Consider the following 576,716-nt stretch of genomic DNA (forward strand, 5'->3'; position numbering starts at 1 on the left):
AACTACAATAAGATAAAACAAGAAGGGGGAAGGAAAGGGCTAAATTATCGAGACATCCCATAGAACCTGTCTTAAAATCAGCCCTTTTAACCTTATCGGGACTCTGCAGACATGAAATATGACACTAAACATACAAGTTTGCCTCAGACGCATGCCATTCTACATGCAAGTATGACATTTTGAAAAAGGAAATACTGAGGCTACACATGAACAGCTACATTTCATCATACTCCTTAAACAAAGAGCATCTCCTGCTCTGTAGTTTCCAGACACTGGAATGCATCCATTCAAGAAGGAAAAAGAGTTGTACAAAATTCGCTACAAAAATAAAAATGGATGCTCCTCGGAGATCATAGATCATGCATTGTTGGCAGTAAGAACTGTGGGAAGCATCTGGTCAGGCTCAAACTGAAGACTAGTGGCTGGCTTTGTTTTGGACCTTTCTCCTCCTTCACTCTACACTCAGTCAGCAAGAGCCTTCTTCATCACATGATGTGCATTTCTTGCACTTTGGAACATGAACATCATCCTCTTTCAGTGGGGTTGCCACTGAGAATTCCCAGGGCAGTAAAGTTCCAGTGCACAACCTGTCTTTGTTAGCTGTCTTAAAGGCAATAAATAGCTTTACAGTTTTAAGTGATCCCACACATGTGAAAAAATAATAATAACAATAGCTCATGGCCCATGCAATCCAAATTCTAGTGTCTGCCAATAAAGTGTTATTGGAATATAGCCATGATTATTCCACATGGGTTCTTTCCTTGAGAGCAGCAGATCTGGCTAGTTGTCACAGATAGTACATAGCCCAGAGGGCCTTGATTAGTTACTGTCTGTATCTTTACAGAAAACAATACCAAGCACTCTGATTGGTTCTTCTTAGCCACATGTTCCAATACTGTTTGTTCTTTCCATGTCTAGCCAAAATGAACCAAGTAATACCACTTCCTGCTCAATAATCTAGCTGTACAGTATGGTGGCCCCAGTCAGAAGAGGATAGTTCACACTTGAATAGTGTCCATTACAAGGGAGAGACTGAAGTTTTAACTTTCCCTCACCTCAATTAATTGCCATTTAAAAGCTGATACTTAGTATCATCATTAAAATTTTTTTTTAGTGTAGATGATATAATTTAAATATGGACATCTATTGTTTTAGGCATAAATCTCATAAAACTTCATTATAGATCAAGTACTCACAAGGAAAATTTGACAGCCAAATTGGCAGTATATGAATGTAAAAAGCATACCTGACTTCAAAGATTGACTCTAAACAACAATTTTCAAATATTTCATTATGAATTCACTAGTGACTACCTGTAGAAATGATATTTTTATATATCCAATTATGCATAATGTAACATTAAAGATTAGTCTATTTTACTTTTCATGTTTGAAGAGATGCATTCTTGTGTGGGTACATGTGAATGTGAGGGTACACCTTCACATAATCGAGCATGTTCATGGAGGCCATATGTTAACTTTCCATGTTGTTCCTCAGGAACCAACCATTCACTGGCATAGAACATGTGAAGTAGACTAGACAGCCCCAAGACTAGGAAGCCCCAAGACATTCCGATCTCCCAGTAGTGAGAATTCCTCCACTATGCCTGGCTTTTCTTTTCTTTTTTTTTAACAACATTATTTTACAAAACAAAGATAAATGTACAAATTTAAAGCATTTTTTTGCATAAAATTATACAATACATTTTTGTCAGTACTTTTTTTCAGATTTTAAAATAATTTTTGCATAAAAATGTATGAATATATTCATTAGTCAGTACTTGATTTTTATAAAGGTTTGATAGTATGCATTGAAAACTTAATAGTTACAATGAGTATAAAGTACTTGTAAAAAAATGTAACATGGAAATAGTGAAAATTTTCTTGTGTAAAGATTTTTTTGTTTTGTTTTGTTTTGTTTTCTGTATTTCTTGGACTTCATACATCTGTGAGTTGTTTCTGGGGCAGTGAGAGCTTCTGGGGTTAGCATCCCACTATCAGTGACTGCATATTATGTCTGTTCTTTTGTGACTGGGTTATCTCACTCAGAATGATATTCTCTAGATGCAGCCATTTTCTTAAGAATTTGGTTAAGTCATTGTTTCTGGTGGCAGAGTAGTATTCCATGGTATAAATGTACCACAGTTTTTGTATCCACTCATCTTCTGAATGACATCTAGGTTCTTTCCAGCTTCTGGCTATTATAAATAGAGCTGCTATGAACATTGTGGTGGATATATCTTTGTTGTGTACTAAGGTGTCTCTGGGTTATATGCCCAGAAGTAGAATAGCTGGGTTTCAGGGAGTATTATGTCCAATTTTCTGAGGTATCACTAGACTGATTTCCAGAGTGGTTGTATTAGTTTACAACCCCACCAACAGTGGAGAAGTGTTCCTCTTTCTCAGCAACCTCGCCAGCATCTGTTGTCATCTGAGTTTTGGATCTTGGCCAATCTACTGGTGTGAGGTGGAATCTCAGGGTTGTTTTGATTTGCATTTCCCTGATGGCTAAGGATGTCGAGCACTTCCTCAAATATTTCTTAGCCATTCGATATTCCTCAACTGAGAACGTTTTGTTTAGCTCTGTACCCCATTTTTAATAGGGTTATTTGATTCTTTGGTGTCTAGCTTTTTGAGTTCCTTGTACACCTTGGATATTGGGCCTCTATCTGATGTGGAGTTGGTAAAGATCTTTTCCCATTTCGTTGGCTGCCGTTTTATTTTCTTGATAATGTCCTTAGCCTTACAGAAACTTTGCAATCTCATTAAGTCCCATTTGTTAATCTTTGACCTTAGAGCTTGAGCCATCGGTGTTTTGTTCAGAAAATTTACTCCTGTGCATATATGTTCTAAAGTTTTTCCTACTTTCTCATCTAATAGTTTCAGTGTATCTGGTTTAATGTGGAGATCTTTGATCCACTTACATTTGAGCTTTTTACAAGGAGATAAGAAAGGGTCTATTTTTATTCTTTTGCATGCTGAGTGCCAGTTGGACCAGCACCATTTGTTGAATAGGCTGTCCTTTTTCCATTGAATGTTTACTGCTCCTTTGTCAAAAATCAGGTGACCATATACATGAGGGCTCATTTCTGGATCTTCTATTCTATTCCATTGATCCACTTGCCTATTTCTGTACCAGTACCATGCAGTTTTCAGCACAATTGCCTTGTAATATAGCTTGAGGTCAGGGATAGTGATTCCCGCAGATGTTTTTTTTTGTTGTTGAGGATGGATTTCGCTATTCTAGGTCTTTTGTTATTCCATATGAAATTGCACATTGATCTTTCCAATTCCATGAAGAACTGGGTTGGAATTTTGATGGGGATTGCATTGAATCTGTAGATTGCTTTTGGTAGGATGGCCATTTTTAAGATGTTGATCTTTCCGATCCATGAGCATGGGAGATCTTTCCATTTTCTGAGATCCTCCTCAATTTCTTTCTTTAGAGGTTTGAAGTTCTTGTCATACAGGTCCCTCACTTCCTTAGTTAGAGTCACACCAAGGTATTTCATAGTTTTTGTAACGATTGTGAAGGGTACCTTTTCCCTAATTTCTTTCTCCACATGTTTGTCCTTTGAGTATAGAAAGGCTACTGATTTGTTTGAGTTGATTTTGTATCCCACTACTTTGCTGAACTTGTTTATCAGCTGTAGGAGTTCTCTGGTAGAGTTTTTGGGGTCACTCAAGTACACTATCATGTCATTGGCAAATAGTGATGTTTTTATCTCTTCCTTTCCAATTTGTATCCTCTTGATCTTCTTTTTCTGTCTAATTGCTCCAGCCAAGACTTCCAGTACTATGTTGAATAGGTAGGGGGAGAGTGGGCAGCCTTGTCGGGTCCCTGATTTTAGTGGTATTGCTTCAGGTTTTCAACTGTTAAGTGTGATGTTGGCTGTTGGTTAGCTGTATATTGCTTTTATTATGTTTAAGTATGGTCCTTGTATTCCAGTTCTTTCCAGGACTTTTAACATGAAGGGGTGTTGGATTTTGTCAAATGCTTTCTCATTATCTAGTGAGATGACCATGAGATTTTTTCTTTGAGTTTGTTTATAAGGTGGATTACGTTTAATGATTTTCTTATATTAAACCATCCCTGCATCCCAGGGATGAAGCCTACTTGGTCATGATGAATGATCGTTTTGATGTGTTCTTGGATTCGATTTGCAAGGATTTTGATGAGTATTTTTGGGTCAATGTTCATAAGTGAGATTGGTCTGAAGTTCTCTTTCCTTGTAGGGTCTTTGTGTGGTTTAGGTACGAGGGTTATTTTAGCCTCAAAAAATGAGTTGGGTAGTATTCCATCTGATTCTATCTGTTGGAATAATTTGGAGAGTATTGGTATTATATCCACAATAAATGTCTGATAAAATTCTGAATTGAACCTGTCTGGACCTGGGCTTTTTTTGGCTGGGAGGCTTTTGATGACTTCTTCTATTTCTTTAGGTGTACAGGGTTATTTAGATGGTTTCCTTGGTCCTGGTTTAACTTTGGGATCTTGTATCTGTTTAGGATTTCATTCATTTCCTCCAGATTTTCCAATTTTGTAGAGTATAGGTTTTTGTAGTAGGATCTGATGATATTTTGAATTTCCTCAGTTTCAGTTGTTATGTCTCCACTTTCCTTTCTGATTTTGTTAATTTGTATACTCTCTCGTTGCCCACTAATTAGTCTGGCTAGGGGTTTATCAATCTTCTTGATTTTCTCAAAGAACCAACTCTTGGTTTTGTTTATTTTTTCAATGGTTCTTTTTGTTTCTATTTGGTCTATTTCTTCCCTAATTTTGATTATTTCTTGCCGTATACTCTTCTTTGGTATATCTGCTTCCTTTGACTACGGCTTTTAACAGTGCTGTCAGGTTGCTGATGTAAGCTGTCTCCAGTTGCTTTTTGGAAGCACTAGGGCTATGAGTTTTTATATCAGTGCTGCTTTCATGGCATCCCATAGGTTTGGGTATGTTGTGGTTTCATTTTCGTTGAATTCTAGAAAGTCCTTAATTTATTTTTTTATTTCTACTTTGACCCTGCTATCGTTTAACAGAGCGTTGTTTAGTTTCCGTGTGTACATAGGCTTTTTGTTGTCTTTGTTGTTGTTAAAGACCATCAGTAGACCATGTTGATCTGAGAGGATGCATGGGAGTATTTCAATCTTCTTATATTGATTGAGGCTCATTTGTGGTCAATTTTTGAGAAGGTGCCATGGGGTGGTGAGAAGAAGGTGTATTCTTTTACTTTAGGATGATATGTTCTGTATATATTTATTAATTCTAGTTTGTTCAAATATCTGCTAGTTTTGCAGTGTCCTTGTTCAGATTCTCTTTCCATGATCTGTGCATTGGTGAGAGTGGGATATGAAAGTCTCCCACTATTATTGTGTGGTGTGAAATGTATTTTTTGAGCTTTAGCAGGGTTTCTTTAATGAATGTGGGTGCTTTTTTATTTGGAGCATATATGTTAAGGATTGAGAGTTCCTCCTGACAGATTTCCCTGGTAATGAGTAAAAAGTGTTTTTCCTTATCTTATTTGATAACTTTTGGTTGTAAATTTACTTTATTCACTATTAGAATAGCCACTCCAGCTTGCTTCTTGGGGCTGTTTGCTTGGAAGTTTTTTTCCCGTCCTTTTACTCTGAGATAGTGTCTGTCTTTGTCTCTGAGATGAGTTTCCTGTATGCAGCAAAAGGCTGCATTTCGTTTATGTATCCAGTCTGATAGCCTATGTCTCTTTATTGGGGAGTTGAGTCCATTTATGTTAATAGATATCAAGGAATAGTTGTTTCTCTTTCCTGTTATTATTGACTTTGTGGGTTGAGTTGTGTCTTTGTTTTTTTCTTCTTTTAGTTTTCTTGCTTAGGAGTTTTCTTGTTTTTACTAGGCTGTATTTTCTCTCATTGTAATGGGTTTTCCACCTATAATTCGTTTTAGTGCTGGGTTTGTGGTTTGATATTGTGTAAATTTTGATTTGTCTTGAAATATCTTCATCTCTCCATCTATGGTGATTGATAGTTTTGCTGGGTATAGCAGCTTGGGCTGGCACTTGTGCTTTCTTAGTGTGTGCATGATGTCTGTCTATGCTCTTCTAGCTTTCACAGTCTCTGTTGAGAAATCGGGTGTGATTCTGCTTGGCCTGCCTTCATATGTTACCTGACCTTTTTCCCTTACTGCTTTTAGTATTCTTTCTTTGCTTTGGGTACTTGGTGTTTTCACTATTATGTGTTGGGAGGTATTTCTTTTCTGGTCCAACGTATTTGGAGTTCTGAAGGCTTTTTTTATGCTCGTGGTCATCTCATTCTTGAGGGTAGGGAAGTTTTCTTCTACGATTTTGTTGAAGATATTTACTGTGCCTCTTAGTTGATACTCTTCTCCCTCTTCTATTCCTATTATTTTTAGGTTTGGTCTTCTCATTGTGTCTTGGATTTCCTGGATATTTTGGGTTAGGAGTTTTTTGTTTTTTGTATCTTCTCTGGCTGTTTTGTCTATGTTTACAATGTTGTCTTCTGCCCCCGAGATTCTCTTCGATCTCTTGTAATCTGTTGGAAATGCTTGATTCTGTGACTCCTGATTCCCTTTTTTGGTCTTCTGCCTCTTGGGTTTTCTCTTTTAGTGTTTTCTTTATTGTGTCAATTTCTGTTTTTAATTCCCTCTTCCATTCCTTCATTTCTTTGGTTCTTTTTTTCTCTAGTTCTTTGAGTTCTTTGAGTGTTTTTCTTGTTTCCTCTTTAAAAGCTTCTGAATCTTTTTGCTTTTCCTCCCGTTCTTGTTTAAGGATCTTTATCATCTTCTTGAGGTATGATTTCAGGTCTGCATCTTCTTTTTCTGGAGTGTTTGGCATTCCAATGTTTGCTGTTATGGGAGAGCTGGGTTCTGGTGTTGCCAGGTTGTCTTGGTTTCCTTGGGATATACTCTTTCTCTTTCTTCTTGCCATTTTGTTGTCAGTGATATGTTCTAGCCTTTCCCTTGTGTTGGTCTGTGTGCCTGGATCTCCACTGGTCCAGGTGGCTGATGGGCCCAGCCCTGTTCTATGCCTCAGAGTTGCCGTTTGGTAACAGAAGTTCCAAAGTTCTGTTCCTGGTCCCCGGATCTGGCAGGTTGGAGGGTGTTCCTTGTGTGCACACTCTGCAGAGTTCTCTCTGCTCCCGGCCATGTAGATCTCCCACTCACCAGTCTCTCATTATTAGGAGCTGGCAGTCCACGTGGCAGATGTGCTGGGATCTGCTCTGCGCTCTGAAGTCGCCGCTGCCTGGTGGAAACAGAAGTTCCAAAGTTCTGTTGCTGGTCCCTGGATCATGCAGGTCGAAGGGCGTGTTCCGCGTGCGCACTTTGCAGAGATCTCTCTACTCCCTGGCTGCCCAGATCTCCCACTCACCAGTTTCTAAACCCCTAGGGGCTGGCGGTCCACGTGGCAGATGGGGCCGGCTCTCTTCTGCGCCCTGAAGTCACCGCTGGGTGGAAATAGAAGTTCCAAAGTTCTGTTCCTGGTCCCTGGATCAGGCAGGTTGGAGGGCACACTCCGTGTGGGCACTCAGCAGAGATCTCTCTGCTCCGTGGCTGCCCAGATCTCCCACTCACCAGTTTCTCAACCCCTAGGGGCTGGCGGTCCGCGTGGCAGATGGGCCGGGCTCTGTTCTGCACTCTGAAGTCCCCGCTGGGTGGAAACAGCAGTTCCAAAGTTCTGTTCCTGGTCCCAGTTTTTCCATTGCTGGTCTTTAATAACAACAAAGAAAACAAAAATCCCATGTACACATGGAAAGTAAACAATGCTCTATTAAACTATAACATGGTTAAGAAGAAATAAAGAAATTAAGGATTTTCTAGAATTGAATGAAAATGAAAATACAACATACCCAAACCTATGGGATGCCATGAAAGCAGCACTGAGAGGAAAACTCATAAGTCTGAGTGCTTCCAAAAGGAAACTTGAGAGAGCATACACTAGCAACTTGACTGCACAGATAAAAGCTCTAGAACAAAAGGAAGCAGATACACCCAAGAGGAGTAGGCAGCAAGGAATAATCAAACTTAGGGCAGAAATAGACCAAATAGAAACAACAAGAACCATCCAGAGAATCAACAAAACCAAGAGCTGGTTCTTTGAGAAAATTTACAAGATTGATCATCCCTTAGCCAGACTAACTAGAGGGCAAAGAGAGAGTTTCCAAATTAACAAAGTCAGAAAGGAAAGTGGAGAAATAACAACTGAATCTGAGGAAATTCAAGAAATCATCAGATTCTACTACAAAAGCCTATACTCCACAAAGTTGGAAAATCTGGAGGAAATGAATGAATTCCTAGACAGATACAAGATACTAATGTTAAACAAAGACCACGTAAACCATCTAAGTAATCACATAACACCTAAAGAAATAGAAGTAGTCGTCAAAAGCTTCCCAACCAAAAAAAAAAAAAAAAAAAAAGCAGCCCAGGTCCCGATGGGTTCAGTGCAGAGTTTTATCAGACATTTATTGATGACATAATACCAATACTCTCCAAACTATTCCAAAAGATAGAATCAGATGGAATACTACCTAATTCATTTTTTGAAGCTACTATAATCTTTGTTGCTAAACCACACAAAGTCCCTACAAGGAAAGAGAACCTCAGACCAATCTCACTTATGAACATTGATGCAAAAATACTCAACAAAATCCTTGCAAAACGAATCCAAGAACTCATCAAAACGATCATTCACAATGATCAAGTAGGCTTCATCCCTGGGATGCCAGGATGGTTTAATATAAGGAAATCCAGCAATGTAATCCACCATATAAAAAACTCAAAGAACAAAATTACATGGTCACCTTACTAGATGCTGAGAAAGCATTTGACAAATTTTAACACCCCTTCATGTTAAAAGTCTTGGACAGATCAGGAATCCAAGGCCCATACCTAAACATAACAAAAGCAATATACAGCAAACCAACAGCCAACATCAAACTTAACGGTGGGAAACATGAAGCAATCCCACTAAAATCAGGGACTCAACAAGGCTGCCCACTCTCGCCCTTCCTATTCAACATAGTACTGGAAGTCCTGGCCGGAGCAATTAGACAGCTAAAGGAAATCAAAGGGATACAAATTGGAAAGGAAGAAGTAAAAACGTCACTATTTGCAGATGCCATAATAGTTTACTTAAGCGATCCCACAAATTCCACAAGAGAACTCCTGCATCTGATAAAAAAGTTCAGCAAAGTGGCTGGATATAAAATTAACTCAAGGGCCCAGAGCAGGGACTCAGCCCTGTGTGCTCTCGAGCCACTGCCCTCTGGAGTGGCAGCTTGTGCCTCCCCTGCTCTCATGAGAGGAGGGCAGGGGCGGGGCCGAACCTCGGGAGGTGTCTGGAGAAAAAGAAAATTAAGACCTTCAACCCACCAACATGTAGAAATTGGGAAAGTAATTACTTTGGGATGCCCCTCCCGGATCTGGTTACAGCTGAGAAGCCTATACCACTATTTGTTGAAAAATGTGTGGAATTTATTGAAGACACAGGATTATGTACCGAAGGACTTTACCATGTTAGTGGAAATAAAACTGATCAAGACAACATTCAAAAGCAGTTTGATCAAGATCATAATATTAATCTAGCATCAATGGAAGTGACAGTAAATGCTGTAGCTGGAGCTCTCAAAGCTTTCTTTGCTGATCTGCCAGATCCTTTGATTCCATATTCACTCCACCCAGAGCTATTGGAAGCAGCAAAAATCCCAGATAAAGCAGAATGCCTTCATGCCTTGAAAGAAATTGTTAAGAAATTTCATCCTGTAAACTATGATGTATTCAGATATGTGATAACACATCCAAAAAGCGTTAATCAGCAAAATAAAATCAACCTAATGACAACAGACACCTTATCCATCTGTTTTTGGCCAACTTTGATGAGACCTGATTTTGAAAAACAAGAGTTTCTGTCTACCACTAAAATCCATTAATCCATCATTGAAACATTTATTCAGCAGTGGCAGTTTTTCTTTTACAGTGGCGAAATTGTAGAAACTGCAAACACTGTGGCTCCTCCACCAACGTTAAACCCAGGACAATTGGTGGAGTCAATGGTGCCACTTCAGTTGCCACCACCATTGCAACCCCAGCTAATTCAACCACAACTGCAGACAGATCCTCTTATTATGATATAAATGGAATGTGATTGCAGGTGGCCTGAAATTGGACAAAACAAATCTAGACATGCATGTTTCAGGGTTAGTAGTATATTTCATGTTTCAGACAAATAATCCACATCAAAATGATGAGACATTTTCTCTTTGAACTATATGGTATTCCCTATTCAGTTACATTACAAATCTAAAAACATATGATAAGCATGATTGGAGAGGTTTAATTTTTATAAACAAACAAAAAATAGTTATAAAAATGCAAAGCTGCTGCTGCATGCAACCTTATTGCAATCAGTATATCATTCCTGTGGCAATTTCTGTTACATTATATTGTGAATGCAATTTTTCTATAGAAATTAAATGATTTAAAAACTCATATATGAAATGTTTAGTGCTTTCAGCCTGCTTTCTGGCTGGTTTTGTTATTTGATTGCTAATTTGGGGACCTAATTCCAGCAGTCTGTATAGATAACTGAAGCCCAGTTAAGTATTTTTTAATTTCAGGTTACTATGCCATGCTTGGGATGTTTGAAAGAAAGAAAGAAAAAGTACATATAACATGTTTCACATTTCTGCACCTTCATCTTCTAAGTAAATCTGTGAATGATTTGATGAGGGGTAAATGAACCTGTTTCTTTTACTCACACAAAGGGCACACATGTGGTTAAAGTGAGTTCATAATGTGATGTAAAGAGTAGTTGTCACCTACTCATTTCTTTATGATCTATAATGAAAAATACATTTTGTATACATGGTTAATTCTGTAAACAGATGCATGTTTAGAAGATCTATGATAGTCTTGTAATCTTAGTTTAATATATTTTAGATATTTTAATTTTTCCCTCTTGAGGAATACATTTAGTATAGTGTAGAAAAATACTTCATGACATTTTCATATAAGGTTATATAACTTTTCATACATAAACATGAAGTTTGTTGTAGAAAATTCTTTAAACCAAACATTTAATCTAGGATTTCAATTTAATCTGTTCCTTGAATCTATTTTTATGTGGCCCTTGAGAATATATCCCAAAAAGATTCCATTGCTAATACAGCAATAAAAATACTTTGGGTACTGACAGACTCCTTGGAGTATGTATATATAAAAAACACAAACTTGTATTCATGTTCTTTCTGTGATATGTTGTTCTACAATCCAGAATGGCTTTTGCACCATTTTTTAAACCACTTCCCCTCACCAATTGCTGTTGGTACCAGAGTTGCTATAAATGACCGCTGCTTTAGGGGTTAAATATTTTGTTAGTGGAGATACAAACAACACTAAATTATGATAAACCTTTCTGACTGGGTGATAGGTAAATTTAGTTGGACTATATTCAAAATTATTTTGTTATCAAACCAACACCATTTGTTTTACTGGAAAAGTGGTTTGCTTTTTACTGCTGGCTCATATTTTGTGTAGTAAAGAAATTCTTAGGTCAATTTTGTAATCTTTATATTTCAATTTTAAGGTTTCCTCATTTGTATTATAGTAAATTGATAATTTTGAGATTCAAGGCTCCTAAGAGTTTGATTTGCTCCATTTTGTCTTAAAATATTCTTTCTTAATTGTTAGATCTTAGGTATTGTACTTCCAATTTCAACTAAGATGTCAACATGAGCCAGGCTACTATTGAAGTATATGTATATTATAGATTATCTTATTTGTGCTATTATCTTTTCTAAGAGAACAAAGTCCCTATTATTCCTATTGCAAAGCACACAGGAATTTAAGAAAGTACAGTAATTAAAAAAATTATCCAGTATATGTAGCATTCTTAACTTGTTCTATATTACTTATACCTATTGTCTATATAGCTTTATTTTATAATAAATGAATGTCAATGTCAGTTTAACATTGGCAGGTCTGGCAAAGAAAATTAAACTTTAAGAGTTTTATCAAAAAAAATAAATTAACTCAAACAAATCAGTAGCCTTCCTATATTCAAAGGACAAACATGTGGAGAAAGAAATTAGGGAAAAGATACCATTCACAATAGTCACAAAAATATGAAATACATTGGCGTGACTCCTAACTAAGCAAGTGAAGGACCTGTACGGCAAGAACTTCAAACCTCTACTTAAGGAAATAGAGGAAGATCTCAAATAATGGAAAGATCTCCCATGCTCATGGATTGGAAGGATCAACATTTTTAAAATGGCCATCTTACCGAAAGCAATCTACAGATTCAATGCAATCCCCATCAGTATTTTAACTGGTTCTTCACTGAGTTGGAAAGAGCAATGAGCAATTTCATCTTGAATTACAAAAGATCTAGAATAGTGAAATCCATTTTCAACAACAAGAAAACATCTGTGGGAATACTATCCCTGACCTCAAGCTATATTACAAGGCAATTGTGCTGAAAACTACATGGTACTGGTACAGAAATATGCACATGGGTTAATGGAATAGAATAGAAGATCCAGAAATGAGCCCTCATGTATATGGTCACCTGATTTTTGACAAAGGAGCTGTAAACATTCAATGGAAAAATGAAAGCCTATTCAACAAATGGTGTTGGTCCAACTGGCACTCAGCATGCAAAAGAATGAAAATAGACCCTTTCTTATCTCCTTGTAAAAAGCTCAAGTGTAACTGAATCAAAGATCTCCACATTTACCAAGATACACTGAAACTATTAGATGAGAAAGTAGGGAAAACCTTAGAACACATAGGCACAGGAGAAAATTTTCTGAACAAAACACCTATGGCTCAAGCTCTAAGGTCAAAAATTAACAAATGGAACTTAATGAGATTGCAAAGTTTCTGTAAGGCTAAAAACACTGTCAAGAAAACAAAATGGCAGCCAACAGAATGGGAAAAGATCTTTACCAACTCCACATCAGATAGAGGCCCAATATCCAAGGTATACAAAGAACTCAAAAAGCTAGACACCAGAGAATCAAACAACCCTATTAAAAAATGGTGTACAGAGCTAAACTAAACATTCTCAATTGAGTAATATCGAATGGCTGAGAAACATCTAAAGAAGTGCTCAACATCCTTAGCCATCAGGGAAATGCAAATCAAAACAACCCTGAGATTCCACCTCACACCAGTCAGATTGGACAAGATCCAAAACTCAGATGACAACAGATGCTGGTGAGGATGTCTAGAGACACTTCTCCACTGCTGGTGGAGTTGTAAACTGATAAAACCACTCTTGAAATCAGTCTGGTGGTTCCTCAGAAAATGGATACAGTACTACCTGAAGACTCAATTATTCCACTTCTGGGCATTTACCCTAGAGACGCTCCAACATACAACAAAGATACATGCACCACAATGTTCACAGCAGCTCTATTTATAGTAGCCAGAAGCTGGAAAGAACCCAGATGTCCCTCAGAAGATGAATGGATACAAAAATTTTGGTACATTTACACAATGGAGTACTACTCAGCTCTCAGAAACAATGACTTAACGAAATTCTTGAGAAAATGGATGCATCTAGAGAATATCATCCTGAGTGAGATAACCCAGTCACAAATGAACAGACATAATATGCAGTCACTATTAATGGGATACTAACCCCAGAAAGCTCTGAACACCCCAGAAACAACTCACAGACTGTGTGAAGTTTAACAAAAAAAGAATATATTTTAATTAAAATAGAACTGTATCACATCCCCCTTTCCTCCACACAGCCCCTCCTAGTCTCTCTCCTATTCCCTCAAATTAATAATCTCTTTTCCTATATTATTGTTAGATATATACATATGTGTATGTATATGTTCGCACAAATACTTAATTACAACCTTAAAAAATGTATTTGAAAAAAAAAAGAGAAAAAAGAAATGAAGCACAAATTGGATGGGGTATGTAATCCAATAATAAAGCAATTTATGACTGGGATTTTGGTACATCCTTGCACAAACTAAGAATGAATGAGCTACATTTATTTGGGGTAGTGAGTCTACATGTATTCGTTAATATTGTAGTTTTGAAGAGCACATTTAAGACTGAAAATGGGTAAGGTTTCACATTGACCATGATTAAAAATTTATGCCAAAAGAGCCAGTTTTTTTGTGTATGATGGACATAGTCAAGTCCTCATTCTCATGACAGTCTCCTCTGTTCTGTTCCTACTGTTATTCCCGACATCTCAAATCTGTTAACAACCCAGAGGACTTTTGCTGGTTAATTATCCTGCAAAATGAATAACTGACCCAGCATCTTAGAAATTTTATTATTGCTGACCCCAAAGATCTGCACCAATGCTGACCCCAAAGAGAGAGCTGTATCATTGCTGACCCCAGATAGAGAGCTACATCACTGCTAATTGCAGATAAAGAGTGACATTCCTGTTGACCCCAGACAGAGAGCTGCATCACTGCAGGCTCAAAACCTTGTATCTCAGGCACTGTCATTTTCTGTTGTAGATGCAATTATTCAGTAGTACATTTTTTTTCAAATCTAACTTTTAAGTTAATGCAAATTTTAGTATTTCTGTTAGGAATTTTCCATGGGGCTTTATGTTGGCTAATTAACTGTTTATCACCGAGACCCATGCCAGCATCTGTTGTTAAAATGTTCAAAGATCTTCTGCTGGTTGACTTCAGGTTTCTGTCTAAGTTCACTGTCTTCTTGTAGCAAACAGTCTGGCTCTGACTGTCTAGAGGGTGATACAAAGTCATATGTTCACATATTGTTATAATGATGGATGGCAGACAGAGATGAGCTTCTCTATACTGTACTACTGTACTGTTGTATTTTAAAGAATTGTTGTATGTTGGACTACTCATTATGAAGCCATTTGTCCTTGTGTTTTATGTTTGAGAAAGAGGACAGTGACATATTTAAGAGGAAAGACACACTATTTATTTTCATTGTTTGCTAAGGGAAATTATATGTTACAATATGAAAAATACATAAAGGCAATATCCTGACTTATCACCACTAAGTACCCGTAAAGATGCAAGAGAGAATTCATACCTTATATCTTTTATGCAAAGTAGGTTGTTACATACTCAATCCAAAAAGAAATTTTATTTTGCCAATAAATGCAAGTGAATATCTTAAGCTCAAATTCCCCTTATGCAGAGTATTTACTGTAATAATCAAGAACATACACAGAATTTCACTTTAGTACCATCTACAACTTTATTCATGTTTTGATAATCACAAATGAAATATATGTGGGCAACAGAAAAAGAAAATGCTACTTAAGACAGCAACATCTTAAACATTGAACAGTAACTTCTAGAAAACTGTGCTAATGGTGGATTTACGCTCCATTCTACCCTCCATTCTGTGTGTGCTGCCCCACGTTGTGAAAGAAGATCCTTGGGATGCAGTGTTCTTACTTATGAAGAGCAAGCCATTCCCACCTCTGCAATGTGAAGCGCCGATGTTCTTGAGTGTAATGCAGATACTCAGAAACAAAACGATGAGTTTCTTTCATTGTTCTGTTTTTACTTGTTCATCCATCATGGATCCTTCCTCCCCTTTGAGGAGGAGGGAGGAAATGCACTGATGGAGAAATCAGAAAGTAATATAGATGTAAAAACCTGTGAAAATGCACTGTTATATATCAACGACTTTCATTGTCCAGAAAACAACTTTCTTTTAGCAATAAGACTATTTATTGTCTCAGTTACTTCCCTCATCATTGCAAAAAAAAAAAAAAAATACACTGATTCTCATATCAGAGTCCCAGGTTGACCAGGAAGTGGTGATGAGCCTTCAGACCTCAAGATGCACTTTCAATAAACAATCTATTTCAAGGGGCTCTACCATCTGAAGGTTCAACAACTTTCCAGACAGCACCAACAACACCATGATTTTCTTAAGACATTTCACATTTCAAACACAATTCAAATAAATAGTTACGAATAATGTAAATAATGACAACATATCACACAGCAGTAGTACTCGCCCAGCAGTCACCAGTGCAGTGATACACCCATGTCCTGTTCCAGTAACAGTCACAGATGAGATTAATTTTTAGTTATCTTCAGCCCAAATCTCCTCAGGCATAAACTGAACTCAGATGCACATTTGGTTCTATAGAATCAACAGTCTTTGAATATTAGAATATGCTATTGGTAGATGTGTCAAATGTGTTAACAGTGTCTTTTCTGTAAAAGCAGATGTGCTTTTCATCTCACCGTACAATCTTGAATTTTCATCGATGTAGGGATGGAAGATAGCTGGCATTTTGTTTTACATAAAATAAGAAAACAATAGAGGATTGGAGATATGGATAAACAATTAAGAGTGCTCGCTGCACTTGCACAGGACCTGGGCTCAATTCCCAGAACTCAAGTCAAGCAGCTCACAGTAACCTGTTCCTTTACTTTCAGGTAACTCGTTTTGCCTTCCACACCCACCCACAGGTGTATATATCTCCATAGAAACACATACATAACTAAATAAAAATAAAATTCACTTTAAAATCAGAGAAAATAGCAAAAATGATCAGCCATTTTCTAAAGGAAATTAATCATAAAAAATTAATTGAGGCTTGAATTTTAATTGCAGCTGAGATTGGGAAGGAATGCCACAAGAAAGGGGATTTGCAAGCTCATTCTGGAAATAGTTTGTTGTATATTGTTAGAATTGCTTCACAGTTTTTGAAGAATCCCTATGGTCTAGCTCAGAACAATGCATTGGAACTGGACACGAGAAAGACCTGATGTTTACTTCCTGCCCTGTTGAGGAGAATCTGTAGAAAGAGAAAGTGGAGGAGTCTATATACATTAAAGTGGGATGTATAGATCGATTCACACATCATCTGGGTGGGCAGCAGTGGCTGTTTTTGCATTGAAGAAGCTTAGAACAGGTATCTGCTCAAACAGAAGGCATCACCATCTGGTACAGGAAGCTTGTTCTTTGGCATTCCCCATCTGGTACAGAACACTGGTGATCAGCATCTGAAGTCTGGTACCAAGGACCTGAAGGATTCTTGAAGAACTACTCTCCCTCACTCCACACTTGATGACCAAAGACATTGAATATCAGTGCAGGATGGCATCTACAGTTTTAGCAACAACAGAGTATATAAACTCCTGACAAGGTAGATGAGCCTGTCAGTATGATGTATAGGAAGGCACTGGGTGAAACAGAAGCTGTTCTGTTGGACCTTATATCTAGGCACTACCAGAAAGTGTGACCTATATTCTGGGTGAATGTCCCTGCTTCAACTAACCCAAATAAATGATTCTCTAATACTTGTGCCATGAGGGCCCACTTTTAGTGATTCTATATTCAGCCAAGTTGACAATTAAAACTAATCATTAAAGCTCAAGAATTTATTTGTAATACTAAAAAACAAAACCACTTTCTGCACTAGAAAGCCTGGTACTCTAGATTCTGGATGCGGAGGGAGAAAGGATTGCATACTGGAGATTATGAGCTACACAAACACCATCTCATAAAGAGAAACTCCCTCCAACTCAGGAGTCTTCACTATTGTATGTTCTTTAGGCACACACACACACAGACACAGACAGATGTACACACACACACACACACACACACACACAAAGAGAGAGAGAGAGAGAGAGAGAGAGAGAGAGAGAGAGAGAGAGAGAGAGAGAGAGAGAGAGAGAGAGAAAGAAAGAGAGAGAACAAATATGATGGGAAAGGGGGATTCAGCATTGGTGAAAACATTGGAAAAATGGAATGAGTAGAGAAGACTTAATATTAATGACAGCGTGATAGGCTTTCTGGAAGCCCATGGGAGTAACAGAACAGATGGAATTTTCTTTCCTTTCTTTCCAGTTGGGTGTGAAGTCAAGCCAACCTCTTCCAGGATGCCCAGCTGTGTTGAGTACAACTTGTGATCTCTTTCTCATGTCTTAACTTTCTTCTCCTCTGTAACTTTTCCTGTGTCCTTGGCTCACTTTGGGCCCATAGCACAGAAAAGCTGTCAGCAGTGCCTGTCTTTGGAGGATTTTCATAGCCCAGTAGCAAGATGCCATGAATAAAACCGGTAGATTCTTTAGAAGGCGGCAGCTATCCCCAGAAGCCCTGCGCTCTTGTCTGCTCATGTCGGCTTTATACTGACCACTTTTCTTCCTCTTATTCTTATTCTATCATGTAGTTTATAGTAGGTTATGGGTCAGATGACACTCTGCTTGGCAGATATAAAACACAGCTTGCTCTGTTTACCTAGATTGTCTTCTGACACTGTAAAGAGAAAAAAAAGATCTAAGAATTGGGAATGACAAGCTCCTATGCCCTGGTGTTTTCTCTGTCAGTATTATTGAGTAAGAACAGAGATACCAAAGGGAACAACCTCCTTATTCAAGATGGAAGTTCGAAGGACACCTCTTCCTTTCTGATTTGAAGTTTTCCCATTTTTATCATTGATTTTGGCAATGATTTTAATTTAGATTGGTTGTTTAAAACCCATCCTTTAAACTCACCATACGTAATGTCACAAGACACACAATGTTTTCCTCTGCATCTGTTCCTCGACAGGGGCCATTTTTCACAGATTTGCTGATAAATAAAGTTGAAAAATTTGTTCGTAGAAATGTCATAGGTGGGAAAAGCCAGTGAGAAAAATGGTTGTTATTGCTGTGAGAGCAACTGATTCTTGGAGATTAGACCCTCCTAAAGCTGTTGTGAGGGGAGTATGAAAGGCTGGACAAATATGGAAGTATTTTGTGCTGTGCTAGACTCTTAATGAAGCTTGTCCTGCAGTATATTTGTTCATATATTTATATTTAGAAATGGTCTGTGAGAAAACTATGGTGTATGGCTCTCTTTTGATCATATCTATTCCCAGTGCTCATCTAAGGACGGGCAAAGCAAAATGTTTCTACATTGCAGGCACTTTAACAGTTGAAGGAGAAAAATAATAAAGCATTAGTTCTGATTTCTAAGTAATCTGTGACAGGAACTGAATTCATACCTTCTTAAAGGAGTATGTTCAGTTCTGTTAGAACACAAAATACCAATGTATAGCAAAACGAAAACCTGATTTAAAAAAAAGCTTAAACGATGGACAAAGTCAGATGCACAGTAATTATAAAAATCATCTATGACATAGAAATGTTATCAGAGCCAGATAAAGATAACTGCACTGTATGGGTATGTATGTGTGTGTGTGTGTGTGAGAGAGAGGGGGGGGGGGAGGGAGAGGAAGGAAGACAGGAAGAAGGAGGGGAGGGGGAGGGGAGAGATAAAAAATATGTTGTATGGAGCTCATATAACTCTCTACTATCATCCTGTGTTAGGAGTAAAGCATCCAGATGGTTCATGTTTTCCTCCTGGCATTCCTCATATCCAGAGACCCCATGCTGCCATGAATGTGATTCTGATGATGTTCCACTCCAGTTAGCATATACATCTGGCTCATCCTTATCAAACTTTTTTGATGTTTACATTTGGGAGCAACCTGAAAACCAGTTTACTAGATGAGTTTTAAACACACGTAACAAACAAGAATTTAAGCTTCACATTTCTATATATTTTTCCTGTAATTACCTATCACATAGCTTTGGAAAAATTGGCTGGATAAACAATAAAGGTCTTATGTAAATATTTTTATGAAACATCAGAAAAGTTCCTCCCAAGTGTTTACATAACAGAAATTTTACCTTGAGTGGTACATTTCAAATCTGCTTTGAATAAGGTCTATCTAGATGTTCTAGAGTTATTTTTCAATGTCCCAGAAAATCAATTGCACACAAAATATAAACTGGAAAAGAACTTGGTGGGGTTGCTAATTGGTTGATTGACTGGTCCTTATTTGTCTTCATTATTCACCATCTCACTCATTCTATACACCTTTACTAGAGTTGTATCATGCAGTGGATTCATTGCTAAAGACCCTCTGAAACAGCACAGACCAATGCATTGAAACAGTACAACTCATTGATGACTATGTTCCCTAACCCGACTTGTACTACAATCACAGAGTATTTGAGACAGAGTAACTTAGAATAAATGGCTGTTGTTGCATTAAGTAATAAAAAATTAAAAAAGAAAAGGGTACCATGCGTTGATACCCAAATGTCAGCTACTTTCTGGCCCCATAATTCTCACTGCCTCTATTGCTAGCCCCATGTAGAGACCACTCTTCTCAAGACTCTGTTTTTGAGGACACTGCTCACATTCTCCACATTTTCCCCCTGTGGGTGTGGTCCTAATTCCCAGTAACCTGGTAAAATCAAAACTCTAGAGGCTTGTCATTTATTGATCAGAGTTATATTGCTGAATTCTCTCCCAATAAAATGTCCACACAATAAACCCAAAGCCAATAGATATTTACATAAACTGCCCACCTAGACAAGACAAACTGTCATATAATTATCCATCCCTTATAAGATACTCGTTTTGGTCTCCTCAGCAGCTGCTGGAGTAGAATTTACAAATACTGAACATCTAGTTGGCTCCAACTTGTAAACCACAGGATGAGTATTCAGCGGGCATGAGAGATTGAGAGCATTCTACCACACCATAAACCTTGGTGTAGATCACTTCCTTTTCTGTGGATTGAAGACAGAGAGCACAATAAGTACAAAAAATGTTCAAAGAAAGCAATGTAGTGAAACTGTAAATTCTAGACAAACTCAGAAGCAAACTCGGAAAAGAACTTCAACTCCTGAGATTTCCTTGGAAGCAGAACCCATAGAACTTGTAGAAACTGTTGGAGATAAAATGGTGGACCTAACCTCTGAATCTTTAGAGCCCTTGTTGTGGACCTGACTCATAATGACTCTGTTGTGATTGTTGAAGAAAAGAGAAGGCCAAGGAGAAATGGAAGGAGGTTGCTCCAAGACCATGCTGACAGCTCTGTGGTGATCAGTGATTATGTGAAACTGTCTAGAGACAAAGATGTGTATGTGACTACCCATACTCCTCGAAATACCAACGATGAAGGAGCCATTGGACCTATGCGCTTGGGTACTGTTAGTTGTCTGGTCCCCATGGATGGACACTCTGAGATTGTGCAAAACGGGCATCTCATTGTTTCTACAGAATGTGGCCATGTCTTCTGTAGCCAGTGCCTCTGTCGTTCCCTAAAGAATGCTAATACTTGCCCAATCATAGGAAAAAGATCAACCATAAACGGTACCACCCCATTTATATAAAAAGTGTTCATAAATGCTTAGGAGAGACCAACGGACAGACAACTAGGCTGGTTTTTCTGCATGATATCTGCATCCAGTTCCCTGAGCTCAAAAAGACTTTCTTTTTTTTAAAACTTTATTATAAAAAAATAAAAAAAATTTTAAACATTTTTGCATAAATGTATAGAAATACATTTGTGTCAGTGCTTGGCTTTTTTTTCCTCATTTTTTTTTTTAAGGTTTGATACTCTGCATTAAGGCCTTACTAATTACAATGAGCAAAAAGTACATGTAAAAGAGGAGGTAACCCAGAATTAGTAAACGTTTTTTTGGTGTGTAAGGATTGAGCATGACTTTCTTTTTTTGTTTTGTTCTGTTTTTCTTGAACTTAAAAAGTCTGTGAGTTGTTTCTGGGGCAGTTCGAGCCTCTGAGGTTAGCATCCCAATATCAGTGACTGCATATTATGTCTGTTCTTTTGTGACTGGGTTATCTCAATCAGGATGATATTCTCTAGATGCCGCCATATTCTTAAGAATTTGTTTAAGTCATTGTTTCTGATGGTAGAGTAGTACTCCATTGTATAAATGTACCACAATTTTTGTATTCATTCATCTACTGAAGGACATCTGGGTTCTTTCCAGCTTCTGGCTATTATAAACAGAGCTGCTATAAACATTGTGGTAGATATATCTTTGTTGTGTATTAAAGTGTCTCTGGGGTATATGCCTAGAAGTGGAATAGCTGGGTCTTAAGGTAGTACTATGTCCAATTTTCTAAGGAATCGCCAGACTGATTTCCAGAGTGGTTGTATCAGTTTACAACCCAACCAACAGTGGAGAAGTGTTCCTCTTTCTCCACAACCTCTCCAGCATCTGTTGTCATCTGAGTTTTGGATCTTGGCCAATCTGACTGGTGTGTGGTAGATTCTCAGGGTTTTTTTGATTTGCATTTCCCTGATGGCTAAGGATGTTGAGCACTTCCTTAGATGTTTCTCAGCCATTCGATATTCCTCAATTGAGAACGTTTAGTTTAGCTCTGTACACCATTTTTTAATAGGGTTGTTTGATTCTCTGGTGTCTAGCTTTTTGAGTTCTTTGTATACCTTGGATATTAGGCCTCTATCTGATGTGGAGTTAGTAAAGATCTTTTCCAATTCTGTTGGCTGCCATTTTGTTTTCTTGACAGTGTCCTTAGCCTTACAGAAACGTTGCAATCTCATTAAGTCCCATTGGTTAATTTTTGACCTTAGAGCTAGAGCCATAGGTATTTTGTTCAGAAAATTTTCTCCTGTGCCTATGTGTTCTAAGGTTTTCCCTACTTTCTCATCTAATAGTTTCAGTGTATCTGGGTTAATGTGGAGATCTTTGATTCTCTTACACTTGAGCTATTTACAAGGAGATAAGAAAGGGTCTATTTTCATTCTTTTGCATGCTGAGTGCCAGTTGGACCAACACCATTTGTTGAATAGGCTTTCATTTTTCCATTGAATGTTTACAGCTCCTTTGTCAAAAATCAGGTGACCATATAAGTGGGGGCTCATTTCTGGGTCTTCTATAGTATTCCATAGATCCAAGTGCCTATTTCTGTACCACTACCAAGCAGTTTTCAGCACAATTGCCTTGTAATATAGCTTGAGGTCAGGGATAGTGATTCCCACAGATTTTTTCTTGCTGTTGAGGATGGATTTCGCTATTCTAGGTGTTTTGTTATTCCAGATGAAATTGCACATTGATCTTTTCAACTCAATGAAGAACTGGGTTGGAATTTTGATGGGGGTTGCATTGAATCTGTAGATTGCTTTTCGTAGGATGGCCATTTTTAAAATGTTGATACTTCCAATCCCTGAGCATGGGAGATCTTTCCATTTTCTCAGATCTTCCTTGATTTCCTTCTTTAGAGGTTTGAAGTTCTTGTCATACAGGTCCTTCACTTGCTTAATTAGAGTCATACCAAGGTACTTCATAGTTTTTGTGACTATCGTGAAGGATATCTTTTCCCTAATTTCTTTCTTCAAATGTTTGTCCTTTGAATATAGGAAGGCTACTTATTTGTTTGAGTTAATTTTGTATCTAGCCATTTTGTTGAAATTGTTTATCAGCTTAGGAGTTCTCTGGTGGAATTTGTGGGGTCACTTAAGTACACTATCATCTCATGGACAAAAAGTGATGTTTTTACTTCTTCCTTTCCCATTTGTATCCCCTTGATCTCCTTTTGCTGTCTAATTGCTCAAGCCAGCACTTCCAGTACTATGTTGAATAGGTAGGACGAGAGTGGGCAGCCTTGTTGAGTCCCTGATTTTAGTGGGATTGCTTCAAGTTTCCCACCGTTAAGTTTGATGTTGGCTGTTGGTTTGCTGTATATTGCTTTTCTTATGTTTAGGTATGGGCCTTGGATTCCTGATCTTTCCGGGACTTTTAACATGAATAGGTGATGAATTTTGTCAAATGATTACTCAGCATCTAGTGAGATGACCATGTGATTTTGTTCTTTGAGTTTGTTTATATCATGGATTACATTGATGGATTTCCTTATATTAAACCATCCCGGCATTCCAGGAATGAAGCCTACTTGGTCATGGTGAATGATCGTTTTGATGTGTTCTTGGATTCAGTTTGCAAGGATTTTGTTGAGTATTTTTGCATCAATGTTCATAAGTGAGATTGGTCTTAAGCTCTCTTTCCTTGTAGGGTCTTTGTGTGGTTTAGGTACGAGGGTTATTTTAGCCTCTATAAATGAGTTAGGTAGTATTCCATCTGATTCTATCTTTTGGAATTGTTTGGAAAGTATTGGTGTTATGTCCTCAATAAATGTTTGATAAAATTCTGCACTGAACCAGTCTGGACCTGGGCTTTTTTTGGTTGGGAAGTTTTGATGACTTCTTCCATTTCTTTAGGTGTTATGGGAGTATTTAGATGGTATACCTGATCCTGGTTTAACTTTAGGATCTTGTATATGTCTAGGAATTCATCCATTTCCTCCAGATTTTCCAACTTTGTGGAGTATAGGTTTTTGTAGTACGATTTGATGATTTCTTGAATTTCCTCAGATTCAGTCGATATTTTTCCACTTTCCTTTCTGATTTTGTTAATTTGTATACTCTCTCTTTGCCCTCTAGTTAGTCTGGCTAGGGGTTTATCAATCTTGTTGATTTTCTCAAAGAACCAGCTCTTGGTATTGTTGATTTATTCAATGTTCCTTTTTGTTTCTATTTGGTCTATTTCTGCACTAATTTTGATTATTTCTTGCCGTCTACTTCTCTTGGTTGTATCTTCTTCCTTTTGTTCTTGAGCTTTTAGTTGTGCTGTCAAGTTGCTGATGTATGCTCTTTCCAGTTTCCTTTTGGAAGTGCTCAGGGCTATGAGTTTTCCTCTCAGTTCTGCTTTTGTTGCATCCCATATGTTTGGGTATGTTGTGTTTACATTTTCGTTAAATTCTAGAAAATCCTTAATTTCTTTATTTCTTCTTTGACCCTGCTATTGTTTAACAGAGTGTTGTTTCGTTTCCATGTGTATGTTGGAGTTTTGTTGTCTTTGTTGTTGTTAAAGACCAGCCTTGAACCATCGTGATCTGAGAGGATGCGTGGGAGTATTTCAATCTTATTATATAGACTGAGGCTCATTCTGTGTCCAATTATGTGTTCAATTTTTGTGAAAGTGCCATGGGGTGCTGATAAGAAGCTACATTCTTTTACTTTAGGATGATACGTTCTGTAGATACCTATTAATTCCAGTTGGTTCATAGTTTCTGCTAGTTATACAGTGTCCTTGTTAAGTTTCTGTTTCCACGATCTGTCGATTGGTGAGAGTGGGCTATTAGAGTCTCCCACTATTATTATGTGGGGTGAAATGTATTTTTTGATCTTTATTAGCATTTCTTTTATGAATTTGTGTGATTTTGTATTTGAAGCATATATGTTAACGATTGAGAGTTCCTCTTAACAGATTTCTGCTGTAATGAGTAAAAAGTGTCCTTCTTTATCTTTTTTGATAACTTTTAGTTGGAAATTCACTTTATTTGATATTAGTATAGCCACTCCAGCTTGTTTCTTTGGGCTGTTTGCTTGGAAGTTTTTTTCCCACCCTTTTACTCTGAGATAGTGTCTGTCTTTGTCTCTGAGATGAGTTTCCTGTATGCAGCAAAATGCTGGGTTTTGTTTATGAATCCAATTTGAAAGCCTATGTTTCTTTATTGGGGAGTTGAGACCATTTATGTTAATAGATATCAAGGAATAGTGGTTTCTGCTTCCTTCTATTATTCCTTTTGTAGGTTGAGTTGTGTCTGTGTCTCTTTCTTCTTTTGGTTTTCTTGCTTAGGAGTTTTCTTTTTTTAACTGAGATGTAGTTCCACACGTTGTATTGGGTTTTCCACCTATAATTCCTTATAGTGCCGGGTTTGTAGTCAGATATTGTGTAAATTTAGATTTGTCTTGAAATATCTTCATTTATCCATTCATGGTGATTGATAATTTTGCTGGGTATAGCAGCTTGGGCTGGCACTTGTGCTCTCTTAGGGTGTGCATGATGTCTGTCCAGGCTCTTCTGGCTTTCAATGTCTCTGTTGAGAAATCGGGTGTGATTCTGATTGGTCTGCCTTTATATGTTACCTGACCTTTTTCCCTTACTGCTTTTAGTACTCTTTCTTTGCTTTGGGCACTTGGTGTTTTGACTATTATGTGTCGGGAGGTATTTCTTTTCTGGTCCATCCTATTTGGAGTTCTGAAGGCTTCCTTTTTGTTCCTGCTCATCTCATTCTTAAGGTTAGGGACGTATTCTTCTACGATTTTGTTGAAAATATTTACTGTGCCTCTTAGTTGATAGTCTTCTCCCTCTTCTATTCCTATTATCCTTAGGTTTGGTCTTCTCATTGTGTCCTGGATCTCCTGGACATTTTGGGTTAGGAGCTTTTTGTTTTTTTCATCTTCTCTGACTGTTTTTTCTATGTTTAAAATGTTGTCTTCTGCCCCCGAGATTTTCTCTTCCATCTCTTGTAGTCTTTTGGGAATGCTTGCATCTGTGACTCCTGATTATTTTTTAGGTGTTCTAGATTTAGGGTTATCTCTTTTAGTGTTTTCTTTATTGTGTTAATTTCTGTTTTATATTCCTTCTTTCATTCCTTCATCTCTTTGGTTCTGTTTTCCTCGAGTGTTTGAGTTCTTTGAGTATTTTTCTTGTTTCCTCTAAAATCTTCTGATTCTTTTTGCTTTTTCTCCTGTTCTTGTATAAGGATCACAGAAAACCCAATACAATGAGGGGAAATACATCCTAGTAAAAAGAAGAAACCCCTAAGCAAGAAAACCAAAAGAAGTAAAAGACACAGACACAACTCAACCCACTAAAGCAATAATAGCAGGAAACAGAAACAACTATTCCTTGATATCTATTAACATAAATGGACTCAACTCCCCAATAAAGAGACATAGGCTATCTGACTGGATACATAAACAAAATCCAGCCTTTTGCTGCATAGAGGAAACTCATCTCAGAGACAAAGACAGACACTATCTCAGAGTAAAAGTGTGGGAAAAAAACTTCCAAGCAAACAGCCCCAAGAAGCAAGCTGGAGTGGCTATTCTAATTTTGAATAAAGTAAATTTCCAACCAAATTTATCAAAAAAGATAAGGAATGACACTTTTTACTCATTACCGGGAAAATCTGTCAGGAGGAACTCTAAATCCTTAACATATATGCTCCAAAGAAAAAAGCACCCACATTCATAAAAGAAACCCTAATAATGATAAAAAAGTACACTTCACTCCACACAATAATAGTGGGAGACTTTAATACCTCAGTCTATTTAATGGACCGATCATGGAAACAGAAACTGAACAAGGACACTTTAAAACTAGCAGAGACTTTGAACCAACTGGAATTAATAGATATCTAGGGAACATATCACCCTAAAGTCAAAGAATACACCTTCTTCTCATCACTCCATGGCACCTTCTCGAAAATTGACCACATAATTGGATATAAGAAGATTGAAATACTCCCATGCATCCTCTCAGATCACCATGGTCTATGGCTGGTCTTTAACAACAACAAAGACAACAAAAGCCCACATACACATGGAAACTAAACAACGCTCTGTTAAACTATAACAGGGTCAAAGAACAAATAAAGCAAGAAATTAAGGATTTTCTAGAATTCAACGAAAACAAAAACACAACATACCCAAACCTATGGAATGCAATGAAAGCAGTACTGAGAGGAAAACCCATAGCCCTATGTGCTTCCAAAAAGAAACTGGAGAGAGCTCACATCAGCAACTTGACAGCACAGCTAAAAGCTTTGGAACAAAAGGAAGCAGATACACCCAAGCAGATTAGACGGCAAGAAATAGTCAAAATTAGGGCAGAAATAGACCAAATAGAAAGAAAAAGAACCATTGAAAAAATCAACAAAACCAAGAGCTGGTTATATGAAAAAACCAACAAGATTGATAAACCCCTAGCCAGACTAACTAGAGGGCAAAGAGAGAGTATACAAATTAACAAAATCAGAAAGGAAAGTGGAGACATAAAAACAGAAACTGAGAAAATTCAAGAAATCATCAGATCCTACTACAAAAACCTATACTCCACAAAGTTGGAAAATCTGGAGGAAATGGATGAATTCCTAGACAGATACAAGATCCTAAAATTAAACCAAGACCAAGTAAACCATCTAAATAATCCTATAACACTTAAAGAAATAGAAGAAGTCATCAAAAGCCTCCCAACCAAAAAAAGCCCAGGTCCAGTCGGGTTCAGTGCAGAATTTTATCAGACATTTATTGCGAACATAACACCAATACTTTCCAAACTATTCCACAAGATAGAATCAGATGGAATACTATCTAACTCATTTTTAGAGGCTACAATAACCCTCGTACCTAAACCACACAAAGACCCTACAAGGAAAGAGAGCTTAAGACCAATCTCACTTATGAACATTGATGCAATAATACTCAACAAAATCCGTGAAAACTGAATCCAAGAACACATCAAAACAATCATTCACCATGACCAAGTAGGCTTCATTCCTGGGATGCTGGGATGGTTTAATATAAGGAAATCCATCAATGTAATCCATGATATAAACAAACTCAAAGAACAAAATCACATGGTCATCTCACTAGATGGGGTGAAATCATTTGACAAAATTCATCACCCATTCACGTTAAAAGTCCCGGAAAGAACAAGAATCCAAAGCCCATACTTAAACATAATAAAAGCAATATACAGCAAACCAACAGCCAACATCAAACTTAACGTTGGGAAACTTGAAGCAATCCCACTAAAATCAGGGACTCAACAAGGCTGCCCACTCTCCCCCTACCTATTCAACATAATACTGGAAGTCCTGGCTGGAGCAATTAGACAGCAAAAGGAGATCAAGGCGATACAAATCGAAAAGGAAGAAGTAAAAACATCACTTTTTGTCCATGAGATGATAGTGTACTTAAGTGACCCCACAAATTCCACCAGAGAACTCCTACAGCTGATAAACAAGTTCAGCAAAGTGGCTGGATAGAAAATGAACTAAAACAAATCAGTTGCCTTCCCATACTCAAAGGACTAACATGTGGAGAAAAAAATTAGGAAAAAGGTACCCTTCACAATTGTCACAAAAACTATGAAATACCTTGGTGTGACTCTAACTAAGCAAGTGACGGACCTGTACGACAAGAACTTCAAACCTCTAAAGAAGGAAATCGAGGAAGATCTCAGAAAATGGAAAGATCTCCCATGCTCACGGATTGGAAGGATCAACATTTTAAAATTGGTCATCCTACCAAAAGCAAATTACAGATTCAATGCAGGTCCCATCAAAATTCCAACCCCGTTCTTCATTGAGTTGGAAAGATCAATGTGCAATTACATATGGAACAACAAAAGACCTAGAATAGCGAAATCCATTTTCAACAACAAGAAAACATCTGTGGGAATCACTATCCCTGACCTCAAGCTATATTAAAAGGCAATTGTGGTTAAAACTGCATGGTACTGATACAGAAATAGGCATGTGGATCAATGGAATTGAATAGAAGATCCAGAAATGAGCCCTCACATATATGGTCGCCTGATTTTTGACAAAGGAGCTGTAAACATTCAATGGAAAAAGGATAGCCTATTGTAAAAATTGTGATGGTCCAACTGGCACTCAGCATGCAGAAGAATGAAAATAGATCCTTTCATATCTCCTTTACAAAGCTCAAGTGTAAGTGGATCAAAGATCTCCACATTAAACCAGATACACTGAAACTATTAGATGAGAATGTAGGGAAAACCTTAGAACACATAGGCACAGGAGAAAATTTTCTGAAGAAAACACCAGTGGCTCTAGCTCTAAGGTCAAAGATTAACAAATGGGACTTAAGGAGATTGCAAAGTTTCTGTAAGGCTAAGGACATTGTCACGAAAACAAAACGGCAGCCAACAGAATGGGAAAAGATCTTTACCAACTCCACATCAGATAGAGGCCTAATATCCAAGGTATACAAGGAACTCAAAAAGCTAGACACCAGAGAATCAAACAACCCTATTAAAAAATGGGGTACAGAGCTAAACTAAACGTTCTCAATTGAGGAATATCGAATGGCTGAGAAACATCTAAGGAAGTGCTCAACATCCTTAGCCATCAGGGAAATGCAAATCAAAACAACCCTGAGATTCTACCACACACCAGTCAGATTGGCCAAGATCCAAAACTCAGATGACAACAGATGCTGGAGAGGTTGTGGAAAAAGAGGAACACTTCTCCACTCTTGGTGGGGTTGTAAACTGATACAACCACACTGGAAATCAGTCTGGCAATACCTCAGAAAATTGGATATAGTACTACCTTAAGACCCAGCTATTCCACTTCTGGGCATATACCCCAGAGACACTTTAATACACAACAAAGATACATGCACCACAATGTTCCTAGCAGCTCTAGTTATAATAGCCTGAAGCTGAAAACAACCCAGATGTCCTTCAGTAGATGATTGGATACAAAAATTGTGGTACATTTCCACAATGGAATACTACTCAGTTATCAGAAACAATGACTTAACCAAATTCTTAAGAAAATGGCTGCATCTATAGAATATCATCCTGAGTGAGATAACCCAGTCACAAAAGAACAGACATAATATGCAGTCACTGATAGTGGGATGCTAACCCCTGAGGCTCGCACTCCCCCAGACATAACTCACAGACTGTGTGAAGTCCAAGAGAAAAAGAAAAGAAAAGAAAACAAAACAACAACAACAAAAAAAGTCATTCTCAATCCTTACCCATTAAGAACCCATTGACAAATTTCGGGTTACATTCTGTAGTACATGTTCTGTTTGCTCATTGTAAAAAAAAATCTTTAGACACCAAGAAAACTTTGACTATTTCCAGGTTACATCTTGTTTTATATGTACTTTATGCTCATTGTAACTAGTAAGATAGTAATCACACTATCAAACCTTAAAAAAAAAACAAGTACTGACAAAAATGTATTGTATAATTTTATGCAATAAATGCTTAAAATCTCTACATTTATCTTTTGTTTTGTACACACATAATATTCTAATTTTATTAGTCATCATTGTTACATACTATTGTACTCTGTACAAGTTCTATTTTTTTCTTCCTTTCTACAGGAGTTTAATAGGATTGCTAGACCAATGGTATAGCTACTTTATTAAAAAGCAAACATCCAAAGATTCTGATAGCTAAGACCTTGGAAGGGAGAGAGAATAATAATTTTTGTCTTCCTTCCTTTTTTATCTGGTTCATTGTGGTTACCCAAATTGTCCTCCAATGCTATAATCCACACCACAGATATAAATAGCTTCATCCTCTTGTTGGATGTTGGAGATACTTAGGTGCGATCTGCTCTAGAGCTGGATCCAGAGAAGCGATCAGGGATCCCTTCACCTTTGTTGTGGCTTCCATCATTTTTTTAAACAACTTTATTTTACAAAACAAAGATAAATGTACAGATTTTAAGCATTTTTTTGCATAAAATTATACAATACATTTTTGTCAGTACTTTTTTCAGATTTTAAAATAATTTTTACATAAAACTGTATGAATATATTTTTTAGTGAGTACTTGATATTTTTAAAGGTTTGATAGTATGCATTGAAAACTTAATAGTTACATTTATCTTTTTTTAAAAATAAAGTTGTAAAAAATTGTTTTTTCCTTAAAGACAGTTTATGAAGTTGACTATGAAAGTTCTATTACTTCATCCTAAATTTAATTGAGAAAAAGATGTGTTTAGTTATTCTAATCAGAAACTGCATAAATAGGAAGAGTTTGGTCTAGAAAAAAATTTTCATTTTTTTAAATGTATATAGTTTAACTCTTTTTTGTTACATTTAAACTATGTTCATGGTATCAGTGAGTTTTGGACTAGTATTAAAATTAAAGTAGAACAATTTGAACCAAAAAAAAAAAAATAAAAGAAATTCATAACTACCTGTCGCTAATAGCCAAAAGGATCTAGGTTTTCTTTCTCCTCCATCGTCTTTTCTTCTCCCTCTCTGTACTCTCAGTCCATCTCTAAAATTTCCATCCCACATTTTTTTCACTGTTTAATTACAGGCCTTGTCTTATCTTTTGACTGCCCTCACCTGCATAGAGACATCATCTTACAGGTTGTGGGCTGACATTTCTGGAGGATGAGAAGTATAATATCAAGGTGACAGTATAAACTAGGCCAACAGAGTGAGACACTTTGTGACTAAAGGAAAGAGGATGAGAAACTGGACTTTGGAAACACTAAATCCACAAGGAGGGTGGAACTCTGAAAGATTTTTGCCTCTTAATTTGGTTTCATGGCAATTAAATATAATGCTAGTTTTGGTGAGCACAAATGTTCAAACCAGTTGTATATGTGACATGTGCCATGACTAACAGGTCCCGACACAGTTGTATATGTGATATGTGCCATGACTAGCAGGTTCCGACACAGTTGTATATGTGATATATGCCATGACTAGCAGGTCCCTACACCTGAAATTAAAAATGGAGGGATATAATTGTGTTTTCAAGAAATATATTTGTCCATGGCCTTTTCTTGTTTAGTATTTTCAAAGCAGCCTTAAAACGTACCTCACCATGGAAGGCCTGAAATTTAGCAATTGAAGTTCCTATCCAGATCAGGACTGAACAACATCTGAGATTATACTCTTTCATTTACTGTAACATAAGTATGCACATGTGTACGTAGCATATTTTCCACTTGATCACACACAAGTTGCTGCAAACAATTAAAAACTGTCCTATTTTGATAGACACATTATTTGCAAAAGTTCTTGGGAGCTGAAGATAGGACAGTAAGTGACACCCTGTGTCTCCATTCTCATAGACTAAATACAGGCATACTGTCAGGCTTTGTTCAAATATTCAGCAAAAGAGAAGGATGAGTAGATGGGTTTGTAACCCAAACAAATCTTTCTGAGGGTTTTTGCTTATGTTATTTACTGGTGTTGTGAACTTGAACCCCTGCAGCTTTCATTTTTGCACAGGAAGTTTTAGCATGTTGTAGGGTTATGAGAAATAATTGCAAAGGCACACACGGAAAAATAGTTTCCCAAGTTTTTCAGACCAGATCCTTATTAAAAGAGAATAAGAGAGTGTTTGCATTGTAAGTTCTCTCTTTGTAAAAATTCTCTTGCCCATAGAACCTTTCCTGCTATCTTTTCAGACAACTGTAATGACCTATTAGCCTCCTTCCTCTCACCGATGGCTTTCTCCAGTTTCTAAGATCTCACTGGAAGTTCCAGCTCAGCTCAACTGAACTGGAGAATGGATAAGTATAGTGACTAAGACGGAAATCCAGGTGTTAGTTGGGGACATTGAGAGTGATAAGGATGAACTTCCCTGTTTTGTCTATACTGGGGTGTCATTCAAAGTCGCAGTCTAGAAATAAATCTGGGAGGATAAGTCTATAGCAAAAATACTTCCCAAAATGTAAAACTCAACATGTTCCTCTAACACTAAGATCCATTAAAATTATTTTTAAATTTACTTTTGTTGTTCTTGTTATTGTTTGAGATACTGACTTTGGAACCAAAAGCTTCATAAATATTAAGACCATGCTCTGTCATAGTAACCAAAAAACATCATGTGAAATTATTTTTGTGTATGAAATTGTTTCTGTAAAGACATGTGAGTGTATATGCACATAATTGTACATATGCAATTGTATGTTGTGGAAGGGGCTGAGGACAACATTGAATAATAGTTTTTTTAGGTGTTATACATACAGCCTTATGAGGAAGGATGTCTAATTATCCTGGAGCTTGAGGATTAGGCTACCTGTCTCTTCTCTCCAGAGCGGGAACTACAAGCATGTATCACTATTCGTGTTTGTTTGTTTAACATGGGATTTTGGGAATCAAACTCAGGCCCTCATGGTTGTGTGTAAGAACTCCATCCATGGAAACATCCCCAACCCTATGAATTTCATTTTTGGTCATAGGAAGAAGTATTAGAATATGTTACTTTTAAAAATATTTATTTTATTATGTACATTTTATATGTTAGCATAAATAGCTATCAAAACATGCTTTATGGTAAGTTAATAAAATATTTCAATACATTTAATTTTACTGAGATTAATATTACTATTTGAAGTATATATTAAATATACTTAATTAAAACAAGAACATAAATAATATGTAATCATACAACATAAAGTGTACCAACGATTAGTACTTAGCCTGGTAAAACTACAGTAGTTAGACTTGACTAGTCTGTTATGCCAAGTGCAGTTAACCAATATAATGTTATATATTTAGCTATGTTTGATATTGATTTTGTTATATATAGAGGTCAATATACAGAGCTAAATTATCTTTTCTGAAAAGAATTTAACCTATAAAAATTTGAAATCTGGTTAGTATTGTAAGATTGTTTGTGATTAACAATACTTAAGTGCCCTGATTAGGAAGATAGCTCAGGGGGATAAATACTAGCCTCATAAGCAGAAGTGGAGAGGTTAAGATCCTTAGAACACATGTAAATTCCAGGAGAGTGCAGTAGCTGTCTAGAGTATCACATTTAGGTTGCAGGGACAGGCCATTCCTAGAGCAAGCTAGTTAGCAAGAATAGCCAAATAGTAAATTTCTCATCTATAAGAGAGCTTGTTGTAACATATCAGGTGAAGAGCAACTGAGCAATACCTTTAGTATTTCCTTCTGTTTCTTTGATAAAAACACTCTGATCCAAAGCAACTTAGTGGAGGCAGTGTTTATCTAAGCTTGCAGATTCCAAATCATCACTGAAGGAATCCTTGGAAGAAATTCAAAGAGGAATCTGAAGACAGGATGCTTGCTGTAGCATTACCTCTAACCAAAGATCTCACTCACTGCCAAGGAAGAATAGCAGAAACCACTGCAGAGTAGAATGATGCCTGATGATTGGTTATTGTCTTAACAAGCTTTTTAATAGAGTTCATCTGTGCAGGAGTGTGCTGCCCTTCCTACATAAATTAACAATCAAGAAAATCCCCTTAAACATGCCCTTAGGCACAATCTAGTCAGTTACTCAAGGAGCTTTTCTTGGTGACTCCAGACTATGTCAGACTGATAATTAAAACTATCTAGGGTAAAACTGATGTCAACTTTGTGCCTCCTTACACATAAATGATTACATATGCAACCACATAATTTACAAGCAGGCACACACACACACACACACACACACACACACACACCAACTCTCCTATGCACAGATATAATCACACCACATGCACAAATGTATATAAAATTTTGTAGGCAAATATTCTATATCCATTGGTCTTCTCTCACTTATGCCTCTGAACTTCACATCACATAGGTGTATTGTGGGGCTATTTTATATTTTTCTATATTGATTTACAGTTGCATTCTAATATGCATTGCAGTCAGTTATTGAATATTGCTATTGATATACTAACCTTCAGTGAATTTAATTGTTAATTCTTTATGATTTTGAATCTCCATCAATTCCGAGTTATAGTTTTTTTTTTACTCTTGTAGTTTATTTCATGATATATGTTAGAAGATTGCGCCACAGTAGTATCTATAATCAAAAGGTCAGAGTCATAATTTATTTGAAAATCCATTTATTTTTTCCCTTATTCATTTGGAGAAAATAGGTAAAAATTTGCTTATGCATTGAACATGAGTATTTTTCTTGCCATTATTCCCACTCACTAGAAGTGTTATTTATTCAGAATTTTTAACATATGAGATGTTGGGGAGATTTACTGTCCTGTCATATTTTGGACTAAATTCTTGAACATCTCTAGATGTTATGCAGAAGTATTTGGAATGAGCCCTTTAGATACCAACTGGATGTACTAAGCTAAAAAGGAGGAAAAGTCTCATCATAGCAAAATGGAGAGATTACTAATGTAATTTCTGATCTAATACTGGTATTTTATTCATCATATAAAATAGTTCCAAATTGTATTAATTGTTGTAGGCATATTATCATATTATCCTATAACAAAACTATAGTAAGTTATGAATTATAACCTTTTCCCACAAAATCAAGTTGCTGAACTTCAAAACAATTGCATAGATTTCCCAACAACATACAGTAGGAAAAGGAAAACACTTGAGTCCAAACACAACTCAACTGAATTCTAAGTTTCTCTGTTACTAGCATTCTTACTACAGCCATAACAGATGCTTGATTCATTAAGAAAGCTGAGAGGGAGATGGAGCAGTATAAAATTTGACTGTGAAACTAATCACCCAGAACTCACATGCCAGCTATGAAACTGTGGTGTTCCATGGGTATATACAAACCACTGTTTAAGCTTAGATTTATATCTTTGGCATCTTTAGATGTTACCTATCTTGCAGTATTAACTGGAGAACCAGACTGGAGACCCACGCTAAGAAGAGCCTCCCACTGCAGGAATAAATGTCAGCTAGGGAGGTTTGATTTCAGGAAATAAACACATGCTGAGACATGTTAATACAGCTGTAAATATGCTTTGCAAGACAATTAGTTTCCTCTTTACTCAGATCTGTGTTACCAGATCAGCACTGTCTGAGAGCTACCCCTCAACTGGAAATACTGAAAAGAGACAGTACCACTGTAATTATTAATATACCTTCCCTTTTCTGGCTTGGTTAGGAGCCAGAGTACTATACTTCAAACTAGTGTATGTGTGAGAGGAGACTGACTCCGAGCTTCTCTTTATTAGACTCTAAACAGAGGAGATTAAACAGAAGCTGCAGTCATAAAATTGGGATGCAAAGACTAGAACCCCCTCCCCCCCCACCCATGCAAGTGTGGAATATACTGTCAGGAGTTTCTGTTCAGTGCCTCATCTTCCCTTGGGGAAGAACAAACAAGGGCTCTAGGAAAATTAGAACCTCTCCCTCTGTATCTCTCTGTCTCTCTCTGTCTTTGTCTCTCTCTGTCTCTGTTTCTCTCTGTGTGTGTGTGTGTGAGAGAGAGAGTGAGTGTGCAAGCGTGTACATGCTCACACATATGTGTCTGAATCACCCGGCCACTTGTTTTTGCCAGTAACATTGCACAAAACATAGTGCAGATGTTTTGTGACATTAATGATCACAGACATATACAAAATGTTTCTGTAAGGTGTCAAAATGCAACCAGAGTTGCATTTAATGTATAATCAGTGCTTTTGTGATTCTTCAAGGGTACCTCTTTCGTGTTAGGTATTGCACTAGAAGAGAGGATGACTCAGTTGGCTAAGTGCTTGCTTTACAAACATCATAATCTAAGATCATTATCCATGTGAAAATCCAGGACTGGTAGCATTTACAATAACCCCAAGCCATGTGAGGGGTAAATGGAATCAGAAGAACCCTTGGGTCTTAATTGTCATGTAGATTAACCAAACTAGCAGGCTACTATTTCGATGATAAACTTGCCTTAAAAAATTACTTGCAGTAACAAAAAGATGGTACTTGTTTTGAGGGTAGTTGCTTACTCTTCTAGAAGATATCACATGCCATAACCTGTGCCTCACAACCACCTGTCACTTCAGCCTCCGTGGCTGTGACGCCATCTTTCAGTCTACTCAGGCATGTCTCACACATGCAAACAGCTACACACACACACACACACACACACACACACACACACACACACAGATACTTTAAGTAATAATAAAATCAACATTTAATACTTAATTTGTACCTTATAATAATTAGTTAATCTCATATTTGTTTTTCTACGTGCCATTGATCATTCAGTTCTCAGACCAAAAAAAAAAAAAAAAAAATACACAATTTTGTTTTTATAGGTTCTATCAGTACTTGAGAGTGTTGCAGTAAATGTTAATAAAATGGTGGGACCTGCCTGTGCGCACCACGCCACACGGAACCCCGGCTCTCTCTGACTCAGGTGGTCTGTGAGCTACTCCAGCATGGCACCTTACCGTGCTGCTTTCACTCACTGTTCCCTTGGAAGATTGTTACCACACCAGGCAAACACGTCACAATTCCACGTCAGCCTTTGAGTGCCCCGCCACTGCACTTTCTCGTGAACTCAATTAAGTTGCCACATGAAAGAACGTACCATACAGTACCCTCTAGTGCAAATGAAAGGTATAATTTACCTAACTAGACAGCACAAGATCCTGTACACCTCCATCCATTTAAAATATTTATAATAACCTGTATATATGTGCAGAGACAAATTTTAACATCTGCTTCCATGTTACTTCCAGCTGATTGTCCTTGCTCTGGCTCCTTCCTCTCTTTCTTTGTTCCTCCCCATCCTTTCTTCACATTCAACAGCAGGCCTCACTACATTCTATACCTGCCTTCCGGCATAAAGACATCATTTTCAGAGCCAGACGGGTATTTACCTTCTTTTTATTAGAATCTATTTCCTCATCAATAACACTTGATTATAACTTGCTATGATCCATTTAGGCTGATCTTACCTAGTATTATCTAGCCCTTATGTCCTGCTGAGAGGGGTGTTGTGAATATTGGAGGTTTCTGGACCTTTATGAGACATGTAAAGTTTTTGGTTTTGTTTTTTTTTGTTTTGTTTTGTTTTGTCTTTTATTTCTTGAGACTCATAAACCTTATTTCTATATCTAAGAGGAAATTTTAAATTGTGTTCTTCTATTTGAGAAGGTATATTTATGCACTCAACCTGCTAAGCCATTTGAAATAGAGAAAAGAATTTTCTTGGCAGTCTTGGGCATTAATTTAAATACTTGAATCCCCTGGGAACCACATAAAATCCTCTATATACTGAACATGTGTGAAATATTTTACTTCCAATGTATGACAGGAGCATTGAATGTATTCAAGCCTGACTACATGCAGGAAGAAAGTATACAGGGGGTTATGGCATACCAGTAAACAATTATTGTCCAAAATTAGAGGGAAATCCAGGAAAGCTGTAATCTAACCCCAGGCAATAAAAGTTTACTGTGTTCCATTGGTGACAAAATCATTTCCTAAACGTAAAAATAAATTAAGTTGAAATACCAGCCCTAAAGCAGCTGCTGTGTAAACCAAGAACCAGCAACCTAGCCCAGGAGTTGAGGACTAGGCTGTTCAAGTCTCCTTTAAACTTTCAGCTCACCAGTGGAGTGGAGTGGATTTTGAAAATGAATTGTGTTCTTTCCCTTTCATCTCCCCTCCAACCTTTGTCTCATCTCACACAATGAAAATGAAAAGCAAAAGAGAGCACTAATCCCTTCTGAAAATACCTGGAAACTACACTAAGCTGATGTCAATGGCCATTAACTTAAGCAGCCAAGTCATTCTATGTAGTTAAGGTTTAGGAAGGGTCTCTGTGTGTCAGATGTGATGTGCTTGTGGTTAGAAGTTTGTGAGTTGGGAGATTAATTCATCTGGGATTTTACAAACAATGACAATAGGAAATCCAGGAGCTGCTGGGCAAAGATCAAACTGCTCAGATGTGGCTTAGATCTTGCCAATTAGGGAAAAATTTAAGTTACTTTGTGCAATTAGAACACAAATAAACATAGAGCTCTTAGTATCAATAAGAGAAAGAACACTCAGGGCTCTCTTTCCAATGAAACAGTTTGTAAGTAATACTTTTTAACATTTTCACTTGAAAATTTAAGTCTTCCTCACATAAATACATATTTTTTATGATTAGAAGATCATTTATCATTTCAAAGATCAGACCATATACCTCTGCTGTGACAATTTTGTTTAAATATAAATTTGATTATTTTATATGAATGTAGTATAGAGTTCTTGAATCTCTTTTTTTGGCACAGAATACAGAAACATCCACACATGCACAGACATACATACAAACACAAACACACTGTTTTAACATTATGACCAAGAAACAAGCTGGGGAGGAAAGGGTTTACTCAGCTTACACTTCCACATTGCTGTTCATCACCAAAGGAAGTCAGGACTGGAACTCACACAGGGCAGGAAGCAGGAGCTGATGCAGAGGCCATGGAGGGATGTCACTTACTGGCTTGCTTCCCCTGGCTTGCTCAGCCTGCTTTCTTATAGAACCCAGGTCTACCAGCCCAGGGATGGCACCACCCACAGTGGGCTGGGCCCTTCCCCCTTGATCACTAGTTGAGAAAATGCTTTACAGCTGGATCTCATGGAGGCATTTCCTCAACTGAGGCTCCTTCCTCTGTGATAACTCCAGCTTGTGTCAGGTTGACAAAAAACCAGCCACTACACATACTGTATACCATATATTATGCAACGCATCCACACCAGACACTAGAAAAATACTAGACTATACTACCCCACACTCACACACACACAAGACACACACCGACAACACAACATAACAGACACACACTCATAATTGTACACATGCAAATACACACACACACACACACACACACACACACACACACACACACACACATACACTGAGTATACCTGTAGACCCAAGCACACACACACAAACACAGAGAAAGGGGGAAGACAGAGAGAGAGAAAGAAACAGAGTTAGGAGTGCTGTTGTGTATAGAGACATAGCTCACTTCCCCAAAAAAGTCCAATCATTTTAATTTAATTTGAACTTACATATTCAGTATCATATCTAGTATCATTTTGGACCATTAATAAGTCTTCAGTCTTAAATGCATGATCACCTAACACATTCTATAAATGACTGGCTATTTATGTATATATAAAGCAATTCTGGATCTGAAAAATATACCAATATGAGGTATTCTCACTTAGAATGAAAATAGAAACCTTCTTATCTTCAATAAATTTCTGATCACTCCATCATTTCATGTATAATATCAGACTTGTGAAATACACAGGTGGGTATTTACAATCTACCATGTCCTTAATGGTTTCTTCTTCCAAAAATGAAAAACCTTGGTTTGGGTCTCCATAGCAAGCACAGAGGCAGACTGTTCTTTGAGGTACTAAATTTCCTAGAAGAGGTATTAATGCAAAACCAGGTATTCTTTCTTACAGATTTCAGATGAAAGAGGAAGATTCCCATAATGTGGTTGCTCTGTATTCCACAGCACAGCCTGCAGTCAGGCTGTTCCAACTTCCTTTGCAGCAAGAGTCTTTTTATTATAGGCGAGAAACACACAGCTCTGAGTATATGGTAGAAGTAGTTAGGAGAATCAAATCTAGTAAAGGTACTCATTAATTCCCATCAGCCCTCTGATGTCCAAAGTCCAGCAACTTAGCCCTATAAATATCCTACAGGAACTGAAAGTTAACTTAGAAGGCTGCCTAGGCTTCTGAGTCCTGATACCTGGAGATGCGGTTAAAGGATTTAAAGACTCACACACAGACTCTAAATATGTTTCTTGCCTTTATTTCCCAGTAGCTACATGAAAGATGTTACTGCTGATAGCAATGGCTAATTAGTCCCTAACCCCAAACTTGACAGAAACTATTCAGTGAAGGGCATCACAGATAAGACAACAAATAGTTATGTAACAAACAGTTCATAGCTTTGGTATACAGCCATCTGCCACAGCATGAAAACAAGCCTACCTGTTAGGGAATATCCAGAGGCTATGATCATCTCAGCAGGAAATTTCCACACCAAGGCTAAATCTTTTCCTCTTTGCTCAATGATGCCTTTGACTATGCCAACCTTCATGCATCCCTTAATTACTTCTTTTCAGACTCAGTCTTCACACCCCTCAGCTTCTGCTATGCTTTGATGACTGTGGGCACTCCCTCTGATTGCAGAACTGACCTCTCATTTACTTCCAGATGCAGGGCTCCATGAGAAAGGGCAGACTTTCCCCCATTTTCTTCACCTCTAGGTGTATCCTGGTGTATCATGTACAAACTAATTATTTACACAGAAGACTTTGTTTTGTAGTTGAGAACTTATCATTAAGTATTTAGAGAACTTAAAGCAACAGGTACCCAAAAAGATTCTTCCAACATTGCTCCAGTGCACACATCTCTTGGATACAGCTGGGTCTGATTCAGACAAAAAGATGTTCCTCCTCTCCATGTGTCTTTTGTGATGAATGCCTTTGCTTTTCTTTACAAATTGATCTCAGTTAGCACCACCCAGAATCCCCCCTAAAAATTTGTCTTTATCTGTGAGTTTATGTGCCACTTATTTGCAGGAGCCAGAATATCATGGACCTGAATTTATAGACAATTGTGAGCTGCCTGATGTAAGTACTAGGAGCCTACCTTGAGTCCTCTAGAAGAGCAATAACTAAGGCATCTTTTGATCACTGTCCTATAGAATTTTACTCTTTTTCAAAATAACATTGAGTATATGTTGAAGTTATTATTTAGTTTTCCTCTTGGACTTTTTTAACCCTTAAACTGAAACTATGGTAAATGAGTAAGAGTCACCTGTAGTGTCCTATCATACTACACATGCCTGGCACCACAATAAATGTTATTTTATCCAGCTGTCTTAAGCGCCATTGCTGCCTTAGGTGTCATTGCTCAGCATAGATCCTGTTTCATATGGGTGAGAGTGTTCTAAAAATAAAGAAGCTGGTACCCAGCTGAATGTTGCATATGCAGGCACATGTGAGCATGATGTGTTACTCTTAAACACATGAATCAGTGTTCTATACATAGAAGAACCTCTCCTGAATATAAAGTATATGTGTTTATGTGTGTGCATGTGCATGCGTGTGTGGGTCAAAGAACAATCTCATGTCATTTTCAGACTCCACACACCTTACTACTCCTCCTAATTATTATTAATCCTAGTAGAAGTAGTCGGAGAAAGAGGAACAGCAGCAACAGCAGCAGCAACAACAACAGCAATAATAATAATAATAATAATAATAATAATAGTAATAATAATAATAATATTTGGATACAACTAACTTACCAGGGTGGCTTGTCAGTGAGCCTCAGCCTCAGTGGTCTACTTTTCTCCTTCTTCACAAAGCAGGAGCTTTGCACCCTTATGCTCTTCATGTTAATATAAGTGCTTGGCCTCCAACTCTGGCAATGTGTTCAAAGACGTGGGTCCTAAAAACTTGTTACTTATAAGATTTATTTTGGGGATTAAAAAATAGTGAAGAGATTGGGGAATAGCTAGATTTTTAAAGTGCTTATTATAGAAGCATGGAGACATCAGTTAAGATGCTTGGTACTCAAAAGCCCGACCTAGTTGCTATAGAGATGAGAGAGTGCACACATTGACAAAAGTGACATTAAATGACTTTGCCACCAAGCTGTTTCAGATTGGTAAATAATGATGCTTACAGCAAATATATGGGCAGAAGAGACCTAGGTTAAGTTTAGGTTTCCTGAGCTTGGGTTCAGAGAAAAACAAGTAGGGTGAGAAGAGCAAGGAGAAACCATGGGTTAGGTAAGCAATATGGCCATATGGTTGGCTAAATTGAGTTAAGATCTGCATAGACAAAACATGGCAAATTATATAATGGGAATATTGGATAGGAAATAGACATAATAAAATCAAAGGCAGATATCTGCCCAGGTCTTGTGCTGATTAATGCTTATTGTAAATGTTTGTATTTTATCTAAAACCTAACAAGGAAAAGATGAAGTGGAAATGCTGGAATGGCATTAAATATTTCTAGAACAAGGCCTTGTTATTAATTCCAGCACTGTGAAGGTGTAGAAAAGTTGTACTTGGCTGTCATTTGGCCAGTGTTGCTGGATCAGTTGTGTCAGTGTTTGAGTTTGTTTTCTTTTGCTATGATAAAACACTTCTCAGAAGCAACTCAGGGGAGAAATAAATTTTTGGTGTAGACTTACAGATTATTTTTATCTTTGAGGGAATTCAAGATAGTAACTCAAGCAGAAATGTGGAGGCTGAAAACATGAAACGCAAGAGAACCCTATGCCTTCTGGTTTCCACCTGTGCTGGAGTCTAGTTCACATTTTCCTGCAGAGGCAGGACTTGTGACACAGCCAATGCCTAGTGGGTCCATGCCAATGTATCAGTGTGAAGGCAGTGTGAGAGTCTCTGCATTCTTAAGAGTTTGGAAAGCACCTCTCTTTCAATATTCACTTTCGGGGCTTCAACCAACCACAATAGTTATCAGAACTACAAACACAGCCTATGTGCCACACAGGGAAAACACCTAAAAAATTAAGAGGTCGGGCCTGGTCCTTCATGATAAGCACCTAAAAGCTGAGAAAAAAGAAAAAAGATATAAAAAATTCAAAACATGAACAAAATGTCCACCTGGGGACAATTGACAAATAAAAGCAAATTATGAATTATTGAAAATATTCATTTAAAACTAGTAAATCTCACTCAAAAAGTTTAGTCCTACAGTATTCTAGCTATAAAAATGTACTATTTATTTTCTAAAGCTATTTTTTATAAAGATGTACTAAGGGGCTACATGGAAGAAACACAAGCATGCATATCAACATGTTTTTAATCTACTCAGAAAGAAATAACATTATACATGGAGCTGTAGCAGCTGAATCCACTTGATTAGTCTATTGGCAGCAGCATAAGTTCCTTACTATTACCCCAATGTTGTAGACACTTAAATGAAACACACACAACCTTATTTTTAATATGCTCTAAGCAGCTCAATAGTTGGGCTTCTCCCAAACCTCCCCACAACTAACATACTCTCCCCTCTCATATTTCTGAATTATTACTTATTAAAACCTATATTCCATCTTAGCCACCGCAGACCAAGGCCTGCAGTTCCCTGGGCCTGGCTACCAAACTTGTAGATGTTGGCTTTCTCTTTGTCTCTCTGTACTATACTTCTCAGGCCTGGACCTCCTTCCCCATCATGGCACCTTCTCCTGCATTTCTAGCTTGGGAATCCTTAAAGTTTCACCTCTATCTCTCTGCCCAACCACTGGAAGCTGACAACTATCACTCAAGCCCAACTGTGTCCAAGAACCCTCAACATTTTACATTCAGATGTACAAATATATTCATGTAATTTCAGGAACCCAATTAACATAATACAAGCAATAAACCAACACAAACATCAATTTCCTATCAAGTTTTAGTATTGCTGACAGTATTCAAATCTACTTTAAAATTTTACCTTTTAACATCAGTGAAGTATCTGAATTGAGGATCAATAGAGATTGTGTGTGATGAAATGCTTCCAGAATTAGCTTGCAATTAGACTTTATTCCAAAGGAAATTAAATTTGTACTTCTTTCCATTTCTAAGAGTTATTGGAGAGTCAGGAATAATGATTGGGAATTTTAAGCGTGGTGAATCATAGTGGTGAAAGTAACAGCGAGTGTGTATTTCTTGGGCCAAAACTCAGGAGATTCAAGTGTTTTCTCTCATGACTATTAACCTTTATTGAATTTGTTTTTCATTTATTATTTATTGAGAAGTACATGGGTGCACATAATGTGTTTTGATCAAGCCTGACAAATTTCTGTTTTCTCCAGTTCCTCTTCCATTGCCTCTACTACATATTCCTTCTACATTCATTCATTTTTACAGTTTCTGTTGTTGTGGTGGTGATAGTGTTAGTGTGTATATTCACATGAAACAACTGACAGAAATTAGTTCCCTCTTTCTGCCATGTGATTCTGAGGACTTGAGTTAGGTGGTCAGGTTTGGGGACAAAGCCCTTTCAAACTGACTGAGATGTCTCCTCAGCCTGGAATTTTTCTGAGGATTAGCCACATTATTTCCTGTCACAGAGTAATCTCAAAGAGCTTCATTTCTCTCTACTAGAATCCTGGCTGTCCAGTTGTTTAAACTTTTTGTATCTCTTTCTTTTACTATGTCATGAGATGGATGTTATTTCTGTTATAGGAAATTGTGAAGTGAGTAGAAGCAGACTGAACACAGTAAAGTTCAGAATACTACAGCTGAGTCACATCACTCTTGATTCTTATCCCTACTCTGAATCGGGCCAGTTAACAAGTACAAATGAGAATCCCTCCTAGTGATTGTGCAGACATCTAATATCTTCCCCAGCAACCATTCCAGGACCATCTGGCCCTTGTTTTCTGTATACGTCATGGGAATGGGAAAACGGGGCAAAGACATAGCTGGAAGTCTACTTACAGCTTTTATTTTTGTGAACTTGGTATTGTGGTTATAGCTGGAATACTATGAAAAGAAAATAAATTAAAAAAAAGTGAAAAAGAAAAATTTCAGTTACCCCTCCCTCCCCCACACCACACACACATACACATGTGGAGACCTCATACTACAACAAGTCTGGATGGAGAGTATTAACATACCACGGCACCTACCTTTTTGTGGCATACTCACAACTAAGCAGAACACTTTTCAAAGTAGATGACAATCATGGGCCTTTCTTTATCCTTGCTTCAAGTCTTATTTAATAGGTTGAAATAAAAATAATCTTATCTAACAAGAATATTGCAGACAAGCTCGTGCTGAAAGAGAATCCCCACATCTTACAAGTTCTAAAATCAGGAAGGTTTCTGCCTTTCTTCTCTCAGCCCCAGTATCAATATATGCAGAGAGACACTGTGCCGTGGGGACCAGAATGTAGAATGTCCCTCAGCTACAAAGCTGGTTCTAAGTGAATATGCAGTGGAGACCAGAAATAGGAAGTCCCTGAGCTACCAAGATAAGGTCTCAGTAAATTCTCTTCCATTTGGTGGGAGGTAAACTAGAGCTTTGGGAGAAGGAGCATACAAATCTAAGGAAATGTCAATCAATTACTCTCTACATAGTAGCAGTTTTCCCTCCAGTTCTCAGCAAAGGGATCAGCAAGATAGTTGATTTTCACCACATACCTATCAATCTCATAAGATACTGCAATATACCTCACCCCAGGTTCCAAAGAACTTAAGCCTTAAGCAGTCATTAAAAGTATCGTGGAAGCCAAAGGAGGAGCAGGGGAGAGGAGAGAGTGTAAAGGTGATAACATTTGAAGTGTAAATAAATAAAATATCCAATAAAATGGTTTTCTAAAAGTATATACTGATTTATTTTTTTCTTACTTAAGGTGGAAACAAAAAAAATTAAGGCATGGGCTTTCTAATTCCAAGAGAATAAATATTGATTATCTACAAAGTTCAAATTTTATAAATATTCTAGGAGCCAAGCAGTTGTTGCAAAGTCCTTGTGAGTATAGTAGGCTATATATAAAATGTGACAGGTTTCCTCATGTACTGCAGCTGCATATATATCATTCCCTCTTCTATTCCCTGCACATGAGTGATTACAGAACTGTCTGCTTCCCATCTCTTCAGGCATGGCTACCCATGGCCTCAGGTTTCAGCTTTACTCTTTCTGTCTTAGAAAGCCCTTTCTGAGCCCCTTCTATATATTCTGTCTCCTCCTGTGAAGGCTCCTCAGAGACTTCCTTTGATCCTTTCTTTTCCTTTTACCAAACATTCTCCTCACGGAGAATAAAAGTTACAGTAATAAATAATGCCTATGGAAGGCTCAACAAATGCCTTCTTTCAGGTCTGTATCCACAATGAGTTACAAGTCTGCTAGTATTGATTTGGATAGAGGAAGAAGAAAACAGAGATACACAGAGAGTAATGGTAGAAGGACTGAAGGGGGAATAAGTTGGCTCCATAAACACTGTCCTTTCATTTAACCTGTAACTCAGGGATACAAGTTAGAAAATCAGAAATGAAAATACTAGGAATTTTAATTCAGAAGCAGAAACTGTGCCTTAATTGAACATAGTTTCACTGATCTTTGACATAAGAAATGGTGACTTCCTAAGTATTATTACAAGTCTCTCTTTCATCTTATTCCAGGAACTGGTGGTTGGTCGCTAGCACACTCCACTGCCCATCAGTGGCTTCAGCTGGACTTGGGAAAGAGAGTAGAAATTACTGCAGTAGCCACACAGGGAAGATATGGAAGCTCGGACTGGGTGACAAGCTATGGCCTGATGTTTAGTGACACAGGGCACAACTGGCAACAATACAAGCAAGAAGACAGCATCTGGGTAGGAAATACTTTCCTCTTCCAGTAAATAAAGATGAGATGTACTAATGCTAACCTGTGAGTGTCTCTGTCCTCTTACTGTATCCAGAATTTGGGGCCCAATAACTCTCCTGTACCAAATGAGAAATAATGAGATCACGTGTAGGCCCTGGTTCAAGTTTATCACTATCTCTAGTGAAATTGTAGTACCAGCTGTAGTGAGTTTGGTGTTACTCCCTTTCTTGAAATTTTGATCATTTTAAACATAGGCTACTTTATGTCATCTATAAAAATACAAAGCATGTTAACAAAAATATGATTGCCAGTAAGATTATGTCATTGGCGATCTTTCTTTTTTTCTTTTTTTACCTTTCTAAGTTTTTATTATTGTAGAAAATTATTGAATTAATTTTATATACAAATATGCATTATTTTTCATTATTTTTAGTACCAAAAGCACAAAGCATTGCAAAATGTGTGTTTAAAAGTGTTTGAAACACGTACTGATAGGTAAAAACAGTATGAAGATAATGATTTCTAGTATCACTGTCGTTGCCACCCTATTCAGTGAAACCATAGGGCAGACGCTGGCCTAGAGCCTGAATCTTTTGTCATTCAAATGGAATGTTCAGCAGCTGCTTGTCTAATGAACTATTGAACTTAGCTGTAAAACTCAGTAATAATTTGCAAAATAATTTTAGATATCTATACTTTAAGAAAAAATAGATTAGGTAAAATTTACAACTGCCATCATAAGCTAGCAAATTATAATGAAGAAAAATTAATTTGCAGTGTAAACATACTTATCTTTTTCTTTTTCTTATAAAGGAATAACATTTAATTGGGGCTGGCTTACAGGTTCAGAGGTTCAGTCCATTATCATCAAGGCAGGAACATGGCAGCATCCAGGCAGGCATGGTGCAGGAGGAGCTGAGAGTTCTATATCTTTATCTGAAGACTGCTAGAAGAACGCGGATTTCCAGGCAGGTAGGATGAGGGTCTTTTTTTTTTTAAACAACTTTATTTTAAAGAACAAAGATAAATGTACAGATTTTAAGCATTTTTTGCATAAAAGTATATAACACATTTTTGCCAGTACTTGTTTTTTTTTTTTTTTTTTTTTTTTTTTTTTTAAGGGACTGATAGTGTGATCAAGATCCCAACAGTTACAGTGAGCAAATAGCACATGCAAAACAAGATGCAACCTGGAATTAGTCAAAGTTTTCTTGGTGTGTAAAGATTTTTTGTTTTTTAAATGATGAGTAGACAGTAATACAGGGTACAACCCGGAATTTGTCAGTGTGTTCTTGGTGGGTAAGGATTGAGCATGACTATTTTTTTTTTGTTGTGGTTTTGTTTTCTTTTTGTTCTTGGATTCATACAGTCTGTGAATTGTTTCTGGGGCAGTGGGAGCCTCTGGGGTTAGCTTCCCACTATCAGTGACTGCATATTATGTCTGTTCTTTTGTGAATGGGTTATCTCACTCAGGATGATATTCTCTAGATGCAGCCATTACTTAAGAATTTGGTTAAGTTATTGTTTCTGGTGGCTGAATAGTATTCCATTGTGTAAATGTACGACAATTTTTGTATCCATTCATCTTCTGAAGGACATCTGGGTTCTTTCCAGCTTCTGGCTATTATAAATAGAGCTGCTATGAACATTGTGGTGCATATATCTTTGTTGTGTATTAAAGTGTCTCTGGGGTATATGCCCAGAAGTGGGATAGATGGGTCTTCAGGTTGTACTATGACCAATTTTCTGAGGTATCGCCAGAGTGATTTCCAGAGTGGTTGTATTAGTTTGACACGCCACCAACAGTGGAGAAGTGTTCCTCTTTCTCCACAACCTCAACAGCATCTGTTGTCATCTGAGTTTTGGATCTTGGCCAATCTGACTGGTGTGAGGTGGAATCTCAGGGTTGTTTTGATTTGCATTTCCCTGATGGCTAAGGATGTCGAGCACTTCCTCAGATATTTCTCAGCCATTCGATATTCCTCAGCTGAGAATGTTTTGTTTAGCTCTGTACCCCATTTTTAATAGGGTTATTTGATTCTCTGGTGTCTAGCTTTTTGAGTTCTTTGTATAACTTAGATATTAGGCCTCTATCTGATGTGGAGTTGGTAAAGATCTTTTTCCCATTCTGTTGGCTGCCCTTTGTTTTCTTGACAATGTCCTTAGCCTTACAGAAACTTTGCAATCTCATTAAGTCCCATTTGTAAATCTTTGAGCTTAGAGCTTGAGCCATTGGTGTTTTGTTCAGGAAATTTTCTCCTGTGCCTATGTGTTCTAAGGATTTCCCTACTTTCTCATCTAATAGTTTCAGTGTACCTGGTTTAATGTGGAGATCTTTGATCCACTTACACTTGAGCTTTGTCCAAGGAGATAAGAAAGGGTCTATTTTCATTCTTTTGCATTCTGAGTGCCAGTTGGACCAGCACCATTTGTTGAATAGGCTGTCCTTTTTCCACTGAATGTTTACTGCTCCTTTGTCAAAAATCAGGTGACCATATACATGAGGGCTCATTTCTGGATCTTCTATTCTATTCCATTGATCCACATGCTTATTTCTGTACCAGTACCATGCAGTTTTCAGCACAATTGCCTTGAAATATAGCTTGAGGTCAGGGATAGTGATTCCTGCAGATGATTTCTTGTTGTTGAGGCTGGCTTTCGCTATTCTAGGTCTTTTGTTGTTCCATATGAAATTGCACATTGATCTTTCCAATTCCATGAAGAACTGGGTTGGAATTTTTTTTTTTTTTTTGAATGGAACTTAATCTTTATTTACAGGACATGACAGGGTACGAAATTCCACATAGAAATAAACTCAGAGGACAGCTTCATAGAGTTATGTACAGTTTATAACTGTTCAAGTATAGTTTCTTTTGTAAAAAGTGCTACAATAACAAACCACATTTAAAAAGAGTTCTTAGTAGAGAAACAGTAAGACAAATTTATGTGAATACGGCATAGCACAGCACATAGCTAACAACTTTGTGCCTTGGCTCGACATTAGAAGTTAAAGGTCCCGGGAGCTCCATCCTCAACTTGGAAGGCAAAGCCTTCAGAGGTAGTTTCTGGTACCACATTTTGATCTTCCTCTTCCTCCACTGAGAAGTACTTCTCAATTAAGTTTAATGAGGCCTTGTATACAGACTCGTTTTCATGGCTCTGTAGTGCTTCAATTTTATCCAAGCCTCCACACTCTTCAATCATTATACTGAGTTTTTCTGTCTCACCTAGTTTCTCAGCAGCCTGAAAGATATTTGAAATGGCATCAAGAATAACCTGAATAATTTTGGTATCTTTTGCACTCAAGAGGTTCATCAAAGGTTCTATTATCCCACAATGAACAAGATACACAATCTGTTCAACAGTCCCACCACTGGTATAGTTGGTTATAGCCCATGCAGCCTCCTTCTGTGTCTTAAAGTCTGCCTTAGAGAGGACACCAACAAGAAACGGGACTAGGCCGTGATTCACAACTTGCTGTATCTGGTCCTGGCGTCCGGCAGTAATGTTCGACATTGTCCATGTGGCTTCCTTCTGAATATTAGTTTTGGGGTTTGTCAGCAGGCTGGGAAAGACTGTGAGTGCTCCTGCATCTATCACTTTCTGAGTCTGTTCATCTGTTCCAGTGACAATATTCCCTATGGCTCTTAGTGCCGGAGTCACAATGGGCAATTCAGTGGCTCCTAGAAGCTTCACAAGTTGAGGAACAACTCCTTTCTTCACAACCATCTCAATGCGTTCATTTGGACCATCAGTCAGGTAGGAAATAGCCCAGCAGGAATCTGCTAATACTTCTGGATCATTGTGGTGCAGGAGTCGAACTAAAGTAGGAAGAATTTGCTCAACAGCATCTAAGGGAGGTGCAGGATTTTTGTTTCGACAAAGGTTTGAAAGCGTCCAGGTAAGATTACGTAAGTAACCACACGCCAAGGATGAGAGATCAGGAACTGCAAGAAGTGCCAACAGTGGGTCAATTGCACCATGTTTGATAACTAAGTCTCTGAAAGCTGAACTATCCCCTGCAATGTTTCCAAGAGCCCATACAGCTTGCTCGCTGATGTGAGCATGGGGAGATGCCAAGAGAGAAATGAATGCTGGGATAGCACCTCCATCCACCACAGCTTTGGTCTGTTCAGATGTTCCAGAAGCAATGTTGGTAAGCGCCCAAGCAGATTCAAACTGAATGGGACTACATTCGGTTTTGCCCAAGAAGGACACAAACTTTGGGATCAAACCAGCCCGGATGATGCTGTCTATAGGAGGCTGTTTCTCTCTAGAAAGCAGTTTCCGAGCAGCTTGAGTAGCTTGGAGCTGGCTTTCCAAATTGTTACTGTTTATGCCTTTAACAATGTCCTCAACAGACCAATTTACAGTACCCTGATTGTTTCGGTTTTCCTGTAGTGGAGAAGTAGCATCATCAGGAAATGAGCTGACGTTCCTCCTTTTCAGCATCTGGTCATCTTTTTTTGCTTTCCTAAGTTCCACATTAACTTCTATCTGGCGGCGCCGCATTTCTGTACTGTCTTTCCCCTTGTTCTTGAATCTGTTGAGTCGGGCAGCTGTTGAATTAGCATTCTCGTTGGTGGACATGGTTGCAGGAACAAGGAGGAAAACTGCACAGCCGGCTCAGACTTCCACGAAAGTCGGTGCGGGGGGTTCTCAAGCTGCGGGTCGGCGGCTGTCGAAACGTCCACTAGCCCTCAGCCCTCAGACTTTGTGCCTGGAATTTTGATGAAGATTGCGTTTAATCTGTAGATTGCTTTTGGTAGGATGGCCATTTTTAAAATGTTGATCTTTCCAATCCATGAGCATGGGAGATCTTTCCATTTTCTGAGATCATCCTCAATTTCCTTCTTTAGAGGTTCGAAGTTCTTGTCCTACAGGTACTTCACTTGCTTAGTTAGAGTCACACCAAGGTATTTCATAGTTTTTGTGACTATTGTGAAGAGTACCTTTTCTCTAATTTCTTACTCCACATGTTTGTCCTTTTAGTATAGGAAGACTACTGATTTGTTTGAGTTGATTTTGTATCCAGCCACTTTGCTGAACTTGTTTATCAGCTATAGGAGTTCTCTGGTGGAATTTTTGGGGTCACTTAAGTACACTATCATGTCATCGGCAAAGAGTGATTATTTTTTTATAGAAAAAATATTTTATTTTATTTTTTTTAGTCTGTATTATTTTATTCTTCACAAATACAGTCCTAGAACATAAATGTCTTCTTATATATTCTTTTTTTAAAAACAATTTTATTTTACAAAACAAAGATAAATGTACAGATTTTAAACATTTTTTGCTTAAAATTATACATTTTTGTCAGTAATTTTTTCAGATTTTACATAATTTTTACATGAAACTATATGAATATATTTTTTAGTCAGTACTTGATTTATTTCAATTTTTGATAGTATGCCTTGAAAACTTAATAGTTACAATGAGCATGAAGTACATGTAAAACAAAATGTAACATGGAAATAGTTAAAGTTTTCTTGTTTTGTAAATATTTTTTTTTGTTTTGTTTTCTTTATTTCTTGGATTTCATACAGTCTGTGAGTTTTTTCTGGGGGAGTGCAAGCCTCTGGGGTTAGCATCCCATTATCAGTGACTGCAGATTATGTCTGTTCTTTTGTGACTGGGTTATCTCACTCAGGATGATATTCTCTAGATGCAGCCATTTTCTTAAGAATTTGGTTAAGTCATTGTTTCTGGTGGCTGAGTAGTATTCCATTGTGTATATGTACCACAATTTTTGTATCCATCCATCTTCTGAAGGACATCTGGGTTCTTTCCAGCTTCTGGCTATTATAAATAGAGCCGCTATGAACATTGTGGTACATATATCTTTGTTGTGTATTAAAGTGTCTCTGGGGTATATGCCCAGTAGTGGAATAGCTGGGTCTTCAGGTAGTACTATATCCAATTTTCTGAGGTATTGCCAGACAGATTTCCAGAGTGGTGGTATTAGCTTGCAACCCTACCAACAGTGGAGAAGTGTTCCTCTTTCTCCGCAGCCTCACCAGCATCTGCTGTCCTCTGAGTTTTGGATCTTGGCCAATCTGATTGGTGTGAGGTAGAATCTCAGGGTTGTTTTGATTTGCATTTCCCTAATGGCTAACAATGTCCAGCACTTCCTCAGATGTTTTTAGGCCATTCGGTGTTCCTCAACTGAAAACGTTTTGTTTAGCTTTGTACCCCATTTTTTAATAGGGTTATTTGATTCTCTGGTGTCTAGCTTTTTAAGTTCCTTGTACACCTTGGATATTAGGCCTCTATCTGATGTGGTGTTGGTAAAGATCTTTTCCCATTCTGTTTGTTGCCGTTTTGTTTTTTAGACAATGTCCTTAGCCTTACAGAGACTTTGCAATCTCATTAAGTCCCATTTGTTAAACTTTACCCTAGAGCTTGAGGCATTGGTGTTTTGTTCAGGAAATTTACTCCTGTGCCTATGTGTTCTAAGGTTTTCCCTAATTTCTAATCTAATAGTTTCAGTGTATCTGGTTTAATGTGGAGATCTTTGATCCACTTACACTTGGGCTTTGTACAAGGAGATAAGAAAGGGTCTATTTTCATTCTTTTGCATGATGAGTGCCAGTTGGACCAGCACCATTTGTTGAATAGGCTGTCCTTTTTCCATTGAATGTTTATGGCTCCTTTGTCAAAAATCAGGTGACCATATAAATGAGGCCTCATTTCTGGATATTCTATTCTATTCCATTGATCCACATGCCTATTTCTGTACCAGTACCATGCAGTTTTCAGCACAATTGCCTTGTAATATAGCTTGAGCTCAGGGATAGTGATTCCCGCAGATGTTTTCTTGTTGTTGAGGATGGATTTCGCTATTCTAGTTCTTTTGTTATTCGATATGAAATTGCACATTGATCTTTCCAATTCCATGAAGAACTGGGTTGGAATTTTGATGGGGATTGCATTGAATCTGTAGATTGCTTTTGGTAGGATGGCCATTTTTAAGATGTTGATCTTTCCAATCCATGAGCATGGGAGAAATTTCCATTTTCTGAGATCATCCTAATTTCTTTCTTTAGAAGTTTGAAGTTCTTGTCATACAGGTCCTTCACTTGCTTAGTTAGAGTCACACCAAGGTATTTCATAGTTTTTGTGACTATTGTGAAGGATACGTTTTCCCTAATTTCTTTCTCCACATGTTTGTCCTTTTATAGTATAGGAAGGCTACTGATTTGTTTGAGTTAATTTTGTATCCAGCCACTTTGCTGAACTTGTTTATCAGCTGTAGGATTTCTCTGGTGGAATTTTTGGGGTCACTCAAGTACACTATTATGACATCGGCAAAGAGTGATGTTTTTATTTCTTTCTTTCCGATTTGTATCCCCATGATCTCCTTTGCTGTCTAATTGCTCCAGCCAGGACTTCCAGTACTGTGTTGAATAGGTAGGGGGAGAGTGGGCAGCCATGTCGAATCCATGATTTTAGTGGGATTGGTTCAAGTTTCCCCATGTTAAGTTTGATGTTGGCTGTTGGTTTGCTGTATATTGCTTTTGTTATGTTTAAGTATGGACCTTGGATTCCTGTTCTTTCCAGGACTTTTAACATGAGGGGTGTTGAATTTTGTCAAATGCTTTCTCAGCGTCTAGTGAGATGACCATGTAATTTTGTTCTTTGAGTTTTTTATATGGTGGATTACATTGATAGATTTCCTTATATTAAACCATCCCTGCATCCCAGGGATGAAGCCTACTTGGTCATGATGAATGATTGTTTTGATGTGTTCTTGGATTCGGTTTACAAGGATTTTATTGAGTATTTTTGCATCAATGTTCATAAGTGAGATTGGTCTGAAGTTCTCTTTCCTTGTAGGGTCTTTGTGTGGTTTAGGTACGAGGGTTATTGTAGCCTCAAAAGTTGAGGTGGGTAGTATTCCATCTGATTCTATCTTTTGGAATAGTTTGGAGAGTATTGTTTTTATATCCGCAATAAATGTCTGATAAAATTCTGCACTGAACCCGTCAGGACTTGGGCTTTTTTTGGTTGGGAGGCTTTTTATGTCTTCTTCTATTTCTTTAGGTGTTATAGATTTATTTAGATGGTTTACTTTGTCCTGCTTTAACTTTAGGATCTTGTATCTTTCTAGGAATTTGTCCATTTCCTCCAGATTTTCCAATTTTGTGGAGTATAAGTTTTTGTAGTAGAATCTGATGATTTCTTGAATTTCCTCAGTTTCAGTTGTTATGTATCAACTTTCCTTTCTGATTTTGTTAATTTGTATACTCTCTCTTTGCCCTTAATTAGTCTAGCTAGGTGTTTATCAATTTTGTTGATTTTCTCAAAGAACCAACTCTTGGTTTTGTTGATTTTTTCAATGGTTCTTTTTGTTTCTATTTGGTCTATTTCTACCATAATTTTGATTATTTCTTGCCGTATACTTTTCTTGGGTATATCTCCTTCCTTCTGTTCTAGGGCTTTTAGCTGTCCTGTCATGTTGCTTATGTAAGCTCTCTCCAGTTTCTTTATGGAAGCACTTAGGGCTATGAGTTTTCCTCTCAGTACTGCTTTCATTGCATCCCATAGGTTTGGGTATGTTGTGTTTTCGTTTTCATTGAATTCTAGAAAATCCTTAATTTCTTTCTTTATTTCTTCTTTGACCCTGCTATTCTTTAACAGAGCATTGTTCAGTTTCCATGTGTATGTGGGCTTTTTGTTTTCTTTGTTGTTGTTAAAGACCAGCCACAGTTCATGGTGATCTGAGAGGATGCATGGGAGTATTTCAATTTTCTTATTTCGATTGAGCCTCTTTCTGTGTCCAATTATGTGGTCAATTTTCGAAAAGGTGCCATGGGGTGGTGAGAAGAAGGTGTATTCTTTTACCTTATGATAATATGTTCTGTAGATATCTATTAATTCCACATTGTTCAAATTCTCTTTTAGTTTTACAGTGTCCTTGTTCAGTTTCTGTTTCCATGATCTGTCCACTGGAGAGAGTGGGGTATTAAAGTGTCCCACCATTATTGTGTGAGGTGAAATTTATTTTTTGAGCTTTAGTAGGGTTTTTTTTTTTTTATGAATGTGGGTGCTTTTTTATTTGGAGCATATATATTAAGGATTGAGAGTTTCTCCTGACTGATTTCCCGGTAATGAGTAAAAAGTCTCCTCCCTTATCTTTTTTGATAACTTTTGGTTGGAACTTTACTTTATTCGATATTAGAATAGCCACTCCAGCTTGCTTTTGGGGCTGTTTGCTTGGAAGTTTTTTTCCCACCCTTTTACTCTGAGATAGTGTCTGTCTTTGTCTCTGAGATGAGTTTCCTGTATGCAGCAAAAGGTTGGGTTTTGTTTATGTATCCAGTCTGATAGCCTAAGTCTCTTTATTGGGGAGTTGAGTCCATTTATGTTAATAGATATCAAGAAATAGTTGTTTCTGTTTCCTGTCATTATTTCTTTTGTGGGTTGAGTTTTGTTTGTGTCTTTTTCTTCTTTTGGTTTTCTTGTTTAGGAGTTTCTTGTTTTTACTAGGCTGTATTTTCCCTCATTGTATTGGGTTTTCCACCTAAAATTCATTGTAGTGCTGGGTTTGTGGTCAGTTATTGTCTAAATATTGATTTGTGTTAAAATATCTTCATCTCTCCATCTATGGTGATTGATAGTTTTGCTGGGTATAGCAGCTTGGGCTGGCACTTGTGCTCTCTTAGGGTGTGCATGATATCTGTCCAGGCTCTACTAGCTTTCATAGTCTCTGTTGAGAAATTGGGTGTGATTCTGATTGGCCTGCCTCTATACGTTTCCTGACCTTTTTCCCTTACTGCTTTTAGTATTCTTTCTTTGCTTTGGGCACTTGGTGTTTTTTCTATTATGTGTCAGGAGGTATTTTTTTCTGGTCCAACCTTTTTGGAGTTCTGTAGGCTTCTTTTATGCTAGTGGTCATCTCATTCTTGAGGGTAGGGAAGTTTTCTTCTACGATTTTGTTGAAGATATTTACTGTGCCTCTTAGTTGATACTCTTCTCCCTCCTCTATTCCTATTATACTTAGGTTCGGTCTTCTCATTGTGTCCTGGATTTCCTGGACATTTTGTGTTAGGAGCTTTTTGTTTTTTGCATCTTCTCTGGCTGTTTTGTCTATGTTTACAATGTTGTCTTCTGCCCCCGAGATTCTCTCTTCGATCTCTTATAATCTATTGGAAATGCTTGCTTCTGTGACTCCTGATTTCTTTTTTAGGTGTTCTACCTCTAGGCTTATCTCTTTTAGTGTTTTCTTTATTGTGTCCATTTCCATTTTAATTTCCCTCTTCCATTCCTTCATCTCTTTGGTTCTGTTTTCCTCTAGTTCTTTGAGCGTTTTTCTTGTTTCCTATTTAAAAGCTTCTGAGTCTTTTTGCTTTTCCTCCCGTTCTTGTTTAAGTATCTCTATCAGCATCTTGAGATATGATTTCAGGTCTGTGTCTTCTTTTCCTGGAGTGTTTGGCATTCCAATGTTTGCTGTTATGGAAGAGCTGGGTTCTGGTGTTGCCAGGTTGTCTTGGTTTCCTTGGGATATCCTCTTTTGCTTTCCACTTGCCATTTTGTTGTCAGTTATTTTTTCTTGCCTTTTCCTTGTATCTGGTCGGTGTCCCTGGATCTCCACTGGTCCAGGTGGCAGATGGGCCGAGCCCTGTTCTATGCCCCAGAGTTGCCGGGTTGGAACAGAAGTTCCAAAGTTCTGTTCCTGGTCCCTGGATCAGGCAGGTCGGAGTGGGCCCTTTCCGTGCGCACTCCGCATAGATCGCCCTGCTACCTGGCTGCCTAGATCTCCTACTCACCAGTTTTACAATCTTTAGGAGCTGGTGGTCCGAGTGGCAGATGGGCCAAGCTCTGTTCTGCGCCCTGAAGTCGCCTCCGGGCGGGAACATAAGTTCCAAAGTTCTGTTCCTGGTCCCTGGAATGGGCAGGTCGGAGTGTGTGCATTCTGTGCACACTCCGCAGAGATCTCTCTGCTCCCTGGCTGCCTAGATCTCCTACTCACCAGTTTTTCAACCTTTAGGAGCTGCTGGGCCGAGTGGCAGATGGACCGGGCTCTGTTCTGTGCCCTGAAGTCGCCGCCGGGTGGGAACAGAAGTTCCAAATTTCTGTTCCTGGTCCCTGGTTCAGGCAGGTCAGAGTGTGTGCTTTCCGTGCGCACTCTGCAGAGATCTCTCTGCTCCCTGTCTGCCTAGATCTTCTACTCACCAGTTTTTCAACCTTTAAGTGCTGCCGGTCCGAGTGGCAGATGGGCCGGGCTCTGTTCTGTGCCCTGAAGTCGCCGTCGGGTAGGAACAAAAGTCGGTCCCAGTCTTTAAATCTTTAGGAACTGCTGAACCGGGTGGCAGGTCTTCTTCTTCTTCTTCTTTTTTTTGCAACTTTATTTAAAAAAAACAGAGATACATATACAGATTAAATCCTTTTTAGCATAAATATATATGAATATATTTTTCACAGTACTTGATGTTTTAAAGGTTTGATAATATGCATTGAATCTTACTATTTACAAAGATCATAAAGCACATGTAAAACAAAATGTAACATGGAAATAGTCAAAGTTTTTGGTACGTAAAGATTAAACATAATTATTTTTAACTACCAAAAATTGCCACAAGGCTATCTTCTTAGCTCTTGAGTTATTTCTGATACCTCACTAACCCCTTCTGATGACCACAATCTTGGATCTCTCAGTCTCTTTTCACCTCCCTCTCCATCCCCCTCCTCTCCATCCTCACCGTTTTCCTCCTTCTCCCTCTTCTCCCCCTTCCTCCTTCTTCCTCTCCCTTCATTTTCCCCTCCTTCCCCCTCTCTCTCTCCTCCCTCTCCTTCCCCTCCTTCTCCCTTTCTGTCTCTCTCTGATTAGATGCAGCATGAGACTTGTCTTTGTGTGAAACAAATATATGGGTAATTGTAAACTTTTGTTACATGTGAAATAGACAGTGCTTATAAGCTTCCAGGTACACCTGTAAGGAATTATCTAGGTTAAATCTGCATTTTGGTACAGGTGGGTTTTAGTCTAGGTGTCTATTGCTATAGTAAAACACCATCACCAAAAGCAGCTTGTAGAGGAAAAATGTTTTTTTCAGCTTATATTTAAAATTATCTGTCCGTCATACAGGAAAGTGAGGACGAAAACTCAAGGCAGGAATCAAGAAGCAGACAGCATGCAAAGGCCATGGAGGCTTGTTATTTACTAGCTTTCTCATCCTGTGTCACTCAGACGTCTTTTTTATATATGTCAAGTCTGGGATCATTAACCAGTGACTGGCAGCACTCACTGTGAAGTGGGATTTCCCATGTTACTCATCAATCAAAGAGATAAATGCACCACAGGCTATTTTAGAAGCCAAACTTTTGGTGACCATTTTTCAAATAAAGATCCCTCTGTTCAAGTGATGACTAGCTTATGTCAACCTGACACAGACCAGGAAGAACAAAATGACTCTAGGGTTAATGGAGTTAGAAACCGATCCCCATGAATGACACCATTACCTGCGATGAGATTCTGGACTGATTTAAAAGGAGAAAGTGAGTTGAGTACACTCCATTTCTCGGCTATGGGGACCACGTCACTATCAATCTCTGTCAAGTTCCTGTTACTGGGAATTCCTGCCATGATCAATTGTAATCTTGGATAGTGATCAGAAATAAACACTTTCTTAAGTTGCTTTATCAGAATATTTTATCAGAAAAAGAAACCGAACCAGAATAATCTGCTAGATGGTATTTGAAAACCTTCAGACAAAATTTAAGATCTTAGGGGGACAGGGGATAAAAGTAAAGTAGAAAGAAATAATAGAAAAATTAGGAACAGACTTTTTTCTTCTTTCAGTCATTATCATGAGTTTTAAGAAAGTTCTTTTCCTTTGATGGCAACTTCTGTTCAGTGTATTGTAGATAACATATGTCATTTAGTAACTTCAAAAGGTGCTTTAACATCCTTTGACTCAAAGGGCCAGATACCAGGTAGGTAATTTTAAATTGCAGATAATAGAAGATCTTTGAGTACGCATCCCTTTCTTATGTCAACCTGTTTAATTGATTGAAGAAACAAAGAGATCATATGAAACTAGACGTACCTCAAAGCACAGAGATACCTTTAGTGAACATGAAACAACATTGACAAAAGAGAAAGTCATCAAGTCCTTATTCGCTGTCATCATTTTTACTAAGTTCTTTATTGTCCAAGGTAACTGTTCTAAAGTCTATGCTATTACCTAACTTACAATTGATTTGCAAGCCTCTTTGCCTTTGTATGATCTCATTAGCATGAGTAGTCTATGAGCTCACAGCTTTGTAACACTAAAATGAGTGTTAGTGTTTAGGGAAGTTAAAACTCAGTGGTGACACTTAATTATGCAGTTGAAGCTCCAGGGACAACTTGTCTTGTGAAAAATTACTCCATAAGGGTGGAATACCTTGAAATACCTTGAAATACCTTTCCCAAATAATTGTTGTTTTAAGAATCTCAAACTCTTGCCAGAATGTGTGTACAGGCTACACTAGCATTTTAAAAATAAGACAGATTGAGTATGGTGGCAAATACCACCCATGCAAGGAAAAAAGAGAAAAAAAATCAAAATATGAAGGAGACTTTTGGAATTTCCTACAATGAAGGGTTTCAATGGGAAGAGGCTATAAGACAATATTGTCAAAGAGTATTATTAAGATATATTATACATATTGCATATATATGCAATAAACTATAAAGACATGAATTAACAATAAGATCTATGCATGATATACAATTTCAAGAATAACTTTATAGACATTTCGGAAAAAACAACCTAATAGTTTTAACATTAAAGAGCATGGAGGTCCTACTAAGTATGGTGTACATTCCAGAGGACCAGTAATAAAACATAAAATCATTTTCACTTCTATGAAACCTGTAGAAGTCCTTCTATTTTAAAAATGCATATTTAATGACATCATAATCTACCAAAAGCCTAAAACAGTATTTCAAAATGTAAAATTAACAAATATAGTTCTTGACAAGTCAACAAATTAAGTATGGGAAAAACAACAAAAGAACATACACACTTTAAATATATAGATTATTTTATAATATGCAATATTATAATCTTTATGATTTCCAAAACAGAAAATTCTTTTTTTTGAAACATAATTAAACATTAAATATATTTAATAAATAAAACAAGGCATGGGACACATGGCTCAGCAGTTAAAAGTATTTGATGCTCTTTTAGAGATCTATGTTTACTACCTAGTCACTCCACATGGTTACTCACAACCATTTACAACTCCAGCTACATGTAATACCATGCTCTCTTGTGACCTCCAAGACAACAGGCAAAAACAGGTACAAGCATACATGCAATTATAACACTCATACAAGTAGAATAAAAATAAATAAATCTGTTCTTCAAAAGTAAAAGTAAATTGAATTTAGCATCTATATTACATCTAGTGTTTTAAACACACTCAGCTTGCTATTGTTTTCTCTTTTTTCTGTTCCTTTCTCTTCCTTCCTCTGTTTTCCTTCCTCTCTTTCTTCCTGTCTTTCTTTCATGCTCTTGCTCTTTGTATGTGTGTAAATGTGTTTATATTCTCACAAAGGTGTTTCTGTATGGATTTGTTTCTCTTAGAATTTCTTTTTAGAACAGGTTGGCCTCAAGCTTACAATGATCTAACTGCTTCTGCGTCCAAAGTGCTGGTATTAAAGGCATGGAACATCACTGCCCAGCACATTTCTCTTTGTAAATATGTTTTTACCCCATGATTGCACTGCACAATTTCTTAAATAATCTGTAATATTTTCATAGTAAAATAGTCACAGTACAAAATTCCTCCTGTAACATCTTATAAAATAACCCACAAAAGTTGGGTAATAGGGAAACATTGCTACGGAGTTGGTGCTCATATACAGTCGATCCATCTATGTTTATGTGTACATGCTTATACCCATATATGCTAAATAGTTGCTAAATTGTTTTACTAAGTTTTTTATTTTATTTTATTTTATTTTTTTAAACGACTTTATTTTACAAAACAAAGATAAATGTACAAATTTTAAACATTTTTTTGCTTAAAATTATACATTTTTGTCAGTACTGTTTTTTCAGACATTGAAATAATTTTTACATAAAACCATGTGAATATATTTTTTTTCAAGAGCTTGACAGTATGCATTGAAAACCTAATAGTTACAATAAGCGTAGAGTACATGCAAAACAAAACGCAACATGGAAATAGTCAAATTCTTCTTGTTTGGTAATTATATGTATATTTTTTTGTTTTCTTTATTTCTTGGACTTCATAGAGTCTGTGAGTTGTTTCTGGGGGAGTACAAGCCTCTGTGGTTAGCATCCCACTATCAGTGACTGCATATTACGTCTGTTCTTTTGTGACTGGGTTATCTCACTCAGGATGATATTCTCTAGATGCAGCCATTTTCTTAAGAATTTGGTTAAGTCATTGTTTCTGGTGGCTGAGTAGTATTCCATTGTGTATATGTACCACAATTTTTGTATCCATTCATCTTCTGAAGGACATCTGGGTTCCTTCCAGCTTCTGGCTATTATAAATAGAGCCGCTATGAACATTGTGGTGCATATATCTTTGTTGTGTGTTAAAGTGTCTCTGGGGTATATGCCCAGAAGTGGAATAGCTGGGTCTTCAGGTAGTACTATATCCAAATTTCTGAGGTATTGCCAGACTGATTTCCAGAGTGGTTGTATTAGTGTGCAACCCCACCAACAGTGGAGAAGTGTTCTTCTTTCTCCACAGCCTCGCCAGCATCTGCTGTCATCTGAGTTTTGGATCTTGGCCAATATGACTGGTGTGAGGTGCAATCTCAGGGTTGTTTTGATTTGCATTTCCCTGATGGCTAACAATGTCCAGCACTTCCTCAGGTGTTTCTCGGCCATTCGGTGTTACTCAACTGAAAACGTTTTGTTTAGCTCTGTACCCCATTTTTTAATAGGGTTATTTGATTCTCTGGTGTCTAGCTTTTTGAGTTCCTTGTACACCTTGGATATTAGGCCTCTATCTGATGTGGGGTTAGTAAAGATCTTTTCCCATTCTGTTGGTTGCCGTTTTTTTTTCTTGACAATGTCCTTAGTCTTACAGAAACTTTGCAATCTCATTAAGTCCCATTTGTTAATCTTTGACCTTAGAGCTTGAGCCATTGGTGTTTTGTTCAGGAAATTTTCTTCTGTGCCTATGTGTTCTAAGGTTTTCCCTACTTTCTCATCTAATAGTTTCAGTGTACCTGGTTGAATGTGGAGATCTTTGATCCACTTACACTTGAGCTTTGTACAAGGAGATAAAAACGGGTCTATATTCATTCTTTTGCATGCTGAGTGCCAGTTGGATCAGCACCATTTGTTGAATAGGCTGTCCTTTTTCCATTGAATGTTTACTGTTCCTTTGTCAAAAATCAGGTGACCATATACATGAGGGCTCATTTCTGGATCTTCTATTCTATTCCATTGATCCACATGCCTATTTCTGTACCAGTACCATGCAGTTTTCAGCACAATTGCCTTGTAATATAGCTTGAGGTCAGGGATAGTGATTCCCGCAGATGTTTTTTTGTTGTTGAGGATGGATTTCGCTATTCTGGGTCTTTTGTTATTCCATATGAAATTGCACATTGATCTTTTTAATTCCATGAAGAACTGGGTTGGAATTTTGATGGGGATTGCATTTAATTTGTAGATTGCTTTTGGTAGGATGGCCATTTTTAAGATGTTGATTTTTCCAATCCATGAGCATGGGAGATCTTTCCATTTTCTGAGATCCTCCTCATTTCTTTCTTTAGAGGTTTGAAGTTCTTGTCATACAGGTCCTTCACTTGCTTAGTTAGAGTCACACCAAGGTATTTCATAGTTTTTGTAACTATTGTGAAGGGTATGTTTTCTCTAATTTCTTTCTCCACACGTTTGTTTTTTGAGTACAGGAAGGCTACTGATTTGTTTCAGTTAATTTTGTATCCAGCCACTTTGCTGAACTTGTTTATCAGCTGTAGGAGTTCTCTGGTGGAATTGTTGGGGTCACTCAAGTACACTATCATGTCATCGGAAAAGAGTGATGTTTTTATCTCTTCCTTTTCGATTTGTATCCCCTTGATCTCCTTTTGCTGTCTAATTGCTCCAGCCAGGACTTCCAGTACTATGTTGAATAGGTAGGGGGAGAGTGGGCAGCCTGTCGAGTCCCTGATTTTAGTGGGATTGCTTCAAGTTTCTCGCCATTACGTTTGATGTTGGCTGTTGGTTTGCTGTATATTGCTTTTATTATGTTTAAGTATGGGCCTTGGATTCCTGTTCTTTCCAGGACTTTTAACATGAAGGCGTGTTAAATTTTGTCGAATGCTTTCTCAGCGTCTAGTGAGATAACCATGTGATTTTGGTCTTTGAGTTTGTTTATATGGTGGATTACATTGATGGATTTCCTTATGTTGAACCATCCCTGCATCCCAGGGATGAAGCCTACTTGGTCATTCTGAATGATCGTTTTGATGTGTTCTTGGATTCGGTTTGCAAGGATTTTGTTGAGTATTTTTGCATCGATGTTCATAAGTGAGATAGGTCTGAAGTTCTCTTTCTTTGTAGGGTCTTTGTGTGGTTTAGGTACGAGGGTTATTGTAGCCTCAAAAAATGAGTTGGGTAATATTCCATCTGATTCTATTTTTTGGAATAGTTTGGCGAGTATTGGTGTTATATCCTCAATAAAAGTCTGATAAAATTCTGCACTGAACCTGTCTGGACCTGGGCTTTTTTTGGTTGGGAGGCTTTTGATGACTTCTTCTATTTCTTTAAGTGTTATAGGGTTATTTAGATGGTTTACTTGGTCCTGGTTTAACTTTGGGACCTTGTATCTGTCTAGGAATTCATCCATTTCCTCCAGATTTTCCAATTTTGTGGAGTATAAGTTTTTGTAGTAGAATCTGATGATTTCTTAAATTTCCTCAGTTTCAGTTGTTATGTCCCCACTTTCCTTTCTGATTTTGTTAATTAGGATACTCTCTCTTTGCCCTCTAGTTAGTCTGGCTTGGGGTTTATCAATCTTGTTGATTTTCTCAAAGAACCAACTTTTGGTTTTGTTGATTTTTTCAATGGTTCTTTTTGTTTCTATTTGGTCTATTTCTGCCCTAATTTTGATTATTTCTTGCCGTCTACTCTTTTTGGGTATATCTGCTTCCTTTTGTTCTAGAGCTTTTAGCTGTGCTGTCAGGTTGCTGATGTGAGCTCTCTCCAGTTTCTTTTTGGAAGCACTTTTTGGCTATGAGTTTTCCTCTCAATACTGCTTTCATTTCATCCCATAGGTTTGGGTATGTTGTGTTTTCTTTTTCGTTGAATTCTAGAAAATCCTTAATTCCTTTCTTTATTTCTTCTTTGACCCTGCTATCCTTTAACTGAGCATTGTTTAGTTTCCATGTGTGTGGGCTTTTTGTTGTCTTTGTTTTTGTTAAAGACCAGCCTTAGACCATGGTGATCTGAGAGGATGCATGGGAGTATTTCAATCTTCTTATATCGATGGAGGCTTGTTCTGTTTCCAATTATGTGGTCAATTTTCGAGAAGGTGCCATGGGGTAGTGAGAAGAAGGTGTATTCTTTTACTTTGGGATAGTATGTTTTGTATATATCTATTAATTCTAGTTGGTTCAAAGTCTCTGCTAATTTTGCAGTGTCCTTGTTCAGTTTCTGTTTCCCTGATCTGTCCATTGGTGAGAGTGGGGTATTAAAGTCTCCCACTATTATTGTGTGGGGTGAAATGTATTTTTTGAGCTTTAGTAGGGTTTCTTTTATGAATGTGGCTGATTTTTTATTTGGAGCATATATGTTAAGGATTGAGAGTTCCTCCTGACAGATTTCCCCGGTAATGAGTAAAAAGTGTCCTTCCTTATCTTTTTTGATAACTTTTGGTTGGAAATTTACTTTATTCGATATTAGAATAGCCACTCCAACTTGCTTCTTGGAGCTGTTTGCTTGGAAGTTTTTTTCCCACCCTTTTACTCTGAGATAGTGTCTGTCTTTGTCTCTGAGATGAGTTTCCTGTATGCAGCAAAAGGCTGGATTTTGTTTATGTATCCAGTCTGATAGTCTATGTCTCTTTATTGGGGAGTTGAGACCATTTATGTTAATAGATATGAAGGAATAGTTGTTTCTGTTTACTTCTATTATTGCTTTTTTGGGTTGAGTTGTGTTCGTGTTTTTTTTCTTCTTTTAGTTTTCTTGTTTAGGAGTTTTCTTGTTCTTACTAGGCTGTATTTTTCCTCATTGTACTGAGTTTTCCACCTATAATTCGTTGTAGTGCTGGGTTTGTGGTCAGATATTGTGTGAAATTTGATTTGTCTTGAAATATCTTCGTCTCTCCATCGATGGTGATTGATAGTTTTGCTGGGTATAGCAGCTTGGGCTGGCACTTGTGCTCTCTTAAGGAGTGCATGATGTCTGTCCAGACTCTTCTAGCTTTCATAGTCTCTGTTGAGAAATCGGGTGTGAGTCTTATTGGTCTGCCTTTATATGTTACCTGACCTTTTTCCCTTACTGCTTTTAGTATTCTTTCTTTACTTTGGGCGCTTGATGTTTTTACTATTATGTGTCGGGAGGTATTTCTTTTCTGGTCCAACCTATTTGGAGTTCTGAAGGCTTCTTTTATGCTCATGGTCATCTCATTCTTGAGGGTAGGGAAGTTTTCTTCTATGATTTTGTTGAAGATATTTACTGTGCCTCTTAGTTGATACTCTTCTCCCTCTTCTATTCCTATTATCTTTAGGTTCGGTCTTCTCATTGTGTCTTGGATTTCCTGGACATTTTGGGTTAGGAGCTTTTTGTTTTTTGCATCTTTTCTGGCTGTTTTGTCTATGTTTGCAATGTTGTCTTCTGCCCCCGAGATTCTCTCTTCGATCTCTTGTAATCTATTGGAAATGCTTGCTTCTGTGACTCCTGATTTCTTTTTTTGGTGTTCTGAATCTAGGGTTATCTCTTTTAGTGTTTTCTTTATTGTGTCAATTTCTGTTTTAATTTCCCTCTTCCATTCTTTTATTTCTTTGGTTCTGTTTTCCTCTCATTCTTTGAGTTCTTTGAGTGTTTTTCTTGTTTCTTCTCTAAAAGCTTCTGAATCTTTTTGCTCTTCCTCCCTTTCTTGTTTAATTAACTCTATCAGCGTCTTGAGGCATGATTTCAGGTCTGTGTCTTCTTTTTCTGGAGTGTTTGGAGTTCCGATGTTTGCTGTTATGGGAGAGCTGGGCTCTGGTGTTGCTAGATCAAATTACTTTAAATTAAATTACATTTTATTCTTTCTAACATATGTCAATAATTAAAAAAATAAATGACTAATATACACAATCAGTAGAAAATATTTTCTTAATGAAGAAGTCAGAAACACTGTTTTGCATAATTGGAAAATCGCAACATTTGATGTTGTTTATAAGCTTTATTTCAATAAAGTTTTATATTATTATTGTTTAAAATTCTTCAAAATATTTTAGATACATCTTAGAATATTGAATTAGAAAAATAAAATAAAATTAGAGAGAATAAAATTGAAGAATAAGTAGTTTGTTCATATCCATGATTGTATGCCTCGAATTAAAAGAAATGACCTAAAAGGTATACACAAATATCTGGTTAGAAAAAAATCAGCACATCAAATTTAAACATACTTTAAAGCATCATAATTATGTTTAGAAAACAAAACAGAAGGGGGTGTTGTGAAAAGGGTACAACCCCATCATGTTAAGAAATGTTTAAAATTCTTTGTATAAGAAAACAAACAAACAAGACAATCTGGACTCAGTTGTTCATGTCTGACTAATGATGGGAGAGATCGAGAGAGAAGATGCTGTGGTTGGGAAAATGTGTCCTCCTATAACATTGTACATTCTAGAGAGAGGAGGGAAGAGACAAATGGGGAAGACACAGAGAAGCCAGAGGGAAGAGGAAAGAGAAAATAGAGATGGCAAGGCAGGAGAGACAGGAGAGTCAGGAAAGAGAGTGGAGAGAGGGAAGAGAGGGGAGAGAGCACAGAGGGCACCGAGAGAAGAGAGAGGTAAAAGGAGAAAGAGAGAAGCCAGAGAAGAGCAAGGGGAAGTGAAACAGGGGAAGAGAGACCTAGATAGTGTAGCATTTTGAAGCAATAGAAGAAATCTCCTTACTGGTTAGTGAGGGTGAGGCAAATAAGAGGACAGTTACTTTAGTCTTGTCTTGCACATCAGGGGCAGTTTTCCCAACATGTATTTTGTTCTTTACTATATCCATCATAAATTATTTGTTACTATACTGGAAATATAGAGAGTAAAGACAATTAACCGCCTGTAATCATTCCAGACACCTACTATCATGACGCAGCTCTGTTGCTAAACCTGTGTGTGTGTGTGTGTGTGTGTGTGTGTGTGTGTGTGTGTGTGCAGGTATGTGAATGTATACGCACACACTCTTATAAATGACATGGAGGTCAGAACACAATTTTTAGTAGTTGCTTATTTTCATCTTGAGACAGGGTTTATTCTAACTTAGCTACTGCTAACTGTAACTACATAGTAACTGACTGCTTAGTTTCTGGATGTTTCTTTTGGACTGGTCTACCATCCATTTATAGTGGACCAGGGGTGTAAGCTACTTCATCAGCCTTTGTTTTTTTATTGCTCTACGTTTTTTTGTTTATTTGCTTTGTTTTGTTTTGTTTTAACAAAAAATTAAACTTGGGTTGTTGGGCCTTTATGTCTAATGCTTTTAGCCACTTGATATCCCATAGCACAATTTTTTCATCACAGAACAAGTTATAACTCTTGTACATTATGATCAAAACTGCATTGTTAATAATGGTCATTCTAATAGTTTCATTATGCTGATATTTAATTGCTTCTCAAATTCATTGGTCAGTTTGTATTATTTCTGTATTTTATCTTTCTAGGTAACAGTTGGGGAACAACTCTGGGTATTCCTTGGTAATGTGGGTTTCAGAGTTAGGTTTCCTTATGGGTGAGTAAGTGTCTGCTTCGTTCCTTAGCTTTTCTATTGCCTTATCTTTTCTTCTGCTATGCTACAGAAAAACATAAAGATGATGATTTTTTCTTTTCTGCCTTTTCCCTGTAAGTTACTGTTTTATTTAATATTTAAAAGTTTTAAGAAAGAAATCAGTTTTTGATAAGTGGGTCAATAAAAGGCAAGCAATTACAGATGTTTTACATGGGCTAATCAGTATCCTTTACATGTGTAATCAAGTAACATCTGCAATTACAAAGCTGTTTGGCTCACAAATACAATGAATTATAGCTTTTCCATTCCTCCTTCTTTAGAGCTTGTAACTAAGAGTTGATTTTTATTTCTTCCACCATAAATCTCAGTTTTGGAGGAATTCCAGTACCAAGCAAACCTGGGACCTTTGTAAAGAAAAACTTCCATGGCTGTATTGAAAACCTTTACTACAATGGAGTGAACATAATTGACTTGGCTAAAAGACGAAAGCATCAGATCTACTCAGTGGTAAGTCACTGTCTCTGTTATCTGGTGATTTGTGGACTTTGAGTAAGTTTGGTTAGGGTACTCAACCCCTGTACCTCTTCACACTGGGTTTATATTATGCATTTAGAGTTTTCAACAGCCAAAGCTGGATCTGTATTCAGTTGGGAGAGTGCCTACCTAGCATGAAACCCTGGGTCTCATCTCTGACACAACATAAAAACAGGTATTTTAGTTAATTTTATTACTTGCTTGAAAAGTAGGGATTTACTATAGGAAGGCTTTATTCTAACTGATAGTATGAGAGATTACATTTTATCATGGAAGCAAAAACATGGCAATAAAAGTAGGAGGCCGGCCGGTGACATGCCATAAGCACTTACGAGGCAGAGTGAACAGGACTTGTGGTCAGGCTGTAAAACATGGAGGCCACCTGCCAACATACAAGCTACCTCCTGAATGTTTCACAGCCTTTCCACACAAGGATACCTCCTGGATAATGAGCAAGCAAACGTGTGAGCAGGTGAGGAGTGTCATTTTCATATTCAAATGACAATTGGAATGATGCTGCATTACCTGTATTCACAGCAAATCAGAATTGTAAGCCATCCTCCTTTATGTAGCATCTCTGAGACAAGCCTTTGCTACATCAGGCAAAAACTAAAAATGACAGAAAGGAACTCTGATTGTCCTACTTGCTGACTTTAGAATGCAAACGGCCATGTAAGAACTGGGAATCATTTCTTTGGTAAAGTCAGGTACAGAGGTTCAGAGAATGCTGCTTACTTGGCTGTGGGGGAGGTGATGTGAGATCTATGCAGACTAATATTGACTTTCTTTACAATTCCTAAAAAGGCCAATAAAAGCACAGGTCCTGTTGAATTCTGTTTCCAGGATATTGCATGCTTTCCAATTGGTTAAATTAAGTAGGGCATTTAAAATGCTATGGCACTGTTACTGTCTTAGGAATTCTTGTGGTTTATTCATAATCCTCATGGACTAAATCACTCTCTAATTCACTAACAATTATTTTTTGTAACACATCATAAGTTTTATAAGGAGTCTTTAAAGAAATTATTTTTGAATTTATCCTCCATCTTTCCACTGCTCCTACATCTCACTGTAGTCGCTTTTAAATGTACAGCCTTTTCCCTTTAGATATTATTAAACACACACACACACACACACAAAACCTACTGAGTCCATTTGCTTTTAGTCATATGCATGTCTTTATAGGGTTGACTGCTTCAGATTGAACAACCAATTAAGGAACTTGTCCCTTGGAGAAGACTTATGTTCTCGATCTCTCAGCAGTGATTAATTTCCTCTACCTCTTCATCTAGCGAGATGTCCATAATTTGCTTTGTCATGTCAACTGCTGCTTTCTCTGTGCAGGCTTTGTTTAGGCAGCTGTATTGTGCAGATTGATGGGTGCAGCTTTTTGACATATATTGAAAACACAATCATGTATCAGATATTCTAGGTGTGTGTGTGTGTGTGTGTGTGTGTGTGTGTGTGTGTGTGTGCCCCTTCACTGCTGGATAAGCTCTTTTCAGTATTTTCATTTTATAGTTTATTTTCCCATTATTTTCCTTCTATATTGCCTGTCTACATGATTTTTTTTGTCTACATGATTTTTTTGTTTGTTTGTTTCTGTTGTTGTTGACAACAAATAGTTGGGCAATAAATTTTAATCAGAACTCCAAACTTTACTTAGCATACTTGGGCTTTCTATATTTTATGCAATTATAGGTATGTTAGAGCTTAAATATATATTCATAGTTCTTCCCTTCTATTGGTTCTGTTGCTTTTCATTTTTCACTCTACCTTATAAAATAATATGTATTTAGTGAATTTTAGGATTTCATTTTGATATGTCAGTGTATCTTTGCATAGCTTTTGTCTGTGCTTTATTGTGTGTTATAGTGTATGTACATACATTCTCATAGCTTAATGTCTTTACAATTTAAAAATGTTACCTTTTTTAAAAAATAGATCTATCCTTCTTATTTTTATTTATGTTAATTATTTTATTCTCCTTACTTTTATAAAAACCTAAACAGTTGATTTTGCTTTTGCTTTAACTTTTCAAAATGATTTGAAAAATTTAAGGGAAAATGTGTATATATATGTGTATGTGTGTTATGGTTTAATATTTGGAAAGAAGGGCAAGAGGTTAATAGTAGAAGGTAAATCACAAGGGAGGATATAAGACACGCAGAATGTCACCTGACTCATGAAAAGGCACCTAATGCTCCTGGGTCACCTCTGCCCATAGTATTATTTGGTCTGTTTTCCCCTGTTGGATGTTTGAGAATTGACTTTTCTCTGTTGAAGTGGAATAGCAAAAGCCAGTGTTGCAAAAGAATATAATGTGGTATGCTACTGAGGCAGGGACTGTGAAAGGTAGACACGTTCTTTAGTGCCATTAGCCATTAGCCAGAGCTAGTCACTGAGTACATTTTCACCCTGACATATTTAGATTAAAAAAAATGGTGCAAAGTTTTTAACATTAAAAATTACAGACTTTTATTCTGTTTAAAATTATATAAACTGACTATAATAGTTATTTTACGTATCTAAGCTGCAAACTGTTTATTTTTAAAATGTGTTTCTCTTTTTCTTATTATCTTAGATCTCATTTTACTTCCTTCTATTTGAATCCTTTTACCTGTGCTCTTTTGAGTATATGTAAAAATACTACATACTTCATCCTTTTCTTTCACCTGTGAATATTATGATTGACTTCCTTGATATAAAATGTGAGTAGTTAGCTCTTCTTACTTAGCACATGGAAATGTTGATTTTGTTCCATTTGCTTTTGGTAATGAATACACCGTACCAGGTTAATTTTTCTTGTGTGTGCTATATTATATAAAATTTTTATTTGATGTTAGAAATCTGAGGGTAATATTTCATGGTTTGAGCTTTTTTTTTTACCACTTCCTTTTGGGGATTTTCTGTTTCCTGAATATATATTTTACTATATTTCAAGAACTTTGAGTCATGATCTGTGGGAAGCTTACTGTCATATGTTTGAATATATGTGGTTTTGTGTGTGTGTGTGTGTGTGTGTGTGTGTATCTTTTATATGTATGCTGTCAGGGAGGTTGACACATGTCTGTAGTTAACCATAGAGATTAAAAAAACAAAACATCATAGGATCTTTCGTAGCTTAAGTTGTAAATCTGTCATAATTAATATGGGTGACAAGAATTCAAGGTAGGTTCTCTATAAAATCTGTACATCCTCAAGCAATGAGCCATCTCTAAAGCCTCTATCTGGGCACTTTTATAGCAAGTCTCTTTCATATCTTCTTTCTGAATTACACCATCTTTTCATTATAACTTCTCAAGCTATTTTTGTTTATATTGTTCAAGGTAAAACATTTCAATTCTTATACATTCCCTGTATTATTTTCTATTGGTCATATATATCCCGCAATGATCTCTTCTATTCTCTTTGTTGTTATTACATCCCCCCCCCCGTGTGTGTGTACTGTCCAGTGCTTAAGCACACACAAGCAGCCACCGTTGTGTATGCACTGAGGCCAGAGGAAGATTTGTGTACTCGATCATGTTCAGTCTTTTTGCTTTTGCAAGTTTCATTGATTCTCCTGTCACTGCTTCAAGCAGTGCTAGGGTTACAGGGACACAGCCACATCTAGATATATATGTAGATGTTAGGGGCTCATCCCATTGTATATTGGGATTCAAAAACTTGTGTTTGATTTTTTTATATCTTTCATTTGCTTCTTAAGACTTTATATTTGGTAGTAAGATCTTTATCTCTTATATTTTTGAGACAGTTTTCATTGTACAGTCAGTATTAAAATTTGTTACATGACAACTGTCTTATTTTCATTCAATTAGAAGTGAAATAACAAATGATACATTTTAGGAAATGCCAAGGACCAAGCTCAACTTGAAGAGGAGTTCCTGAGAGAAGGATCATTTAAAAGTAATGATAAAAGAATCATGGGGGACAAGTTGACAGTGTTGTAGTCTGCTAGATATGTCCCCAAGCTCTCTATGGTACCTCTTGGCTCTGAGCTCAGCATGAAACAGTTCTCACTTGAGACAGCTCTCCTGCTAGACATGGCTAGCTGTCTAATATTAGAAAAAAACCCTGAAAGCTCCCTGGATAGCTCATAAGTTATCAGACCAAATTCTGAACAGCTGCTAGAAAAAAGTACTAAAAGACCTGTGCTTGCTCTCCATGGATTTTCTCTCCAAAATCAAAGTCAGAAATTGTGTTAGAAAACATTCTAAATGAGTTTGTTTGATATTCATGGATTTTTCTGACCAATATTAGAAATCATTTTTAGAAGAAATTGTTAAAGAATTATGAAAAATTAAAGAGCTGTGTTTATTCTCCATAGAGTTTTCAAAATTGGGAATTTTTTAAGACAAAAACCCTGAAAGAGCTATAAAAAAAATCCTGAAAGAAGTGTGTTCACACTCCAGAGATCTCCACACAGCTCATCCAGATAAATGATCTAACAAGAACTCTGCTCTTGCTAGAAAAAAATTACTAAAAAGATTTGCTGGGCCTGGAGGGGTTGCTTATTATTTAAGAGCCCAGACTGCTCTTCTAGAGGTCCTGAGTTTAAATTCCACAATCATCTGTAATGGGATCTGATGTCCTCTTCTGGTGTATCTCAGGAAACTGTATTCACATACAGAGAATTTTAAAAAAGTGAATCTAAAACAAAACAAACAAAGCAAAACAAACAACAACAACACACCAAAAAACAACCACTAATTCTCTCTGCTAGTTTGTCAGCCCATCTCAGGGAGTCAAAAAGCCCAGTCTTTACATATCAATACAGTCATTTTCTACAGGTTCCCTTTGAGCCATCCCATGAAGCAGCATTCCATACCTTGATTCCTAGGAAAAGATTGTGTGTGTCTCTGTGTGTGTGTTGCAAAATGAATTCAGAGATCTGCCTGCATTTGTAAGCAAAAACAATAAACTTGGCTGGAAGGGATCCTGTCCAGAGATTACAATTCCAACCATTCCACAACCTAAGTTTGCTTTGTCCCGGATGACTCTGATTTCAGAAATCTGCTTGCGTTTGTGTCTGCCTGCCTTTGTATCTTTCTGGCAGCTGTCTATTTTCTTTTAGGTACGTAAAGCCCCTCTTATAATTCATATTGCCACCTTCTCATTTACAGTGTTGAGGAATATGGATTATATATTTTTGAACTTATGATTTTCTTTTGCTTCTATTTTTATTTATTTATTTATTTATTTATTTTTTAAAACAACTTTATTTTACAAAACAAAGATAAATGTACAGATTTTAAGCATTATTTGCTTAAAATTATACATTTTTGTCAGTACTGTTTTTTCAGATTTTAAAATAATTTTTACATAAAACTATGTGAATATATTTTTTAGTCAGTACTTGATTTTTTCAAAGGCTTGACAGTATGCATTGAAAACCTAATAGTTACCATGAGCGTAATGTACATGCAAAACAAAATGCAACATGGGAATAGTCAAAGTCTTCTTGTTTTGTAAATATATATATATATATATTTTTTTTGTTATGTTTTCTTTATTTCTTGGACTTCATGCAGTCTGTGAGTTGTTTCTGGGAGAGTGCAAGACTCAGGGGTTAGCATCCCAATATCAGTGACTGCATATTATGTCTTTTCTTTTGTGACTGGGTTATCTCACTCAGGATGATATTCTCTAGATGCAGCCATTTTCTTTCTTTTTTCTTTTTTTTCTTTTTCCTCATCATTAATGACAATTTATTTTTAGGTTACATCAACTAAACAGAAGGGTTGCAAAATCTTCACAGACATTGAAGTTCAAGTCTCACCAGTACAATTTATGATTGTAAACTTGCCAGTTCTCTAGTGTCCCCGAATCCTCACTTAGAATACTCTGCATATTGTACTGATCACATTCTCAATGGTGATTTCTGGGGACACCATTCCTCTTTGAATTATAAACTCCAATTCTAACTGAGTTCTCAGCAATGTAAAAGGATGAGCTACCATTCTATCCTATAAATTTCCTCTTCTGCCACAATGTCTCAGCCTTGTGGGCTGAGAGTAACTTAATATTTTGTAAAGGAAAATGTCAAATTCTATTTAAGAAGTTAGCATGAACCAATCACAACCTACTCGGCAGCAAATGCTTTATCAATCCTCTCTGCCATATAATAAATCTATACAAGTCCATTATTAGACACTGAGAAATACAAGAATATGTGTGTTTAAAGCTCAAGTGTAGGATTTGTTAGTATCTGCATAATGTTTTAGAATTCAGAATAAATTTTCATTTAATGACAATTAATTCCTATGCTAGCCTAATTTTAGAATGTAAATTGTCTTTCCTTAAAGTGTGCTTTTAAATTAAAACAGTCATATTTTACCGTCTCACTTATCTTCTTAAGACATACTGGCAGCCACACAATTAGTTAAAAAACAAACATTTACAGCAACAGTAACATATAAGGGATTTAATTTCTTTTTACCCACCTGCAGGTCAGTTCCTCTATGATCTGGGGTTTAGGGAATTTTAATATACTGGCAACATCATCATTATTTACCTCAAAAGCTTTTTAGAAAAAAAATAATTGCAGTAGGAAAGTCTGTAAACTATTAATGCAAAATATCTTAATATCCCATCTCCAAGCAGAACTTAAGGAAGGGCAGATCACTCTTGAAAAGAATATTATAAAATAAAATTTTAACTAAAAGAGAACATATATTAAAATCTAAATATAATTGAATTCTAGATCAAATTAATTTATATAATGCATTTGTCCTTAAATAAATGTAACATTGTTTTTAGACTTCCCACTATCTTTTTTTTTTCTTTTTAATTAGATACTCTCTGTATTTACATTTGAAATGTTATCCCCTTCCCCCACCCTGCTCCCATCTCCCCTCCCCCTCCACTTGTATCCATGTAGGTGCACTCCCTCCTGATCACCCTCTTGTCCTCAGTGCCTTGGCATTCCCATACATTGGGAAAAACTTGCCCTCCCTGGATCAAAGGCCTCTTCTCACATTGATGCCAGACACTGCCATCTTCAGCTACATATGCAACTGGAGCCATAGGTCTCTCAATGTCTCAATGTGTGCTCAATGGTTGGTGTTTTAGTCCATGGAAGTTGTGGAGGGTTTGGTTGGTTGATAATGTTGTTTTTCTTTCTTTTTTTTTTTTATTTTAAACGACTTTATTTTGCAAAACAAAGATAAATGTACAGATTTTAAACATTTTTTGCTTAAAATTATACGTTTTTGTCAGTACTGTTTTTTCAGACATTAAAATAAATTTTACATAAAACCATGTGAATATGTTTTTTAGTCAGTACTTGATTTTTTTCAAGGGCTTGACAGTATGCATTGAAAACGTACTAGTTGCAATAAGCATAAAGTACATGCAAAACAAAACGCAACATGGAAATAGTCAAAGTCTTCTTGTTTTGTGAATATATGTATAGTTTTTGTTTTCTTTATTTCTTGGACTTCATACAGTCTGTGAGTTGTTTCTGGGGGAGTGCAAGCCTCTGGGGTTAGCATCCCACTATCAGTGACTGCATATTATGTCTGTTCTTTTGTGACTGGGTTATCTCACTCAGGATGATCTTCTCTAGATGCAGCCATTTTCTTAAGAATTTGGTTAAGTCATTGTTTCTGGTGGCTGAGTAGTATTCCATTGTGTATATGTACCACAATTTTTGTATCCATTCGTCTTCTGAAGGACGTCTGGGTTCCTTCCAGCTTCTGGCTATTATAAATAGAGCCGCTATGAACATTGTGGTGCATATATCTTTGTTGTGTATTAAAGTGTCTCTGGGGTATATGCCCAGAAGTGGAATAGCTGGGTCTTCAGGTAGTACTATATCCAATTTTCTGAGGTATCGCCAGACAGATTTCCAGAGTGGTTGTATTAGCTTGCAACCCCACCAACAGTGGAGAAGTGTTCCTCTTTCTCCACAGCCTCGCCAGCATCTGCTGTCATCTGAGTTTTGGATCTTGGCCAATCTGACTGGTGTGAGGTAGAATCTCAGAGTTGTTTTGATTTGCATTTCCCTGATGGCTAAGGATGTTGAGCACTTCCTCAGATGTTTCTCGGCCATTCGATGTTCCTCAACTGAGAACGTTTTGTTTAGCTCTGTACCCCATTTTTAAATAGGGTTATTTGATTCTCTGGTGTCTAGCTTTTTGAGTTCCTTGTATACCTTGGATATTAGGCCTCTATCTGGTGTGGTGTTGGTAAAGATCTTTTTTCATTCTGTTGGTTGCCATTTTGTTTTCTTGACAATGTCCTTAGTCTTACAGAAACTTTGCAATCTCATTAAGTCCCATTTGTTAATCTTTGACCTTAGAGCTTGAGCCATTGGTGTTTTGTTCAGGAAATTTTCTCCTGTGCCTATGTGTTCTAAGGTTTTCCCTACTTTCTCATCTAATAGTTTCAGTGTATCTGGTTTAATGTGAGGTCTTTGATCCACTTACCCTTGAGCTTTGTGCAAGGAGATAAGAAAGGGTCTATTTTCATTCTTCTGCATGCTGAGTGCCAGTTGGACCAACACAATTTGTTGAATAAGCTGTCCTTTTTCCATTGAATGTTTACAGCTCCTTTGTCAAAAATCAGGTGACCATATACGTGAGGGCTCATTTCTGGATCTTCTATTCTATTCCATTGATCCAGATGCCTATTTCTGTACCAAAACCATGCAGTTTTCAGCACAATTGCCTTGTAGTATAGCTTGAGGTCAGGGATAGTGATTCCCAAAGATGTTTTCTTGTTTTTGAGGATGGATTTCCCTATTCTAGGTCTTTTGTTATTCCATATGAAATTGCACATTGATCTTTCCAATTTCTTGAAGAACTGGGTTGGAATTTTGATGGGGATTGCATTGAATCTGTAGATTGCTTTTGGTAGGATGGCCATTTTTAAGATGTTGATCTTTCCAATCCATGAGCATGGGAGATCTTTCCATTTTCTGAGATCCTCCTCAATTTCTTTCTTTAGAGGTTTGAAGTTCTTGTTGTACAGGTCCTTCACTTGCTTAGTTAGAGTCACACCAAGGTATTTCATAGTTTTTGTGACGATTGTGAAGGGTACCTTTTCCCTAATTTCTTTCTCCACATGTTTGTTTTTTGAGTATAGGAAGGCTACTGATTTGTTGGAGTTAATTTTGTATCCAGCTACTTTGCTGAACTTGTTTATCTGCTGTAGGAGTTCTCTGGTGGAATTTTTGGGGTCACTCAAGTACACTATTATGTCATCGGCAAAGAGTGATGTTTTTACCTCTTCCTTTCCGATTTGTATCCCCTTGATCTTTTTTTGCTGTCTAATTGCTCCAGCCAGGACTTCCAGTACTATGTTGAATAGGTAGGGGGAGAGTGGGCTTGCTTCTATTTTTAAATTGTTGCTATTTTTTTTAATTTTTCATTTGTTATTAATTATATCATGTAATTACATTTTAAATGTTATCTGGTTTCAGGTTTCTCTCCACAATCTGCCCTTTACCCTCTCCCCTAACCCCAGGCTTTATGATGTATTCACCTAACCACACACCCACTCCTGCCTCAGAAACTCAAGCATTACCCTACCCTGGGTTATCGATTCTCCATAGGACCAAGGGATTCTCTTCCCAGTTATGTCAACTAAGGCAATTCTCTGCTACATATCCAGCTGGAGCTATAGTTTGCTCCCACATGTGTTCTTTAGTTGGTGGTTTAGTCCCTGGGAACTTTGGGAGATCTGGTTTGTTGATATTGGTGTTCTTCCTATGGAGTTACAAAGACCTTCAAGTTCTATATTCCTTGCCCCAATTTCTCCATTTTGGACCCCAAGCTCAGTCCTATATTCCACATCTGTATTGGTCAGGCATTGGCAGACCCTCTTTGGGAACAGCTATATCAGGCTCTGGTCTGTAAGCACTTATTTGAATTAGCAAAGATATTTGCTGGTAAGATGGATCCCTAGTGCGGCAATACCTTTCCTTCAGTCTCTGCTCCACTCTTTGTTCCACCATTTCTTTGACAGGAGGAATCCTGGGTCAATATTTTTGAGGTGGGTGAGGGGCCCCATCCCTCAACAGGGGGCTTCGTCTCTCCATTAGACATAGTCTACAGGTTCTCTCTCCATTTTTAAGTGTATTTCGGCTAATGTCCTCACTGTTGGGTCCTGGGAACCTCTTGGGTTCCTGGCATCTGTGATTTTCTAGTGGTTACCCCAAGTTTCCTATCCCCCACTGTTACACAAATTCTTTCAAATTTCTGACTCTTTATAATACTCCTTGTCTTTTTCCATATCTGAACTGCCCCCCTTTTACTTTCCTCCTCTTCTCTCATTCCCAGATCTCAATTTCACTCTACTTCCCAGAGATTACTTTTTTTCCAAATATGAATAGAACTGCAGGATCCAAACTTTGGTGCGATCTTCCTTAATCTGGAGTTTCAAAGGGTCTGTGAGTTGTATTGTGGATATTCTGAGCCTCCTTTTGGCTAATGTCCACTTATCAGTGTCTTCCATTGTGACTGGGTTATGTCACTCACTACAACATTTTCAAGTTCCACAAATTTGCTTATAAATTTCATGAAGTCATTGTTTTTAGTAGCTGAGTAGGACTCCATTGTGTAAATGTGCCACATTTTCTGTGTCCATTCCTCTTTTGAGGATGTCTGGATTGTTTCCAGCCTATGGTTTTTATAAATAAGGTTGCTATGAACGTAGTCGAGCATGTGTCTTTGTTATATGTTGGCACATATTTTACGTATATTCCCAGGAGCGGTACAGCTGGGTCCTAAGGTACCAGTATGTCTAATTTTTTGTGGTACCACCAGACTGACTTTCAGAGTGGTTGTATAAGCTAGCAATCTCACCAACAATGAAGGAGTGTTCCTCTTTCTTCACATCCTCCCTAGCATCTGTTGTCACCTGAGTTTTTGATCTTAGCCATACTGACTGGTGTGAGGTGGAATCTCAGAGTTGTTTTGATTTGCATTTTCCTGATGACAAAGGATGCTGAAAAAAAATTTAAGTTCTTTTAATACATTCAAAATTCCTCTGTTGAGAATTCTGTTTTCCTCTGTACCCCATTTTTAATAGGGTTATTTGGTTGTCTGGAGCCTAACTTCTTGAATTCTTTTAGAAATTGGCTCTCTATCCAATGTAGGATTGGTAAAGATCTTTCCTAATCTGTGGGTTGTTGTTTTGTCCTATTGACAGTGTTTTTTGCCATAAAGAAGCTTTTAAATTCTATGATGTCCTAGTTGTCAGGTCTTGATTTTAGAGTATAAGCCATTGGTTTTCTCTTCAAGAAAAATTCCCCTGTGCCAATATGTTCAAGGTTTTTTTTTTGTTTTTTGTTTTTTACATTTACTGTTCTATTAGATCTATCATATCTGATTTTATGTGGAGTACTTGATCCACTTGAACTTGAGCTTTGTAGAAGCAGGTAAGAATGGGTCAATTTGCATTCTTCTGCATGCTGCCAGCCAGCTGAACCAGCACCATTTGTTGAAGATGCTGTCTTTTCTCCACTAGAGGATTTTGGCTCCTTTGTCATAGATCAAGTGACCAAAGCTGTTTGGGTTCACTTTGGGGTTTTTAATTCTATTCCATTAATCTACCTATCTGTCTTTATACCAATGTGGTTTTTATGACTGTTGCTTTGTGGTATAACTTGAAGTCAGAAATAGCAATTTCCCCAGAAGATCATTCATTGTTGAGAATGTCTTTTGAGATCCTGGGTTTTTTGTTATTTCAGATAAATTTGATAATAAATATTTGTATGTCTGTGAAGAGTTAAGTTGGAATTTTGATGGGGATGGCATTGAATCTGTTCATTGCTTTTTGTTAAATGGCCGTTTTTACTATATTAGTCTTGCAAATCTATGAGCATTAGAGATTTTTTCATATTTTGAGTTATTTTTTAAATTTTTTTCTTACAATTTTATTTAAAGAAGAGCGATACATGTACAGATTTTTAAAAGCATTTTGGCAATTCTTTTAGAGGTTTGATAGCATGCATTGAAATCCCACTAATTACCACAAGCATAAAGGACATGTAGAATAGAATATAACTTCTTAGATTTCTTTTTTCAGAGACTTAAAGTTCTTGTCATGCTGATCTTTCACTTGCTCTTGCATCATATAATAATTTCATACTATTTTTGACTATTATAAAAGGTGTCACTTCCTAATTTTTTTTCCTCAGGCCATTTATTTTTTGAGTAGAGAAAAACTATTGATTAGTTTCAGTTAATTTTGTATCCAGCCATTTTGTTGAAGTTGTTTTATCTGCTGTAGGAGTTTTCTAGTGGATGTTTTTTGGTCACTTCTATATACTATTGTATCATAAGCAAATAGTGATATCTTTATTTCCTCCTTTCCAAATTGTCTCTCTTTAATCTGCTCAGGCTGAATAGAATTTTAACTCCTGTATTGCATAGGTCGGGAGAGAATGGGGAGCCTTGGCTTGGCCTTAATTTTAGTGAGAAAGCTTTAAATTGCTGTTTATTTAGTTTGATGTTGTCTACTGGTTTGCTGTATAGTGCTTTTTTTTCCTCTTACAACTTTATTTAAAAAAGAGAGGGATACATGTACAGACTTTTGAAGGCACTTTGGCATAACACTATATGAATATATTTTGTCAGTACGTAATTCTTTTAGAGATTTGATAGCATGTTTGAAATCCCACTAGTTACCATAAGCATAAAGTACATGTAGGACAGAACATAACATGGAAACAGATTTCTTGGTGAGTATAGATTAAGCATAATGATCTGTGAATACCAAAAATTGCCCTAAGGCTATATTATTAGCTCTTGGATTATTAATGATGTAAGGTTCAGGTGTACCACACTCTGAGAGGGTGCTATACACTTATTTTCTTTCCTAAGAAGGACTGAGGCTTTCACTATTTGGCCTTTGTTATTCTTGAGCTTCATATGACCTGTGAGTTGTTTCTGGGGATATTGAGAGCTTTCTGGAGCTAGTGTCCAATTATCAGTGACTGCCTATTATGTCTGCTTTTTTGTGGGTTTTGAAGCATCCTGTCTACTCTCTCCCTACTTATTCAATGTAGTACTGGAAGTACTAGCCAGAACAGTCATACAGCAAAAAGCGGTCAAAGGGATAAAAATTGGAAAGGAAGAAGTCAAAATATCACAATTTACAGATGATATCATAGTATACATAAATGATCCCAATAATTCCTCCAGAGAACTTTTACAGCTGGTAAACAAGTTCAGCAAAGTGGCTGGATATAAAATTAACTCAAACAAATCAGTAACCTTCCTCTACTCAAAGGATGAATAGGCTGAGAAAAAAAAAATAGAGCATTATCGCAATGGGTTTGCCATCAGAACTCAAGTGTTGTGAAAGCCACCACTAATTCAAAGCAAAAATGGGAAAGAAAAAGACTGACATCAACATCGTCATAATTGGACACGTAGATTCCGGCAAGTCCAGCACAACTGCCCACCTGATCTACAAATGTGGTGGAATCGACAAACGAACCATCGAAAAGTTTGTGAAGGAGGCCACTGAGATGGGAAAAGGTTCCTTCAAGTATGCCTGTGCCTTGGACAAACTGAAAGCTGAGTGTGAGCGTGGTATCACTATTGACTTCTCCCTGTGGAAATTTGGGACCGGCAAATACTACGCAACTATCATTGATGCCCCAGGGCACAGAAACTTCATTAAAAACATGATTACTGGCACATCTCAGGCTGACTGTGCTGTCCTGATTGTTACTGCTTGTGTTGGTGAATTTGAAGCTGGTATCTCCAAGAATGGGCAGACCCGTGAGCATGCTCTTCTGGCTTTCACCCTGGGTGTGAAACAGCTAATTGTTTGTGTCAACAAAATGGGTTCCACCGAGTCACCATACAGTCAGAAGAGATACGAGGAAATCGTTAAGGAAGTCAGCACCTACACTAAGAAATTTGGCTACAACCCTGACACAGTAACATTTGTGCCAATTTCTGGTTGGAATGGTGACAACATGCTGGAGCCAAGAGTTACTATGCCATGGTTCAAGGGATGGAAAGTCACCCACAAAGATGGCAGTGCCATCGGCACCACACTGCTGGAAGCTTTGGACTGTATCCTTCCACCAACTCTTCCAACTGACAAACCTCTGCGACTGCCCCTCCAGGATGTCTACAAAATTGGGGGTACTGGGACTGTCCCCGTGGAAACTGGTGTTCTCAAACCTGGCACAGTGCTTACCTTTGCTCCAGTCAATGTAACAACTGAAGTCATGTCTGTTGAAATGCACCATGAAGGTTTTAGTGAAGCTCTTCCTGGGGACAATGTGGGCTTCAATGTAAAGAACGTGTCCATCAAAGATGTTAGGCTTGACAATGTTGCTGGTGACAGCAAAAATGACCCACCAATGGGAGCAGCTGACTAAACTGCTCAGGTGATTGTCCTGACACATCCAGGCCAAGTGAGTGCTGGCTGTGCTCCTGTTCTGGATTGTCACACAGCTCACATAGCAGGCAAGTTTGCTGAGCTTAAAGAAAAGATTGATCATCGTTCTGGTAAGAAGCTGGAAGATGGCCCCAAATCCTTGAAGTCTGGTGATGCTGCCATTGTTGATATGGTCCCTGGCAAGCATGTACGTGTCGAGAGCTTCTATGACTATCCTCTGCTTGGTCATTTTGCTGTTCATGACATGAGGCAGATAGTTGCTGTGGGTGGACAAGAAGGCTGCTGGAGCTGACAAAGTCACCAAGTCTGCCCAGAAAGCTCAGAAGGCTAAATCAATATTATCCCTAACTCCTGAAACACCAGTCGTAATCAGTGGTGGAAGAACAGTCTCAGAACTGTGTGTCTCAATTGGCCATTTAAGTTTAATAGTAAAATACTGGTTAATGATAACAATGCATTGTAAAACCTTCAGAAGGAAAAAATGTTTTGTGGGCCATTTTTTTTGTGTGTGGCAGTTTTAAGTTATTAGTTTTCAAAATCAATACTTTTTAATGGAAACAACTTGACCAAAAATCTTTCACAGAATTTTGAGACCCATTAAAACAATTTTAATGAGAAAAATTGAGAATAAATACCTTTCACAATATTCACAAAGAATATAAATTACCTTGGGGTGACCCTATCTAAGCAAATGAAAAATCTATATGAGAAGAACATTAAGTCTATGAAGAAGAAAATTGAAGCAGACCTCAGAAGGTTGAAAGGTCTCCCATGCTCATGTATTAGAAGGATCAACATAGTAAAAATGGCCATCTTGCTTAAAGCATTCTACAAATTCAATGCAATCCCCATCAAAATTCCAACTCAGTTCTTCATAGAGTTAGAAAGAGCAATTTGCAAGTTCATCTGTAATAATAAAAAAAATCCCAGGATAGCAACAACTATTGTCAACAACAAGAAAACTTCTAGGGAAATCACCATCCCTGACCTCAAGCTGTGTTACAGATCAATTGTGATAAAAGCTTCATGGTATTGATACAGAAACAGGCAAGTAGGTCAGTGGAAAAGATCTGAAGACCCAAAAGTTAACCCACACACTTACAGTTTTTTGTTTTTTGACAAAGGAGCTAAAAACATTTGAGCTAAAAACAAAGGAGCTAAAAAAATGGAGAAAGGACAGCCTCTTCAACAAATGCTGCTGGTTCAACTTGCAGTCAGCATGCAGATGAATACAAATTGATCCTTTCTTATCTCCTTGTATAATGCTCAAGTACAGGGGTACCAAAGACCTCCACATAAAACCAGGGACACTGAAACTAATAGAACAGAAAGTAGAGAAGAGCTTACAACACATAGGCACAGGGGAAATTTTCATGAACAGAACACCAATGGCACATGCTCTAAAATCAAGAATTGACAAATGAAACCTCATGATATTGAAAAACTTCTATATTGAATTCCAAAAGTTGTCCACAGTTTTTTTGTATTTATTTAAGAGATTTGTGTTTCCTCTTTAAGGGTTTACCTGTGTTCTTATTTCTTAAATAAGTTATGTTTGTCCTTCTTAAATTAATCTATCATAGTCATGAGATAAAATTTTCAGATCTGAAACTTGCTTTTCAGGTGTGTTAGGTTATCCAGGGCTTGGTGTGGTAGAAGAATTAGGTTCTGATGTTGTCAAGGACCATATCTGTCTATTGCTTATTTTCTTGAGCTTGCCTCTAGCCATCGGGTTCTCTCTAGGACTAACTGCTCTCATTGTCTCTTACTGGAACCTATCCCTCCTGTGATCCTGTTTGTGTCAGAACTTCTCAGCTTCTAGCTGTCTGTGATCTTTCGATTCTTAGATCCTATGATACTGAGATCCTGGGTGCCTTAGATCTCCTGGGTGTAAAGTTGCCTCTGAGATCCTGAAATCTGGGTGTGTTCCAGCTCCTGAGATCCTGATTCTTGTGGGAGTCTCAGTTACAGAAGGTGTTGAGACAGATGTTTTGGCCTCAAGACTGATCTTGTGTGTATCAGATCTCCTGGGATTCAAGCTTCCTCTGTAACCCTGTGATCCCGGGAATGTCAGAGCATCTTGGAGTCAAGATTTCTCTGGGTGTTGTACAAATGAGAGTGGAGCCAGCTCCTTGGGTCTACTACAGTGACCCTAACAATCTGTACAGAATAGGAAAAATCTGTGCCTCTTAAACTCATGTTTTCAGAGTTCTTTTCCATAGCCTTTTAGGCTGTCCTGAAGGTCACAGATTTGCCATTTTTGCCAACCAATAGCTGAGTAAATGATCTTGTCAATAATATACAATACTTAATTCTCTTTGCAACCTGATTCTTTTACTCTCTGAATAAATTACACTATTGAAATAACCCAGTGGGTTATTTTGCTGGATAAATGTAACAGTAGATATTTTGTGTTTAGGGATTCATGTTAATTCATTCCTTAAAAATTACCACAGGATTTTAGGACATACAGTGGGTATATTGGAGGAAAGTCATATTTGTGCAAGGATGTTTCTAGCTCCTTTAATTTGGAAGATTTATGATATTGTTAAGAAGATAGTATTCTCCGATTGGTTATGGGATGCTGGATAATAACACTTGGTAATCAGGAGATCACACTTAAGATTCCCGAAAAATTTCACACTTATTTGTGAGAACTTAGGTTACCTATTCTAACTGAAGTAATCATTGGCTTTATAACTATATTTCTAATTGTTAACACACAGGTGACTCTGGTGATTTGAACAAAAATGATCCCCACTCCTATCCCCATAAGCACATATGTTTGAATTCATGGTTTCCAGTTGGTGGAACTTCTGGGCAGGTTTTATGTTTCAAAAGGCTCATGCCATTCATCTGGAATAACATTTATCTCAGTGCTGTGGATCAAGATATGAGTTCTCAACAGTTTTTTCACTCCACTCTCTGCTCTTACTGTATTTGAGACAAAGAGAGGCTAGCTATGTCTTATGTACAAATTTCTGTGTTCTAAAGTCTGTGTTCTAATGTTATATTAAAAAAGGGAAGTTCTATAAACACAATTCTAAAAGCAAACACAACATTATTCATTCAAAACAAACATTACTAGGCAAAGGGTCTCACTCGGTGTACAGTCATAATCAGGCCTGAGTAAGAATAGCATTAGATATACACCCTCATAGCACATTTGGCCTGAACAGAGGTTGGGCACTTTGAAAGGAGAAACTTCTTCTTTCTCAGTCCTGAATCAGTCAGCTTGCTTGTATAGATGAAGATATCAAAAGATACTTCAATCACCTGAAAAGGAGTTCACAAGTTTATTGGCTTTTATACAGCAGTGTGTGTGTGTGTGTGTGTGTGTGTGTGTATGTGTTATTTGTGTTTTGTTGTGTTTTTATGTGCTTCTTATTAACTAATCTAGTCCAGCCTAGTGGCCCAGCCTGAATGCCTGAAGTTAATGCAGGAAGGCACTGAGGTCATAATTTAATGTTGCCTTGATCCTGGGAAGCTGGATGAGAGAGAAAGCTAGATTTACTTTTTCTACCCAGGAATGCTAATTGTCATATCAAGCTCCAGTTAGTTGTAATAGACAGATTGCATTGGGTAGGGATGTTGCCTAATTTCTGAAAGAGAAAAAGCAAAAGCTAGAGGGTTGTGGCATTTCACCTTTACTAGTAAAATGTGTAAAATTTAGTCACTAAATAATCAGAATAACTGAAAATGAAATGTGATAGAGAGGAAACAATATGGGTTTCTTAGTGCCTGAAATCTCTTTATTTTCCCAGTAATTGGGGCATCCTGAATCAAATGTTACCAAATGTTTTGCAACCTTTACACTAGTTACATTGTTTAATATATTGTCACAAATCTTTCTAGTACATTTTGGTCCTCAGGGCATACTTGGTTGTGTAGTTCTTATGAGGCACCAAGAAGCATTTAGGACTAATCTAAGAATACAATTTTACTTTTCAGATACAAGAATCTTAGCTTTTGCCTTTACAATATAAAAAAAGGAATGCACATTATTTTTCTTCTAGATTGCTTCTACCATTTTTATTAAATGAGAATCTACCTACACATACTCACATACACACAAATATACAAAAAGACACACAGGTACACTACTGATACAGACAAACACAGAGACACAAACACACAGAGACACACAAACACACAGACACACAAACTCACACAGATACACAAACTCACACAGACACACAAACACACACAGACTCACAGAGACACAAACATATAACACATAGACACAAACACAGACAAACACACACACACATAAACACACACAGACTCACAAACACACAGACATACCCACACAACACAACCACACAACTACCTACATAGTCACACACACACACACAAACACACACACACACACACAAACACACAAACACACACATACATGTATATATATACCTGGTCTGTTTCTTTTGCATTTCTTCTAAGATGTAATGGTTCATACTATTAAATAAAAAAGGAAAAATACTTTTCTTTCTGTTATGCTTAACTACCAAAACCACCACATTTGCCTCAAAGTTAACTTTTCTTTCCAAGTAACACATTTACTACAGTGCTGTTAAGAATTCTAGAAAAACCTGGCCCAGATTCATCAAGACCAGCTGCCCGCCTGCCCACAGGTCATGGGAAGCTCAGAAGAGCAACAGGAACACATTTCATCCAAAGAGGAAGGGCGAGTCAAGGTCTGTTACCCACTGTCCACTCCAGGAGAGGCTGCCCAGAACTCTAGCAGCTCAGGCAGCAGTATAGCCTGAGAGTGCACACTTTCAGCCCAAGAGCAGACCCTGCCTAGGTTCTTAAGGACCAGTGGCCCATCCACAGGTCCCTAGAAGCTTGGAGGAGCTGCAGGAAAGCTCTCCATCTGAAGTGGAAGGGTGAGTTAACTTCTCATGCCCACTGTCTACCCCAGGAGAGGCCCAACGGAACTCTTCTGGTGCAAGCAGTGGTACTACCTGATAGTACACACTTCAGGCCCAAGGCCAGAACCTACCCAGAAAGATCAGGACTGGACTCTGTCATCAGAACTCAGAGCCTACCCTAAGAGAGGAACACCCAAGAACAGTCTCCCTCTGGAGACCACTGGCCCACAGACCCACAAGAGAGACAAGCTGCAGTAAGAGACAATAAGATTATCTAACATCACCAAAATCAAGATAGCAAGACGAAAGCACAAGACTCTAAAAAACAAAAAGCAAGACAACCTGGCAACATCAGAAACCAGTTCTTCCAACACCAAAAATAGTGGATATTCCAACTCACCAGAAAAACAAGACTTAGTCTTAAAATCATCCTTCACGTTGATGATGGAGATCTTTGAGAAGCACATAAATAACACACTTTAAAAAGTACAGGAAAACCAGGAGAATACATGCAAACAAGTTGAATCCCTTAAAGAGGAAAGACCAAAAACTCAAAGATCACTTAAAGAGCTACAGGAAAGCACAAACAACCACGTGAAGAACCTGAAAACAGAAGTAGAAACACTGAAGAAATCACAAAAGAAGACATCCCTGAAGTTGGAAAACCTAGGAAAAACATTTGAGGTCATAGAAGTTAGCATCATCAACAGAATACAAGAGAATCTTAGGGGCAGAAGATACTGTAGAAAGCACTGACACAACAGTCAGAGAAATTGCAAAAATAAAAAAGATTCTAACACAAAACATCCAGAAAATCCAGGATACAATGAGAAGACCAAACCTAAGGATAATAGGAATAGAAGAGAGCAAAGAATGTCAACTAAAAGGCACAGTGAATATCTTCAACATAATTATAGAAGAAAAATTTCCTAACCTAAAGAGTGAGAGAGAGAGAGACAGACAGACAGACAGAGAGTGAGAGAGAGAGAGAGAGAGAGAGAGAGAGAGAGAGAGAGAGAGAGAGAGAGAGAGAGAAAGAAATGGCCATGAACATACAAGAAGCCTACAGAACTTCAAATAGACTGGAAAAGAAAAGAAATTTTTCCTGACACATAATAGTCAAAACAACGAATGGTCAAAACAAAGAAAGAATACTAAAGGCAGTAAGAGAAAAGGGGCAGGTAACATATAAAGTCAGACCAATCAGAATTATACTAGATTTTTCAACAGAGACTATGAAAGCTAAAAGATCCTGAAATGACTTTACACAGAACCTAACAGAACACAAGTTCTGGCTCAGTTTATTATATCCAGCAAAAGTCTCAATCATCATAGATGAGAAACCAAGATATTCCAGGACAAAAAATTTACACAATATCTGTCCACAAATCCAGCCGTACAAAGAAAAATAAATGAAAAACTCCACCGCAAAGAAGGAAACGTCACCCTAGGAAAATCAAGAAACTAATCATCTTGCATCAAATACCAAAGAAGAAAAGCACACGAACACAACTTTACCTGTAACAACAAAAATAGCAGGAAACTACAATCACTATGACTTAATATCCCTTAACATTAATGGATTCGATTCTCCAATAAAAAGACATAGACTATCAGACTGGATAAATAAACAGGATTTAACAGTTTGTGGCATACAGGAAACTCATCTCAGAGTAAAAGGTTAGGAAAAAACTTTCCAAACAAATGGTCCCAAGAAACAAGCTGGAGTAGCCATCCTAATATCGAATAAAATAGATTTTCAATCAAAGTCATCAAAAAAAAAAAATACCACTTTTTACTCATCAAAGAAAAAAATCTGTTAAGATGAACTCTCAATCTTTAACATCTATGCTCCAAATACAAGAGCACCCACTTTCCTAAAAGAATCTCAACTGAAGCACAGAGAATATATTACATCCCACACAATAATAGTGGGATACTTCCACAACCCAATCTCCTCAATGGACAGATCAAGGATGCAGAAACTGAACAGAGACACAGTGAAACTAACAGAAGTTATGAACCAAATGGATTTAACTTTCATCTATAGAATATTTCATCCTAAAACAAAATAATATACTTTCTTTTCAGAATCTCATGGCACCTTCTCCAAAACTGACTATATAGTCAGTCACAAAACAGGCCTCAACTGATACAAGAAGATCTAAATAATCCCATGCATTGTATCTAATCACCATGGACTAAGGCTGGTCTTCAATAATACCAACAACAACAAAAATCTCACATACACATGAAAGCTAAATAATGCCCTACTCAATGATTACTTGGTCAAGAAGGAAACAAATCAAAGAATTTTTAGAATTTAACAAAAATGAAGGGACACCATATCCAAACTCATGGGATACAATGAAAGCAGTGCTAAGAAAAGAACCCTTAGCGCTTAGATCCTCCAAAAAGAAACTGGACAGAGCATAGGCAACAACTTGAAAGTACAACTGAAAGCTCTAGAACAAAAGAGAGAAAATAAAACCAAAGGAGTAGACAGCAAGAAATAATTAAACTCAGAGCGAAAATCAATCAAATAGAGAAAAAAAAAAAAAAAAAAAAAAAAAAAAAAAAAAAAAAAAAAAAAAAAAACCCACCCAAAAAACTATACAAAGAATCAACAAACCCAAGAGCTGGTTTTTGGGAAAACCTGGAAGACTGATAAACCCTTAGCCAGACTAACCAGAGGGCATAGAGGGTATCCAAATTGACAAAATCAGAAATGAAAAGGGAGGCATAACAAGAGAAACTGAGGAAATTCAAGAAATTATCAGATCCTATTACAAAAGCCTATACTCAACAAAACTAGAAAACCTAGAGGAAATAGACTATTTTCTAGACAGATAACAGGCACCAAAGTTAAATCAGAATCAGATAAACCATCTAAACAGCCCCATAATCCCTATAGAAAATAGAAGCACTCATCAAAAATCTGGCAACCAAAAAAAGCCCAGGACCTGATGGGTTTAGTACAGAATTCTCTCAGACCTTCACAAAAGACCCAATACTAATACTTTCCAAACTATTCCACAAACTATAAACAGAGAGAATACTATCCAACTCATTCTTTGAAACCATAATTACACTCATATATAAACCACACAAAGATCCTACAAACAAAAAGAACTTTAGACCAATTTTCCGCATAAAAATTCATGCAAAAATACTAAAAAATAATTCTTACAAACTGAATCCAAGAACAAATCAAAATGATCATTCAACCTGACCAACTAGGCTTCATCCCAGGGATGCAAAGATGGTCCAATATAATGAAAGCCATCAATGTCATCCACTATATAAACAAACTCCAAGTAAAAAGCACATGATTATCTTTCTAGATGCTGAGAAATTATTTGACAAAATTCAACACACCTTCATTTTAAAAGTCTTGAAAAGATGAGGAATTAAAGGCTCATACTTAAACATAGTAAAAGCAATATATAGAAAACCAGTAGCCAATATCAAAGTATATCTTGAGAAACTTGAAGCAATCACACTAAAATCAGGGACTAGACAAGGCTGTCCACGCTCTCCGTACCTATTGAATATAGTACTTGAAGTACTAGCCAGAGAAATAAGACCACATAAAGAGTTAAAAGAATACAAATTGAAAATGAAAAAGTCAAAATATCATTATTTGCATATGATATGATAGTATTATTAAGTGACCCCAAAAATTCCACCTGAGAACTTATACAACTAATAAACACCATCAGCAAAGTGCCTGGATATAACACATGAAAATTAGTAGCCTTTCTCTGCTCAAAAAACAAATAGTCTGAGAAAGAAATTAAACAACTGACACCCTTCACAATAACACAAAGAATATAAAATACCTTGGTGTGTCCCTAACCAAGCAAGTGAAGAATCTGTAAGACAAGAACTTCAACTCCCTGAAAAAGAAAACTGAAGATGGAAAGACGTACCATGCTCATGAATTAGAAGGATCAACATTGTAAAAATGGACATTTTGCCTAAAGCAATCTACAAATTCAATGCAATCCCCATCAAAATTCCAACTCATTTCTTCATAGATTTAGAAAGAGCAATTTGCAAATTTATTTGGAACAATAAATACCCCAGTATAGCAAATATTATTCTCAAAAAAAAAAAAAAAAAAAAGCCTTCTGGGGAATCACCATTCCCTGACCTCAAGACCTCAAGCTGTGTTACAGATCAACTGTGATAAAAACTGTCTGGTATTGGTACAGAGACAGGCAGGTAGACCAATGGAATCAAATTGAAGACTCAGAAATGAACCCACACACCTAAGTTCCCTTGGTCTTTGACAAAGGAGCCAAAAACATTCAGTGGAAAAAAGACAGCCTCTTCAATAAATGATGCTGGTTCAATTGGCAGTCTGCATGTAGAAGAATGCAAATAGATTCTTTCTTATTTCCTTGTTCAAAACTCAAGTTCAACTGGATCAAAGATCTCTACATAAAACCTGGTACACCGAAACTAATAGAACAGAAAGTGGGGAAGAGCTTTGAACACATAGGCACGGGGGAAATTTTCTGAACAGAACACCAATGGCTTATAGAAGCTCATGAAAGTGCAAAGCTTCTGCAAGGCCAAGGATACTGTCCAAAGGACAAAATGGCAACCAACAGTTTGGGAAAAGATCTTTATCAACCATACATCTGAGAGAGGGCTAGTATTTAATTTATACAAAGAACTCAAAAAGTTAGACTCTAGAGAATCAAATCATCCTGTTTTAAAAAATGGGGTACAGAGCAACACAGAGCCTTCCACATGGAGGAATATTGGATGACTGAGAAGCACTTAAAAAATGCTCAACATCCCTAGTCATCTGAGAAATCCAAATCAAAACCACCTTAATATTCCACCTCACACCAATCAGATTAAAAACTCAGGGGATAGCAGATGCTGGCAATGTTGTGGAGAAAAAGGAACACTCTTTGAGTGTTGGTGGGATTGTAAACTGGTACATATCAGTCTGGAAGTTCATCAGAAAATTGGACAAACTGCTACCTGAGGACCTAGCAATACCATTCCTGGGTATATACCCAAAAGTAGCTCCAACATCTAACAATCACACATGCTTCACAATGTTCACAGCAGCCTTATTTTTAATAGCCAGAAGTTGGAAAGAACCCAGGTGTTCCTCAACAGAGGAATAGATACGGAAATTGTGGTACATTTACAAAATGGGGTACTACTCAGCTGTTTAAAACAATGAGTTTATGAAATTCTTAGGCAAATGCATGGAACTTCAAGCTATCATCCTGAGTGAAGTAACCGTGTCACAAGAGAACACTCATGGTATGCACCCTCTTATAAGCTGATACTAGCCCCCTCCACAACAAAAACAAAAAGCTCAGAATACCCAAGAAACCATTTTCAGAACTTATGAAGCTCAAAAAGAAGCAACACAAGATTGTAGATGCATCAGTCTTTTTTCGTTGGGAGAAGAAATCAGGGGAGGAAATATAAGGTCAAATAGAGGGCCAGGGATTGAAGAAAAGATCTACATAGACTGTGTCATCTGGAGAACTACCCCATATACCAAACCCAAGCACTTACTGATGCTAAGAAGTATTTACTGGCAGGAACCAGATATGGAATTCTCCTCAGAGGCTCTCCCAGAGTTATATAGATACAGATGAGGATGCTTGTAGCTAAACATCAGAGTGAACATGAAGACCCCAATGAAAGAGCTAGAGAAAGGACTGAAAGAGCTGAAGGGTTTGCACCCTCAAGGGAGGAGAAAAACCAACAGCCAAGGCACTGAGGTGGGTAGAGTGATTGGGAGAGAAAATACCTTCATGGAAGCAACATGCGGGGTAGGAGGGAGGGGAATGGAGGGAGGTATGACATTTGAAATGTAAATACGGAGAATATCCAATAAAATTAAAAAAAAACACCTGGTGAGAAGGCGTTCCAACTAGCCAGGGTACACAGAGATCTCTGCAGAGAGATCTTTGCCAAGCACACAGAAAGTGTGCTCCCCCCCCCGACCCAGCTTGGTTAAGGGAACCAGTAACCCAGCATCTAGCTATTCCTAGCCGGAGGACACTGAGTGCAGAACAGGCACTCAGACCATCCACTACCAGGAACAGCAGAGATACAGGGAAACAGGATTGGTGAGAAGGCGTTCCTAGTAGCTGGGAATCAGGAGATCCAGGGACAAAGGCCAGGTACAAGGGGGAGCCAAGAACCAATCACTGACAACAAGACCACGTATAATCCATTGATGGATTTCCTTATATTAAACTATCCCTGCATCCCAGGGATGAAGCCTACTTGGTCATGATGAATGATCGTTTTAATGTGTTCTTGGATTCGGTTTGCAAGGATTTTGTTCAGTATTTTTGCATCAACGTTCATAATTGATATTGGTCTGAAGTTCTCTTTTCTTGTAGGGTCTTTGTGTGGTTTAGGTATGAGGGTAATTGTAGCCTCAAAAAATGAGTTAGGTAGTATTCCATCTGATTCTATCTTTTGGAATAGTTTGGAGAGTATTGGTGTTATACTTGGGGAATAAATTTCTGATAAAATTCTGCACTGAACCCGTCTGGACCTGGGCTTTTTTTGGTTGGGAGACTTTTCATGACTTCTTCTATTTCTGTAGGTGTTATAGGGTTATTTAGATTGTTTACTTGGTCCTGGTTTAACTTTGGGATCTTGTATCTGTCTAGGAATTCATCCATTTCCATCAGATTTTCTAATTTTGTGGAGTATAAGTTTTTGTAGTAGGATCTGATGATTTCTTGAATTTCTTCAGTTTCAGTTGTTATGTCCCCACTTTCCTTTCTGATGTTGTTAATTTGTATACTCTCTCTTTGCCCTCTAGTTAGTCTTGCTATGGGTTTATCAATCTTGTTGATTTTCTCAAGGAACCAACTTTTGGTTTTTTTAATTTTTTCAATGGTTCTTTTTGATTCTATTTAGTCTATTTCTGCCCTAATTTTGATTATTTCTTGCCGGCTACTCTTTTTGGGTATATCTGCTTCCTTCTTTTCTAGGGCTTTTAGCTGTGCTATCAGGTTGCTGATGTAAGGTCTCTCCAGTTTCTTTTTGAAAGCACTTAGGGCTATGAATTTTTCTCTCAGTATGCTTTCATTGCCTCCCATAGGTTTGGGTATGTTGTGTTTTTATTTTCATTGAATTCTAGAAAATCCTTAATTCCTTTCTTTATTTCTACTTTGACCTTGTTATCATTTAACAGAACATTGTTTAGTTTCCATGTGCATGTGGGCTTTTTTTTTTTTTTTTTTTGTCTTTGTTGTTGTTAAAGACCAGCCGTAGACTATACTGATCTGAGAGGATTCATGGGAGTATTTTAATCTTCTTATATCGACTGAGGCTTGCTCTGTGTCCAATTATGTGGTCAATTTTCGAGAAGGTGCCATGAGGTGCTGAGAAGAAGGTGTATTCTTTTACTTTAGGATAATATGTTCTGTATATATATTTTAATTCTAGTTGGTTCAAAGTCTCTGTTAGTTTTGCAGTATCCTTGTTCAGTTTCTGTTTCCATAATCTGTCCATTGGTGAGATTGGGGTATTAAAGTCTCCCACTATTATTGTGTAAGGTAAAATACATTTTTTGAGCTTTAGTAGGATTTCTTTTATGAATGTGGGTGCTTTTTTATTTAGAGCATATATGTTAAGGATTGAGAGTTTCTCCTGACCGCATTCCCCGGTAATGAGTAAAAAGTGTCCTTCCTTATTTTTTTTGATAACTTTTGTTTGGAAATTTACTTTATTAGATATCAGAATAGCCACTCCTGCTTGCTCCTTGGAGCTGTTTGCTTGAAAGTTTTTTTTCCCACTCTTTTTTTTTTTTTATTTTGGCTCATAGTTTTCTTTTTTTTTAAGTTTTTTATTTTTTTTATTTTTTAAACGACTTTATTTATCAAAACAAAGATAAATGTACAGATTTTAAACATTTTTTGCTTAAAATTATACATTTTTGTCAGTACTGTTTTTTCAGACATTAAAATAAATTTTACATAAAACCATGTGAATATATTTTTTAGTCAGTACTTGATTTTTTTCAAGGGCTTGACAGTATGCATTGAAAACCTACTAGTTGTAATAAGGGTAAAGTACATGCAAAACAAAACGCAACATGGAAATAGTCAAAGTCTTCTTGTTTTGTGAATATATGTATATTTTTTGTTTTCTTTATTTCTTGGACTTCATACAGTCTGTGAGTTGTTTCTGGGGGAGTGCAAGCCTCTGGGTTTAGCATCTCACTAGCAGTGACTGCATATTATGTCTGTTCTTTTGTGACTGGGTTATCTCACTCAGGATGATCTTCTCTAGATGCAGCCATTTTCTTAAGAATTTGGTCAAGTCATTGTTTCTGGTAGCTGAGTAGTATTCTATTGTGTATATGTACCACAATTTTTGTATCTATTCGTCTTCTGAAAGACATCTGGGTACCTTCCAGCTTCTGGCTATTATAAATAGAGCCACTATAAACATTGTGGTGCATATAACTTTGTTGTGTATTAAAGTGTCTCTGGGGTATATGCCCAGAAGTGGAATGGCTGTGTCTTCAGGTAGTACTATATCCAATTTTCTGAGGTATCGTCAGACAGATTTCCAGAGTGGTTGTATTAGCTTGCAACCCCACCAACAGTGGAGAAGTGTTCCTCTTTCTCTGCAGCCAGGCCAGCATCTGCTGTCATCTGAGTTTTGGATCTTAGCCAATCTGATTGGTGTGAGGTGGAATCTTAGGGTTGTTTTGATTTGCATTTTCCTGATGGCTAAGAATGTCGAGCACTTCCTCAGATGTTTCTAGGCTATTCGGTGTTCCTCAACTGAAAATGATTTGTTTAGCTCTGCACCCCATTTTTTAATAGGGTTATTTGATTCTCTGGTGTCTAGCTTTTTTGAGTTCCTTGTACACCTTGGATATTAGGCATCTATCTGATGTGGTGTTGGTAAAGATCTTTTCCCATTCTGTTGGTTGCCGTTTTGTTTTCTTGACAATGTCCTTAGCCTTACAGAAACTTTGCAATCTCATTAAGTCCCATTTGTTAATCTTTGAACTTAGAGCTTGAGCCATTGGTGTTTTGTTCAGCAAATTTTCTCCTGTGTTCTAAGGTTTTCTTTACTTTCTCATCTAATAGTTTCAGTGTATCTGGTTTAATGTGGAGATCTTTAATCCACTTACACTTGAGCTTTGTACAAGGAGTAAGAACGGGTCTATTTTCATTCTTTTGCATGTTGAATGCCAGTTGGACCAGCACCATTTGTTGAATAGGCTGTCCTTTTCCATTGAATGTTTACTGCTCCTTTGTCAAAAATCAGGTGACCATATATGTGAGGGCTCATTTCTGGATCTTCTATTCTATTCCATTGATCCACCTGCCTATTTCTGTACCAGTACCATGCAGTTTTCAGCACAATTGCCTTGTAATATAGCTTGAGGTCAGGGATAGTGATTCCCGCAGATGTTTTTTTGTTGTTGAGGATGGATTTCGCTATTCTAGGTCTTTTGTTATTCTATATGAAATTGCACATTGATCTTTCCAATTCCATGAAGAACTGGGATGGAATTTTGATGTGGATTGCATTGAATCTGTAGATTGCTTTTGGTAGGATGGCCATTTTGAAGATGTTGATCTTTCCAATCCATGAGCATGGGAGATCTTGCCATTTTCTGAGATCCTCCTCAATTTCTTTCTTAGAGGTTTAAAGTTCTTGTCCTACAGGTCCTTCACTTGCTTAGTTAGAGTCACACCAATGTATTTCATAGTTTTTGTGACGATTGTGAAAGGTACCTTTTCCCTAATTTCTTTCTCCACATGTTTGTTATTTGAGTATAGGAAGGCTACTGATTTGTTTGAGTTAATTTTGTATCCGGCCACATTGCTGAACTTTTTTATCAGCTGTAGGAGTTCTCTGGTGGAATTTTTGGGGTCACTCAAGTACACTATCATGTCATCGGCAAAGAGTGATGTTTTTATCTCTTCCTTTCTTATTTGTATCCCCTTGATCTTTTTTTTGCTGTTTAATTGTTCCAGTCAGGACTTCCAGTACTATGTTGAATAAGTAGGGGGAGTGTGGGGAGCCTTGTCGAGTCTCTGATTTTAGTGGGATTGCTTCAAGTTTCTCGCCATTAAGTTTGATGTTGGCTGTTGGTTTGCTGTATATTGCTTTTATTATGTTTAAATATGGGCCTTGGATTCCTGTTCTTTCCAGGACTTTTAACACGAAGGGGTGTTGGATTTTGTCGAATGCTTTTTCAGCGTCTAGTGAGAAGACCATGTGATTTTGGTCTTTAAGTTTGTTTATATGGTGGATTACATTGATGGATTTCCTTATGTTAAACCATCCCTGCATCCCAGGGATGAAGCTTACTTGGTCAGGATGAATGATGGTTTTGATGTGTTCTTGAATTCGGTTTGCAAGGATTTTGTTGAGTATTTTTGCATCAATGTTCATAAGTGAGATTGGTCTGAAGTTCTCTTTCCTTGTAGGGTCTTTGTGTGGTTTAGGTGCAAGGGTTATTGTAGCCTCAAAAAATGAGTTGGGTAATATTCCATCTGATTCTATCTTTTGGAATAGTTTGGCAAATATTGGTGTTATATCCCCAATAAATATCTGATAAAATTCTGCACTGAACCCGTCTGGACCTGGGCTTTTTTTGGTTGGGAGGCTTTTGATGACTTCTATTTCTTTAGGTGTTATAGGGTTATTTAGATGGTTTAATTGGTCCTGGTTAAACTTTGGGACTTTGTATCTGTCTAGGAATTCGTCCATTTCCTCCAGATTTTCCAATTTTGTGGAGTATGAATTTTTGTAGTAGGATCTGATGATTTCTTGAATTTCCTCAGTTTCAGTTGTTATGTCACCACTTTTCTTTCTGATTTTGTTAATTTGTATACTCTCTCTTTGCCCTTTAGTTAGTCTGGCTAGGGGTTTATCAATCTTGTTGATTTTCTCAAAGAACCAACTCTTTGTTTTGTTGATTTTTTCAATGGTTCTTTTTGTTTCTATTTGGTCTATTTCTGTCCTAATTTTGATTATTTCTTGCCGTCTACTCTTTTTAGTATATTGGCTTCCTTTTGTTCTAGGGCTTTTAGCTATGCTGTCAGGTTGCTGATGTGAGCTCTCCCCAGTTTCTTTTTAAAAGCACTTAGGGCTATGAGTTTTCCTCTCAATACTGCTTTCATTGCATCCCATAAATTTGGGTATGTTGTGTTATCGTTTTCGTTGAATTCTAGAAAGTCCTTAATTTCTTTCTTTATTTCTTCTTTGACCCTGCTATCCTTTAACAGAGCGTTGTTTAGTTTCCATGTGTATGTGGGCATTTTGTTGTCTTTGTTGTTGTTAAAGACCAGCCGTAGACCATGGTGATCTGAGAGGATGCATGGGAGTATTTCAATCTTCTTATATCGATGAAGGCTGGTTCTGTGTCCAATTATGTGGTCAATTTTCGAGAAGGTGCTATGGGGTGGTGAGAAGAAGGTGTATTCTTTTACTTTAGGATAGTATGTTCTGTATATATCTATTAATTCTAGTTGGTTCAAAGTCTCTGCTCGTTTTGCAATGTCCTTCTTCAGTTTCTGTTTCTATGATCTGTACATTGGTGAGAGTGGGATATTAAAGACTCCCACTATTATTGTGTGGGGTGAAATGTATTTTTTGAGCTTTAGTAGGATTTCTTTTATGAATGTGGGTGCTTTTTTATTTGGAGCATATATGTTAAGGATTGAGAGTTTCTCCTGACTGCTTTCCCCGGTAATGAGTAAAAAGTGTCCTTTTTATCTTTTTTGATAACTTTTGGTTGGAAATTTACTTTATTCGATATTAGAATAGCCACTTCAGCTTGCTTCTTGGAGATGTTTGCCTCGAAGTTCCCCCCCCCCCTTTAATTCTGAGAAAGTGTCTGTCTCTGTCTCTGAGATGAGTTTCCTGTATGCAGCAAAATGCTGGATTTTGTTAATGTATACAGTCTGATAGCCTATGTCTCTTTATTGGGGAGTTGAGTCCATTTATGTTAATAGATATCAAGGAATAGTTGTGTCTGTTTCCTGCCATTATTGCTTTTGTGGGTTGAGTTGTGTCTGTGTCTTTTTCTTCTTTTAGGTTTCTTGTTTAGTAGTTTTCTTGTTTTTACTAGGTTGTATTTTCCCTCATTGTATTGGGTTTTCCACCAATAATTTGTTGTAGTGCAGGGTTTGTGGTCAGATATTGTGTAAATTTTGATTTGTCTTGAAATATCTTCATTTCTCCATCGATGGTGATTGATAGTTTTGCTGGGTATAGCAGCTTGGGCTGGCACTTGTGTTCTCTTAGGGTGTGCATGATGTCTGTCCAGGCTCTTGTAGCTTTCATAGTCTCTGTTGTGAAATCAGGTGTGAGTCTGATTGGCCTGCCTGTATATGTTACCTGACCTTTTTCCCTTACTGCTTTTAGTATTCTTTCTTTGCTTTGGGCACTTGATGTTTTTACTATTATGTGTTGAGACGTATTTCTTTTCTGGTCCAACCTATTTGGAGTTCTGAAGGCTTCTTTTATGCTCATGGTCATCTCATTCTTGAGGGTAGGGAAGTTTTCTTCTACAATTTTGTTGAAGATATTTATTGTGCCTCTTAGTTGATACTCTTCTCTCTCTTCTATTCTATTGTCCTTAGGTTCGGTCTTCTCATTTTGTCCTGGATTTCCTGGACATTTTGGGTTAGGCGCTTTTTGTTTTTTGCATCTTCTCTGGCTGTTTTGTCTATGTTTACAATGTTGTCTTCTGCCCCCGAGATTCTCTCCTCTATCTCTTGTAATCTATTGGAAATGCTTGCTTCTGTGATTCCTGATTTCTTTTTTAGGTGTTCTTCCTCTAGGGTTATCTCTTTTTGTGTTTTCTTTATTGTGTCAATTTCCGTTTTAAATTCCCTCTTCCATTCCTTCATCTCTTTGATTCTGTTTTCCTCTAATTCTTTGAGTTCTTTAGTGTTTTTCTTGTTTCCTCTTTTAAAGCTTCTGATTCTTTTTGCATTTCCTCCTGTTCTTGTTTAAGTATCTCTATCAGCATCTTGAGGTATGATTTCAGGACTGTGTCTTTCTTTTCTGGAGTGTTTGGAATTCCGATGTTTGCTATTATGGAAGAGCTGGGTTCTGGTGTTGCCAGGTTGTCTTGGTTTCCTTGGGATATACTCATTTGCTTTCCTCTTGCCATTTTGTTGTCAGTGATATGTTCTTGCCTTTCCCTTGTATCTGGTCTGTGTCTCTGGATCTCCACTGGTTCAGGTGGCAGATGGGTTGAACCCTGTTCTATGCCTCAGAGTCATCGGGTTGGAACAGAAGTTCCAAAGTTCTATTTCTGGTCACTGGATCAGACAGGGCGGGGCAGGGCAAGGCAGGGGGTGCACTTTCCGTGTGCACTCTGCAGAGATCTCTCTGCTTTCTGGCAGGCCAGGTCTCCCACTCACCCGTTGCTCAGCCTTTATGAGCTGCCGTTCCGGGTGGCAGATGGGCCAGGCTCTGCTCTGCGTCCTGAAGTTGCCACCGGGTGGAAACAAGTTTGAAATTTCTGGTCCTGGTAGCTGGATCGGGCAGGGCAGGGCAGGGCAAGGTAGGGGGTGCACTTTCCGTGTGCACTCTGCAGAGATCTCTCTGCTCCCTGGCAGCCCAGGTCTCCCACCCACCAGTTGCTCAGCCTTTACGAGCCACTGTTCTGGGCGGCAGATTGGCTAGGCTCCGCTCTGCGTCTTGAAGTCCCCTCCGGGTGGAAACAGAAGTTCCTAAGTTCTGTTCCAGGTCACTGGATTGGGCAGGACAGGGCAGGTCAAGGCAGGGGGTGCACTTTCCAAGTGCACTCCGCAGAGATCCCTCCGCTCCCCAGCAGCCTAGGTCTCCCACTCACCAGTTGTTCAGCCTTTATGAGCTGCCGTTCCGGGTTGCAGATGGGCTAGGCTCTGCCCTGCGTCCTGAAGTCGCCACCGGGTGGAAACAGAAGTTTGAAATTTCTGTTCCTGGTTACTGGATCGGGCAGGGCAGGGCAGGGCAGGGCAAGGGAGGGGGTGTACTTTCCATGTGCACTCAGCAGAGATCTCTCTGCTCCCTGGCAGCCCAGGTCTCCCACCCACCAGTTGCTCAGCCTTTACGAGCCGCCGTTCCGGGTGGCAGATGGGCCAGGCTCCGCTCTGCGTCCTGAAGTCCGATCAATGGTTTTCTATGCTGTGGTCCTTTAATAAAGTTTCTCATTTTTGAGAAACCCCAACCATAAAATTATATTCATGGTACATCATAATTATAATGTTTTATTGTTTTGAATTGGAATGCAAACATCTGATACAGAGGATACTTGGAATTTAAACCCTTTGAGGGTGTTATTCAACCACATAGGGGTAGCAACATATAGGTTAAGAACAACTGTTCCATTTATGGTGTCCTTTGACTTACAGAACCTTTTCAGTTTCATAAGGTTCCATTTATTTATCTTAGTTTATGAGCTACTGGTGTTCTCTGCAGGAAGTTATCTATTGTACCAATGCATATAACAGTAATACACATAAAAACATATGTAACAATATTGATAAGGATCTGGGCATATAATTCACATATGAACAGATAAAAGAAAGTTTTGGCCTCTACAGGTATAGCTTAGCAATTTTTTGTGATGTTGCGCATCATCAGTAAGGGCAGATGGTAGAGCCCATGACTAGAGTAAAACTCTATGACCCTTGTGTACTTCCATTCTACTCTGGCCTATCCCTAGCCTAATCCTTGTTCCTGGATACTAACCAGAGTCTTCATGATGAATCAGTCACACATCTCCTTCTAAAATTATCCATCGCTTACCTTTAAATATAATTTCATACATTATTGAGATATATTTAAATTAGCATGCAAATAAAGCAAAAACAAACCTACAACTGCTTTTACTTCAAATGTCCTTGCAAAATATTATATGCTCATTCAATTGAATCACCTGACAGTCATTAGCACAGTCCCCATCGCCAAGATTCAAATCCCAGCTTGTAAAAGTTTCCACTAACATCAGGATACAAACTTCAGATAAGTCAGAGGACAAAAATTACCTATGTCAGTTTTTTATGAAGATACAATGGCTGGTATCATTTTGAGTTGTTTTAATGGTTTATTTTCCAGCTTTTTCCCCCTCTATATCCATCCATGACTATACTAATTGATATATAGTATTACTTTTTCTTGGCACAGATATCCCATATATGTGGTTTGCCACTCCCTTTTTCTAAGACAAAACCATCAGAAATAGTTTAAGGAAAGATAATAATATATAAGGCAGAATAAAAGAATGACTCTCATGAAATAGCTCTTCCTGTTTCTCTTTCAGACAGTGGATTGAATGATGGCCAGTGGCATTCTGTCAGCATCATTGCCAGGAGGAATCGTGTTACTCTTTCACTGGATAATGATGCTGCTTCCCCAGCTCCAGACATCTCCCAGATACACATTTATTCTGGAAAGAGTTACTACTTTGGAGGTAAGTTCCCTGCCTTTGAGACTTCATATAAAGGGCAAGAACCTATTTCAACCTATGCTTTTTCAACTAGGCGACCTTCCCCATAGCTGTGCATGCACACGTGCAGGTGAATTCAAGCACTGAACTGTGGGAAATCAAAACGTCAGACAATCAGGTAAATGTAAGATATCCTTGGCAGAAAGAATTAGGCTACTAAAGCTGGGCTATATAACTTACCAAAAGTGATTCGTGTAGCTATGCAAGCTCCTTGGTCTCATATTGGAAAGGAGACACTCAGCTGAAATCTTAAGAGAAAAAGAAATGAAAGTCAGCAAATACCCACAAGAGGTAAAACTCAGTGGCAGGCACTAACAGCCAGCTTGGCCATCTAGCTTCATGGAGACTGAAACATAGTGGAAAGGAGCTAGAGGCTCCCAGGGACAAGGGGACTGTCCATTGCCATTTCTGAGTCATCACTTGTTCAAAGGTTTGCTGAATCCTTGTAAATGTTTGAAAAACACAAACAAAGTAAACTGGGGTGGGCAAAACTTATGTGGCATTTTAGCATTTTTATAAAGGCACCCATGTTGTGTATTTTAAACATATCCTTTATTAAAAGAGGTGGTGTCTACTTCTGAAGCCAGCGATCTATCTTACAGAAGCCACATCTAACTGGAACTTAGTCCATGTGACTTTCTAACCTGGAGCTCCTATGATACAGTTCCCTGCCTCCTCTTCTAGAACAAGCACACTTTGAAGTCACTGGGAGGTATAAACAGGAATAAATGCAGGTTTGTAGAAGCTTAGTAGTGGAGGTCTTATTCAGCATGGAAAAGGCACTGGTCTCCATGCATGGTACCACATGCACAAACAGCCCCCCACACACTGGATTTTCTGCTCATGTTTCCCCTACACAGTATAAAGAGTTGCACATCCTAGTTCAGATCTTACAGATGTGAGCATGAGCTATCCTTGCCCTAGGGATAACAGTTCCTTTGCATGAGGTAACTGAAGACAAACATTGCATAATAGCATTCAACTGAAGAGATAGCAAAAGCACTTTTTTTTTCTCAAACTGAGGACATGAGTTCATTCCTTGGAGCTTACAGTGAAAGAAGAGAATGGGCTCCACAATTCTGTCCTCCAATTTTCATACATGAATGTTGGCATATGCATGTCTGCACTTTGTCTGCGTCATACATAATAATAATAATAATAATAATAATAATAATAATAATAATAAATAATAGGAGTGAAACACTCACTGTAGTTACCTAACCTCTGCCACATACTAATCATGCACTCTACATTGAGCTCTACCCAAAACCTTGTAGTCTCTTAGCTCCAAATCCAGGAATCACCCCTTCTTCCTAAGAAAATGTTTTACAGGCTTTAAACACACACAAATACACACACACATACTCACACAGGCAGACAACCTACTGTTGCGTACACCCAGAATCCTTATTAAGGGTCTCTTTGGAAGGAAACTGTGTGGAACAAGACCAGTGAGGTTGGATTTTAGCATGAAGAAGGAGCCTAGCCTTTTATTAACAAAAACCATTATTGACCGAGGCATGGCATGTACGTCCCTATAGGTGATAATATGTCTATATGATACATAATAAGGCTGCTATTTGTTGAAATAAAATAATCTGTAGGTTGGAGATATGACTCAGTCATAAAGCTCATGTTGTGTAAGCATACAGACCTAGATATGGACCCCTAGAGCCCTTCGGAAGCACATGACTGTAAATCTTCCTGCCACTTATACCAGTGAACCAGGGTTATACGGTGACAAGCAGAGTATCCATCTTCAGACAAGATGGAAGGCAGCAGCTGCTTAGTTGTCTTCTAATCTCCATGCATTTGCTGGAGCACTTGTGTACCCGTGTGTGTATGTGTGTGTGTGTGTGTGTGTGTGTGTGTGTGTGTTTAAATATATAATCACTCAAATAAAAGAATAGTAATCTGTGGGTAACTGTAGAGACAATGAGTGTATGGAGTACATTCAATCTATGTTTACTGAAGTCCCATAGTAAAAGGAAATGAGGGGGAACATATGCTGAACAATATTCTCATCTCCAAGCTTTGCATTTTACATTACTTATGGTGTTTCATCAGTGGAGAAAGAATTGTGATCAGGAATTTATTTCTAGGCAAAATGGCTTTGAGTAATTATGTTACAATAATATTCTGAAACATCTCAGAGGCAGACTATCTCTCCTCCTAGCTAGAATATTGTCAAATTCTGGTTGGGTTTCCAGAGTCCTAGGCTTAAATTTTTTTTTTATTTGTGATATGAAGAGTGTTTGTACAAACAGTCCAAATGCAGACTGTAAACTTAAGAAAGGTGAAAATGAGTTTCAGCAATAATAGTCGACATTAATAAATTCTTTCTACAGCATCAATTAGAATTTGTAGCATCTCTTCACTCTATAGTATATCTGTGAGCTATTAGCCAAATGCTGCCCTTCAGCCTCTGTCTATTAGAGATGTCTGCAATAATTTTCTTTTATTTGTGGTATATTGCCATGTTTTTAATCTCACATTTCTATATGCTGTGAACCTATTATAACTACTGAGATGGAGTTTGTAAGAACTCACACATTCATTTACCTACTTGGTTTTCACTTGCCTTAATGAGGAGTAGGTTTGCCTGGCCACAGGTGATGCCAAATGTGTGCAATGCATTAATACTTTTAAAAGAACACTTTTAAAGTGGTGTGCTGTTAACCTTTCTCATTTTCTATTATAGCCTATAACTACGTACGCTTAAGCCCATCATCCCCTTAATGTCTGCATTTGCTTTGCACTCGTGTCAAAACTTCTGCTCATTTTCTGAGTATAATTTTCTTAGAAGTTAGACCTGAAAATGCTTGACAATTAACCAGACAATTATTCAGCTGTCATTGCTACAAAGCATAATGTCCTTAGAAAATTTAGTTCAGATTTGCATTGTGAATTTAGATGTGATTTTAGACACAGGCAGCATTCTCAAGCACTTACAACATATGAATAGTATAGGAAGGAGGTTGTTCAAAGAAAAAAATATGTTTCCAACATGAAAGGTGTGTGTGTGTGTGTGTGTGTGTGTGTGTGTGTGTGTGTAACTGGCTCAGTAAAATGCTTACTGTGAAAGCATGAAAAAATGAGTTTGGATTTCCTGTACCCATATAAAATACTGGATGTGGTATAGAACCCTATGAGTTTGTTTCAGTGCTGGCAATGCTGAAAGAAGCAAGCTCTTGAGTCTCACTGGAAACCCAGCCTATTCCAGTAAAAATGTTCCCAGGTGGATAAAGAGGCAGTGTCCAACAAAGTAAAATGAAGACAGAGACTCAGAGCTCAGAACCAGCTAGTCTCGATAAACTGGTGATTTGTCCATTTTGAAAACAAACTATCTCAATAAATAAAATGGGAAATTGTAGAGAAAGAGACACACACATGTATACACACACACACACACACACACACACACACACACACACAGAGAGAGAGAGAGAGAGAGAGAGAGAGAGAGAGAGAGAGAGAGAGAGAGAGAGAGAGAGGATTAAATAATAAAGGTCATACCAACAATATTCCCTTCGGCATTTTTTTTTCATTCATAGTGACTGAGCCTCCTCAGTTTACATCATTTTTGAACCTCCTGCTGAGCTAGGATTTACAACAAAAGTATTCCCTGCCTAAAATAAAAACGTCCCCAAATAATTAAACTCAAGGTCAGTAGGTTGTCACCATAATAACAAATCATGTTCAGTGCTCCTCATCCTTTCTCTCTGTCCCACAGGGTGCCCTGACAATCTCACTGAATCCCAATGCTTAAACCCCATTAAGGCTTTCCAAGGCTGCACGAGGCTCATCTTTATTGATAACCAGCCCAAGGACCTCATTTCAGTTCAGCAAGGTTCCCTGGGGAATTTTAGTGATTTACACATTGATCTGTGTAGCATCAAAGACAGGTAAATATTGTCTTTTCTCCTCTGTTTCCTCTCCCCTTCCTGTTCTCACTCTTCTTAATAGAAATTTAGTTAAAAAATTGTAATTTACAAACATTAGCCACATTAGACATAATTGAGATGCCTAATGAAAAATATTTCTGAAATGATATCGGGGCCAGAGAAAATTGTTTAAATTAGTTAAGCCTCTCCATGTTGACTTACAGAAAATGGGATATGCAAACTAAATAAAAACACAAATTTGTGAAAAGACTGAAATTTTATGCATAAACATTTGATTAAATTGAAGTTAAATTTAAAGCATAAAGAAGGGAGAAATTACTCTCCCTACACCATTTCCTTCTTCACCTGATGTGGATGTTTTTTACTTTAATGTCATAAGCTTCAAGAAATGCAGAACGAAGGGCTTGGCTGTGCTTAATGTGGTTGTTCTCAATTGGAATGGCTGATTCTATCTGACACCAACCCTACCTACTGCTTAGTTCCAAAGAATCTAGCCAGTAGGCTAGAGAGAATGAATATTTTTATTTCATAACCTGAGATTCAGCATGACACTCAGTTTCTAGCTACATTTCTCTTGGAATTTGATTCGTCTTTTTAAAATTTTTTTTTTAAATTGGATATTCTCTATTTATATTCCAAATGCTATTCCCTTTCCCCCCATTGCCATTCCCCCTCCTTTTCCTCTTGCTTCCATGAAGGTGCTCCCTCTCTCAACCTCCTTGTAAGGTAGAATTTTCTAAATTTAAAGTCAGAAAACCAAAGAGAATTGATGCTGAATTCCAGCAGAATTTTGCTATTTTCCTTCTGTAGTACAAACCTGCTTTTTGTCTGTTAATTCTTAATTTCTTCTACCCCTCTTAAGATATCAATGAGCCAGTGGGTAAGTGTATACTTATGTGTAGGTGTTAGAGGTTCTTGGCTACATTAATTAGCCATTGCTACAAACTGAAATAGTTCCTGATTTTTGAAATGTGTGTTACTAATAAGGACCAATGATGCCAGTAGTTATACCACGGTTAGAATGAGGAATGAGTTGGAAGAACTTTAGTTAGGTGATTGAGGTACATCTTGAAAGATGAGCCAAAACCAGACTCAGTTTAGGTAAAAATAGATAGAAGTTACTATTGCCACAAAATGGACAGGAAAGAGAACATGTCTTGTGAGTGTTACCAAGTCAAAGTACTTTGACTTTGCATTTAAAATCTCTAGCACTGAAGGACATCATATAACTAACAGCATACAACAGGTTTCTTAGAAATATGTATTTGCAGAGAAGCAAGATAACTTCTCTTGCAATCTACCGTGTCTTAGGTCCAATAGACATGCTATAGTTCAGCAGATTTGCTATATACATTTGCTACGGGTCATTTAGGGAATTTGCATGGCTTTCACATAGCTGCGAATGTGGACCTAGAATTATTACAAAGAAGGCCTTTGTGTCATCAGATTTTTCTTTCGTGTTTTATGTGAGAATTGAGAAGGAATATTATGGGATTTAATTAGAAACAAGAATAAAGATAAAATGTCAGCATAGCTAGAGGAGTTCAAGAGATAAGTATCTGAGTCTAGGAAGAAATGATGTAAAGCATTAAGTAATTTTATTTGGGAACATGAAAAATCAGCCACACAGAACATGGTCTCTGCTAATGCTGGAAATGATGACTACAATTAAATAGAACATTAACACACATTTCTGTTACCATTATACATTCAACTACCAACACATTACTCTCTATTCTTCATTCTTTCCCCTCCCCCAGCTTTATTTTCCATTTGGCCAGCTGGGAAAGTGGGTAATAAAATGGGGGTTTCATTAAAATGTGCTTATTTAGAGGTCTCTAAATAAAAGCCATTGAAAGAAATGGATACTACCCCAACTAGTGTGCTATATTCCTGGTGATGGAGAAACTTCCAAAATCATCATCTGCATGTATTACAGATTAATACAGGGATCTTTGTCAGTTGGAATATCTTGGATATCTTTACATATAACCAAGAAATCTGTCATTATTTTTGTTTGCATGAAAGTTATTGCCATCTACCCTGTATCATTACTTTTGTGTAATTATAGTGTTGCAAAATTATATTACATACAAAAACGTTTTCTTTAACTGTATAATTAGAAATGTGATTTCATAAATGTATCACATGAAACAGTTACTTTCTCTAACAAAAAACAAACATGCCTCCAAAGCTTTAGTTGATCTTTCCCTGATCTAATTTTAATTTGTTTGAAATCTGGGAAGCAGGGCAAGAAGATAAGAAAGGCAGGTGTTCCTGAGTTTTTGTTTTTCTTTCAGTTTTTGTCATAAAAACAGATGTCACAGTGAAAGTGAATGTGCAAGTAAACTAGTCGCAGACATAGAAGCAAGGATGGGAAAATCTGTGGTATAAATGCATAAAATAAAGAAGCAATTGTTCAGAGATGGGGGAGAGAAGCCTCAGTGCTTTGGGAAATAGGCACAGGGGGATAGGAGCTTCCTTACCATCACAGACAGGGAGCTCCAGTTCCGGAGAAATTTCTTCATTGTTCCATTTTTGTGTGTTAATCAGTATGAATGATTAGAGCTAATAAGAACATGCCTGTGAGGGAAAGCAGGGAAGCACTCTGGCTATGGGGTCCCTACCTGTGCTCCTGAAAAACAAGGCCTTGGGGGCCTGTGTTTCCTCTTAGAGAGCAGATACTAAGACACTTATTCTTGCTTTCTATGTGCTTTTTATCCTTCACAGGGGCATGGGGCCCACCTACACACCCTGGCTTTTCTTTCTTTGGTCCTTCTTTCCTTCCTTCCTTTTTTCCTTCCTTCCTTCCTTCCTTTTTTCCTTCCTTCCTTCCTTCCTTCTTTCCTTCCTTCTTTTCTTTCTTTCAGTTTTGCTTGTTTTCAGCTGTGCCTGGGAGGGAACTCAAATATTGAAAGTTATGTTAGTTTTAAAGAAAAAGTCACAGAGTTTATAACATCTTAAGTGGCTTCTCAGTGGGCTCTTACAAGTCCTTTTAAAGTGATGGCCACAACCTGGTAGGCCCTGCTTCTTTTGAGCATAATTTTTTTGAGCATCTACTCTTGAAACAGCATTTATGCTATAAGAAATGGTTTCACAAGCACGAGGACCTGAAGTTCGATCCCAACATACAGGTAGTATTTCCCAAACTGAATAATTTAGATCATACACAGTAATAAAGCAAACAGCTGAAAATTTGGGGAAAAAATCTTGATAATGTGGAACAGATAATGCATCTAAATTCCTGATTCTCCAAGCATAGGACTTTATGTTTTCCTTACTTGATGCCTCCTCTATATTCAGTACTGCTACTGAAGGGATGCATTATTCTTGAAGGCCATTTTACTTAAACCTAAAACTTTTAGCAGTTTGTACACTTCATTTTTGATCTTTACTATGTATAGAGGTTTAAGGTCCATTGATGTTGAAAAGCTCGCTAGAAAAAGTGGGAAAAGCATGCTGCTACTGCACATGCTACTCGAGAGAGGAAGCCAGGTTTTAGTGACTTAGAGTCACTAAATTATCACCTTTGTATATCCTGATGTAGTTACTTCCATCACTGTCTTTTGTTTGTGAGACCTGAGCTTGCCTGACTGCGGTAACTAAGACCAAGGAATGGTTTTCACATTCTGTTTGGGTGCAGGCAGCAGTGATTACTCAGTGCTTCCTAGAGATAACTCCTGCTCCATATTACCACAAGTTCTGGGACTTCTGTAGTCTTTATAAAGAATACATGGCCCTGCGTTTGCCAGCATGGACCAAACCATACATCTTTCCATACCAAATATACCATCCAACTTTGGATAAGAAAGAAAGTTTATTTTCATAGTGTATATTTTGGTCTGCAAGTTCTCAAGTAGCATATTCACCACTGTGGTGGTTGGAGTGTGAATGGCCTTTGTAGGTTATGCGTTTGAGTGCTTAGTCACCAGAGGGTAAAACATTTTTGGACAATATTGTGGTCTTATTGGAGGACGTATATCACTAAGTGTGGGTTTTGAGACTTCAAAACTCAAAGCCATCCCCCAGTCAGATCTCTCTGCCTCTCTTTCTCTGCCTTCTAGTTGCTGTCTTAACATGTAAGCTTTCAGCTACTGGTACAGTGCCTGCCTGACTGCTGCCCTGCTCCCTAAGCTGATATTCATGTCTTTATCTTCTGAAAGAATAATCTCCAAATTAACTCTTTTTTCTGTACATTGCTTTATTTATGGTATCTCATTCCAGCAATAGAAAAGTGACTGAGATATACACAAGACCCTTAAAAGCATAGAAATGAACAGAAAATTCAAAAGTCCTGAAAGCCATGACCCTGGTAGGAAAAAGTCTCAGGCAGAGCAGACTCTGCATGTGTGTGTGTGTGTGTGTGTGTGTGTGTGTGTGTGTGTGTGTGTGTGTGGTACTGGTACAATGGATACTTACTGTGTTCAAGACTATAAGCACAATATGTAGTATGTCAAAATCAAAAACATCTATTTTTGTTTTGTTATGACCTTAATGGATAATAGATACAGATTTTAGGTTGAACTATATTCAAAGTCTAATCTGAGAACAGGAACCCAAAGGGCTATCAAATCCTACATATTAATGGTTAAAATTAGCACACCCAGTTTAGCTACTTGTCCTCCGTTGGCCAATTAGAACATCAAGTAATTACATTAGAAAAAGGAAATGTAGTCAGTTCATGTACATTTGGAGAGAGAGGAGAGGTCCAGTGACCCTTATTCCCCATACTCTTCATAATCTTTACATGAAGTTCAGGATTAAATAGAAGCTAAGAGTATATAGCTGAGTAATCCCAGTCAAAGTTTTGTACTGGCACATTTTAGCTCTGTTGCAGTTTGTCGGTAAGGTGGCCCAATACGTTCCAAATCTTTCTAGATAAGTCCCTCTTCTGATTATATCTGTGGCTTCAGCTATTCTTTCTCCTAGAGGGGAATACCTAGGGAAATTCCAATTTCTTTGGTTCCATTGTTCCTGGTAGCCAAACAAAGAGTCACAATATCCTTAGAATATATTTATTTTTGTCAGCACCATGTGTGCTGCCTTTATGGTTCCTTTCTCTGCCCTTTCCCCCCTCAATCCTGCAAATCTGAGCTAAATCAAAAAAGAAGTGACTTCTTAGGCAAAGGAACTGGATTTCATGCTCAGGTACACAAGTGGAAACCATGTAAATGAGTAAGGCTGAAAGTAGGGCCTCTCTTTGCAGCCCATGTGACTAGCAACACAGAGTACAAATATGCCAAAGAGCTACCAGAGTTAGCCAAGTGTGGAGCAGATCTCTCTCTACCTTCATAAGTTACAAGAAGAATTTTATTTTTAAAGGAATGTGGCAAGGACCAGTCTCCTCTTGGAGAAGGGTTTTGAGGAAGGAATATTTAGGACCAGTGAAAGGAATGTCTCAAATTATTGGTAGAAGCTGATGGCTTGTGTGCTACTTGTGATATCTTTCTGAAGATCACTGGGAAGCTTGCTTCTCAAAGATCAAAGCCTGGTCTTTTCTTTACATATCAATTCAATCTTCCATCCCCAAGTATCCTTTTCATTATCTCAGAGTTATGCCTGCCTTTATAAGCACAGAGAATAAGCTAGCTGGTTGTGATCCAGGCCTGAGATAACCACTTCCAGCACTAAATATGCTCTGTCCCAGGATATTATAGACCTTGAACTCAGGAATGTGCCTGCCTTTGTATCTGCCTGCCTTTATATCATTCTGACAAGCTGGGTCATAGTGAAGATGCCTGTGCTCTTTTAGGCCCATGAAGTCCCTCACATAATTCAAATTGCTTATTTATAGTTTTACAAAGCTGAGAAATTATATAATTTTGAAATCATGTTTTCAGCTTTTATTCCCACAGCCATATGTGCTGCCCTGAAGGTCACATGCTCTACCATTTTGCTGAGACATTAGAACACACCTTTGCCTCCCAGACTCATGCTGCTTTTATTTATTATATACTCATTAACCTTGGCAGGGGAAACATTCCAATGAAAAGCACGAAGTAAAAAACATATTTTTATACAAAAAAATAATAAACCCAACAAACTAGCAAACATCAACATTTGTGGAGGCTCACACCCTGCTGGCTCTGTTCCAGGGGCAGGACCCATGTCACACCATTCATTCTATGACCATGCAGGACTTATAATATAATAATGAAAATAACCACAACTCATGTCTGTGTTAGTAGACACCTACAAGTTTGGATGAAGTAATGACAAATTCATACATGTTTACATTCTACAGGGATTTATAAAATGATCTGGATTTTATCAATTTTCTCTGAATTTAACAAGTGATGAAACTGATGTCCAGAGAAATATAAATATTTTCAAATGTTTATAACATTGGGATTTGAGCTGGCTTGCTTAGCTGAGATCTGGGTAACAAGAATACAGTATACCACCTGTGTTAATGATTTTAAGATGTCCCTTCTGAGAATACAACCGAAAGTCCCCAGCCAGCACCACCCCCTCACTAACAATTAGGTATTCTTTTCATTGTTGTGACAAAAATACTTAATGACACCAACTCAGGAATGTTATGATTTGGCTCATAATTTGAAGTTATACAGTTCGTTCTGGATAAAAGGGAACAACAGCAAGATCCGGCAGTAACTCTCACATTGTGTCCACAGCCATGAAGCAGAAAGTGAAAAGGCTGTGGGTGGTGCTGTGCTAGAAAGGCTCATCCCAGGAATCTACTGCCTCTGTGGATTCATTACCTTCTAAGGGTTCTAAAGCCTTTAAAAATATCATCATCAGCTATAGACCAAATTTCTAAATACATAAAACCATAGAGTCCATTTCTCACTTAAACCATAGTAGCCACATGGCAACATTGCATTAACAGTGCATCCTGTGGCATAGCCTTTTATTCTTAGACTTTCTAGCACCCGATTAATTGTTATCATATTACATGAACTTTGAGGGGGTAATTGCACACTTTTTTAATTTACAAAAAGTATTAGCCTTTGGTGTTTCATCTTTCCAACATTTTAGAGGCTGTGGTATTGAATACAGCTTTTGTAGCCATGGAGAAAGATACAGAGAGATTTTAAGTCCTAGAAAAATGAATTAGAGCAGGATACTCATGAATAGTAGAAATAGAAGCTGTTTCTTAAGAAAGAATGCCCTTCCAAATATGGGATTGGGCTAAGCACTTGGGGGGAAAAAGGTGATGAAAGCCCAATAGCATTGGCTAGGAGCATGTGGTAGTTTCTGACTCATTCTGTAGCTCCTCCCAACCTTTTTTTCTGTGCATATGCTGGAGGATGTTTATGTTAATAATCCTTCCCTTCAAGTTATTCCTGATGATGGCAGGTTTCCAGTCTTTCTCTGTCACTTTAAAATATGCCAATATTTATAAAATATATTGTTGTTATTTGGTGTATTACATGTGTATCTACATATGGGCATGTGAATCCACTTGCAGAGAGCTATAGACTATGAGTAACCTAGTATGGGTAGTGGGACCTGAATTTAGAGAACTTATATGCTTTTTTAGAGAACTTATATGCTCTCAATTGCTGAGCTAAATCTCAACTACTGCTAGGCTGATATGCTGATGCCTTTTTTATTTTGTTCTCCTCTACTTCCACATAGCTACCAAAACCAGAATAGTAACAGATACTACTAAAAAGTATAATTGAAAATTAACAAATAAATAACTCCAGAGTTAAAACAATCAGAAAAATGAATTGTATAGGGCATCTGTGGACCCTAAGTATATCCCCAGTTGTCTAAGCTTTGTTGTTTGTGTGAACTTTTTTATTATTTTATATTATGACTACTTTAAAGTGCTAGGAGTTGAACCTAAGGCTCTACACAAAAATGGAAAAAGTGCTAATACTGATCTAATATTTTATCTATTTTTATTTTGAAACTATATTTTTCTACATTCTCTCTTACCTCAGCCTACCTCCCAATTAGCTAAAATACATAGTTATATCAATGGGACAGTCAGTTTAATTTTTCTTTCACTCACTAAAGCAATTTTATTTTGTCAAATGATATTCTAGACCTATCTAAAACAGATAAGAGCAATAATTGGAAATTAAATCAAGCATTTTAAAATACAGTTTATAAAATCAAGGTATCTTTGGGTGGTGGGAGGTACATTATTCACTTGCTTTGATTTGGCACTTTTATTTTTGTTGCTGAATTTTAATAACCCTGTGACATGTACAGTTAAGTAGCTTTTTCCTGATAAAAGTTCCATCTACCTTACTTTTCAGCAGCTATTTTTCTATAAGACTGAACTAGAAGCTTTTGAAATAGATCTATTTTATTAATTTAGACTGATAGTGGAGTGTTTTCCTTATAGATATACCATAGATTAGAGTATTTCCAAGGTTCCTGTTAGAAATAAATTGGCATTTCTCTGATTTCATGTTCCTTTTCCCTTTTTCTTGCATCATTCTTATGCCTTACAAACACATATTCTCTTAACAGGAGAATGCTTCATGGCTAGGTTAACTGGGATAATACTGGGGAAAATGTGTATCTATACCTTCTATAATTGACCTGTGGGAGCTCAAACATGTATAACTCATGACTTGTGAATGTGACATCCATTGTTATAAAACATATGAGACAGAATTCATCAGCAATTTACAGTAAATGTAAGAGAAGTTTACTGGCAAGGCTTCCAGAATTTTTCCTAAATGTAACATGACCATATTGTATAAAACAGATACACCATATATCCAAAAATATAGTATTTCAGTTTAAGTATTATGAAATGATTAGAACTCTTCACACAAGGACAAAACAAGATAGAAGAATAAAAGAAAGTATAAAAAATTTTGAATTTTCTCTAAATCTGTAAGTGGGGCCAGTTGGAAATATAATTGTACAAATCACTTCATCATGTTTTCCACTCCATCACTCGATGCTGTATTTCAGAACGCCTGAGTTCCATTCCCAGCATCCACTATGGGGACTTAACCTCCTTGTAACTTCAGCCTCACTGCATCCCAAGCATATACCTTGTGTCCCTCCATTCACACATTTGCACATTTCTGAAGAGCACTTTCATGTTTTCTCTGTTCCCATTTTCCATCACCAGTGTCGTAGGTTGGCTCTGGACATCCCTTTGGTGGAAATTCAAGCCAAAAATGGTGAGCCACTAGCAAAAGGGAATTATGACCAGACTTTTATTGTAAATAGAGTTTAGTTTACATAGAATTTTCTAGACAATTGAAGTGTGTATCTGGGGAGGAACAATGTTATTAGTCATGTTGAAATTTGTGATCCTCACCTAGGAGAGACTTTATTCAGACTCTGAAGTCTGGAGCCCTTTTTCCTGTTATGTCCACATAAGTGGACCTTCATTTTATTATTTCTTTCTTAATTTTTATTGGTTATTTTATTTATTTGCATTCCAGATGTTGTCCTTTTCCCTGATTCTCCTCCACAAACCCTATATTTCATCCCCCCTCCCCTGCCTCTCTTAGAATGTTTCCCCACCTACTTTCCCACTCCTGCCTCACTTCCCTAGCATCTTCCTACATTGGAGCTTCAAGCCAACACAGGACCAAGGGCCTCCCCTCTCACTGGTGTCACATAAGGAAGTCCTCTGCTACATATGCACCTGGAGTTATGGGTCCCTCCATGTATACACTTTGGTTTGTGGTTTAGTTCCTGGGATCTCTGGGGGATCCCATTGGGTAATACTGTTGTTTTTCCTGTGTACAAACCCCATCAACTCCTTCAGTCATTCCCCTAACACTTCCATTGGGGTCTCCATGCTCAGTCCTATGGTTGGCTCTGAGCATCCTCATTTGAATTAGTCAGGCTTTTGCAGAGCCTCTCAAGGGAGAGAGCTATATCAGGCTTCAGTTAGCAAGTGCTTCTTGGCTTAAGCAATAGTGTCTGGATTTGGTGCCAGCATATAGGATGGATCCCTAGGTGGGACAGTCTCTGGATGGCCTTTCCTTCAGTCTCTGTTCCAATCTTTGTCCCAGTGCTTCTTTTTGACAGGAGCAATTCTCAGTTAATATTTTTGAGATAGGTGGGTGGCCATATCCCTCAACAGGGGGGCGTGACTCACTTCTACTGTATATCGTCACTACAGGTTCTATGTCTCCTTTGTTGCATGTTTCAGCTAATGTCATCACCGTTGTGTCCTGGGAACCTCTTGCTTTCCTGGCATCTTGATCTTTGTAGTGGTTACCCTCAGTTCCCAAATTCACACTGCTGCACACACCTGTTCAATTTTCTTATTCTCTGTACTTTCCCCTCCCCCCGTCTCTTCCCACACCTGGTCCTGCCCCCTCTACTTTCCTCCTCCTCCTCTCCTCCCTCTCAAGTCCCTCACTCTACCTCCTGTGATTATTTTGTCACCCCTTCTAATTAGGACTGAAGCATTCACACTTGGTCTTCTTTCTTGAGCTTCATATAGTCTGTGAGTTATATTGTGGGTATTCTGAGCTATTTTGAGTTAATACCTACTTATCAGTGAGTACATACCCTGTGGGTTCTTTTGTGACTAGGTTGCCTTTCTATCCTACAGAAAAGGTAAATTGATTTGCTACTACTTGTTTTCTCTTATTAACAGTTTTGAAATAATGGAGTAAATCGTACTGATACTCTCTGATCCTCTATGTTCTCTGCTTTGAAGAAGCAGCGTTGGAAAACCCTAGTTAGTACATTTCACTGGCGGGGAGTCCTGCCATTGGTAATCAGCTCCAATGAAGGAAATGTGTCCTATCAAAGGCTTTTCCTTGAAGCCCTGCACTGTTATCCCCAGTGCTGTTTTAGCATCCCTGACGAGCTTCCAGTCTCATTGGGCCACTACCACAGGTGCATTATTTGATGATTTTCCCAGAAAAAAAAAATCTACCATGGGACTGGCTTTCTGCTGTGAAAAAGACCCTAGTAAATGCAGGAAACTAACTGCTAACATTGTCTCTTTTTATTCACTTAATTATTCAATGTCTGCATCTGCTGTAATCACAACACATTTTAATTACTGTGATCACCCAACTGTTGGAGTTCAATGTGATTATAATAATTGGTAGACTGGAGAGGCATAGAAATGAGTTTCAAAAGCTTGTGTGAAAAAGCTATCTGACCCAAATGAGATCAACACAGTTGGATGTTCAGTAAAACAACAGGTAAATGAAAGCAACTTAGCTAATTTCTTTTCATTTCTTTTTACATTGGAAATAATTTTTATTGTTCCATTTTACATGAGGTACCATCTACTCAGCCATATGCTGCAGGTAGTAATGTCATTAGTATGATACTGCTCATATCAAGATTAAGTTGATAAAGATTCAAACAGTCAATCTAAAAACAACGCCTTTAATCTCTACACATATTTTTATACTTTTCTCTTTTTTTGAAAAATCATAAGGAATCACAATGTTATATTTACCTAAAATGACACATAATACCCCCCTCTCTCTTTGTGTGTGTGTGTGTTAAATATATGTGTCTGTGTGCCTGTGTATCTGTCTGTGTCTGTGTGTCTGTGTCTACTGGCATGTGTCTGTGTATATTTGTGTATCTGTGTCTGCCTGTATGTATCTGTGTATGAGTGTATGTGTGTGTGTGTGTGTCCGTGTATATATGTGTGTGTTTCTGTGTGAGTCTGCGTGTGTATGTCTGTGTCTTCCCGTGTGTGTCTGTATGTCTCTTTGTGTATATATGTGTGTTTTTCTGTGTGTTTGTGTGTGTCGGTGTCTATCTGCGTGTCTGTGTGATTGTATGTGAGTGACTGTGTGTGTTTGTGTATCTGTCTGTCTGTCTGTGTCTTTGTAGGTACATGTGTGTCCTGTATGTATGTGTGTCTGTGTCTTTGTGCTTGTGTGTGTCTGTGTGTGTTTGTGTGTATGTATGTGTGTGTATGAGGGAGGGAGGGAGAGGGAAAGAGAAGGAGGTGGGATGATGATGATGACTCACATCACTTCTTATGATAATACTTCTCACATGAAGACAATAACAAACATGAGAAACTTCCTTCTGACTGATTTTTCAGAGTATTCTAAGAGACACCACTAAACAACTGGTAAGATAAGGAATAATTTAGTCTTCCTCAAGGATAAGCCACTTGGATTCTTTATCAATACCAAGCAGTCATCCTGAGGCACATACACACGGGCAGTCCAGAATGGACTCAGAAGGTTCTGTTTTTTTCCCAACTTTATTTTTAAAACATAAAGATAAATGTACAGATTTTAAGCATTTATGCATAAAAGTATGCGAATACATTTTTGTCAGTACTTGATTTTTTTTTAAAGATTTGATCATATGCATTAAAATCTTACTAGTTACAATGAGCATAAAGTACCTGTAAAACAAGATGTAACCTGGAAATAGTCAAAGTTTTCTTGGTGCATAAATATTAAGCATAATGGTTTTACTTTTTGTTTCTTTCTTTTTCTTGAACTTCATATTGTCTGTGAGTTGTTTCTGGGGTGTTCTGAGCTTTCTGGGGTTAGTATCCAATTATCAGTGAATGCATATTATGTCTGTTATTTTGTGAAAGGGTTATCTCACTCAGGATGATATTCTCTAGATGCATCCATTTTCTTAAGAATTTTGTTAAATCATTGTTTCTGATAACTGATTAGTACTACATTGTGTAAATATACCATAATTTTTGTATCCATTCATCTACTGCAGGAAATCTGGGTTCTTTCCAGCTCTGGCTATTATAAATAGAGCTACTATGAACATTGTGGTACATGTGTCTTTGTTGTATATTGGACCGTCTCTGGGGTAAATGCCCAGAAGTAGAATAACTGGGTCTTCAGGTAGGACTATGCCCAACTTTCTGAGGAATCGCCAAATTGATTTCCAGAGTGGTTGTACCAGTTTTCAACCCCACAAACAGTGGAGAAGTGTTCTTCTTTCTCCACATCCTCGCCAGCATCTGCTGTCATCTGAATTTTTGATCTCAGCCATTTTGGTTGGTGTGAGGTGGAATCACAGGGTTGATTTGATTTGCATTTCCCTGATGGCTAAAGATGTAAAGCACTTCCATAGATGCTTCTCAGCCATTTGATATTCCTCAATTGAGAACTTTTTGTTTAGCTCTGTACCCCATTTTTAATAGGGTTATTTGATTCTCTAGTGTTTAACTTCTTGATTTCTTTGTATACCTTGAATATTAGGCCTCTATCAGATGTGGGGTTGGTAACAAACTTTTCCCATTCTGTTAGCTGCTGTTTAGTTTTCTTGACAGTCTCATTAGCCTTACAGAAACTTTAAAATCTCATTAAGTCCCATTTGTCTATATTTGACCTTAGAGCAGGAGCCATTGGTATTCTGTTCAGGAAATTTTCTCCTGTGTCTATGTGTTCCACGGTTTTCCCTATTTTTTCTTCTAATAGTTTCAGTGTGCCTAGTTTAATGTGGAGATCTTTGATCAACTTGCACTGAAGCTTTGTACAAGGAGATAAAAAAGGGTCTATTTTTATTCTTCTGCATGCTGAGTGCCAATTGGACCAACACCATTTGTTGAAGTGGTTGTCCTTTTTCTATTAAATGTTTACAGCACCTTTGTCAAAAATCAAGTGACCATATATGTTAGTGTTCATTTCTGGATCTTCCATTGTATTCCATTGATCCACAGCATATTTCTGTACCAGTACCATGAAATTTTTAGCACAATTGCCTTGTAATATAGCTTGAGGTCAGGGATAGTGATTGCTGCAGATGTTTTCTTGTTGTTGAGGATGGATTTCGCTATTCTACGTCTTTTGTTATTCCAGATAAAATTGCACATTGTTCCTTCCAACTCTATGAAGAATTGGATAGGAATTTTGATGGAGATTGCATTGAATCTGTAGACTGCTTTTAGTAACATGGCCATTTTTACAATGTTGATCCTTCCAATCCATGAGCATGGGAGATCTTTCCATTTTCTGAGATCCTCCTCAATTTCCTTCTTTAGAGGTTTGAAGTTCTTGTCGTACAGGTCCTTCACTTCCTTAGTTAGAATCACACCAAAGTATTTCATATTGTTTATGACTATTATGAAGGGTATCTTTTCCATAATTTCTTTCTCCCCATGTTTGTTCTTTGATTAGAGGAAGGCTACTGATTTTTTTGAGTTAATTTTATATCCAGCTACTTTGCTGAACTTGTTTATCAGCTGTAGAAGTTCTCTGGTGGAATTTTTGGGGTCACCTATGTACACTATCATGTCATCTGCAAACAGTGGTGTTTTACTTCTTTCTTTCCAATTTATATCCCTTTGATTTCCCTTTGCTGTCTAATTGCCAGGACTTGCAGTACTGTGTTGAATTGGTAGGGGGAGAGTGGGGAGCCTTGTCTAGTTCCTGATTTTAGTGGGATTGCTTCATGATTCTCACCGTTAAGTTTGATGTTGGCTGTTGGTTTGCTGTGTATTGCTTTTATTATGTTTAGGTATGGACCTTGGGTTCCTGTTCTTTACAAGACTTTTAACATGAAAGGGTGTTGAATTTTGTCAAATGCTTTCTCAGCATCTAGTGAGATGAAGATGTGTTTTTTTCTTTGAGTTTGTTTACATGGTGGATTACATTAATGGATTTTCTTATATTAAAACATCCTTGCATCCCAGGGATGAAGCCTAGTTGGTTGTGGTGAATGATCGTTTTGATGTGTTCTTGGATTCAGTTTGCAAGGATTTTGTTGAGTATTTTTGTATCAATGTTCATAAGTGAGATTGGTCTGAAGTTCTCTTTCCTTGTAGGGTCTTTGTGTGGTTTAGGAATGAGGGTTATTGTGGCCTCTATAAATGAGTTAGGTAGTGTTCCATCTGAATCTATTTTGTGGAATAATTTGGAAAGTATTGGTATCAGGTCGTCAATAAATATTTGATAGAATTTTGCACTGAACCCATCTAGACCTGAGATATTTTTGGTTGAGATGCTTTTGATGACTTCTTCTTTTTCTTTAGGAGTTATGGTATTATTTAGATGGTTTACCTGGTTTTGTTTTAACTTATTATCTGGTATCTGTTTAGGAATTCGTCCATTTCCTCCAGATTTGTCAGCTATGTTGAGTATAGGCATTTGTAGTAGGATCTGATGATTTCTTGAATTTCCTCAGCATCAGTTGTTATGTCTCCACTTTCATTTCTGATTTTGTTAATTTGGATACTCTCTCTTTACCCTCTAGTTACTTTGGCTAAGGTTTTATGAATCTTGTTAATTTTCTCAAGGAACCAGCTCTTGGTTTTGTTGATTCTTTGATTGTTTCTTTTTGTTTCTGTTTGTTCATTTTCTCCTCTGATTTTGATTATTTCTTGCCATTTACTCCTCTTGGGTGTATCTGCTTCTTTTTTTTTCTAGAGCTTTCAACTGTGCTGTCAAGTTGCTGATGTATGCTCTCTTTAGTTTCTTTTTGGAACCACACAGAGATATGAGTTTTCCTCTCAGTACTGCTTTCATTGCATGCCATAGGTTTGGGTATGTTGTGTTTTCATTTTCATTGAATTCTAGAACATCCTTAATTTTTTTATTTCTTCTTTGGCCATGCTATCATTTAACAGAACATTTTTAGTTTCCATGTGTATGTGGGCTTTTTGTTGTCTTTGTTGTTTTTAAAGACCAGCCTTAGACCATGGTGATCTGAAAGGATTCATGGGAGTATTTCAATCTTCTCATATCTATTGAGGCTTGTTTTGTGACCAAATATATGGTCAGTTTTGGATAAGGTGTGGTGAGTTGCTGAGAAGGTGTATTCTTTTATTTTAGGATGATATGTTCTGTAGATGTTGATTAATTTTAATTGGTTCATAACCTCTGCCAGTTACACTGTATCCTTGTTCATTTTCTGTTTTCATGATCTGTCTATTGATGAGAGTGGGGTGTCTAGGTCTCCCACTATTACTGTTTATTGTGCAATGTATTTTTTGAGCATTACTAGGGCTTCTTTTATGAATAAGGTCGCTTTTTTGTTTGGAGCACATATGTTAAGGATTGAGAGTACCTTCTGACAAATTTTCCCTGTAATGAGTAAAAAGTCTCCTTCCTTATCTTTTTGATATCTTTTGTTTGAAAATCTACTTTATTTGATATTAGAATGGCAAATCCAGCTTGCTTCTTAGGGCCATTTCTTGGAAGGTTTTTTCCCCAACCTTTTACTCTGAGATAGTGTCTGTCTTTGTCTCTGAGATGAGTTTTTTGTATGCAGCAAAATGCTTGGTTTTGTTTAAGTATGCAGTCTGATAGCCTATATCTTTTTATTGGGGAATTGAGTCCATTTATGTTAACAGATATTAAGAAATAGTGGTTGCTCTCTTCTGCTGTTTTTGCTTTCTGGGGTAGAATTGTGCCTATGTGTCTTTCTTCTTTTGGTTTTCTTCCTTAGGTATTTTCTTGTTTTTACTTGGATGTAGTTTCCCTCTTTTATTGGGTTTTCCACCTATAATTCATTGTAGTGCTGGGTTTGTGGTCAGATAATGTGTAAATTTAGTTTTGTCTTGGAATATCTTGTTCTCTCCATATGTGGTGATTGAGAGTTTTGCTGGGTATAGCAGCTTGGGCTGACACTTGTGTTCTCTTATGTTCTGCATGATGTTTGTCCAGGATCTTCTAGCTTTCATAGTCTCTGTTGAGAAGTTGGGTGTGATTCTGATTGGTCTGCCTTTATATGTTACCTGACCTTTTTCCTTTACTACTTTTAGTATTCTTTCTTTGCTTTGGGCACTTGGTGTTTTGACTATTATGTGTTGGGAGGAATTTCTTTACTGGTCCACTCTATTTGGAGTTCTGTAGGCTTATTTTTTGCTCTTTGTCATTTCATTCCTAAGGGCAGGAAAGTTTTTTTCTATGATTTTGTTGAAGATATTTACTGTACCTCTTAGTTGATATTCTTCACCCTCTTTTATTCCTATTATCCTTTGGTTTGGTCTTCTCATTGTGTCCTGGATCTCCTGGACATTTTGGCTAAGGAGCTTTTTGGTTTTTGCATCTTCTCTGACTGTTTTGTCTATATTTTCAATGTTGTCTTTGGCCCCCGAGATTCCCCTTCCATCTCTTGTAGTCTGCTTGAGATGCTTGCATATGTGACTCCTGATTTCTTTTTTTTAAGTTTTCTACCTCGAGGGTTGTCTCTTTTAGTGTTTTCTTTATTGTTTCCATTTCCATTTTGAATTCCTTCTTCCATTCCTTCATCTCTTTGATTATATTTTCCTCTAGTTGCTTGAGTTCTATGAGTATTTTTCTTGTTTCTTCTTTAAAAGCTTCTATTTCTTTCTGCTTTTCCTTCCGTTCTTGTTTAAAGATCTCTATCATCATCTTGAGGTATGATTTCGGGTCTGAGTCTTCTTTTTCTGGAGTGTTTACCATTCTGCTGTTTGCTGGGATTGGAGAGCTGGGTTCTGGTCTTGTCAGGTTGTCTTGGTTTTTCTGAGTAAGTTCTTTTGCTTTCCTTTTGCCATCTTGTTGTCTGTGATTATAAGTGGTCTTGTTGTCAGTGATTTGTTCTCATCTCTCCTGTGTACCTGGCCCATGTTCTTGGATCTCCGCTGTTCCTGGTAGCAGATGGCCTGTGCACCTGTTCTGCACCCACAGCCCCTTCGGTTGCAAACCAAGTCCCTAAGTCAGAGTTCCTGCTCCCTTGAACCTATTGAGGGGATGTGGTTTCTGGGCACTCCACCCAGAGCTCTCTGTGCCCTGGCTACTCACAGCCCAGTCTCACCAGGCCTTTATTCGATTTTAGATATCTTCTGGATCTCCGCTTTTCCTGGTAGCAGATGGCTGAGTGCCTGTTTTCCTCATACAGGCTTGCTGGGTAGAAACTGATAGCCTATGGCAGGTTTCCTTCTACCCTGTACCAATGGGGCAGCATGGTTTTTGTGCACTCGGCACAGACCTCTCTGTTCCCGTCTACTCGGAGCACAGTTTCACCACAGGCCTGTGTCCCTGGATTTCCACTGTTCCTGGTGGCAGATGGCCCGAGTGCCTGTTCTGCACACAGGGGTCTGCTGGCTGAAAATGGTGACCCTATGACAGGTTTCCTGCTCCCCTGAACCTAATGGGGGTTGGGGTGCACTGTCTGAGCACTCAGCCCAGACCTCTTTGCTCCCTAGCTACTTGCAGCATAGTCTCACCAGGCCTGTGTACTTGGATCTCAGCTGTTCCTGGTGTTGGCCTGAGTGCCTATTCTGCATGCATGGGCCCTCTGGTTGGAAACCAAGTCCCCAAAGCAGAGTTCTTGCTCCCTTGAACCAATGGGGGAAGAGAGGGGCACACACTTTCTGAGTGCTCAGCACAGACCTCTCTGCTCCCCGGCTACTTGCAACACAGTCACACCAGACCTGTGTCCCTTGATCTCTGCTGTTCCTGGTGGCAGCTCTACTCCTCTTAATAGTCATGCCATTTCTCCCTCTTGGATTTTTGTTTTCTACATTGTTTTTGTTTTGTTTGTTTGTTTTAAATTGGATAGTCTCAGCATTTAAATTTCAGAAGTTATCTCTTTCCCACAATTCCATTCCCCCTTCCCCTTCCCCTCCCTTGCTTCCATGAGTGTGCTCCCTCTCCCAATGATAGTTTCCCACCTCAGCACCTTGGCATTTCTCTACACTGGATAAATGAGCCTTTCTTGGACCAAAAGTTCTCTTCTCCCATTTATGCCAGAGAATAATATCCTCTGCTACATATGCACCTGGGCTCATGGGTCTCTCCAATGTGAACACATTGACTGATGTTTTAGTTCTTGGGAGCTGTGGTGTGTTTGCTTAGTTGATCATATTGTTCTTTTCATGGGATTGCAGACCCATTCAGCTCTTTCAGTCCTTTCTCTAGCACTTTCATTGGGGTCCTCCTGTTCAGTCTGATAGTCAGCTGCAAGCATTCTCCTCTGTATCAGTATAGCTCTGGCAAGCCACTGAGCAGGCATTCCTATCAAGTTCTTGCCAGTAAGCACTACATGGCATCAGCAATAATGCTTGGGTTTATTGGGTGCATATAGGATGTATCTCAAGGTGAGGCAGTATCTGGATGATATTTTCTGCAATCCCTGGTCCTATATTAGTAACTTTATTTCTTCCCATAAAAGTTTTGTTCTTCCTTCTAGGAAAAACTAAGGCATCCACCTTCTGGTTATCCTTCTCTTTGAACTTCATAAGTTCTGTGGATGGTTTCTTGAGTATTCCAAGTTTTTGGCCTAGTATTCACTTATAAGTGAGTAAATACTATAAGTGTTCTTTTGTGATTGGGTTACCTCACACAAGGTTGGGTTACAAGACACAAGCTTTAAGTTGCATCCATGTGCCTAAGAATTTCAAAAGTGCATTGTTTTTAATAGCTGAGTACTACTCCATTGTGTATATGTACCACAATTTCTGTATTCACTCTTCTGTTGAAGAACATCTGGCTTTGTTCCAGCTTCTGGCTGTTATAAAGGCTGCTATAAACATGGCTGATAATGTGCCTATGTTAGATGTAGGAGTGGTATAGCTGGGTCCTCAGGTGATACTATGTCCAATTTGTCTGAGGGAGTGCTAGACTGATTTTCAGAGTGTTTGTGCTTGTTTACAATTCCACCAACAGTGGAGGAGTGTTCCTCTTTCTCCACATCCTTGCTAGCAACTGCTGTGAACTGAGTTTTTGATCTTAGCAATCCTGACTGCTGTGAGGTAGAATCTTAGGATAGTTTTGATTTGCATTTTACTGATGACTAAGGATATTTAGCATTTGTTTAGGTGCTTCTCAGCCATTCAATATTCTTCAGTTGAGAATTCTTTGTTTAGCTCTGTAGCCCATTTTGAATAGGATTATTTGATTCTGTAGAGTCTAATTTCTTGAATTCTTTGTATATATTGGATACTAGCCCTCTATTAGATGTACAGTTGGTAAAAGATATTTTCCTAATCTGTTGGTTGCCATTTGGTTGTTTTGACAGTGTCCTTGGTCTTACAAAAACTTTGCAATTTCATGAGGTCCCACTTTCCGATTCGTGCTCTTACAGCATAAGCCAGTGGTGTACTGTTCAAAAAATTTTCACCTGTGCATAGACGGATACAAAAACCCAAAGTTAATCCCGGACCTAGTAAACCATCTAAATAACCCTATAACACCTAAAGAAATAAAAGAAGTCATCAAAAGCCTCCCAACCAAAAACAGCTCAGGTCCAGATGAGTTCAGTGCAGAATTTTATCAGACATTTATTGTGGATATAACACCAATACTCTCCAAACTATTTCAAAATATAGAATCAGATGGAATACTACCCAACTCATTTTTAGAGGCTAAAATAACCCTTGTACCTAAACCACACAAAGACCCTACAAGGAAAGAGAACTTCAGACCAATCTCACTTATGAACATTGACACAAAAATACTCAACAAAATCTTTGCAAACCGAATCCAAGAACACATCAAAACGATCATTCATCATGACCAATTAGGCTTCATCTCTGGGATGCAGGGATGGTTTAATATAAGGAAATCTATAAATGTAATCTACCATATAAACAAACTTAAAGAACAAAATCACATGGTCATCTCACTAGATGCTGAGAAAGCATTTGACAAAATTCAACACCCCTTCATGTTAAAAGTCCTGGAAAGATAAGGAATCCAAGGTCCATACTTAAACATAATAAAAGCAATATACAGCAAACCAACAGCCAACATCAAACTTAATGGTGAGAAACTTGAAGCAATCCCACTAAAATCAGGGACTTGACAGGGCTGCCCACTCTCCCCCTAACTATTCAACATAGTACTGGAAGTCCTGGCTGGAGCAATTAGACAGCAAAAGGAGATCAAGGGGATACAAATCGGAAAGGAAGAGATAAAAACATCACTCTTTGCCGATGACATAATAGTGTATTTATGTGACCCCAAAAACGCCCCCAGTGAACTCCTAAAGCTGATAAACAAGTTCAGCAAAGTGGCTGGATACAAAATAAACTGAAACAAATCAGTAGCCCTCCTATACTCAAAGGACAAACATGTGGAAAGAGAAATTAGGGAAAAGGTACCCTTCACAATTGTCAAAAAAACTATGAAATACCTTGGTGTGACTCTAACTAAGCAAGTGAAGGACCTGTACGACAAGAACTTCAAACCCCTAAAGAAGGAAATTGAGGAGGATCTCAGAAAATGGAAAGATCTCCCATGCTCATGGATTGGAAAGATCAACATTTTAAAAATGGCCATCTTACCAAAGCAATCTACAGATTCAACGCAATCCCCATCAAAATTCCAACCCAGTTCTTCATGGAATTGGAAAGATCAATGTGCAATTTCATATGGAACAACAAAAGACCTAGAAGAGGAAAATCCATCCTCAACAACAAAAAAACATCTGTGGGAATTACTATTCCTGACCTCAAGCTATATTACATGGCAATTTCTGTGCATGGTACTGCTACAGAAATAGGCATGTGGATCAATGGAATAAAATAGAAGATCCAGAAATGAGCCCTCACATATATGGTCACCTGATTTTTGACAAAGGAGCCGTAAACATTCAATGGAAAAAGGACAGCCTATTCAACAAATGGTGCTGGTCCAGCATGCACTAAACATGCAAAAGAATGAAAATAGACCCGTTCTTATCTTCCTGTACAAAGCTCAAGTGTAAGTGTATCAAAGATCTTCACATTAAACCAGATACACTGAAACTATTAGAGGAGAAAGTAGGGAAAACTTTAGAACACATAGGCACAGGGGAAAATTCTCTGAACAAAACACCAGTAGCTCAAGCTACTGGTGGTCAAAGATTAACAAATGGGACTTAATGAGATTGCAAAGTTTCTGTAAGGCTAAGGACATTGTCAAGAAAACAAACGGCAGCCAACAGAATGGAAAAAGATCTTTATCAACTCCACATCAGATAGAGGCCTAATATCTAAGGTATACAAAGAACTAAAAAATCTAGACACCAGAGAATCAAATAACCCTATTAAAAAATGGGGAACAGAGCTAAACAAAACGTTCTCAGTTGAGGAATATTGAATGGCTGAGAAATATCTGAGGAAGTGCTCAACATCCTTAGCCATCAAGGAAATGCAAATCAAAACAACCCTGAGATTCCACCTCACACCAGTCAGATTGGCCAATATCCAAAACTCAGATGACAACAGATGCTGGCGAGGTTGCGGAGAAAGAGGAATCCTTCTCCACTCTTGGTGGGCTTGCAAACTAATACAACCACTCTGGAAATCAGTCTGGCGATACCTCAGAAAATTGGACATAATACTACCTGAAGACCCAGCTATTCCACTTCTGGGCATATACCCCAGAGACACCTTAGTACACAACAAAGATATATGCACCACAATGTTCATAGCGGCTCTATTTATAACAGCCAGAAGCTGGAAAGAACCCAGATGCCCTTCAGAAGATGAATGGATACAAAAATTGTGGTAAATTTACACAATGGAATGCTACTCAGCCACCAGAAACAATGACTTGAGCAAATTCTTAAGAAAATGGCTTCATCTAGAGAATATCATTCTGAGTGACATAACCCAGTCACAAAAGAACAGACATAATATGTAGTCACTGATAATGGGATGCTAACCCCAGAGGTTCGCAGTCCCCTAGAAAGAACTCACAGACTGTATGAAGTCCAAGAATTCAAGAAAACAAACAAACAAAAAAAAAACCAAAATATTTTTATACAACAAGAAAACTTTGACTATTTCCATGTTCCCTTTTGTTTTACATGTACTTTATGCTCATTGTAACTATTGGGTTTTCAATGCATACTCTCAAACCTTTAAAAAAATCAAGTACTGACTTCAAATATATTCATACAGTTTTAGGTAATAATTATTTTAAAATCTAAAAGAAAGTACTGACAAAAATGTATTGTATAATTTTATGCAAAGAATGCTTAAAATGTGTACATTTATCTTTGTTTTGTAAAATAAAATTGTTAAAAAAAGTTTCCTATGTGGTTGAGTGTCCCTGCATATGTCTGTGTACCTCCCAAATGGGTCACAGTGATTGGATCATCTTTGTTGGCAGGCTTTTAATTTATCTACCCAGTATATTCACATCTCCATTCTGCACAGAAAAATAATGTAGACCATTACATTTGATTAGCTGCCTCCAATCCAAACAAAATATCCCAGGCTGACATTAAAAAAGGCCCTAAACCATATGGTCCTTTGGGTCTTGGGCAAGTCTCAACCATAACAAGGAGAGAGCTGTTGATCTGAGGAGTCCTATTCCTTATCCACTAGATCACAAAGGTCGACATGAAGGTCAGGTAACCAGGTTCCTGAGGGAACCAAGTCAGAGGAAGAGCTGGCAGTCCTACTCTTAGAGGCATTAACTATCTTCCAGGTTAGATTCAGGTGATAGTGAGGGTTAAAGGCTGGTGCAGCAAGGCATAAGCGGCGAGCCTGCAGGAGTTGACGTTTTAGAGGATTGACCGGGTGTGAGGTGACCTTCCATTATTTTGTGGTAGCCTTCTCTGACATTTTCTGTCTTAGTGAGGGTTTTCTGTTATGAAGAGATACTATGAGAAAAGCAACTCTAATAAAGAACAATATTGTCATCTTGAACACCTTCACTGTTACAATGTTTTGTTTCAATGTCTGGGATCTATACATGATTTTCTGGGCGCCTTCAAAGGGTGAGTATCACTTCTGTAGCTCTGTCCTCTGTAGCACTCTAACCTCAGGTTGATCCACTCCATGGCCACGGCTATTCCTGATGATAATCCTGTGGTAATGGCCTCTCTAATACGCTGGGGTCTCACACTGCCACCAGGCTCACCACTAGCCTCTCACAGGCTCTCTTCATGGTGCGAGCCCCAAATCCTTTGCATAACTCCTTCAGTCTTCGGCAGTCAACTAAAACTGAGGCCGAAACTTTACTAAATTGCCTTCCATGGCCCCTCATAGTGCCAAGCCTCAAGCTGTTCTTCACCACCCCTTCATGCCTTCAAAATTAGTACCACCTGGGGGACTCTAACACAATATCAAGTGCAGTTGCAGCGTAAGGTAGATACTTGGCTATCTCTGGAATACAGTTTCTTTGTGCACTCAGAAAACAATTCTCAGAAAATTTTACCTCAGTATTGCTGGTTAGGGAGCACTTGCTGCTGTGCCAGAGGATCTGAGTTCTTTTTCTGACGCCCACATCATGAGCTCACAACTACCTGTAATATCTGCTCCAGGAGAGCAGACTCAGTCTTCAGTCTCCACAGGCATCTGCATACACTTAGCTTCTGCTCACAGACACATAAACAAAGAATGGCAGTATCTCTTTAAAATGCTCAAACTCCTCAGCAACATTCCATATGACCCCACCTCTGGGTTCCTGAGCAGGACTCGTTACGATTGTCCCTTGCGGTTCTTCCTTTTCCATGTTTGGGGAACCCTGTAGGTGACCTCACAGTTGGCATGACACTCGTGAGTTCTGAGTCCTTGCTTCTTTGTGCTTCAGAGTTCAGGCGGGTCGCAATTTCTGTTTTCTTTACAAAGGTTATTGCCTGATTTGGCTGGTGGAGTCTTTATTGGGATTGTATGGGCAGCCCATTCCCTTGGCAGTATCCATGATTCTCTCTCACCTCTGTCTTGAAGAGAACCTGGAGTAGTTGTTGACAGTCATTCCACGTGGGCTGCTGAGTAAGCATGATCGAATCTAGAAGATCTGTGAGAGATGATGGTCTTTCTGAAAATGAAGACTTTTTCAACTTCCACTTGTAATGATCATTAGTAGAAAATGGCAAATATGTAAGAACCTGTTTCCCCTGAGCATCTGGTGGACCCATAGCCTGAAGAGCTACTAAAGTAGTAGAATCATTCTTCTGGCTTTATGCGGCCAAGTTTGAAGTATACTGTACATGGAATCAGGAGAATCAAGGGAGTCAGAGATGAGAGCCTCTCCTCCCTCTGCCAGTGCTGTCTGTTCGGGATCAGTGGTGGGAGGCACAGGAACATAAGTAAGAAGACAGAGATGCTCTTTGGCAACACAAAGTAAAAAAAGGCAGGGTGCCAAGGACAACCCTTCTTTAGAAAAAGAAAAATGGGTAGTGGTATGGCTGGTGACAATAAAAGGGCTCATCAGAACAGGCCTTCTCGACTAGGCATTTCTACTTGATGATATATGGCACTTGGTCCAGGTGGCTTCTGGCCAATTAGACTACAGTTTTCTCCCTATAAATCATGAAGAGATTGAAAGTTCTCTTCTCAGGCTATCATATTTTATAAATAGGACATCATTTCTACAAAAGATGATTATTTTGCCAGGATTTAGCAACCAGACCTAAGTCTTTTGCTACTTCTACCTCATTGGGAACCCCATGCTCAGTCTGATGGTTAGTGTGGGGCGCCGCCCACACATTCCCACACATTCTCCATTACAAGATGGCGCTGATATCCGGCTGGAGTTAGCAGTAAACAAGCCATGTGCGCACGTGCTGGGTAACTTTCCACTTCTTGAGCTCTGCCTCTTCCGTGGCGTCATAGGGCCTGATGAGTTTCAACCAATCAGGGGGCTCCGCGTCCAAGGCAAGGACTGATCCCTTTATAAGGGGACGGGCTAGATAGTTCCGCCTCTTCCTCTCTCGTTGGTTTCGTCCGTCTCGTGGATCTTGTTCGTCTTGTTCGTCCTGTTCGTCTTCTTGGATTTCTTGGTTTTCTCCGTCTTTTTCATCACATGTAACAAGTGCTGCTTCTCGAGAATAATAAAGTTTACCGCAGAAGGATTCTATTTCGTGTGCCGCGTTCTTGCAGGCGAGACGGTTGCGCGGGACATCTGGTGCCTCAAACCCAGGAAATTCGACCACTCCATCGTCTGCACCACAGAAGACCCTTTGTCTTTGGGCAGAGAGGATCCAGAACTGCGGGGAGATTAGTTCGGCAAGGTATGTCTGATCCTGGATCTTTCTTTAATTTGGTTTAAATCTTCCACAGCCATGTGAAGGGTCCGTAGAGGCTCTGGTATTCGTCAGTGCAGTTTTTATTCTCTTCCTCTTAATTTCCTCTTATGTCCAACGGGGCTGATGTTAATTTTGTGCTTAAGTTGGACGTAGATAAGCAGAGGCACCCCTGCGTTCCATAAGTCTTTGTAGATAAAAAAAAAAAAAGCGGAACGCGCTGAGACTTGCCTTTCAGTTTCACTTTGGGCCGCCACGCAAATAAGCCGCGGGCATTACATCGCTGTGATGGGCTCTTCACACTCGACCATTACAGCCCTGCAGTCAATTCTTAAGCAGAGAGATTTAGAATTGCCCACCCGCAGTTTGCAGCGTTTCGTAAAAGAGGTTGAGCGTACTGCCCCTTGGTTTGCGATCTCTGGGTCTCTCTCACCAGCCTCATGGAACAGATTAGGTAGAGAATTAAACTGTGCGCAGAATGCCGGAGACCTCGGGCCCGGAACCATGGCCATTTGGACGATGGTACAAAATTGTTTAAGAGATGAGAGTTGTAGGCCCGCCGTCGCTGCGGGGCAAGAGGTATTGAGTGAAGTCCAGGATAGATTATCAGAAGCCGAACAGAGTGAGAGGATGGGCACGCGCAGGAAAAAATATTCCCCCCCTAAGGAAAATGGACCTCCAGATACGCTGTACAGCGGGAGAGTAGTTACCCACAAACCTTCAGATTATCATTCCCTTATGCCCTCTAATGTTAGGAAAAGGGGAGTCAGCTTGTACCCTGTAGAAGACTTTGAGGCTCTTGACATTGATAGCCCCGAGACTTCAGATGATGATTATGAGCGAGAAGGCTTAGACCCAGAAGAGGAGGCAGGGGTAGATGAAGAAGCAGCTAGTTATGAGGAAAAAAGATATTATCCTGACGAGCAGTACAGGCCCACGCGCTTGTCCCCAGTTGTCCTGACAGCGCCTCCTTTACCCGTGGCCCCCCCTCCTTATGCAGCACGCACGCCTGTAAAATCCTTCTCGTTCCTCCCGGAAAGGGTGAGAAGGCAGATGTGTCTTGCTTTCCCTGTGTTTGAGACAGCTGAGGTGGCCGCGTTCATGCCCCCGTAGAATATAATCAAATAAAAGAATTGGCAGAGTCAGTCAGAAAGTACGGGGTAACCGCCAACTTTACCATTGCTCAGCTTGATAGACTGGCTATCTCTGCCTTAACTCCCTCTGATTGGCAGACAATTGCCAAGGCTGCTCTACCGAGCATGGGACAGTATATGGAGTGGAAGGCTCTTTGGTACGAGGCTGCCCAAACCCAAGCAAGAGCCAATGCTACAGCGTTGACTCCTGAACAACAAGAATGGACATTTGATCTGTTGACGGGCCAAGGTCGCTATGCAGCAGATCAGACAGCTTATCATTGGGGTGCCTATGCCCAAGTGTCAAGCACAGCCATTAAGGCCTGGAAGGCACTTTCAAAAAAGGGAGGGGCCGATAATCAGCTTACAAAAATCATTCAGGGACCCCAAGAGCCTTTTTCAGATTTTGTAGCCCGCATGACCGAGGCGGCAGGTCGGATCTTCGGGGATCCCGAGCAGGCTGCCCCTCTTATTGAACAGCTTATTTTTGAGCAGGCCACCCAAGAATGCCGAGCCGCTATCGCCCCTAGAAAGGGCAAAGGTCTTCAAGACTGGCTTCGAGTCTGTAGAGAACTGGGAGGGCCACTTACTAATGCAGGTCTCGCGGCAGCCATTTTGCAGTCCTTCTGCTAAACTTAAACCCTTATTTGATACTCTAGAAGGAGATCCTCATGTCTCCTCACCTAAAAGTTTGACCCCGCAAGCAGAAAGAGCGTTACAGTTGGTAGAAGAAGCTATACAGGATGCACAATTGGTTCGCATAGATTATGATAAACCTTTTTCATTATGTGTTTTTAAAACGAACAGGCTCCCTACTGCTGTGCTTTGGCAACAAGGAGCATTATTGTGGGTACATCCTAATGCCTCGCCAGCTAAAATAATTGACTGGTATCCAGATGCTGTGGCACAATTGGCGCTGAGGGGGCTAAAATCTGCCATCACGCATTTTGGCATTGAACCACAGCTGTTAATTGTTCCCTATAATGCCATGCAGGTTTCCACTCTTGCTGCCACTTCGAATGATTGGGCTATCTTAGTCACGTCCTTTTCGGGAAAAATAGATAATCATTACCCAAAACATCCAATTTTACAGTTTGCTTTAACTCAACCTGTAGTTTTTCCCAAAGTAACGTCCTGTAGTCCCCTAAAAGAAGGGTTAGTTATTTATACTGATGGTTCCAAGACCGGGCTGGGGGCTTTTGTGGTTAATGGGCAGGTCTATTCGAGGCAGTATACAGAAGCCTCTCCACAGGTGGTAGAATGTCTAGTGGTTCTTGAGGTCTTACAACGTTTCTCAGAGCCTATAAATATAGTGTCTGATTCATCTTATGTTGTTAATGCTGTCAATTTGCTTGAGGCGGCTGGCATTATTAAACCGTCTAGCAGAGTTGCCTCAATTTTTGCGCAAATTCAAAACTGCCTTCTAGCCAGAAGATCACCCTTTTATATTACTCACATTAGAGCTCATTCTGGATTGCCAGGACCTATGACTCAAGGTAATGATTTGGCAGACAGGGCTACAAAAATGATTGCTATAGCCATGTCTTCGCCTCTAGAGGCTGCTAAAAGTTTTCACAAAAACTTTCATGTAACTTCTGAAACTTTGCGGCGCCGCTTTTCCATTTCCCGAAAACAGGCTCGCGATATTGTTGTCAATTGCCAAAATTGCAGTCAGTTTCTGCCTGCGCCCCACTCGGGGGTTAATCCTCGGGGCATCCAGCCTCTTCAAATATGGCAAATGGATGTTACCCATGTGTCCTCTTTTGGTAAGCTGCAATATGTACATGTATCTATTGACACCTGTTCGGGAATAATTGCAGCCACTCCCTTATCTGGAGAGAAGGCCTCACATGCCATCCAACATTGCTTGGAGGCTTGGAGTGCCTGGGGTAAGCCAAAGTTCTTAAAGACAGATAATGGGCCGGCTTTTACCTCACAAAAATTTCAACAATTTTGTAGCCAGATGGCTGTGACTCATCTTACAGGTTTGCCGTATAATCCACAAGGACAAGGTATTGTAGAACGTGCTCACCGCACCCTTAAATCATATCTAATAAAACAAAAAGGGGGCATTATGCAGGCTCTACCCCCTGTGCCTAGGATCGCAGTATCCATGGCACTGTTCACCTTAAATTTTTTAAATCTTGATGACCATGGCCATACGGCAGCTGAAAGGCATTGCCTACCCATGGACAAACCAAGAGAGATGGTAAAATGGAAAGATGTCATAACTAATAAATGGAAAGGACCGGATCTTGTGTTGATAAGATCCAGGGGAGCTGTTTGTGTTTTTCCTCAGGATGAAAATAATCCTTTCTGGGTTCCCGAGAGGCTCACGCGAAAAATGGCAGAGACTCCTGATGACAGCCCTGCTCCTGATGCTGTGGAACCAGAGAGTCAGAGGAGAGACGAGATGGGCGATTCTGTCGGCATTCCTGAAACCAATTCCAGCGGAACTTGATGCTACAGTCTTCCCTAACCTTTTCACCCCCGATATTAACTTGGGTGGGGGTGGGACTCTTGGGAGCAATCCTTTGCTGCGGACTTGCGTTGCTTCTCTGGCTGGTTTGTAAGCTCAAGGCCCAAACAAAAAAGAGACAAGGTGGTTACTGCCCAAGCGCTTGTCGCTCTAGAACATGGAGCATCAGCCGATTTCTGGTTGTCTATGCTTAAGCAGTAGGTCGCCGGCCAGACACCTCTTGCACTCCTAGAACTTCGGTTCATTGCACAGGATTAGAGTGTCTGGTTTGAGCAGCCCATGAGGGATGCCGAGCTAAGCATCGCACTGAGAGCCTCTTGTCGTGGGGTCATCTCAGGGAGGTAAGTCATTTTGCATGAGGGTTGCCTGCCCCAGTGTCCCTCCCTCAGAAAAACGGCAGAGTGACAGGTCAAGAGTACTACGGGCTACAAAAAGCCTAGCGGTTACTCCTGTACATGGTCTTTATACACCTTAATGAGGATTTGACCTCTATCTCTGCCCTTCTAATATGGGTGTCCTACTTTGCTCAAAGAATAAAAGATAGGGGGAGATGTGGGGCGCCGCCCACACATTCCCACACATTCTCCATTACAAGATGGCACTGATATCCGGCTGGAGTTAGCAGTAAACAAGCCATGTGCGCACGTGCTGGGTAACTTTCCACTTCTTGAGCTCTGCCTCTTCCGTGGCGTCATAGGGCCTGATGAGTTTCAAACAATCAGGGGGCTCCGCGTCCAAGGCAAGGACTGATCCCTTTATAAGGGGACGGGCTAGATAGTTCCGTCTCTTCCTCTCTCGTTGGTTTCGTCCGTCTCGTGGATCTTGTTCGTCTTGTTCGTCCTGTTCGTCTTCTTGGATTTCTTGGTTTTCTCCGTCTTTTTCGTCACGTGGAGCAAGTACTGGTTCTCGAGGATAATAAAGTTTACCGCAGAAGGATTCTATTTCGTGTGCCGCGTCGTTCTTGCAGGCGAGACGGTTGCGCGGGACAGGTTAGGTGGATTTATACTTAACAGTATCTCCATGACACTGGCAGAGCCTCTAAGGAAGCATCCATATCAGGCTCCTGCCAAGAAGTACTTCTTGGCATCATCACTAGTGGTTGGGTTTGGTGGCTGCATATGGAGTAGATCCCTGGGTGAGCCAGTCTCTGGATTTTTTCCCAATCTGTCCCTGTATTTGCTCTCCTGAATTTTTTGTTCTCACTTCTAAGGACTGAGGCATCCACATTCTTGCCTTCCTTCTTTTTGAGCTTCATAAGATCTGTGAATTGTTCCTTGGTATTGAGAACGTTTTGGGGCTAGTATCCACTTATCAGAGAGTGCATACCATGTGTGTTCTTTTGTGACTGGGTTACCTCACTCAGGATGATACCTTCTAGATCCATTCATTTGCCTAAAATTTCATAAAGTCATTGTTTCTAATAGCTGAGTAGTATTGCATTGTGCAAATGTACTTGGTATCTTTCTAAAAAAATTGGCCATTTCTCCTAGATTTTCCAATTTTGTTGAGTATAGGCTTTTGTAGTAGGATCTGGTGATTTCTTGAATTTTCTCAGTTTTGTTGTGATATCTGCTTTCATTTCTTACTTTGTTAATTTGGATTCTCTTTTTGCCCCTTAGGTAGTCTGGCCAATCAATGTTGTTGATTTTCTCAAAGAACCAGCTACTTGTTTTGTTGATTCTTTGTATAGTTTTTTGTTGTTGTTGTTTCTATTTGGTTGATTTCAGCTCTGAGTTTGATTACTTCCTACAGTCTACTCCCCTTGGATGTATCTGCTTCTTTCTGTTCTAGAAGTTTCAATTATTCTTTCAAGCTGATACTATGTGCTTTCTCCAGTTTTATTTTGCTGGCACTGAGGGCTATGAGTTTTCCTCTTAGCACTGCTTACATTATATTTCATAAATTTGGGTATTTTGTCCCTTCACTTTTATTATATTCTAAGAAGTGCTTTTTCCCCTTATTTCCTTATTTCTTTCTTGGCCAAGTTCTCATTAATTAGAGCATTGCTCAGCTTCCACATGTATGTGGGTTTTTGTGGTTTTGTTGTTATTGAAGACCAGCTTTAGTCCATGGTGATCTGATAGGATGCATGGGATTATTTCAATCTTCTTATATCTTCTTATATCAGTTGAGTCTTGCTTTGTGACTAACTATATGGTCTATTTTGGAGAAGGTACCGTGAGATGCTGAGAAGAAGGTATGTTCTTTTGTTTTAGGATGAAATGTTATGTAGATTTGTGTTAAATCCATTTGGTTCTTAACTTCTCTTAGTTTCAATGTGTCTCTGTTCAGTTTCTGCTTTTGTGTTCTGTCCATTGATGAGAATGGGACATTGAATTCTCTCACTATTATTGATTTTAATGCAATATATGCTTTCAGATATAGTAGAATTTCTTTTATGAATGTGGGTGCCCTTGTATTTGAATAATAGATATTCAGGTTTGAAAGATCATCTTGATAATTTTTTTCCTTTAATGAGTAAATATTGTCCCTTCTTATTCTTTTTGATAACTTCTGGTTAAAAATAATTTTAGTCGATATTAGAATGGCTACTCCAGCTTGTTTTTTTGAGACTATTGGCTTGGGAAATTTTTCCTAGCCTTTCACTGTAAGGTAGTGTCTATTTTTGTTACTGAGTTTCCTGTGTGCAGCAAAATTCTGGATTCTGTTTATGTATTCAGTCTGACAGTCTATGTCTTTTTATTGTGAATTTGAGCCCATAAATGTTAAGAGACATTAAGAAATAGTATTTTTTTCTGTTATTTTTGTTGTTAGAGGTAGACTGATCTTTTTGTGCTTTTCTTTTGTTTTTATTCAAGAAGATAATTTTCTTGCCTTTCCTAAAGGGTAGTTTCCCTCCTTGTGTTGGAATTTTCTATCTATTAATTTTTATAGGGCTGTATTTGTGGATATATGTGTAATTTTTTCTTCTCCTGGAATGGTTTGGTTTCTCCATCTATAGTAATGAGAGTTTTGTTGTATAGAGTCTCTTGGGCTGGCATTTGTATTCTCTTACTGTCTGTATGATATCTGTCCAGGATCTTCTAGATTTTATGGTTTATGCTGAAAAGTCTGGTGTAATTCTGATCAATCTGCCATTATATGTTACTTGTTATTTTTCCCTTACTACTTTTAGTATATTTTCTTTGTTTTAGACATTTGTTGTTTTGACTTTTATGTGTCAGGAGGCATTTCCTTTTTGATCCAATCTATTTGGAGTTCTTTAGTCTTCTTGTATGTTTATTGTTTTCTGTTTCTTTTGGTTAGGAAAATATTCTTCTATAATTTTGTTGAAGTTTTGTACTAGACCTTTTAGTTGGGAGTCTTCACTCTCTTCTACATCTATTATCTTTAGTTTTGGTCTTCTTGTTCTGTCTTGATTTTCCTGGATGTTTTGGATTTGGAGTTTTTTAGTTTTTACATTTTCTCTGGCTGTTGTGTCAGTGATTTTAATGTTATTTCTTTCTTGGAGATTCTCTCTTCCGTCTCTTGTATTCTGTTTGTGATGCTTGTGTCAGTGACTCCTAACCTTTTCTTCTCTGGGGTTGTCTCCCTTTGTGTTTTCTTTATTGTTTCTATTTCTGTTTTTAGATCCTGGATGATGATGTTTAATTCCTTCAGCTGTTTACTTGTGTTTTCCAAGGGCATTTACTTGTTTATCTGTGTTATTCTATAGTTCATTAAAGAAATTATTTATGTGGTTCTTGAGGCCCTGTATCATCAACTTGAGGCATGATTTTAAGTCCAAATCTTGTTTTTCTGGTATGTTGGGATATATACTATTTGTTGTGGTGGGAAAGTTGTGTTCTGATCTGGCCAGGTTGCATTGGTTTTTGTTGCTTAGATTCTTGTGCTTGCCCCTTGCTATGTTCTTATATTTGATATTAGCTGATCCTTTTGTCTTTAAATGTAGTTTTTCTGTCCCATGTGTTTGTGGTTTCTTGGGCTCTGGACAGAGATTAGTCCTTGGTGTTCTACTTTCAAGGTTGATGCTGTGATGATGGGCTAGCTATAGTTCTGGGTGCAAATAGAGGCTTGAAGGGGTACTTCGATACCTGTGTCCTGAGATTTCTTGGTTGTCTTGCCACAAATACTAAGTGGAGAGAAAGTGTAGGTTCACCTGTGGACTCAGGAGGGAAAGTGCTCCTGCATCTCCTCTGGGTGCTCAGCTCTCTGTGGGTAGGCTGTGAGTCCTAACAGCTGTGGGCTATCTCTGCCTGTCATAAATATATGTTTATAAAGTAGAATTGGAGCTTAAACAATATTTGAATATAGGCTTCAGCACATGGATTAAATAAAAATAAAGCAGGCACACAGAAAAAAATTGAGATACTCCAAGAACATGGATGTGATTTTATCACAGAACAGTTGAAGAAAGTGAGACACAAACAATTGTAGTCAGACCCTCATAGGGAAGTTATGGAAAAACATAAATTTTTATATCCCAAAATAAATAAATATTACATGAGTTTTGGTGTAAATGTTTTTCTTAAAGAACTTTTAATTTTCCTCCTATACAAATATATTGCTTCTGATCTACTTTGGTGCAATTATTTGTCAGTACTTAGGTGACGAGGTTGTTGGAACCCATCCATTCATCTCCATTGCTGTAGCAGTCAGAGTACGTATGTTTTACATGCATCTCTAAGCATCGGCATGGAGCAGCTAGTTGTGGATCCATCTTAACTTCTCTACTCAAAGTCATTCCCTATTACCTTCCTTTGTTTTTGTGCATGTATGTGTGTATAGTGTATGAAAACATGCATGTGAGAATATGTTGCACCATTCATACACATGTATGATGTTGCATATTTTGATCTATCAGTCCACATGTTTTATTTTTTTTTAATAGGGTTACCACTGTCCTGGCAGCTAGAAAGCCTCGTGGTTCTTCTGGCTCCACACTTTATAATGCTAGACTTTCAGGTGAATATATGGTTATGTTTGGCTTTTCACATGGATGTTAAGCACTCACATTTATTTCTCAGGCTTACATAGTAAGTAAGACACTAAGCCATGCCCAGCACTTATTTACCCTCTTTTCTCTCTGATTCCTCTTTCAAATGAGATGAGAAATTCTTTAGTACTCTAAGTTCCTGTCACCCAGATATTCTGCCAAATATAGCCACTCAACCACAGGTGAAGTCATCTGAAAGCATGAGCCTGATAACTCTGTCTTCTTTTGAGTACATCTGATATATTTGTCATAGCTGTCTTAATATGGCTTGTGTATTTTGCCTTCCTATATTACCAACTCCTCACTGTTCAATCTTTCATTGACATCCTCCTGCATGAACTCGGAGCACACAGGTATGGGGAAGTAGAAGCTGGCTAAACTCTGTCTTGATACCAATGTGTAGCTAAAAGAAGGAAATTCAGGTGGCTTGTTATATATATATATATATATATATATATATATAATCTGCATATAAACTCATCATACAGTAAAATCAGCTATTGTAGGAGGAATGTAGTACTAAGTTGGCAGTGTATTGCCATAGAATTTATAAAGCCACATTCTTCCATTTTTTTTTAGTTCCACAAAAATTACCTGGTAGCAGGGGAAATTAAATTTTAAAATCATTTTAGTCTATATACTATTTCAAGTCCAGCCCTCCCTGGGATAAGTCAGATACTGGTATACAAACAAACAAACAAACAAAAATCCAGTGAACTGGAAGAAAAATCAGTGAAAGGGGGAGAGGAAGAGAAAAGATAAAAAAAAGAAAAGATAGGACAAAAGGAAGAAGAAAGAACAAAAGAAAAGGAACAATAGTGACTGGAGACATAGTCCAACAGTTAAGAGTTCATATGGCTTTTCCTGGAGCTCAAATGAAGCAGCACAATACTTCCTGTAACGACATCAATCCACCAACCTATTCTGGCTCTTCCACAGGCAACTACACTCATTTCTGCATACCCATATATGGATACAGACATAGGCACATAATTAAAGATAAAAACAACTCATTAAGAAAATACCAAATACTAAGGACAAAAATGTTTTTAAAAGATAAAATGGGAGAGTGAAAGAATAATGTAAGCACTCAGTGGGAACAAGTTAGAATTTTAAATAGCATGATACTGGAGACCTTTTTGAGAAAGTTACATTTTGGGAGGCACAAAAAAGTCAGGAATGGGCTTACATAGCTCGAAGAATTTCCTGTGAAGAATCAATAGTACAACATCTGACAAGGGAGTCTTTCCTATCATGCTTGAGAGACAGCCAGGGTGTCAAGAGGAACATATATATATATATATATGTATGTATGTATGTATATATATATAATGTGTGTGTGTGTGTGTGTGTGTATGTGTGTGTATGTGTGTGTGTGTGTGTATGTACATACATAGGAACAAAGGTGAGTTTAAAGAGTTAAGTGGGTTAATTACAGGTCAGTAATTACTAGCTGGCTATTTTTCTGCTGTTTTTTGCCAAAGAAAGCATCCACTCAAGACAGTTAGACTGTATGGTTCTTCAAGTCACTAGAACATGTCTTGTGCTTCTGAGTGGTATATGAACAGACGTCAAGGGTCTAAACTATCTGGTATCAAAGCTGTTCACGTGAGAAGTCCTTGTTATTTATACCAGAATCCCATCAGGGGAGTAGGGGAATGTGCTCAGATCCATGCAGAATCCTAAAGTATGGACAACAGAACATTTTCATATCACCAAAAATATCTTTGGATGCTGCAGCTCAAACAAAGTATTATAACATGTTTTTCTTGTCCTATGGAAGATTGTGTGTGTGTTTGTGTGTGTGTGTTTGTATGTGTGTGTGTGTATAAAGTTTGTTGTTGTTGTATAAGCACAGGTGTTGGTGACATTAATGACATTTCCAGTTGGCAAAGGGTCTGATTAACCCATTACAATCCAATGGCTTTTTTTATTAAATTGTATAAAATCCCAACATTGGTATTAATATGGATGTATGCTGCTGCTAGGCTACTGAGTGGAAAGAGGCTGCTTTGTCTCTACAATTGAGCGGTAAGATTACAGACATATGTGACTATGTCTTGCATTTTATATGACTTCTGGGACTCAACCTCAGGTTCTCATACTTGTACAGTCACTGAAAGAACTATCTCTCTGACCACTGTTTTCAAATGGGAAGATACTTTTTGAGTTATCATATTTTTCTTTTTATGCTTTTTGATTATTTTTCCTTCCATATCCTATGTTTGCTTTGAAATCATGGTCATCTCCTTAAACTCTTGTGCATTCTGATTTTACACAGAGGAAAGAAGGCATCTGCCAGTGTGTTTGCAATATTCATCAAGTCAGAAACCAATTGTGTTAGCTTATCTAGGCTTTTGAATAGTCAAGAAAGTTGATGTATTTAAATTGAAGAAAAAAACCTGTGCACTGAGCAGCCACATCTGTCCAGAACATTTACAGCAGTTGGCAGAGGGGGGCACTGCATACAATGCATGTGTATATTCTCTTTTATTGTGTGTGCATGTGGAAGGCACAAGTTGATATAGCGTATTTTCTACCGTGTACCCGGAGTTGGGGTTTCTCATTTGACATGAAGGTGAGTGCGTTTTTGTTTGCCTTGGAGAGTTCCTCTCTCTCTGCCCCTTGTTTATAAAAGTCACAAGGATGGTATGCTATTTTCCTCAAATATTGTATGGACCAGATACACACTCTGTTCTTCATACTTGAGCAGCCAATGCTTTTCCTGCTGGATCATCTCTCCAATTCTATCATGACAATTAAATTGATAGCTTTATGGCTGTGACTATGCATACATGTACAGTATTCACACACAATGTTTGTTCTCTTTTATAGCTATGTGACATTCACTTTCTGTGCTTGGTTCTAAAATAATCAGTTTGTGCCACTTGACAGAGCAAAGAAATAAAACAGCAGCTAATATGAACTTAATAAAATATTTGGAAATCATGCTCATGAAACAGCCCCTTTAAATAAGCAAATTAGACTTAAAAATCTGATATCAAGTATGTGTGTTGAAATGGCCTTTTCTAGTCTCTGTGCAATGGTCTCAAATACACAGTGCTGTAAGTTACATAAGGATGCATGTTCTCACTCATCCTGTCCCTTATTCTAGAAATATTAGACTTTTTAAATTCTGAAATATGCTTTTCACTCTGAGAACTGCATTATTGATTCTTTTAATGATCATAGAAAATTGTTTGTAGCCTTTATTTTCAATGTTAAATTGGTTGTAACACTAGTGCAAGATCTATGAGAAACTTATTAAAATTTTGCTTAAAGGACCTGGATTTCTGATGGCTTGTCCCAAGACTTTTACTCCATATCCATCTGGACTTGAGAATATTGCACTAAAAACATAGTGTGACTAGTATAAGAAAAAATGTGGCTTTGGGGCTGCCTTAGTCAGGGTTTCTATTCCTGCACAAAACATCATGACAAAGAAGCAAGTTGGGGAGGAAAAAAATTATTCAGCTTACACTTCCATATCGCTGTTCATCACCAAAGGAAGTCAGGACTAGAATTCAAGCAGGTTAGGAAGCAGGAGCTGATGCAGAGGCCATGGAGGGATGTTACTTACTGTATTGCTCCCCTGGCTTGCTCAGCCTGCTTTCTTATAGAACCCAGGACTACCAGCCCAGGGATGGCACCACCCACAATGGGCTGGGCCTTCCCCCCTTGATTACTAGTTGAGAAAATGCCTTACAGCTGGATCTCATAGATACATTTCCTCAACTGAGGCTCCTTTCTCTGTGATAACTCCAGCTTGAGTCAAGTTGACACAAAACCAGCCATTAGTGGGGTCTTTTTACACTATACAATGATAGAATTGTATAGTGTATGTGTGTTTGTGTGTATGTGTGTACTTACATGTATATCTTAAAGTTGGTATATGTACACATGCACTTGTGTGTACCTATATATGTAGAGGCCAAAGGATACTATAAGGTTTTTTTCTTAGGCACCATTCATTTTGGTTTTGAATCACATTCTCTCACAGATATGGAAATCAATAAATAGACTAGACTAGATATCCAGTGAGTATAAGGGATGTGACTCTCTCTGCCTCATTCATTCTGGCGTTACAAACATGCAAAATCATACATACAGATTCTGGGTGATTAACCTCAGGCCCTCATATTTGTAAGACAAACATTTTTTGATTAATCTACATGTCTTCCAGGACCTATGAGACTTCCTAGAAAAAAAGTTAAGCTCCTGATATTGCAAAGTAACAAGAGTCTCATCAGTATAAGCATGTATGTTTTCCATATCACTTAACTCTGACAGTTATAGACTTTAGCAGATCCATTTCCCATTGCTACTCATATTTTTTTTTTTTTGTTTTCTTTTCTGGTTCAACCATCTTGGCTCACTTGTTTTGTATTACCTCCCATTAGGTGTTTGCCAAACTACTGTGAACATGGAGGACATTGTGCCCAAACCTGGACAACCTTCCACTTCAACTGCAGTGACACTGGTTACACAGGAGTCACCTGTCATAGCTGTGAGTACACATAACATATGTGCACAGCACCAGGAATGCAGTGTTGGGACTCTTGCTAGTCACTATGGTGTGGACAGTGTTTATTCCTTTAGCATTAATTATCAAATAGGATGCAATAGCTCAAATACTGAAGGAGTCAGGCGACAGACATGAAGACAAGACATGGAGTTCATGAGAACAGGCAAAACAAACTGAAGTCAGAGGTCTGCTAAACTAAAAGAGAAAAAATGGTGCAGTAGGTACACATGGGAGCTGCACAAGAAATGGCATTGTCTTGATGTCTTGAGTTATACTGTTGCAACAACTGAATTGTATATGTCACAGTCCAAGTGACAAGTGGCTTAATGTCTGTCTTAGTTATTTTCTGCTGCAATGATAAAAACAGTCTGACCAAAGCAGCTTAGTAGAGAAATTTTACTTTGGGTTTACAGTTCTAGAAGGATAAGACCCACCATAAAGGGGGAAGTCATGGCAACAGGTGGGCAAGAGGTGGTAGAAAGAAGAGAAATCCTGACTGATCACTTTATGTCCATACTCAGGAAACAGAGATTATATAGGAAATGACATAAAGTTCTGTAGCTTCAAGTCATGCCCCCAGTTACCCATTTCGCTCAGTGAGGTTACATCATCTAAAAGCTCTGAAACTTTTCCGGATAGCAGCACAAGTCAGAGGCCAAGTGTTCAAACATAAAGTTGTGGGAGACTCTTCACACTCAAACTTCAACCTGGCTATACCATAAAGTCTCTCACACATTAGCAGGCCTTCTTCCTCATTGTTTTGATTAGAGAGAGATGAGACATTTCATTAGTAAACATCTTGCTGGACAGGCCTGAGGACTTGAATTCAATGTTCAGCACCGTGTGAAAATGCAGGTGAGATGAGAGGATCCCCAGAGCTTACAGGCTTGTTAATCTTGGCAAACAGTTGATACTAAGGTTCAGGGAGGGATCTACCTCAAAATATGATTGATAATGATTATAAAAGAAAAATGTTGAGTTGCTACACATGCACCCCAACTAACAGATACACACACATATACCTAGACAGGCATACACACACACTAACATATACACACTAGAACTTACACATGCTCACACAGAGATGTATACACTCAAACATTTCCTTCTTTTCTGCCTCTTTCTTATTCTTTTCTTTTTGACCCTCCACTTTTTCTTTTTTTGTTGTTCACCTTCCTATCCCTCTTCTTCCTCTGTATTTATTCTCTTTCCTTCCCTTGTCATCCTTTGTACTTTGATTTTATTTTTTTATTCTCATTCTTCTCTTCCTTTTTCTTGTCTACTTGTAGTTGAGAACCATCTGTCATTGGCATAAAAGGTAACGAATATTAATCTCAGTAATAAACTCATCTAATAATATCAATATATGAATTTTTCCTAAGAGAAAGATATAAAAATGGTTTGTAATAGATCTATTCATCAGAATTTATCACTATGTACAATCATATAAATGTGACAGACACCTGTTTCCCTAAAGAGGAACTAGCAAAGCCTCTCTGCTGTGTGACAACTATTAACTGTGAAGGTGAGACAGCTTGATATGCTCCCAGTCAATACATGCTTATTGACTGGCCAAAGCAAGGAACATTCCATCAGACTTGAGAGAAGAAAGCTGACAGCCTTTTTAAAACAGAAAGTAGACCTAAAAGGCCTTGTTAGAATGTCAGCAAACTACAATTTTAAGAGATTAAAGGAACTTGAGACGTAAGAGATGATAAGACCAAAGACAACTGCTTTCTAGGAGACAGACAGCAACTGAAATATGATGGCCCTGTCACATAGCAAGTCAGCAGTAGTAAGCAAACACAAGACGTGTTAAGCCAGATGTGTTTCAAAGAGCAATAGCTTTATTTCTGTTAGCTTCTATTCTTTTCCTGCAACACAATCATCTATGCATTCATTCTTTGAAACATAAAGAAGTGCATCCAAAAAATACAGCTAACACAGCATGTAATACCTGAAATTTCCATGTTAGGTTCATTTGATTACATAAGAAGAATCACATTCATCAAACATCATACTTTCATGAAATAGATAAGTAATGATTAACACTACCATATGCCTGTATCCTATGTTTATTGGAACAGCATTGCTGCATAAATGCCCAATGTAGAAGGTTTGGTATAGTGTCCTTATCAGCGAGAGAACCTCAGACACAGCTGAGATGATCAATGGCACACATGATCTCAGGTAACTTGCTGAATTTTTATGCTCTACCATTTCTCATGAATATACATTGGGCGATGGATTGATTTTACTAAGAAAGATTACATTAAATCTCTCTAGAAACATGACTCAGAATGAATATCATGATTCAGTATGCTGTGTCACAATCACACAGTGCACTTCTCAATATCCCCCCGAGTGTGTGTGTGTGTGTGTGTGTGTGTGTGTGTGTGTGTGTGTGTGTGTGTGTGACATGATTCCATCTGTACATGGGTGTCTGGGTGTACATTCTGGAGGAGGCTGTCTGATGTTCTGCTCTGTGACTTTCTACCTTATTTCCTTGAGACAGGGTCTCTTGCTGAACCTGGATCTAAGCTGACAACCAGAATATCTAGAGATCCTCCTGTCACTGCCCCAATGCTGATGTCACAGGTTCATTGGCACTTTGCCTCCCATTTATTTTTGGTTTTGGGCACCTAAATGCAAGTTTATGTTTACAAAAGAAGCACTATGCGGTGAGCCATCTCCCCAGGCCTCACTGCTCAGTTTTTACACTATTTCTGATGTCCTCACCCAGAAATTTATCTACATAACTCACATAGGTCACCCCTTGTATATGGTTCAGAAAAGACTAAAGATTCCTTTACATTTTTTACTGTTTGCTCCTAAAAGCAAAATTGTCTCAAACAAAAGGCTATTTTTTCTAAGAGTCATGGGTATCTACAAATATTTTTTTTTCTTTCTTTTTATTATTTTTTTATTTATTAGATACTCTGTATTTACATTTGAGATGTTATCTATTTACCCCACCTTGCTACCATTTCCCCCACCCCCTCCAGTTGCCTACACAAAGGTGCCTTTCTGATCCCCCTTTCCACCCCATTGCCTTGTCATTCTCCTGCACTGGGACAATGTGCTCTCTCTGGCACAAAAGCTTCTCCGCACATTGATGCCAGACACTGCTATCTTCAGATTCCTATGCAATTGGATCAATAGGTCTCTCTAAGTGCACACAGAGGTTGGTGTTTTACTCCATGGGAGTTTTAGAGGGTTTGGTTGGTTGATAATGTTGTTCTTCCCATGATGTTGCAAACCCTTTCAGCTCCTTAGGTCCTTTCTTTAGCAACATCATTGGAATCCCTTAGTTCAAACTGACGGTAAAATGCAAACATGTTCACTGTATCTATATGAGTCTAGCATAGTCCCTGAGGGGTCATCTTTGTCTGGTTCTTGCCAGTAAGTACTTTTTGGGAGCAGCTATAGTGCTTAGATTTGGTGACTGCATATGTGATGGATCCCCAGGTGAGTTGGCTTCTGAGTGATCTCTTCTTCAATCCCCATTCCTCTATTTGACCTTGAATTTCCTCCCATGAGAGTTATGCTCTCCTTTCTAAGAAGAACTGAGGCCTCCCATTTTGGCCTTTCTTCTTTTTGAGCTTCATAATGTCTGTGAATTGTTCTTGGATATTGGGTATTCAGAGTTTTCTGGGGCTAGTATCTGCTTATCATTCAGTGCATACTATGTGTGTTCTTCTGTGGCTGGGTTACCTCACTCAGGATGATAGTCTCTAGTTCCATCCATTTGGCTATGAATTTCATGAAGTCATAATTTGTAATAGCTGAGCAGTACTCCATTGTGTGAATGTACCACATTTTCTGTATCCATTCATCTGTTGATGGATATCTAGGTTTTTTTCAGCTTCTGGCTATTATAAATAACACTGCTATAAACATGGTGGAGCATGTGTCTTTGTTATATGTTGGAGTATCTTTGGGGTATATGCCCATGAGTGGAGTAGCTGGGTTTTCAGGTAGTACTATGTACAATTTTATGAGGAACTTCCAGACTAATGTCCAGAGTGGTTGTACCAGCTTACAACCCCACCAACACTGGAGGAGTGTTCATCTTTCTCCGAATTCTAGCCAGTATCTGCTGTCGTCTGAGCTTTTCATCTTAGCCATTCTAACTGGTGTTAGGTGGAATCACAGGTTTGTTTTGATTTGCATTTCCATAATGATTAGGGATGTTGAGCATTTCTTTAGGTGCTTCTCAGCCATTCAATGTTCTTCAGTTGAGAATTCTTTGATTAGTTCTGTACCTCAATTTTTAATAAGATCATTTAATTCTCTGTTGTCTAGCTTTCTGGGTTCTTTGTATATATTGGATACTAGCCTTCTATCAGATGTAGAATTGGTAAAGATCCTTTTCCAATTTGTAGGCTGCCATTTTGTCTTCTTAACAATGTCCTTAGCCTTACAGAAACTTTGCAATCTCATTAAGTCCTATTTTTCTATTCTTGATCTTAAAGCATAAGCCATTGGTGTTTTGTTCAGGAAACTTTGCCCAGTGCCTATATGTTCTAAACTCATCCCCACTTTCTCTTCTAATCGTTTCAGTGTACCTGGTTTTATGTGGAGATCTTTCATTCATTTGGACTTGAGGTTTGTACAAGAGGAAAGGAAAGGATCGATTTGCATTTTTCTGCATGCTGACTGCCATTTGAACCAACACAATTTGTTAAAGAGGCTGTCCATTTTTCATTGAATGTTTTTCACTTCCTTGTCAAAGATCAAGTGACTGTAGGTATGTGGATTCTTTTCTGGGTCCTCAATTCTGTTCCATCAATCTACCTGCCTATCTTTGTACCAATACCATTCAGTTTTTAATCACAATTCCTTTGTAATATAGCTTGAGATCAGGGAAGGTAATTCCCCTAGAAGTGGTTTTATTCTTGAGAATAAATTTTGTTACTCTGGTTTCTTTATTATTCCAGATGAGTTTGCAAATTGCTTTTTGCAACTATATGAAGAATTGAGTTGAAAATTTGATGGGGATTGCATTGAATTGGTAGATTACATTTGGCAAGAGGGCCATTTTTACAATGTTGATCCTGCCAATCCATGAACATGAAGATCTTTCCATCTTCAGGGATCTTCTTCAATTTTCCTTTACAGAATCTTCAAGTTCTTGTCATACAGATCCTTCACTTGCTTGGTTAGGGACACCCCAAGGTATTTTATAGTCTTTTTGACTATTCCGAAGGGTGTCCATTCTCTAATTTATTTTGCAGCCTTTTTATCCTTTGAGTAGAGGAAGGCTAATGATTTGTTTGAATTAATTTTATAGCCAGCCAGTTTGCTGAAGTTGTTTATTAGTTGTAAAAGTTCTCTGGGGGAATTTTATTGGTGACTTAAGTATACTATCATATCATCTGCAAATAGTGGTATTTTGACTTCTTACTTTCCAATGTGAATCCTTTTGATTTTTTTTGTTGTCTAATTGCTTTGGTCAGGACTTCCAGTACTATATTGAATAGGGGGACAGTTGGCAGCCTTGTCTAGACCCTGATTTTAATGGTATTGCTTCAAGTTGCTCTCTATTTAGTTTAATGTTGGTTACTGGTTTGCTGGATATTGCTTTTACTATGTTTAGGTATGAACCTTGGATTCCTGATCATTCCAAGATGAAAGGGTTTTGAATTTTGTAGAATGACTTCTCAGCATCTAGTGTGAGGATCATGTGATTTTTTCTTTGAGTTTGTTTATGTGGTAGATTACGTTGATGAATTTTTGTATATTGACTAATCCTTGCTTCCCTAAAATAAAGCCTATTTCATCATCGTAGATGATTGTTTTGATGTGTTCTTGGACTCAGTTTGCAGGAGTTTTATTGAGTATTTTTCCATTAATGTTCATGAGAGAAATTGGTCTGAAGTTTTCTTTGTAGTGTCTTTGCATGTCTGAGGTATGAGAGTAATTGTGGCTTCGAAGAATAAGTTAGTCTCAATTCTCCAATAAAAAGACATAGTCTATCAGACCGGATATGTAAACAGGTTCCAGAATTTTGCTGCCTACAAGAAACTCAACTCAGAGACAAAAACAGACTCTACCTCACAGTAAAAAAAGGCTGGGAAAAAAAAAATCTTCCAAGCAAATGGGTCCAAGAAACAAGCTGGAGTAGCTATTTTAATATCAAATAAAATAGATTTTAAACTAAAAGTTATCAAAAAAGATAAGGAAGATCAATTTTTACTCATCATCCAAAAAATCTATCAAGAGGAACTCTCAATCTTTAACATCTATGCTCCAAATACAAGGATACCCACATTTATAAGAGAAAGCCTACTAAAGCTCAAAGCATATATTACAGCACACACCATAATAGTGGGAGACTTCAACAACCCACTCTTATCAATGGACAGATTATGAAGACAGAAACTGAACAGAAACACAGGGAATTTAGTAGAGGTTAAGAACCAACTGGAATTAACAGATGTATACAGGACATTTCATCTAAAAACAAAAGAATATTCTTTCTTCTCAGTGCCTCACTGTACCTCCTCCAAAATTGACTATATAGTTGGTCACAAAACAGTCCTCAACAGATACAAAAAGATAGAAATACTCCCAAGCATCATATCAGATCACCATGGACTAAGGTGATCTGTTCATGTCTTTAATAGCATGGCTTGTCTATAATAACAACAAAAACAACCAAAAGCCCACATATACATAGAAGCTGAACAATGCTCTGCTTTATGATAGCTTGGTCAAGGAAAAAATCAAGAGAAAAAAATCAAGGATTTTTTTTTTAGAATTCAATGAAAATGACACCACTACATACCCAAATTTATGGGATGAAAAGAAAGCAATATGAAGAGGAAAACTCATAGTGCCTCCAAAAAGAAACTGGAGAGAGCATACACTAGCAGCTTGACAGGACAGCTGACAGCTTTAGAACAAAAAGAAGCAGATACACCCAAGATGAGTAGATGGCAGGAAATAATCAAACTCAGAGCAGAAATCAACCAAATAGAGACCAAAAGAACTATACAAAGAATCAACAAAACCCAGAGCTGATTCTTTGAGAAAATCAACAAAATTGATAAGGCCTTAGCCAGACTAACTACAGGGCAAAAAAAAAAAAAAGAGTATCAAATTTAACAAAATCAGGAATGAAAGAGTAGACATACCAACAGAAACTGACGAAATTCAAGAAATCATCAGGTCCTACTACAAAAGCTTATACTCAAGAAAACTGGAAAATCTGGAGGAAATGGATAAATTTCTAGACAGATACCAGATACCAAGTTAAATGAGATTCAGATACACCATCTAAATAATCCCATAACACCTAAAGAAATAGAAGCAGTCATCAAAAGCCTCCAGCTAAAAAAAGCCCAGGACCAGATGGGTTTAGTGGAGAATTCTATCAAACTTTTATAGAAGACCTAATACCTATACTCTCCAAACTATTCCACAAAATGGAAAAAGCATGAACACTAAAGCTACTTTCTGTTCTATTCTCCTTGAAGCAGTTCACAGACATAAATCATATATGTTTTCAAAAAGATAAAGGAAAATAAAAGTTCTAATAAATAAAAAATGTGTAAATTCTAACCAAAATCTTATCAATTTCATTTTAAAATATAACAGCCTCTATTGATTAAATTGTCCAGTAAATAATTTTGAGTCTTTTCAATTTGAATGATATAAAATTTTTGATAGTATAGTTCAGAGAAAACGTTCAGAATTTTCATCTCCACTTTTATCCATCTCTAATGCAGCATCTCTGTGACCTGTGTCCAGTGATTCTCCTAATTGGTGCCTTGCTCATGCCACATTAAAGAAAACATAATAGAATCCGCCCCTACTGTTATTGAGATAAATTCCTGAGTCAGTGGGTGTGAAATCACCCTGACAAGTCTGATTATAGCCTTTCCTCTGGTTTCGGCTGCATTTGCCTCATCTTGTCTACACTGCAAGTTTGAGGAGAAACAGGGCAAGTGTTCTTTGTCATAGAAAGGCAAAGAATAAGACGAAGAACAGTTTAGGAAGGACAATCAACTGCAAAACCAAGTAGGACAAAAGACTGATTACTGTGCCTTTTTCCAAAAAGTAGTTGGGTCAATCACATCCTAAATTAAATTTATTGTTTTTTGGTAAATTACTCATCTGTGCGTGTATGTGTATTTGTGTGTGTGTGTTTATGTGTGTGTTTGTGTGTGTGTTTATGTGTGTGTATATGTGTGTGTGCATCTGAGTTTGTTGTGTGTGTCATGTGTGTCTGTGAGTGTGTGTGTGTGTCTGTGAGTGTGTGTCTGTGAGTGAGTGAGTGAGTGTGTGTGTGTGTGTGTGTGTGTGTGTGTGTGTGTGTACTGATGAGGCAGGAGATTGAGTTTAGATGACTTCCTAGGTTCCTCTCTAAAAAAATTTTTTTTTTTTGGAATACAGGGTCTCTCCATGACCTTAGAGATTACTTTTTCTTTTATTTTTGTTCTGCTCCTAATTTTTTTATTTGATATTCTCTGCATTTACATTTTTGATGTGGTTCCTCTCAAACTAGCCCATGCCCCCTCCCCAGTTCATTGTCTCCATGAAGGTGCTCCCTTCTCCAATGACCCATTTCCACCTCAGCACCTTGGTGTTCCACTACACTGGGAAAATGAGCCTTCACTGAACCAAAGCCTCTTCTCCATTAGCATCAGAAAATGCTATCCTCTGCTGCATATAAACCTGGGGCCATGCCTCTTTCTGTTCAAATTCTTTGATTGGTATTTTAGTACCTGGAAGCTGTGGTGGGTTTGGTTAGTGGATAATTTTATTCTCCCCATGGTGTTGCATATCCTTTCAGCTCTTCAGTCATTTCTGTAGCTCCTTCATTGGTGTTCCTGTATTCAGTCCGATGGTTAGCTGCAAGCATCTTTCTCTCTATCAGTATGGCTCTGGCAGAGCTCCTGAGGAGGCATCCATATCACGTTCTTGCCACTAAGCACTACTTGGCATCAGCAATAATGCTTGGATAAATTGGGTGCATATGCGGTGTATCCCTAGGTGAGGCAGTCTCTGGATGATCTTTTCTGCAATCCCTGCTTCTCTATTTGTTCCTTTATTTTCTCCCATGATTGTTTAGTTCATACTTCTAAGAAAGACTGAGGCATCCACTTTCTGGCTTTTCTTCTCTTTGAGCTTCCTAAGTTCTGTGGATGGTTTCTTGGGCTTTCCAAGCTTTTGGAGTTAGTATCTACTTATAAGTGAGTACATACTATGAGTGTTCTTTTGTGATTGGGTTACCTCACTCAGGATGATAGCTTCAAGTTTCATCCATTTGCCAAGGAATTTCATGATGGCATTGTTTTTGGTAGCTGAGTAGTACTCCATTGTGTATATGTACCACACTTTCTGTATCCATTCCTCTGTTGAAGGACATCTAAGTTCTGTCTAGCTTCTGGCTATTATAAATAAGGCTGCTATGAACATGGTAGAGCCTGTGTCCTTGTTAGATGTTGGAGCTTCTTTTGTATATATACCCAGGAGTGGTATATCTGGGTCCTCAGGTTGTATCAAAGGCCTCCACATAAAAACAGGTACTTAACAGAATACCAATTGCTTATACTCTAAGAGCAAGAATCGACAAATGGAACCTCATAAAATTGCAAAGCTTCTGTAAGGCAAAGGACACTGTCACATGAACAAAATGGCAAACAACAGATTGGGAAATGATCTTTACCAATCCTATATCTGACAGAGTGCTGGTATCCAATATACACAAAGTACTTAAGAAGTTAGACTCCAGAGAATCAAATAATCTTATTAAAAATGGGGTACAGAGCTAAACAAAGAATTCTCAGCTGAGGAATATCAAATGGATGAGAAGCACTTAATGAAATACTCAACATCAGCAGTCATTAGGGAAATGCAAGTCAAAACAATCATGAGATTCCATCGCATATCAGTCAGAATGGCTAAGATCGAAAACTCAAGTGAGAGCAGTTGCTCCCAAGGTTGTGGAGAAAGATGAACACTCCTCCAGAGTTTGTGGATTGTAAACTGCTACAACCACTCTTGAAATAAGTCTGGCAGTTCTTCAGAAAATTTGAGTTAGTACTACCAGAGTTCATTTTTTTCATATAGAATAGATGGCTATCACGTCCCTAGGATCTTTCTGTCTCCACATACTACTCACTAGGTTTATAGTCACAGGTAATTGAGCAGGGTTATTCCCAGCTTTTGTTTGGGTCTAGAGATCTGAGCCAAAATCCTTGTGGTTGCAGAGAAAATATTTTGCTTACATTTCTATATTCTAGTCCCAGATTTATTTTAAATGAAATTCCTCCTGTTTGCTTAGAGCTATCATGATTAAATCTCTGTGTTGTTTCAAATAGTTTTGTGAGTCTTCATTAACTGAGATTTTATATATGTTTGCATATGTACATATGTATGTAGGCAAGACAGTCTATTTGGATGTTGGAGACCTCAGGTCCAGCAGTTTGATTCGGCTGAGCAAGGACTGTACGTCTTCCACATGTGCTCTCCAAGTGCTAGAATTATCAAGGCAGTGACCTGGTAGGTTCACATTTTTGTGTGTGGTCTCTGGGCATCAAAATCAGGCCATCATACTTCATCAACTTAGCTTTCTGCTCCTTCTTCATTATCTTAGTGCATATTAGCTCTGCTGTCAGCCTCTGGGAGTAGAAACTTTCAGGTCCTGGTGTGTCTGTCTTGTTTAGAGCAACTCTGAGCCAATTGACTTCTCTTGATCACAGTGAGGACATCTCCCTCTTCTGCTCTGATTGCTTTATTGCAATTTGGTCACTTTCTGGTAGGTTCTAAGTTTGTTTTTCAGGTAATTCTTTACTTAATTAAACATTCTTCCCCATTAGCCTACATTCACACCTATTTGACATAGTTAAATTATTTATTTGGCTTCAGAAGAATTGGCCTTAATTACACTTCCTTTAACTAGCATTAGGTTTATAATGTTTGTGGAATGAACAAAAACACAGAATAGCAAACTCTCTTGTTGGCATTTCTTAATATATGCTTTTCCCTAATGGGTAAAGACAATATTACATGTCCCATGGATTTCTTCCTATGACTGTTATGTAGAGATTTTCCTAATTTTTAAGTGGCTGGAAGAACTGAGGCTCTAACTTTCCAAAGAATATTTCTTAAATCTCTCTACATTAAGCCCCATATATTTGAAAGGGTCTTGTAAATTTTGAAAATGTAAATATTGAAAGGGTATTGCATAGGTGTGCCAAATTTTAAGAGACTAGTAAAAATAGGACATTTGGATAAGTAAGTATATGGAGAAAACATAAAAGAGAAAGAACATTACCCACTGTTGTAGCACGGCATGAAGCTGAGTTTGTTAGTCTGTCAACTGTCTGGCTGTCCAAGTCTGCAGCGGTGACGATTTCCTGCTGGTGACTAATGCAGTGATTGAGACCCTGCAATCATCTTCTCGCTTCTGACTCACTGATATATCTGCAATGTCTGGAAGAGGAAACAAGTATTTTCTTCTGATAACAATTGAATTCATTACTGCCTACTTTTAATGAGATATTAAAGGAGAAATAGCTATGTAACATGTGTAGAAAAGGGATCCCTGAGTTCAGGATCAATCAGACAAAGAGACCATGCTTCATGGTGTCTACATCATAGGTACTTTCTTCTTCTTCTTCTTTTTCTTACAACTTTATTTTTTAAAAAGCAGAGATAGATGTACAGATTTTAAAAGCATTTTTGCATAAAATGATATAAATATATTTTTGTCAGTACTTGATTTTTAAAAATGTTTGATAGTATGCATTGAAACCGTACTAGTTACAATGAGCATAAGGTACATGTAAGATAAAATATAACATAGAAATAGTCAAAGTTTTCTTGGTATGTAAAGATTAAACAATGATCTTTAAATACCAAAACTTGCCAAAGGCTAGCTTCATAACTCTGGAGTTATTAATGATTTAAGGTCTAGGTGTACCAAACTCTAACAGGCTGCTATACATTTATTGTTTGTTTGATTTTACTAAGAAGAACTGAGGCTTCTACTTTTTAGCCTTTCTTTTTTTGAGGTTTATATGGTCTATGAGTTGTTTCTGGGGTATTCAGAGCTTTCTGGGGCAAGTATGCAATTATCAGTGACTGCATGTTCATTTGTGAATGGGTTATCTCACTCTGGATGATATTCTGTAGATAAATCCATTTTCCTAGGAATTTCATGAAGTCCTTGTTTCTAATAGCTCAGTAGTGTGACTATACCACAATTTTTGTATCCATTCAAATACTGAAGGACATCTGTGATCTTTCTAGCTTCTGGCTATTGTAAATAAGGCTACTATGAATATAGTGGATCTTGTGTGTCCTTATTGTATGTTGGAGCATCTATGGGGTATATGCCCAGAAGTAGAATAACGGGGTCTTCAGGTAATACTATGTCCAATTTTCTGAGGAATCGTCAGAATGACTTCAGTGTGGTTGTATCAGCTTATAACCCCACCAACAGTGGAGGAGTGTTCTTTCTCCACATCCTAACCAACATCTGCTGTCATCTGAGTTTTGATCTTAACCATTGTGACTGGTGTGAGGTGGAATCGACTTGTTTTGTGATTGACTATATTGTCAGTTTGGAAAAGGTGCCATTAGGTGCTTAGAAGAATGTGTGTTATTTTGTTTTAGGATAAAAAGGTTTTAGATGTCTGTTAATTCTAATTGCTTCATAACCCCTGTTAGTTTCACTGGGTCTTTGTTTAGTTTCTGCTTACATGACCTGTCTGTTGATGAAAGTGCAGTGTTGAAGTCTCCCACTATTATTGTGTGTGGTGCATTGTATGTTTTGAGTTTTAGTAGGGTTTCTTTTATGAATATGGGTGCTCTTGAATTTGGAGCATATTTGTTTAGAATTGAGAATTCATCCTGATAATTTTTTTCTTGTAAAAGGTGTCCTTTCTTATATTTTTTATAACTTTTGGTTAAAAATCTACTTTATTTGATATTGATTTGCTACTTCTCCTTGTTTCTTGGGGCCGTTTGCTTGGAAGGTTTTTTCCAGCCTTTTACTCTGAGATAGTGTCTGTCATTGTCTCTGAGATGAGTTTCCTGCATGTAGCAAAATGCTGGATTCTGTTTATGTGTCCAGTTTGATAGTCTATGTCTTTTTATCAGGGAATTGAGTCCATTTATGTTAATAGATATTAAGGAGTAGCGATTGTTCTTTCCTGCTATTTTTGCTGTTAAATGTAGAATTATGTCTGTGTGTCTTTCTTCTTTTAGTTTTCTTGCTTAGTTATTTTCTTGCTTTTTCTAGGGTGTATTTTCCCTTCTTGTGTTGGGTTTTTCACCTGTTATTCTTTGTAGTGCTGGATTTGTGTTCAGATATTATGTAAATTTAGTTTTGTTCTGGAGTATCTTTGTCTCCCATCTATGGTAATTGAGAGTTTTGCTGGATATAGTAACCTGGGTTGACATTTGTGTTTTCTAAGAGTCCGTATGATGTATGTCCAGGTGTATAAGCCCCCGTGGAGCTGATCTTCAAGCACCATCTTTTCTGGGTAGATACCTGTTCCCTTTGACAAAGGCTCATTCCTTACTGTGGGCCGGAAAGGAACCTTTCCATATGAGCAGCCAAGCACTCTCTGAGCTCTAGGTACTCAGTGCGCAACCTCACCAGGCCTGTGACCCAGGTTCTCTGTTGGTCCAGATGGAAAAGTGTTGGTACTCTCTTATTAATGACATCATAAGAGAATATTCAGTTGATGTAGTATGTGGTGGCTGGGGTAAGGATGTCATAGGAAAGAGTGCTTGGCACACAGCTATGAGGTTCTGAATTCAAATGTGCAGATCCTGTAGAAAACCAGATATTGCCATATAGTTTCTATAATATTATTAAATAATAATTCCAGTGTTAAGAAAGAAGGAGGAGGGGGAGGGTTTCAGAGACAGAGGTTTATTACTGGGTCTTATTCACCAGTTAAACCAGTTATAAAATGGAGAGCTCCTAGTTTATTACAGACATTGAAGGAAATGAGGCTAAGATGTAGAGTGACAGAAAGACACTGGACATTTTCCTGTTGCCTATGAACATAAATATGTACACACACATACATATGTACACATATATTTTCACACACATACATGAAGATACTCACAAAGACACAGGAGCATATCTGTTTCCTTTTGCTTTTTAGCTAAAATGTAGCATGAAAATGAATGTGTATTTGAAAACTAAGGTGTTTTGTTTCAGTTAGAAACCCTAGTAATAACATAAGTGAATTGCAGGATGACAGTCTACATGGAGCAAGTAGTTTTTCTTTCTTTTTTTAAAGAGTATAGAATAAACCAAGATTTGGGTGATAAACTTGAAAGCCTTTTTATTGCTTCTCATATAATTAACCCAATGAAATCTTCAAAATATACAAATGAAACAAACTATTGTCCAGGATTTTTCTTGTTAATGCTATTTTCTGGAGATTTGTTGATCATTCAGTACTTTTTCAGTTTCCTGATGAAGTACTTAACAAATAAATTAATAATTATTATGTATGACAAAGACAGAACATCAGACCCTTTTAGAATTGTTTTGTTACAACATACACACACATACACATACAAACACATTGAATATGTCAAATGGGAGTAAGAAAGGACTCGATTCACTATGATGTTAGCTTAAGATGCAATTCAAAGGCAGTTATCCTTTTTGGTTTGATTAAGTCCATTATAAAAAGATAGAAAAAATACCTATAAATATGAGTTACCTCAAGTGATTCCTCCCAAACTTCCAGTAATATTATGTGTGCCTATGCATGGATATGCTTGTATAAACAATCACATGTGCATATGGAGACCAATATTGGATATAATTTACAGTCACCCTTCACTTTGTTTTGAGGTAGGGTTTTTCCCTGAACCTGGAACTCTCCATTTAACTGAAATGACAGGCACACACTAGCATATACAGCTTTATATGTGGCTTCTAGAAATACAGGTCCTAGTGCCTGTATGATAAGCACTCTAATTTCAGCTGTCTTTTCAGCCTACCAATAACTGTCTTTTGTTTTCCTTTTAGGCACTCAGTTTCTCTATTGTGTTGATTGTATTATAGGTTACTTTTCGCCTCTAATCCTCTATGCAATTTAAAACTTAATATTTTGTGATATTATTTTTCATTGGACAACTTGTCATATTTTTATCATTAACCTCTATTTTTTTCTTTCTTTATTTATTTTATTGTAAGTATTTTGGCTATGTTATTTTACTATTCTAAATTTGAATAATTTCTATTATCTTTGCTACTTTTAGTACATGAAGAAACAGAGTGTCTTATTTTTCCATTTCATTCATATATTCCACTTTTTAATATCCAAGTCTGTGACTCACTTGCAATTTTATTTTGGTACTCACTGCATGACTGGGTTCAATGTTACCTTCTTCCTCATTGTTTACAATCATCTAAGCAACACTAGATAAGGATTCAGAATGGAATAAAGATTCCAGCGGAACCTTATGATGGCTCATCTCATAGGGACTGTATTGGAAACAAATTCTGTAAAATATCCCAGCAAAAGGTATAATTATTGTATCTTTTCCATATGTCTTAAGATGAACTCACTCTCAAGGCCCAGTGACTAACATGGCCCAACAACAATGTTAAATTAAGTTTCTTCTTACCTAGGTGTTCCATTATTGTTTCTTTCTTCTTTCTTTTAAAAATAAAGTCATATTATGTAACATTGGCTGGCCCACAGTTCTCTATGAAAAACAGGATGGCCTCAAACTTACAGAGTCCTTCTTGTTTTTCATTAAAGGCTTTTCATTGCTACACTAATAATCCCTCTAAAGAGGAGTTCGTGACTCTGGTCTCTGGCAAGATAAATAAATTAATTAACATATAAATAAATGAATAAATGAGGGTACCCATATGCACAAAGATACCTCTGGATTTTAGGCAAGGAGGAAATTGTGTACTTGTCTTTGGTGTCTCTTACACTAAAATTCTTGGCTAATTATTAACTTCTGTTATTTGCCACCAGTATAAGAAATTTCAACAAATGTGATGTTCATGATACTATACCCTATGTTCTGTCCTGTTCTCACAAGACACTATAAAAGCATGTTGCACATTCCAAGTCTCATGGTACATATCCTTTGGGACATGCTAAATTGAACTCATGCAGAAAAAGGAATGCTTGAAATATTAGGCATGCTTTGCCTAATTAGACACAACTAAAGACCCAATGATAATTTAAACTCATAATAGAAAATAAATAAATAAAGTGTTAAGCAGGCAAGTAAACACACACTCATCAAAACAAAGACAAAAGCAATAAAAAAGGAACAAGATTGTGAAAATAGTAAATCAATCAATCAATCAATCAATCAATCAATCAATCAATAAAGCAATCCCAAGCACAGGAGATAAGAGCAAGATAATTGTGAAGGGTTTAAAGTGTGTAGATGAAAGAGAGAGGGACAAAGTAGCAGACCAGCAGATCTGAGTTCTTATGCGAAATAGCAGAACCTGAGACTCAGAGATATTTCAATGGGTAAAAGCACATTTGCCATAAAGCCTTGAATGTACCTTTCCAAGGTCCACATAAAACCAGGATACTCTGTACTTTCATAAGTCAGGTAGCCAATAGCGTGTGCAGTGAGAAAATATCAAAAAATTCAGGATAAAGCAAGGAGGAAATTGATAACAGACATCCCAGGTTGTCCTCTGACCTCCATATGCACACATGGACATACACTTGTGGCCACAATTTGTCATTTTGTCACAATCAAGAAACATTTTGGAAGATGAAACCTCATTTGATACAATGTCTATGTGATGTTGACATGTAGGAAATTCGTTAGGGACATTTCTTGAACAATTATTGAAGGCACCGATTCTGGGTGGTGTTATCTAATGGCAGGTACTACTAAATGGTAAAATAAAGCAGCCAGAACAAACCATGAGGAGGGACCCTGTAAGCAGTAGTGCTTCAGAGAGGGCCTCTGCATTGGTCTTGACTTCATGTTCCTGCCTTGAGGTTCTTCCTTGCTTGCCTTGGATGGTGGACTACAAGTTCAAGATGAAACAAACATTTTCCTCCTAAAGCTGTTTTTTTTTCTGTGTGTTTCAGGACAGGGACTTTATTCCATCTCTCTCTCTCTCTCTCTCTCTCTCTCTCTCTCTCTCTCTCTCTCTCTCTCTCTCTCTCTCTCTCTCTTCACACACACACACACACACACACACACACACAAACTCCCCCAAATTGATGTTCTCATATTTTATTGTTAAAAGGTAACAGCATGTGTACATTTTAAATTCACTAGTCAAACCCAGATGCCGTTGGATAGATGCCATTATACAATGTCACATGCCACACACCTGTGGATCTTAAAGGTCCTTTAGCATAGTGAAGATAGAACAATGTGCTGATGATTCTATCTTAGTATACTGTGAAAACATAGGCAGAATGCAAATCAAAAAAGACCAGGAACAGAGTTTAGGGTAGATGTAGTCCTGATATGGGCTAAGAATGAGAGAGATGAAGAATGAATTATAATAAATTAACAAATATGATGGTTAGCTTTAACTGTTAACTTCAAACAACCTAGAATCACCTAAGTAGAGAGTCATACTGAGGGACTGTCAATACTGGGTTGACTTGCAGACATGTTTGTAGGAATTATCTTAAGTTAACTAGGGTGGAAAGACTCAGCTCACTGTCCTGAGATCATTCTATATGCAGGGTTTCCTTGATTTAGTTAGACTTCCATTGCTCTAATAAACACCATAAAAGAGGGTTTATCTCAGCTTAAAGTTATAGTTTTTCATGAAGCGAGGTCAGAGCAGAAACTCAAGCCATGAAGCTAGAAGTAGGAATTGAAAAGAAGCAATGGGAAATACTAATTAATGGTTTGCTCTAGTGGCTTGCTTAATTGGTGTACTGACTAGTTTTGTGTACTGACTACCATCCCTGGCCTGGTAGACCTGTGTTCTATAATAAAGCAAGCTGAACAATCCAGTAAGCAATATCCCTCTATGGCCTCTGCATTAATTCCTGCTTCCTGACCTGCTTGAGCTCCAGTTCTGACTCTTTTGTGATGAACAGCGATATGGAAGTGTAAGCTGAATAAACCCTTTGCTCCCCAGCTGGTTTTTTGGTTATAATGTTTGTGCAGGAATAGAAACCCTGATTAAGACAATCAGCATGCTTTTTAATGCCACATAGGACAATATTCAGACAATGAGCTGTACTTTTCCACATCAATGATTAATAGAGAAAGTGCCATATAGGACTCTTTATACTCCAGTCTCCCATACCATTTTCTCCATTAAGGTTCCTGTTTTAAAAAAATACACTACCTTGTGACCAATTGACATAAAAGACAACCAGAAAAGTTGATGACTATTTGAGTGGAAAAATCAAGCAGAATATAAACAAACCGGCGAGGAGGAAAATGTGTTTTCTTTTAGAATCCTTGACTATTGGATATGAGGTTACTTGCTGCCTCACGTTCCAACAACCATGACGTCTCTGTCCTGATGGACAGTGTGAGCTAAAATAAGCCATTTAGTACTTGTGTTACTTTCTTGTCAGGATATTTTATACAACAACAGAAATGAAACTAAAATATGGTACAAGTCTAAGTACCAGAACACTGAGCTGTAAAATCTTTGAGCTTGTATAGGAAGAAGTTTGAAAAATGGGCTTATGTATGAGCTACTGACTCCTGCACAGTGATATTCCTAATTAAGTAGAGTTTTTTTCTATGTCTTTGCAGCCATCTATGAGCAGTCCTGCAAAGTATACAAACACAGATGGAACAAAGATGGGCTCTTCTATGTTGACTCTGATGGCAGTGGCCCACTGAGACCACTCCATGTGTACTGCAGTGTTACTGGTAAGTGCCATATTTTCTAAGACTTCTTAACCTTGGTGACTGGAGGTATGAGATAAAAAGCAGTTTTTGGAAATGTGTACTGAATGGACAAAAACCAACAAGACTACCTTCATGGGGGAAATTCTATTTTGAAAAATAATCAGAATATGTTTAGTTCAAGACAAAAAGTAGAGAGATCTTGGTGGTCATGATACTATTTCCTGAAAGATAAAAGAAATACCAAATGATCTCTATAAGGCTTAGAAAAGACAGCTTCTCTATTAAAGCCCAACAACAGAATGAGATGGATAAGGAAAAAAATAGGTACGAAACAAGTTATGAAAGTCAGTTGAACGTCCTGAATGACCAAGTGGAACACCATTCATTCGTAGTTCTATGGAGTGTGTATCCGGCTGAGTCTTACCATTCTGAGCTTTAGTGATTCATCAGTGAAGTGAGAATGAGGTGATTACATACCAAGAAGCCATGAGCATCTCAGATAATTAGATAATATTTATGCCTGAAAACATAAATTTAGGTTATGACAAATTCTGCATTCCACTGTGCTAATGGTTTTAATACAGATTTTATTGTGCCTCTCAAGCACTGGAATCACAAGCAACTGCTAGCATTTTACTTTTTATTGTTACCTCAGATTTAATATTTGGATTCTTATGCTTATATAGTGTAGTTCATTCCTTGAAAATGATGTGTTGTTTCTCAGATGTTTATTATGTTATTAGTATTTACTCTGTAGCTGTTGCTTTTAACCTAATACTTAATTTCTTTTTTAAAGGAATTACCTCTGGTAATGGGTTTGTACTGAACTTGCATCAGTATTTTAACCTTGTTAAGATTTCCTATGCCATACAGTATGACAACTGTTTATGTATAGCATTTATGTTTTAGAATGTATCAAAAGTAATAGTAGGATGGCTTAAAGTTTAAAGTGACAGTATAGAATATACTAAAATGCCATTTGATTTGGGAAAGCAGAGCACATTTATACTGTGGCATATTTTAGATTGTCTTCAATCACTAGGAATAAGGAGGAAGACTCTATTTGTCAATTTTAAATTAATAATGTACATTAAATACATAGTATAAAGCATGTAAAATGCAAATTCATAAGCATAACCCCTATGACTATTTGCTTCTTGCTAACCTGAAATAGAACCCTATAAGAAAAGTCTCTGGCCCTTCTATAAGGATTGGACAAGATCCAAAACTCAGATGACAGCAGATGCTGGCAAGGTTGTGGAGAAAGAGGAACACTTCTACACTCTTGGTGGGGTTGTAAACTGATACAACCACTCTGGAAATCAGTCTGGCAATTCCTCAGAAAATTGGACATAGTACTACCTGAAGATCCAGCTATTCCACTTCTGGGCATATACCCCAGAGATACCTTAGTACACAACAAAGATATATGCACCACAATGTTCATAGCAGCTCTATTTATAGTAGCCAGAAGCTGGAAGGAACCCAGATGTCCTTCAGTAGATGAATGGATACAAAAATTGTGGTACATTTACACAATGGAGTACTACTCAGCCATCAGAAACAATGACTTGACCAAATTCTTAAGAAAATGGTTGCATCTAGAGAATATCATCCTGAGTGAGATAACCCAGTTACAAAAGAACTGACATAATATGCAGTCACTGATAGTGGGTTGCTAACCCCAGAGGCTCAGACTGCCCCAGAAACAAGTCACAGACTGTGTGAAGTTCAAGAAAAAAAGAAAAGAAAAGAAAACAAAACAAAAACCATTATGCTCAATCCTTACACACCAAGAAAACGTTGACTAATTCCGGGTTACATCCTGTTTTACATGTACTTTTTGCTCATTGTAACTAGTAAGACCTTAATGCAGAGTATCAAACCTTAAAAAAAAAAAAAAGCCAAGCACTGACAAAAATGTATTTGTATACATTTATGCAAAAATGTTTAAGTTTTTTCTTTTATCTTTGTTTTTTAAAATAAAGTGTTTTTAAAAAGGAATAGGATGGTTTTATACCATTGTATAAAGTACTCAGGTGGAGACTTTGAGTGATTCACTAAGGCTTTGCTTCTAATTTCTCTTGCTTTGCATTGTTATTTGCACAGAGGACAAAATCTGGATGACACTTCATCACAACAATACAAAGCTGACTCGGGTACAAGGTTCCAACTCTAAGAAGTCCTATACAGTGACCTTAAACTATGGTGGCAGTATGGAGCAGCTGGAGGCTCTGATTGATGGCTCAGAGCACTGTGAACAGGAGGTAACATACTACTGCAGGAGATCTCGCCTGCTTAACACACAAATTAAGGAAGGTCCTACCCTTATTCACGTAACCTTCAAACTCTCAAACCAATTCACTGGGTATGTTTTCCTGTCACAAGCTGGAGTTGTTGGATAAGTGGGAACCTCAATTTAAAGGATGTCTTCAAGTGATAATTTTCTTAATGACTGATAAGGAGTGCTCAGATAATTATGTGTGGTACTACAACTGGGTAGGTAGTCCTGAGGTGTATATTTAAAAAAATACACACAGGCGCACGCGAACACACACACACACACACACACACACACACACACACACACACACACACACACACATATACGTACACACCTGAGAAAGCCTAGAGGAGCAAGCCAAAACTCAATGTTCTTCCATGACCTCTGCTTCCTCTGCTTAAGTTCTCTGTTTAAGTTCTGCTTAAGTCCTCTGCAAATTACAGGCTTTCCTTCCCAAATCTTGTTTAGTCATGGTGTTTTATTACAGCAATAGAAACTTTAACTAAGACAATAAAAGAAAGCTATATTTAATAAGAAATGTGCTACAGTGCATTTGGCCACTCTGCTTTGAAGAAATTATAACTCAAAGAAAGTCATGACTCTTGACTTTGATATTCAGTCACTGTTGTCCGTGGATTTTATACTTTCTCTGTTTCTTTAGGAAGACACCATTACAGTGCCCATCCTTAACTGTTTTAGAGAAGAAGAGGTTTTAGCGAGAAATAGCATTTGAAAGACAGAACATTTGAGCTAGATATGGAAAGTTACAAACTGGGGGAGATAAAAGATGAGATAAAGGATCCCAGTATATACATACACACAGAGGGATGAGTTACGTATAGAACAAATAATATCTAAGGAAATAGCATCAGGTAAGAAGCCAAACAAAATAAGCACAGGATACTCTGTATTCACAGAATTTATTTTGCTAGAAGAAGAGCAACTTCAATAAATATGAATGGATATTCAATGGATATGAATCTAAAAGTAAAATTTTATTTTTAATAAATTAATAAGTTATCAAAATGGAGGTTCTTATGTAATGTACATTTTAAACTTCTGATTGTCTTGTTTCTACCTCTGGAGTGCTAGGAGTACAAGTGTGCACCACCATGCTTTATTTTAGTTTTCTGTGGTAATAGCCATCAAACTCAGAGCTCTGGTGCTTGTTTGGAAAGGACGTTATCTATGGAGCTAATGGCTAATAGCCAACTACCAGTCATAGCATAGAGAGGGGGTTGGGAGAAATAGTGTCTGGGAGCAGCAAAAACAAACTATTCACAGTCAAATTGTTGGTCTAAGCTGGTGCCTTATGCTCTGCTGATATTGTTTGCCAGACTTTTCTCTCTGTATTCTGCTCTAGATAGCTTCTTCTTCCTCTTCTTCTTCTTCTTCTTCTTCTTCTTCTTCTTCTTCTTCTTCTTCTTCTTCTTCTTCTTCCTCTTCTTCTTTTTCTTCTTTTTTTCCTCCTCCTCCTCCTCCTCCTCCTCCTCCTCCTCCTCCTCCTCCTCCTTCTTCTTCCTAAACTCTCTTGTTGAGAGAGCTAGCTTTCTTCTTGAGACAGTTCTTTCTCCTAGTAAAAATTCTGAATGCTTTCTGGATAGCTTATGGGTTTTCTGAGAAGAGTGTGAAAAATTACTATAAAAAATTTCTTGTATCTTCGGGCCAAGCCAAAAACCTTGTACAAAAATTTCTAAAGTAATTCTTGGGTTTTCCAATCAAAATCAGAAAGCCAGAGGGGTTCACTCCTAAGACAGCTTCTCCAGATAGCTCCTTGTAAACATTTAAAAATAGCTGTGTCATCTCTCTAAGTCATTTTTTGGATTTTGGACCTTTTTGTCAGAAATCTTGTTATAAAAAATTCTAAAAGAGCTATGATAATCTCTAAAAAAGGCCTGTTCACTATCCATGAATAAATCATATATCCTATTAGGAAAAAAAACCTTGAGGATCTGGTTTTGTTCTCTAGAAAGCTTCAAACAGCTCAGCTCTTTCTAGAAATAAAAATATTCCAAAAAAAAAAAAAAAAAAAAAAAAACTGCTGTCACTTTTTGCTGGCTTATCTCATGGAGACCAAATGTCCAGTTTTTATTTAAATATCAATTCAAGGTTCTCTTTGATTATCCTGTGAATTAGTATTCAATGACCCCAACCCCTTGATTCAAAGAGACAGTAAGAACTTTTTCTTTTTTACATTGCAAAAGAATTCAGAGATCTGTCTGCTATGTAACTACAAGGCCCTAAATTTGCTCTATCTCAGACTGACCCTGACTCAGGAATCTGACTGTATTTATATCTTTCTGAAAAGCTGGCTCATAGTGTAGCTTCCTCTGTTTCATTAGATCTGTTGTAAAATTTAACCTGTTCAGTCTATATAATGCTATACATGTTGTTAAAAGTCATGGGGCACCAATGTTGTTAAAAGATGGCGTCCTGGTTTTCGGCACCAATGTTAGGAAAAGGATGAAGAGAGTTGAGGGGATATGGCCCATGGAGGTGCAGCAAGGCCTGGGGGCAAGTGAGATACTTCTGGGTGGGGGGAATGTTGGGAATTCCTTTCTTCTGAGGGACTAGCCACATGAAGGTATGAAATAGAGTTTATTCAAGTCATGGGAAAGTTAAAAGGGTAGTAGAGGCAGAGAGAAAGGAAGAAGAGAGGAACAGAGGAGTAGAGGCCAGCCATGAGCACGTGGAGAAATGGGGAGGGGGGATTGAGAGGAGGAGTAAAGGGGGGGAGAGAGCAAGGCTGCAAGAGTGCAAGAGAATAAGAGAGGAGAGAGAGAGAGACAGAGACAGAGAGAGAGAGAGAGAAAGAGAAAGAGAGAGGGGGGCAAGGAGCATACCTAGCTATTTCGAGGTAACTAAGGGGCGGGGTTTACAGAATTGCAACAGTACATATGTATCTTTTCAGTACTATCCATTTGGTATTAGATAATGTGTGTTCTTTCCTGGAGAAGGTTATTTTTTCCTTGCCCATCAAGTATAAGTCATACAATGGTGATGCGTGTTCTTTGCTGCCTCAGAGAATTTCTTAATCTTCTCTTCAGTCCTCCAAATGTCAAGTTTTTAGTTCCTCAACTAGATAGTCATGGCTGTGGTGTCTTAAAGAGACTGTGGCTTTCACAGGTGGCAAATGAGGTCTTTGGCTTCAGTGGTTTCATGTTCTCAAACTGGGTCACACCTGTGCCCTTGTGGGATTTTAGTGGAGCTAAGCACATGAAGCACCTCTACTCATACATCAGTAGCCTCTGGTCTTTGTTACATGAGTTCTATCGTGCTCTGGGAAATGCTAATTTCATTTCTCATCCTCAGGTATGCTTGAATACACAGTTTGCCTAGAGGTTAAGAGTTATGATTCTAATTAAGAGGATGGAGCAGTTCTACTCCATTAACATTAAAAGTGCAGAGAAAGCATGCCCAGGGGCTCCATTCTTTATGCAGCAGCTATTTCCATGTCTAGGCTCTCTCTCTCTCTCTCTCTCTCTCTCTCTCTCTCTTCTTCAGCAACATTTAATGAAAATGTAATACTAACAATGGCACCAGTGTTTATGAGGGATCAACAGTGGTCATTGATTCTGCTCATCTTTTTATCATCCTACGAGGAAGGGATCCTAAACACAGCATCCTTGAAACAGTTTGCTTTGCTGATCAAGGTTGTCCTTGCTACAGAGGCGAAAGAGTGAGAAATTATCAAGAAATCTATGCAGCAGAAAAAAAAATACAGTTGGACTTACTCATCAAATGATAAAATGCGAACTTTTCCTTTATACTAAATTTGAGAGGTTATTTCTACAGAGAGTCATTTCTATAAAGGTTATATCGAAGTGACAATGATGGACCAAAAAAATTCCTACCCTTTTAACACTGCCCAGCCTCAGTCTAGAGTTCCAGCATGAAAAAGAATTTACTTTGCATTTTTGCTTGGGGATACCCCAAGGCAGAGGCAAATGCTAAAGCAGCTGAGGTGTTTAATAGCAGATTGTGAGATTTAGTGGTAAGTGTTTAAGAAGACATATATGTTCCAGAGGTGTTTGAGGGCCACAGAGAAAACTGATTATATTGAGTTATTAAAAGAAGGTAAGAAAGAGAGGTGAATGTTTTTCATTGTTCCTCTGATGAATTCCCAGAGATATAAATTTTTCATGCCTTGGCTTTGGTTTTAAACTATAATAAAATTGTACTCAAACTTACAGTTCTAAATTTTTAATGAGACTAAGCACCCCATTATCACAAAGACAGAGCAGGATGGGGGGGGGAGGTATAGAGATGGCTCAAAAATTTTTAGCATATTCTCTCTTTGCAGAGAACCCAAATTTGGTTCCCGGTACCCATATCAGGGGACTCACAAGCTGCCTATAATACTTAGTCTAAGAGAATTATAAACACAGACATACATGTATGCACACATGCACAGGAGCATATGTACATGCACAGAATATCTTAAAATCAAAATAAATTTTGGAAAAAGTGAAAGAAGGAAATTAGAAACAAGTAAGTAAGGAATGAGGGAGGGGGAAGAAGGGAGGAGAGGAAGGAAGAAAGGGTGGGAACAAGGCACTAGGAAATTTTCTCTTGATAGCCAATCATTGAAACAGCTTGTCATTTCTCAAGGTTGGAAGTAACTGCTTTGTTGGATGATGACAAGGTTGCCACTTATTAGGCTTATATTTCTCTCTCTCTGAACTCTCATGGCTCCTGGTTCTTTCTTTTCTCTTTCTATAAACAATGCAAGAACATAGTAGGGATTAGTTCATGGTCATGTTCAAGCCTCCACCACACACAATAATAATGGGAGACTTCAGCACCCACTTTCATTAATGGACAGATCATGGAATCAGAAACTGAACAGGACAGAGTGAAACTAACAGAAGTTGTGAACCAAAGGGATTTAACAGACATCTATCGAATATTTCATCCAAAACAAAAGAATATACATTCTTCTTAGCACCTCATGGCTTCTTCTCCAAAACCGACCATATAATTGGTCACAAAACAGACTTCAACAGATACAAGAATATTGACATAATCCAATGCATTCTATCAGATCACCCTGGAGTAAGGCTGGTCTTCAATAATAAGGAAAACAATAAAATGTCCATATACACATGGAAGTTAAACAATGCTCTACTCAGTAATAGCTTGGTCAATAAAGAAAAAAGGAAAGAAATCAAGCAAGTTTTAGAATTTAACAAAAATGAAGGCATAAAATAACTCAAACTTATGAGATATGATGAAAGCGGTGGTAAGAGGCAAACTTATAGTGCTCAGTGCCTCCAAAAATAAACTGGAGAGAGTATACACTAACAACTTGACAGCACAACTGGAAGCTGTAGAACAAAAAGAAGCAGATATACCCAAGAGGAGTAGAAGGCAGGAAATAAGCAAACTCAGAGCCGAAATCAACCAAATAGGAACAAAAAGAACTATACAAACAATCAACAAAACCAAGAGCTGATTCTTTGAGGAAATCAACAAGATTGATAAACTCTTAGCCAGAGTAACCAGAGGGCACAGAGAATATCTAAATTGACAAAATCTGAAATGAAAGGGGAGATATAACAAGAGAAACTCAGAAATTTCAGGAATTCATTAGGTCCTACTACAAAAGACTATACTCAACAAAACTAGAAAATCTAGAGAAAATGTATAATTTTCTAGATAGATACCAGGTACCAATGTTAAATTAGGATCAGATAGACCATCTAAACAGTTCCATAACATTTAAAGGAATATAAGCAGTCATCAAAAACCTCTCAGCCTAAAAAGCTAAGTACCTGATGCGTTTAGTGCAGAATTCTATCAGTCCTTCATAGAAGACCTAATACCAATAGTCTCCAAATGATTCCCCAAAGTAGAAACAGATGGAACACTACCCAACTCATTCTTTGAAGCCAAAATTATAGTCATTCCTAAATCACACAAAGACCCTACAAAGAAAGAGAACTTTAGAACAATTTCCCTCATAAACATTGGTACAAAAATATTCAATACATTTCTTGCAAACTGAATCCAAGACCACATCAAAACAATCATTCAACATGATCAAGTAGTCTTCATCCCAGCAATGCAAGGATGGTTCAATATACAAAATTCCATCAATGTCATCTTCTATATAAACAAACTCAAAGTAAAAAAACTACATGATTATCTTTTCAGAGGCTGAGAAAACATTTGACAAAAATCAAAACCCTTTCATGTTCTAAGTCTTGGGAAAGTCAGGTATTCAAGGAACATACTTAAACATAATAAAAGCAATATACAGCAAACCAGTAGCCAACACCAAACTAAATGGTGAGAAACTTGAATCAATCCCACTAAATCAGGGACTAGACAAGGCTATCCACTTTCTCCCTACCTAAAAGTACAATACTGGAAATACTAGCAGAGAAATCAAACAACAAAAATAGAACAAGGGGATACAAATTGGAAAGGAAGAAAGAAAAATGTCACTATTTGCAGATGATATGATAGTTTACTTAAATGACCCCAAAAATTTTACCAGGAAACTTTTACAGCTAACAAAAACCTTCAGCAAAGTGGCTTGATATAAAATTAACTCAAACAAATCAGTAGCCTTTCTCTACTCAAAGGACAAACAGGCTGAGAAAGAAATTAGAGAATCGACACCCTTCACTATAGTCACAAAGAATATAAAATACCTTGGTAGACCGACACCAAGCAAATGAAGGGTCTGTACTACAAGCACTTCAAGTCTCTGAAGAAGGAAATTGAAGAAGACCACAGAAAATGGAAAGATCCTCCATGCTCATGGATTGGAAAGTTCAACATAGTAAAAATGGCCATCTTGCCTAAGGCAATCTACAAATTCAATGTAATTCCCATTTAAAAAAAAAAAAAAAAAAAAAAAAAAACAGGATAGCAAAAACCATTCTCAAAAAAAAAAAAAAAAAAAAAAAAAAAAAAAAAAAATCTTCTGGGGGAAATACTATCCCTGACCTCAAGCTGTATTACAGATCAACTGTGGTAAAAACTGCATGGTATTGGTATGAAGACAGGAAGTCCTTCAATTCTGACTTTCAAATAATTTCTTGACTGCTCATGTGACCTGTTTCACTTCCTGAGCCTATAGCAGTGCCTGAGGGCAGACAGGGGTTCCCAACACACCTGAACAGCCTGCATCTCTGCCTCTCCCGAGATACTGACTAATCTTGTGTGTGTAAGCACATCTGTGTGCCTTTTTCTCACTAGTCCTTGACATCTGCTTTCACTGCATCACTGGTATAATTGCTGGCATTTTCATCATTAAGCGGTATTTAGAGTGGCCCCATACTCTCATGTTACTAACTATAGCAATAAAAGCATACCTCTGTGAGTTTAAAGGACATTCTAAATTCAAAAATAAATGTTGCAGATAAAGGAATTTATTTTTTCTTTCTGCCAAAAATTTTGTGTATCAAAAACCTGTAGTTTCAGTTATAAGCTGCGTGGTTTTATGCCAACATGAAGGACATTTACAAACACAGTCTTCTCATCTATATGATGCCACCATTGTGAGAATGAAAGGAAACCATTCCTGGGCTGGTAATATGGCTCAATATTAGAAAACTTGCCTAAGCATCCTACATTCCATCCCCAGTACCCCAAACCAAATGATTTAAAGAAAGCCACTAATGAGCTGCTGCTAGCAAAAGAAACTCTTGTGCTTATTCTAATCTCCAAGGTAGCTTATTGTACATTAGTCTATATTGTGCAAGTGCCTGTGTTGTTGATCTATTCTCATTCATCCTGAATTCTACTGACTGTCCTGTCCAACATCGTGAATTCTAAATTTATCTGTGTCCTTTATCTACTTGTATAATTTTTTTCTTCAAGACCATTGGTTTTTATTTTAATATTTATTTTTAGACAATAAGTCATTTGAATTTGCTGTGTGGTATTTCAGCTATTTCAGTGACACTGGATTTGGTGATAACTGAGTTATGATCTCTTGGAACTTGGATTTCTTATGTTTTTCTGTTTGAACATATTCTTTTGGTTTTATAAAGAGGTTTTCTTTACAAGCTACTTACACTTGATGGCTCAGGTACTACTCACAAAAGCCGTTTTAACAATAATTGCACCAACAAATTAACATGCAGACATAAAAGTGATATAGATTAAATCTAAGGTATGTCAACAGTGACTGTAAAACCAAAGTTGGGGGCAAAAATAATTTTAGGTAATGCATATAAAAAAGTCTTTTGGATAAATGTAAAATAATTCAATTAATGAAGCACATTACAAAGGAGAAGATACAATCCTTAACATATGTCACCATCACACTGTTCATATATTGTAACATCCATGACTTCTGGTTTGAGGGTAGGAAACAGAAAATTCTACCATCTGTCTGGCTTTATGTCCTCTGCTTAGCAGTGAAGACATGGGGCAGGAATGTGTCTGATCCTGTGCCTTACTCTCTTTCAGAAATCTTGAGTTTTTGTTCTGAAGCATCCACATTGGGTTGCACAAACTCCTTATAACTTCAGCTCCAGAAAAATCTAATACCTTCTGTTTTACTCTGCAGACTGGCAAGTGCATGCATATGGATAGACACACAGAGATACATAAAATTAAAACATAAAAATAATCACTTAAATAATTACATTTTAATTAGTGTATGTATTTATGTATGTAAGTGTCAGATTTGTTCGAAAGAGAATTCTATTCCCCTGGAGCTAGGGTTACAAGTGGTTGTGTGTGGCCTGACTTGACTCCTGGGAACTGAACTCTTAGCAGTACTTGCTCTTAACTTCTGGACCATTTCTCCAGTTCCAATAAAAGTTATTCTTATGAAAAAAATAAAGAAACAAGCAGGCAAGCAAGCAGACAAACAAAAACTAGTACTGTAATTTTCTACCACCAAAAGAACTCCCAATGTAAGAAATTGTATGACAGCTTTTAGCATACTCCACCGTAAAATCTCACCCTTACTCTGCCATATTATTGGACACTTCTTGGCATGTTGTAAGTACTCAGGATGTGCTGATGAATTAATGAACTGTAGGGGTTGTTCTTGCAGAATCTTAAACTTCTCATGGACAAGGCTTGTTAAAGGATAGTTGTGAATGTTGGGTTTCTCTGATTGGTAAGCCTCCTGTGCCTTTTACAAATGCATTTAAGCAGAAAGGAAAGGAAAGAAACAACAGCTCCACTCACATTCTTTTTATCAGAGGGATTCATGCATAGAGCCATGTCCTAGAAGACTGCAGAATGGGATCCAGAGTCCTTACCTTAGGTAGAGTAAGCTGGACTCAGAGAAACATCATCCTCTTATGAGTAGAACCCATAGTTAAATACATATATACACATAGAAATAGCAAAAGATATAGAGGGGGAGAGAGATAGAGAGAAACAAAGAGAGAGACAGAGAGAAAGACAGTGACACAGAGACAAAGAGACAGAGACAAAGAGACAGAGAGAGACACACAGAGAGAAGCAGGTAGAGAGAGAGTTAGAAAGGGGATCATCAGACAGAAGGAAAGATAATGGAATAATGGACTATATGTAACATGAAAGTAGAAAGGGGGTCTGACTAGCAAGAAGTGATGAGTTTGATCCCTGGAACTCATAAATTGAATGGATAAAGCAGCTTCACAAAATTGTCTTTTCCTCATGAACATACCCATAAAAGTAAATAAATTTAAAAAATTAGAGTGGGAGGATCTAGAAAACCATAAATCATGTATAGAGGGAGGGGGGCTAAGAGAAAACCAGTGGATATATGGATTAGAACTAATTTTGAAGAACAGGTACATATGCAAATATCAAAAAGAAACTTAGAAGTTCATAAAAAGACATCAACAATCACGGGTACACAAGACACAAAGTTTCTAGTCACTTCCCAGTTTTAAAGTCACCTCCATGCCATGCAAGATAAACATACTTGTAAGTGGGCAGAGATGAGCAAAAGTTGTGCCTGGGTGTACACCCAGGGGTCCTTTTTAGTAGAAATAGATCCTAATGTCATCTCTTTCTATGCCTATTGGGAACAATCACCATTGCATTCTTAGTCAACCTACTGCATTGTAAGGCACTTAAGTTTATGAAGCTATTGCAGGAGCATCTCTGTGGGGAGTAAGGAACATGCCTTCCCCAGTCTCCACATTGGAGGAAGGAAACAGAAGGTCTAGAGTTTCTCTACTAATACATCATGGGAAATGTCTGCACAGATGTAACCATGGTTTCTGAATAATGGTGCTGTTGTTGCTCAGGTCTTAATTTATGGGGACTGAACATTCCAAGGTCTTGTGTTCAAAGACATAGAATATCACAAGGAACAAATGGTTAATAATAAGACAATGGCAGTTTAATAAGACTGACATTTCCAACTGAGCTAATGAGCTGAGGAAAGACAAGCCTGCCTGGTCATAGGTCATTTACTTAGCAGCTTCCTCTCACACACCTGCATATAGTGAGCTTTTCTTGAGCATTCTGAGTTTGGAAAACTGGGACAGGAAGGGTTGAAAGTTGGTCCATAGGCATCTCTCAGATGTCAATCTTGATGCTGACCTCTTCAGTCCCTACTCTCTTTCTCCCATAATGCCAGCTTTGGTTAATCTTTCTATGGAGGTCAAACTAAGATGACTTTCTTGGTTAATTTCTATAGTTGGCTCCGTGCTAATCTAACTCGACAGCTGTCTCTCTCTGCCTCTACCTGTTATTTAATTAGTGGACAGAATTTTGAAATTTTGAAATAGAGACATAATAGTTTTATCTTGGAATATGGGCTTTTAGAAAAGAAAAAAAATCAAAGGAAGAAAGAAAGAAAAGAAAGACAAATAGATCGTTTGATTCAGTAAATTTAGAAGTAAGGGTACCTGGGTGAAGCTTTCATTTAAATATAAGCTGTCCAGACACAGAGTTCCATGTAAATAACATGTGCATATTATTAGACTTCCCACATGGAGTGAAGTAAGCTTTTATACCCAGGGCTCTGCTTCACAGACATAAGGTGTCTCCTTGGGCCACAGTTCCTACTAGAGTACTTAGAAAAACACAGTATTTAGGCAAGCTAGCCTACATTATCCTCACTCTTCAAGGGGAATTATATACTGTGCACAGGATGGGATTATGGGAATCTCTGTGTATTGAGACATAATCTGGAAAAGACCATCACAAAACAAAGGTATAGTTTACCTCTGACTACCATCTGCCTCCTGAAACTATTTCTTGACCAGCTTTGTTGCTAGACAAAATGTCTGTGTGATTAAAAGAGCAAGAGATCTCTAGCTTCTATCAACTAAAGAACTAAGAATGTAATCTGATAGCATTTGTGGCCTAGAGATCGTGTGCGTGTGTGTGTGTGTGTGTGTGTGTGTGTGTGTGTGTGCTAAAAATAAAACTCAGGGTCTTAGAAATTCTAGAAAAATGTCCTGCTATTAAACTACCTCTTCAGCTGTGATTCTGTTACTGTCAGAGATTCTTGAGAGTTTCCTGTATGATGTTCTTTGTGTCTGAAGCAATGAATTGGTTAATTCATGGGGTGTTAAAAGTGAACATATGCACTTAGCAGAACTGACTAGGAAAGCATGATAAACAATTCACAGGGTGAGAATGGGCTCAGCCAAGTTATAGTCTTCATAACTACACTTTAGAGTCCAGGGCCTTTTGATTACTGGAAGAAAAAGATAAAAAGAAAACATGACTCCTGGTACTGAGCTGAGCACCCTTCTCCCCTGCTCCCTCCACTTTACTGGACACACAGAACCTTGACACGCCCTCTCACTAGAAAAGTGTACACCTGGCAGGAGTAGCACTTGCTATGTTAATTCCAGAGAACAGTGCTCAATCTCAGACAGCCCGGGAAGGTCTTCTCCATGCAAACAAGGCTGTTACTTCCAGAAGGGACCCAATTCATGCCCAGAAATGAGCTAATGAAGTGCTAGACATGATCTGTGCCCTAGAAGTTCAGCAAGCCTTGGTAGGTTATTCTGAATGTCATCAGAAGCAGGGGCCATCTTGGATACTTGGATCTGTGGTACCAGACTGAATTTTTCAAGTTGCTGAAAAGAAGATTTGTTGAAACTTGCACCTGTAGTTTTCAATATGTGGATCCTGAAGAGGAAACAGAAAATCTCAGAACAGCATATCTTTCTACAATGTGGCACTTCAATTCCTGAAGGTCAGAGAACTTATAATCAGAGAAGGAAGGTCACAAGGAGGACTCTGCACACAGCTTCCTGTATTAAATCTTCAAAGCAACCTAGAAACTGGGGCTCAGGGAAGCTGTGCAAGAAGGTCTGGATATCCCTTGTGATCAGTGATATTTGAGAGCCAGAAATCTTTTCACGGCTTTTTATCACATTTGACAGTACCAGGAGAGGAACCACAAAAGGGTCTTAAAATTGTTCTTCAGGGGCATAAAGGAGCATGTCCCTGCTACCTTTTGCCACATGCTGACACTGCTTCAGACTCTCCTGCTCTTATCTGGGGTGCCCAAGACCGTAGTCCTGGCATCTGGCTCTTGGCCACAGTAGGAAACCGACTCTTTCTCCTTTGCCTGTGGCTCCTTATCTGGATTGCTTGGAGAAATTATGTGGCTACACTTGCAAGCAGACCTGGCTGATATCACCAAGTCTTACCTGAATGCACATGGCTCCTTCTGGGTGGCTGAGTCTGGAAACCAGACAGTGGGCAGACATAGTGGGTGCTCTTCCAGTCGAGGTTCCTCTGTCAGGGAAAAAGCAGCTGCAGCTCTTCTGCCTGTTCATGTCCTCACAGCATAAAGGACCGGGGATAGCGAAAGCACTAGTCAGAACTCTCCTCCAGTTTCACAGGACCAGGGCTACAGTGAAGTCCTTGAGACCAACAGTGGGCAGTATAGTGCTGGGTCTCTACCAGGCCATGGGCTTCCATAAGACAGGCCAATATGTTGTCAGCATAACCACGACGTTAATGGGTCTATCTATCCTTCATTTCACCTACTCTTTCCCTTTTGCTTAGGGACGAGAGATGTGATCTTTTTCCTTTGATTGTCTGGGAGACTCCAGTTCACTCTGCAGTAGGAACAAACCAACCCTGGTAGTTTTACTGATACAAATCTCATTGGCTTGCTTTTCATTCCTTTCTGATGCGGCCCTGTTGGTGACCCGTGGGTGTTTGCTATTTGTTCCATTCTGCCCTTGAAAGTGTCTCTCTTTCATCTTTTTGGTGCCATAATAAAATAGCACAAAACCCATCTGAGTTGATCCAGCACACATTTCACTTAGGAGTCTGTTAGTTTCAGCTAGATGGTCTCAAGACCCCAAGGCAAGCAACCTTGGTGAGCTGAAGTTCCAGAGCTAACTAGGCATCTCAGCCATTTGTCCCGGCTTTGAAACCTAACAATTACTAAAAAGCAAAGAGTTTCTGAATAAGTGGACACTTTGAGTCTATCTCTGATTGTTGATTTTGTTTACTAGAAGGCATTCTGTATCCTTACTTGGGTTTAAGGCAGTCCACATGAATGTTTTTCATTTTTTTCTTACAACTTTATTTTTTTAAAGATACATGTACAGATTTTAAAAAGCATTTTGGCATAAAACTATATGTATATATTTTTGTCAGTACTTGATTTTTTTTTAAGGTTTGATAGTATGTATTGAAATCTTACTAGTTACAACGAGCATAAAGTACATGTAAAACAAAACATAACATGGAAACAGTCAAACTTTTCTTGGTGTGTACAGATTAAACAATGATTTTTAAATACTAAAAATTGCCACAAGGCTATCTTCTTAGCTCTTGAGTTATTAATGATTTAAGGTCTAGGTGTACCCCACTCTAAGTGGGTGCTATACACTCATTATTTTTTTCTAAGAAAGACTGAGGCTTCCACATTTTGGCCTTTCTTTTTTTGAGATTCATAAAGTCCCAGTTCATGTATTTTGTGAATAGCCATTCTTGACTATTATTTTTATGTTTCTAATACAAAAGGCCTGGGTATTCTTCAAGACAGGAGTACAAAGAACATCATGTTTCTAAGGCTACAGTCTATCAGCAATAAAACAGACCATCTGCAAAATTAATAACTAAGTTATTAAAAAGAAACAGGCCGTTTTATGCATTGCTATGGCTTAGAGTCTGGGTTTTGGAAGGAAGCCAAATTGATGTGTGGAAGCCAAAGTTTCCTGAAATGACAGGAACTCTCAGTCTGTGGATAAGGTTATCATCATTCAAAGGGAAACAGAGCTGTACTGCTACTGTGTGGTATCTAAATCCACCCTCACTGGAGATGTGCTTCGAGCTTAAAGGCAGAGCTAGACATCTCAGTTATGGAGTATGTGCAAAAGCCTTATGTGGCAAGGAAAAGTGCCTAAGCTTTCAACATTTTATTGTTATATTTAAGCATGTTATTTGTTGTGTATTTGTTGTATTAGTGTGTATTAACATGTGTGTGTGTGTGTGTGTGTGTGTGTGTGTAGGCCAGAGGTTGATGTTCAGTGTCTTTATCAATTGCTCTTATATTGAGACAGAGCCTCTGATTAAACCTACTGTTGCTCACTGACTGTCTCAACAGAGTGGCTAGCAACCGCATGGACCCACCTATTTCAGCTGATTCCCTAGGCTTATGCATGGGTTTTAGGATAGAACTCATGTCTTCATTCTCAGATAGCAAGAGCTTTACAAATGAGGCCATATTTCTAGCCTCTCCACTAAATTTCTTTTTTATTCAAAGACTTTATAATGAGCATTTGCTATGTTAAAGTATTTTCAAGCCTTACTCTATGCCAAGTCTCTGGCTCTGCCCTTTTTCTCTCTGTTTATGTGGATTAAAAGTAGCAATGTTCCTATCCAGAAGACTATTGACTATATTGGCTTAAAGCAATGGGCAAACCAAAATAGACTGCTTAATTGTGTGTGCAGACACAGAAAGTATATGATGCTTAATTTTATGATAGGGAAAATGAAGGCAATTCTACATTGTGGGGGACTTTTAATTGTTAAGGATAAACAGGGAAACAGGATAAGCAGTATTAATCATAGATGATTCTAAATGAATCATATGAAGCTTGCCAGGAGACCTATATTCATCGTGTAGTTTAATTCTCCCTGCAAACCTACAGGGTGGAAACTGTTATGGTTTATACCTTATACTGGGAGAATGGAGTTTAGGAAATCAAACATCCTCCCGAGGCACTGAGCTAATGAGTACATGGAGGAGGCAAGATATCTGCCCCAGGAGCTTGAGCAAACACCAGATATCGCTGTATTAATAGTGGCCTTCACAAATGCCTCATTCCTGGGATGGAGTATCTTAGTGGTTTAAACACCAGCTTCTTGTTTAGGGGACCTAAATTTCATGCCTAGCATCTATGTCTAGCCTTTCACCATTGCAAATAATTGCAGCACCAGGTAATCTGACTCCCTTTCTAGCCTGTGAAGATACTGGTACTTAAATGCACATAACCCCACGTAAACACACACATATTTAAATCTTAAAATAACAACATAGTTTTGGGGGCTTTTATTATCAGATTCAGCCATTATATCTCTCTCAGGGATCATAGCTCTTTTTGGGTATTTTTCTAGGTAGCCTCTGAGGTACTCCATCTTCAGACTTGTTAATGAAGCCTGAAAACCTCTTGATCTTCAAAATGTAAATTACTTGAGAGCTACATGTTCCTGGATGAAACTCCCCTTGGATCTCTTCCACTTCTGACTGCCAAGTACAGGAATTCATCTCCCCCTTGTTTCTTCCATAAATTAAAAATGACACCTGGTTTCATTTTTTTCTGTCTTGCATTCCTTGCTATGTTGAAAAGGGTCCAGAATAAACACTGAAAATAGCTGTTTTCTGATTCTACTTTATTTCTACTCCCCACATCAATCATCAAAATCACCTATAAAAACACTTATGTCAAAGGCTAAGGCAGCTGATAAAATTTCATGCTTGAAGGTTAGGTTATGAATTCTGAGTAGCCAGCATCTCCACACTGAAAGGAAAGTACTTAATAATAATTTTTATTGAAAAGACTGGTGAGTAGAAGATCTGGGCAGCCAGGGAGCAGAGAGATCTCTGCAAAGTGTGCACGGAAAGCATGGTTCCACTCTGCCTGATCCAGGGACCAGGGACACAGCATTGGAACCTCTGTTTCCACCCTGCGACATTTGGGCTCAGAACTGGGAGTGGCCCAGCTGCCACCTGGAGCAGTGGAGATCCAGGGACACAGACCAGACACAAGGAAAAGGCAAGAACATATCACTGAAAACAAAATGGCAAGAAGAAAGCGAAAGAGTATATCCCAAGGAAACCAAGAAAACCTGGCAACATCAGAACCCAGCTCTCCCATAACAGCAAACATTGGAATGCCAAACACTCCAGAAAAAGAAGATGCAGACCTGAAATCATACCTCAAGATGCTGATAGAGATACTTAAACAAGAATGGGAGGAAAATAAAAAAGAATCAGAAGCTTTTAAAGAGGAAACAAGAAAAACACTCAAAGAACTCAAAGAACGACAGGAAAACAGAACCAAAGAGATGAAGGAATGGAAGAGGGAATTTAAAGTGAAAATTTAAAGTGACACAATAAAGAAAACACTACAAGAGATAATCCTAGAGGTAGAACACCTAAAAAAGAAATCAGAAGTCACTGAAGCAAGCATTTCCAATAGACTACATTGTAAACATAGAAAAAACAGCCAGAGAAAATGCAAAAAACAAAAAGCTCCTAACCCAAAATGTCCAGGAGATCTAGGACACAACGAGAAGACCAAACCTAAGGATAATAGAAATAGAAGAGGGAGAAGAGTATCAAGTAAGAGGCACAGTAAATATCTTCAACAAAATCATAGAAGAAAACTTCCCTACCCTTAAGAATGAGATGACCATGACCATAAAAGAAGCCTTCAGAACTCCAAATAGGTTGGACCAAAAAAGAAATACCTCCCAAAACATAATAGTCAAAACACCAAGTGCCCAAAGCAAAGAAAGAATACTAAAAGCAGTAAGGGAAAAAGGTCAGGTAACATATAAAGTCAGACCAATGAGAATCACACCCGATTTCTCAACAGAGACTATGAAAGCTGGAAGAGCCTGGACAGACATCATGCTAACCATAAGAGAGCACAAGTGCCAGCCCAAGCTGCTATACCCAGCAAAACTATCAATCATCATCGATGGAGAGATGAAGATATTTCAAGACAAATCTAAATTTACACAATATCTGACCACAAACCCAGCACTACAACAAATTATAGGAGGAAAACCCAATGCAATGAGGGGAATTACATCCTAGTAAAAACAAGAAAACTCCTCAGCAAGAAAACCAAAAGAAGAAAAAGACAGACACAACTCAACCTAAAAAGGCAAAATTAGCAGGAAACAGAAACAACTATTCCTTGATATCTATTAACATAAATGGACTCAACTCCCCAATAAAGAGACATAGGCTATCAGATTGGACACATAAACAAAATCTAGCATTTTGCTACATACAGGAAACTCATCTCAGAGACAAAGACAGAAACTATCTCAGAGTAAAATGGTGGGAAAAAAACTTCCAAGCAAACAGCCCCAAGAAGCAAGCTGGAGTGGCTATTCTAATATCGAATAAAGTAAATTTCCAACCAAAAGTTATCAAAAAAGATAAGGAAGGAAACTTTTTACTCATTACCACGGAAATCTGTCAGGAGGAACACTCAATCCTTAACATATATGCTCCAAATAAAAAAGCAACCACATCAGATAGAGGCCTAATATCCAAGGTATACAAAGAACTCAAAAAGCTAGACACCAAAGAATCAAACAACCCTGTTAAAAATGGGGTACAGAGCTAAACAAAACGTTCTCAGTTGAGGAATATCGAATGGCTGAGAAACACGTGAGTAATTGCTCAACATCATTAGCCATCAGGGAAATGCAAATCACAACAACCCTGAGATTCCACCTCACACCAGTTAGATTGGCCAAGATCCAAAACACAGATGACAACAGATGCTGGCGAGGTTGCAGAGAAAGAGGAATACTTCTCTACTGTTTGTGGGGTTGTAAACTGATACAACCACTCTGGAAATCAGTCTGGCGATACCTCAAAAAATTGGACATAATACTACCTGAAGACCCAGCTATTCCACTTCTGGGCATATACTCCAGAGACACTTTAATACACAACAAAGATACCTGTACCAAAATGTTCATAGCAGCTCTATTTATAATAGCCAGAAGCTGGAAAGAACCCAGATGCCCTTCAGAAGATGAATGGATATAAAAATTGTGGTAAATTTACACAATGGATTACTACTCAGCCACCAGAAACAATGACTTAACCAAATTCCTAAGAAAATGGCTGCATCTAGAGAATATCATCCTGAGTGAGATAACCCAGTCACAATGAACAGACATAATATGCAGTCACTGATAGTGGGATGCTAACCCCAGAGGCTGCACTGCCCCAGAAATCACTCACAGACTGTGTGAAGTCCAAGAAAAAAAACAAAACAAAACAAAACAAAACAACAAAAAAAAGTTTTGCTCAATCCTTACCCACCAAGAAAACTTTGACTATTTCCAGGTTACATCTTGTTTTACATGTACTTTATGCTAACTGTTACTAGTAACATCTTAATCACACTATCAAACCTTAAAAAAAAAAAAAAAAACAAGTACTGACAAAAATGTATTGTATACTTTTATGCAAAAAATGTTTAAAATCTGTACATTTATCTTTGTTTTTTCAAATAAAGTTGTAAAAAATGTAATAAATAGAATTGGAAATATTAAAAAAAGAAAAAAAAAAAGAAGAATCTTGTTTATCAGTGCCCAACTTCTCTCCTAATTAAAGGGACTGCTATTCACCAGCCCAGTTTGCACCTCAAAAAAAAAAAATTTTTTTATTGATGGCTACAGATTGCTGAAATATTTTTACCACTAACAAAAGCGGTTTCTGTCATTCTAATCTTAAGCACAAAAACAAACAAACAAACAACACAAACAAACAGAAAACCTAAACAACCTAGAATTTTAGTAGCATAATCTGCATTGCTTATAGCTGGGAGTTTTCAAAAATTGAGTGCAATTTATTATCTAGACAGTATTTCTTGTCAAGTTATTCTCTGTGCTTAATGCCTTTAAAATTATGAAAACATGGTGTTTGTAAATGTGTGTGTGTGTGTGAGAGAGAGAGAGAGTGTGCGTGTGTGCATGTTATTAAGTGTTTTTATGAACAACAGTGAGAACTGTAAGATAACATACTGAGTTTCTAAGTAAAGTACCTTCAAAGACTCAGGCAACATTTTTTTTTTAATTTCCTAATTCATTACTGTGACTATGTAAAGATTTGTATGCATGTATATATGTGTGTGACTATGTACATGGGGAGGACAGAGATCAACCTAAGGTACTATCCTTCAGGATGCCAACACCTTGTTTATTTTTTTCCACATTTTTTATTAAACTCTCTTTGTGTTTACATTTGAAATATTATCCCCTTTCCCTACCCTGGTCCGAAGGTGCATTCACTCCCAATCACTCTCTCTACTCCATCACCTTGGCATTCCCCTACACTGGGAAATGTGCCCTCCCTGGACCAAAGGCCTGTTCTCACATTGATGCTAGATACTGCTATCTTCAGCTACATATGCAACTGGAGCCATAGGTCTCTCAATGTGTGCTCAGTGGTTGATATTTTAGTCCATGGGAGTTTTGGAGAGTTTGGTTCGTTGATAATTTTGTTTTCCCATAAGATTGCAACCCCTTTCAGCCCCTTTAGTTCTTCCTTTAGCACCTTCACTGGGGTCCCTGTGTTCAGTTTGATGGTTAGCTGCAAACATACTCAGCTGTATATGTATGACTCTGGGAGGGGCCCTAAGGAGGCATCTTTATCTGGTTCGTGGCAGTAAGTACACCTTGTTTTTTGAGACAGATTTTCTCATTGGCCTGTACCTCACTGTTTAGAATATTTATCCAGCCAGTAAACCTCAGGAGCTTACTGATTTTACTTCCCTAGAACTTGGGACTTAAACATTAAAGTGTTTTACAGGATAGATCTGATTGGGAAAATGTATATTTGGGATTTTACAAAATTCACTTAAAAACCATCCAGAAATTAAGAAGTAACAAATGACTCCTAATTACTGCAATTCCTCAAGTGTCCAGTGTATTCCTGATCTATCTTTATGAAATCAGCTAGCCAAAAAACATTGCAAAAGTGGAACACTGTTTTGTTGTTTCTCACATCTCTACAGTGTAAAATGAAACTTGCTGCAGGGTTCCTTTTGTGTCCGTGCTTAAAGCTTCTTAATTATATATGGTCAAGTGACAGTAATGTCTGAGGTAGCTGCAACTAAGAGCAGATATATTTGGGTAATGCATCATACAATTCATCCTTTTTGAAATTCAGACACTGAGTTACTAGATTCAGTGGTCAGAATGAGAACCCCTGTCCTCCAATACACCCACACCCACCCACCCACCCACCCCCCCCCCCACACACACACACACACACACACACACACATGAACACACACATGAACACATACATGCACACACACCCCCATACCAGGAACATTGTATTATCATTGATCTGATACAGCTTGAAGTCAGGGATCATGATTTCTCCAGAAGTTCTTTTATTTTTTGGGATTTTATTTTTCAGCCATCCTGGGGTTCTGTGTTTTCTTAGGAAATTTAGGATTTTTCTTTGAGGAATTGTGTCAGAATTTTGATGGACATTTTACTGAATCTATAGTTTGGTGTTGGTAAGATTGCTACTTTTACTGTGTTAATCATACCAATCCATGAATGTGAGAGACCTTTCCATTTTCTATTATTTTCTTTATCTTCTTTTTTTTTTCAGTGCCTTGAATTTAATGTCATAACAGATATTTGCCTTGCTTGATTACAAGCTATTTTATTTCCTTTTGGTTTTTCTGTAAGGAGTTATTTTCTGTATGCCCTTCTCAGCCCATTTATCTGTTGAATAATTGTTGGTTACTGATCTTTTTGATGTAACTTTTTTTGGGACATTTATTTATTTATTTATTTATTTGAACAACTTAATTTAAAAAAAGAAAGATAAATGTACAGATTTTAAGCATTTTTGCATAAAAGTATATGAATACATTTTATCTATACTTGATTTTTTTAAAGGTTTGATAGCATGCATTAAGATCTTACTAGTTACAATGAGCATAAAGTACATGTAAAACAGGATGTAACCGGAATTAACTTTTTAAACAGCCTCTTTCCTGAACTCATTATTCTGCCATTTAACGCTTCCGGAGTCCTTTGGCAGAGGTTTGTGGTCATTTGCATCTACTTTCCTATTATCTGCACAAAGCAATATTTTAACCTGTTTGATCTCCTTTATATATATTATTGCTCCAGCTAGAATTTCATGGAGTATTGCGGAGGTCAGGAGAGAGTGGACAGTTTCACCTTATCTCTGGTTTTAGTGAATTTTCATTATGTTTCTTTCTATTTAATCTGATGCTGGGTATTTGCTTGCAGTATATTTACTTGTGTGTGTGTGTGTGTGTGTGTGTGTGTGTGTGTGTTTAGATAGGACCTTTCATCCCTGATCTCTCTAAGATGGTGTTGGATTTTTTTCAGAGGCTTTTTCAGTGTCTAATTTGATCATTATATTTTTGGTTTCAGTTTATTTAAAGAATTTTTTAAGTTGATAAATTTTCATATATTGAATCACCCCTTTATGCCTTTGCTGAAGCCTATTTTATTTTCTTGGATGATGTTTTTGAAAGTGATCCTGGATTCTATTTGCAAATAATTTATTGAACAAAATTTCATCATGTTTATAATGGAAAGTCATATGTAATCCTGTCTGGTTACTGAGCCTTGATATGGCTTAGGTGTCAGGATGACTAGGCCCCCTATGAATGAGTTTGGAAATGTTTGTTCTGTTTCTATTTTGTAGAACAGTCTGAGAAGGATTGGTGTTACATATTGTTTGAACGTCTGGTAGAGTTTTATTCTAAAACCATCTGGTTCTGAGCTTTTTATTGTTGTGGTTGTTGTTGTTTAGAAATTTTCCTGGCTGCTTAATATTCTAAGGAGTTATAGGACTTTTGAGATTGCTTAACCAATCTTGATTTAATTTTGGTAAGTGATATCCCTCCATATATTTGTTCATTTCATCTAGATTCTCTAATTTTGTTTAATACAGGCTTTTGAAATAAGATGTAAACATTCCTTGGATTTCCACCATGTCTGTTGCTATGTTTCCATTTTCATCTCTGATTTTTTTGGTTTGAATAATGACTCCCTCGTTTTTATTTAGTTTGGCTAAGGGCATGTCATTCATGTAGATTTTCCAAAAGATACAGCTCTTGGTTTTGTTGAATCTTTGTGTTATCCTCTTTGTTTCTAATTTACTGTTTTTAGCCACGAGTTCCCATATTTTTTGCCATCTACCTCTTGTTGGTGTGTTGGCATCTTTTTTTGTGTGTGTATCCTAGAGCTTTCATGTGTGCTGTTAAATTTCTAGTATGAGATGTATGCATTTTCATTAAGAAGACACCTAGAAGCATAATATTTTCATTTTAGCAATGCTTTCATTGTATTCCATAAGTTTGGGCATGTTCTGCTTTCTTTATTTTTATGAATTACAAAGACTTTCACTTCTCTTTCTTCCTTTCTTCCTCATTTCCTTCATTCCTTTCAATCATCTGTTCTTTTCATTCACTCCTTTGCTTTTTCTCTCCCTCACTTTCTCCATCCCTCCCTCTATCCCTCCCACCCTCTCTCCCTCCCTCCCTCCCTCCCTCTCTTCCTCTCTCCTTCTCTCCTCTCCCTCTTCCTCTCACCCTCTCCCCCACCTCTCATGCTTATGGATGAGATAAAGGCTCTCAGTTATCCAATTAAACAGTTATATTTGCGAATTAACTTGGCCTTGGTATCTTAGGAAAGAAGTAGAAAAGTGACAAAGAAACTTTCATACAGACAATTTGAAATTATACAAGCTATTTTCTGGATAGTAGGCTTTTAGTAAGAATGAAAAATGGTCAGACTGCTGTGAACACTGTATAGCCATGCCTCTCAAGTCATGACATACAGGCTACATAAGCATGAGAGGTGGGGGAGAGGGTGAGAGGGATATATATATATATATATATATATATATATATATATATATATATATATATATATACCTTGGTAAAAATGTCTTCAGTGAGGAATGTGAGGTTGCTGATCACAATATACTCAATAGTCTTACAGTCAGGAAGTAGAGAGAGATGAAGCTGGTGCTTGCTCAGCTTACTTTCTCCTGTACATTCAGTCCTGGACCCCAGCCCACAGAACAGTGCCTCCTGTATTTAGTATTTGTCTTCCTACTTCATCAACGTAACCTAGATACTGCCTCAAAAATTCACAAGAATATTTAACTTTATCATCTTTCTGTATCCCATCATGTTGATATTAGAGGATCCATCTCAGCACGAATGACTATTGCCTTTCTGATTATGTTCCACCACAGCTCTTCCATCTGACAGACTCAAGACCTGGTTCTCATAGTGGAAAGCTAAGCCCATTATGTATCTTTTCATCATATGGTAGCTCAGTTTATCCTCTGAGCTGTAGACAGTACTGACAGGCTTTGCCAAACATTGATTAAACAGTCAATGTACATGCTTAGAACTCCATAACACATATCAGGATACATAAACATTTGTTTCGCAGGTTTCCTTTTCACCCAGAATTACATCATTTTCTTAATTTACTCTATTAAATGCTCAGAGAATATTAATGTGAAAGGTGGCTCTCCCTCTCCTTCCCACCCCCTGGTAGGTTTCCATATCTGTTTGGATAATATAGGTAGAGGCACTTGTGCTGTGTGTAGGCTAGAGAGTTATCCCTAGGTATTTTTTCAATGGCACTCTACCTTACTTCTTGAAGCAGAGTCTCTCTCTGGACCTAGACCTCCATACTGGTTTGTCAGGGAGTCTCCAAGTGCCGGTCTGTCCCTCACTTCCAGTTGAAGTTTCTCATTTGAGTTCTAGTGATCCAAATTCCAATGTCTGCTCTTGTTCAGAAGCATTTTGCATAATGAGACATTTTCCCACTTCCATCTAACTTTTTTATTTAATTGCTATTTCTGAGACATAGGCTCACTATAATTCCCAGTTTGATATGAGTCTGTTTTCAATCAATCCTCTTGTTCCAGTCTCCTGGGGAGATGAAATTCTGGTTGTAATCAAACATACTTGGCTTCAGTTTATATTTCTTTGAAATTGAACTGTTCATAATTTTTTAGACAATTATATATTTAGGACTTCTGACATGATTCATTTTGGATATCAAAAAAAAAATTCTGAGGAGGTTTGGGGATTCCCAAGACTTGAGACAGTTGACTTGTTACAGTGTAAGTTGAATTTTGGAATCCTTATTTGGGCAGCCACACAGAAAACATAATATGAAATTGAGATAGACTAAAAACCAGAAACTCAGTCTAATTTAGGGATTATATGTTTGACATTCTCAGGAAGATAAACTGGTGCAAATATCAGGAAATAATAAGTTTCATTTTTTTTTAAGAAAAAGGAAGTACAAAGACTTGACTCAAAACAAGTGGCAGCAACTCTGAGACACCGTGTGACAAAGCAAGTGGTCCAACAGTAAAGAAAGCCTCTGTGTTGAAGGAAAGGCCTCTGTTTTGGAAGAACAATAAGATAGTAAGGGACGTAATTGGAGGGAAATCTTAAAAGAGAGATATAGTATACAGAATTTCATGGGGCTATTAAGTAAGCATTCTTTGTCCAACTAGTAAAACTTATTATCCTTAAATAATGGTGCACATCAAAGTTAATTACTGCAAGCAGAGATCATGGGTGCCTCCTGCAGATAAAGTCAATTATCCTATATTAATCTAAAATGCATTATGAATAATTCACTAGGAGAATTTAGCTGTAAAACATGGTAAAATAAATGGAGAGGAAAATACTGAGTTCAGTAGTAATGCCTGTGTATGAAGGCTGGGGATGGAAGCCAGGAGGGTGTCATATTTCATATTTATTGCTTTCTGTGATTGAGTATTTTTATTACAGCTGGAACTGAATAGTTCAGCTAGACTGCCCATCAAGTTCTGGGGATCCAGCCATCTTCAGTTTCAAGCACTGAGGTCATAGATTCAAGTTTTTCCATAGGAGCTCATAACCAAGATCAGATCCTCCTGCTTTCAAAGCAGACACTTTACTAACTAAGCCGTCCTTTCATCCTGGGATTCTGTTTTAAGGAAGTAAGTATCTGATTAATTGAGGAACTCCATTAATTATTGCAAGAACATTTGGATACCTGTTCTCAGATTTTGGTAATCCACGAAGACCAATGAGAGAAAAGTGTCATAGGTGACATGAGTTAAATGTAAGAAACTGACATTCTTCAATTATAATGAAAATGAACTCCTCACTAGCTTCTACCAAACTAAAACATGCATGGGCTCCCCCTCACATTCAGGCTTATCCACACTGAATGGATGAAGGTACCTGTAACTGTTGTTAGAAACTATCATACTGGAAGTTGATAATGTACAAAGTAAATATTAAACTTCAAAATGTAAGTATGGTTTCTATTGTGTGAGCACTGGGAAGAACAGTAAGACAGTAAGGGTCATACTTCGAGGGAAATCTCAAAAAGAAGACATAATATATAGAAATGCATGGGACTATTTAAGTAAGCATTCATTGAAGACTTAATCTTCAGTCTAAATTAGAATCCTCACATCCTAGGTTCTATTATTAGTGCAGGAATGATGCAGGAATGAGATAGATGAACTTTCCAGTGAGAGTGAGGGAAAGCAGGCAAAAAGAAAATATTCTTCTTCTCTGTGCTTTTATCTGGGCTGCCTACAGAAGGTACTGCTAACATTTGGGGTTTATTTTTCTACTTCAAATAATATGAAAAGGAAGATCCTTCACAGTATTGTCTAGCAGCTTCCATTTTAATTGATTTTAGATCCAGTTAAGTTGTCAGTCATGATTAGTCACTACAGTTTATATACTTAAAAATAGAATTACTGGTAATAAATTAATTCTCTATTTGATTTATTTAGACACATCTATTTTGTTTTCTATAATGTCTGAACCAATCTATATCTCCACGCAGTATACAAGGGATCCCCTTTTGCCACACATCCTTGTCAAGATTCAGTCTTATGACTGGTTCTCTCTCCATCTCTCTCTCTCCTAACCCCTAGTCTATGATGGTGGGAAAGGGCACGGGAGACTATCTGGTTTTCTGATCTATCACTTTCTACCCTTTCCTCCTGAGACAGTCATTCTTTAAATCTGGAGGTAGCCTGCAGGCCACCAAGTGCCAGCAATCCTCCTTTTTCACCCTTCATGGCTCTAGGGCTATTGGTAGATCACCATGCTCTTCTTACTCAATGGGAACTCTGGATATGCTCAGTGTAGGACTAGAGAGGAAGACGGAATTTATTTTAATTCCCTCTGGTGTACAACATCAAAGTTTTGATGACATTTTACTCCTTATTTTCATTATCAATATGCATTTTGGAAAACTTAATATGTATACTGATTGTCAGTGCATGCATAGTAATTTTTTGATATTGCAAGTGTGTATTGTTTAATTGATGAAGGTTTGCAAAGAGTATTCCTACATATTCTACCTTTTTTTTCTTGTAAAAACAATGGGTATTTCATCTTTAATTTAATTATATGTTGTGGTCTTGTGTGCATGTGTGTGCACATTCGTGTGTGTGTGTGCGTGTGCATGTGTGTATTCATATATATGTGCGTATGGTATGCACCTGCATGTATGTATACATGCATAGGCCAGAGGCCACACCCATTTTCTTTAGACAGTCTACTTTGAATTATGAGATGAAGCCTTCTTGGTTTAAAATTGGCACATTAGAGAAGGCTGCCTGGCCAGAAAGCTTAGAGATCTACCTGCCTCTACCTTCTTAGTCCTGGAATTACAGGTTGGTACCAATGCTCAAGTCCTTTTAAAACAATGTGTATTCTAGGGGATTTAACATGAGTCTTTGTGCTTACAAGGCTAGTACTTTCAGCCCTTGCCCATTGTCTGGATGCTTTGTTTTGATTTAACTTATTGGTAATTCTCAGTGTTTCTATCAGAAGTATTTTAGCTATAAAATATAATTTTTATTTTTTATATAAAAATGTGCTAAGACCATTATTTATAACCAATAATGTGCTAAGAAACCTAGTGATTTTCTCCTTTGAACGTTTCCTGAGAAACAAAGCATTCTTCCCCTGGTGCATCTGCAAGGAACATCTATTGTTTTCCTCCTCTCCTCTCTGCAATCATGACATTGAACAGTTCAACTGATCAAACCAGAAATGGCTCACACAATGATAGCTTTCTTTTCAAGATCAAAAATGTAAAGAACTCAGAAAATCACTTCTTAAATTTCATTGTAAATAATTAGTGTGCCCTACTATTCTGGTAGTTATATTAGGAGTGTTCAGACAGCGTGATGGTTTGCATATGCTTGGCCCAGGGAGTGGCACAATTAGGAGATGTGGCCTTGTTGGAGGAAGTGTGTCACTTTGGGAGTGCACATGTAGACACTCCTCTTAGCTGCCTGAGGATGCTTTGTCTGTTCCTGACTCCCTTTGGATGAAATGTAGAACTCTCAGCTCCTCCTGCACCAGCCTGCCTGGATGCTGCTGTGCTCTTCTTGTCTTGATGATAATGGACTGCACCTCTGAACCTGTAAGCCTGACCCAATTAAATGTTGTTATTTATAAGATTTGCCTTGGTTATGGTGTCTGTTCACAGCAATAAAACCCTAACTAAGACAAACAAGGAGAGGAAAAATAAGAGCTAGAAATATTTATTTCTTATAAGAAAGCCTTAGAGACCTGAAAAATACTAAACACAATATTTAGAAATTAAGCTGTCAACTCTATGGCCATTTGCAATGGTAAATACATTGTTTTGCACTTTCAGTAATTAAAAGATTACACATATGCCACTTGTAGACCAAAACCCGAGCTGCTATACAATGCAATGCTAAATTTCTTTGGGGATAGATATAACCTTGTATTTTATAAGATCAGACTGAGGATGTTGTTTTCAACATTTCCCTTTTTCATTCTTTAGTGAACACACACAACCTAAAATATTTCCATAATTTTATTCTACACAATAGTTTATGTTGTTGTATTTTTAAGTTAAGGATCCATGAGAAGATTTAAAATAATTTTTAGTTTTGCATCTTTTCTAGTTTTAATTTTTTAGATTAGAAAATCTTCACTTTTACTTTAAAGTATTTATTTTCTTAACTTCCCACCTAATGTTGCTGTTCCCTAATGGGTATATATTTTTATCTGTCTCAGCTTCCACATTGAAGAAGCAAATCTTGTCAAACAGTAGATGACAAAAGTGTTCTTGGACCCTCTTCCCTTCATCAACTGCTTGATAAGTTTTATTACTTTAATTTTTTACCATTGAAGCAAGAGAAACAGCTAGATTTCTCAAGTGAAAAGTGAGAAGTAACTAATGTTGCTTTATTACATAACACAGCATGTTTGTGCTTTCTTATACACTAAGTATCCAAAATGCAGTGTTGTGGAAATGTCCATATCAGATAGAGATCAAATAGAATAATTACATAAAATGTCAAAATCAGTAGCATTCCTATATAAACTGGCATTTTTTTATTCTCCTAAGTGTCAATGATACTTCCAATATTCTCTGTAGAGCTGGTGTAGTAGATTATAAAAAAATTTAAACAGTTTGCATCATTTTTTTCTCCTTCAGCTGTGGTAAATTGTTTTGCTTGTGAAAGTCTAGGCTTGTACCCATGGTATTGTTTAGAAATTAATCAAATTCTGTATTTTAATTTTACCATTGAGAAATTCATGTGTTACTCTGCTAAGTGTTTTTTTTAATGTGTGTGTTTGTGTGTGTGTGTGTGAGTTTGTGACTAATAATTTTTCCCTCATGTTTTCTATACCTTCTTTTTATTTTGTGTATTTAGTGCTTAAATTATAGTCTGCTATGGAGAATTTCTTTTCTAGCCATGCTTGGTTAATGTTCTGTATGGTTCTAATATCTGTATGTGTGTCTGTCCTCAATTATTTCTGTTTTCGTCTATGATCCTTTTAAATATATGGTCTATGTCACTGAACTTGACTTATTTTATTTATTTCTATAATTAACGTTTATTCTCTTCACAGAGTTCATATGTGTGTATGCATGTTCATGTGTACGTGCATGTATGTGTAATAATAGTCTTCGCTAGAGTGGTCCAATAGAACTACTTTATCTTTAAGTCTTGATATTCTACATTCTACTTGACCTTTATTACTTTTAAGGCCTTTCAAACATTCTAGACACTTATTGAGTTGGTCAATTATATCTTATATCTTCACAATGACTTGAGTCCCCTGAAATATTTTTATCCTATGATTGGATTCAGCTTTCAAATAATTATCTTATTCAGCCTGTGATTTGGCTGTTATTTCACTTTTCTAGGTAACCACTAATGAGTTGTTGCTATGACTTTTAAGGGAATTATGATGTTCATGTCTTCTTTAAACTATGGCATATTATTGTTCTTTTAAATATTTTATCTTAGGTAATTCCAACTGAACATTTCTATAGGACTACTAAATTTGACATGTGGCACATTGTCTTGACCTTATGTATTACTTGTGTTTTGTCTATATGATCAGATGATATGAACGTCTTTTTTAATATGTGTATCTGATGTGGGACTCTACCCTGCCTGGTTATTGATAAGGACAGGAAACTCTACATCTACCATATCAAATTTCATTACATTTTGTTCCTTAGAACATTTTTGTTTTGATATTTCAGAATTCTGAGAGTCTTTCTTCCTTTTGTCCTGTATCTAACCTCTTTAATCCACATGCAAATATATCTTTCCAATGCCTTTTGATTTATACCCACAATTAAGAGTATTTAGCTGGTAGGGGCAGCATATGCTTTTAATATCAGCACTTAATAGGCCGATGCAATGTGGTCTCTGTGAATTCAAGGACATCCAGGTTAACAGAGTGTGTTCCAAAACAGATATGGCTACAAAATAAAACCATGTCTTGAGAAAACAACAAAAACAAACAAACAAACAAAACAACAGCAAACTAATGTAAAACAGAAACAAATAAACAAACAAACAAACAAAAATAAACAGAAAGACTGCTAGTGGGAGAGACAGAGCCAGGTCAGCACCATCAGGACTCAAGGCAGGCCCCCAGACTGAAGAGCCACAGAAAAGCCTCAGAAGCACTCTCCCAACTGAGCCCACAGATCAGTTAACATTCCCTCCCCACTGACTATCCAGAGAGAGACCTCCAGAAACTCTGGGGCTCAGGTAGTACTGTGTTGTCTGGGAACTATCTGTTTTGGCCCAGAGACAGAGCCGGCTCACCTCCATCAGGACTCAGGTCCTGTCCACAGAAAGCCAAACACCCAGAAGCAATCTTTCTCCTGAGCCCACAGCCCCATGGACACACAGGAGAAACATGATTTAATCAAAGAGAAAAAGAACACCTAACATCAAAGATAACAAGATGGCACAAGGCAAGTGCAGGAACATAAGCAATGGAAACAAAAACAACCTGGCAACATCAGAACCCAATTCTCCCACCACAGCAAGTAGTATATATGCCAACACACAAGAAAAACAAGCTATGGACTTAAAATCATACTTCATGATGATGATGATGATGGAGGTCCACGAGACATGTATGAATAACTCCCTTACAGAATTTCAAAAGATCACACTTAAACAAGTAGAAGCACTTAAAGAAGAAACACAAAAATCACTTAAAGAGCTAGAGGAAAACACACCAAAGAGGTGAAGGAATTGAAGGCCAAAACAGAAGCAATGAAGAAATCACAAAGAGAGACAACCCTGGAGATAAAAATTCTAGTAAAGAGATCAGTAATAATAGGTGCAAGCATCATAAACATAATGTAAGATATGAAAGAGAGGCTCTCAGGGGAATAAGATAACAGAAAATATTGACTTCTCAGTCAGAGAAAATGCAAAGTCAAAATGCTCCTAACAGAAAGCATCCCGAATAGCCAGGACACAATGAGAAGAAAAAAACCCAAGGATAATAGGTATAAAAGAAAGTAAAGACTCTCAGCTGAAAGTCCCAGTAAATATCTTCAACAAAATCGTAGAGGAAAACTTCCCAAAACTAAATAGATTACCACGAACATACATGAAGCCTAAAGAACTCCAAATAGATTGGATCACAAAATAAACTTCTCCCAATATGTAATAACCAAAACACCAAATGTTTAAAACAAAGAAAGAATACTAAAAAGGGGAAAAGGACAAGCAACATATAAAGGCAGACCAATCAGAATTACACCAGACTTCTTGACAGAGCCTATGAAAGCTAGAAAATCCTAGACAGATTTCATAAGACTCTAAGAGAAAACAAATGCCAGCCCAGGTTACTATATCCACCAAAACTCTCAATTACCATAGAGAAATCAAGATATTCCAGGACAAAACCAAATTTACACAGTATCTGTCCAAACCCCAGCCCTACAAAGGTAAACAGATAGAAAGCTCTAACACAAAGAGAGAAACTATACCCTAGGAAAACCAGTTTATATATACCTTTTTCTCAGCACCTCATGATTTCTTCTTGAAAATTGACCAGGTAGTTGGTCACAGAGCAAGCCTCAACAGATACAGATACAGAAGATTGAAATATTACCATGCATCCTATCAGATCACCATGGTCTAAGACTGGTTTTCAACAACAACAGGATCAACAAAAAGCCCAACAATGCTCTGCTCATTAACTTAATCAAAGAAGAAATAAAAAAAGAAATAAAGAAGTGTTTAGAATTTAAATTTTTTATAATCTAAAAATAAAAGTAGCACTAAGAGGAAAACTCATAGCTGTGAGTGCCTCTAAAAAGAAACTGGAAAGAGCATTCGCTAGCAACCTGACAGCACACCTTAAAAACTTCAAAACAGAAAGAAGTTGATACTCTGAAGAGAAGTAGATGACAGGAAATAATCAAACTCAGAGCTGCAATTAACAATATAGAAATTAAAGAACTATACAAAGAATCAACAAAACCAGGAGTTCATTCTTTGAGAAAATCAATATGATTAATAATCCCTTATCCAGACTAACTAGAGAAATCAAAGGGGAGACATAACAACAGAAACTGAGGAAATTCAAGAAATTATCACATCCTACTGCAAAGGCCTATACTCAACAAAATTGGAAAAATCTAGAGAAAATGAATAACTTTCTAGACAAATACTAGGTACCAAAGTTAAATCAGGACACATGAAGAAATTAAAGCAATTATCAAAAGCCTCCCAACCCAAAAAAAAAAAAAAAAAAAAAAAAAGCCATCCAGCTACAAGATGGATTCAGTGGAGAATTCTATCATAATTTTATAGAAGACATAATACCAATACTCTCTAAGCTATTACAAAAAATAGAAGCAGTAAGAACATTACCCAACTTAATCTTCCAAACCACAATTACACTCATACATAAACCACACAAAGCTCCTACAAAGAAGAACTTCAGATCAATTTCCCTCATGAACATTGATCCAAAAATCCTCAATAACATTCTTGCAAATTGAACCCAAGAACCCATCAAATTATCATTTACCACGATTAAGTAGGCTTCATCCCAGGAATGCAGAAATGGTTCAATATATGGAAATTTATCAATATAGTACATAAACAAACTCAAAGTAAAAAAATACATAACCATCTCATTAGATACTGAGAAAGCATTTGACAAAATTCAACACCACTTTGTGTTAAAAGCCTTGGAAAGCCAATATCAAAATAAATGGTGAGAAACTTGAAACAATCCCACTAAAATCAGGGATTAGACAAGACTGCCCACTCCTTCCCTTCCTATTCTATATAGTACTAGAAGTCCTGGCCAGAGCAATTAAATAATAAAAGGAAATCAAAGAGATACAAATTGGAAAGGAGGAAGACAAAATATCACTGTTTGCAGATGATATTATAGTATAATTAAGTGACCTCAAAAATTTCACCAGAAAAGCTAGAAAGAACCCAGACATCCTACAACAAAGGAATGAATAAAGAAATTTGGTACATTTCCACAATAGAGTACTACTCAGCTATTAGGAACAATGGCACTATGAAATTTCTAGGCAAATGGATGGAACTTGAAGCTATCATCCTGAGTAAGGTAACCCAATCACAAGAGAACATACATGGTATGCACTCACTACTAACAAGTGGATACTAACCCCAAACGCTTTGAATACCCAAGAAACAATGCACAGACCTGATGAAGCTCAAAAAGAAGGAAAGCCAGAATGTGGATTCCTCAGGCCTTCTTAAAAGGGAGAATAAACCATTCATGGGAGAAAATACAATACCAAACAGAGGAGCATGGATTGAAGAAAAGATCATTCAGTGACTGCCTTACCTGGGGATCTACCCTATATGCAGCCACCAAACCCAAGCACTATTGCTTATGCCAAGAGATATTTACTGGCAGGAACCAGATATGGATGCCTCCTCAGAGGCTCTGCCAGAATCATACAGATACCGTTGAGGATGCTTGCAGCTAAACATCAGACTGAACATGGGGATCCCAATAAAAGAGCTAATGAAAGTACTGAAGGAGCTGAAAGGATTTGCAACCTCATGGGAAGAACAACATTTTCAACCAACAAAACCCTCTAGAACTCTCATGGACCAGCATATGCAGCAGAGGATGGCATTGTCTGGCATCAGTCGGAGAAGAGGCCTTTGGTCCAGTGAAGGCATATTTTCTCAGTCTTGGCAAATGCCCAGACACTGAGTTTGAGAGGTTGATTGAGAGAGGGAGCTCCTTCATGGAAACAAGTGGAGGGGAGGGGGAATGAAAGCAGTCTGAGGTGGGGGTAAGGTATAACATTTGAAATGTAAATACAGAAAATATCCAATAAAATAATTTAAAATAAAGAGTACCAGTGAAATAGCGATTCTACTTTTATAGTGTGTCTATGTGTGAGTTGGTACACATGAGTGAAGTTGCTCATGGAAGTCAGAAAATGCCATTAGATGCCCTGAAGATTCAGAGGCAGATGTGATCCAACTATCTGACTAGGGTGTTGAGACCCAAAATTGTGTTCTCTACAAGAGCAGGATTCATTCTTAACCACTGAACCATTTCTCTAGTTTTATAACACTTACTTTTGGAGCACCTACATTCTTATCATCTAAGAAATTCTATTACCAATAATAATGTTCAAGGATTGTTTTCTAATGACCTATTAGTGTCATGCCCCTTAAGAGGTCAAAGGTGATATCCAATTTTGGTTTGAATATTACTGACAATTCAGGCTGTTCCGCATATTTTCAAATACTTAGAAATCATTCTTGTTGGGGGCCATGAGTCTCCCACAAACCATACAAGCACCTACCTCAGTCAGACAAGGGTACTTTATTGAACATTTGTTCCAGGTCTGATCAATCACAGCCACAGACCAAACTCAGTGGCTGAATGCTCTCTGTAACCATAACCCTACAAAGCTTTCAAACCTAAAATATACAAACATCTGTGAAAAGTCCATCCACCAATCATAATTTATGGAGAGGGCACATTTTTTAGCCACATGTATTTGCTGTGCACGTATCCTATTTTCATTGGTTCTAATATTCATCTGTGATGGAGGTCTTGCCTTGTCTAACATTGATGTCTTACCTTGCCAAACAGTGGAATGAGCTATATTGTATCTCTTTGGAAATGTGTATAAATGTTCTGTGAATGACTTCCTCAAGTAAAGGCCCTTGGAACTTCACCCCCCACCTTTGCAAGGGCCAGTTAGAATGATACGCAGAATGGCTGCATCAATCTTCAAGAGATTGGCTATGATTTCTGCATGCATAAAAGCTTAATTTCATAAACATTTTCTTAGTATATGGTTTCAAAACTTGATAGGAATGTTTGAGGAAGAAGAAAATTGCTGAAAAATGCAAGCTACTTTTTCTGAAAATCTATGCATGTCAAAACATTGTAATAAGGGTAAGTTCAAAACCTACTAAGAGAAGGAAGGGCCTAAATATGAACAGTAAACAGTTTATTTTCAGGACAAATTAGTTTGTTCTTAGAACAAGTTAGTAAATTTTCTATTCTTTTAAAAGAAATATAATTTGGTTTTATTCATCTTTACCTTAGATAAGGGCTTACATGAAAAAAGAAACACTATCAGTTGGTGGGAGAATGTTCATTTTTAGTTCCTGCTCTTTATTTAAAAACAGGATCATATAATAAAATTGAGAAAGATAATGGCATGAAGACAACTTAACCTTTATTGTGAGTATAATGAAGTAGATTATGATAAAATACAAAGATTATATTGCTGTTAAAAGTTTGTTCTTGTAGTCTAATTGTCTTTTACTTTTTAACTGCAAATCTGTTGCTGTTTGGAGCACAATTCAAATTGGATGTTCTTGGCTAGATATAAGCATTTCCCTGGCAATTCAATACTTTAATCATTTAGCTTGCAGTATTCAGGTATGCTTAGCTATAATATAATCTTTTAGGTTGTCATATTATTCTGGTTAGATATGGATAAAGGTTAATCACTGATCACAAGGGAATACGCAGAACATAAAAAGAATTTTAATAGGTACTTGTTGAAATTCTCAGATATTTGTTAGGCTTTAGCAGAGTCTCTCATGACACAGCTATATCAGGCTCCTGACAGGAATCACTTCTTGGCATCCGTTATAGTGTCTGGGTTGGTGTCTATATGTGGGATGGATCCCCAGGTGTGGCAATAGAGCTGGATGCTCACAGCCAGCCATTGGACTGAATAAGGGGTCCCCATGGTGGAGATAGATAAGGGACTGAAGGAGATGAAGGGGTTTGCAATTCATAGGAAGAACAATATCTACCAATCAGACTCCCCTGAGCTCCCAGGGACTAAACCATCAACCAAAGAGTACATATGGAAGACTCATGGCTCGAACCACTTATATTGCAGAGGATGGCCTTGTCGGGCACCAACTGGAGGAGAGGCCCTTGGTCCCATGAAAGCTCAATGACTCAGTGTAGGGAAATACCATGGCCGGGAGGCAGGAGGGAGTGAATGGGTGGGTGGGTAAACACCCTTATAGAAGCAGGGGGAAGGTGGATGGGATGGGGGTTTCTGGAGGGGAAAGCAGAAAAGGGGATAACATTTGAAATGTGAATAAAGAAAATATTCAATAGAATTATTTGATAATGATTTTATCTGAAAAATAAATGATTTTATCTGGAAAATCCGAACTGCATATGTTTTCATGCTTTTAAAATTCTCTGCAAAAAGACATGGTTTGAGCTATTCGAGTGAACTTGTTTGAACTTCAATAAGTGGTCAGAGTTTACCATTAAGCTAACTGCATGTATCTGTACTGTGGTCCAGAACCGTGCTGGAGCTGTGCTCCAGGAAACCAGGATGTAAGTTATCAATGTATTTGTCATGTAGAATGTCAGTTCCTAGGGACATCTTGGGAACTTAAATCTTCACTGACCCCCTACTCAAAATGAAACTGTTATTCCAAATGCCTTTTTATATTAGTACAAGTGTCTCTTTTATGTTGGGATTCATTCAAAGACAGCTTATAAAGGTAGAAAACAACAACAACAACAATCAAATCTCATCAACAGTGCCGGAAGTGCTGCTAGGAAGTTTGGTTTGGGTCCGCACCCATTGCGGCGACCTATGCAAAGCAGTTCTTAGTGACTTTTATTTTGCCTGGTTTCCAAGAACACCAAAGCACAGGAGAGATGAGAAAATATGGTTACATCGGGTGTGGCAAAGTTTCCTAGTAGCAACATATGAGAAAGTTTCCTTGTAACATTTGTAAGTGCAGGAGGTGGGTGTGTGGAATGGCTGGCTAGACAAGTAGCAATTTCCCAGCCCTTAACAATCCCCTGTCTTAGGATACGTTTATTCAGATCCTTTCTTCTTGTGTAAATGGCTTCTTTGCTTTGAGCCAAGAACTTATTTGAGTTGTCCATATATTTTGAAACTTAAGCCCTCATAATCTGTTGTTGAATTCACATTTAGTGATTGTATTGTTTTTTGCTTTGTAAGACAGGTTTTTTCCCCATACAACTTTATTTAGAAACATCAGAGATTCATGTAAATTATTAAAAGCATTTCAGCAAAAAACTATATGAATATATTTTTGTCAGTATTTGATTTTTTAAAGGTTTGATAGTATGCATTGAAATCGTACTATTTACAATGATCATAAAGTACATGTAAAACAAAACGTAACATGGAAACAGTCAAAGTTTTCTTGGTGTGTAATGATTAAACATAATGATTTTGTAATACCAAAAATTGCCAAAAGGCTATCTTCTTAGCTCTTGAGTGATTAATGATTTAAGGTCTAGGTGTACCCTATTCAGAAGATGATAGACACTTACTGTTTATTTGTTTTGTTTTGTTTTTTTTTCCTAAGAAGTACTGAGGCTCCCACTTTTGGGCCTTTTTTTTTTTTTTTTTTTTTTTTTTGAGCTTTATATGGTCTGTGAGTTGTTTCTTGGGTATTCAGAGCTTTCTGGGGCTAGTATCCAATTATCAGTGACTGCATATTTTTTCTGTTCTTTTTTGACTGGGGTACCTCACTCAGAATGATATTCTCTAGATACATCCATTTTCCCAAGAATTTTGTAAAGTCATTGTTTCTAATGGCTGAGTAGTACCCCACTGTATAAATATACCACAATTTCTGTGTCCATTCATCTACTGAGGAACATGTGGGTTCTTTCCAGCTTCTGGCTATTATAAATAAGGCTACTATAAATATGGTGGAACATGTGTCCTTATTGTATGCTGGAGCAACTTTGGGGTATATGTCCAGAAGTGGAAAAACTGGGTCTTCAGGTAGGTCTATGTCCAATTTTCTGAGGAACCACCAGACTGATTTCCAGAGTGGTTGTACCAGCTTACAACCTCACCAACAGTGGAGGAGTGTTCCTCTTGCTCCACATCCTCGCCAGCATCTTCTGTGTAAGACAGGTTTTTAATTTGATGCTATTTCACCTTGTTATTTTTAATATGTTTTATATACCTACAAAAGGATTACATTCTAAATTTTCATTACTAAATTGATATTAAGATTTCATTTACAAATATTTTTTCTCGTGGTTTTACTGTTAGATATTTTCTTTTTAAATATTTGTCTGGTGTCCGTTTTCCTCTTTGGTATGAGGTAAGGTTCTTCTTGATATCCACTTTTCCTAACACACTTTATTACAGAAAGTATGTTTTCAACATGTTTTAATGCTTTTAGCAAACAAGTCAATGAACAATTTAATTTATTAGTATGGATATATTACTCAGTTTTGTATGCTGTCTATAATTTATGTCTGCTTCTGTGCTGACACAATACCACTTTTATTTGAAGTTTTGTAATATATTTTACAATCAATTACTATCATTTTTGTATTATCATTAATGCTTCTATTGGATTTTAAAGATATTTTGTAGTTTTACATAACTATAGAACTGTTTTTGTATTTATGTTAAAAAGCAACATTGGAATTTCTTCAGTGACTATGTTGGACTTGTAGATAGTTTTGAGTGGTATGAGCATATTAAAATGTAAAACATTCTAATCTGCAATTATAAAGTATATTTTATTTTAACTTTATATTTTCAGTTTTACCAGTCAGTGTTTTATAACTTTCTAAGTACAACAGTTTCTGTTTGTGATTAATTTTAGTCCTGGTTAGTTTATTCTTTTAGACTAAACTTGGTCTTTACATCTAGATTTGATTTTTCAGTTCTTTTATAGATAATTTGTTTTAAGTACCTAGAAACATTAATGTCTTTTAAATTTTATTATCTCATTGATTCTTTGTGAGTTTCACATCATGCATCTCAATCTCACTCACCTTCCTGTCCCTTCATAAGCAAACTCTGCCCTTGCAATACCTTCCTCAAAAGAATATAAGAATCCTGTTATGGCAGGTGTGGTGTGTCAGAGGACCTCACAGAATACCCTTTTGTACACATATCGTTACTTGCAAATGTTCACTGAATTGAGTCATTGGTTTGGTTGGAGGCCTCTGGCTTCTGCTACACTATCAATATTGGATCTTGTTTGGATAGGATATTTTTCTCCTTTGTCATAATGATCTTGCAGCTTTGGGTCTGCAAGAGTAGCCCCTTCCAGTCGTTCATCACAGAGATATTTGATAGGTTGGTCCAGATCAGAGCCCCCCTTCTGGACACGGTGGTAGAGGAGTTGATCAGTTTGCCAGCTCTTCTGCACCCACATCTTGGCAAGATCTCCAGAACAGCCTTGGGTGGTTCACTCAGTGCTGCAACAGGCCTGGTGCGGCACCAGCTCAACAGCCTGCCTCCATGGTTGGCTCACCTGCAATCCCCCAAACCGGGGCAGCTCTTACTGTGCTTTCTGGGCTAAGGGTACAGAGGATCACCTGTACTGATGTGGTGAGGGGCTGAGCCAACTCTGCTGCTTTCATACTTTTGGGCCAGTTCTCCTACGATGTTTCTCAAAGCAGTGGGGTGAGTTCTGTATAGCCTTCTTGCAGTGCATGCCTTTCATACATATTTTTAAATTTACTCCAAAAAGTTGAATTTTGTCAAGGGGCCGTGAAGCATCTGTTAAGGAGATGATGTGCTTTCTACACCTTATATGTTGACCCATCTTTATATTCCAGGGTCTCACAACATAAGTTTTTCAGTTGCTACATAATCACGTTTGTGAGTTTGTGAGTATTTTGTTTGAGAAGTTTGAGTTTCTTATTGATTATTGCATCAAAATTTAATTTACATGTTTTTCTTCCTTATCTAGTTTTTTGTATTAGAGTAATACTAGGAGAGTTCTGATTACTTTTTAAATGTCTTTATTATAACTTTCTTGAGATTTATGGATCATATTTTTATTAAAATTCATCTCAATTGAAAAATCCTAATAAGAATAAATAGTTTTGTTCCCTTTTCAAGAAATTTAAAATATTCTTACATTATACAATTACATGTAAAGTCTTCAAGAAACTCTTCAGGATAAATTGGTTATGACTCAGTTCATTAAAGAAAGCTTTGGGAGAAATAAAGGATTATAGTAACATCTTATGGCTTGGCAATATAGATTCAGAAGCTTTAATATGATTCTAAGTCTCTTCCCTTTTTTCTGAACAGTCTTGTACTAAAAGATGTTACCTACACAAGAGTTGAGCTGAATCATTCTTTATAATTTAATATATAAATTAACTGAATGGCAAATAGTATAATATAGTTTAAGTCATTTTATGTTATTTGATGTCAAATTCAAGTATCCTTAAATACTACTAGCATTGTAGAAAACTGTGCTCAGTTTTCGGTTTCCTATCATGTAATAAAGAGAACGTTCTGTTTCCTATAATGTCCCATGCAGGTCTCTCCTACAATTCCAGTGTACCAAACATGGCAGGGTCATCTAGAAGACTTCAGAAGAAATCATGAATTGCCATATTCTTATTTACCCTTGGTTGTACATCAGTAAAGACACAAACTTTATCTTCAGATTAGAAGGATGTGATAAAATTCAGGGCCCTCTCCAAAATAAGGAGTAGAAGCCTTGCTTATTGGAGACCTCTATTCTGAGAGTATCTTTATGATACCAAGGAGTGAGTATTGTTCAATTGGAAAGTGTTTATAGAATATGGATGGGTTTACTGTTTTCTATTTTCACCATCAGTTTTCACTCTTTTTATCTATATAACACACTATACAAACACGAAGGGCAAAGGCAGGCAAACCTATGTAAGTTTCAGGTCAGTCTGGTCTATATAGCTAGTACCTTTCCTTGCAGGGATGAAAAGTGAGGGAGACCTTGTCTCAAAAGAAGCAAAGAAACAACAAACCCATACATGCAAATCACAGGGCTGAGTGTGTGCACAACTAGGTTATAAAAGGCTGTTGTTGGAGAACCATAGCCACGCCAATACATGTAGTTGAAGGTAAATTTCACTTCACAGTTTGAACACTCAGAAACATAACTGAGTTAGAATCGCTCATAGCTCATATGCCTTTGCCACAGTGGCTGATTTTTTTTTTTTTTTACTCTGTGGTGCACACAATTAATGATTTGACTTATTTTCAGTGGGATGTTTTGTCATATTTGTTGGAACAAGGCTATAGTTATCACAGTTCTGGAGTAAACAGACATATTAATAATTTTCTTTTAGGCTGTTCTCCATTTAATAAGAAAGAAGACCCACACCCCAAACCCAAGATACAAGTTGAATTCTTCTCTTCAAACATGTTATTATTCAGGGGCTGTTTTGTTTGGTTTATCTTTTCTACTTTCACCTAATTTGATGGCTGACTTCCAAAAGCAGCTACCAGTATATTAGTTTCCCTATTAACTGAAAAGACCCGGAACCCACAACGGAGCCACTGCTCTTCACTGAGGTTTTGGAAGGAGGCTTTTGTCATTGCTACGTCCCACAGCACAAGAAGAAGATTACTAGCTTTGCATGTAAGTGATAGTGCTGTATGTCAGACTCCGTTCTAGGCACTTAGCTGTTCCTTTTGATAGCAAGAGTCACTACTGAAGAATGAAGCTCAGGCAATGCAATTCCAAAACATGTGCCTTTCTCTGAGTAATCCTGCCTATGATTGCAAATCATTCCTCCTTAGAAAAAATGGTTTGTTTTATCATTTACAGTTAGTGTTATGTCACTAAATATTTTAATAAAGAACAGTATTCTGTGTTGTGTTACAGTGCATCTATATAATGGACATATACATATATCCTCACACATAATTTATCCTGCTACCGAAGCATTAGTAGTAGGTACTGATAGTGTGATAATAATACTTACTAATCAACTCTACCCATATATGTAGATTACTGTCAATAACTCATAATTCCACCTTAAAGTTCTATTATGTCATAACAATTTTTTTTGAGGTCAAAGGACAAGTAGTTAGACTTGATTCTCTTCTTCCACTATGAGGATTTTAGGGATTGAACTCAGAAAATAAAGATGAATGGCAGGCGACTTTACTCGTTGAGTCTTTACAGTAGCTAATAAAACCATATATATATATTTTTTGCTGTCTACCTTTTATGGTATGGAAGCACAGTAATAAGTATATTGTGAATACCTAGTAAAAAACAGTTAATATTCTTAGTGTTGTATTTCAGTGATTGCTTTGTACAACATGTGGTATGAATCACATCATGTGGTCACTTACTCTATGGTTGCAGCACGAGAAGTTATCTTTAATAGTGTATCACACTAAGGAGTGCAAATTACATCGTTCCTATATTTATTGACAGTGAAATGTCTTTCAGAACTGTTAAATGACTGCTGTCTGCTATTACAAAATAGAAAATCCCTGTTTGACTTCAGAGAACCAAATAACCCTATTAAAAATGGGGTACAGAGCTAACCAAATAATTTTCAACTGAAAATTACTGAATGGCTGAGAAACATGTAAAGAAATAATCAATATCCTTAGTCATCAGGGAAATGCAATTCAAAGAAACCCTGATATTTCACATCACACCAGTCAGAATGGCTAAGAACAAGGAGAAAAAGGACAGCCTTCTTTATTTTTTTTTTGTTGGGTACACAATCATAAATAAGAGACTGATTTATAAATATTCAGATTCAGTCATGGAAAATATGAATCAGAGGCATGGAATTCTGTTCTTATTGGTATAATTATACTGATGATCCTCTGCTTCTGTCTGTTCTGTGTAGTTACATAGTCTTCATATCTTATTCATTAGAGGGTTTTCTTTGTGTCGAGTCCTCCTGTGCTGCTGTTTTGCCTGTGTCAAATACTTCCTGATGGGCAAGATTTGTACCTCCATCCACTTTCTGTCTGGGAATTGCTCGAGCCTTTAATGAGCATTAGATTTACAGTGATCAATTCAAGGTAAGGAAGCAAATGAATAGACAGGTCTAACTTTCTGTTAGTAATGTGAAAGCATAACTCACTTTGTCTCCATCATGTTACTTTTGATTAATTTGCTCACCAATTATAACTAATGTGAAAGAATAATTGGTTTGTGTATGTATTCAAGTAAAGTCTTCTTGCTGTTTCTTTTTCTTACTTTTTAAAATACTTGGCAGTTTATGTATTTACGTTTCAAATGTTGTTTCATTTCCAGGTTACTTCTTCTCCCATCCCCCTCCCTCTGTTTCTATAAGGATGCTCTTCCTCCCACCCACTCTCACCTCAACACCTTGGAAAACTCAGGGAAACATGCCTTAACAGGAACAAAGGCTTCTTTCTCATCCTATTGATCGAAGCCTTTGCTACTTGTGCTTTCCCTATGTGTACTCTTTGGTTGATGGTTTAGTCCTAGGGAGCTCTGGGAGGTCTGGCTGGTTGATATTGTTGTTCTGCCTATGAGGTTGCAAACCTCTTCAGCTCAGTCAGTCCTTTCTCTAACTCCTCCATTGGAGTCCCTGTGCTCAGTCTGATGATTAGCTGCCGTCATCTAAATATGTGTCAGTATGGCTCTGGCAGAGACTCTCCGGAGACCTCTATATTAAGTTCCTATCAGTAAATGCTTCTTGGCATCAGCAATAGTGACTGGGTTTCTTAGGTGCATATGAAATAGATCCCCATGTGGGGCAGTTTCTGGATGGCCTTCCTTTTAGTCTCGGCTCCACATTTTGTCTCCATATTTTCTACTGTGAGCATGTTGATTCCCCTTCTAAGAAAGACTGAAGCATCCACATTTTGGTCTTCCTTCTTCTTGAGTTTCATATGGTCTGTGAATTGTATCTGGGTATTTTGAACTTTTGGGTTAATAGCCACTTATCAGTGAGTACATACCATGTGGGTTCTTTTGTGTCTGTGTTAATATTTTTTTAGTCCCATTCATTTGCCTGTCAAATTTCTACAAGTTTGACTTCAGAGAACCAAATAACCCTATTAAAAGTGGGGTACAGAGATAACCAAATAATTTTTTAACTGAAAAATACTGAGTGGCTGAGAAGCACATAAAGAAATAATCAACATCCTTAGTCATCAGGGAAATGCAATTCAAAACAACCCTGATATTTCATATCACACCAATCAGAATGGCTAATATCAAAAACTCAGGTGACAGCAGATGCTGTGGAAGATTTGGAGAAAAATGAACATTGCTCCATTGTTTGTGGGGTTGCAAGCTGGTATAACTGCTCTGGTGGTTCCACAAAAAATTGGTCAATGAACTACCTGAGGACCCAGCTATACCACTCCTGGGAATATACCCAAAAGATGCTCTGACATAGAATTCGTATGCCTGTACCACCATGCTCACAGCAGCATTATTTATAATAGCCAGGAGCTGGAACAAACCCAGATGTCCTTCAACAGAGGAATGAATACAGAAAATGTGGTATATTTATACAGTGGAGTACTACTCAAATATTAAAAGAATGACTTCATTAATTTTTTTCCTTTTCTTTAATCATCATAACCAGAGAATGCCTTTTCACTCTTAGCAATAATATGTTTTGTGTGTGTGTGTGTGTGTGTGTGTGTGTGTGTGTGTGTGTGTTTGTGTGTGTGTGTGTGTGTGTGTGTGTGTGTGTGTGTGTGTGTGATTTTGAGTATGATTTAAAAGATTGATAGTAGACCAAAGACTTGTATGGGATAAGAGAGAGGCTAATAATTTAGAAAAAAACATAGCTGATTTACCACAGGAAGGAATAGAGAAGGGTATATCAGAGAGACACTAAATGTAAACTGTAAGGAGACAAAGACAAAAAGTGAAAAACAGAGGAATTAAAAAATTCAAAGTACATGTAGGTAAATTCTAATAAGTATGACTATGTAAGTATGCACATATATGCTTGCATGTTTGTACATGTGCGTGTCTATACACTTACTGCTAGTGGAAAGCAGTATCAATTGAGTAAAATATGTTGATATTCTTCCATTTATTTATAGTCTATATTCCTGTCATGTAACTTTGCTGAATACCTGAGTGAAATTATTTTCCTCTGCTGACAACATGTTCAGTTTCTCATTTAATTTGTGTTATTTTATATCATTACATGGCTACCTCCTTGAATAGAAAGATATGTGTTGCTTTCACCTTGTTCAGGGAAATGTCTTATACCTAATGTAAAGGTCTATGACTGTTCAAAGTTCTGAAAATAAGTGGCTATGAGTACTTAGCTATAGGTGAAACAAAGCTGTCACCATGCTCAAGCTTTTGTAGCATGATGCAGACACAGAGAGGAAGGCTGAAAGAATGTAAATTCCATTTCATGGAGAAGAGTTTTGTGGAATATTGACTGTGTGACACAATGTAACTACTGCGCACCTAACTTCCCAATTCAATGCAGTTGGGATGTTCTTCTCGGTGGCACAAAGTCAGAAAAAACTCTAGTATGGAGGACGGAGGGACTCCTAATACCTATCTGTCACTATATGTGAAGGTAATGGCAATTGCTGTGTGTTGAGTGAAGGGAGGTCACTATTCCTTCAGGTACAAGGAGTAGCTGGCCCATAATGACCCTATATCCATAGGTATGTGGGAAGGACTAACTAGTCATTATGTTGTTAAAAAGTAAAAGAAATAACAATGAAAACAACCATCTGGACTGAGTCCTAACTATACTTTTTGTCTGTTTAGGAGATAAGAAATTTTCTTTTTTTAGATGATGAGTTAATATAGGATAGAAAGCTGATAAATATTACAGTTAAAAGATAGATAAATGTGTCATACTCATTTATCAGCTTACTTCTCATGTCTGTTCATTTATATTTACAAATCCTCTAGAGCATGCTATTCAGATTTTAAATTTTCTTTATTTCTGTAGTCTGGATATTTGAGTTACCCCAAATTAGTGGGAGACTTTCAGGCAATGGCAAGGTTATCATGTTATCACCATGGATGTGTTAATCCATGGTTCATTCTTTGTTTAACTGTAATAACATATGTAAAATATTTTACACAAAAAAGGGATGCTTTATATGTTGTCTGACAATTTTAGTCTTCCAATTTCAGATTAGATAGATCTATCACTCTTGGTCTCTTGCATCCATGCAGGAAAATAATGAGAGGAATTATATGGCAGAATAAACTCTTATATCAAGGCCCGAAAAATGTTCATAAGAACATGAGTGCCTTTAAGCCTTACTAATCCAGAAGTCCTGTGCTTGATTATAGCTCACAGTTTCTTAGCCTAGAATCCTAGTTTGGATGGGAAACAAGAGAGAAATCAGGGTAGACAGGAGCACATGTACTGTTTTGAAATGTTAATAGAGATTTCCAGCCAAGTGTTACTAAAAATACAGAGCTGGAGAATCTTATTTTAAAGCATTTATTTACAAGAAAGAGAAGAAACATCTGTGAAAAATAATAAAGAAATGTGCACTCACACCTGTGAGCGACAAATTCAGTCCCAGGCTGTGAGATTTAAAGAGTAGGCTTATCATGTGAATGCCTCATACCCAGAGAGGTCAGGAGAGGGTGCTGGATTCTATGGAACTATAGTTGGCTATAAACTGCCATGCAATTTTTGGGAATCACAGCCAGAATTTTTGAAAGATGAGCAATGCTGTTGACCACAGAGCTCTCTCCTTAATCACAAGCTACTTATGCTTTGTACAAGTATATATTTTATTTTCACATACAGGGCAGGCTCATCCTATGTATGGAGTAATTATTATGCAAAAGGCATAGAACATTCTATCATAATTCGTATGAGTAAGGTAAGTTAAACACATCTAACAAATTTTCCCTAAAAAAACAAGCAAAATCATGAATTTATGATGTTGTAATGTGACTGGCTCATTGCTAAGGAGTATGCTCTTCCCTTGCAGAAGAATCAAATTTGCTTCCAAGCATCCATGTCTGATACTCATCAAATTCTACTACAGAAGCCCATATTCAACAAAACTGGAAAATCTGGAGGAAATGGATATATTTCTAGACAAATACCAGATACCAAAGTTAAATCAGAATCAGATAAACCATCTAAACAATCCCATAACACCTAAAAAAATAGAGGCTGTCATCAAAAGCCTTCCAAACAAAAAAAAAGTCAGGACTAGATTTGTTTAGAGGAGAATTCTATTAAACTTTCATACAAAACTTAATACCTCCAAGCTACTACACAGAATAGAAACAGAAAGAGAAAGACCAAAATCATTCTTCAAAGCCACAATTACACTCATACCTAAACCACACCAAGACACTACAAAGAAAGAGAACTTTAGACCAACTTCTCTTATGAACATTGATGGAAAAATACTCAATAAAATTCTTGCAAACTGAATCCAAGAACACAACAAATCAAATATCCTCCATGACCAAGTAGGCTTTATCCCAGGGATGCAGGGATGGTTAAACATATGGAAATCCATCAATGTAATCTACTGTATAAACAAATTCGAAGAAAAAAACTACATGATCCTCTCACTAGATGCTGTGAAAGCATTCTACCAAATTCAATACCCTTCATGATGAAAGTTTTGATAGATCCGGTATCCAAAGCTTATACATTAACATATTAAAAGCAATATACAGCAAACCAGTAGGCAACATTAAACTAAATGGAGAGAAACTTGAAGTAATCCCATTAAAATCAGGTACTAGATAAGGCTGCCCACTCTCCCTGTACCTATTCAATATATTACTGGAAGTCCTAGCTAGAGCAATTACACAACAAAAAGAAATCAAAGAGATTCACTTTGGAAAGGAAGATGTCAAACTATCACTATTTGCAGATGATATGACAGTATACTTACGTGACCCCAAAAATTTCACCAGAGAACTTTTACAACTAAACAGCAACTTCAGCAATGTGGCTGGTTATAAAATTAACTCAAACAAATCAACTGCCTTCCTCTATGAAATGGACAAACAGGCTGAGAGAGAAATTAGGAATTGACACCCTTCATAATAGGCACAAAGACTATAAAATACCTCATAGTGGACCCTAACCAAGCAAGTGAAGGATCTGTATGAGAAGAACTTCAAGACTGAAAAAGGAAATTGAAGAAGATCTCAGAAGATGGAAAGATCTCCCATGCTCATGAATTGGAAGGACCAATATTGTAAAAATGGCCATCTTGCCAAAAGCACTCTATAAATTCAGTGCAATCCACATAAAAATTACAAGTGAAATTCTTCATAGAGTTGGAAAGAGCAATGTGCATATTCATCTGGAATAACAAAAAACCTATTATAGCAAAATCTATTCTCAAGAATAAAAATACTTCTGAGGCAATCACCTTCCCTAATCTCAGGCTATATTACAAAGCTATTGTGATAAAAACTGCATGGTACAGAGATAGGCAGGCAGATCAATGGAACAATGGCTTATGCTTTAAGATCAAGAATTGACAAATAGGACCTCATGAAATTGCAAAACTTCTGTAAGGATAGGCACACTGTGAAAAAGACAAAACAGCAGCCAAGAGATTGGGAAATGATTGTCACCAATTCTACATCTGATAGAGGGCTAGTATCCAATATATACAAGGAACTCGGGAAACCAGACTATAGAGAATCAAAGAGTCCTATTTAAAATAACTTACAGAGCTAAAGAAAGAATTCTCAGCTGAGGAATATCAAGTGACTTAGAAGTACCTAATGAAATGCTCAGCATCTCTAGTCATCCGGGAAATGCAAATCAACAAAACCCTGAGATTCCACCTTACACCAGTTAGAATGGCTAAGATAAAAAACTCAGGTGACAGCAGATGCTGGTGAGGATGTGGAGAAAGAGGAACACTCTTCCACTGTTGGTGGGATTGAAAGCTGATACAACCACTCTGGAAATCAGTCTGGCAGTTCCTCAGACATAGTACTATCTGAAGACCCAGTTATTCCTCTCCTGGGCATATACCCCAAAGATGCTCCAACATATAACCATGACACATGCTCCACCATGTTTGTAGAAACCTTATTTATAGTAGCCAGAAGCTGGAAAAATCCATATGTCCATCAGTAGATGAATGGATACAGAAAGTGTGATACATTTACATAATGGAGTTCTACTCAGCTATTAGAAACAATGACTTCATGAAATTTGTATGCAAATGGTTGGAAGTAGAGACTATCATCCTTCGTGAAGTAACCCAATCACAAAAGAAGACACATGGTATGCACTCACTGATAAGTGGATATTAGCCCCAGTAATCTGTGAATATTCAATACCCAAGAACAATTCACAGACATTACGAAGCTCAAACAGAAGGAAGTCCAAAATGGGGATGTCTTTGCACTTTTAGAAAAGAGAACAAAACTCTCATGGGAGGAAATGAAAGGTCAAATAGAGGAACAAGTATTGAAGAAAAGATCACTCAGAGGCCGCCTTACCTTTGGATCCACCATATATGCAGTGACCAAATCCAAGTACTGTAGCTGATCCCAAAAAGTACTTACTGGCAGGAACCAGATAGAGACGTCCCTCAGGAACTTTGCTAGAGTCATATAAATACAGCTGAGCATGCTTGCAGCTTACCATCGGTCTGAACTCAGGGATCCCAATGAGGTTTCTAAAGAAAGGACCTAAGGAGCTGATAGGGATTGCAATCTCTTGGGAAGATAACAACATTATCAACCAACCAAACCCTCTAAAACTTCCATTGAGTAAAACACTAACCTTTGTGTGCACTTTGAGAGACCTACTGATCCAGGTGGATATGTATCTAAAGATAGCAGTGTCTGGCATCAATGTGAAAAGAGGCTTTTATTCCAAGGAGGGCATGTTTTCCAAATGTAGAAAAATGCCAAGGGAATGGGGTGGATATGGTGATCAAGAGGGAGTGCACCTTTTTGAAGGCAAATGGAGTGTTGGGGGGGATGTGAATGGGGCATGGTAAAGGGCTAACATCTCAAATGTAAATACAGAGTATCTAATAAAAATCTTATTTGAGGACTGGTAAAATATCTCCGTGTGTATAGGGCTTGCCACTAAGTATAATAACCTGAGTGACATCACTAGGATCTGAATAATAGAACAGAACTGACTTGTGCAAGCTGTCCACTGATTTCCACACACTGGTATACATAGCCATTTATCTCCCATACACACACACACACACACACACACACACACACATACACACACACACACACTCACACACACACACACACACTCACACACTCACACACACTTACTAACCTTATGTTTGACATGTGTAACTGAGAGATTTAAAGAGTTGAGTCCCATGACAATTGACTTGAGCAATAGTGGAGTTTGATGTTTTATATTTATCATACTAAATGAGAAAACTTACAAAACTGACCATGGTGATATGAACTAGATAATTTCCACTCTTTTTATCTTCTTGAAGCTGATGATATTACCTCTGTCTATATCTTTGTTACACATCTTTAGAATAGAAAATAAAGTATTTACCTTAAAGTGTTGTTTTAAATTTTGAATGATGGTTCAACATTGCAAGAAACTGCCTGGAGCAATCCAAGTGTACAGAAAAGGTAGGAGTTTAACATAATTTATTCCTAGGCTGTGGTTACTGGATTTCAAACAAGCTATATTCTCTCTTTTGGTTCTCAAGTATCAGGGCTTTGGGTTGTCTGACTCATTTGGCATTTGCTATATTTTATTGCATCACTCAGCACAGGTTAACTTATGTAGTCATCATGATACCTTACACCTGTCCCCATTGCTTGGCTCACTAAACCTTTTCCTTCTCACACGGTAGTTTGCTAAAGATTTGAAGGCCTTCTCTATTTTGCATTTGTTTACTAGCACTTCAAAGTTGGTCATATCAGAAATTTTGTGAAAGTGATAGGGAGATGGAATATGACTCAGTGGGTAAAATATTTCCCACACAAGTAAAGACCTGAGTTCAGTTTCCTAGAACCTATGTCAAGACCTACATATTAATACATGTATGTAAACCATCTGCTCTTATAGAAAAATGGGAGACGTCAATGAAAGAGTTTCCAGAAACATGGGACCATGTATCCTGGTATACCGTGACAAACAATCATAAATCCTGTTTAAAGAAGATATAATGCAAAGATTGATACCTAAACTTGTCTTACAACCTCTATACACACATAATGGCAGGTTCACACCCTCTTTGTAACCTCCCCATACCATACTTATCATAGCATACTCATTAATCCACATACTTGGTAAGTAGAAAGGTTAAACAGTAATGAAATAAACATAACTTATGTGGTAAAACATTTTATTTCCATGCTAAATTTCTCTTATATTACCATCAATTTCCATAAATTGTTCAAAATGCCTCTAATCAGCAACTTTCATCTATGAACGCACAGTTTTCAATATTCCTGGCTTATTGAAAAGCTTATGAGGCTATGAGAATGTGGGTGGAGATTAGGTCAGAACCTTAGCAATGCTTGATAGCCTGGAACTTGACCTCATCTGAGTCTCTAATTACCATGTGACTTTGGATAAGTCATTTCATCTTTGAACTCTTCATGATCATTCTTCAGATTTTTTTAATTTACTATCTTTTAAATAAAAATTTAATGTAAATAGAATAAATGTAGTCTAGTCCTCACATACCTATTTTCTAAGCCCATGACATGCTCTAGAGAGCCTTGCCTGGTCCCGTTCAAGTGACCTCATCAAAGAGACATTTATCATTTGTTTGGAAAATCAGTCTCATTAATCTTTTCTTTTTCCTACTCTCAGTCTTGGGTTCACTTATGCTGAAAATGAAGGAATGAGAACAATGAAGAACACTATGGAAGTTTGCTTTCCTCATGCGGTTCAGAAGCTCTCAATCATGCTGTTAAGCATAGTCTCTGATTTAATCATGCCAGCTGACAAGCAGTAAGAGCAAGATGGATGTTGATGAATGTAATTGTCTTGTGATATGGATGAGGATGTTTTTCCTTGAAATGTTAGATTTTTTTTCTTTAGAAATATTAGGTTGTTTTAAAAGTTGCTTGTAAAACATCTTTGTGTGCATGCCTTTGTGAGCATGCATATACATGTTCAAGAATGTATGTGAGGACAAAAGGTGATGTTGACTGTGTTCCTTAGTCACTTCCCTCCCTATTTAATTTTTTTCAGCAGGATCGGACATTGAACCTGGAGCTTCCTGGGTCAGTTAGTTGGGCTGCCATGTGTGTACTGCAGTCTGGCTTTGACTGTCCACTGTTGGGATTATAGACATTCTACCTGCCCTAGCTTTTAATAGACAAGTCCTCATATTTGCTCAACAAAGTGCCTTGCTGATTGAGCCATAGCTCTATTTCTATCAGTGTCGCCTTTTAATACAGTAAAATGTAATCACATGACTTCAGAACTCCAGTGGCCACAAGTTCCCCCTTAATTGCTACACCCAGGCCTTACAGCTATCGTCTGTATAAGATGATGCTTATTACATTTGGAGTCCTCTCACTCCTAAAGACAAGAAGGAGGCAAGATCTCTTTCACTTCGGGTTCTGACTCACATATATACTTCTTGCATGAGTGTGGAGTGTTTGTTGAAGTGTTACTGTTTCCATGAGACTTTTTTTTAAAAGATTTATGGGCAAAAGTCAATGTCTACTTCTGAATTGTATTTGGCCGCCTATCTCTCCCTTATTTATGTTAGGCATATCTGAAGATATGGTTACTCTTCTTCCTCTGGACATTAGGGGGCAGGATAACATCACTGATACATTTTACAATAACATTCACACAACATAGACTTAGAAACTGTTAACATGGTGGTTATATATAATTTTATATTGTTTTGTGAATTATATTTAATATTGTTAAAATCTGGCATATACAAACACACACATACACAGAGATAGAAAGACAAACATTCAGAGAGAGAGAAAGAGAGAGAGAGAGAGAGAGAGAGAGAGAGAGAGGAAGAAAAAGAAGCAAATGAAGGAGGAGGAGGAGAAGGAGGAGAAGAAGAAGAAGACTGAGCACTGCTTACTTATTGGTGATGCTTTTGGAAGGGTTGTGGAAGCTTTATGAGGTAAAGTCCCAAAGGAGGAAGTATATCAGTGGAGTAAGTTCTTGAGTGTTGATATCTCACACTCACTTCTGTTTTACCCACTTGTACTCTGGTTTGAATTTTTTGAAGCAATGTGACCATTTAGCCCCCTGCTTATTCCAACACATCTTCTCTGTCATCATGGACTACAGAAATACAATGTCACTCACTTATGGTCAACTGATCTTTAACAAAAGACCTAAAAGCATCCAGTGGGAAAAAAAAAAAAACCCAGCATTTTCAACAAATGGCTGGTTCAACTGGTTGTCAGGATGTAGAAGAAAGCAGATTGATCCAGTCTTATCTCCTGTACAAAACTCAAGTCCAATTGGATCAAAGACCTCCACATAAAACCAGATACACTGAAATTAATAGTAGAGAAAGTAGGAAAGAGCTTTGAACACATAGGAACTGGGGAAATTTTCTTGAAAAACAAACAAACAAATGTCTTATGCTCTAAGATCAAGAACCACCAAGTGAGACCTAATAAAATTGCAAATCATCTGCAAGGCAAAAAACACTGACAATAGGACAAAATGGCAATCAACAGATTAGGAAAAGATCTTTACCAATTCTACATTTGATAGAGGGCTAATATCTAATACATATAAATAACTCAAAAAGTTTTACTCCAGGAAACCAAATAACCCTATTTAAAAATGGGGTACAAAGCTATAAAAAATATCAGCTGAAGAATATTGAGTGGCCTAGAGTCACCTAGAGATATCCAGCATCCTTAGTCATCAGAGAAATGCAAATTAAAACAACCATGAGTATCCAGCTCACACCAGTCAGAATGGCTAAGACTCTGATATACCACTCCTGGCCATATGCTCAAGAGATGCTCCAACATATAACAAGGATACATGCTCCACTATGTTCATAGCAGCCTTCTTTATAATAGCCAGAAGCTGGAAAGAACCAAGATGTCCTTCAAAGAAGGAATAGGTACAAAAATGTAGTACATTCACAAAATGGAGTTCTACTCAGCTATTAGAACAATGACTTCATGAAATTCTTAGGCAAATGGATGGAACTAGAAACTACCATCCTGAATCAGATAACCCAGTCACAAAAGAAAACACGTAGTATACACTTATTGATAAGTGAATATTAGCAAAAAGTTGGAGTTTCCAAGGTACAGTTCACAGACCATATGAAGCTCCAGAAGAAAGACCAACATGTGGCTGCTTCAGTCCTTCTTACAAGAAAGGGAAAATTACTCAAGGGTGGAAACAGAGGGGAAAAAGAATGAAGCAGAGACTAAAGGAAAGGTCATTCAGAGCCTGCCCCACCTGGGGATCTATTCCATATGCAGCCACCAAAGCCAGTCACTATAGTTTATGCTAAAACATGCTTGCTGACAGAAGCCTGATATAGATGTCTCCTGAGAGTCCCTGCCAAAGCTTTACTGATACAGATGTGGATGTTTGAAGCTAAGCATTGGACTGAGCATGTGGATACCACTGGAGGAGTTAGAGAGAGGACAGAAGAAGCCAAAGGGTTTTGCAGTCCCATAGGTAGAACAACAATGTCAACCCACCAAACCCCCCAGAGCTCCCAGAGACTAAGCCATCAATAAAAGAGTACAAATAGTGCGACTCATGTCTCTAGCCATGTATTTAACCGAAGATGGCACTGTCTGCCATTAATATCAGGAGAAGCCCTTCATCTGTGAAGGCTCTTTTTCCTAGTGTAGAGAATGCCAGGATAGTGAAGTGGGAGTAAATGGGTAGGAGGGGAGCATCCCCATAAAAGCAAGGAGTTAAGGTATGGGAGAAGGAGTATCTGGGAAATGAGATAACATTTGAAATGAAAATATATAACCTATCCAATAAAAATGAAAAAAAATGTGACCTGTTTTTCTTTAAGTTGAATCTTTCAGGGATTTATTATTATTATTATATTAATCACAACAACAAGAAAGAATCCAAAAGTTATATTTCACCCTTGTTGAATTAGTGGGAAGGAGTACAGAGGCTAAGGAGGTTCAACATGATTAGTCATGTGGATAATTTCTCCAACATTCTCAGAGCAGCTTCCAAGTGAATGAGAGGCACTGAACTGAGATGGAAAGAGCTGGGGCAAGAGCACACTAGGGACTGTGCTTGCCTAGCATGCATGGAACCCTGGGTTCTATCCACAGCATGGCATATACTGGGCATAATATTTCTGGTACTATATAAATGGAGACAGAGGATCAGAAGTTTCTGTACCTCTTTGATTACATAGTGAGTTTGAGGCTAGGATATGATTTTTTAAGACTCTGTTTTAAGAAAAGGAGTCTTAAAGTTGAACATGTACCACCATAATTGTTAAGGAAAATGACCATATGATTTGGAAAAAATATCACACATCATATTTGAAAAGCATAGCATGTATTGATATAGCAGTTCCATGGAAGAAAAATGGGACTGGACTGAAAATCAGATAGAGTTTGTTCTTTTATTTGACACGTTGAGGCACCAGAATATAAAGTTCTGAGCATGTAGCACCTCAAAACACCAATTCTTGTACCTAAGACTCTGGGAACATCATAGAAAAGGGACTGGAAAGATAGTAAGAGCCATAAAATTAGGAAGTCAGCTGTCATACAATCTTCTAAAAATTACAGAGAAGCTACATGAATGATCTATCAAAAATAGGACTGCTCAAAGATAAATAATGATAATACAATTATACATTCTGATGGAAAAGGGTAAATTCTGATAGCAGTCAACTCCTAGAAAAATAATTACAGTAGCAAATGACTGCTAAGAGAGAGATAGTTGTTTTTTTTCCAGGAATGACCTCCCTAATTAGCTTTCCAATAGCAAATGGACAGCTAGAAATCATATGTGAATAAGCAATAATAAATGTACTTAGCATGTTGCATTTATATGCTTATGCATATATGTGTTTAATAATAATAATAATAACAACAACAATAATAACAACAACAATAATAAGAGTAGTCATGCAAAAAGGAGGAATTTGAGCAATGGCAGATGGGAAAACTGAGCTGAGAACTGACTACCCAGCGGAGACACAGGAGCATTCTTCCTACTAAACCCATAAGTTAGCCCACATTGTCTCTCTACTGTTTATCTGGGGAGTGACCTCCAGGAACTCTCAGGGGACAGGGATCAGAGTCAAGTTTTGGATCGGACTAGTCCTGCCTCCACTTGAGCCAAGAGCCACAGGCAGATCAGGCACACTGCCATCAGGACTCACAGCCTGTCCACAGAGAACTGAGCACACAAAGGAGACAAAGGAGCACTCTCCTACTGTGTCCACAAGTGACCCCACACTCTCTATTCATTGATTATCTGGGGACAGACCTCCAGGAACTCTTAGGCACAGGTATGACGCTACTGATTGGGTCTGTGCCCTTCAGACTGCTATCTGTAATGAGAGCTAGAACCGGCCTATCAGAACTCACAGACTGCCCATAGAGAGCTGAAAACCCAGAACCATTCTCCCTCTGGAGCCCAATGCCCACAGACACACAGGAGAGACAAGCTCCATTCATAAACAACAACTAATATCAAAGAGAAGAAGATGACAAGAGGCTAGTACAAGAACCTAAGCAACAGAAACCAAGACAACCTGGCAGCATCAGAACCCAGCTCTCCCAACACAGCAAGCAGTGTAAATCCCAACACAACAGAAAAACAAGATTTGGACTTAAAATTGTACCTCATGCTGATGATAGAGGTCTTCAAGAGCACATAAATAACTTTTAAAAAGAAATGCAGGAGAACAGAGAAAAACAAGTATAAGCCCTTAAAAAAACACAGGAAAACACAAGCAAAAAGATGAAGGAATTGGACAAAACCATCCAGGATTTAAAAACAGAAATGAAAGCAATAAAGAAAACACAAAGAGAGACAACCCTGGAGATAGAAAACCTAGGAAACCTGTCAGGAGTCATAAATGCAAGCATCAACAACAGAATACAAGAGATTAAAGAGAGAATCTCAGGATCAAAAGAGAACATAAAAAGCATTGAAAATACAATGAGATAAAAGTGTAAAAATTAAGAAGCTCCTAACCCAAAACATCCAGGATAGCCAAGAAACAATGAAAAGACAAAACCTACAAGTAATATGTGTAGAGAGAGGAAAAACTTCCATATAAAAGGCCCACTAAATAGCTTCAACAAAGTAATGGAAGGAAACTTTCTTAACCCACAGAAAGAGATAACCACGAATATACAAGAAGCCCACAGAACTCCAAATAGATTGGACCACAAAAGAAACTCCTCCTGACACATAATAGTCAAAACACCAAATGTTGAAAACAAAGAAAGTTTACTAAAACTAGTAAGGAAAACAGGACAAGTAACATATAAAGGGAGACCTTTCAGAATTACACCCAACTTCTCAACATAAACTATGAAAACTAGAAAATGCTGGACAGACATCAAACAGACCCTAAAAGAACACAAATGCCAGTCCTGTTTATTATATCCAGCAAAACCTTTTATGCAAAAATGCTTAAAATCTGTACATTTATCTTTGTTTTATAAAATAAAGTTGTTCAATTAAAAAATTAGAAAAAGAAAAATATCAGTTATTATAAATGAAGAAACCAAGATATTTCATGAGAAGACCAAATTTACACAATATCTGTTCACAAATCCAGCCCTACAAAGGATGATATATAGAAAACTTCTACAGAAATGAGGAAACTATACAGTAGAAAAAGCAAATATTAAATAAATAAATAAATAAACAAAACAATTCTTTTGCAACAAAACCAAAAGAAGAAAGGCACACAAACATAAATCACACTTTAACAAAAATAACAGGAAACAACAGTCAATGTTTCTTAATATTTCTTAATATCAGTGGACTCAATTCTCCAATAAAAAGACATAGACTATCAGACTGGATTTGTAACAAGGGCCCAGAATTTGCTGCATAAAGGAAAATCATCTCAGCAAATAAGACAGGCACTACCTCAGAGTAAAAGGTTGGAAAAATAACCCTCCAAGCAAATGGTCCCAAGAAACAAGCTGGAGTTGCCATTCTAATATCGAATAAAATAGATTTCAACAAAAATTCATCAAAAAAAGATAAGGAAGGACACTATTTACTCACCAAAGGGGAAAATTTATTAAGAGGAACTCTTGATCCTGAACATCTATGCTACAAATACAAGGCTGTTCACATCCTTAACACTCTACTAAAGCTCAAAGTATTTATTACACCACAAACAGTAATAGTGGGAAACGTCAACACCCCACTCTCATCAATGGGCAGATCATGGAAGCAGAAACTGAACAGAGACAAAGTAAAACCAACATAAGTTAGGGAACCAAATTGATTTAACAGACATCTATAGAATTCCTAAAAGAAAATGATGTAACTTCTTCTCAGTGTGTCATGGCATCTTCTCCAAAACTGACCATATTGTTAGTCACAAATAGGCCTCAACAGATATAAGAATCCTGAAATAATCCCATGCATCCTATCAAATCACTAAAGACTAAGGGTGGCCTTCAAAAATAGCAAAAACAAGAAAAAGCACACATACACTTGGAAACTGAACAATGCTCTACTCAAGAATAGCTTGGTCAAGGAAGAAATAAAGAAATCAAAACTTATTATAATTTAATGAAAATTAAAACACAACATACTCAACCCTATGGAACATAATAAAAGCAGTGCTAAGAGGAAAACCCATAGCTCTGAGTGCCTCAAAAAAAAAAAAAAAAAAAAAAGAAGCACATGACCTAATGGGTTTAGGGCTAAATTCTATCAGACCTGCATAGAGTACCTAATAACAATAATAACAATACTCAAAAAACTATTCTACAAAATATAATCAGAGGGAACACTACCTAAATCATTCTTTGACTCATAATTATGCTCATACATATATCACATAAAGACCCTACCAAGAAAGAGAATTTCATACCAATTTCCCTCATGAACATCAATGCAAAAATACTCAATAAAATTCTTGCACACTGAATCCAAGAACACATCAAAACAATCATTCACCATGATCGAGTATAGTTCTTTCCAGAGATTCAATGATGGTTCAATATATGGAAATCTATCAACGTAACCCACTATATAAACAGACTCAAAGAAAAAACCACATGATCATATCTTTAGATGATGAGAAAGCATTTGAAAAAATTCAACACACCTTCATGTTCAAAGTCTTGGACAAATCAGCAATTCAAGGCCCATACTTAAACATAGAAAGCAACATACAGCAAACCAGTAGCCAACAACAAACTAAATAGTGAGAAACTGAAAGCAATCCCACTAAAATCAGGAACTAGACATGGCTGCCCACTCTACCTATTCATTAAAGTACTGGAAGTACTAGTAGAGCAATTAGACAGCAAAAAGAGGCCAAGGAGATACAAAATGGAAAGGAAGAAATCAAAATATCACTATTTACCGATGATATGATAGCAAATTTAATTGACCCCAAAAATTTCACCAGAGAACTTTTACTACTGATAATCAACTTCAGTTAAATGTCTGTATACAAAATTAATTCAAACAAATTAGTAGCCTTTCTCCACTCAAAAATAAATAGGCAGAAAAAAAAAGATAATCAAAGTTCTTCACAATAGTCACAAAGAATGTAAAATATGTGGTTGTGACCCTAATCAAACAAGTCAAGTATTTGTATGACAAGACCTTCAAGTCTCTGAAGAGAAACATTGAAGACCTCAGAGATGGAAAGATCTCCCATGCTCAAGGATGGGAAGGATCTACATAGTAAAAATGGCCCTCTTGCCTAAAGCAATCTAAAGTTTGAATGCAATCCTGAACAAAATAGAAACTCACTTATTCATATGGTTAGAAAGAGCAATTTGCAAATTTATTTGGAATGTTAGAAAACCCAGGACAACAAAAACTGTCTCAACAATTAAAAAACTGCCAGGGGAATCACTATCTCTGACCTCAAGCTGTATTACAGATCAATTATGATAAAGTTGCATGATACTGGTACAGACACAGGCAGGTAGATCAATGAAATAGAATTGAAGACCCAGAAATGAACCCACACACCTATGGTCACTTGATCTTTTTCAAAGGAGCTAAAAACATTAAATTGAAAAAGGACAACCTCTTCAAGAAATTGTGTTGGTTCAACTGGAAGTCAGCATACAGAAGAATGCAAATCTATCCTTTTTTATCTCCTTGTACAAAGCTCAAGACTAAGTGGATCACAGACTGCCACACAAAACCCTATAAACTGAAACTAATAAAATAGGAAGTGGGGAAATGATTAGAACACATGAGCACAAGGAAAATTTTTCCAACAGAACACCAATGGCTTATATGCTAAGAGCAATAATCAACTAATTGGACCCCATGAAATTGCAAAGCTTCTGCAAGCAAAGTACAGTGTCAGAAGGACAAAACAGCAACCAACAGATTGTGAAGATCTTTACCATTCTTACATCTGATAGAGAGCTAGTATCCAATATATATAAAGAACTCTGGAAGTTAGTGAATCAAATAATCTTATTAAAAATGGGGTATAGAGGTAAACAAAGAATTCTCAACTGAGGAATATCATATGGCTGAAAAGCATCTGAAGAAATGCTCAATATTCATATTCATCAGGGAAATGGAAATCCAAACAACCCTGTGATTCCACCTCACACCAGTCTAAATTGTTAAGTCAAAATTACTCAGGTGTCAGCACATGATAATGAGAATGTGGAGAAAGAGGAGCATTTTCCCACTGTTTCTATGGTTGTAAGTTGGTACAACCACCCTGGAAATAAGTTTGGTGTACCCTCAGAAAACTGAATATAGTACTACATGAGGACCCAGCTATACTACTACTGGGCCTATACCCAAAAGAATCTCCCACAACTAACAAGGACACATATTCCACCATGTTTATAGCAGCCATAATTATAATATCCAGAAGATGGAAAGAACCCAGATTCTTCAGCAGAGGAATGGATACAGAAAATGTAGTACATTTACAGAATGGAGTACTAGTCAACCATTGAAAGGAATGGCTTCATGAAATTTCTAAGCAAATGGATGAACTTTGAACCTTTCATCCTGAGTGAGGTAACCCAATCACGAAAGAAGACTCGGGGTATTTACTCACTGATAAGCAGATACTAGTCAAAAACTAACCAAGAAGCAATTTACAGAAATTATTAAGCTCAAAAAGAAGGAAGGGCAGAAGTTGGATGACTCAGTCCTTCTTAGAAGTGAGAACAAAACACACATTAGAGAAAATAATGGGACAAATAGATAAGGGACTGGAGAAAAGATCATTTAAAGACTGCCTCCTCTCTGAATCCATCACATAAGCAGCCACTAAACCCATGCACTCTTGCTGATGCCAATTAGTGCTTACTGGCAGGAATCTGAGATGGATACCTCCTCAGAGGCTCTGCCAAAACCATACTGGTACAGAGGAGGATTCTTGCAGCTAATCATTAAACTTAACACAGGGACCCCAATGAAGGAGCTAGACAAAGGACTGAAGGTGCTGAGGTGGTAGAGGGAGGTTAGGAGAGGGAGCACTATCATTGAGGCAATGGGTGGGGGAAGGGGTGGGATTGGCAAAAAGAGGATAACTCCTGATATGTAAATATATAAAATATCCAATAAAAAGAGAGCAAAAAAAGGGGAAGGGGTATTGAGGGAATGATATAATTATATTTTAATTCAAAATAAAATAGAGAAGGAAATCTAATTTTATGGAGAGAGCCTGAGACAAAACAAAATAAACTGAATTGACACAGCAGCAATGGTGGCAGCAACAGCTCAGCATTGCATGGTCTCTGCTTTCACATGGCTATCTAGCTCCTCACTTGTATTGCTTGGAATGTTACCTGAATTGCTCCTGGACTCAGATGCACATAAACTCTAGGCTTTCATGTAGACATTTCTCAGAGGTTATATGTTTAACATTTTTTTTAAACTGTAACAACTCAAAACTCAAAAAGATTCTCCAGTTCAAACTCAATTGATGAAACTCTAATTGTGCAAATAGACTGCTCCATGACATCATCTGAATTTCCTGTATCAGAAAAGCCATAATTGACCCATATGTCAATAAATTTGGCTCATACATAATTTTCTACACAGTAGATTATGTTTTCAAGAGGAAGATATGGCATTATGGGACCTGAGTTAAATTTCCAGAACCCATGTCAAATGAAAAATAAAAATTACAAAACCAAAAAGCAGTTCTGTAAATAGTGAGCATGCCCGTGAGTATCTACAGTCCTGGTGTTGCATCTTGAGACAAGAGGATCCCAGGACTCTCCTATTCCTCTAGTCTAGCTGACTTGATATATTCTGGATTCAAGGAAAGATTCTGTCCCTAACAAAAATAATGTGGAATATGATGGAGGAAGACACAGGGCTCCCATCTGCACACACATGTGCAACTACACATATATGCTTTCTTCTTTTCTAAAGCTATTCCCCTGTATAGCATACTCACACTTATTAAGGGAATTTTATGCAGCACGGTATGTCATACTGATTAGTAAAAGATGTGATAGTAGATAAAGTAGACTTTTTCAGCTTTTTTTCAGAAATTAGCATCCCAAAATAATTATGCTTTTCACAAGAACTTCCCATGTTTTTCTCATGCTTTATAGCATTGGACTTCTAAGTATCTTCTCTATCCGTATTTGCCTCAAAGATTTCTAGAAGGTTTACATGAGTGATGAATTCAAAAAACGTGGATGCTTTGATATGTAGATAAAGACTGTATGAAAAATAAGAATTTCCCTGTGCAACAAAATATTAATTGGGTGAAAATCGGACATACTAGCATTTATCCACCACAATTTTCTAGTGCTTCAATATTGTTGTTTTGTTTTGAGGGAATGCTTTTTGTGGCCCAGGCTGGTCTCTAACTTATTATATAGGTACAGACAATGTTAACCTTCTAATCCTCCTCTCCACCTCACTACTGCTGGGATTGCAGGCCTGCACCATTATGCCTGGTTCATATGTATGGTAATGAGAATACAAAACACAGTTCCTTGCAAGCTAGGAAAACATGCAATGACAACTGAACAAAAGTAAAATCTTAATTTTTTAAAAATAATGTAAAACAGCCAGCAATACCTTTAAGTGTCTAGCATGTGCTAAGCAAAAAGAAGACAAACATTGCCAAATGTAGCTGGGTTGAGTGTGTTCAGCTGCTGCTATCCAGGGTCTCCATCCAGAGTTCCTATGTCTATGTTGATTCTTGTTTGGGATATGGTATAATTTTCTGAATCTCAAATATATGCACCTGTGTTTTTTGAATTATTAAAGACAACAGAAATATGATAATGAAATCAGGACTGCATGTTAATTATTTGTTTTCCCCCAATGTCTCAGTGAATCATTATTTCAGAATGCTTTCCCTGGCTCAACAGTATTTGATCTTTTCAGGCTCATTTCCTCATAAGTCTGTGAACTTTAGAGTTCCTGACTTCTCTTAGAGCATAAGGTCTCTTTGCTTTTAGTATTTGGACAAAAAAATCAATAGTGAGTCGGTCAGGATCGCTTTTAGTTGTGCATAAATTCTACTCACCCTTAATTTCTACCCTTTCCTATCTATAAATCTTCAAATTCCATTCCTGACTCATAAAACATCTTGATTTTCAGATGGAGCACCTTTTTCCTGGTGGATTGGAAGGTCCAATGAAAGACACCCTTACTGGGGAGGTTCTGCTCCTGGAGTCCAGCAGTGTGAATGTAGCCTAGAAGAAAGCTGCCTGAAGATGTAAGTGTAAATATACAAATACTTGCTTTTTCTTCCACTGGTGTTCTGGGCTTCTACCACCACTTAGTGGCTGTAACAGAACATTAAATTTTTTAATGTACTTAGTAATCTTGACTTATTTATCATGTCACTCTCACAACATCTTTATATTCCACAAGAATATGTACATTGAGGTTGAAAAATGCCAATTACAGAAGAGTTAAATGATTGTTTTAAATGTTATACACACCTGTCAAATGGCAAGACCAGAATTCAAACCCAACTTCATGATTCACCAAAACCCTAGTTCTCTTTTATACAAGCTCAGTCTGACATGTTTGAATTCTCATGGCTACTTCTTGATAGCCATTTGTGCTGCACCCAAAGATGGCGCCAGCTTTCTGCCGATGATTCAGCAAACAGAGCTGTTGTCCAGCCTGAGGGATGTAGTGCGCATGTACCACGCATGTCACAGCCCACTCTCTGGGCATACTGATGAGATACTAGAGGGCGCACCAATTAGGTAGCGACAGGAGTCTCCTGGGCATATATAAGCAGTGCACTTTTCTTCCTCAGGGTCCCCTGCTCAAGAGTACTGTACAATAAAGGTTGTTCGCAGAAGAATCCTGTTGCCGCGCGTCGTTCTTGCTGGTGAGACGTTAGGCGTGCGACAGCTACTATGTCCACATTATCTCTGACCTCCAGGAAAGCTTTTCAGTTTCCACTGTATCAGTTATATACCACAAAGAAAGGAAATAGTAGTGGTCAGTTTGTTTTCTCCTTTGTATTCAGTATGGAACCTTAGCCAAAAAAAGGTATTGCTTGTTTTAAAGTGGCCTTTCCACTTCAAATAACCCAGTCTAGCCACCAGATTCTATTAAGTTCATAATCAAGAGGCAAGATCATGACTAAGCTTCATCTTCGAGCCTAGAAGAGCTGTGTGAATAATTTTAAGTAGTTATTTTTACACATATACACACACAGACAAAGTTGGAGAAGGAATCCCCTGATTCTAGGTACTCAGATTCATTTGCGAGTTTGGGTCCTAAGTTCCTTCACTGTGTCTGGTATTAAGTATTATTTGCAAATTTATAGGCTCAGGATCTCTGGATGAAACATCTTAACATTAATCTATGGTATACTGTTAGAGAAACTGACATGGAAATAAAATGATAAATTACAGGATGAAACTTTTAATTTCTCAGAAGCTCTCGATTGTTATTTTGAGTCTTTGTATCTTACTAGAACCAGGAGGTTGTCAAGTAGACTAGACCAGCCAAGCTAAAAATCTAAAAGATCTGCCTATCTCTACCTTCCCATCTCTAGGTACGAACTTCTGCCACTGCACATCATTTTTATGCATGGCTCATTTCCCTCATACTTATGCTACAAGCAGTATCTTCATGGGATATTCACTTAGCCCCAAATCACTGAACTTCTTATGAAAATCAGTGAGCTAATTTTATCAGTACAAAAGATTGTGATTTTTATTAAGTTCAATATCGGGTAAAATTAGAAATACTTCTGTCACATCTACCCAACTCCAGTGTCAGCAAAAACACAAAGCCAGAAACAATGCATAATGGGATTGCTAATGTGGACATTGTGTATCAGGGTGGTCCATGGGGATTCAAGAGAGAAGTCTCACAGAATCCCTTAGGTCACATTGGAGAAGAATCTAGCTTCCGGCATGCTAAGTGAGCATTCTTGGGGAGCCTGAGGCAAAATCTCAGCTGCCTGTGATTGATTCTTCTTTGCTCTATTACAACCGAATGTGGTGACTGAGAATTTATTTCCATATGTTCCAATGAGATCAAGTATACTATCTGGTAGACACCTGAGTGTGTGCAAGAAAACGCAGGGGAGAGCTGGATCCTGGGCACAGTGTAGGGGAGTGGTCCACTGTGCAAGTATCACCAGAAAGAAAGAAAAAGGAGAAAGTGATCAACAAAGAAGAAGAAAAGCCAAGTTGAAGTTAGGTACACAGGGCAGTGGATACTTCCTGGTGACAGACAGACATGGATTGCAAGTTTTCTTATCCAGATACCAGGCTCAACAAAAGTGAAACTACTTCACAGAGAGCTTCTACCTGCTTCTTGTATTCTTTCAAAAGAAAGTGAGGAACATGTGATGGTTTCTAGTTATAGTCATTAAGTCTGATGTTGGTGCATTCTTTTATAAAGTTTTTGTCACTTTATCATTGGAAAAGCAAACCTGTCCCTTCCCCCCTCTTTCTTTCTCCCCCACTTTCATTATATGAAACTCTGGGACCATAAGCTGCTGTTTAGAGTTGGATTTCACACAATGCCTCAGAGACATTATTTATGCAATGATATTACAGTTATGTCTGGCCACTGATGGAGTGGCTTCCCTTTGACGTATATTTACCTCTCTTCTTTAGTAGGCAGGTTAAATGCAGTTTAGACTTAACTAGTATTGATTATATTCCTCTCTAATATCATCCTTAGAACTGTTTACAAGTTTACAATATAGGGTTTTACTGTGAATTAATTGTCTACTCTCTTTAGAAGTTTTTCTTGGGACAGAGAAATAACCCAGACAATAGTGATCTCCATGCAAGCATGAGACTGCAACTGAATACCCAATATCCCAGTAAAAGTTTGGATACAAAACCTTAAAAAAATAGACAAAAAGAAGGAAAAGAGAAAAAAAAGATTTCAACATACTATAAGGACTTGTAGGTACCACTTTTAGACAAGTAGAGTGTGACAGTTTCTGGGGTTCTCCCAGTCAGCAACTTAAGGACATGTCACTTGTATACTCAAAATATTACAGGAAAATATATAAATAAAGTAGGGGATACTTATAACCAATGATTTAACATCGAATCTTTACAGGATTATTTTTGGAAACTATGTGGAATACAATTATTTGGTATTCTGCCAAGAATAGTGTTAAAGAGCTTTCTGAAAATAGATTCAATGATGTGTCTATGCCGTTACCTCTAGAGAGTTACTAATATAAATATGAATAGATTATGACCTACTTCTGCTCTATGAAACATTTTTTATGAGAAATTAGGATGAGGAGATGACTCAGCTGGTAAAGTTTATTGTCAATAAGTCTGTGGACCTGAGTGTATTCTCTAAATCTCACGTACAATAAGCCATGTTATTCACACATGTATTTATAATGTTTTGTTAGTGAAGACAGGGCAAGGCTTGGGAACACAGAAAGCTCAACATTTACTTTTAGCCTCTGTTCACATGTGCACACATCCATGCACACAGGTGAATTCATATATTCATAAGCATTACACAAACATACATACACACACACACACACACACACAAGAAATGATGCAGAGTGAGGTGTCTCTTTATTTGTCATCTGTCATATCCTACAAAGACATCAAGGACTAGTGATCTGTGAAGTTTAGTCAGTGGAACAAGTCTCCTAGAAACAAATGCGAAGGGTGTCTGTAGAGTAAAAGCTCATGAGAAATGACACCCAGAATTTATTGTTATGTGTAGTTCACACTCATACTTGAATCTATAAGATGAGCCCTTTATCTTCTTTATCTGCTCTGCAAACTTCGTTGTAGTTGTTAATTCCTGATCTGCTACATCTTAAATGATACGCAAAGGTTGTAATTTGGCTGAGCTTGTAGCCTTACAGTTTATTAAGAAATACACCTTTATTATGGGATATTTAATAGGAATGAAATGGAGGTTTTACCTCACTAGTACTTTGAATCCTCATGTGTCTGTCCCATGTGCAATTGTTTGCAATTCTTTGTTTGGTAGTCTCATGCATTACTACAATGAGTTTTTGTAATTTTCCATTCTAGTATGTCATCTTCTTAACCTCCTGCTGGAGCTCAACTAAGTGTGTGCTGCCCCTTCAAGTTCATGTCTTCATTATGTTTTATGGCCACTGAACTCAATTATGGTTGCTTGCTCAAGCTTGAGTGGGAGGCTGCTTCTTGGAGTCAGAGAAATACTGAACCCCAAAATTAGACTGAGGATGGGATGACAGAATGCTCATCCCTAAAATGACCTAAGAGACATTGGTCTTATGTAGATTTCAACATAACCAATAATAAAAGGCCTGTTCCAGCTAGATAGAACATGTAGAGAATTGCCCACCCTTTGACAGAACAGCATAGGTATATGAATGTCAATCAGGGTGGCCAGTTGGACAGCATGTGGAATCACTGAGGCAGTAAATGTGATTAGGTTGACTGAGATACAAAGACCACTCTGTATCCTGCATCTCCAGACTGGGAATAAAGAACAAGTGTGCTGAGCACTAGCATTCACCTCTTTACTTCCTGACGGCATTCTGACCAGTTGCCACAAGCTCCTGACACCAAGATGAAGTTGAACTGCAAACTCTGAGTTAAAATTATGCTTTATCAAAGCACCAAGTGGGGGTAACTCATGCAGTGAAGGAAGAAGTAGATACCTCTCACCAGAATCTTATATAGCCCTATTCAGAGAGATAACTGGCAGCCTCTTTATGTTAATTTTTTTTTCTGGAGCTCTTGATTAGCTGGAGCTAAGGACAGATCTGATCCATGACATCTACTCATGAATCCCTGTCTAATGTCATCATTTCCTTGTTTATCCACAGCCCATGTACAAGCATATGGCTTATGCCAAACAATCCCAATGACTGTCTGTTTAAAATACAGAATTATTATTTATTATGCACAAGGAGAAATGCTAATTTTAGTTTCTTTGCATATCTATAAAACTGATATGGTGAGCTGAATATGCACATATAGAGTTGTTCCTATTTGCTTTGGGTTTTGTTTATTTGTTTTGTTTTCGCTTTTTTTTTTGTTTTTGTAGCACTTGTATTGTCTGAATGCTAATTATAGTAAATTCCTGTATAATTTTGTTTATTATGGAACAGGATAATCAAATTCTATATTTGTCATTTCTTTACTTAAGTATCTAAATCAACAAGATCCTGTGTGATTCTGCTCCTTATTTTATTTTTAAAAATGATGAATGTCACAGTATTTGTTTCTAGATATTGCTAGCTGAGTTAGCAAATAATCTTCACACTTATCAGATCTGGCATATAGTCAGTTTTGACACAGTGTATGGTTATTTGTATTATTATTTTTTATAATATTATAAATTTCTAAGACACATATAAGAGACATGTTACATATATTAAATTTGTGTTTATGAAAAATATATACGTGTGAGTTGTATGTGTGTGTGAAATAAAATGATTAATGCTAAGAAATATCATGCCAGCTTAATAAAATTTTCCTTCAACTGTAAGATTTTGGGTAGAGTTAAAATATATTTCTGAAAATCAGAAATACCTAAGACCAGAACTTTGGGTAATTTTAGCATCCAATGGACAGACCTGCTATCAAGTTTGCATGTGTAACAGAGGAGGTCTCCCATAGCATTTGCTATCGTGATTCTCTAAGGTATAATCTTAGAGAGTGAGCTTCCAAATGATTGCAGATTAGCAAACTGAAACCTAATCAATTGAGTTATGTTGTGTGGAGAAATTCTGTGTAAATAGGATGGGAAAGTCAGCCAGAGTCTGACCAAAGACATCTCCAGGACTTAGTGCTGTTGGCATGCATTTAGCAATGTCTAGAAAAGGTGGTGATCCTGTGGTAATGTACCAGCTTCCACCCAGGAGGAGCTGCTCTCTGCCAAGTAGATATTAGGTAGCATGTTCACACAGTGATGTGCTAAATCTTGAAAAACTATTCTTGGATTCACAACCTGGCTATTAGATTTCACATCCTATACTATGAGAAGGGGATGTTAAAAGTGCCATTTGCTGAACGAAGCATAGATGTGAAAAGAGCAATGTTAGCAGTACCAAAATAAAAAAAAAATGCCTTTGTGAAAACCATAAGTGTCAGTCAGAGCACAGGAAAATTAAATGACAAAACTAGTAGGTTGCAAGGCATACAGTTATAACTCACTTTTTTTAGGTGTAGATGACTCAGATACATCTTTCTTTGCATCATTTGTATTCAGTGATATGGTTATTAGCTTTCCACATCAACTCTCTATATTCCAGAATTACTGGAAAGAGTTTCCATTGAGGCTTTATCAGGTTAGACTAATGTGAGATTGTCTTATTTGTTAATTGATGCTGGAAGTCGTAGTTTACTGTGGAAAACATTATTCCCTGGGAATGCACACTGTTTTTACTGTTTCAAATGTCCTTATAAAAATCATTTCTCTAAGAAGACAGCCATGGAGGCTCCTGTCTGTACACACAATATGACCTCAGTAATAGTGGCAGGATTTGATGTGCACATGTAGAATGGATACAAAGTTAGAATGGTCACTGGGTAGCCTTTATTTCAGTCTCTGCTCCATTTTGTCCCTGCATTTCTTTATACAGAAATAATTCTGGGTTATAAAATTTTAAAGATGGGTAGTTGGCCCACAACTGGGAGCCATATCTATCTACTGGAAATGGTTTCTGCATGTTCCATTTCTGCACTGTTAGTAATATTGGCTAATGTCATCCACACTGAGTCACCTCACACATCCCAGGTCTCTTGGACTTTCTAGAGGCTCCCCATGGCCCCAAACTTCACTGCTGAGTATTTCAATTTATTCTCTTAGACCTCTGCGTGTCCCTCCTACTTCCTCCTATACCTGATCTTGTATCTCAGTTTACTCTCCATCCTCCCCTTTCCCACGTAATTTCTTCCCTTCCTCTTCCTCTCATGTTTATTTTACTCCCCTTCTAAGTGGGTTTTGGGTATTGATGCTCGGGCCTATATTTTTGTTAACCTTCCTAAGATCTGTGAGTTGTATAATGGGTATTCTGAACTTTATGGCTAAATCCACTTACCAGTGACTATATACCATGATGTACTTTGGGGTCTGGGTTACCTTACTCAGGATGATATATACTGTAGTTCTACCCATTTTCCTGAAAATGTTATGGTGTCTTCATCTTTAATCAATTTCTATTGTATATTCTCTATATTTCAAATGTTTTCCCCTTTCTCCTTGCTCCCATAACGCTCCCTCTCTCCTTGCTTTCACAAAGATGCTACCATTCCCAACCAACCACCCACTCCCACTTCAGGGCCTTAGCAATCCCCTACACTGGGGAAATGAGACTTCACTGGACCAAAAGCTTTTCTCTCATTAATGCCAGACAATGCCCTCCTTTGCTATATATACAAATGGAATCATGAGTCACTCTATGTGTACTTGTTGGATTGTGTTTTAAACCCTGGGAGCTCAGAGGGCAGGGGGGTTAGTTGATAGTGTTCTTCTTCCCATGTGGATGAAACCCTTTAAGCTCCTTCAGTCATTTTTAGCTCCTCCATTGGGGTCCCCATGCTCAGTCTGATGGTTAGCTGCAAGCATTCCCATATCTATCACTGTGGCTCTGGCAGAGCCTCAATATCAGGCTTCTGCCAGTAAGCATTTCTTGGCATCAGCAATAGTGACTGGGTTTGATGGCTGCATATGTGATGGATCCCAAGGCAAGGGAGTCTGTGTATGATATTTTCTTCAATCCCCATTCTTCTATTTGTCCCTGAGAGTATTTTCTTCTCACTACTAAGAATATCAGAGGCATCCACATTCTGGCCTTCCTTCTTTTTGAGCTTCATGATGTCTGTGAATTGTTTCTTTGGTTTTGTGAGGTTTTAGGCTAGTATTTGCTTATATTATCAGTGAGTACATACCACATGAGTTCCTTTATGACTCGGTTACCTCACTCAGAATGATAGTTTCTAGTTCCATAAATTTGCCTAAGAATTTCACGAAGTCATTGTTTTTAATAGGTAAGTAGTACTCTATTATGTGAATGTACCACATTTTTGTATCTATTCCTCTGGTAAAAAAATATCTGAATTCTTTTCAGCTTCTGGCTATTATGAATAAGGCTGCTATGAACATGGTGTAACATGTGTCCTAGTTATATGTTGGAACATCTTTTGTGTATATGCGTAGGCATAGTATAACATGGTACTCAGGTAGAACTATGTACATTTTTCTGAGAAACCATGAGACTGATTTCCTGAGTTGTTGTGCCAGCTTGCAATTCCACCAACAGTGGAGGAATGTTCATCTTTCTCAACATCCTTGCCAGCATTTTCTGTCACCTGAGTTTTTTATCTTAGCCATTCTGACTGGTGTGACTTTAATATTAGGGTTATTTTGATTTGCATCTCTCTGATGACTAAGGATTTTGAACACTTCTTCAAGTACTTCTCAGCCATTTGGTATTCCTTGGTTGAGGATTCTTTGTTTAGTTTTTTATGCCATTTTATGATAGGATTACTTGATTCTCTAGAGTCTTAGCTTCTCAAGTTCTTTGTACATATTATATATTAGCCCCTTATCAGATATAGGATTGGTAAAGTTTTTTCCCCATTATGGTGGTTGGCATTTTTCTCTTATTGACAGTGTCCTTAGCCTTACAGAAGCTTTGCAATTTTGTGAGGTCCATTTGTCAATTCTTACAGCCATAAAATAAGTGTATATGATCTTAGAGCATTAGCCATTGGTGTTCTGTTCAGAAAATTTTTCTATGTGCCTATGTGTTCTAAACTCTTTCCTAAAATCTCATCTATTAATTTAAGTTTACTGGTTTATAAGGAGTTTTTAAAAATCTACTTGGACTTGAGATTTGTATAAGGAGATAAGAGTAAAACCATTTGTATTCTTTCTGTCCCTTTTCCATTTAACATTTTAGTAGATACTTTATTAAAGATCAGTGACCATAGGTGTGTGTGTTTATTTGTTGGTCTTCAATTTGCCCTTCTCTGTACAAATACCATGCTGTTTTTATGACAATTAATCTGTAATATAGCTTGAGTTCAGGGATGATGAATCCCCAGAATTCTTTTATTGTGGAGGGTAATTTTCACTATCCTAGATATTTTATTATTCCAAATGAATTTTAAAATTGCTCCTTCTAAATCTATGAATAATTGAGTTCAAATTCTGATGGAAATTTTAATGACTCAGCATAATTATTTTGGACAACATGGACATTTTTACTATATTAATCTTGCCAATTTATAAGCATGGGTGATCTGAATTCTTCAATTTCTTCCTTCAAAGAATTGAAGTTCTTGTCAAACAAATATTTCACTTGCTTGGTTAGGGTCACTTCAAGGTATTTTATATTCTTTTGACTATTGTGAAGGGTTTGACTTATCTAATTTTATTCTCAGCCTGTTTATCCTTTGAACAGAGGAAATACACAGATTTGTTTGATTTAAATTTATATCTAAACACTTTGCTGAAGTTGTTAATAAGCTATAGAAGTTCAACTCAGTGATAACTTGGTCTAAAAAGAAATATGAAATAAGTTAAAGAGCTTTTAGAATTTAATGAAAATGAAGGCACAACATATACAACTTATAGGATACAATGAAAACAGTGCTAAGAAAAAAATCTCATAACTCTGAGTGCCTCCAAAAAGAAACTGGTGAGTGCATATGCGAAGAGCTTGAAGGCATACCTGAAAGCTCTAGAACAAAAACTAACAAATACACCCAGGAGAAGAAGATAGCTGTATATCATGAAAAACAGACCAAAAATCAAACAAGTAGAAACAAAAAAAAAAACTATACAAAAAAATAGCAGAGATCCAGGGACACAGGCCAGGTACACGAAAGAGATGGGAACCAATCACTGACAACATGACCACATATAATCACAGACAACAAGATGGCAAGAAGAAAGAAAAAGAACTTACATAATGGAAACTAAGACAACCTGGCAACATCAGAACCTAGAACTTCCATCACAGCAAGCAGCAGAATGCCAAACACACCAGAAAAAGAAGTCTTGGACCTAAAATCATACCTCAAGATGATGATGGTGATCATTGAGGAAAGCGTGAATAACTGACTTAAACAAGAACAGGAGGACAACCATAAGCAAATAGAAGCTTTTAAAGAGGAAACAAGAAAAACACTCAAAGAAATTAGAAAACTAGAAGAAAACAGAACCAAAGAGATGAATGAATTGAAGAAGAAATTGAAAATAGAAGTGGAAACAATAAAAAAACACTAAAAAAGACAACCCTGGATGTAGAAAACCAAAAAAGAAATCAGGAGTCACAGATGCAAGCATTTCCAACAGATTACAAGAGATGGAAGAGAGAATCTCAGGGGCCAAAGACAACATTGAAAACATAGACAAAACAGTCAGAGAAGATGCAAAAGCCAAGAAGCTCCTAACCCAAAATGACCAGGAGATCCAGGAAACAATGAGAAGACCAAACCTAATGATAATAGGAATAAAAGATGGCAAAGAATATCAACTAAGAGGCACAGTAAATATCTTCAACAAAATTGTAGAAGAAAAGTTCCCTACCCTTAAGAATGAGATGACCATGAGCATAAAATAAGCCTACAGAACTCCAAATAGAGTGGACCAAAAAAGGAATTCTTCCCGACATATAGTAGTCTAAACATCAGTGTCCAAAGCCAAGAAAGAATACTAAAAGCAGTAAGGGAAAAAGGTCATGCAACATATAAGGGCAGACCAAGCAGAATTACACCAACTTCTCAACAGAGACTATGAAACCTAGGAGATCCTGAACAACCATCATGCAGGCCCTAAGAGAACACAAATGTCAGCCCAGGCTGCTATACCCAGCAAAACTCTCAATCACCAAAGATGGAGAGACCAAGATATTCCAGGACAAAACTAAGTTTATACAATATCTGAACACAAATCAAGTCCTACAAAGAATAATAGGTGGAAAACCCAATACAAAAAGGGAAACTGCATCTTACTAAAAATAAGAGAATAAGCAAGCAAGAAAACAAAGAGAAGAAAGTCACTCAGGCACAATTTTACCTCTGAAAGAAAAAATAGCTGGAAATAGCGACCACTACTCCTTATTATCTGTTAACATAAATGGACTCAATTCCCCAATAAAAAGACATAGGCTATCAGACTGGAAACATAAACAGAATTCAGCATTTTGCTGCATACAGGAAACTCATCTATGAGACAAAGACATACACTATCTCAGAGGAAAATACTGGGAAAAAAAATTTTCAAGAAAACGGCCCCAATAAAAAAAAGCTGGAGTCCTCATTAAAATATTGAATAAAGTCAATTTTAACCAAAAGTTATTAAAAAATATAAGAAAGGATACTTTTTACACATTACAGGAAAAATTTATCAGGAGGAACTCTCAATCCTTAACATATATGCTCCAAATACAAGATCACCCATATTCATTAAAGGAATTCTACTAAGACTTAAAAACTACATTGAACTCCACAAAAAAAAAAAAAAATAGGGAAAGACCTCAACACCCCACTCTCATCAATGGACAGATGATGGAAGCAGAAACTGAACAAGGACACAGTGAAACTAGCAGAGGTTATGAACCAATTGGAATTAGTAGACATCTACAGAACACTTCATCCTAAAATAAAAGAATACACCTTATTCTCAGTACCTCATGGCACCTTCTCCAAAATTAATCATATAATCAGTCACAAAACAAACCTCAATAGATATAAGAAGATTGAAATACTCCCATGCATCCTATCAGATTACCATGGACTAAGGCTGGTTTTTATAACAACAAAGACAACAAAAAGCCCACATACACATGGAAACTAAACAATGCTCTATTAAACAATAGCATGGTCAAAGAAGAAATAAAGAAAGAAATTAAGGATTTTCTAGAATTAAATGAAAATGAAAACACAACATACCCAAACTTATGGGATGCAATAAAAGCAGTACTGAGAGGAAAACTCATAGCTCTGAGAGCTTCCAAAAAGAAACTGGAGAGAATACACTAGGAAGTTGACAGCACAGTTTAAGCTCTAGAACTAAAGAAAGCAGATATACCCAAGAGGAATAGGTGGCAAGAAATCATCAAACTCAGAGCATAAGTTGACCAAATAGCAACAAAAAGAACCATTCAAAGAATCAATAAAACCAAGAGTTGAAACTTTGAGAAAGTTACAAAGATTGATAAACCCTTAGGCAGACTAACTAGAGGGCAAAGAGAGAGTATCCAATTTAACAAAATCAGAAAGAAAAGAGGCGAAATACCAACTGAAACTGAGGAAATTCAAGAAATCATCAGATCCTACTACAAAAGCCTATACTCAACAAAGATGGAAAATCTGGAGGAAATGGATGAATTCCTAGACAGATACCAGATACTAATGTTAAACCAGGGCCAAGTAAATCATATAAATAATTCCATAACACTTAAAGAAATAAAAGCAGTCATCAAAAACCTCCCAACCAAAAAGAGCCTAAGTCCAGATGGGTTCAGTGCCGAATTCTATCAGACATTTATTAATGACCTAAAACTAATACCCTCCAAACTATTCCACATAATAGAGACAGAAGGAACACTATCTAACTCATTCTTAGAGGCTAAAATAACCCTCACTCCTAAACCACACAAAGACAACACAAGGAAAGAGAACTTCAGAACAATCTCACTTATGAACATTGATGAAAATATACTCAACAAAGCCCTTGCAAACTGAATCGAAGAATACATCAAAAAGTTCATTCACCATGATCATGTAGGCTTCATCCCTGGGATGAAGTGATGTATTAATATATGGAAATCTATCAATGTAATCAACCATATAAACAAACTCAAAGAAAAAAAATCACATGATCATCTCACTAGATGCTGAGAAAGCTTTTGACAAAATTCAACACCCCTTCATGTTAAAAGTCTTGGAAAGAACAAGAATCCAAGGCCCATACCTAAATATAATAAAAGCAATATACAGTAAACCAATAGCCAACATCTAGCTTAACCTTGAGAAACTTGAAGCAATTCCACTAATGTCAGGGACTATATAAGGCTTCCCACTCTCCACCCTACCTAATCAGCATAGTACTCGAAATCTTGTCTGAAGCAATTAGACAGCAAAAGAAAATCAAAGATATACAAATTGGAAAGGAATAAGTAAAAATATCACTGTATGCAGATGACATTATAGTGTATGTAAGTGACCCCAAAAATTCAACCAGAAAACTTCTACAGCTGAAAAACAAGTTCAGCAATGTGGCTGGGTATAATTTTAACTCAAACAAATCATTAGCCTTCCTCCATTCAAAAAACAAACATGTGGAGAAAGAAATTAGGGAAAAGATACTCTGCACAGTAGTCACAATCAATATGAAATACCTTGGTGTGACTCTAACTAAACAAGTGAAGGACCTGTATGACAAGAACTTCAAATCTCTGAAGAAGGAAATTGAGGAAGATCTCAGAAAATGGAATGATCTCCCATGCTCATGGATTGGAAGTATTAGCACTGTAAAAATGGCCATCTTACCAAAAGCAATCTACAGATTCAATGCAATCCCCATCAAAATTCCATCCAAATTTATCATAGAGTTGGCAAATTCAATGTGCAATTTTATCTGGAATAGCAAAATAACCTAGAATAGCAAAATCCATCCTCAACAACAAGAAAACATCTGCAGGAATCACCATTCCTGACCTCAAGCTATATTACAAGGCAATTGTGCTAAAAACTGCATGGTACTGGTCAGAGATAGGCATGTGGATCAATGGAATAGAACAGAAGATCCAGAAATGTGCCCTCAAATATATGGTCACCTGATTTTTGACAAAGGAGCTGTAAACATTCAATGGAAAAAGGACAGCCTTTTCAACAAATGGTGTTGGTCCAACTGGCACTCAGCATGCAAAAGAATGAAAATAGACCCTTTCTTATCTCCTTGTACAAAGCTCAAGTGTAAGTGGATCAAAGATCTCGACATCAAACCAGATACACTGAAACTATTAGAATAGGAAGTAGGAAAATCCTTAGAACACATAGGCACAGGAGAAAACTTCCTTTACAGAACACCAATGGCTCCTGCTCTAAGGTCAAATATTGACAAATGGGACTTAATGAGATTGAAAAGATTCTGTAAGTGTCAGGACACTTTCAAGAAAACAAAACAGCAGCCAACAGAGTGGGAAAAGATCTTTTTCAACCCCTCATTTAATAGAGGCCTAATATCCAAGGTATACAAAGAACTCAAGAAGTTAGACGCCAGACAATTAAACAATCCTATTAAAATGGGACACAGAGTTTTTTTTAAAAAAGTTCCCAATTGAGGAATATCAAATGGCTGAGAAGCATCTAAGGAAGTGCTCAACTTCCTTAATCATCAGGGAAATGCAAATCAAAACAACCCTGAGATTCTACCTCATACCAGTCAGATTGGCCAAGATCCAAAACTCAGATGACAGCAGATGCTGGCAAGGATGTGGAGAAAGAGGAACACTTTTCCATCATTGGTTGGGTTGTAAATTGGTACAACCACTCTGGAAATCAGTCTGGCAGTTCTTCAAAAAATTGGACATAGTACTACCTGAAGAGCCAGTAATTCTAGTCCTGGGCATATACCCCAGATATGCTCCAACATCCATCAAAGCCACATGCACCACAATGTTCATTGTAGCCCTATTTATAATAGCCAGAAGCTGGAAAGAACCCAGATGTCCTTCAGTAGATCAATGGATACAAAAATTGTGGTATATTTAAAGAGTGGTGTACTAATCAGAAACAATGACTTCATGAAATTCCTATGTAAATGGATCCATCTAGAGAATATCATCCTGAGTGATATAACCCATTCACAAAAGAACAGACATAATATGCAGTCATTGATAACTGGATACTAACTCCAGAAAGCTCTGAACACCCCAGAAACAACTCATGGACTATATGAAGCTCAAGAAAAACAAAGGCCAAAAAATAGTAATAAAAACATGAAAGCCTCAGTCCTTTTAAGGGAAAAAAATAAATGTATAGCACTCTCTCTGTGTGTGGTGTACCTGGATCTTAAGTCATTAATAATCCAAGAGCTAAGATAATAGCCTTGTGGCAATTTTTGGTATTCACAGATCATTATGACTAATGTGTACCTAACAAGAAATCTGTTTTCATGTTACATTCTTTTCTACATGTACTTCATGCTTATGGTAACTGGTAGGATTTCTATGCATGCTATCAAACCTCTAAAAGAATTAAGTACTAACAAAAATATTCATATAATATTATGCCAAAATGCCTCTTAATATCTGTAATGTTATCCCTCTTTTTTTTTTTAAATCCAGAAACTGGTTCTTTGAGAAAATCAACAAGATAGATAAACCCTTAGTCAGAATAATGTGAGGGCACAGAGCCAGTATTCAAATTAACAAAATTAGATATGAAAAGTTAGACAAAACTACAGAAAAAAGGAAAGTTGATAAATTATCAGATCTTACTAAAAAGCCTATGCTCAACAAAACAGGAATATATTGATGAAATGTCCTATTTTCTAGACAGATACCCAGTAACATAGTTAATTCACAATCAGTTAAGCCATCTAAACAGTCCCATAACCCATAAAGAAATAGAAGTAGTCATCTAAAGTTTCCCAACCGAAAAAAAATGCCCAGGTCCAGATGTGTTTAGTGGAGAATTCTATCTGACCTTTACAGAAGAACTAATACCAATATTCTCTAAATTATGATAAAAAATTGAAACAGAAAGAACACTACCCAGTACATTCTTTGAAGCCACAATTATGCTTATGCATAAACCACATAAAGACACAACACAGAGAATTTCAGACCAATTTCACTCATGAACATCTACTCAAAAATACTCATTAAAATTCTTGCAAACCAAATCCAAGAACACATCAAAACAATTACTCACTGTGATCCAGTGGGCTTCACCCCAAGGATGCTGGGATGGTTCAATTTATGGAACTCCATCAATATAATCCATGATATAAACAAATTTTAAAAAATACATGATCATCTTTTTAGATGCTGAGAATGCATTTGAAAAAATTCAACACCCCTTTGCTTTAATAGTCTTGGAAAAATCAGGAATTGAAGACCCACATTTCACCATAGTAAAAACGATATGCAGCAAACCAGCATCAAACTATAAGGTGAGAAACTTTAAGCAATCTTACTGAAATCAGGGACAAGACAAGGCTGCCCGCTCTCTCCCTACCTATTCAATATAGTACAGAATTCCTAGCCAGAGCAATTAGACAAGAAAAAGATGTCAAAGTGATACAAACAGGAAAGGAAAAAGTAAAAATATCACTATTTGAAGATGGTATGCTAGTATACTGAAGTGATCCCAAAAAATTCCATCAGGGAACTTCTATAGCTTATGAAAAACTTCAGCAAAGTGGTTAGATATAAATTTAAATCAAACAAATCAGTGTCTTTTCTCTGTTCAAAGGATAAACAGGCTGAGATTAAAATTAGATAAATGACACCCTTTACAACAGTCACAAAAAATATAAAATACCTAGAAGTGACCTTAACAAATGGTCACCCTAAAAAAGTGAAATATTTGTCTGATAAGAAGTTGTTCAGCTTTCATGTGTATATGTGCTTTTTGATGTTTTCATTGTTATTGAAGACCCGCCTTAGTCCATGGTGATCTGATTGCATGCATGAGATTATTTTGATGTTCTTATATTTGTTTAGGTCTGTCTTGTGACCGATTATATGATCTATTTTGGAGAAGGTATGATCAGGTGCTGAGAGTTAGGTATATTCTTTTGTTTTAAGATGAAATGTTCTATAGATCTCTGTTAACTCACCTGGTTCTGTTAGTTCTACTGAGTCTCTGTTCAGTTTTTGCTTCAGTGATCTCTTCATTGATGAGAGTAGGGTGTTAAAGTCTCCTACTTTCATTATGTGTGGAACAATATATTTTTTGAGCTTTAATAAAGTTCCTTTTATTAGTGTGAGTGCCTTTGTATTTGGAACACAGATTTTCAGGGTTCAAAGTTTCTATTGATAGATTTTTCCTTTGATGAGTAAAAAGTGTCCTTTCTTATCTTTTTTGATGACTTTTGGTTGAAAATCTATTTTATTCAATATGAGAATGGCTACTCCAGCTTCTCTCTTGGGACCATTTGCTTGGAATTTTTTTTTTTCAGTGCCTTTTACTCTGAGGTCAATGTCTTTGTCATTGAAATGCGTTTCCTTTATGCAGCAAAATGCTGGGTTCTCTTTATTCATTCAGTCAATTAATCTATGTCCTCTTATTGGGGAATTGAGGCCATTGATGTTAAAAGATATTAAGGAATAATGATTGTTGTTTCTTGTTATTTTTGTTGTTATGGGTAGAATTATTTTTTTGAGGCTATCTTCTTTTGGTTTTGTTGCAAGTAGATTGCTATCTTGCTTTTTATAGAATATAGTTACCCTCCTTGTGTTGGAACTTTACATCTACTAGCCTTTGTAGGGCTGGATTTGTGGACAGATATTGTGTAAATTTGGTTTTGTAATGGAATTTCTTGGTTTCCCCATCTATGGTAATTGAGAGTTTTGTCAGATATAGTAACCTGGGCTGACATTTGTGTTCTCTCATGGCCTGTATGACATCACTCCAGGACCTTCTAACTTTCTTAGTCTCTGTTGAGAAATCTGGTGTAATTTTGATAGATCTGCCTTTATAGGTTACTTGACCTTTCTCCCTTACTGCTTTTATTATTTTTTTGTTTCTTTTGTAGATTTGGTGTTTTGACTATTATGTTTCAAAAGAAAGTTTTTTGGTCTAATCTATTTGCTGTTTGGTGGGCTTCTTGTATATTCATGCACATGTTTTACCTTAGTTTAGGAAAGTTTTCTTCTATAATTTTGTTGAAGATATTTATTGGGACATTAACTTGGGAATCTTTACCTTGTCAATATCTATCATCCTTAGGTTTTTTTTTTCTTCTCATTGTGTCCTAGATTTCCAGGATATTTTGGGTTAGGAACTTCATGTTTTTGCATTTTCTTGGACAATTGTTGCAATGTTTTCTCTGGTATCTGCTGCACCTGAGATTCTCTCTTGTATCTTTTTTATTTTGTTGGTGATTATTGCATCTACACCACCTGTTGTCTTTTCTACTTATTCTATATCCAGGATTATGTCTTTTTTAATTTATTTATTGACTCTACTTCCATTTTTAGATCCTAGATGATTTTGTTCAATTTCTTCACCTATGTGATTTTGTTTTTCTTTATTTCTTTAAGTGATTTTTGTTTTTCCTGTTTAAGGGCTTTTCCTTGTTTACCTGTGTTCTCTATTCCTTTAAAGGAGTTATTCATTTCCTTCTAGCCCTCTATTATCATCATGTGGTTTGATTTAAGTCTTATCTTTCTATTGTGTTTGGATATCTACTACCTGCTGTAGTGGGAGAACTTGGTTCTAATGTTGCCAGGTTGTCTTGGTTTTTGTTGCTTATGTTCTTGCCATTGCCTTTCCTTCTTATTATCTGGGATGCTAGTTGGTCTTGTTGCCTCTGAGTAGAGCTTGTTCTTCCTGTAGGCCTGTGGGCTTGGGAGTAAGAGTGCTCCTGGGTGCTCAACTCTCTGTGGGCAGGTTATTGGTCCCTATGGCAGTGGGATAGCCTTAGCTCTGGGTGCAGGTGGAGACCAGTAGGTTCTAGTCCCAGGCACTACTGCAATTTCTGTGTCCTATTAATTCTTGGTGGGTCTGTACGTAGTCTATGGAGAAAAATTGGGGTCTCATCTGTAGGCTTAGGAGTGAGAGCGCTCCTGGGTGTTCAGCTCTCTGGAGCAGGTTGTGGGTCCTGATGGCAGTAAGATGGCCCTAGTTCTGGACACAGATACATACTGAAAGGGTATAGTCCCAGGTCGCAACATGATTTCTGTGGCCCAGTGTCTTCATTTTTAATAGCTGAGTAGTTTTCCAAACTGACTAAGATAAGTGTGGATACTTAAGTCAATTGAGGGCAGTCACCAATATGGAAGATTTAGAAAAAAGAGTATATGAAAGGAATGCAAAGCCATAGAAAAGACAACAGTGTCATTTAACAAGACCTTTCACCCCCAGGTCTCTGAGACTAAGCCAAAAACCCAAGAAATATATATTAAATATTTTCAAGTCCCCCTGCAGATGTGTAGCAGAGGACTACGTTGTATGGCCTCAGTGAGAGAAGATGTCCTTGATCCTGTGAAACCTTGATGGAACAAGAAAGAGCGATGCTAGTGGTGGTGAAATGGGGGTGGGTGGCTGGGTGGGGAAGCACCCTCTCAGTGGTCCAGAGCTAGGGGATGGAGAACTTGGGAAAAAGGGACCAGAAAAAAGGACAACTTTTAGAATGTAAATAAATAAAATAATTAATAAAAATAAAGCAATTTTTGAGAGTTAAATTAAAAATATATTATTCCCGATAACTTGAATTATATCCTCAAACCAAATATAAAATTTTCTATGACATTTGAAAATTTTTTTATTCTTTGTATGCTTTTATATATATGCCAATATGCTGATTCAGGGGTATAAAGTGGATGAAGGAAAGATGTCACTGTGTCCAGGTTTTACATATTCAGATTTAGTTCTCCATGCTCCTACACCAGCTGACAGAACTATCCCCATAGCAAAACACCACCAGGTTTTTACTTCCAAATGTAATGGTCTGAGAAGTTTTACCATCTTTACCTTGATTTTGAAGATGTTAAAAGTCGGAGATAAAATTGACTATCTCTATTTTTTACTGTCAAAAGAAAACTAGATAAATACTTAATGGCATAATTAACAAGAATAATGCCAGAGCCATTAACCAGCAATATATTTCTAAAAAACAAAGCAAAAAGCAACCAGTTAACTATAGAGGTTCATTTTAGCACAATTTAAACGGTGTTAGGGAACATTCAAACCTGATTGAAAACTGTTGGTAGGTAGTTTAGCAGGGTCCTCTAAGTGAGTTTTATAGGGATTTATGATGTCTGTTTTTAAGTTAGTTCCTTAGATAGTAGATCGTATTTTATAGCAAAGTGAAGTGATGTTTAATGTCACATAAACATTGCAGTGAGCACTTGGGTCCTTTTGGCCTGATCAGCATTGTCTTTGTGATCTTTTTAAACTACCTGTACTCCTGATAACACATTTAGGAAAGAGATAAAAGCCTGTGGTGTTTGGATGCAGGACATGGTCTATGTAATTAGTATTCCATGTACTCCCAGTTGCTGGAAATAAAAGACCTTCTGTTCTGCTCTTTCTAGCTCTTACCAGGCTGCATGTAAACTGAATCCCTTTGTGAAAAAAAAGTGTCTTCACAGAAAATCTGTAGATAATCTATATTTTGTCCTTCTTTATTCCCCTTAAATTTATGTTTTGCAGGACAAACAATACTGGTTTTCTTTCCTTCAAAGATCATTTGCCTGTAACTCAGATAATTATCACTGATACAAACCGATCAAATGCAGAAACAGCTTGGAGAATTGGCCCCTTGCGTTGCTATGGTGACTGTGAGTATATTCCTCTCAACACCACCTCTCTCCTGCCTTTTCCCTTATCTCTTACATTCAGCATCCTAGTCTGAAAAATTACCCTCAAGCCCATTGATTTTGCATACCCCATGTAAAACACACCAGCCATGTTCAAGGACTCTCTGCTTCACAGGACACTTCTGGAACGCTGTCTCGTTTTCTACCGAAGCTTCTTACCTCCACTTTCCTACCTTCCACATGGAATTCAGCACTGATATTTCCTTCTTTTTTTTTAAACGACTTTATTTTACAAAACAAAGATAAATGTACAGATTTTAAACATTTTTGCTTAAAATTATACATTTTTGTCAGTACTGTTTTTTCAGATATTAAAATAATTTTTACATAAAACTATGTGAATATACCGCTTTATCTGGTATTTTCGTAGAAAACCTTGGCTTTAAAGATTTTCTCCGACTTGAAATGAGCTATAAGTGTCATTATTTTTAAATCTAATGTCAGTGGTTCACTTTATCTCTACCACCAGCCACCAACACAAGTTTTAGCATTAAGCTAATTTCACTGGCTATCAAAACAAAACAAAACAAAACAAACAAACAACAACAACAACAAAAAAACCCTAGCACTTAAGCTGTGAAGTGTGACTAGTATGTTATGATTCATTATGTTCTGTGGAAGTTTCTTATTGCTTCACCAGGATGTGTGCATTCTAAGAGTAACCACGCATTCATTTTGCAGGTTGCACTTTTTGTTAAGGTATCATCACTTTTTGGTTGTTACTTTAAGCTGTGACACTCCAACATTATGCTCTATGGGAAGTAGGCATGACTAATATTGACCATTATCTTGCTATTAAGGATCTATTTTTCTATTGTTTCCATGCTTCAGTAGTTGGACTTTTTGTTTATTTGGTTGTTTGGTTGGTTGGTTGTTTGGTTTTTGAGTTTATTGTTGTTGTCTGTTTGTTTTGTTTTTGTTTTGTTTTGTTTTTTTGTGATCTGCAAAAAATAGCTCAATAAGTAAATGACTTTCATGCAAGCATGAAAACCTAAGTTCAGCTTCCCCGAACCTAACCCACATAGCCAGGAATTTCCATGAGAGAGGAGGCTCAGACAGGCAGAGCAGTACTGTTCATATATTAGAATTGGTGAGATCCTGGTTTAGCAGAGACTCTGTTTCAATAAATGGGGTAGAGAGTAAATGAAGAACAATTTAGGCATCAACTTTTGGCATTCATGACTAGGCAACATTCCCTCCCAATACACATACACAATCACACACATATGCACACATGCATGCTCCCATGCATCCAATTTAGTTTCTCCTACCAATAGAAGATAATAACTATTTAGTGAGAATCAATGATGAATTTCCATTTCTTTCTTATCAGCAGTAGTGTGTGTGTGTGCAGGTTTAGATACATGGTTTTTTCCTTAGTAATAACCTGGCCTTCATCTTTGAAAACTGTAAAATTATGATCATGAAGCCACATGAACACCAAACAAATACGGATAAGACAACTTTTTACTGTGAGACACTGTACGCCAGCATGTTAACAAAAAAACATGCAAGTACCAAGGAAAATATGATTAATTAATTTTTATGATACCCAGAAAACAATGTTCTACTCTGTTTCAGAAGCAATAACTTTAAAATCTGTCTAAAAATTTGTATATCTGCAAACATGTCAGTGACTTCACTAAAGTTGCTCTCCCATTCTTGTTCATATTCAAATGAGACTACAAATTGTTTTGAGCCCGTTAATCTTCCATTACACTGAGAAAATGATATTTTTATATTTGATTCATTTTTCAGTCAGTTTTTTAATAAAACTTCACAGATATTCAAAATGCTTAGGACAATTTTTTTAAATACAAGGACAAGTTTGGTAGAGGAAATAATTTTTTGCAATAGACTATAAAACACTGTCTTTGTCAGGATCAATTCTACAGACTTTACATTATTCATGTAATCCAAAATCTTTCCAGGAAATACGTTAATCCAGAATTAACCATAGATTTCTTTCGTTTTTGGTTGAAAGCGAACAAAATTATCAAAGGTTTTCAATAGCTAGTTTTTTTCTTGATTCTAATGCTTGCAGCTACTTTTGTATACATTCAGATTTTAGAGGGTAATGAAAAAACATAGATGAAAAGGAAGAGATGTGTTCTTACTCTTAAGAACAAGCACACTCAACTGATTTTTTCATGGAGACAATGGAATATATGCAGTTTTTCATATTAACTGTTCTCCAGGGTATAACATTTTCTAAGTATTAAGTCATAAAATATGTTTCTTTAAGGGTTACTTATATTTTGTTAAAATTAATAGTGACTTTACAATGTGTGTGTGTGTGTGCATGTATGTGTGTGTACGTATGCATGTGTTGTTTTATCACAAGTAATGACTGAATGTTAATTATGGGTCAGTACCCAAATTGTTTGTACTATGAAGAAATGCATAGTTCCCTTTGAAATGCACAACCTGTTAAAATCAAATTAGTATTACGTTTTAAAATACAAAAATTATCATGCAATTGTTCTTACTATCATACTGCCAAATATTATTTATACAGAAACATTTGGTATAAATCTTAAGTGTAAGTCACAGGATGGACTTTACAATGTGCTGTGGTTATGAGGCTCACTTTATCTCTGTTTAAAATCTTCCATAAAGTGAGATATGACTAACTTTCTCCCTCTTCTCTCACTTCTGTCTTCTTCAGTCTAAACCTAGCTCTCCAAATGAAGGAAAATCCTTTCTCACTTATTAGCCAAATGATTGGGCTGATTTACATGCAGCTCTTCTCAGTCATTATTACCCAAAAGAAAAAAAAAATGCATGGCTTATACCAATGCCATGTCAACCTGAGGAAAGGACTGGATCCCACTAAGACCTTAAAGAAACATAAAAGCAGCAGCTGTACACATCAACTCTGAATATTGTTCAGAAATAGATCATCATGGGAATCAAATCTTCTGAGGCACCATCTTCTTCTGTTGCTGTTGAAATAAATGCTTTATTATTTGAAAACTTCTTAGGCAAAGAAGATGGCTCAGTGGTTGAAGTAACTTTACATGAATTCTTTTTAAATTTATTTATTTTATACGAATTCACTGTTGCTGTCTTCAGACCACCAGAAGAGGGCATCAGATTCGATTACAGATGGTTGTGAGCCACCATATAGAGGGAATCAGATTTGATTGCAGATGGTTGTGAGCCACCTTGTGGTTGCGGGGAATTGAACTCTGGACCGCTGGAAGAGCAGTAGGTGCTCTAAATCACTGAGGGATCTCTCCAGTCCATAACATAACAACTGGTATTATGACCGATTTTGAATTTTGTGGGTACACAAAATAGAAGAAGAAAACTCTAATATATTTATTTGTTTCCATAAGTAATTTTTTTTATTCACATTAAATTCCAATCACAGCTCCCCTCTCTCCTCTCCTTCCCAATCTGTCCTTACAAATCTCTCTCCGCCTTAGCCCTCTCCTTCTAGAGAATGTGAAATCTCCTTAGGGTATTACCTCACTCTGGGACATTTAGTCCCAGAAGAACTAAGAGCCTTCACTCTAACTGAGGCCCAACCAGGCAGTCTACTATGGTGAGGGGATACAATGGGAGGCAACAGAGTCAAAGACAGCCCCCATGCCAATTCTTAGGGGAACCACCAGAAGTTCAAGTGGCAAATCTGCTACAAATTTGTAGGAGGGAACTAGGCCTATCACCTGGATGTTCTTTGTTTGGCGGTCCAGTCTCTGTGAGCCCCCATGGGCCCAGTTTAGTTTACTCTAGACGTCTTCTTGTGATGTCTTTGACCCCTCTGATTGGGTCAATTTTCCCCTCCATGCTTCCACAACTCCCATGAAGTCTTTCTAATGTTTAGCTATGGGTATCTGCATCTGTTTCTATCCACTGCAGGATGAAGCATCTAAGGTGAATATTATGCTAGGTTTCTGGCTGAAAGGATAGCAGACCATCATTAGAATATCATTAATGAGATCAGAGGTTGGCTCTCCTGCATTGGATGTGTTTTATGTTGGGTCAGTTGTTGGTTGGCCCTTCCCTGAGTCTATGCTTCACCATTATCCTTGAGCTTCTCTTAGGGAGGACAGAGATTGGGTTGACAGTTTTGTGGGTGGGTTCACGTTTGACTTCTTCCACTGTCCTGCCTGTTTAAAGGAAGTGGGCACTTCAGTCTCTATATACTCAGATGATATGAATCTCAGCAAGGGTTACCCACAGAGACTCCGTGTAGCCTTCCATCCTCTGTCTCCAGCTTGTTTCAGAGACATTCAACACACTGAGTTCTGTTCCCACTCTAAGCCCTCTTCTGTGATACTTGGTCACCATCCCCATACATTGCCTCACCCTTTTCCTCAAAAGTTTCATCTCTTCTTCAACCTCTGATAGCTATTTTGTTGCTCCTTCTGAGTGAGGTTCACAGATCTTCCTTTAGCCCCTCCTTCCTATTTAGTTTCTTCAGGGTTCTTGATTTTAAAATGGTTATCCTGTACCTTATGGCTAATGTCTAATCATAACTTAATACCTACCATACATGTATTTCTGGGTCTGTATCATCTCACTCAAAATGATATTCTCAAGTTCCATCCATTTGCCTGCAAATTTCATGATGTCTTTATTTTTATTCACTCCATTGTATAAATGTATCACAGTTTCTTCATCCATTCTTAAGTTGAGGGACATTTTGATTGTTTCCAATTTTTGGCTAATCTCTATAGTATAATAGGGTTCTTCTAGGTAAATTCCCAGAAGTGGTACAGCTGGGTCTTTAGGTAAGATATTAGATATTAGAATGTATCTTGGATCTGTTTGCTTGCAAAACTTTTTTCTAGACCTTTCTTTACTCTGAGGAAATTTATATATTTGTTTCTGAGGTTTGCTTCTTTTATTCAGCACTTTTATGGTTCCTGTTATTGTATCAATTTCCTTAGCCTATATTTTTTGTTTGGGAATTAAGCCCATTGATGTTGAGATATATTAATAATAAGTAATTTTTTAACTCCGGTCATTTTGATGTTGGTTGTGGTGGTGGTGGTGGTGATGGTGGTGGTGGTGGTGGTGGTGGTGGTGGTGGTGTGTGTGTGTGTGTGTGTGTGTGTGTGTGTGTGTGTGTGTATGTGTGTGTATGTGTGTGTGTGTGTGTGTGTGTGTGTGTGTGTGTGTATGCTTTCCTTATTTTGTTTTCATTGGTATGCACTTCTTTCAATCCTGAGCTTTTTTGATTTGGAGTTGTCCTTTAAGTACATTCTTTAGGGCCCAATTTATGAATAGATATTGTCTAAGTTTGGTTTTGTCTTGGAATAACTTATTTTTTCCATATATAATTATTACGAGTTTTGCTAGGTATAATAGTCTAAATTGGCATTTTTTTTTGAGGCTACAAAACATTTGTCTACATTCTTCTAGTTTTTAGAGTCTCTGTTAAGAACTTTGATATAATTCTGATAAGTCTACCTATTCCCATGCAGCCTTAATGTTCTTTCTTTGTTCTATAGATTTAGTGTTTCAATTATTATATGGCAGAGCAATTTCTTTTCTGTTCCAATATAGTTGGAATTTTATAAATTTTTTTGTATGTACACAGATAACTGTTTCTTCAGGGAGAGGAAGTTTTCTCCTATGGTTTTGCTGAAAATATTTTAGGCTCTTGGTTCTTGGACTCTTTGCCTTATTCTTAGGTTATGTATTTTCATGTTATCCTAAATCTCCTGGATGTTTAGGTAAAGAATTTTTTAATTTTTATCACTTTTTATGGAATAATCTCTGTATTTACATTTCAAATGATATCCCATTTTACCCCACTCCAATGCCCCCCCACTTTGCTTCCATGAATAACATCCCATTCCCAAATACCCATCCCCATGTCAGAGCATTGGCATTCCCCTACACTGGAAAAACAAACCTTTAATGGACCAAAGGCCTCTCCTTCCTTTGATGCCAGACAATGCTATCCTCTGCTACACATGCAAATGGAGCCATGGGTCTCTCCATGTATACACATTGGTTGGTGTTTTAGTCTGTGGGAACTTGGAAAGGTTTCGTTGGTTGATATTGTTGTTCTTTCCATTGGGATTGCAAAGCATTTCAGCTCATCCACTTTTTTTTCTCTAGCTTCTGTATTCAGGTTCTCATACTCAGTTGGTTAGCTGCAAGCATCCTCATCTGCATCAGTATAGCCCTGCAGAGCCTATGAGTAGGCATGCATATCAGGCTCCTGCCAGTAAGCACTTCCTATCATCATAAATATCTGTGGGTTTAGTGGTTGCTTATGTGTTGGCTCCACAAATAAGGAAGTCTCTGGATGATCTTTTCTTCAGTCCCTATTCCTCTGTCTGTTCCTGTATTTCCTCCTGTGAGTATTTTTTTTCACCTTTCTAAGAAGAACTGAGGCATCTACATTCTGGCCTTCCTTTATTTAGAGCTTCATAAGGTCTGTGGATTGTTTCTTGGATATTCTGAGTTTTAGGGTTAGTATCCATTATCAGTGAGTGCATATCATGTATGCTGTTTGCTGACTGGGTAACTGCACTCAGGATGATAGTTTCTAGTTCCACTCATTTGCCAAGGAATTTTATAAAGTCATTGTTTTTAATAGATATTTATTCACAATATTTACAGTTGAACCACCATCATTTGTTGAAGATGCTGTCATTTTTCCATTGAATATTTTTAGTCCCTTTGTCAAAGAATAAGTGAATATAGGTGTGCAGGTTCATTACTGGGTCTTCAGTTCTATTCCATTGATCTCCCTGCCTGTCTCTGTACAAATACCATTTAGTTTTTATCGTGATTGTTCTGTAATACAGCTTGAGGTCAGGAATGATGAATCCCCCAGAAATTCTTTTATTGTGAAGGGAAGTTTGCGTTATTCTGTCTTCTTGTTGTTATTCCAAATGAATTTGCAAATTGCTCTTTCTAACTCTATGAAGAACTGAGTTGAATTTTTGATGTGGATGGCATTGAATCTATAGATTGTTTTGGCAACATGGCCATTTTTACTATATTAACCCTTCCAATTCATGAGCATGGGAAGTCTTTCCATCTTCTGAGATCTTCAATTTCTTTCTTAGGAGACTTAAAGTTCTTGTCAGACAGATCTCTCATTTGCTTGGTTAGAGTCTAACCAAGGTGTTTTTTTTTACTATTTGTGACTATTGTGAAAGGTGTCGACTCCCTAATTTCTTTTTAGCCTGTTCATTATTTGAGTGGAGGAAGGCTACTGATTTATTTGAGTTAATTTTATATCCAGCCACTCTAGACAGATAGCATGTACCAAAGTTAGCTCACTATGAGATAAACCATATAAACAGTCTAATAACCCCTATAGAAATAGAAGCAGGAGTTAAGCCTCCCAACTAAACAGAAAGCCCAGAACCAGATGGGTTTAGTGCAGAATTCTCTCAAACCTTCATAAAAGACTGAATAACAAGATTCTCCAAACTATTACACAAAATAGAAACAGAATGGGCATTAGCCAATTCATTCTTCAAAGCCACAATTATGCTTATACATAAACCACAGAAATATCCTACAAAGAAAAAGAACTTCAGACCAATTTCCCTCATGATCATCTGTGCAAAAATACTTAATAAAATTTTGCATACCAAATCCAAGAATACATCAAAACAATCATTCCCCATGATCAAGTATGTTTCATCCAAGGGATGCAAGGTTGTTTCAGTATACAAAAATTCATTAACATAATCCACTATGTAAAAAAATTAAAAGAAATAAAAACACATGATCATCTCATTAGATGCTGAGAAAGCATTTGACAAAATTCAACACCTCTTCATGTTCAAAGTCTTGTAAATATCAGAACTTCAGAGTCCATATTTAAACATAGTAAAATCAATATAGAGCAAACGAATAGCCAACATTAAAGTAAATGCTAAAAAACTTGAAACAGTCCCACTAAAATCAGGGACTAGACAAGACTTTCTACCTATTCAATATAGTACTAGAAATCCTAGCCAGAGCAATTAGACAACTGAAGGATGTTTAGAGATACAGATTTCATTTTTTCTGTATTTTTAAGAAAGTTATTTATTTCTCTTTAAAGACCTCTACCTTTATTTGAATATATTTTCCTGTATTTTATTGAGGGATTTATTTAAAGCCAGAAATTATTTGCATGGGTTTGGAATTAAGTACACTTTTCTTTTTTTTGGTTTTGGTTGTATTACAATATCCAGGGCTTGCTATAGTGAGATAGCTTTGCTTTAAAGGTATCATATTGACCTGGCTCTTGTTTTTGTTATTATGCTAGCCTTGGGGCATCTGGCTGTCCCTGGATATTTTTGTCATAGCATGAATCTGAACAGAAGGCAATCATAATCTGAATTTTCCCCATGTAGCATGCCTCCTGTAGGCAGCAGTGCACAGGATGTTAGCGTAACACTCCTGGGTATTGCTTGTTTGGTAGGCTGAACAGAGGCTGGCAGAATAATCACCAGACAAAGGAGCTCCAGAGAGAGTCTACAGCTAGCTCAGGGAAGCAGGATATGGTATTTAATAAAAGGCTGGGTTTAAATTTGTAGTAAGCATGTTCTCCTATAGATTTCAAAATATGAATTTACTATGCCAAAGCTCATTGCTAGTGAATGGTACTTTGAGAAGTAAAGTTTCTTTTACAGCAGTGGTTCTGAACCTTCCTAATGCTATGAGCCTTTAATTCAGTTACTCATTTTGTGGTGATACCCAACATAAATTAATTTTCATTGGTATTTTGTAAGTGTAATTTTGCTATAGTTAAGGATCATAATTTAAATATAGAATGTTCAGAATGTCTTATTGTGACTCCTAAGAAAGGGTTATTCTATCCCAAAAGTGTCTCAATCCACAAAGAACCTTTCTTCTATAGCTTGCAGAGTAGTTGGCAAGACACACAATAGTCGTATCATATAGTAGGCGGTATGAGTGATGTACAGTACAGACAAGAAGCTCAACTGGGAAACAAAATGAGTGAGCCAGAACCGAGCATCTAGCCTCTTACATTAGTATGCTTTCTGGTAGGAAACTAATCCCTTTAAGACTAAGCATTGAGGGAGGATTATACCCAAGTCATTCGTATCTCCCCAACATTGATATTAATCTTTGCCCTGCATAGAGTGATATCACATAGAGTAATAAACATGTGAAAAGAAGTCATCAATAAATATTTGATTTTTGAGATGAGCAAATTGTTAAGATTGAACTTGTGACCTGAGTGAGAAATAGAAACTGATGCTAGAGAGAAATAGAAATCAAGGCATTAACTATTAACATCCCTACCACCACCATTACCACTCATCCCCACCACTATTGTATTGATCACTTGTCTTATTGCTGAGAGAAAAGAGCTGGCAGGAGTCACTTAAAGTAAGAAGGTTTTATTATTCTGGCTCATAATTTCAGGGTACTGTTCATCATAGCTGGAAAGGCATGGAGACAAGAACTTGAGGTAGCAGATTACATTGCATATGATGTCAGGAAACAGAAAGTGATAGGTGCTACTGTCCAACTCACTTCCCTTTTCATATTTGGTTCAGGACTCCAGTCCATGGAATGGTGTTATATTTAGCTGGTCTCCTTATCTCAATTAAATCAATCATGATAAATCCTTATTAAATATCATGACAAATGGTACTGTTGTTCTAGGAAAATGAGTCTCTTTGCATGTTAGAGAGGCTTAACTAGCCCCATGTACACAGCAAAACACAAGTAAAATCATGATAGACAAAGGAACACAGAACTTTAGCAGAGCCTCAGAAAGGCCCAGATGTCCCAGAATCCTACTATGTTGAACAATTAGAAACCACTGAAGACAGAAGGGAAAAGAGCATATGCATTCGTAGTATTTAGAGTTTGATAATGATGTTAGAGATCTATTGCTACAAGAGCTTAGTAATGTCTTCTCTACATTGATAGAGATGTATTATCATTTTCACTAAACATTATGAACTTGAATTTGCCTGCAACTCACTGACAATTTATTTTATCATTCTTTTTTCTTTTGCTGCAGCTCCTTCTGAAGTCATATTTGTCTTTGATGTTAGAAAGGGTCCCATCGAGCTCCTTGTCCAGTCTCCGAATCCTCTGAATGACAACCAATGGCATTACATCCAGGCTGAGAGAAACATTAAGGAGACCTCATTGCATGTGGACAACCTTCCAAAGAGTAAAAGGGAGGTTTCAGAGAAAGGCCATTTTCAGCTTCAACTAGATAGCCAGCTGTTTGTAGGTAAGAAACATCATAGATTATGCCTCATGCTAAATATCTACAAGATGGCTTTGTACTTTGGCCCAAAGACAGTTCCTAATGTTTTACAATGAGGAAACAATTAGAATACAGTGTTACTTTTCACCATAAATTTAATTTTATAAATTGTATTTTGTTTTTTTACCTTTAAGGTCATCACAATAAAGTTTTTGGTACTCTTTTACAAATGTAGTGGCCTTCTCAGGCTCTTTCGGTATCATTTCTTTTTGTTTTTGTTATTTTCAAATATATGTAATCCTTTGAACACTGTAATATAAGTTTAAACTGTAGACATAGGGATTCCAGTTTATGCTACTTCTTAGAGATCCCTGAATTCTGATAATCATTGTTAACAGTGTGATCAAATAGTTTGCCAAAACAAATTAACTTCAAGGTTCAGTAGTAAACATTAGACAATGTGCTGTCTTAGTCCTAACTCATCATAACCCATGCTAGATTCACTGGAAAGAAGGACTCTCAGTAGAGAAAATGCCTTCACATATTTGTACTCTAAGACTGTAAAATTTTTTAATTAGTAATTGTTGTTGGGGCATTGCAGTTGTGCACAACCTCCAATTGGCGGAATACTGGGACTGTAGGTGTTCACCAACATGCTTGGTGTGTGCAGTACTTGTGATCAAACTTAGAACTTCAAGTTTAGGAGGCAAGTACTCTATCAAATGAGCTATATTTCTGGCTTTGATGCTCTTTTAAAATTTAGGCATATTTTGATGTTCTATGAAAACACACCACTGGGTAAGGGTTGCCTTTATTTTACACAGAGAAGCAACTTGCTCTCTGGCCAGATGTCTTTCGTTGCTCATTTTCTCAGTGAGTACTAGTTCCAATATCTTCTCTGAGAAGATAGACACTGATAGAAATAAAAATGGGTACATTCAGAAATTGTGGTATGAATTTGCTCATTCGTTTATTTCCCCATTTCTTCTCTTCTCTCTCCCTCTTTTCCTCCATCAATAGCCATGGAAGAGGTAATATGATTCAGGCTTCCTTGTCTCATATTAGGTATAGAAATATAAACTAGGAAATGTTACTGCTTTTCATGGTGCTCATATGTATATATGAATTGTGTACTTCATGCATATGCATGGGTTTGAGCCTGTGTGTGTGAATGGAGAATATTTTAGATATTTTAGTCTAAATATGACAATTAGGCCAATCTTCAAACTGTAATTTAGAAAATAATAATTTGAAAAACAAGTTATAGAGCTACTAAAGAAATACTTTATATACAATTTGCGGTTTTAAATGTTGGTATAGAATATTACTGTAAATGCTAAGAGTATACCTTTCTGTGTAAAACTTGAAGTTGAATGCTTAGAAAGAGCTGTAAGATAGATAGCAATGATTATATCTATCTTTCTTCAAGGTTTTTTCTACCAACACTGCCACTTTTTAGCTTACAATCTATCATAGACCTCTATCTTCATTTTTTTGTTTATTTCTTATTTGCTTTCTTTATATTTGAGCTACTATAATTTTTAAATCTGCAAATAGGATGCAGTTTGTAGTAATGCTTTGTTTCTTCAGTTTAACCCCTTGAAAAGTGCTGACCAATGACTTATTTATTGATGCAGTCACAGAATTAATACCATAACTCAATAGTGTTTTGCCACCGTGATAGTTAGGGACATTTTTAACATTACCATTTTGTCCAGTCTATTAATTGACTTAGCAGAATACCAGAGATTTAATGGAATATAGCATTTAAAGTATAACATGTAACTGAAGTATATTCACACCAGTTTGATTATTAACTGTTTACTCTGTGTATATGTGTGTTTGTGTGTGTATATGTGTGTATGTGTGTTTGTGTGTGTATGTGCTTCTGAATGTATGTTTTGTATATGACTATACATATAAAATGTGCATGTATGTTGAGGACAGAAGACAATATCAAGAATATTCCTTGATAATTTTGTAGTGAATTTCCCTGTGAACCCACAATTTGGCTAGTGTAGGTAGCAAGCTTGTTCCTTGCAGCATGCTGTCTGTCTCCAGAATGACAGAATTACAGGTGGCTATGAAGACAAATGTTAAAGTTGCTATGTGAGTACTAGATATCTGATATTCTATTTTTACCATAGTTCTGTGAGTTAGTATTCTGAATGAGACTTTGATAGAAAAATAGCTGGCATTGGGTATAATTTTCTTTGCCTCTGAATGGAAATGAAGTTCAAGATTAACAGCTTTACTTCCTGCAGTCTACATGCCTGTGTGCAGAGAGTAAGAGAAAAGTCTCACGCCTTCACAGTTGTGTGTGGCATATTTCTAGAAATGTGGCACTTGTGCAGTGTTTATCTGTGAAAATAAGGCTGTGCATCTCATTTCTGCTGTTGCCTCCTTCAGTTTCTTTATTTCATGCAGGCATATGAGGCAGCTGGTCTCATTGCAACCCTGGTCGGGAAGCAGAAGTAGATGAATTTTGGTGATTAGTTCTCTCTGTCTTTGTCTTTCAATATCTCTCTCTATTGATATTGAGATATTCAATATTTCTTTTGATTCGTTCAAGAAAGCCAATGGAAATGGTGCCATCCTCACAGATGATAGATCTTTCTACCTTAATTAACACAATCTAGAGACTCCCTCACACACGTCAGAAACTTGTCTCCTATGGAATTCTGAATTTAGCAAATTAACTATTAAGATTTTATGACAGAAAGTGAGATTCTGTAGGCTATTTACTTATTTTGGAATAGTCATTCACATAGTAAACAAATTATTGAATGTTCAAAGATAGAAGAAAATAGAGGAGGGAAGGAAGGAGTGGGCTAAAAGAATGGAAATGGAGAGGGAGAAAGGTACAAAGATGAAACATAGCAAAAAAATTAGCAAGAAACAAATCATAAATATATTAAATTTTGGAAATCAGGGTTACATTTGGCAAATTCAGTGCTGGCACCAAGAAAGCTAAAGGAGACCATAGGAAAAGAGAGACTCTTAGACTTATTCAGGGATAAAGACATAAAGGCTATTCTCTAGAGAAAATGAACATTTGTCAGCTAGGTAGGTCTTCTTTATTAAAGAGGAGAACCAGAGTTGAGCATAAACATTTAGATATTCATTCTCTCTCTTTTAATAACTGTAGATGGGAGGAATTGCTTCAACTTATATCCTCTGCTTTACCTAGTGATGAATTTTAGCCTGGAATTGTAAATGAAATAAGCCTTATTTTGTACCTGTTGCTATTGCTGGGATATTTTATCACAGCAACTAAATAGAAAACAATGAAAACGACTAAGCAAAACATTTATTCATTGCTCAAGTGAATTACAGAAAAATCAAATGTTGATTAATTGCCTTTGAAAGGTGACATTTGCAAGTGTACCTAGCATTGAATGCTAAACTGTGAGATATAAAGCAACAGACTAAGATGACATCCAACATTTGTCCACATTTTCAGTTACAACCAGACAAACTCAATAAGTTACAGTAATTTCTAATATTCACTGGAGAGTGAAAGATAACATAAGTGGACATACATTTTAAACTGCTCTTGATCACAACTCTATCAGGGTTTTTCTCCCAGTCCTATCAACATAGTTGCATAACTTACTGCATTTGGAATCCATTTGAAATAAAAGCAGCACTTTTTATGAGTTGATTCTTATTCAATCCAAGAAAAACACATTGTAATGAATTCATCCTGTACTAGGACCAAATGAGGCATGATATATCAAATTGCCTCTAGTTACATCATTCAACCAATTGTTTTTGTTGTCTAGAGGACTGAAGTCAAGAGACTATAAGATAAATGAATGTGTGTATATTTATCAGAATAGAAAAGTGTGTAAGAGACTAAGCAAAAGAAAGTAGATTGTATTTGGTGTATTAACCACAACTCTTCAGTATAATTGCTCAGCTCACAGATTTGGGGTAGGGATCCTTGGTCACATTGCCACAGATCATATATTGTTTCACCCCATCACTTTCATGTAAAGTTTGTGTGACTCTTTTTTTTTTTTTTTTTTTTAGCAAAGTATAAAAGTTGCTTTATTGATTTGAGGGACCACATTTATAAAGATTAACATGTTATTCTATTCAAAATTATTAATATATATTGAGATTATAGATGTGTTTTCAGTTCACATACTACCCTCATACTCTATGCTAAAATCATGGGATTCTTTAAGAGTCAAGATTAAACAGTGCTCAACATAATCTGATTACAAATAGGTACTGTCTAAAAACTGCGGTTATGTACATCTTACATAAGACATCATGACACAAACAGTGCTTAATTTGTGCTCAAGGTTACAAGGGATAGAGGCCATAACCATCATGGTAGGCAAGAAGGCAATGACAATGCAGTCATAGTGCTGAAGCCGGAACCAAGAGCTTATGTCTTGACACATAAGTACAAGTCAGAGAGAGCTTACTGACCTTTGAAAGCTCAGAGCCAGTTCCAAGTGACATGCTTTCTTCAACAAGATCAGTTGTCCTAATTTTTCCCAAAGGAGTTCCAACAACTGGGGAATGACTATGCAAATTGAAGCTTAAGGAGGTCTTTTTCACTCAAACCACAATATCTGGATGAACTAATAAAGGTATATCTAACCATCATGGCATTTCTAACCATATAACCTGCTCATTATTTTTTCATGATAATCATTTTCTTTTACCATATCATCTTTTCAATTTACAAAGGAATAATCATTATTTCTCTTCTGAAATATATGTGCAATGGATAAATTTGTGTGTGTGTATGTGGGTGTGTGTGTGTCTGTGTGTGTGTGTTTGTGTGTGTGTGTGTGTGTGTGTGTGCATGGTTTTATATTTGAATGAAAGTGTGAGTACATTAGATTACATGCATAGCACAACATGTAGAGGTATGGGAACAGACCATATATTCTTTCTCCAATTTATTTAAGACAATGTTCCTCATTGGTGTATAGCTTCATCTTGTTGGCTAAGCTCCCTGGCCTGTAGGCTTCCAGAAATGTGTCTTTCTACCATCACCAGGATTAGAGTCTTGTACCACATAACCTAGGTTTTTCTTCGTTTCAGAGGATCAGACTTGGGTCCTTATGCTTGCAGGGTAACTAGAACTAACCTCAGCTTAGGAAAGGGTTCCTGAAGAGGGGTGCTTTGGAGAGGTGAAAGAAATGACTAGAAGTCATTTGTGGGTATACACTATGACAACTCTTTGTTCTGCTTTTGCTGGATCTTCATATAGCTTTTCTAGATAGTTCAGTTCTTGCAGACCAAAGCCCAGTCTTTACATATCAGTTCAATCATCAAGAATCATCACTTTATGACCTTAGTCTCTTGATTCATAGAAAATGACAGTAAGTATGTTTTCTTAAATGTAGCAAATGAACTCCTAGATCTGCCTACCATTGCAAGCAAAAACAATAATTTTAGCTCAGTGGGATTCCATTCTGAGATTAACATCCCCAGCATGTCTGAACTAAACTTGCTCTGCCCCAGGCAGACATTGAACTCAAGAACCTGCCCTTCTTTGTATGTACAGCAGTAATGTAGCTGGGGAGAATCCTGCTCTGAGATCACGTTCCTGAACCTAAATTTGCTCTGTCCCAGGCTGACCTAGAACTCAAAACTCTTTTGTGCTTTTATATTGTTCTGACAAGCTGGCACATTAGTGAACCTGCCCTTGTTCTTTTAAGTTCCTGAAGCCCCTCACACAGTTCATACTGCATCCTTATACTCTGCATAGTTGAGAAACCATACATTTTAAAATTGTGTTTTTACAGTTATTTTTCACAGCCTTAAGAGCTGACTTTAAGATCACAACAATTAGCATTTTATAAGGGCATGAGACATACTCTTACCTCCCAGAATAGTGCTATTTCTAATTAGCATGCAGTAACTGGCAAGGAGACTATTTCCCAATAGAGGAACCTAAAGTAAATTACATACATTATTAGATAAAATCCCCATGCCTACACAACCAGCAGCACTTGTACAGTCTCACGCTCTGCTTGCTCAGCTCCAGGGATGAGAACGGTGTGAGGACATACCTTCAACATTGGCCATACAGTACTTGGTAGCAAGGCAAGCACCTTACTGATTGACCCATCTCCCCAGCCACAATTTACAGTTCGATTTTTCTTTGTCAATATATTTCTTGTCTAGAACAGTAAAATTAATATACCTATTTTATCTACCTCAATAAGCACAAGTGCCCAACTAGTTAATTCTAGATATTCCCCAATCTTTCTGATGCTGTTACTCTTTAATATAGGTCCTCATCATGTGCTGATCTTATAATTATATTCAAAGCTAGTTCATAATTGTAATTATTCTGCTTTTACAAATTTTAATATAAATACCTAATATGCAGGATATCTTATATTTGATGCTAAAATGGTTGGTTGACCCCAAAGGGGTCTTGACCCATGGGTTGAGATCTATTGTTGTAAACCAAAATGTAATAGACTTGCAGCAGCAAAGGATGGTAAACAGGAATCTTAGTGAAGGCAGCTGATAAATACAGAAAATAGAGTATTTATGGTTTCTGCCCTCAGATTTTCTCCAGCTCCCTGTTCTCTCCCTCTCATTTCTCTTCTCTTCTTCTTTCTTTCTTTGTCCATTAATTTTTGTCAGAACCCAAGAATGTGTATGCATTCTCCACTCACCTATGATATAACCTTGAGCTCAAGGGTGGCCAATACTTGCCTGTTTTCTGAAGCCAGAGTGAGGCACACCCAGAATTTTCAGCACCACACATTTATGTTAATGAGGTTTAGCTATACTTCTTGCATTATAGCACACATACATACTTATGTACTTAGGTAAACACAACAAAGAAAAAGTTTCAATCTTCTCATTGCTTGATGGAGAATATTGACGCTTCTTCTAGCCCTCTTCAGATATTGTCTCAGCTGAAAGTCAGATTATAACTGAAGGATGAATGGGAGGCAAGAATTTTAATCTGCTAAATAGTATTTTAACAATAAATTCTGGTATCACTAAGCAGGTAATGCATAATGCTCCCACTAGTTCTTGGAAATAGGTGGTGACTCAGAAGAAGAAACAGCAGCAAATAAACACTCTACTGCATGATGTGCAGTAAGCTTAACTAAAAGCACATGGAATCCTAGATGTGATAACTTATAGACCATACAACTATCCATATTTTATTCATCTGAAGAGACTGTGGTCATGTAAAGTTTAATCTTTAAGCATTTTAACAAGAGCTGTTTCCTCTCAGTTTTTCTTCCTCTCAAGTTATTTTTTCTTTGAAACAGGGCCTCAAGTAGCCCAATGAGGCCTTGACCATGCTATGAAAGCAAAGATAACATTCAATTATTGACCCTTCTGATTTCACATTCTGCATGCTGAATTATTGATGTGTACCGACACACATAGTTTATTCCGTGGTACAGGAAATTGAACTCAGGCCTCCTTGTATATGTTCTAACAACTGAATCACATCCCCAACACTGCCTTCCACTTTCTCAAATCCCTTTCTCTCATTGTGAAACTAACAAAAAAGGTTAGCAGAGCTCACAGTAGCACCACAGCTAAGTGTCACCACAAAGATATTACTCTCATGCAATAGAATGATATAATTCAACAGAAGGAAGTTGAAATTAAATTGCCCTTTGAATTAATTTCTTTGGCAGAATAATAGGATCAAGACCACAAAATGAGCACCATGAGCTTTTGGATCGAAAGGACAAAAAGAAAGTCTCTTGTCCTTATAGATTTTCAAAGAGACAGAAATAAATACTACATAAAAATGCCTTACAATACATGCTAGACCTCATTAACAGGTAGCTTTAACACAAGGCTATCTCATGTCAAGGCTATAGAAAAGGGCCAGCCCTTGCTTCCAGCCACAAAGGAAACATGACAGCGACTGTACCATCAGCAGCTATTCTGGGAGAAGGCCTGTGGGTTTGAAAAAGAAAGACGGTCTACCGTCCTCCGTGCTTTACTCCGTCCCGCTCCGAGGGTCCGATCACGTTTGGCTCTTTCAGCATGCCTGGGTCACTTCCTTTGAATGCGGAAGCTTGCTGGCCGAAAGATGTGGGGATCGTTGCCCTTGAAATCTACTTTCCTTTTCAATACGTTGATCAAGCTGAGTTGGAAAAATACGATGGTGTAGATGCTGGAAAGTATACCATCAGCCTGGGCCAGGCCAGGATGGGCTTCTGCACAGACCGTGAAGACATCAACTCTCTCTGCCTGACTGTGGTTCAGAAACTGATGGAGAGAAATAGCCTTTCCTATGATTGCATTGGGCGGCTAGAAGTCGGAACAGAGACGATCATCGACAAGTCAAAATCAGTGAAGTCTAATATGATGCAGCTGTTTGAGGAGTCTGGGAATACAGATATAGAAGGGATAGATACGACCAACGCATGCTATGGGGGCACAGCCGCAGTCTTCAACGCCGTCAACTGGATCGAATCCAGCTCTTTGGATGGACGATATGCTCTGGTAGTTGCAGGAGACATTGCTATATACGCCACCGGAAATGCCAGACCTACAGGTGGAGTTGGGGCTGTGGCTCTGCTCATTGGGCCAAACGCTCCTTTAGTTTTTGACCGAGGGCTTCGTGGAACACATATGCAGCATGCGTACGACTTCTACAAGCCTGACATGCTGTCTGAGTATCCCGTGGTAGACGGGAAGCTCTCCATACAGTGCTACCTCAGCGCACTGGACCGCTGCTACTCTGTCTACCGCAAAAAGATCCGGGCCCAGTGGCAGAAAGAGGGAAAGGATAAAGATTTTACCCTGAATGACTTTGGCTTCATGATCTTTCACTCACCGTACTGTAAGCTGGTGCAGAAATCTCTAGCTCGGATGTTCCTGAATGATTTTCTTAACGATCAAAACAGAGATAAAAACAGTATTTACAGTGGACTGGAAGCCTTTGGGGACGTTAAATTAGAAGATACTTACTTTGACAGAGATGTGGAGAAGGCATTTATGAAGGCCAGTTCTGAGCTGTTCAACCAGAAAACAAAGGCGTCTTTGCTTGTATCCAATCAGAACGGAAATATGTACACATCTTCTGTATATGGCTCCCTTGCTTCTGTTCTGGCACAGTACTCACCTCAGCAGTTGGCAGGGAAGAGGATTGGAGTGTTCTCTTATGGTTCTGGCTTGGCTGCGACTCTGTACTCCCTTAAAGTCACACAAGATGCCACCCCAGGATCTGCTCTTGATAAAATAACAGCAAGTTTGTCTGACCTTAAATCAAGGCTTGATGCAAGAACTTGTGTGGCGCCCGATGTCTTTGCTGAAAACATGAAGCTCAGAGAGGACACACATCACTTAGCCAACTATATTCCCCAGTGTTCAGTAGACTCACTCTTTGAAGGAACGTGGTACCTGGTCAGAGTGGATGAAAAGCACAGAAAAACCTATGCCCGGCGCCCCTTCACAAATGACCACAGTTTGGATGAAGGAGTGGGACTTGTGCATTCAAACACAGCAACGGAGCACATTCCAAGCCCTGCTAAGAAAGTGCCAAGACTCCCCGCAACCTCAGCCGAACCTGAGTCAGCTGTCATCAGCAACGGAGAACACTGAGAGCTCTGTGGCCTTCACAGAGCCTGGGGCTGGGATGGGTATGGAAACGGTTGGCGGAATGGATGTCTTGGGACAATTTTACAGATTACGTGTTGCTTAAAAATGTAATGTAACTGACACAGAGCCCAGAAAACTATTGCGTTTTTGGAAAAGTCTCTGCTGAACTTGCTAACATGCTTCCTGTTGTGGTCTGGCCAATGGTGAATGCACCGCAATGATGTTCCAGGGCTCTGTAGAACTTTATACCTCTCTGGATGTTTGTACGCATGCAGCTTCGTTTTCAAACGTGGTGTGAACTGAGTGCTTCTGAAGGCAAAAAGAGATGGTACTTATAGTGTCCAATTTTTAAAAATTAATTTTTTTATGTATAATAATTTTATACTTAAAAAGTACCTGTAGCTTTTGGAAAAAACAAAAACAAAAAACCACTTTTCTAGGTTGGGGATTGTGGAATTTAAATGTTACACATAAACACTGCTTTAAAATGGCAAGGCAAACATTTATCTTTTTTTTTTTTTTTTTTTTTTTTTTTTGAAGATTTGTAAATCCTGAAGAGAAAGAAGGGGGTACGGTTCTAGGATCTGGATGGCATCGGTAGGAAAGGTTAGCTATAATCAGGTGAGCAGAAAGATGCCGGCGTTGAGCAGCCCTCTGTCCCAGCACTCAGGGTACACCTGGGCGCTATGGACACAGCTATGGGAACTTCTGGCCAGGTCACCGTGCCTGGTGCTCAGCGGCACCAAGATGGAGCTGGTGTGTGGATGCTTGCTGCTGTGGTCCTGAGCACCTTCCCTGCGGACTAAAGTATAAAGTAGGAAGGATGGGGCGGGGCATTATTAGGTTACAGTGTTACAGATCCAGTTTATAGACTGACAGCCTAAATTCACCCGACACCTTTTCTCCTGTGTAGTTTGTGTGTTTTTGTGTTTTGTTTGTTTTTGTATCTGTCCAATAAAAATAAGAAAAATTAACCCACATTTTTACATAGTGAAAATTTCACATAGTCTTGATTAGCCAAAAGGAATATTCACTTCAAGATCTAGTAGTAGAACTCATAACATTTCTTTCCCTAAACTTTGACTTTTAAAACAACAAAAACTACCACACGAGATGAATAAGAAAATGCACTAGAAAGTTCTCGGGGTGATTTTTGGTGCTGAACAATGACATGAGCCTCACAGACTGTAAAACAGAGGTAGTCGGAACTAATGTACAGAATGAAAAATTTCTTTCACTTTATTTGCGTTTAATTCTGTGAAGTTTCAGTTATCTAAAATGAACACATAAACATGTAATGTTTCAGATTGCAAGGTGAAATGAAATGTAGCATTTGTAAGATATTCTTGTCAATATTAACTGGTAGGACTTTGATTTGTACAGCTTTGATTGGTTAAAATGATCTCATTTTAACATCCACTGCTCTAGATGAATAATGTAAGCTCAGATTTAAGGAATGGTGGGAAATGGGGCATGTCATTTTTTTTTTTTTTTTTTTTTGCAAGTATTGAGAGTTCTGTAGGTTTTGAAAAAAGTAATTTAACGTTTGGGTGCCAAGAAGTGGGCTTCCTCAGGGTCCATTGCCGGCAATGGGCAAGCCCGGCGATACTGGCACGGAGTGTTAACCACACCTTACTAATAGCAAGGCGAATAACTTTGAAATAAAGTTTTAGACAACTAAAAAAAAAAAAAAAAAAAAAAAAAAAAAGAAAAAGAAAGACATGACTAGGGTCATCCTTGTTACTAGAATGGCATTTTACTCTCGGAATCCAGCTCCATCTATAAGATAGAAAAGGTAGTATATATATCCCCTAGCTACCCTGTTAAAGAGACACCTTTTGGGTCGAACTGTAACCTCCTGCAGTGTAAACTGGAGCATTGTTGTGAGTCATCCAGCTTGTGACTAGGCTGATCTGAACATCAAAAGAAGGTGTCTAGGCAAAGAAGTAGTTCGGCTAACTTCTGGGTGGGGGTTGGGGAGTGTGGGCATCGCTCCAAACAGAAACAGGAAAAGCTGTGACCATAACAGGCCTCTCATTCTAACTAGGGGGAGTGAGAGTCCATAGCAGGTATGACCTGGTTTGTGGGAGAGAGGGCAGGTAGAGATTTTGTGATGTTCAAGTTATATCTATGTAATATATTTATGATACCTTTCATCCTTTTCACCTCATTTTATTTTTTTTTTTACAAATAGGAGGGACATCAACAAGACAGAAAGGCTTTCTTGGATGCATCCGTTCATTACACCTGAATGGGCATAAAGTAGACCTGGAAGAGAGGGCAAAGGTCACATCTGGAGTTAGACCTGGTTGTCCAGGACACTGCAGCAGCTATGGAAGCAACTGCCACAATGGGGACAAGTGTGTGGAGAAACAAAGTGGTTACTCCTGTGACTGCACCAACTCTCCATATGAGGGACCTTTCTGCCAGAAAGGTAAGATGGGTTTATTTATATATTCCACTACGATGTGTTGTCTTGTAGCATCGAAATATAATGTTTAATGATTCTATGTGGTTAGGCAATCTACAGGATTGCCACTACCAGCAATGTTCTACTACCCCCACGGCACTTTTAAACCAATGACACCTAGGCCATCAAGAAATCAATACCATTTCTCCTACATGTGGCAATGTAGTATCCACATGGCATTGTCCACTGTTCTTCATGCACATATAGAAAATTTTAAGCTATTTTTAAATGAATTTATGTCAACAAGTTTAAAAACATTTTTTAACATTTTTTTTAGTTATAAAAAAGAAAATTGCTGAACAGCCAATGTAAACAATATTCAATAGCATTATTTAATATTAAAATGCAACATTTTAACTCTCTCAGGACACAACAATTCCACATGGCTCTTGCCAAATTATTGAAGTACACTGCTTTATGGTGTGTAGTTATGTGTGTGTGTGTGTGTGTGTGTGTGTGTGTGTGTGTGTGTATGTGTGTGTACGTGTTCTTGTGTATGAAGAATGTGCGTTAGGTATAGTCCATAGGACAAAATGGGCATATGTTTCTTAGGTAACATCTACTCTGTGTTTTGAGTCAAGGTCTCTCCCTAGACACTTTTTAAAGGACTAGGCTTGCTAACACGCAGACTGTGATGACCTAGCTGGCTCTCTCTCTACAGAACTAAGATTGTAACCACAATTTTAACATAGGCTTTGTGCATCATACTTTAAGTGATTCAACTACAGAGATCTCTTCAGCCTTAAAAGACATACTTCAAGATCTTTCATCCATCAAGCAGTGTTTATTTAGTGTAACTTAATCTCAAAAGTAAAAAGGAAGGACCTGGCATGTCCAAAGGATCCTATAACCTTACTACCCCCTTCACTCATTCTGACATTCTCTTCAATGGGTTGGAATTATTTTCTTACTACTGCCTGGAAACAATAAAAACTGCTTGAAAAAACAAAACACTAGAACAATACTTAGGACTAAGACAGTGTTAAACCATAAGCCAGAACTGGAAATAAATAAAATGGATATTTCAGTGAAGGAAATTTTTATAAAAGTATCTATTACATTATTGATTTTGTTTGAGCAATGACAATATTACCAGCACATGTTGAGGAAAAGTTTTGGCAGTTGACATTCCCATCCTGCCTTGTGGGTCCATAGTTCAAACTCAGGTCTTTGGGAATGATGGGCACTTTTATTCACTGAGCCCTTTTACTAACAATTTTGCAGATAAAAGCTCATGAGTTTACAACAGTTGAAGTTACCTACAGAAAACCTATATAAGATCAGTCTAGTCAGAATTCCACCATAGATTTTGGAGGTTCTCATGTGGCCCCATCACTAGCTGATAATCTGTTGGTGGTTGATGATTATTAGTTGAGAAAGAGTCAGGTACTTTAAGGCTATGAGCACTGTGATGTTTCTCATTCTCCCTTGGATGGCTTGAATGTACAAAGCCATCATTAACTGGGCTCAGAGGGTGATATTTCATACACTAGCAAATAAAGAAAATGAAATTAATAGGAAATATGCAGCAGCACAGTAGAAGTTGAAGAGTGTGTGATCAAAATATATTTTATGTGTTTCTTAGTTTGCTTTTTGTGGCTCTGTCAAATGCCATAACCAAATGTGACTCAGGGAGGAAAGGGTTTATGTGGCTTACAGGTCAGAGTGCATCATCTGTGGAAAGCAATTTAGGAACTCAAGACAGAAACTTATGGCAGGAGATGAGATAAAGTCTACTCAGGAAGGTTGCTTACTGGTGTGTTCTTCCTGGCTTCTTCTGTTCCCTTGTACATCCCAAGGCCACTTACCTAGGGGCTACCCAACCCACAGTGAGCTGTGCCCTCCCATTTCATATCAATTATTAATCAAGAAAATGCCCACACAGTTTGGGTAAAGGCCATTCTTATGGAGGCATTTTTTTTTAAATTGAAGTTCCAACCTCACAGATTATTCTGGACACTGTCAAATTGACAAAAATGAACAAGGACAACTGGTCTTTTATCAGCATGACCTACAAATGTATTACTATAAAACTGTAATATTAATTTCTTCTTTGTCTCCAAGAATTAATATTAGGATCTATATTACTATATAAAACATTCCAACTTTTAGAATTCTCCTGACTTTTTTAATTCAAATACTTTTAAAAGTTCAGTCCTTTAGATATCTGTTCTTTCTAAATCTCCAGTATCTCTAAAGTATTTATTCATTTGATATCAAAAATAAGTTACTGTCTTTCTTTTTTTTTCTCTATAAGAACCTAAAACGAGTTTTAAGTAAAGTTTGTGGAAAAGGGTGATGAGACAGAGAGACAGAGACAGAAGAGGGAATAGACCATGAAAATATCTAGGCACAAATTGCCATGCATCCTTTGTAAAAGATGAAAAGATAAAAGACTGAGGTGCTAACATGATCCTATGCATGGCCTCCACAAACTCTGTCCTTTCCTGTTAAGTGTGAGCACTAATAGAAAGACGATGTCACCCACATACCATGAGAGGGCCTCAGAAGAATCCAGATTGCTGAGAACAGTAAAGGAATACCCCAAGAATTCCTTCTTATTTACACTTACTGTTGATACAAATACTTTCACTGGGAGCTCCTCACCCACTGCACCAAGCTAGTTTCATAGAATAATTAGAATACTTCTTTTTTTAAAAACAACTTTATTTTACCAAAGATAAAAGTAGAGATTTTAAGCATTTTTGCATAAAATTATACAATACATTTTTGTCAACACTTTTTTTCAGATTTTAAAATAATTTTTACATAAAACTGTATGAATATATTTTTTAGTCAGTACTTGATTTTTTAAAGGTTTGATAGTATGCATTGAAACCTTAATAGTTACAATGAGCATAAAGTACATGTAAAACAAAATGTAACATGGAAATATTCAGAGTTTTCTTGTTGTATAAATTTTTTTTGTTTTGTTTTTTTTATTTCTTGGACTTCATACAGTCTGTGAGTTGTTTCTGAGGCAGTGCGAGCCTCTGGGGTTAGCATCCCATTATCAGTGACTGCATATTATGTCTGTTCTTTTGTGACTGGGTTATCTCACTCAGAATGATATTCTCAAGATGCAGCCATTTTCTTAAGAATTTGCTCAAGTCATTGTATCTGGTGGCTGACTAGTATTCCATTGTGTAAATGTACCACAATTTTTGTATCCATTCATCTTCTGAAGGACATCTGGGTTCTTTCCATCTTCTTGCTATTATAAATAGAGCTGCTATGAACATTGTGGTGCATATATCTTTGTTGTGTACTAAGGTGTCTCTGGGGTATATGCCTAGATGTGGATTAGCTGGGTCTTCAGGTAGTATTATGTCCAATTTTCTGAGGTATTGCCAGACAGATTTCCAGAGTGGTTGTATAGTTTGCAACCACACCAAAGTGGAGAAGGGTTCCTCTTTCTTCACAACCTCACCAGCATCTTTTGTCATCTGAGTTTTGGATCTTGGCCAATCTGACTGGTGTGAGGTGGAATCTCAGGGTTGTTTTGATTTGCATTTCCCTGATGGCTAAGGATGTGGAGCACTTCCTCAGATATTTCTCAGCCATTCGATATTCCTCAACTAAGAACATTTTTTTTAGCTCTGTACCCCATTTTTTAATAGGGTTATTTGATTCTCTGGTGTCTAGCTTTTTGAGTTCTTTGTATACCTTAGATATTAGGCCTCTATCTGATGTGGAGTTGGTAAAAATATTTTCCCATTCTGTTGGCTGCCATTTTGTTTTGTTGACAATGTCCTTAGCCTTACAGAAACTTTGCAATCTCATTAAGTCACATTTGTTAATCTTTGACCTTAGAGCTTGAGCCATTGGTGTTTTGTTCAGAAAATTTTCTCCTGTGCCTATACGTTCTAAAGTTTTTCCTACTTTCTCATCTAATAGTTTCAGTGTAGATCTTTGATCCACTTATACTTGAGCTTTATACAAGGAGATAAGAAAAGGTCTATTTTCATTCTTTTGCATGTTGAGTGCCAGTTTGACCAGCACCATTTGTTGAATAGGCTGCCCTTTATCCATTGAATGTTTACGGCTCCTTTGTCAAAAATCAGGTGACCATATATGTGAGGACTCATTTCTGTATCTGATATTCTATTCCATTGATCCACATGCATATTTCTGTACCAGTACCATGCAGTTTTCAGCACAATTGCCTTGTAATATAGCGTGAGGTCAGGGATAGTGAATCCCACAGATGTTTTCTTGTTATTGAGGATGGATTTCGCTATTATAGGCCTTTTGTTGTTCCATATGAAATTGCACATTGATCTTTCCAATTCCATGAATAAATGTGTTGGAATTTTGATGGGGATTGCGTTGAATCTATAGATTGTTTATGGCAGGATGGCCATTTTGAAAATGTTGATCTTTCTAATCCATGAACATGGGAGATCTCTCTATTTTCTGAGATCCTCCTCAATTTCCTTCTTTAGAGGTTTGAAGTTCTTGTCGTACAGGTTCTTCACTTGCTTAATTAGAGTCACACCAAGGTATTTCATAGTTATTGTGACTATGGTGAAGGGTACCTTTTCCCTAATATCTTTCTCCATATGTTTGTCCTTTGAGTATAGGAAGGCTACTGATTTGTTTGAGTTGATTTAATATCCAGCCACTTTGCTGAACTTCTTTATCAGCTGTATGAGTTATCTGGTGGAGTTTTTGGGGTCACTTAAGTACACTATCATGGCATCGGCAAAGAGTGATGTTTTTATCTCTTCCTTTCCGATTTGTATCCTCTTGATCTCCTTTTGCTGTCTAATTGCTCCAGCCAGGACTTCCAGTACTATGTTGAATAGGTAGGGGGAGAGTGGGCAGCCTTGTCGAGTCTATGATTTTAGTGGGATTGTTTCAGGTTTCTCGCCATTAAGTTTGATATTGGCTGTTGGTTTGCTGTATATTGCTTTTATTATGTTCAAGTATGGACCTTGGATTCCTGTTCTTTCCATGACTTTACTAGAAGGGGTGATGAATTTTGTCAAATGCTTTCTCAGCATCTAGTGAGATGACCATGTGATTTTGTTCATTGAGTTTGTTTATATGGTGGATTACATTGATGGATTTCCTTATGTTAAACCATCCCTGGATCCCAGGGATGAAGCCTACTTGGTCATGATGAATGATTGTTTTGATGTGTTCTTGTATTCGGTTTGCAAGGATTTTGTTGAGTACTTTTGCATCAATGTTCATAAGTGAGATTGGTCTGAAGTTCTCTTTCCCTGTAGGGTCTTTGTGTAGTTTAGGTATGAGGGTTATTGTTGCCTCAAAAATGAGTTGGGTAATATTCCATCTGATTCTATCTTTTGGAATAGTTTGGAGAGTATTGTTGTTATATCCCCAATAAATGTCTGTTAAAATTCTAAACTAAACCCGTCTGGACCTAGAATTTTTTTTGGATGGGAGGCTTTTGATCACTTCTTCTAATTCTTTAGGTGTTATAGGGTTATTTAGACGGTTTATTTGGTCCAGGTTTAACTTTGGGACCTTGTATCTGTCTAGGAATTCGTCCATTTCCTCCAGATTTTCCAATTTTGTGGAGTATAATTTTTGTAAGTGGATCTGATGATTTCTTGAATTTCCTCAGTTTTAGTTGTTATGTCTCCACTTTCCTTTCTAATTTTGTTAATTTGTATACTCTCTCTTTGCCCTCTAGTTAGTCTGGCTAGGGTTTTATCAATCTTGTTGATTTTCTCAAAGGACCAACTTTTAGTGTTTTTGATTCTTTCAATGGTTCTTTTTGTTTCTATTTGGTCTATTTCTGCCCTAATTTTGATTATTTCTTTCCGTCTACTATTCTTTGGTATATCTGCTTCCTTTTGTTCTAGGGCTTTTAGCTGTGCTGTCAAGTTGCTGATGTAAGCTCTCTCCAGTTTCCTTTTGGAAGCACTAGGGCTATGAGTTTTCCTCTCAGTACTGCTTTCATTGCATCCCATAGGTTTGGGTATGTTGTGTTTTCATTTTCATTGAATTCTAGAAAGTTCTTAATTTCTTTCTCTATTTCTTCTTTGACCCTGCTATTGTTTAACAGTGCATTGTTTAGTTTCCACGGGTATGTAGGCTTTTTCTTGTCTTTGTTGTTGTTAAAGACCAGCCGTAGACCATGGTGATCTGAGAGGATGCATGGGAGTATTTCAATCTTCTTATATCGATTGGGGCTCGTTCTGTGTCCATTTATGTGGTCAATTTTCGAGAAGGTGCCATGGGGTGCTGAGAAGAAGGTGTATTCTTTTACTTTAGGATGATATGTTCTGTATATATCTATTAATTCTAGTTGGTTCAAAGTCTCTGCTAGTTTTGCAGTGTCCTTGTTCAGTTTCTGTTTCTATGATCTGTCCATTGATGAGAGTGTGGTATTAAAGTCTCTCACTATTATTGTGTGGGGTGAAATGAATTTTTTGAGGTTTGGTAGGGTTTCTTTTATGAATGTGGGTGCTTTTTTATTTGGAACATATATGTTAAGGATTAAAAGTTCCTTCTGACAGATTTCCCCGGTAATGAGTAAAAAGTGTCCTTCCTTATCTTTTTTGATAACTTTTGGCTGGAAATTTACTTTATTCAATATTAGAATTGCCACTCCATCCTGCTTCTTGGGGCTGTTTGCTTGGAAGTTTTTTTCCCACCCTTTTACTCTGAGATAGTGTCTGTCTTTGTCTCTGAGATAAGTTTTCTATATGCAGCAAAAGGCTGGATTTTGTTTATGTATCCAGTCTGATAGCCTATGTCTCTTTATTTGGGAGTTGAGTCCATTTATGTTAATAAATATCAAGGAATAGTTGTTTCTGTTTCCTGCCATTATTGCTTTTGTGGGTTGAGTTGTGTCTGTGTCTTTTTCTTCTTTATTTTTCTTGTTTAGGAGTTTTCTTGTTTTTACTAGGCTGTATTTTCTCTCATTGTATTGGGTATTCCACCTATAATTCGTTGTAGTGCTGGGTTTGTGGTCAGATATTATGTAAATTTTAATTTGTCTTGAAATATCTTCATTTCTCCATCTTTGTGATTGATAGTTTTGCCGGGTATAACACCTTGGGCTGGCACTTGTGGTCTCTTAGGGTCTGCATGATTTCTGTCCAGGTTCTTCCAGCTTTCATAGTCTATGTTGAGAAATTGGGTGTGATTCTGATTGGTCTGCCTTTACATGTTACCTGACTTTTTTCCCTTACTGCTTTTAGTATTCTTTCTTTACTTTGGGCACTTGGTGTTTTGACTATTATGTGTCGGGAGGTATTTCTTTTCTGATCCAACCTATTTGGAGTTCTGAAAGCTTCTTTTATGTTCGTGGTCATCTCATTCTTGAGGGTAGGGAAATTTTCTTCTATGATTTTGTTGAAGATATTTACTGTGCCTCTTAGTTGATACTCTTCTCCCTCTTCTATTCCTATTATTCTTAGGTTCGGTCTTCTCATTATGTCCTGGATTTTCTGGACATTTTGCGTTAGGAGCTTTTGGTTTTTGCATCTTCTCTGGCTATTTTGTCTATGTTTACAATGTTGTCTTTCACCCCCGAGATTCTCTCTCCCATCTCTTGTAATCTATTGGAAATGCTTGCTTCTGTGACTCCTGATTTCTTTTTTAGGTGTTCTACCTTTAGGGTTATCTCTTTTAGTGTTTTCTTTATTGTGTCAATTTCCGTTTTAAATTCTCTCTTCCATTCGTTCATCTCTTTGGTTGTGTTTTCCACTAGTTCTTTGAGTTCTTTGAGTCTTTGTCTTGTTTCCTCTTTAAAAGCTTCTGAATCTTTTTGTTTTTCCTCTTGTTCTTGTTTAAGTATCTCTAATAGTATCTTGAGGTACGATTTCAGGTCTGTGTCTTTTTTTTCTGGAGTGTTTGGAATTCCGATGTTTGCTGTTATGGGAGAGCTGGGTTCTGGTGTTGCCAGGTTGTCTTGGTTTCCTTGGGATACACTTTTTCGCTTTCCTCTTGCCATTTTGCTGTCAGTGATATGTTCTAGCCTTTCCCTTGTATCTGGTCTGTGTCCCTGGATCTCCACTGGTCCAGGTGGCAGATGGGCCCAGCCCAGTTCTATGTCTCAGAGTCGCTGGGTGGGAACAGAAGTTCCAAAGTTCTGTTTCTGGTCCCAGGATCAGGCAGGTCGGAGGGTGTGCCCCGTGTGTGCACTCTGCAGAGATCTCTCTGCTCCCTGGCCGCCCCGATCTTCCACTCACCAGTCTCTCAACCTTATGAGCTGGAGATCCGCGTGGCAGATCTACCGGGCTCTGCTCTGTGCCCTCGTTACTGTCTTTTTAATTTGTAACTGGAAATGTTTATGACTAGGGAACAGTAACTATCAAATGCTCGCAAAACTATATGTAGATTGCATAAAGTTCAATACTTGGCAATTTGTACTTACTCATGGGGCTCCCAAAGGCTTAGCCAGCTCTTTTTCTTTGGTTCTGCTATATGCTATACTTAGTCTCAGGCCATCTCTGTCCCATGGTTGCTAGAAACCTTGACTTTTATGCCACAGTCCTGACATCTCTAAAATGATGGGATCTCTACTATCACCAATGACTTTCAGTCTTCTCCTTTGTGAGTCTAACAGTACCACATGGTGTGAATCTTCATCTTCTTCCAATAACCCTTTAATCCTGAGGTTTCTGTGGTAACTGAGGTCATACCCTCAACAATGGCTTTTACTGGCCTTTCAAGGATGCCATACTTTAGCTTTTTTCTATGACCCCTTTTAGTACTGCAGTTTCCAGTACCATTTAGAAGAGTCTTATATATTGCAAAGTTTGGTGCCAGTTTTCAATATAGCTTTGGCTTCAGTGACCTATAGCTTGGTATGCAAACACTGATTAAACACTTCCCCCAAAAGAATTTGCCTCAATGATTCTGGCAACTTATTAGGCAAAGGTGATCCCTCCACCAGAACTGACCAGCATGTGTTATCTAAATGATGCACTAGTTTCAGCTCTAGAGATTGTTATTTGAAATTATCACAAGATCAATTCAGATAGAACCTATACTTCCCTCTGGAACATAACAAGACTGACCTCCATCATCCCCTTGGCTTTCAACATTATGTTTCAAATTCATACAGACAGCCTTGTAGAATCTGAGCTCACAAGGGCTTTATACAGCACAAAGTGCCAAATATGTTACTAGATCTTCACAAAAACCGCATGTTAAGGTATATTCAAGCAATATTCTATAAACCCATTTCAATTTACTTCCGTTTATATGATAAATGCTATGACCAAAAGAACTTTGGGAGTGTCTCAGTTAGAGTTTCTATTGCTGTGAGGATACATTATTACCAACACAGCTCATAAAAGTACATTTAATTGGGCATGACTTACAAATTTAGAGTTTCAGCTCAGGGAATGGGGAGGAGAGTAAAGAGGGTAGTAGGGGAAAAGAGAAAGAGGAGATGAGTAGAGAAGCTGATGCCTGACTGTTGCCAGGTTAACTGTGGGGTGGGGTTTACAGAATCCCATCACTACGTAACTCATGCTCTTTCCAGATAGCAGTGTGGAATAGGAGAATATGGAAAGTATATTTGGAATCTGTGCATATGTTGAAGGATTATCCCTATGCCAGTTGAAAGGCAAGGATGAGGGCTATTGGTTCAGCCTGTTGATTGGTGATATAAGTGGGAAGGACCTATGTCTCAACCACCTCTGTGTCTGACACTATAGTATAGCCAGCTTTTCTGGTCCCCTGATGTAGAAAGGAGCTACCATCTGTATAACAGAGAGAGATGGACTGAGACAATATGCCCTCCTGTGTGGATGAAAGATGAAGTAATATTTCCTCTAATGTTTTAGTGAAGGAGTGAGATACAAAGTGGGTGGTATTTGGTGAGGAAGAATAATGAAAATATTAAGAGGTAGGCATGATTGAAAGATGGTGGAGTCTTTTATTAGGTCTACCTGAAGAGAAAGAACCCTGCAGGTGTACATAGTCTGTTAGCCTTTGTAAGTTGGAGCTGTGACAGTTTATGGGAAGAGATGACAGTTAGAGGCAACTCAAAGATTAGATTTTTGACTTCTGAGTAAGGAGTTTAGGGGCAGCTAAGGTACAAATACAAGATGCCCATCTCTGGATTTAGTAGTTTGACAGGTATGCTACAGGTACAAAAAGGGGTCCCAGTTTGTGATCTAGGACTCCAACAGCAAGGTCAAAGACAATGAGGTGCTCATTGGATGGCAAAAATGTTATTGAACTATTTGTACTGGCATCCTGAGGAAAAATTCAATAATGAATTATAAATGTACGAGCTAGGCTAGATGTCCAGGTCATCATGTGAACCATCTAGGGGCAAGGCAGCCTTTCTACCTAGACCTAGGCTTTTCTGAATGGCTGCAAAAGTTTGAGGGGTTAGTTAGAGATGACTTTTGAGAGGGGAAGGTAACCAAGGGTCAATATCCTATGTTGTACATTGGCAGTGGGGATGGTAATATGTACTGTGGCTGTGAAACACCTACTCTTTAGCCCATAGAGGTTGGCTAGGCTTTTCAAGGAAATTGGGCACTCCCTAAGATGACTGGAGGGAAAACTTTACCAATCTACTGATGCTTGTGTGAGAATTTAATGATCTGAATGCAGGAAAAATGGAATTGTGTGGGTAGCAGCTTCATCTGAGTGATGTTTGATCTATGGGGCTTAACCCATGTAGCACAAGCTGGCCCACATGGATTACTGAGGCAACAGCTCATATGGTGGAAGTCTGTGTGTCCTGTAGAGGACATGGTGTGAGGCCATGGCAGGAGCAGTGGCTACAGTGGCTGCAGTGCCAGATGAAACCCACCCAGGACACGGTTGCCATGGTAACAGATGCACAGTTCTCTGTTACCTATGGGTGACTGAATTACTGTATTCAGAGGTTTGATTCTGATGCCAACAGCTACTGTCGGCTTATAAATTAATAGCAGGTACTGAAGAGCTTGGAAGTTAGCTTTGGTCTTCAATATTGAATCAGGTGTGTGCCACGGGAACTGGACTTTTATAGAAGGCAGAATCCTTTTGCACAGGTTCCTGAGGAGAACTGCCTATCAGCATTGATCAGTCCACCAGAAATCCTCCTAAAGTTGACCTTGAGCTAAGCCTAGACTTTCATTTTGGACCACATTTGTCATCTTCTTGGGGTTTTCCCATTTGTACCCAACATCACTGTATATCAGTGAAAATAAAACTCAGGTCACCAACTTGCCAAGTTATCTTGGTGGTCTATGGTTCATCTCTTTCAGAACTGCCAAATTGTCAACATGTGTGTCAAAGTGGGTTGCAGATTTTACATTCTCACAATTAGTGTCTGAAAGCTCTCTCCCTCCCCCCTCTCTCGTCTTACATACCTATAAGTGTGTATTTGTCTTATAGCAGACATCTGTATAATAAATGGTGTTATACTGTAATGCTGACTTGTTCAAACCTAACAACTAGTCATGAAATAAACATTGACCTTTTAAAATAACTGCATTGCATATTTGAACCTTTTGCAGATTTTTATTATGGTTGCCATTCTGTTGTAAATTTTTCTGACTTTTGCATATATGTGCATTATAAAAATATAATTTGTAAACTCATTCTTCCATTTTGTTGTATTTGGTTCTACAGTCCTCCTTTTATTATTTGAAACAGGAAACTCCATTTTGTTGGTGGTCATTTTATCTTTTCATTCTGTTATTGTTTCTACTTGTCCTGTCATACATGCAAAATAATTGATGAACTCAAGAAAGTAAAAATTAGTACCTATAGTTTCTTCTAGGTATTTTTTTCTAAGTACTATCTTTCTATAGCTTTATCTCTTTTATGAAGGACCTTATATACATTTGAGTTAATTTTTGTATTTCTTACAAAATTATACTTATAAAAAATTAATTTTTTTATTTTACCAAATTTAAATTAAATGTATTTGTATGGGAGTGTCTGTATGTTTTTGTGTAAGTGTGTGTATATGTGTGTGTGTGTGTGTGTGTGTGTGTGTGTGTGTATGTTTGTGCGTGTTTGCTAGAATATCAGTGCACATGTGTGGTCAGAAGACAACTTTCAGGAGTACTTCCGAGTAGCTTCTTTCATGTTACCATGTGCTTCCAGGGGTTGAACTTATGTCTTTACCCTCTGAACTACCTTGGAATCCTGAATCGATTGCTCTGCCTATGTATATCTATATGCCTCACTACCATTTATCAATGCATATTTCTTTGCCTTCAGCATTCTTCCATTGTTGACTGGATAGCCAGTCCTACCACTAAAACATTATTGTCACTAAAAGTTCTAGATAATAAATTTCTAAATTGATGTACAACCATCTGTAGCATATATTTCCCCCCCGCCCCACCCCATGGTTAGCTTGGTGCTAAGTAGATCAGCCCTTCTTATGCAACCATATGAGACTGCACTATTGCCAGCCTGCTGACAAGGTGTTCTTTCTATCCTGGCTAGCCTCTCCAGGGCTCTGAGGTCACTCTGTTTCCAGCCCACCACCTTTTCGCCAGATGTGGCTGCACTATCACCAGCCCACACTCCACTGTGCTTACCTGTCTCCTGGAACTAGGTACTTTGTCCAATCTTCCTGTTTCAATGGCTGGCAAAATTCCACCCTGGCAATATTCTCTCCCTCCTGACCACCTGAGTCACCGCAAATGGAAAACACCAGACAATCTTAGTTTAAAATAAACAGATGACTCAAATGCTGGGAACAAAATCTATTTCCTAAACTCAACAACTATTCTCTGTTAAAAATCATTCAGTGGCAGAGGTCATCACTGGGTCTAAATGTTCCCAGTCTACATCCTTTAAAAGAAGGGTTGTTTCTTCCTCTAGTGTCCCCTCTTTTTCTTGTTGGCCTTTTCTTGTTGGAGGCCCTCCCTCCTCCTTTTGGCCCAGTGAGTAGCTTTTTGTCATTTGTGTTAGTCAATCAATTAACTAGGGAAAATTCCCCTACAAATCTGCAAATTTAAACCTAAGTTAACCACACTTAATTATTTAAAAATATTACTTACGGTCAATATGGTAGAGCTCATGGTATATGTTTTATTTATTCCATAAGCTTCCTTTACTTCATCTCATAAGCATTTCTATATATGTCATGAATGCTTGTGTCAGAATCAACCATCGCAAAATTTCCTATTGTAAACACTATCACTGGAACTCGGTGAAAATAGTCTGAATTCAGATTCTCATTAATTTACCATTATCCTTGGGTAGATAATAATTGTACACATCTATCTTCAAACTTCCTTGATTTCCTCGTTGATAACATGTGAAAAATGCAGGAATTTTATAAAAAGAGTCATGTTTAGCCCTCAATGAACACTGCACAAGTTATACAAATTGTCCCTGTTTTCTTTATTTGAAAGATTATACTAACTCAACCTAAAATAATAGTAAAATATAAAATGTATTGAATGTGCTTTAGATTTTATTTATAATTAATCCATTAGAAAACTAAACCTACTCCAACAACATCCTCTCTTGTCCTAAACATTAAATAATAAATAGATAAGTAGAAGCATCTACACACACTCCCGAATTTAGATTTACCTTGACACGATTGATATCTACATTTTAGAGTTAATTGAAAGTATCTCTAGTAGTAGAATAAGAATGTGAACTTTAAAAAACATTTCTAACTATAGATGTTTTTTTTTCAGTTTAATTTATTGTCATTAAAAAGAAGCAAAATCTTATTGTATTTACCCATAACTAATATGCTTTTCATATACTGTGACTAACAAGTACATTAGAATATAAACCCAAACATGCGGCAAGGCTTTAATTTGTTAACTTGAAAAATAATAGCTAAGACTGCAGGTCATATATTCATTAGAAAACACTTGTATCAAGCAATGATGAGTCAACATCTGCAGGGCTATAATGTCTGCTTTGTTACTGTACTGTAGGAAACATGCTTGATAAAAAATGAAACATTCTTTGTGAACCTTTCCCAAAATTGAACTTGTAGTGCTGGTTTGCTAAACAACATGCATTAACATATAGTGTTACGTAGGTAGCACTACACAAACTGTTAACAGAATTTCACATCATGGAAAAATAGCAAAAACATTAGGAAGGACAGCCAAGGTTGTTCTCAGTGCCCACACTCAGCCAGGAAATGTTAAGGGAGCATGTGGAATACTGTTTCCTTCTTTGTGAAGAAGAGAATCCTATCGTATCCATATGAACTGAGCGTTAAACACATTGTTCCAGGCAGAGGTGTGTTCACAGATATAAGAAGTCAAGTATAAAAAAAACAGTGTTTTCTGCACTGCTGTCCATAAAATATGAGATTTACTGTTATCTCTAAAGAATCCTAAACCCTGGCAGAATAAGTATTTCAAAATATTAACAGGCATATCATCAATCACAAGACATATTTTATTAAGGCTAGTGAGATGAACTTAGATTATCTTTTCTTTTTCTTTGTGTGTATTTGCAGTATGTGTGCCTATATTTATCCAATCATTTGTGTATGTGTGTGTGTGTGTGTGTGTGTGTGTGTAATCATGTGTATATGCACATGCATATGGAGGTCAGTGGTTAATAACAGATGTCTTCCACAGGTGTTCTTCAAATTTGGCACTAACTAGTTGCTACCTAACCAATGAACATCAGTGTTGTTTCTGCTTCTTTAAAGGAAGACATCCAGTCTTTCCAATATCAACATGAATTCACACCTACACATATGCACATAGACACAAGAATGAACTTGAGCATCTTCAATTTATCAAGAAGCACATTTTGTGTGTGTGTGTGTGTGTGTGTGTGTGTGTGTTTGTGTGTGTTTAACACTTCTCAGTGCTACAAGCTGAAGAATCAAGGAGCACACACTAACGCTACTTAGAGTAATTGACTAAATGTTTGAAAATATCCTCTTATTTTCTCTTTTGCAGAGATTTCAGCACTTTTTTCTTCAGGTACCTCTGTTACATACATGTTTCAAGAACCATACCCAGTGGCCAAAAACAAAAGCCTCTCATCTTCCCCTATCTACAAAAATGCAGCTCCAGCCAAAGAAATTGTCTCACTGTTTTAGGACAGCACAAGCTCCTGCCGTTGTGCTCTACCTCAATTTCTCTTCTCAGAATTTTCTGGCTATCCTGCTCTCCAGGAATGGTAAGTTTTGGTGGCATGAACCCACAAGACCAGCCTTACCTGGAGGGACAGCTCATGCTCTGAAGTACCCTGCAGAGACTCACAGCTGGTCAGCCTCAGTATAACATTCCTTCTTGTTTATCTATATGAGCCATGATTCTGGGCCAGTGTGAATTTGTGTCCGAAGTCTAAACTCATTGAGTTTAATTTGCCTTTACTTGTCTTGCAGTAATTATTTATTATTTCTTCCATGCTGAAATTCATTAAGTGTAAAAGATGGTAAGTACATTGGGATTTTAGAAGAATGCTTGCAATATGGATTTCCATGTTTGCTTCTGTTGTCATCACTGAGGCCTGGTAAAGCATAAATACTAACTGTGTTTAAAATTGGCATTGTCCAGGTCTTTGAGAGTAATATGATGTGAGAGAAATCAAATTGTGTTACAGTAACTTGACTATGGAACAGTGCTATTTGCCCTTTGGAAATAGCAAGACCTGGAGTATTTTACTTGGCCAAAGAGTAAGACTGTTTCACAAATGAAATTTTGTTATTTCTTTTATTTCTTGTCATTACTACAATTAGTTATAAAACTTATGCATTACTATAGGGCATTGTCCTCTGCCTTCACATACATAAGTGAACCTAAGTACCTATTGAAGGCCACCATTCATTGTTATCTGTGTGTCTTTGCTGGTGGAATCCTCAATAAAGTAGAATTTGCAAATAGCATCTTGCTTCTCACTTTTCCAGGTATCTGTAGCACATGAGTTTTCATGATGGCTTTGCTAATCATGAGCATTCAATAAAAAGTTAATCAAACTTTAGAAAAATGGTGTACATAGTAGACATATAAGCCAGTCAGAGAAAAGACATAAATTATATCATAGAAAAAATGATGATAATAACATATGATAGTTTTCTCACATGATATTTTTTATCACACTATGGAAGGACAAAACTTTCTAATACTGTCATAACCAAGTACACTATAAAGTCAGAATCCTAGCATGTAATAACTCTTTCAATAAATGAACAGAGTTAATATGGCAAAAATGAGTTCTATGGAAGCTGGCATTTCTGTCTACACATTAGGTGCAAAATACATATTTAGTTAATATGCTTCTTATGACTGGTGTGTGTGTGTGTGTGTGTGTGTGTGTGTGTGTGTTTTCTTTCTTTCTCATAGTGTATTATGTATGACTTAAATATAAAGAACTTATTATGTAATCTGAAAGGTTTAATCAATAATGAGGAATGTATGGGATGAACCAGTCTAAAGTAGAAGGATAACAGTAAATGCTCCATGAGATTTTATATAAGTCATCGATTCTAAGAAAGAGAAAGTACAGACAGGCAGAATAAAGGGAGAGAAAGAGAAGAATGAGCAGGAGAAGGAGGAAGAGGAGGAGGAAGAGAAGGAGGATTAGAAAGAAGAGCAAGTGGAGAAAAAGATGAAAAAGCAGAAAAAGACAAAGAGAAGAAATAAGAAAAGGAGGACTGATTATTTCTCAATCACGTGGGCCATTTAATTATCATCTTATCATCAGTTTAATAGTTTATGGCAAAAACATTTTAACATAAATAGGCTGTCATATTTCTCATGTATATCTTTAGAGTATATGAGGCCATGGGAAGTTCAAGAAGGTACATGTAGGGCAGATATCTAGTTCATGAAACATCCAGGACTGTCTTTTAATAGTCTTCCTTCTTATCAGCATTGCCTTCTCCTGATATGTTTGGTCCATATGAAGATGATGCTTATAGAGAGGATTGTCTCTGATATGGTAGGTCTTCACATACCTATACCAGTCATAGTGTACCTCTGACAATATGACTGCCTTGAATACATGAAATACAGAGAAGAAATCACTACATTGAATTATTCTAATGAACCCAAACTTTATTCAATTCTCTAAGTTATTCTGGTTACTCATTTATATTAATATACCTACTTTGCCAGGTCTTTACAGTTGTCGAAATGAGGCATGAGGACATGATAGTTCATAATATCACAGCAAGTAATGGACAGAAAGGGGCTTTAACCTCTAGCTCGGTAGTAAGGCTTTGTTTTTGTTTTTGCTTTTCTTTGTGGGAGAGTGTCAATGGACACCCAGGTTTGCTGGCCCACCCTCTGCATGCTGGGATTATGGATGTACATCACCACCCCTGGATCTTTCCTTAATCAAAAGGGCTAAATGTATAGTGCTAATGTCTTAAGCTTTGAAGTACATATTTTTTAAAATAATGACATTTCTTTAATAGGGAATTATTCCTGAATTTTCTTTGGCATATTTTTTGTGTTTTCCCTTTAAGACATTCATACATTCCCTTCATTGGAAGCTTTTCCTCACTGTATAGATGGTACTTGCATTTTGTAAACCATGACCAGCTTCAGAAAACACAGAAATTCTAGTATCCTAACAGTTCATTGTGTAAGTCTCATGTTCTTGTGAAATCTCAGATGTGTAGTATGTTCTTTCATGCTGATTCACAAAAGAACCTCTTGATACAGAAATCTCCCTCTCCCTCTCCCTCCTTCCCTCCCTCCCCCCCCTCTCTAAGGTGTGGATCCAGTCCTAATGGGTACACACAGAGATTTCCAGGTTTTTCTCTCCTGGAACAAAGAATTGGACGAGAACACATGGATAGTGATGACAATAAACAGCTTTCTAAGAAAGAAAAATTGCTTTCCTGGGTGTGATAATTGGCCAATCCATTAGTACAGGCTCAGGCTAAAATTCCTGGATGTATATAGTCATGTTCGTTTATAGAAAATATGGATAACTTCCTCCTCCCAGGGCCTGATTTTGCACATGATCTTTTGATACCAGGTAGTCTTCTGAGGAGAGGTGTCTCTGCTAACTGACTTTTGCATATGTTAATCTTGATTCTCTCCCTCTTACTCATGACCTCTATTTCCTCATTTCCTCTCTAAGTTCCCACATGCACTGGGTTGTCTGATAGTCTAATAATGCTTTATTTAGATTCTGTGGTTATTCTGACATCTCTATATCTTCAAACACAACTGAGGGACTATTTATTGTTTTGTTAAGACTCATAGTGGTTACGGGTATGGTAAATGTGTTAGACTGGAAAGAAGCAAGACTTTGTGCTTTCTCCACACTGCATGAAAAGAGACACATTCAGAAACTACATAAAATTGGGAGAAACAACTGAGACAGTTGGAGTAATTAAATTTCTGAAACAATCTAGTGTTTATGGGCTGGACTGACAGAAAACCTACAGATTCCTCTAACTTCAATTCATAGGGGCTCAGAAACTGGACTCCCAACCAGGAACTAATCTATGTTCACTACAAATATATTGCAGTTGTGTAACTTGAGAGTGTGGTGCTCTCAGGAAAAGAGTTCTTTACAGGTCAGAGAGAGAGAGAGAGAGAGAAGATGGAAAGAACCAGATGTTTTTCAACAGAGGAATTGATAAAGCACATGTGGTAAATTTACACAATGGAGTACTAGTCAGCTATTCAAAACTTTATGAAATGCCTATGCAAATGGATGGAATTAGAGAATATACTAAGTGAGGTAACCCAGTCAAAACAAAAGAACACACATTCTATGCAGTTACTGATAACTGGATATGACCCCTCTAAAGCTCTGAATACCCAAGAAACAATTCTTAGAACTTATGAAGCTCTAAAATAAGAAAGGCAAAAATGTGGACGCCTCAGTCCTTCTTAGAAGGGAGAAAAATGAACACTCACAGGAGGAGGTAGAGGATCAAGTGGAAGTGCATGAATTGAAGGGGGGATCATTCAGGGGCTGCCTTACTTGGGGATCAACCCCATTTGCAGCCACCAGGCCCAAGAACAATAGCTGATGCTGGGAGGTGTTTGCTGACAGGAACCAGATAGATGTGCCTTCTCAGGGGCTCTACCAGAGTCATGCATCGTAGCATGATTGCAGCTAACCATCAGACTGAGCACGGGGACCCATTGAGCATGCTGGGGTGGATGAAGGAGCTGATGTGGCTTGCAACCTCATGGGAAGAACAGCATTGTTGATCAACTAAATTCTCCACAGCTGCCAGGGACTAGAACACCAAGCACTGAACATGTGTTGAGAGGCCCATGGCTCCAGTTGCATATGCAGCAGAGAATAACAGTGTGAAAATAGATCTTTGGTTCAGGGAGTACACATTTCCCCTATGTAGGGGAATGGCAAGGCATTGGAGAGGAGAGGGCACTTGGGAGCTAGTGCTTCTTGGTGAAGACAAATCGAGGGGGGGTGAGATGGAAGCGGGGTGGGCAAAGGGGATAACATTTTAAATGTAAATACAGAGAGTATCTAATAAAAAATAAAATAGAAAACAAAATTCAAATAAGAGGAAGAAACTTAAGAGTTTAGTCATCATACCAATAGAACAAATGCCTACCATGCTATGAAATTCTTGATCACACCTAAGGTAATAATGAAGTGACTATGGGCTGGGGAAACTAATAATTTTAAAAGGTGAGAGGCAAAATAACAACTAACAAGTGTTAAGTTTCTTTGCAAGTCTTAAAATTTGCAATTCTTTATTCCTTTACTCTATTGTTTTCCATTAATATTTCTTTCTTTAAAGTCTTTATTTGCAGTACTTGAACTGTTCCTTGAGGAATTACGAAGAATTTATGTTTTCAGTGTGGTCCTAGTATATTCACAACATTCAGCCATTGACTTGCTTAACAATGGATCAGAAACGCATAACATTTTAATTGAATTTAAGTGCACTACAGTAAAAGTATGCTTTTGTGCCAGAGTACTGGCTCACAGCTGGAAGTAGATGCAGCATTCAGTGCAATGTAAGCTTTGTAGTTCAAGACCAAAGTGGGCTAACAAAGACCATGCCCTCACCCCATTAAAAAAAAAAAAGAACCAATTTCTCATTTGGAAATTGGGGAGTCTCACAAGTTGAAGTAATGTAAGGAGAATGAAAGTGTAATTAGTGAAGATGTTTATCTTGAAATCTTCTGTAATTAGTATCCACTCACACGCATCCCAGTGGAATTGACAATTTTGTGTTAGAAACCATTTTACCTTGTTCAGATTTTAATGTAACTTTGGGAATCTGGTGTAATGATGAGATGGCCAGCTTAAAAGGAGTCCCATTTGCTATCTCAGGAGGATTCAAATGACACTTCCATCTCTGCAGGATAAGAAGCCAGGGTACAGGATTTGAAGACTAAGACTTATGAACACTAAACAGAATTTTTACCTTTTAAATTTATTGTTCATTGTTAATCAGGCCAGAGATAAGAAGATGCCTGTGAGTCAGTTACGTGTGGGAGCCTTGGCCTCTCACTTTAGTTTGACAGGACTGAGATTCATCATTACTCCTATTTGGTATCTCCAGTTCCAGACTAATTTAGCCTAAGCTGCTGCTGTCACATAAAGGGAAAACAGAGCCTCATGTTTAAATAGAGAAAAGGGTTGTCATTTCTGAGAAGTAAGGAAAGTTAGCAGACACACAAACAAAGCCAGGAATCTATGCTCCAAATTCACCTTCCCTTTGTGTTTCCTCTGCTGCATCTGGCACAAAGTAACTTTCTTTTTTTTTTTCTTGCCTCAATTTTTCTTTTTATCACTTCTTTTAGAGCTCATAAATGCACAAGGTTCACCGCCTAGACCTCCCATTGCCCATTCCTCAAAAATAATAATTATGGTCTCAGATATTTGTAATTTATATATACCAGCTCAACATAAACAGAAATAAGAAAAGATCAATGGAGAAAATATCTTCAACGTGTAAAATCTAACAGTTGCCAGACAGGTTTAAATTGACAATGGATGTCTTTAATATCACTGTTTTCTCTCTAAGGAGCCCTTCAGGGGTCACTTGCCAGTTATCACTCACCTCCCTCACACCAGCATGTGCTTGTGTTCCTCTGTTTATTTTTTGGTTTTTCTTTGGCTTCCCTAAGTCTTGCCAACTTCAATCTCTGGGATTTCTCTCTCTAGTGATAGTTGTCTGGTTAGACTGGATTGAATCCTTGCATACATGCATGAGTTTATGTAATTTTTTCAACCATAATCCATTTTATAATAATATTGCTGTGATCAATTATAAACTTTCAGCAATAGCCATGAGAGTTCCTCAGGAGTAGCACATGCCCAGTATTATACAGATATTCTACAGTGACCAGGAGTAGATATGGATTTAGGATGTGCGTAGAATAAAGTATTTACACTATTTATTTCTTATTTTGTTGTTGCTGTTGCAGTGAACACTTTAATTTTTTTGTTTTGCTCCTTATTGTTATGAACATAATTTTGCCTCTACTTCCCAACATAGATGTGGAGGTCCTGATTTCTTACTATTTAATTAGGGTTAGAGTTGGAGTTGGAAAATAACTAGACCAAATGAGGTCATAGAATTTAAGGGTCTCATTCCAAAATAGCACTAGAGACATTTATCTCCTCTCTTCCCCTGGCATGTAGGAACAAATCCAGGAAGTAAGCTTCAAAAAGCAAAGATAAGCTCTACAGGAAAAAAGAATGAACAGTTCTTGATTTCTAAGTACTAGAATCACAAGACAAAAATCTCATAGAGCAATCAAGGGTTACTCAGTTCATGGTATTTTATTATAACCAATTGAGTAAAGACAAAACAAAATGGTGTATATGTTTGTACACCATAGACAGTAATTTCCAAAGTATTTCATCATCTTACTGATATCAGTAATGATATGAGTTGTTTAATATTGTGTTAAGCATGAGTACAAAGGCAAATATTTAAAATAGTAGATATAACGTATAATTAAAAAAGAAAATGCAACCTTCCCAGAGCCTAGATAATAAGCACTTTACAGGCAGGAAATTACTATATTAAGGTGATAGAAAAGGCTATGAGTATTCTCACATTAGGAGGCTACCATTGTACAGGGAGAACAATTTTATCTACACAAGTATGAAAGAAAGACCATTTAAGAATGTTTTTCCCCCCTAAGGTCTTATAAAACATATCCTCTGAAGAGAGGTTGGGCGGTCAATAGAGAAGGTGAAAACTAGAGAACATAGAGTGTATATGTGAAGGACTAATAAAGAATCATATGTTCTACCAGGTCTTTAAGCCTATGTCAGCTGATACTGTTGGGATTCTGTAAACCCCACCCCTCAGTTACCTAGCAACAGCCAGGTATACCCCACCCCTCAATTACCCAGCAGTGGCCAGGTATGCTCCGCTCCAGTGACCTGACACTATAAAAGGAGCTGCTTGACCCCTCCTCTCTCTCTTGGCCTCTCTTGCCCTTGTGCTCTTGCAGCCTCCCTCTTCCCTTCCCTTCCCCCCTCTCTCCCACGTGCTCATGGCCGGCCTCTACTCCTCTACTTCTCTCTCTGCCTCTACCACCCTCTTAACTCTCCCATGACCTGAATAAACTCTATTCCGTACTATACTGTTGTGTGGCTGGTCCCTCAGGGAAGGGATTCCCAACATGGACCTCCCAGAGGCATCTCCCCTGCCCTCAAGCCTCGCCGCACCTCTATGGGCCATATGCCCCCCACTCTCTTCATCCTTCCCCTAACATTGGTGCCGTGACTCGGATCGTTATCCTTTCACAACATTGGTGCCCTGTGACTTTTCCTTTCATTGGTGCCCCGTCATCTTTTCCTTACAGATACAATTAAATATGGGGTAAAATATCCATGTGTTTTAGTCATGATGAGTGTGGAGCTCCTTGCCTGCATAAACCATCATTGATGAAAACCAAAATATGTAGAGTAGAAACTTTTAATCATTCTTCTGAGTCCCTGCAAACACACAAAACAAACAAACACCAATCAAAGGCTTATATATAAAGGAAGCTAATAAAATATCAGATACCTACTGAGTATAGACTTAGTCTGTTAGAGATGAATGCAAAATGCTGCTGATTGTGAGACTTACAGGGGTAACTCATTTCCATATAGCGTTTTGAAGACTAAGAATGCGAAATCAAGGGCTGGCAGACAGAATTGATTATAGTTGACATGTAGATTTAAACACCTTTTGTATTTATGCTTATGCATTATTAGTCAAATGAAGATGAAGAAGAAAAAAAGTGAAACAGCAGTAGTGTTCAGAAATGAAGGAGAAGAAAGAGTAAAACAGCAGGAGTGGTGTGTGTGTGTGTGTGTGTGTGTGTGTGTGTGTATGTTTCTATGGAAAGAAAGAATAAGATTTCCTAATCCTCTTTTATTTTTCATTTTTTTGAAGGTTGATAATCCTGTATAATTAGGGAATATCCTTTATTACATTGCCACACTGCCATTAATTTGTTACTGGGGAAACTGCTGAGGGCCAGCCTCAGTCTGAGAGGGTTCTATGGAAGGGGTCAATAGGAACCCTCAGAAAATGACTAGAAATCAACAATGTATATAGATTATCCTTGTAATCTACTGGAAATGGCTCTCTCTTGCAGATCAAAGCCCATTCTTTTGTTTACCACAATTGCATAAGCTACTTCCTTACAAATTTCATAACAATTCAATCATTTAACCCAGGTTCCCTTTTGATCTTTCCATTGACCACCATCTTATGACCTTAGGCCTTGCCTTTTAGAAAGAAAATCTAAAATACAGAGCACATTCAAAGCAAAAGAACCAAACTCCAAGTCTCCAAGGTTTTTGTGTTTGTTTAGTTGGTTGGTTTTTGTTGTTGTTGTTTGTTTTTGTAACATAACAAGGCTTATGTGGTTTGCTAGGCACAACACTTGGAATTTCCAAGTCCAGACATATAAGCTATTTTTATGTGAGAACATTTACTATACCATAATACATTGTATAATTTTTTGGTAATTTAATAGCTTTGTTATGTTAATGAATGCAGAATTGAAGCCCACTTCTACAATACTTAGCTACCTTAATATATTTGTTTAATCTTTGGATTTTTTTCTTTTTGAACTTACCAACTAAAGGCTCAATATTCAAAAGTATTAATTGATCCCAGAAAGCAGGAATATCTTTAAGTCATCATCTTTTTTTCGTTGTTGTTTTGTTTTTCCTTTTTTTCCCCATTTTTTAAGAATTGGATATTTTATTTATTTACATTTCAAATGTTATTCCCTTTCCCAGTTTCTGCTCCACAGTGTAGCCATAGGTCTGACCATGTGTACTCTTTGTTTGGTTCGGTTCCTGGATGCTCTGGGGGGGGGGGGTCTGGTTGGCTGTTATTGCTGTAATTCCTGTTGTGGTTGCAAACTCCTTTAGTTCTTTCCCTGATTCCCCCATTAATGTCTGGTTGCTCAGTCTGATGATTGGTTGGAAGTATCCTCATGTGTATCTTTATAGCTCTGGCACAGTCTTTCAGGAGACAGCTATATCAGACTCCTGTCCACATGCACTTCTGGCATCAGCAATAGTGACTGCTTTGGTGGCTGCTTATGGGATGGATCCCCAGGTGAAGCAGTCTCTGGGAAGCCTTTCTTTCGATCTCTGCTCCACTCTGTCCTTGTATTTTCTTTAAACAGGAACAATTCTGGGTTAAAATTTTGGAGATGAGTGGGTGGGCCTATCCCTCAACAAGGGGCCATGCCTAACCTCTGGATATGGTCTCTGCAGGTTCTTTCTCCCCTTTGTTGGTATTTCAGCTAATGTCATCTTCATTGTGTCCTGGAGCCTCTTGCTTTCCTGGCATCTGGGACTATTTAGTGGTTGTCGCCAGCTTCTATTTAGATTGCACATATAACTACCTCCTTTATAAAGTAGGATATATGGATCAATGCTAGTGGTTAATACCTTCTGTGGCAGAGAGCACCATTTTACCACTGATATTACAAAAGCATTTATATGAGGCTTAAATTTAACTATTCCTTTCTCTTTCATCATTTGTTTCCTCTATTTACCAAATCAAGTCTTCTTCCTTAATAAGGCTCTGACTAAACTGACTCATCAATGCAGCTGCCTTTGTTCTTTCATGTCCATAAAACCCATCATACCATTCATATTGCACCAAATATTTTTGTGTAGTTGAGAAATTTGTACAGAAGTTCTTGAACTCATGTTGAACTCATGCTTTCAGAGATCTTTCACACAGCATTAAGGGTTGCCCTAAAGGTCCCAGTGTCTTCATATTGCTGAGGATTTCCTCCTCTCTTCTTGGAATCATGCTGTTTCTGATTATCTTGGAGTCATTAACCTTGGCAGAGAGAATATTCCCCAAAGGAGAAACATTAAGTAAAATATGTAGATTAGTATGCAAATATACAAACAAGTTTTACCACTACAGCAAACATCAGCTTTCAAGGAGACCTATATCCTGTTGGCTCTACTGAAGAGGTGAGAAGGTGTCATACATTTCATTCCATGACCATTCCAGATCCAGCAAAAGTGGTTTCTAGTTTTGAGGGTTTTAGAGTATTTGATGAAATGGTCTAAAAAAGAACCTCAAGGATAATTTAATTAGAGTCTTAAACAAAACTCCAAAGCAGGCAAACTAACTCTCTGCTGTTACTGTCTCAAATTCTAAGAGTGTGTTTAAATTTTGGGCCCAACTTAAGTGGTCCTCTGTCATCTTTGTCTTTCAAAATCTTAGCATTTTAAATTATTTCTATAATTTCTTTATATAAATTTGGCACTGGAAAAAAAGAAAGTTTTAACAAGAGTTTATTCAAGAATAGATTTTTAAATCCGTGTTTAAACAGTGTCTCTTATTTTTCTACATGGTTTGTCTGACAATACGGCTGAGCCTTACTATTAACTTTGAAATCACTGGTTCTTAGAAGATTCACCCATGTTTTATTCTAATATAATATTGAAGCTTTACCAGGACAGGCAAACTATAATGGCTTATCTCACATCCAGTGGCTAAATTTGTACCCTACATGTGTGACAGAAATTGTCACGATGTGTGGTATTTCTGTGTGCATCTGTTTAGACCACAGTAGAATTACCAAATAAAAGGAGATGTATAGCAATGTTTCATTATTTAGTGTTAACAATCCATTTCTGAAATGTTTCACTGTGTGTATTATTTTCGTACATTCACTAGTTTCAAACTGAACCCTATTTTAAAACTCATCGTGTCTGAAGTAAGTCAGTGAGGTAATCAACCCTCAGATTTGTTTAGCAGCCAGAGACCTGGTTTGGCTTTGACAAAACACACACGGGACTTCTAATATGAATATACATAATAGAACAGCATGAGAAATTTATCTGCAGGTACCCCATCCCACAACTCTCAGCAATTTATATAGAAAATCAGTCCGCATCGTTAAGTCCCATCTGCATCCAACTACAAGCATACACTAATCAGACCAATGAGCTAAACTTCCTTGCATTTAAGAAAGATTAAATTTATCCAGATTCTCTTTAATCATACTCTCAGATTTGCTCTGAATTTGTTGTGGATTTATATAATAAGGCAAAACTATGTCATTAAGTACACTTTTAGAGAGAACTGCACATTTGCTGTCTTAAACTTATACAACCAAACACGCTTATGATTAAAACCAGAGGCATTATACAAAGGGAAGATCTTAACTGAAAGGTGATTATATAATCTAATATAACTATCAGAATAGAACCTACCAAACTATGTGATTTAGAAATTACCATAATTTTAAATTTCTTTTTTTAAACTTGAAAAATAGACACCACAAAAAGTTACTTAATACACTTAAAGATCTTTGTTTACATGGCCTTCTATTAAGTTGAACTCTTTATTTTTTTTCTAGTCTGTACTATTTTCTGTATATTCTGATTATAATTGGTATTGCTTTATTTTCGGCTAATTTCCTTCAATATTTGGCAATCTTTTTGTGTTTCTATTACATGCATGTTTGAGAGACCTCAAAACAGTCAGACTAAACCTAGACAGCCAAGAACAGAATCACCAAGGATGGGGTGGAGTGCAAGCAGCAAACACTTTGTTCCACACAAGGCAACTTCTTCAATCCTCAAACAAACCTAGGGAGAGAGAGGCCTGTTCCAAGAGATGAGTACTCCAGAAACAGGAAAGAGAACAGAACACAGACATCGGCATGCTGAAGAATTGAGAAGCCAATGAAATTTATGACCGTTGGAGGCATACTTGCTGCATGAAAGAAAATGAAGTGCACAGATGGAGGCATGAGTTAGGACCTTCTTTTCCATCTCAAGATGTGTTTATAGTCTAGTGTGGCAAGGAGAATAACATTAAACCTTTTTATCTAAAAAAGGCTTTCCTCACACAGAAGGTATTTTCTTAATCCTTAAGCTCTAGTCTAAAAGTGAAGTATGCAATTCTCAAATCTACTAACCTCAGAATTTAAAAGACAATCCAAAATGGTTCAATATGCAGCCAACTATCTGGTACATTCTGTAACAACCCTGTTTTGTATTTATCCCATGTCCTTTATCTGAGACTTCCAAACCCCTTATAAACTGTTTCTCATTAATCTTCCAAATGTGCTGGAAGACCCTTGATCAACAAAATCATCCCAAATCAGCAGATGAAAAAAAAGGATGCCTCAATCCCCACCCCTTCCAACAACTGAGCATTACAAGGAGAGGTAATAATTAAAGGCTCACACTACACTCATGAAACAGTCATCTTGCTTAAAACAAGCAAGCAAGCAAGCAAGCAGACAGTTGCTCAGTTCTAACTTTTTGTGGGAGTTGATTTAAACTGGGAAAGTACAAAATAGAAAAATCCAGAATTTTTTAGAAAATACATCTACTGAATAGCTGATCAGCAGACAAAGCCAGAAACTCCACCTCAGCAGTTGTGTCAGGGGTAGGCAAATGGAATTTCAGAGAGAAAGAAAAAACTGTTAGGAACAATAACACTCACATCAACCTCTGCTGTACATGCCCTAGTTTATTCAGAAACTTTTTTCCATTCACATTCCAGAAAGGATACACTATCCCCAGAGTGACTCCACTGCAATTTTGTGACATAGTTTCCTGTAGATAACTCAAGACTTAGTAACGTTTTGGTCTTTAAATGACATTCTCTTTAAAGTACATTCATCTTCAGATTTCCCTCTTGTAGCTAAGGATGTTTAGAGAAACTTGTAAAGAGTCATCAAAAATTACAAAGTTGTTCTGACCCTATGAGTAGAAACAATGCAGGCAAAGTTTACTAATTCTAACACGAAATTTTTGGCCTGAATGTTGTCACTTCTCTCAGTGGATTGAACATGAGATCCTGACCTGGAACATAGAGTTGTAATGAGAGTGCCCTATAGGACGTTGCACACCTGTCCCCAAAAACTCTTTGGTTTCTTTGAAGTGAGCGCTGCTTGAAGAATTACTTGCTGACATAGCAAACCTTCCTTCTATGAAAAAAAAAATCCTCCTTAAAAAAAAGCACACCTTCTGAAGCCTTGTACACTTTATTATGGCCCATTTTTCACACTCTCCATATACACCCCTCACCCATTTTGTGTCTCAGTTAACACCATTATGACTGAAAGATCAAACCCTTTGAGATATAGTAATTTAACAAGTCATAACCATTTATCACTAAGTAGGGTGAGTGTCCTCAGATAGTATCTCCTTTAACTAAATAAACTTTTTCCCAAATGAAATTAAGGACCTCAGTTCATGATTTTCTTTATTCCATTCCCATATCAACTTAACCAAACCACATTGAATCATAACATTTGAGGTACAAAAGAACACACATGATAGTCAGTCACTGATAATTGGATACTAGCCACAGAAATATTTGAATACCCAAGAAACAACTTACAGATCATATGAAGCTCAAAAACAAGGGAGGCCAAAATGTGGAAGCTCACTCCTTTTTAGAAAAAAAAGAAAATAATAGAAAAAAATGTATATTCATTGTATATTATTATATAATAAATTTTGTGAGCTATAATAATATTTTATAAAATAAATTAATAAAAATGGATTTTCAGTGGTTTAATAGAAGATCTTTTTATGTTTATAAAGTTGGAATATAAAATCTTAAAAACTGCCCAGGTCATTGAACACACATGTTTGGAGCATGGGTGGTTTGGTGCATAAACAAAACCTACAGGAACAACAAAAATTGTAAGTTTAAAAGAGGGTGGTGGGGTGTCTAATATAAAATGATTTTTCATGAAGAAAGAGCAAATATGAAAGAAGATATTAGCAAACATAATACTTATGAAATGAAGAGAAGATATACATAAAATGTTTTGTTTTGTTTTATTATGTAGCTCAGCAAGTAGGACTTAACACATCGAGACAAAGCCAAGAGCCTAAATCTAAAAACTGATGATTAGGAGTAAAACTAGTATAAAGCTTCTTAATGGAAACACAGGTGTTTTGAAGATGTAAGAACACCTATTTCCACAACTCAGCCAAAATGTTTTCCAAGCTGAAATTATAGTTTTTGTTAAATGCTCATCCATGTGTGATATTGCTGTGTGAAACATCCTAATGGCTTTTCTTGGGAAGTTTTATTATATATGTGATGTTTACCCAAAGTTCACCTTTTAAAACAGCAAATGTCATGTCATACCATTCTGCAAACATCTGGGATTGGTGTAGTTGGAAAATACTAACTGCAGTCTCCGAAGAGGTCAAACGCTTATCCTGAGCTGTTGGCAGATGAAAAATCTCAGGGTTTATGCCTGAGTCCTCTGCTGAGCTCACTCACAGAAGCATGCAGCTTTCTGCATTTCAAAAATATTCATCAGAAGTGGCAGATCTGTCCCATAGTGCAAAGCAATATAAGCAAATACACAGTAGAAATGGAAGACCTTTACTACAGTATACCAGCATAAAAGATGAACATCAGAAGCAGTCTTTTGCTTTAGGCTTCATGAAAGTCATATAAAACCGTATGGGACTGGGTGGGTCAGTGGGTAAACTACTTCTTAATAGCAAACAAAACAATACAAAATAAAGCTGGGTAAATCCTATAACTAAGAAAATAGATACAGACAGATAGATCCCTGTGGATCTCAGTAGCAAGACAGGCTAATTGGTACACTGTCAGCAAGTGAACCATCCATACGCATCTCTCTGTCTATCTCTGTCTCTCTGTCCCTAGTGGGCATGAATATGCACATGCATCCGTTTAGGGGTATGTAGATATGTGTGGCATCCAGAAGACAATCTTAGGTGCTTTTTTCTCAGGAGTTTCCACCTTGAGTTTTGATGAGCTGCCCTCCCTTTTGTTATTCCTTAATTTTCTGAATGAATTTGTTGGTTGTCCAGCCTGCCAGAGAGGTCTGCCTACCTCTGTGTCTCTTTGCTGGGATGAGCAGTATGTACTATGACACCTAGCACTTCCACACACTTTCTGTGGTTTGGATTTAAGTTGGGAAGCTAGCTGAGAATATCTTACTGCACAAGTCATATCCCTAGCTGTCAACCAATTCCTAGCTTTGGCAAGGTGGTCATTCTGGAAAATGTCTTACTTAGAAAGGATGTTATATGTCTATCTATTTTGGCATCACACAGTTGGTATCTTGGTAATGCTGCATTAAATTTTTCTGAGAAAAAACATACATATTTTCACTTCAGGTTGACACCTACACACCAAAGAGCAATTACCACTAAGTCTATCTTGATAGACCAATGACTTTTTAATGCTTGGTTACAAAGCACAGGTCAAAGAGTCGTTGCAGAAGCATGAATGACCCCTAAAGAGTTACATCACCATAATATTCCCCAAATAAATCATTGTACCATCCACCATAGATGTCAACCTCGAGAAAACCAGATCATTGAGGTTTGTTTTTAACCCATTCTCTGTAGATTGTTCTGAAGCTGCTCATATTTTAATGTTAATTCTACTTCACCAAGAAGGGCTGCCTAGTCATACTCATGAGATGACTTCATCTGAACCTTCCCATTTTAATTAGTAAAATAAAGGAAAGCCAGTGACTGGGTTGGGTAAGGGAGGTGGAGAGAGAAAATCAGAGAGGAGAGGTCAGAGGATGGAGGAGGGGAGAAGTTCCAAGATGAACCTCCATAAGGATGAACTCGATCCAGGTGGGCTTAATTGATAGTAAACAGCTATGAACATTAAGGATTTTATAGGTCTAATATCTCATATAGAAGGGCAGTTTGTATCTTTGTCTATTTGATGTAATCTTGTTGTATGGAGGGTTTGTGGATTGAGAATTGAATATGTAAACTTGTATGAAAAGCTATCAGGCTATAAAATTGTTTATGTTGAGTTTTGGGGCAACTAGACAACCCGAGATGAAGGGAGTCACAGATGGAATAAAACTGCCAAGGGAAGGGAGTTGTGCAGACAAACAGAGGCCCTGGGGGCGGCGCGGAGTGGGTAACAGGTGTAGGCAGCTCTGGGGCCCATAGAGTGAGACCTCTGAGCTCATAAAGAGATAAGCCATTATTATTTTTAAATATTTACTGCAACAATTCTCCTATTTACATAAACTCTAACACCTTCTAACATCACTCTCAGGGGAGACAAGGGAACACGAGATGAACTTTTAGGTGAGAGTTCTTTAAGTCTTTAGTCCTCTATGTGTTAGGAAGTGTCAGTAGCTCCATTACCATTATCATGGACCTAGTTGCCACAGGAATAATTCTGCTGTTGTAGTCATGGACAATGGAGTTATTCTATGCATCTTGTTCTGAGCATTCTAAGATGGAGAGACAACCAAGTGAGATTGAAGGCCTGATTCTGACATAGGAGAGCTTTAACTTATTCCATCTCTATGGGTATTTCATTACTTGGAAGTGGGGAGTGGAAACTATTATTTGGGAGGTCTGGAAACTGTTCTTGGTTGAGGCCAGGTGACAGAGCAGCTTCTTATGGAGGGTGTACATCAGTGTCATCTTCCAACTGACCTTAAAACCATTTTTGAAAAATATTTTGTATTGAGAAATAATTTTTTCCTTAAGTAAAGAAAAGCAAAAGAAAAATAAATGAAAGGAAAAAAAAGAAAGGAAAGTAGGAAGGAAGAAAGAAATAAAGCTTGCAGAAAAATTAGAGATATAGACCAAATCCTCAGTGACTTCCAGGCAGACTCTGCATCATTTTAATTCATATATGTAATATTTAGGGAATAGAAGTGTTCCATATCTTTTCTGCAAAATATTGGCTTGTAATGAGCCTAAACTCTCAAGGACTGTGATTATCAATTAAAAACAGAAAAAAAAAGGTTAAGTAAAAAAAAAAAAAACTAGATTTCATCCAAAATACAGGTAGAGATATCTTAAATAAAAAATCAGGAGGAAGACAATACCTAGAATAATATTTTATTCCATCTGAACCCATGTGTTCTTCCAGAATAAGACATGGGAATAAAGAATGTGGAAAGCACAGAATCTGCCCCCACAACACTCATGTGGAATATCCCAATTTCCTGGTGAATAAAGTCCATCTTACACAAGCATGAAGACGGTGGTTCAAATCACTAAAGCCAGGTAAAATGCTGGCTGTGCATGGTGCCTGTGTATGAATGCAGATATGAAGCAACCCAGTGTAGAATGATGAGAATAAGAATTATACTGCTGTGTGCTTTTGTTCAGTTGAGATATGCTGCCTAAATATACAAGGTGGAAAGCAATGAAGGAAGACTCCTTACCTCAGCTAAGGGCCTCCACACACACACACACACACACACACACACACACACACACACACAGACACACACACACATTCATTGGGAAAAACTCTTGACTATCACCAATAAAAAACATCTAGAGGGGTTCAAGAGATGTGTCAATAGTTAAAAGTACTTTTTTCTCACAGAGGACAAGATTTCAGTCCCTAGAACCGGGAGAACAGCTCACAACAAACTGTAACTCCAGGACTTAAAGACCCAACACTCTCTTCTGGCATACCAAGACTGCAGCAACATGTGGTATACCTGTATACTCAGAAATACACATTTAAAAAAAACTAGAAAGAAAGCATACTTTTGCAGCAAACGATTTGTTTAACAAAATCAGAAATTTACTGAGAGATTATCTGAATGTTCAGCAGTAAGTAATAGACTTCCAAGAACACAGCATATCTAACTGGGAAACAACCTAGCAGGTGAGTTATAATTATGGCAGGATTGACAAGCATGGTACACAGAGAGCTGGAGGAAGCTGACAACTAGCCTCCCTTTTGAGGTTTACTCTGGGAAAACTGCTGGGTCCAGAATGGCTAAATCAGAGGAGGTATGACATAATTCCTGCCCTGGAGGGTTGGCAGTCCATTGATCCCCAAGTGTGATGATGGGTGCTATTGACAGAAACAGATCATCTGTTTTTTTTTTTCTATTTTACTTTAAGTCTCTCTTTTGGTGGGATTTACTATTACTTAGAGCTCATCATTTCTTTTTTTTTAAATAAGACTGATGCAGTTCTCAGGAATGAAGAACGGAGCTTGTCATGTGGCTGTGGAGAACAATAAACAAGCTTTCTACTTGGCTTTTAGGCCCATAGAAAGGATATAGACAATATAACTGCAGAGGCAATAAGAGCCTACCTGGTACTTTGTGGAAATATGTAGTAGATGGGTTTATCTTACAGGAGGAAGCCTTCTATTTCATCTAGAAATACATACAGTATATGAAATATGAAATTGCTTGGATGAAAAAACAAAGATTAGAGTATTAAAACATTATGTATAAGCACACAAAAGTCAGTACTTCATTTTCATTTTCCTACTTACTTGCATGATTAGACATAACAACACCTAGAGAGCTTGTAAAGAGAGCTAGCTGTTTTATTTGCATAAATTTTAAAACTTTGTAAGAAATCATTTTAACCTTAGTAGTCTGTCACCTTCTGTTCTTAAATGGAAATAGTTATCAAAGGCTGCTGTTGGCTATACTAAGAGACTAGAAAAGCTATGCAGAGCTACCTGTGAAAAGAAGGCTGTGTAAAACCTTTAAGAGAACGTGCTTTAGCTTTGTGGAAATTTAAGAATTTTTAAAACTATCATTATTGATCCAAGCCTTGATGGTGTACTTTTGTATATAAAAGACTAGGTTCAGACTCTCTGCTTGGGAGCACCTATGCTGTCTTTCCGTAGTTTTGTTCTTCTTCACTTAAAAGAATGCTCCACCTTCCACAGTGAACTATCACTGTTACAAATGGAAGAATTACCTATGGCACTGTATATATATATATATATATTACATTTAATTAATTCATGCCTAAGTAGAACTACAGGGTTTAACTTCATATTTGAATTATGTCTCTCATGCATAGTGGTAGGTGGGAAGCAGGTATCTTTTTGAAATGCTTATTTTCTTTCCATTAGATGGAAAAAACCCACACAGATGCACATACACACAAACACACACACACACACACACACACACACACACACACACACTTCATGTTCTCTTAGAGACTTCAAATAAGGTGCCTACTGAACTACTGATCATTTAACTTCAGTCTTATAGCCTCCAGAATGACCCTGTTACCAGTTACCCTCAGCATTTGAAAAGGCCTGAGGACCTACAAGACTATATGAGATTTCCAATCTTGTTTATAGAGACATTTAGGAGTGTTCATACTTTGCGATTTCAACATTAAACAAAGACCAGACAAAGGAAAACCAGCCATAATATAGGATAAGGATTTAGCAGTGAATTGAGAATAAAACTGGAGACAGAAATACTATGAAAATAATTAATTTATCATGAAAGAAAAGGACAATATGAGGTGCTGACAAGATTTAGATATAGGTTGCAGATGAATAATGTATAAATGTTCTTGACAGTATTTGCATTAGAGCTTAGATAAATGGTTAAATAAATCTAATAGAATTGTGATTGAGAGTAATGAAGACACAGGACTTAAAGACAGGAAGCAACAGTAGAGCTTACAGGTATCCAGTGTAGACTAGAAAATAATAGAAAAATATATCTGGTACTAAAATATAGAAAATTGCAAACATTTCTTTTAAGATAGGAAAGTAGGATGAGAACATGATCATACATATGAAGAATCAAACATAGATTTTAAAGAAGGGAGGAATAGTGGTTCTTCAACTAGTGTCTTTAACTAGACATGAAAGATGAGAACAAATATGTAAGTCGCCATTAGATCCTAACATAAGCAGTTTTGCTTGTTGTTACTAAAAATGGAGTAAGAAAGATGACTTAATGTGTAACGCATTTGCCACAAAAATTTGAGAATCCAGTTCTGAAGCCCCAAATACTACACAAAATCCTGATATAATAGTGCATGTCTAAAATTTAGCACTCCTAATGTGAAACTGTATGCATAGGAGGCTGAGACTGGAGAATACCTGCAACTCAGAGACCAGCTAACTAATTATGAGCCATGAGACCTTGTCTCAATAAAGGTAAAAAACAAAACCAGGACACATGACATTGTCTTCTGAATACCAAAATGTGCATCTATAGTCACATACATTTGTGATACACACAGACACACAGACACACAGACACACAGACACACACACACACACACAAAGATTAACTAAATAAGAACTAACATAAATATTAGCAGAACACCTACTTTCTGAAGGTTTACAGGCCACAATAAAAACTATGTAGGAATTATAGTTTTTGTTTGATTGCTTTAGTGTTCTTAAAATGCTATACATATAAATTAGTCACACACAGACACACACACACACACAAACACACACACACACACACACACACACACACACACACACACACACAAGACATGTCCTGACTTCTAGAGAGTTAACAGCTTATAGCCGATACATTACATCACAGTGTATGTTAGGATAAAGACAATAACAGGTGGTAACAGATCTATGATCTTGGAGAATTCATGTAGTTTCATGAGAGACACAGTATCATGTTGAATTATGAAGGATGAGAAAAAAAAAAAGCCTAGTCTAAAACCTTTATTCATAGCATGTCTTTCTGAAAAGGAGGAATGGTTACTTGGTTTGCTTATTTCTATAAGAAGCCTATGATCTGTGGAAGCAACTAGGTTTAGTTTGTGCACCACCTTACTCCAAAAATTATTAAGAAAAGAAAATATGTTTAAAAGTTCTTCAGTTCTTTCTAGGAAATTGCAAATGGCAAAAACTTAACCATAAGAAGACAGGTTCAATAAAGCAACTGATGTTCTTCTCTCCAGTTTGCTGAAAGCATTTTTCTAGTATGTGATTGCGGTTCACTTGAAGAAGCATCCTCATCACTATGTTTAGTTCTACATCATTTCTGTAATATGTTTTAATAATAATTTTTAGTTAAAGGCTTTTAACCAGATTAATATATTAATTATAAATTTTTATATAAGTTCACATTGTGACATGCCATGTGTGTGGAGGCCAAAATAACTTTGTGTCACAGTTCCTATTTCTGTGTGAGAACTGTGGATGAAATTCAAGTAAACAAAGACATTTACCTGTTGAGACATCTCACTAGAACTCACTATTATTTTTACATAGTAGTTCACACACACACACACACACACACACACACACACACACACACACACTGAGGAAGTGTGAAAAGGGGGAGAAAGGGAGAGGCAGAGACAGAAACAGACAGAGAAACAGAGAGAAAATAAAGAAAAAAAGATGCAAAGTTATAAAAATGAAGAAATAAGATAGCTATAATTTGGATGCTTCCACATTAAAAGGGACCACTAAAATTTTATGGGGTGCTTGTGGAGACCGTATTGGATTTTATTACAAATGTTTATTTCAGAGACATATTTAAAAAGAGGAGATAACTACACTTTTAAAATCATTTTTTTTCAATTTTTTATATTGTAAACAAAAAAATTTTGCCCTTAGTCATGCAGAGGAAATATCCTCTGAATGCACAGCACTGCTAATGTGTAATGGAGATAAAAGTGAAACTACATGGGAGGTAAATACGGAATGATGTATTGTTATCAGTGCACTTATGACCTGACACTTGGCCTATTTTTTAGTTTGCTGTATTGGTAGTTCATTCCCTGTGACAATTTACTACCTCTGAGACTATAAACCTAAAATGTTTAACAGTATGTAAGTTTGAAGGAGGAGTGTGGTGATAAAGAATCCTGGGGAACAGAGAGACAATGAATATTATCTTTCACAGAAGGATACAGAAAAAAAAGGGGGGTTTCAAGCAGAAGAAAATGAGTAAGAATATCAGTCTTGAAAGCATGCCTGTTGTTTCCCTATAACTGCGAGTAATAGAAAAAATGAGTGTGTTGAACAAGGTTAAATAAAAGGGAAAATGTGAAGGACTGGATCAGAATCATATTTCTTGGTGCAAATTTGTGTAAATATATCTTTCTCCTTAGTGTCCCTCATAGTATGACATTAGCACATAGTATGACACTGTACAATGCTCACTACATGTTCTCCTTTCTTGTGTATTCAAGGAGACAGTTTCTGATGTTGGGGAGAAAGTCTAACAGTGAAGCTAAGTGCAGAAGGTGGCAAATCATTATATGTTATGCACTTGGGCCACTCTACTCAACCATCTGAGGCAGCCATGTTGGAAAAGTGAAATAAGTACAAACCTGGACTTAATAATCCATTGGATATTTGCCTTTCATGTCACATTTTCATACAGATGAGCTTTCAAATTATAAAGCAATGTTCAGACTACTGTTGCCAATTTCTTTTTCTCTGTATTGTTTCCTGGGAATCCCCTAATTCTCTTTTTCATATACTAAAAGGCAAAGAAGAAAAGTCCTTTATATGTCTTTCTATACTCTTCTAAATCCACTTTAGTTTCCTTTTATTATATGTTATCTCTGAGGTTGAATTTCTGTGGACTGGTTCCATGTCTCAGTGGATTGTGAACAGTGTGTTGAAAAATATTCTCCTGATAAAATTTGAATTTCCTAAGGAGCCATGAAGGTTTAGATTATTCATCTTGTCTTAAGTAGATCACACTACAGCTAAAGACAGTATATTACACCTCAGTGGGTGAAAACAGGAAAGTATTCGCCCTCTTAAGCTCAGAAGAAGAAAGGTGATTGTTAGAGAACCATGTCATAAGAATAACCACACTATGTTCATCTTTCACATTCCAATTGCAAAATAGGTCTGTGGGTGTGCTTGTCAATGTGGATCTCTTCCTTCTATTCCCCTCCCCTCTCCTCCCCTCCCCTCTCTCCTCTCTTCCTTCCCTTCTCCCACTGTCTATCCTTTCCCTTTTTTTCTAGCTGCTTTATTGAGGCATGGTCTCACTGTGGAGAGAGAGAGAGAGAGAAAGAGAGAGAGAGAGAGAGAGAGAGAGAGAGAGAGAGAGAGAGAGAGAGAGAGAGAGAGAGAGAGAGAGAGAAGAAGGAGGAGGAGGAGAAGAAGAAGGAGAAGGAGAAGGAGAAGGAGAAGGAGAAGGAGAAGGAGAAGGAGAAGGAGAAGGAGAAGGAGAAGAAGAAGAAGAAGAAGAAGAAGAAGAAGAAGAAGAAGAAGAAGAAGAAGAAGAAGAAGAAGAAGAAGAAGAAGAAGAAGAAGAAGAAGAAGAAGAAGAAGAAGAAGAAGAAGAAGGGAAGTGGAGTAGATGCTACCCACGAGCACATGGAAAGAGATGGGGAAAGGGATGAGAGGACACAGTGGAAGCAGGAATGCAAGAGCAAAAGAGAAAGGAAAAATACAAGTTCTTGAATCTCCCACTGAAGCTACCTTATCAGAAACTACTGTAGAAGAGATAGCATTCTAGCTGTGCTTAAAGTTATTCAGCTCTTAACCAGATGAAATGGAGAACAGAAATGGATGTGTGTAAAGAGGAAAGTGCAAAAGACTGTAGTGAGGACTGTAGCGGAAGTGGGCATAGGATACTGGTGGGTGCAGAGGAGCGAACAGGTGATACAGAACCTTGGGAAGGCATGGGTCTCCTCTACACTTCTCAATTCCTAGTGCAAAAAAGGGATTTTGGGGTAGAAAAGCCAGATTTTTGAAGGGTTTATATATGCACCAGAAAAATACTCTGAGGAAAGAGTGCAGTAGGCTACTGTAAAATATTAGTGACTGTATAAAAACCTAACAGGAAAGATCTTAATAAAAATCAGCCAAAGTTATGACTGCATTTTTTTATCTTTACATCTTTTTATTCTCACATAAGTGAGAATGTTAGTCAGCCTCCTAATCACTACTTTGCTTACACAACTTTAATATATTCATCTTGTATCCTCCAAATTTATCACATCAATTTTCCTCCTCTTTCCTTGTCACCAGCAGATGTGATGACATCTTTCTCAGAAGATGGCTCTGAAGAGGCTTCTTACATTCTAATCAGCCTATCTCCTCTTACCTGGACATGAGAGCTTGTGCCTGCTCTCATCCATGGCTGAGGTCAATAGGCAAGCTCTCTAAGACCTGCCCTCCAACCTGTGAGTTAGATCCCATGGTCTTCTCACAAGCACAGCTTCAACTTCATTCTGTCTTCTAGCCTTTTGGATATCTTTCCAGTTCCACCAAATAGTTGCCTGAAGAAAAAAAAACAAGTAAACCTTGAATGCAGCCAAAACAAGAAGGCAAGTTAACCAACCAAGATCTGTCTTGATTGAGGGGGAAGAAATAAATTTCTCATCAGGTATGAAAAGCCAAGATATACTGATTTCCCAAAGCAACTTCCATGTGAGTTACCTTATTTATTGTTGTGATAAAATACCCAGGGAACTGATTAAAACAATTCTGGTTCACTTCTTGAGAGTACAGGCTGTCATTACTACAGAAGCATGAGGCACCTGGTCACATTCCCTGTCAGCACACACTGAGAGATGAATGCTGGTTCTCAGCTCACTTTCTATTTTTTATTGATTCCAGAACCTCAGCTCTTGGAATGGTGCTACACTCATCAGAGCTTGGTCTTTTCACCACAGTTAATCTAAACTAGGAACTTCCCCACAACATATTTATAAAGTTTATTTTGTATGGTGATTCTAAATTCCACATGGTTGGTCATAAAGATTAACTACTATACCTTCATTTCCCTTAGTCACTCTACATTTCACAAAAATTGTACTACTCAAGATATGAATGAGTTTACTTTTGCTGAAACCCAATGTTGAAGTATTGTATGAAATATTTCTTGTGAGGCATGAACAAATGCCTACTCACTCCAGAGATCAAACAGCTAAGCAACACTAAGATGCCACTAAGTCTAATAACATTTATTGAATTTACTAACAGAAGTATAGATGAGAGGTTATAGTCACAGAAATGACATAAGGACAGCTATGTCACCAAAATCCACTCCAGTATGGTTGGCAGCTCACACTGGTAACCTGAGATGGACTGTCCAACAGTTAGGAAAGTGTTTGTTTCAAGCAACTCATTTCAGGAAGCTAAGGGCCTGGTCGTGAAGTATCTGGCCAGATTCAAGGGCATCCTAAAGGCTTTAAATCATTTAGTTACCAAGAAGTAAAGTGAACTATTTCACCTCCCCACAAATAAGTCCTCATACTTACTTAGTAGGACAGTTTTTCCTTGTATCACTAGCAAAGGAAAAAAAAAGTAGCCTCTGGTTGAAGGGGCTGCAGCAAAACTGAGATTGTGCCATATATTACTAAGAGTAATTAGAGCTTTTATACTTTTATAAGAAACAGAATTCTGTAGTAATTGCTAGGACCAAGGCAGTTTTAGTTGTCAGGGTAAAATTATGTTTCAAATCTTTAAAAGGTACAAAAGATAAATAGCTAAGACTAATTGTCCTGTTAAACTTCTAAGGGAATATACAAAGAAACACAAAGACACTGGAACACAGCACTGCCAGAGGGCATATCTCAGTTTCTTAGGAACTGAAAGGCACACAATTGTCCAGAACTCACAAACTCTATATGGAAAAACCTATGATGCATGCCTCCCATGGCAGCTAGACCAGGCCCATTCCATGATTCTCTGTACCCAAACTTTTCTCCAATAGAGGAGATTCTGCAACAGTGTGGTTCATGGCAGCCTAGATTGCTCTCAGGCCTTGAGATTCGCTTATAATTTTGTTGGTATAGTACCATTCTTCTCTGTTTTTTTCCTGCCCCATTAGTTCACTAGATCACTGCTGTCTCTTTGTGGGACTTTAGTCATCTCTCCTACCCAATGGTACACACAGTAATCATTTGACCTCAGCTTTTTGTTTTTAAATCTACAGTCATGTGATCATTAATCATAGTCAATCTCATAGTCCTAATTATCTTGCATTTGTCAATATTTCAATGTCTTTCTATATCCAGACCTCTCTCAATGTTCTGCAGCCCATTTCCTTGCCTTTTTTTTAACACACTGTCCATTATCTTTTGGTTAACTTACTGTTTTGTCTTAGTAACTCATGCTGACATGCAATTGAATTTACTTAATTTTTGTCATGTGTTCCTCCCTTAGAGTGTACATCTGATGAAAACAATTACTTGGTTTGCATTTATTATTGCAAAGGTTCCTCTTTACCAAACAGTCTCTAAAGGCAGATCTTCAGCGGACATTTATCTAATAGTGAATGGTTTCCACATGGTTGCAGGAAAAATGAGCTAAACATTGATAGGACATTGTGGAGAAGGAGAGATTTTCTAGTTTCATTTGTTGCTGTGATAAATATCCTGAAAAAAAATTGACTATGTCAGAGGGTGTTTACTTTGGCAAATAATTTTAGGTTACAGTCTAATTTAATAGTAAAATTAAGGAAGGGGTGAAACATAAAACAGCTAGTCATACCAACATTCCATATCAAAGAGAAACGAAAGTATCTAAAGTCACATTGTTGCTTATGCACATTTTGATTTCTCTGGTGTTTAAAACTCTTTGCCTATGGAATGGTGCTGCTCACAGTAGTCTGTGTCTTCCCACATCCATTAATATAAGAACATTTCTTACAGACATGCCCAGTGACTGATTCCATGCAGACACTGTTTTATTGAGTCTCTTACATGTGATTCTTAGTTGTACAAAGTTCATTCTTAAACCAAAACAAATATAAATGAGTTGAGGGCTTAAAATTTCTAATATAGCCTAAGTTAGAATAATAAAGCCTCACTTTTTAAACTCCCTGTGACCATGGAATAGAATGAGGCATTTAGAAGTACATGAAATAAGGCAAAATTCAGCCAGAAAGAGTATCTTCCTTGAAACATGTCACATGGAGAGTGGAGATCCTTTTGATGTGGCTTATGAGAGAACATAAGAACAACTATTAATTATTCCAATGAGATGGAAATTCAAAAGTAATTATTAAATGTATAAAACAAATGATTCTCATGATTCCTGTAATGTCAGATATCACCTCTCACTATTACATTATTTCTGAAATGAGTAGAACAAATACCTCTCAATATGAATGATATAGGGTGGCTAGTACAGCTGCTTAATTGGTGAGTGATAAAAATTGCAATTAAAACCTCCTGTTTGTGTAATGCATATGGGTAACATGTGGAGTCTAAGAGCTGTTTTATTTTCTTCCTCTTCTCCTTCTCCTTCTTCTCCTTCTCCTCCTCCTCCTCCTCCTCCTCCTCCTCCTCCTCCTCCTTCTTCTCCTTCTCTTTTTCCTCCTCCTCCTTCTTTTCCTTTTCCTTCTCCTCCTTCTTTTCCTTTTCCCTCCTCCTCCTCCTCCTCCTCCTCCTCCTCCTCCTCCTCCTCCTCCTCCTCCTTTTTCTTTTAGACACAAAGACTCTCATTTCTTTATAAATCACGAAGAGAAATTTGGGATGGGTCTCTAGTGAGCTCAAGAGATTTCCCTGCCTCTTTCTTCCAACTGAGAGGGAAACCAACAAATGCCACCACACTTGATATTTTTCTGGGTTCTGGTACCAAATTCAGATTCTTGTACTCCTACGGCAAACACTTTACCAATTGAACTCATCCCCCTGACTCCAGAACCTTCTTTGTTTATAATTTTACTGAAGCCATGATGGGAAAATAGGGCATGTTCTCTTGAACACTTATCAGATAACATTTTTGATTCTTTCTTTTCTGACCTTATCACAAATAACAGGTAGAACACAGAGAGAAGAGTAAAATGTATGTGTTCTTTTCTCTGTCTATGTAACATTCATCAAACAATTCATAGTCAACAAAAAGCAGAAACTTGCTATTTTCAAAGTGCTGAAGAAGTCAGAAAAGTCTAGAGCAGAGACTTTGTATTTTTAACAAGTCTGTTGTCCAAAGAAGATAGTAAGCTTGTCTTTTTGATCATCTTACCCCATCCAAAGCCAATATATTTCTCTTGTTTTTTCATCCTCCAGAATGTTATTTAATGCAAACAAACAAAGAAATACATCATAAGCAAATGCATGTCCCTGATATATTTCTAGCCTGGGTCAGCCAGTATGGAACCTTTCAGAAAAGGTACAGTTCTGTCAGAAAGTAAGGGTGGGTGGTTATTATTGCACTCAGCCAACAATTAAGATCCCCAGCACTCATGGATTACCCAGTCTCTGCTTACTTGGCCATTAACATTGTCTTTTGAAAGACAGGTAGAAAAACCTGGCTACTTGGAGACATAGATAGGCATCTTGAGTCCAGAAACAGCATGTCCATGCATGGGTATTTAGGTACTAATGCGTACCTTGGCTAAGTTATTCTCAATTGTGATATCTCTTTCTCTAGCATGAGGTTGATCTATTTGATAACATTGTAAGAAAAAAGAAACTCTGGAGTTGGCATTTGTATCCTGTTTTATACAATATTTATTAAAGAAAAATAATTTATTCTAATTAAAAAAACTGTGAAATAGCATCAAAAGACACTATGGGTAATAGACATTTCTGAGGTTATGGGATGAAAATTCAGGAAGTTCCTGAAGAGAGTCACTCAGTGGGTGTGTGTAGAGAGACAGATATGGTGGAGAAATGAGGTGAAAAGGTTAAGTATTAGTCCTGATCAATTTATTTTCCCTAAGTAGAGCAAATTCAGTCACCCCATCATAAGACTGTTTCTGTTCTTTTTCAGACTCTGCACTATAAAATGATTAAGATAGTATTATTTGGATGTTCAAGGTGGAGATTGGAGGTCAGAGTCCAGAGACCAAATGCCAAGGGATAGGGTCAAGGGCTCAGTTGATGAAGCATTTGCCTTCCCTGCATGAGGATAGGAGGTCAGATCTTAGAAGCTTTATAACAATGTAGGAGAAATGACATGCACACATGGTAACCCCTGTGATGGTGAGTGAGGAGGTGGAGACTTACTGTTTCTTGGTAACCTGTTGTCTAGGTAGCCTAGCCTATTTAGTAAAGTTCTCAGACAAAGAGATAAGTCATTTTAGACAAAAGGGAAAAGACTGCTGAGGAATGGTATATGAGTTTGTCTTTTGACTTTTGAAAGAATCTACTGTATCTGACCAGATTGAAAAAAAAAAAAAAAGGAGATAGATTGGTGGTACAGCCCAGGAAAGAAAAAGAGGAGAGGAGCAAGTTAGATTCAGTAGTACCTGAAGCCAGGAGTGATTACTAAAGGAACATCTTAACCCTCAAGACCAGGAGAATTCATGTGACTTCTGTTCAGCCTTCCAGTGCAAGTTGATCAGCCAGCTCTGTCAGTTGCAACAATAATTTTATCCTTTTCTAAAGCATTTATCAAACCATGTTTTATGCCCAGGAAATTCTACAGTCCATGCCAGAGATCAGGTCAGAGATATGGAGAGATTAAAAGAGTAGTGGCCATAAGAACAGGAAGAAGGAAGAAGGGAGAATGGACAGCATAGCTGGGCCCCATTTAGTGCAGCAGAGCAAGTACCAGATGGACACCTGTTTACTTGTTTAAGAGAAGAATTCTATAAATATTCTCAGTGGGGATATTAATACATGACAAATGTCCTCTAGGGTTTCTATGGGAATTAAAACCCCTTGAAAGGTGTCATTTTATAAGGAGGAAAGAAAGTAAAGGGACTTTATGTACATTGTGGTTGACAACTTGTGGATATTTCAATTCTCTCTTGAGAGAGAATTCTGTTAATTCTAAGTGGCTTACAGATGAAATTGCTTTATGCTTTCCATAAAACTTGTGCTGATGGCTTTGTTTTATTTTCTTATAGACTGACCACCAACTCTTCAACTATAACTTCTCCCCAGAAGCAGAGTTCCAGACAGTGAGGTCACTGATTCTAGGCAAAATTACAGGTCTGCTTTTCTATTCTATATATTTCATACATGTTGTTAAACTTGATGGATTTGTCACCTCTGTTGGTGTGTTAAGTGATTTATATCTGAAGACATTCCTCCCATCTGTAGTCTTGATAGAGGCTTTAAAATGGCATATAATGAGACATACATGTACTCATGGTGTAGAATGCAATTCATATCTGATTTATTAATTGGTTAGGTTTACTTTCTGTTCTCTGTATCTTAGACATTTCTGCTTTGTGTAAAATGTGATATTCTCCTTCTTGAGCAAAAGGTTTTTGATATATTATTTTTCTGTCTTAAAGTCCCTGAATTTAAAAACTTTTGTCAGAAGGAAGATATTGATCTCATCTTGACTCTACAAAGATTATTTTGCTAGACAGCTGAGGGTGTTATATGTCAGATGTGGGGGAGGGAATGGAGAGAGTATGTGTGGTGGGAGAGGAGAGAGAGAGATGGGAAGAGGGAGGGGAGAGCAAGGAGATGGGAAGGGGAGGGGAAGAGGAGAGGGTGAGAGAGAGAGAGGGAAAGAGATAGAGAGATGGAGAGAGGGAGAGAGAGAATTGGGCAAGAGGGAAAAGGAAAGGTAGAGGGGGTGAAGGTGCAGAGGAAAGGGAAAGTCAAGGGGTAAAGAAAGACAGAGTGAGAAAGGCAAAGTGGAGATGCTGAGAAAGCTCAAGTATATTCCGGGTGGCTTTGGAGGCAAGAATACAGTCTCATGACTACTAATAATGCATACTCTTCCCAGCTCTTCATCCATAATATTTTTATGGGAGCGAGAAAATGTTTATATGATGAGAGTTCACACTATAAAATTCACAGAGGTTCATGCCAGACACTACCATCCTTTTTATGACCAGATCTGAAGTGCAGAAATGCCAGTGAGCATACACATTCTCTCTTGTCTCCTTGATTTGAAATCTCATTAGTAATTTCTACTTTTAATGGGACAAATAAAGGAGCAGCAATTGAAGAAAAGATCATTCAAAGACTACCTTACCTAGGGATCCATCCCATATGCAGCCACTAAACACACACATACTATTGCTGATGTCTAGTAGTGCTTACTGGCAGGAATCTGATATGGAGAGACCCATAGCTCCAGGTGCACATACAGAGGAGGATATCATTCTCTGGCATCAAAGAGAGGAGAGGACTTTGATCCAGTGAATAGTCATTGTTTTTCCAGTGTAGAGGCATAACAAGGTGCTTATGTGGTAGAACGAAGTTTGGAGAGAGCACCTTCATGGAGGCAATGGAGGGGGGATGGTATTGGTGGAAAGTGGATAGCATCTGAAATGTAAATACACAAAATATCAAATAAAAAAATTTTAAACTTACTCTGTGCCCAGCACATACATGCTTTGATTGTCTGTTCTTATACATAAAAAAACTTGGTCACTGAGTATGTGCTGATGTGTGTAATTTTATGTGTCTGATTAGGGATTTATTTTTAAAGTTTTTTGTTTGATATTTTATACTTACTAAGTCTAGTAATTACATTATATATATAATATTACATTATATATATATAATATATATACATGTATCTAGCCACATTCAGTATTCATCTTTATTCATTAATTTTCAGATTCTCAGCATATCAACTATTGATTCACATTTTATGTATTTAACTGTGACCAGAATATTTTATTTATTCTTTCATAATTTCATAACTTGCTCATGATACCGCTCATTACTGTCTTTTACTCCTTCTTTTTAGTTAACATCTCCTTCTTCCCAAATTTTTTCTGACCACCCCTCTTCTTTTCCTACACTGTGATTTATTTACACTCATTTATTTCCTCTCCATTAAGAGTCTCATCTCATCAAAGGAAAAATGGCAATTTCCTTCTGCTGTGGTTCTCCTTAAAGGCTATCTTCCTCATGTAAGGTCTCTAGAGTTGATATTTGCAGTCTCCTTTAAAAAAACCTTTACTTGTTCAGCACCCCTCCTCATCCCCACCACAAGCACCCCATGACTTACTGCCTAGGTCATTAGAATGTAGAGGTGGGTAGGGCATGTTGTTCATTGAGTAAGTCTCTTACCTACAAAGCCTAATGAGCTGTGTTTACTCAACAGAAGCTACATGATAGAAGAGAATTGACTCTTAAATTGTTTTTTCCTGATTTCCATACATTTTCTAAGGCACACGTGCCCTCTCTTTTTCAAGTAAAGAGATGTGATTTAAATATAAAAGCAAAATGAAAGGGAGCCAAAAAACTGGAGTCAAGCTTCAGAGTAGCACATAAACAGAGAAAACAAGATAGGGTTGGGCAGAAATGAATGTGTTAGTAGCATATCATAGTGAGGAATAGGGTTCAGCAGAAATGTTGCTTGGCCATAATAAATGCCACACGACTATACAATCTTAGAAAAGATTGTTTTAACAAACAGTTTTTCTTGTAAAAGAGAGGTTTGCAAGCACTTTTTTTTCATAGTTGATTCTAGGGGGAGATATGTGTAAAATATTTTTTAGTTTTCTTCAACAGTGTTTCATTTCAAAGTCAAACCAAATTTGTTCATTTTCTTTCTGGGAAAGGAAGGAACAACTCATTGTTCTGAAGTCTGGTGATTTGCTGCATACTCTATAGCAGGCCTGTTCATTTAGAGAGCATGATAAATGAAGAGATTATTTTCTTAGTCATCCTGTGTATACTAGCACAGGAAGAGAGTCAGTGCCACTGTCCACTTTAAATTGAGATGTGTTTGGCAAGAGGGCTTGTTGGACAAAGGTCCCTGCCACAATAGCCTGAAAATGAGTTTGATTTTTGGGACCAAAATGGCAGAAAGAGAGAACTAAGTTCCCAATTTTGTCCAAGTCTCTACATATACATACATACATATATATATATATATATATATACCTATACATATACATATATACATATATATATATGCACTATAATATAAAGAGACACGTATCATACTGTAAGTGAATAATAATTCTAAGGTGTGTTGACTATGAATAAAAAAAAGAAAATGATTTTCTATGGCAAGTCATAAGATGTTTCTAGGTTTTATCTTTAATTTCTCACTATCATTTTGTTTATTTCTAAGTACATTGCTTGGTTGTACCAAATAGCACATTTAGGACATTAAGATAAAGTCACAGTAGGGTCTGATTAGGTAACTCAGCAAGGAATGAAATTGAATGGGAGCCATAGAACCTAAGTAGAGAAGGTTTGTACTTGGAATTCTAGTTATGGGGAGGCAGAACAGATTCAAATGTCCTTTGTGGGGAAGCAGAGTGAATACCTACAGCTCTCTGGCCCTTCAGTGTAGCCTACTTGGGGAGCCGAAGGGCATTAATGAAACTCTCAAAAGAACAAACATTCAAAAATAAGAGAAGTATATATAGTGCCTGGGTGATGAAAGCTAGGGATATTTTTCTAGCTTGTACACACACACACACACACACACACACACACACACACACACACACATACACACACACACACATTTGTATATTCATGCATGCAATCATGCACCCATAAATCTTTATACACACCAAAAGGAGAAACGTAAAACAACATAATAAAAAGGGGAAGAAAAACATATTTAAGCAAGTCAATAATTTGAACAAAGCTATCTCTTTTTGGAGATGCATCAGAAAGAACCTTTGTGGATTAATCAGATTGCCTGGGTGTTTTGTTTATTTCTAAGTAAAAAAACTGGGTGTTTCAAAGTCTTTGATTTACTTCATCCTCTCATAAGAATTAAAAAATCTGAAAGTTTCTGAAGACAAATCAAACACAAACTTATAAGATCTGCCACACTATCACAGTTGGTGGAGACATTGCTGGGTGAGATTGAACATAGAGCCTCCATTGATTAAGCAACTGCTAGCTTTCTTAGCCTTTTCTCAGAAATGTCTGTCCCAATTATTTTCCATGAAATTCAGAGTTTGGGAACTGTTTTTCAAAGATGTAACTTTATAATTTAGAGAAACAAAAGCCCTCTTCATATAGAAACATATTAATGTCAGATGGAAAATAACCATAACTACACAATTCTAAGTTGCCATTAAGAATGCATTCAGAACATACTGATGGTTATTTACTTCTACAGCTAGTATTGACTAACCATCTGCTGTCTGGTAGTTTGGTAGCTCAAAGCTCAATAAAAAGCTCATGACATATAACCTAAGTTTGTAGTGTGCACAAATACAGATATTCAAAGACTACACAAATAGAAGAGTCCTCATAGAAATGCCAACGGTAATTGAAATTTAAACACACAGATTTGTCTTGCTGAGAGATTGGTGCATTAAACATAGTCTCCTGGAGGAATAGGTCTGTTCCAGTCCATAGAGAGCTAGGTCACTGCCATCAGGACTCAGGACCTGACAGCAGACTGCTGAGCACCCAGAAGAGCCTCAGAAACATTCTCACATCTGAACCCATGGAAACAGAGCCAGGTCAATGTCATCAGAACTCAATGCCTGCCCACAAAGAGCTGAATATCCATGAATCATCTCCCTGATGAGCCCACAGGCCCTCAGACCAACAGGAGAGATAAGCTCCAGTCAGAGACAACAAGATCACCTAACATCACCAATAACCTGATTGCAAGTGCAAGCACAATAACATGAGAAATAGAAATCAAGACAATGTGGCAATATCAGAACCCAGTTTCCATAAAACAGCAAGTAGTGAATTTCATAACACACCAGAAGAACAAGATATGGACTTAAAAATCATACTTACTGATGATGATAGAGGTCCTGGAAAAGAGTATGAATAACTTTCTTAAAGAATTACAGGACAACACATGTATACAAGTAGAAGCCATTTAAAAAGTAATAAAAAAATTACTTAAAGAGCTACAGGAAAACACAACCAAATAGGTAAAGAAATTGAAAGTGGAAATAGAAACAATAAAGCAGCAAAAAAGAATACAACTATGAAAATAAAAAACCTAGGAAAGAAATCAGGAGTCTTAGCTGCAAGCATCACCAACATATTACAAGGAGATGAAAAAGAGAATCTCAGGGACAGAATATCACATAGGAAGCACTGAAAAAACATTCAGAGAATAGGCAAAAATAAAAAAAGATCCTAACCCAAAACATCTAGGATATTCAGGACACAACAAGAAGGCTAAACCTAAGGATAATAGGTGTAGAAGAGAGTGAAGACTCCTAGTGAAAAGGCCCACTAAATATCTTCAACAAAATTATAGCATAAAACTTTCCTGACCTTAAGAGAAAACTGACCATGAACATACAAGAAGCCTACAGAACTCAAAATAGATTGGACCAGAAAAGAAACCCTTCACAAAGCATAATAGTCAAAGCACCTAAAGTTCAAAACACAGAAAGTATACTAAAAGCAGTAAGGAGCAAAGGACAAGTAACATACAATGGACAAGTAACATATAAATAATTACACCAGACTTCTCAACAGAGACTGTGAAAACTATAAGATCCTGGATAGACATCATACAAACCCTAAGAGAACACAAATGCCAGCCCAGGTTATTATATCCAGCAAAACTCTCAATTACCATAGGTGAAGAAACCAATATATTCCTACACAAAAACAAATTTACACAATATCTGTCCACAAATCCAGCCCTACAAAAGATAATAAATGGAAAAGTCCAACATAAGAAGGGAAACTACACCCTATAAAAAATAAAAACAAACAAACAAAAATCTTGCAAAAAAAAAAAAAAAAAAAAAACAAAAAAAAAAAAAAACCAACCCCAAACATAATTCTATGTCTAACAACAAAAATAACAGGAAACAACAATCACTATTCCTTCATATCTCTTGACATCAATAGACTCAACTTTCCAATAAAAAGACAGCGACTATCAGACTGGATAAGTAAATGGGATTCAGTAGTTTGCTGATACAGGAAACTCATCTCAATATCGAAGACAGACATTACCTCAGCATAAAGGCTGGGAAAAACCTTCCAAGTAAATGGGGCCCAGGAAACAACCTGGAATAGCCATTCTAATATCGAATAAAATAGATTTTCAAACAAAAGTTATCAAAAGACCCAAGGAATGGCACTTTATACTCATTCCAGAAAAAATCTATCAAGATGAACTCTCAATTCTGAACATCTAAGCTCCAAATAAAAGGGCACCAAAATTCATAAAGGAAACCTTACTAAAGCTCAAAGCATATATTGCACCACACACAATAATAGTGGGGAACTTCAACACCCCACTCTAGTCAATGAATAGATCATGGAAGCAGAAACTAATCAGAGACACCTTCAAACTAGTAAAAGTTATGCACCAATTGGATTTAACAGAGAACTATAGAACTTTTCATCCAAAAATAAATAAATAAATAAATAAATAAAAGAATATGCCTGCTTTTCAGCACCTCCAGTATCTTCTTCAAAAACTAACCATACATTTGGTCACAAAACTGGTCTCATCAGATATAAGATCATCTTAGTCCCTTGCATCCTATCAAATCACCCTGCTCTAAGACTGGTCTTTGATAATAACAAAACAACAAAAAGCCAACATATACATGGAAGGTGAACAATGCTCTACTCGATAACATGGTCAAGGGAGAAATAAAAAAAATTAAGACTTTTTTAAAGAATCTTATGAAAATGAAGGCACAACAAACCGAAACTTATTGGATGAAAAGAAAACAGTACTAAGAGGGAAACTCGTAGATCTGTACGCCTCCAAAAAGAAACTGCAGAGAGCATCAATCTGAGAGCAATCAGCTTGATATTGCACCAAAATCTCAAAAAAAGTAGAAGATACAACCAAGAGGAGTAGATGGCAGGAAATAATAAATCTCAGAGCAGAAATCAACCAAATAAAAACAAAAAGAACTATACAAAGAATCAAAAAAAAAAAAAAAACCCAGGAGGTAGCATTTATATAAAATTAATATTAATTGATGAACACTAAGCCAGACTAAGGGATGCAGAGAGATTATTCAAATTTACAAAATCAGAAATGAAAGGGGAGACTTAACAATAGAAACTGATGAAATTGAAGAAGTAATCAGATTCTACTAAAAATACCTATAATCAAAAAAAAAAAAAAAAAAAGGAAAATCTAGAGAAATGGACAATTTCTAGACAGATACCAGGTACTAAAGTTAAATGAGGATCAGACAAACCATCTAAACACTCCCCTTACACCTAAAGAAATACAAGCAATCTTCAAAAGTCTCCCAACCAAAACAAGCAAAAGACCAGATAGGTTCAGTATAGAATTCTTTCAGACTTTCATAGAAGATCTAATACCAATGCTCTCAAAATTATTCCACATAATAGAATCAGAAGGAAGACTACCCAACTCATTTTTCGAAGTCACAATTATATCTAAACCAACCAAAAACTCTACAAAGAAAGAGACCTTCAGTCCAATTTTCCTTGTGAGCACGATGTAAAAATAATCAATGAAATTCTTTCAAACCGAATCTAAGAACACATTAAAACTATCATTCTTCATGACTAAGTAGGCTTCTCCCAGGGATGCAGGGATAGTTAAAGATATGGAAATCCATTGATGAAATTCACTATATAAATAAAATCAAAGAAAAAAATACATGATGTTCTCACTATATGCTGAGGAAGCATTTGACAAAATTCAACACCCCTTCATGTTAAAAATCTTGGAAAGATCAGGAATTCCAGTTCCATGCTTAACATAGTAAAAATCAATATACAACAAACCAGTAGCCAACAGAAAACTAAATGATGAGAAACTTGAAGCAAACCCACTAAAATCATGGACTAGACAAGGCTTCCCACTATCCCACTACCTAATCAATATAATACTAAAAGTCCTGGCCCGTGCAATTAGATAGCAAAAGGAAATCAAAGGAATACAAATCAGTGAAGAAGAAATCAATATATAACTATTAGAGGATGATATGACAGTATACTTAAGTGACACCATATAACTTCTACATCTGATAAATGTCTTCAGAAAAGTGGCTGGGTATAAAATTAACTCAAATAAATCAGTGGCCTTTCTCTACTCAAAGGATAAACATGCTTAGAAAGAAATTAGGAAAAACACGTACTTTAGAATAGTCACAAACAATATGAAATTCCTTGGTATGTCGCTAACTAAGCAAGTGAAAGATGTATCTAATAAGAACTTCAAATCTATGAAGAAGGAAATTGAAGATGATCTCAGAAGATGGAAAGATCTATCATGCTCATGGATTGAAAGGATCAACATTGTAAAAATGGTCATCTTACTGAAAGTAGTCCACAGATTTAAGGCAATTTCCATGAAACTTTCAACTCAGTTCTTTAGAGTTAAGAAAAACAATTTGGATATTCATTTGGGATAACAGAAAAAAAACTAGGATAAGAAAAACTATCTCAACAATAAAAGAACTTCAGGGGGAATCACCATCCCTGAACTCAAGTTATATTACTGATCTATTATGATAAAAATCTCATTATATTGGTAAAGAGATAGGCAGGTACATGAATAAAACAGAATTGAAGAACTAGAAATGACCCCACATATCTAAGATCACTTGATTTTCCACAAGTTGCTAAAAACTTTTAATGGAAATTGGACAGCCTCTTCAACAAATGCTGTTGGTTCAAATTGCAGTCAGCATGCAGAAGAAAGAAAATAGACCTTTTCTTATCTCCTTGTAACAAGCTCAACTGCAAGTGAATCAAAGACCTCCACATAAATCCAGATACACTGAAACTATTAGATGAGAAAGTAGGGAAAACCTTAGAACACATAGGTACAGGAGAAAATTTCCTGAACAAAACACCAATAGCTCAAGCTCTAAGGTCAAAGATTAACAAATGGGACTTAATGAGATTGCAAAGTTTCTGTAAGGCTAAAGACATCGTCAAGAAATCAAAACGGCAACCAACAGAATGGGAAAAGATCTTTACCAACACCACATCAGATAGAAGCCTAATATCCAAGGTGTACAAGGAACTCAAAAAGCTAGACACCAGAGAATCAAATAACCCTATTAAAAAATGGGATACAGAGCTAAACAAAACGTTCTCAGTTGAGGAACACCGAATGGCTGAGAAACATCTGAGGAAGTGCTCGACATCCTTAGCCATCAGGGAAATGCAAATCAAAACAACCCTGAGATTCCACCTCACACCAGTCAGATTGGCCAAGATCCAAAACTCAGATGACAACAGATGCTGGCGAGGCTGCGGAGAAAGAGGAACACTTCTCCACTGTTGGTGGGGTTGCAAGCTAATACAACCACTCTGGAAATCTGTCTGGCGATACCTCAGAAAATTGGATATAGTACTACCTGAAGACCCAGCTATTCCACTTCTGGGCATATACCCCAGAGACACTTTAATACACAACAAAGATATATGCACCACAATGTTCATAGCGGCTCTATTTATAATAGCCAGAAGCTGGAAGGAACCCAGATGTCCTTCAGAAGATGAATGGATACAAAAATTGTGGTACATATACACAATGGAATACTACTCTGCCACCAGAAACAATGACTTAACCAAATTCTTAAGAAAATGGCTGCATCTAGAGAATGTCATCCTGAGTGAGATAACCCAGCCACAAAAGAACAGACATAATATGCAGTCACTGATATTGGGATGCTAACCCCAGAGGCTTGCACTGCCCCAAAAACAACTCACAGACTGTATGAAGTCCAAGAAATAAAGAAAACAAAACAAAACAAAAAAATATTTACAAAACAAGAAGACTTTGACTATTTCCATGTTGCGTTTTGTTTGGCATGTGCTTTACGCTCATGGTAACTATTAGGTTTTCAATGCAATCTGTCAAACCCTTGAAAAAATCAAGTACTGACTAAAAAATATATTCACACATTAAACCAGGTACACTGAAACTTTATAAGAGAGAAGAGGGCAAATCTTATAACACATAGGCACAGAAGAAAATTTCCTGAACAGAACACCCATGGCTCGTGCTCTAAGGTCAAAGATTGAAAAATGGGACTTAATGAGATTGCAATGTTTTTGTAAGGCTAAGGACATTGTCAAAAAAACAAAAGGGCAGCCAACATATTGGGAAAAGATCTTTACCAATCCCATATCTGATAGAGGCCTAATATCCAATGTATACAAAGAACTCAAGAAGTCAGACACCAGAGAATCAAACAACCCTATTTAAAAATGAGGTACACCAAGGTATTTCATAGTTTTTGTAACGATTGTGAAGGGTACGTTTTCCCTAATTTCTTTCTCCACATGTTTGTCCTTTGAGTACAGGAAGGCTATTAATTTATTTGAGTTAATTTTGTATCCAGCCACTTTGCTGAACTTGTTTATCAGCTGTAGGAGTTCTCTGGTGGAATTTTTGAAGTCACTTATGTACACTATCATGTCATCTGCAAAAATTATGTTTTTATTTCTTTTTTTAAAATTTGTATCCCTTAGATTTCCTTTTGCTGCCCAAATGCCCCAGCCAGTACTTCCTGTACTATGTTGAATAGGTAGGGGGAGAATGGGCAGCCTTGTCCAGTCCCTGATTTTAGTGGGATTGCTTCAAGTTTCCCAACATTAAGTTTGATGTTGGCTGTTGGTTTGCTGTATATTGCTTTTATTATGTTTAAGTATGTACCTTGGATTCCTATTTTTTTCCAGGACTTTTAACATGAAGGGGTGTTGAATTTTATCAAATGCTTTCTCAGCATCTAGTGAGATGACCATGTGGTTTTTTTCTTTGAGTTTGTTTATATGGTGGATTACATTGATGGATTTTCATATATAAAATCATCTTTTTATCTCAGGGTTGAAGCCTACTTGATCATGTTGAATGATAATTTTGATGTATTCTTGGATTTGGTTTCCTAGAATTTTCTTGAGTATTTTTGTATCAGTGTTCATGAGTAAGATTGGTCTAAACTTCTCTTTCTTTGTAGGGTCTTTGTGTGGTTTAGGAACGAGTGTTATTGTGGCCTCAAGAAAAGAGTTAAGTATTGTTCCATCTGACTCCATTTTGTGGAATATTTTGGAGAGTATTGGTATTAGGTCATCAATAATTTTCTGAAAGAATTCTGTACTAAACCCATCTGGACCTGGGCTTTTTTTTTTTTTTTTTTTTTTTTTGGTTGGGAGAATTTTGATGATTGCTTCTATTTCTATAGGTATTATGGGAATATTTAAATGGTTTTCCTGGTCCTGGTTTAACTTTAGTATCTGGTATCTGTCTAGGAATTCATCCATTTCCTCCAGATTTTCCACCTTTGTTGAGTATACGCTTTTGTAGTAGGATCTGATGATTTTTTGAATTTCCTGATTTTCAGTTGTTATGTCTTCACTTTCATTTATGATTTTCTTAATTTTCCCACTAGTTAGTCTGGCTAAGGTTTTATCAATCTTGTTAATTTTCTTAAAGAAACAGATTTTGGTTTTGTTGATTCTTTGAATGGTTTCTATTGTTTTCTTTGATCAATTTCTGCTCTGAGTTTGATTATTTCTTGATGCCTATGCCTCTGAGGTGTATCTGCTTCCTTTTGTTCTACAGCTTTCAACTGTGCTGTCAAGTTGCTAGTTCATGCTCTCTCAAGTTTCATTTTGGAAGCACTCAGAGCTATGAGTTTTCCTCTCATTGCTGCTTTCATTGCACCCCATAGGTTTGGGTATGTTGTGGTTTCATTTTCATCAAATTCTAGAAAATCCTTAGTTTCTTTCTTTATTTTTTCTTTGACCATGCTATTTGTTAGTAGAGCATTGTTTAGTTTTGAAGTATTTAAGGGCTTTTTGTTGTCCTTGTTTTAATTAAAGACCAGCCTTAAACCATGGTGATCTGATAGGATGCCTGGGACTATTTCAATCTTCTTATATCCATTGAGGCTTGTTTTGTGACCAAGTACATGGTTAATTTTAGAGAAAGTGTCGTGAGGTGCTAAGAAGGTGTAGTCCTATGTTTTAGGGTGGAATGTTCTGTAGATGTCTACTAATTTCAATTGGTTCATAACCTCTGCTTATTTCTGTGTGTCTTTATTTATTTTCTGATTCCATAATCGCTCCATTGATGAGTGTTGGTTATTGAGGTCTCCCACTATTATTGTGTGGGATGAAAAGTAATTTTTGCCTTTAGTAGGGTTTTTTAAAATTAATATTGGTGCTCTTGTATTTGGAGCATATATGTTAAGGATTGAGAGTTCCTCCTGACAAATTTTCCCTGTAATGAGTAAAAAGTGTCCTTCCTTATCTTTTTTTGATAAATTTTCATTGAAAATCTAATTTATTTGATATTAGAATGGCCACTCCTGCTTGCTTCTTGGGGCTGTTTGCTTGGAAGTTTTTTTTTCCAATCTTTTACTCTGAGATAGTGTCTGTCTTGGTCTCTGAGATGAGGTTTCTGTATGCACCAAAATTCAGGATTTTGTTTATGTATCCTTTCTTATAGCCTATGTCTTTTTATTGGGGGAATTGAGTCCATTTATGTTACCAGATATTAAGCAATAGTGGTTGTTATTTCCTGCTATTTTTGCTTTTAGAGGTAGAATTGTGCCTGTGTGTATTTCTTCTTTTTTTTTTGTTTAGGTATTTTATTGTTTTTACTAGGATGTAGTTTCCCTCCTTGTATTGGGTTTTCCACCTATAATTTCTTATAGTCCTGGGTTTGTGGTAAGATATTGGGTAACTTTGTGTTTTTATGGAATATCTTGGTCTCTCCATCTATGGTGATTGAGAGTTTTGTTGGGTATAGAAGGTTGAGCTAACACTTGTGTTCTCTTAGGAACTGTATGATGTCTGTCCAGGATCTTGTAGCTTTCATAGTCTCTGTTGAGAAGTCAGGTGCAATTCTGATTGATCTGCCTTTATATGTTACATGACCTTTCTCCCTTACTGCTTTTAGTATTCTTTCTTTGCTTTGGGAACTTGATGTTTTGACAATTATATGTCAGGAGGAATTTCTTTTCTGGTCTAACCTATTTGGAGTTCTGAAGGCTTCTTAATGCTCATTGTCATCTCATTCTTAAGGGTAGGGAAGTTTTCTTCTACAATTTTATTAAAGATATTTACTGTGCCTCTTAGTTGATATTCTTTGCCCTCTTCTATTCCTATCATCTTTAGGTTTGATTTTCTCATTGTGTCCTGGATCTCCTGTATACTTTGAGTTAGGAGCTTTTTGTCTTTTGCATCTTCTCTGACTGTTTTGTCTATGTTTTGTATGCTCTCTTTGGCTCCCGAGATTTTCTCTGCGAGGTTGTTTTGGTTTCCTTTGGGTAAGTTCTTTAGCTTTCCTCTTGCCATATTGTTGTTTGTGATTATAAGTGGTCTTTTTGTTATTCATGGGTTTCTGTCTCTCCCTTGTACCTTGGCTGTGTCCCTGGATCTCTCCTTTTCCCAGTGGCAGATGGCATTAGTGTTTGGGCTGCATTCACTGGCCCTCTATATGGAAACCGAATTCCTATGGCATAGGTCCTGCTCTCCTGAACCAATTGGGTGGGGACTTACTTTCTGTGCACTTGGTCCAGACCTCTCTGCACCCCTGCTATTCCTCACAGTGCAGTCTCACCAGGCCTCCATCCCTGGATCTCTGCTGTCTCAGGTGGCACATGGCCTATAACTGAGCAATGGCTAATAACAAATATATACAAAGAACTCTAGAAAGTAGACTCCATATAATCAAACAATCCTATTAAAACATGTGTTACATAGCTAAGCAAAATTCTCAAGTGAGGAATGACAAATGGCAGAGAAGCACCTAAAGAAATGCTTTACATCCTTAGACATTTTGAAAATGCAAATCAAAACAACCCAGGTATTCTACCTCACACCAATTTGAATAGCTAAGATTAAAAATTTAGGTGACAACAGATGCTGGTGAGGATGTAAAAAAAGAACACTCCTTCATTGTTGGTGGGATTGCAAGCTGCTCCAACCACTCTCGAAATCAGTCTGACTGGTCCTCAGAAAATTGGACATTATACTGTATGAGGACCCAGCTTTTCTACGCCTGGGCATATTCCTAAAAATCATCCAACAGATAAAAAGAATACATGCTCCATTATGTTCATAACAGCCTTATTTATATTATCCAGAAACTGGAAAGAACCCAGATGTCCTTTAACAGTGGAATGGATACAGAAATTTTGGTACATTTTTACAATGGCTTACTATTCAGATATTAGAAACAATAACTTTATGAAATTCTTAGGCAAATGGATGGAACAAGAAACTATTATCCTGAGTGAGACAAACCAGTCACAAAAGAACACAAATGGTATGCACTCACTGATAAATGGATACTAGCCCTCAAAAGCTCCAAGTACCCAAGAAACATTTCACAGACCTTATTAAGCTGAAAAAGAAGGAAGGCCAAAATGTGGATGCCTCAGTCTTTCTTTTATTTAATTTTTAAATTTTATTTTAGAATAACAAAACATATTTTTCCTAAAACATAAGATTTACAGAAGTTTCCAGACAATCCATACAAAATGGTTACAAGTTTTTTCTTAGTCTTTTGGGGGTGGGAAGTAACACTTGACAGCAAAGATTCAATGTTACTGGTGAGGGCTGTGATGTTTATTTCATGATCCTATTTTGGTTCAGAGACAATCAAGCTTGTCTATCTACAGTGTCTAAAGTTAGACTTGACAAAAGAGCATATTCTAAAAAATTTGTTAGCTGCATTTAAACACTGCAATTAGATCCATTAAGGGGCAGGGGAAACCATAAAATTAAAATAAAACTACTTTCCCCCTAAAAAAAACCCAAAAAACCAAACACCAGACAGCTAACCCTTACCTTCATTCATGGTGCTTTGTACTTAAACCATGATGGGGAAGGAATCAGCTTAGAATCCTGCTTCTTAGAAACTCTCAGCAGCCCAGGCAATACTTCTAGCCACTGCTCATGCTTTCCTGATGGTGAATTAGAACCAGACACATTTGCTAATGTGCATGTAATCACCAAAGTTAAAGATGCCTGGGCTTTCATTCTGTATGTTTCTAAGACTGCATCCATTAAATGAAAACAAAAAAAAATGAAGACTTCTTGGCAGAACTGGAGAAGTGGTGCATACTTGATGATCTGATCGACTTAAATAATGTTCATGGCATAGATCCTAGGGCATGCTCTTGCTGTTTCTATGGTTTGGGCTTTGTTGCTCTTCCACTGCTTGGCTACAACATTTGCTAATGGATCATCTGGATTAGGAGCACTTGACAAAGCCTGGATTAATAGCAGAATTGTCTGGATCTGCAGTGCTGGGGGCCACTTATCTTTAAAATATCTAACGATATTCTTCCCAATTTGTTTACATTAGCATGATAAGTTTTGGTCATGAAACATACTTTAGGTGCTGCCACTGGGTATTCTGGAAGGAATAGTTCATGTTTAAATGTCCCTCCCTCAAAGGGGAAATCCTGGGGACCAGCAATGAACACATAAAAATAACAGGCTTCCATCTGGTTCTGCTTTAATGCCAGCAACTGGTTCTGCCAGCAAGCACTAGGTTTCCTTGATGATCCTGCTGGGCAGGCCGGCCAGCTTGTCAGATCCCAAGTTTGGGCTCTGCTCTTGTCTCCAACTCCACTTGCCTCACACACGAGTTGCCTCAGTCTTTCTTAGAATATAAAACAAAACACTCACAGGAGGAAATAGAAGGTCAAATAGAGGAAGCAGGGATTGAAGAAAAGATCAATCAGAGACTGCTCCATCTCGGAATCCACCCCTATGCAGCCACCAAACCCACGTATGATTGCTGATGCCAAGTTTTGCATACTGGCCAGAACCTGATATGGATGCCTCTTCAGATGCTCTGCCAGAGTCATACTGATACACCTGAGAATGCTTGCAGCTAACCATCAGACTGAATACAGGACCCCACTGAAGGTACTAGAGAAAGAACTGAAGGAGCTCAAAGGGTTTTAACCTCATGGGAAGAACAACATTATCAATCAACCAAACCCTCCAAAACTCCAGTGGACTAAAACACCAACCACTGAGCACACATATGTAGCAGAAAAAAGCATTGTCTGGCATCAATGGCACAAGAAGTCTTTGGTCCAGTGAAGAGGTGTTTTCCTAGTTTAAGGGAATTCCAAGGCATTGAGGAGGAGAAGATTATTGGAAGAGGGTGCACCTTCATGGAAAAAAAAAGTGGAGGGGGAGGGGGGATTAGAGCGGGGTGTTAGGAAGGGGATACCATTTGAAATATAAATACAGATAATTTTGAAAACTGTAGTCTTCTTCTACAGTTGTACTGTTCAATGTTGTCATGTGATGTTTAAACATTGTTTGCCACATGCTTGACAGTGAGCCACAAAGACTAGACCTTCAGTACCTCATTTAACAGTTAATAGAGAGATAATACACAGTTCCAAGTGTCTGTTATTAGACATTAAAATATTGTGCTGTCTCACAAAACTACAATCTGTGAATTTGAAGGTTTGGAACTTGAGTTGTTGCAGCTGGGCTGGGCTGTAGTTTGAGTTCTTCTGGTCACTTAATCATAGGATTACTCGATGAAAGGAAAGTTACTCTTCATAGTCTAAAGGATCCACTTTCATGTGTGTTGCCTCAATCAAACATATGGAAGGCTGGTAATTTTTAGAGTATCTTCACATAGTCTCTTTACCAGGAAGAATGTTGGACCTGGGACTGGCAGCATCACTTCCAATGAATTCCTGCTAAGAAATTTACCATAAGTCAATACAAATATAAAGAGGCAAAGAAACAGACACTGCCTATGGAAAACATATGAAAAACCACTGTTCTCTTATTTATTTGATTCCTTGTGCATATACAGGTACATGTGTACAGTATATGTGTAGATACATTCCTATCTCTCCCACACCAAACTAGTTCACAAATGAGCATCACCATCCCTAAAAATATTTTATGCAGGAACTCATATTTGCAAAAGAACATTTTGCTCATTTAGTCATTTCTTCAGCCTGTTGTCTTTAGTCAGCTATATTCAAAGAGCATATATCACATTTATTATATAGTTGTAAGTGTCCACAATTAATTTGTAAGACACTCTGGGAATATTTGTTAATAAGTAGAAATATCACCAATATAACTCAGGGATCATTATTTAATGATAAACTACTGTGTCGGAAGGATGTGTTACATAAATGTTTAATTGAAAGAAAAGATGAAAAATAACATTTTCAGGTATAACCACCAAGTATTAATGTTCATTTCTTAATAGGGCACTGTGATACTTCTAAATTTGAACATTTTATGTAATTTTTAAGGAATGGATATCCTAGATTTTATATCCTAACACACTCCCTAGCTTTCCCTGTATTAAGAAGGCCCATGTACCCCTGTTTTGAATGATGGGCTGACTACAAGCAAAAGTCCTAATATTTTCAAGAAGGCCAAATTTACCAAGTATTTACATCTTTGCTATTCCTTTTTTCATGGAGAAAAAGGGATGGATGTACCCTCTAACACCACTTTATACTCAGGACAATGCATGCTAAATCTTGTGGATAATGAAATAAAAGTCAAAATAATCAACATGTCTGGTAATATCTAAAGCCAAAATTTCACACTAGGTCCAGACTGCCTAATGTTAAAATTTTTTTATTAATGTAAGTTAACAAAAACTTTGTACTTAGTCCACTCTAAGTGCTTTTCCTAGCACAAACTTTAAATCCAATATAATTTTTAATAAAGATAATTTGTGACTTTTGTGGCCTATGGAATCTGACAGAAAAAAAAGGAAAGGGTATGTTCCTTTTAGAAAAATACCCAAACTCTAAGTTAAATGTCTGTGATAAATGTGACAAGCAATGGTAAGTTGAGGCCAGGGGCCATTCATCACGGTTCACTGGTTGAGTCTCCAAACTCTACATTCAGCTAATGTACATGATAGAACATGACCGAGCAATTGGGAATTTGAAGGACAGTGGCCCTCTCCTAGATTTCACTGATCCTACTGGGAAGTCAGGGATCACATTGCCTTGTTTCCTTCTGGGCCATAAAAGTGTAGAGGTTTCTCACTGTGACTAAAGTTCAGCTACCAGCAAAGCAGGAGGCATCCAGTGCAGTGAGAAGCTCCAGAGCCATCAGAGATCCACAGAAGCAGATGGGATTTCCTCTCCAGACAGGAGCAAGGGAAGAGCCTTGCTAATAGAGCCTCTGGGCTGGAAATCCCAGTGGTTAATGTGTACACTGGTGTATGTATGATCAGGCTCAGTCTCTGTTCAGATAGCACAGGCTCTGAGCTTGTGTCATCCTTAATTAGTGATTCCAAACCCCACTACTTCTAAACACCTTATACTGAAATCCCCTAAAACACACTCCATCTTACCAGGGTGTGGCTAAATGGTTATTTTAAACATCATGTTAATCTATGGGGAAATAATTCAGTTGGTAAGCCAGACATGAGTACTTGAGCTCAGATGCTCAGCACCCACATAAAACCTGGATGTGTGTCTGTACTCCAGTGTTTGGGGAGTGTGACTATACAGACGGATCCCTGTGACATTTCCTGAAATAGGGATAATGATTGGACACCTTAAACACATCAAGCATATATCCGCATAATTAAATGTCTAAAAACTCCTGAATATTATCATATTTATATACAATCAAATAGAATTAAACTGGTGAGTTCCAGGTTCAGTGACTGAGTCTATATTAAAAAAATAAGTGGAAAATGGCTAGGAAAAACATCAGATGTTCACCTCTGGTGGCTCTCTCTCTCTCTCTCTCTCTCTCTCTCTCTCTCTCTCTCTCTCTCTCTCTCTCACACACACACACCATTTGAAGAAAAAAATCAGCACATGACCAAGCTCATTAATTTCCTGGGCAGTAAAATTTGCCTTTTCTCTGAGGAAAGGAGGTTTTCTCTCTGAGGGTATACTTTGCCAGGGGTTAATGAGGTTATGGAGAAAATGTTTACTAAAGTCTAAGAAGAAAATTAGAATAGATTTTAGTTTTAGCAGAGAACATATTCCTTCAACAACTTACAGCACAGTGCTGGTCAGACATGACTGTGTCTGGGCACGGCTTCCTTCAGATATGTTGAGATACTGAGCATTTTCTCTGAGACTCATATTCTTTCACTGTGTCATGGAAGTTAATACTTCTTGTTATGGTTGTTTATGTAGATTGTCAACTTGACAGACTCTAGAGTCATCCTAGAGACAATGCTCTGGGCATGTCTCCAAGGAAGGTTCTAGATTTGTTTAGATGTGGAGTGCTGTGCCACTTTAAATGTTGTATTCCTGAAATGAATAAAAAGGAGAAATTCATCTGAGTACCAGCATCCGACTTTCTCTGCTTCTTTACTATGGGTCAGTCTGAGGTCACAACTCATGAGATTCTTTGGCTCATCTCAAGTAAAAAAAAGAAAAAAATGAAAAGTATAAAATCCCTCAGACATATTATCGAGATTGTTTCCTAGGTGACTCTACAATGTGTCTAGGTGGTGATATTAATCAGCACAGTTCCTGTTCTTCTACTTAAGTTCCAACTCTGTGAAACAGTTCTTATTCTTTAATTCAAAAGATCTAGTTTGTACCTTCTATAGATGTTGAGGGTTGCTTACTGTGGGTTTCAGCTGTAGTTCTCACCTACTGGATAACTACAAGAATAACTAGAGAAAGAACAGTTTGACTTGGTAATAAACACTTTTGTAAGTTATAATGATCTATACAATGGTTTTCAATATTTTTTAATGCACTGTCCTAGACATATAAACACAGGAATAGTTTATGCAAAGGCTAAGCCATGGGACATAAACTGCAAATTTTTGCTTTACATGGTGTCTTAATCAGGGATTCTATTCCTGCAGAAAATATCATGACCAAGAAGCAAGTTGGGGGAAAAGGTTTATTCAGCTCACACTTCCACATCTCTGTTCATCACCAAAGGAAGTCAGGACCGGAACTCAAGCAGGTCAGGAAGTAGGAGCTGGTGCAGAGGCCATGGAGGGATGTTACTTACTGGCTTGCTTTCTGTGGCTTGCTCAGCTTTTCTATAGAACCCAGGTCTACCAGCCCAGGGATGGCACCACCCACAATGGGCTGGGACCTCCCTATTTAATCACTAGTTTAGAAATGCTTTACAGCTGGATCTCACAGAGGCATTTTCTCAGCTGAAGCTCCTTTCTCTTTGATAACTCCAGCTTGTGTCAAGTTGACATAAACCAGCCAGTATACATAGTTTCAATTGTATTTATACAAAATAAACACTACTATATTTTAAAATATATGTAGATATTTTAAGATGGCATTGCATTAAGATATTCATAGAATACCTTGTGGCCAGAATGTTTAAAAATGCCCACATTAAAGAAATATATAATAGTTTACATTTCTGATGGACTTAGAATAAAAGTGACTCAATCTAAGTAGCTAGAAGACCTTGTGGATATGTTACAATCTCCCAGTTTGGAATGTATATTTAGGATGAGGCAGACTCTTCTACTTTGAGTGAGCTTTTGCATGTACATGTATACACGTATGTGTGTATTCTTACATGTAGAGGCAAGAGATGGGTACTAGGAATCTTAGTTGATTTCTCTTATTTTCTGAGACAGACCCTCTCAGTGGTCCCGAGATCACTGGTTAGACTTACAGGCAATCAAGTCCTAGTGATCCTATTGTTTCTACCTCTCAAACTCTGACAGGGGCATCTTACTATACTGAGCTTTTTGCATGGTTCTCAGGATAAAACCTTTACTCTTTGCCATTGGGTGGCCATTCCTTTACTAATTAAACTGTTTCCCCATCTTCTCTTTTATTCCTATATTTCATTCTGGTACCTGGAATTACATGATTACTATAGTCAAGTCCGAGACTGTGATAGCCTCAGAGGGATCACCCAGAAGTCCTGTGTTCAGAGCTGCCCATAAATGTAGGCACATTGCTATGAGAAAACTAATTATTTATGTTTAGATTTTGTACACTGAGCTGTGAAATCCAAGTTCAGGGCAGTTACTATAGATCATTTGAGCCCTGTTCAAAGAATTACTACTGGGACATAAAATGCTCCAATTTTTCTCATTTATTTTTAAAAAGTAAGAAACAGGAATAAATGAATTGATGGTCCTCAGTTAGCTCTGACTCCATGCCTTGGCAGGAGGAAATCCTTTTGTATCTTCAGTCCAAAGGAATGATTTTAATGCCACCTATAAATATTAGCATAAACTGTCAACATTAATTTCTCTGTGGAAAATACACTTAAAAATATTACCCAGGAGTCTGATACAAAGATATTTAAAATTTAGTTATGTTGCTGAAGTGTTTGCAATTCAGCATTCACTGTCTTATATCTACAGAGGTGCCATTGCACAACGGTTGTGGTCAGGCAACTAATTAACTTGTGTTCGATTATTCAGGCAGTGAAAAAAATACCATTTACATTTTTATTATAATTACATAATTTCCTTCTTCCCTTTCCTCTCTCTAAACCTTCAAATATACCCCATTTTGCTGTGTTTCAAATTCACGACCTTGTTTTTTTCTAGGTGTTGTTATATACATATATGTGTACAAATATATGTTCTTAGATACAGAAATAAACATTACTTGATCTATACAATGGTACTTGTATGGGTTTTCAGAGTTTACCAGTTGGTTTTGGTTTGTGATAAGCAACTGATGATTCCTTGAGGAAGGATATTTCTCCTGGTCTCAGCATTCCTTGGTTCTCTGCAGTTTTAATGTGTGGTGTTAAGGAGTTTTAGGCTTATCTGCTTCCATTTTAGCATTGTTATTTCTGTCATTGGTAAGCTGATGTTTAGACACTCATGTTCTTAGACTGTATTGTAGACATATCCTACCTAAGTTAACTTCTGTTTTTTTTTTCTGTTTGTCTTCTTATATCACATCTGTCTATCCATCTACCCTCTATCTTCTGTCTACTTACATATTTTTGTGTTTTTTTTACAACTACTAAAAAGCATTTATTAAGAGAAAATGAGCTTTTTAGTTTTTTGTTCATTTGTTTTGAGACAGGGTTTATATGGAAATCCCTGGTGGTCCTCCAACTTCTTCTGTAATGCAGGCTGGCCTCAAACTCAGAGATACAACTGTCTCTGTTTTCTAAGTGCTGGGATTCAACTGCCTGATGAACTTTTTGTTTTTAATTAATATAAGTTTATGTGTTCTTCCTAATCAAGCAAACTTTTATATATCTTTTACCTCTTATCAGATAAAAGCTGGTTAGTTCTTATTGTCAAGTTGATACAGACTATAGACAATTGGGAAGAGAACCTCAACTGAGCAATAGCTTTCAACAAATTGGCTTGTAGGCAAGTCTGGAGTTAGTGTTGGAAGCACTTTCTTAATTGATGATTGATGTGGGAGAGCTCAGCCCATTGTGAGTGGTAACTTCACTGGACTTGTAGTATTGGATTATACAAGAAAGCAGGCTGAGCAAGCCACAAGGAGCAAGCCAGTAAGCAGTTTTCTTCAACGCCGTCTGCTTCAGTACCTGGCTTTACGTTCCAGTTATGAGTTGTTGGCCTGAGCTACATGAATGATGGATTCTAAGCTGGAATAAACTATTGCTTCTAAAAGTTGCATTTGATTGTGGTGTTTATCACAGCAACAGAAAGCAAACTAAAGGCAACTTCAGGGCACAGAACAGGGTGCAGCCCATCTGCCACTTGAAACAGCAGCTCCTAAAGCTTTAAAGATTGATGAGTAGGAGATCTGGGCAGCCAGGGAGCAGAGGGATCTCTGCGAGGTGCACACAGTAAGCGCACCCCCAGGCCTGCCTGATCCAGGGACCAGGAACAGAACTATGGAACTTCTGTTTCCACCCTGTGGCGACCTCAGGGCACAGAACAGGGCTTGGCCAATCTGACACCTGGACCAGTGGAGATCCAGGGACACAGACCAGATACAAGGGAAAGGCAAGAACATATCACTGACAACAAGATGGCAAGAGGAAAGAGAAAGAGTATGTCCCAAGGAAACCAAGACAACCTGGCAATACCAGAACCCAGCTCTCCCATAACAGCAAACATTGGAATGCCAAACACTCCAGGAAAAGAAGACACAGACCTGAAGTCATACCTCAAGATGCTGATAGACATACTTAAACAAGAACGGAGGGAAAGCAAAAAGATTCAGATGCTTTCAAAGAGGAAACAAGGAAAACACTCAAAGACCTCAAAGAACTAGAGGAAAACAGAACCAAAGAGATGAGGGAATTTAAAAAAAAAATTGACACAATAAATAAAACACTAAAAGAGATAACCCTAGAGGTAGAACACATAAAAAAGAAATCAGGAGTCACAGAAGCAAGCATTTCCAATAGACTAGAAGAGATAGAAGAGAGAATCTCGGGGGCAGAAGACAACATTGTAAACATAGACAAAACAGCCAGAGAAGATGCAAAAAACAAAAAGCTCCTAACACAAAATGTCCAGGAAATCCAGGACACAATGAGAAGACCTAACCTAAGGATAATAGCAATAAAAGAGGGAGAAGAGTATCAACTAAGAGGCACAGTAAATATCTTCAACAAAATCATAGAAGAAAACTTCCCAACCCTCAAGAATGAAATGACCACGAGCATAAAAGAAGCCTTCAGAACTCTAAATAGGTTGGATCAGAAAAGAAATACCTCCCGACACATAATAGTCAAAACACCAAGTGCCCAAAGCAAAGAAAGAATACTAAAAGCAGTAAGGGAAAAAGGTCAGGTAACATATAAAGGCAGGCCAATCAGAATCACACCCGATTTCTCAACAGAGACTATGAAAGCTAGAAGAGCTTGGACAGACATCATGCACACCCTAAGAGAGCACAAGTGCCAGCCCAAGCTGCTATACCCATCAAAACTATCAATCACCATCGATGGAGAGATGAAGATATTTCAAGACAAATCAAAATTTACACAATATCTGAACACAAACCCAGCACTACAAAGAATTATAGGTGGAAAAGCCAATACAATGAGGGAAAATACAGCCTAGTAAAAACCAGAAAACTCCTAAACAAGAAAACTAAATGAAGAAAAAGACACTGACACAACTCAACCCACAAAGGCAATAATGGCAGGAAACAGAAACAACTATTCCTTGATATCTATTAACATAAATGGACTCAACTCCCCAATAAAGAGACATAGACTATCAGACTGGATACATAAACAAAATCCAGCCTTTTGATGCATACAGGAAACTCATCTCAGAGACAAAGACAGACACTATCTCAGAGTAAAAGGGTGGGAAAAAAACATCCAAGCAAACGGCCCCAAGAAGCAAGCTGGAGTGGCTATTCTAATACCGAATAAAGTAAATTTCCAACCAAAAGTTATCATAAAAGTTAAGGAAGGACACTTTTTACACATTAAAGAGGAAATCTGTCAGGAGGAACTCTCAATTCTTAACATATATGCTCCAAATAAAACAGCACCCACATTCATAAAAGAAACCCTACTAAAGCTCAAGAAATACATTTCACACCACACAATAATAGTGGGAGACTTTAGTACCCCACTCTCACCAATGGACAGATCATAGAAACAGAAACTAAACAAGGACACTGAAAAACTAGCAGAGACTTTGGACCAACTAGAATTAATAAATATATACAGAACATATAATCCTAAAGTAAAGAATACACCTTCTTCTCAGCACTCCATGGCACCTTCTCGAAAATTGACCACATAATTGGACACAGAACGAGCCTCAATCTTTATAAGAAGATTGAAATACTCCCATGCATTCTTTCAGATCACCATGGTCTACGGCTGGTCTTTAACTACAATAAAGACAACAAAAAGCCTATGTACATATGGAAACTAAATAACGCTCTGCTAAATGATAGCAGGGCCAAAGAAGAAATAAAGAAAGAAATTAAGGACTGTTTAGAATTCAACAAAAACGAAAACTCAACATACCCAAACCTATAAGAAGCAATGAAAGCAGTACTGAGAGGAAAACTCATAGCCCTAAGTGCTTCCAAAAAGAAACTTGAGAGAGCTTACATCAGCAACCTGACAGCACAGCTAAAAGCCCTAGAACAAAAGGAAGCATATATACCCAAGAAGAGTAGATGGCAAGAAATAATCAAAATTATAGCAGAAATAGATCAAATAGAAACAAAAAGAACCATTGAAAAAAAATCAACAAAACCAAGAGTTGGTTCTTTGAGAAAATCAACAAGATTGATAAACCCCTAGCAAGAGTAACTAGAGGGCAAAGAGAGAGTATACAAATTAACAAAATCAGAAAGGAAAGTTGTGACATAACAACTGAAACTAAGGAAATTCAAGAAATCATCAGATCCTACTACAAAAACTTATACTCCACAAAATTGGAAAATCTGGAGGAAATGGACGAATTCCTAGACAGATACAAGTTCCCAAAGTTTAACCAGGACCAAGTAAACCATCTAAATAACCCTATAACACCTAAAGAAATAGAAGAAGTCATCAAAAGCCTCCCAACCAAAAAAAAGCCCAGGTCCAGACGGGTTCAGTGCAGAATTTTATCAGACATTTAGTGCAGATATAACACCAATGCTCTCCAAAATATTCCAAAAGATAGAATCAGATGGAATACTACCTAAATATGGTCAATTTAGGACAGGGTGCCATGAGTTGCAGAAAAGAAGGTATATTCTTTTGTTTTAGGTTGAAATATTCTATAGATGTCTGTTAAAATTATTTGGTTCATAACTTCTGTTAGTTTTACTGTGTCTCTGTTCAGTTTCTATATTCATGATCGGTCCATTGTTTAGAGTGGGGTGTTGAAGTCTCCTAATATTATTGTGTATGGTGTAATACATGCTCTGAGCTTCAGTAGAGCCCACCTCCAGCAGAAAGACAGGGCATAAAGTAACATATAGGGTTGCCATCCCCATACTTCAATCAAAAACTCTGACCTATAATTGTTCCTATCTGAAAAAAGTACAGTGATAAAAATGGAGAAGAGCCTCAAGTAAGGGAGTGCAGTGACAGGTCCAAACTGTGATCCAGGTCAATGTGATGCTACCATACCTAATACTATTACGGAGGTTATGATATGCTTCCAAAAAGCGGCCTATTGTGACTGCCCTCTGAAAGACCCACAAGCAACTGAAAGAGACAAATGCTGATACTCAACCAATGGACAAAAGCTACTGACTCCTGTGGTTGAATTAAAGAAAAGCTGGAAGAAGCTGAGGATAAGCACTACCTCTGTGGTACTATAGAAGAACCAGCAGTCTCACCTAACCTAGAATTTCAAGATCTCTAAAAAATTGGGCCATCAAGCAGGCAGCATGTATCAGCTTATATAAGGCCCCCAGCACATATAGAACAGAGAACTGCCATGTCTGGACTCACTCAAAGAAATTGCACTTAACCCTCAATAGAAAGGTGGCCCCAGGGAGTGCAGAGATCTGGTAGTTTTAAGGGTTAGAGGGTGGAAACATTCTTGTGCAGATGAGGAAGTAGGTATGGGATATGGAACAGTCTGAGGGTAGACAAGAAGGGGAATAGGAAAAAGGGAAGAAAACAAAAGGGAGAATGGAAAGGTACAAAACACAGAAAATAAATCAATTAAAAACAGATACCAGAAAAGACTAAACTGAAACAAAAATACTGAACTCTATAGCAACATCAGACACAATACACATTAAGATAACAAACATTGACTTAGTTTGCTTTCTTTATTTTTTTTTAGACAAAATCCATTTGTATATTTACAAGTAAAGAGCTGACAATGGAATTCTTATTTTATAATTAAAAGCATGCATTTTTGATAAACACTTCTGGAAAATTCTCAGGAGAAATCATGTTTGATATATCATATCAGCAAATGAATGAAATAATAACTAAATGTATACTGAGCAGAAAACTGGGTGAATATTTAGCACATTTAGGAAATAGAAAATAAAATGTTTGTGGCTTTGAGTCAGGGAAGATAACTCACTAGTGATAAAATAAAATGTTGCTAAAAATCACAAGGATAGTCTTTCCCTTTCAAAATCCCCATTAATCAAATGAAAATCCAATAATTTCTCCTGTCATGGTTTGGATTTTTAGTAATCTGTGCTGAAGTTTATTTCATATAATATTGAATAAAGGAAAATAAAAGGGTAAGCCATAGAATACAGAAGAATTTACCTAATATATATCTAATAATTTTATTTAGGGAATATAATGTATTCCAACAACTTAGCAAAAAGATAAAGGTGAATAAAATATTTGAATGGAAAATTTCCAAAATAGTTGAGCAGGGTGTCAGGTCTGTAATTCCAGCACTTAGGGGTGAAGAAAGTTGGCTGAGGAACTCAAACTTTAGTTACCGAAAGATTTTGAAGCTAACTTGGGCTATATAAGACCTGTCTCTAGAATGAAAATAACACACAAAAAGAATGTAAAGTTTACCAAGTACTATATGTAGTTTGAAAACAAATACATGAAAAGTGCTTCTGTATTTGTCAACTTAGACATACACAACAGAATCACAAGCCACATAAATACTTAGAAATCTAACACAGATGAGAACAGCTACAAACTTATGAGATTCTGAGTTTCTCAAGTCCAGTAACTTAAAAATCAATGTGACAATCTTTTCAAATTATACCACATTCCCACATATTTAACAATTGGCAAATGATTAAATTATATAGTTTAAAGGGAACAGACTGATTTCCCACAAAAGCACAGATAAATTCGAAACTATCAAGCTGAAGGATGGCAGAGTAAAGATTTCTCATACTCTGTATAATTCTCTTAAGTTTTGAAATAGTCACACCCTGGATTAGGCATGGTGGCTGCCAGAGGCCAGGGCTGAAGTAGAAGAATTGTCACAAACAAATGGCTCAACTTTTAAAAGCGATAAAAATTTTCTATCAAGATGGTGTTAGTGGTTCAAAACTCATTACTTTGCAAGATTAAAGTGAACACATTTCATTCTAGATACTGTGCAGCCCACTGAAATTGATTTCATTTTTTAAAAAACTTTATTTTACAAAACAAAGATAAATGTACAGATTTTAAGCATTTTTTTGCATTAAATTATACAATATATTTTGTAAGTACTTTTTTTCAGATTTTAAAATAATTTTACATAAAACTGTATGAATATATTTTTAAGTCAGTACTTGATATTTTTAAAGGTTTGATAGTATGCATTGAAAACTTAATAGTTACAATGAGCATAAAGTACATGTAAAACAAAATGTAACATGGAAATAGTCAAAGTTTTCTTGTTGTATAAAGATTTTTTTGTTTTGTTTTATTTTGTTTCTTTATTTCTTGGACTTCATACAGTCTGTGAGTTGTTTCTGGGGCAGTGCGAGCCTCTGGGGTTAGCATCCCACTATCAGTGACTGCATATTATGTCAGTTCTTTTGTGACTGGGTTGTGTCACTCAGAATGATATTTTCTAGATGCAGCAATTTTCTTAAGAATTTGGTCAACAAGTAAACCACCAAAATAAACCTATAACACCTAAAGAAATAGAAGACGTCATCAAAAGCCTCCCAAACAAAAAAAGCCCAGGTACAGACGGGTTAAGTACAGAATTTTATCAGACATTTATTGCGGACATAACACCAATACTCTCCAAATTATTCCAGAAGATAGAATCAGATGGAATACTACCTAAATCATTTTTTGAGGCTACAATAACCCTAGTACCTAAACCACACAAAGACCCTACAAGGAAAGTGAACTTCAGAACAATCTCACTGATGAACATTGATGCAAAATTACTCAACAAAATCCTTGGAAACCGAATCCAAGAACACAGCAAAATGATCATTCATCATGACCAAGTAGGCTTCATTTCTGGGATGCAGGGATGGTTTAATATAAGTAAATCCATCAATGTAATCCACCATATAAACAAATTCAAAGAACAAAATCACATGGTCATCTCACTAGATGCTGAGAAAGCATTTGACAAAATTCAACACCCCTTTATGTTAAAAGTCCTGGAAAGAACAGGAATCCAAGGTCCATACTTAAACATAATGAAAGCAATATACAGCCAACATCAAACTTAATGGTGGGAAACTTGAAGCAATCCCACTAAAATCAGGGACTCCACAAGGCTACCTACTCTCCCCCTACCTATTCAACATAGTACTGGAAGTCCTGGATGGAGCAATTAGACAGTAAAAGGAGATCAAGGGGATACAAATCAGAAAGGAAGAGATAAAAACATCATTCTTTGCCGGTGACATGATAGTGTACTTAAGTGACCCCAAAAATTCCATCCAAGAACTCCTACAGCTGATAAACAAGTTCAGCAAAGTGGCTGGATACAAAATCAACTCAAACAAATCAGTAGTCTTCCTATACTCAAAGGACAAACATGTGGAGAAAGAAATTAGGGAAAAGGTACCCTTCACAATCCTCACAAAAACTATGAAATTTTTTGGTGTGACTTTAACTAAGCAAGTGAAGGACCTGTACGACAAGAACTTTAAACCTCTAAAGAAAGAAATTGAGGAGGATCTCAGAAAATGGAATGATCACCCATGCTCATGGATTACAAAAATCAACATTTTAAAAATGGCCATCCTACCAAAAGCAATCTACAGATTCAGCACAATCCCCATCAAAATTCCAACACAGTTCTTCATGGAATTTGAAAGATCAATGTGCAATTTCATATGGAATAACAAAAGACCTAGAATAGCGAAATCCATCCTCAACAAAAAAAAAAAAAAAAAAAAAAACATCTGCTGGAATCACTATCCCTGACCTCAATCTATGTTACAAGGCAATTGTGCTGAAAACTGCATGGTACTGGTACAGAAATAGGCATGTGGATCAATGGAATAGAATAGAAGATCCAGAAATGAGCCCTCATGTATATGGTCACCTGATTTTTGACAAAGGAGCAGTAAACATTCAATGGAAAAAGGACAGCCTATTCAACAAATGGTGCTGGTCCAACTGGCACTCAGCATGCAAAAGAATGAAAATAGACCCTTTCTTATCTCCTTGTACAAACCTCAAGTGTAAGTGGATCAAAGATCTCCACATCAAACCACATAGTCGGTCACGAAACAGTCCTCAACAGAATCAAGAATATTGAAATAATCCCATTTATTCTATCAGATCATCATGGACTAAGATAAGCCTTCAATAATAATAAAAACAACAAAAAGCTCACATACACATAGAAGCTAAACAATGCTCTACTCGATAACTTGGTCAATGAAGAATTAAAGAAAGAAATCAAACACTTTTTATAATTTAACAAAAATGAAGGTATAGCATATCCAAACTTATGGGAAACAATTAAAACAGTGCTAGATGAAAACTCATGGTGCTGAGAGACTCCATAACGAAATTGGAGAGAGCATACACTAGTAACTTGACTGAAGATCTGCCAGCTCTAGAATGAAAAGATGCACATACACCCAAGAGAAGTAGACAGCAAGAAATAATCAAACTTAGAGCTAAAATCAACAAAATATAAACAAACAAACAAAAGAATTATATAAAGAATGAACAAAACCAAGAGATAGTTCTTTGACAAAATCCATAAGATTGATAAACCCTTAGCCAGACTAACCTGAGGGCACAGAGTGTGTACCCAAATTGAAAAAATCAGAAATGAAAGGAGAGACATATAAACATATACTGAGGAAATTTAGGAAATCATCAGATCCTTCTACAAAAACTTATTATAAACAAAACTACTAAATCTAGAGGAAATGAAAAATTTTCTAGAAATATACCAGGAACCAAAGTTAAATCAGGATCAGATAAATCATCTAAACATCCCCATAACTTCTAAAGAAAAAGAAGCACTTTTCAAAAGTCTCCCAATAAAAAGAAATACCAGGACCTGATTGGTTAAGTACTGAATTCCATCAGATCTTCATAAAGATCTAATACCAATACTCTCCAAATTATTCCACAAAAATAGAAACAGAGAGAATACTACCCAACTCATTCTTTGAAGCCAAAATTATGTTCATTCCTAAACCAAACAAAAATCCTACAAAGTAAGAGAATTTTATACCAATTTTCCTCATGAACATTAATGCAAAATCCTCAATAAAATCCTTGCAAACCAAATCCAAGAACATATTAAAGTGAGCATTCACCATGATCAAGTAGGTTTCTTCACAGGAATGCAAGGATGGTTCAATGTACAGAAATTTCTCAATTCCATCCACTATATAAACAACCTCAAAGAAAAAAAAATCACTTCATAATCTCTCTAGATGCTGAGAGCATTTGCAAAAAATTCAACACCCCTTTATGTTAAAAGTCTTGGAAAGGTCAGAAATTCAAGATTTATACTTAAACATAGTAAAAGCAATAAAAGGCAAATTAGTAGACAACATCAAAGTAAATAGTAATAAACTTGAAGCTATGCCACTAAAATCAGGGACTAGACAAGGTTGAGCACTCCCTCCATACCTATTCAATATAGTACTGAAAATATTAGCTAGAGCAGTAAGACAACAAAAAGAGGTCAAAGAGATACAAATTGGAATAATAAAAACACAGAATAGCAAAAACCATTCTTAATAATAAAAAAAACTTTTAGGACAATCACCATCTACGACCTCAATATATATTACAGATAAGTTGTGATAAAAACTGCCTTGTGTTGATACAGATACACAGGCACATAGATCAATGAATCAAATCAAAGGTCTGGAAATTAACCCACACAGCCATGGTTACTTGATTTTTGACAAAGGATCTAAAAACATTCATTGGATAAAGGACAGCCTTTTAAACAGATGCTGCTGGTTCTATTGGCAGTCAGCATACAGAAGAATGCAAATCAATCTCTTCTTATCTGCTTCTACAAAGCTCAAGTCCAAGTGGATCAGAAACATCCACATAAAATCATGTACACTGAAACAAATTGAACAGAAATTGGGAAAAGAGCTTAGAACGCCTAGGCACAGGAGAAAATTTCCTGAACAGAACACCAATGGCTTATTGTCTAAAATCAAGAATCTAAAAATGGGACCTCATGAAATGGCAAAGCTTCTATAAGACCAAGGATATTGTCAATATGACAAAACATCAACCAACAGATTGGGAAAAGACCTTTACCAATCTTATATTTGATAATGGTCTACTATCCAATATATACAAAGAACTCAAGAAGTTAGACTCTAGAGAATCAAGTAATCCTATTAAAAACTTCACACAAGTCAGAATGGTTAAGATAAAAAATACTCAGGTGACAGCAGATGCTGGCGAGGATGTGGAAAAAGAGGACCACTCCTCCATTTTTGGTGGGATTGTAAGCTGATACAACCCTTCTGGAAATCAGTCTGACAGTTCTTCAAAAAATTGGACATAGTACTACCTGATTACCCAGCTATACAACTTCTGGGTATATATTGAAAAGTAGCTCCAATATCTAACAAGAACACATGCTCAACCATGTTCACAGAACCTTATTTATAATAGCCAGAAGTTGAAAACAATCCAGATATCCTTCAACAGAGTAATGGATACAGAAATCATGGTACATAAACACAATGGAGTACTACTCAGCTACTAAAATTTCCTAGGCAAATGGCTGGATCTTGAAGCTATTGTTTTGAGTGATGTAACCCAGTAATAAAACAATACTCATGGTCTGTATTCACTTACAAGCCTAGACTAGCCCACAAAGCTTGGAATACTCAAGAAACCATCCACAGAACTTAGGAAGCTCAAAAAGAAGGAAGATCAGAATGTGGATGCCTCAGTCCTTAGAAGTGAGAACAAAGCACCTAGGAGAGGAAATACAAGTTCAAATAGGGATGCAGGCATTGAAAAAAATCTATAGAGTCTGCCTCACCAGGAGAACCACCCCATATGTATCCACCAAACTCAAGCACTATTGATGAAGTCAAGAAGTGATTATTGGTAGGAACCCGTAAAGGAGGTCTCCTCAGAGGCTCTGCCAGAGCCATATAGATACAGAGGAAGATGCTTGCAGCTAACTATCAGACTGAACACAGGGACCCCAATGAACGAGCTAGAGAAAGGACTGAAGAAGTTGAGGGGTTGCAACCTCATGGGAAGTACAACATCATCAACCAACCAAGGTACTGAGGTAGAGAAGGTATTTGGGCAAGGCAGCACCTTTATGGAAGCAAGTTGAATGGGAGAAGGGGATGGAGCAGAAGGGTATAACATTTGAAATGTAAATACAGAACATATCTAATAAAATTGAAAAAATGTATGTATATTTATGCATACCCAGCTAATATTTAGAAGTTCTCCTTTGTAATTTTCCCAATATTTGTGCCAGGCATAGAGAACATTTTTTTAACAGTGGGCAAAATCAATGCTTGGAAATAAGGAAAGAGGTCAGCAGAAAAATTCACCTGATCAGGTTCTTACAGTGTTCTCCCTTTGTTGGATCAGTTGTTTCCTCATTAGCATTTCCAAGCTGCAGGTAGAACCTGAAGGGAAGAAGAACCTGTTATTTTTCTTTTTAGAATTTCAAGTACATCGAGAGAGATGAATTTACTCTATTTATAGTAAGGCAATTAGAAATGCAGTTTTGATTGTTTGTTTTTGTAGATTTCTCTGTGTTCCAGTGTAGTGCATGTGCAATGTAAAGGAACCTCACAGTACTCCTTTCTTCAATAGAAGTCATGTATATTCAGAAATATTGGGAACAGAGCATAAATCTGATATACATTAAATGTGCCTTTGATTTTGGATCTCCAGGTCATGACATCAAATAGTACTTCCATTACCTATTTCTAAGTCTAAATATATAACAAAACATATCAAACCATTAATGCAGATTCCCATGAATTCTGAAATATTCTTCAAATATTTAATTGTTTTAGTTTTCTAATATTTTTATATATTTTATGCAAAATTATTTCATAAAGGCTCCTGAAGTTCGGATGCCATCTCCTGCCTTCTTGAAGTCACTGCACCTATTTGCCCCTTCAAACACATACATAAACAAAATTAAAATGAATTCATGTGCACATGTCTTCACATACAAACATTTAGTACATACAATTAAAATTTATATTAAGTCAATTAGAAGCAAATTAATATTACTTTGTTGTGTAGTGGCTACTTACTGAGTGATACATTTTGAAAATTCATATCCTTTCACTAATTTGGAAGAATCCACTGAGAGACAAAAATCTTTTAAATTGTCCTTTTTAGTTTTTGTTTGTTTGTCTGTTTTGTTTTACTATTTTATTTGTGTAAGTATCAAATATACAATTATGCACCCCTCAAAGTATTTATTCATTCCTTTATTCATTCATTTATGTATTTTACTTTTAACTTGCATATTTATAAGTGTATATGCATTTGTGTGTTCAAGATAGGGTTTTCAAATAGAACTCATTTCATCCCACAGGATAAGTGTTTTTAACCCATGAATCCCTCTCAGAAACCTCTAAAACTACATAACAATTATTTATTCTGCTTCTAAAACTACTCATTGTCTGTCATTTTAACATGTATATAGAATAAACAGTTTTGAAAAGGTAAGACTATTTCACACAACCATTGTTTAAAGAAATAATGCCACTTTCTAGCATTTAACCCAGTTTCTTTATATTTCTATTTTTGTATCAAAAGCTTTGAGTGCTGACAATGTCTAAGGTAGTGAATTCTTGGATCAGTAAATGCTTTCATCTAGTGATCTCTGTGAATTAAAAGTAACATTCTTGACTTGGACCCTGAAGACATAGTTCAATGAATTATCACTTTCCACTGCTTAGAAATCTGTCAACACCAAAATGCCATTAAAGTTCACACTTCCCTTTCCTTGCCTTTCACTTCTCTTTCATTTCTGAGATATTAATTTATCTTTTATTTATCTACCAATAAGTGGTTAACGTCACCCTTTACTTTCTAAAAATCAATGGCTATATACATGGCTTGGCAATTGATTTTTATGGCTGAGACATCTCCTCAATCCAGATTGCTTTAAATCATTTTGATGAAGCCATTGTAGACACAAAGGTCATTAGGTGTAAAATAGGGAGGTAAAGGAGAAAATCATATGTTGAAGTGATCATGAAAAAATAGTACAGAGAAATGGGACAACATTGCTCATCATAAAGACAAACAAAGGAAGCTAGGGAATGAAATGAAGGTTAAAGCAGTAGGGCATGGCAGAGAACCATACTTTCCTGCAAGGGATCTACAACCTGGCCATCCTGACTCTGTGATTTTCAGCCCAAGATTGCTGCTAAATTTTCAACATATGAAAATGAAAGAGTGATTGTATGTAATTGAAATATTTAAACTTGCAGCAATGTGTTATATTAGGCGTATGAAAGTACATGAATTGTTAATGATTTTACATGTAAAAATGGACAATTGACAAGCAAGTATATGTAAATGAATATTGGAGGAGGAAAAAAGCAAGATAGGGATACAATTTAATGAGTCAAAAGCCATGGCTCCATGATTAAGAGCATTTGTTGTTCTTCCACAGGACTTAGTTTGATTTCCCAATAGTCACAAAATTAATTCTTGCTTCACAAAATTTGGCACCTTCTAATTTGGCACCTTCTTTGTTTTCTATAGGTATCCACATACAGATGCATATGTTTAGATGCAGAAGCACAAATCAACACACACACTCACACACATGGGGGGGGGGAGGTGACAGAAAAAAGAAATTTTTTAACAATTAGAGGAGTAACACAAAGATGTGAAATGTGAATCACTAAGCTATTATCATCTCCTATTTTACCCATCCTGTTCTTTTATCTTTGCCTTAATGCAGCTGGCCTAATATATGCTTATAATTCAAGATTATTCAAATAGTTTAGACTATTTGAATGTTTATTCATCAGAATAAATTACAGGGTATGCTGCTGGATAAGAAAATTCATGCACCTCTTTCAAAAACTAAAAGTCTTCCTATAATAAAATAATCAACAGTGATGTCTAGATATGTTGAGACTTTTATACTTTAACAAGATATGGCTCATTATTCATTGTAGTTTATGTAATTGTACCACAGCAATTTTATCAAATGACTCTCTTTAAGAAAAGGAATGAGATATTTTTACAAAAATGAGACATTCGATCTTACAGTGAAGCCCAAATTGTTGCATCTTCCTTTCTTACAGATATTCAGAAATACTCTATGAGATTGAATAGGTTTATAGGCAAAAAAAAAAAAAAAAAAAAAAAGAAAGAAAGAAAAGAAAAGTCTCCCAAATTAGTGCCCAATCAGGTAAAAATTTTACTTACCCAGTTTACTGAGCTGCCTGGAGAAAATAAACATGATTCATCTCTGGGCAAACTGCTTTCCTTTCTAATCCCATTGATTGCTTATTATTTTACCTTGTTACACGTATCAATAAGATATTGTAATGATCATTGTGAAATGATTGTATTAATCACCTGCATTGAGAGATAAATCCTGATGGGGACAGAGATAAAAATGATTTCAAATATCTAGAATTTTAGTAGAGCATGATATAGCTATATTGGTTTTTCTACAGTTCATAAAATATAGAAAACAATTTGAAACTTGAAACATTTTGTTTTTGAGAAGAAATAGTCATAGCCCTTTTTTATGAGACACAGTTGAATGATATATTGATGCCCACTGAATATGTATGGTTGAGAAGAAGAGAGATATGTAAGTAGTTTCTTTATTTGAAAAATAACAAGAGAGTTGCAGCCACTTTAGTTAATATAATCACACAAATTATTTTGAAAATTAATGATATGTGATTTTCTTATTAATTTTCACTGGTTATTTTATTTATTTAGATTTTAAATATTATTTCCCTTCCTTGTTTCCTATCTGAAAAATCTCTATACCACACCCTCTGCATCCCTGAGGGTACTCCCCCATCCATCTGCCAACTTCTGCCTAACCACCCTAGCATTTTCCTACACAGGGACAACAAGTCTTCACATTACCAAGGGCCTCCCAACCTTTTGATGACATACATGGTCATACTTTGTGACATATGCAGCTGGAGCCACTGGTCTTTCCATGTATATTTTTTATTTTGTGTTTGAGGCCTTGTGTGCTCTGGAGGGTCTGGTTGGTTGATATAGCTGTTCTTCCTATGGAGTTGCAAACACTTTCAGCTCTTTCAGTCCTTTTTTAAACTCCTCCATTGGGGACCCTTTTCTCAGTCCAGTGATTTGCTGCAAGCATCAGGCTGTATTTATCAGGCTCTGTCAGAGCCTTTCTGAAGAGAGCTATCAGGTATACCAGGCTTCTATGATGAAGCAGTTCTTTTTCCTTTCTTTCTTTCTTTTTTTCTTTCTTTCTTTCTTTCTTTCTTTCTTTCTTTCTTTCTTTCTTTCTTTCTTTCTTTCTTTCTTTCTTTCTTTCTTTCTGCTTCTCCTCCTCCTCCTTATTCTTCTTTTGCAAGCACTTTTTGGCATCAGCAATAGGGTCTGGTATGGTAGCTACATATGAGATGAATCCTTAGGTAGAATAGTCTCTGGATGACCTTTTCTTCAGTCTCCACTTCACTCTGTGTCCTCATATTTTCTTTAGACAGGAACAATTCTTGGTTAAAATTTGAGAAGGGTGGGATTCCCCCTCCCTCAACTAATGGCTTCACCTAACCACTGGATACAGTCTCTACAGGATCTCTCTCTCCCCTTTGTTGGTTATTTCAGCTAAAGTCATCCCCACTGGGACCTGGAAGACTCTTGCTATCTGTATCTAGGACTTTCTGTTGGTTACCCCCAGTTCCCATCCTTTATTGCTACACAACTCTGTTTAATTTCCCGACTCAATGTAAATCTCCCTGTTTCTTCTCACACTTAATCCTGTCTCTTCTCCTCTTCTCCGTCCTTTTTCCTCTTAACTCCCTCCTACCTTCTGGGATTACTTTGTTCCCTTTTCTAAGTAGGACTAAGGCATCCACACTTTAGTCTTCTGCTTGAACTTTATATGGTGTATAAGTTGTATTATGGGTATTATGAGCTTTGTCCCCAATGTCCAATTATCAGTGAGTACATACCATATTTGTCCTTCTGTGACTATGTTACCTCACTCAGGATAATATTTTCGAACTCATCTATTTGCCTGTGAATTTCATAAAGTTATTGTTTTTAATAGCTAAGTAATTCTCAATTATGTAAGTGTACCACATTTTCTGAATTCATTCTTCTGTTAGAGACATCTGGGTTTTTTTTCCAACTTCTGGCTATTAAAAATAAGGCCGTTATGAATATAATGGAGCATGTGTCCTGATTATATGTTGGACCATTTTCTGGGTATATGCCAAAGAGTGGTATAGCTGGGACCTCATTTGTTATTATGTCCAATTTTCTTTTTATTCATTGCAGAGACTCTAGTGCTGGATCTTGAAGTTGCCAAAGCAAATACACTGGGTTTTGTTGGATGTCTTTCTCCAGTAAAATACAACCATATAGCACCACTGAAGGCAGCCTTCCGTCCTGCTAGTTTTGCAACTGTGACTGTCAAAGGGACCTTGACAGAATCCAGCTGTGGCGCAGTGACATTGACTGTAATGTGAATGGAGTGACTACTGTGTATCCTTCATCAGGTACTTCCCAAAGGATTCTCTCTTGATTTTTCATTAGTAACACCACTTCTGCTCTCTTATAAATGCAGTCCAGGATCCCATGCAGGGAATGATGCAAATAAAAATAGGATGATATTCCTTTCTCAGTTATAAAATCAAGATAAGCCCACAAGCATTTCTCAAGACCCCTCTCCTAGGCGATTCTAGATTCTACCAATAGTCAATGCCATCAAAGGGTACACTGATGCAAAGAGAGAAGTGTGTTTGCAACCAAAGGCAGCCATCAGTCTAATGAATTCTCCAGCAAAGTAGAGGGCTGAGGGGAAGACTGCAGGTATATGGGACAAGCAGCACCCTTACCCAGGTTAGGACTATCTCACAATTTGCTTATACATTAATGAACGCATAAATGAAGGATTGTATACAGGGCATTTTATTTATCTTTAAATATGTACCCATTTTATTTATCCTTAAATATGTTTCTGTACGTGTCACAAAATGTGTGGAGGTGAGAGGACAAGGCTTTGGGAGTTAGGACTCTCCTTCATCTTGTTTCAGAGGCACAGTCTCCCTTGTATCTATATTTGATCTAGACATGTAAACTACTCTCTCATGGGTAGTACAGCTTGGACCTTGAGAATTCAGCTTTTAGTAAAGGTTCTGGCATTGAACTGAGCACATCGTTTTAAATACCATTAGTTTACATTCCTTTCAAATACTAGTTCATATCTCACTACAGCAATCTTGTTGCTGTTCATAAATGAATATTGCATATTCTCATTCTGTGGTTGAATGAATGGTGAATTTTACATTGTATGTAATTTCCTCTTTCAAGATCCCTTTGGAAAGACAGATGAGCATGAACCACCCAAGAATGCAATCTAGAGTGACTCGGCATTCATTGGAGGTAGTCAGTTTTTATTTTTGAAAGCAGGAAAGGTATCTATGACCCTGTTCTCTGCAGAAAGTTACCTGAAGCCTTCCTTACCTATGATCATCCTGAACACAGGGTCCTGGACTCTTGATCTAGCACTTCGTCTCTTCAGGCATGAGACAAGGTTAACAGCAGATCTTCATTCAGGGCCAAAATTCTTTGGCATCATTTTGCTTTAACTTCAGCACGGAGCTGAGTTCAATAGCAACAGCTGCAATATTTACTCACAGGCAGCTGTCCTGGATCATGTTCATTTCATCCATTTGTCACTTCTAAAGCACAAATGAGACAGACCAGTAAAAGTATCTGTGGAAGAAGTCACATTGAGGCAGACAGATGGACAGAGCTGCAGTCATTTTCAGTTTACCTTCACTAAATGACTTTGGTTAGAGCTAATGAACAAGATGAACCCTACATAGCAGAAGTTGCAAATCTAGCAGTTCGTATGGTAGTAGAAATGGAGCTTGCCTGCTCTGCTTATAGTTCATCCCCCACCACCTTTGCTTACTTTATTCTCTTTCAGTTGATTGTTGGCTGCATCTTGTCTTCCTTTTCATTCTCTTAGCTAGTTTAGTGTCTGTAGTAGTTAGTAGCCTGATGTTCTCATTTGAGCTAGCAAAATGGATTATCTCCCAGGTTTGGATTAATATAAGATGCTTGAAATATGAAAAATCCATTGGTGATCTATGACTCTAGTCAGTGCCTCACCCCTGCATTCTGGAATCTGGGAGGAATAGATTCACACCAAATGCAGTTCTCTAAAGGTCAGCAGGAGTCATTCACTGTACGCTGATTTAATTAGCTCCCAGCTCTGAGTCAGACATGTGCTGACAGTATAGAGATATAGGAGAGGTATGTTTAAGACCTGCCTACAATGAGCACAGTAGGATGAACATAAGAAATCAGGCAGTGGTAGCAGCATAAAAACTGGTTAAAAAAATTAAAACTTGGATGGAAGGAAGCCATCACTGTATCATGGCAGAGAAGCTGAAGATCCACCTTGCCTGAGGGAGCTCCTTAAGATATCCATGCGAGCTGAATGCCTTCTCCATGGATAATGATCGAACCTGCTATTTCTTTGAAATCAATAAATGTCATAGAAAATTTTGTACTTTTTTTTTGTTCCTGTAAGTTCTTCTTTGATAAGAAAAGACTGGTTTTGGCCTTTTGGATTCATTATCCTGCTCTATTGAATTTTTCTGAGAGTGGGAAGGTTTTCAAAGGCTGACAGAAGATCCTGGGTTGCTTGCTGAGCTGCCAGACTGCTGTAACCCTTTCTAACCAGTGTCACAAAAGAGGGAACACCTGGCACATTATAAGTCAGCAATTAATGCTTCAGAGTCACTTGTTAGCACCCTGATTAGACTATGAACTTCGATACTGTATTTTTCTTCTTTAAAAATTTTTGGAAAACTTACTACAAAATAAGATTAGAACATATGACAAGGGCAGGTTATTTTCACAGCTGTTTAAAAAGGGATAGGTTTATACATTTAACTGTGAGATATTTGGTCACATAGATGGTGCTATTTTTTAGACAAAGGAATTCTTGGCAAGGTTGAGAAATGACCAGAAACAAATTTTTAAAATAGGTACCTTTTCACTAGACAATTTAGAAAAAAGGAAATATGAAAATATGTATACGTTAACAAAAATAAAATTGGTTTTCATGTTGATATTAATTAATAATTTTGTGTACATGCTGTTTGCTGCTGACTGGGTTGGATTTTTATTCATTTATTTTGAATTAAAGTATCTGTATGTTTTCAAGGATGGTGAAATGGAAGAGAGCAAGAGAGACTTTGTCTTATAACAATGTAGAGGGCAAGAACAAACTACAGAAAGTTGTGTTTTGTCATTAACACAAGTGCTATAGTAGTCAGGCAATTACACACACACATACACACCTATACATACATGCATACTAATACATAGGCATACACACACACAAGCAAACATGCATGAGAGAGAGAAAGAAGGTCAGAGAGAAAGAGAGAGTCAGAGAAACAAAGAGACAGAGAAAGACAGAGACAGAAACAAAGAGGGTGGTGTCATTTCATTTAATCTGATGAGTTCTTGATGAGACTTGCTGTATTTAAATTTCTATGTAGTTTGAGTTTGATCCCTAGGAAAAACTAAAACATATCATAACTATGGAAATGAACAAATCCTTTGTTGTTTTAACACTACATTTATTCTTTGGTTATAACCTTCTCGATGGAGTAGTCTGTGCTTGCATGAGTTTTTGTAGAACCTGAACAGGTCTTTATTTCTACATACGGGATAGATTAGTCTTTGTATGCTTATATGTTGGGTTTTTTTCCTCCAATGTCTAGACTGAATTTTCTCGATGACAACTTTCTTTTCTTTTTCCCTCCTTTTCCCCAATAGGTATCATAGCAGTTGTGACATTTATCACTTTTTGTGTTATTGGAATTATGACCCACTTCCTCTATCAGCATAAGCAATCACACCGTAACAATCAGACGAAGGAGAAGAAACACCCAGACAATTTGGACAGTTCCTTTAGAAATGATATTGACTTGCAAAATACACCCAGCAAGTGCAAACGGGAATACTTCATCTGAGCTGCTATAGGGTCAACTGATTTTCTTTTTTGTGGAAGGTGTCATCTTTTTTTCTTTCTTTCTTTTAATTTAGGCATTATCTTTCTCTCACATGCCACTGATTTTCTAGGATACACATGTATCCACCAAGATCTCATTGATCTAGCCGAGGAGATGGGTCAAGGTGTGGAGATTTTAATCCATTCACATATGTACCATTGTGAAAATGACTACTAAAGACAGAGACTTCGATATTTTAAACAAGGAAGAGATACATGTGCCCACATGCACATGCTATATTCATAGTCCAGTTTCTAAAGTTCACTCTTTAGGTTCTCAGGCACTTGGTCTTCCCAGCTTCTATTTGACTTGAGCTCTGTTGCGTACGCCTTTAAAATTTTTCCTTGGTCAATATCATATTGTTAGGTATTATAGCTTTAAAGAAGAAAAGGGTGTAAGTATGTGTGACAAAGAAAGATATTCTCTGATCATCTTTTAAGGGATGAGTTTATCAGGGAGCAGTTTCCCAATAGGGAAAGAACATATGAAAAAAAGTAAATCTACCCAGAGAAAGCAACATTTGAACATTTGTCTTTTTAGGTTTCTTCTGAGAGAGAAGGGACATTTTGAGACATTAGGCTGCAAAGAAATGCCTAGGCTTTGTGTGTGTGTGTGTGTGTGTGTGTGTGTGTGTGTGTGTGTGTGTGTGTATAAATTAGGTATTTGAAAAGTATCCAGGACATTCTATCTTAAAACTTGAATGAATGAGCTGTGGCCTAGTTAGTGTATTATCCTGACAGGCAACATTCATTTGCTCTGCTTAAAGCCTGTCGCCATTCAGGACTTAAATTGCTAGGAGAATCTGCCTCCACAAAAGGGTGGGAGCTGAGTTGAGAGAAGCTATAGATCCTCTTGGTACATAGGATGGCAGCTCTTTTTAGCATCTTGGAGAACAAAGAGAATGTACTTGTAGGGCTCCGGGTATAAGAGCACCCACCTGGCAGACCCATAGCAGTGGGAGACCCTTCTTGTCTGATGGTTTTGATGGCATGAGGAAAGAAACAAGAGAGGTTTAATTATGTTAGTTTAATGTCCATACCATAGGTAGCCCCCTGTGTCCATTCGTTATCTTTTCATAGAATTCCAGTACTTTCTAATATTAAATGAATGCATAGTGAGAAGCTGCTTTGCTTCTCTCTCACTATGCTGGTTTGAAGCATGGATACGTGGAAGTTTCAGAAAAGATGTGAGGAAGTAGCTATTTCTGTACCTTGCCACTTGCATTCTCCACTTTACTAGAATATATCAGCTGTGATTGTCCTAATATTTTTCTACGAAAATTAATATACATTCATACACATTGTGCCAGCATAAACAGAGTTCAAATAAAAGTCTAAATTGTTTCCATGAAAAAGCTTAGGCCCAACCTAACTGAGTTTGTATGAAAATTGGAAAAAATAAGAAAAAAAAAAAGCTACATGGAAAATGAAAAAAATATCATGAAAGTTTAATTTGATCAGGATATGTCTGGTAAAGGAAGAAAATACGGGTCATCATGATTCACATTATAGAACACATTCAGTGAGTTCATTGTAACAACTCAGATATTTCTCAAGAGGCCAGGGACTAGCTGTCGTGCAGGGCAGTGTGGTTATCTTTGGATGAGAAGACTTCAGGGGAGTCCTTAGTGAAGCACACCACATTTTCCAGTCAATCTCTGCACCCATGTTCACATAGGTGTCTCATGAAGTGGACTGATGTGTGTAAGTAGAATATTAATGCATCTTAGATTTTGGGTTCTTTTGACAGCAAAGTCTAAAATCCACTCAAACAAGCATCTTGAATTTCTTGTTGGTGGGTAATCTTGATCGTTTTTTTTTGGTAACAATATTTTTAACTGTGCCATTTGACCACCTCCAAGTAAGGAATAGGGAGAAACTATTGAAACATTTCAGTCCTGGGGTAATACTAGAAGTCAGATACTAGCCAATTTCCATTGCAGAGCAGACCTGATTTGCAAAGCAGGTACTTGACTGTCAGTTGGCCATTCATCTTCTTAGTAAATATCTTATCTCTTATTACTGTCCATCACTGCCCTGAACAAGGAAGTTCTTAGTAAACCACTTACCAGCTTAATACAATTTTCCATCTGTAGCTTTTCTTCCCTTACAAAGCTATGGAGGGAAGAATTTAGAGCAGCACACACTAAAACTAAGAGTTATTGTCCTAAATATATGTTTTTCCATATTAATTTTTATTAAATCTGATATACCACTTTCTCTTTCAAAATATTGTTATTTTTTGCTAGTGAATTAATTTTAAAGTAATTCTAACAAACATGTCATTTTAACACTTTATATCTAACAAGAGAAATGTTCATCTAATAAAATAATAGATATTAAAAGTATACTTCCTTCTTCTTCTACTTCCCTGTTGTCCAGTATCTACTTTTGAACTTTATGGTTCTATACAAGGCTGTATAAAGCACACTTTTTTGGCTCCATATTTCTCTCTCACAGAAATAATGTCATAATGAAGTTTAGGCCTAAGCACCTCTAGCAATGAAATGAGATGTAAAGTATGAATATTCACGCTGAAATATTTTCTATCTGGAGTTTTTATGATCAAGCACTATTTTTTTCCGACATGATGGTGATAGATAGAAATGGTGTTACAAGCCAACTAAGTGTCCAGTTTCCTCATTCCATAATGTGTTCTTACAGTTAATCATGTAGGGAAATGCATGAAGCCAGTCCCTGCTCACTGCATAGAACACATTTTACTGGCTTCATCCTCGGATATGCAAGCTGTGCAGACCAGAACACTAGGCATGTAAACAAAATTGTGGGTACAAGCTAAGTTGGTACAATATTATATGTAATCGCAGGACTAACTCAGAATTTCCTCAAAACAACACAACACACCCGGGGTGAAAAGATACTAATCTGCACCCTCCTACACTGAATGTCATCACAGAGAAAAGCAAGAGCACGTGTTAGTTTGGTTTATGCAGTTACTCAATTCTGCTAGAGCAATAGAACTTCACACAGGGTACCAATGAGTGGAGAGAAAGTAATGTTCACATTTAATTTACAATCATTTCGAGATTCTTCTAGAAGACAACACATTTCTGGCTAATTCTTTGTATGTTGTGCCTTATTTCATAACTCTACTAGAGATTATTGGTTTGTTTCTCTTCTTTAAATTATGTAACTGCCCATGGGTCTTTGTCCAAAGACGCCATTTACCATCTTGTACAGAAGATGGACAAAGAAAGAAGAAATGATGCCAGTATTACACAATCTCTGTAGAGAAGTTTCACTAGGTAGCCCTGGCTGGTGTGGGGCTTTATTATAAATCAGCCTGGCCCCAAAATTAAGAGAGAAGTACCTAACTCTGCCAAGATGTAAAACACTATCTCTGCTTATATAAGATGCATTTGAAAGGATTCTGACTTTTTACCTTCTTGTTAAAGCATTCCAAATGTATGACTCTACATGTGGCAGACCCATGTAAAGACTGCAGGCAGTAAAAAGCAGTCTACTTCTGGCTCCATCTGTTACCACTTCTTTGGTGCATAGTCACTTATGCCACAACTCTTTTAGGTCTCCCTTATAATGGTTGGTAATCTGGCATTTTTAACGCCCCCCACTGTGCTCTAAAGAGCTGTTTACCTAAAGTTAGGAAACTTTCTGAGACATAAAACTTGTTTCTTGTGTGAATAATTTATTGATATGATTCCCATCTGGGCAACATCATACTAATGTATGTCCTACCATGTCCAGCCATGAATGTCATGCATGTTCTCTCACCATATCATATCATCACAGTTAGAAGACTCACACTGGGAGGGTGCACTCATAGAATCCCCATGGTACCCATGGATATGGGCACCAATCAGTGGTACAGTTGTTTAGTTTGCCTACCAACTGCTTCACTTCTTTGGAACTCTCTACAGCTACAATCCATCAACTGTACTACAAAAGAAGTCTGGTAAGAGACTCACAGGAACCTCTGCAGTTCTTCCACTATGGTTCCTGAAACAACTGCTTGTGTATGCTTGGTCCTCAACTGTCCTCGAGACCATGTTTCAATGAAATAAATAAACACGCAAAGTTGTACCTTCTCATATGGCAAAGGGGGTTAACAGAAGAGGTGCAGGCAAATGTGAGAATGGCTCAGTGCTTGAACAATAACTGAGTACTGTTTCATTTCTCTCACATAGACTGGAAATGATTTCTTGAAAAGACTCACAGTTTGGCTGAATCAATTTTGGGACTTTCTTGGGATTTTCTCAACCTCTCTCTGGCTTTACTATCAGTTTTCTTCAAATGATTGTTTTGAAAATGTTTCTTATTCTTCTTTTTTTTATCTCTGTGTCTACAAATTCTAGTTAGTTTATCCACCTAAAAGAGAAGAATGTACAACAGAAACACACACACACACACACACACACACACACACACACACACACACAATATACACAGAGTAAAAATTAGCAGGACTGTTCCTCAAACATTATTCAGAAAACTAAGTACATATCTACCTTATGTTGGGAATTTTTTAAATGCATCAGACCAGGTTCTAATGATTGTTTTACATTTTATAAATGATCCCTTCCCACCTTATTTTGCACTAAGGTACTCTGTTGAAAATTAAGAAGCACATTTTGTAGTGAAGCAGTTACCTTTGTATGCTAATCTTCTGATATTTGCAGTCTCAAAGTGGTTAAATGAACATGATCAAGGTGTAAGGAACAGTGTTCTGTCATAGCATACTTAATGTGACTCAAATTAGAAAAGTATAATTACATGAAACAAGAACTGTATTTGGAGGTGAAGAGAACCAACACTTTCACCTTCAGGTGAGGATGGTTCCCCTCCCATTTCCTTGGCTCCCAATTCAATTTCTTTTATCCATGTTTTTAAATATACCTTAGGGGAGATAAAATATTATGTCTCATAAGAGAAATGTGTTATTTATCCTCATATGGCATTTTCACTCTAACCTGGTGATGTTCAAGTTTTATTTTTTATTAGTATAGTCTAGAAATGCTTTGAAATGATCACTACAATGATTTCATCTGCCCAGTGTGAGTACCCTAATGATAGCCTTAAGTAAAATAAACAATGATCCGTATCCTCAGTCCCATTGCCTTTGATAAAATTCTCCATGGCTGGAGGTAACAAAATGTTGGAATCAGTCTAGTGTTCTTTTTCCCTTTTCCTATGTCATAATGATAAAATTGTATGTCACTCTGTATCCTCTTCAGTGTATAGTTTAGACAGGCCCCACCTGGAACTCTTTGAGGAATCTTCCTTTGGTGTTTCTCAATAGGAAAGTAAAGTTTGCACCAAATAGCAGATACAAATCAGGAGGATAGTCATAAGTTATGACAAAGATGATATATGCTGGTGATTATATCCTAGTCAAAATTTCATTAGCATTATACTGTGCCATGCTTCAGATTCCAGCAGTAAATCTCAGAGGACATGTAAAAGACGCCGTGTATGCAGAATAGGCCACTGTGATACTGTAGCCTACTTGAATTTTTTTCTTCAGAAATATATATTTTCATTGCAACCTTTAGAATAAAAGGAACGGAGCTCTGTCTAGTTTTACTTTTACATGATACTTATCCATATCTCAAACACCACATACATGAAGTACTAACAAAATCTCTTCTCATTGAATAAAGGTACCAATATGCATAATCTTACCATGTCTTAAATAGCATTGCAAAACAAACAAAGAAACGAAAAACAGAAAATAACCATATCTGGCTGAAATTAGTGCAGTTGTATTATAAATGAGAACTTTCTATTTAGTGAGGGTCAATGCCAATAATTATATCTTGAATTTGGGAATAAATGGACTTCTCAATAATAAGTCAACAGATACTTCCCACTGCCAGAGAATCTATAGGAGGAAAATAGATCATAAGACACAAAGACACATGACACATTCTAATTATGCCTTATAAAATAGTCAGCACTTCACATTTGTTTCATAAATTTTCTAATTACAAAGACTTACGATGTTCATTTAAAATGAGAAATTAGTCTTCCGGACATAATCTGGACCTTATTTGGATGAATGAGAGATCATGGAGATCACTTTCGGAAAGTAAATAACAAAGTATCAAAGACAATTTGCCAAATATATATCAGGCTATCTTTTGATAAAAGCACAACAGAGAACAAAGGCATTTATTTCATTTGGGGTTAAATGGTGACTCTTGTTGGTTTGGTTTTGTTTCTGCAAAAGAATCACTAGTCCCATGTGATGTTGCTACATTCCATATCTGTTTTGTAGATCATGTAATATTTCTTAATATGCTATATGGAGAATGTTAAGGTTGGCCTTCAATTTCTTTATTTTCTATATTTTTTGCTGTACATAAATAAAAATTACATGTAAATATTGTATATTTAATAAAAAAAGAATTTTGTTTTTTTTTTTATTTTGGTGTTTATTACAAATGTCTTGCTGATTTGTTCTTTGATTGATGAGGTATCAAGAAATCCCTCAGAACCTATGTCAATTTCTTTCTTTGATCATTAACCCCTAGGCAACAAGACCCACAAAAAAAACCTACTCTCTTTTCTGTTTTCATTGATTTCAGTGTAGCTCAAAGTACTATCTAGGGTTCTCTTCTGCTTGCCTGACTCATTAAAACTCTGCATGGAGCACAAAACATTCATGTATGAAAGCTCACTAATTTGTTTAAAGGTTTCTTGAATTATCTTTACTTCAGCATTTCTTAGTAACCTATACCCTTCTTGACCAACTCTTAGTGACCAATGTGTGTCTTATTCTGCCTACATTTCTGTCTTTCAGAAGACTTTTACATAGCAGTAGCTCTATATTTGAAAGAACAGATATATGCTGTTGTGGAGGAGATTTATAATTCTTTAGTGTTTATTTACACTTGTGTTTTTGAGTCATCTGGTAGACACAGACTTACTAATAAAAGATAAACATGATTTAATAGCCTAGAATATTTATTAGTTGTTAAGGAGTTCCATAATGTGCACAAATGCCCTGAATTTCATTCCCAGCCTCGAATAAACAGGGCATGGGGGGTAGACACATGTAATTCTAATATTTTTCAGGGAAAAAAGGAAGAGAATCAAAGGTCCAAGGTCATAGTGATTTTTGGACCTATCCTGTGCTATACAAGACTGTCTCATGAAAACCAACCAACAAACAAAGAAAGAAGCAAACTCCCTACAAAGGATTGAACTTTTTCAGACAGGTAATTTAGGAAATTCTTAATCTACTTAGTCCAAAAAGGATTTCAGAGAACAAGAATAAAAAAGTTAAGAAGAGAGCCCTATTTTTTTTCAATAAGCTGCACCAGGACAACATGAACTGGGGAGATTCCAAATGTATTAGAATCCAGAAATTATCTGTTAGATTTGCTGATATGATGCAGGAGAATATAAGAGAAAACAAGACTAAAGACTTGATTTACACAATAAGTGATAGAAAAAGATTATTTGTTGTATTTGTAGTGGGGAGAATAGAAGATATTATTTGAGAGAAACAGGCTACAAAAATTATTATAAAATATACTTAGGATCCTTATCAGAGCAATAATAAAGAACATGGCAAAAATGACTGGAAATCAGCTGAAAGGAACAAGAACTAAGGAACTTTTTGAATCATATCTCAGAACCAAAAATTTTATGAGTTTCATGTGTACAAGTTACAGACAAAGCCATCCCTTTTATGCAGTCTTTAAATATCTTAACACATAGTTTTATGACTCAGAATCAATTAAACACAGAAATTCCTCAGTTTTGCTAATAATTGAAATAAAAAAAAAAACACCTAATCTTCTTAGATTCAAAAGACCAAATTAAACAATTCCTGTAGACCACTTAGCCAAACATATACTCACTGGGGTCCTCCTACCTATCTACCTACCTACCTACCTACCTATCTGTCTATCTACCTATCTGTCTATCTACATGTGTGTTTGCATATGTGTCCCATGCACTCGCACAGGCACGTGAAAGCCAATATTTTCGAACCTTTCCTCATCTTTTATCATCATCATCATCATCATCATCATCGGTCTATATTATGTCACTGAGACTAGACTTTGAATTCTTCAATTTTACTAGATTAATTATCCAGTGAGTCCCAGACACTTACCTCTATCTGTTTCTGCCTTTCCAGAATGCATTACAGGAAGGCACATCTCTTTACTTAGTTCTTTATATTTGTAATTGAAGAACATTCAAAATGAGTTACCTCTGCAGTTCATTGTTACTGTATAATTTATGGAAAACAAGGAATATGTGCCTGAGAAAATTGTATACAAGTGGAAGACATCACTGCTCAGTGGCTGCAAGTGGTTGAAACATCATCTGTACTCTGGTTGTGGCTGTCATAGTTCAACCTAGTAATAGTGAAGAAATGTCAGTTGCATATTATCTTTAGAAATTATTTGATATAACCTGCTAAAAAAGACTGCATGGTTCTCAATAATGGGGAAAAATCGTCCTAAAACAAATACTTGCAGTATCTTCCAGCATCATTTAAGTTTTCAGGCATGTCTTTAAACCCTGTAGGTGGCTGAGCAAAAGTGAATAAAGACAACTCTTCTCATATCGAGGTTTATTTCTTAGTCAGCCAAAGATTTAAAAATAATTGTCCTGCACTGTTTCCTTTCTTTTTATCATTAAAAAAAAGTCATCGTTTTCTTTTTGCTTTCAGATGCGGGGTGCCTGTGTGGTAAGTGTGGTGGGCTCAGTGCTGGTGTGGATGGGGGATAGGTGGAGGAGGTGATGGCTTGCTGGATAGAAGGGAATGGAAAAAGTTAGATACCCTTTTGGGAAGTCCAGAGGAAGGACTCATGGCATGCTATAACTAAGACCCCCCCCAAAAAAAACAATGAGAAACTCTTTTTTTTTTTTTTTTTTTTTTTTTTTGTACCAAGTGGAGTTTATTCGGGTCATTGAGGGAGAGGGAAAAGAGGAGAATAGATCAGTAGAGGAGCAAAGGCTAGTCATGAGCACCTGGGTGGGGGTGAGGAAATGGGAAGAGGAGGGGCAAGGGAGGAAGAGGAGGGGCATGGAAGAAAGAGGAGGGGCAAGGGAGGAAGAGGAAAGGTAAGGGAGGAAGAGGAGCGGCAAGGGAGGAAGAGGAGGGGCAAGGGAGGAAGAGGAGGGGCAGGGAAGTAAGAGGAGGGGCAAGGGAGGAAGAGGAAGGGCAAGGGAGGAAGAGGAGCGGCAAGGGAGGAAGAGGAGGGGCAAGAGAGGAAGAGGAGGGGCAAGGGAGGAAGAGGAAGAGCAAGGGAGGAAGAGGAGCGGCAAGGGAGGAAGAGGAGGGGCAAGAGAGGAAGAGGAGGGGCAAGGGAGAAACAGCAAGAGGCCAAACGAGCAAGAGCACAAGAGCACAAGAGGGGAAGAGAGAAACTCTTGCAAATCTAGCTGTCCATCAATGTTGAGGTCCAGCTTCTTCATCATGTGCTCAGGGACACCGGGGTCCTTCTGGTTCTTTGTGAAGGTGGCCATCACCATGTTCATGAAGGAAATAAACTCAGTTTTGGGGAGTTAACAATTTTTTCTTTCCTTATCACGGTACTTTTGTAAAACAGCCATGAGGGACTTGACGTATCTCTCAGTCTCTGTAGGCATTTTTGCCAAGTTGAAGAGTGAGGCCCGATTGCGATTGCAGGTGACATTGGCTGGGACTGTCCGTGTCATGGAGACCTTAATCATGGTCACATACAAAAAATGAGATATGTCAGTGAAAGGTTATGTTAGACAGAATCCTCCTTTACTTCTTGGTCTGGATTTGCAGAATGAAGAAGAAAAAGAAAGATGTATGTATGTTCACACATATGAACATGCTTGTCTTTACACATATATGTAGAATAAGGAACAATGTCAGTTGTTCATAAGAATCCATGCACCTTGATATCCTTGAAAAAAGGACTCTCACTAATCTGGAACTTGCCCAGCTGCCTGAAAGAATGTATTTAATCAAGTAATTTTCAACCTTCCTAATGCTGAAAATATTGTGGGGAGCCCAACAATAAAATTATTTCACTGCAACTGCAAGCTGTAATTTTTTAACTGTTGTGAATTGTAATGTAAACATCTGCTCAGCACTATATGTGATATTTTCCTACAACAAGGTCACAAACCACAGGTTGAGAACCACTGCTTTAATGAGAACAGAAATATAGGGGACAAAAACATTCAACTACAAATTTTAAAGTTCAAATGTACTGTAATGAAATCTCTTAGGATGACCTGGCTCTGTTTGTGTTTGTTTTCATTTTTCCTTTTCCAGACTGATTGATGAGTCACAACATTTTTGTTCTTACTGTTGTTTTTGTATTCTTTCACAGTTCTTGACGCTATCAGTCCAAGAGGAGGGTTTCCAGAATGAACAGGCTTTTATTAAATTACCAGAAGATAGCCTTTGCTTAACGTATAGTACACAAAACACGGGGTTAAATTTCCATTACATTTTGAAAATAAATATGGCATTGTGTACCTGTAACCTCAGTCCTCAAGAGGTAGAGACCGGAGGATCAGAAGTTGAAGGTCACCCTTGTTTACATAGTAAGTTCAAAACCAGCCTTTGATGTAGAAAATCCTGTTTTAAACATGAACTCAAATTAAAAATAAATGCATCCATATTTATAGTCCACTCTTATATGATAAGAAGAAGAAGGTCATCTTTTGTAAGGGTACAAATTTAATTCACTGTTTACCATCTAACCATATTCTAACCTCCATTTTCATTGTTTTCTGTTTGTTTTGTGTGCTTGTCTCTTTTAGGTCCTTTGAGATCTAGAACTCACACTACAGACAAGGCTGGACTCAAATTTACAGAAATCTGCTTGCTTCCACCTCCTAAAGGCTGGGAACAACAGCATATATTACCAGTGCCAGGCAGGATTTGGTTTCTAACTGCATTTTCTTGTTTAGCATTTCAGTGCAAGATTTGTGGAGAATACAAATATTTACTCCCTTGGTAACCAAGTGTTAGGATAGTTTTTATGTCCCATGAAGAAGAGATGTTCCTGAGCCAAACTTTATCAGATACCTGCGGCCATAGGGCTAGCTAGCTTCTCTAAGCCAAAGATGTGGTTGTAAAGCTCCCAGAGCAGCAGCTGTGGCTTGACTGTCTGATACTTCAAAGCCAGTCTGCAGAGAGCCAGATCTGTGTTTGAATTCAGAATCCAATGTATGGGGAGTTGTATTCCCTAGTGATGTGGCCACTGATACTTGGCTTTGTTTTTATAAATTGCCCCCCCCCCCACACTCTTGTTTATGTAACAGAATGTTCATTTCTAATTAAATGAAGTGAAACATAAACTGTAAAATTTAAAAAAGGAAATTGGTTCAAAAAATGGGCCAGTGGGTATCAGAAAGATGTTTCTGCCAATCATGATATTACAAGTTTGATCTCTGAAACACACATAGTGAAATGAGACAACCAACTCCTGATAGAGAATCTCCGACCTCTACAGGAGCAGTGTGGCCTTCATTCACCTTCACTTACCATCTCTTCTTCCCACAGATTCTTACTAAAATTTCCAAATGTTTTTTTCCTATCATTGCTCTTCTGGACCTTACGTTCAATTCTAAAAATTGTATCTAGGATAATACACTTCTTTCTAAGAGTTCCCATATCAGCAGAGGTTTAGACCTGAGGACGTTCTGGCCTTGAGAACCTGGAAGATTTCTCTGATCCTGAACAAGTGTAGATGAACTTGGTCTCTACATTTTTCTCATGAATTATTCAGAGAGCTTGGGGTGTAAATCTAAGCATTTTTTTCAAAATTGTTGTGAATTGTTAATTTTTTCTGTTATAATATATATTTACACATTTCTTTTTTCTCAATAAAGTTAATTATTCTTTCCATAGAAATTTAAATCACCAACTCTGAGAAAAATAATAAATTCAATTGAACAGGCTATAAATCAAACTTCCAGATATTTTATTGTGAACATATATTCTGTGATTTTAGGTGATATAAAATTTAATTTAGGCACAAATTTTTAGCCTAAGCCTACAAGTTTTAATATTAAAAGAATTTCTACTGAGTATTTTATTTTAATCCTGAAATTCTAGAAACAATAACTAAGTTTGCCCTTGTGCAAAGTGGATCCTAGACCAATTCAAACATACCTCGAAAATGATCTCATGTCACTCAGAGAAACTTGGACAGTTTTATTGCCTTTTTTTTTAGCTAAAACATATTTAGTGAGGTGTACATGTATGCTGTGTACACATGTATATATGCAGATGTGCATAGCTACATATATGCAAATGCATATAGCTGTAATACAGAGAACACATTCAGGGGCCTTTCCTTTTCCCTTTCTGTCTTATTTCTTTGAGAAAGGCAATCTTAGTGAGCCCAAAACTCCTATTATTTTTTCCATTGGACTACTGTTTTAAAAGACCCAGCAAATTTGCTGCCTCAAGTCCACCAGTTTAAGAATTATGAATGTGGGCTAAAGTTACAGGCCTTTACAAGCAGGCCTGGCTTTTCATGTGAGTACTAATGGTCCATTCTTGCCATCATAGACTGGAGTTACATGTGTGCACAAGCAGGCTTGGCTTTTTACAACATGTACTCTTGCTTTTTATGCCCACATTGACTCCCAGTTATCATCCTTGTGCCTCACTTTTGAAAATATTTAAAAAGGAACTTATAAAACAGATACATATATTCTTTTTCTTAAATTCTTGTTTTTTAATGGTTTATCCTAAGTTTAAAGTGATTGACCAAGTCAATAAATTATAACAAATGCTTGTATGTCTGCATTGACTATGTACTGAACTTGTTTGTTTCTTTCCTTAAATGACACTGTAAAACATTCACACTGTCAGGTGTTGCAAGTAATGTATAAGTGTATTAGAGTTTATGGGGAATGTCACAGGTTACATGAAGGTACAGTGTACTTTTCTTTCAAGGCCAAAAACAATGGCATGTAATGCACTAACAGGTCCTTGTTTAGAGTGATTAGAATTCTTTGATATTTAGCACTGATAATGATATATATATATATATATATATATATATATATATATATACACATAAATGCATGTGTAACTAAAATATATAATGCATACATGCATATATATGTATCTGTTAATATGTGTTTATATGTATTTGTATATGTATGTATTGCATTTGTATTTATATATGTCTTAGTTAGGGTTTCTATTACTGAGAAGAGACACCATTAACAAGCCAACTTTTAAAATGGATAACATTTAAGTCAGGCTAGTGGACAGATTCTGAGGTTCAATCCATTATCACCATGGCAGGAAACATGCAAAATTTAGACAGACATGGTACTAGAGAAGTAATTGAGAATTATACATTATGTTCCAAAGGCAAACAGGAAATTGCTAGCTTCTAGGCAGCTAGGAGATCTAAAGCCATACCACAGTGACAAACTTCCCCCAAGAAGGCTATTTCTACTCCAACAAGATCACATCTCCTAATAGTGACACCCCCTGGGCCAAGCCTATTCAAACCTCCATTATGTAAACAAACAGATAAAGAAACATGTAAACAAATATACAAACAAGTAAATATTTAAATACTTGACTATGCAAATATGTAAATGTGAAGATATGTAAGCATTCACACTTATAATATGCAAGTATGTAATTATGTAAACCTATAAATATACAAGTATTTACAACAAAGGCAATACAATTACCCAGGGCACATCAAAACACTGATTAATTTTTGTTAGGCTAGTTAAATGGCAGGTGCTTTTCATGAACCCAGACAACCTGCATTTATGCTTCTTTTAAGGGGAAGATTGTTACCTAAAAGTAGTCTTCTGATTTCAACATGTGCACTATGATACCTACATGTCATTTAAAATAAATTATTAAATAAATTACTTCTTAAAAAGTCATCATCACATACTAGACAAACAGCTCAGTTAAAAAATTATTTGCTATATAAGCATGAGTGTCTAGTGTTTGAAGCATTTCCTTTTCTCCAAGAAGATTTGACTCAATCAGAACCATGATTTTTATTTTGATGTTGAAAATAAATTTAGACACTATGATAAACAGGAAAACTTCACTCAGGATGATAGCTTCTAGTTTTATCCATTTGCCTAAAATTTCATGAAGTCATTGTTTTTAAGACCAGACTAGTACTCCATTGTGCAAATATACCACAATTTCTGTATCCCTTCCTTTGTTGAAGAACTTCTGGGTTCTTTCCAGCTTCTGGCTATTATATAGAAGGCTGCTATGAACATGGTGGAACATGTGTCATTGTTATATATTGGAGCATATTTTGGGTGTATAACCAGGAGTGGAATAGCTGGGTCTTCAGGTAGTACTATGTCCAGTTTTCTGAGGAACTACCAGACTGATTTTCACAGAGGTAGTATAAGCCTGCAATCCCACCAAAAATGGAGGAGTGTTCCTCTTTCTCCATATCCTTGAAAAAAATCTGTTGTCACCTACGTTTTTTTGATATTAGCCATTCTGCTTGGCTTAATGTGAAATCTCAGTGTTGATTTGATTTGCATTTCCCTGATGACTAGAAACGTTGAGGATTTCTTTAGGTGATTCTCAGCCCCAGTCACAAAAAAAAAAAAAAAAAACCTACCCACTTATAAGCAGATACTAGCCTAAAATGCTTAGAATACCCTGGAATTCACAGACTTTCTGAAGCTCAGAAAAACAAACAAAACAAACAAACAAACAAACAAAAGACAGGAAGGTCAGAATGTGGAGGAGAAGGGAGAATAGAACACTGATGGGAGGAAAAAATGGGACAAACAGACAAACGGAGGAGCAGGGATTGAAGAAAAGATCATCCAGAGACTGCTTCAGCGGGAATCCATCCCACATGCAGCTTCTAAATTATTCAACACCCCTTCATGGTAAAAGTTTTGAAACAGCAGGAATTCTTGTGTCATACCTAAGTACAAGCAATATATAGCAAACCAGTAGCCAATATCAAACTAAATTGTAAGAATTTTTAAGAAATCCTCAACCTGGAACAGCAGAGATCCAGGCACACAGGCCTGGTACTACTGTACTGTGAGTAACCAAAGCACAGAGAGGGATAGGCAGAGCACATGGGAAACTTGGCCCTCTGGTTCAGTAGAGCTGGAACTCTGGCATAGGGACTCGGGATCGGCCTGAAAAGCCCTGGCTCAAAGTCTAGACACACAGGCCCACAGTGAAGCACAGGCCCTTGCCAGTGGGAAAGGGGATTTGCCCAGGAAAGGCAGTGCTTAAAATTCAACTCTACAGACTTTTTTATACCTGGGCCAGAGGGGAGTCTGACACATAGGCCCAGGGAGGGCACATCAGGAGTCCTCAGAGAGCAGAGAGTACTGTGCTATCTGGAAAAAGGTCCCTTGTGGCCTAGAGAAAGAGCCAGGTCCCTGCCAATAGTACTCAAGACCTGTGGGCACAGGGCTGAGCTTCCAGAATAGCCTCACAAGAGCTCCCAGATCTGAGCCCACAAAACCAGAGCTGAGTCACTGCTACCAGAACTCACTGATTGCCCACCAAAAGCAAAACACTCAGAAGTGGTTTTCTTCCTGAACCCACAGGCCCTCAGGTCCACAGAAGAAAGAGGTACCAATCACTGACAACAAGACTACTTATAATCACAGACAACAAGATGGTAAGAGGAAAATGAAAGTACTTAAGCAATGGAAACCAAGAAAACCTGGCAACATCAGAACACAGCTCCCCCACCAAGCAAGCAGTGGATTGCCAAACAACCGTAAACAAATAGAAGCTTTTAAAGAGGAAACACAAAAATCACTCAAAGAACTTAAAGAACTACAAGAAAACACAACCAATAAGATGAAGGAATTGAAAATGGAAATAGAAACAATAGAGAAAACACAGAAAAAGACAACCCTGAAGATGGAAAACCTAAAATAGAAATCAGGAGTCACAGATTCCAGCATCTCCAGCAGATTACAAGAGATGAAAGAGAAAATCTCAGGGGCTGAAGACAACATTGAAAACATAGACAAAACATTCAGAGAACATGCAGAAACCAAAAAGCTCCTAACCCAAAATGTGAAGGAATTCCAGGACACAAGGAGAAGACCAAACCTAAGGATAGCAGGAATAGAAGAGGGTGAAGAATATCAACTAAGAGGCACAGTAAATATCTTCAACAAAATCCTAGAAGAAAACTTCCCTACCCTTAAGAATGATAAGACCATGAGAAGAAAAGGAGCGAACAGAATTCCAAATAGAGTGGAGCAGAAATGAAATTACCACGACACATAATAGTCAAACGCCAAGTGCCCAAAGCAAAGAAAGAATACTAAAAGCAGTAAGGGGAAAAGTTCATGTAACATATAAAGGCAGACCAATCAGTATCACACCCCAATTCTCAACAGAGACTATGAAAGCTAGAAGATCCTGGACAGACATCATGCAAACCCTAAGAGAACACAAATGTCAGCCCAGGCTGCTATAACCAGTAAAACTCTCAATAACCATAGATGGTGAGAGCAAGATATTTAAGGACAAAACTAAATTTACACAATATCTGACCACAAATCCAGCCCTACAAAGAATAATAGATGGAAAACCGAACAGAAGGAGGGAAGCTACATTTTAGAAAAAAAACAAAAAAAAAAAAAAAAAAAAAAAAAAAAAAAACTAAGCAAGAAAATCAAAAGAAGAAAGACACATAGACATAATTCTTCATGTACAAACAAAAACACCAGGAAACAGCAACCACTTTTCCTTAATATCTCTTAACACAAATGGAGTCAATCTCCCAATAAAAAGACATAGGCTATCACACTGGATACATAAACAGAATAAAGCATTTTACTCTATACAGGAAACTCATCTCAGAAAAAAAGACAGACACTATCTCAGAGTAAAAACCTGGGAAAAAATCTTCCAAGCAAACAGCCCCAAGAAACAAGCTGGAGTAGCAATTCTAATATCAAATAAAGTAGATTTTCAACCAAAATTATTAAAATAATAAGGAAGGTCACTTTTTACCCATTACAGGAAAAATTTATCAAGAGGAACTCTCAATCCTCAACATATGTGCTCCAAATACAAGAACACCCATATTCATAAAAGAAAATTTACTAAAGCTCAGAAAATGCATTGCACCACGCAAAGTAATAGTGGGAGACTTCAACACCCCACTCTCCTCAATGGACAAATCATGGAAGCAGAAACTGAACAAGGACTCAGTAAAACTAGCAGAGGTTATGAACCAATTGGAATTAATAGACATCTACAGAACAGTTCACCCTAAAAGGAAAGAATACACCTTCTTCTCAGCACCCCATGGCACCTTCTTCTTCAAAATTGACCATGTAGTCAGTTACAAAACAAGCCTTAATAGATATAAGAAGAATGAAATACTCCCATGCATCCTATCAGATCACCATGGACTAAGGCTGGTCTTTAATAAGAAGAAAGACAACAAAAGGCCCATGTACACATGGGAGCTGAACAATGCTTTACTCAATGATAGCATGGTCAAAGGAGAAATAAAGAAAGAAATGAAGAATTTTCTAAAACTTAATGAAAATGAAAGCACAGCATGCCCAAATCTATGGGATGCAATGAAAGCAACACTTAGAGGAAAACTTAGAGCTCTGAGTGCTTCCAAAAAGAAACTGGAGAGAACATACACTAGCAACCTGACAGCACAGTTGAAAGATCTAAAACAAAAGGAAGCAGATACACCCAATAGGGGTAGACAGCAAAAAATAATCAAACTTAGAGCATAAATTGAACAAATAGAAACAAAAAATATCATTTAAAGAATCAACAAAATGAAGATCTGGTTCTTTGAGAAAATTAACAAGATTGATAAAACCCTAGCCAGACTAACTAGAGGGCAAAGCAAGAGTATACAAATTAAAAAAAAAAAAAAGAAATGAAAGGGGAGACATAACAACTGAAACTGAGGAAATTCAAGAAATCATCAGATCCTTCTACAAAAGCCTATACTCAACAAAATTGGAAAACCTGGAGAAAATGGATGAATTCCTTGACATATACCAGACACTAAAGTTAAACCAGGACTGGGTAAACTATCTAAACAATCCCATAATAGAAGCAGTCATCAAAAGTCTCCCAACCAAAAAAATCCCAAGACAAGATGTGTTCAGCGCAGAATTCTCTCAGACATTTATTGATGGCCTAATACCAATACTCTGCAAAATATTCCACAAAGTAATGTCATATGGAGAATTACCCAACTCATTTTTTGAGGCCAAAATAACACTAATTTCTAAACCACACAAAGACCCTACCAGGAAATAGAACTTCAGAAGAATTTCCCTTATGAACATTGATGCAAAAGTACTCAACAAAATTTTTGCAAACTGAATCCAAAAACACATCAAAACTGTCATTCACTATGATCAAGTAGGCTTCATCCCTGGGATACAGGGATGGTTTAATATACTGAAATCTGTCAACATAATTTACCATATAAACAAACTCAAAGGGGGAAAAAACACATGGTCATCTCACTAGATGCTGAGAAGGCATTTGACAAAATTCAGCACCCCTTCATGTTAAAAATCTTGGCAGGAACAGGAATCCAAGGCCCATACCTAAACATAATTAAAGCAATAGACAGCAAACCAATAGCCAACATTAAACTTAAGGGTGAGAAACTTATTGATCTAAGCCATTCTAACTGGTATGAGGTGGAATCTCAGGGTAGTTTTGTTTTGCATATACCTGATTATTAGGGACATCAAGCACTTCCTTAGATGCCTCTCAGCCATTTGATATTCCTCAACTGAGAATTTTTTGTTTAGCTCTGTACCCTGTTTTTAAATAGGATTGTTTGCTTCTCTGGTATCTAACTTCTTGAGTTCTTTGTATACATTGGATATTAGACCTTTATCAGATGTGGGGTTGGTAAAGATATTTTTCCAATCTGTTGGCTGTCACTTTGTTTTTGTAACAGTGTTCTTAACGTTACAGAAACTTTGCAATCTCATTAAGTCTCATTTCTCGATGTTTGACCTTAGAGCACAAGACACTGATTTTCTGTTCAGGAAATTTTCCACCTTGCCTATATGTTCTAAGGTTTTCCCTATTTTCTCTTCTAATAGTTTAAGTGTACCTGGATTAATGTGTATATGTTTGATCCACTTGCACTTGAAGTTTGTACAAGGAGATAAGAAAGTGTCTATTCTCATTCTTCTGCATGCTGAGTGCCAGTTGAACTAACACCATTGTTGAAGTGGCTGTCCTTTTTCATTAAATGTTTACAGCTTCTTTGTCAAAAGTCAAGTGACCATATTTGTGAGAGTTGATTTCTCGATCTTCTATTCTTCTCCATTGATCAATGTGCCTATCTCTGTGCCCATACCGTGAGGTTTTTAACTCAATTGCCTTGTAATATAGCTTGAGGTCTGGGTTGGCTATCCTCATAGATGTTTTCTTTTTGTTGAGGATGGATTTAGATATTCTAGGTTTTTTGTTATTCTAGATGAATTTTCACATTTCTCTTTCCAACTCTATGAATAATTGGGTTGGAATTTTGATGGGGATTGCATTGAATCTGTAGATTGCTTTTGGTAAGATGGCTAATTTATGGTCTGATTTTGATTACTTCTTGCTGTCTACTCCTCTTGGGTGTATCTGCTTCCTTTTGTTTTAGAGATTTCAACTGTGCTGTAAAGTTGCTAGTGTATGCTCTCTCCAGTTTCATTTTGAATTACTCAGAGCTTTGAGTTTTTACATTAGGAGTGCTTTCATTGCATCCCATAGTTTTGGGTATGTTGTGCTTTCATTTTCATTAAATTCCAGAAAGTCCCTAATTTCTTTCTTTATTTCTTCTTTAACCATGCTATCACTTTGTAGAACTTTATTGCCATATACCCAAGAGATTCCACACTATCTGGCTCCAATTATACCACAGAAGGTGTGATCCAGGTCAGAAACCTGCCCATGTCTCAGTGTCATAATGAATGTTAGAGGACAGCAGACTACAAACTTATTGTACTAGCAGAAATTGGTATACTCATATTGAAAAAAAATCTATTGTTCTTCAAACATAGGTTCATGAATAATGTAGGAATTAGTCTGCCATTCTCACTTCAGACTTTGGAGATGCTAATTCAAATATAGCTGAAATTGTTAAGAAATGTGACCCCTGACAATTAACCAATATGTTTGCTAGCCAGAAGAATCCTGGTACTTGGTGCTGAGTCACCAAGCTTGGAGTCTGTTAAAAAATAGATTTCATAAAGGTAAAACCAGGAAATTTTGATACAAATATAATTTTAAAACATAATTTCAAAAAGGGTGAGTACTGTCTGGTATGGAGAGTTCTATACTCTAAAAGGGGGAAGTGGAGACTAGTCAACATTCTCTCTCAGTCATTAAGGTCAAATTAGTTATTGTCTCTTTTTGGGTTATATCCATTTTTTCTACTTGTCCTAAACTCGGGGGTAAGTACAGTGAACTTTCCAATTCATCCTCCAGGGATATTAGTGTATCCCTGGCTTACCTGGGACACAAATGCAGATCTATTGTCTGACACCATAAGCCTAGGAAAATCATACCATGGAAGAATACCTACTAGTAGTTTCTTTGCTATCATCTGAAACTTGGAAAAACCTCAGTCCATTCTGAAAAGGTATCTACAAAACCAGTAATATCATCAATAATGTATACACATGTTACTTTTCTAACTATGATTATGTCAGCTAGTAAATGTCATCTTATGTATATGTACCATGTTATTTTTGTTTGTTTAATGACTATCTGGCTCATTTTTCTGAAGTCTCTCCTATCTTCTGCTCTTCCACACCCACCCCTACCCCAACCCAAAAACAATCTATAATTTGTTTTCTTTCGTGAGAAGAACCTAGAGGAGAACATCAATTGCTGTGAAAAGACTTCTTGAAGAGTTACTTGTGGTATGTCTTACTACATAGCCATTTGTTAAACTTTATTAATGGCTAGCTTTTGCTTTACTATATCCAATATATATTGGTGCCCCAAGAGCCATAGGTTGCCTTTTTTAGATTCTTAGTCTTACTGATAAATTAATTTATATCTGGACTCAGAAGAAACAGATGTTTCCTAATAAAACACAGTTCAAGAGAGTAAAAGTGGAAATGAGGAAATCACCATCCCTGACCTCAAGCTGTATTACAGATTAATGGTGTTTAAAAACCACATGGTATTGGTAGTGAGACAGGCAGATAGATCAATGGAACAGAATTGAAGACCCAGAAATGAACAAACACACCTGTTGTTGTCACGCGCCCACGCTTCCCGCCGCTAGGAACAGGCGTGCAACAAACAAACAGATTTTTATGCGGATAGCCTTTCTTGTACAGCACTTTGAGCAGGGGGCTTCTTGAGCAGGAAACTTCTCTCTGAGCCGGGGACTCCCTACTGGGGTCTACTGTCTAGGCGACCTCTCACACGCAGTCCCCCACGTGCGATCTCTCTGTCCAGTCTCTGTCCACTCGGGATCTCCCGCAATCTCTCCTACCAGGTTTCTCTCCATGTGGTATCTCTCCGCCATCCCTCCACGTGGGGTCTCCCGCAATCACTCCACTGTCTTCCTCTCCCACGTGGGGGAGAAAATGCACTGCTATATATGCCTAAGAGACTTGTGTTGCTACCTGATTGGTGCATCCTCCTGTAGCTCAATAGTATGACCCGAGAGCGGGCTATGATGTATGTGGCGCATGCGCATTAAGTCTCTTGGCTGGGCAACAGCTCTGTTTGCTGAGTTCTCGGCGGGAAGCCCCAGCGACGTGTTTGGGTGTGGCACAAATGGCTCCCTACATGTTGTCACTTTATCTTTGACAAAGGAGCTAAAAACTTTCTATGAAAAACAGACGACATCTGTGCAAATGGTGCTTGTTCACCTGGCATTCAGCATGTGGAAAAATGCAAATCAACTCATATTTTATTAATATATTTATTTTACAAAATGTTATGCTCACAAAATTTGTTATCTCATAACATATGATAAATATACAATTTTTTCTTTTTCTTTTCTTTTTTAATTAAGGACTGAGGCTTTCACATTTTGGCTGTCCTTCTTTTGAGCTTCATAAGGTCTGTGAATTGTTTCTTGCATATTCAGAGCTTTCTGAGGCTAGTATCCAATTATCAGTGACTGCATATCATGTGTGTTCTTTTATGACTGGGTTACCTCACTCTGGATGATATTCCCTAGTTCCATTCATTTACCTAGGAATTTTGTAAAGTCATTGTTTCTATTAGCTGAGTAGTACTGCAACCCATAATTATCTCATTGTACAACTATCAAGTCCAAATGGATCAAAGACCTCCACATAAAACCAGTTAAAATGAAACTAATAGAAAAAAAAGTAGAGAAAATTTCAGAACACATAGGCATGGAGAAAAAAAAATTGATCCGAACACCAATGGCTTATGCTCTAAGTTTAAGAATTGACAAAGAAGACATCATAAAAATGTAAAGCTTCTGTAACGCAAAGAAAACTGTCCAAAGGACAAAATGCTAACCAACAAATTGGGAAAGGATTTTTACTAATCCTACATCTTATAGAGGGATAATATTCATTATATGCAAAGAATTCACAAATTAGACTCCAGAGAATCAAACAATCCTATTTTAAAATGAGGTACAGAGCTAAACAAAGAATTCTCAGCTAAGGAATAATGAATGGCTTGGAACCACCTAAAAATGTTTAAAATCCCTAGTCAGGGAAATACAAATCAAAACAACCCTGGGATTCTAGATCACACCAGTCACAATGGCTAAGATAAAAACTCAAGTCACAGCAGATTGATATGGAGAAAGAAGATGTGTCCAGTTTTTATGCCTAGTCTCCCTAACTGCTATTTAAATTCTTTTTGGAATCATCTTTGATAGTATTGTTTCTTGGTCTATGCCAGGTCCTTAAATAAAGGACAGCATTATCTCTCTCCAAAGAAACACTCACTCCTGATCCTTTACCTTATTCCTACTCACAGAATAACAAGATTCCCGTCTTAAACACAAGATTTATGATTGCTTACTAACTCCTCAATCAATCATCCTTGTTTATAAAAGCTCCCGAGGGTCCTCACCTGCTTGAAGACCCTGTGTGAGACAAGTAGACTCAGATCTACACAATAGCAAGAGGTTTATGTTTCTATCACAGCAGGATAAACTTTCAGCAGTCTCTCAAGCAAGATACCAGAATTTTTATACATATTTTGAGATTGCAATGAAGTCTGGCCTCCCTGGGATCAATTCCATATACAGACACCAAACCCAGACAATATTGCAAATGCCAGGATGCCAAGAAGTACATGCTAGCAGAATCCTGATGTAGCTGTTTCAGGTGTTTTCTACAAGCACCTGAAAATATAGAAGCTGATGCACACAACCAATCATTGGACTGAGAACAGGGTCTCCAGTCAAAGAGTTAGAGAAAGAACTGAAGGAGTTGAAGTCGTTTCCAACTCCATAAGAGCAATAATATTAACAAACCTGGCCCTCTAGAATTCCCAGGAATCAAACCACCATCCAAAGAATACACAATGATGAACCCATATCTCCAACTACATAGGTAGCAGAGGATGGACTTGCACCTTGGTAAGAGAAGAGGCTCTTGTTCCAGTCAAGGCACAATGCCCAGTGTTGTGAAAAGAAAGGCCAGGAAGGTGGGAGGAAGTTGGTAGGTTAGGGAGCACCCTCACAGAGGAAAGGTGTGGAAGATAGGATAGGGGGTTTCTAGAGAGAAAACCTTGAAAGAAGACAACATTTGAAATATAAATTAAAAAAAAATATATCCAAAAATGAAAAACGTGTACTAGCCAAAGGCCACCTGGGCCTTCTGGGGAACAAAGGTATCCCCCAGGAGAATGCTAGATGTCCTTTTCTTCAGCCTCTGCTTCACAGTTTGTCACTGGACTTTCTCCTGTGAGAATTTGTTTTTCCTTCAAAGAATGACTGAAACATTCACACTTTGGTCTTCCTCTTACAACTTGATGTGTTCTGTAAATTGATCTTGAGTATTTTCAGCTTTTGGGCTTATAACCACTTATCAGTAAGTGCATATGATATTTATTCTTTTGTGATTGTGTTACCTCACTCAAGATGACATTTTCTAGTTCAATCCATTTTCTTAGAAATTTTATGAAGTCACTGATTTTAATAGGTGAATAGTACTTCATTTTGTAAATATACAACATTTTTTTTATTCCTTGAAGGACATCTGTCTTTTTTATTATTTTTGTTGTTGTTTTGTTGTTTTGTATTTCATCTTCTAGCTATGTGCTTTATATATATAGGAGCATCTTTCTGGATATATACCCAGGAGTGCTATAGCTAGGTATTCAGGTTTACTATGTTCAATTTTCTGAGAAACTCCCAGACTGATCTCCAGAGTGGTTGTGCCAGCTTACAATCCTATGAACAATGGAGGGGTGTTCTTTCTCCACATTCTTGCCAGCATTAACTGTCACCTGTTTTCAATCTTAGCCAGTCTGACTCCTCTGAGGTAGAATCACAGGGTTGTTTTGATTTGCATTTTTAATGACTAGAAATGTTTAACATTTCTTAAAGGGTTTCTCAGCCATTCAATATTCTTCACTTGAGAATTCTATGTTTTGATCTGTGCCCCATTTTTAATAGTGTTATTTGATTCTCTGGAGTGCTGTAAATAATCCTGAAGCTGTTTCTATTTTGATGTTAATTTACTTTCCCAAGAAGGACTACCTAGTCCAATACTAATGAGGTGATTTCATCTGAACCTTCCCATTTTAATTAGTAAAATAAAGGAGAGCCAGTGACTCAGCAGGGATAAAGGAGGTGGAGAGAAAGAGGAACAGAGGTCAGAGTATGAGAAAAAACCAAAATGGTCAAGAAAGATGAATTGGATCTTGGTGGGCTTTATTAGCATTAAGTAGCTTTAAACATTTAAAAATTTTATAGGTCTTATATATCTTATAAAAAACATTTTGTATCTTTATCTATTAAATGTAATCTTATTGTGTAGAAGGTTTGTGGATTGGGATTTGAGATATAAACCTATATGAAAAACTATTGGGCAACAAAGTTGTGTTTGTGTTGGGATTTTGGGCAAAGAAACACCCCAGGATGGAGGCAGTAAACAGGTAGAGTAAAAATGCCAGAAAAGAGAGTCATGCAGACAGAATGAGAACATGGTGGCAGCTCAGACCAGGTGATGAGTTCCATGCATACAGCTCCATGCTAGAAGTGGGCTCACAGAGTGAGACCAAGGGGTGGATATAGAGATAAGCTCAATTTTTTTCTTTCAATATTTGCTGCAATAGAGTGTGATATTTTTAGTTCTAATTTATTGGATGCAAAAATAATCAATAAAATACTCACAAACGCCAAGAACACATCAAAACTATTATCCATGATGATCAAGTAGGCTTCATCCCAGAAATATAGGGATGGTTCAATATATGAAAAACCATCAATGCAATCTACTATATAAACAAACTCAAAGAAAAACCACATGCTCATCTCATTAGATGCTGAGAAAGTATTCAACAAAATTCAAAATGCCTTCATGGTAAAATTCTTAGAAAGATCAGGAATTCAAGGCCTATACATAGATATAATAAAAGCAATATACAGAAAACCAGTAGCCAACATTAAATTAACTTTAGAGAAACTTGAAGCAATTATACTAATATCAGGCACTAAACAAGGTTGCCTACTCTCTACTTACCTACTCAGTATAATACTCAAAATCCTAATCTGAAATATTCGACCACAAAGTAAGTCAAAGGGATACAAACTGGAAATGAAGAAGTCATAATATAACTATTCACAGATGATATGATAGTATACATAAGTGACCTCAAAAATTCCACCAGAGATCTCCTACACCTGATAAACAACTTCAGCAAATTGGCTAAATATAAATGAATAGAGCTCGTAGAGGCAAAGCAACTGGTGAGTGGAAGACCTAGGCTGCTGGAGAGCAGAGGGATCTATGCGGAGTGCACACGAAAAGTGCACCCCCTGCCTTGACCTGCCCTGTCCTGTCTGATCCAGTGACCAGGAACAGAGGCACAGTAAATATCTTCAACAAAATCGTAGACAAAAACTTCCCTACCCTCAAGAATGAGATGACCACGAGCACAAAAAAAGCCTTCAGAACTCCAAATAGGTTGGACTAGAAAAGAAATAACTCCCGACACATAATAGTAAAATATCAAGTGCCCAAAGCAAAGAAAGAATACTAAAAGCAGTAAGGGAAAAAGACCAGGTAACATATAAAGGCAGGCCAATCAGACTCACACCCGATTTCTCAACAGAGACTATGAAAGCTAGAAGAGCCTGGACAGACATCATGCACACCCTAAGAGAACACAAGTGCCAGCCCAAGCTGCTATACCCAGCAAAACTATCAATCACCATCGATGGAGAGATGAAGATATTTCAAGACAAATCAAAATTTACACAATACCTGACCACAAAACCAGCACTACAATGAATTATAGGTGGAAAACCCAATACAACGAGAGAAAATACAGCCTAGTAAAAAAAGGAAAAATCCTAAACAAGAAAACTAAAAGAAGAAAAAGACACAGACAAAACTCAACCCACAAAAGCAATAATGGCAGGAAACAGAAACAACTATTCCTTGATATTGATTAACATAAATGGACTCAAGTCCCCAATAAAGAGACATAGGCTATCAGTCTGGATACATAAACAAAATCCAGCCTTTTGCTGCATACTGGAAACTCATCTCAGAGACAAAGACAGACACTATCTCAGAGTAAAAGGGCGGAAAAAAAACTTCCAAGCAAACAGCTCCAAGAAGCAAGCTGGAGTGGCTATTCTAATATCAAATAAAGTAAATTTCCAACCAAAAGTTGTCAAAAAAGATAAGGAAGGACACTTATTACTCATTACCAAGGAAATCTGTCAGGAGAAACTTTCAATCCTTAAAATATATGCTCCAAATAAAAAAGTACCCACATTCATAAAAGAAATCCTACTAAATCTCAAAAAATACATTTCACCCCACACAATAATAGTGGGAGACTTTAATACCCGACTCTCACCAATGGACACATCATGGAAACAGAAACTGAACAAGGACACTGCAAAACTAGCAGAGACTTTGAACCAACTAGAATTAATAGATACATTCAGAACATATTATCCTAAAGTAAAAGAATACACTTTCTTCTCACCACCCCATGGCACCTTCTCGAAAATTGACCACATAATTGGACACAGAGCGAGACTCAATCTATATTAGAAGATTGAAATACTCCCATGTATCCTATCAGATCACCATGGTATACGGCTGGTCTTTAACAACAACAAAGACAACAAAAAGCTCACATACACATGGAAACTAAACAACGCTCTGTTAAACGATAGCAGGGTCAAAGAAGAAATAAAAAAAGGAATTAAGAATTTTCTAGAATTCAACGAAAATGAAAACACAACATACCCAAACCTATGGGATGCAATCAAAGCAGTACTGAAAGGAAAACTCATAGCCCTAAGTGCTTCCAAAAAAAAAACTGGAGAGAGCTTACATCAGCAACCTGACAGCACAGCTAAAAGACCTAGAACAGAAGGAAGCAGATATACCCAAAAAGAGTAGATGGCCAGAAATAATCAAAATTAGGGCAGAAATAGACCAAATACAATCAAAAAGAACCATTGAAAAAATCAACAAAACCAAGAGTTGGTTCTTTGAGAAAATCAACAAGATTGATAAACCCCTAGCCAGACTAACTAAAGGGAAAAGAGAGATTATACAAATTAACAAAATCAGAAAGGAACGTGAAAACATAACAACTGAAACTGAGGAAATTCAAGAAATCATCGAATCCTTCTACAAAAACTTATACTCCACGAAATTGGAAAATCTGGAAGAAATGGATGAATTCCTAGACAGATACAAGATACCAAAGTTAAACCAGGACCAAGTAAACCATGTAAATAACCCTATAACACCTAAAGAAATAGAAGAAGTCATCAAAGTCTCCCAACAAAAAAAAAAGCCCAGGTCCAGACGGGTTCAGTGCAGAATTTTATCAGACATTTATTGGGGATATAACACCAATACTCTACAAACTATTCCGAAAGTTAGAATCAGATGGAATACTACTTAACTCATTCTTTGAGGCTACAATAACCCTCGTACCTAAACCACACAAAGACCCTACAAAGAAAGAGAACTTTAGAGCAATCTCACTTATGAACATTGATGCAAAAATACTCAACGAAATCCTTGCAAACCGAATTCAAGAACACATTAAAACGATCATTCATCATGACTAAGTAGGCTTCATCTCTGGGATGCAGGGATGGTTTAATATAAGGAAATCCATCAATGTAATCCACCATATAAACAAACTCAAAGATCAAAATCACATGGTCATCTCACTAGATGCTGAGAAAGCATTTGACAAAATCCAACATCCCTTCATGTTAAAAGTGTGGAAAGAACAGGAATCCAAGATGCATACCTAAACATAATAAAAGCAATATACAGCAAACCAACAGCCAACATCAAACTTAATGGAAAGAAACTTGAAGCAATCCCACTAAAATCAGGGACTCCACAAGGCTGCCCACTCTCCCCCTACCTATTCAACATAGTACTGGAAATCCTGGCTGGAGCAATTAGACAGCAAAAGGAGATCAAGGGGATACAAATAGGAAAGAAAGAGATGAAAACATCACTCTTTGCCGATGACATAATAGTGTACTTGAGTGACCCCAAAAATTCCTCTAGAGAACTCCTATAACTGATAAACAAGTTCAGCAAAGTGGCTGGATACAAAATTAACTCAAACAAATCAGTAGCCTTCCTATACTCAAAGGATAAACATGTGTAAAAAGAAATAATGGAAAAGGTACCCTTCACAATCGTCACAAAATCTATGAAATACCTTGGTGTGACTCTAACTAAGCAAGTGAAGGACCTGTATGATAAGAACTTCAAACCTCTAAAGAAAGAAATTGAGGAGGATTTCAGAAAATGGAAAGATCTCCCATGCTCATGGATTGGAAAGATCAAAATCTTAAAAATGGCCATCCTACCAAAAGCAATCTACAGATTCAATGCAATCCCCATCAAAATTCCAACCCAGTTCTTTAAGGAATTGGAAAGATCAATGTACAATTTCATATGGAATAACAAAAGACCTAGAATTGTGAAATCCATCCTCAACAACAAAAAAAATCTGCGGGAATCACTATTCCTGACCTCAAGCTATATTACCAGGCAATTGTGTTGAAAACTGCATGGTACTGGTACAGTAATAGGCATGTGGATCAATGGAATAGAATAGAAGATCCAGAAATGAGCCCTCATGTAAATGGTCACCTGATTTTTGACAAAGGAGCAGTAAACATTCAATGGAAAAAGGACAGCCTATTCAACAAATGGTGCTGGTCCAACTGGCACTCAGCATGCAAAAGAATGAAAGTAGACCCTTTCTTATCTCCTTGTAAAAAGCCCAAGTGTAAGTCAATCAAAGATCTCCACATTAAACCAGATACACTGAAATTATTAGATGAGAAATTAGGGAAAACTTTAGAACACATAGGCACAGGAGAAAATTTCCTGAACAAAACACCAATGGTTCAAGCTCTAAGGTCAGAGATTAAGAAATGGAACTTAATGAGATTGCAAAGTTTCTGTAAGACTAAGGAAATTTTCAAGAAAACAAAACGGCAACCAACAGAATGGGAAAAGATCTTTACCAACACCACATCAGATAGAGGCCTAATATCCAAGGTATACAAGGAACTCAAAAAGCTAGACACCAGAGAATCAAATAACCCTATTAAAAATGGGGTACAGAGCTAAACAAAATGTTTTCAGTTGAGGAACACCGAATGGCCGAGAAACATCTTAGGAAGTGCTGGACATCCTTAGCCATCAGGGAAATGCAAATCAAAACAACCCTGAGATTCCACCTCACACCTGTCAGATTGGCAAAGATCCAAAACTCAGATGACAGCAGATGCTGGTGAGGCTGCGGAGAAAGAGGAACACTTCTCCACTGTTGGTGGGGTTGCAAACTAATACAACCACTCTGGAAATCAGTCTGGCGATACCTCAGAATATTGGATATAGTACTACCTGAAGACCCAGCTATTCCACTTCTGGGCATATACCCCAGAGACACTTTAATACACAACAAAGATATATGCACCACAATGTTCATAGCAGCTCTATTTATAATAGCCAGAAGCTGGAAAGAACCCAGATGTCCTTCAGAAAATGAATGGATTCAAAAATTTTGGTACATTTACACAATGGAATACTACTCAGCCACCAGAAACAATGACTTAACCAAATTCTTAAGAAAATGGCTGCATCTAGAGAATATCATCCTGAGTGAGATAACACAGTCACAAAAGAACAGACATAATATGCAGTCACTGATATTAGGATGCTATCTCCAGAGGCTTGCACTCCCCCGAAACAACTCACAATCTGTATGAAGTCCAAGAAATAAAGAAAACAAAATAATATATTTACAAAACAAGAAGACTGACTATTTCCATGTTGTGTTTTGTTTTTCATGTACTTTGCGCTCATTGTAACTATTAGGTTTTTAATGCATACTGTCAAGCCCTTGAAAAAATCAAGTACTGACTAAAAAATATATTCACAGAGTTTTATATAAAAATTATTTTAATATCTGAAAAAACAGTACTGACAAAAATGTATAATTTTAAGCAAAAAATGTTCAAAATCTGTACATTTATCTTTGTTTTGGAAAATAAAGTTATTTAAAAATAAATAAATAAATAAATAAATAAATCAGTAATCTTCATCTACTCAAAGAATAATCAGAATCAGAAAGAAACTAGGGTAATGACACCATTTACAATAGTTACAAATAATACAAATACCTTGATGTGACTCCAAAGAAGATAGTGAAATTGTATATGAAAATAATTTCATGTATATAAAGAGATGAATGATCTCAGAAGATGAAAAAGATCATTCATACTCATGGATTCGCAGAATTGATGTAGTAAAAATGTCCATCTTGCTGAAAACAATCTGCAGATTAAATACAATCTCCATCAAAATTTCACCTCAATTCTTTATAGAGGTAGAAAAAGCAATTTGCAAATTCATTTGGAATAACAAAAACCCAGGATAGCAAAAACTATTTTCAACAATAAAAGAACATCCTAGGATAGAAACATCCATGACCTCAAACTATTTTATAGAATAATAGTGATAAAAACTTTATGACATTTGTATAGAGACAGGCAGGTAGATCATTGGAATAGAATTGAATACCCAGAAATGAACCTACCTATGGACACTTGAACTTTGACAAAGGAGCCAAAACTATCCAGTTGAAAGAGATAGCATTTTCAAAAAATGGTGCTGGTTCAACTGGCAGTCAGCATGTAGAGAAATTTAAATTTATCTATTCTTATCTCTTTGTACATAGTTCAAGTCCAAGCTGATCAAGAACCTTCACATAAAACCAGTACACTGAAACTAATAGAAAAGAAATTGGGAAGAGCCTCTAACATATGGTCACAGTGGAAATTCTCCTGAACAGAAAAACAACAGTTATGCTCTAAGATAAAAAAATTGGCAAATGGGACCTCATATAATTGTATAGTTCTTTAATGCAAAGGACGCTGTCATTTGAACAAAATGGCAGCTAACATATTGGAAAAAGATCTTTACCAATCTTAATCTGGCCAGTACATTTTATGGTTTTTCTATAAAGTGTTCTCTCAGAGTCATTTCTCTGGGTGAGAGCATGAAACTCTCCCTTAGTGCCTAATTCCTTTTCCTGAAGCCATCTTAGCATTCAGTCATAGTTGCTTAATCTTATCAGTACCAAATCGTCAGAGCTTTAATTCTAGCTGTTGCCCACACAGGAAAAAAAGATAGAAGAGAGATGAAAATGCTGGTTCTTGATATGTTCACTGTGTTTGTGTGAGGATGTGGGTTTTCTCCCCAGAATCAAAGTCAAAAGAAATGAATAAACCATGGGAACCAAGCAAATAAACAAAGAACAAAATAAAAAACAAAATATAACATCAAAAAAAAAAAAAAAAAAACCCAAAAAAACAAAACAACAGATCTTCAAGGTTTCAAAATAAAAAGAGCAGAATTCCATGGAACTTGCTTCCTGACAACCTACTTGTTTAAATTTTAATATCAGTGATAAAATATTTCTGAATTACCAAGACAGTCAGTCCTGAGTTATAAGGTTGAGGGTCCTGTGCCTGCTTTTCCAGAGGACAGGCAGGACACTGCAATTTGAATGTACTTACCCCAAGCCATTGCCTGGTGGGGGTTGGGCCATAGGGAAGCCCAAGGACACAGCTGGGGGGATGGAAATGGGGAAGCACAGTCTGAGGTAAGGGACAGCCAGAGCTGGCTCAGGGTTCTGCCAGCCTTCAAAGTGGTTGGGGCCATGTGCTTCCCAGTCTTTTGAATACCCAGGCACCACTGGAAGTCTCAGAAGAGTTGAGAACAGGCCTGTGAGTTGTATCTAGCCAAGGCAATGGAGATAGGTGATCTCTGCTGGTCTCACTGTGATTGTCTTTGTGGCAGGGAGGGAAGAGAAGCTTTCTATGGGAGATTAGACTGTGGTTCTATACGCAAAGTCTATCTCCATGGCTCCCCATGGCCGATCCAGAGGAAAAGAGACAGTCTAGGTTTTAATACATTTATTGTCATGGCAGAAAGTGGATGTGAAAATCTCACCCCTTTCTCAGGGTGTACCTAAGATTAAATATATTTTTGAAGGGAGTAATGTCTGGGCAGAAACACTTATTGGCTAATCACTCCAAGCCTCTAGGTACCTCATTAGAATGGCCTGAGCCATTGTGATCACAGGTCACATCCTTTTTCTCATGTACATGAGGGCTTGGGGTGTTGCCCTTATGTGACTGTTGGTCACAAATCTATGGAGGGCTGTGGCTAGGTACAGGGTCTTGTTGCACAGGGGAAGGCAAAGCTTTTCTGTCCCTACAGGATCTTCACAAACACTAGCTTTAGTTCAACAGGGGCCCACTCTAACTTTCACTGTCCCACACTTAGCCACAAAATTATAGATTGTAAATTGGCCTCTACATTCACAAGCACATGTGCACATTCAAACACATTTGCAAACACACACATGTCCCTTTACACTTATGGGCTAAATAGACATGCATAGAACCCCCCTACACACACATACTCCAAATTACATGTGATATTTTTATATCAGTATGTGATAAATGTTTATTCACTATTAGACAAGTTCAAATAATATAGAAGAAACTACTGCATAATTAAAATCATATCCCAGCCAAGTGTCCAAGAGTTAACAACTTCTTTCCCACTATATGCCTTCCACGTAAAGGGCAGATATTTACGCATTTGGCCATGTGCCTGCCATTCAGAGATCTTAACTAGGGAGGCTCATTCTTCCCCTGTCAAGTAAGAGCACAAAAGTTTAGGCCTGGCCCTAGCTAATTTGCCAAGGTGGCATATCTTGGATGGGCACATCCAGAGCAGAAAGCTACACTCTACACTGGAGCATCCCCTGAATCACAGCCTGGTGCTGCCTCTAAATGACTTGTGTTCCTGAATTTCAGACCAAGGGTTCATATATGGCATCTCTGTGTTAATTGTTCTATATTTATTTTATATTTTCACACATTGTTTTTTGGGGTTTTATTGAAAATAGAGTGTTCTTTCCTATAATACATCTGAACTGCACTTCTCCTGACTCAATCATCACCATCTCCCCTCTTTCCCAGATACAATCTTCTCCCTTTCCTTTTCAGAAAAACCAGGACACCAGGAAAGAATAGCCTAAAATGACCATAGAACCTTTAAGAGGAAAGAAATCATATTAAATCTCAACAAGGACAGCAAATAGAAGGGATAAAGTCTCAAAAGCAAGCAAAATGGTCACAGATGAAACAGCACTCACTGTTAGAATTCTTACAAAACTCAGCCAGTTAGCAGCCAGAACACATACAGAGAGAACCTAGTACAGACCCAGAAAGGCCATGTGCTTGTTATTACAGTCTCCGTAAGGCCATTTATACCCCACTTATTTGATTCAGGAGGCTGTGTTCTACTGTTGTACTCCATTCTTTGTGACTACTATTGTCTTTCTCCCCACTTGTCTTTTGGATCCCCTAATCACTGAGAAAAGAGATCTGAAGATGCCCAATTCAGGTTTTTCTCTGTCTGACTGTGACTTTCCTCCAGTACAGAGTTTAGTTATTTAGTGAAAGATTTATTGTCTATGAAACATCCATATTATCATCACTATTATTATCCCTGAACATATGATTGTGACATGGATGAGTATCATATACTCTCTGTGAGAACTTTATGGTTAACTGGAAAAACAACAACTATGTACTTATCATTTATTTTCTAGAAACAGATGGCTGCTGATCAAAATGTATCAACACTCAGGAAACAGAGTGAGAAGAAGGTGAGGTCAGAACATAAATCTTCATGACCTGACTCCAAGACCTCACAATGATGTTCTTCCTCATAAAGGTTATAAAGCCATGCCAAAAGGGGGCCACCATCTGAGATTCTAGTATTTAAGCATCTGAACCTATGAGAACAGTTCACATTCAAACTGCAAATATAAGTGTATATGATATTCAGTGATATTTACTATGCTTCTTGTGATGATAAATTTGTAGTCATTATAAACTTAAAATACCAGTTAACATGATATCAGTGCATATAGTGCTAGGTTAAATTCATATTCACATTTATGTATATATAAATTCTATATATCTTTGTTTACTTGACACTATGTCTAGTTTATTTAAACTATCACAATAAGACTCAGGACAATTTATAATATAAAAAATTTAGGTGCAAAATGATAATTGCAATTTTCAAAGTTCACAATGGTGGGAAGTTATAGGTAACTTCTATTATTATTATTATTATTATTATTATTATTATTATTATTATTGGAAAATCTCTGTACTTACATTTCAGAAGTTATCCCCTTTCCCCTAGTTTCATCCCCCTTCTTCTCCCATTGCCTTCATGAAGATGCTAACCTCTCCCAACCACCTTCTCCCACTTAACTGCCTTAGTCTTTCCCCACACTGGGAAAACAAGTCTTTGCTGGACTAATGCCCTCTCCTCCCATTGATGCTAGAGAATGCTGTCCTCTGCTGCATATGTACCTGAAGCCACAGGTTTCTCCATGCAAACACATTGGTTGGTGTTTTAGTCCCTGGGAGATGTGGTGGGTTTCACTATTTGATAATTTTGTTCTTCCTATGGGGTTGCAGAACATTTCAGCTTTCAGTCCTTTCTCTAGCTCCTTGATTGGGCTTCCTGTGTTCAATCTGATGGTTAGTGACAAGCACCTTGTTCTGTATCAGTATGGCTCTGGCTGACCCTCTGAGGAGGCATTCTTATCAGATTTCTGCCAGTAAGCACTACTTGGCATCAGCAATGGGTTTAACAGACAGCCCTTTAAATTTAAGGTAGGTCAATCTAGTAAAACAGGAGAAAATTATTTCAAGAGGGTTTGTGTATTTGTCTGTGTGTGTGTGTGTGTGTGTGTGTGTGTGTGTGTGTGTGTGTGTGAATGTGGCTGTGAGCACAAAAATGCAGAGGAGTGCTGCTTTATAGTTTCTCTGAAGATCTGAAATAAAGATTTTTGCAAAAGGCTCATAAAATCACACCTGACCTTTTAAGCATGAAGTAAAATAACACATAATTGCGAGTTTAAGAGTGCATTTTAAAAATAGAATCTCATTTATTCGAACTATAATTAAGGTGATAGATTTAATTTGAGTTTTAAAAATATTTTCTAAATTTTTTATTCAAAACAAAAAATATCCTTTGTAAACTCTTCACTTATGAGATATTAGAAGCAGAGTTCAGTAGAGAAGAATAAATATGCTGAAAAGGAACACAATGGCAAACAAAAATTATGCAAAACATGACAAATAAACAGGACATATCAAAAGAAATTTAAAATATAAAAAATAAATGACCACACTCATTGTGTCCTTTCTAACACAATAATTACTACTCTTCTGAGGTCTTTATTCATGCTATGCAATTGTACCATTGGTATTTAGTGCACTCATGCACATTTGTATAATGGAATTTTGGAGAATATAGAAAATATCGTTTTATTCAAAGGTTGGAAGACAATCAATTATCATGTAGCTTTGGTAACTTTCAATGGAGCTATAATTTCCGGGTGCATACAGCATTACATTTTTATCAGTATATATTAATTATACAAATAATATTTGCATTGTGATATTTTCATATGTGTGCACAGTGTAAAAGAACAACAAAAACAAATAGTTTTAAAAGGGTGTTTTCTCTGATGTGCATATGATTTCCATATCTGTCTGTGATAATTCTGGATGTGTGGGTGTTCAATGTATTCTTCTATGGCTCTCAATCTTATTTTTTCAGAAGGTTTCTCTTTGAAGCAGGATATCACCAATAATCTATGTTAGCTTTCCAGTCAACATGAGCAATAAATCTGACTTTCCACTTATTCATACCCCAGTTTCTGTATGTACCTTCATGCCTGACTTTTTATGTAGTTACTGAGAATCCTAACTTGGTTCTACAGGTTTCCATAGAAAACACTTTGTAATCCAAGCCAACTACACAAACACAGAGTTAGTCCTTTAAAACAATAATACAAGATTGACCACTTGTAATCAAATTAGTCATCAGATGAGAAAGAAGAGAGAAATAAATAAAATTATAGATAAAGGGAACTACTGCAGCATATATTACTGAGTTCTAGAGAATCATAGAGAAAAACCTTGAGTACTTTGAATATTTTGGAAAGTCTATAAGAAGTTTCTACACATATATGACTTATCATAAAAATTGAACAGAGATAGAAACAAACAACCTAAGCAGATTGATAATGCACATTGAGAAAGAAAGAGCAATAATCTCTTACAAGAAATGCTTGAGAAAAGATGTTCTGATGGATTTTAGTGAAGATTCTTTAGAGGAGTAGAACTGATTATAAGAGCATATTATTATATGTTTATATTTATACACAATATTGGTTTTAGTTTAATACAAGATTTATCGACTTTCATGGTACAGCTTGGTGCTTTAGTAATGTTGCATGCTGAAAAGTCTTGAAAGTAGTTTTCTGATATAAGACATAGGATCCTAGCAGTTGCTGTTCAGCTCTAGGAGCTAGAAGTTTTCCCAGGGATATGCCAGTAATGATTTGATGTTAAAAAATAAAGCAAAACAAAAATCTAAATTATGAAACCTGTGGGAAACATTGTCGACAACCAGTCACCAAACTGGACACCTGAATTGTTTCTACCAATCATTGTCCTAACACAAAACCTACAGAAAATTTTGGACACAATAAAAAGACTAAACCTAAGAATAATAAAAATATAAGAGGATGAAGATGATCAGTTTAAAAGGTCAGAAAACATGATTAATAAAATCATGAAAAAACTTTTCTAATTTTAAGAAAAAAAATGTCCATAAATGTGTAAGAAACCTTTAGAACATCAAAAGGATTGTACCAGAAAGGTAAACCCACCATTAAGCAATCAAAAAAGTAAATGCACAAAACAAAGAAAAATACTACAAGCTCTAAGCGAAATAGGCCATGTAATTTATAAAGGAAAACCTGTCAGAATTAAACCAGATTTCTCAAGAAAGACTCTTAAAAGTCATAAGATCTTAGACAGATGTCATACAGACTTCAAGAGAACATAGATGCTGGCACAGGTTTATTATACCCAGCAAATCTCTCAATTACCACAAATGTAGAAACCAATATATTCCACAAGGAAACCAAATTTAAAAAATATTTTTGTACTAATCCAAACCTACAGAGGATATCAGAATAAAAACTCCCAAACACAAAGAGGATAACTTCACCCAATAAAACACAATAAAATAATAATCTCAAAACAAAACCAAAAGAAAAAAAATCACACACATATAATGCCACCTCCAACAAGAAGACAGCAAGTACCTCAGCATAAAAGTTTGGGGAAAAAGGTTTGCAAATAAATGGTTGCAAGAAATAAGCTAAAGTCACCTTTCTAATATCTCATAAAATCAGAAGTAATAAAACATTATTGGGAAGAAAACCTCATATCAAAAAAAAAAAAAAAAAAAAAAAAAAAAAAAAAAAAAAAAGAAATCACCAAGATGAATTCTCAATTCTGAACATATATGCCACTAATGCAATGACACCCATATATGTAAAAGAAACTATAGAAAAGCTCAAAAGATACATTAAACTTCAGAACATAAACATGAGCACACAATAATAATGAGAAACTTCAACACCATACTCTCACCAATGGACATACCATTGAAACATGTAGTAAATAGCACATAGTGAAACCAAAAGAAGTAATGAACCAAATGGATTCAACAGATATCTACAGAATATTCCAACAACATCCCAATATACCATCTCAACACCTCCTGGAACTTTCTTTAAAACTGGCAGTTTTTCTAAAGCAACTCACACACACACACACACACACACACACACACACACCTCGACAGATACAGAATGGAAACAATCCCATGCATTCCATTCCATCACCATGTTATAAGGCTGGTCTTCCATATGTGAAAAAGAGAAAAAACTTCCATGTAGATATCAACCAGTTAGAAACTAAAAGAACAATACAAAGAATCAACAACAGTAAAAGTTGGTTCTTTGGGAAAATCAATAATAGACAAATGCTCATCCAAACTAACAAATGGGAACAGAGACTGTTGTATGTACCTTTCATTACCTTGCCTTGTGATCCTGGCATTTTGCATACTTGCACATACCCCTGAGCTACTTTGGATCCACAGAAAAGTAAACACATACACGCACACACACACACACACACACACACACACACACACACACACACACACACATGTCTCAAAATACCTTGAGCATACCTAATTCTCTACCCTGCTAAACTAATCCCAGTTGAGAAAGTGACCAGAGTCCACTTACTTGAATTCTGATATTATTGCTTGTGCTGTCTCTCTTCAAGGATGGTGGGACCCAACTCTCCATGCACCAGCTAGTTTGCCTGTGAGGAACCAGCATTCTCACTTTGTCTGTCATGCCATTGCCCATGTACATCTTTACTTTTGGATCAAGAATGAACTGGAGCCAGGTGACTACTATCAGTACTCAGTACCTGCATGCAGGCAGATGTGCTCCAAAATAAGCCTTGAAAGCACTCTCAGACCTGAGCAACAGTGAGTCAGACAGGTACCACCACTGACTATCTGGGAAGGGATCTCCAGGGCTGCTCAGAGTACAGACATCTTGGTGCACTCTGGGATTGTGTTATTTACAGCCTAGAGAGAGAACAGCGTGAATGCCAACAGAACTCAGGACCTGCACACTGACAACTGAGCTTCCAGAACAACTTCACACGTGCTCTCTTACCTGAGTGCATGGAGACAGAACAGAGTCACTGCCATCAGAACTCACTGCCTGACACTGAGCCAAACACCCAGGAGCAATCTCCTTTCTGAGCACACTGGTCTTCAGACCCACAGGAGAGACAAGCTATAGGCAGAGACAGCAAGATCACCTATAATCACAGAAACGAGATGGCAAGAGAAAATTAAAGAACATAAGCAATTGAAACTAAGACAATCTGGCAAATGCAGAACCCAGTTCTCTTACCACACCAGTAAAACAAGACATAGACTTAAAATAATACTTCATGATGATGGTGGAGATCTTTTAGAAGAACCTGAATAAATTCCTCAAACAATTACAGGACGGCACATGTAAACAAATAGAAGCCCTTAAAGAAGAAACAAAAAATAACTCAAAGAACTACAGGAAAACAGAACCAAACAGGTGAATGGATTGAAAACAAGAACAGAAGCAAGAAAGAAATCACAAAAAGAGACAATCATGGAGATAGAAAACCTGAGAATGAAATCAGGAGTCATAGATGCAAGATTCATGAGCAGACAAGAGAGGAAAGAGAGGATCTCAGGGGCAGAAGACAGCATAGAAAACATTGACACAACAGTAAGAGAAAGTGGATAAAACCAAAAAAGTCCTAACCCAAAATATCCAGGATATCCAGGAAACAGTGAAAACACTAAACCTAAAAATAATAGGGGTAGAATTGGGCACGGACTCCCAAATAAAAGGCACAGTAAATAGCTTCCGCAAAATAATAAAAGAAAACTTTCTTAACCTTAACAATGAGATGACCATGGTCATACCAGAAATTTACAGAACTCCAAATATATTGGACCAAAATATAAAGTACTCTAGACACATAACAGTCAAAACACCAAATGTGCAAAACAAAGAAGGAAACCTATGAGCAGTAAAGGAAAAAGGACAACTAAGATATAAAGGAAGAACAATCAGAATTACACCAGACTTCTCAACAGCGACTATGAAAAGTAGAAGATCCTGCAAAGATGTCAAACAAAACCTAAAAAAACTAAATGCCAGCCCAGGCTACTATATCCAGCAGAACTCTCAAAAATCATAAACAGAGAAACCAAATTATTCCAGGACAAAAGCAATTTTACACATATTTGTCTATAAATCCAACCCTACAGAGGATAAAAGATGGAAAAATGTAACACAAGAAAAAGAAAAAGAACCAAAAACAAAACAAAACAAAAAACCAAAAGACATGGAAAAAAATCAAAAGAGGAAAAGCACACAAATATAAGTCTACCTCTAACAACAAAAATAACAGGAAACAACAATCAATATTTCTAATATCTTTTAGTATCAGTGAACTCAATTCCTCAATTTAGAAAAACAACTATAGATTATCAGACTGGATACAAAACCAGGATCCAGCATATTGCTACATACAGGAAACTCATTTTAGAGACAAAGACAGACACTACCTCAGAGTAAAAGGCTGAGAAAAAAAAATCTTCCAAGCAAATGATCCCTGGAAACAAGCTGGAGTAGCTATTTTAATATCAAACAAAACAGATTTTTAGCCAATAGTTATCAAAAAGATAAGGAAGGATGGTTTTTACATATCACAGGTAAAATCTATCAATATGATCTCTCAGTTCTGAACATCAATGCTCCAAATACAGGAGCAACTACATTCATAAAAGAAATCCTACTAAAGTTCAAAGCATATATTGCAATACACACTTTAGCACTCCAATCTCGTGAAAGGACAAATCATGGAAGCAGAAATTTAAGAGAGACACAGAGAAACTAGCAGAGGTTAAGAACCAATTGGAATTAACAGATATCTACAGAATGTTTCGTTTGAAATAGAAAAATATATATCCCTTCTCAGCACCTCACAGAACATTCTCCAAACTTGACCATATAGTTGGTCACAAAACAGGCCTGAACAAGTGTAAGAAGATCTAAATACTCCCATACTTCTTTTCAGATCACCATAGACTAAGGCTAGTCTTTAGTAACAACAAAAACAACAAAATATCCACATACAAGTGCAAGCTGAACAATGTTCTACTCAGTGATAACATGGTCAAGGAAGAAATAAAGAAAGAAAATAAAGACATTTTAGAATTTAACAAAATGAAAGCACAACATACCCAAACTAATAGGATGCAATAAAAGCAGTACTAAGAAAAAGTCATAGTTCTGATTGCCTCCAAATAGAAACTGGAAAGAGCATAAAATATCAGCTTGACCATACTGAAAGCTCTAGAACAAAAATAAGCAGATATATCCAAGAAGATTAGATCACAGGAAATAATTAAACTCAGAGCAGATATCAACCAAGTAGAAACAAAAAGAACTATACAAAGAATCAACAAAACCAAGAGTTGGTTCTTTGAGAAAATCAACCAGATTGATAAAATTTTAACCAGACTAACTAGAGGGCACAGGGAGAATATCCTAATGAACAAAATCAGAAATGAAAGGCAAGACTGAAAACAAAAACTGAGAAAATTCAAGAAAACATTATTTATTACTACAAAATCCTGTACTCAACAAATGGGAAAATCTAGAAGAAGTACACATATTTCTAGGCACATACAAGGTTCCAAAGTTAAATCAGAATAAGGGAAACCATCTGAACAGTCCCATAACACCAAAATAAATAGAAATATTCATCAAAAGCCTCCAAAGCAAATAAAGCCCAGGACCAAATTGGTTCTCTCCAGAATTCTATCTGACTTCCACAGAAGACCTAATACCAATATGTTCCAAAATATTCTACAATATAGAGACAAAAGGATCACTATCCAACTTGTTCTTTTAAGCCACAATTACACTCATACCTAAACCACACAAAGACCCTATGAAGAAAGAGAATTTCAAAACATTATTCCTCATGAACATTGATGAAAAATACTAAATAAAACTCTAGCAAACAGAATTCAAGAACACATCAAAGCAATCATACATCATGACCAAGTGGACTTTATACAATAACTAAAGGGATGGTTCAATATAAGGAAATTCATCAAAATAATCTACCATATAAACAAATTCAAAGAAAACCATATGATCATCTCACTAGATGCCGAGAAAGCATTTGACAAAATTCAACACCTTTCATGTTGAAAGTTTTGGAAAGATCAGGAATCCAAGGCCCATACCTAAACATAGTGAAAGCAATATACAGCAAACCAGTCGCCACATTCAAACTAAATGGAGAGAAGCTTGAAGCAATCCAACTAAAATCAGGGACTAGAAAATGTTGCCCTCTCTCCCTACCTGTTTCAATATTGTCCCCGAGGTGTTGGACAGAGCAATTAGACAACTAAAAGAAGTCAAAGGAATACAAACTGGAAAGAAACAAGTCAAAATATCACTATATACCGATTATATGATAGTAAACTTATGGGATCCCAAAAATTCCACCAGAAATCTTTTACAGCGGATAAACAACTTCAGCCAAGTTTTTGGATATAAAATTAGCTCAAAGAAATTAGTAGTCTTCCTGTACTTAAAGGATAAAAATTCTGAAAAAGAAATTAGGGAAAAGACACACTTGGCAATAGCCACAAATAATATAATATACCTTGGTGTTACCCTAACTAAGCAAGTGAATGATCTGTATGATAAAAACTTCAAATCTTTGGAGAAAGAAATTGAAAACAATCATTGAATATGGAAATATCTCCCACGCTCATGAATTGGAAAAATCAAAATTATAATGGTGGCCATCTTGCCAAAAGCAATCTACAGAGTCAATGCAATATCCACCAACATTTCAACAAAATGCTTGATATAGTTGAAAGAGCAATCTGCAAGTATATCTGGATTAACAAAAAACCTAGGATAGTGAAATATATTCTCAACAATAAAATAACATTTAGGGGAACCACTATTCCTGACCTCAAGCTATAATACAAAGCAATTGTTATAAAAAGCACATAGTACTAGCACAGAGATTGGCAGATAGATCAATGGAACCAAATTTAAGACCTACAAATGAACAAAATATCCATGGTCACTTGATTATTGAAAAAGGAGCTAAAAACATTCAGTATAAGAAAGACAGCCTCTTCAATAAATGGTGCTTGTTCAATTGGCAGTTGGCATGTATCAGAATGCAAATAAATCCTTTCTTGTCTCCTTGTACAAAGATAAAGTGCAAGTGTATCCAAGACAGCCACATAAAATCCAGTAGACTGAAGCTAATGAAAGAGAAATTAGGAAAGAGCTTAGAATAAACACATAGGGTAGAGCAGAGCCTGGCCCACCTGCCACCCGGAATGGCGGCTCATAGAGGCTGAGCAACTGGTGGGTGAGAGACCTGGGCTGCGAGGGAGCAGAGAGATCTATGCAGAGTGCACACAGAAAGTGCACCCCTTGCATTGCCCTGCTTTGCCCTGCCTGATCCAGCAACCAGGAACAGAACTTTAGAACTTCTGTTCCCACCCGGTGACGCTGAGGCATAGAACAGGGCTCGACCCATCTGCCACCTGGACCAGTGGACATCTTGGGACACAGACCAGATACAAGAGAAAGGCAAGAACATATCACTGACAACGAAATGGGAAGAAGAAAGCGAAAGAGTATATCCCAAGGAAAACAAGACAACCTGGCAACACCAGAACCCAGCTCTCCCATTACAGCAAACATCGGAATTCCAAACACTCCAGAAAAGAAAGACACAGACCTGAAATCATACCTCAAGATGCTGATAGAGATAATTAAACAAAAACAGGAGGAAAAGCAAAAAGATTCAGAAGCTTTTAAAGAGGAAACAAAAAAACTCAAAGAACTACAGGAAAACAAAACCAAAGAGATTAAGGAATGGAAGAAAAAATTTTAAATGGAAATTGACACAATAAAGAAAACACTAAAAGACATAACCCTAGAGGTAGAACACCTAAAAAAGAAATCAGGATTCACAGAAGCAAGCATTTCTAATAGATTAAAAGAGATGGAAGAGAGAATCTCAGGGGCAGAAGACAACATTGTAAACATAGACAAAACAGCCAGAGAAGATGCAATAAAAACAAAAAGCTCCTAACCCAAAATGTCCAGGAAATCCAGGACACAATGAGAAGACCGAACCTAAGGATAATAGGAATGGAAGAGGGAGAAGAGTATCAACTATGATGCACAGTAAATATCTTCAACAAAATCGTAGAAGAAAACTTCCCTACCCTCAAGAATGAGATGACCACGAGTATAAAAGAAGCCTTCAGAACTCCAAATAGGTTGGACCAGAAAAGAAATAACTCTCGACACATAATAGTAAAAACATCAAGTGCCCAAAGCAAAGAAAGAATACTAAAAGCATTAAGGGAAAAAGATCAGGTAACATATAAAGGCAGACCAATCAGACTCACACCTGATTTCTCAACAGAGACTATGAAAGCTAGAAGAGCCTGGACAGACATCATGAACACCCTAAGAGAGCACAAGTGCCAGCACAAGCTGCTATACTAAGAAAAACTATCAATCACCATCGATGGAGAGATGAAGATATTTCAAGACAAATCAAAATATACACAATATCTGACCACAAACCCAGCACTACAACGAATTATAGGTGGAAAACCCAATACAATGTAGAAAAATACAGCCTAGTAAAAACAAGAAAAATCCTAAACAAAAAACTAAAAGAAGAAAAAGACACAGACACAACTCAACCCATAAAAGCAATAATGTCAGGAAACAGAAACAACTATTCCTTGATATCTATTAACATAAATGGACTCAACTCCCCAATAAAGAGACATAGGCTATCAGACTGGATACATAAACAATATCCAGCCTTTTGCCGCATACAGGAAACTTATCTCAGAGACAGAGACGGACACTATCTCAGAGTAAAAGGGTGGGAAAAAAACTTCCAAGCAAACAGCTACAAGAAGCAAGCTGGAGTGGATATTCTAATATCAAATAAAGTAAATTTCCAACCAAAAGTTATCAAAAAAGATAAGAAAGGACACTTGTTACACATTACTGGGGAAATCTGTTAGGAGGAACTCTCAATTCTTAACATATATGCTCCAAATAAAAAAGCACCCACAGTCATAAAAGAAACCTTAGTAGAGCTCAAAAAATACATTTCACCCCACACAATAATAGTGGGAGACTTTAATAACCCACTCTCACCAATGGACAGATCATGGAAACAGAAACTGAACAAGGACACTGCAAAACTAGCAGAGACTTTGAACAAACTAGAATTAATAGATATATACAGAACATATCATCCTAAAGTAAAAGAATACACCTTCTTCTCACCACCCCATGGCACCTTCTCGAAAATTGACCACATAATTGGACACAGAAAGAGCCTCAATGGATATCAGAAGATTGAAATACTCCCATGCATTCTTTCAGATCACTATGGTCTACAGCTGATCTTTAACAACAACAAAGACGAAAAAAAGCCCACATACACATGGAAACTAAACAACACTCTATTAAATGACAGCAGGGACAAAGAAGAAATAAAGAAAGAAATTAAGGATTTTTTAGAATTCAACGAAAACAAAAACACAACATACCCAAACCTATGGGATGCAATGAAAGCAGTACTGAGAGGAAAACTCAGCCCTAAGTGCTTGCAAAAAAAAACTGGAGAGAGCTTACATCAGCAACCTGACAGAACAGCTAAAAGCCCCAGAACAAAAGGAAGCAGATATACCCAAAAAGAGAAGATGGCAAGAAATAATCAAAATTAGGGCAGAAACAGACCAAATAGAAACAAAAAGAACCATTGAAAAAATCAACAAAACCAAGAGTTGGTTTTTAGAGAAAATAAACAAGATCGATAAACCCCTAGCCAGACTAACTAGAGGACAAAGAGAGATTATACAAATTAACAAAATCAGAAAGGAAAGTGGCAACATAACAACTGAAACTGAGGAAATTCAAGAAATCATCAGATCCTACTACAAAAACTTATACTCCACAAAATTGAAAAATCTGGAGAAAATGGATTAATTCCTAGAAAGATACAAGATACTAAAGTTAAACCAGGACCAAGTAAACCATCTAAATAACCCTATAAAACCTAAAGAAATACTAGAAGTCATCAAAAGCCTCCCAACCAAAAAAAGCCCAGGTCCAGACGGGTTCAGTGCAGAATTTTATCAGACATTTATTGGGGATATAACACCAATACTCTACAAACTATTCCAAAAGTTAGAATCAGATGGAATACTACCTAACTCATTTTGAGAGGGTACAATAACCCTCGTATCTAAACCACACAAAAACCCTACACGGAAAGAGAACTTCAGACCAATCTCACTTATGAACATTGATGCAAAAATACTCAACAAAAGGCTTGCAAACCGAATCCAAGAACACATCAGAATGATCATTCATCATGACCAAGTAGGCTTCACCCCTGGGATGCAGGGATGATTTAATATAGGGAAATCCATCAACATAATCCACCATATAAACAAACTCAGAGATCAAAATCACATGGTCATCTCACTAGACGCTGAGAAAGCATTTGACAAAATTCAACACCCCTTCATGTTAAACGTCTTGGAAATAACAGAAATCCAAGGTCCATACTTCAACATAATAAAAGCAATATCCAGCAAACCAACAGCCAACATCAAACTTAATGGCTAGACACTTGAAGCAATACCACTAAAATCAGGGACTCGACCAGGCTGCCCACTGTCCAGCTACCTATTCAACATAGTACAGGAATTCATGGCTGGAGCAATTAGACAGCAAAAGGAGATCAAGGGGATACAAATCGGAAAGGAAGACATAAAAACATCACTCTTTGCTGTTGACATGATAGTGTACTCGAGTGACCCCAAAAATTCCACCAGAGAACTTCTACAGCTGATAAACAAGTTTAGCAAAGTGGCTGGATACAAAATTAACTCAAACAAATCAGTAGCCTTCCTATACTCAAAGGACAAACATGTGGAGAAAGAAATTAGTGAAAAGGTACCCTTCACAATCATCACAAAAACTATGAAATACCTTGGTGTGACTCTAACTAAGCAAGTGAAGAACCTGTACGACAAGAACTTCAAACTTCTAAAGAAAGAAATTGAGGAGGATCTCAGAAAATGGAAAGATCTCCCATGCTCAAGGATTGAAAAGATCAACATCTTAAAAATGGCCATCCTACCTAAAGCAATCTACAGATTCAATGCAATCCCCATCAAAATTCCAACCCAGTACTTCAAGGAATTGGAAAGATCAATGTGCAATTTCATATGGAAAAACAAAAGACCTAGAATAGCGAAATCCATCCTCAACAACAAATCCATCTGCGGGAATCACTATCCCTGACTTCAAGCTATATTACAAGGCAATTGTGCTGAAAAATGCATGGTACTGGTAGAGAAATAGGCATGTGGATCAATGGAATAGAGTAGAAGATCCAAAAATGAGCCCTCATGTATATGGTCACCTGATTTTTGACAAAAGAGCCGTAAACTTTCAATGGAAAAAGACAGCCTATTCAACAAATGGTGCTGGTCCAACTGGCACTCAGCATGCAAAAGAATGAAAATAGACCCTTTCTTATCTCCTTGTACTAAGCTCAAGTGTAAGTGGATCAAAGATCTCCACATTAAACCAGATACACTGAAACTATAAGATGAGAAGGTTGGGAAAACCTTAGAACACATATGCACAGGAGAAACTTTCCTGAACAAAACACCAATGGCCCAAGCTTTAAAGTCAAAGATTAACAAATGGGACTTAATGAAATTGCAAAGTTTCTGTAAGACTAAGGACATTGTCAAGAAAACAAAACGGCAACCAACAGAATGGGAAAAGATCTTTACTAACTCCACATCAGATAGAGGCCTAATATCCAAGGTGTACAAGGAACTCAAAAAGCTAGACATCAGACAATCAAATAACCCTAATAAAAAATGGGGTACAGAGCTAAACAAAACGTTCCCAGTTGAGAAACACTGAATGGCCGAGAAACATATGAGTATGTGCTGGACATCCTTAGTTATCAGGGAAATGCAAATCAAAACAACCCTGAGATTCCACCTCACACCAGTCAGATTGGCCAAGATCCAAAACTCAGATGACAGCAGATGCTGGCGAGGCTGCGGAGAATGAGGAACACTTCTCCACTGTTGGTGGGGTTGCAAACTAATACAACCACTCTGGAAATCAGTCTGGCGATACCTCAGAAAATTGGATATAGTACTACCTGAAGACCCAGCTATTCCACTTCTGGGCATATACCCCAGAGCCACTTTAATACACAACAAAGGTATATGCACCAGAATGTTCATAACAGCTCTATTTATAATAGCCAGAAGCTGGAAAGAACCCAGATGTCCTTCAGAAGATGAATGGATACAAAAATTGTGTTACATTTACACAATGAAATACTACTCAGCCACCAGAAACAATGACTTTACCAAATTCTTAAGAAAATGGCTGCATCTAGAGAATATCATCCTGAGTGAGATAACCCAATCAGAAAAGAACAGACATAATATGCAGTCACTGATAGTGGGATGCAAAGCCCAGAGGCTTGCACTGCCCCAGAAACAACTCACAGACTGTATGAAGCCCAAGAAATAAAGAAAACAAAACAAAAAAAAGTACAAAACAAGAAGACTTTGACTATTTCCATGTTGCGTTTTGTTTTGCATGTTCTTTACACTCATTGTAACTATTAGGTTTTCAATGCATACTGTCAAGCCCTTGAAAAAAATCAAGTACTGACTAAAAATATATTCATATAATTTTATGTAAAAATTATTTTAAAATCTTAAAAAGTACTGACAAAAATGTATAATTTTAAGCAAAAAATGTTTAAAATCTGTACATTTGTCTTTGTTTTGTAAAATAATGTTGTTTAAAAAAAAAGAATAAACACATAGGCACAGGAGATATTTTTTTTTTTCTGAGCAGAACACAAATGCCATGTTCCCTAAGAGCAAGGATCAACAAATGGAACCTCATTAAATTGCAAAGTTTTGTAAGGTTAAGGACATTGCCAGGAAAACAAAAAGGCAGTCAGCAGATTGAGAAAGGGTCTTTACCAATCCTACATGTGATAGAGGGGTAATATCCAATATATAAAAATGAACTCAAGAAATTAGAGTCCAGAGCATCAAATAATCCTACTAAAAATGTGATGCAGAACTAAACAAAGAATTCTCTACTGAGGAATACTGAATGGTTGAAAAGAACCCAAAAGATTCTTAACATCTTTAGTCATCAGGGAAATACAAATCAAAACAACCCTGAAATTTCACCTCATTCCAGTCAGAATGGCTAAGTTCATATACTCATCATGACAGATGATGCTGGTGAAAATGGGAGACATTGGAATACTCCTTCAGTTTTGGCGAGTTTGTAAGCTTTAACAATCTATATGGAGGTCAGTCTAAAAGTTCCTCAGAAAATTGGACATAGTACTACTAGAATATATAGCTATTCCTGTTCCTGGGCATATACTTAAAGATGCTCCAATATATAACTAGGACACATACACCATCATGTTTATAGCATCCTTGTTTATAACAGCCAGAAACTGGAAAAAAAAACAGAAAATTTTCAACAGAGGAATGGATACAGAAAATGTGGTACATTTACACAATGGACTACAATTCAGCTATTAAAATAATGACTACATGAAATACATAGGCAAATTGATAGAATTAAAGACATTATCCTGAGTGAGGTGACCCAATCACAAAATAAAATACATGGTATGCACTCATTGATAAGCATATACTAGCCCTAGAAAGTTCTGAATATCAATGAAAAAAAAAACATAGTACTTATAATTATAAAAAAGTAGAAAGACTAAAATGGGGATGCATCAGTTTTTCTTAGATGGGAAAACAAAACATTTATGGGAGGAAATACAAGGTAAAATATATAAACAGGAATTGAAGAAAAGATTTTTTTTAATTGAACAACTTTATTTTTAAAAACAAAGATAAATGTACAGATTTTAAGTATTTTTGCATAAACGTATACAAATACATTTTTGTCAGTACTTGGTTTTTTTTAAAGGTTTGATAGTGTGCATTAAGATCTTACTAGTTACAATGGGCAGAAAGTACATGTAAAACAAGATGTAACCTGGAATTAGTCAAAGTTTTCTTGGTGTGTAAAGATTAAGCATAATGGTTTTTTTCTTTTTCTTTTTCTTTTTTCTTGAACTTCATATAGTCTTTGAATTGTTTCTGGGGTGTTCAGAACTTCCTGGGGTTAGTATCCTGTTATCAGTGACTGCATATTATGACTGTTCTTTTGTGAGTGGGTTTCCTCACTCAGGATTATATTCTTTAGAAGCTGCTGTTTTCTTAAGAATTTCATGAAGTCATTGTTTCTGATAGCTGAGTAGTACTCCACCTATATAATTCATTGTAGTGCTGGGTTTGTGGTCAGATATTGTGTAAATTTAGTTTTGGCTAAGAATATCTTGGTCTCTCCATCTATGGTGATTGAGAGTTTTGCTGTGTATAGCACCTTGAGCTTACACTTTTGTTCTCTTAGGGTCTGCATGATGTCTGTCCAGGATCTTCTAGCTTTCATAGTCTCTGTTGGGAAATCGGGTGTGATTCTGATTGGTCTGCCTTTATATGTTACATCACCATTTTCCCTTACTGCTTTTAGTATTATTTTGCTTTGGGCCCTTGATATTTTGACTATTATATTTCAGGAGGAATTTCTTTTCTGGTCAACTCTATTTGGAGTTCTGTAGGCTTCTTTTATGCTCATGGTCATCTCATTCTTAAGGGTAGGAAAGTTTTCTTCTACAATTTTGTTGAAGATATTTAGTGTGCCTCTTAGTTGATATTCTTCACCCTCTTCTATTCCTATTATCCTTAAGTTTGATCATCTCATTGTTTCCTAAATCTCCTGAACATTTTTGGTTTGGAGATTTTTTAGTTTTTGCATCTTCTCTGACTGTTTTGTCTATGTTTTCAATATTGTCTTCTGCCCCCGAAATTCTCTCTTCCATCTTCCATTTCTTGTAGTCTGTTGGAGATGCTTGCATCTGTGACTCCTGATTCATTTTTAGGTTTTCTACCTCTAGGGTTGTCTTGTTTAGTGTTTTCTTTATTGTGTCCATTTCCATTTTAAATATCTTATTCCATTTCGTTGTCTCTTTGGTTCTGTTTTCCTCTAGTTCGTTGATTTCTTTGAGTGCTTTTCTTGTTTCCTCTTTAAAAGCTTCTATTTCTTTATGCTTTTCCTCCTGTTCTAGTTTAAGGATCTCTATCATCATATTGAGGTATAATTTTGGGTCTGAGTCTTCTTTTTCTGGAATGTTTGGCATTCTGCTATTTGCTGTGATGGGAGAGCTGGGTTCTGGTGTTGCCAGGTTGTCTTGGTTTCCCTGGGGTATGTTCTTTTGCTTTCCTCTTTCCATCTTGTTCTCTGTGATTATATGTGGTCTTGTTGTCAGTGATTGGTTCTTGTCTCTCCCTTGTACCTGGCCTGTGTCCCTGGATCTCCATTGTTCCTGGTGGCAGATGGCCTGAGCACTTGTTCTGCATGCACAGGTCGCCAGCTGGAAACAGACACCCTAAGGCAGGGTTCATGCTCCTCTGAACCAACTGGGGGGTTGCACTTTCTGAGAGCTTGGCACAGACTTCTCTGTTCCCTGGCTACTCAGAGCACTGTCTCATCAGGCCTGTGTTTCTGGATCTCTGCTGTTCCTCAAAGAAAAGATTTTTAATAGGCTGCCTCATCCAGGGATCCACCCCATATGCAGCCAGCAAACTCCAGCACTATTGCTGATGTCAAGAAGTACTTACTGCAGGAACCACACTGTCAAGAAAACAAAATGGTAGCCAACAGATTGGTAAAAGATTTTTACCAATCCCACATCTGATAGAGTTCTAATCTCAAATATATACAAAGAACTCAAGATGTTAGACTCCAGAGAATCAAATAATCCTATTAAACATAAAGTACAGAGCTCAACAAAGAATTCTAAATTGAGGAATATCAAATGCCTGAGAAGCATCTGAGGAAGTGCTCGACAACCCTAATCATCAGGGAAATGCATATCAAACAACCCTGAGATTCCACCTCACACCAGTCAGAATGGCTAGGATCAAAAACTCAAATGACAGCAGATGCTGGCATGGATGCAGAGAAAGAGGAACATTCCTTGACTGTTGGTGGGATTGTAAGCTGGTACAAGCATTCTGGATATGAATCTGGTGGTTCCTCAGAAAATTGGACATAGTCCTACCTGAAGACTCAGTTATTCCACTTCTGGACATATACCCCAAAGATGCTCCAACATACTACAAGGACACAAGCTCCACCATGTTTAAAGCAGTCCTCTTTATCATAGTCAGAAACTGGAAAGAACCCAGATGTCCTACAGTAGCTGAATGGATACAAAAATTGTGGTATATATATATACAATGGTATATTACACAATTTTCAAAGATAAATAAAACTCCCAGTACTAACTGCTTTTTTTATACAATATGATTGGTGAAGAAAAATATATCAGTTCTCATAGAAGCAAAAAATTAATGACTGATATATATATATATACACACACATATATATATATATGTATATATATATATATATATATATATATATATATATATATATATATATATATATATATATACATATATATATATATATATGAGAAGCAATCACAGGGACTGCTTCACATATGTATATTTTGTTAAATTACATTCCTTGAAAGCAATATATTGATCAAAGATTTTAAATTATTGTTTTCTTTGATTAATTAAAATTTATTTCATTTCTTAAAACAAACTTTTTCCATATTTTAAAATTATGTTTATTGAGCATGTGCAAGTATTTGTGTGTATATTTCTTCATCAGTGTGTGTGTGTGTGTGTGTGTGTGTGTGTGTGTGTGTGTGTGTGTTGTGTTATTCTTGCATTTGGGCATCAGAGGTAACCTAGAAATCAGCTTTCATTTATCATGTAATGAAGATGGTATTCAGGTTGTCAGATTGACCACAATGGCCGGGACATATTCACTCATCTCATGAGTATAACTTTTTGGATTCATCAACAATCAACATATACATTTCTGATAAAATATATGCTACAAGAATATTGCTCCATGATTAAGACCAGCATGATAAAACATTTTCTTCTTAGTAAACTTTGGTGTGAAGTCAAGTATACTTGTTCATTTATGTGTAAAAGATAATATTTTGAATTGCAATTTTAGTACTGAGTAGTAAAGACAAGAATAATATCAAGCAACAGAAGCTTAAATGACTTGAGACTTGGATATTGGTTAACAATGTTTATAGACTTTATTTTAAAAGTTAGAAAACACACAAACAAAGCAAAACCAATAAAAAACACTGATAAACAAATGAACAACTCCCTTCAAAATCTGAAGAAAATTATTCAAGAAATTATATCACATGGTTGGGATAATACTGGTTTTGAAACTATATAGGGTTTCATATTATACATTCAAAAGGAGAAATAGATGGAAATTTAATGAGAAACTTAACTTGTTACTTTGTTTCCTTGGCTACTTTTAATTCCAGATGCTTCTGTGCACCAAAGTTACAAGTTGATAACCATGACATTTTTAGGGTACAACAGATAAAATATAAAGTTAAGATTTTTGAAAAATAATGATAAGGAAATAAATTTGTCCTTGTTAATTTCTTATGGACTTGAAATTGTGAATTAACAAGAAGGTGAAAGAATGTTCTCAATTATTTTATTGGATATTTTATGTATTTAAATTTCAAATGTTATTCCATTTCTTTCTCTCCCATGGCACATTTCCCATCCCACTGTTTCTATGAAAATGCTCCCATTCCCACTGACCCACTCCTCCCTAATTGCTCTGATATTTTCCTACACTGGGAAAACAGGACTTCATAGGACCAAGAGTTGCTCCTCCTATTGATGCCAGACAATGCAATCCTCTGCTATATAATCTGCTTTAGCCATTGGTTGTACTGTATTCACTGGTTTGTGTTTAAGTCCCTGGGACTTCTGGGCATAGGGCATGTCTGATTGCTTGATATTGTAGTTCTTTCTATGGGGTTACATGCTCTTCAACTTCTTCAGTCCTGTCTCTAGCTTAATTTCTAATTGATGTATTAGTAAGATCAGGCTCACTGTTGACAGTAAGATTGCTATGCAAATTGTTCCTGTATAAACAAACAAATAAAAAATTCAAAAATATATCAGATAATGCTACAAAAGCCTATACCCAACAAAACAGAAAATCTGGTTGAAGTGAACAATTTTCTAGACAGATACCAGTTACAAAATTTAGTCTGGACCAAATAAACCATCTAAACAGTTGCATAGCACCCGATGAAGTAGAAGCACTCATTAAAACTCTCTCAACCCTGATGACTAGGGATTCTACAAAGAAGCAGAACTTTAGACCAATATCCCTGATAAACATTAATGCACAGATACTCAATGAAATGCTTGCAAACAGAATCCAAGAACATATTAAAATGATCATCTATCATGATCAAGTATGCCTCAGCTCAGGAATCCAGAGATGGTTCAATATATGAAAAACCATAAACATATTCCACTACATAAACAAACTCAAAAGAAAAAAAAAACATTTCATAAGATGCTGAAAAAGCACTTGACAAAATTAAACATCCTTTCAGGATAAAAGTCTTGGAAAGATCCGGAATCCAAGGCCCATAACTAAACATAATGAAAACAATATACAAAAAGCAGTAGTCCACATCAAACTTAACTGTGAGAAATTTGAAGCAATCCCACTGAAATCAGGGACTACACAAGGCTGCCCACTCTCCCCCCATGAATTAAATATAATACTGGAAGTCCTAGCCAGATCAATTAGACAAGAAAGGGATATAAATTGGAAAGGAAAATGTTAAAATATCACTATTTTTAGATGGCATGATAACATACTTCACTAATGACAAAAATTCCACCAGAAAAGTCCTACAGCTGATGAGCAACTTCAGAAAAGTGTCTGGATATAAAATTAATTTAAACAAATCGGTAGTCTTCCTCTAGTCAAATGAGAAAGAAATTGGGGGGGGGGGAAGCACCCATCACAATCATCACAATATTCAATACCTTGTTGTGTCTCTAACTAAAGAAGTGAAAGATCTGTATGACAAGAACTTCAAGTCTTTGAAGAACGAAATCAAAAAGGAACTCAGAAGATGGTAAGACCTCAAATGCTTATGGATTGGCAGGATTAATACAGTAAAAATGGCCATCTTGCCAAAACCTATCTATAGGTTCAATACATTCTCCATCAAAATTTCAACTCAATACTTCATAGAGTTAGAAAGAACAATTTAAAAATTTTTTGAAATAACAAAACACCTGGATAGTGAACTATTTTCAATAATAAAAGATTTTCTGGGGAAATCTGGATTAACAACTTCAAGCTCTGTTACAGAGTAATTGTAATAAAAAACTGTATGGTGTTTGTACAAAGACAGAGAGATTGATGGAGTAGAATTGAAGACCGAGACATGAACCTACACACATATGGTCATTTTATCTTTGACAAAGGAGCCAAAAGCATCCAGTGGAAAAACAACAGCTTTTTCAGCAAATGGTGCTTGTTCAACTGGTGGTCAGCACATAGAAGAATGCAAATCAATCAATTCTTATCTACTTGTACAAATCTCCAGTACAAGTGAATCAAAGACACAACATAAAACCAGATACACATGAACAAATAAAAGAGAAAGTGGGTAAGAACCTCGAACACGTAGGCACAGTGGGAAATTTCATAAACAGAATACCAATGACTTATGCTCTAAAATCAAGAATCAACAAATAGGATCTTATAAAAATGCAAAGCTTCTGTAAGGCAAGGGACACTACAAATAAGACAAAACAACAGATTGGGGCAAAATTTTTATCAATCCTAAAACTTTTTGTCTTTTAAATAGATGTTTATTCATTAACCTCATGAAAGAAAAGGAATTACACACATGTCTTTGGGGCATTGACTATCCCCAGAAGCTCTTTAAATGTATTAATGCCTTGCATTTTCTTAGGATATCCTTGAAAGTCTCCAACTCAGCAAGAAACTGAATGTACATATAAAATAATTGCTAACTTCTTAGATACTCATTCTATCCCAGATGTTTTCATTTTCATCCAAATGTTCCAAGGTTCTTCTTTCTGGATTCTTGTGAGCTGATGTTGAGACATTTCAGGACACAGAAAGCCAGAGGCAAGTTACTCCAAATGGGGATTGTCTTCATTAGACCAAAGGCCTCTCTTCCAAATGAGACCAGACAATGATATCCTCTGCTACATGTGCAACTGGAACCATGGGTCTATCCATGTGTTCTCATTGGTTGGTTAATTAGTCCTTGGGTGTTCTGGAGGGTTTGGTAGGCAGATAATGTTGTTCTTCCTATGGGGTTACAGTACTTTCAGTCTTTTCTCTATGTCCTTATTTGGGGAGCCCATGGTCAGTCTCATAGTTAGTTGCAAGCATCCTCAGCTATATCTGTGTGACTGGCACAGCCTCTGAGGAGGAATCCATATTCTGGCCTTCCTTCTTTTTGAGCTTCATGAGGTTTGTGAATTCTTTCTTGGGTATTAAGAGTTTTGGGGCTAGTGTCAACTTAAGAGTGAATGCATACTGTGTGTGTGTGTGTGTGTGTGTGTGTGTGTGTGTGTGTGTGTGTGTGTATGTGTGTGTGTATGTGTGTGTGTTTGTGACTTTGTTACCTGACTCAGGATGATTGTTTCTAGTTTCATCTGTGTGCTTAGAAATTTTATATAGTCAATGTTTCTAATAGCTAAGTAGTACTCTATTGTGTAAATGTACCACAGTTTAGGTAGTCATTCCTCTGTTGAAGGACATCTGGGTGCTTTCCAGGTTCTGGATATTATAAATAAGACTGCTATGAACATGGTGGAGCATGTGTCCTTGTCATATATTGGAACATCTTTTGGGTATATGCCCAGGAATTGTATAGCTTGGTTTTTTGGTAGTACCGTTTCAAATTTTCTGAGGAACCACCAGATTAATCACCAGAGTGATTGTAATAGCTTGCAATCCCACCAAGAATGGAGGAGTGTTCCTCTTTCTTCACATCCTTGCCAGATCTGCTGTCACCTGATTTTTATCTTAGGCATTCTGACTGATGTGAGCTGCAATCTCAGGGTTGTTTTGATTTGCATTTCTTTTTTTAATTGGAAATTTTTTGCATATACATTTCAGATGTTATCCCATTCCCACAATCTTATTGTTCTCCCATCCCCATTGCCTCTATGAAGGTGCTCCCTCTCCCAACCACCCTCTCTAACCTCAGCAACTTGTCATTTCCCTACACATGGAAAATAAGCATTCACTGGACCAAAAGCCTACTGATGTTAGAACATGCTATCCTCTGCTGCATGTATACTTGGGCCATGTGTCTTTCCATGCAAACTCATTGATTGGTGTTTTAGTCCCTGGGAGCTGTGGTGGGCTTGGATAGTTGATAATTGTGTTCTTCTCATGGTGTTGTAAACCCTTTTAACTCATTTAGTCTTTTCTCTAGACTTCTTTGTGGTCCTCATGTTAATTCTGACAGTTAGCTGCAAGTATCCTCCTCTGTACAAGTATAGCTCTGGGGGAGCCTCTGAGAAGGCATCAATATCAGGTTCTTGCCAGGATACACTACTTGGCAGCAGCAATAGTGCTTGAGTATATTGGGCACATATGGGGTGTATCCCCAGGTATGGCAGTCTCTCAATGACTTTTTCTCCAATCCTCACTTCTCTATTTGTCCATTTATTTTCTCCCATAAACATTTTGTTTTTCCTTCTAAGAAACATTTAGGTATCCACTTTCTGGCCTTCCTTCTCTTTGAGATTTATAAGTTCTGTTGATGGTTCCTTGGGTATTCCAAACTTTTTGGGCTAGTATCCACTTATAAGTGAGTACATACTATGGGTGTTCTTTTGTGACTGGCTTACTTTACTCAGAAAAATAACTTCAAGTTACATCAATTTGCATGGGAATTTGATGAAGTCATTGTATTTATATTTACCACACTTTCTGTATCCATTCCTCTGTTGAAGGATATCTGAGTTCTTTACCGGTTGTGGATATTACAATAAAAGGCTGTTATGAAGATGGTTGTGCATGTGTCCTTGTTAGATACTGGAGCATTGTTTGGGTATATTCTCAAGAGTAGTATAGCTGGGTCCTAAGGTACTACTAGGTCCACTTATCTGTGGAACCAGAAGACTTATTTCCAGAGTGGTTGTACAAGTTAGCAATCCAACCAGCTGTGGAGTAGTGTTCCTCTTTCTCTACATCTTAGCCAGCATCTGCTGTGAACTGAGTTTTTGACCTTAGGCATTCTGACTGGGGTGATGTGGAATTACAGGGTGGTTTTGATGTGCATTTCACTGAAGACTAGGGATGTTGAACATTTCTTTAGGTGCTTCTAAGCAATGTGGTATTACTCAGTTGAAAAATTTTTAGCTCTATACCCCATTTTTAATAGGATTATCTGATTCTCAAGAGTCTAAATTCTTGAGGTCTTTGTAGATATTTGATATTAGCCCTATATCAGATATAGGATTCGTAAAGATTCTTTCCCAACCTGTTGGTTGCTGTTTTGTCTTCTTGACAGTTTTCTTTGCCTAACAGAAACTTTGCAATATCATGAGGTCCCATTTGTCAATTCTAGATGTCAGAGCATATGAACCTGATTTTTTTTTTTGGTTGAGAGGCTTTTCATAACTGCTTCTCTTTCTTTAATGGTTATGATACATTAAGATGTTTTATTTGATTTTAATTTAAAATTAGTATCTTTTATCTGTCTAAAAATGTTTCCATTTCCTCTAGATTCTATAGTTTTCAACTATAGACTTTTGTAGTGTGATCTGATGATTTTCTAAATTTTCTCAGTTTTTCTTGTTATGTTTTTCCTATCATTTCTCATTTTGTTAATTTGGATACCCCTTCTGTGCCCTATAGTTAGTCTGGCTAAAGGTTTATCAATTTTGTTGATTGTCTCAAAGAACCAGCTCCAGGATTTGTTAATTATTTTCATAGTTCTTTTTGTTTCTTCTTGCTTGGTTTTAGATTGGCATTTGATTATTTCCAGACATCTACTTCTCTTGGGTCTATGTGCTTTATGTTGTAGAGCTTTCAGTTGTGCTGTCAAACTTCTAGTGTATGCTCTCTCCAGTTTCTCTTTGGAGGCACTCAGCTGATGTGTTTTCTTCTTATTACTGCTTTCACTGTATCCCATAAGTTTGGGTATGTTGGAGCTTCATTTCTATTAAATTATAAAAAAATCCTTAATTTCTTTCTTTATTTCTTTCATGACCAACTTATCTTTAAGTAGAGCAATGTTCAGCCTCAATGTGTATTTGAGCTTTTTGTTGGTTTTGTTGTTATTGATGACCATCTTTTTCCATGGTTATTTCATAAGATGCACAGGATTATTTTGACCTTAATGTATTTGTTGAGCCTTGTTTTGTGACCAACTACATGGCTAATATTGGAGCAGATTCCATGAGGTGCTGTGAAGAAGGTATATCCTCGTGTTTCATGATGAAATGTTCTATTGATGTCGTTAAATAATCGATTTGTTTCATAAATTCTGTTAGTTTTACTGTTTCTCGGTTTAGTTTCTGCTTCTATGTTCTGTCATTTGATAAGAGTGGGGTGTTAAAATCTCCAGTTTTCTTTTGTTTTTTTGTTTTTTGTTTTTTCGTTTTTTGTTTTTTTAATGTGGGTGCCCTTGTATTTAGAGCATAGTTATTCAGGATTGAGAAGACATTCTTCATGATAGATTATTTCCTTGATGAATAAATATTGCTCTTCCTTATCTTTTAATAATTTTTCATTGAAATTTTATTTTATTCTACATTAGAATACCTACTCTCTCTTGCTTTTTGGGACCATTTGCTTGGAAAGTTTTTCATAGTCTTTTACTATAAGGTAGTGTCTGTCTCTGTTACTGAGATGAGTTTCTGTATGCAGCAAAAAGCCAGATCCTATTTTGTATCCAGTCTGATAGTCTATGTCTTTTTATTCTGGAATTGAGTCCATTGATGTTAAGATGTATTAAGAAATAGTGATTGTTGTTCCCTGTTATTTTTGTTATTAGAGGTAGAATTATGTTCCTGTGGTTTTTCTTCTTTGGGTTTGTTGCAGGGAGATTATTTTTTTTGCTGTTCCTAGGGTGGAATTTTTATCCTTGTGTTGGTGTTCCATCTAGTATTCTTTGTAGGGTTGAGTTTGTAGACAGATATTGTATAAATGTGTTTTTTTCCTGGAATATCTTGGTTTTCCCATCTATGTTGATAGTTTTGCTAGATATAGTAACCTGGGCTGGAATTTGTGTTTCTTAGCATCTGTATGACTTATCTCCAGAATTTTTTAGTTTTCATAGTCTCTGTTGAGAAATCTGGCATAATTCTGATAAGTCTGCCTCTATATGTTACTTGTCCTTTCCTTCTTACTGCTTTTAGTATTATTTGTTTTGATAGTTTTGTCTTTTGACTGTTATGTGTCAGGAGGAATTTCTTTTTTGTTCCAATCTAAAGGAGTTTAGTAAGATTCTTTTATGTTCATAGACATTTCTTTCTTTAGGTAGGGAAAGTTTTCTTTTATGATTTTGTTGAAGATGCTTAGCGGGCCTTAAATCGGAAGTCTTCTCTCTTTTCTACACCTATTATCGTTAGGTTTTTTCTTCTCATTGTGTCCTGGATTTCCTGATTGAATTGGGTTAGGAGCTTTTTGATTTTTGCATTTTCTCTGACTGATGTGTCACTGTTTGCTCTGCTTTCTTTTGCCCCTGAGATTCTCTCTTTCATCACTTGTATTGTGTTTGTGACGCTTGCATCTATGACTCTTAATCTTCTTCCTCAGTATTCTCTCTCAAGTATTTTCTTTTTTAAAAATTATTTTATTGTTTCTAATTCTTTTTTTTCCTGTTGCTTCTGTCTTACTGTAGCTCTTTAATGAATCATTCTGTTTATTCTTTAAGGTCTTCTAAATTTTTGTTCTTCTGGTTCTTCTGTAATTCTTTAAAGGAGTTATTCATGTTCTTCTAGTGGACCTCCATCATCATCATGAAGTATGATTTTAAGTCCAAATATTGTTTTTCCAGTTTGTTGGGATTTCCATTCCTTGCTCCGGTGGGAGCTTCTGATGTTGTCAGCTTTTCATGGATTCTGTTTGTTAGGTTCTTGTGTTTGCTTCCTGCCATCTTGTTATCTGTGATGCTTGGTGATCTTTTTTTCTGTCTGTCGCTTGTCTCACCTGTGAGTCTGTGGGCCTGTGGTTTCAGGAGGGGCATTGCTCCTGGGCGTTCAGCTTTCTTTGTTTAGACTGTGAGTTCTGATGGCAGTGATGACTTTGGGCCAGAACTGTCCATTTCCAGGCTGTATCATCCTACCTGTGTCCCTAAAGTTTCCAGTCATTGCTACCCTCATGGTACAGGCTACTCTGGGTGCTCAGAAATCCCTGTGCTCAGGAGATAAAGCACACCTCTAGTTCTTTAGCAATCTGTGGGCTCAATCCTACATTTGATAGAAGGAAAATATCTAATATATACAAAGTACTTAAGAATTTAAACTCCAGTAAACTAAATAAGCCTAATAAAAATTGAGTGAAGAGCTAGACAAAGAATTCTCAACTGAGGAATATTGAATGTCCAAGAATCACATAAAGAATGTTCAACTTCCTTAGTCCTCAGGGAAATTCAAATAAAAACAATCTTGGAATTCTACCTCATACCAGTCAGAATTGCTAAGATCAAAAACTCAGATGACAGCAGATTCTGGCAGTGTTTGAAGAATAAGAAACACTCCTCCATTTTTGGTGGTAATTCAGACTAGTACAATTATTATAAAATCATTTGAAATCACTCTGTTGGTTACTAAAAAATTAGACATAGTGCTACCCGAGGACCCATCTATAACACTCATCGGTGTATACACAAAGGATATTCCTACATATCACAAAGATACATTCTCTACTATATTCATAGTAGCCTAATTTATAATAGCCAGAAACTGGAAAGAAACTAGGTGTACTTCAAAAGAGAAATGAATACAGAAAAGGTGGTATATTTACATAATGGAGTGTTACTCAGCACAAGAACCAATGATTACCTGGACTTCTTATCAAAATTCATGGAGCTAGAAAATATCATCCTGTGTGAGGTAACCCAGTCACAGAAGAATACACATTGCATGCATTCACTGATAAGTGGATATTAACCCCAAAGCTCAGAATACTCAAAATACACTTCACAGACCATATGAAGATCAAAAAAGAAGGAATAAATATGGAATACCAAAATGTGGATGCTTCAGTCCTTCTCAGAAGGATGAACAAAATATTTATGCAAGATAGAGTGTAGGAGGGATTTTGGAGGAATAGAGGAGCAGAAGGAGATAAAGGTGTCAGAATCAGTTATGAGAAGATGTGGGTTAGAAAGGTAAAAGTTGGAAATACAAGAGTTTGATGTCAGTTGAATCCCTGAAGATGGTTATGCAAATACTCATCAACTGTGGGTGCTTTCTGAACTCCCAATTGTAAATCCACTTTGCTTGGACATACTGCAATGGGGCAGATGTGCAACACTCTAGAAATGCCCCAAACCCCACCTCCACAAGAGAGAGTGATGTAGACTCTAGCCAGATCATCCACTCCCTAAGTCCCTTCCTTGCACACAAATGTAGCATTAGAAAAACAACAGTGTCCAACCTCAGAGGCAAACTAATGGAAGTGGGGGGTGGTTGGATCCTGGGCTTTTTAAAAAGGAAAGAACAAAGGAGAGAGGTGGGAAAATAAAGATACTCAATGAAACCTTCTCCTCTGTTCTGGCTTATTTGTGGTGTCCTGACTCCTTTGTCCTCTATGAATGCTCTATTCCAGAGCCTTGTTACAGGCCCAGCCCTACTACCTGACAATCAGGCTGGGGGTTATGGCCCCACTGGCTGGGCTTTAATTTCAGCATCCTACTGAGCATTAGCCTGCCAGAGTTCATAGGTCTGGGGGCACCCCGCTGGGATTTGTTCCCACACCTTCCAGCCTGAACTTCAGTGGGCTAGGCAGAGCGAGCGCTCCAGAAGCTACCTTCCCTCAGATGATCAGAGTGGGCACCCGTAAAGTATAACAAGGGGAGACATGGATGATACAGAGAGGGTCAGGAATTTGAACAGAGATGTGTAGCAATTGGGTATAGGGGATTGGGGATATCCATCAGCAATCCCAGACGCCAATGTAGCCAGTGACTCCCAGGACCCCACCAGGATGAAATTAGCTGAAATGCCAAACAGGTGAGGGAGAACTTGTAAAGATTATAGCTAGAGGTTAGCCAAGGCTCCAGATTTCAGGATGGGGCCACCCATCCTTCTCAAGGTTTTAACCTAGAAGTGCTCCTGTCTAAAGAAAATAAAGAGACAAAGAGCAGAGCAGAGACTGAAGGAAAGGCCATCAAGACACCACCCTACCTGGGGATTCATCTTATATGCTGCCATGAAACCCAGGCACTGTTGCTGATGCCAAAAGGTGCTTGCTGACAGCAGCCTGATATGGATGTCTCCTGAAAGGTTCTGCCAGCACCTTACTTATATAAATGAGGATGCTTGCAGCTAACCATTAGACTGAGCATGGGAACTGAAACGGAGTAGAGAAAAGACTGAAGTAACTGAAGGGGTTTGCATCTAATAGGAAGAACAACAATATCAACCAACCAGAACCCTCCAGAGCTCCCAGGGATTAAACCACCAAAAAAGAGTACACCTGGATGGATCCATAGTTCCATCTATATATGTAGCAGAGGATGGTATTATCTGGCATCAATAGGAGGAGTAACCCTTGGTCCTGTGAAGGCTTGATTCCTTGTGAATCAAGGGGAATGACAGAATGGTGACCTGGGAGTGGGTGGGTGGGAACAGAGGATTTCTCATAGAAGTAGAAAGAAGGGATATTGGAGATGGACAGAGGGACTTAATAAGGAGATAATATTTGTAATGTAAATACATAAAATATCCAATAAAATATAAAGTAGAAAAAAGATCTATACATTAAAAATTCCAGACTTGTAACAGATTATTACAAGTGTTGAGGTTTCAAGTTGGAATGATTTATAATTTTATATATGCTTTCTGCTCAAAGTCTTGCATAAGAGTCATTACTTTCTACAGACAGTGGTAGTGTTCTTGTCCAGTATGAGTGTAGGGTGGCCGACTTCGATAAACTGCAGTCATTAGCACACATTTTTCTCTCTTGTGTCTATTATTCTTGTATTTTTGCCTTCTGAACTATCAACCCAAAGAAGTGGACCCCAGATGGCTTTATGGCAAATCACACACTAGCAGTTTTCTAGAACCATAAGACCAGTGTTTGAAGTTAACACTGAGGGTACCATATTTTTCTGTTTACTGGTGCAACCTACACCAATTTTAACCATGAGGAATGAATCTTAAAAAAAGATTTCTGTATCTAGACCTGAAAAAAAGCTTTAACATCTTTGATTTATCTTTTATTGATCTATTTACCAATTCTCATTTATTTCTCCTGTACTTTCTATTGAAGTAAATTATTTAATGTTTACTTGTGTTCTCTGCATCTGTGATAAGTGACAAAGACCCAGTATATACCGAGTGTATAGAGGCCTCAGAGATTTCATTGCAGGTTAATTTGCTCTTACTTTTTTTTTTTAGTAAAAGGAGAAACTCTCTTTAGAGTGCTCCACCATCATAGTCTTTCCTACAAATCTAATCTTCTATCTCTAGTTTTATAATTCCTTTTTAAATTTTTTTATAGAATGTTTCCCAGACAGAATATTCAGATTATTGGAATGAACACTGCAAACGAAGAGTAAAATGACAGGTTCAGAAGAGGGCATATTTTCTCTATTGCCTCGGAAAGAAGAAAAAGTTCTGGTAAATAGAAAGTTTAAAAAGGTGTTAAGGGGAATAAAATTAGAGAATTGTCATAGAAATTTACAGATTGAAGGATTCCAGATATTTTCAAACAAATTAAAGAAAACCGAGGGCATGTAAGATGGTTCAATGTGTTAAGACGCTTGCCATCACTGGGACCTATATGTGGAAGATCATTTCTCTGCCTTATGGCATCACAAAATAAGTAAATTGTTATTTTTTCCATTAAAATGATTTTGTTTAAGATTTATTTGAATATAATGAAAATTTAAATATAATTCATACAAACATAGATTTTATAGTAAAACCCTGAGAAACAGAACAAGGATAGAGAAAAGAAATAGTAGAAACAAAGAACATACTTTCATCTTTAAGAAATAGAAACAATGATTTGAATGTCTCATATACATAAAATAAGACCCTTTGAATGAGAAAAGAAACACAAATCAAAGGGGGAAAAATCCCTCCAAGAACAAAAGTAAAGTATTTGTTTTACAATTGCAGTTTAGTGACCTTTCTTCAGGGAGAATAAAAGGACACATTGTAACAATGGTGTCTAGGCAAAATGAGAGGGAGCCTGGTATGAGCTGGGAAAAGGCATTTCTGTGCAGAATCCCTAGTTACATCTAAGTAAACTCTGACTGTATGATGACAATATAATGTTGGCTTAAACATTCACTGAAATAGGATCAAATTATTCTACCATAATAAATCATGAAGAACAGATGAAATTGGAAGAATGTAATATCCTGTATTTCTGTGAGGCTTAGCACATCAGCCAGCATTAAACTTGCTTATTTTGAAACCATGTTCTAAAATTTCTAATATATATGCTAAAATACTAATAAGAGAGAATGTCATGATGAGAAAAATCCAAACATCCCGAAAATGAGAGTCACAGGGAAGGCAAACAATGGTACTGGGGTCATATAACCAATAAAATATAATGGAACTAAATTCTATTATTAAAGAAGAAAGGTTCGTTGGCACAGTGAGAGTCACATAATGCTATGCTATTTAAGAAGCACTAGCATATACCCAAGAGGAAGACTTAGGTGTGGGTGAGATGCCTGAGGTTTTAGCGATGGTAGTGTGAGGGTAACTTGGGCTGATATGGTGGTAGGATAGAAACCACTCCAAAGTTATGCTTTTACCTCCACACTCCTGGTATTTCATACACAAGTAATTATGTAAATATAGTTTGACTTTTAAAAGGATTGTTTTTAATTATATTTTATGTGTTACAGTGTTTTGCTTGCATGTTTTTCTGTGCACTAGATATCTGAAGTCCCTATAGTGGCCAGAAGAAAGTACCAGTTTCTACAGAACTAGATCTGGATGATTGTTCGCCACCATGTGGGAATCAAGAAAAGAACCAGGGTTCTTGGGAAGGGAAGCAGAAAGCAAGTTTTTTTTTGTTTTTGTTTTTTTTTTGTTTTGTTTTTTTTAATAACTGGATTAACATTCCAGACTCAGTTTGAAAGGCTTTACTGAGAATAAAATGTTAAAAATTAAATAGTTTGAAAATATTTTATAGAAAGAGGTAGGGATAACTACAGTTATTTTACAAATAGAAAATTTTAGGAGACATGTTTCAAGAACAATAATCACTTGTCACTAATAACAACTCATTCTATTCACAGAAAGCTTACTCTGAATTTTTATGTACTTAATTACATGCTGTGATTTCAAAGTTATGATAAAATACTGATATTCTAACATGTATTTATTAACAGATATTCATTTTTTTTTCAATTGGTACCATTCTCAGTAACAGTCTACTTAGCAGCAAGAAGAGGGCACCATATTCCACAGAACTAGATATGGATCATTATGAGCCACATAATGGCTCGTACCATGAATTAGTTTATAATTAACATTATAAATAGAAATGATATATAGGTCATAGAACAACTCAAATATTCGATTTAAATTAAACATATTATTTTTCTGCAAGCACATGAGGCCACTGAGAATTAATAGAAAGTGATAGTTAAGCCTTATTTCATTCATACATTATTATTGTAGGAGAAACAAAGGACAAAGAATAACCTTATAAAGGGTTAAAATGAACTTATAAATTAAAAATGAAAATTTATATATCATCTTAGCTAAGTATATAAGAAGACTAGTCCTGGTGTGGTGGCCTGTGCCTTTATTCCCAGCATTCAGGCGTCAGAGACTAGATATATAAGAGCTCCAGGACCAAGAGGATTACATATTGAGACTCTGTCTCTAAAAGCAAAACACAAACAGACAAGATAAAAAAATACGAAGGAGAACATTTATGTTATTATATTTACATTGCTAAATTATAAGAAACAGGTGTTATAAACATATCTGTTACATATCTTACCATATATTCTTTTAAACATTTTGTTATAGATACTATCTGTATTTACATTTGAAATGTTATCCCTTTGCCCATCAGCTCCCCTCCCCTCTACTTGACATCATAAAGGTGCACTAGCCCCGAATCACCCTCTCCAACTCAGTGGCGTGGCATTCCCCTAAATTGGGAAAATGTGCCCTTCCTGGACCAAAGAACTGTTCTCACATTGATGCCAGACACTTCTATTCTCTGCTGCATATGCCAAGAGAGCCAAGGGCCTCTCAACATGTGCTCAGTCATTGGTGTTCTACTCCATGCAAGCTGTGGTGAATTTGGTTGGTCAGCAACATTGTTCTTCCCACGTGGCCACAACCCCCTTCATCTCTTTTAACTCCACCCCCGAGCACCCTCACTGGGGTCCCTGTGCTCAGTCTGATAGTAAGCTGCAAGCATGATCAGCTGCATGACTCTGGAAGAGCCCCTGAGGAGTCAACCCTCTCTGGTTTCTGCCAGCATGCACCTCTCAGCATAAGCAATAATGCTTATGCCTAGTGGCTGCATGTGGGGTGGATCCCCAGGTGTAGCCCCTGAATGATCCCCTCTTCAATCCCTGCTTTTCCACTTGATTCTGTACCTCCTCCCATGAGTGATTTTTCTCCCTTCTAAAAAGGACTGAGGCTTCCATATTTTGGCATTTCTTCTTTTTGTATGTCTGTGAATAGTTTCTAGAATATTCAGAGCTTTCTGGGGTTACAATCCAATTATCAGTGACTGTATGTAATGGGAGTTCTTTTGTGACTGGGTTACCTCACTCAGGATGATACTCTCTAGTTCCATCCATTTGCCTAAGAATTTTGTAAAATCATTGTTTCTAATAGCTGAGTAGTAATCCATTTTGTAAATGTACCAAATTTTCTGTGTCCATTTCTCTGTTGAAGTAAATCTGGGTTATTTCCAGCTTCTGGCTATTTATTGTAAATAAGGTAGATAGAAACATGGTGGAACATGTGTCCTTATTATGTTAGAGCATGTTTGGTGTATATTCTCAGGAATTATATAGCTGGGTTTTCAGGTTGTACTGTGTCCAATTCTCTGAGAAACAAACAGACTAATTTCTAACCAGCTATCTTGGCTTTTAATCCCACCAACAGTGGAGGAATGTTCCTTTTTCTCAACATCCTTGCCAGAAACTGCTATTATCTGAGTTTTTGAGCTTATCCATTCTGACTGGTGTGAGGTGTAATATCAGGATTGTTTTGATTTATATTTACCTGATGATTAGAGATGTTGAGCATTTCTTTAAGTGCTTCTTGGCCATTCTGTATTCCTCAGCTGAGAATTTGTTGGCATTATGGCCCATTTTTAAGAGTATTGGTTAATTCTCTGGAGTCTAATTTCTTGAATTTTTTTATATATTAGACATTAGCCCTCTATCAGATGTGGGAATGGTAAATATTCTTTCCCAGCCTATTGGCTGCCATTTTGTTTCTTTAGCCTTACAACTTTGCAATTTCATGTGTACCCAATTGTTGATCCTTGATCTCCGAACATAGGACATAGGTTTTCTGTTCAGGAAATTTTTTCCTGTGCCTATGTGTTCTAAGTTTTTCCCCACATTCTCTTCTAATAGTTTCAGTGTTCCTGGTTTTTATGGGGAGATCTTTGATTCTCTTGGACTTGAGCTTTGTATAATGAGAAAAGAAAGGATCAATTTGCATTCTTCTGCATGGTGACTGTCAGTTGAACCAACACCATTTGTTGAGGTGGATATTCTTTTTACATTGAATGGTTTTAGCTCCTTTGTCAAAGAATAAATGAGGATTCATTTCTGGGTCTTCAACTGTGTTCCACAGATCTACCTGGCTATCTATGTACCAATAGCATGTGGTTTTTTTTTTTTAAATCACAATTCCTTTGTAATATAGCTTGAGCTTTGAAGTTCTTGTCATACAGATCTTTCACTTCTTTAGTTATGGTCACACCAAGGTATTTCATATAATATTGTCTGTGACTACTGTGAAGGCTATCTTTTCTCTTATTTCTTTCTCATAAACTTTATACTTTGAGTAGAGGAAGGCTACTGATTTGTTTGAGGTAATTTTGCATCTAGCCACTTTGCTGAAGTTTATTATTAGCTGCAGAAATTCTCTGGTAAAATTTTTGGGATCACTTAAGTATACTATCTTGTCAAGAGAAAAGAGTGAGATGTGGCTTCTTTCTTTCCAATTTGTATCCCTTTGATTTTCTTTTGTTGTCTAATTTCTCTGTAGTGGAATTCCAGTACTATATTAAATAGGCAGAAGAGAGTGAGTGCACCTGTCTAGTCTCTGATTTTAATGGGATTTCTATGAGCATCTCACCATTTAGTTTGATATTAGCTATTGGTTTTTTGTGATTTTTAACATGAAGTGGTGTTGAATTTTGTCAAATGCTTTCTCAGCATATATTGAGCTGATCTTGAGGTGATGTTTTTTTTTTTTTTTTGAGTGTGTTTATATGGTGAGTTACATTGATGGATTCCATATATTTAAACATCCCTGCATCACTAAGATGAAGCCTGCTTGATCATGGTAAATGATTATTTTGATGTATTCTTGGATTCAATATTCAAGTATTGTATTGAGTGTTTCTACCTCAATGTTCATGAGGAAAATTGTTCTGAAGTAGGGTCTTTGTGTGGCTTTTGTATGAGCATAATTGTGGCTTTGAAGAACAAGTTAGGTAGTATGTTCCTTCTGTTTTTATTTAAAGGAATAGTTTGAAGACTATTGGTATTTGGTCTCCTTTGAAAGTCTTATACAATTCTTCACGGAGAGAAAGAGCAGAGACCCAGAAACACAGGCCTGGTGAGAACGGGGAGAGAACAGGTTCAGAATAGACAGCAAGCAGAGAGATCTCAGCGGAGCACTCGGAAAGTGCACTTTTGCCCGACTTGATCCAGGGACCCAGGAATCGACATTGGGCTCTCTGTTCCTAGCAGTTGGCTTTTGGGTGCACAACAGGCTCTTAGACCATCTGTCTCCAGGAACAGTAGAGATCCAGGGACACAGGCCAAGTACAAGGAAAAGGCCAGAACCAATCATGAACAAGATGGCAAGAGAAATGTGAAAAAACGTACCCCAGGGAAACCAAAATAATCTGGCAACACTAGAACCCAGCTTTCCCATCACAACAAACAGCAGAATGCCAAACATTCCAGAAAAAGAAGACTCAGACCAGAAATCACACCTCAAGAGGATGATAGGGATCCTTAAACAAGAACAGGAGAAAAAGCATAAAGAATTAGAAGCCTTTAAAGAAGAAACAGGAAAAACAATAAAAGAACTCAAATAACTAGAAGAAAACAGAACCAAAGAGATGAAGGAATAGAAGAAGGAAATTAAAGTGAAAATGGACACAATAAAGAAAACACTAAAAGAGACAACCCTAGAGGTAGAAATCCTAAAAAAGAAATCAGGAGTCACAGATGCAAGCATTTCAAACAGGCTACAAGAGATGGAGGAGAGAATCTCGGGGGCAAAAGACAACACTGAAAACATAGACAAAACAGTCAGATGATGCAAAAACCAAAAAACACCTACCCAAAATGTCCAGGAGATCCAGGACACAATGAGAAGGCCAAACCTCAGGATAATAGGAATAGAAAAGGGCAAAGAATATCAACTAAGTGGTACAGTAAATATCTTCAACAAAATCCTGGAAGAAAATTTCCCTACCCTTAAGAGTGAGATGACCACGAGCATAAAAGAAGCCTTCAGGACTCCAAATAGGTTGGATCAGAAAAAAAATTCCTCCCAAGACATAATAGTCAAAACACCAAGTACCCAAAGCAAAGAAAGAATACTAAAAGCAGTAATGGAAAAAGGTCAGGTAACATATAAAGGCAGACCAATCAGAATCACACCCAATTTCTCAACAGAGACTATGAAAGCTAGGAGAGCCTGAGCAGACATCATGCAGACCCTAAGAGAGCACAAGCGCCAGCCCAAGCTGCTATGTCCAGCAAAACTATCAATCACCATAGATTGCAAGACGAAGATATTCCAAGACAAAACTAAATTTACATAATATATGGCCACAAACCCAACACTACAACAAATTATAGGTAGAAAGCCCATTACAATGAGGGGAACGACCTCATAGTAAAAACAAGAAAACTCCTAAGCAAGAAAACCAAAAGAATAAAGACATACAGGCACAATTCAACCTACATAAGCAATAATAGCAGGAAACAGCAACCACTATTCCATGTTATCTGTTAACATAAATGGACTCAACTTTCCAATAAAAAGATATAGGCTATCAGACTGGATACATAAACAAAACCCAGTATTTTGCTGCATACAGGAAACTCATCTCATAGACAAAGATAGACTCTATCTCAGAATAAAAGGTTAGGAAAATACCTTCCATGCAAATGGCCCCAAGAAGCAAGCTGGAATGTTCATTCTAATACCAAATAAAGTAGATTTTCAACCAAAAGTTATCAAAAAAGATGAGGAAGGACACTTTTTACTAATTACAGGGGAAATCGGTCAGGAGGAACTCTCAATTCTTAACATATATGCTCTAAATAGAAAAGCACACATATTCATAAAAGAAACTCTACTAAAGCACAAAAAATACATTTTACCCCATCCAATAATAGTGGGAGGCTTTAATACCCCACTGTCACCAATGGACAGATCATGGAAACAGAAACTGAACAAGGACACTGTAAAACTAGCAGAGACTATGAACCAAGTGGAATTAATAGATATCTACAGAACATATCAATACAGAACAAAAGAATACAACTTCTTCTTAGCACCTCAAGAAACTTTCTCAAAAATTGACCACATAATTGGACACAGAAAGAGCCTCAATTGATATAACAAGATTGAAATACTCCTATACATCCTTTCAGAACACCATGGTCTAAGACTGGTCTTTAATAACAACGAAGGCAACAAAAAGCCCACATACACATGGAAACTAAACAATGCTCTATTAAATGATAGCATGGTCAAAGAAGAAATAAAAAAATAAATTAAGGATTTTCTAGAATTCAATGAAAATGAAAACAGGACAAACCTAAAACTATGGGATGCAATGCAAAGCAGTACTGAGAGGAAAATTCATAGTTATGAGTGCTTCCAAAAAGAAACTGGAGAAAACATACATTAGCAACCTGACAGCACAGTTGAAAGCTCTAGAACAAAAGGAAGCAGACACACTCAAAAGGAGTAGATGGCATGTAATTATCAAACTTAAGGCATAAATAGACCAAATATAAACAAAAGGAAGCAATCAAAAAATCAAGAAAAGCATAAGCTGGTTCTTTGATAAAATTAATAAAGTTGAGAAACCCTTAGCCTGTCTAACTAGATGGCAAAGAAAGAGCATCCAAATTAACAAAATCAGAAAGGAAAGTGGAGAGATAATGACTGAAACTGAGGAAATTCAAGAAATCATCAGATCCTACTACAAAAGCCTATACTCAACAAAGCTGGAAAATCTGGAGGAAATGGATGAATTCCTAGACAGATACAAGATACCAAAGTTAAACCAGGACCAGGTAAACCATTTAAGTAATCCTGTAACACCTAAAGAAATAAAAGCAGTCATCAAAAGTCTCCCAACCAAAAAAAATCCCAGGTCCAGATGGGTTCAGTGCAGATTTTATCAGACATTTATTGACAACATAATGCCAATATTATCCAAACTATTTCACAAAATAGAATCTGATGGAACACTACCTAACTCATCTTTTGAGGCTACATATATTCTTGTTCCTAAACCACACAAAGATCCTAAAAATAAAGAGAACTTCAGACCAATATTACTTATGAACATTGATGCAAAAATACTCAACAAAATCCTTGCAAACCGAATTCAAAAACACATCAAAACCATCATTCACCATGGTCAAGTAGGCTTCATCCCTGGGATGCAGGGATGGTTTAATATAAGGAAATCCATCAATGTAATCCACCATATAAACAAACTCAAAGGAAAAATCACATGGTCATCTCACTAGATGCTGAGAAAGCATTTGACAAAATTCATCAACCCTTCATGTTAAAAGTCTTGGAAAGAACAGGAATCCAAGGCCCATACCTAAACATAATAAAAGCAATATACAGCAAACCAATAGCCAACATCAAACTTAACGGTGAGAAACTTGAAGCAATCCCACTAAAATCAGGGACTCGACAAGGCTGCCCACTCTCCCCCTACCTATTCAACATAGTACTGGAAGTCCTGGCTGGAGCAATTAGACAGCAAAAGGAGATCAAGGGGATGCAAATCAGAAAGGAAGAAGTAAAAACATTACTATTGGCAGATGACATGATAGTATACTTAAGCGACCCCACAAATTCCACCAGAGAACTCCTACAGCTGATATACAAGTGTAGCAAAGTGGCTGGATATAAAATTAACTCAAACACATCAGTAGCTGTGTCTCTATTTACTTTCTGTTTCCCTGATATGTCTATTCATGAGAGTGAGGTGTTGAACTCTTCCACTATTGTTGAGTGTGGTGCAATATATGAGTTGAGCTTTAGTTGGGTTTCATTTATGAATGTGGCTCCTCTTTTATTTAGAGCATAGATGATCAGGATTGAAAGTTCATATTGATACTTTTTTCTGTGATGAATAAAAAGTGTTCTTCCTTATTTTTTGATATCCTTTGGTTGAAAAGTCTATTTTATTTAATATTTGAATGGCTAATCTAGTTTGGTTCTCAGGACTGTTTTCTTGGAAGTATTTTTTCCTGAATTTTACTCTGAGGTATTTTTTTCTTAATCCCTGAGATGAGTTTCCTGTATGCAGCAAAATGCTGGATCCTTTTTACGTATGCAGTCTGATAGTCTTTCTGTTTATTGGTGAATTGAGTCCATTGATGTAAAGAGATATTTAGGAATAGTTCGTATCATTTATGGTATTTTTGTTGTTAAAGTTAGGATTGTGTTTGTGTGCTAGTCTTCTTTTTGTTTTCTTGCATGATTTTTTGACTTTCTTAAAGTGTAATTTCCCTCCTTTTGTTGGATTTTTCATCTATTATCATATGTAGAGCTGTATGTGGACAGATATTCTGTAACTTTTTTTTTCCTGGAATATCTTTGTCTCTTCCTCTATGGTAATTGAGAGTTTCACTGGATATAGTAACTTTTTCTGGTATTTGTGTTCTCTTAGATTCTGTATGATGTCTGTCCTGGATAGTCTAGCTTTCAAAATTTATGTTGACAGGTCGGGTGTGATTCTGATTGGTCTGCCTTAATTAGCATCTTGTCCTTTATCCCTTACTGGTTTTATATTCTTTTTTTAAACATACGCTGTTTTGACTACTATGTGTCCAGAAGGTTTTCTTTTCTGGTTCAATCTTTTGGAGTTTTGTAGGCTTCTTGTATGTTGATGGTCATCTCATTATTAAGGGTAGGGAAACTTTCTTCCATAATTTTGTTGAAGGTATTTCCTGTGCCTTTTATTTGTTATTCTTGCCCTCTTCTTCACCTAGTACCCTTAGGTTTGGTTTTCCTATTGTATCCTAGATATCTTGGTCATTTTGCGTTAGGGACTTTTTTATTTTGGTACCTTTTCTGACTGCTTTTTCTATATATTTCTATGTTTTTTTTTTTTTAACTGAGATCCTCTCTTCCATCTTTTGTAGTCTGTTGGTGATGCTTTGTCTCTCCATCATCAGGTTAACTCACCATTTCAAAATCACGGTTCTCTCTTTTTGTCATTTCCTTATTTTTTCTATTTCTATTTTCAATTTCTTCACCTGTTTGGTTGTGTGTTCCTGTAGTTCACTTAGTAATTTCTTCTGCTTTTCCTGTAATTGTTTAAGGGAATTATTTATATGCTTTTCAAAGATCTCCATTGTTATCATCAAGTATGATTTTAAGTCTAAATCTTGATTTTCTGAATTGTTGGAAAATCCACTCTTTGATGTGGTAGGACAGCTGGGTTCTGTTGCTGTCAGATTGTTGGTTTCCATGACTTAGGCTTTTGTGCTTTTCTCTTGACATCTTGTTTTCTGTGGTTATAAATTATCTCTTTGTCTCTGACTGGTGCTTGTCTTTCCTCTGGCTTTGAGGGCCCATGGGTTTAAGAGAAAGATTGCTCCTGGGTGTTTGGCTCTTTGTGTGCAGGCAGTGAGTTCTGATAGTTGTGACTTGGCTCTGTCTTCATGGGTACAGGTGTGAGAGCTCATTTGAGGCTATTCTAGGAGTTCAACCTTCTGCCTGCAGGTCCTGAGTCCTAATGGTGGAGACCTGGCTCTTTTCTGGGCCAGAAAGGACCCCTTTCCAGCACTCCCTGTACTTTGAGAACTCCTGGCATTTCCTACCCAGATAGGCAGTGGGCTTGTGTGTCAGGCTTACTTTTGCTCAGGTGGAAAAGCACTTTTGAGGCTGTTTTGGGAGCTCAGCCTTCTCTGGGCAGATCCTGAGTCCTGATGGTGGAGCAGCCCTTTCCTCTCTTACTATATATTCTATAGGATACATTATAATCTCTGTTATACAGGTAAAATAGAAATACAAATAGCTATTGTTTCACAAAATCTGTACATGTAACATCTTTTTCTCAAGAGGATTTCAGAGTGGATAAAAATTTACAATGGCATCAAAATGAAAATGAGCAGAGTAGGGGTATGAATAAAACAGAGAAGGTAGAAACAGAAGAAACAAATAGAAATAATCTGTGTCAAGTATGAGCTTAAGGCAGTGTTCCACCTTCTTTAATATTAGAATCATAAGAGAGTATTATATCAATAAAGCATTAATTATTAGAATAACATTATTTAAACACATTGACACAAAAACATAAAAATAAAAGAATGTCATAAAATTAATGACTTATTTATTATTTTCATATACTATATTTTTAGGCTTACAAGATATTATCAGTGAAACTATCAATTCCAAACATGGAAATTACTCTTCTAAGAATATATAAATCATGTATGTTGGGGGTCTGAGAGTCATTTCCAAATCCACATAAACAGTTGTAAGTCAGGCAGGGATGATATATTGAAGGCATACCCTAATATTGAACATTTAGGGCCACAAAAAGGAATAAGTTGATTGCAGTACCAGTTTTTTCTCAGGGTAAGTTTTTTTTTTTTTTTTTTTTTTTTTTAGGAAAAACATATTTCTGTAGATTAAAGGGCTAGTAGGAGACTGGTACTTAATTTTGACCTGATAGGCAACATATTGTCTGCTAACCTTTAAGATGATTATTCCTCAGCAAGGTGAGAGGTGGACAGATACTAAACAGAGGAATTTCAAACATAAAGATTATCAGAGTGTGAGTATTATCATCAAACATTTTTGGTTTATTTTTAGGATTCTTAAGTATCACCATAGAAAACACAATGTGCTTATTTGCAGGTGCATAGTCTGCCTATTTGTTAGCTTTGACTGGAGTTTATACTTTATACACCTTCATAAACTATAAATTGGATCCACATTAACCCATTGCTTAAGATTAAAAACCTCATACAGAACAAACCAAGGTATGTGATCAGCATTTCCTTGCTTTCAGTCAAATTATTTTAGTGTCAGTGACTGGTAGACATGTTACAGCAATGATAATGAAATAGCTGGCAGCGACTATTTGTTAGACTATAACAACATACAACTCTATAAATTAGGCTAAGTAATCTTAAATCTTATAAAATCATCAAAAAAGCAGAAAGCATAGCCTAGTCTCACTCAAAATTTTTTCTTTAATTTTAAAAAGTTTCTATGATCATATGTAGCCAGAATCTGAAACTCAAGAGGCAAAAGTGGGAAGATCACAAAGTGATAACCATCTTTGGCTTCCTCAGGAGACCATCCCAAAACCAAAGTATCTAACCAAAATAGTAACTAGCCCAATATAGCAAAATATAAAAGTAAGTAAGAATATTTCAAGATGACTGTCCCCAGTGGGCATTAACAGTGAATTTATAAAGCTCAGAGTCACATAAATAGGAGGTTTCTTCTGAGAGATTACCCAAACTCAAATGGCCATTGGAGATGTTTGTGAAACACTCTTAATTGCTAAACGGTGTAGGATTATCAACAATTGTGAGTGTTACCACCCTTGGACAGAAAATCCTGCCTATTTAAGAAAGCCATGGAAGCATAAATTTGCAAACAAAACAGGGAACAATATATTTTCAAGGTTTCTGCTTCAGTTAATGCTTGAAGTCTTGCCCTAATTTTCCTTGGTAGCAACCTATGTCATATAATTTGAAGTAAATCCTTTCTTCTACAGTTAAATGTAAAAAAAAATGAGACAGAAAAAGATGAGACATGACTGCAGATATGTATGTTGAAAGAGAAGGTTTGATGGAGATAAAAGGGAGAGCATAGAAAGAAGCAGAGTCTGGTAGGGTCCGGAATTATCATGTCCTTTACCTTGGTTGTATGAGTAAAGAAGTCGGGAGAGAAATGGGATAGAGGAAATAAAGAGGGAAACCTGGATAACAATAGGCCAGGATGCTCCCCTGAAAAATGCAGAGTAACCACATTGACAGAGTTATATATAAAATAACATCTGGAGGAAGGACAGCTTAGCCCCTGGGTTGGAGAAGTTTGGGATAGGGAGTGGGATATGGTATTCAGAAAGATTCTGTAACATGTGAAGACTGAGAGATGCTTTCAGAATATGGCTAGTAGGTTGGCTTATGATAGGTTCAATAGTCTTAACAAAAGCCTTTTTCTTGGTTTGATATCTAATATGTCCAAATTTGTTGTGTTCATGGAGTCAATATATATATCACACAAGCAGAAATCTGACTTTGAGTTGATGTTTCTAGGGTGAGTCCCATAGCTCAGAAATACGTGCTGTTTGAAAGTATTCACAAGGCTGTGAGTTCAATCCCCAGCACCCAAACAAAACCAAAATAATAAAAGGCAATGCATAGAATATATTTGGTGTACTTTTCCTTCTCAGTATGCCATAGAAATATTTATGTGATTGTAATAATAGATGAGTTTCTTAGATAAAATTAAACAGACATTTCTAAATTGATGGAGAAAGGATATTTAGAAAGTCCAGAATACAAAAGAACTTTATGGGTATAATGAGACCTTGTAGAAATGTTTTAACAAATTTCACACATACAAGTTACCATCATTCCCTTAGATTACGTTATTTTCAAGTGGTTTATTTGGTTTTTTTAGAGCCCTTTGGATTGGCCCTGGTTAAAATTGAACTTCTGATTTTCCTACTTCCACCTGCAAGCTTGCTCTCAGCTGTCTCATTTCCAGCCCCCACTTGCTTTGCTTTTTATTGGTTTGATTGACATTGCATCATTGGCCATAGCCAGTATTGTAGCCTAATGAGGAACTAAAGTTATAATTGAACTGATTGGTGATTTTGCAGGATTTGTACATAAGAATCAACACTGAAGGTAATCATACTATTCAAAGTATGGTTGTCATTGCTATAATAAAACACAAAGACAACTTGAAGCGAAAGGGGCTTATATGACTTACACTTCAACACAACTGTTCATCTTTGAAAGAAGTCAGGACAGAAACACATGCACGGCAGGGAACTGCAGGCAAAAGCTGATAACAGAGGCCTTGGAGGGGAGCTGCTTACTGGCTTGTGTACGGTTGGGTCTGATACTGTCCTCTTCCCCAGTTGGTTCTTAATCTTTCAATAAAGAAGCCATATGCCAATTTTTGAATGGAAGATATAGGCAGAATTTCTGTGTCCATGGAGAAAAAAGTAAGATAAAAGAGAGAAGAGATATTCAACATCTTTCTGAAGGAGAAGGGTTGACCAGTAATGCAAGAGCTGGAATCAGAGTGGTCACATGGGCTACTTCTACAGGCAGAAGATCAGGGACTTTTAGCATGGGCTACTTGTAACTGAGCCGCTAAAGTCTAGGGCTGGAGGGAGGTGCATAGATAGAAAGATTGCTAAGGGTACACTAGCCATGGGAGTTTCATATTTCCCAGCAACTGTGTCAAGGAGGCAAACTGAAAAATGAACAACTGTGTGTTTGTTTTTTTTTTCCTTTGATTCAAGGAAAATGGTGGGTACTGGTAGTACTGCCTGTTCCTGGGCTTAAGTCACATTAGCCAAGCTACAAGCAATAGGCTTGCTCAGCATGCTTCATTATGGACACAAAAATGGGCTTGGATCTTTCAAATCCACCACAAATTTTTAAAATGTTCTATAGGCTTGCCTATAAACCCATCTTAAGAAGGCATCTCCTCAATTGAGGCTCTCTCCTCTCTGATGACTCCAGCCTATGTCAAGTTGACATATAACTAGCCAGCACAATTACTATAACATGAAAATATGAACACTAGCATAAATCGAAAAGTAGAATACTTAAAATTTCAATCTCAAAAGTTGATTTATATACTGAGTGTAATCCTAATGAAAATACAGATTGCATGCCAGAACTCAGGCTCTCCTTGAAGCAGCATGAGGAATGTGATTTGTGACTCAGTGGCAATGTGGTTGTTCTCATTTTCATAGAAAGTCTGTAGAATCTTGCACTGTTATTTTGAGGGAGGACCATTAATCTTTTGCTTTAAAGGAGTCTGAAATTTTTTTAAGCATTTAGCACTGTTGCTTTAAGCATTGAATACTGGATTCAGCAAATGTTAACTGTATATATCAGCACAAAATACAGATTACTATTTTTACACTTTTTATAAGTAAAAATAGTATGCTTTAAATTAAAATTCACATTAAAGATAAGTTCAGGGCTACAGATATGTTCAGTAAATAAGGTGAGTTTCTTTGCAAACTTGAGGACATGAGTTTGATTCCTGTGCACAATAGTAGATAGTATTGTAAGCTTAACACAAGCTGAGAACCATCTGATAGGAGGAAGTCTCAACTGAGAAAATCTTTCAATAAGGTCAAAGTATAAGTAAGCAGCTTTTAAATTAAAATAATGTGTGAAGATTCAGCCCATGTCAGTGTAGCCTCCTCTGAACTGCTGGTCCTGGGTTCTATTGGAAAGCAGCAAAAACAAATGATGGAAGTCAAGCTAGTAACCACACTTCTCTGTAGCCTCTGCATAAATTCCTGCCTCCAGGTTCCTTTCCTGATTGAGTTTCTGCCCTCACTACTTTTGATGAATTTTGAAATATGTTATTTAACAGTGAGAAAAAAGTAACCATTTTCCTCTTCATGTTGCTTTAGCTCATGGTGTTGTTTGTGAGAAATAGTAACCCCAGTTAAAACAAATTGGAACCAGGAATGGGACCTTCCTGTGTCATGCCTAACAATGTTGTTCTTTTGAGGATTGTTGAAGAACTGGAAAAGTCACTGAGTATGAAGAACACAGTGAGCTGGTTTGCATGAACTTTCACACTAAAAATGTTGAGAGCAGTACAGAAAATGGAGGACTGGCTTGTCATGTTTCAGAGCAATGCTAAAACATTACTGAGATATTTATGTAAAGAATCTGGGGTGTCTTGAGCTGAAGGTAAAAAAAAAATCCCATGTAATCTACAAGAGACTAGAAGCAATGTACTAAAACTTTTGCTTTTGTGGCCCAGTGAATGTTGGTTAATTAGAATTGAAGAATAAACTGAGATTTAACAAAAAACTAGTATCAACAAAGTAAAATATGCTGTGAAGTGTTTTTCAGAGTCAGTGCACAGAAGTACGTTTCTAGAGGCAGCTGATATTGTTCTTTTTGCTGGCAGCTGAAACTGGTAGTATAAATGTCACACAAGCTGTACTGATTTTGAAGGCATGAAGGGAACATGCAGCTGAGGTTTCAGGCTCTATGGCAGGGATTAAAAAAGGCATGTCACGAGGCTGTTAGTGAAAGTACATCAGAGCGGCAGCGAAAGAACCCAGCAATATGGGGATGGCAGTACCATGGGGCAACCACCAAAAAACACGAGCACTGGTACAGTGGAGGCAACTGGAATTTGGTGAATAACAAACGTGTAAAACAGAGGGCAAAGCAAGAGAAGTGAACAAGGGCAATGGATGACTAGAGAAGACCGTGAGTGGACCTGGACATGGTGATATTTACAGTTGGACTTTCATTTAGCTCTGATCTTATGACTCTACCCTGGTTATTTCCTTTGGTAGAAGGAAAGTGTTAAACTTAATTTTCTTGTTTAAAGAAGCCCACAATCGAAACACTTTGATGTTTTGGAGAGATTTGGGATTTAAAAAACAGACTATGTTATTTTAAAGATATGGAACATTTAATGCATTTAAATTTGTAAAGGCTGTGAGAAATTTCTAGTTATTCAAGTTTTATCCTGTGATATTTTTTAACATTCTATCTTGGGTATAAATGACAAAAAATGGTTCTAATTGAAAAGTGGTATTTTTATGTGTCAAGTTGACAAGGGGTGAGAGATTTTCTGGCTAATTTTATGTCACCTTGACACAAACTAGAGTGTTTAATCACAGCAATTATAATCCTAACTAAGCCAAATTTTAAGCATTCATAAAAAATTTGGGCACAGCCCAAAGCTGTGCTTTTCACCCTGATAATTTGGGAAAGAATACAGTAGTAGGGCAGATGCTTGATGTACAACAACCTGACTCCTTAATCAGTGGGAGAACTTGAATCAAGGAAATACAGTTGACCTGATATAGCAGGTACCATAGTTTACATTGATTATCTTGAAAATATTGGCTTGGTTCTTGATACTGATGTCCTTGACTGAATATTAAAAGTTAGTATAATGTAGTTAAGGAAATTACTGTTGTTCTGAAAAAATTATGCATAGTCTACAGTAAATGGGACCTTTGATGTATTAGAAATAAATCTTCAAAATGGCACTACCATTTTGAAATAAAAAATTACAATTTCTAATGAATTGATTTAGTGGAGAGCTTTAGTTCAGAAAAGTGTATCCCTAAATTTGTTTTTATCAACTGAAGAAATGTACAAAGATAATGTGATACAAATTCATAGTGAAATGCCATGCAGACAGAAAACCACTAGAATTTGTGCTGGAGGCGTGGCTCAGTCACAGTAGCATTTCATTTACAACTACAAGGGTCTGAGTTGTGCTTAGATTATATGCATTCATGATTAACTCTAAGTAACTAATAAAGCATTGATGTCATATTAAGGAAATGGTTTAATTAAAGGTACCTCCCCTTGGAATTATTTAACTAAGGGAGTCTGGATTTGAGTTCTCTACTTCATACTCCCTGAGTCTTCTGTTCTTAGTCAGCCTGCTACATGATTCTTAATCTGTGCCTACCTGTAGGCTATCTTGAGTGTCTGTCCTTGTATCTCTGGGTGTCTGTCCTTTTGTGCATTTGTTTATCATGAAGTCTATGTTTATGTCTCTGTCTTGTGGATGACTTCAGTCTCACCATTTGCCTGTGAATGACAAAGGACTTAGGAATGTATCTATTGGACAATATAGAAAGCATCACATGTGGAAAGAATGAGATACTTTACAGACGTCTTTAACAGATACTTAACAGGGCGTAAGTCACCATGTCCTACTGATCCTCATTGACTCAGACAGCAGGCAATACTGTTTTTCAACCGGTAACCATTGATTGTTGCTGTCAACCTTTACAGTAGGTGTTAGAAATTTACTTTTGCCTTCTATATTTGCTGTTTCCTACTCGTGTTAAACATACATTTTGCAGGTCAGAACCATGAAAGAATATACAATTTTACATTGTAGCTATGTATTAGCTTGGCATATAATCATTGGTCACATGGAAAATAAAAAGTAAGTAAGAGTGACAGTTGTATTGTTTTCTTGAAGGCAAGGTTAATAACACACTGAGTAGACAAACAGTCTTAAGTGACCTTAAGGTCTATTATTAATTGTGTCAGGTCCAACCAATGTTCTAGTCTTCTTAAAGTATCAAATATATTTTCATTTTATTATGAAATCACAGAGTTGGATTCTCCAAAGATGATATTTTTTTCAAGTCACTCACATTGACTTATACTTTTAATTCTACTGCTAGAAATGAGAGACAGCAGGATGCCCAGGGCTTTACTGTTCTGCCGGCCTACAGGCCAATGAGATTCTGCTAAAGAATAAAGCAAGGCACACATTCCATGAGGATTAACTGAGACTATCCTATCATCAGTCTATATGTATACACATACCTATCTCTACTGCCAAACCTGTGTGTTCATACAGATGGTCATGTGAATATACACATATATGACAGAGACATAAACACACAGAGAGAGAGAGAGAGAGAGAGAGAGAGAGAGAGAGAGAGAGAGAGACAAACACAAACTCACACACAGACACACACAGTAGTGTATATTGATGTTAACAGGTCTGGAGTTTGGTAATTTAAGTAAAACAAAAAAAAAAGTGGAAAAAATAATCATCACATAATTTGTGGTGGTTGTCGAAGCTTGGAGAGGAAATGAAGGAGTCCCAAGTATGTTGCCACAGTTGTACCAAATGCCTCTGATGTGTTACTTTATAGTTCATGTACTGTAGATAACATGAACTGGGTATTTTAAAGAACTAGAAGGATTGACTTAGAAATTTTTACCACAAACATATTACATATTGAGAGCATAGGTAGATGCAATCTGATTTAAATATTACACAGGTATCTTTTAATGAAATATTATATGGTCTCTAACCACTAAATGTAGTATATGACTTTTATGTTTTCATGTGTTAGGCAATTAAATTTAAATAAAGTGTATCGTGGTTTGAGTGTTCATGGTTTTCAAATATGAAAGCCAAACGAGAGATTGCCTGACATTTTCAAAATGATGTAATTTAATATATAATAGAAAAACTATATTCATCCCTCCAGTTGATAAACTCTAAATGGAAAGCATAAAGTGCTTAGAAGAGACAAGGAAGATGTGTTTATGACCATTATAACCACTTTGGGAATGATACCAGCAATTTTCTGTCTCCATTTATGATAATAGTGCCACAAGCCTAGGCTATCTTCTACCCACTGCTATTATGAAGAATAGCTAGTTTCCACAAAACTCCTCAAACCCATTGGAGACATTTTTATACATATTTCAGGCAGCATTATTCAAATGACAATGAAATTCAATGTGAATTAAAATAATTTTAAACTGCAACTATGCTTGCTATCTAAGTGCAGAGATTTAAAAAAAGTGTTTCCTTATTTCTTTCTGTCTCAAACTCTATCCTAATTGCTTATCAGCATGAGAAAGGCAAGGCACTAGCACCTATAGGTAGTCAATTTATTTTACCAGCAGGAATTCTAGTACCTGCCTAGAAACCAGAGGTCTTGAAAATTAAAAGGTAAATTAATTGAGGCTGCTTAGTATCAGAAGATATGCTTACCCTCCTTCCATACCAAATTCCTATGAGACAGGTGCCCATCTCTGAGCTCCCCAGCAAAACCTTTATATTGATTGTGAGCAACTCTAAGTTTATTTTCTCTTTTGAACCCATCACAGAGTCGATGAGTATTCTCTTATTCCAAGACAATTATTTTTGAACAAGAAAAAGAATAAAACCTTAAAGCAGCAACAAAAGTTACTTGTGGTTGCTTTGCTATATGCGAGTCACTGCTTTCAACAAACTACACTCTGATTGCCATTATAGAAAGGAAGTTAATTTATCAGGAAGTCTATACTGCAGAACTCAGTGCTAGTGGGGCCTGGTGATTGGTCAGTTAATCTAAATTTGGTGAGATCTAGGTTTTATGAAGACCTTGTTTCAAACCAGTAAGTAACTTAAGTCACATAACTACAAATCTAATGTACAAAAACACACATCTAAATTCATGCATATACATACATTAATCACTATATAAAATATACACAAGAAATGCTATAATATCTATAAAATTTTAAAAATTCAGAAGGACTTTATTACTTTAAAGATTATTTTGGCCTGTTGCTGATATAAGGTCACCAACATCTAAAAAGACATACTTTTTATGAACTAAAAACTGCTTCTTTTCAATGCAGAATCTTGAGTGTTTGTGTTCTCTCTCTCTCTCTCTCTCTCTCTCTCTCTCTCTCTCTCTCTCTCTCTCTGTATGTGTGTGTAAAAGGACTCAGTGATTTGATTATGACATTAGGCTGACAGTTCACAGTATAACATTATTTACTCCTCTCATAGGGAATTCTATATCACTGTTCAGAAAGGGTAGAAAATATCTGTCTTCCTAGGATAGTGTAGAGTAGAGGAAACACGTCATATCTGAGAATAATGTAGGACATAAATACATAGATATCATGTGAGGGATTCAGGAGAACACAGGACAGAGGATGGCACTATTGGATCAAGAGTGGTCAAGGTGGTACGTTTAAATTAGTAAGTAATAACTTTGAATTATCAATGGGAGGCAGATTCTAATAGCACGGAGGCAAGGCAGTTGCTAAACTACTGTATTGTTTAAGGCATATTAAACTGATAAGTGAATACTAGCCTAAAAAAAAATCTCTGAATACCCAAGAAACAATTCACAGACTTTATGAATCTTGATAAAAAAGACTAAAATGGGGATGCCTCATTCCTTCTTAGAAGAGAGAACAAAACACTCATGGGAGGAAAGATCAAGTTAAGGAACTGGGGTTGAAGAAAAGATCCACATATGCAGCCACCAAATCCAAGCACTATAGCTGATGCCAAGAAATACTTACTGGAAGGAAAAAGATAGAGATGTCTCCTCAGGGACTATGTTAAAGTCATATAGATACAGCTGAGCATGTTTGCAGCTAACCATCAGAGTTAACTCTGAGACCCCAATGAGGATGCTAAAGAAAGGACTAAAAGAGCTGAAAGAGCTGCAACCTCTCCATAAGAACTGATTGTGTGGCATTTTAGTCACTGGGAGCTGTGGTGTGTTTACTTAATTAAAAATTATGTTCTTCCCATGGGGTTGCAGAACCTTTCAGCTCCTTTAGTCCTTTCTCTAGGTCCTTCATTGGGGTTCCTGTGTTCAGTCCGATGGTTAGCTGCAAGTATCCTCCTCTGTATGGCTTTGGCAGAGCCTCTGAGGAGGTATCCATATCAGATTCCTACAGTAAGCACTGCTTGGCATCAAAAATGGTGCATGGGTTTAGTGGCTGCATATGGTGAGGAAGGCTTTGGACAATCTTTTATACAATGCCTGCTCCTCTCTTTGTCCCATTATTTCCTCCCAAGAGTGTTTTGTTCTACTGTCTAAGAACTGAGGCTCTACCTTCTGGCTTTCCTTTCCTTTGAGATTCATAAGTGTTATGAGTTGTTTCTTGGTTATCCCTTGCTTTTTGGGATAGTATCCATTTATCAGTGAGTACATACCATGAGTGTTCTTTTGTGACTGGGTTACCTCACTCAAGATGATAGCTTCAAGTATCATCCATTTGCCTAGGAATTTCATGAAGTCATTGTTTATAATAGCAGAAAAGTACTCTATTGTTTAAAAGTACAACAATTTCTGTACCCATTCTTCATTTGAAGAACATCTGGGTTCTTTACAGTTCTGGCTCTTACAAATAAGGCTCTATGAACATGTTGGAACATGTGTCTTTGTTAGATGTTGGAGTTTCTTTTTGGTGTATACCCAGGAGTGGTATAGCTGGGTCCTCAGGTAGTAGCATGTAGAATTTTCTGAGGAACTGCCAGACTGAGTTTTAGAGTGGTTGAACTTATTTATAACTCCACTGAGAATGAAGAAGTGTTCCTCTTTCACCATATTTTTGCCAGCATCTGCTGTCACCTGAGATTTTTACCTTAGCCTCCTGACTGGTGTGAGGTGGAATCTCAGGGTTGTTTTGATTTGCTTTTCCCTGATGACTACGGATGTTGAACATTTTTTAGGTGTTTCTCAGACATTAGATATTCCTCAGTTGAGAATTCTTTCTTTAGCTCTGTACCCTATTTGTAATTCTATTTTTTAATAAGATTACATGATTCTCTAGAGTCACACTTCTTGAGTTCTCTATATATAATGGATATTAGTCCGCTATCAGATGTAGGATTGGTAAAGATCTTTTCACATTATGTTGGTTGCCATTTTGTAATTTTGGCAGTGTCCTTTGCCTTATAGAAGTTTTGTAATTTCATGAGGTCACATTTGTTGATTCTTGATCTTAGAGCATGAGCCACTGATTTTCTCTTCCAAAAACTTTCCCTTGTGCCTAAGTGTTCTAAGCTCTTCTCCACTTTCTGTTTTATTAGTTTCAGTATACCTCGTTTTATGTGGAGGTCTTTGATCCATTTTTACATGAGTTTTATAAAAGGAGATAAGAAAATATCAATTAAAAATTCTTTTGCCTACTGAGTGCCAATTGAACCAGCACCATTTCTTGAAGAGGCTGTCCTTTTCCATTGAATGTTCTTAGCTCCTTTGTCAAAGATCAAAAGACTATAGGTGTGTGGGTTCATTTTAAGGTCTTCAGTTCTGTTTCATTATTCTACTTGCCTGTCTCTGCACCAATACCATGCAGCATTTTTTTTCAAATGACTTTATTTTACAAAACAAAGATAAATGTACAGATTTTAAACATTTTTTGCTTAAAATTATACATTTTTGTCAGTAGTGTTTTTTCAGACATTGAAATAATTTTTACATAAAACCATGTGAATATATTTTTTTAGTCAGTACTTGATTTTCTTTCAAGGGCTTGACAGTATGCGTTGAAAACCTAATAGTTACAATAAGCATAAAGTACATGCAAAACAAAACGCAACATGGAAATAGTCAAAGTCTTCTTGTTTTGTAAATATATGTATATTTTTTTGTTTTCTTTATTTCTTGGACTTCATACAGTCTGTGAGTTGTTTCTGGAGGAGTGCAAGCCTCTGGGGTTAGCATCCCAATATCAGTGACTGCATATTATGTCTGTTCTTTTGTGACTGGGTTATCTCACTCAGGATGATATTCTCTAGATGCAGCCATTTTCTTAAGAATTTGGTTATGTCATTGTTTCTGGTGGCTGAGTAGTATTCCATTGTGTATATGTACCACAATTTTTGTATCCATTCGTCTTCTGAAGGACATCTGGGTTCCTTCCAGCTTCTGGCTATTATAAATAGAGCCGCTATGAACATTGTGGTGCATATATCTTTGTTGTGTATTAAAGTGTCTCTGGGGTATATGCCCAGAAGTGGAATAGCTGGGTCTTCAGGTAGTACTATATCCAATTTTCTGAGGTATCGCCAGACAGATTTCCAGAGTGGTTGTATTAGCTTGCAACCCCACCAACAGTGGAGAAGTGTTCCTCTTTCTCCGCAGCCTCGCCAGCATCTGCTGTCATCTGAGTTTTGGATCTTGGCCAATCTTACTGGTGTGAGGTGGAATCTCAGGGTTGTTTTGATTCCATGCAGCTTTTTTAACAATTGATCTGTAATACAACTTGATATCCAGGATGGTTATTCCAACAGAAGTTTTTTAATTATTGATAATAGTTTTGCTATCCCATGTTTTTTATTATTTCAAAAGAATTTGAAAATTGCTCTTTCCAACTCTCTGAAGAATTGAGTTGAATTTTGATTAGGATTACATTGAGCCTGGAGATTGCTTTAGGCAAGAAGATCATTTATATTATGTTTATCCTTCCAATCCATGAGCATGGGAAATTTTTCCATCTTCTGAGGTCTTCTTCAATTTCTTTCCTCAGGGACTGATAGTTCCTGTCATACAGATCTTTCTCTTGCTTGGTTATAATAACAACGAGTTATTGTATATTGTTTGTGACTATTGTGAAGGGTGTAACTTCTTTAATTTCTTTCTCAGCCTGTCTATACTTTGAGTAGAGGAATGCAACTGATTTGTTTAAGCTCATTTTGCATCCAGATAATATGCTGAAGTTGTTTATCAGTTATAGAAGTTCTCTGGTGGAAATTTTGGGGTTCACTTAAGTATAATATTTTATCTTCTGCAAATCTTCACATTTTGACTACTTCCTCTCTTATTGTAACTCTTTGACCTCTTTTTGCTTTCTGATTGCTCTGGCTAGTATTTTCAGTACTGTACTGAATTGGTAGGGAAAGAGTGAGCAGCCTTGTCTAGTCCTTGATTTTAGTTTTATTGCTTCAAGTTTCACATAATTTAGTTTAGTGTTGGCTACTGGTTTATTGTATATGGTTTTTACTATGTTTAAGTATGGGATTTGAATTCCTTATCTTTACAAGACTTTTAAAATGAAGGAGTGTTGAATTTTGTCAAATGATTTCTCAGCATCTAGAAAGCTTTTCATGTGTGTTTTTAAAAAGTGTTTCTATAGTGGACTATGTTGATAGATTTTAGTATATTGAACCATCTTTGCATTCCTGGAATGAACCCTTCTTAATTATAGTGAAAGATCAATTTAACGTATTCTTGGATTCAATTTGCAAGAATTCTACTGAGTATTCTTGCATCAATGTTTATTAGGAAAATTCATCTGAAGTTTTCTTTCTTTGTAGAGGTTTTGTGTGGTTTAGGAGTGACCATAATTGTGGTTTTGAAGAATTAATTGGGTAGTACTTCTTCTGTTTCTATTTCATGGTATAGTTTGGAGAGAATTGGTATTAGGTCTTCTGTGAAGATCTGATAGAATTCTGCACTAAACTCACCAGGTACTAGGCTTTTTGTTTTTTGGCTTCAAGGTTTTTGATGACAGCTTCTATTTCTTTAGTGGTTATCGAGCAGTTAAATTGTTTATCCAATCCTGATTTAACTTTTGTGTCTTTCAAGGAAGTTGTCCATTTGCTCTAAATATTCCAGTTTTGTTTATTGTAGCTTTTTTCAGTTGGATCTGATGATTTCTTGAATTTCTTCAATTTCTTTTGTTATGTCTCCGATTTCATTCCTGATTTTGTCAATTTGGTTACTCTCTCTGTACCCTCTGGCTATTTTGATTAAGGGTTTTTCAATCTTGTTTATTTTCTCAAAGAACCAGATTTTGGTTTTGTTGATTTTTTCTATAATTCTTTTTTTTTCTATTTGTTGACTTTAACTCTGAGTTCAATTATTTTCTGCTTTTTACTCCTCTTGGGTGTATCTGCTTCTTTTTGTACTAGAACTTTCAGGTGGGTTGTCAAGCTGGTAGTGTATGCTTTATCCAGTTTCTTTTTGGAGGAGCTCAGAGCTATGAGATTTCCTCTTAGCACTTAACTCATTGTGTCTCATAAGTTTGAATATGTTGTGCCTTTATTTTTGTTAATTTCTAAAAAGTCTTTGATTTCTTTCTTTATTTCTTCCTTCATCAAACTGTTGTTAAGTAGAGGATTGTTCAGCTTCCATGTGTATGTGGACTTTTTCTTGTTTTGTTGTTCTTGAATATAACCTTACTTCATGGTGATCTGATAGGATGCATAGAATTATTTTGATGTTCTTGTATCTGTTGAGTCCTGTTTTGTGACTGACTCTGTTGTCATTTTGGAGAAGGGGCTGTGTGGTGCTGAGAAGAAGGTATAGTCTTTTGTTTTAGGATGAAATATTCTATACATGTCTGTTAAATCCATTTGGTTCATAACTTCTGTTAGTTTCACTGTGTGTCTGTTTAGTTTCTGCTTCCATGATTCCTTTATTGATGAGAGTGGGGCATTGAAATCTCCCAATATTATTGTGTGAGGTGTAATATATGCTTTGAACTTTAATAGAGGTGTTTTTTTCTTCGAATGAGTACCCTTGTATTTGGAGCATATATGTTCATGATTGTAAGTTCACCTCTTTATAATTATGCTTTGATGAGTAAAATAGTTCCATTTTTTATTTGATGATTTTTGGTTGAAAATCTATTTTAATTGATATTAGGCTGGCTGCTCTAACTTATTTCTTGGGACCATTTGCCTGGAATTTTTTTCTTTACCTTTTATTTTGAGATAGTGCCTGTCTTTGATGCTAAGATGAGTTTCTTGTGTGCAGAAACATTCTGGGTCCTTTTTATATATACAGTCTGATAGTCTATGTCATTTTATTTGGGGAATTGAGTCCATTGATATTAAGAGATATTAAGAAATAATTATTGTTGTTTTCTATTACTTTTGTTATTAAAGGTGGAATGATGTACGTGTGCCTTTCTTCTTTTGGTTTTGTTGCAAGATTATTATTATTATTATTATTATTATTATTATTATTATTATTATTAATTACTTTTCCTAGGGTGCAGGTTCTTTTCTCGTGTTGGAGGTTTCCATCTATTCCCCTTCACAGGGATATATTTGAAAAAAGATATTGTATAAATTTGGTCTGGTCCTGAAATATTTGGTTTCTTCACTATAGTAACTGAAAATTTTGCTGAATATTGTAACCTGGGTGGCATTTGTGTTCTCTCAGAGTCTTTATGACATCTTTCCCAGATCTTCCAGCTTTAATAGTTTCTGTTCACAAGTCTGGTGTAATTCTGGTAGGTCTTTGTTTATATCTTACTTGTCCTTTTCCCCTTCTTTTAGTATACTTTCTTTGTTTTGAATTTCTGGTGTTTCAACTAGTATGTGTCAGGAAGAACTTGGTTTAGGTCCACTCTATCTGGAGTTCTGTAGGTTTCTTGTATATTAATCGTTATCTATTTCTTTAGGCTAGGGAAGTCTTCTATAGTTTTTCTTTTTTTGAAGATATTTACTATACCTTTCAGTTGGGAGTCTTCACTCCCTTCTATGCCTATTATCTTTAGTTTGGTCTTCTCACTTTTTCCTGCGTTTCCTGAATATTTTGGGGTTGGAGCTTTTTAATTTTTGCATTTTCTCTGACTTTTGTGTCAATGCTTTCTATGTTAACTTGTGCCCCTAATATTCTATCTTTCATCTCTTTAATTCTGTTGGAGATGTTTGTGTTTATGACACCTGACCTCTTTCCTATGTTTTCTGTCTCCAGAAACCAAAAATTTGTGTTTTATTTATTTTTTCCATGTTTTGTTTTTAGATTCTGGATGGTTTTGTTAAATTTATTCATCTGTTTGCTTCTGTTTTTCTGTGTTTCTCTAAGGGATTGTACTTGTTTTTCTATGTTCTTCTGTATTTCTTTAAGGGAATTATTCAAGAACTTCTAGAGGTCCTCTATCATCAGCATGAGGCATGATTTTAAGTCCAAAGCTTGTTTTCCTGGTATGTTAGGATATATGATACTTGTAGAGAGCCGTTTGTGCCGCACACAAACATGGCACCAGCTTCCCACTCAGCAAACAGAGCTGTTGCCCAGCCAAGAGACCTAGTGTGCATGTGCCACATATGTCACAGCCCACTCTTGGGGCATGCTAATGAGTTACTGGAGGGTGCACCAATCAGGTAGCGACACGAGTCTCCTGGGCATATATAAGCAGTGCATTTTTCTTCCACGTGGGATCCCCTGCTCAGAGTGTTGTACAATAAAGGTTGTTCACAGAAGAATCCTGTTGTTGCACTCCTTTTCTTGCCGGGGGGACGTGGGGTGCATGACAGATACTTACTGTGGTGGAAGAGCTGGGTTCTGATGTTGCCAGGTTGTCTTGCGTTTGGTTGCTTAGATTCTTGTGTGTGCCTCTTGTCATCTTCTTATCGTTGATGTTAGTTGATCTTGTTGACTCTGGATAAAGCTTGTCTTTCCTATGTGTCTGTGGGATGTGGACTCCAGAGGGAGATCGGTCTTGGGTGCTCAGCTCTCTATGTGCAGGCTATGAGTTTTGATGGTGATGAGCAAGGTCTTGTTCTGGGTGCAAATATACACCTGAAGGGCACAGACCCAATCAGTAGTGTAATACCTGGGCCCTGAGAGTTCCCAGAGGTCTCTCCCCAGGTAATCAGTGGAGAGAGTGTGTGGGCCTACTTGTGGGCTGAGTAGAGAGAACATTCCTATGTCTCCTCTGGGTGCTTCAAGCAGGCTGTGAGTCCTGCTGGCAGTGTGCCTACTCTGACTGTGCCTCTGGGCAGAGATGGAGGTCTTACCAGTCTGATTTTAGACTGCATTGAGATCCCTGCACCCTGAGAGTTTCTGGAGGTCTCTTTCCATATAATCAGTGAAGAGAGAGTGTGTGTTCGCCAATGGCTCAGTAGGAACAGTGTTCCTGTGTCTTCTCTGTGTGCTCAGTTCTCCAAGAGCCAAGCACTAGAGATTGAGCTAAGGAACTAGGGTAAAGTGTACATAACTTCCCCAGAATTCCCCTAACTGATAGTAAAAGCTGGGCCAGAGAGTACAATGGGCGTCTCCATTCTTGAATACAGACGACACCTGAAGACAGGAATTTCTGCTAAATAAGCACACTTTGCCTTTGCATACTATTTGAATATGTGGTATGATTCTTCAGTGGTTCTCAGACATTACATGCAGAGACTCATCGTCTATTCACTGGAGTAATTGGGAGACATTCCTCTCTCTACCTCTCAGTAAGTTGGCTACTCTCCATCTATGTTTGTTTTTCTATCTGTTATCAATCTACAGACTGAGAGGGGAAAAGCATATGTGCATTTTTTTACCCAGTGAGGAACTAGAGGTGATGCCTGTGCCTTCCTATAAGAATCCCGGTAACCTGACCCTTCATTCTCAACTGGTTTTGGACAGGTAATTAGTCTCTGTTTCTCTCACAGATCAGCAAGGACAAAGACATCTGCAAGTGCTTTTTTGTTTTTGTTTCACTTTCTCTGGACTGCCTTGTTGTGGTCATCTGTATTCTGTGCCTAATGTTTTAGTGTTTTTCTTTTCTCTTTATCAAATTCTTTTTTGATTAAATATTCTCTGTATTTACATTTTAGTTGTTTTCCCCTCCCCCTTTTATTGCCTCCATGAAGTTGCACTCTCTCTCTCTCTCTCTCTCTCTCTCTCTCTCTCTCTCTCCCTCCCTCCCTCCCTCTCTCTCTCTCTCTCTCTCTCTCTCTCTCTCTCTCTCTCTCTCTCTCTCTGTCTGTCTCTCTCTCTCATCCACCCTCTCCCACCTCAGTGCCTTGGCATGCTCTTTCACCCATTAGGATGCCTTTAAAATGGGGATAGAAACAGTCACCCCATTACATTTGATCTCAGATTATTCAGAGGGCTTTCACTAAGCCTTGAAAGTCTCAGATTTTGTTGTTTCTACCCAGCAAACTAATTGTCTTCCACTGGTAGGAATGGCCCACTTCCTATGGGCCAGCTCCAAAAGGAGAATTTCTACATTTCCACTGTTTTCCTGGTTAAATAGATTGTTTATGGTGTTATTCCCTTTTCTTCACCCTCTACCCACCACCTTATGGACATTCAGATCAGGTACAATGCTGTGCCATTTAATACCTCATGGCAATGTTTGGGCAGGAGATACCCCGTATTTGAATGAAGCCATTTTTTTTCTCTGCCTCCACCTCCTGCTCTCTGCCAGCTAAGGAAAGTCAGCTCCAGCTATTGTCCCTTCTTCTCCCTTCAGTTCCAGAGAAGGATCTTCATCTTCACCATGCCTCTGCTGCTGCCAATGCCTCAGCTCAGCCACCACAGTCAGAAAGAGTGCATGTGGAGTCTTAAACAGGCTGTCTGTATCAAACCTCCTCCCAAATCCCAAGGATCCCTAAGAAGGAGGCATAAGAAAAAAATGTTACAGCCAGAGATGATTTAAAACACCAAGGAAGAAAACCATTATTTGAAAACACATCAGTGAAGCCACCAATATGAACTCACAGCAGTTGTGACAGCATGCTCAAGGTCAAAACATGATTAAGGCAGAGAAAATCCTACTGTGCAGAGAGGCAGGGGGTGTAGTATATCACTGTTTTCTAAGGAGCAATTGACAGCTAATAGGAAGGGAAAACCCTCTTCACTTAAGGGTGTGGCCTTTGAGGGTTAACTCTACTACAGAAAAATTTCATACATACTAGAGTATATGGGAGGAACCCAGAGTATTCTGTGGAGAAAAATAGAGGACTACACAAAGTCGGGTCTGGAAAAAAGAAAGATTCTGAAGAAGTGTGTAGAAGAGAAAACTCATTGTAAAAATAAAAATAGTCAAACAATGAATAAATGTGATAAGAAATACAAGTATCACCCAACCCAGAAAAGTAATCATTCAAAATAAAACAGTCCATTTGAAATGTATTTTATTGTACTCATTAGGGTTCTCTAGTGGAATAGAATCAATGAGATAAAAATTCTACATGTGTACCTGTATATATAAATATGTGTATATGCATGAGTGAACTCATGTGTGTTCATGTTTTAGATAATTTAATAACTTAGCACTAAAATAGCACTAAAATCTTTCCTTTCAGCTGAGAGCAGAGTAGTTAGTTCTTCATGCTATGTGTGTCTTGCAATCCTGTGTGTAACTGTGTGAGGAGGAGCCAGACAACATTAGTTATTGAGTTCATAGGCTTGTGTACATCATCTGTGCTAATCTAGCAACAGAAGCCCAAAAGGTTTCTCTGTAGATGATATTTAGTCAAAAAGAAAAGTTTTGAAATGCTGGCCCTGCTCTCTAGCAACAGGGCAGTTGGATTGGGCAATGAGGGTGGGACCAGGGCATTGAATAGCAAGATGTTCTTCTGGTAAACCATTTTTATCTGGTTTGCTACCCTAAGTTTTCAGTTACAATCCAAATTGGTCTTCTATCTGTACGGGCATTCAGACACTTCTTCAGATGAGGGTGTCTTATTAGGTGACTATAATCAATGGAATGTTGACATAAAAAATCATATTATAATAGGTATTATACTATAATGGAGGGACAGAGAGAAAGCGAGAGAGAGAGAGAAAGAAAGAGAGAGAGAGAGAGAGAGAGAGTGTGTGTGAGAGAGAAAGAGAGAGAGAGAGAGGAAGAGAGGGAGGAAGAGGGAGAGAGAGATTGATTCTAAGTCTAGGTCATATTTTTTATTTTCTTTTCATAGATTTTTATTGCTTATTTATATATTTACATTTTAAATTGTATCTCTTTTCCCAGTTTCCCCTCAAAAAGACCCCTATGTCCTCCTTTCTCCTGACTCTATGAGGATATTCCACTACATGCCCAACCACTCCTGCCTCATCAGCCTAGTCTTCTCCTATCCTGGGTCATCAAACCTTCAAAGGACCAAGGGGCTTCCCTCCCAGTGATGCCAGATTAGTCAGCCCTCTGCTACATATGAAGCTGGAGCCAAGGGTACCACCTGTGTACTCTTTGGTTAGCAGTTTAGTAATGGTAGCTTTTGGGGGGGGGTCTGTTTGGTTGATATTGCTTTTCTTCTTCAGAGGTTGCAATGCCACTCAGCTCTTACAATCTTTGTCCTAACTTTCCCTTTGGGATCCTTGCACTCAGTCCAATGTTTGGCTGTATACTTCCATATCTGTATTGGTCTGGAACTGGTTGAGCCTCTCAGGGGCTCTGTCAGTAGGGGCTTCTTAGCAATAACAACAGTGTTTGGGTTTGGTGTCAGCAGGTCGGATAAATCCCTAGGTGGGGCATTCTCTGGATGGCCTTTCCTTCAGTGTCTGCACCACTTTTTATCCATGAATTTCCCATTGACAGGAAGGATTCTGGATTAATATTTTTGAGGTGGGTGGGTGGCCCCATCCCTCAACTGGATGCCTATCACTGGATATGGTCTCTACAGGTTCTATATCCACTTTTTGATTATTTTGGCTAAAATATCTTCCCTGTTGAAACCTGGGAACCTCTTGGGTCCATGGCATCTGAGACTTTCTAGTGGTTATGTCCTGTCACTCCTACTTTCAAATTCTTGACCCTCTGTACTTCTCCTTCTCCTCCCAAATCTGAACTGGCTGGCCCTTTCTTTTTTCCTCTCCTTCTTTTCTCCCTGGAAGATTCCTCTCTCCCTCTACTTTCAAGAGATTATTTTCTTTCCCCTACTGAATAGTACTGTATTAGATAAATTACATATATGAACACTGTCACAGTTTATAAACAGGCTGTATGAACATCAGAAGATGCAAACCACTGCATCAGCTGTCCCTGGAATAAAGGCACATGAATGGTGGACTCTTATACAACATACAAGAAAATAATTGCCAATATTCACATACCATATTAAGAGTACAGGTTACCATTTATACTATTTTATAAAACATACTTCCAATCACTACTGAAATTTAGAATATAAGCTTCTGACCTGTAACTTCACTTATAATACTGTCTTTTTTATAAAGAGGTGACAAGTGAAATTATTGATCAGTTTTTCAGAATAGTTTTCAATGCATAACAAAAAAGAAAAGATCAACAAAATAACGTTGAATTTATACTAGGTCTATAAGTAAAAGGACACAGTAAATAAATTCCATGTTTCAAGATAAAATGTTCCTACAGACTTCTGTGCTTAAACTTGACCTCTGGTTGGCAATGATATTTTGAAACATTACTTAGCACAACTGCAACCATCTTTAAATTTTTTTCCCAGATAACTCTAAATCTCATTAAATTGACAAGTGAAATTAACTATCCCAAATGAGAAGAGATGACAGGTAACATGAAAATGTATTAGAACCTTAAAGTCATGTTTTTGGGGGAACGATTTTAAGAATGTATTTTCAGAGAAGTGGTTTCACATATATGACTTGACTTTGGTTCTGAAAAATTTCAAAATTAGTAAAAGATTTTACATGTAATATGATATTTATGATAGGATAAGATAAGGCGACATGGAAACAAAAAGTCTTGACTTGAGGGATAATTTATACAACATTGGAGAAATAACCAAATATACTTCAATGCCATTAATGGTGATACTAGCATTAAAATCAAATAATGTAAGACCTGAAGACATGAAGGAGAGAAGAGTATGTTGTTTAAATAAAAAAGTATTAAGTCAAGCATCACATATTATAGAATTTTTTATGCTCTAATTTGCAACAAAAATCAATGACTCTCCCTGGAGGGTTCTCCATCAGAAAAAAGCAACTCATAAAAGAATAAGTTGAGTTTATTTTTGTTTACAGTTGTAAAGGCTTTAAGTTTCTAATCACAGAGACACAAAGTTAAAAAGGCTTAGCTTTTGAAGTTCAACTAAAGCTTAATGAATGAACTGGAACTGGCTTGAACCATTCCCCCTGAAAGACTGAACTCAGTATTTAAACTTACTCTACTGAAAACAGGTTCTAAGTATACACAAATTCACCATGAACTGGAGACCAAACATTCAGATTCCCAATACAGTGGGGGACATTTTTCATTCAAACTATGGCTAAACAACTTGAAACTTGTTTTGGGTCAGTGTAGTTCATCAGAGCAAAAGAAATAAAACACAAAGGACAGTAATTGAGAGGATACATGAATGAAAATATATCAGTATTGGGATGAGTGGCTGAAGAAGGGTGTTGGTCTTCAACTAATCATTACACAGATGCATATATACCTGTGATTGAAATAAGTACTATTCAATAAGTACTATCAAAAAATCTTGGCTTGGGCCCTTTGCTGCCTTGAACTGCAGAAATCCAGGGACACGGGTCTGGGGATACTGTGCTGTGAGTAAACAAAGGGCAAAGCAGAGCACGTGGAAAATGTGCCCCTCTAGTCCTCGGTACAGCTTGACCTCTGTCAGAGGGACTTGGGATCCGCCCTGAAAGCCCCTGGGCACAGACAAAACGCTCGGGCTAGTTGCCATGATCAGTGGAGATCCAGGGACACAGGCCTGGTGATATTGTGCTGTCAGTAGCCAAAGCAGAGAGAGATCTAGGTGGAGTAGTCGGAAAACCTAATCCTTCAGTCCATGGTGGGGCTGGACCACTGGCATAGGGGTCTGGATCTGCCCAGAAATCCTGGGCTCAAAGTCTAGACACACAGGCCCATGGTAATGAACAGGTCTTTGTCAGTGGGTGCTGGGGTTTGCCTGGAAAAGGCAGTGCTTGAAGTTTAACTCTACAGACCCTCTTACAACTTGACCAGAGGGAAACCTGAGACATAAGCCCAGGAAGAGCACATCGGGAGTTCTCAGACAGCAGAAAGTACTGTGCTATCTGGAAAAGGGTCCGAGGTGGCCTAGAGAAAGACAAATGTTCCTGCCAGTAATTCACAGGACCTGTGGGCACAGGGCTGAGCTACTAGAATAGCCTCACAAGCGCTCTCAAATTTGAGACCACAAAGACAGAGCTGAGTCACTGCTAACAGAACCCATGGCTCACTAAAAGCCAAACACTCACAAGCAGTTTTCTTCCTGAGCCCACAGGCCCTCAGGTCAAAAATAGAGATGGTGCTAATCACTGACAACAAGACCACGTATGATTACAGACAACAAGATGGCAAGAGAAAAACAAAAGAACTTAAGCAATGGAAACCAAGACAACATGGCAACATAAGAACCCAGATCTCACACCACAGCAAGCAGTGGATTGCCAAACACTCCAGAAAAAGAAGAAAAAGACATGAAATCATACTTCAAGATGATGGAGACATTTGAGAAGAGCATGAATAACTCCCTTAAACAGGTATTGGAATGCAATCATAAACAAATAGAAGCTCTTAAAGAGGAAACACACACACACACACACACACACACACACACACACACAAAACACTCAAAGAACTATAGAAAAACAGAATGAAAAAAAAGATGAAGAAATTGAAAATGGAAATAGGTACAAGAAAAAAATCACAAAAAAGAGACAACCCCGGAGAAGGCAAACCTAAAAAAGAAATCAGGAGTCACAAATATAGGCATCTCAAATAGACTACAAGAGATGAAAGAGAGAATCTCAGGGGCTGAAGGCAATACTGAAAACATAGACAAGACATTTATAGAAAATGTAAAAACCAAAAAGCTCCTAATACAAAATGTCCAGGAGATCCAGGACACAATGAGAAGACCAAAGATAATAGGAATTGAAGAGGGTGAAGAATATCAACTAAGAGGCACAGTACATATCTTCAACAAAATCATAGAAGAAAACTTCCCTACTCTTAAGAATGAGATGCTTATGCTATCTAGTGGAATTTCAATGCATGCTATCAACCCTCTAAAAGAATTAGGTACTGACAAAAATATATTCATGTAGTGTTATGCCAAAATACCTTTAAAAATCGGTACGTGTATTCCTCTTTTTTAAAAATAAAGTTTTAAGAGACAGAGAGAGAAAGGAAATCTTAGGAACCTTTAAAATGACAACATTGTTTCAGGGAGTGTCAACATAAGAAAACATCACTAAGCTGGGCCAGAGTTGAGAACAGGGTGAGAAGAAATTCAATGAGTATATTCTAGATATAACAGCAAACTCTGACACAGTTATAGTTAAGCTGGTACTTGTTCAGCTGAGTATAACTTGATCAACTGAAATCCAAACAGCTGCTCACACTTTGGGTTGAACATATATTTTGGAATGGGAAGACCCACTCTAAGTTTGGGTCCCAATTTCTAGTGGTAACCAACATAAAATAATATGAAACTATAAAGCTATTTTCTTTTGGTCTGTTTTTCTTTATTTGCATTGGCAAGTTTATTTGCCTAGCTCATATTAGAGCTTACTTTTTGGAGGGATTGCAACATATGATGAAGACCAGTTGAGATATCCAGCCTAACTAACAACTACCCAATTCATGGGCTTAAGTAAAGTGTAGTGAGACTTTTAGTTTATTTGACAACACAGAAATATTATGGTCCATGTGAGAAATTTCAGGTTGCTTTAGATTGTCCAAAGCAACTGAAAATAATTTGTCACATGGTCTAGCAGGGGTGTGATTTTTTTCAGCTCTAGATGTTTTCTCTGATTATGTGACTTTTGAAATTCTGGAAACTTTACGGAAGGTATATAAATTTTAGGACCTTGACAGGTTGGGTGGGTAGTGGTAGTGGGTAGTTTGTTACTGGTGGATTGTTGGTTGGTTACTGTTCATTGTGGTTTCTTAAGTAGTTCTTTTGCAAAAAGAAATAATAAGAAATCATATAACCCACTGGCAAAAACCAATATAGCCCTAATGAGCTAAATGTTCATTATCAATATGAAGTAATCTAATGATAATATTACTCCTTTCAGTGTATATAATTTTTTCACATTTATCTAGTGTTACAGGGCTGAAAGGGAAGTAAAAACAGTCAGAGGATTGGAAAAAAGAAAAACCCACAAATCAGCAAAAGACTGGCTACAGGACAGAGCCATGTTTGGAGTAGCAAGAACACAATTTGTAAGTCGCAATGATAATGAGTTCTATTTTGCTATAGATCCCTGGCCCATAGAAACAAACAAAAAAACAAACAAACAAACAAAAATGAAGCCACTAGCAACAGAACTCAATTGGAGGAGAGGCCTTTGGTCCAGTGAAGGCTCATTTTCTCAGTGTAGGGGAATGCCAAGATGCTGAGGTGGAAGTGTATGGTTAAGAGGGGGAGCATCTTCATAGAGGCAAAGAAAGGGGGAGGGTGGATGGGAGTATGGGAAAAGAGATTCACATGTGAAATTCTGTGAATTTCACATGTGAATTCGGAGAATTTTCAATAAAAATGATAAAAATTGTAAATCATAAAATATCTATTAAAATTATTTAAAAATAATAAATAACAAACAGGTCCTGAACAAGTAACTGTTTCCTAAATATGAGACCAGGAAACTTAAAATAGGTCTTCCTGCCCAGGTTCTATTAATCTAGTTTGCTAGCAGTTTCTGGAAGCATCACACTAATATTGAAAACTCTTTGACTGTCTCAAATTTAGCAACTTAGTCTTATAGAATTGTTCTGTCTTTGGAGAACTTCATTCCTAATTGGCTTTTAAGAAAACAAATGTGCTCATCAATACACAACACATTCTTCAAATAGTTAAGATGCAACGAGACATAAGCAACAATAATAAAAATATAAATATACATTAATCTCTTTTCCACATCCTGAGAGGTTTAAATTGTGGAACTAGTATCTTTAAATATATGTACGACTTAAAGCTTTAAATTTTGGTATTTGACTTACTTCTTTATATCCCAGGATGAAAAGATTTCCTGAAAAATTATTAAACATATTTCCATATATAATCAGAAAAACAACTTTAATTATACACTAATAAAATATCAGCAAAGTTATGTATTTTTTTTGAGATAGATAGTGGTTGAAAGACTGACTGATGGAATACATATATACAAACACACACATACTCACACATACACACAAACACACATAGACACACATAGAAATTGTGTGTGTGTGTGTGTGTGAGAGAGAGAGAGACAGAGACAGAGAGAGAGAGAGAGAGAGAGAGAGAGAGAGAGAGTGGGAGGGAGGGAGGGAGGGATGGAGGGGGAGGATGGTTGGAGAGAGTCAGAGAGAGGGAGAGGGACAGAGAAAAGGGAGAAGAAGAATGAGAGGCAGAGGCAGAGTGAGAGGGAGAGGAATTGTAGGGGTACTTTGAAAAGGTAAGATTGTTCAGGAGGTAAAAACAAGGCCTGAAAACCAAATTTCATTTCTCAGAAACAACATACCAGTAAAGAAATGGCTTTTGCTTGTTGACCTCCACAAATGGTCAGAGGCACTATTCCCATAAAATAAACAAATAGAACTTAAGAAAAAAAAAAAAGAATTGAATGTATAGATAGGGCCCATCAATGAGAAAAGAAATTTCCTTCATTAAAAGGACTCTTATTTCCATAAAGGTATATTTGATCATAATCTTGTGGCACACACAAAATTAATTCTGGTAGATTATACCTTAATTTAGACAATAGCATTCATTCATTTTGAAAGACAGCAGAGTGAACTGTTTTCTGGGGGTGAAGTGAGGGTGGAGTAGAAGTACTAACAAACTGCAGAAACTTGGGCCTTTAATACTGACACTGGGATTTGGGGTATTGATTAGACAAATGCATCATAGTGGATATAAGAGTACAGTGTGTCAATTAGAATAAGGAATTTACATTACAGTCATTCTTTTTGTTTCTAAATTTAAAGTTTGTAATCAACCAAGAGATCAGAAATTATCTACTAAAAATACACAAAAGTGTTCATTAACAATTTACAGAAAAAGAAATGTAAAGGGTCTGTAGATACATGAAAATATGCTTATTCTAATTAATAGTGTTAGATAGAGAAATTGTTAGCATAACTAAATATATTTTATAGCCTATGATTGAAAAGACATCTGAAATCTGACTGTACTGAATGGTTAAAAGGCTCCCATCAAAGTAAATAAATATGAAGCAGTTTAGGTTATATGATCCAAGAACCATTTTAGAAAATATTCTTTCCTCTATTTTCTCTGTCCCTGTGTATGACTGTGTGTTGTATATATGCATGTATATGCATGCATGGGTGTGTAAAGTGTGCATTTCTATAGTGTGTATCATCGATGCACATGAATTTGAGGGTGAACACATCTGTGTGTCTTCTTCTTTTGCCCTGAGAAAGAGTTTCTCACAGAGCTAAATCGAAATCTGCGGCTTTGTCCAGGTTGACTTGTCAGAGAGTTTGGAGCAAGTTTGTGCCACAAGACAGAACTAGGAAGACTGGGTGAGCTCAGACCCTGTGAATCTTGTAATTGAAAATGTTAGGACCAGCCGGAAAGGCGGCTTGTACAGGCTGAGCTACTGTGACCTGGAACAGATCTTAGGAACTTCTGTTCCCACCCGGAGAGGACTTCAGGATGCAGAGCAGAGCCTGGCCCAACCACCAGCCGGAAAGACGGCTTGTACAGGCTGAGCAACTGTGACTGGGAACAGATCTTAGGAACTTCTGTTCCCACCGGGAGACGACTTCAGGACGCAGAGCAGAGCCTGGCCCAACCACCAGCCGGAAAGGCGGCTCATACAGGCTGAGCTACTGTGACCTGGAACAGATCTTAGGAACTTCTGTTCCCACCCGGAGACGACTTCAGGACGCAGAGCAGAGCCTGGCCCAACCACCAGCCGGAAAGACGGCTTGTACAGGCTGAGCAACTGTGACTGGGAACAGATCTTAGGAACTTCTGTTCCCACCCGGAGAGGACTTCAGGACGCAGAGCAGAGCCTGGCCCAACCACCAGCCGGAAAGGCAGCTCATACAGGCTGAGCAACTGGTGAGTGGGAGACCTAGGCTGCGGGGGAGCAGAGGGATCTCTGCGGAGTGCACACGGAAAGGGCACCCCCTGCCCTGACCTGCCCTGTCCTCCCCGATCCAGTGACCGGGAACAGATCTTAGGAACTTCTGTTCCCACCCGGAAACGACTTCAGGACACAGAGCAGGGCCTGGCCCAACAGCCAGCCGGAAAGGTGGCTTGGAGAGGTTGAGCATCTGTGACCAGAAACAAATCTTAGGAACGTCTGTTCCCACCAGGGGGCGACTTCAGGATGCAGAGCAGAGCCTGTCCCAGCTGCCACCCGGAACCTGGGCTGCTGGGGAGTAGAGAGATCTCTGAGGAGTGCACACGGAAAGTGCACCAGGGACACAGACCAGATACAAGGGAAAGGCAAGAACATATCACTGACAACAAAATGGCAAGAGGAAAGAGAAAGAGTATATCCCAAGGAAACCAAGACAATCTAGCAACACCAGAACCCAGCTCTCCGATAGTAGCAAACATAGGAATTCCAAACACTCCAGAGAAAGAAGACACAGACCTGAAAACATGCCTCAAGACACTGATAGAGTTACTTAAACAAGAAAGGGAGGAAAAGCAAAAAGATTCAGAAGCTTTTAAAGAAGAAACAAGAAAAACGCTCAAAGAACTCAAAGAAAGAGACGAAAACAGAACCAAAGAAATAAAGGAATGGAAGAGGGAAATTAAAACAGAAATTGACACAATAAAGAAAGCACTAAAAGAGATAACCCTAGAGTCAGAACACCAAAAAAAGAAATCAGGAGTCACAGAAGCAAGCATTTCCAACAGATTACAAGAGATCGAGGAGAGAATCTCGGGGGCAGAAGACAACATTGCAAACATAAACAAAACAGCCAGAGAAGATGCAAAAAACAAAAAGCTCCTAACCCAAAATGTCCAGGAAATACAAGACACAATGAGAAGACCGAACCTAAGGATAATAGGAATAGAAGAGGGAGAAGAGTATCAACTAAGAGGCACAGTAAACATCTTCAACAAAATCATAGAAGAAAACTTCCCTACCCTCAAGAATGAGATGACCACGAGCATAAAAGAAGCCTTCAGAACACCAAATAGGTTGGACCAGAAAAGAAATACCTCCCGACACATAATAGTAAAAACATCAAGTGCCCAAAGTAAAGAAAGAATACTAAAAGCAGTAAGGGAAAAAGGTCAGGTAACATATAAAGGCAGACCAATCAGACTCACACCCGATTTCTCAAAAGAGACTATGAAAGCTAGAAGAGCCTGGACAGACATCATGCACTCCTTAAGAGAGCACAAGTGCCAGCCCAAGCTGCTATACCCAGCAAAACTATCAATCACCATCGATGGAGAGACAAAGATATTTCAAGACAAATCAAAATTCACACAATATCTGACCACAAACCCAGCACTACAACGAATTATAGGTGGAAAAGCCAATACAAGGAGGGAAAATACAGCCTAGTAAAAACAAGAAAACTCCTAAACAAAAAAACTAAAGAAAAAAACACAGACACAACTCAACCCAAAAAAGCAAAAATGGCAGGAAACAGAAACAATTATTCCTTGATATCTATTAACATAAATGGTCACAACTCCCCAATAAAGAGACATAGACTATCAGACTGGATACATAAACAAAATCCAGCCTTTTGCTGCATACAGGAAACTCATCTCAGAGACAGAGACAGACACTATCTCAGAGTAAAAGGGTGGGAAAAAAACTTCCAAGCAAACAGCTCCAAGAAGCAAGCTGGAGTGGCTATTCTAATATCGAATAAAGTAAATTTCCAACCAAAAGTTATCAAAAAAGATAAAGAAGGACACTTTTTACTCATTACCAGGGAAATCTGTCAGGAGGAACTCTCAATTCTTAACATATATGCTCCAAATAAAAAATCACCCACATTCATAAAAGAAACTCTACTAAAGCTCAAAAAATACATTTCACCCCACACAATAATAGTGGGAGACTTTAACACCCCACTCTCACCAATGGACAGATCAGGGAAACAGAAACTAAACAAGGACACTGCAAAACTAGCAGAGACTTTGAACCAACTAGAATTAATAGATATATACAGAACATACTATCCTAAAGTAAAAGAATACACCTTCCTCTCACCACCCCATGGCACCTTCTCGAAAATTGACCACATAATTGGACACAGAACGAGCCTTCATCGATATAAAAAGATTGAAATACTCCCATGCATCCTCTCAGATCACCATGGTCTACGGCTGGTCTTTAACAACAACAAAGACAACAAAATGCCCACATACACATGGAAACTAAACAACACTCTGTTAAAGGATAGCAGGGTCAAAGAAGAAATAAAGAAAGAAATTAAGGATTTTCTAGAATTCAACGAAAACGAAAACACAACATACCCAAACCTATGGGATGCAATGAAAGCAGTATTGAGAGGAAAACTCATTGCCCTAAGTGCTTCCAAGAAGAAACTGGAAAGAGCTCACATCAGCAACCTGACAGCACAGCTAAAAGCACTAGAACAAAAGGAAGCAGATATACCCAAAAAGAGTAGACGGCAAGAAATAATCAAAATTAGGGCAGAAATAGACCAAATAGAAACAAAAAAAAACCATTGAAAAAATCAACAAAACAAAGAGTTGGTTCTTTGAGAAAATCAACAAGATTGATAAACCCCTAGCCAGACTAACTAAAGGATAAAGAGAGAGTATCCAAATTAACAAAATCAGAAAGGAAAGTGGTGACATAACAACTGAAACTAAGGAAATTCAAGAAATCATCAGATCCTACTACAAAAACTTATACTCCACAAAATTGGAAAATCTGGAGAAAATGGACGAATTCCTAGACAGATACAAGGTCCCAAAGTTGAACCAGGACCAAGTAAACCATCTAAATAACCCTATAACACCTAAAGAATTAGAAGAAGTCATCAAAAGCCTCCCAACCAAAAAAAGCCCAGGTCCAGACGGGTTCAGTGCAGAATTTTATCAGACATTTACTGGGGATATAACACCAATATTCGCCAAGCTATTCCAAAAGATAGAATAAGATGGAATATTACCCAACTCATTTTTTGAGGCTACAATAATCCTCGTACCTAAGCCACACAAAGACCCTACAAGGAAAGAGAACTTCAAACCAATCTCACTTATGAACACTGATGCAAAAATACTCAACAAAATCCTTGCAAACCGAATCCAATAACACACCAAAACCATCATTCATCATGACCAAGTAGGCTTCATCCCTGGGATGCAGGGATGGTTTAACATAAGGAAATCCATCATTGTAATCCACCATATAAACAAACTTAAAGACAAAAATCACATGGTCATCTCACTAGATGCTGAGAAAGCATTCGACAAAATCCAACACCCCTTCATGTTAGAAGTCCTGGAAAGAACAGGAATCAAAGGCCCATATTTAAAAATAATAAAAGCAATATACAGCAAACCAACAGCCAACATCAAACTTAATGTTGAGAAACTTGAAGCAATCCCACTAAAATCAGGGACTCGACAAGGCTGCCCACTCTCTCCCTACCTATTCAACATAGTACTGGAAGTCCTGGCTGGAGCAATTAGACAGCAAAAGGAGATCAAGGGGATACAAATCGGAAAGGAAGAGATAAAAACATCACTCTTTGCCGATGACATGATAGTGTACTTGAGTGACCCCAAAAATTCCACCAGAGAACTCCTACAGCTGATAAACAAGTTCAGCAAAGTGGCCAGATACAAAATTAACTCAAACAAATCAGTAGCCTTCCTATACTCAAAGGACAAACATGTGGAGAAAGAAATTAGGGAAAAGGTACCCTTCACAATAGTTACAAAAACTATGAAATACCTTGGTGTGACTCTAACTAAGGAAGTAAAGGACCTGTATGACAAGAACTTCAAACCTCTAAAGAAAGAAATTGAGGAGGATCTCAGAAAATGGAAAGATCTCCCATGCTCATAAATTGGAAAGATCAACATCTTAAAAATGGCCATCCTACCAAAAGCAATCTACAGATTCAATGCAATCCCCATCAAAATTCCAACCCAGTTCTTCATGGAATTGGAAAGATCAATGTGCAATTTCATATGGAATAACAAAAGACCTAGAATAGCGAAATCCATCCTCAACAACAAAAAAACATCTGCGGGAATCACTATCCCTGACCTCAAGCTATATTACAAGGCAATTGTGCTGAAAACTGCATGGTACTGGTAGAGAAATAGGCATGTGGATCAATGGAATAGAATAGAAGATCCAGAAATGAGCCCTCCTGTATATGGTCACCTGATTTTTGACAAAGGAGCAGTAAACATTCAATGGAAAAAGCACAGCCTATTCAACAAATGGTGCTGGTCCAACTGGCACTCAACATGCAAAAGAATGAAAATAGACCTGTTCTTATCTCCTTGTACAAAGCTCAAGTGTAAGTGGATTAAAGATCTCCACATTAAACCAGATACACTGGAACTATTAGATGAGAAAGTAGGGAAAACCTTAGAACACATAGGCACAGGAGAAAATTTCCTGAACAAAACACCAATGGCTCAAGCTCTAAGGTCAAAGATTAACAAATGGGACTTAATGAGATTGCAAAGTTTCTGTAAGGCTAAGGTCATCGTCAAGAAAACAAAACGGCAACCAACAGAATGGGAAAAGATCTTTACCAACACCACATCAGATAGAGGCCTAATATCCAAGGTGTACAAGGAACTCAAAAAGCTAGACACCAGAGAATCAAATAACCCTATTAAAAAATGGGGTACAGACCTAAACAAATCATTTTCAGTTGAGGAACACCGAATGGCTGAGAAACATCTGAGGAAGTGCTCGACATCCTTAGCCATCAGGGAAATGCAAATCAAAACAACCCTAAGATTCCACCTCACACCAGTCAGATTGGCCAAGATCCAAAACTCAGATGACAGCAGATGCTGGCGAGGCTGCGGAGAAATAGGAACACTTCTTCACTGTTGGTGGGATTGCAAGCTAATACAACCACTCTGGAAATCTGTCTGGCGATACCTCAGAAAATTGGATATAGTACTACCTGAAGACCCAGCTATTCCACTTCTGGGCATATACCCCAGAGACACTTTAATATACAACAAAGATATATGCACCACAATGTTCATAGCGGCTCTATTTATAATAGCCAGAAGCTGGAAGGAACCCAGATGTCCTTCAGAAGACGAATGGATACAAAAATTGTGGTACATATACACAATGGAATACTACTCAGCCACCAGAAACAATGACTTAACCAAATTCTTAAGAAAATGGCTGCATCTAGAGAAGATCATCCTGAGTGAGATAACCCAGTCACACAAGAACAGACATAATATGCAGTCACTGATAGTGGGATGCTAACCCCAGAGGCTTGCACTCCCCCAGAAACAACTCACAGACTGTATGAAGTCCAAGAAATAAAGAAAACAAAAAATATACATATATTCACAAAACAAGAAGACTTTGACTATTTCCATGTTGCGTTTTGTTTTGCATGTACTTTACGCTTATTGCAACTAGTACGTTTTCAATGCATAATGTCAAGCCCTTGAAAAAAATCAAGTACTGACTAAAAAACATATTCACATGGTAAAAAAAAAAAAGAAAATGTTAGGAGTAGAGTTATTACCTACTTACATGTACCTACCTTGGAACATGTAACTGTGGTGCTCCAATAAGAGAACCAAGACATTCAATCACATAGGAAAAGCACCCGGAGTCCTTTCCTATGCAAAGAGAACATTACTGACATCTGAATCTGAGCCAATACAAAGCATCTACCCCTGAATTCCACCATCTTGTTTATGATGTCCCTGTCCACGTGTAATAAAATATTTAAGTTATGTCACCAATGATCCTTTGGGAATAGGTATTTTAGTGAGCTGTAACACTTGGAGGAGAGTTCTTTCTCCTGAAGCCCTTATGGGTAGACATTGAACCCACATAGCTGGCCAGAGTCCTGCAGATACCAACCCTGCCACTGGTAGTGCTAAAGAAACCTCCTCACTTCTCCTCTAACACTTCTAGCTTTTCCAGTGGACAGGGAGACACAGATCCTATTTGTCCTGTTTCCCCAGAAGAGGACATATGAGCTCTTAGAATCTGCCTTTAATAGTACCAGAATGACAGGAATAGGCATTTTATAGAGGCGCTCAGAATTAAAACTCGGGATATCAAGCTTGCACAATAGGCATTCTTACCCAATGAGCTATCTCCTCACCCCCAGCATATAACCCTATAATACTGAATCATTTGAACTGATATTATGAATTGGTAGAATAAAGTGACTTAACTAACATTCAACATTTAATTACATATACTGGAATAACTCTTACGTGTAGACACAGAGATAAGGCTTCCATATATATGCCCTTCTCTTGGTCTCTATTTTATTCATGTTAAAATCAAGGTTCATTTTTGGAGTTTTTACTGTGACTAACCAAAAAAATAATAATTCTAAAATGTACATAATGGAATCTCAAGAAGACATTAATTAGAGCTTCAATAAATAAATAGCACAAAGCAGAAATGACATCCTCAAAACTCTGGCAGTTTTAGATGCATTGAGACAGAAGACGAAATGTAACTTCTAAGCAAGACATGGAGGACAGAGAAAGTCCAGAGTTTCAGGGATAGTATTCATAGATATAAGAAGCCACTGATTTTACTTCAGAGAGCACCAATTTCCTGTATGGGACTTTAATCAATAATTGAAACAGAGACAGCTTATTAAGAATAGAGATGGGCTACTTGGAATGGGAGTGGTCTAATGGGCTGAGGATGGAGCACTCGAAAACATCAGAAAGTATGACGGACATTTAATAGGATATTTACAATCTCTGCTTCTTACATTTGTCCCACCTGGGCTTTTAAGTATAGGTACTCTAAGTGCTAGAGGATTCATCAAATACAGTAGGCGACCTAGCATAAGGGGATGCTGTGGGGTAAGTGGGGGGGTGTGCTCGGTGGGTGGAGGAATACCCTCTCCAAAGCAGAGGGGAAGTGGGACAGGGTGAAGAACTCTTTGAGGGTAGAAAGGAGGCAATACTTGAAATATAAATAAATAAAACAATTAAAAACAATACAAGTTCAGAAGATAAGATAAACTGCTATTAAAAATGAAGCACATATAAGGAAGTCCTGCAGGTCTTCCTCAGAAAAACTACTTTCTTTTGTATGGTAATGTTCAGCCCACTCCCTCACATCTGCTTTCATGGAAAGGTGTATTATGAGAATTTCCAGAAACAAAATAACACTTGGTATTTTAATCGTCCAATCTGTCAATGTCTTGTCTCTCTCATATTTTCATGTTTCAAAGGGAGGAAACTTAGAGATATTCTTATCTATCTGTAACCTGTGTCAATTGACTTTTCAGATGATTTGTCCAGATCTTTTCTGCTGGACCTGATGTCTAAGGAAGTGAAAAAAATGCAGTGGACTACAGTTTGATGCTGTATACAATCCTGAATCTTGCTTTAGTTTCAGTGCAATACTAGAGGTAATACTCACAAAGAAATCAATGATCCAAGGGAGCTTTTTCAGTTCCAAAAACTATAATCCAAAAATTTTGTAAATAAATATTTTTACATACATATTAAATATTAAAAGATTAGCTCTTTCCCAGGACAGAAAAACTGAAACAAAATTAGCAGGCACATACTATAGAATATATCTGGGAAAGCAGGAAAGCAAGGAAGAAGGCCATATTTAGACTCAGACAAAACAACTAGATTGGGGTCTATAGTGATGATATGGAACCCAGTAAAAATTATCATAACTTAGTACTCAAATAAATTGTTTAACATAGGAGTTATTGAATCATGTCCAAGAACAATTCAGGTAACAAAGTATACCCGAGGTTAAAGGCCCTTTGCCTTTTTATCCTGGAGCCCCTCTTCTAGTTCTCAAAGGTGTTGTTCAGCATAGGTCATTCTCTTGATCATGTTACAGAAGTCTGAATAATATTCTTGGGATTGTGTCCTTTGGCCACTGTCCATTCAAAACAAAAGAAATAAATATTTAGAAAATATGTGTTATATGCATAGCAACTTGCTAGGTATTGTGCAATCACTCAAAGATATTACTGGGCTTATTTTAATATGCTACATACGTGGCATTTTTAAAGAAAAATATTCAACCTAGTTTTTTCAGAAGTGTTACCCAAGAAAATGAGTTTATTAGTTAGAATTGTATAGAAAACAGAATTGATGAGATTAGTTTAAAGTTGTTTATATAGAACAGGGGATTAGAGTGCCCAGCATGCTGTAATCTGGCTCTTTATAAAACATCTGTATCCTGATAGGAAGTCTAAACTGGAGCAGTTGTTCATTCCAAGATACTAAGTGTCTGAGCTGTGCTTCAGTCTGTGTTGAAGTCCTGTAATACATTGCTGTAATAATGGAAGGAAAGTCTCAGCATTAGATGAAGTGAATTTGTCAGTCAGAGTGAAGGTGAGGTGAGAGAAAGCAAAATAATTTAGTTTTTAAATTTCTTTTACATAGGCTATCATGAAACAGTGTGGCCAAGAGATTCAATGAGTCCAGTTAACACAAGATCTCTAACAACAGTGCTGAACTACATGGTTTTTTACTTCATTCGTGATGTATTCAAATGCCTACCAAGAATAACCATCAGAAGGAAGTTCTTTGTACAGGATTTTAAGGCTATAAATAGAAAAAGATAAAATGAGGCTTAAAGGGAAAATTGAAGACAATATTGTAACAATTTGAGAGGAGAAACAGTACCACAAAAAATACACTCTTAAGGCTTTTTTAAGCCATGTTGGAGAAATAAAAAGTATAAAAGCTACATTTTCTGTTAGAGATTAAGAAATTGACTTGACTAAAGCAGTGGATGTTTGTAAGCAGTTCTGCCTGAATAGGAATTAGTAATAGAGTCCATGGTTCTGAAAGAATGTGAAAATTTCCAAAGTAACAGGTAAAAAAATGAAATAAAAAAATCTCATGCTTTAGGAGTTTTAAGAAAGGAAATGGGGAGTAATCCCAGAAGGAGGTCCACAATCAGCTGCACTGAGGAAGGAGCTTCTGGGACTTTCATTTTTATATCTTAGTAAGTGGATGTTTATCCTTCCATTTAAACATGTTTATCAAGGTTTTCAAATTCTCTGCCAATGATATGCATCAAGGAGAACAATCTATTCGTTGTAGAAATACAAAATTTTTCATGCATTATGAAAATCAGTATGGAAGTCCCCAAAATTTTGAGAATAATTCCTTTTAAGACCCAGCTATATCAATCATGAGAAAACACTGAAGATATATTTCATCCTAAGTAAGAGTACTTATATCCTACCACGCTCACTGCTATTCCACTTCATTAAATTATACAACCTATGTCAGAAAATAGTTAAAAGGGAAAGCTTGTGAGGTGAACTTTGAATGATTTTGAGAAAACACCAAGAAAATAAGCCTTCTTTATCAATACATGGATTTGGTTTTGCATTGCGCATCCATTGTCCTCTCAAATATAGCTGATAGGAATTCAAATCTTGATTACAATTGACTATTGCTATTTGTTCATATGCAGCTATGGAAAAAAGCAATTTTTTTGTCATGTCAGGTGGTTCATGATTGAACATTTTATTCAGAGGTCACTTCTTCAGCCTCAGAATATACTTTGTCTTGTGTTCTGAGTAAAGTCAGCTCTTTCATTAGACTTCATTCTGCCTTTTTTATCAGATGTATTTTCTGAGGTTCTACCACCTATACTGTAATGAAGAAATCTCAACAGAAGTGTGGATAAAGAAAATGTACATTTGCACACTTGCGTATTAGTCAGCTGTTTTTTTCTTTTTTAAACATGACATCATGGTATTTGCAAAGAAAAGGATAGAACAATAACTAATCATCCTGAGTAGGGTATACTAAATCCAGACAGACAATTATGGCATATATTCTATACCAGACATATTTTTGGGGTCAGTTTCTTGCCTCAAGTTATTGATGCTGTGTTTTGATTAACTCTTCAAGAATAGGTCACTGAAGTGATTTTGTAATCTTATAACCTGTGGTTTAATGTAGAAAGTCAAGTCTCTAGAAACAACTGGGGAGATGGCTGAGGTGGTGAGACCCCTATGATCAAGAAACTGGGTTTGACCTGTTACTTTCTCTATCAGTCTACAACAAGCTTTCTCTTTAAAGTCTACCCTTTTGTACTGTGAATTTCTTCTGTGAATTTGCAAGACAGAAACATTAAAAGCCAATGGTTCTGGTGACTTTGGTGGCCAAGAGCTGAAAAGGCCTCTTTGCTTTCAAAGACAATTCAAAGGTTCCCAAATCACTGTCTATAGTTTCAATACCCCTATGTGGCATTTTTTAGAATCTATATCCCTTGATAATCATTGGGCATGACTGGAGTGCAGCAACTGTTGAGTGAATGTGCCCACAGGTATTGAGTGAAGTAATGTGTGTCATACCCTATCCATCAAGGCCAGAAAATATGCTTGATTGTGAGTCCCAACATTCCATGGTATTCACTGCTCTTTGTCTTCCATAAACTGCAAACAATTTTCCTTCGAACTTCCTGGGATTATCTTACCTCCATGCCCCACTTTCCCCAAAAGAACACTGGAATGTCAGCTCTAACATTTAGCACCTTCCTTTAAAGTGGGCTTTGGGGATGGGATCTCAGATTCTCACACTTTAGTTTTCACCCACCAAGCCATTCCATAGTGCAGAGTGACAGCTATCAAGCACAGCCAACACATTCTACATAAGCACAGTCTACTTTCTTTTTCTAGTGACTTTAATATTCTCCAAGTAAAAATCAACTATTTTGGAACCTGTTCCCTTCTCTCAAATATGCATTTAGTCTCTGTTGTTATATTCAAAATGCTGAGCGTGCAAATAAAAGGGGAAAGTGGTAGGGCAGCTCAGAAGATACACCAAAGAAATTTCATTTCCAGCTTGAATTGAATTGCAAATAATACATTTTTATTAAGAAAACTTGGAACCCAATAAAGCCTTTATGTTCTATAGAGGAATATACCTTTGCCTTAAGTAGCCGTTTGCACTTCTTTTCTAGTAGTAAAAAAGAAAACAGTCATTTTGCTATCACTTTGTTAAGAACCCCAACAATATCTGAGTATATGCAAATTTCCTGTTTCTCTTCCTTGATCAACCTTTTCCTTCCAAACCCTCACTCAGCAACCTCTGGAAGCATCTTTTCAAATTTTCCCAACACACAATATAATTTAAAAGCATGACCATTAAAATTTTGAAAATGGAAACATTTGTTTTCTGATTTAAGACTACCTGGAAATAGAAGAAGAGGTAAGCTGAAGGCAAGACTTCTTTAAAGGCCTGTGGGAGAATATGAACTCTGGACATGTCCCTCTGGTTATATCATCATCATGGATTTCCTTACAGAAGTAGAGTTACCTATGCCCTTTATTCAAGCAAAGAAGATAAACAAAACAATCTAGTGTTGAAGTAGGAAATCAGTAAAACTGAGTCTCTTTGTGACAGTTCCCATGTGCTAATCTTTCATGATGAATAGGGACATGGGATACTGAGTTCCCAAACTATTGTAAATAACTCCTCACACATGCCCAATAAAAATCATTACTCCAGCATGATGAACTTTGGTAGAATCTTTGATCTGATACTTCTTGTACATTATCTGCAATCAATAGAATGTTTACAAATACCTTGGAAAAGATGACAAAATGACCACACTAAGGAACCTCAACTACCCTATTCTGCTTTTAGAAGAATCAAATATGATTGAGTTCTGTAATGCTGCTTAGCACATAAAAGCTTACTTTGCTCAGAATCCAATATAACTGAAAACACTAAGCATGTCCCTCCTACAGAATATGAGCAGCTTTTCTAGTGTGTACCTCAATTATCTGTGTGAAAACACACACACAAACACACACACACACACACACACACACACACACACAGAGAGAGAGAGAGAGAGAGAGAGAGAGAGAGAGAGAGAGAGAGACGTTCCAGCATCTAGCATGCATACAAAGATAAAATTGATGGATATACAAATCAAACATTGGTGTACACTAACAGCATAATGAGACTAACAGTTGCACTGTTACTAACAGTTACATAATTACACTACAAGTAATGTTCCTTGGTATGACATAAAAAACATGTTTTCTTTTGTTTTGTTTGTCTATGTTGTATGACTCTATAATGTCTCAATGGAAAACATCTTGTCTGTTTATATTAAACAGGTTTGGAAGACAGTGGACCAAAATTCAGATTTTAGTTTGGTATGTGTATGAGGACAGTCATGTCAAACATCAGCTTACTGAGATTTCCTTCAGTTGTTCCATAATTAGTCTTATGGGGAAGACTGGATCTGGAGATTAAATTTGGCAAAGCTAGTTGTCTAGGAAGTTCCAGGGAACGGTTTCCTTCTACTTTGGCAGTTCTTAGGTAAGAAGCATGGACTATCACATCAGTCTTTTATAATAGAGTCTAATGGTCAAATTCATGCCATTTACTGAGTAGAACACACCAGATGAAACTTCTCCTAGTCTCCCTAGTTTCTTATCTAAGAAAGAAGTTGGTATTGCACCTCATTTGCAAGTATTGAACTTATTTTTAGTACAACGCATAACCACAGGCATGGCTGTCTCTCGTGTCTCTCAGAATGGCTTTAAATTTGGAGTTGAGAGAAAAAAAACACATTGTATTGCATTCTGTCAAATAAATCCTCCTTGGCACCGCATAGTTTGTACCATTAACATGCACTCATCTGTTTCAAGTATTTGACTGGACTGCATGTTTTTGCTTCTCCATTGCTCAAGCTCAATCTTTCCCTTTCCCCATCATGGTCATTCTAAAGCCTCTTCCTCCTGTGGCCCCTTGCCTGGAAAATCTATAATCCTGCCTCTTTCTCCTTGCTTGCCAGGAGCTGACAGATTTAAGATATTCCCTTTGCCCGAGTAATGCCATTTTACATAGATCTAGGTCAAGGTATCTCTTTCTCACTATGGAGCCCTTTTTCCAGAAGTCAGGTGATCTCACTGTGGTCAGGCTAACTATCTGAGTAGAACAGTCACCCAGGCAACAGATCCTCCTTAGCAGAATATTCTATTGCATCGAGGTATTCACCCTTCTCAAGTGATTCTCCCTGTTTTTCTTTAAAATAAATGCTTTTGGCATATAATAAAAGAGAGCTTGATCAGAACTTTAGACTTGCTCTCCTTCTTTGTGTTTCTTGTCCCTAATTCGTTGGTTCCCTCTTCAGGTCTACATTGAAGACCTGCAGGCCAGGGCATGTTCTGACACATTAGCTGCTGTCAACTTTATTTACCAATTAGATACATCTAGGGTCAGGTATCCTCAAGGTCTGAATATGCAGATTCCTGTTTGATTTGGGGAGTCAAATTGACACAAATAGCATAAGAACCAATCCACCACACTCCACCTGCTTCTGCATCCTTAGTGCTGGGGTTAAATACATGCACCACCACTACATGACCAACTTTTTCACCTTTTTAGTCAGATATATCCCAATAAGTTTTGAGTATAGTTTTAATGGGTTTGTTTCCATGGCTTCTTTCTTTATATGTTTGCCTTTTGTGTATAGGACAACTAGTGACTTTTCTCTATAAATTTTACATCCTGATACTTTGCTAAATGTATTTATAAGCTATAGGCACTTTCTGATCAAGTCCTTATGCTCTTTTATTTGTAGATTCCTAGTAATTCTTCAAGTTATAAATTCCCGACTTCTTCCTTTCCAATTTGTATTCTCGTTCCTTCTTACTTTTCTTATTGCTCTGACCATAATTTCAAGCATTGCAGGTCTAAGTTTTCTGTGATGCTTATAATTAAATGTTTATTGGTTTTGTGAAGACCAACCCCTGTTTAATTTAATGATTGGAAGGTGGATGTTCTGTTCTTGATTTAATTTTTGTACTGGCTTACAAGTATTACCCATGTCAAACAACTCTATATTATCTGGATGAGGCTGAATTGGTCATGATACATACTTTTTTGCTATGTGTTTTCTTTTTTCAGATTCCAAGCAGGGAGGTGTCAGTCAGAGTATAGAATGGAATGTGTTGGATCCCAAAAATGTAGAAGAATCTGTTACTGAGACCTACATAATGTTCTTTAGAAATTTCCACAGTTTCATGTACGAGACTGTAGAACAACTGCTAGTAGACTGGACCTAGATGACCTACATGGAGTTCCAGAGCAAACTCCATGCAATGCCTGTGTAGGTGATACACTGGATAAGATAAGAATAAAATAAATCTTTAAAAAAATACTACCTGTTCATCTCTTGGGCTTCAATTTTATATTTCAGCGCCCTGACCACTATCTTTAATGTGGGTCGATATGACCTTTACTTTCTGAACAAGATAATCCATTCTTGCTAATTTTCTGAAATTTCTCTCCTCTCCATCTCCCCAAACATACAGAAATCTTGCAGAAAACATGTTTTTATGTAATAGTGAGTGAAGGGTCATTACAAAAAGTAGATTACTGCTAATTTACCATGAAGCATGTGGACGTTCCAATTTTCTTGATAAAAAGTTTGTGTGGGATATAAAATTAAAGAAGATTTAATTGAGAATAGCTCAATAAAGGAAAGTTTTATGGACATTCCCTTGAAACAGTGGTAGAGAAAGAGAGACAGAGAGAGATAGAGAGAGAGAGAGACAGAGAGAGAGAGAGAGAAAGAAACACACAGAGAGGTAAAGCACTGGTAGCTAAAATAAACATATAGGTAATATGAAGGAGAGGAGCATAAGATTTGAAATTTCACAAGGTCTCATTTATCAATTCTTTTTATTTTCTAAAAGCATTTTGGCAATTCTTTTAGATGTTTGATAGCATGCATTGAAATCCCACCAGTTACCATAAACATTTATTGATTCTTGATCTAAAGAACACTGTCAAAAGAACAAAGTGGCAACTAACTAATTGGGAAAAATTTTTACCAATCCTACATCTGATAGATGGTTAGTACCCAATATATACAAAGTATTCAAGAAGTTAAACTCTGAGTAATAAAAACAAAAATCCTATTAAAAATGTGGTACAGAGCTAAACAAAGAATTCGCAGCTGAGTAATATCAAATGGCTGAGAATTACCTAAAAAAATGTTCCACATTCCTAGTCATCAGCAAAATACAAATCAAAACAGCCCTGAGATTCACCTCATACCAGTCAGAATGGCTAAGATCAAAACCTCAGGTGACAGCAGATACTGGTGAGAATGTGCAGAAAGAAGGATACTCCTTCACTGTTGGTGGTATTGCAAGCTGGTACAACCACTCTGGAAATCAGTCTAGCCGTTCTTCAGAAAGTTGGACATAGGACTACTTGAGAACCAAGCTATATCACTCCTTGACATATACCTAAAATAAGCTCTAACATCTAACAAGGACACATATTTCACCATGTTCATATCTGCCTAATTTTTAATAGCCATAAGCTGGAATGAATCCAGATGTCCTTCAACAGAGGAATGGATACAGAAAATGTGGTACATTTACACAATGGAGTACTACTCAGCTATTAAAAAAATGACTTCATGAAATTCCTAGGCAAATGAAGCTATCATCCTGAGTGAGGTAACCCATTCACAAAAGAACACACATGGTATGTATTCACTGCTAAGTGGATATGAGCCCAAAAAGCATGGAATACCCAAGAAACTTATGAAGCTCAAAGAGAAGAAAGTCCAGAAGGTAGATGCATCAGTCCTTCTTAGAAGGGAGAACAAAATATTCATGGGAGAAAATAAAGGGACAAATAAAGGAGCAGGAAGTGATAAAAGATCATCCAGAGTCTGCCTCACTTGGGGATCCACCCCATATGTAGCCATTAAACCCACGGACTATTGCTGATGACAAGTAGGAGTTACTGGCAGAACCTGAAATGGATGCCTTTTCTGAGGCTCTGCCAGAGCCATACTGATACAGAGAAGGATGATTGCAGCTAAAAATCTGACTGAATATGGGCACCCTAATGAAGGTGCTAGAGAAATGACTGAACGAGCTGATATTGGCTGCAACCCCATGGGAAGAATAAAATTATCAACTAATCAAACCCACTACAGCTCCCAAGAACTAAGATAACAACCAATGAGTTTGAATGGAGAGACCAATGGTTCCAGGTGCATATGCAGCTGAGGACAGCATTCTCTGGCATCAGTGAGAGGAGAGTCCTTTGGTCCAGGGAAGGTTCATTTTCCCAGTGTAAGGGAATGACAATGTGCTGAGGTGGGAGAGGGTGGTTCATAGAGGCAGCACCTTCATGGAGGCAATGGGAGGGGGAGGGGTTATGGGATTGTGAGACAGGGGATAACATCTGAAATGTAAATACAGAGAGGATCCAATAAAAAAAAGAGAGAAGCAATAAAATAAGTTTACATGCTAATCAATATTAATATTATATTTTGACATGTATAAATGAATTGGCCTTTATTTCTTACCTGCCTAGTTATCCCAATAATTACTTTTGGCAGCGATCCATGGCAGATGACCACTTATTCTATTGCAGCATTTATATTTAATTGAGCCTCTTTAATTTCAACTTCCTAAGATATATATGACTGAAATTTTAATTAGTCATTAAAATTTTGCATACTAGAAAGAAATAAATTTTTAAAATTACCAACAATCCTAGAACGTTCATATGAATCAACTACCTGAACAAACCAAGGCTGTGCTTCCTCCAGTGTTATAATCAAATATTCCTCTTAAATAATATGCTGAGAATACCTTAAAGCGTGGTGCATATCTATTTGCACACACAATATGGGTCATCACTGGGCTTGATGAAAGAAATTGATGAAGTGAAATTTAAGATGGGTACCAGCAGACAAAGGATTTTAATGAGAACCAGAGTATGGTGCCAAGATTCCCAGAAGAAATTTAGAAGCTCTCACATTTTATGCTCATTTTAAGCTCTGTCAAGAGAAGTGTGGGCAGAGAGATCTTGTTGATTGCATATTGCTCATTTTATACGTGAGCTGGAAATAGCTGCTTTCCCCACATTGGTGTCCATCTCACAACAAGTGGGCCAGCACACCATGCCATTAACTGTTTGGTGAAAATAATAGTACAGTTGTACATTTGTTAACTGTGAATGTTTAACTTTTATTGAATGTATTTTATTTTATGTTATTTTATTATTTTCTGTGTTTGTGTTTGTGTGTGTGTGTGTGTGTGTGTGTGTGTGTGTGTGTGTGTGTGTGTGCGTGTGCGTGAGCATTCATAATTCCTTTGACAGACTTTAGGTCAACATTATGTCAACAAATTCCTCAGTCTTTCCTCTGCTTTACTTTTTGAGGAAGGCTCTGTGGAGAGCCTAGAAATTACAGATTCTGCTGCACTGATCAATACGCCCAAAAACATTATTGCTGAGTTTATAAGTTTGCATGTATGTAACACAAAGCTGTCTTTTATGTGAAAGATGAGGCTCCAAAGGAGATGCTCATGTTCAGGAAGGAAGAGTTTTACTGACTGACTAATCTCCAGTGCCCACCGGACACTGTTTTGCTCTGTCTGCTTATTTCTAAGTTACACACGTTAATTATTCTGTACTTTTTAAGTGGGGGTTTTGAGAGGGGCAAAATTAACATGCCAAGGCAAACATAAACATATTAGAGAAAAACTTTAAAATGTTTAATTATTTCATTAAGAAAGTGGATGGATATCAAGCTAAGGTAGTAAGGCTTTGTGGGAGCCACCTTTATTTTCTAAGCTAATTTCACAGCCTCTGATCTGTTTTTATCAAAGAAGCAGAAGCACAAGAAATCACCACCATTGAAGATCAAAAAAGCCTCACCTCATATGTTTTCAGTCTTGTTTAAACTCGTACATCAACTAATGTCTTTCAGAATAACTTCACTCAGGTTCACGACGTCTATAAGATGATAAAACAAAGAAACAGAGGAACATATAGTCCAGCACATAGAGATATCCCCTGAGCTGCCCTGACATGGCATAGAAGTCCTTCTAACTTCACTCATGTCTGATCATACATGTCAATCCTTGTTTGGTAACACAAAAAGTATTTTTTTCTTCATGAAGTTAGGTAGTATTGCAATTGAACTTTCTTAAAAGTAAATTTGAAGACCTGTTCACCAAGCAGAGGCAGCAGAATAATCTTCTTTATATTCCATAAGGCATCATCAGAGAAAAACACAAAGAGACATAACTTCAGGAAACTTTCTGCTTCACAAAGTTTTATCTGATATTCACCAACTAGATTATCTAGCTTTCCTGGTATTGAGAATTTTCTGATGGCTACCCCTAGTTTCCAGTCCCTCTTTACAACACACATCGTGTTGATTTTGTCTTCCTTCTTCTTGAGCTTCATATGATCTGTGAGTTGTGTTGTAGGTATTCCGAGCTTCTTTTTGGTTATTATTAACTTACAGTTAGTATATAGCATGTGTAATTCTTCTGTGACTTGCTTACCTCAGTATGGATGGTATTTTCTAGACAGTGCAATTTACCTGTGCAGTTGATGAAGTTATTGTTTTTAATAGCTGAGTAGCACACCATTATGTAAATGTACCACCTTTTCTGTGAGGATTAATGGTTGTCAGACATTGTCTCCTCTGCACATGTAGAAGTATTTGATTATTTCTGTTTTAAAAGAAATGTAGGATGTACTGGAAACTAATAGACAGCACTGTAAATTTCTATGTATCTCCTTTAATACCATGTCTTTCTCAGGACTTCCATTAAGCATTCTTAATATATGACATCTCCATAAATGAGCTAATAGAGAGATGTTATTACTATATAACATAGTTTAAATTAGATATATCATTTAAAAAAATCAGTAGAATTGTTATGTTAGGTATCAGGAATGTTTTGTTTGAGTTCTGCTTATTTTTTAAATATTTTTTAATATTTATTTATTTTATTTATATGAGTACACTACCGCTGTCTTCAGACACACCAGAAGAGGGCATCATATCTCATTACAGATGGTTGTGAGCCACCATGTGGTTGCTTGAACTAAGGACCTCTGGAAGAGCATTCGGTGCTTTTAAGCATTGAGCCATCTCTCCAGTCTAAGTTCTGCTTCTTTTTAACAAGGACCACGTAGTTCCGAATCACATGGAACTAATTAGATCCACAGGATAACTCCTGAATTTCTGACCTCACCTCCTGAATGCTGAGATTATGAGCATTGTGCTTCCACATCCAGTCTTACACAATGCTACGTATGAAAACCATGAATTTCTGCATCTTATGAATGTACTGGCTCAGCTGAGCTAAATTTGAAGTCCATTCAGCCTACAAGGATTTGCCAAGTTTTCAAGTGTATGTATCCACAACTGTAATAGCAAATATATGGAGGAGAAACACTGTTCTCAAAAATAAGTTTATGCATTAGATATATTCAAGTAGTCATATTACCTTTATCTTCCTTTATCCTAAAACACAGTTACCAATAGCAAGTGATTTTGCCTGCTATTATAAGTCCATGTGAGAATGTGTACAATTCTCCACCTCTCCTAGGATTTACTTCTTATTCTGCATCTTCCAAAGCAAACTTGTTTATTTTCAAAGATGTTTTGGATCTTGAAATTTTCATTACTGGGATTACAGAGACTTCTCCACCTTGCAAATGGCTCAGTAGCTCTTTCCCAGTTACAACATTTGTTTTGCAATTTCTTATTTACAGATGTGATTTCAATTATAGATAGTTAAATCAGGCATTACCTGGATGGTATTTATTTTATACATAACTGTTTTGGTAAAAATTAAATGGATGGCTGAACCTTTTATCCACCAGCACAGTATCACTCTGTGGATGCGGCTCTAGTGCAGATTCAAGTACACATCATGAGGTCCCCACACTACTTCGTGCTCCAGACTGATTCTGTGAACGCTGCAGCAGTTAACTCTATTGCCCCTGCTGCTTCTGTCCTTGATAGGTACAACCACGATGCCATGTTCCTTTCATCCACTACCCAGTACAAACATGATTCCACAGCCTGGTAGTTTATAAAGCAGTTTTGTGTATTGAATTTTCAATCCACAAACCCTCTACATAATAACCTTAAAACAAACAGACAAAGATACAAACTTCTATATGAGATAAAAGGACACATAGAAATCCTTAGACATAATAATAACAACCTCATCAAGCTAGAGATGCGCAGAGAGAAGCATATACATTTGCCTCTAATTTTTTCCCCACTGGGAATCTCTTCTCTGCCAATCTCTGCCTCCTGCCTCCTCTTTCTGCACCTAAACCATTCTCTGCTTACTCTTTCCAGCCTAATCATAGATTACCTTAACATCAACCTACACATAACAATGAACTTCCTTCAGAAACTTCTCAATACATCATCATTTTAAGATTTTGTTATGTGAATATTGATAGTATGTAAAAATCATCATGAAAATGAATTTTATCTGTTTTTAATGCAGTGGGCCATATACTAAGCCATTAAATATAGTAGTATGAAGTAGTAATGAGAGGTACAAAAATTATATCAATTTTCTTTTTGAATTGAAGGGTTTCATTCCAAGTGTTCTTATTTTCACTGTGACAGACATTCTTGGGGGCTGGAGGGTGACTTGGCATTAAAGGACACATACTGATCTTCCAAAGTCTTATGTTCACTTCTTTTATCCAGGTTAAGTGGTCTACCAGCTGCCTTAAACTTCAGCTAAATGAACCAGAAACATCTTCTGACCTCAACCAGTAACTTTAATCATTCACAAATACTCACAAAAGATACATACATGCACAAAATTAAAATTAATGATAGTTTATCTATAAAAAAAGAATCAGGCTTATATTGGTTTTTACTGACAATAAAAATAATTAATAATAGAGCAGCATATGGTGAGATACAGGAAAACTGTTTTCAGAAAACTACCAAATGTGAACATAATACTATAAAAAATGATGTGGCTAGGGGATTGAGTGTATTTTCCGGCTTTGCAGTAGATTCAAATGTCATTTGTATAAACATCCACAGCTAGTGTAAATCAGGGAATATGGGAAGGGAGATGTGCATATAGATGATGATTGCCAGGCCTCACCTCGACAAACACTGCTTTTTCTATTATCTTCCTTTTTTTTAGTCTATGATGCAGTTCATGTTGTATATTGCAATTCCCTTTTTTTGAATTATTCTTTAACTAGAGTAAGTAAATACTTTCATGTCTCTGTCAGTAAGCACGGAGCCTCTTCAAACATGGGGAAACCATTTTATGATAGCAATCTTCTTTACAAATTTACCTTTGCTGCAAAGATCCCTGAACAAAAGTTGAGGTGACCACATATTTTTAGGCTGTGATACAGGAATCACCCACTACAAGACCCCTGTTGCAAATGAAATGTAAGCAAGCCCTAGCTATGACACTACTCAGATGCTGTTGATTTCCTCTGGAGATGGCTCACTGAGGGTGTCTTGTTAAGTGTGACAGATGGCATGGGATGGGAAAGGAGGTGATTAGAACATTATATAGCATTGTGGAATAAAGCCTGAGGAATACAGATATTTCTGTGAGTATGTCAGTGTGAAAACATTGTCAAGTTTCTTTTTGTATTCTTGCTTATTTAGAACGCATTTACAGCAGTGTTCAGAAGTCACCATGTTGCCATAGATTCTTATCACACATATGTCTGCCAGTCTTTTATTAAACAATGTAGCAAAGAGTGAGTAAAATGATAATTCTTAAGATACCTAAGTACTGACATCTACAAAATAGAGAAGTCCAAAAAGAAAACCAACTAGAACCCTCTGCTGAGCACCCAGGGATTAAACCACCAACCAAAGTGTATGTATGGAGGAAATCATGGCTCCAGTAGCATATGTAGCCGAGGATGGCATTGTCTGGCATCAATGTGAGGAAAGGCTCTTGGTCCCTAGAAGGCTTGATGCCTCAGTGGAGGGGAACACAAGGCAGGTGAGGTGTTATAGAAGCAGAGGGAGGAGCAATGGGATATGGGGTTCCAGGATGAAAACCAGAAAAGTGGATAATATTTGAAATATGAATACATAAAATACCCAATAAAAATGTAAATAAATAAAATATTCAATGAAATATGAAGATGTAAATAACTTAACAAGATGGTAGTTATTTAGGTTTTCTTTTCTACTCAGAAAAATGTCTTAAAAATTTACTAGAATTGCATCCTCCAAACATGCACATTTTATTCACCTACTGAATTAGTGAGCTATGTAATAAGAAAATCAAAAATGGAAGACGCAGAGCGGAGCCTGGACCATCTGCAACCCGGAACGGCGACTCATAGAGGCTGAGCAACTGGTAAGTGGGACACCTAGGCTGCAGGGGAGCAGAGAGATCTCTGTGGAGTGCACACGGAAAGTGCACACTCTAACTTGTCCAGCCCTGCCTTGCCCGATCCAGCAACCAGAAACAGAACATTGGAACTTCTGCTCACACCCGAGGACTCTGTGGCATAAAACAGGGCTTGGCCCATCTGACACCTGGACCAATGGAGAACCAGGGTCACAGACCAGAGACAAGGGAAAGGCAAGAACATATCACTGACAACAAAATGGCAAGAGGAAAGAGAGAGTATATCCCAAGGAAACCAAGACAACCTGGCAACACCACCCAACTCTCCCATAACAGTAAACATCGGAATTCCAAACCCTCCAGAAAAAGAAGACACAGACCTGATATCATACCTCAAGATGCTGATAGAGATACTTAAACAAGAAAGGGAGGAAAAGCAAAAAGATTCAGAGCTTTTAAAGAAGAAACAAGAAAAACACTAAAAGAACTCAAAGAACTAGAGGAAAACAGAACCAAAGAAATAAAGGAATGGAAGAGGGAAATTATAACAGAAATTGACACAATAAAGAAAATGCTAAAAGAGATAACACTTGAGTCAGAACACCAAAAAAAGAAATCAGGAGTCACAGAAGCAAGCATTTCCAATAGATTACAAGAGATCAAAGAGAGAATCTCGGGGGCAGAAAACAACATTGCAAACATAGACAGAACAGCCAGAGAAGATGCAACAAACAAAAAGCTCCTAACCCAAAATGTCCAGGAAATCCAAGACATAATGAGAAGACCGAACCTAAGGATAATAGGAATAGAAGAGGGAGAAGAGTATCAACTAAGAGGCACAGTAAATATCTTCAACAAAATCATAGAAGAAAACTTCCCTACCCTCAAGAATGAGATGACTACGAGCATAAAAGAAGCCTTCAGAACTCCAAATAGGTTGGACCAGAAAAGAAATACCTCCCGACACATAATAGTAAAAACATCAAGTGCCCAAAGTAAAGAATACTAAAAGCAGTAAGGGGAAAAGGTCAGGTAACATATAAAGGCAGAGCAATCAGACTCACACCCGATTTCTCAACAGAGACTATGAAAGATAGAAGAGCCTGGACAGACATCATGCACTCCTTAAGAGAGCACAAGTGTCAGCCCAAGCTGCTATACCCAGTAAAACTATCAATCACCATCGATGGAGAGATGAAGATAGTTCAAGACAAATCAAAATCCACACAATATCTGACCATGAAACATGCACTACAACGAATTATAGGTGGAAAACCCAATACAATGAGGGAAAATACAGCCTAGTAAAAACAAGAAATCTCCTAAACAAGAAAACTAAAAGAAGAAAAAGACACAGACACAACTCAACCCACAAAAGCAATAATGGCAGGAAACAGAAACAACTATCTTTTGATATCTATTAACATAAATGGACTCAACTCCCCAATAAAGGGACATAGACTATCAGATTGGATACATAAACAAAATCCAGCCTTTTGCTGCATACAGGAAACTCCTCTCAGAGACAGAGACAGACTCTATCTCAGATGAAAAGGGTGGGAAAAAAACTTTCAAGGAAACAGCTCCAAGAAGCAAGCTGGAGTGGCTATTCTAATATTGAATAAAGTAAAATTCCAACCAAAAGTTATCAAAAAAGATAAGGAAGGACACTTTTTACTCATTACCAGGGAAATCTGTCAGGAGGAACTCTCAATCCTTAACATATATGCTCCAAATAAAAAATCACCCACATTCATAAAAGAAACCCTACTAAAGCTCAAAAAATACATTTCACTCCACACAATAATAGTGGGAGACTTTAATACCCCACTCTCACCAATGGACAGATCCTGGAAACAGAAACTGAACAAGGACACTGCAAAACTAGCAGAGACTTTGAACCAACTAGAATTAAGATATATACAGAACATACTATCCTTTTTTTTTAGTGTTATAGAAATTTTAATTTCTTTTTTTAAACGACTTTATTTTACAAAACAAAGATAAATGTACAGATTTTAAACATTTTTTGCTTAAAATTATACTTTTTTGTCAGTACTGTTTTTTCAGACATTAAAATAATTTTTCACATAAAACCATGTGAATATATTTTTTTTTAGTCAGTACTTGATTTTTTTCAAGGGCCCGACAGTATGCATTGAAAACCCAATAGTTACAATAAGCGTAAAGTACATGCAAAACAAAACGAAACATGGAAACCGTCAAAGTCTTCTTGTTTGTAAATATATGTATATATATTTTTTCTTTATTTCTTGGACTTCATAGAGTCTGTGAGTTGTTTCTGGGGGAGTGCAAGCCTCTGGGGTTAGCATCCCACTATCAGTGACTTCATATTATGTCTGTTCTTTTGTGACTGGGTTATCTCACTCAGGATGATATTCTCTAGATGCAGCCATTTTCTTAAGAATTTGGTTAAGTCATTGTTTCTGGTGGCTGAGTATTATTCCATTGTGTATTTGTACCACAATTTTTGTATCCATTCATCTTCTGAAGGACATCTGGGTTCCTTCCAGCTTCTGGCTATTATAAATAGAGCCGCTATGAACATTGTGGTGCATATATCTTTGTTGTGTATTGAAGTGTCTCTGGGGTATATGCCCAGAAGTGGAATAGCTGGGTCTTCAGGTAGTACTATATCCAATTTTCTGAGGTATCGCCAGACAGATTTCCAGAGTGGTTGTATTAGTTTGCAACCCCACTAAGAGTGGAGAAGTGTTCCTCTTTCTCCTCAGCCACTCCAGCATCTGCTGTCCTCTGAGTTTTGGATCTTGGCCAATCTGACTGGTGTTAGGTGGAATCTCAGGGTTGTTTTGATTTGCATTTCCCTGATGGCTAAGGATGTCGAGCACTTCCTCAGATGTTTCTCGGCCATTCGGTGTTCCTCAACTGAAAACTTTTTGTTTAGCTCCGTACCCCATTTTTTAATAGGGTTATTTGATTCTCTGTTGTCTAGCTTTTTGAGATCATTGTACACCTTGGATATTAGGCCTCTATCTGATGTGGTGTTGGTAAAGATCTTTTCCCATTCTGTTGGTTGCCGTTTTGTTTTCTTGACGATGTCTTTAGCCTTACAGAAGCTTTGCAATCTCATTAAGTCCCATTTGTTAATCTTTGACCTTAGAGCTTGAGCCATTGGTGTTTTGTTCAGGAAATTTTCTCCTGTACCTATGTGTTCTAAGGTTTTCCCTACTTTCTCATCTAATAGATTCAGTGTATCTGGTTTAATGTGGAGATCTTTGATCCACTTACACTTGAGCTTTGCACAAGGAGATAAGAATGGGTCTATTTTCATTCTTTTGCATGCTGAGTGCCAGTTGGATCAGCACTATTTGTTGAATAGGCTGTCCTTTTTACATTGAAAGTTTACTGCTTTTTTGTCAAAAATCAGGTAACCATATACATGAAGGCTCATTTCTGGATCTTCTATTCTATTCCATTGATCTACATGCCTATTTCTGTACCAGTACCATGAAGATTTCAGCACAATTGCCTTGTAATATATCTTGAGGTCAGGGATAGTGATTCCCGCAGGTGTTTTTTTGTTGTTGAGGATGGATTTCGCTATCCTAGGTCTTTTGTTATTCCATATGAAATTGCACATTGATCTTTCCAATTCCATGAAGAACTCGATTTGAATTTTCTTGGGGATTGCATTGAATCTGTAGATTGCTTTTGGTAGGATGGCCATTTTTAAGATGTTAATTTTTCCAATCCATAAGCATGGGAGATCTTTCCATTTTCTGAGATCCTCCTCAATTTCTTTCTTTAGAGGTTTGAAGTTCTTGTCATACAGGTCCTTCACTTGCTTAGTTAGAGTCACACCAAGGTATTTCATGGTTTTTGTAACAATTGTGAAGGGTACCTTTTCCCTAATTTCTTTCTCCACATGTTTTTCATTTGAGTACAGGAAGGCTACTGATTAGTTTGAGTTAATTTTTTATCCAGCCACTTTGCTGAACTTGTCTATCAGCTATAGGATTTCTCTGGTGGAATTTTTGGGGTCCCTTAGGTACACTATCATGTCATCGGCAAAAAGTGATGTTTTTATCTATTCCTTTCTGATTTGTATCCCCTTGATCTCCTTTTACTGTCTAATTGCTCCACCCAGGACTTTCAGTACTATGTTGAATAGGTAGGGGGAGAGTGGGCATCCTTGTCGAGTCCCTGATTTTAGTGGGATTGCTTCAAGTTTCTCAATTTTAAGTTTGATGTTGGCTGTTGGTTTGCTGTATATTGCTTTTATTATATTTAAGTATGGGCCTTGGATTCCTGTTCTTTCCAGGACTTTTAACATGAAGGGCTGTTGGATTTTGTCCAAAGCTTTCTCAGTGTCTAGTGAGATGACCATGTGATTTTGGTGTTTGAGTTTGTTTATATGGTGGATTAAGTTGATGGATTTCCTTATGTTAAACCATTTCTGCATCCAAGAAATGAAGCCTACTTGGTCATGATGAATGATCGTTTTGATGTGTTCTTGGATTCAGTTTGCAAGGATTTTGTTGAGTATTTTTGCATCAATGTTCATAAGTGAGATTGGTCTGAAGTTCTCGTTCCTTGTAGGGTCTTTGTGTGGTTTAGGTAGGAGAGTTATTGTAGCCTTAAAGAATGAGTTGGGTAATGTTCCATCTGATTCTATCTTTTGTAATAGTTTGGCGAGTATTGGTTTTATATCCTCAATAAAAGTCTGATAAAATTCTGCACTGAACCCGTCTGGACCTGGGCTTTTTTTGGTTGGGAGGATTTTGATGACTTCTTCTATTTCTTTAGGTGTTATAGGGTTTTATAGATGGTTTACTTGGTCCTGGTTTAACTTTGGGACCTTGTATCTGTCTAGGAATTCATCCATTTCCTCCAGATTTTCCAATTTTGTGGAGTATAAGTTTTTGTAGTAGTATCTGATGATTTCTTGAATTTCCTCAGTTTCAGTTGTAATGTCCCCACTTTCCTTTCTGATTTTGTTATTTTGGATACTCTGTCTTTGCCCTCTAGTTAGTCTGGCTAGGGGTTTAACAATCTTGTTGATTTTCTCAAAGAAGCAACTCTTGGTTTTGTTGATTTTTTCAATGGTTCTTTTTGTTTCTATTTGGTCTATTTCTGCCCTAATTTTGATTATTTCTTGCCGTCTACTCTTTTTGGGTATATCTTCTTCCTTTTGTTGTAGGGCTTTTAGCTGTGCAGTCAGGTTGCTGATGTGAGCTCTCTCCAGTTTCTTTTTGGAAGAACTTAGGGCTATGAGTTTTCCTCTCAATACTGCTTTCATTGCATCCCATAGGTTTTGGTATGTTATGTTTTCGTTTTCGTTGAATTCTAGAAAATCCTTAATTTCTTTCTTTATTTCTTCTTTGACCCTGCTATCCTTTAACAGAGCGTTGTTTAGTTTCCATGTGTATGTGGGCTTTTTGTTGTCTTTGTTGTTGTTAAAGACCAGCTGTAGACCATGGTGATCTGAGAGGATGCATGGGAGTATTTCAATCTTCTTATATCGATGGAGGCTCGTTCTGTGTCCAATTATGTGGTCAATTTTCGAGAAGGTGCCATGGCTTAGTGAGAAGAAGGTGTATTCTTTTACTTTGGGATAGTATGTTCTGTATATATCTATAATTCTACTTGGTTCAAAGTCTCTGCTAGTTTTGCAGTGTCCTTGTTCAGTTTCTGTTTTCCTGATCTATCCATTGGTGAGAGTGGGGTATTAAAGTCTCCCAAGATTATTGTTTGGGGTGAAATGTATTTTTTGAGCTTTAGTAGGGTTTCTTTTATGAATGTGGGTGATTTTTTATTTGGAGCATATATGTTAAGGATTGAGAGTTCCTCCTGACAGATTTACCCTGTAATGAGTAAAAAGTGTTCTTCCTTATCCTTTTTGATAACTTTTGGTTGGAAATTTACTTTATTCGATATTAGAATAGCCACTCCAGCTTGCTTCTTGGAGCTTTTTGCATGGAAGTTTTTTTCCCACCCTTTTACTCTGAGATAATGTTTGTCTTTGTCTCTGAGATGAGTTTCCTGTATGCAGCAAAAGGCTGGATTTTGTTTATGTATTCTGTCTGATAGTCTATGTCTCTTTATTGGGGAGTTGAGACCATTTATGTTAATAGATATCAAGCAATAGTTTTTTGTTTTCTGCCATTATTGCGTTTTTGGGTTGAGTTGTGTCTGTGTCTTTTTCTTCTTTTACTTTTCTTGTTTAGGAGTTTTCTTGTTTTTACTAGGCTGTATTTTCCCTCATTGTATTGTTTTTTTCCACCTATAATTCGTTGTAGTGCTGGGTTTGTTGTCAGATATTGTGTGAATTTTGATTTGTCTTGAAATATCTTTGTCTCTCCATCGATGGTGATTGATAGTTTTGCTGGGTATAGCAGCTTGGGCTGGCACTTGTGCTCTCTTAGGGTGTGCATGATTTCTTTCCAGGCTCTTCTATCTTTCATAGTCTCTGTTGAGAAATCGGGTGTGAGTCTGATTGCTCTGCCTTTATATGTTACCTGACCTTTTTCCCTTACTGCTTTTAGTATTCTTTACTTTGGGCACTTGATGTTTTTACTATTATGTGTCGGGAGGTATTTCTTTTCTGGTCCAACCTATTTGGAGTTCTGAAGGCTTCTTTTATGCTCGTAGTCATCTCATTCTTGAGGGTAGGGAAGTTTTCTTCTATGATTTTGTTGAAGATATTTACTCTGCCCCTTAGTTGATACTCTTCTCCCTCTTCTATTCCTATTATCCTTAGGTTCGGTCTTCTCATTGTGTCTTGTATTTCCTGGACATTTTGGGTTAGGAGCCTTTTGTTTTTTGCATCTTCTCTGGCTGTTTTGTCTATGTTTGCAATGTTGTCTTCTGCCCCCGATATTCTCTCTTAGATCTCTTGTAATCTATTTGAAATGCTTGCTTCTGTGACTCCTGATTTCTTTTTTTTTGGTGTTCTGCCTCTAGGGTTATCTCTTTTAGTGTTTTTTTTTATTGCGTCAATCTCTATTTTAATTTCCCTCTTCTATTCCTTTATTTCTTTGGTTCTGTTTTCCTCTAGTTCTTTGAGTTCTTTGAGTGTTTTTATTGCTTCTTCTTTAAAATCTTCTGAATCTTTTTGCTTTTCCTCCCTTTCTTGTTTAAGTAACTCTATCAGCGTCTTGAGGTATGATTTTAGGTCTCTGTCTTCTTTTTCTGGAGTGTTTTGAATTCCGATGTTGGCTGTTATGGGAGAGCTGGGTTCTGGTGTTGCTAGATTGTCTTGGTTTCCTTGGGATATACTTTTTCTCTTTCCTCTTGCCATTTTGTTGTCAGTGATATGTTCTTGCCTTTCCCTTGTATCTGGTCTGTGTCCCTGCTTCCCCACTGGTTGAAGTGTCAGATGGGTCGAGCCCTGTTTTATGCCTCAGAGTCGTCGGGTGTGAGCAGAAGTTCCTATGTTCTGTTTCTGTTTGCTGGATCAGGCACGGCAGAGCAGGGCAAGGCAGGTGGTGCACTTTCCGTGTTCACTCTGCAGAGATCTTTCTGCTCCCCTGCAGCCCAGGTCTCCCACCAACCAGTTGCTCAGCCTCTACTAGCCTCTTTAGGGTGGCAGATGGGCCAGGCTCCGCTCTGAGTCCTGAAGTCGCCTCCAGGCAGAAACTGAAGTTCTAATTTTCTGTTCCCAATCGCAGTTGCTCAGCCTCTATGAGCCACCAATCCGGGTGGCAGGTAGGCCAGGCTCTGCTCTGTGTCAGGAAGTCGCCTCCGGGTGGAAACAGAAGTTCTAATTTTCTGTTCCCAATTGCTGGATTGGGCAAGGCGGGGCAGGGCAAGTTAAGGTGTGCACTTTCCGTGTGCACTTTGCAGAGATCTCTCTGCTCCCCTGCAGTCTTGGTCTTTCACTCACCAGTTGCTCAGCCTCTATGAGCTGCTGTTCCACGTGGCAGGTAGGCCAGGCTCTGCTCTGTGTCCGGAAGTTGCCTCCGGGTGGCAACAGAAGTTCTAATTTTCTGTTCCCAATCGCTGGATCGGGCAAGGCGGGGCAGGGCAAGTTATGGTGTGCACTTTCCGTGTGCACTCTGCAGAGATCTCTCTGTTACCCTGCAGTCTTGCTCTCCCTCTCACCAGTTGCTCAGACTCTATGAGCCGCAGTTCCGTGTCTATGTGTATTCTTATATATTCATATATTTATTTTTATATATTCCTAAATATAACCAGCTTTGATTTGAAATATTTCTTGCTGGTATGATTTCATGGCTGACCATTTGGTATTGTATAAACAATGGTTTTAAGATTGTATTCAGGGCACAAGATTCTGGGAGCTCTGAAGAGCAGCAGGAACACATTCCATCCTAAGCAGAAAGGTGAGTTAACTTCTTTTATCCACGTTCTACCTCAGGAAAAGCTGCGCAGAGCTTTCCCGGATTAAGCAGTGGAACTGAACAGTGGAGCACACTTCCAGCCCAAGGCCAGACCTGGCCCAGCCTAAACTAGACAGGCAGCTTGCCCATGCATAATTCCTTGGGAGCTCAGAAGAGCAGCTTTAAGGATGGGAAAGTGGAAGGATGCAGAGGAGAGACAGGCTCCATGCAAAAAGAACAAGATTACCTATAATCACAAATAACAAGAGGGCAAGAGGAGAGCAAAAGAACCTAAGCAGTGAAAACCAAGACAACCTGGCAACATCAGAACTCAGCTCTCCCACCACAGCAAGTAGTGCTTGTCAAACACACCAGAAAAACAAGACTTAGACTGAAAATCATATTTCATGATGATGATGTAGATCTTGGAGAAGCACATAAATAACTCCCTTAAACAATTACAGGAGAACCAGGAAAACAAATCACTCAAAGAACTACAAGAAAAACACAAACAGATAAAGGAATTGAAAACAGAAATAGAAATAATTAAGACAACACAAAAAGAGACAACCCTGGAGATGGAAAACCAAAAATAGAAATCAGGAATCATGGATGCAACCTCACCAACAGACTATAAGAGATGGAAGAGAGGATCTCAGAGGATGAAGACAACATAGAAAACATATACAAAACAGTCAGAGAAGATGAAAAAATAAAAAAGCTCCTAACCCAAAATGTCTCAGACACAATGAGAAAACCAAACCTGAGAATAATAGGCATAGGAGAGGGCAAAGAGTATCAACTAAAAGGCACAATAAATATCTTCAACAAAATCATAGAAGAAAACTTTTCTGCTCTTAAGATTGAGATGACCATGAACATATAGGAATCCTATAGAACTTTAAATAAATTGGATCAGAAAAGAAACTCCCCTGACACATAATAGTCAAAATCAAATATTCAAAATAAAGAAAGAATCCCAAAATCTGAGAAGGAAAAAGATCAAATAACATATACAGGCAGACCAATCAGAATTACACTAGACTTGTCAGCAGAGACTATGAAAGGTAGAACATCCTGGACAGAAGTCATACAGACCCTAAGAGAACACAAATGCCAGCCCAAGTTACTATATCAGTAAAACTCACAATCACCATAGATGGAGAAAACAAGATATTCCAAGACAAACCAAATTTATACAATATCCTTGCACAAATACAGTCCTATAGATGATGTTAACAGGAAAATCTAACACAAGGAAGGAAACTACACCCAAGGAAAAGCAAAAAATTAATCACTCAAAAAAGCCAAAAGAAGAAAAGCCCAAAAACATAAGTCTACCTCTAACAACAATAATAACAGAAAACAAAATTCACAATTACATAGTTTCTTTTCACATCAGTGGACTCAATTCTCCAACAAAAGACATAGAATATCAGATTGAATACATAAACATGATCCAGCATTTTGCTGCCAATGGAAAACTAATCTCAGAGACAAAGACATACACCACTTCAGACTAAAAGGCTGAGAAAAAGCCTTCCAAGCAAATGGTCCCAGTAAACAAGCTGGAATAGCTATTCTGACATCAAATAAAATAGATTTTCAAACAAAAGTTATCAGTAAAGATCAGGAAGGACACTTTTTACTCATCACAGGAAAATTCTATCAAGATAAATTCTCAGTGTTGAACATCAGTGCTCCAAATACAAGGGAACCAAATTTATAAGAGAAATCTTACTAAAGCTGAAAGCATATGTCAAACCACACACAATAATAATGGCAGACTTCAACATCCCACTCTCATCAATGGTGAGAGCTTGGAGACAGAAACTGAAGAAGACATAGTGAAACTAGCAGAGGTTATGAACCAAGTGGAATTAACAGACATCTACAGGACATTCTCCTTCTCCCACAAAAAGAATATACTTTCTTCTCAGCCCCTCATGGTACCACCTCCCAAATTGACCATATAGTTAGTCATAAAACAGGTCTCAATTAATGCAACTTCTTTATGTTAGTTAAGATTTTTAATCTGCTTTAACTGTACTCTAGTGCTAATTTTATTTGTGTTAGCTGCAGATGCATTAGCCACATATAGTTCTATAATAGTTATCTACTAAGAATTTATTGCTACTCTAATGTGGTCCAGGACTTGTGGAAAGTCTATAATAGAATTATTATACAGTGTTCAATTTTTGTAAAGAGACATCATGACCTTGACAGCTGTTATGCAAATTTATTTAATTGTGTCTGGCTTGAAATTCAAAAGTTTATTCCATTATCATCATGGTAGGAAACATGATTGTACAGGTAGACACTGTTCTGGATGATAGCCGAGAGTTTTATATCTCAGCAACTGGAAAAAAAAGGCACTAGGACTGACTTTAGCATTGGGAAGGCCGAAGCCCACTCCCAGTTACATTCTCTATCTAAAAGATCCACACCTACTCCAACAGTACCACACCACTTAACCCTAGTTACATAGCAGCATTCCTTAATGAACAAGCATTCAAATATACAAGCTTATATGGGGACATTTCTGTTTAAATCACATTCAACTCTATGGCTCCCAAAGGCTTATAGCCATATCAGAATTCAAAATGTATTTCAAAGTTTCCATTGGCTAGAATACACTCAACAGTGTTTAAAAAGTTCAAAGTTCAACATCTGGTCTGAGACTCAAGGCAATCTCTTAATTATAATCTTTCATAAATGCAAAATAAAAAAAATCTTAGATGTATGCATACAATATACAATGGCACAAAATATCTATTACATTCCCAAATTTGAGGAAAGGAGTCTAATTAAAAAAAAAAAAAAAAAAAAAAAAAAACTGCAGGAAACCAAGACTAAATACTGGCTGGAGCAGCTCCAACATCTGTATTTCCATATCAGATGTCAAATGCCCTTCAGATCTCGAAGTCCTTTAAGATTTATTGACTTCAACACACTTCTCTCTCTTGGGCTTGTTCCACACTTTACTAGCAGCTCTCCTCAGCAAGTATCCCCCAACTCTGACATCTCTAACATTGTGGGTACTCCACAGCAATGAAGGCTTTGCCTTCACAGCTTTACACACTGAATTCTCTAAGCCTTCATGCCTGGCTTCAACAGCATTCCTTAGCCTCAGTAGAAGATTCTTCCACCTCTGTATCCTTGACTGTAAAACCGAAATCACATGTCAAAAACTGCTAATCCTTCTGTTTGGTCCTAACATGCAAATGCAGTTTTACCAGGTTTCAATGTCCAGTGGTTTTCTTCATTGACTAAGCTTGTCTGTCTTGGAATTTGTTCCACAGACCAAACTCAGAGATTCTTCATAACCAGAATTCTGTGAGTCTCTCTTTGAGCCAAAAATGGCCTAAGTATTACAACTCTTAGAAGTGAGTCCCCGTGCAGGGCCCATGCAGTGTTACATGGTCCCAGGTCTCCTCTGGTACCATAACAGCAACAATGCCAGTGGCAGATGAGGAAGTAGTAGAGGAAAGCAGAGGAGACAGTAGGGGCAGAAGCAGGGGCAAGGGCAGGGGAGGGGCAACAGAGTCATGAACTAGGATGCTAGGATGATCCAAGTTTCAGAGATAAATGTTTCAGGAAAGAAAATGCTTCCATAAAGTGTAGCAGGTCAACAAAACTACCTCTCTCAGATTATTCTCGGGGTGTACTTAATTTAATGTCTACGTGGACTTTACAAACATTGAGTATAGGGTGCGATCCAGAAGTAGATGCTTCCATCAGCTCAGATTGAGATTTTTCTTCTTCTTCATAAGACAGGAATTTAGCTGGGTAGAATCTTGCCCTGCGGTTACCATTAATTTTATTTCCTTTAGGATCAGACTTTTCTTTCAGCAGTTTTCCAGAGTTTCTTTTTCATTTATCATGTACATTTTGTAGTTATTTTTGCTCAGCTTGCTTTTCATCATAAAACTAGCCAATAATAGTCACATATTAAAATAAATGCTATGCTGTTTTCAAAACTCCTCCAGGAGTTTTTTTTTTTTTTTTTTTTTTTAAGACAGGGGAAGAATCTTGTAACACTCATTAGTAAAATATCACGGAAATCATCTCTATGACACATATATTCTCCTCTGAAACCTGTTGAGCCAGGCAATTATTATCTGTATTGTTCTTGGCACCACTGACCACTTAAAGTTTTACTACTATAACCAATTAATCCCCACTTAAAGTGTTTAACTTTTCTAAAGCCCCAAAGTCTAGAATCTTTTAATGCACATGATCATGACTACCATTGCCTTACGTGATTCCAAGATTGTCTTAGTATGATTTTTATTAAAATCTTATAAAGAAAAACTTTTAATTGGGGCTGCCTTTTAGTTTAGAGGTTTAGTCCATTATCATCACTGAAGGAAGCAGAGAAACATGGAATCAGACATGGTGGTAAATAGGTAGCTGAGAGTTCAATATCCGGTTTGGTAGGCAGCAAGAACAAAAAGACAAAACACCAAAGTTCCCCATCCCCACCATGGACACAATGCCTTCAACAAGACTATGTCTGTCTGTTGCAGCAACATCGTACTTCCAAATCCATCAAGGAATACCACTTTCTAATGACCAATCATTCAAATATATCTGCCATGGATGATTTCTATTCAAACTACCTCAGCATAGTCACATAGACAAAAAGTTTTCCTATGCTTTAAATTTGACATGGAAATATTATTGTCATATTGTGCAAAGTCTGGTGCTTTAAATACTTCATGTTGAATAAAACAGAAGTCTAGGCATGTCCCCTATTTATAGATCTTTTTTCAAGAAAATTGTGTTTTCTATCTCATGGCTTTGAGTGAAAGAATGTAGTGCCAGCAGAAAGATATAGAAGAATGATATAATGTATTTCCAATAGTTATAGACACATGCAAAAATTTACATATACATGTGAATATATAGAAGCTTATATATATATATATATATATATATATATATATATATACATATATATATATGTGATTAATGCAATTTATTAGTATAGTTTAACACAATTATTGATACTGGGTAAGAATAATTCAAGATTAAACATATATTTGTTGGGTTTGAGGTCAACACTAAATTCAACTGCAGTTACTGGGTAACTATTTTATAGAGAACATCCATCAATAGAGACCTAGAATTGAAATCATTTCCATCTATTTATATAATAAGACTAAGGGACTTGGATATTACAAGGAAACAAGACAAATAAAATTCAGAGAGGTACTTCCAGGCATGCAATGTGGGAGGATGGTCTCCACGTGACACAATGTCATAAACTGGCAGTTTCAACCTGTGGATTGGAAACCTTTTGAGGGCCAAACAACCATTTATGGGAATTAAATATTAGACATTTGACATATTAGATACTTTGATTACAATTTATTGCAGTAGTAATATTACAGTTATGAGGTAGCAACAAAAATAATTTTATGGTTGAGGGTAACCACAACATAAGGAACTGTATTAAGGGGTCACAATGTTAGGGGAGTTGGGAACCTCTGTCTTAGAAGAAGAAAATAATCACCCCTGTGAGAGTTGTGAGGAAGGTAGACAAAGATGCAGAGTGCAATGACCAGACTACTGGTGTACGGTAACATGAAATAATGAATACATGGCTCATGTTACTAAAATTACTATTCTCACAGCTCTGGACTGATTAACATCCAAACCTGATATGTCTGCTCTACTCTTCTGGGTTCTGCAACCTTCTAAGGAAACCCCCATGCCACAGTTACGTCAACTAGACAGGCTTCAGTGTCATCTTACTTGAAGTTCTGGAAACTTTACATAGAGTTTGAATAGTTATTTATAGAAATAAATTAATTGGTAAAGCACTTGCTGTTTAAGCCTCAAGGCCTGAGTTTACATTTTTGTAATCCATGTAAGTAATGAAGGATGCTCATGTAGATATATGTAATCCCTATAGTGTGATACAGAAACTAGAGGAAGTCTGGGGCTTGTTGGCCACTAGCTTTGAAATAGGCTTAGTGAAGAGACCTTGTTTCATCAGAATAAGGTAGATAGTGATAGGGCAGAATGTCCACAGGATGGTCCTTTGTTTCTTTTGCTTATACACATATACACCCCATCACTCACTCACTCACTCACTCACACACACACACACACACACACACACACACACTTCCTCTCCTCCAAGGCTCACTCTCGTAATTCTGTCCCCCATTTCTCCTTTTTTTCTTCTCAGAAAAGAGGAGCCCACCCCCACTTCTATGAGCAAAATGGAGCTTTGGGAGATGAAGAGGCAGGACTAAGTGAATCCGATCCCACTGCGGCTAGACAAGGCAAGCTAGGGACCCAGCAATGAGAAAAAGACCCAAAGCGAGACATTGGAGTCAGAAACTGCCCCCACAATAGCTATACATCTCAGTATTAGAGAAAATGTCGTATCTACTCAAGCATGTCACATATTATTATTGGGCCTTCCAACCTCTCAAATCCTATTATGCTGGTTCACTGAGGTTTGTATCCTTCCAACTTTTGCAACAGGATGTTGCTGGTCAAAGAGTATATAACCACCTTACACAGCAATAACAATTCTTAGTGTGCCCAGTAGCTCTACCAGTGTTCAACCGCATACTCTCAAACTTTCTATTTTTGATATATTTTCCCAGATGTAAACAGCTTTTGAATCACACCTCCAAATAAGATCCTTATTCCATTTCTGCCAAAGTATCTTGGAAAAAATCAAAGCAAAGGTCAATAATAGTAGAAGATTCTTCATAAATTAAAATCTTATTTCCACAAACCACATACCTACCAGAACTGTTTGGGGATCTGAAAGTTGATATTTTGATTGGACATAATCTGCAGTAGAATGGCTTCCCCTGCTGTCAGACACAGCAGGTGACTGGAAGTTGGCAATTTTTATAAAACGATTCCCATTATAATGCATTTCATGTAAGAAGTAGCAATACAATCTAAACTTCTTGAAAAATAAGATGCAAGTATTAGAACTTTTTTAAAAAATATAAATTTATACAATTGCCTTAAAATTAAAATAAAGCAATCCTTTATGGAACATCAATATTTTCTCTACTTTTTTTTTTTTTTTTTGCTGAGCTCTGCTTAAAATCTTTTGTTCTTAGCTAAACTGTATGGATCTCTAGTAAATTTTCTATATTGTATTTTAAAAGCTGATTAACATATCGAAAAAATAATATTGGTAAATAATTAGCAAAGTCAACACTTCTCAAAGAGCATGAGTTTGGTTCTTAAGGAGTTGTACTCTTTCTGATAATTCTTCATTGTTTCTCCTTTTTAAATTTTCTGTGGTGGTCTTCTCATGTTGTAGTGCAGATATCCACAGCTGCTGTGGCTTTATAAGTGAAACAGACCTATTAAGTCTGGAAGAAACTGTGTCACAGCTGCCTTACATAGTCATGATTCTAAATTTCTTTCTGCCTCCCTTTTCCACAAGGTTTTCTCTCCGTTTCTCTGTGTCTCTATAGCTGTCTGTTTGTCTGTCTGTCTCTGTCTCTCTTCCACCCTCCCTCCCCCCTCTCTCTTTCTTCTTGTCTCTCTTTCTCATTCTCTGTGTGTGTGTGTGTGTGAGCACATGCATGCATGTGTCTTCATGCTCAAGCACAAACATGTTTGTGTAGTGAGAATCCATGTGTATGCATCCTTCTCCATGTGTAGGCTCCAAGAGTGTGTTTGGTATGAACTGGATGTGGAGATCCAAGTTTATAGTTGAGAATCATCTATAGTCACTATCCATTCTTTTCCCTTACTACTAATTCAGGGTGTCTCAGTCAGTATTCTGTACATGTAGTTTCCCTAGCCAGCTTCCCCACAGCATCCACTTCATTTTACCTTCATGTTTGAATTGAACATGGACCAACATTAAGCATTTATGTGGGTTCTGGGCATTCAAACATCAGTTCTTACACATATATGAAACATATTTTAGGCAAGCACATTTTTTTCAAAGAAACCATGATTTTACTAACTTTTGTAATCCAGGATCCTAATAATTTGCTTTAAGTTCCCTCTCCCATTAAAGTGATTTATGTTCATATGATTTATACTAATATGTGTTGCTTATATAATTATGCTTTACAGTTACATCATTTTTAATGGATATTCTCTGCATTTACAATTCAGTGTTATCCCTCTTCCCCCAATGCCATTCCCCTTCCTCTCCCATTGCATCCATGAAGGTGTTCTCTCTCCCAACCACCTTCTCCCACCTCTGCAGCTTGGCATTCTCCTACACTGGGAGAATGATCCTTTCCAGGACCAAAGGCCTTTTTTTTCCACTGATGCTAGAGAATGATATCCTCCACTACATATGCACCTGGAGCCATGGGTCTCTTCATGGGAACTCAGTAGTTTGTGTTTTATGCAACCAATGTTGTTTAGGTTCTTAGGTGTTTAGGTTTTAACCAGGTAGCCATCAACTCTAATATCTAGTACACTTTCTTATATTACATTATGAGCTGCAAATTGTCTAATACTAAGGATTATTTCAATATTATGAATGTTTTTCATCTTTGCATGGAATAGTATGTCCTAAAATTTGTTGTTTCTCATTAGATGGTTAAAGGAGAACTTAGAGAAACCAAGTCTATTTTTCTTGTAAGGGAAGGACATGAATTTTATTCTGGAATCCACATGAAAATGCCAAACATAGCGTAAGCATGAGATGCAATGTCAGTACTGGAAATGCACGTGACATTGTACCTCATCACTATCACGATATGTTTGTTTTTTTCTTTATTTATCCTCATTTTAGAATATTATGGTTTTTCAATGCTATTGCTTTGCTTTCCTGCTCCCTGGAACTATCTTCTATCCTCTTACCAAATATAAATACTTTCATTCACAACTAAAATTCGTGCAGATCTTGATCAGTTCTTTATTTGGCTATTATACATCAACGAGGACTAGACAGTAGAACTGTGACAGAGATAACCTTTTACACAACCAAGTGATAAGTAATACAGTGTGCTTGTAGACTATAATTCTTTAACTAAAAAGAGAAAACTTACGATAGATATTTGTAATTTGTATCACATATTATATACTTTAATTATATTTTATTTATTCTTTGAGAATATCAACACATCATTTTTATTTTATTTATCTCATAAATACCAAAACATCTTCACAGCTTCACCAGTGTCCTTCACAGCTTATTGTTGCTAATACGGTCACTCCATAACTCTCTTGGTACAATAATTGGCACTGTCTATTTCAACATGGGTTTAGAAAACTCAGTTCTGATATTACCAATAGCACTGATTTCTGTTGTTTATGTTCTGGCTTTTGCTTCATGCCATCTAGTTATTTTTGATGCTAACTAATCTTGCTGCTTCTGACTGGAAACTGACCTTCCTTTGTGCCTGGTTGTTTCACAACTCCTGGAAATCAAGCTCCCTCAGTGATCCTGTGATTCTAGGATCCTATGATCTTGTGATACTGAGCATGTAAGAGCTCTTGGGAGTCAAGCTTTTTCTGTGTCTTGCTGGAGTGTGTTGGAGCCAGAGTCCCTGGTCTGCTCCAGGCATAGATTAAAACCAGAAGGTATGTGCTACTCTGGATGGATGGGGATTTCTGCATCCCAGGTCTTGAAGTGTCTCAATTATGCTAGGTGTTGGGGCAGATTTTGTGGCCTTACCTGTTGTACTTGGTGTGTCAGAGCTCCTGGGAATCAATATTTGTCTGGGTGTTGTTGGAGTGGGTGGGATAACCAAAGCCCTGGGTCTGCTCCAGGAGCAGATACAGACTAGAAGTACTATCTGTACTTTTCACACACAATAAAAATGACCATGCCCATGCCTGTGGTGTTAGAACAGTGTGTGTGTGTGGGGGGAGGCTCAGTTCAAGTAAAAGGATCTCTGTTTGGATGCTAAGAATCCACATGAAGAAATGCACCACAAAACCAAATAAAAAGCAGAGTGGGGGATACATGAACCTTTATCCATAGAGTAAGAGAGGAAAGTGACAAAAAGATGTCACATTGATTTCCTTATCTGCATTTTTATTTCTAGTTCCCTTGAAAATTTAAAACTATTTACTTCATATTTTCAATAGAATGTGCACACATGAAAAGTCTATATGAATGACATCTTTTTCAGAAAACTTATCAAATATATTTATAAGTTCATGGGTAGGTGTATCAGCAGTTAAGGGCACATACAGGCACTGCAGAATACTGGAATTTGGTTCCCAATGCACAAATTAGGCGGCTCCTAACTACCTGTTTCAGATTTAAATGATCTTATCACCTTTTTTGGATACCTGCATACATGTGATAGACATAAACCTTTGCAGGGACAAAACCAGACATATACAGAGACATCAAAACCTAAAACATAACACTTGAAATTTAAATCAATTTATTCATAAAACAGCATATATGACCCCATCAGTGATCTTCATTACCTACATGCAGGAATAGAACTTCATAACAGAAGTTGTCCTGAGATTACTTTGTCTGTATTTAGCTCCCTTCTTTATTAAAAACTCTCACTATGAGTATATTCTCAAGGAGTTTTATAACTGGATGTTCAGATAGATATATTGCATACTTTCTAAAAAACAAACAAGTTGATTTCCAGAACAGTTGTACCTGTTTTCAATCTAACAAGCAATGGAAGACTGTTCTTTCTCCATGTCCTCACCAGCCTATGTTGTCACCTGTGTTTTGAGCTTAGCCATTCTGATTAGTGTGAAGTAGAATCTCATGATCATTTTTATTTGGATTTCTTTGATGACTAAGGATATTGAGCACTTCTTTCAGTGCTTCTAGGTCATTTGAGACTCCTCTGTTGCGAATTCATTGTTTAGCTCAGTACAACATTTTTAAAATTGGTTATTTGGATTACTGGTTTCTAACTTCTTGAGTTCCTTAAATATTTTGGATGTAAGTTCTTTGTCAAACAAAAGATTTGTGGATATTTTTTCCTAATCTCTAGGCTGTCATTTTGTCCTAGTGACAATATTCTGTGACTTACTGAATTGTTTCAGTTCCATGTAGTCCTATTTATTTATTGATTCTTGACATTAGTGCCTTGCCTTAGCCATTGCTCTTTTGTTCAGAAAGTTATCTCCTTTACTGATGAGTAAAAGGCTATTCCCCACTTTCTGTTTGAAGTTTTAGTGTATCTGGTTTTATGTATAAGTCTTAGATGCATGTGGAGTTCTGTTTTGTGTAGGGTGATAGATTTGGATCTACTTATAGTCTTCACTATGAATATATCCACATGTTTCAACACCATTTGTTAAAGATTTCCCCCCTTTTCCATTGTATTTTGTATACTTTGACAAAAAATTAAGTGTCTGTAAGTGTGTGGATTTGTTTTTGAAATTTCAATTTGATTGCTTTGATCAACCTGTCTGTTTCTATATCAGTACCATGCAGCGATCTACTAATGCTTTTTAGTATAGTTTAAAGTCAGGGATAGTGATTCCTTCAGATGTTTTTTAATTGTTGGAAATCATTTTAGATATTCTTTGGCATTTATTTTTCAATTTACACTAAGGATACTGTACCATCCCATGTGGACACTTGGTCAACTCTGTTCATAGCAGCTTTATTCATGATAAACAGAAACTGAAAACACTGTAGATGTCTCTAAACTAAAGAATAGATAAAGAAAGTATGTTTTATTTACACAATGAGATACTATATCGCAAACAAACTACAAGGGGTGGAAAAAAGGATCACAGGGGCCAAAGACAACATAGAAAACATAGGAAAATAAACAGTCAGAGAAGATGTAAAGACCAAGAAGCTCCTAACCCAAAAGGTTCAGGAGCTCCACCACTCAATGAGGAGACCAATCCTAAGAATAATATGTGTAGAAGACGGGAAAGAATACAACTAAAAAGCAGAGTAAATATCTTCAACAAAATCATAGAAGAAAACCTTTCTACCCTTAAGAACAAGATGACCATGGACTTACGAGAAGCCTACAAAACTCCAAATAAATTAGAGCAGCAAAGAAATTCTTCCTGACACATAATAGTCAAAACACCAAATGTTCAAAACAAAGAAAAAATCCTAAAAGCTATAAGGGAAAAAGGACAAGTAACATATGAAGGCAGACAAATCAGAATTACTCCAGACTTTTCAACACAGACTACAAGAACTAGAAGATCCTGAACAGACATCATGCAAACACTAAGAGGACACATATGCCAGCCCAGGTATCTATCTCCTGCAAAATTCTCAATTATCATTGATGGAGAGAGCAATATATTCCAGGACAAAACCAAATTTACACAATATTTGAATACAATACAGCACTACAACAGATAATAGATGAAAAATCCAACACAAGGAGAGAAACTACACTCTAGGAAAAGTGAGAAAATAATTATGCAAGAAAACCAAAAGTAGACACACAACATAATTCCACCTTTAACAACAAAAATAACAGGAAACAACAATCACTATACCTTAATATCTGTTAACATCAATGACATCAATTCCCAAAACAAAAGATATAAGCTATCAGACTGAATACATAAACATGATCCAGCATTTTTCTGAATACAGAAAACTCATCTCAGAGACAAATACAGACACTACCTCAGAGTAAAAGGCTGGGTAAAAAAAAAAAAAAAAAAAACAAAAAAAAAAAAAAAAAAAAAAAAACTTCCAAGTAAATTGTCCCAAGAAACAAGCTGGAGTAACCATTCTAATACCAAATAAAATAATTTTTCCACCATAAGTTATCAAAAGAGATAAGGAAGGACATTTTTTACTCATCACAAGAAAAACACATCAATAAATTCTCAGTCCTGAACATATATGCTTCAAATATAAGAACACCCACATTTATAAAAGAAAGTTTATTAAAACTCAAAGCATATATTTCACCACACAATATAATAGTGGGAGACTACAACACTCCACTCTCATCAATGGACAGATTGTGGAAGCAGAAACCGAACAGAGACTCAGCAAAACTAGCAGAGGTTATGAACCAATTGGAATTAGTATACATTTATAGAGCATTTTATCCTAAAACAAAAGAATGTACCTTCTACTCAGCACTTCATGGTATCTTCTTCAAAACTGACAATATAGTTGGTCACAAAACAAGCCTCAGCAGATATAAGAAGATTAAAATATTTCCAAGCATCAGATTACCAAACATGGATCAAGGCTGGTCTTTAAAATCAACAAAGAAAATAAATAGCCCACATACACATGGACACTGAACAATGCACTACTCAATATTACCATGAACAAGAGAAAAAAAGCTTTAGAAAAAAGAGGCAGATTCAGCAGAAAATAATAAAATAAGACAGAAATAAAATAAGTAGAAATTAAAAAATCAGCACAAATAAAGCTGTTTTTTTGTTTTCTTTTTGTTTGTTTTTTTGCAAGTATCAACAAGATCAATAAACTAAAGGGCTCAAAGCAAGTGTCAAAATTAACAAAACTTGAAATAAAAGTGGAGAAATGATAACAGAAACTGAGGAAATTGAAGAAATCATCAGATCCTACTACAAAAGCCTATACTCAACAAAACTGGAAAATGTGGAGGAAATGAACAAATTTCTGAACAAATACCAGATAAGAAGGTTAAATTAGGATCAAATAAACCATATTAACAGCTCCATAACTCCTAAAGAAACAGAAGCAGTTATCAAAAGCCTCCAAAACAAACAAACAAACAAACAAACAAACAAAAATACCTAGGACCAGAAGGAGTCAGTGGAGAATTATATCAGAGAGAAGACCTAATACTCTCAGAACTATTCTACAAAATGGAGAAAGATGAAACACTATCCAACTCATTCTTTGAAGCCACAGCTACTCTCATTTCTAAACCACACAAAGACCCTATAAGGAAAGAGAACTTCTGAACTATTTCCCTCATGAATATTGATGTGACAATACTAAATTAAATTCTTGCAAACCAAACAAACATATCAAAATAATCATTCAACCTGATCATGTAGGCTTCATTCCAGGGACACAGAAATGGTTCAATACATGGAAATTCATTAACATAATTCACCCTAGAGATAAACTCAAAGGAAAACAAAAAGAAAAACAAAAACCAAAGGAGGTCATCTCACTAGATGCTGAGAAAGTATTTGAAAAAAATTCACCACCCCTTTATGTTAAAAGTTTCAAAATGCAGGAATCCCAGTCCCATATCTAAACATGGTAAATTAATTTACAGCAAACCAGTAGCCAACATGATACTAAACAGTCAGAAACTTAAAGTAATCCCACTAAAATCAGGGACTAGACAAGTGTGCCCACTCACCCCCTACCTATTCAATAGAGTACTGGAGGTGCTAGCTGGAGCAGGTAGTCAGCATAAATAGGTCAAATGGAAACAAATTGGAAAAGAAGAAATCAAAATATCACTATTTGCAGATGATATAGTAGTATACTTAAGTGACCCCCAAAAATCCCAAGAGAACTTTTACAGCTGATAAATACATTCAGCAAAAGGGCTGGATATAAAATTAATGCAAACAAATCGGTAGCCTTCCTCTACTCAAAGGCTAAACATGATGAAAAAGAAATTATGGAAAAGATACCCTTCAAAAAAGTCACAAACAATATGATATACCTTGGTGTGACCCTAACTAAGGAAGGGAAAGATCTGTATGACAAGAAGTTCAAGTCTCTGAAAAAGCAAATTGAAGAAGATCTCAGAATATTAAAAGATCTCCCATGCTCATAGATCAGAAGGATCAACAACATACAAATGGTTATCTCACTAAAAGCAATGTACAGATTTAATGCAATTTCCATCAAAAATTTAACACAAATTTTCAGGGAGTTGAACACAGCAATTTGCAAATTCATCTGGAATAACAAAAAAATCCTAGGATATTAAAAATCAATTCTCAACAGCAAGAAAACTTCTGCAGAAATCACTATCTCTGAACTCAAGCTATATTACAAAGCAATTGCATTAAAAATGGCATGGTATTGGTACAGAGATAGGCAGGTAGATCAATGGAACAGAATTAAAGATAACAGAAATGAACCCTCATACATATGGTAATTTGATCTTTAACAAAGGAGCTAAAAATGGATAAAGGACAGACTCTTCAACAAATGGTGTTCATTTAACTGGCAGTCAGCATGGAGAAGAATGCAAATCGATACTTTCTTATCTCCTTGCACAAAGCTCAAGTGCAAGTGGACCAAAGATCTCCACATAAAACCAGGTCCACTGAAACTATTAGAAGAGAAAGTGCGGAGAAGCTTAGAACACATAGGCACAGAGAAAATTTTCTTGAACAGAACAATAGTGACCTATGCTCTTAAATCAAGAATCGACAAATGGAATTTGTGAGGTCACTTAAGTACACTAGCATGTCATCTGCAAAGAGTGATGTTTTTACTTCTTCCTTTCTGATTTGTATCCCTTTGATTTCCTTTTGCTGTCTAATTTCTACAGCCAGGACTTCCAGTACTATGTTGAATAGGTAGGGGGAGAGTGGGCAGTCTTGTTGAGTACCTAATTTTAGTGTGATTGCTTCAAGTTTCCAATGTTCATAGCAGTTCTATTTATAATAGGCAGAAGCTGGGAAGAACACAGATGTCCTTCAGTAGATGAATGGATACAAAAATTGTGGTTCATTTACACAATGGATTACTACTCAGCTATCAGAAACAATGACTTAACCAAATTCTTAAGAAAATGAATGCATCTAGAGAAGATCATCCTGAGTGAGATAACCCAGTCACAAAAGAACAGACATAATATGCAGTCACTGATAGTGGGATGCTAACCCCAGAGGCTCAGACTGCCCCAGAAACAACTCACAGACTGTGTGAAGTTCAAGAAATAAACAAAACAAAACAAAAGAAAACAAAACAAAAAAAAACCATTATGCTCAATCCTTACACACCAAGAAAATGTTGACTAATTCCGGGTTACATCCTGTTTTACATGTACTTTTTGCTCATTGTAACTAATAAGACCTTAATGCAGAGTATCAAACCTTAAAAAAAGAAAAGAAAAAAAAAAAGCCAAGCACTGACACACTTGTATTTGTATACATTTATGCAAAAATGTTTATATTTTTTTTCTTTTATCTTTGTTTTTTAAAATAAAGTTAAAAAAAAAAAAAAGAAGCCATTAGTTGAGTCTGGGAAAAAAAAAAAAAAAAAGGACCAGAGACCTAGGAGGTGAACAACTCTCAGGACTTAAAGGGAGGGGCCTTAGGTAAAATGCCCAAAAATGGGAGAGAGAGAACTTGTAGAATCCACCTCTAGTAGAAAGGCAGGGCATCAAGTGGAGGGATGGGTTTACCATGCCTCTGTCAAAAACTGACCCATAATTGTTCCTGTCTGAAAGAACTGCAGGGACAAAATTAAAGATGAGACGGAAAGAAAGAGGTCTAGTGACTAGCCCAACATGGGATCCAGCTAAGGGGGAGGTTCCAAGGCCAATACAGTTACCAGTGTGCTTACAGATATAAGCCTAGCATGGCTGTATTCTGAGAGGTTCACCAAGCAGCTCACAAAGACATGCAGATTTACATGCAACCATTGGAGTGAAGTCAGGGACCCCTGTAGTTGAATTATGGAAAGGCTGGGAGAAGGATGAGGGAAATCCAGTAAGAAGATGAGCAGTCTCAACTAAATTGGACCCCTGAAATCACTCAGACACTGAGCCACTAACCAGGTAGCATACAGAAAGTTTTCTGAGATGCCTTGCCCACAACTCATATACAGCAAAGTACTTCCTGGTGTGGCATCAGTAGAAGAAGATGTGCCTAACCCTTGAGAGACTTGAAGCCTCAGGGAGTGGAGAAGCTTGGCAGGGGTGTGTGACAACTTCTTAGAGACTTATGGAGGAAAGAAAAAATAGAGAGAAACTGTGGGAGGGTAGACTAGGAGGTGGACTGTAAAAAATTAAATTAATAAAAATAAATATATAATAAAAATTAAATGTTGGAAAACAAAAAAAAAATTGTTTCTGATAGCTGTGTAGTCCTCCATTGTGTAAATGTACCACCATTTTTGTATCCATTCATATACTGAAGGACATCTGGGTTCTTTCCAGCTTCTGGCTATTATAAATAGAGCTGCTATGAACATTGTGGTTTACCCTTGTTGTATATTGGAGTGTCTTTGGGGTATATGCCCAGAAGTGGAATAGCTGGATCTTCAGGTAGTACTATGTCCAATTTTCTGAGGAATCGCCAGACTGATTTCTAGAGTGGTTGTATCAGTTTACAACACCACCAACAGTGGAGAAGTGTTCCTCTTTCTCCACAACCTCGCCAGCCTCTGCTGTCATCTGAGTTTTGGATCTTGGCCAATCTGACTGGTGTGAGGTGAAATCTCAGTGTTGTTTTGATTTGCATTTCCCTGTTAGTGAAGTCAAGCCTTATGCCATGTTGGTCTGATAGGCTGCATGGGTTTATTTCAATTTTGTATTGGTTAATGGTTGTTCTGTCATCAATTTTGGTCATTTTTATTTTGAGAAGACAGAAAGTTTAATGTAGGGCTTATTATCACAACATGTATGAGGAGTTTTTTCTGTCTGCCTATCTGTTTTACTGGATCATAAAACTGAGTCATAATGATATCAGTGAACAAAATTCTTTTTCCTATCCATAATCTACAGGTCTTCAGGAAATAGTCAAGACCTATGAAAACCTGATCATAATATGACACATGTATGCCATGCAGATCATGTGCATGTACTTGATTTTGTTGTGAGTATAAGAGTAAAAAAATCCATGTCATATTTTATTTTATTTTTTAACAACTTTATTTTACAAAACAAAGATAAATGTACAGATTTTAAGCATTTTTTGCATAAAATTATACAATACATTTTGTCAGTACTTTTTTTTCAGATTTTAAAATAATTTTTACATTTTAAAATCAGTATCTTTTGCTAATTGCTTTCAAGGAGAGTTAGCATAAACATTTCTCCATGTTTTGTGCAAATCATTACTTCCTTGAAATTAACATGTTAAGACACATATATTAAAGGAATTCTACCTCTAAAAACAAAAATAACAGGAAACAAATATCACTGTTCCATAATACCACCTCATATCAATAAAATAAAGTCCCCAATTATAAAAACATAGACTATCAAACTGGATAGGGAAACAGGACCCAGCATTTTGTTGCATATAGTAAACTCATCTCAACCTTTTACTCTGAGGTAGTCTTCTCCATTTTTGTTGGAATTGCAAGATGGTAAAACCACTTTACAAATCACTTTAGCGATTCCTCAGAAAATTGAATATAATACTACCTGGGTACTCAGCTATACCACTCTTGGGCGTATATCCAAAAAATTGCTCCAACATATAACTAGACACTTGCTCTACCATGTTTAGAACAGCTTTATGTATTAATAGCCAGAAGCTGGAAATAGCCCAGATCTCCTTCAACAAAGGAATTGATAAGAGAAATTGTGGTAAAATTACACATTATAGTACTACTCAGCTATTAGAAACAATGACTTTATGAAAATCTCAGGCAAATGGATAGAACTAGCATAGAACTAGAAATAGAATTAAGGTAACCCAGTCACAAAATAATACACATGATATGCACTCACTGATGGGCAAATACTATCCCCAAAATATGCAATTACCCAAGAAACAGTTCATAGACATTATGAAACTCAAAAAAAAAAAAAAAATGAAGGCAGAATGTGGATGCCTCAGTTCTTCTTTAAAGGGAGAACAAAACACTTTCAGGAGGTAATACAGGGACAAGTAGAGGAGCATGGATTGATGAAAAATCCAGATACTGCCTCACCCATGGATTCATTCCATATGCAGCCACCAAACTTATGCATTATTGCTGATGCAAAGAAATGCTTACTAGCTGAAATCAGATATGGATGTCTCCTCAGTGGCTCTGCCACAGCCATACTAATACAGAAAAGAATGCCTGCACTTAACTATCTGACTGAACATGGGGACTTCAGTGAAGGAGCTATACAAAGGAGTGAAGGAGATGAAAGGATTTGTAACCCTATAGAAAGAACAACGTTATCAACCAAACAAACCCTCCAGAGCTCCCAGGGACTAAAATACCCACCAATGAGCACACATGGAGTAACCTATGGCTCCAGTTGCATATGTAGCAGAGGATAGCATTGTCTGGCCTCAATGGGAGGAAAGGCCTTTGGTCCAGTGAAGGCTTGTTTTTCTAGTGTAGGGGAATGTCAAGGAGATGAGGTAGGAGAGGGTTGTTGAAAGAGGGAGCCGCTTTGTCAAGTCAGAAGGAGGTGGAAGGGTAATGGGATTATTGGGAAAGGGGATAATATTTGAAATGTAAATATGGACATATCCAATAAAAATGAAAGAAAAATAAAATAAAGAATATTTTCATGATATAATTGCAATTACTATAACATTGGTGTAATATCTATTTGAAATGTGCTATACTTCAAAACTTATGTTTATTTTAAAATTAAGCCATTTTTTAAGTTGGTTATGTTTTCTTATATGTTTCCTTTCAATTTTTTTTTTCGAATTAGTATTTATTACATGCACACCATTTGCTTTGATCAACGCCACCTATTCCTTTCGCTTCACTTTATCATCTATACCTATCACCACTCTTCCCTCTTAGTAATGAATCTTCTCACTTTCAATAATCCCATGGAAATTGATGCAGAGGCCCACAGCCAACTGTCAGGTAGAACTCTAAAAATCTTGTGGAAGTTGGGAAGGAGGGTTTGAAGCAGCCAGAATGGTCAAAACCCCACAAGAAACCTACAGAATCAACTATGCTGGTCCCATGGGTCTCACAGAGACTGAAGCACCAACCTAAGAGGATGAATGGGAAGGACCTATGTCTGCTACACATAAGTAATAGATGTGCAGCTTGGTCCTCCTGTTGGACATGAGGACCTAACAAATGGTACAGGGGCTATCTCTGACTCTATTGTCTGACTTTGGACCCATTTTCCCCTAACTGGGTTGCCTTTTCTAGGCTCAGTAAGAGAAGATGGACCTAATACTACTACAACATACTATGACAAGGCAAGGTGTGCTCATGTACATGGGAGACATTCCCTTTTTAGGGGAGAAAAAGAGAGGGGTTGAGACGAAAAGGGAGAAGGGAAATAGGGGAAGACTGGGAGGGGAGCAGGGTAAGTTTCAATCCAGGTGTAAAGAAAATAAATTAATTAATGGAAAAATTCATTAATACTGGAGCTCAAAAATTAATCTGAGTGACAATTTGCATTTTATGTCAGCTAAAGATATTTAAAAATTAGAAGACCATATGACTAATTATTTTAATACTCATAAAATGACCAGACAATATTTGGTACATGAAGAAGATAACATTAAAATGGAAAACAGGAGTGACAGACAAATTAGAAAAGCATCCAGTGAGACACATTCAGTGACTGAACTGAGTATAAACACATCAGAAAAAAACATAGTGATCTGTTCTTTAGCCTAAATCTTGATCCAGAGCAAAATCACTCAAATTGCCCCTGTAAGGCACACAGCCATGAAAAAGGCATTTCAAACTGGGACTGCATTTGGCTTAACTTAAACGCAAATACCTCTCATTAACAATGTACATAGCAATATACAACCCTCAACTGCATAAAGTTTTCTATATACCACCCTCTTTTTATAAATGAACCAAGACTCAATTCTATTAATAATCTTTGATAACTTCTATTTCATGGCCAATTTGCATTCAGTTATATTCAGGAATGTGTTCAGGTACTGAAGGGGTGAGACTCAGGTGGCTGACTGAGTCAGTTTAGAGTACATTGTCAGTGAGTCACATTTTCTTCTCTGAGTAAACATATATTAGAGTTCTGTTTAACATTATAAACCTGTACATAACTAGATTTTCATGTGTATAAATTAAATACAATATGGGAATGTATACTAACATTAAACTAAGGCTTAACTTGTAGAAATTTGTTGATCAAAGCAGACACATGCTGAATTCAGAGTAACCAATTAGCTTTTATGTGCAGTTCATAAATGAAAGCTACAGAGAACTTCAGTGTATCTAATATACATCCTCAGTTTACTTTTGAATAAAGTTTTTTTGTCATCTTCTAGTATGTGTGTACTTAGAAAAAGATACCATGAAACTGGAAACACTCCATCTAGACAGTAACCATAGATAATATTGACAATCATTTTATTTTAATAACAACATCTATTATGGAATCTCTAAATGAAGACTGTCATTATTTGTTTCCTTCTAAGATTTTCTAAGACTATCATAATCCACATCTAGCCTCAACCTTATTGAACAAGATCTGAAGTTATAAGATAAAAATAATTCTATGGAGCAAAGACTAAGGGAATAGACAACCAGAATGGACCAAATTTGAGACCCATCCATGGGCAAGCACCAACCCTGACACTATTAATGGTACTCTGTTATTCTTGCAGACAGTAGCATGTTGTTCTTTGAGAGGGTCTGTCAAAGAGGTGACTCAGACAGATACAGACACCCACAGCCAAACACTGGATGGATGATGTGAACTCCTAGGAAAGAATTAAAAGAAGAAGTGTGGGCTCATAAAGGTATGAAAAATACATACAAATACCAACAAAGTAAACTAAACTGTGGCAGACTCTGAACCACTAACCAAAGAACATATACAGTGTAGATATAATCCTATCTACACATATGTACCAAAAAGTCTTGAAAGAAGGAACAGGGAAAGGAAGGAAGGAAGGATAGAAAGAAAGAATGAAGGAAGGAAGAAAGAGTGAAACAGGGAGAGACTTGGAGCTTACATAGTTGTCAGACTACTGGTTAGTATGCAGAAATTCCTGGAGTTGATTTTCCAAACCTAAAAGATCAGGCATTGTTGCTTGTGTTTGTAATTTTACCAGTGAATTCTAAGTGTTCAAGGTCATCATCAAGTATGTAGTTAGTTTTAGGCAAATCCTGTTGAAGTTTGTATTTGCGTTGTGATGCTAAGTGCAGGCCCCCAAGACCTGGTTGCTCTAGATGGAGAAAATTCAGATGTAGACCCAAGTGACCAAGTTTCCATGCTATTTCTGATTGGTAAATAAAGATGCCAACAGTCAATAGCTAGGTAGAACACAAATTGGCTGGGGTTTTGTGGTCTCAGTCTTTAGATTTGGTTGAGAATAATCCTGGACTGCAAAAAGTAGATGATTTAAGAAGGCAGTGGAAATGAGTTAGGCAAGTCAGAATATAATGGTCAGTTGAGTTTGTTAATTATAGTTATGGACAGCCCACACAAGACATGGAAAATTATTTAGTGGTATTATTCATTGGAAAATAAACAATGCCATAGAGGGTAGATATCTGCTGAGGTCTTGTGATGATTATAACTTACAAATATAAAGGTTCTGCATGTCTTTTATTTAGGAAATAAGTGATTAATGGTCAGGTAGAAACCCTGGATTGGGATAAAATTTTATTAACAACAATTCAGTCATCCATTAAGCCCATTAGAGAAAGAGAGAGAGAAAGTGAAATAGCTAGGGACATGGAGACAAAAGAAGAAAGACAGAAATGAAGAAATAAAGGAAAGATGCTAATGCATCCTTAGACCTTTCAAATCTCAATTATTTATTTCAAAATTTTAAACTAGCCATATGTATGGAATTTTTTTTAAAAGCTGAAAAAGAAGTGAAAAAAGAAAGTATAAAGGGGAAAGTAATGATACTTTATTGTCATTGTTATTGAGGCACTAGAAATAGACAAACAAACTAAACCTGAAATGAATAGCATACTCTCAAATGCAATAACTTTTAGTCTTTAATGAGGTTTCATGTGTCAAATTGTTCCTGTGGAATAATATATCATAAATGATTTGGAACTGTCTAAGTCGTCTCAATGGTTAATAGAACTCAATTCTTCTGCAATGGTCCAGAGTTTGTGTCCTCCAACCACATGGAAGGCGTAAACTACATATAATTGCAAACTTGGAACAATTGACAACCACTTCTGACCTCCTCATATAATGCACACATGTGGTAAAGCTCGTTGAATATAGACAAAACAAAACAGTCACATACACAAAGTAACTCTAAAAAGCAAACAATAAAGAAAAAATAATCAAAAAAGTAAATGATGATAGTAGTACGAAAATTCCCAAAAGATTGGATAAAATAATTCCAAGATCACTTTCTTTTAAACAATATGGGTTTTTATAATATATTGTATTTATATGATATTTTTAAAGTTTCATGGTGATACAAATGTATTACATACAATATTTAATATTTTTCCATTTTTATCAAATATTGTTTATTTACATTTCAAATATTTTTTCCATTTTTCAGTTTCCTCCCCATAAACTGTTATCCCATCCCACCTCCCTCTGCTTCTATGACAGTGCTCTCCACCCACTCACTCCCACTTCTCCACTATGACATTTCCCTATTATGTGGTATTGATTCTTTGCAGGACCTTAGGTGTCTCCTCCAATTGATGCCCAACAAGGCTATCTTCTACTTCATATTCAGCTGGAGACATGAGTCTATTCATGTATACTCTTTGTATAGCAGTCTAGTCTCTGAGAGCTCTGGTTGGTTGGTATTGTTCTTATGGAGTTGCTAACCCCTTAACCTTATTCAGTCACTTTTCTAACTCCTTCAATTTAAACTCTGTTCTCAGTTCAATGGTTGGCTGTAAGCACGAAAGTCTGTATTTGTCATATTTTGGCAGAACCTTATAGGAATCAGCTATATCATGTTCCTGTCAGCATATACTTCTTGGCATCAATAATATTATCTGAATTTTGTGCCTATATATGGGATAGATCCCCAGGTAAGATAGTCCCTGGGTGGCTTTCCTTCATTTTCTGCTTCAAACATTGTCTCCATATTTCCTCCTGTGAATATTTTTGCTCCCCTTTCTAACATGAACTGAAGGTCCATCATTCACTTTGGTCTTCCTTCTTCTTGAGTTTCATGAGGTCTGTGAATCATATGCCAGAAAATCTGAGCTTTTGAACTAAGATCTGCTTATCAGTTAGAGCATATCATGTGTAACTTTTATGTGTGTGTGTTATTGGGTTACCTCACTCAAGGTTGGTTCCATCCATTTGCCTAAGAATTACATGAATTCATTATTTTTAAAAGCTAGGTTGTACTCCATTGTGTAAATGTATCACAATGTCTAGATTTATTCCTCTGATGAGGACATCTGTGTTCTTTCTAGCCTCTGGTGATTTTAAATAAGACTGCTATGAACATAGAGGAGAATGTGTCCTTGTCATATGTTGGAACATCCTTTGGGTATATCCCCAGGAGTTGTGTAGCTGGGTGCTCAGGTAGAAGTATCTTCAATTTTCTAAGGAAAGTCCATATTTCCAGAATGGCTTTTCCAGCCTGCAGTCCCATCAGGAATGCAGGAGTGTTTCTTCTTTTCTCAAATCCTCACCAGCATCTGTTGTCCCCAGAGTCTTTGATTATAGCCATTCTGACTAATGTGAGGTGGAAACTCAGGTTTTTATTTGCATTTTCCTGATGACTAAGGGTGTTTCACATTTGATTAGGTACTTCTCAACCATTCGATATTTCTCAATTGAGACTATTTCCTTTGGTTCTGACTCCATTACTTAATAGTGTTATTTGATTCTCTGGATTCTAACTTCTTGTATTTTTTTGTATATACTGGATATTAGTTCTCTGTCAGATGTAGGATTGACAAAGGTCTTTTCCTAATATGTTGTTTCAATAAAGAAACTGACAAAGATTTCAGAAAAAGAAATTACATGCTTATGGATGGCAGGATTAGTATAGTAAAAATGATCATCTTGCCAAAAGCAATCTATAGGTTCAATGCAATCCCTTTCAAAATGCCAAGTCAATTATTCATAGAGTTGAACAGAGCAATTTTCAAATTCAATTGGAATAACAAAAAAGAAAAAAAGGGATAGGGAACACTATTATTAACAGTAAAAGAACTTCTGAGGGAATTACTATTCCCGACCTCAAGCTGTATTATAGAACCATAGTGATAAAAAAATGTATGGTGTTGGTATAGATACAAGCAAGTAGATCAATGGAAAATTATTGAAGAGCTAGAAATTATTACATATACCTATGGTCACGTGATCTTTGATGAAGAGCTAAAGCTATTCTTTAGTGGATAGCTAGGTAGAAAAAAAGATAGCATTTTCAACTAATGGTCATGGTTAAACTTGTGTTTGTTCACCAGGTACAAGAATGCAAATCCATCCATTCTTATTGCTCTGTACAAAGCTCAAGTCTAAGTGGATAAATGAGCTCCACATAAAACCAGATATACTGAAACAAAGAAGATAAAGAATGGAAGAGCTTTGGACACATAGGCACGGGGAAATTTTCCTGTACAGAACACCAGTGGCTTACGTTCTAAGATCAATATTAGTCAAATAAGATGTGATAAAACTTTTGTTTGTTTATATGTTTACATTTCAAATGGTATCTCTCTTCCCAGTTTCCCATTCACAACTCCCTATCCTAGCCCCTACTCTGCCTGTTTCTATGAGTATGCTTTCATTCACCCCACCCTACCACAATGCTCCTATATTGGAGCATTGAACCTTTATAGGACCAAGGACCACCTTCTCCCATTGATTTCAGATAAAACTATCTTCTGCTACATATGCAACTAGAGACATGGGTTCCTCATGTGCATTCATTGTTTAGTGGTTTTGTCCCTTGGAGCTGTGTGGCCTCTAGTTCATTGATATTTTTGTTCGTTTTATGGGGTTGAAAACCCCATCATCTCCTTCAGTCCTTCCCCTACCTCCTTCATTGAGTTTCTTGCACTTCATCTGATGTTTGGACACAATCACCAACATTTTTATTTATAAGATTCTGGCAGAGTTTCTTAAGAGATAACTATATCAGGCTACTTTCAGCAAGTCCTTATTTGAAACAGCAATAGTGTTTGGGTTTGATGGCAACATATGTGAATAATTCTCAGGTGTGTCCTTCGCTAAATGGCCTTTATTGGCTCACGTTTTGGCTTACATCTTATAACTTATGTATCATTTGAATCTGGGTACTGCTAGCAACATTAAGTTATCTTGGAGATAATATACTAACCTCTTAAAACTGTAAGTGAGTTAAAACAACTTAATGTTTTACATTATAGGTGTTGATTATCATGTTTCTTTACAGCAATCAAAGAGTAATCAACACATTGATCCAACATAAGCAAGTGTTTGGTAGATCTTGTTAGCAGAAAAAATGGTCAAAATATCATGCTAATTTGAATTGATTTAGAAAACTGTTTAAGAGTACATGAGTGATTTGTAACCTTCAAATACAATTTTAATGAAAGTACCATGAAGGCCACTAAGAAAGGTTGACAGAGTAATTATTATTATATTATTATATTATTATATTATTATAATGTTATTCCACAATTGTAAATTTGCTGTCTTCAAGACCATGAAGAAGAGATGATGCCTGGCACCAAAACTTCTGCTCAAGAAACACAAAGATTTCAAGCTTTTCAAGCACTGAATGAACTGAGGGGCCTATAAATCAGAAAGGAAGAAGTCAGAATAATCCCAATACTTTGGAACTTACATGAAGATGGGCATAAAAACCAATGAAACAGAAGAGAAGGTGCTGTAAAAAATAATCCCAGAGAAGTATGAGTTTGAGATAGGCTTAATCTACTTAGTTATTTTTTGTTATGTTTAGATATCAATACTATAATTTTGACTCACACTAAAAAGGGGGGTTTCTGATTTATACAATGCTATGAAAGAATGAAATAGAAAGGAAAGAGGGATAGAAGGAAGGAAGGGATGAATGGAGGGAGGGAGGAAGAAAGGAAGAAAGGAAGAATGGAACACAGACAGAGGAAAAGACAGTGAAACAGAAGAGACACAATTTCTTCTTTCCTCTTTTTCTATGGTTCTCTCCAGAAGTATAAAGTCGAGACTCCAAAACAAAAGTGGTATCGTCAATGAAATGCTCAAGAGTGAGGAGAGGAAACTCTTAGAGTTTACCTCTAATAGAAAGACATGGAATCAAGTGGAAGGATGTGGTAACTGTCCCACAGTCCAAAATTCTCACCTAGAATTGTTCCTGTTTAAAAGAATTGTAGGGACACAAATATAGAAGATCCTGGAGTAAAGAAGGTTCGGTGATTGACCCAAATAGGGATTTATCTCAAGGGGAGGCTCCAAGGCCTTACACAATTACTGATTCAATGATGTGCTTACAGACATGAGCTTAGCATTGCTGTCCTCTGAGAGGCCCAACAAGTAGTTACCTGAGACAGATACAAATACATACACCCAAGCATTAGACTGAAGTCAGGGAACTCCATGATAAAAGGAAAAATAGGTTGAAATAATCTGAGGAGGAGAACAACCCAACAGGAATACCAGAAGTCACAAATAATCCAGATCCATGAGATCTCTTAGACACTGCCTACAATACTAGTGCAGTCTAGATAACACCAAGTTCCATGTTCAGTGATAAACATTGTCCCTAAAATTAATTCTAAGAAATGACTGAGGGAAACATTAAATGTTATCTTTCATAGAAAAATGCACATCCATGCACATAATACTTTGAAAAAATAATAAATAAATGAATGTAATTTATTTTTAAGATAAATAACTATATGTGAATTAAATGTCATAAAATAGTATCACTTCTACTAAATTGTTTTTAGTTTTTCTGATTAGCGAGAAAACTACTCCAGGCATATATGAGGGACATTCATGACTCCCTTATTCTATTGGCTTATATTTCTGCTTTCTAAAGACTACTGTAAAGTCTCTTGATTCTTTAATATCTTTATATTTTCCAAATCAGCACATGTAATTTGTTGAGTTTTTGGCAGTCACTAATGCCATGGGAGAATGATAGTTAGATGAAGGCACTTGGTATGTTGGGTAGTTTTAATAATCACCAGAAAAAGAATACTGCCCCATCTTCTTTAAAATATTTATTGTGTACTTTGTTAAGAAAGACTATTCAAGAATGAAATGAAGCACACATGACAAAATTGGCCACAAAAATGTTTCCCTTGTTAGAATTTTGTGGATTTTATTTAAAACTGAGTAAGCATATCTTTTCTTGTTGGTTAATACTCATAACTGTTCTGTGAAATTTTCAGACATTTAAACAATGTGTCTTGATTCTATCCTCTCTAATATCATCTACAAATTCCACAGGATCACCACACAGATGTGTTTAAAATTCAGGTCATTTTTATAACTAACCTAAGTTCAATTATTATTGTTCATATTTATGTAGTAAATGGGAAACTTACCACTGGCAACTCCGTACCTAACCCAAATCAGCATCTATTGCTAGTAGCTCATCAGCTAGAGCTGATAACAAATCTGAAGAGAATGTGAAGAAAATGGAATCCATACACATTGTAAGTAGGGTGCAACCACTTAGAAAATCAATATTAAGAGCTCTGAGAAACTAAAAATTTATCATATGACCCAGGTATATTCTTCTGTGCACTCCAGCATTCTCTCTTACTGCAGAGAGATGCCTACTACAACACTGATTGCTATTCTGCTCAGAGTAGTGAATGAAGACAATTCATATGCATTTTTAACAGGTTGCCTGGTCTTTTCCTTTTAGTTGTTTTGCTGTGCTGCCACTATGCCACTCTCATAAAGTTCTCTTAATTAGCACAGTGATCTATGACTACTGCCTCCAATGTCCAACTATGTAATTGCAAATACTGGAAAAAAAAACCTGTCTTAAACACTGAAATATATTTGTTTAAATAATCTTTTTGTTTTATTCAAGAGACTGTGTTGCTAAAAGGTGTGCATATAATTGACGTCCTCTGCTGAAATCAATTAAGATCTGCTTTTATTTTTGCTTAATAATGTATAAATTTCTACATACTATTCTGTATCTCTTTGCTATCTGTCTAAATTAGGCTTATAACAACCTACTTTTTTATGTAACAGACAAATGAAAAAAAATATCCTAATCAGGACCTGCTGTCCACCAGCACACATGTCTCTGGAAGCTCAGAAGACTGGAAGGAATGCTTTCCATCCCAAGTGAAAGACTGAGTCAACTTTTTCTGCCAACTGTTTACCACTGGAAAGGCCACCCACAAATCTCACAGCACAGGTGACAGTATTGCCTGGGAGCACACACTTCAGGCTCAAGGCCAGATCCTACCCATTTTCATCAGGACTTGCAGGCCACCCACCCAGAAGTTCCTAGGAGCTTGTGAGAGCTGCAAGAAGGCTATCCATCCTAAGCAAAGGGATAAGTCAACTTCTTCTGCCCACTGTCTATGCCTGGAGAGGGTGCTCAGAACTTTCACAGCAAAGGTAGGTGTGCTGCCTAGGAGCACACACTTCCAGCCCAAAGCCAGACCTTGCCAGCTGCTTAAGAACTGGGCTCTGCCATCAGAACTCACAGCCTACCCAGAGAGATGAGCACCAGAAAAAAATCTTCTGGAGACCATGGGCCCACAGACCCACAGGAAAGGCAAGCTCCAGTAAAAGACAACAAGATCACCTAGCATCATCTATAACAAGATGGCAAGAGGGAAGCACAAGTCTATTAGAAACGGAAACCAAGACAACCTGGCAACATCAGAACCCAGTTCTCCAACCACTGAAAATATTGGATATCTCAACTTACCATAAAAACAAGATTTAGATGTAAAATCATACTTCTTGATGATGTTAGAAATTTTTGAGAAGCGCATAAATAACTCACTTAAAACAGTACAGGAAAACCAATAGAACACATGCAAACAAGTTCAATCCCTTAAAGAGGAAAAAAATTTCCACACCAAAGACCACTTAAAGAGCTACAGGAAAGTACAAAAGAGCAGGTAAAGGAACTGAAAACCGAATTGGAAACAAGAAAGAAATCACAAAAGGAGACATCCCTGAACTTGGAAAACCTAGGAAAGGCATCTGGACTCATCACCAAGAGAATACATGAAATGAAGGAGAGAATCTGAGGAGCAGAAGATGCCATCAAATCATTGACACAACAGTCAGAGAAAATTAAAAAATCAAAAAGATTCTAACCCCAAATATCCAGAAAATCCAGGACACAATGAAAAGACCAGACCTAAGGATATTATGAGAGAGAGAGAGAGAGAGAGAGAGAGAGAGAGAGAGAGAGAGAGAGAGATGACCATGAATACATAAGAATCTTATAACCCCAAATACACTGAACAAGAAAAGAAATTCTTCATGACACATAATATTCAAGACAACAAATTCTCAAAACAAAGACAGAATAGTAAAAGCAGTAAGAGAAAAAGAAAGTTAACATATAAAGGCTGACTGATCGGAATTATACCAGACTTTTCAACAGAGAAAACGAAAGCTAGAAGATCCTGGACTGAAGTCATACAGTCCCTAAGGGAACATAAGTTTCAACACCGGTTGCTATATTGTTGGTGCACTGCAGGTCTTGACTAGGATATTTTTTGATTTGTCTGTTACATAGAAAAAATAGTTTGTTGTAAGGCTAGTTTAGATAGATAGCAAAGGAGATACAGAGTAGTATGTAGAAATTGATACATTATTAAGCAAAAATAAAAACAGATCTTAATACTTCCTATCTATAATTATGTGTATTCCTAAACCACACAAAGATGCTAGAACAATTTTCCTCAAGAACATTGATGCAAAAGTTCTCAATAAAGTTTTTGTAAACTGAATCCAAGAACACATCAAAATGATCATTCATCATGATTAAGAAGGCTTCATCCCAGAGATGCAAGGATGATTTAATAGATTGAAATCCATTGATGTCATCCATTATATAATCAAGCTCAAAGAAAAAAAAGTCACATGATTATTTCTCTAGATGCTGAGAAAAGTTTTACAAAATTTAACACTCCTTCATGCTATAAGTCTTGTAAAGGTCAGATATTCAAGGCTCATACTTAAACATAGTAAAAGCAATATACAACAAGTCAGTAGCCAGCATCAAAGTAAACTGTGAGAACCTTGAAGTAATTGCACTAAAATCTGATACTACACAAGGCTGACCACTCTGTCCTTACATACATAGTACTGGAAGTCCTGGCCAGAGCAGTTAGACAACAAAAGAGAGGCCAAATAGATACAAAATTGAAAGAAAGAAGTCAAAATATCACTATTTGCATATGATATTATAGTATCCTTTAGTGACCCCAAAAATTCTACCAGGGGACTTTTACAGTTGATAAACACATTCAACAAAGTAGTTGAATATAAAATAAACAAATTAGTAGTCTTCTGCTACTCAAAGGACAAACAGTTTGAGAAAGAAATTAGAGAATCTACACCATTCACAATAGTCACAAAACTTTATATAAAATACCTTCGTGTGACCTTAACCAAGCAAGTGAAGGACCTGTATGACAAGAACTTCAAGTCTCTGAAAAAAAAATTTAAGACCTCAGAAGTTGGAAAGATCTTCCATACTTATAGATTGGAAGAATTCACATTGTAAAAATGGCCATTGTGCCTAAGGCAATCTAGAAATTTAAGAAGTATTTACCAAAAGTAATCTACAGATTCAAGGCATTCCCCCATCAAAATTTCAAATCAATTCTTCATAGAGTTAGAAAGTTCAATTTGCAAATTCATTTAGAATAAAAAATATCAAGGAGAGCAAAAAAATATTCTCAATAATAAAAAAGATTCTGGGGGAATCACCATACATGACCTTAAGCTCTATTACAGATCAACTGTGATTAAAAAAAAAAAAAAAAAAAAAAAAAAAAAAAAAAAAAAAAAAAAAAAAAAAAAAAAAAAAACAAAAAAAACCAAAAAACCAGCTTGTTATTGGTACATATAAGCAGGTAGACAGACAAATGGAATAAAATAAAAGACTCAGAAATGAACCTACAGTGCCAGGGAGCAGAGAGATCTCTGCGGAGTGCGCACAGAAAGTGCACTCCTCAGCCCTGCCTGATCCAGGGAACAGGAACACAACTTTGGAACTTCTGTTTCCACCCTGTGGCTACTTCAGGGCACAGAACAAACCCCGGCACATCTGCCACCCAGACCAGTAGGTCCTAAAGGTTTAAAGACAGGTGAGTAGGAGATCTGGGCAGCCAGGGAGCAGAGAGATCATTGCGGAGTGCGCAAGGAAAGTGCACCCCCCCCCCCGCCCTGCCTGACCCAGGAACCAGGAACACAACTTTGGAACTTCTGTTCCCACCCAGGGACTCTGAGGCTCATAACAGGGCTCAGCCAATCTGCCACCTGGACCAGTGGAGATCCAGGCACACAGACCAGATACAAGGGAAAGGGGAGAACACATCACTGACAACAAAATGGCAAGAGGAAAGAGAAAGAGTATATCCCAAGGAAACCAAGACAATCTAGCAACACCAGAACCAAGCTCTCCCATAACAGCAAACATCGGAATGCCAAACACTCCAGAAAAAAAAAAATGCAGACCTGAAATCATACGTCAAGATGCTGATAGAGATACTTAAACAAGAACGAGAGGAAAAGCAAAAAGATTCAGAAGCTTTTAAAGCGGAAACAAGGAAAACACTCAAAGAACTCAAAGAACTAGAGGAAAACAGAAACAAAGAGATGAAGAAATAAAAGAGGGAATTTAAACAGAAATTGACACAATAAAGAAAACACTAAAAGAGATAACCCTAGATGTAGAACACCTAAAAAAGAAATCAGGAGTCACAGAAGCAAGCATTTCCAATATATGACAAAAGATGGAAGAGAGAATCTCAGGGGCAGAAGACAACATTGTAAACATAGACAAAACAGCCAGAGAAGATGCAAAACACAAAAAGCTCCTAACCCAAAATGTCCAGGAAATCCAGGACATAATGAAAAGACAGAAGCTAGGGATAATAGGAGTAGAAGAAGGAGAAGAGAGACAGTAAATATCTCCAACAAAATCGTAGAAGAAAACTTCCCTACCCTCAAGAATGAGATGACCACGAGCATAAAGGAAGCCTTCAGAACTCCAAATAGGTTGGACCAGAAAAGAAATACCTTCCAACACATAATAGTCAAAACACCAAGTGCCCAAAGCCAAAAAGAATACTAAAAGCAGTAAGGGAAATAGGTCAGTTAACATATAAAGGCAGACCAATCAGAATCACACCCGATTTCTCAACAGAGACTATGAAAGCTAGAAGAGCCTGGACAGACATCATGCACACCCTAAGAGAGCACAAGTGCCAGCCCAAGCTGCTATACCCAGCAAAGTATTAATTACCATAGATGGAGAGATGAAGATATTTCAAGAAAATCAAAATTTAAACAATATCTGACCACAAACCCAGCACTACAAGGAATTATAGGTGGAAAACCCAATACAATGAGGGGAACTACATCCTAGTAAAAATAAGAAAACTCCTAAGCAAGAAAACCAAAGGAAGAAAAGACACAGACACAACTCAACCCACAAAAGCAATAATAGCAGGAAACAGAAACAACTATTCCTTGATATCTATTAACACAAATGGACTCAACTCCCCAATAAAGAGACATAGACTATCAAACTGGATACATAAACAAAATCCAGCCTCTTGCTGCATACCGGAAACGCATCTCAGAGACAGAGACAGACACAATCTCAGAGTAAAAGGGTGGGAAAAAAACTTCCAAGCAAACAGCTCCAAGAAGCAAGCTGGATTGGCTATTCTAATATTGAATAAAGTAAATTTCCAACCAAAAGTTATCAAAAACGATAAGGAAGGACACTTTTTACTCATTACTGGGGAAATCTGTCAGGAGGAACTCTTAATCCTTAACATATATGCTCCAAGTAAAAAAAGCACCCACATTCATAAAAGAAACCCCACTAAAGCTCAAAAAACACATTTCACAACAAACATTGATATTGGGAGACTTTAACACCCCACTCTCGCCAATGGACAGATCATGGAAACAGAAACTGAACAAGGACACTGCAAATCTAGCAGAGACTTTGAACCAACTAGAATTAATAGATATATACAGAACATATCATCCTAAAGTAAAAGAATACACCTTCTTCTCATCACCCCATGGCACCTTCTCGAAAATTGTCCACATAATTGGACACAGAAAGAGCCTCAGTTGATATAAGAATATTGAAATACTCCCATGCATCCTCTAAGATCACAATAGTCTACGGCAGGTCTTTAACAAAAACAAAGACAACAAAAAGCCCACATACACATGGAAACTATACAATGCTCTCTTAATCGATAGCAGGGTCAAAGAAGAAATAAAGAAAGAAATTAAGGATTTTCTAGAAATCAACGAAAAAGAAAACACAACTTACCCAAACCTATGGGATGCAATGAAAGCAGTACTGAGAGGAAAACTCATAGCCCTCAGTGCTTCCAAAAAGAAACTGGAGTTAGCATACATTAGCAACTTGACAGCATAGCTAGAAGGTCTTGAAGAAAAGGAAGCAGATATAACCAAAAAGAATAGAAGGCAAGACATAATCAAAATTAGGACAGAAATAGACCAAATAGAAACAAAAAGAACCATTGAAAGAAACAACAAAACCAAGAGTTGGTTCTTTGAGAAAATCAACAAGATTGATAAACCCCTAGCCAGACTAATTAAAGGAAAAAGAGAGAGTATACAAATTAACAAAATCAGAAAGGAACATGGAGACATAACAACTGAAATTGAAGAAAGTCAAGAAATTATAAGATCCTACTACAAAAACCTATACCCCACAAAATTGGAAAATCTGGAGGAAATGGATGAATTCCTAGACAGATACAAGATCCTAAAGTTAAACCAGGACCAAGTAAACCATATAAATAACCCTATAACACCTAAAGAAATAGAAGTCATCAAAAGCCTCACAACCAAAAAAAGTCCAGGTCCAGACGGGTTCAGTGCAGAATTTTATCAGACATTTTTTGGGGATAAAACACCAATACTCTCCAAACTATTCCAAAAGATAGAATCAGTTGGAATACTACCTAACTCATTTTTTGAGGCTACAATAACTCTCGTACCTAAACCACACAAAGACCCTACAAGGAAAGAGAACTTCAGACCAATCTCACTTATGAACATTGATGCAAAAATACTCAACAAAATCCTTGCAAACTGAATCCAAGAACACATCAAAACCATCATTCACCATGACCAAGTAGGCTACATCCCTGGAATGCAGGGATGGTTTAATATAAGGAAATCCATCAATATAATCCACCATATAAACAAACTCAAAGAAAAAATCACATGTTCATTTAACTAGATGCTAGAAAGCATTTGATAAAATTCAACACCCCTTCATGTTAAAAGTCCTGGAAAGGACAGGAATCCAAGGTCCATACTTAAACATAATAAAAGCAATATACAGAAAACCAACAGCCAACATCAAACTTAACGGTTGGAAACTTGAAGCAATCCCACTAAAATCAACGACTGGACAACGCTGCCCACTCTCCCACTACATATTCAACACAGTACTAAAAATCCTGGCTGGAGCAATTAGACAGCAAAAGGAGATCAAGGGGATACAAATCGGAAAGGAAGAGATAAAAACATCACCCTTTGCAGATGACATGATAGTGTACTTGAGTGACCCCAAAAATTCCACCAGAGAACTCCAACAGCTGATAAACAAGTTCAGCAAAGTGGCTGGATACAAAATTAACTCAAACAAATAAGTAGCCTTTCTATACTCATATGAAAAACATGTGGAGAAAGAATTTTAGGGAAAAGGTACCTTTCACAATCATCACAAAAACTATGAAATACCTTGGTGTGACTCTAACTAAGCAAGTGAAGCAACTATATGACAAGAACTTCAAACCTATAAAGAAGGAAATTGAGGAGGATCTCAGAAAATGGAAAGATCTCCCATGCTCATGGATTGGAAAGATCAACATTTTAAAAATGACCATCCTACCAAGAGCAATCTACAGATTCAATGCAATCCCCATCAAAATTCAAACACAGTTCTTCATGGAAGTGGAAAGATCAATGTGCAATTTTATATGGAACAACAAAAGACCTAGAATAGCAGAATCCATCCTCAACAACAAAAAAACATCTGCAGGAATCACTATTCCTGACCTCAAGCTATATTACAAGGCAATTGTGCTGAAAACTGCATGGTACTGTTACAGAAATAGGCATGTGAATCAATGGAATAGAATAGAATATCCAGAAGTTAGCCCTCACATATATGGTCACCTGATTTTTGACAAAGGTGCCGTATACATTCAAAGAAAAAAGGACAGCCTATTCACCATATAATGCTGGTCCAACTGGCACTCAGCATGCAAAAGAATGAAAGTAGACCCTTTCTTATTTCCTTGTACAAAGCTCAAGTGTAAGTGGATCAAAGATCCCCACATTAAACCAGATACACTGAAACTATTAGATGAGAAAGTTGGGAAAACCTTAGAACACATAGGCACAGGAGAAAATTTTCTGAACAAAACACCAATGGCTCAAGCTCTAAGGTCAAAGGTTAACAAATGGGACTTAATGAGATTACAAAGTTTCTGGAAGGCTACCGATATTGTCAAAAAAACAAAATGGCCGCCAACAGAATGGGAAAAGATTTTTACCAACTACACATCAGATAGAGGCCTAATATCCAAGGTATACAAAGAACTCAAAGAGCTAGACACCAAAGAATCAAATAACCCTATTAAAAATGGGGTACAGGGCTAAACAAAACCTTCTCAGTTCAGGAATATCGAATGGCTGAGAAATATCTGAGGAAGTGCTTGACATCCTTAGCCATCAGGGAAATGCAAATCAAAACAACCCTGATATTCCACTGCACACCAGTCAGATTGACCAAGATCCAAAACTCATATGACAACAGATTCTCGCTAGGTTGTGGAGAAAGAGGAACACTACTCCACTGTTGGTGGGGTTGCAAACTAATACAACCACTCAGGAAATCTGTCTGAAGATACCTCAGAAAATTGGACATAGTACTACCTGAAGACCCAGCTATTCTACTTCTGGGCATATGCCCCAGAGACACTTTAGTACACAACAAAGATATATGCACCACAATGTTCATAGCAGCTCTATTTATAATAGCCAGAAGCAGGAAAGAACCCAGATGTCCTTCAGAAGATGAATGGATACAAAAATTGTGGTACATTTACACAATGGAATACTACTCAGCCACCAGAAACAATGACTTAACCGAATTCTTAAAAAAATGGCTGCATCTAGAGAATATCATCCTGAGTGAGATAACCCAGTCACTAAAGAACAGACATAATATGCAGTCACTGATATTGTGATGCTAACCCCAGAGGCTCGCACTCCCCCACAAACAACTCACAGAGTGTATTATGTCCAAGAAAAAAAGAAAACAAAACAAAACAAAACAAAAAAATAGTCATGATCAATCCTTACCCACTAAGAACACATTGACAATTCCGGGTTGTACCCTGTATTACATGTACTGTCTGCTCATTGTAAAAAAAAAAAAAAAAAAAAAAAAAAAAAAAAAAAAAAAAAATATTACACACCAAGAAAACTGACTATTTCCAGGTTGCCTCTTGTTTTGCATTTACTTTATGCTCATTGTTACTGGTGGGATTTTTATCACACTACCAAACTTTTAAAAAAAAAGTACTGACAAATATGTTTTGACAAAAATGCTTAAAATCTGTATATTTATCTTTGTTTTGTAAAATAAAGTATTTAAAAAAAATGAAAGTACACACCTATAGCCTCTTGATTTTGATAAATAGGCTAATAGCATTCAATGGAATAAGGACAGCCTCTTCAACAAATTGTACTGGTTCAACTGGCAGTCAGCATGCAGAAGAACGCAAATTGATCCTTTCTTCTCTCTTGTTACAGAAATCAACTGCAAGTGGATCCAAGACCTCCACATAAAAATCAGGTACAGAGAAACTATTATAAAATAAATTGAGAAAATTTTCTGAACACTTAGGTACAAGAAAAATTTTCCTGAAAAGAGGATTAAATAACTTATGATTTAAGATCAAGTATGGACAAATGGGACCTCATGAAATTGCAATGCTTCTCTAAGGCTATAGACATTGTCTAAAGGACAAAACTGCAACAAACAGATTGGGAAAATGGTCCTTACCAATTCTACATATGATAGAAGGCTAGTATTCAATATATAGAAAGAACTCAAGAAGTTAGACTCTAGAGAATCAAATATTCATGTGCATGGTCATGGGGAACAGAAGTTAATATCATTTTTTTTCCATTTGCACCAACTAACTTTTTGAGACAGTCTCTCACTGGATCTGGAACTTAACTTTTTTGTTAGAGAAGACAAGTAGAAAGCCAACATTATCCACACAGGTCTAAATCTTGACAGTAGAATCATTGGTTGAAGCCATTATTTCTGTTTTGTACATAAGTCCTTGATAACTAAATTCAAATTCTTATGCTGGAAGGACAAGTACTTTACTGCCTGTGTAGTACCAGCAACATTTACTTCAACAGGCATAATACAAACAAACATAAATACACTTGCAAATATATATATATATATATATATATATATATATATATATATATATATTCATCATATATGTATACATACATGAGTATCTGTATTTAAGGTAGCTATCTTAGGGGACAATAATTTGATATGTATATTTTAAAGTGATGGAGATATCTTGTCAGAGTTAATACTCTCACTTGATTGTTTAATGCTTGTCAATAGCTAATTCTGTCTTAGAAACTGGTTTCCATTTCCAGATGATTTTAAGACTTAGTATACACTTACCAATTCTAAAATTATGGATCCTGGGAGACAGGACTAGAAGGTGTTGCTAATTATATTAGTTACAGAAATCAAAATGTAGTTTATGTTTCACTTGATCATTCAAACTTAATCAGGTCTGTGTTCTTTGGGACTGTTAATTCTTTACCTTAGTTACCAGCATCAGAAACATGCAACCCTTACCAAATATGTGTGCCAGCTTGCGTAAATTCAGCTCTCTCTACCCTTGTCAGACTCAATGGCACTCACAGCTCTGTAGGCATGACTGTGGACTGAGAAATGTTTAACTTAATATGTTGCCTTCTTAGGTTTGTCTGGCACTTAAGCTTTTTTGCAGCTAAGATTCTAAAGTTGCCTTCTTCCAGCATATTATGATGGTGGCAGTAATATCCACAGGCATTTTCCTCCATGTTCTTCTTGCAGGAATGATGGAAATCTGCATATGACCAGTAAAGTTGAATATTTGTTGTCTTTGGATTGTAGGAAAAATAATCTTAGCATACTTTCCATTCCTGTAGCACCACCCCCAAATCCCTGTGTCTTAAATGTTCTTGGTTTTTCTTCCTTGTAATATAAGACAGCACAAAGCACAAAGATATCCCAACGATCAGTCACCATTGCTCTTCTGTCTTCTCTTACATATCGCACCTAGTTCTGCCAGTCTTATGCACTTTCTCACAGTTTCCAAGTTTGCTAAGCTTCCTATGCATGTTGGACATGTGCCACTGTATATGATGTGTACATGGGGGATAGAGTGCTTTCTATTAAAGCCTATATTTATCTATAATCTTTACACTTTCAGACTCTTCTTAACCCTGTCAATATAAAGCTGGTGTGGCCTGAATGAGAAATGTCCTCCCAAGGCTCACACGAGTAAGCATGTGACATTCAGTGTACTGTTGAACACTGTGGGAATTTTGGAAGCTGGGATTTGGCTACAGGAAAGTCACTGTGAGTAGGTGTTATGGGTTTTTTCTTTGCCTAAGTCCCTGTGCATTCCATCTATCACTATTTTTTTGTAATAGAAAAATGACCAGATAGTTACTAACTCCTGCCTCCATGTAACACATTCCTGATATTACAGACTGTATCCCTCTGAAGCATTTAAAAATAAAAGAAACTATGTTGCCTACAACTTCAAGTAGTCAGCTTTTTTAATTACAGCAACAAAGAAAAAACTAGAACACACAAAACAAGCATTTCTGGATACATTGGATGTGTATGCACTCACACACACACATGCACACACACACACATATACACACATATTTATACATATACCCACATAGAGACGTTTCTTCAGAAAATCATGTTTTTAAATGAATCATGTGACTTATTTTAGTTAAAAAGAGAGAGATTTCAAATTCTTTAGCTCTACCTCCCCCCCATTTCATTGGGGTAATTTCATTCTCTGGAGTCTAACTTCTTGAGTTTTATATATATATATAAAATTATGTATATATATATATATACATATATATATACATATATATATATGTGTGTGTATATATATATATATATATATATATATATATATATATATATATATATATATATATATATAGGATAATAGCCCTCTATCAGATGTAGGATTGGCAAAAACCATTACTTAGAAGAGAAAACAAAAATGCTCAGAGGAGGAAATATGTTTGAAGCAGAGAATGAAGGATAGGCCATCCAGAGACTGCCCCACCTGGAGATCTAGCCCATATATAGCCACCAAACCCAGACAATATTGCTGATACCAAGAAATACCTGCTGACAGGAGCCCGATAAAGCTGTCTCCTGAGAGGCTCTTACAGATAATGACAAATACAGAGGTGGTTGCATGCAGCCAACCACTGAACTAAGAATACAGTCACCAGTGGAGGATTTAGACAAAGTATTGGAGGAGTTTAAAGAGTTTGCAACTTGATAAGAATAACAATATTAAGCAAACTGAGCTCCCAGGGAAAACCACTCTCCAAAGACTATAAATGTACAACATGGCTCCAGTTTCATATGTAGCAGAGGAAGGCTTTGTTGGGCATCAATCAAAAGAGAAGACCTTGGTCCTGCCAAGGATTCATGCCCCAGTATAGGGGAATGTCAGGGAGGGGAGGTGGGAATAGGTGGGTGTGTGGGTAGGGGAGCATGCTCATAAAATTGGGGGGAGGGGCATAGGATAGGGGCTTTATCGAGGGGAAATTGGGAAAGGGGATAACATTTGAAACGTAAATGAATTTTATCTAATATTTCTAAATACATCTAATATCTAAAAGTTTGGTTTATAATGTGTACTTTTTATGACTTTATTCATTCAATAAGTATCTATTCAAAAATAATTTAGGAAAAATTATTTTAATCATTAAATTTATCAATAATTTGATTTTATTGTTTTTTGAATTATTTAAGTGAGCACATATTTATAGCAGAACATTAAAATTGAAGGCATCACAATAATAGCTCTAGCCAACAGCATATTTCTTTTAATTAGCATGGAAACCTATGCAGACTATGTTTGTTTAGTGATATTGTTCTTCTTTCCAATTTTGAATAATATGCTCTTTTTTGTCTCCCTTAATATGTTTATTTGCCTTGATTGTTATTCATATATTAAATACTATCATAAACTCTGCTTGCCCTACAACTTGATAGTTTTTTATCCCTAAGAAGAAAGCATTTTTTTAATCCTGAGACATCTAATCACAAAAGAGAAAATAAAAATTCTCATGAAATAGTGCCTTCAAACCTTTCAATTTTAATGCATTGAATATGTATGGGACAAGCCATTGGTTTGAAATGCATAAACTCTTCCCCCATGGACACCACATAAAAAATTCAACATTACTCAGATCTATTTTAAATTCTTCATATAAGCATAAGTCTCAAAAACTGTTGTTTCTCTGTGCTTGCCTGTCAACAAAAATTGAAAGTGTCAGGAGACATGTATTTCTGTTGACACAATTATTTATTAACTTGAGAATAAGTTACTGAAAGGTGAAGATGGCATTAAATTCTCAGCCAAAGTATGTGAAAGTAATATGGAAAGTAATGAATTATATACATAATTAATATTTGCAAGTGGAAAATTTTCTAAATTCCCTAAATAGAATTTTAATAAAAAATTTTGACTCATATAGTGAATTTTATGACATTAGTTTTTCTTTTAAAATATGTATTTATTTTTTTACTCATGTTTATACACACACACACACACACACACACACACACACACACACACACACACACATATATATATATGCAAACTTTTTGTAGATTTATGTGCCTGTCCAACTGATAAAGCAAGGAGAGAATATAAGATCCTTTGTAGTTCAGGTAACAGGAATTTGAATGATTCAATGATTCACAGTTTTTCACATCGATGCTGTGATCAGAAATTCAGTTTTTGAATTTAATCAAAATGGGTTTTGTCCACTTTTTTGTCCAGCCCATTTTTCCAGTCCTGCTGTAAGTAATTTTCTTGAAGACTTATAGAAAATAAATCAATACTTGCTTTCCCCAAAACATAGCTATTATTTCCATATATATTAAATGTACATTTAATGGTGATTCCTATTAGGACTACAAACAAAATAAAACTTTCAAGGTGTGTCCTTAACTCTGCATCTAACTACAGCACTGCATGAAGAAGAAAGGGGTGTATAATAAGCTACTTTCAAATGCTTATATATAGTGCTTATGAAACTGCCCACCTGGTAAAGATGAAGACAGATGTGTGGATCTAGAATCTACTATACCTACTTCAAGATAAAACAGACTGGAGAATCCCAGAGTGCTCCTGGGCTAGTGAACCTGGTATGTGCAAAAGGGAAGAAGAGACTTTTTCTACAAACAGGTGGAAGGTGAGGATGAATAATCTAGAGGGTCATTTGAACCCACACACTTAGGTAAACACTTGTCTACATGCACATAAGTATACCATACATAAGTAAACACAAACACAGAAAAATAGATGTTGATAGAGTAATAGGGGAAATAAAGTTTCTAATTTATTCAGGAACAAAAAAATTAACATAAATATGCATATTCAGAAAACTATCTCTTTCTCCCTGCTACCTCTATTTCTATCTCCTTTATAGGCCAGTGCTCTGTATATGTATTAGGAATATGAATAACAGGTTCAGTTAATGTGTATATTAAATATTGCATATATGTGTGTTTCTGGCTACATATAACACTCTATTTAAAATCTTTCAATTAAAAAAAGTTTGATGGATAAGAGGGAATTCCAGAACTGAGGAACTGTTTACAATATTTGAGTTTCCAATTTTAAATGACCTTGTTGTAAAGCAGTCTTACACTCCAATATACAACAAAGACACATGCACCACAATGTTCATAGCAGCTCTATTTATAATAGCCAGAAGCTGGAAAGAACCCAGATGTACTTCAGTAGATGAATGGATACAAAAATTGTGGTACATTTACACAATGGAGTACTACTCAGCCACCAGAAACAATAACTTAAAGAAATTCTTAAGAAAATGGCTGCATCTAGAGAATATTATCCTGAGTGAGGTAACCCAGTCACAAAAGAACAGACATAATATGCAGTCACTGATAATGGGATACTAACCCCAGAAAGCTCTGAACACCCCAGAAGCAACTCACAGACTGTGTAAAGTTTAAGAAAAAAAAAGAAAAGAAAAAAAAAAAAACATTATGCTCAATCCTTACACACCGAGAAAACTTTGACTAATTCCATGTTACATCCTGTTTTCATGTACTTTTTGCTCATTGTAACTAGTAAGACCTTAATGCACATTATCAAACCTTTGAAAAAAAACCCAAGCACTGACAAAAATATATTTTGTATACTTTTATGCAAAAATGCGTAAAATGTGTTCATTTATCTTTGTTTTCTAAAATAAAGTTGTTCAATAAAAGAAAAAGAAAAAGAAAAGCAGTCTTCCTACATTATGTTTCACGGAATGTTAAACTTTCAAATATAAAACTCTCCTTTAATTCGGGATAAGCACATAAAACCAAGCATTATATGTTTTATTGCTAATTACTCGAGAAACTAAACAAAACTAAGAAGGGTTTTGGTGACCAAAGGCCAAATCTAAATAGTACACAATCATTTAGAAGATGCAGACTTCCAAAGAGATTTGTTTGTGTTTCCTGTTTGTATAAAAAGGGTTGGAAGTTACAGCCACATGCTAAGCTGATGGAGCTCTATTTGATTGCTCATAAGTCAAAGTCAGCCCTGTGTCAATTTATAATTGATCATGCCATGGCTTTTTGAACATTCAAAAATTAGAAAACACAGTATTAGAAGTACTCAGAATTAGAGGCAATATTGTATATCAACTATTCAAATTTTATAGTTGGATAGTTTAGAATTAAGTTCTTTCTAAATTCAAGCAAACTAGAAGATGAATCTCAGCATTGTATGGGCACCTAGACATACTGGACCTTTTCTTTATTACTTAAAACATTGAAATCAGGGGATTTCATAGTTTATAATACTAAGCACTTAAATTCTATGTTTAATAAATGGGTTAAGCTTATGTGTTAGTATGAGAGTGTCTTCAATTATAATACCTTTACTCAGTTGTACTTGAAAGATTTTCATAACAAAAGAGCAAATGTTTATTTTTTAAATTAGTAGAGGCAGGTTGTAGCACATCCTCAAAACTCACTATAGTAGCAGAAGACAGTCCTGAATTTCTGACCCTCCTTTTATATTGAGTGCTAAGATTACAGGTGTGTATTACCTTACTCAATTTTGCACTGCTGAGGACGGAATTGATTGCCTTTTGCATGTAAAGTACACTTTACTAACTGAGCTCTGTCCCCACTGGTAACAACCATTTTTACATGGCTCTTTTGATAGGAAGCCTAGTGTTAACTTATCTGGTTGAACGTGAGTCTACATCTCACAGCCAATTATCTCTGACTGTTAATCAGAAACTTTGTAAACAGAGACACAGAATATGTAAAAATAGTGATTCCACACTTATTTTTTTCAAGAAGTTCCATGCCATATAGAGGAAAGCATTTTTAAGTAGATGTCTATATTTCAGTCCTTTGCATCTGTCCCTTTTTGACATTAAAGTTAACCCACTGGGGTGTAGCTCAGGTCAATTACAGGTTGCTAGGAAATAGGCTCAATCACCAGAAGATACAATGACTTTCTCTATTCAACAATTACTTGAGGATAAAATGTTGACACTGTCAGATGTTGTAGCATATCTGTCTTGCTACTTTTTTTTAAACAACTTTATTTTACAAAACAAAGATAAATGTACAGATTTTAAACATTTTTGCTTAAAATTATACATTTTTGTCAGTACTTTTTTTAGATTTTAAAATAATTTTTACATAAAACTATATGAATATATTTTTTAGTCAGTACTTGATTTTTTTAAAGGTTTGATAGTATGCATTGAAAACTTAATAGTTACAATGAGCGTTAAGTACATGTAAAACAAAATGTAACATGGAAATAGTCAAAGTTTTCTTGTTTTGTAAATTTTTTTTGTTTTGTTTTGTTTTCTTTATTTCTTGGACTTCATACAGTCTGTGAGTTGTTTCTGGGGGAGTGCAAGCCTCTGGGGTTAGCATCCCACTATCAGTGACTGCATATTATGTCTGTTCTTTTGTGACTGGGTTATCTCACTCAGGATGATATTCTCTAGGTGCAGCCATTTTCTTAAGAATTTGGTTAAGTCATTGTTTCTGGTGGCTGAGTAGTATTCCATTGTCTTGCTACTGTTGATGAAGACGGGAGGGATAGAGTCTCCATAAAATCCCAATGATCATGGAGAGTGTCTGGGACGTAACATTGTGCCATATATTTTATTGTTTTTGACTTCTTTCAAAGGACAAGCTATTTATTTTACTTCTAGAAAATATCTGCAACTTTTTCTACCTATTTTGGTAAAAAACTTTAATTGCTATTTAGTAAAATCCGATTTTATTTTAGACTTTCAGATAGGTATTGTTTGTCTAAAGACATTCAGCATCATAGTAAGACACTATCATCTAGTAGGAGAGAGAGATTGAGAGATTCAATAATGTGGTAAGGCTAATAGCAGAACAATGAAGTTCAACATCAATCCACTTGGGTTTGTTTGGTAAGGACTTTCATGATAGCTGATAATAACTTGAGAAAGTTGTAGTAAGATGTTGGGAATGCAGATATGATCAGAATTCAGATCTGTAAATGTGAACTTTCAGAACGCCAAATGTGGTATGTCTGCAATTCCAGTGTTCTGCTGGGAAGATGTGGAAGGTGGCATTTGTGACTTATTGGATTTACTATTTGGAGTACTGCCTGAAAACTCTCCAACTTAGTACTCTCATGTAAACATGTGTGAACAGCAAGAAACCTTCTTTCAATCAAGGTGAAAAGGAAAAAAATTAAACAGTAAGCCTCTATATTTCCTTCTGACCTCCACTTAAGCCATGCTGAGCATATTCCTCCAAAACACACATACACACACATACATGTATACAAAAATTAGAGGTACACACAAATTCAATTAGAGATACACACAAATTAGCACATGCATGTATACAAAAGTGACCAGGTTATATCTGTAAAGCATAGTAAAGTCTATTGAATTATCAGAGATGTATAAAACTATTTGGATAGAAAACCCTAGTTAGTTATTTTTTCATACTTGTCAAAACTACATCCAGCTGGACTCAAACTGTGTTGCTTCACAAAGGAGAATTTGAATCCTGGTTTAGTAGTAGTAACCATAAATTTAATGAGAAATGCATTTATTCTGTGTATAAATTGCAGGATAATGTTAAATGCAGGCAGGATCCAAGCTTGCAACTTGCAAGCAGGTGGAGACCCCAAAATTCACCTTAAAAGTTCAGGAATGATAAAGCATACTTGTTATTTCATTGTTGTGTCAATGGATACAGGTGGTTTTCTTGGTACTTGTTAAACACAAAGTCTGGCCTCCTTAGCAGGTTCAAGTTCAATAAGAGTGCAAGTGTTGCAGTAAATATTAAAAAAATAAAAATGGTTTATCTCTTTACTGGCCCTGAGGTCTCACTCCTCAGGCCTGACCCTGATATTGAGCCCCAAACTCCTCTGGAGCCCAGTCTGATCCGCCAACACAGCCCAACTCGTCCGCACAACTCCCTTCCTTTGGCGGTTTACTACCTTCTGTTCTCTGCCTCTGTCCCGGCATATTTCTTTACCTTAAAATCCCACACAAAAACAACTCTAAAGCCTGATAGCTGTTTATATTCAACTCTCAAACCACCAATCCTCTACACAACAAGTTCGTATCAAATGGACAAGGATATACTCTGCCCTTCTAAATGAGATATTAGACCTGTAAAATCCTTAATGTTCATGGCTTTTTAACACCAATAAATCCCATCTGGGTCCAGCTGGTCCTTGAAAAGCTCCCTGTTTCCACGATCTCTGACCTCCATTCTCTGTTCTCCTCTGACTACTCAGCCCTCTCTACTTCCCTCGCCCCTCCCAGTCACTGGTTTTCCTTTATTTTACTAATTAAAATGGGAAGGTTCAGTTGGAGTCATGGTACTAGCCAGCCCTTCTTGGGGAAGTGAAATTAACATTAATATATTAACAGTTTCAGGACAATCTACAGCTAAGAGTTATGAAAACCAGGTAAAATATATCCAAGGAATGACATCTAATGTTATTCTGTGACCTTCACATGAACACACATACAAAGAAACTCAAACATGCCCAACTGCACACAAATGCTTAGAATTTTGAAGTCAGAGCTGATTCTAGGTCATTAGTGTAAAGTGTAAAGAGAGGACATTCATTAAGCACATCGTGTTCAATCAAGTGACAAGGGAAACTGAATCAATGAATGCTTATCCATGACTCCTAGAAAAACACCCGGCTAGGTGTTATTTAAATATATTGTTTTCTTAAAATAATTTTGTTTCAGATGTATTTCTGTTCAGATTTTTGTAAACATCTTACAGTCTGTTTTCAGATTTAGTGTTTTGACAGAGATGCATTTTAAATAGCCAAACTCTGAAAAAACAAAGACAAACCTGGGAAAAAAAAATATATATAAAAGAACACATGTTCACATTATGAGAAGTTACACTGCTTAAAATGAACATTAAGCACAAATATATATATATATATATATATATATATATATATATATATATAAATTTACATGTATATATGAGTTTGTATATAATAAATATATATTTAAAACAAAAGATTACCGATGATGACTATGAAGAGTGAGAATCTTTGCATTTAGGTGCAGAAAACAGAGATGTTTGGGGAGAAGATGGTACTTTGCAACACCATCAAGAAAATGATATTACTGAAAGTTTTGAAATTGAAAGCCATGCTGAAATTGGAACAAAATGCCTAATCTTAAATTTTTGGAATGTTAAAAGAAATGACTCTATAGGTTGCCTGCAGATGAAAGAAAAAAATGGTGGAACAAATACGGAGCAACAGGAAAGGTAAAAGGCAGTGGGAGACCAAGGTCTATGATGTCAAAGTGAAGAGAAGAAATAGAGGGTAACACTCTTCCACAGGTGGAAACCAGGCTTGAAAATTAGAATCGGGGACTGGAGATGGCTCAGTGTTTAAGACTGATTGATGTTCTTACAGAAGAGCAAATTCAAACCCAACACCCACATAGGACTTGATACTGTTTCCAAATTTAGCTTCAGTGTATCCAGCGACCAGTTATGGCCCTTGGGTATCTGGAAACACACACACACAGAGAGAGAGAGAGAGAGAGAGAGAGAGAGAGAGAGAGAGAGAGAGAGAGAGAGAGAGAAGTGGGGGAGGCAGAGACATAGACAGACCTGTATATTTGGAGATAATAAAGAACACTGAGTTGGTGGGGTTGCAAGCTAATACAACCACTCTGGAAGTCTGTCTGGCTATACCTCAGAAAATTGGATATAGTACTACCTGAAGTATTCCACTTCTGGGCATATACCCCAGAGACACTTCAATACACAACAAAGATATATGCACCACAATGTTCATAGTGGCTCTATTTATAATAGCCAGAAGCTGGAAGGAACCCAGATGTCCTTCAGAAGATGAATGAATACAAAAATTGTGGTACATATACACAATGAAATACTACTCAGCCACCAGAAACAATGACTTAACCAAATTCTTAAGAAAATGGCTGCATCTAGAGAATATCATCCTGAGTGAGATAACCCAGTCACAAAAGAACAGACATAATATGCAGTCACTGATAGTGGGATGTTAACCCCAGAGGCTTGCACTCCCCCAGAAACAACTCACAGACTGTATGAAGTCCAAGAAATAAAGAAAACAAAAAATATATACATATATTTACAAAACAAGAAGACTTTGACTATTTCCATGTTCCGTTTTGTTTTACATGTACTTTACGCTTATTGTAACTATTAGGTTTTCAATGCATACTGTCAAGCCCTTGAAAAAAATCAAGTTCTGATGAAAAAAATATACTCACATGGTTTTATGTAAAAATTATTTCAATGTCTGAAAAAACATTACTGACAAAAATGTATAATTTTAAGCAAAAAATGTTTAAAATCTGTACATTTATCTTTGTTTTGTAAAATAAAGTCGTTTAAAAAAAAAGAACACTGAGTTGGATCAAAAAGTTCTATTCTAAGAGGAGGAACATTTGTATCTAAGTCCAGTTTTGTGAGTTATTGGATCTATGATTTTGGAGTAGGCATGTGGCATGCATCCATGGTTTATGTATTGTATTGTTTTCTGTATCTAAGGAGGTCTTATAGTTTTGAGGATAATGATAATATGCGTGGAATGTTTAAGGATGTGTCATGTTGATCAAATGGGAGTTTCTTTGTCAAATTATAACAGCACTTTTTCTTGCATTTAATGTTACTTGTACCCAACATAGTTTACTCTAGTGGAAAAAAGGAATGGCAAACTTGGCTGGAAAATAGATGTTACATTCTAATTACTTGCCAGCTACTTACTAATTATAGAACATTATGGAGGCACCAACTTCTTCTAAGACACAAATCATCAATATCTGATAACAATAATAATAACTAAAGCTGCACAGATGACTCTGTTGATAAAGTTCTGACATGACAGGATAAGAGTATTAGTTGGGTTACTGGAATCCACATATAAATAAGCAAGGTACTTGGCATGTGCTTACAAACCTAACACTGAAAAGGCAAAGTAAGAAAGATACTTGTGGCTTACTAGTTGTAGTTTACAAAATTCCAGAAAAACGAGGAACTCTGTCTTAAAACAAAATTATTCAATTTAGGTTATCTTCTGACTTTTACATACAGAAGCCTGCTATGCCACCTTCCCACCCTCAATATAAAGAACCAAATTACTGACATTAAAGGCTTTACAGTTAAAAGGTGAGTGCTTTGCTGACGGAACTATCTCTCAGCCCAATAAAGTTTTATTTTAGAGCATTTCTGCAAATACTGTTATATATATATATATATATATATATATATATATATGTGTGTGTGTGTGTGTGTGTGTGTGTGTGTGTGTGTGTGTGTGTGTGTGTGTGTGTACACACCTCATAATATATATATACATACATACATTTTACAAACTAGTTGTAGTTTATAAATAGGAAATATTCATCTTGCAAGAAAATCTACAGATTGAACTTTGTTTAAATATTTTTGTATTTATAAGAAGGTAGCATAGCTACTTTACCTTTTAGTTACTCAAGATGCTACTGAATCCTGATTAAATAATTAGTTCCTTTGTTAAACAATTTAAAACAAAACAAGTGAAATTTGTTGTGGTAAATATTAAAATGATGCTTAAACTCTTATTGATCCCTGTGGTCTCACTCTGTGGACACTGCTCTAATTTGGAGCCAAAAACACACTTTCAGTATCCCCACACTATGTGGCACTCCCGGCCAACTCTATGAACTCTGGCACCGTTCACTCTACCTCCTCTTTGCTGATTATGTTCCTGGTGGATATAACCACCCCACCATGTTCCTTTCCTCCACCACCCGGTAAAAACATGACTCTAAGCCAGGTAGCATATCAAACAGGATAATATTTCAAATTCTCAATCTAAGAACTCTCTACACAATAAAACTTACAACGCATGGACAAAGATAAAACTTCCCTTCTATATAAGCTAAAGACCCATAGAAATGCTTAGAAATAATAACAACATTATCAAGCTAGAGATGTGCTGAGAGAAACGTGCACATAGGCCTCCATCTCTGATCCTCCCTGAATCCCTTTTCCTCCCCTCCTCTTTTGCTTTCTTAGACTTTTCTTTGCCTATCCCTCGGTAGTCAATCGCCTTAACACAAACCCCCAGAAATTAGCATTTCTTTGAAAGCTCTTATTTGCCCTGCTCATGGTGATGGTTGTAAGTGAATTATTTTTTTGTCTTGTATTTCATAAAAGTTATGTGTCCTAATTTAACACAAAGAATAGTGATCATTGAAGAGATTAGTCACTTTGCCTATAGATATAGTGAGTACTAGATGTCAAAGCATAACAATTCAAACCCAGGTAACATCCATAACACATGCTTCCTTCAATATGATCCTCACTTTTTTTATCACAGAGGTTGGCCTCTCTTACTTATTCTAAATAGTGGTTACTCTTCATAGATATGTGACACATTAATGTTCAATTTGAATTTAGTTTAGAACCTAATAAACAACAATTCCATTTTTTTCTATTTTTTCTATTTTGTTGGATATTCTCTGTATTCACATTTCAGTTCTTAATGTTTTTCTTTTCTATTGCCACCCAGTCCTAAGTTGAGCGTGTCTTCCTGATATTTTGTGTCCACTTTCTGTATGACTATTCTCATGTCCCTTTGTTGCCCAATAAGGTCACCCTATGCTACATATGCAGCTGAAGTCAAGAATCCATCAATGTGTACTCTTTGGTTGGTGGTATAGTCTCTGGGAGCTCTGGGGCGTCTGGCTGGTCATTAGTGGTTTTGGTCCTTTGGGGTTGCAAACCCAGTTAGCTACTTCAGTCTGATCTGTAACTCCTCCATTGTGGATCCAGTTCTCAGTCAAATGGTTGACTGAGAAAAACTCAGTATTTGTCAGTCTCTGGCTAAGTCTCTCATGAGGCATCTATATCAGGCTCCTGTCACCATGCATATTTTGGCATCTACAATACTGTCTGTGTTTGGTGAGTGTGTATGTTATGGATTCCAGATGGGACAGTCTCTGGATGGCCTTTCCTTCAGTCTGTGCTCCACCCTGTGTCTCCATATTCTTGCCATTAGAGGGCAGAAGTTGCTGTAGATTGTTGGAAGCAGTAATTAATGCCTTGTAGTGTTACAGTTTTTTTTTTTTTTTTTTTTTTTTTTTTTTTTGAAGGAAAAGGCTATTTCTGTAACCTTTCTTCTGTTTGTGCACAGTACCGTTGAACTACTTGGCAACTGTATTTTCACCTGTCTCGCGGTCATTTGCCTTTGTTTTCTCCACATTAATATGGAATGTGTCTCATTACTACCACTCAACAACATGAAAGTACATATTATGCAACAAACAAATTAATGCAGTGCTGATAGACTGAATTATTGTTTTATTCTTTAAAAATATTATTCCTAACATTTCAGTGACTATATTATTTAAAGATATGTATGTTGTTCATTAAAAATTCAGTTGATAATTTCAGGAAATATTTGGGATCATGGTATATATACTCTTATATATACTTTATTTTTTTTATCAATGAATATTTCTGGTTCCTGCTTTTATTCTTATTTATCTTTAAATAACCTGCACTTCCAGTTTACACATTTCGATTAAGCCATACTCTATAATTCATTATAAACTATAAGAACAATTATAACCTCTTATAGATGTATTTGTCTAAGTATGTATATGTGCATAGATGAGTATGTGCGTCTTTGAGTGTATAGTTTTATATTCCAAAATATGCACAGCAGTCCTTGGTAAGAAAAATTTTAATTTCTGCCTTAAAATATTTTGAAAATAAAATAAACTTTTATTAACTACAGAAAAACAGGTATATTGGTATGGAGTATAATACCAGTTCTGAAAAGGGAGTGACAGCTGAATTTCTGAGGCTCAATGTCCAGTCAGTCTAGCCTACATGGTGTGAGCCATGACAGTTGTCATAGTTAGGATTCCCAATGCAGTGAGGAGACACCATGACCATGGCAAATTTTATCAAGGAAAACATTTATTTGGTGCTGCCTTATAGTTTCAGAGTTTCAATCTTTATCATCATGATGGATGCATGGCAGTGACAGACAGACATGGCCCTACAGGAGCAAAGAGGTCTACATCTTGATCCAAAGGCAGCAAGAGAAGATGGTATCTTGTGTACTGGATGGAACTTGAGTACTAGTGGCCTTCAAAGACTGCCTACACAGTGACTCATTTACTCCAACAGGGCCAAACGTATCCCAACAAGGTCATGCCTATTTCAACAGGGCAAACATTTCTAATAGTGCCATTTGCCATGGGCCAAGGCTCTTCAAACCATCACATTCTACTCTCTGATGTCATAGGCTTATTCAAATACACGAGTCTGTAAGAGTTCTTGCCATAGAATACAAGATTATAAATTGGCTGGGCAAGCTCTAAGTTATGCATCTCCATGACTAATGAACAACTTTTATCAGCTTTCTTTACTGCAGCAAAAGTTTTACTTTGGAAACCTAGAACTCTGTCCATTATGTGTTAGTTCTATAACTCAAATTAACCATATATCCTGACTTCATATTTTGTGTAGCAGGTAACGCACAGATTGAGAAAGAACAGGATCTGAGAATGAAATTAGGATGTTTGGCATAAGTTGATAAGACAGGTGTTTCAAACTTAGCTTTGTGTAGAATTTAATTTGTCTGAAGAGACTGGTCTTGTAAGGAGACACTGTAATGTCTTCACTGTGATGGTTTACATATTAGGGGCTATAAATGAATCCATTTTCCTTCTTACTGCCTTGGGGCACCTTCAGTCAGATCACTCCAGGTAGACTAAGCCAACCATAATGACACTTATTAAGAAATAATTACTAATATTCTTAGCTGTTCACAATTAAAGGGACTGATCCAAGGGTAATTTTCTAGAAGGGAACATAGTGCCTCATTTCATCTGTTAGCTGCCTCTTCTTTCTTTCAAATCTCTATGGAAAGTTTAAAGAGATCATTATGTGAAAAGGGTCTTTGAGATATATTTTCTGTCTCCTCCTCATGTGCCATTGGAACAGTTTAGCATTGTAGAAAAAGTAACAAATATGGATACACCTCTACAGTGCAGTACTGATCATTGTCTTATTGGTATGACAAAATGCATAATGAAAGCAACTTAAGGAAAAAATTGTTCATTTTGGCTCATATATTACGAAAAAACTGATGGCAGGAGCATGAGGCAGCTGGCTACATGGCATCCACAATGAGAAAGCAGAGAAATAGAGAGAGAGAGAGAGAGAGAGAGAGAGAGAGAGAGAGAGAGAGAGAGAGAGATAGTTTTATTTATATTTCTTTTTAATTGAGTCCAGGATCCAGCCTATGGGACATTGCATTCCTAAGTCAGAGTTTGACTGTATACTTTAATTTTTCCAAACTAGGTATCTAGAGGATTTTATCACCTGTTAAAACTGGCAATGAAAGGGTTTACTATTGGGAATGTAGGCTGTGAGCAGAAGAGAAGGTACTGACTGTAGTATAGTGGGAACAAGCGATATTTCTATGAAATAGCTGGTTGGGAATTTATACATGTGATAAAATAAATGATACTGAAAAGAGTCTCAATTGTTCATATTCTAAGTAGCATTTTTTTGTCAAATAATAATAACAAGATTTTTCTAATACGTGGCTTAAGTTCTGGTCAAAATGAGTTCTTAAAATTTAATGAATATTTAAACATGCATATTTAAATATTAAATATTAAAAATATTTAAAATATGATTAAAATTCAGATCTGTGCAAAAGAAAGAATTTTTTTATGGGATTTCCTGGAGTTGTTCTCGAATATAGAAATGGTAAAGACTCTCTTGACTGAAGACGTTCTGTAGCTAATGTCTTTTCTCATAGGTATGATATGTGTTCCCACAGAAGCCAGAGGAGTGATGAGACCAAGCAGAGAAACAGACACATGCTTATGGAGAGGAATTGACAAGCATCTGGATGGTGCATCTGTTATTAACTATGGGAGATCAATTATGCTCTTATTTATCTAGCCCCATGAAAATAAGTCCAGTTCTCTCTCTTGGTGTGACAGTTGAAATGTGAGCTCTCTGGAAAAGAACAGAGGCTTAGAATTAGAACTATAGGGATGTTCTTAGGTTCTGGACTCAGAAATTCTAAACTATGCCTACAAAAAATGAATTATGACACCATGATTATAAATCAACTCAGAAAAGTTTACACAGATCACATATGTTAGTGGATCTTCACCTGTGGTTCACAAGTCCCTAGGCAAACCTCCAAAATCTCCACATCTCCAAAAATGTTTTTGATCTTTCAAAAATTATGATTTATAACTGTAGTAAAATTAGAGTTATAAAGTAATACAAAGGCAATTTTATGGTATGAGACACTGGCTCAGTGAGAAAGAATTTTAGATAGTAAAAGGATATTAAACATCTTTAAACTACTTTCTTTCTATTGGGTGGGGCATTAATTTTCTAAGAAAAACTCCAATCCTAATCATCAGGGTATTTACAAGTAGAAGTCTTACAATCCAGCAAACCAGCTAAGAGCAAACCAGTAATTCAGCAAAAGCTGCAAATGAATAAAGGCAATAGTAGAAATCAGCATCAGCAACAGGGATCAGCAAAAGCAGGGTCATCAGCAAAGGAAAGTAGCAGCTACAGCAACTTCTCAGAGCTCTGTCATTTTTATACAATCTCAAGGGTCTCCAGGAATTTCAAATGTAAACTATCTTTACCTGGTAGAATTAAACCCCTGCCAAAGCATCAGGTATATCATAGTTAGCTGCTGTGAACAATCTGAAGCAGCCCCATATTTCACACCTAGGTTTAAGACAAAAACATAATGAAACCTATATTTTCACTATACATGATAAACTGAATTAAAGGGTTACAGCATTATAAACGTTGAGAACCACTGCCTTATACCAAGACAAATCTACGTTTATCTTTTGTTACAGAAACTAGAAAGGAGTAGACCAGGGTCTGGGTCACTCTTCTTCTGCTGTCAAGACCAAAGCAAATAATAAAAATAAAGCATTTAATTGAGTGCTTGTTCAACAGTTTCAGAGGATTAGTCCATGGTCATCATGGATTGGAGTGTATCATTGGCATGGTACTCTGATGTCATAACTGATACCTTATATCTGATCCGAAGATGGAGGTGAAGAGTGTGTGTGTGACAGTGCCTTATGTAACCTATTGACAACTGAAAGCATATCCCCAGTGATATGCACATTCTTCATATCTTCTTGAAACAGTTCATTAGCTGGAGACCAAGTATTCAACATATGAGCCCATGAACGCCACACAACATTCAGTCTCAAAACTTTCTAGAGAATTAAGATAACCAAGTTGGGTAGTGTGTGTGTGTGTGTGTGTGTGTGTGTGTGTGTGTGTGTGTGTGCGTGTGTGTGTGTGTGTGTGTGTTTGTGTGTGTGTGTGTGTGTGTGTACATTGTTATGAATGATACATATAAAACTTGGATGGCTTACCTCAGGTGGGCTATCATTTTTGTTTTGCTTTTGAGACAGTCATTCTTGGCCTTGAGTTCAGAGTCTACTGATTCAGCTAAGTTGGCTGACTAGGTATCCCCAAGAATTTACTTGCTGTGTTTCCCTTCATGTAGGATTATAAACATATGAAACCATGCTCAGGATTTCTACATGACTTTTGGAGATCAAACTCAGACCCTAATACATGTATGACAATCAATTTGCTAACTGACCTATTTCCCTATTCTATCAGTGGAGGTGTATTTATCAAACAAGAAACTCTCATATCCAGACAACACTAGGTTGCAGGACTAGAGACAGAGACTATCAACAATGAGTCATAATAACATTATGGTTACAAGAATGATGTGTAGACCATACAGAACATTGGAGGGAGAAAGTTTCTAACCTTTTCTATGGAAAGGTTCTAAAAGATAAGAATGATTTCTGTATCTGGAAGATAGATGCAGTCTGACAATCTCCTTCCTGGTCCTATTGCTAATATTTTATCAACATGACAAGTAACACCTCCAAAGTCATAGTCATCATGAACAAAACCCACAAAGGGTTAATCAAAAGGAAGCCTTTCTAATTGGTGGTTTTGTTAGATATATTATCACAACTTTGTTCTATATTTTATTGACCTTTTCTCCCCATTTGGAATCAAAATATTTACATTGTAACATTCTGCATTGAAACTATTTAAAACATTTTTTAATATGGGCTTATGATTCAGAATTTGTCTTTAATACCTGGGTACTTTGTACATATGAGCAGTATTGGGACTATTAAAAACTATAGTGAGTTTTTTTAGGAATGGACTAAGTGTATTTTACATTATCAGATTAAAAAAAGTGAGACATTGGAGACCAGAGGTAGAATGTTACTATTTAAAGTGAAAGTAATGGATTTGGGTGTCAAATTTGCAAGGAGTGGATTTGTGGAGCATAATATCTAGTGTTTCCTTAACTGGATTTAAAAACACATCCCTGGGCATGTATTTGAAGGAGTTTGACAAGATTTTTCACTGAGAAGAGATACCCACCATTCCATAACACAGATCTTGGACTACTAGTAAAAACAATCATGTATTCCCTAAAAAGCTGGAAAGTCAAAAATTTATTTGATAAAACTTAAGCTGCAGAATCATGAGAACTGGAGTTCAATTTCTGAATTCTCATGTAAATGTGAATTTTGTGGAAGCCCATCTGTAATCTCAGCATGGGGAGGTGGACACAGGAGATATCCTCAGAATATGCTGATAAATTAGACCAGCCAAATTGATGAACTTTGGGTTTAAATGAGAGATTCTGCTTCTGTATATAACATGGAGTGTGATTAAGGAAGGCACTTAATACCAGCTTATGCCTTCTACATGCATACTTTCATAGGTGGGTCAGCATTCTTTTGAATATGTATATACATGCACACACTTCATATAGACAGACTCTTAGAAAACAGAGGCAGTGACCTTGGTACCAGCATTCTTTTGTCTTTATTTCCTGACTTCATGCAATGCAGCTAGCCACATTAGACTTCTGCTGTCATGACTTCCTTACACATTCAAAATTTGAGCCAAATACTTCCTTCTTTATGTTACTTTTATCATTTACTTTGTCATAGCAATGAAGAAATTAACTAATATAGTTTCTAGGTGTAAATGTCTCTTCTTCTTGATGGCTCTTCCATGATGGTTTCTATAATGTAGTAAGAGTGCTGGGCACTGAGTCACCACTGGTTGTGGATGTATGCATGCATTCCAGACCTTTAATAGTTGGTCCTTGACTCAACTCTTTTAAGTCAGGGTTTAGAGGGCTTTAATTGCATTATCTCTTTAGACTCTATTACCAACTAAAAGAATGATCATGTTTAAGTAAATGGGTCACTGGAACTACATCAGATAAACTGATAATAATTCACACATTGATTTCAACAGCTTTCTCAAAATGAAGACCATGAGCTGGGGGAATATCGTAGTTAGTGATGTTCATGCTATATAATTGATAGGGCCTGTGCTTGTTAGTTAGTGCCTTTGTAAAAAAGCCGGCCATAAGAGCACATGTTTTTAACCCACATGCTGGGAGCTGGGGAGGTAAGTTCAGGACAGGCATGCCTAATTGGTGGCCTCCAGGATCCAGTAAATATTATAAAACACAAAGTGCCACATACATAAATGGAATACTACCTAATGTTTTCTCATCTTCTGTCATATAAAATCAACTTAACCACTCAAATCTGTAGTGCTCTAATAATTGCCTTAAATTATAGCAACTGATACAGATGTTAGTTGCCTAAATCACATACCAGTTCCCACACTGATACAAGTAACATGAGCCTGGAGATAGTTTATTTCCTGCTGAAGAAAAAAAAGCCTATCTTGCTTTGAGGAAGGTACTGGGCATCCTATTCTTATCTGAAGGAAAGGTAACAGGGAGAGCTTGAAAAACAGTAATGAGATCTGAGTATGAGAAATAGAGAGTGTCTGGGGACTGCTTGAACAACATTGCTTATAGCACAATTACAGTGTGAATGAGCCAATTGTTAGTAAGATATAATATGATTTCAAATGAATTTCTAATTTTGACAAACTCTTTCACTAACCGCCAGGGAGCACTGAACGTTTTAGAATCTGAAGAGAGCAGGCATTAAGGATGAGATGTGGTTATTCTAACAGCCTTAGGTCTCTGCATCTCTTTACAGCAGTATTATGATTCACTGGAACAGCTTCCCACTACATCTGAACAACCGTGGCCTGCTTATGCATATTTTAGGTCTAATTTCCCTTGTCTCACATTTTCCATTTTCTTCATTTGACAATTCTGAATGAGGATATTTAGTAGCATCTCTTATCACTGTACTGTGAGCACAAGGCCACAAATTCCACAAAATCTGGACTTCCTGAGCTTTCTATTTGTATATGATTACCAGAATTTGGGTTCAGAGAAATATATTAGAGGTATATTCTCCAGAATTTATTCAAAAACACCCCTCAATATCAACAGAGTGTATGCAAATAAACACAAACTTCTCTAGCTCCTACCTCTGAGCATCAGTATAGCAGCAAAGATAGACTCTTAGTGCTTAAGTCACAAGATGAAATACTTAGTTTGAAATAGAATATGTGATTAACTCAGAATATAGTTGGAGCAGTTGCCAAGGAGATACAATGATGGGTAGGCTTATAGTACTTGCTTATTCTCACCATGTCCTATGAGGCTGGTAGAGATTGGATTTAGAATCATCGTCCTTGTTCTTTAGAATCGGAAAAAAATGTTCAAGTTGTGTGTTTACTCCTTCACTTAACTTTCTCTAATACATACTGACTGTCAGGTATATTGCTAAGCACTACAAATACAGAGTTGAAATGTCCTTGCAATACTTTAAAACATTTATTCATTTATTGTATATGAGTACACTGTGGTTTTCTTCAAACACACCAGAAGAGTGTAGCAGATCTTATTACAGATGGTTGTGAGCCAATATGTAGTTGCTGGGATTTGAACTCAGGGCCTCTAGAAGAGCCATCTCTCCAGCCTCCTTGAAATCCTTAACGTGCTCTTATTTACTTCTGGAAACAGCAGGCTTCTCAGTCTATCATTCAAGAGAAGATAAAACTATGTTCTCTCTTTTATCTATGTAGTTTCTTTTCAGCTCCTGTGTGTGTAGGAAAGGGCTTTTTACACATGTGTGAGTATTTAGGAAGTTCCCCCCTTTATTTCCCTTCTTCCTCCCTTCTCTCAGTGTGTAAGTATATGGGGTCGTATGTTAATGTTACTGCCTCCTCCTGTTAACTTCTCAATTGATGTACACACAGTGATAGAATTACACACATGTTTCTATACCCAGGTTTGTTTGTTTGTTTTTTTACATGGTGGGAATGATGGGGTGGTGGTACTATAGACTGTGTTCCTCCTGCTTGTGTGACGATGGCTTTATAAACAGAACTATCACCCCAACCACCATGTAGGTTGCTTTATATAAACCCAAAATTCTCTGAGGCTTTTCTCTGAAAGCTGAAGATATTCTCTGACTATAGTTATTCAGAATTTACTGTTATAATGGGAACTCAAAATTTCAGTTTACCCAGAATTTAGTGTTCTATAAGCAGACATAAAATTGAAGCTTTTGTATAGGGATTTAGGGTCCACTGAAGTTGTAAAGTTCAATAGTAAGAATAGTAATTACATGCTCTCATTGAGGAAGTTGCTTTAATGTGACCATGCTGCTCCAATTAAAATACTTCACATCCAAACGAGGGGGCCTAAGCTCACCCATCTGGATTTTCAGCTGTATCTGTGCCTATACCCTGACCAGATTTTGATATCCAACATTATCTTTACATCCTGTTTTAGAAATCTGAACATGCCCACCTATTATTCATTATGTCCTATTTTAGAGAACCAGTGGATTCGTTTTGCATACAGATAGCTCCCTTCTTAAGAACCCAAGTTTGAATTCTGCAAACAAAACTCAGATCAACTTGCTCTACACACATGCTTGACATTTCAGGTTTTCCAAGGAGCACTATTAGCTGTCATCTATCCAAAGGTCTTTCTTCAGACACTTATAAACATGAGCATTCTGACTCTCATAATCTGTTTTGGTGGTTGAATATTCCTGTGTTCTAAAAAAGCCTTTTTTGGAGGATGAAGTGACTTGTCAAAATAATAAAAACAGAAAGAGGAAGGTTCTTATGTATATACAGGACATTGGGTAAGGGTTTTACTAGGTTTATGGGCTTTACAGACATGGGTGGAATGTAACAATGGCCTATTCTACATTCTTCTTGGATGGCTGACTTTATGTAGGCAAAGACAAAGGTCAGGAGGATTTTTTTTTCTTGGCTGTGAATCTGCTCACTGGCAAACTGAATTAACAGTGGCTTCCTGGTTTGTAATGTTTAACTTGCTCCCACATTTTCCTCTAGTATATTGGCTTTTAGATCTTTCCTTATTTCTTTGACCTGTTATTTTATGATAACACCCTGCTGGTGTACCCTAGAGCCTGAAGCCATTTTTTCAGAAGGCTTTCTTATGAATCTGTCTCTAGCAAGAACTGCCTAGATGTCTTCCTTTTGTCATGATATGACAAGCTGACTTTAAAAGCCCGATTCCAGCTGTTAATCCTTCTAGAGAATGTGTGACTTGCTGGTGGATTCTTTTTTTCCCCTATGAGAAGATATATCTCCATATTATCCCTACCCTAGTATTATCCCAGGGAATATTGCTGAAAATAATGCAGAAGAAGTAAGAGTGGGGAGGGAGGACACCAAGGACACTAGGCATGATAAGGCTAGCACATAGAAATTCACAGAGACTAGTCCTATGCACCAACCCTGCGCTGATGTTACATTGGATATGATGGGGTCCTTGACCTGAAATAAGTGGACAAATGCCTTTATTCCTAACCCTATCTGACAGCCATTTGCAAATAAGAAATTCCTTTTCTTTAAAAGAGTCTCACTAAAGAATCAAGCAACTCTTTAGAGTAGGTTGCATGCCCTGCAGTAAATGGCTACCAAAAAATGAACTCAAAATGAACTCAATGGCATGTAGGAGGCTCATTGTCTCATTAAGTCAAGATTTGTTTCTTACCTTAGAGTCGGTTGCTTATGTATTGACTTCTGATGTTGTGTTGTTATAAGATTCTTAGGTGTTTCTGCATCTATATACAGTTCTTACAGTTTTTTTTTCTGTAGCACTTTCTCTTGTTTAGTTTCTTCTATTATGTTTCACTTTTTAACTTATTTATCATTCCTTCTATCTCTCTTTAAAAACAGTCATTTAAATACATTTTATCACATCATATCCACTCTCTCTACTCATGCACCACAACATTTCCCAGAATTCACAGTCACTTTATCAATATTATATCTTCTATTTCTTTTATATGTCACCAAGACCAATATGTGCTGTCCATGTAGACATGAGCTGATCAATTGAAACATGTGCAACTTAAAAGAAGCCACACCCATAAAGTGGGATTCCTCCCCAGTCCTTGCTCTCAACGCTATTGACTATTATTTACTCCTTAGCCAGGGCCCACAGTCATCCTCCCAGACTGCTGCTGAAATGCTAGCTTGCTTGTGCAGAACATAGATAGGCAAACCCCCTTTCTCGGAGATTATGAGTTCAGCAGCAGTGTTATATCCAGAAGACACTAGACATCACAGATGTCCTTTCTGACCTCTCTTTCACAGTCTTTCAGCTTGTTTTGTGAGCTGTCAGTGGATATGAGGAGAGACATATATCTGCATGTGTCAGGCATACTTTACTGAGAAGAAGACTCTTTTTCTTAGGTCAATGTATATGGAACAAAAGGAAACCTGTAGTCTTGTTACCAGAAGGGCATCAGGCCCTTCAATATATCTGGGCAAGCCGTTTAATTTCTCTAGGCTGTAAAGTTATCACTTGTGTGTAAGGGCTGGGAATTAGTGGTGTAGTTGGAGAGTAGGTTAATATCCAGCTAGAGAAATAACCCTTGGAAAAGGTCTAATAGATTATATTAGAGTTTTATGTCATGCTTATTATAATCAATGCTATTTATCTGCTTTTTGGGGTAAGCAAGCAAAATTGACTACAAAAGTGTATTTCAGATGAGGAATGATGGCTGGATGTGTAAAGCATCTGTTGCACACTGCTGAGGACTTAAATTTGGATCCTCAGGTGTCAAGTAAAGTTAACTGTGGTAGCACAAGTCTAGTGTTCCCATGGTAAGCAGTAAGATGAGAAGAGAAAATTTTGAAATTCATGGCACAGTGAGCCTAAGATATGCAGTGGTGAACAAGACTTTGTTTCTAACATGGGATAAAGCAAAGACAGACATTGAGGGTGTCTCTTTATTTCTACACATGGCTGGGTTCCTGCTCATAATACTCTCTCTCTCTCTCTCTCTCTCTCTCTCTCTCTCTCTCTCTCTCTCTCTCTATCTCGCTCATTCTCTTATATTTAAAGTCTACCAAATCTGTCTGGTTTATTTTGTAATGATTGTATTTTTTTCATCTGAATACTCATTTAAGCCAGTATCCTGTGATCAATGTCATGGAGAATTTGATTGAGTTCACCTAAACACAAATTTCCTTTGATTTGTCTCTTCAATATGATGAATTGTGTGATGCTCTGCCTATTTCCAGTGAAGCCAATGGCCCTTCAGTAAAGGTAAACCCAAGGAGAAAAGGACCACTTAGGTCAAATGGAGATGTCAGTGTTTTCATTTACGAAACAAATATCTGTTTTATGTATCTATGAAAATATCAGTGGACATTTATAAGTAGGGAATGTTCCTGATACAGCCCATGAGTGCTTATATCTAATTTGCTGCCATGGAAAGATAGTTGTGCCTAACTAGTGTACTACATACTGGTTAATGAACATGTGATCAAAGTTCCTTGACTTTTCCTGTATGTCTATTTATATATAAATAACCCCTCACATAAAAAATTAAAACACCATAGCCATTCATGGTGAAAGAACAGTTCCCTGTCTTATAAAAAGTATTTTAAATAAAGATTTTCAAATCCCACCCCCAAGTTTCATATCTTTACCTTTAGTAGGTGGTGGCTGAAAGTAGTAACTTTGACACATTAGTTTGTCTATCCTCTAGCCTGTCAACTGATGTGTGGCACAGAAAAGAAAGGAAAAGAGAATGAAAGGAAGAAAGAAAGAAAGAAAAAGAAAGGGAAAAAATGGCCCACTGGTACCAGTTCTCTTTTTCTTAGATTTGATGGAAATAGATCATTTGTGAGTTCTATAATCCATACCTGTGCTGAGTGTGTCTTAAGAACCACTGTTGCAAATAGCCATATCCTTTAAAATCAGGGTTGCCAGTATTTATGTCAATATTGAGATTGTATATCTTAAAGGAAATTAAGGTTAGAGACTGGGAAATAAATACACTGGAAAGTCACTTGTCAAAACCCACATAATAAACTAGATGTTAACATCTTGTTGTGTTGCTTTTTTTTTTTTTTTTAGTAACTGAAGGAGCATGCTTCTTTAGAAGAGGGGAGGGAAGAGATGAACTTGGAGGAGTGGAGGAAGGGAGCATTGCTATGATTGAGATATATTGTATGAATGAAAAGAAAGAAAATAAGATAAAAGAACTTACGTGTGCTTTCCTGTTTACTTATAGTTTACAACCAGCTAACATCTACATATTTTCCAAAATAGATAATGAAGAATTAAGTATCTCATCTTTGTATAAGATGGAGTTGTTTAAAGGAGTGTGTGTGTGTGTGTGTGTGTGTGTGTGTGTGTTTGTGTGTGTGTGTAAGAAAGTAAATGGGTGATACATTTGTACCTGCAGCTGAGGCTGTCCAATAGCCTTCTATAAACAAATCATGCCCGGAAAGAACTGGTTTAAACAGGAGTACTTTCACTACAAAGTACACAGGTAAGACCACCTCTTTTGTTCCAATAACTTTCCAAAGACAGACCCACCAGGGGTGCCTAGCAACCAGGAACCACTGAGAAGCCAGGGATGGGATTTGATCCTTCTCCATTTGTGTCTCAGGGCAAAGACTGTCCCACAGCCCTCCTTAGCCAAATCACACCCAGAGATAGCTGGTCTCCTTGGAATGCTCTCACTACTAAAATCACAGGCTTACAGAACCACAGAAGAAACAAGCTCCAGTCAGAGACAGAAAGACCAACATATACTAGAGATAACCAGATAGGGAGAGGCAAACACAAGAATGTAAGCAACACAATACAAGTGTACTTGACATCATCAGAATCAAGTACTCTCAATAAAGAAAGTCCTGTATACCCCAACACACTAGAAAAGCAAGACTTTGATAGAAAATTACATCTCATGATGATTCTAAAGTCCTTTAAAAAGGATATAAATAACTCTCTTAAAGAAATACAAGAAAACACAGGTAAACAAGAAGAATCCCTTATAGAGGAAACAATAAATTATTGAAAGAATTACAGCAAACAAAAAACAAGCTGGTAAAGCAATTGAACAAAACCATCCATGTTCTAAAAATGAAATTAGAAAAAAATAAAGAAATCACAAAGGCTAACAACAATGTAATGTAAAAACCTAGGAAAGATATCAGAAGTCATAGATGGAAGCATCATCAACAGAATACAAGATATTGAATAGGTAATCTCAGGAGCAGAAGATATCTTAGAAAACATTGATAGAATAGTCAAAGAAAATGCAAAATGTAAAATACTGTTAACCCAAAATATTCAAGAAATGCAGGACACAATGAGAAGATCAAACCTAAGAATAATAGGTATAAAAGATGGTGAAAATTCCCAACTTAAATGGCCAATAAAAATCTTCAACAAAATTATAGAAAAAAGCTTTCTTAATCTAAAGTAAGAGGTGTGCCAGGAACACAAAAATAAATTATAGAATTCCAAGTCTACTGGACCAGAAAAAAATTCCTTCTGTCACATAAGAGTCAAAAAACTAAATGCAGAAAACAAATACTATGTTAAACAGTATGGGTAAATGTAAGACTAACATATAAAGGCAGATGTATAAGAATTACACCAGAATTTTCAACAGAGACTATGAAAGCTAGAAGATGCTTCAACATTGCACTCTAATCAATGGACAGATCATGGAAACAAAAACTGATCAGAGACAGAGTGAAACAAGCATTGTGAACCAAAGGGATTTTACAGGTATCCATTGAACTTTTCATCCTAACACAAAAGAATATACTTTCTTCTAAGCACCAGTCTTAGTCAGGGTTTTGTTTCTTACATAAAATATCATGACAAGAGGTAAGTTGGGGAGGAAAGGAGTTTATTCAGCTTACACTTCCACAATGCTGTTTATCACCAAAGGAACTCAGAATTGGAACTCAATCAAGTCAGAAAGAAGGAATTGATGCAGAGGCCATGGAGGGCTGTAGCTTTCTGGCTTGATTCTCTGGCTTGCTAAGCTTGCTTTCTTATCAAACCCAGATCTACCAGCCCAGAGATCACTCTACCCACAATGGGCTGCACCCTCCCTGCTTGATCACTAGTTGAGAAAATGCCTTACAGCTAGATCTCATGGAGGCATTTCCTCAACTGAAGCTCCTTTCTCTGTTACAACTTCAGCTTGTGTCAAGTTGACAGAAAACCATCCTGTACAGCATCTCATGGTATCTTCTACAAAACTGACTATATAATAACTCACAAAAGAAGCATCAACAGACAGATACAAGAACATACATACAAATCCTATGCATTCATTTAGATAACCAAAAACTAAGACTGGTCTTCAATAACAACAAAAACAACAGAAAGCCTACTTACACATGGAAGCTGAAAAATATTCTACTCAATGGTATATTGGTCAAGGGATCAAGAAAGAAAGAAATTGAAGACAGTTTTTTTTTTATAATTTAATGAGAATGAAGGCACAACATACCCAAACTTGTGGAAAACAATGAAAGTGCTAAAAGAAAAAGTGCTTTCAAAATGATACTGCAGAAAGCATGCACTAACAACTGGACAGCACAACTGAAAGCTCTAGAACACAATATACCAGAATTCAAAGTTAAATCATTATCAGATAAACCACCAAAACAGTCCCATAACCATTAAAGAAATAGAAGCACTCATTAAAAGTCCCTGAACCTAAAAAACCTAGGAGCAGATGGAGTTAGTGTAGAATTGTATCATAACTACAAAGAAGACCTAATAGCAATACACACAAAATAGAAACTGAATGAAGACTACCTAATACTTTCTTTGAAGTAACAATTATGTTTATACTTAAACCACACAAAGACCCTACATAAAGTCATTGTATTTAATAGTTAAGTAGTACTCCATTGTGTAAAGGGATCACATTTCTATATTCATTTCTCTGTTTAAGGATATCTCAGTTTTTTTCCAGCTTATGACTGTTATAAATAAGGCTGCTATGAACATAGTAGAACATGTGTCCTTGTTATATGTTGGAGCATCTTTTGGGTATATGTTCAGGAATGGTATTTCTGGGTACTCATGAAGTACAAACTAATTCTCTGAGAAACATCCACACTGATTTCCAGAGTGGTTGAACTAGCTAGCTTTCAATCCTACCAACAATTGAGGAATGTTTCTCTTTCTCTGTATACTCACCAATATCTGCTGTCATGTGCATTTTTGATATTAACTATTCTTACTGCTGTAAGGTGGGATCTCACTGTGCTTTTGATTTGCATTTCCTAATGACTAAAGATGTGGAGCATTTTTGTGTGCTTCATGGCCATTCAATATTCTCAGTTTTGAATTCTTCTTTTAGTTCTGTATTCCATTTTTAATAAGGAATTTGGTTGTCTGGAGTCTAAATTCCTGAGTTCTTTGTATATATTGGATATTAGCTCTCTATTGGATGTAGGGCTAGTAATGGTCTTTTATTAATTTCTTAGTTGCTATTTTGTCCTATTGAAATTGTGCTTTACCTTATAGAAGATTTGCCATTCTTTGAGGTGGAGTGTTGATCTTAAAGCCTAAGTCATTGATGTTCTCTTGAGATGAATTTACTCTTTGCCTATGTGTTCAATGATCTTTCTGTTCTGTTTTTTTCTTTTTTTTTTTTTTTTTTTTTTTTTTTTCATTGTACCTGGTTTTATGTGGAGATCTTTGATCCTCTGGGACAAGGAGAGAGGAAAAAAAATTTTTTTTTTTTTTGCATTTTTTTACATGCTGACCATCAGGTGAACCAGTACCATTTGTTGTAATGTCTACTTTTTCTCCACCAGATAGTTTTAGCTCCTTTGTAAAAGATCAAGTGATCATAGGTGTGGAGTGGCTCCATTTTTGGGTCTTCAATTCTATTTCATTAATCTACATGCTTGTCTCTGTACCAATATAAACAAACTCAAAGAAAAAAAAAAAGGCACATGGTCATTTTATTAGAGTCTGAGAACAAAATTCATCACCCCTTCTTAAGAAAAATCTTATAAAAATTAGGATTTCAAGGCCTATACCAAAATATAGTAAACACATTCTACAGTAAACCAGTAGTCAATATCAAACTAAATAGAGAGATTCTTGAAACATTATGACTAAATTTGGGAACTAGACAAGGATGCCTATTCTCTTCCTATGTATTCCATATAACGCTTGAATTTCTAGCTAGAGCAATTAGACAACAAAACAAGTCAAAGATATACAAAATAGAAAGGAAAAAGTCAAAATATGACTATTATCCTGTGATATGATAGCACATTCAAGTGACCTTAAAAATTCCACTGGAAAACTCTAAAGCCTGATACCCAACTTTAGCAGAGAGGCTGGATAGAAAACTAACTCAATCAAATCAGGATCCATCATTTACTCAAAAGATAAATGGGCTGAGAAAGAAATCAGGGAAATAACACCCTTCACAGTAGTCACAATTAATACAAAATACCATGCTGTGGCTGTAACCAAGCAAGTGAAATATTTTTATGACAAAATCTTCAAGTCTCTGACGAAAGATATTGAAGAAGATCCCAGATAATGAATAAAAATCTCCCATGGTTATTAATCAGTAAAATTAATATAATAAATATTGCCATCTTGATAAAAGCAGTCTATAGATCCAAATCAGTCACCATCAAAATTACCATTCGATTCTTCTTTGTGTTAGAAAGAGCAATTTGCAGATTCATTTGAAATAACAAAAAACTCAGGACAGCACAAATTATACTTAACAGTAAAAGAACTTCTGGGGGAATCAGCATCTCTGACCTCAAGCTGTATTACAGAGCAATAGTGATAAAAATTACATGTTATTGGTAAAGAGATAGGCAGGTATGATGAGAGTCTCAACTAGTGACACACCTTTTCCAACAAGGTCATACCATAAAAACAAAAAACAACCTGGCTCATTAAGTTGCACTTGGGAGGTATCATGACCTCTTTATTTGGCGTAAGAATACATGGATATGTGTGGTACATTTCAAATGGCTATGATATAACACCTGTAAGTGACAATAATGATTAGCCTAGCAAGGTATGTCTATTTGATTCAATGGTGCCATAAATTTCATAGCAATGACAAAATACCCTCTGATCACCTTTATATTTCACTTTTGTGTTGAATCTCATAGCTGTCATTGCTATCAGGTTCAAAAACCAGTGGCTAGACTGATAAGAATTTCTCACTAATGTTATTTTGTCAAATGGACATAATACTAAACTGACTCATAATGCCATTTTTGGTTCTCTCAATTCTCATACAAGAATCTGCTTTTTTTGTGGTAGATGATAATTATCACAGGGTCTACATGTATGTTTGTTCATAATGTGGAATGTTCGCACCTTAATGGGACATTGATTTTACATTCCTTCTTTCCAAAGCTTAGAGATCATTGTCAAAAGGGGGATCAGAAGTTAACAAGAGTCAGAGGTTGTGGATAACTGCTGGAAAATACTGTTTCATGAACACATCATGGCAGTCATGATATGAATAGACAGCAGTGGCCTTAGTATGCATAAGACCTGTAGACTCTCCAGCATGAAACCTGGCATGGAGGACATAATTACTTGATGTCACATGCCTAGCTGAGTAGGTATTTTTGACAATAGAAAACTGGAAAAATGAAATCAGATTTAAGTAGATTCATTGAGAATGGTCTAGTGAATAACCACATGTTCAAGATTATATGAGAAGCACAAACTGAACTTTTTGGGTTATAGGAAACAATGAGAACTTAAATTCTGGATGGTACAAAAGCAGAATAGACCCAGAACAAATTTGGTAAGAGATGTAAAACATTAAAATATGGCCTTATCTGGCCTCAGTGGGAGATGTGCTTAATCCTCAAGAGGGTTGAAGTTCCAACAAAGGGAGTAGCCTTGTGGAACAAAGAACACCCTCTTGAAGGCAAACAGGAAGAAGAAAGATATGAGGACCTGTGGTATGGGAAGGCTCTAGTGGCTGGAATTCAAATTGATGAAACTAAAGTAATTTACTAAATGGGAAATTGATCCAGGAAATTGTATATAGGGCCAGCAAGTATCATACTCACATTTAGAATTGTTTTGAACACCTGTGACCTAGTGTATCTGTTTCTAGATTTGGTGCAGATTTCAGAACCTAAATGTGAAATGATTAGAATGACTTGAGGAGGACCCCGAAGAATGCTCTTTCTATAATAAATCGAAAGGTCAAGAAAAAAATTAACAAATATATGCCAAAATCATTTTAGTAATTGAATTAAAATTTACTCATAAAACAGATCTGATGTCTATAATAGATTTTTAAGGCAGGCTAGGACATACTTTATGACCATATTCATAAGAATGAATCCTTTCATAATAATTATTACTTCATTTCATTTTTGTTATTGGATTTTAATCTGAAATTATAGTTAATTCAAAATGAGAAATAATCATTGCAGATAGATTATGTTTCTTGAACTACACCTTGAAGAATAAATTTTCTCAAGATTTAAAATAGGAGAAAACTTATTTCTGTTATGCAGATAAACAGGTAGGTGGCTTTTCTCAATTAATTGTCTACTGGTCAGGATTTTCACACATATTATAAGCAGAGGCAAAGTCAGTTCATCTAACAGAAGCTAGTGCGTGCAGTAGAGTGCTGGTTAAACTATACCAGATGAGTTGAGCACAGCAGGATTATTAGATACATGATCATCTTAGCATGATCTTCAGACATAATGGAACAAAGAAATAACAGAAGAAGAAAGAAGAAGAGGAGGAGGAGAGGTAAAGAAGGAGGAGGAAAAGGAGGAGGAGGAAAGGAGGAGGAGGAAAAAAAACTGAATGTAGAGAATATGATTGTAACCCAGTCAGTTCTGTAGCAGTGGAGACGAGCAGATCTCTCAGATTTCCCATCTTTTAGTGAGCTCCAGTGAGATGCCCTGCCTCAAATACAAAGAATTTCCTGACTCCAGCATCCTGTGTTCACTACTGAAGTTTAGGCTTCAGCTCTGCAGCTTCATGTAATTGTCTCCATGAGCACCTTTGCCGGGACTCCAACACTGTCATGGATTCTCTGATCTCAGGTATTGAAATGGTTTAAATGATGTGTAATCCATAGATTCATTTATTTGAACACTTAGTCCCTAGTTGGCAGTGGTATTTGAGCTTATGGCACTTCAGAACTTATGGATTTGTTCCACTTCCCGATCTCTTTGCATTCACTGTGTAGACAGTTGCATTTCTGTTTCTGCTGCCACTATTTTCAAGACTGTAAGACTTTGCCCTTCTGGAACTGTGATCCAAGTTAACTAAATTCCTCAATAATATGTTTTCAGTTAAGCTTTATCAAGAAGCAAAAAGGAAACTCTGGGGCTGGAGAGATGGCTCAGTGGTTAAGAGTACTGACTGCTCTTTCAGAAGTCCTGAAAATACTAACTATCACATGGTGACTCACAACCATCTGTAATGAGATTGAATGACCTCTTCTGGTATGTCTGAAGACAAGTACAGTGTACTTAAACATAATAAATACATAAACCTTTTTAAAGTGAAAGGTATCTCTGGTGGTTTAAATTTGAGTCACCCTTATATGCTCACACGTTTGAGTACTTGGTCTCTTGTTGGTAAAACTGTGTGTAAAGAATTAAGAGGGGAGGTGTAGCTTTGTTGAAGAAAGTGTGTCAATGCAGGCTCTGAGGTTTCAAAAGACCCTCATAATTCAGTGTATTGTCTAGCTGATTCCTGCTTGTTCATCAAAATATGAACTCTCAAAATATGCTGTTTTGTGTAATATGCCTTAACACTAACATTATTGATGTTAATCCTCTGAAACTGTAAAGCCCTAATTTTTGGATGGAGGAAGTACATAAGTTGTTGCAAGCTTTGAGTGTTTACATTTTTGCACAATTTTCAGATTCCTCTGTGATTTCTTTCTGTCATTGGAGATGTGTCAGCTTCTGTCTGTATTTTCTGTGTTCAGATTTAAGCCCCAATCATGTACTCCATTTTTGGAACTGAAGATCAAAATAGGCTCTTTGTTCTATAAAGTTCTATAAAGGCTATGTTGTTTTATCTTAGCAACAAAAGTAAGTGACAAACCTGTTCTCTGAAGCCATGAAGCAGGACTCCTAACAACTCAATTTTGGATCATCTATGCCCATAAAGCAAAAACTATGTGGATGCTGCTGCAGAGTTCTGCTGCTAGGTTAAGACAAGATTTCTTTCATTTGGGTTTGCTTCTGTGTTTTGACCCTGGATAAAACCTATTTAGGAAGTTGCCTTGGCCAAGCAGGGAACCCTTTCAATTGAGACTTTCTTTCTATAAGTGGATATGAATATTTACAAGATAAATTTTTCAGGGTGGTGTTTGTTTTTTGGAAACATTCACAGGTTTCCTTGTGTGGCACTTTCCCCCCCCCCCAGTGGTGTTCATTTCTTTAACAGTTCAAGTTACTTTCACCTCCCAATTCTCAAGCTGAATGTACAATTGCTTTCTTAGCACAGCATGTCAGGCTGGGTTTTCTCTTGTCTTGAAATGCTAAATCCAGTATCTTCAAACTCAACTTCCCTGAAGTTGTCAGAAGCTGGGAAAAATGAAGCCAAACACTATACTAAAATATCACAGAAATGACTTTTCTTAGTCTTTGTTACCATCCAATGCTTCATGATCCACTATCCATTGTACGCCTTTTTATTAGCAGTCTGGTCTTCAAAGCTCTCTTCAGTAGGACTCATTAAGTGCTGTTTATAGGACACTAAAGGTTTTCTTAGCCAAAATCCACAATCATTTAATATTCCATTTCAAATTTTTTCCAAAACCTAAGATTCAAATGATAGAGCTTAGCCTAGAAACAGGTTTATTTTTCCATAGGATTTTTTTATAACAACTTTATTTTACAAAACAAAGATAAATGAACAGATTTTAAGCATTTTTGCATAAAATTATACAATACATTTTTGTCAGTACTTTTTTCAGATTTTAAAATAATTTTTACATAAAACTGTATGAATATATTTTTTAGTCAGTACTTGATATTTTTAAAGGTTTGATAGTATGCATTGAAAACTTAATAGTTCCCATAGGATTTTTTTGTCTTTGTTTCTTAATTCGTTATTGTGATAAAATGCATTAATAAAACCAACTTCAGTAAGAAAGCATGTACCTTGGCTTACATTTCAAGGGCATAGTCCATTATAATTGGCAAGTCAAGGCAGGAGGATAGTGAAATCAAAGAATCAAAGGAAAATAGAAAAAGAAAGAGATGAAGGAATTGAAAATGGAAATAGAAACAATAATAAAAACACTAAAAGAGACAACCCAGGAGGTGAAACCGCCCACCCTCCCACAAAAAAAAAAAAAAAAAAAAAAAAAAAAAGAAAAGAAAAGAAAAGAAATCAGGAGTCACAGATGCAAACATCTCCAACAGACTAGAAGAGGTGGAAAAAAAAATCTCAGGGGCCAAAGACAACATTAAAAACATAGACAAAACATTCAGAGAAGGTGCAAAACCCAAAAATCTCTGAACCCAAAATGCCCAGAAGATCCAGAACACAATGAGAAAACCAAACCTATATATTAAAGAAATAGAAAAGGGCAAAGAATATCAACTAAGAGGCACAAAATTACAGAAGAAAACATGTTTCCCTTAAGAATGAGATGACCATGAGCATAAAAGCAGTCTACAAAACTCTAAATAGAGTGGACCAGAAAAGAAATTCTTACCAACAAATAATAGTCAAAACACCAAGTGTTCAAAATTAAGAAAGAATACTAAAAGCAGTAAGGGAAAAAGGTCATATAACATGTAAAGGTAGACCAATCAGAATTACACCCAACATCTCAACAGAGAGTATGAAAGCTAGAAGATCCTGGAGAGATATCATTCAGACCCTAAGAGAACACATGTGTCACCCCATGCTGCTATACCCAGCAAAACTCTCAATCACCATAGATGGAGAGACCAAGATATTCCAAGACAAAACTAAATTTACACAATATCTGATTACAAATCCAGCCCTACAATGAATAATAGGTGGAAAATGCAATACAAGGAGGGAAATTAGATCCTAGTAGAAACAAGAAAATGACTAATCAAGAAAACCAAAGGAAGAAAGACACAGACATAATTCTACCGCTAAAAGCAAAAATTGCAGGAAACAGTAACCACTAATCTTTAATATCTGTTAAAATAAATGGACTCAATTGCCCAATAAAAAGATATAGGCTACCAGACTGGATACATAAACAGAATCCAGCATTTAGCTTCATAAAGGAAACTCATCTCAGAGACAAAGACAGACACTATTTCAGAGTAAAAGGATGGGAAAAAAAATTTCCAAGCAAACACCCCAAGAAACAAGTTAGAATAGCCATTCTAATAGTGAATAAAGCATATTTTCAACCAAAAGTCATCAAAAAATTTAAGGAAGGACACTTTTTATTTATGACAGAAAAAAATTGTCAGGAGGAGCTCTAAATCCTTGACATATTTGCTCTAAATACAAGAGAAACCATATTCATAAAAGAAACCCTACTAAAGCTCAAAAAATAGATTTTACCCCACACAATAATAGTGGGAAACCTCAACACCCTGTGATCATCAATGGACAGCTCCTGGAAGCAGAAACAGAACAATGACGCAGTGAAACTAGCAGAGTTTATGAACTGATTGGAATTAATAGGCACCTACAAAACATTTCACCATAAAACAAAAGAATGCAGCTTCTTCTCAGGACCTCAGGCCACCTTCTTCAAATTTGACTGCATAATTGGTCACAAGACCAGCCTCAATAGATATAAGAAGACTGAAATAATCCCATGCATCGTAACAAATTAGCATGGACTAAGGCTGGTCTTTAATGACAACAAATACAACAAAAAGCCCATATACACATGGAAACTGAACAATGCTCTATTAAAAGACAGCATGGTAAAAAAAGAAATAAAGAAAGTAATTAACGATTTTCTAGAATTTAATGAAAATGAAAACACAACATACCCAAACTTGAGGGGTACAATGACATTGATAATAAGAGGAAAACTCATACCTCTGAGTACTTATATAAAGAAACAGGAGAGATCATATACTACCCCCTTGACAGCACAGTTGAAAGCTCTAGAACAAAAAGAAGCAGATACACCCAAGAGGTGTAGAAAGCAAGAAATAATCAAACTCAGAGCAGATATTGACCAAATAGAAAAAAGAAGAACCACTGAAAGAATCAACAAAACCAAGAGCTGGTTCTTTAAAAAATTAACAAGATTGATAAATCTTTAACCAGAGTAACTAGAAGGTAAAGGGAGAGTATCCAAATTAACAAAATCAGAAATGAAAGTGAAGACATAACAACTGAAACTGAGGAAATTCAAGAAATCATCAGATCCTACTACAAAAGGCTATACTTAACAAAGCTGGAAAATTTGGAAGAAATGGATGAATTTCTAGACAGATACTAGATACTAAAGTTAAATCAGGACAAAATAAATCATCTAAATAATCCTATAACACCTAAAGAAATAGAAGAAGTCATCAAAAGCCTCCCAACCAAAAAAAAGCCCAGGTCCTGATGGGTTCAGTGCAGAATTCTATCAGTCATTTATTGACGACCTAATACCAATACACTCCAAACTATTCCAGAAAATAGAATCAGATTGGACACTATCTAACTTATTTTTCAAGGTCAAAATAACCCTCCTTCCCAAACCACACAAAGACCCTAAAAGGAAAGAGTCCTTCAGACCAATCTTACTTATGAACACTGATGCAAAATTACTCAACAAAATCCTTGCAAACCAAATCCAAAAACACTTCAAAATAATTATTCAACATGATTAAGTAGGTTTCATTCCCAGGATGCAGAAATGGTTAATTATACAGAAATTCATTAATGTAATCCACCATATAAATAAACTCAAATTAAAAAAAAACACGTGGTCATCTCACTAGATGCTGAGAAAGCATTTGTAAAAATTCAACACCCCTTCATGTTAAAAGCCTTGGAAAGAACAGGAATCCAAGGACCATTCCTAAACATAATACAAACAATATATAGGAAAACAACAGCCAAGATTGAACTTAATGATGAGAAACTTGAAGCAATGTCACTAAAATCAGGGACTAGATAAGGCTGCCCACTCTCCCCCTATCTATTCAACCTAGTACTAGAAGTTCTGGCTGGTACAGTTAGACAGCAAAAGGAAATCAAAAGAATACCAATTGATAATGAAAAACTAAAAATATTACAATTTTCAAATGACATGACAGTATATGTAAGTGACCCCAAAAATTCCAACAGAGAACTTCTACAGCTGATTAACAAATTTAGCAAAGTTGCTGGATATAAAATTAACTCAAACAAATCATTAGCCTTTCTCTACAATAAGGACAAACATGCGGAGAAAGAAATTTGGGAAAAGATACCCTTCACAACAGTCACAAACAATTTGAAATACCTTGGTGTGATTCTAACTAAGCAACTGAAAGACTTGTATGACAAGAACTTCAAATCTCTGAAGAAGGAAATTGAGGAAGATCTCAGAAGATGGAAAGATCTTCCATGCTCATTGATTGGAAGGATCAACATTGTAAATATGGCCATTTTATCAAAAGGAATCTAGAGATTCAATGCAATCCCCATCAAAATTTCAAACCAATTCTTTATAAAGTTGGAAAGAGCAATATACAATTTCATCTGGAAGAACAAAAAAACCTAGAACATCAAAATACATCTTCAGCAACAAGAAACTATCTGTAGGAATCACCATCCCTGACCTCAAGCTATATTAGAAGGCAATTGTGTTAAAAAACACATGGTACTAGAACAGATATAAGCACATGGATCAACAGAATAGGATAGAAGATCCAGAAATGAATTCTCACACAGATGATCAGTTGATTTTTGACAAAAGAGCTGTAAACTTTCAATGGAAAAAGGACAGCCTCTTCACCAAATGGTGTTGGTCCAACTGGAACTCAGCATGCAGAAGAATGAAAATAGACCCGTTCACATCTCCTTTTACAAAGGTCAAGTGCAAGTGGACCAAAGTTCTCAACATTAAACTAGGTACACTGAAAATATAAAAAGAGAAATTATGGAAAACCTTAGGACACATAGACACAGGGGAAATTTTCCTGAACAGAACACCACTGGCTTTTTCTCTAAGGTCAAAGATCAACAAATGGGACTTACTGTAATTGCAAGGTTCTGTGAGACTAAGGACATTGTCCAGAAAACAAAATGGCAGCCAATATATTGGGAAAAGATTGTTACTAACCCCACATCTGATAGAGGCCTAATATCTCAGGTATACTAAGAACTCAAGAAGTTAGACACCAGAGAATCAAACAATCCTATCAAAAAATGGGGTAAGAGCTAAACAAAAAGTTCTCAATTGAGAAATTTTGAATGGCTGAGAAGCATCTAAGGAAGTGCTCATCATCCTTAATTATCAGGAAAATGCAAATCAAAATAACCCTGAGATTCTACCTCACTTCAGTCAGAATGGCTAAGATCAAAAACTCAGATGACAGCAGATTCTGGCAGGAATGTAGAGAAAGAGGAACACTCCTCCACTCTTGGTGGGGTTGTAAACTGGTACAACCACTCTGAAAATCATTGTGGTGGTTCTTCAGACAACTGAACATAGTACTAACTGAAGACCCAGTTATTCCACTTCTGGGCATATATCCCATAGATGCTCTAGGGAATATCATCCTGAGTGAGGTTACCCAGTCACAATACAACAGACATAATATACAGTCATTAATAATTGGATAGTAACCTGTAAAAGCTCTGAACACCCCAGAAACAACTCGTATATTAAGCTCAAGAAAAAGCAAAGTCCAAAAAAACAAAAAATGTGAAAGCCTCAGTCCTTCTTAGGAAAAAAAAATAAATGTATAGCATCCTCTCAGAGTGATGCACCTTAAATTATTATTAATCCAAGTGCTAAGATAATAGTCTTGTGGCAATTTTTGTTATTCACAGATCATTAAGCCTAATCTATTCTCAACAATAAATCTGTTTCCATGTTACATTCTGTCCTACATGTACTGCATGCTTATGGTAACTAGTAAGATTTCTATGCATGCTTTCAATCCTCTAAAAGAATTAAGTACTGACAAAAATATTCCTATAATGTTATACCAAAATGCCTTTAAAAATCTGTATATGTATCCATCCCTCTTTTTCATTTTAAATGTTATCCTTTTTGTCCACCCCACCCCCACCTCCCTAATCCCCTCTACTTGTCTTCACAAAGATGCAGTAGCTCCCAATCTCCCTCTATAACTCAGTGCCTTGTTATGCTTTAGTCCTTCTTAGAAGTGGAAACAAAACACTGGCAGGAGGTAAAGGGTTGAGGACTTGAGAAGAAAAGAGTTTGGGGAAAATGGAGAACAGTATCAAGTATGGGAGAAGACTGGGGAGATACACAGAGGGTCAGAAATTTGAAAAGAGATGTATAGCAATCTCAGTACCAGGGGTAGACACCATCAAGTCCCAGATCCCAGGAGAGCAAGATACTCCCAGGATGCAACTGGGATGAGGTAAGCTGAAATGCACAACAAATGGCAGGGTAAACCTGTAAAGACCATATCCAGAAGTTAGGCTAGGTACCTGGTTAGGAAATGAGGTCACCCACTCATCTATAAATTTCTAACACTTACTCATTTCTTATATCAATACTTTCCCATGCCCTTGCCAAGCTCAAGGGCTAGTGGCCATCTCCCTTACTAGATACATTTATTACTAAATAGATTGTTTTTTTTCTCCCTTTGTTTATATGGTCTTTAATTATTTCCAAAGTTCATAGCAATGAAAAAATGGCAGTCTCATGAATTAAGAATAAAGAGCATATGGTGTGACAGAGGAGAAAGTTTTAGAAGGTTAAGGAAAGAAAGGCCAGTCTGATCTAGTACAAAGGTTAAACAATGAATATCTTTAGTTGTAATATTTTAGGTATAATATTTTTTAAACAGCAAGTTACTTTTTCTCTGGTGAATTTTCTGATATTTAACAGAAAATAAATGCATTTTAGTTAAATATGTGAGGAGTAGGGAGACAGGGCAGCACCTAGCATCTTATTTAATTCCTGAGTTGATCTGTCATTCTTATGGTCAAGCTATAATTTATAAAATTGTGTTTATTTCTTCTTTTCATTCCTTCTTCAGATCTGAGCTTGGGCTTGATTACTGCAGGTGTTTTTCTCTTTAAGGTTACTAATTATGTATGGAATCATGTACAGAATCCTCAAACATTAAAAAAAAAAAATTAAGATGCCATTACTAATAGGTGAGAGCTATGTTCTAATGGCTAAAAGTCCATATGGCTCTTTCAGTTGACACAAATTTATCTAGCAAGTTCTCTGACTTTATGACAAGGATACTTCCCTTCTGCTTTTGGTCTCCACAGGCACTGAACTTACATACACAAGCCCATATACAAATATTCATAAATGAACACAATTAAAATTAACTGTAAATCTCTTTAAAATAAAAGATAATATTTTCAGCAAGTAGATTAGTTGTTGGGCAATGTGATTATTTGGAATCATTCAGGTCCCGAGTTTGAATATTCTAACTCTACATAAAAGATGGGGTGAGTGGAATGACTCTGGATTACTAAGGCTCAGATTAGACAAAAGGGAGCTGGATACAGGAAAACCCTAGAAGTCCACAGGACATTTAGCCTAGTTTATACAACATTGTGACACTCACAGGAGCATTCTCAATCCTAAGGCCACAGATGAGACCCTGCTGTCTCTTCACTGACTTTCCAAAGAAAGACTGGCTATGAGCTCAGAGAACACATAAATATTGAGGCTGCCTGGTACTGGACCCATTTAGTTTCTATCTGCAACCATAGTTAGGGTTGTTCCACTGCCATTGTGTCTCAAAATCTGCCTGCAGAGGGCTGATTACCCAAGAACATTAACACCACTAAGCCTACAGGCTCTCAGGCCTATACATTTGGCTATGATATGGTTATATTTTCATTAAATTCTACGAGTGCTTTAATTTTCTCCTTTATTTTTTTCCCTGATCCAGAGATCATTCTGTAGAAAGTTTTTCCATTTCTATGATGATATAGGCTTTCTAGTTTTTCTGTTGTTGTTAAAGTCCAGCTTTAATCCACATTAGTCTAATATGATTCAAGTCATTATTTCAATTTTCTTTTATCATTTGAGACATCCTTTGAGACTGACAATGTAGTCACCTTTGGAAAATGATAGTTGAGGTATAGAGAAGAGAGAATATTCTTTTGTGCTTGGGTAAAGTTTTTATAGATTTGTGTTAAGTCCATTAGATTCAAAATATTTGTTAGTTTCATAGTTTTTTCTATTTCATTTCTGTCTGGATTACTTGTCAATTCATGAGAGTTGTGTGTTTAAGTATCCCAGTACCAATATGTGAGGTTAGATGTGAGATTTAAGTTCTAGGAATATTTATTTTATAAATGTAAGTGCCCTTGTGTTTAGGATGTAGATGTTCAGAA

General features: G+C 37.0%; 3 protein-coding genes and 4 pseudogenes across 7 annotated transcripts; 5 read left to right on the top strand and 2 right to left on the bottom strand.

Annotated features, from left to right (window-relative positions):
• The first annotated feature begins 19,056 nt into the window (after positions 1-19,056).
• Positions 19,057-31,775, top strand: LOC308421686 (E3 ubiquitin-protein ligase RNF4-like; annotated as a pseudogene). Its single transcript has 3 exons — positions 19,057-19,146; positions 20,560-21,202; positions 31,695-31,775. The product of its transcript is annotated as an E3 ubiquitin-protein ligase RNF4-like (transcript).
• Positions 31,776-50,233: 18,458 nt separating this feature from the next.
• Positions 50,234-52,097, bottom strand: LOC308421425 (importin subunit alpha-1-like). Its single transcript, XM_080917789.1, has one exon. It carries the CDS (start codon positions 51,999-52,001, stop codon positions 50,412-50,414), a length of 1,590 nt encoding a protein of 529 aa, XP_080773915.1. The 5' UTR covers positions 52,002-52,097; the 3' UTR covers positions 50,234-50,411.
• A 31,101-nt stretch (positions 52,098-83,198) lies between these two features.
• On the top strand, positions 83,199-84,560 carry LOC308421427 (elongation factor 1-alpha 1-like; annotated as a pseudogene). Its single transcript has one exon. The product of its transcript is annotated as an elongation factor 1-alpha 1-like (transcript).
• Positions 84,561-104,149: 19,589 nt separating this feature from the next.
• On the top strand, positions 104,150-361,264 carry LOC308421688 (contactin-associated protein like 5-2-like; the record flags this gene model as incomplete). Its single annotated transcript, XM_080918130.1, is given in 20 exon segments — positions 104,150-104,156; positions 104,399-104,548; positions 108,318-108,489; positions 147,247-147,353; positions 166,095-166,214; positions 168,303-168,512; positions 231,921-232,038; positions 252,134-252,260; positions 252,418-252,521; positions 252,648-252,718; positions 262,274-262,492; positions 274,230-274,469; positions 289,349-289,484; positions 289,486-289,669; positions 319,343-319,427; positions 357,543-357,715; positions 357,718-357,763; positions 358,578-358,624; positions 358,628-358,649; positions 361,068-361,264. Coding segments are annotated over 20 exon segments (2,535 nt in total).
• LOC308421655 (N-acetyltransferase family 8 member 2-like) lies at positions 172,011-181,422 on the top strand (annotated as a pseudogene). Its single transcript has 2 exons — positions 172,011-172,156; positions 180,758-181,422. The product of its transcript is annotated as an N-acetyltransferase family 8 member 2-like (transcript).
• On the top strand, positions 270,476-272,226 carry LOC308421426 (hydroxymethylglutaryl-CoA synthase, cytoplasmic-like; the record flags this gene model as incomplete). The annotated part of the gene is made up of 1 exon (XM_080917790.1): positions 270,476-272,226. The coding sequence occupies one exon, from the start codon at positions 270,476-270,478 to the stop codon at positions 272,036-272,038; it is 1,563 nt and encodes a 520-aa protein (XP_080773916.1). The 3' UTR covers positions 272,039-272,226.
• On the bottom strand, positions 334,422-338,398 carry LOC308421656 (ubiquitin-conjugating enzyme E2 N-like; annotated as a pseudogene). The gene is made up of 3 exons: positions 338,313-338,398; positions 335,962-336,010; positions 334,422-334,916 (listed from the first exon to the last, which is right to left on the bottom strand). The product of its transcript is annotated as a ubiquitin-conjugating enzyme E2 N-like (transcript).
• Positions 361,265-576,716: the final 215,452 nt, after the last annotated feature.

This window comes from Micromys minutus (assembly GCF_963924665.1).
Source record: "Micromys minutus genome assembly, chromosome: 6".
Lineage (NCBI taxonomy): Eukaryota > Metazoa > Chordata > Mammalia > Rodentia > Muridae > Micromys > Micromys minutus.

Bases quoted from the DNA above. Each gene is read 5' to 3' on its own strand.
- LOC308421425 (XM_080917789.1), bottom strand. From the start codon at position 52,001: ATGTCCACCAACGAGAATGCTAATTCAACAGCTGCCCGACTCAACAGA.